Source organism: Globicephala melas, chromosome 18, assembly GCF_963455315.2.
Source record: "Globicephala melas chromosome 18, mGloMel1.2, whole genome shotgun sequence".
Taxonomy (NCBI): domain Eukaryota; kingdom Metazoa; phylum Chordata; class Mammalia; order Artiodactyla; family Delphinidae; genus Globicephala; species Globicephala melas.
The window spans coordinates 76,868,548-77,441,398 of NC_083331.1; the positions used below are offsets into that span (position 1 = coordinate 76,868,548).

A 572,851-nucleotide genomic window follows, 5' to 3' on the forward strand; every position below is an offset into this window, starting at 1 on the left:
TTGTTAGAAATGCAGAGCCTGGGACCCAGCTCAGATCTCCTGAATCAGAATCTGCATCTTCACCAGAGCCCTGGAAGATGCATGTGCACAGTGAAATTCTGACCACAGGCCATCTTTTTAAGATGCTACTATGGCTCTTGGGGGCGAGGAAAAAGGTCTCTTCCACCCCCTTGGGTCTGAAAGTTAAACTGACAAAGACAGCATACACATTTATTCAATATATTTTACATGAAATGGAAACCTTCGCAAGGAAATGAAGGTCCGAAGAAACAGTTGGACCTGAGTGTTTTCATGCTGTGTTTGATGAAGAATGGAGAGTCGTGGAGGAATGTGGAAGGTCAAGGGGTGGGAGGTTAAGTGTCATGAACAGGGAGACTCAGCAAGTCCTGTTCGTTGGGATTCTTCTTGGGGTCCATTTGTCTTCAGAGATGAGGATGCTCCTTTCTTCTGGGTATGGGGTGGGCCCTGTTTCAGGGAGGGAGGGTAGAGAGGAGCTCAGAAAAAAAAAGCTTCTGCCTTTTCCTCAAATTCCTCAGCTTAAGCTATGCGAAACGCCATGGTGCCGTTAGCATTTCCCGAGCCCCATCATTCTCCCATCTGGAACTTTCCCAAGAAGACTCATAGTCCAGAATAGATTGTCCCCTGCACGATGACACAGTCCCTCAGCCCTGCGCATGTCTGTGGAAACAAAACAAACCGAGAAAGGCTAACGGTTAGAATAAGCTTTAAATTCGCGTCCAGAGGACAGTCACTGGAGAAGATTCTAGATGTTGGGCTCAAAGCATCTTTAGATGGAGGGAAGGCAGGCAGCCCTGACAGATTTTCCTGGTTTGCAGTGTGAATGTCTCTGATGATGTCATCAGATACTCTGGCGAACTTGAACTGAGTGGCCCACAGAGAAACAGGCATGGAGGTTGTCCACACGTGAGCTGCTGTGGTGAATTCTCTGAAGTTTTTATCAAATGGTCCAGCTTCAGCTGGCGGAGCTTTAGGAAAAGGGCCGTTTTTATTTTAGTGATTCAAGTTTGAGGGATGGGAAAAAATTGGAAGCATTAGTTTGGAAAGTTGTAGCCAGATATCGGAGGAAACGAGAGGAATTTGGGATCCAGTCCAGTTTTTATTTTTTCCAGCTCTGTTGAGATATAACTGACATAGAACGTTGTATAAGTTTAAGGTGTACAGCATAGTGATTTTATATATGTGTTTAGTCCAGTTTACAGGTAGGTAACAAAACCTTAAAGACAGTAAAGTAATAGCAGTTAATACCCACAGGGGTGTGCTATAGTTTTCCACTGAAACATAATTTTTCTTTCTATAATCACCCCCGTGTCTATCAAAGAAAATCAAAGGAAGGCTAATTTGTTTGCAAGATAAGACTAGTCTCATTAAAATTGGCCCGATTCCTTGCAGAAATACAGCAAGAACAGGGATTTTGAGTTTACCTCCCTGGAACTTTTCACAAGGGATCTCCGATTGGGCTGTTAAAAGTCTCTTGAGGCTAGCAAGCGAAGCCAAGGGTCACCATTCAGTTTTGCCTGCAATATCTATAATTTGGGTGAATCCTTTCTTCTAGATGTCCTCCAAACCTTCTGAGTTTCCTGGGCCTGCGAGGAAGTGACTCACCTGGTAAAGTTGCTGGAAACCCTGTAAGAAACTCACAAGGCTTGTTTTCCAAGGATCTGTATTGGCTCCATAAAATGAGCCTCAGTCCCTTAGAGCCGTCCGGCTACATCTGATCGCGTGTATAGCTTGCATCAGTCTCAGCGTACTGAAAGTGACGCTCTTGGCTAGAAGTGCCTGGGGCGCTCACCTGAGCCCATATTACCTGTGGCAAGGACCCCACAGATGGTTTCCCGACTGGAACCGATGTTGCAGCTGGACCGGTCCTTGTGGTTCTTATTATGATCGCAAGATGCACTTCAGCAGAATCCATGAAGGAACTTTAAAAAGACAAAGTTTATTGCTCGCAGGTCCTGGTGGGTACATGGCCACACGTGGTCCCCCTAGGACCGCGCAGTGAGGTTGTGGGTAGAAAGGGAGAGAGACTGAGCACATGTGAACCTGGGGCTCTGCCTTTGTTAGGGTCCAAGGGTGGAGTGCTTGGGGTTTCCTGAGTTCACTCTTTCTTGGTGAATTGAAACATAGGAATCAGGACACAGGACGGGAGAAGCAGGTCACTCAAATGGTCAGCTATCCAGGTTACGCGGGACTTTTTAGTAGGGACACTTGATGGGCGGGATGGCCTGGCCCCTTATCTAGTTGTTTAGCTAGTGACTGTGTCATATGGCTGGTAATATGTTTATTTGAGATGAATGTCTTTGAAGTGGATGCCTTGGCAATGAAAATCTCAGTGTCATGCGCTTACATGACAATCAAAAACCTTAATGTCAGTCACTTACACTACAGTGTACATTCTCAAATACTACATCCAGTCGATGCTTTGTAATATAACCAGTAATTCCTACTGTGTCCTGTTACAAGGAGAACAGATTCTTTCTTTCTTAATTTAAAAAATATTTTTTGGTCATGCCAGGCAGCAGGTGGGATCTTAGTTCCCCAACAAGGGATGGAACCCACGGCCCCTGCATTGGAAGCTCAGAGTCTTAACCACTGGACCACCAGGGAAGTCCCAGGAGAACACATTCTTGCTGACCTTATGCAAATAACCAGATTGCCATGAAAATAAGAATACCCACGAAGAGTTTCAAATTCTGGAGAGATCAGGTAGAAAGAAAAGATAAATGATTCAACTCTCTTTACAAAGGTATACTTCATCAAATTGCTGTAAGGTATAGATAGCTTAAGAGACAAGAGGAAAAGGTTTCCTTAAATCTGGAAAAACAAAACATTAAAGAACCTGCAGTTTCAAACAAAAAAAGCCATAAAAATCATAACCACTGTTCATCGATTCATTTAGTCCCACATAATTGATTCTTGTTCTGCTTGATCTTGGGTTAGCAGTTTTATGAATCTGTCAGATTCTCCATTAGTTCTGAAGATTTTTACCCAGTCCAATGGTATGATCTTAAAGTTATTTAAGCAAAGGTCCCTAGGAGCCTGTACTCCCAGAGTACCTGTCCTTCCCACAAGTCTAAAGGATGGTGCTTTTTTGTTCAAGATGAAGAACTTTGGCCTGTAGTTGATTGCAAGAGCATTTGGGAAAATATCAGAGTCAAAACTAGCGGCCTGTGAATGACAAAAGGCTTAAAATGACCACAGTTAGAGATGTGATGAGAGTTTGCAATTGACAAGGTAATCTGGTTGTTCCTGCGGAGTACAACATGTTAAGATAACTGGAATGACTGATAACATTATATTAGGACATACCATGGAAAGCAAGGATATTGACAAATTTCTAGGAACTTCACACAATTTCTGAAACAAACTTTTATCCGTATAAATATAACCGAAGGAAGACTAAGCATCACTTTTTTTTTTTTTTGCAGTACGCAGCCCTCTCACTGTTGTGGCCTCTCCCGTTGCGGAGCACAGGCTCCGGACGCGCAGGCTCAGCGGCCATGGCTCACGGGCCCAGCCGCTCCGCGGCATGTGGGATCTTCCCGGACCAGGACTCGAACCCATGTCCCCTGCATTGGCAGGAGGATTCTTAACCACTGCGCCACCGGGGAAGCCCAGCGCTAAGGCTTTTTTGTGTGTGTGTTCTTCTTTCAGTCTGAGCCATAGGGACCAATAGAACATTTGTTTTAGGGCGAGCTGTCACTAAAAAATCTTTTTAAATATAAAAGCTTTTCCAATTCCAAGTATGTCCTCTAGCCATTGATAATTTAAGACCTCCAGAGATACCTGTTCCAAAATGGGACTCAAAACCGGCGAGCCTTCTGATGGCTTAATCCTGGACGCAAGAGGTGTCCTCACAGAGGCTGCAGGAGATGCGGGCCCCATGATCCAGGTCCCTCCCAAAGAGCGACCTTCTTTCTTTCAGGACAGGCAGTGAGAATGGTGTTTGTGAAATCGCCTGTCTCTGGTCGGCCACAGAAGTGAGAAGGGCCAGCTAGTCTGTGATGCTGGGCCAGCAGCACTGAGATGGTACTTGCAGGGCTGACAAGGGAAGGAGGGAAGAGGCAACAAGGCGACCAGGGCTGAGAACTGAGTTTAGATGAACACCCCTGAGAGCGGGCACCGTTGGACAGAAATTGCTGCTGTGCGCCCGGCGTCCTGAGGCCCAGCTGATGGCTCATCTGCTGCAGGGGCAGCCCTGACGGCCTGTGCCCCCCCGCAGGTGGAAAACCAGAGAGAGCGTCCTCTCGCGGGATTCCAGCCGAGCTCTCAATACACTAAACGAGAGGGAAGGAGAAGCTGCTTCTGCTTGTGAATCGCAGCAAAGTCTATCCAAACAGGTGCTGGTGTGGCGAAAACCGTAAACTCGCTGGCCTGTGAGCCTGCTTCCAGGACCTATGTCTGTGTCCTTCCCTATGATTCTCCTTCTTACGACAAACGACACAAAAGACAGAGATTAAGGAAAACGATGGCTCTCCTTGGGAGGGAAAATAGCAATAACAAGAGTGCTGAAACCCGAATTCATAAGACATTACACTCCAAGGACTAATTACCACAGACGTGTTCTTCTTCTGATCCAGATTTGGAAAGGAAAAGACAAAGGGTGGCTCTTGTCACCCACACTCGACCAGACTCTGAGCAGGAATCCGGGATTCTTACTTTGCCAGAGAAGTCCCAGCCCATGCCAAAACTGTTGGGGAGGAAAAAACGTTTCCTCAACCCTCTTAGGAAATGTCACTAAGACCTGCAAATTAAACTATCAAAAGACAGACTAACAGGAGGAAAGGTATGCAATTTTTATCAATATTTATGTGCACGGGAGACCACAGAAAAGGAGCAATACTCAGGGAAGCAGTTAGCCTTGGGGGCTTAGATACCATTTTAACAAAGGAAAGGGCGTTTGGACATCAGGGGATGATAAATCATGGAGAAGCAACTGGGAAATATTGGTACAGGGCGGAATGAATGGAAGATGACGGCTTGTTCGTTTTAAGATTTTTTTGGATGTGGACCATTTTTAAAATCTTTATTGAATGTGTTACAATATTGCTGCTTTTTTATGTTTTGTTTTTTTGGCTGTGAGGCATGTAGGATCTTAGCTCCCCGACAAGAGATCAAACCCACACCCCCTGCATTGGAAGGCAAAGTCGTAACCACTGGACCACCGGGGAGGTTCCTAGATAAGGGTTTTTATGGTGAAGTCTCCAGTATGATTCTCTACCTCCCACGATAAGAGTGCTGTCCTCTTCCTGGTATGGGGGAGAGAGTTACCTTCACAGAGGAAGATTTATGCCCTGACTTTAGGGACTTAAGGAGAGGCCGGAGAGCTCTTCCTGCATCTGCGGATTCTTGATCGTCTTCAGCTCAAAATAATCCTTCTCCGTAAGTGGCATGTTCTGCTACCCTTCAACCACTGGACAGTATGCCTGTAGGTCACCAGATTCATCAATTAAATACAGCTCTCAAAGCACATTTGCAGGTGTTTTCACTTATGAAAATGTCCAGTGGGTCCATAATTTGGCAACAGCCATATAATCAATTGTTTTAAAACAGAAGTGATGCTGGCTATTATAATGTAAACTGTTCTCTAAATGAAAGAATTAAAGGACTGCAGTTGGAGAAGTGCACGAGCAGCGGTTAACACGCTGCTTCTGGCAAAGACGTGTCCCAGCTTACAGGCTTCTTCCGGGTGTGTGTTGCGGTGTTTAATCAGGCGCGTGCGTGCGCTCAGGTGCTGGGCTGTCGTCCTATCAGCTGGGATGCTGCCCTGTTAACTGCTGAGCTGTGCACTTTCCACTGTGGTTGTGTCTCTCCGAGCTTCTCTTTCTCCTGCTCTTTCTCTGGTCTCCGCAATCTGTGTAATTGTCTTCTTACTTTTGTCCTCAGAAAGCTTTAAACAGAGTTGCTGGGAAAGATGAACTGTGTCAGTCACCAAGTTCTGATGCTTCACGGATTAACTGTAGGGACTGGTTATGTGGATGCTGTAAAGGCAGGAAGGGACCTGGGTCTTGCACGGAGGCCACGTGGGCCGTGGCCAGTGGCCTTTACTACCTGGGGAGGGTCCACGGGAGGCGAGTCCGAGCAGACCAGCCCTGCGACTGCCCAGCCCGAGGCTGCTGGTGGTGCCAGGCGCTGCATTTGGGGACCCCAACCTTGACCTCAATGGGCCAAAATAGCTCTGCATTCCCAGGACCCCTCTACAGGGAATTCTAAGCGTGGGTGAGAAAGGTGAAATGCCCAGGGGAAATGCCACCTCTGCTGAGGAAGCAGCAGGGAGGATTTGCCTGAGTAAGGGGACCCCTGAGAACACCGCTGTATCCATCCATCCATCCATCCATTCGTTCATCTGTTCATTCATTCATCTTCTTTGTCTCCACATGGGCTGCATTATCTGAGAGGATCGTGTTTCAGTGTTGCTGTTAAGGAAATCAGACTGGTTACATATTTCTAATCACAAGACATCAGAGCCTCTGATCCCTCCCTTTTGTTCTCAGCAGCTAATCAGCTAAGAAGCTCAGCTTTGAAACTAGTGGCATAAAATTGCCAAGCAGTTTAAGAAAGCCAAGACTTGCCCAAGTTAGTGCCAGTGTGTTGGCCAAGTTCAATGTGAGGTTTTCAGATTCTGTTTTGAATCGGTCTCTTCCCGTTAACGGAAAAAAAGGCAATAAAAACTGAACAAATTGTTTTTTTCTGCAAAATTGAATATAATACATAGAACACATTTTGAGGCAGCTTCAAAATAAAGGAAAAAAGAAGAAAAGCGTTGGAAGAATTAGGTACTAATTAGCACTAGCGGCACAATCACCAGGGTCAGGTATAAACCTTCTAATATCTGGCCAGAAACATTTCCTATGTTAACCCAATTCTTTCTTGTACATCTTTGTGGCTAAATGAGAAAATCATGCATTTAAAAATCACATCACAGTAATGTGATGACCTGGAGCAGAGAGAGGAAGCTGAGACATGGTCACAAATGAATCTTTTTCAAGTTGAAATCAAACACTTAAAACCAATTTTGAATTTTCTAATTTTTTTTTTTTTTGCGGTGCGCGGGCCTCTCACCGTTGTGGCCTCTCCCGTTGCAGAGCACAGGCCCCGGACGCGCAGGCTCAGCGGCCACGGCTCACGGGCCCAGCCGCTCTGCGGCATGTGGGATCCTCCTGGACCGGGGCACGAACCCGCGTCCCCTGCATCGGCAGGCGGACTCCCAACCACTGTGCCACCAGGGAAGCCCGAATTTTCTAATTTTTTTATCTAGTAGTTCTTGGAGGTAAATAGGCCAAATAATCCCATTTTAATAGACCTTGTCATTAATGTCTGCTCATAGAAGTAGCTTCATTACATTAGTGGCCTGAAGCGGGAGCGCAGAGTTGTTCTGGAGTCTTCAAGTGGTCCAGAGGGTCGATGCAAAGCTGCTTTGCACAAAGTGAGCTGCAAAAATAATTCTGGCCTTTTAGTTTTGATTTCCTTTCTATTGATTTACGCTCGGTACATCTAATTCCAAATCTTATGGATGGCCAAGTCATTCAGCTGAAGTTTTGTGGTGAAGGAACCATTAAGAAAGTGGAGAGGGAAGGTCATACAATTTCCACCTGGATGAGGAGTCGAGGGATAATTTTATTCTGAGATCAAATTCATGCCGAAAGCTTAGCAGAGCGTTGGTCAATCCCATCGTTTAAGTATAAAGAGGCTGAAGTTTTAGGCAGGAGTAGAAAGATGCTGAAAGGGCCCATATTTTGCTGCCCCCAAATGTGCCACTTTGGCACAACAATGATTTCGATTCAAGGCAATTGAGAATCGTCATACACAGGAAAATTTCTCTGCCCTCCCGTTTTCTGCCTAAAAGCAGGGCATAAGTCTCCCTTGGTGAAGGTGGCATAACTCCCCGCCCCATCATGGACCAGGACAGAGGGAAGCAGCCCTGTCACCAGAGACAGAGCCACCGTGAGACGAGTCTGCACAAACAGGTCTTGCTGAAGTAACCCCTGTCTTCCGTTAGTTCCCCATATACCTCCTGGTCACTTTTTCACAATTTATCACTCTTTGTTCAAAAGATATAGAAGCTCCCAATTCTAACCACTTCTGTGATTTTTTTTAACTTCCTTTTTGCAAAGCCCTCGTGCATGTTAACTTAAAAATATTAGTAGAATTTGTATGTCTTTTCTCTGGTTAACCTGTCTTTTGTCAGTTTTGTTTGCCGGCCCCAAGCCCTGAACCTGAGAGAGCTCCTAGAAACACAAACTATCAAAGTGACTCATGGGAAATAGAAAATCTAAATAGACCTATAACAAGTAAAGAGAATAAATCAGTGCTCTAAAAACCTTTCCAGAAAAGAAGAGTCCAGGGCCAGATGGCTTCACTGGCGGATGTGACCAGAGTGGGGCCGGGGCCATGTCTGCCCCTGTCTGCCTGGCGGGGCTCCTGGACCTGCTTTCTCTGGCCCGCCGTCCACTCCTCCTCAGTAACTTCCCTGCGTGCAGCCCCTGTCGGTCTTTGTTGGCGGCTCTGCAGAGCTCACTTCCTGTGTAACGTGGCTTCATCCTGTGGTCCTTCCAGGAAGCTCTTTGAAACGCCCATGTTTACCTGGTTCCCCGGAGGCTTTTCTCTTCCCCTCCTGCTGCAGAGCGACTCTCAGTGTCCCACCGTGGCTGCCTCTGGGTTTGACTGACTTGCAGCCCAAGGATGAGTTTTCAGTCCTTTTATCTGAAAGAAAACTTCCAGGTGGCCTCTGAGCTTTGCTCTTTCTGTGGCGTCATTAAAACTGCCTCTGCGTCCACCAGTTGGGATTTTACTTTTAATTGTTAAAAAGATATGATCCTTTAGTCCAGTGGTGCGGGGACTGGCATGCAGCTTTTATTTTATCTTGTATTAGGTTGAAATGCAAAGGCAGGCAAGAAGAGACCCCTGTAAGAACTCACAGATGTCCTGAACAATTAGTGTAGAAAGTGCTTGCAATGTTTGGGAAGAGGTTTCCAGATAGTTTTGGTAGGAAAAGCAATACTATATAAGAAAGCTATATTTTCTATCATTTGTTATTAAATACCCAGGGAAACCATATCCTAACGCTTCTTTGTGGCTAACAGGGCTTTTAGCCCCACAAACTGACGGAGGTAAAGAAGTCTGCGTCCTGTGGGTGAGAACAGGTGCGCTCAGTGTTAAGTGGATGGGAGGGTGGAGAGGTTTTTGGATCAACTAGCGAGAGCTATAAAGGATCTGAGCTTCACACAGGGGCAAAGAGAAGGGCACAGTTAGGATAAGCATGCCTGCTTCCCAATTAGAAAATTCTCACTTGCTTCCAATGTTAGCTGAAACGCTCTGCTGAGGTTCCCAAACCTGCATCCTTGGATCGGAAGGTCGGGGCACTAACTAGAGAGAATGCAGGGGCTGCTTTTTGGACTATCTCTGTGGACGCCTTCAGCCCTCTCCTTACTTTGTTCCGCTTACACTTTTGCTGGGAATTACTGGATTTAAAGGTTGACCGTGTACCTGTCTTACGCTTCGGCACTTTGACGCCCGCCCCTGAAAGCTGTCGTCTGCCAGGCTGCCTGGTCGGCTCCAGGGCCTTCCCCTGGTCCAGAGCCTCCGGCTTCTCTCCGCGTGGCCAGAGGCGGGTCTCTTGGTGGCGGCCTGCCTGTTGACCCGTTGAAGTTGGGGTCCTTTGTGGTCTGAATGAATGGATCTGGTCTTAGAAGATAAGTTGCTTGCTGAGGAAATTACCCTCTTTATTTCTGTTCTTAGCAGGAAGACCTTGGCGTTCGTCCAGCACTTCATGAGAAATCATGGTTCAATTATGCTTTATTTTTCCCTCACTTCTTTCTGTGTTTGACATAGTGGTGAAAATTAAAGAACCTTGAGTGGAAAGTGCATCAGTAAAATAAAAGCATATTGCAATTATATTCTGACCTTGATTCTTTTCCTCCGTAGCTATATTTTTCGCAAGATTAATTATATCCTAAAGTGTGCCCAGGTCTCTCGGTGTTTGCTTCTAGATGTTTGCCAGTGGGGTGATTGAGTGCTGCTTTGCCCTCGGATGAAGTGATGCTTTCATAACTTCTAAAGGTGACTGAATGCCTGAGACTTTATATATTAAAAAATTAAATTTTCTTGTTCATACTGATAAAAATCTGGCTGCATTCCCATTATCAGGATAAATTAGTGTGTTGTCGGTAGAAACCAGATCTCCTGTTTAAATGAAGAGCAGATAAAAACTATACATTCAATTCATCTACTCTGTTCAGTGAAGATGACAGAATGATGAGGCTTAGCGTGGTGGTGAGGTAACATTTTAGATCATTCATGTTGCACTATAAAATGTTTGGTTTCTATCAGAAATGTTTTCATTTAATACTAAAGGGATGATAACCTCATTCCAGTATTTTTTTTATTCCTCAAAGCAGTCATTAGTTATATGTTTAAAAATTAAAAACGAATGTACACCCAGTAGTTACAATTTTAAAAAAGAACATCAACTAATAATTTAATAATTTTAATTGCTCTCTAAGATTAGATACATTAATTGAAAGTAAATGTAAAAATCTCTTCCCTGTGGTCATAAAAGTTTTGACGTTTATCCATATGCCCACTGATAAAGTAGGTTGATGGTACATAGTTGATAACATCCAGTTCTTACTTAAAAGATCGAATGTAAGAACTGGACATCATTAGTTTTGGCTGAACACACATAGCACCTGCCACTGTGCACGTACACACACACACACAAACACACACACATGTGCACAGACACACACACCTTCAGAACATTTCTGGATGAATTGACCCATCTAAAGTGGCTTCTCCCCACTCTCTCTGTGTACTTTCCACCTGATTTACTAAAGCATATCCCTGGGTAGTGCTGAGTGCATCCTTTGTTTATGTGTGGGTCTCTCTCCCCTCTCAACAGAAGCTTCACAGGACAGGGACTGTTCCTGAGTTGCTCACCTCTGTATGCCACCGAGGACACAGAACAATGTCAGCATGAAGTACGTCATTTGGGGAGTGAAGGAAGAGTGACTTTCCTATTTGCAATCAGGTCCTTTCTCTGAACCTCCGCGATATTTAGCTTTCACAGTGCCCATCACCTCGTCTTATTGCCACGATTCATGTGTCCACTGCATCTCCTGGGGCTCCTGGGAGTGGGTACCGTGTTAGATAGATTTGTTGCTCTTCCGGCCCCCAACTCAGGCCCTTCACCATGGAAGGTGCTTAAACATTACTGACAGGATGAGTTCCCCTACCCAAGTCCTGTTTCCTACGGACTGTTTTAGGGCAGGCTAATGTGTGAAGATGTTCAGATGTAGGCTTGTGTGGCTGTATGCTTGGTTATAGCCAGGAGCCTGTGGCCTCATGGGAGGGTCCATTCACGAGATCCGTACACATTTTAGTAGAATCAGTCCTGACACGCCCCGTGTGTGTCCCAGGAGTGATGGTGAGTGAGAGCTAGCCTGCTGCATTGCCCTAAACATCTGCCCCATTGTCCCAAATGGGGAGGCCACCTCATATTCACCTCGACTTCTCAGGCTAAGTTCTCTGTGTCTCTGGAACTCAGACCATTTTAGGCCAAAGGGAAAAGATGAAAGAGGCAGAGTTTCTCTCTCTCCCTTTACTTGCAAGGTGTTTCTATTTCAATGGTGGTGTCGTGGGGATACGACCTTAAGCATTGTCTTTCCTTCGGATTTACATCAACTAAGAGGAGAGAGTGACTCTGTACGGCCCGGCCCTGGGGGAAGTGATAGGGCAGGCTGGGCCTTCCTGCATCCTTCAGCTCACCCTGTGAATCGTCTCCCTGCTGAGCAGGTGTCTAGGGAATTCCGTGGTTGTACAGCAAAACTAATTTTGATAAATTTGAAAAGCATCTTATGTCGCAGGTTGTTTTCTAGGAGGGATGTGGTGAAGACAGCGGTTTCATTAGAACGTGAATAAAGTCCTGTGTGATGTGCTGTGTAGTTCAGTGTGGTGTTTTTTATGGTTCTGTGTTAACTCCCTAGATTTCAGTAGTAATTTTAAATGTAGGGTAATCATAATACTGATTTCTGTACCAACCAGTAATTTTATGTTAACTTGGGTTGTTTTTTTTTTTTAATCTCACATCATGGAGACAGTATTAGATAGTTTCAGAGAATTGACCATGAGGCCAAGAAAATGAAAGGCTATTTTTTGAGTCATGTTTTAAGGAAACTTGAAAGAAAACAAGTAGACTACTAGATCCATTTGGAGCAAGTGTCCTGTGACTTCTAAGGTCATAGAGTTGGTCTCAGCTTGGAGAGGTTGACGTGCTGAAGGTGACTTAGATGTGCACAGGGCCAGTCTGCTGAAGATCAGAAAATGGTACCTAAATTTTGGATTCAGTTGCAGCTAACAAAATTGTTAAAGAAAGGCCTGGGTTGATGGACCCGGAATGCAACACTTAGTCCACTGGTACTCTAAAGTTAAGATGTAAGACTCCATTTTCTAAACATTTTTAATCCATGTAATCATTGTTTTGATCAAAGTGTCTTTATAATTGAGCCTTACTTTAAAACATTTGTTTTCTTAAATATTTACCCTTGGGAATAGATTTCTATGAAAGAAAATAACTCTCTTTTTCTTGGCTGCCCTTGTCTTGTTCATTTCAATTGTGGGAAAATCATGTTAATTAAAAGAAAATTGATACCATGGTTCTCTGGCACTATGAGTTACTATGTTTGACTTACTTGATTTAAAATAACTTTTTCCCCTAATTTTAAGATACTGTGCATTTTAGAAATTTTCAAATATAATAGAAATAAAAAAGAAAAATTTTAATTCACCCCAAATTCCATGACATCACAGGTAATCTCTGTTCGTATTTTTGTATACGCCCTCCTTTTTTCTGGGTCTATAACATTTTTAATAAAATAAGATCATGCTGTGCAGAGTAAGCTGTATTATTTTAAAATTGAAGTAGTTAATGAAGATTATTTCATGCCATTGAATGTTATTCTTCTGTATCAAGGCATCACAACACATGGTCTATGAACCCTGTAAGGAGGTGATGTGGCCGCACTCTGCCCGCCCTCGGGGGCAACCACAGTCCAAAGCTCGCAAAGGCACTGGGACTCCGAGCCATGGTTTACATCACGTGTCTGTTCCTGGTGTTCTCAATTTGTCCTCCCGTCAGGGCTTTATGATTAAATACTCTTTCATAACTCATGTGAAAAATGAAAAGTGTCACACTGAAGTTATCTATTCAAAATTTTAAAAATAGGGGCTTCCCTGCTGGCGCAGTGGTTGAGAGTCCGCCTGCCGATGCAGGGGACGCGGGTTCGTGCCCCGGTCCGGGAAGATCCCACAGGCCGCGGAGCCATGGCCGCTGAGCTTGCGCGTCCGGATCCTGTGCTCCGCAACAGGAGAGGCCACAACAGTGAGAGGCCCGCGTACCGCAAAAAAAAAAAAAAAAAAAAATTAAAAAAATAGGAATGTTTTCCCACCAGTTGATTTGCTGTTTTGCTAATTCTTATAGAACTTAACGGCAAAAAGGAAAAATCTGTTGGTTAGTTCTTTTCCATGAAATTACTGTTGTGAATTTGCATTTGTGGAAATGAGCATCTCTTCCCCGTGGGGCTGCCCTTGACTGGGTGAACTCTTGTCCCAGGAACAGCCGCTAGGGTGGGTGTTGGTGGAAATAACCCCGGAGGGGGTTAAAGGCGGGGCGGTTGTGTGGGCAGCTCCTTCCTGGACCTGAGATGGGCGTGTGTCCCCTGCGTCTCTCCAGGGCATCGTGCAGCAGTTCCTGGTGTTGCTGACGACCAGCCCTGATGAGAGCCTGCGCTTCCTGAGCTTCAGGCTGGATTTCAATGAGCATTACCGCGCCCGGGAGCCGCGGCTCCGCGTGTCCCTGGGCGCCAGGGGCCGGCGCAGCTCCCACACGTGAGGCCCCGGCCCTGCCTCAGGGCGGCAGGTACCGCTGGAGGCGTCGTCATGGAAACGCTCGCATCGCATCCTCGAGGACCGCCTGCTGCCCTCGATCCTGGCAACCTCGACAGCCCGGCGTCGGGCGGCGGCAGAGTCGTGCTTTCCTACGTTGGAGTTGAATATATTCGTAATATCACTACGTTAAAGAGGCTGGCTTGCACTATTCAAATTTATTTTTTAAAGTCTTCATATTTAAAAGATACCACACTTTGTTGAGGCTTTTAAGCTCTCCGTGATATAATTCATATTTGTCACTTTTTGAAAAAAACCACGGTTTCTTTTAGAGAAAATTAGGGTGATGGATACTCATCAGTTAGGATGGTAACATCGTTGCTGTTTCCTCGGCATCCTCTTCAGAAGGCTTTTTTGGTAATATAAAATTAAACTGAAATACATAGGAAAATAGAGAGCATTTTATCATCTTGGTAGTCAAGTTTATCAACTGTTACCTGTGTGAGAACCTTGTAGCTTAATGCACCATGTTTACATAATTTATTCTTTTTTCTCTTCTTTCAAGGTCTACACTTTCACAATTAACTGTTTTAGATAACTTCAGAAACTGTGTAGAAAAAGAGCAGGAGTGATATAGAACAAAACATCCTTAAGCCTAGATTTCTTGAACCATCAGCTGAATCAACATGTAAATATGGATGACTAAGAAAGGTAATGAAGTATTTTATTTTCAAGATTCTTAGAAGCATTGGAAAGAAATTGTCTTGAACCATGAAGATTTCCTTTCTCCTTGCCTATTTTTTCATTGTAAATATTTATATACTAGTGCCCAGATGCTGGGGGGACATTTTTTGTAAAAATGTCATATCGAGTCATATCTGCCTTTATCATGTTGCGTAAGTGAAAACTTAGAAAATTAAAAGCGATTATCTTTCCGATGTGTTGGTTCTTTCCTGATTGTCTATGAAGAGACATAGTTCACTTGCCAGGTTCGGGGGCTGGGGGTTGGCAGAGTTCGTGCTTCACTATATGAATTATTGAATCAGTGAAACCAAGACATCAGACCGTGTGCAACTTCCGGTGCAGATCCAGAGGGAACGCCCCCCTTGCCGCTTGCGTGATGCGTCCTCTCAGTTTTTACCCACGTCCGATTCCTTTGGGTGCAGAGTCCCCGTAGAAGAAAAGGGGCATCAGGGGCGCTGGCTGTGCAGAGATGGACCCAGGGCGAGGGTCGGAACTTCTTAGGATATACGTTTAACTTCAGTTTAAAGATTCGTACAATCAGGATTTTGAAGCAGGTTTCTGTACTGCAGAGCTTCCCAGAAATGACGATGTATCGTGTATCTCCCGGAGAAACTGCCCGAAGCTTTTTGACCTTGGAGCCTGCTTTTAATTTATCTGAAGCATTTCTCCAGAGGTGACTCCTCAGTAGAAGCCACTCTAGAAAACGCCACTCTAGATTTGGGGACAGAAATGCCCTTTGACTTAGGAGCCATCAGGTAATCAGGCCGAGTCGTGGGTTGTGGAGTCGCTTCCGACAGGAGCCCGGGCCAGGCCGGGTCGAGGGGCTCACTCAGGAGGGGCTGTGGGCCTGGAAGATGGGGGCGCTGACTGCAGAGGGTCAGGCAGCCTGTCACCCCCGAGCAGGGTCTCACCAGTCAGAGTCGGCAGCGGCTTCGGGGAGCGGGGGGCTCCGTGCTGGGGTGGGGAGGGGAGAGCCCACTGCAGGCTGAGCCATCTCTGGAGGCAGGTGCCCCGCGCGGCCCCGGGAGGGCAGGGCCACCATTTCACCCAGAAGATGAAGATAATACAACACATGACTCCATATTTGCCAGTGAACGGATGGATGGCTTAGCCAGGATGACAGTTCATGTGTAGGAAGATAGTCTCTGTTTCCCTCGCCTTGATGAATGGGGCTGTTAACTGTCCGGATGTAGGGCTGGCCCTGGGGTAAGGACCATTCTGGAAATCACTCTCTGCATCTGCCCTGAAGTGAGCTTCCAGGGGAGGCTGGAGAGATGGGGTGCAAGTGTGGCGGCCCAGGGGGCTTCAGAGCAGTCCCCTCGCTGCCCCTCTCTCTTTTCTTGTAAAGGTCCTTGATCTGCACTGAAGGCACTTTCTTCCTTTTCCATAGTGATGGGCAGATAACCCGAGCCCTGGCCTCCTCCTGACCAACTTGGGCCTTTATTAGGGTTCTCAGCAAGGACCCGCCTGGACCAGAGCATCAGACCATCTTAGAAGGAAAGCCAGGGAGTGGTCCCTGTCCCAGGGGAGAAATGACACAGCTCCGTGAGAGAGCGGAGTGGCGGGGACACGCCCCGAGCGCCTGGGACCAGGGTCCAGCCACCCATCAGCCTGCCCTGCCCATGGAATCACAGGGGAGCCCAGTGTTCCCCCAGGACCCCCCTTCTGCTTCTGCTGGTTGGGGATTGCTGGACGTCACCAGCAGGATGTCTGACAGATATGGCTCTGGCATCACTAAGATTTTGGGAAGGGGCAGAGCCTCATGTAAGCCAACAGGCTCATTCTGAACCCCCAGAAAGACCCATCTGTGTTGCAGCAGGAACCTGCGCTCAGGCCCTCCTGGGCATTTCACCAGTAAAGCGGAGGCAGAGCAGAGCTGGGTGGGAGTCTGGGATTAAAGGACAGGAAGGGGCAATGAGCTGAGCCCTGCTTTGGAGAGGTCACTGTGGCCGGGAGCAGGGTCAGGACGAGGCCTTCACTCCTGCGCTCGCTGGGGACCCCGAGGGGAGTTACTCCAGTGACCCTCTGGGGGAGTCAGTTTCAACCACAGATCTGCACGTGGTGCTAGCCTCTTTTCCCTTCCTATAGGAAACAGATACAATATAAAAATATAGGGAAAGTTCAAAGGTAAACATTTCCAGTTAAAAGTCCCATTATATGGAATGGATTCCAAAGTCCATCTCCGGCCTGGATTTTTGACTCTCTTGTACCTTTCCAAATATGATCCTCTGCACATGTACACACACACACACACACACACACACACACACACACACACACAGAGGCTTCCCCACTGTGGGTGACTTTTCAGAGTTTCACAGGAAGGGAGCACACCTATTCCTGTCAGAAGAATTCAGGTGACATTCATTTTCTTTCTTCTGTGTTGGTGTCTGAGGTCTGGTCTCTACCCCGTCAATCTGTTGGTTTCCGGTTTCCAGGTTTCTTCCCTTCAAGGCCGTGTCATTGTTCACCCTTGGACCACAGATGCTGCTTACAAGAGAAAAACGCAAACACCAGTTCTGCTGCATTAAATGTGAGACTGGGTGATAATAATCCCAGACCTTCCCCGCATAGTTGCTTCCTGATAGCTGGAGTTGACCGTGGATCTGAACACATTCCCAGCTGCCCCATTTCTACCCTGAACTTCGAGTGTTTCAGACTCTGAAGAACTTGCCAGATATTAAAACTTATTGCTAGATATAAATTTTCTTTGGCTTTCCTCGAAAGTCAAACAGAATTAGACGATAACTTTCATTTTCAGAAGTAACTTTCATTGGCCCCCATCCATCCTTTTGGGTTCCTTTGTCATTACTTTCAATTTCTCATCTTTCTTGGTGTCATCTTTCTTTGGGGGCATAATTCTTCACAATGAATGTATTGAATCCAAGTTTTATTTGTACAGATTTTGACTAATTCAGGGACCAGTAGGTTGTATTTACAAGGATAATTCCTGTCTTATATTCCAATGCCATAACCACCGAGTTAGGCTGGATTCCTTATAAAGAAAGTGTTCCTTCTGATTAATGACAATTTGCTTAACTAATAATCTTTTTATAGTAGAGCCCCATTGAGAATAATCAGTTTCTTTTGCACGTGTGACATTGTGACTCTGGAATTCATTAAACAAGCATTGATTTGCTCAGCGGCACATGTTGGTGGAAGGCCTACCACGCCCCACACGTTGGTTTCGGCACTTAGTGCAAACGCACACAGTTCCATTTAGAAGCCAGTAGGCTAGACACCAGCTCACTGTGGTTTCCTCCCTTGCTCTTCCTTTCAGTTGCTTTGTGCATTTCTCGAGCAGTTATAATCATTCAAATTAGGTGGCAGTGGATTTTCTTTAGCTCCAGGGGGCCAGGGTCTGTATCTGTCCTGTCTGTAATTATTTCCACGGACCACATGACCCTCATAGACACGCCCGCCTCCCTCCTGCCCATCCTCCCCTTAATCCCCAGCAGTCATTCATCGTTCTCCATTGCTGTACTTTTGTTGTTTCGGGAACACTTGATAAATGGAATCACGCGGCGTGTAACCTTTTGGGATTGGGTTTGTTCACTAAGCATCGCTCTCGGAACATTTCACCCGGCTAGCTGTGTGCGCTGGTAGCTCGTTCCTGTCGATTACTGATGACCCTTCCGTGACGCGGATCAGCCCGGTATTTAACGTTTGGAGGATACCTGGGTTGATTGCAATTTAGGGCTATTCTGAATAAAGTTGTTATAAACACTGGTGTACGGGTTTTCTTGTAGACACACATATTCATTTCTCTGTGGTAACTGCCCAGGAGTGAAATTTCTGGGTCACATGGTAGTTGCATGTTTAGTTTTTTAAAGAAACTACCAAGGCATTTTCCGGAGTGGCTCTGTCTAGCATCTGTGTAGCTGTATCCATCTATCTTTATTAAAGTATAAGTCATATGCTGTGAAGCTCACTCTTGTAAAGTTTACTATTCATCAAGTTGTGCGCCATCACCACTATCTAATTTCAGAAGATTTTCATCCCCCCTCCAAGAAGCCTCACACTCATTAGCAGTCACTCTCCACTCCCCACTGCCCCCAGCCCCTAGCTACCACTCACCTGCTCTCTGTCTCCATGATAATGTCTCTATTCTGTCCATTTCATGTAAAGGAAATCATGCAGTAGGTGACCTTCTGGGCCTGACTTCCTTCACTTAGCATCATGCTGTCAAGGCTCATCTAGGATGCAGCAGGTGTCAGTACTTCACTCCTTCTTCTGGCTGAACAACATTCCTTTGTATGGAGGGACCAGCCGTGTCTATCCATCCATAAGCTGATGACATTTGGGCTATTTGCATTTTTTGTCTGTTATGAATAATGCTGCTGTGAACATTAGTGTACGCATTCTGGGTGTGTGTGTGTGTGTGTTTCAGTTCTCCTGGGTCTGTACCTAGGAGTGGAATTGCTGATCGTATAGCTGTTTAACATTTTGAGGAGCTGCCAAACTGTTCTCCAAAGCAGCTGCACTATTTTACATTCCCACTCGTGGTGCACAAGGGTTCCGATTTTTCCACATCCCCGCCAATGGGTTACTATTCGTCTTTTTGGTGATAGCCGTCCCAGTGGGTGTGAAGTGGTACAGTACCTCACTGTGGCTCTGATCTGCATTTCCCAAATGGCTCAAGATGTTGAACATCTTTTCAGGTGCTTACTGGCCATTTGTGGATCTTGTTTGGAGAAATGTCTATTCAGATATTTTGCCCATTTTTAGAGGGGTTATTTGCCTCTTTATTTTTGAGTTGTATGAGTTCTTTATTTTTTTGGATACACATCCCTTATCAGATATATGACTTGCACATGTTTTCCCTGGCGGTACCTTTTAAAATTCCCAGCAGCAATGTATGTCTGAGTGGTCCAGTTTTTCTGCTTCCTCACCAGCATTTAGTAATGTCACTATTATTATTTTTTTTTTTTGCGGTACGTGGGCCCCTCACCGCTGTGGCCCCTCCCGCTGCGGAACACAGGCTCCGGACGCGCAGGCTCAGCGGCCATGGCTCACGGGCCCAGCCGCTTCGCGGCACGTGGGATCTTCCCGGACCGGGGCACGAACCCGCGCCCCCTGCATCGGCAGGCGGACTCTCAACCACTGCGCCACCAGGGAAGCTCCAGTAATGTCACTATTTTTTAATCTTAGCTATTCTAACAGGTGTGTTGTAATATCTCATGTGGTTTTAATTTGCATCTTCTACAGAGACTAATGATTTTTGAACATCTTTCCACGTGTTTATTTGCCATCCTTTGCTCATTTTTTAATTGGATTGCTTTTTTACTGTTGAGTTTTGAGGGTCCTCTATATGTTCTACTTAATTCTTTGCTATATATGTGCTTTGCAAATATTTTCTTCTTCCACTCTGTAGCTTATCTCTATCCTTTGAACAGGGTTTTTCATAAAACAAACGTCTAATTTTGATGAAGTCCAATTTGTCAATTTTTCGTTTTGTAGATTGTGCATGTGATGTCAAGTCTAAGAACTCTTTGCCTATCTTTTGATCCCAAATATCTTCTATGTGCTCTTTTCCCTGAAAGTTTTAGAGTTTTCTGTTTTATACTTTGAGTGAATTTTCATACAAGGTTTGGGACTTCGGCTTAGTTTTTGTTGGTTTTGGGTTTGTTTTTTGCCTCCGGATGTCCGGATGCCTACCGATGTTTCGGGGGGCTCTTCACGTGGGAGTATTCCTCGACTCTCCATTGGGCTTGCTCTGCTACATATGTCCGTCCCCTGCCAGAGGGGGCTGTCCTCATCACTATCTCTACCTAAGAAGTCTAGAAGTTGAATAGGCTGGGTTGTTTAGTCACTTACTTAGTTCCTTGTCCTTTCCACATACCTTTAGAATAATCTTGTCTGTATCTACAGAAAAACTTGCTGGGACCGTGATTTACGTTTAAAGTTACTCCAAGTGTGCTTTATCACAAAAGGCACCTCTTCCCAAAGGAGGGAGGCCCCGCGCAGTGTCCGAGACTCACCCACCGGTTCTGGCCCCGCGATGCCACACTTACCACCGTCGAGATTCCAATCGCTTAAAAAATTTGCGTCCTAGTTAACTGTCTGCCTGTGTGACTAAAATGAAAACTCAAGGCAACGCCTTGTTTAAGGAAGATGGGAAAGAGTGAATAACTGAATGAACTCTGGGTAATTAGCTAGGATGACAAGCCAGTCTTTGAAATAGATTCATGAGAAGTAATATTGTCTTTCTTTCTTGCCTGTGATGAATTGAGTTTTTATTTTTTAATAGAAAAATTCATAACTGTATTTAACTTTTAGGCTATTAACTGGAATAAGAAAAAGGATAGAAATTTTTAAAAAAGGTCATTAAGTAGATGATTATATAACATTTGAATTAAAATTGCTTCTTACAAACTCTACTCCTAGGCTTTAAAAAGCCCTATTACCATAGTTTCTTTTTTCAACCTGTACTTTGAAGGGAGAAGAATGAATAAATATTAAAAGATATTTTTTTACACGCCAGTTTTTAAAAATTAAACTTAGAATTCCTACTTCTATATGCTTTCTAGGTAACTTGTTCCACACCTGTGAGTAATTCCAAACATCTAGTAACATTTGGGAGAACAATATTGCACTTTAATCCTGGCCTAGTCCCCGTGGCGGCCAGTTGTCTGTAGGGGGCGCATGGCGCCAGCCCGCGGGCTCGTGTTCTGCTGCGGGCCTTCGCTCGGGCCTCTGAGGCTGGAGTCACGGCAAGAGCGTTTGGGAGGAAGGAGGAGGTGAACTCCATCCCACGCCCTCTCAGCCGCTCACCTGTGAGCACAGGTGCACGGTTAGCCGTGGAGTCCGCAGGCCTCGGGCTCTGCCTCTCGCCTTGCTCTCTCCTTTGGTTTCCTGGCCATGTGAGCGGAGGGCCCTGGGCGTCGGCCTCTGATGTCCAGCAGATACAACTGTCCCTTCTGATGGGGGTCCCGATTTCTGGCTGAGCCCTGGTGGTGGGTGAGCGGCACAGGTTGGGAGCTCAGGCCACAAAGGTGTGATGGGGGGACGCGCCCGAGGGTGGCGGAAGCGCCGGCGCTGCAGCTTCTCCCCTTCTCCCGCCTCTTCTCCCCGCCGACTGGGACGACTTAACTCCCCTTCGCCTCGGTTTTCCTGCCTGTAAAGTGATGACAAGTGCTGTCTCGTAGAGCCGTTGGGAGATTTAAGCGAGGAGACAGGTGCCAAGGCCTGGCACAGGGTGCCCTTCCGGGGGGCCTCCTACACCCCGCCTCCGTTCCTCAGCTCTCCCCGGGGCCTTTTAGGACAGGTGCCTTAGGAAGCTGGGGTGGACCTCACCTATGCCCTGGGAGAAGCTCTAGGGACTGTCACACAGGTGGTCATCCCCACGCCCTTGGAGGGCACCCAGAGAGCTCGGGGAGCTAATCTGAGGTGGGGGAGGTGCTGGGTTCCAAGAGCAGCTTCGGTAGCCTCTAGTTGGTCCTACGTTTCCAGCAGGAGCAACAGTGAGGGCAGCTGTCACTTACTGATCAAGTCCAGGCCACTGGGGGCTGATTGTCCCAGAGTTTAGCCTCCTGGTGTCACAGGATGTGGTTGTCCGGCTCCGGCGGGTCTGCTGCACAGCAGGCTGGCTTCCCGACTGGCCGTTTGCAGACAGGGGGCTGGTGTTGGGCCACTGCTGCAGGTTACGGGCCAAGGTTCTATTTTCGTGTACGTCCTGGTCATCGTCCATCTGTCTATTCAGTGTGTGTGAATGACATAAACTTCTGAGCTGTGACTACACTGCTTTAGGAGATCGACGCTTCCTATTTCTTAGTAGAGTCGTCCTAAAGAGAATCCCCAAGTGTGACCTGAACCAAGCACACATGTTTCCAGAAACTTCCCTGAGAAAAGCAACAGCTGCTGCTATTTAAGGGTTTCCTTTAAACCCACTGCCCGGAAAGCTGAGTCGGTTGAGGCGTGGGGCTCTCTCCCCAGCTCCTGGCTCAGAGCAGGTGGAGGGGGCGGGGCGGGCAGCTGACCAGAACGATGTCCCCGGGCGCTCTCTGCTCATTGCCTAGTTTTTACGTCCAGAATCACAGAACTGGAAGGGGCTCCAAAAGTGACTTGTCCAGCCCCTGCCCTGGAAGAACATTTGTAAACAGTTTTTTCAAAAGTTTAGCTGAGACCGAGACACGATAATCTTACCTGGCAGCAGCTGAGCCAGGATTAAAACCTCCAAAACGTCAAAGGAAAAAGCAGCCACGAAAGGAGATGGGAGGCCGTGACGTTACAAGGAGGAGCACGCAGCTGCCTGAGGCCGACAGCCTTGTGTGGACAGCGGTGCTGTGTAGGCGGTTTTGTGTAGATGGAGGGAAGTCAGTGAGCCACTCGTTGCCGGCCGCCGGTGCCACTTTTCCGAATTGGCCAACATTGCAGCTACATTCAGAACCTCTCGGCTAAAGACTTTCATTCCTAGCCTCTGTTTGAGTTTTCACTCCCGTAGCAGCAGGCATCTCCAATTATTCTTTAAAATAAAAGAAACCTTAAACCTACGTAAAGATTGCGAGAATCAGAGCAATGAGCATTTTTCCTGCGCCATCTGAGAGTAACTTGAGGTCACGATACTCCATCACCCCCGAAGCGTTTCATTATGTAGTTCTTACAAACGATACCTACACAACTGTAAAATACCTATCAAAATCAGGAAAGTAACATTGATGCATTATGTGTTGTGCAATAACACATTCCTTACAATTACCACTATCTAGTCCTCAAGCCCCATTTAGCATTAACCTTTAAACTTCAAGTTTACAATAGTAATACAATCAAATAAATAGCTTTTCTGTATCTTAGTAATAACCAACTATAAGATGCGGTAAAAATATTCTTCACCTTATAGCAAAAACTATACTAGATGAGGGCTGTAACCTAACACACTCAAACTATACAGACTATTTTCTATATACAAAAGATGTCTGGTGTGGGGAAAATGTAATAAAGTTAGGTATTTCCTTTCATTCATCCAGAAACGGTCTCAAAGTTGAAAGGAGAATAAGAAACAGAAATGCAAACTCCATCACATAAAATATGAAGACATTTTAAACCCTAACGCTTTGAACAGGAGAAAGTGCTACTAAAAGTAGTAAAGGTCTCAGGAGGTGTAGGGATTAGAGGGTGCTGTTAAAAAATAAGATACAAAGGGACATTACAGAACCTTTTCTATCATACCATTAAGTTTATGTGTTTAAAAAAACCCACACGAAGCAACACTACATCGTTTAACCATACTATGCATTCTCTCTGAGGACGCATGCATGTAAATGCATAAAAGATCTGAAAAAAACCCAAACATATCAGGGCTTCCCTGGTGGCGCAGTTGTTGAGACTCCGCCTGCCGATGCAGGGGACATGGGTTCGTGCCCCGGTCCGGGAAGATCCCACATGTCGCGGAGCGTCTGGGCCCGTGAGCCATGGCCGCTGCGCCTGCGCATCCGGAGCCTGTGCTTGGCAACAGGAGAGGCCACAACGGTGAGAGGCGCGCGTACCGCAAAAAAAACCAAACAAAAAATCATATCAAATTGATAAGAGAGTTACTTTCAGGATCAGGAAGTAGGAAGGGTATGGGCATTGATCTATTATGTTTTACTTTTTTGGAATTGTTTAAAATGCCCTTGTATCGCTTATATAATTAACATTCGATTAGAAAAATAATTTTTAAAATTACTGATTCTTTCTTTCTCCTGTTATCAAGCAATAGAGATCAGAGCAGGCCAAATTCTTTTCCTTTCATGTGTCTCCTGCTGGCTAAAGCTTGCAGAAATGTAGTTGAAGATGGTCTGAAGCTATTAAATGACTCTGGGGAAAATAGAAAGTAGCTATTCTCTTGTTACTGGAGGAATAGTTACTACGGCTACATCCGTGTACAAAGAAGTTCACGGCTCAAATCACCGTGAGACACAGGCTGGATGCCAAGGAACTTTGGTAAGGATTTAAAGCACGGGGGGCCAGTCTGGGCTTCCTCACACCATGGTGGCTGGGTGCCCAGAACGAGCGCCTCAAAAGAGCCAGGTCAAAATGCAGGGTGTTTTTACGGCATCATCTAGCCTCAGAGGTCACCTCACGTCAAACCAGACACGCTCTGTTGGTCGAGACTGTTATAAAGTCTGCCCAGATTCAAGTGGGGGAAACTACTGACTTGACAGAAGTGTTGAGGTCGCATTTTTGGGGAAAAAAGAAAAAGGCCGTGGAATGGGAGATATGTGGCTATTCTTGGGAATGACAGCCTGCAGCTGAGCCATAGGCAAAAGAGCATTTGCAGAACATTCCAGACATCTGTGCTTCCCAGAGAGCGGAAAACGCGAGGTTATCCTTGTGAAGCGAGTTAGTAAACCGCAAGACATTTCAATGTATGTTTAGTCGTCGGCTAACGTAATAGGCAATTAGAAATCTAGAACAGCGTTCACCTATCTGGGGCCCTCGCCCCACTAGAGGTCCTTTACGTCAGTAATAAGGGTCCTCTAGATATTTTTAATATTTCAAAATGCCAACGAGAAATTGTACAGTGATTGGACATCAATGCAATTGAAGTGTAACTAAAAGGTTCATTCCTTTTTTTTTTTTTAAATTTGAGCTAACTTGTATCGAAGTTGTGCTTCTCAGTTATACATGTTTTTATTAAATAGGAAAACAAATGATCACTTAATGAATTAATTTTATTTGGTAGGTAAATATTCCAAAACACGGTAGCCCATTAAAGAAGGGCAGGAACTGGAAAGAGGAATAATAAAGGGTACTTTGTGATGGAAAATGTGCTGAGATTTTCTTTGGTTAGTCGAGGTGACTGAGCCCAGGAAGGAAGATAGATTTAAGAGCTGTCTGCATAGTGAGGGTAGTTGTGAGGTGTCAGAACAAGAAAAAAAGATGGAGTGAGGACCTTGGGGGAAAGTCTAATGGGAGCCAGATTGCTGTATTTGCCTGGAGATATCGAAATAAAAACAAGAGAAAACAAAACGAAGTCATCAATTATAGTTCAGTGACTTTTTCAGATTTTACAAAATGGGTAAAAAAGTTGTGGGGTGGTAAATAAAGTATTGTTGTGTTTCTGCAGTTAGGACTTCTCGGGGCTCTGCTCGCCGGCTCTTTTCCCTCTGCCGCCAGAGCGGGGAGGGCAGCCCCCAGCCTGGGTCATCTCTGAGGTTCTCAAGGGCTCCAGGGAGAGCTGACCTCAAGTTAACAACAACGTAGGAAAAGCTACAAAAACGTACAGGCTCCCATGTTTAGAATCTGGCTCCGGTGGCATGAAGAGTAAAGAAAATACCACGTTCTGAAACAGATACCAGTGTTGTGCCCGTTGCTACATTAGTCAGTATGTAACACATGCAAAAGAAAGAGTTTCTCTGAATACAGAGACCTGGGTGTGGGGAAGACTGGGGTGTGGTCTACTTTCAGATTTGTAGCGTGTTAACGCTACTCATTCCTGCTATATGCCTCTTTGCATTAGTTCAGTGTACACCGTCTGTCCCTCCGCTGTCTCTGTCCAGCTGCTTCTCATCATGGGTCCGGCTCTTCCTTTTCTTTGACGAAATGCTCACTGGCCCCTCCCTCCCTGACCTAGAAGTTGCTTTCCCACTCTGTGCCCCACAGACCAGCTCTGCAGGCTGTATTTCTGTAGATGAAATTTGGGCTAGAGTCCTCTGGTGGCATCGAGGTCACACGCCTAGATGCGGACTTTGTGCCTTTGCCTCCCAGCGTCTCTGTGCGGCTGCCTTCAGCTGCCGGGACAGTGGCTCTGCGTTCCGCTCGCTGTCATGGTAGATGCTTGCCCCCCACCCCTCCCGATAGGACCTCCGTGTGTCCTCGGCCAGGGGCTCCACGGGCCCCCACTTCGTGAAATCAGATTGCAAGGGTGTGACTGGCGGCAGAGAGCATCCTCTGGCCAGTGTGCGGGGGAAGCCAGGTACCCAGCTGATCAGATGCCATCTCCGGGGCTGCCTCCTTGCCTGGCTCCCAGGCCACAGGGGTGACCAAGATTTCTGTGGGCACGGTGCCCTCTCTACAGAGCCCAGGCCGCCCAGAGGACGCTTATGGGCCAGTGGCATTTGGGACAGACACTCTTGCTAGGCCTGGTTGTTAACCTCTTCTCTTCTCTGTGTGGGGTAGAAAAATGAGCTGATCTGCCCCCTGTCCGGACCACTTTCAGAGCTCAACTCTAGCCTCAAAAGCATTTCTGAAGCACCTCAGACGATGCTGGTGTAAAGACTGAGACCGTTAGGCACATGCTCTTTGGAATCCTTCGCACCTTGCCCCCGACCCCTTTACACTAATGACAGCTATGGCCCAAGACAAAGTCCTGCTCTGAATGAAGCAACTGATTTCGGCTTCTGAAAACTGACAGAAATTAGGACTCTAGGATGAATCACTCATTAGACCAAATGAATTTACGTCAATCACCTCTGACGGTAGGTGTAATTCTTAAAGAGAGTTTAAGTTTACATCTGTCGTCTTCTCTTGATTATCCAGTTTTTCAAGTTCTGTACATCGAAGCTTTAATCCCAGAATGAGCACAGACTGCTCTGAGCCTTCTCCCCAGAGATCACCCTGTGCCCAGAATGCAGGGGACATTTCCAGCAGGGCCTGCTGTGAAGTGATCACTCTCACCAAAGCCCTTCCCCTCCATTCACAGCTGTCCTCTGATGAGAGTCCGCTTTTGCTGAATGACAGACCCCACAGCTGTGCCACTCATGCTGGGTAGCGCCAGGCGCTGGCCCCGCTGGAAAGGAGGCAGAGTTGCTCCCAGAGGCCCGCTCCGGCTCTGGCCTTCCTGGGTGACCAGGGTGTTGGGATGGACGCAGCTGTCCCACAGGAAGTGGCAGAGATTCCAGCTCACTCATGTCCTAACTCGGTCCTCGGCATCACAGGCCCAGCTGTCCCCGGTCCTGATCTGAACCAGTGACCTCAAAACCAGAGTCTTGTCCCGGCAGCTGGAATGTCCTGTCACATGGCCTTTTTATTTTAAACTTTGGCTTCCCTTGCAGAGTCCTGCACGCTCAGACGTCCCCGCCATGGTCAGAAGGCGGAAAGCACCCGACTGCCCAAGGGCCTTGGTGTCATGCCGCTCCCACTGTCCGTCCAAGCCAGTGGGCGGGCATCTGCGTCGCCTGGGAGAACGACCGCCCAGCAGTCCCGACTTGGGACTGGCCGCACCTCACAGGCCTTGGCCTGGAGACTGTCGGGGCTCAAGGAGAGCTGCCCTTTCCCCCAGCCTCCCCCCAAAGATGCTCCTCAGCTGGGTCCGCCTGACCCCTGCCCAACCCGCCCTTCTGCCACCCCCCAGGGGGACTTGGGTGAGAACCGTCAGGACAGCAGTGACAGGAGGGCCTTCCAGCTTGCTTCCCTCACACGCTGTTCCTTCCACCTCTGGTTGCGCGCCCATGCCCCCCTCCAGGCCTCCCATTAAGATGCTAATCCCTGGCCCTGGAAACTGGTCCCATCCTTAGGGCCCTGCTCCCAGGGGAGATGATCCAAGGGCAAGGGCAGGCCTGTTGGGCTTTTGGAATTCTCTCTTTGCTGTCACGTCCTTCCCCTTCCGGGCCCCAAATCTGAGGGGTGTGCACAGGAGTCAGACAGATTGTGTTACTGGCCAGCCTGGACTTGAGGCCAGGGCTTGGACCTGAGCCCCGATCTGGGCTTCCTACACCACCCCGCACCCTCACCCTGGCTGAGTCACGGGCGAGACGACGGCAGGGTCAGCTTGTGGGCGTCCTGGTGAGGGAGGGGCAGACACATGTCTGAGACGGCAGATCCCTCAGACCAAGAGCCTCTAGAGCATCCGTGGTCTGGGATTTCTTTTTTTTCCAATGTTACTCTTCCTCTCTCAAGAAAGAATGACCAAGAAGGGAGAGAAAGCAGAGGTTTCTTCCCCCAGACACCTCAAGAAGGCAGAACTTCCTACGTCACAAACTGTAGTGGGTTGAATAGCGTCGCCCCATTTCATGTCCACCCAGGTCCTCTGCACGTGTCCTTATTTGGAAATGAGTTCTGCAAGGGATCAAGAGATGAAATCTCTGTGGAGTAGGGTGGCTCTAAATCCAATGACAGGTGCCCCCATAAGAAGAGGAGGACACACAGACACAGAGGGGAGACGGCCGTGTGAAGATGGAGGCAAAGATGGAGGGATGCGGCCACAGCCCAGGGGCGCCTGGGGCCCCGGGAGCTGGAAGAGGCAGGAGGGCCCTCCCTGGAGCCTCGGGACAGAGCGCAGCCCCACCGATACCTGGATCTCAGACTCCTGTGCTCCACACCTTTCAGAGAATAAACCTCTTCTGTGAAGCCACCTAGTGTGTGGTTCCTTATTATGGCGGCCTTGGGAAACTAATATACAAGCCATGACAGAAATAAGGACAGGAGAGAGGGACACAGAGACAGAGAGAGACAGAGACAGAGACAGAGAGAGGAACTGTGTTCCCTGTCAAACCTCAAGGACCCGCAGCCTGGGTCGTCAGGCCAAACACCTCCAGCCACGTGGACACACACAGGTCATGTGACCCTCGGTGGGCTTTTGGGTCTAGTGCCCACGCCTGCCCCTCCTGGAAAACTTGTCTTGCCATGTGTCCCACAGTGTGGCTCTGCGGAGGGCGCCGGGCTGGTCACTGCAGCCTGAGGCCCCCTCCTCAGGGGACAGGAAGAGGGAGGTGAGGTGTGTCCGTCCTCGCCCTGCCATGTGAGGTCCTCATTCATGGATCCACGGGGCCTGCCAAGCCCTCAGAATTACTTCCAACAAGCAACCTAAATGCCCATCGACAGACGGATGGATACAGAAGATGTGGCACATGTCTACAATGGAATATTACTCAGCCATAGAAAGGAACGAAATTGGGTCATTTGTTGAGACGTGGATGGATCTAGAGACTGTCATACAGAGTGAAGTAAGTCAGAAAGTGAGAAACAAATATCGCATATTAATGCATATATGTGGAATCTAGAAAACTGGTACAGATGAACCGGTTTGTAAGGCAGAAATAGAGACACGGATGTAGAGAACAAACGTATGGACACCAAGGGGGAAAGCAGGGGGCGGGTGGGATGAATTAGGAGATTGAGATTGACGTATATACACTAATATATATAAAATACATAACTAATAAGAACCTGCTGTATAGCTCAGGGAATTCCACTTCGCTGTACAGTAGAAACTAACACAACATTGTAAAAGAACTATACCCCAATAAAAAAAAATTAAAAAAGAAAAAAAAATACCATATGATATCACGTACACGTGGAATCTAAAATATGGCACAAATGAACCCATCTACGAAACAGAAACAGAACCACAGACACAGAGAACAGACTTGTGGTTGCCAAGGGGAAGGGGGAGGGGGGAGGGATGGAGTGGGAGTTTGGGGTTAGCTGATGCAAGCTATTACATTTAGAATGGATAAACAACAAGGTCCTACTGTAGAGCACAGGGAACTCTATTCAGTATCTTGGGATAAACCGTCATAGACTAGAATATAAAAAAGAACGCATTTATATGTATGACTGAGTCACTTTGCTGTACAGCAGAAATTAACACAACACTGTAAATCAACTGACTTCAATAAAAAAAATTTAAAAAAAGCATTATTTCCAACAATCTGTCCCATGAAACTGTTTTCCCTGTCAATCGTGAGTCATAATACTGAGTCACAATTTTTATTAAACTTCTGATTTCTGATTCCAAAATACTTGAAAGTTTAGAGATCCACCCTTAGAGCTGATTTGAGGTTTTTCCCCGTAAGAATCCAGCTCCAGGACGACGACGTGATCGGCATCCTGGAGGCGATTTATCTTGGTAGGAAAAGAAAAGAAAAACTCAGGCAGAGCAACTTTTTCAGGGAAGCATTTTCTTTTTTCTTTTTCTTTTTTTTTTAACATCTTTATTGGAGTATAATTGCTTTACCATGGTGTGTTAGTTTCCGCTTCATAACAAAGTGAATCAGTTATACATATACATATATCCCCATATCTCTTCCCTCTTGCATCTCCCTCCCTCCCACCCTCCCTATGCCACCCCTCCAGGCGGTCACAAAGCACCGAGCTGATCTCCCTGTGCTATGCGGCTGCTTCCCACTAGCCATCTACCTTACGTTTGGTAGTGTATACTCTGGTTCCCATCAGATCTGCCCCTTGTCCTGGGCTGGTAGGAAGCGAGAGGCCCCCCTGCTGGTCCGGGGGGACAGGGACACTTTGCCGTGAGAGGTGCCGGGGAAGGGAGAGGAGCCCGTGGATAAAGGGAGGGTGGTGGGGGAGTGTCACGCATTTTTTGTTGTTGTTTTTTGTTTGTTTGTTTGTGGTACGCGCGGGCCTCTCACCGCTGTGGCCTCTCCCGCTGCGGAGCACAGGCTCCGGGCACGCAGGCCCAGCGGCCATGGCCCAGAGTGCCATGCATGTTAAACAAACTTAAAACTGTGAGCGTTGTTCGTATCAAACAGCGTTTTCCCTGTGACTGACACTGTTCATGTTTACGTTTGATCACAAGGCCACCTGCGTGGGTCTGTGTCGTGTCTTACTTCTTGCCGCGAATGAGCTTGTATTTACCTGTTTACTGCTCTGCCTCTCCCCCTCCACCTCGAGAACAGGACCCTGGACCATTCTCTCTCCTGCAGCTCCTAGAACAGAGTAGGAGGGGTGCAGAAAATACCTGTTATCCAAACGTAACTCGTGATTTTAAAAAAGCTATATAATCAAGTCCTGAGGAATTGATTGAGGGAATATGAAAGCATTATGAGAGAAATTATTAAAGATGCTATTCACACGTGAAGGTAGACTCCGTGAGGGACAAGACAGACTTAGATTTAAGAAAGAATTTATTCCATAAATTATATTTAAAACCAAACAGAAGATTGGAAGGAAAATTACAAGGACAATATAATTTATACCTAAAGATCAATAAAAAAGACAAATGTACCAGTAAAAAAAGAGCAAAGGACGTGAACAGACAATACACAAAAAAATACAGAAAATTCATACCCAATAAGCCGATGGAAAAAAGTTTGTTCTCACAAGTAATCAAGTTAATGAAATTAAAATATTAAGTCTCTCCCAATCAAATTAGCAAATATCAAGTAATTACTAACACACGTTGTTTGCTAGGCTGGGATTTACACACCAGTGAGAATATATGCCAGTGTACTCTTTGGAAAGCAATTTGGCAATACTGTAATAGTCTTGGATCCATAATTTTCACTTCCAGGAATTCATCCTAAGGAGTTATCATGGATGTCTACATAGATTTACCTATTGTTATTTTAATATGCATATTTAAATTAGTAAAAAGATGAAAATTACCTGTATATTCTACAGGTTTTTAAAATAAATGATGGTGGGCTTCCCTGGTGGCGCAGTGGTTGAGAGTCCACCTGCCGATGCAGGGGACACGGATTCGCGCCCCGGTCTGGGAAGATCCCACATGCCGCGGAGCGGCCGGGCCCGTGAGCCATGGCTGTTGAGCCTGCGTGTCCGGAGCCTGTGCTCTTCAACGGGAGAGGCCACAACGGCGAGAGGCCCGCATACCGCAAAATAAATAAATAAATAAATAAATGATGGTATATCCAGAAGATGGAACACTGTGTACCAATTTCAGAAAATAAATATTTTAATCATCCCAAGAATGTATTTATTGATATGGGAAAATATTTACTACATATCATTGAATAATAAAAGGCAGATTATAAATCTGTATTTATAGCATGATCCTATTTTTATATTAAAAAATTCTGTACATCGAAGGTAAAGTTTCAAAGTATATACCTCAGATCTTTGAATAAATAGGCTTATGAATGTTTTTATTTTATACTTGGGCTTTTCTGTGTTCTTAAACTTATAAACAGAGAAGGACTATTACTTATTAACAGATCAAAACTATGATTAAAAAATTAAGCTATGATAGTGTAATAGTAAAGGGAATAGGAAATAGAGTTATTATTTAGTGATATTTAGGGAGGTGACTGACCTAATAGAATGTTCAAGAACATTCTTTTGTTCCCACGCTAATCAGTGCTTATTCTTTCCAAAGCAGTTTCACAAGGTGTCCAGTCTGAGTCCTGTATTCCCCTAACTGGACAATAGCACGGCTCTAGGAAACTTCCACCTTGGTTCCTTAAGCTCTCTGGAAGATGTACAATTATTGGGTGATTTAGAGCTTTGTAATTTTGGACAGTTTTGAACAAGGATGATTGCCTCTGCTTAAGTTATGCAGGTGAGCTGTTCTCTTCAAGTTCTGACGTAATTATCTCTCAGCCAGTTAACTTTCTGAAACAGGGTCTCTCGACTATTTTCTGCCAGGTCAGTCTCCGTCCTGGGGCCGTCCTGTGCGCCGTGGGCTGTGCAGCAGCGGCCCTGGTCGCTACCCACTAGAGTGGTCCAGATCCACGGCTCTAAGAGATGCATTGTTTTTACTAAATAGAGAAGCTGGATTACCCATCTTTACCTAATTTGCATATTCCATTTTTGAAATTGCCCCTAATTTTGTTATACTTTTACCCACAGACATTCGACACAGGAAACATTACATGCGTAGAATCAGATGGAGGGTTATATAACCTCACTGAATGTATATGAGTGAGCAGTTCCATCCCATAATGATAAAATGAGGTTAAGATTATTTATTGTACTTAAGGTGCCCCAAATGCAAGAGTCTTTTGACAAAAACTTTTCTAGCAAATATTAAAACTCAGTAACATTCTACCACCAGTGTTTTCACAAAGCCCAGACGGGCGTCTCCTACTCTGGGTCCTAACTTGAAATGCAGCCAAGATAGAGTGATTCTTTCTCCCCATTTGAAAAGAATGACCAAAGCAAGGACCTGCGGCCCTTAGGAAGGCCTGTTGCCCATCTGCAGGTGTTACTCGTGGGTAAACACCCAGGTGGAAGAGGACAAGGGGCCCTCGTTACCCCGTGTAAAGGGAAGCACCTCTCTTTTTTCTTTCTTATTCACCCAGTAAACTCCCTTACATGGACATGTAAGTAAAGGGCTTTACAGAAGCAACCGTCCACCGGAAAGGCTTGCTCCATGCTTGCTTTCCACCTGGGAATACACTTCTTTGCAGGACTGTCATTTGCTCTTTCAGGCTTGTAGGTTTTGATGTTGTCAATTTAAAAGAAGGTGACAAAGGCACGTAGGCCAGGGGTTGCCAGTGGCACTTGGGAGTCGGGGGCGGGGGGGCTCCTAGGCCGCGCTGGTGATGGGGAGTTTCCACACGGGTGCCGGCCCAGTACTGCCAGATGACTCTGGTTCTTCAAGGCAAACAGAAATCCATATCTTCCGTGAACTCTTCCTGTTTTTAAACATGACCAACCAATTGAAAAGAGCTTAAAAACACTGTAGTTGAAACAAAACCTTTCCTCAGACCTGACCTAGCCCGCTTGGTGGGCGGCCCCATCTGTTCGATAGGAAACCTACCTTCCCTTTGTCTACACCAGTTAACACCCCTTGGATGGAAGGGCCCAGCATTTGGATACGTGAGCATCTTGCCAACGTGACGTCTGAGAACTCTGCAAACTCAGCCTGTCTAGAGGCGCTGCTGTAGACCTGCCTTCCTACTGTGCAGGTGTAGCTCTCTGCTCAGGTCCCACCTCCATAGCTCACCTGGGGCTCTGCCGGCTTTACCTTGACCGGCCCAACGAGGCGAGCCTCCCAGATCCACCCTTGGTGAAAGCCCAGGGCTCTCTGCCAACCCAGGAAGCTGGGCTCATTTCCTGCCATCGAGAAGAAATGCTGCAGCCGGACGGGGCGGCCACAGGCTTGGCCCGTCTCCATGCTTGTTTGCTTCCAGAATTCCTCGGAGACACCTTGCAGGGAAAGCTACAGCTAATTAGCTGGTGTGGACATAACTGATGATTGACATTCACGTTCGAACCTTGAGCCCTTCAGAGAAGGACAAGAGCATATAAAACCATCAGCTACCTGGAGTTTAGATTCCGGGCCTCGGCTGGGACTCAGGTGTGCTCAGATCTCGTTGGCTGGTGAAGCGCCCCGTCTTCTGGCAAACATCCGCTTCATTCTTTACCCCGAAGTAATTTTTGCCTGAAACATGTAGTCCTAACCACTCTATTTTGTCTTATGCACCTTACCCTTGCCCACGAATGGCTGTAGAAGAGCTTCCAAAGACAGCTGAATTTATACAAGCTGCTGAACTTCTGGTCAAAAGTGACGTGTTATAGGGAATGTGAACTCTAAGCCAGACAGGAGCAATGGGTTCGGAGCAAAAATCCAAAATGTCTGGGTGTTTTGTAAATGCTTTCATGTCAGCATGTGCATGACACACTATCTCACTTGCTGCTTGTTAAATGCTAGTCTGATGGGTTTTCCTGTTTGAGATATTAACTGCGCCATCCAGTGGAAAAAGAAACCACGCTCAGTAACCTCTACAGCTTTCAAGATCGTATTCCCCAAAGGGATTATGGTAAGACCCTCCGACCTCCTTAACTCTGGCTTGAAATGTTCACAAGTGTGACATTATCGTGTTCATATTTTTATTTCTATACCACCAGTAATTTGAACGAAATAAGTAGAAAGGGTGGGGTGACAGTGAAGCTAGTGAGAGACAGAAATATATGAAATCAACGACATTTTAGGCCAGGCTCTCTCGGATGAAATCTTGTAGGGAAACTGGTTGATTCTAGTCAAATACCTAGACATTTAAAAATAACCAATTAATAATTCATTCCATTTTCAAACTTGTTCAATATATTAACATTATATATATATATATATATAAAACACTTGTTCAATATATTTAACATTAAAAAAATTAGTTTGAATGATATAAACAAATGAATAAACATATCTCTGGGGAAACTCTCAAAGTAGCAGGAATAATGGAGTGAAAAGTTCATGTACAACCACCACCGTAACCAGGCCGGTGGGTCAGCTCAAGAAGTTGTGGGATATTTATCTACTCTCAAAGTACATCCCCACAAAATAGTTATCGATTACAGAGGAAGAAAAGAATCTGGCAGACACCCTCCTGACCAAGTGACCAATGTTCACGCCACGGCAACAGGACAGACAGACACCATGTGCCACCTGAAGGAACACAGGGACGCAGCACTTGTGTGAGTTACCTGCCCAAGAAGCCTAACCTAGCGTCAGGTCATGAGGAGTGGGGGACGTCCTACAAAATGACCCGCCCATAATCTCCCAAAATGTCAAGGTCATGGGAGTCAAAGACGATGAAGGAGGTTCCAGGCTGAAGAGTTTAAAGAGGCATAAACCTGGGTGTGACACTACTATATATAAGATAGGTTACCCAAGGACCTACTGTAGACCACAGGGAACTCTACTCAATATCTTGTAATAACCTATAATGGAAAAGAATCTGAAAAAGAACATATATATATATATCTGAATCACTGTGCTGTGCACCTGAAACTAACACGATATTGTAAATCAACTATAAGTCTGGATCCTAGATTGGGTCCTTTGTCATAAAAAGCCATGGGGCAACGGAAGGAAATCCGGACAAGGGTCTTGGGTGAAGAGTCAGCAGGAACTCTTGTACTATTTGTGCAACATTTCTATAAACTCGAAACTGCTTCAGAATAAAATTTAAAATAGCACCGAGACAGCAACGACAACAAGGCTTGGAGCTGTGGCAGCGTCGCGCAGAGCCCCCACCTGGCCGACCAGGACTCACGTCTCGGTCCGCGACTCGCTAGCTGTGTGACTTAGGGCAATCTCCTTAGCGCCCCTGAGTCCCCTTCTTACGCCTCATCTGGAAAGTAGGGATAACACTAGTACCTCCCCATAGGGCTTCAGGAGGATTAAGTGTGATGACCTACATAGCAGCTCAGCTCCCACAGAAAGCGCTCAGTAAACAATGACCACGGTAAGCAGCATATTGGTTTCCCAGGGCTGCTGCAGCAAAGTACCTGCCACACGCTGGGTGGCTTCAACAACAGACGTTTAGTGTCTCACAGTCTGAGATCAAGGTGTGGGCACGGGCGGATCCTTGTGAGGCCACGAGGGACGATTTGCCCAGGCCTCTCCCAGCATCTGGTCATTTGCCGGCAACCTTTGGCAGCCTTGGCAACATCACCTGCTGCATCCCCTGGATGTCCGCCTTCAACCTCACGTGGTGTTCTCCCTGTGGGAATATCTCCTTTGTATAAGGACACCAGTCACATTGGACGAGGGCCCAGCCTGACCCACTATGACCTCATTTTAACTAGTTACATCTGCAACCATCCCACTTCCAAATAAGGTCACACTCTGAGGTGTAGTGGGTTAGGGCTTCAGCATACGGATTTGGGGGCAGGATTCAGTGCATAACAAACGGTATGATCACGTAAGAGAGATCCAGTCCTTCCTCCCTGGATCAGTAACTGCAAGAAGTGTCTGGAGGGGTGAAAATTTGTCACTCTTTGTTTGACTTTGTAACACTTTACAAAACACTCTAGCAGGCCAGTCTGACCTTTCGACAAAAGTAAAATTATTTGTGTTTCAGAGACGTCTGCAATGGTCATTTGAGGTACCATGTAAACACCATGAACATCCCGCCAGAAACAGGTTTGTTCTCCTGAGAAGAGGGTCAGTTGGGCTCTTCCAGGCTCTCTCCTTGCAGAGGTTTCCTTCTATCTTGGTCCAGAGTGAGAATCTAATCAAGGAGTTGGGGCCGCCGCCAGTCCTTGTGGTCTGGACGCTGAGTGGTCCTGATGCAGGCGGCCCTGGGCCGCTGCATCCACACAGAGGGAGAGCAGAGGCTCCGGTTCTCCAGGAGTTCTTGGGTATCTCATTTGGCCAAGAGCCGGAAGCACGGCTTCAGCTAAACAATGCTCTGGCCTAGGCACACTGGTCTGTTTGCACATCCTGCGGGTGGACACAGGTTCAGCCTCCAAAAATGAAGCCGCAGGACAGCCATGGAGGAGACTCAGGTCAGTTCCCCAGACGCATTTACCCACAAGTGGGAGGGGTAAGCCGGTGGTTCTCAGCCCTGCCTGGGAGTGTGTGCGCATGTGTGTGTGGGTGTGCTTGAGCACTTGTGTGCTTCCTGTGACCTTTTAGTTCAAGGTCACCAAAAAAAGACTCTTCCCTATCTATTTCTCTTCACTAGCCTGTTGACAATCCCTGACAGTTTTGCCCAGAGCAATTTCTTCTCTGGGATAAGCTCTCCCTCTGAGCCTGGGAAGGACGGCCCATCAACTTGCTCATCAGGCATTACTTGAGGTCTCTTCCTGCCCTTCTCAGCTCCCCGTCTGGACGCTGTCCTCCACTGAGACTCTGAGGCCAGAATCATCAGGCAGCTGACTTGTCGCCTCAATTTTCTCATCTGGAAAATGGGTCTGACTGATTTACAGCAAGAACAAGAACCCTTCAGGGGTTTTGTGAGGGAACATGAGTTAATACGAGTGTGTTCGATTTATAATGCTGTTTGGTATCTTATGGAAGCTCCATTAGTGAACCAGTACAGTCTCAGGATTTCTTGCCTCATAATTTAAACTTTAGCAACAATAGAAACACTTGTCTGCTCCTACACACACGTGTGCACACACGCGTGCGCACACACACACACGTGCACACTATGCACACGCGCGGCTCTGCCTTTTCCCTCTGTCTGGCTGCTCGTCCCCCATTTCCCTAAGCCCAGCCATGCACTACGACCCGGCTCAGGACTCTCTTCCCTACAAGGAACCTCCATCTGAACTGGGCCAGGAACCCGTCTGGGCTCCAGAAACTACCGTGTCTGGTCTGCTGGGGCCTTGCCCACTCTTGTTAAGATTATCCATCCTCCTGGAATCCTGAGAATTTGAAAGGGACGGGATGGCAGGGTCCTGATGAAGCTGGGGTCCCACCCCCACCGGCCCTCTTTGCTTCTAGACCTGTAACTGGACTCGGGTCCCCGCAGGCCCCGAAGGGCGAGGCACCACGTATTCCCACAGAAGGGCCAGCTTTGTACAGACAGAGGGCAGGAATGCATGCGGGCGTGGGATGGCGGCAGAAGGAACAGACTCTTGGGTCAGGCTGGATTTACGGACATGGCTCACTCAGCGGAGGTGGCGGGCTGCATGTCTCATTAGTCTCAGAGGTCAGAAAGGGCGTTTGGTTGGCTAGTTTGGCTAATACGTGGCCCTGACGTGGTGTGTATTAAATGAAGCGAAACGCCTGGGTGCCCTAGAGGAAGGGACCCGAGGCCGAGGGAACCTGGGTGTTAGGGTGGGTTTCCGGGTAAGACCTGCTCACCTGGGGGGCCTAGAGGACACACCTCTCACCGTGAGTGCGGGAAGCGAATCCGTGGGGGGGAGCCCTGCGTCCTGGGAGAGCTGGGGCCACCCTTCCCTGAGGTCAGACCTCACATGGCAAACCCAGATGCAGCGGGAGTAGCTGGGTCCTGGGGGGCTGGGGCCAAGGGGGCAGAACTGCAACAGGTGAGGCGTGGTGACTGCGGGCGAAGGAGGGCCAAGCAGGCTCGGGATAGCCTGCCTGCAGAGACCCGGGGCGTCGGCTGGCCGGTCCCGGAGTTCCTAGAGGTGAAACAGAGGAACCCCACTGGATTCTTACTTGATCTGTATGGGCAGAAAAGTTTGAGGTCGAGGGAACGGAAGTCTAACCTGAATTATAAAAACAGAGTCACGGCCCCTCAGTCAGTTCCCAGGCTCGGCCAGTTCTCAGACCCGGAGCCCCTTGAATGGAGGGAGGCCAGGTCCCTTTAAGGAAGGACCCTGGTCCACCTCTCTCCCAGCTCTCCGAGGAGGACATGGCCTCTTACCAGGGTGACCGTGCGCTCGGGAAAGAGGAAGAATCAGACATCTGGGGACTCCTGGACGCTGGCTCTGAACTGACGCTGATTCCAGGAGACCCCAGACTCAGCGCGGCCACCCGTCAGAGTCGGGGCTTCTGGAGGGCAGCTGGGCGATGAGCTTTAGCTCAGGTCCCTCTCACAGTGGGCACCGGGTCCCCAGACCCGTCCTGTGGTTATCAGCCCAGGTCTGGGATGCGTCAGTGGAATAGACACTCTCGGCCTCCATCAGAGTCCACAGCTGGGCTCACCCAGCATGATGCCGTGCACGTCACGGGTTCTCAGAAAATTGTGGGACAGAAGAGAATCAACGGGGCTATGATGTTTCTGAAACGGTTGAGAGCACAGGGGCCTGTCACCCCTGAGTTTTGCTTGCGGCTGGTGGTTCAGCGCTGAGCGTCTGTCCTGGCTGCGGTCCTGCCTCGTCTCGCCTGATCCGGGCGCCACCCTCAGCAAGGCATCCGTGAGGCCTCGGCGGCTCGGGTCCACGGTGAGGTGGGCTTCCTTCCAGAAGCTGCAGTTGCCACAGCTGCTGCCCTACCCTCACGTCTAACTGTCTCATTCATGGTGTTTGGATTCTTCACCGTGTCCCCAAACCACCCCCGTTAAATTAGGTCATCTTAGAACATTTGCTGTTCTCTATCAACCACTTGGGAAGAAAAGATTCTGAGGCTGTGACTTCACTTGGGTTCCATTTCCTCTGTTTACTGCTCCCTCTATCCTGATGTGGGGATGTCACCCCATATTTTTAGGACACACTCTGCACAACAATGACACGTCAGTTTGAACTCCTCTGCGGTGGCACGGGGCTGAGACTGAATTCTCCTGTTTCATCTTAAGGCCTTGCAAAGAGTAAACAGAAACTTTAAACTGAAAGATGGCAGGTTAGCAGTTTATTTGATATTTCTTGTCCCATAAAATGGAAACCATCACATTTTATCTCTTTACTTATTATATATGTACTTTTCCAATCTCCTGTAAATACGTAAGCAACTTCATTATAAATCAAATATGAACTTCACGTTTAGGGAGAAAAGCCTCCAAGATGCTCTGCATTCTGCCGTCAGAATCAGAGAGCCTGAGGCCAACTCTTGTATTTCAACAAATTGAAAAGCAGAGAAGTAGGAATTTGCCCAAGATTCCATAACACGTGATGTCACGTCATTGATTTTAAAGCACTCAGTTTACATAGGAAATGTGTAATGAGACCTGAAAAGGGTAAAAGCATGAACAACAATGTGGGTAAAACACGGGCACCATGAGGACACAGACCACGTCCCGCTGGTCCTCAGGATGCGCCCAGTCCTGGCACCGTGCCTGACACATAGCAGGTGCTCAAGAAAGATTTGTTAGATTGTTACTTAATAGACACCAGAGAATAGTCCAGTCACCAGCTCAGCTGCTATCGCTCAACTAAGTGTTGACTCTGCAGAATGGGAAATCCCATTTCTTGCCCACAAGAAAACGCTGATTTATTGCGATGATCGGTTATAAAATGGAGATACGAGCTGAGAAAACGCAAAGCACAGCAGGATGCATCTGGAGCGCCTTGTGTACACCTTCTGTGCTCTGCTGTTTAAAATACGTTTTAAAAAGCCTTTAGCTTTCTCTCTTTGTTGGGAATAGAATTTAGACCTCAAGATATCTACAAGGTGGGGAAACTCACCTTCCACGGCAGTCACATTGGACGAAGGGCCCACACCGCTCGGATATGAGCTCATCTTAACTCATGACATCTGCGGAGACCCTCTTTCCAGGTAAGGCCATATTCCCAGGTATTGGGGGTTGCGACGTGAACACATCCTTTTAGGGACAGAGTTCAGCCCATAATGTGCATCACGAGGGCCCCTTACCCCTCCCTTGGGTTGTGCGGGGACCTCAGAGGCTCCTAGCTCAGGGCAGCCCCTGCCCTCCGTCAGGACCAAACTGGCCTCAGGTCCCTCAGTGCCCGCTTCTCCCCCATCCTCCGGAATCTGCTGCTTCCCACCCGCCAAGTGTTGACCTGGGACCCCTTCCTTCTTCGCAGCCCCGGAGGGTCCCCTGGGACCTGGTTGCTTTTGTCTTGTCTCCTTGGAAAATAAAAGATGTAGTGGCCTCGGTGAGGTGTCTTCACTTTCTTCAAGGCATCTCCTCCCCCTCCCCTCATGCTTTTTTGTGGAGACATGAAGGGTGACTGCCCCCTGGGGGTCAGGGGGCACTGGCCAGTGAGCCCTACAGTGAGAGCTGGCACTGACCACTGGGGGCGCCCGAGGATGACTACCCCGGTTCCCCATGAGTCATCCGTTACACATGGTTCCTTAGAGTTCCCTCCCAGTGATGTCGTGGAAAATGGGAATGAGGGGAAACCGGGAAAGGGAGAATAAAATGCTCTGAGAGCAAGAGGTAGGAAGAAATAGTAGAATAAAGGATTTGAGCAGAGAGGAAGAGAAGAAATGTCGCAAAGAGACAGAACAGGGGAAGCGTTCATGAAACTAATTATACGGGAATAGGCAGAGTTTATTAAAAACTCCTGCAAGGCTTTCTTGTTAGAAATGAACATAAAACAATAAGCCAATCACAAAAAGACAAATCCTGTATGACTCCACTTTTATGAGGTCCTGGAGTCGCTAAACTGAGCAATTGACGCATGAGCGGGCGGCAGAACAGAGAAGGATGCAGCCACGGGCTCCCCTCTGGGGCGACCGCATCGCGTCCAGCGTGGGGGCTGAGGGGTTTGGACCATGACCACGCAGATGGTGAAATGAGGGAAATAGACGTTCTGAAACGAAGATGCAGTCAGTACAGCTCTTTCCACTTATCAGATATCATTTTTACAACCCTGACCTCTTTTCCACCTTTTCTACTAAACTCTAATGCTGATTTATAACTCCTACGAGCAAAGATGGGTGTCAGAGCTCCCAACCATTGATCTATTCTCCTGTATTGATTCTACCTGCACTTACTGCTGACGGCCAATAGGGGGTGTTAATCAACAGCTTTTTTCTATTCTGCTCATTGATATCTTAATTTAAAAACATAGATACGTGTCAAATTTCAACACATTTATTAAAACATAAATATTTAACTCCTTGAATCGCATGGGACTTTTATCACTCTCATTAAACTCACTTATGCATTCTTTAGTCTCAAAACTAATTTTCCTAATGTCTACAAATACACTTTGAAGGATATAGATGTATTTTAAAGTCAACATTTAAATGGAAACATAGCATGTGTACAGAAAAGTTCACAAATCCCAAGTGTACCGCTGGAAGAATTTTTCCAAAGGCAACACATCTGTGGGACCACTGGGGCAACATACAGGATGCTACCTGGCAATCATTACCCTCATTACCCTTCCTAGCCATCACCCCCTCAAAGTGCTCTTTTTCTTTTTTTTGCCACACTGTGAGGCTTGCGGGATCTTGGTTCCTCAGCCAGGGATTGAACCTGTGCCCTTGGCGACGACAGCGCAGGGTCTTAACCACTGGGCCGCTGGGGAACTCCCAGAGTGAGTGATCTTCTGATTGGCTTCATCACAGGGTAATCTTGCTGTTCTTAAACACTGAATAAAGTGTATTATATTGTGTGTCTGGATTCTTCTTAATATTATGTTCATGAGATTGTCCATGTTCTGAGTGAAGCAATATTACATGGCAGTATGTATGTAGTATACATGTAGTATGTATGTAGTGTGTAGTGTGTTCATACATCATTGCACTATAGCGTTCTTCTGTCTGAATATACCGCAGTCATGTATCCGGCTACGGCCAGCAGGCAGCTAGGCTGCCCCCAGGCCGGGCTGTTATGACTGACGCGGTTCTGAACGTTTTGCACACGTTTCGGTGCACATATGTTTGCATTTCTGAGAAGTGTATATTTAGGAGTAGAAGTGCTGAACAGGTTTCCAGAAAGGTGGTACCGATTTACATTCCCACCGGCTGCAATTTCTGTCTCTCCACACATCCTCACCAACATTTGATATCATAAACCAATTTTATTTATTTATTTATTTATTTGCGGTACACGGGCCTTTCACCGCTGTGGCCTCTCCCGTTGCGGAGCACAGGCCCCGGACGCGCAGGCTCAGCGGCCATGGCTCACGGGCATAGCCGCTCCGCGGCATGTGGGATCCTCCCGGACCGGGGCTCGAACCCACGTCCCCTGTATCGGCAGGACTCTCAACCACTGCGCCACCAGGGAAGCCCAAATTTCCTTCCTTTTTAAGGCTGAACAATACGCCACTGTATAGATGGACTACATTTTGTTTATTCATTCATCTGTTGATGGACACTTGGGTTTCCTCCATCTTTTGGCTGTTGTGAATAGTGCTGCTATGAACATGGGTGGACAAGTATCTGTCTGAGTTCCATCTTTAAATTCTTTTGGATACATACCCTCAGAAGTGGAATTGCTATGGCAATTCTGTTTAGTTTTTTGAGGCACCACCATACTGTTTGCCACAGTGGCTGCACCATTTCACATTCCCGTGTTAAGAATCCTAATTGTGGGGTTTCCCTGGCAGCGCAGTGGTTAAGAACCCACCTGCCAATGCAGGGAACATGGGTTTGAGCCCTGGTCCGGGAAGATCCCACATGCCGCGGAGCAGCTAAGCCTGTGCTCCACAACTACTGACTGAGCCTGCGTTCTAGAGCCTGCGAGCCACAACTACTGAAGCCCACGTGCAACAACTACTGAAGCCTGCACGCCTAGAGGCCGTGCTCTGCAACAAGAGAAGCCACCGCAATGAGAAGCCCACGCACTGCAAGGAAGAGTAGCCCCCGCTCGCCACAACTAGAGGAAGCCTGTGCGCAGCAACGAAGACCCAACACAGCCAAAAATAAATAAAAATAAAATAAATAAATTAAAAAACAAAAGAATCCTAATTGTGTTCCCAGGGCCTTTCTTTTCTTTCTTTGAAGGTTTTTAATTATAAGTTCAATTTATTTGATGTAAGGCTATTCAGATGATTTTTTTGTTTGTTTGTTTGTTTTTTGCGGTACGCGGGCCTCTCACTGTCGTGGCCTCTCCCGTTGCAGAGCACAGGCTCCAGACGCGCAGGCTCAGCGGCCATGGCTCACGGGCCCAGCCGCTCCGCGGCACGTGGGATCCTCCCGGACCGGGGCACGAACCCGTGTCCCCTGCATCGGCAGGCGGACTCTCAACCACTGCGCCACCAGGGAAGCCCTCAGATGATTTCTTGAATGAGTTTTGTTAGTTTTAGTCTTTCATGTAATTTGTCCGTTTAACATACATTATCTTTCCTATAACTCATTGCTGTTTCTTTCTGTGAACAAGGTTCTTCAGCCCTTACACGGATAAAATTAGTGCTTGCGATGCCCACTAGGGGGTCTTGGGCGCCACAGATATTTAGACTCGTGAGGGTACCCGGGGCCTCGCGCAGAGGACGCGGGCAGGAGCGCATCGACACGGGGGCCCAGAGCAGAGTCTGGCACTTTCCCTCGGGAGGCGTCCTCGCAGTGGCCCACGCAGCCGTCTGGGGACTGTCCTCCGCCCCGCCCCACCCCACAAGCCTCAGTTCAAGCGCGAGGAAAGAAGACTTACTTAGGCAGGCGGGACGTAGAGCAACGCAGATCCTGCATAGGCACTGCTGTCCCTGTAACAGCTTAGGGGTAGTTTCCAGGGCGTTCCGATCACCCCCGGGTCACCTTGTTGGTGAGGAGAAGACACGTGCCCTAAACCCTGGGCAGCGGCTCACGAGTCAGCGATGCTCCCAGCAGCGGTGGGGGTAGGAGTGGGGGGAGAGCACACAGCCGGCAGGGCCCCATGGGGGCTTCACGAGGGAGCAGAACGAATCAGGGGGCTGGGAGAGGCAGACCCCGCAGTAACAAGACGCTGGCGACCCCTGGTTCCTGAGGGGGACGCGACTGACTTGTTTGAATAATCCCAGGGGCGGGCAGGGAGGTTGAGGACGGGGCGGCGGGGTGCAGCTGCTCCAGCTGGTGGGGGAACTAGCCGGGAGGGGGGCCTTTCCTGCCGGGGGAGGGGTGCAGGGGGCACAGCTGGCGAGGACAGGGCAGCTCATGATCAGACCTTTGGGGCCCCGTGAGCCTCAAAGGCATTAAGGCAGCACGTGGAATTTTAGGTCTTGTAATACACGGGGCGCCGACACGCCCAGTTAGGTGTCACCCCGCTGGGGCCCCCAGTCCAGAGGCAGGGCAGTGATTTCCATCATAAGCGATGTTACCTGGTGACACAGGTGACACCCGGATAAAGCTTTCAGGGGAGCACAGCTGGGAAGTTAACCCAAGGTCACATTTCCACAGCAAGGGAGAAACCTTTAACAAAAATGCCCTTTGTCTCAGGCTGGCGATAGGAACTATTTATACTCGCATCCGTAAATTAATCGAAAAGTAAAATGGCCCCATCCATCTCCATCATTTCCAGAAGTAGTTTTTTATACTTAATACTCAGTTATAAAAATTGGTATGCTGCGTTGTTCTCATCAGTTGTGAACTAAAAAAAATTATAATGATACAATCTAGAATAAATGTTTTTGACACCTACAGCTTTTTGATCACATTTAATAATATGTATTTCTATTTATGTCTGTATTTTGTATGCAGAGAAGTCTACTCGAGTGACTAGTAAAAGTCTTTCTAATATACAAGTATATTACATTACGATTAAAAGTGTATTACATCAGACGAACGGCAACATCGGCACACATTACACTTGTCGTACAGCCTGCCTGTTTCCCTTATTTTTGGATATCGTATCCGGGCGTTTAGTGTCTCTCTCTCTTTTTTTTTTCTTTTTAGGGTTCCAAGGCAATTAATTATTTCTAATTTTTGTTATTACAAATAATGCTATAATAAGTAACCTCTTACATGTGTTATTTCACATTTGGTGAGAATATATCTGAAGGTTAAATTTAAAGTCCTAGAAGTGGAATTACTGATTTAAAGTGTGCTTTTATAATTGTGAAAGACATTGCCATACTATACTGGTCAGAAGTTGTGTCAATATACTCCACTTTCTGTGGAGAAAGTATATTAAAACATACAATTTTAAGGGGAAAAAGTAAAATTAGACTTTTAAAGAACTTGTCAGTGCATTTTTTTAATCAGTGCATTTTTTAATGGATATGGTGGGTGTTCATCTCTAACTATAATTTTTATTGTTAGAGATTCCATTGAATACCATTAAAGGAGTGACCTGATTTTATTTTTAAGCCAGTGTTTATGACACACTGAACATTACACCCTTTGCAACAATTTTAACTTACAAATAAACTTTTAGAAATCAAATTAAAAGTTTGCAAGGCTATACTAATTTTTCATGAGTAAAAGTATATGAAAACCACTGCTCCGAACCCCAGCTTATACCTGGTGTGGTGGCTGGGTTTTGGGGTGTGACAGGGCCGGTACCAAACACTTCAGCAACCAGCCGTGTCTGGATACAAGTGCTTCACCTTTTCTCAAGGAGCTGACCCGAGGGTCTCCCGGCCTCAGGACGGCTGTAAGTGCACCTGTGCTGGACGCACCTGTTATTTTGTAACAGTAAACATTAGCTTGAGGACAGAACATTAAAAACTATTAAGCTGTAAGATATACAGGCACAGGGAGAATAATTTACTGTGCCAATTTCAAGTCTCATTCCGTGAGTCTGGGTTTTGGACGTCTAGGTTACTAATAAATTCCTTATGTAAAAATGGGTGTACACAGCTTAGCTTTGGTATATCCTCATTATGAAGATTGCCCACATAGCTTGAGTTTTCTTCTACATGACAGAAAAGTCACTGAGCTGACCAGTAGGTCAATCCAATACGTTTACCCATCCTATCAGCTTGTTCAGAAGCTGCAGACTGCCTCGTACGGAACAAGGTCAGGTGTTGCTAGGACTGAAGATAGGTTCTCTTGCTCCTGGGTCTGTGTTGAAACACGCGTCCCCGCCTCTTTCCCCGACACCCTCATACCCACCAGCCACCCAGCCCTAGAGGATGGAGGGATTCCGTGGTGCCCAGGACAGGCGTACTCCCCCTGGTTAATGACAAAGAGCCGAGAGAGGCCAGACGCAGGGTGTGCGCCGCTCGCCACCACTGGCTGCAAGCCCGCCGGGGGGTCCCAGTCTCCCCACCCCAGGCCAGTGTCGAACTCTTCACAGGAGAAACAAGAGGGCGGGGCCCGTTTTCAGCCCAGGGCGGGGCAGAGCAGTCTTGCCAGCAGGTGGTTACTTACCTGTAGAAACACTCTGAAGCGTGGACCCAAACTTCCAGGACCAGAAACCAGACCTTGGCCGTGGGCAGAAAGGGTGGCTCCAGCCGGCCACACCCTCCAGGCGCACACTCGGAACGCCAGCTTGTTCACTAAGCTAGAAGGTGGCGCGTGGCGTGTGGGGACCAGCCCTCAGGTCTCCTCGCCGCACAGGAGTCCCCTCTTGGGAGCACGACCCTCGCGCCCAGTGCCCCCTCGGTCCCCTGTCCCTGGCCACGCCCACCCCTCTGGTCCCGAGCCCAGGACAGCTTCCTGCTCATGCGCCCACGTTCCAGCTTCGTGCTGACCATCCCATGTTGTCAGAACGTTCTCTTTCACGGAAGAGAGTCTGCAGTTTATTAATAAGTTGGTTTCAGTAGGATGAAAAAGGAAAGAGCCTTTATTCCTTCTCTCCAGCCCCTTTAAGCCGCTCTGTCTGCCCTCTCCTTGCGGGCAGCCCAGAAACACGCTGCAGGAGATCTAGGGCAGAGGGCGTTGCTTTTCTGGTCCTTGTCAGGTGTTAACAAAGGATCACATTTTTGGGGCATAAAAAATTCCCGGTCCACTCTACTATGAAGGCTTCCACTTCTTATTCAGCTAGAAATCGCTCTCCTCCCCCAGCCTGGTCCCAACCGTGACCCAGGATGCAGAGGGGTAGGGGCGCTGTGCTTCTAGCAGGTTCCCACCTGGATCCCCTCCCCTCCCCTGCCACGCGCTTGCATGGGGATTGGTACCTCCTGCCAATAGAAGGGCCCGGGTGGGTCCTTTGAGATGGTCCCGAGGGAACCTCCTGCCTGCAGGTCCCTGGCGTGCACCTGGCCTGTTCCTGAGCCTCAGAAGGACCCCCTCCTCCCCCCGAGACCACACTTTTGCTGTCACCTCCCCTCTCCAGAGGTCTGCTTCAGAGGTGAGCCTCTCTGAGGCACCAAGTCCGGACACAGGGTCCTGGTCCAGCGCCGGTCTCACCGCTCACATGAGTCAGCTTGGGTGCCTGTCGCTACACCCCCCAACCCGGGGAGTGGATGAAGCTCTGAGTGGCCCCAGGTGCCCTTTCTTGCCTTCGGGCAGAGCCTCGGCCCCCGCTTCCAGAGGAGGCTCCCCAGCTCTCTCTGACCCCCCCCCCCGATTCCCGGCCTTCCCTTTTCGGCCGGGATGAGGGGGGCTGGCAGCACCCTGGCTCCGGGCGCCCCCAGCACCTTACTTTAGAATGTGGGATCCCTACCAGGCGTTTCTCTGCAGCAGCCCTTGTTTCTTCCCTTTGCTTGTCGACGTTTCCGGTAGGCTCTTATCCTACCCCACACAGCCCTGCTCCGTATCTCCTGTGGAACCGTCCTCAGCTCCCTGCGTCTACACCACCCTAGGCCTGACTGGGACTGGATGTCTCACTCTCCAGGATCCTGTGTCAGCCCGGGTGCTGCAGGAGGATGAAGCCACACAGGCTGTCCGAACGGACAGGATGAGTCTACGGGATGGGCTGCCGAGTAGGAGGTGTGGGAGGATGGCCGAGGCACAGGAGTGCTGGGGGGAGGGGCAGGGGGGCTGTGAGAGGGACGCGGCAGGGACGCGGGGCTGTGGTGGGCGGCCCAGAGGCTCAACCCTCTGGCCGGGGTCTGCCCAGCGGGGTGGTGCCCGGACAGCTGGGAGTGCGGGCATAACTGAAGACGGGCAGCAGCCCACGCCTGGTGCAGGGGTGGCAGGGGCAGTGAGCGCAACGTGCCACCTTCCAGCCCTCCTGGGCCAGCCGACCAGCGTGCACTGCAGGTGCAGCAGCCCCGGGGCAGGGAGGATCCCTTTCTAGGGAATCAGGCAGTCCCGCTCTCTATCCGCGTGTCCCCAGGCACCATCGCACGGTGGCAACACCCGGGCTGTCTCCCGACCTTGGGAATGATTACACGCTCATGTACGGCATCCCAGCTCCTCGGGAGCGGTCCCTGCGGCCCTGTCCCACTGCTCAGCAGTCACGGTGGCCACAATCTGGCTTTAGTTCATACACGCTTGGTTCCCACTCTTCGCATTTCCTATCTCATGGATGTTTGCCAAGCTCTTTCCCAATCATGTGAACATCTTCCTGCTTCTTACGTTAATAGACGCTGCTGCTATGAAAGCACGTGTGTCTGTGTTACGTTCCCCTCACTGGACGTGTGTCCTAACCCTCACCCTTTACTCGGAGGCCATCTCCACCTTCCAGTGAGGTCACCTGGTACCCAAACCACGTGTCCCTGCAACATCCCTGCCAGCCTGTGCTCTGGGCCTCTCCATCTGCCCCACCACCATTCTTTCTTTCTTTATTTTTTTTGCGGTACGCGGGCCTCTCTGCTGTGGCCTCTCCCGTTGCGGAGCACAGGCTCCGGACGCGCAGTCTCAGCGGCCACGGCTCACGGGCCCAGCTGCTCTGCAGCATGTGGGATCTTCCCGGACCGGGGCACGAACCCGCGTCCCCTGCATCGGCAGGTGGACTCCCAACCACTGCGCCACCAGGGAAGCCCCATTCTTGATCCTTGTGGTTGATTCCTGTTCTACTGGACTCGTAATTCCAGCCGTATTTTCTCAACTCTGCTGTGAATCCACATTTTACTTCATCACCTTCCTCTCTGCTTGGTTTCCGTGAGCTAAGAGGACCTTCTCCATCAGAAACTGCTCTGTGGGGACTGAGGCTTTTCCACACAAGGCTAATTCGCTCACTGTTCAGGCAGCATCTTAATGAAGTTTAGTAACTGGATAAGCACCTAAGGCCTTGTTCCCTAAGGGACTTCTCTATTTTCAATCTTCAATAATTTGTGGCTTCTAAAAATTGGGTTCCAATTAATCAAACCCATGATTCATTTGAGGTGCTTTTTTCTGCAATAAGTCAAAAGGACAGAAAATGGGGCAATTAAAAACGTTTCCAGTCTTCCCCGGTGGCGCAGTGGTTGACAGTCCGCCTGCTGATGCAGGGGACACAGGTTCGTGCCCAGGTCCGGGAGGATCCCACATGCCGCGGAGCGGCTGGGCCCCTGAGCCACGGCCACTGGGCCTGCGTGTCCGGAGCCTGTGCTCTGCAACGGGAGAGGCCACAACAGTGAGAGGCCCGCTTACCGCAAAAAAAAAAAAAAAAAAAATTTCCTTTTGGAAGTAGACTTTACATCCAAATGGTTGAAACCATTTATTAAGCAAAAAATGTTCATGTAAGATGGATTTTGTTGCGCTCGTATAAAATATGACAGCAGCTAATTACGCCACCAAATATTTATTTGTTGGCTTCTGTTCTTTTTCAAAAAGTACTTCTCCAACAGAAAAATATTTTTAGGTTTTGCAGGAAATATAGGTTAAAAAAAATCAATGGGTATTTTAAAATAAAAATCAAAGCACCGCCTACTTTTAGGGTCACTGTTTATTTCAGGCTTATAGCAGATTCACAGAGCCCTGGCACCCAGATCTACTCCTGTCTCTGGTGTTTTGTATATATTTTATATTTTTATATAATATCCAGGCGGGGGCACTGAGAACGATACCCACTGGTATCCCCAAAGTAACTTCACATGAGGGAAGAAACAGATTTGTGAAACATTCTGTTTTCTAAAATCCTTGTCTATTACAACGTCATCACAATTTACACAAACAAAAATGACTGGAATAGTTTAATCTTAGTGCCTGTTGCTTTTGTCTAAGTAGGTTTGCTCAGCCACAGAAGCTGTTAGGCGTGTGTGTCTTCTGCTCACAGCTGCTCTCGAGCCAGCATGGTCTTGACCTGAGGCCCGTGGACACACTCCAGGGAATCCCACAGCCCTCTGACATTCCCTGCCTCCAAGGAGGGTTTCTTAGTTTCCATCAGATCTCAAAGGGCTTCTTAACCCCAAGACCTTACAGAGCCAGTGTGAAAAGCCTGCCTGAGAACCTCGGATTCATTCTCCTCCTGGAGGTAAGAAAGGTGTGGAAGCCTTTCAGCCCCGGTGAGGTTCTGATACCAGCCAGAGAGTTAACTCTGTGCCCAACATAAACTGTGCTTTGTTTCCATGAACCCGTGACAGAGACTCACTCAGTGCAGGGTGACGGGGGGTGAGGGATTGGTGCAGGGAAGGAGATCACAGGACAGTGAGGTGAGGGGAGGATGGGGTGCTGGAGGGATCCCTAAAGGCTGGGAGTGCGGTGGGGGTGATGGGTGAGAGGGTGGGGAGAACCGAGGATGTGTTAGCAGAGGACAGGAAGGGACCAGTGGAGGAGAGAGGAGATGGCAAAGAGGGGGAGGTTAGCAGAACACCGTCCAGAGGACGGGCAAGAGCTCAGTGTGACAAACAGACTGCAAATCTGAGTTAGTACGACACGCACGTTCCAGAAAGAAGGGAATGCAGAATCAGAGTGAAGCGTTTGAACAGGGCGGAAATACCAAGAGTGGCTGTGAAACGAGAAGAGAGGGCTGCCAATCCCCAGGAACCTCCTGAATCTCCCGTTAGCTCTCTGCTTGGGCCACAAAATCATGCAACAATCATTTTAGCCACCATAGATCCCCTTATTGTGAAGGGGAGTATGTTTCCTCTCAAAATATACTTTCTTTCCTAAAATTATAAACATGAGACAAAAACAGGCTTAAGGAGTTTCAAGTACAACACAAAAACGACTTCCTGAATCTAAAAGAAAAATGTAATTGCTGAATCGGAGGAGAAGAACACCCACATTGTTGGACTAGAATATAAAATGGAAGACATACCTCAAAGCACAGAGGAAAAATATAGAATAGAAATCACGAGGGGAAAAAAGCAACATTGACAATACGTAAAGAAGGGTTAACAGGAAAATAAGAGAGGCTCCAGGATGTTTAAAAAAAAAAAAAAAAGAGGAGATGAAGGAAAGGTATTAAATATAAGTAATTTAAGAAGATTTCCCTAAGCTGCAGAGAGATGCGAGTCAGGAGTTTGAAAAGGCCATCAAGGTCCAGGCAAGAATGAGGATAAATACATGTGTGTGTACACACGCGCACACACACACACACACACACACACGGGGAGTACACACACACACGGGGAGTACACACACACACACACCTTGATCATATCCTGGTGAAAATCCTAATCTCTAACAATAAAGAGGAAAATCCTACAAGTTTCTAGACCAAAAGAAAAAGTTACCTACAGAGAATAAAAGGATCAGACTAGCAGACTCCCACTCTGCAACACTAGAAGCTGGGGGACAATGGGAGAGCACCTGGATGGGATGCTTCCACCCTAGTATTCCATCCAGATACTAGGATCAAAAGAGGACTCATCCTAGTAATTCTATACCCAGCCAAGATCCCATTCACTGTTGGGGGATAAAGGTATTTTTACATGCATGGGTGAAATAAAATAGTCTATCACCTGTGCCCTGTTAGAGGTAGATATCTGAGACATGACACCAACAGCACACAAACCTTAGAATGCATGAAGGGAGGGATAAACAAGTGGTGATGAGCAGTGACATATAGACACACACGCACACACGCCCATGTGTGTAATACAAGTGCTCAATAAAGACTCCTGGAAAAGAAGGTATATCCTACAATAGATAGCTAAACTGATTGCAAAATATGGGCATTTGGGGTAAAGGAAGGGGAGCAGGCAAAGCTCTCCGGTGGTTTCTGTGAAAGCGCGGGGTTGAGGCAGATGAAGAGGAGGTGGCACAAGCATTCTCCGAGTCTCATCTTTAAAAAAAAAAAAAATTATTTATCTGGCTGCGCTAGGTCTTAGTTGTGGCACACGGAATCTTCATTACAGTATGCAGGATCCTTAGTTGCGGCATTCGGGATCTAGTTCCCCAACCGGGGATCGAACCGGGCCCCCTGCACTGGGAGCGTAGAGTCTTAACTGCTGGACCACCAGGGAAGTCCCCCCAGTCTCATCTTATGGGGCGGGTGGTGAGCAGGTAGAAAACAGAGCGTGTTGGTGGGGAAATAGTGTGTCATGGCATCTCACCGTAAAAGGTAAGGGTATACGAGCCTGACTACAAGCCAAGATAGGAAAGATGACCATTTGTTAAATGGAAAACTATGATGCAATTATGAATTTGAAAACAATGGACAAAAAATGGAATGAAGAGCCATTTGAACACACCGGTCAACACATAGAAGAGGAAAAGTAAAGTAAAGTAAAAAATAATCTATTTAAAACAACAGGGACAAAATAAAGTCTATCAGTCAGTACACTAAACATGAATGGACTTATTTTCTTATTTAAAAAAACCAGACACTGTCAATGAGGCACAAAAAATAAACCCATTTATGCTCTTTACACAATCTAACTTAAAGTGATAAAGAAAGGTTGAAAATGAGGATAGAGGTAAAGAGTCATCAGGTAAGTAGAAGAAAACAGGAATGGAAAAATATTATCAGATCCAGGGAAAATAAGGATAAAAGAAATAATCAAGAGAAAGATGAACATTATGAATTGACTTAAGGCATAATTTGTAGAAAAAAGATAAAAGTTTTCAATTAACCTGTGCTTTGAACATCTCAAATGTGTGACTTGAGATTTAGGGAAAACTTGATCTTAACATTTATGTCTTTGACAACTAGATGTATCTCATAGGAAAGGCGGGACAAGACTCAACAGTTCAGCGGGGGAGAGTGTGACTCCAAAGGGACAGCGGCAGGGACTTTTGCTGCGGTAATGGATCAGTTCTGCAGCCCAATTGTGGTGGTGATGACACCACCTACACACGCGGTGGAGTTGATAGAAGTACATACAAAAAATACATATAAAACCTGGTGAAAGCCAATAATGTCTGTAGGTTAGCTGATAGTCTTACAGCAATGTCAACTCCCTTGCTTTGAACTGTTCTCTGGTTGTGTGAGATGTTATCTTTGAAGGAAGCTGGGTGAAGCTACCTGGGAGCCTTCTGTACTATTTTTGCAACCTATTGTGGGTCTAAAATTATTTTGGAATAAAAAGTTCTTTTTAAAAAAGCACAAAACCTTACATAATACCTATAAGTATATAATCTCTTGAACAGAGCTTATGCATCCTTTTAAGTTCATGGGACGTTTAAAATCTTAGCAAATTTTGAAAAGCAGAGATTCATAGGCTCAGCTGACTAATCACAGTCAATGGCCAACAAACTCTCAATTTCTTGGTAATTAAGAACCATATTCCTAGAAAAGATTTGCTCAAAGAGGAACTCAAAAGGGAAATTGCAAATCCTCTTGGGAGCAATGAAAAAGAAAGTATTTCTAATAAAACTCATGGGACACAGTGAAAGCCATATTCAGGAAAAGAAAAAAAGGGTAATTGAGAACTAATCTTGGGAAATGAGTAGAAGCACCATAAAGAACTATAACGGACCTGGGATTTTTAACCTACTCAAAAGCTAACAGTTAAGCCAGAGTTTCGTGGCGCTGGCAGAAGACACAAGACTCCCGGGTCAGAGACAAAGGATACGTGACTTGGCAGGGCAGACAGCATAGGCCTCAGGTTCTCACCAGGGCCCCCTGCTCCCAAGTGAAAGCAATGCACGCTGGGCTCAGGTGGGCGCCACACACACGGTGGGCTTGTGTCACAGCTGAGGAACCCCAGCTTAGCAAACCCCGATCTTACAGGGACTGCAAGTGAACCTGCCTGAATTTCGTCCCGGAGGAGACCTTACTTTTAATCTCCTGGTCAGCAAGCAGGTTTGTCCTCTGCCCAGGAGGGGACCATATCTCTATCTTCAAAGGGCTTGGTGTTTGGTCTAAAACACTCTTGACAAGATAGAACAAAAGCTATCACTACTTCTGCTCAGATATTCAGAAATGTGAGAGACTCCCGGAGAAGCATCTCCCAAACGTACAAAAAAGAGAACCTAGGAAGAGGGAGATAAGCTGAAACGCATCGAGTATGTTTTCCAAGATCCGTAATTCATAATGAAACTTACAAAAATCATCTGTCTCCTCGGCAGGATGCTACAGCACCAACCCATGACCCTGAAAACTGGTAAACGCAGAAAATAAGCGTTTATCTTCTCTGTCCTGTAGGAACTATCTGTATAATAACAGGGCCTCTTTACAGAATTCCAGCTGATAAGTATCGGAGGGACGTCAAGCCATGGCAATTCCAAGTGAAATATGGAATCTGGGAGGGAATTATTGACAGCTCCTGAAACGAATGACAGTGACGGGGAGATTCATCATGGACGGATCGGGATGACACCACCAGAATCTCCCATGGATCCGAGCATCATGTAAAGAGAGATTCTGAGATTTCGTACTTGCTTTGATGTCACGTGATAGGAAGCGTGGCTTCCCCTTCCTCTGGTGGGATATGTCTGGGGCAGACATGGTCCTGGTTTCTCAAAGGGTACTATTGTGGGTTGAATTTTCTCTCCCAAAAGATATGATCAAGTCCTAACTCCCAGTACCTCCGGATGTGATCTTATTGGGAAATAGGATCTTTGCAGATGTAATCAAGTTAAGATGAGAATGGGCCCTAATCTGGTGACTGGTATCCTTATAAAATGAGGGAAATTTGGACACTGACACAGAAAAAGAGAGAATGCCATGTGAAGACAGAGGCAGAGATTGGAGGGACGTACCTACAAGCCAAGAAGGAAGGTCAGGGATGGCCCGCCACCACCAGGAGCTGGAAGGAAGGTCAGGGATGGCCCGCCACCACCAGGAGCTGGAAGGAAGGTCAGGGATGGCCCGCCACCACCAGGAGCTGGGAGAGGCCTGGAGCAGGTCCTCCCTCACGGCCTCGGAAGGAACCCACCCTGCCCACACCTGGATCTCAGACTTCCAGCCTCCAGACTGTGAGAGAATCCATTTCTGTTGTTTTGAGCCCCCAGGTTTGTGGTGCTTTATTGTGGTCACGGCAGGAATCTCATACAGGGCCCCAGAGGGACCCACATGCCGCCAGCGGTAGCCAGCTTGTTAACGCACCTCTGGCGCCACAGCTGGGTGGGATTACCGTTTGAATTGGTAGACTGAGTAAAGCAGATTGCCATCCCCAATATGGGTGGGCCTCACCCAATCAGTTGAAGGCCTGAATAGAACAAAAACACCGGTCCTCCTCCAGGTAAGGGAAGACTCTCCAACAGATGTCTTCAAGCTTGATCGTCAGCTTCCTGCACGTCTCCAGCCTGCAGGTCCACCTGCAGATTCGACTTGCCAGCTTCTGTAATCACGTGAGCCGATTCCTTGTAACAAATGTCTTTATACATATCCTACTGGTTCTGTTTCTCTGGGGAACCCTGACTGATACAGCATCCACTTTGCTTCTCAAGGCTCTCGGGGGAGCTGAGCCCCGCTGCTCACTGCACACCTTTGGGTCACTTTCTCCTTTTCTTCACTTGTCCTCCCTGGGATCACTCCCCAAGTGAACTATGTTCACCCAAGGTGGCGCAGGATCTGCTCCAGGACCCAAACCAGGATACGCGTCTTGTTGACACTACGTGTCATGATTACTATATCTGTAAATGTCTTCCTGTCCTGAGTAACTTCTCAGCTATATATGTTCAGAAAATATTTTTTCCTGCCTTGCATCTTTAATTTTTAGCATTTGACCATATATATGCCAAATAAATAGTACACTGCTTGAGAAACTGAGTGCCGTTGGTAATACTTACATTAGATAGAGTGAGCTTCATGGGACTGCTTCTCGCTGCATTTTTCAATCCAGGTGATGGTCCAATTCAACAAAAGCGACTCTACAGGGTGTGATGGCCAGGTAAACAGCCATCTGTCTGTCTGGCTTCAGGCTGGGGTAGATTTTAACATCTTTGTAACACCGTCCTCCAACTGAGTTAGCACAGTTCAGCTGAGCCTTGGGTAGCTCCTGGTTTGGGGCTATGTGCGGGTGAACCCCTAACAATGGCCTGCGTGTGGCCATCAGGCATTAACAGCCGGCCAGGCTGGACACGAGGCTGACGTTCCCTCGTGAGAAATGAGGGAACTGAAGGACACACGCCTGACCTGAGAGCCCTTCCATGATCCTTAGGTGCGCCAAAGGGCCTCCAGAGGCAAGGCCAGTGTCCTCCGCCAACAACAACCTTCACTCATGCCAGCCCACCAGAACAATGAGTTCTCCTCCACAGCACGTGTCCTCTGTAATAGGAGCTTGGAAAAATGTTAAGTTTAACCAAATGCTCACCTTGGATACTCAGCTCAATTAAACCCTTAAAAACATCTAGCTATTTTTAAGATTTTTTTTTTTTTGATGTGGACCATTCTTAAAGCCTTTCATTGAATTTGTTACAATATGGCTTCTGTTTTGTGTTTTGGTCTTTTGGCCACAGGACACGTGGGATCTTAGCTCCCCGAACAGGGATCGAACCCGCACCCCCTGCACTGGAAGGTGAAGTCTTAACCACTGGACCACCAGAGAAGTCCCCAAAACGCCTAGCTTTGAACAATGTTACTTTCTAGAATATCTTCCAAATAAGCTTTTTTGAAATAAATGTACATCCAAGGTAAAAGAATGCCACTAGTCGCTATAAAGCATTAAAACGTTCAGGGACTTCCAAGACCAGTTATAGCAGGTGGCCTCTGGGTCCCCCTTCTGACAATGACTGGCTGCCAGGTTCACTGGCCACCTAAGGCCACTCCCTAGAGCTGCCTTTCTGCAGGACCATTTCCTTGAGTCAAGTTGAATCTTACTCTTGTTTACCAGATGATAAGCGCCAGACCTAATTTAATGGAATCTGGAATTGTAATGACTGTATTCTAAATCACGTGTCCAATTCAGCAGGAATGAGAGTAAACAGGAACCTCAGTGAACAGCTACTCTTGGGTTAACACCCTTCTGTTGATAAAGTGTCCTTGGGCACAAAACTTGACGGAGCTGTGAATCGTCCTGTTTCCCAGAAAGTGTATAGGGAAGCGGTCTGGACAATGGGCGAGGCGGGTTGGTCCTGGAGTTGCAGAGCCCAGGCTTGAGTCCATCTTCACCACTTGTGGGATGTGCAACCAGTAAAATGGGGACGATGAGAGAGACTCCCTAAGGCTGTCGTCGTGATTATGCCACACGAAGCAGGGAGCAAGCGCTGGGAGACACTGGGAGCTCAGGAAGTGGGAGCTGTGACCGCCGAACACGTGGCCCTTATAATCCAGAGTTCGTACTGCTCTTCAAATCACTTTGTGTTCTCACGTGGAAAGGAAACTGGACCGCTTAACTCGAAGCTGGAAATAAATGCAATTCACAATTGCAAAAGCAAGCAGAGGAAGGGGAGAGTTAAGCTTCTGTTTTTTGAAATCTTCACGTTTTCTAGCTTTTGTCACTAATGAGATTAATATATGCGCCCGGCACACAGTAAGCTCTCTGTGGGTGACTGCAAATGCTGTTGTAAGTTGCCAGGGCAGAGTCACAGCAAGCAAACAGGAAAGGCACTCGGGTACAGGGCAGAGCAAATGGACACACGTGCACACCTTCGCGGTCCTTCTTTAAGGAGACTCTCTCTCCCTTCCTTAGCATGTACATGTGTCAGGGTCATTCCTGATTCGAAGAAGCTTCTTCTTTGCCTGGCGGTGGGATGTCTGAGCGCTTTATGTCTGGCCCTCGCGTGGGTTCGCAGCCGGGTCTCCAACTGCGCATCTCTTGCCCACCGTGCGATCTGGCCAAGCGGCCTGTTAGGCTGGGCTGTTCTCACAGTCCTTCCTTCCCCATCATCACCCAGTTCAGGCGCTGCTGTTTTCCTGACCTTCCTCTGACAGTGTCTGAAACATCAGCATCAGTTTAAAGTGGAGCCGCTCCAAGGTTTCTGGTCCTGGAGAGTGGGCCCGCGGCCCCCTCCCGGCCGGGGAGGTCACACGCGCTGTGGACCGTCCTCCCGGCAGGGGGCACACGTGACACTGGCCACGCCGCGCTCCGGGGCGTCCACGTCCCCACGGATCGCAGCAGTATCAGGAAAATCAATTCCTCCCCGAATTAGACCCATCTGGTTACAGACTTAATTATCACCGTGTTCTGTAATTATTGGCTTGCAAGGTAGCGGAGAGAAGCAAGCGTGTCGTTTGCAGCTCCCCTCACCCCCTACCTCTTGAAATAAAACCGGCAAAAATAAAAAGAGCATTCTGGGAAGCACTTAATAATTTAAACACTCATGAATTAAGAATACAAGGAAAGGATTCCAAGTCTTCCAAGGAGGGAAGAAGGAAGCAGAAGGGACAGGACAACGAGAAGAGCCTGGCCGGGCGCTCGCGTCCCAGGGGGCTGCGCTTGGGCCCAGCCAGGCGCCATCCGTTAAGGGCGCGCGCGGCCCGCGGGTTGGGAGGCCCGTAGAGCCCTCCCGGCCGGCGGGCTGTCGCCTGCTGGAGGTCATCGGGCCCTTGGGGCGGGGGCCCGGCACCCGGCGGCGCAGGTGGGGACGCGCGCGCACAGCCGGCCGGGGCGCGGAGGGCGCACGGCGGCGGGCCCGAGCGCGGGGGCGCGTGTGCGGCCGCCGGGTGCCGGGGCGGCCGGGGGTCGGGGTCCGGGAGGCCCGGGGCCGCTCCAGCGCGGCGTCTTTCTTCTCCTCTCGGTGATGTCATCGGCGGCAGCGGCTGGGAGCCGGGAGGCGGCGGCGGGGGCGGCGCCGGGCGGCCGCCGCAGGTTCATGTGCATCTAATGAAAAGGCACTTGACAGTCGGCCAGGACGCACGCGAGGGAGCGCGAGCCGGCCGGACCGCGGCGCCGCCCGAGCCAATCGCCGTCGCCGGCCTCTCCATGGGCGAGCAGGAGGAGGGGGCGGTGGGCGCAGCCGGCCGGGCCGCGGCCGCTCCGAGGTGAACGGCGCCGAGACGGGCTCGCGGCGCGGGGAGGCCGGGCGCGCCGCCGCTATGAATTCCGCCGAGCAGACCGTTACGTGGCTCATTACCTTGGGGGTGCTGGAGTCGCCCAAGAAAACCATCTCGGACCCGGAGGGCTTCCTGCAGGCGTCTCTGAAGGATGGGGTGGTCCTCTGCAGGCTGCTGGAGCGCCTGCTGCCCGGGACCATCGAGAAAGTGAGTGCCCCCCGGCCCGTGCCCCCGCGGCGGCCAGGCCCGGGGCGTTGGGAGGCCCGGCGGCGGGCGCCGCGGGCGGCTGGAGGCCCCGCGCCCCACCTTGCCCCCGCCGCGGCCCGGGATGCGCGGAGGCGCTCGGGCGCGGGGTCGCTGGCGCCGGCACCTGGTGGCCGCGCGGGCCGGGAGAGCGCGGGGTGCGGAGGAGCCCACGCGCCTCCTTTGTGCGCGGACCCGGGAACGCGGCCCGCGCGGGGGGCGCGCTGTTGGCGCGAGGACCCGGTGGCGGGATCCCGCTCGGGGCGCCATTGTGTGCGGGGCCGGCTGGGGAGGGGTCCGAGCCGCGTTCAAGGGGAACGGCCCCGGGGAGGCCGGGAGGGACGGGGAGCTCCGCTCTGCCCCGCCCGAAGGAGGAGTCGCCCCTCTCTGTGACCTGAGCAGAAAACCGCCGTGCAAAGCGTCCTCCCAGGCTTTGTTTGAACAGCTTTTGTTGGTGGTATCGTACGAGAGTTTCGCCCTCTGTTTAATTGACCAATTGCTATGCATTTTTAAAGGATGCATGTATCAGTAGCTGAGGGCTGGGTTGTGAAATGATTTACTGCCCTCCCCATGAAAGAATGCTCATGTCTCCAAGCCCAAAGGATGGCAGACACAGGGTTGGAAAACCCTGGCATACTTCAAGCCTGGCTTAAAGTCCTAGATTTCAGTTTCAGGTTCGTACCTGATTTTGAACAGAATCCCTAGTCCTACAGACCCTGCTTCTCCTCTTTGTGACTTGTGGTTTCCTCGGGGCTGGAGGGTGAACCCTGGCTGCAACTCCTGAGTGATTCAAGTTTGCTTTCCTCTGGCTCAGCTGACAAAGCAGGGGCGAGTGGAGAGAGCGCTTTTTAAAACGGTGGATCCCTGTATTCAAAGACACTACAGTCTTATCCCAGTTTTTTTGCCAGTACATAATCTTAGGATCAACAATTACTTAAATGGTGTTAAATGTAGAAATTAAAGTGCAGCATAATTAGGAAAAACTATTTAATTTTTTAAATGGGGTGTATTGGCCCGAAACGCACAGTATCAATTTGCTAATAATAAAATGTTAATTAGGTGACTTTAAAAAGTAAACTGTTTAAACTTTTAAGTTGCCCATGTTCTGGCACTACATTTAAAAGGTCAGAAAAGATTTTATTTAATATGAATTGTGTACGCCTACTAGTTTTAGGAACATATTTATGAAAACAGAACCTGCATTTTAGAGTGAACAGCTGCCTGTCTGTCCAGGAGATTAAAATGTTGCTTCTAAATGAACCTGATGTCACAATAAAATTATGATTTAAGACAAGAATAAGGAGCAGCTCTATCTTTCCAGGCGCTCAGAATACTCCGCTGTCATCTGGATATCAGGACCTCTGGTAATAAAAGACAGATGTTGAAAGGCATTGAAAATGCATGCTAAGTTTACCAAAATAGGCTTATGTGAAAGACTTCCATTTCTAAAAGTGAAGCTTTAAGAAACTTTGGAGGCTGTTTGATAAAAACATGTCATTATCAATGCATATGTTACTTGGCATATTAACTGCATTCATACTGACCGGCAGACTTCAATAATCACTTTCTTTTAAATGTAGAAAGATTTTCTTAGAAAACTAGCATTCCTTTCATCTCGGAAACAACAAAGAGAGGAATGATTAACATGTTTAATTTGCAGAAGCCAAACTGAAACAACCCAACATGTTCTAAAACTGTGGTCATTTGAAACTTCTTATAGCGTAACTACCCTTTTATTCCCCCCGGGCCCCAACTGGTTTGTTTAGAGGGACACAGTCACAGTGAAAGTTCAACGTCGAAGTAGCAAATTAGAGACAGAGCTACCGATTCTCTGTGGTATGAATGTAGGTTTGGGCAGTAAACTGTTAGCCATTCTCCACCTCTGGAAACCCTGGGTTTTAGAAATGTCACGAGCATTTTCCATTTCCCAAGAAGAGTTATTTAGTTGAACTTTCCGATGTCTGCGTGCACACTGAATGACGTCTGCCAGAGAGCTCACACGCTGAACAGCCTTCACCGAATGTGGGAATGTTAGTCTGAGGACGTTTTTCCTTAAAAAGGAACATTTGGGAACTTCACCGAGTATTCACATGGAATTGAAAGGCTCTTAACTTGACCCCAGTTTGCTACGTGAACACACAGAAGACTGATTAACGGGATGTAAGCAGCCTGCAGCTTAACTTTTGCAAATTCACAAAATGTAACACGACCCATTCAGCCGGCGATAGCATAGTGCAGAATGGAGAAAAGTGTCGAGGTGGCTTGGGTTTCCCATGTGCCTTTTATTAAGAAAACATGTCGTAGTGTGTTTCATGCATTCTGTTGGTTTGTTCTGTTTTAGGGCCAGCGAAGAGGGTGAAGAATGAAGGGCAGGTTCGTTTCAGTTCAGATTGTTCTGCTCATTTTAAAAAGCGTTCTGTGGAGGTTCCCCTCGTGCTTCTGTTGAGGTTCCCCTCGCGCAGCCTGCTTTTCTTTAGGTGGAAGGTCAGCCAGGGACGAGAGGGGCTGTGAAAAGAGACACATTGAGTTATCGCCAACGCTGTGTTCTGATACGTTCTCTGCCATAGGGGAGAGAAAAATGGGTGTTACAAGGTCTCCTGAATCTTCGTGTATGAGGCTCCGCTGCTTTGATTTTGTCTAGTAGTGGCCAGGATGTTTTGCCGACCTGCCCACGCTGTTTGCTTCCGTCATTCCTCCTGTGATGAGAAACACACGAAGGCTGGAGACTCCGGGGAGGCGTGTGAGCCCTGAGCTCGTGAGTTAACACTTTAAACATCCCTGGGCTACTTAGTCAGAGGGCGTGAACTTGAGGGGCAGTCATGTTCCATCCTCTGCAACTTCCTTAAGACTAGGAAGACACATTCAGATGATGGAAGTCATGAAAGGCTGCTTGATTTAGTTAGTTAGTCAGTCAGTCAGTTATCGGCCACACCACGTGGCTTGCGGGATCTTAGTTCCCCGACCAGGGACTGAACCCGGGCCCATGGCGGTGAAAGAGCCGAGTCCCAGCCACTGGACGGCCAGGGAATTCCCAAGGCTGCTTTAATTTTACGTGTAACTGCAGCAGATGAAGTTTCTTGGTTCACCACGAAACACTCAAGGAACCTGGTTCTCTCTCTCTTTGCCCAGGAAAACAGAGCACACCGTAACCCGTAAAATGCTGCCCAGGAGACACTCCATGTGTCAGTGTTTGTGCAATGCACAAATCAGGTGCTGCCCTCTGGCCCTGCTAGATGCCCTGGGTGTGCGTGTGTGTTCAGACTGGTTTAAGCTGTTGGCTGTGTTTTAGCTTCCTAGGGTTGCTGTAACAACGTACTGCAGACCAGGCACTTAAACACAGAACCCCATTCTCTCACACCCTGGGGACACAAGTCCCGGATGGCGGCGTGGGCAGGGCCGCCCCTCTGCAGGGGTGGGGAGGGTCTGTCCCGGCCTCCCCGAGGCCTCTCGAGGTTCCTGGCTTGGGGCAGCTCAAGTCCAGTCTTCCCATGGCGTCTCCTGGGGTCTCTTCTGTGTCCAAACTTCCGTTTTATAAGGACACCAGTCATTGGATTAGGGCCTCCCTCCCCCAGTATGACCTCAACTGATTACATCGGCAATGACCTTGTTTCCAAATAAGATCACGGTTCAGCAGCCCTGGGGCCTAGGGCTTGAACATATGAATTTCAGGGGTCACAATCCAACCCATAACAGGTCGGATGATACGTTGGAACCAAACCAACTTATTAAGTGTTTACCTGTCTGCAGGGTGCAAAGCGCTGTTGGAGATAAAAAGACTGAATAACAAGTTCTTAAGCGTTTTAGTCCAGGAGAAAACGTAACTATAAAAACAAGAGCAGTAGAAATAGAGACACAGATGTAGAGGACAAACGTATGAACACCAAGCGGGGAAAGTGGTCGGGGGGGTGGTGGTGGATGAATTGGGAGATTGGGATCGACATGTATCCACTCATATGTGTAAATAGATAACTAAGAAGAACCTGCTGTATAAAAAATAAATAAAATTCAAAATTTCAAAAAAAAAACCCCAAAAAAACCCAAGCAGCGTGGGGCAGAAGGAACTCAAAAGTCAGGATGTCAAGGATGTCAGGATGTCAGGCAGAGGGAACGGGCGCTGAGGAACGAAGGCCTTGGAGGGACCTGCGTCTGGGCTGCCCAGCCTCCGCTGATTTTTCTGACACGTGGATTAGAATATGGTTTGTATTTCCCCAAACTGTGATCTGGCAGTCCTCGCTGATCTTCCACAGACTTGCAGAAAATCAGTGAATTCTGATGCAGCACGGGAAGGAGAAACTGCTTTTTCCTAATTGATTCCTGACTTGCTTTCTGCTCTGTCCTAGGATTCTGGGGCTGGGCGGGGTGGGGTGGAAGAGAAGTCCCAGTGGCCGTCGGACAGCAGTTCTGAGTGTCCGCTGAGAGCAGTTTGCCTTTTCTAGGCCCTTCGGCCCTGAGAAGGACGTGGTCAGCAATGGCAGTGTGGTGTGTGAGGCCTCACTCAGGACCAGCTGGTTTGGAAGCCGGCGCCCTTCCCTGTAGCTGCCGTAAATACCTGCTCAGCAGCGCGGGTGAAGCCCGCAGGGGGAAAAGTTATAGAACACGTGACCTCCTGTGTTTTTTAAGGAGGCTTCTTTAAAGTTTGCAAACTGAATTATTGGCTGTATTAAGGTGCTTCTAATGAAACTGCTTAAGGTTTCAGAATGGCTCATTTTGTCATGATGAACATCTGCCTTTGAAGCATGTGACTTTCAAGTACCATCTTGACCCTGCACCAGGGTGATTCTTGTTTGGGTTTTAGGCCCCATGTAACTGCATTTGCGGGCTCATTCAGAATAACCCCACCTAAAATCAATTTAAATCGGGACTACCTCCAGAGATCTCCCGAGAGCCACACTGGAAGTGCTATGGTGTGGACGCTGGCACGCACGCACCACCCCCCCGCATGCACGCACACACACACCTGCGCGCATGCACACACACACGCGTGCACGCACACACACACACACACACAAAACCCCGCACGCACGCGCACGCGCACGCGCGCCCAGGGTGACTTGGGCTTGCAGGGCGCTGGGGGAAGGGCTGCAGGATGGCCTTTCATCAGGGGCAGCTGCCTCTGGGAGCTCTCCGGTGGGAGGACTCAGCGTCTGTGCTCTCCCAGGACCGCATTCTATTAATAGAAGTGACACCCGTCGTGGCCTTCTTCCCTCATTTCTTTGAGCACTGCCCGCCTTTAGTTACTTCTCTTTCAAAGAAACAACTGTGGGCGCCCTGAGCTGCGGGCACCGTGCTAAACTGCTGTCCCGCTGTCCTCCCGAGTCTCCCCGTGTCACAGGTGAAGACACTGAGACCAGCAGTGGCCGAGCCCGGGCCCCCAGCTGGCTCAGGGTGGAAGGCTCCGCCCAGGTGTGCCTGCTGCCCTGGTCGGGGACCTTTCGGGCTGCCTTAGGGAGCACCCGCTGGGCACCGACCTGCGCTAAGTCAGGGCTGGTTCCTGCTTCAGGGATTACCCTGCATTTACTGGGAATCTATCTAAACCAAGATCTGAAACAATACTCTGTGTGTGTGTATAATAAACTTTTTTGGTAGGGCTGTCTCTAGACTTTTGGACTGGAATCACATGGGAGCCGGAGTCGCCCATGAGTCTGTCACTGTTGGTAGAAGGTGGCAAAAGGCACACCCTCCCTCTGGGCACTCACCTCCGCCACGGGCAGCACGGGGGGGGCTGGGAGGTTTAGCGGTCCCTAAGACCCACTGGCCGCACCCCCGGGGCCACTGTAAAATGGGGTGGTCCCAGTATGTGCTCCAGAGTCATCCAGTTGCTGTGTGACCTTGGGCAACCTGCGTAACTTCTCTCAGTTGCCTCCTCCTAAAAATAAGATTAACGATTCCTGTCTGGAGGGAATGGCCTATTGGGGCAGTAGGGTCATTATGAGGGTAAACAAGTAGATGTGAGGGGTTTTGTGCAGTGCTGGGCACAGAACAGGTCCTCGTAGATGGAAGTTATTATTATTTTATGGATCAACACGGAAAACTTCTCCTGCTATGTCCAGGAAAACTCTAAGCCCGGATCTGAACCAGAAGGCTACTCGAATCCTGGAATATTTCCTTATTCTCACAACTGGGCAGATTCTTGCAACCTCAGCGGGCTGGTGGCCCCTCCCTTCCCACCCTCCCAGACTACCATCGTCTGGGGTGGTGGGAACACGGAATGTGGCTTCCTGAGCCCTCTGCTGAGCGCACGCAGCTGCTGGCTCGCGGGGCCAGAGGGCCAAGCTGCGGGCTCAGGTTTCGTGTAGATAGAGTTTCACACATGGGAAGGGCCAGGAGTCACAGATGGGCAGTGAGGGCCCACCAGCCCGCCCTGTGTCTGCAGAGGGAGGGTGTTGGGGCCACCCCTGGGCCCTGTGTATCCTGGGTTCGACTTCTGACTTTTCCCCTCCCCTTCTTCAATTCTACCAACTTAGGTTAGGAGAATTTGTTTCCCGATGTTTTTATATTTCTAATGTTAGCTCTGAAGTTTTAAAGTTTTATGAACCAGTCTGGTAGTTCTCAGCCTTGCTTCTGTGGGATAGTGTGCTGTGTCTGCTGCAGTCTAAAGGCAGGGAGATAGGGTGGGGACGTTTACACATTTCCAACACAGTTTTTCAAAATAGTTAAATCTAACGGATGTATTTATCACCTACTGTGTGCAACCTGTACGCGTCATATACACGGAAACACATGCACACACATACATGTGTTCTGTACTGACTTTTCAGTCAAGTCGTAAGAGAAGCCGTCGGGTCTGAAGTGTAAAGCATTTGTGAATTCTCAGTGGAAGGAATACTCAAGACGTCACGCAGCCCAAACTCATCATTGGGTTCACTGAGGGCAGCACCATATGGCTGTGTAAGTTGTGCACTGCACAGTCTAGGGAGGGTCATTCACACTGTAGTCTAAGTGCATGGTGTCTCCAGGACAGTGCTGGGGGAAGGCTCTGGGGCGTGGTGCATAAAGGTGAGCCTCTATGGAGGTGAGCCTCCTAGGGTACACAGCAGATTAGAGGAAGGTTGTGGTAGTTTATGGAGGTGGCCCCAATTCTCCATCCTCCCTGTAGCCATGCCCTGTTAGCGTGACACTGCAGCTCTTCCCATTGAGAGGTGAAGCCTGTTTCCTCACTTCTTGCATCTGAGCTGACCTTGACTTGTTCTGGCCAATGGGACGTGGCAGAAATGACAGGTGTGGGACTTCCCTGGTGGCACAGTGGATAAGACTCCGTGCTCCCAATGCAGGGGGCCCAGATTTGATCCCTGGTCAGGGAGCTAGATCCCACATGCATGCTGCAACTAAGGAGCCCTGGAGCCACAACTAAGGAGCCCGCCTACCACAACTAAGACCCGGCACAACCAAAAAAAAAGTAATTAAAAACAAAAAAGAAGTGACAAGTGCTACTTGCTAGCCCAGGCCTGAAGAGGCCTTGTGTGTTTCCATGCCCTCTCAGACCCTGCTTCCACCCTGAGGACCAGCCCGGGCCCCGGATGCTGAGGGATGCAAGACCACAGGGCAGAGAGCTCAACTGTCCATGCCGAGGCCTCCTGGACCCACCTGCAGCCCACCAACCCCAATTGTGAGAGAGGCTAGCCAAGGTCGGCAGAGCTGCTACCCGGATCAGAGTTCACTGCTGCGTGAGCGAGCTCAGGTGAGCCCAGCCCGGTGGACCTGCAGCCCCACGGACAAAACGCAAGCTCACTTCAGCTGCCACTGAGGTTTCGTGGCTGCCTGTCCTGCGGCCTCACCGTGGCAGTAGACACGGTACAAGTCTGGAGAACGGAAGTGGTGTTTTGTGCGTAACTTTAATTATTATTACACTTAGAGCAGCTTTTTTTAAAGGGACCGATAAAGTTCTTATCTTTTCTTTAAAGAAGGTTTATGTAATTCAGCGCCAGAAAAAGTGTAGCACTTGAAACCTCTTCCAGTTTCTATCTAGTTTTAGTTTAAAATGGGAATCCTCATTTCCAAGTTTGCTTTGAAGTCGCAGTTTCTGGCAGTGAAGTCATGCTCTGGCAGCATGATTTTTTTTTTTTTTTTTTGCAGTACGCGGGCCTCTCACTCTTGTGGCCTCTCCCGTTGCGGAGCACAGGCTCCGAACGCGCAGGCTCAGCGGCCATGGCTCACGGGCCCAGCCGCTCCGCGACACGTGGGATCTTCCCGGACCGGGGCACGAACCCGTGTCCCCTGCATCGGCAGGCGGACTCTCAACCACTGCGCCACCAGGGCAGCCCTGGCAGCATGATTTTTTAGCAGTCTAACAAAAATCCTTAGAACAGTCTGGTTTGGGTTATTTGTAAACACCCTGGCCTGTGGTGGCCTTTCTCCCTCAGTTCTGAGTGTCTCACTGCTATGCTTCTGCCAGGAAGACACTTTCCCACTGATTTCCTGTGCTTGAGACAGTTTAAGTTCATAAGAGACTTTTAAGTTCCATCTGAAGTTAGCAAATTTGTTCAGAAGTCTTTTGTCAGGAATACAGATTATCTGAAAAAGCCTGTTACTTTCTGAACGCATGCCAAAAGGTTATGACTGTCATTCACTTTACAAAAGAAAGTTAGAGGGGTTTTGACAGAAAATTAGGAGTTTCAGAGAGATCATCCTGGCCCATAGCCTCTGTTCCTTGCTCTCAGGAGGTGTAAGAGGCGTGGGAACACATGGAATCTTCTTCAGGCGATCTTTCTGTGGTGCTGGAGAAATTGCCTTGTTCAACGATGCTCATATGACATTGGTGCTGGTGACAGATTTCTTCCCACGGAAACATGAAATTTTCTGGTCTCAGTTCTCTTATTTGTTAAGGCATTTTTGTTTCTTTTGAAAACAAGCTCCATAAATAGAATGGGGTTAAATTCTCGACAGCCTTGTGTCAAAGGTTAAGCTTCCAGAAAGTACCATACTTTTAAGCCTTGCTTTTAAGTGATGAGAGACTGGAACTGAGTGTCTCCCAGACTTACAGTGGATGAGAGATGGAGAAGAAGAGTTTGTTTCTCCTTCCTCTGACCTCTGACCAAGCACATTTACTTAGATTGAATTCAAGTAACTGCCATGTCAGTGAGCCAAGGCTGGTTCTTCAAATAACTAACAGTAACTATATTTTGTTGGGTGTGAGTCTTTTTTTTTTTTTTTGCGGTATGCGGGCCTCTCACCGCTGTGGCCTCTCCCCTTGCGGAGCACAGGCTCCGGACGCAGAGCACAGGCTCCAGACGCGCAGCCTCAGCGGCCATGGCTCACAGGCCCAGCCGCTCCGCGGCATGTGGGATCTTCCCGGGCCGGGGCACGAACCCGTGTCCCCTGCATCGGCAGGCGGACTCTCAACCACTGCGCCACCAGGGAAACCCGGGTGTGAGTCTTAAGCACCCTGATTATAAATTGTTAGTTCAAACGATATTCTGGGAGTGAGAGAGAACTCACCCTGCCTATGGTTTAAGTCTTTTGTTGGCTGTAATAGAGCTTCTACCTTAGGAAGATAGAAAAATATGGGCAAAATTAAACCCACAGCAACTAATAGACAAAAGAGAACAATAAAGGACAGAATGGGAATGGGTGACGTGGAAAACAGAAAATTACTAGAGAAAACCAACAAAACCAAGAGCTTGGTTCTCTGAGAAAAATCAATAAAGTTGATGGGCCTCTTAAACTGGTCAGGAAAAATAGAGAGAAGACACAAATGACCAATGTGGAGAATCACTATAGATTCTACAGTTATTTAAAGGGTAATAACGGGATATTATGAACGTTTTTATGCCGATACATTCTATATCTTAGATGAAAAGTACAATTTCCATGGAAGACACAGACTACCAAAGCTCGTTCAAGAAGAAACGGATAACTTCAGTAGCCCTGTATCTATTACAAAATTTAAACTTGTAGCTTAAAAGCTTCTCATAAAGAAAATTCCAGGCCAGATGGCCTAACTGGTGAATTCTACCAAGTAAGACTTATATCCAGAATGTATAAGGAACTCTCAAGACTCAATAATAAGGAAACAGGCAATTTAAAAAATGGGCAAACGTTTTGAGCAGATACTTCACCAAAGGAGATATACAGATGACAGGCACATGAAAAGATTCTCGACATTATTAGTCACTAGGGAAATGTAAATTAAAACCACAGTGAGATACCACTACACACACCTATTGGAACAGCTAAAACTGAAAAGACTGGTCCTACCACGTGTCGGCAAGGATGTGGATGGGCTGGAACTCTCATCCACTGCTGATGTGAATGAAAATTGTACAGGCGCTTTAGAAAATGGTGTTTCTTGAAATATTAAATACACATCAACCAAATGATTTAGCAATTCCATTTCTAGGTGTTTACCCAAGAAAATGGGACTTTCTTTTTAAATAGCCACAAACTAGACACAACCCAGATATTTTCAACTGGTATATGGATAAACAAAGTATTGTATTTCCATAGAATACTACTCAGCAATAAAAGGGAATATGCTATAGCGTGGGTAAAAATTATGCTGAGTAAAGAAGCTAGAAAAAGTGTTCATACTGTATGATTCCCCTTATGTAAAATTCTACAAAAAAGCCATCATAATCTGTAGTGACAGAAAGTAGACCAGTGCTTGTATAGAGACACTCTGAGGGCACAAGGAGTCCTTTGGAGGGTAGGGGTGTTCATTACCTTGATTCTGGTGATGGTTCCACAAGTGCACATGTGTTGCAACTGCTCCAACTGTACACTAAGTATGAGCAGTTTACTGTATGTGGATCACATCTCAGTGTGTGTTACATGACAGTTTCACCCTGCATGTTGCACAGAGTGGAGCTTTAATTCATTTTACTGCCAGCCCTCTACTTCTGAACCTGATCATGCAGAAAACGTGTACGGAATTTTAAAGTGAAAGTATACTTAGCCTCCTTGCCCAAGAGCTCACTTATTTATCTGTCTATCTTCTCATCAAATCTGTATCAGGTGTCTACTGTGGTTCAAGGATTGTGCTGGGACACTTAATGATTAACAAAAATAGACTCGCATACCATCTAGTGAAGGAGAAGCACGTTAAAGATACTGTTTGAATTTGCTTTACAAATTGAGGTACATGCTCTGAAGGCAAGGAACAGATTTCTCAAAGTGTGTAGCAGAGGAAGCTGATTTACACCTGGCAGATGGGACAGGTGGTGTCTTAGGGAAGGTCTCCTCCAGAAGCAGTACATGAGTAGGCTCTGGCGTGAGTAGAGGGGGTGTGTAATTAGAGGAGCAGTGGGGGACTTCTGGGTAACCACAGTGCTGAGACCGAGGGAGAGCTCAAGTGCTCCTGGAGAGAGAGCCACACGCCAGGCCCCACAGAACGTTGAGTGACTTTGGGTTTTAAAGATTTTTCAGAGTTTTAAAGGGAAGGATGATGTGATCAGTTGCAGATTTTGAAAAAAATACTCCAAACTTCCCAGTGTGGGAAATGGATTAGATGGGGCCCAGAACGGATGCGGAGAAGAGCGTTATTAAGTTCTTAGTGTGGTCCATTGAGAGCCAGCGGGAGCTGGGATTGGGATGGACACCGTGCTGCAAAACCCACAAAGATGGCGGGGGAGAGGGTGAGGGAAGGCAGTCAGTGGGGCTCCATGGTGGGTCCACGGTAGCTCCCGGGATTCTGGCTGCGCACCGGGACGGCTGGCAGAGTCACCTGTGTGAGTGGGAGCCTGGCCTGGGGCCTAGGCTTGGAACAAGAAGGTCATGAATGGATTCAGTGCTGAGGGTGCTGAACTGGAGATCAGAGAGGACATTTGGGCGGGGTATAAATTTGGGATTGACACCATAGAGATGTGAGTGCAAGTGTGCGGTGGTGAGGTTTCCCAAGGGGAAATTATAGGTGAGAACTCTAGAAGGCCTTGGGGACTCAGACGTGGCTGGCCAGGCAATGTGGATGAGCCTGAGGGGCTAAGGAAAGTGGTGGTTAAGTCCGGGGGGGAGTGTGGTGACCTGAAGTCAGTGGAGGAGGATGTCCAGTAGACTGCAAGAGGCCAAGGGAGTGGGCTTCCAAACCCCACACCCAAAAAGCGTTGGCAGTGTGCTTGAAGGGAAGAGGGCTCTGTCACTGGTCATCCTGGGACAGTGGGCACGCCTGGACTGTGCTGCGCAGGCCTGGCTGAGCGCTCAACCCAGTCATTTGTGATCTTAGCAAGGGCGCCTGTGCTCAGGTAAAGGGGGGGAGTGTGAGCTCAGGACAGACAGAGGAGCTGGGGAGGGGGTGTTGGAACGGAGGCAGCTGCGGACACGGAGGTGGGGAGCAGAGAATGTTGGAGTAGAGTGTGGAGCGTGAGAGAGTGGGGGACAGCTGGGCACCCACAGAGGGCCCGCTGGACGCAGGGATGTATGAATTTACAGTGAGTTTTCACATCATGAGCTCAGGAACTCGGAAATTTTGTTAAGAGGAAGTTGACCTTCAGCTGTTTTTTTCTTGATAAAGGAGACTCTAGAAAACTCTATTACTTTCAGTGGCTTCAGGGAAGTATATCTATGGTGTTTTTTCCCTCATTTCCTACCTGTTTCAACATGTGTTCAAGTCCAGAGTGTGCTGAGACTAAACAGTGGTGACTCTGAGCCATCTGAGGTTTCCGTCTTGTCTTAAATGAATTAACGTCAGGTGTTTAATCTTCCCCCTTTGATTCATTTTACATTCATGAATGGCTTTAAAGGTAAAGATGGGGACGTGGCTGAGAACTTACTGCTCTAGGCTGTCTCTGTGTTTTGCCGCTGACATTTGAAAGCCCAGATCTGATGGAGGTAAGGCCTTTTAGGGATGTCAACATATAATTTTTAGAAAGTTCAGGTTCAAGTTGAGGACTATTTGTTTTATAATTTTATGAGTATACACACATCTCTCCTGGGATTTGCTTTCTGTTTCTCATTTAGAAAATGCTCACAATTAGTTACATATCATAATAAAAGAAGGGAGATAAAGGTAAATCAAGTGGTGTTTATCGGGAATATTGTCCCTAAATAACCACAGTAAATGTAAGCAGTGTTTAGCTTCTGGGTATTGTTTTTCCCAGTCAAAGCAATAAAACCCGCACTATTCAGCCTGTCACCACGTGTGGGGAATGGAAGCTCACCAGTTATCTTTTCTCCTTAATCCTTCTTCTTTGAGAGGATGGTGGGGAGAGTATTATTGGGAGCGGGGATAGGGAAGGAAGAAGTCTCTCTCTCTCTCTCTCTCTCTTTCTCTCTCATTGAGGAGCTTATGGCTTGAAAATTTCTGGGTTGGGATGGTTTTCTTTTTCTTACAGCTGGAAGTGGCATAGCTGCCCAACAATTAATTTTTTGTATAAAAATGTTTACAATTTTATGTAAAAATGTTAGTGAAATTACCTGATATCAGAGTTAGCAGTACCTGCATTTCAAGTTGTTTTCAAGTAATGATGGGTTTTTCATCGCTTTGTACCTTTGGCTTAGGTGGTTATGTGGTTCTTACACTTGAGTGTGCCCAGATGCGCCTGGACGGCTTGTGAAAATAGACTGCCGGACTCCAGCCCAGAGTCTCTGATTCTGTAGGTCTGGCTGGGGCTGAGGATCAGCGTTTCTCACAGGTGTGCAGGTAGGATCAGCGCTTCTCACAGGTGTGCAGGTAGGATCAGCGTTTCCCACAGGTGTGCAGGAAGGATCAGCGTTTCTCACAGGTGTGCAGTAGGATCGGCGTTTCCCACAGGTGTGCAGGCCATGCTGATGCAGCTGGTCCAGGGGACACATTTCAGCACCTCTGACGGCCCACTGAGCTCCTCAGCCCAAGAGTACTGTAACCTGGGACTAGCCAGACTGCATGCAAGGCAGTGCATCTTTAAGAAGACGGGAGACCGAGATGTGGTCACCTGGGAGCTTTTCCACAGGTGAGCACAGGCTGCTCGCCTACCTGGATGTGGCCCCCACCCCCATGCTTGGGAAATTTCCTAACCTAGTGCCTTTTAGTTCAGGACAGAGCAGACCCCATGCTGCTTCTCTGTGGGCTTTTGGGGCATTGAAACATGGAGGTAGAGAGCCTGGAATGAATCCTGCCTTGGATTGGAAGGGGCACTTGGAGTTTATCTGGAAAATGGGATTCCTCATGTTTCTTTACATCTAGAAAATTGTTGCATAAAACAGAAGAGAGGGACTTCCCTGGTGGTCCAGTGGCTAAGACTCCACACTCCCAATGCAGGGGGCCCGGGGTTCGATCCCTGGTCAGGGATCTAGATCCCACAGCCGCAACTCAAGAGATCCCACACGCTGCAACTAAAGATCCCATGTGCTGCCACTAAGACCCGGCACAGCCAAATAAATAAATATTTAAAAAAATACACAGAAGAGGAACACCATCCGTATTGAGGCCAAGCTCAGGAGGCTTGTATGAGATTTAATAAATGTATTATTTAAGTTGAGGCACTTAAGGAGGAATCCTTGAAATATTCATATTAGGGTTGGGGGGAACTATAGCTAAATAAGATGATGAGTCACTAAAAGCTACCAAAAGGTATGGAGACACCTGTGGGTAAGCTGTGGGTAACCTGTGGGTAACCCTTACCTGTGGGTAAGGGCTCTCTTTGAAACGACAGCTTTCGGGGGAGGGGTAAGTCACCCGCACTGCTGAGCTGTGGCAGGGGGGGGCATCTGGGTCCAGCGAGTAGGTCTGCTGAGCTGTGCCTCCGTCCCTTGCTGCTCCCAGGGGCCGTGGGCCTAGGGTCCTTAAACTGGGGCCCTGCTTCTCCGCAGGTCTGCAGGGTCTGTGGCGCATGCTGGCCTTCCACCGCCACCGAGGATGTGCGTCTTGAGTTCATTCCAGTCTATGCTTTTCAATTCAGTAGCCAACTAAGAATTCACTTTGTCACTGAATACGGAGAAAACAGAGATGGCTACTGGCAACCTCCCAGACCCCTACCCACGTCTGGTCACAGGACCTGCTTTTCTAGGTGTCTTGGCGGAGACGAGCTTCAGCGACCGTCTCCTCGCAGTGAATGAGTCTGGAATCACCTGACAAGGGTTTTCAAGCTGCCATCATAAAAAGGCTTCAAAAACGATTACAGATTCTCTTGAGACAAGTGAAGAATAGGAGATCGCAGCAAAGAGAGAGGGCTTATGAAAAAGAAACATACGGAAATTACAGAGCTGAAATACAGAATAACCGAAGTAAAGCTCACCGGCTGGGCTCAGAAGTGGAGTGGAGAGGACAGAACCTGGGGACAGAGAGGAAGCAGGCTGAAGGAGGGGGATGCGGTGAGGCTGCGCCTGCCTCCCGAGGCCGCGGGGAGACGAGCTAGCGGACCAAGGACAAGCGGCAGCTCTGGCGGCGCCCTTCCTCACTGCTTTCCCTGTCCCGCTCTCCCCGTGTGTCTCTCAGCTCTGCAATGTCAGAATCACGAGAGAGGGCCTCATCAGCTTGTTCCGGCCCCTTTGTGAAACTTAGGACCCGGGCATAAGGCAAGCCTGTCCCCACGCAGGTCTCATGGGCGGCTGTACAACGTGCCAGCCGCCGACAGGAGCCGAGGCCTGGGGGAGCCAGCCAGCTGGTTCCGGGAGCCCCGCTTCGAGGCAACGATCTTCCTTAGTGACAGGAGACGGCGCTGAAACCAGAGTGCTGGCTCTCAGCGGCGCCCGGCTGACCGACGCCTGATACCCACAGAGCGAAAACGGAGCCCTGGACGCCGAGCTGGCGGTCCTCGGAGGGCTGGGCAGCAGCCGGGAGGCCGGCCTCAGACGGAGCCGGTGGTAACAGGATGCATCCGTCAGCCGTGACAGACAGGGCTTAGGGTTTATGGTAAAACCCAAGAGCGTCTTTTATGTCTCTGTAATGTTTTGTCTACGGTGATTATATTTCCAAGTGTTTTTCAGCACAGTTGCTGTCTCAAATATTCAATTCTCATATGAGACCAATTATATTACTTTTTGGTTCTAGGTGCTGTCAGCATCACACCTTCACTTCAGGTGGCTATAACCAAGTGATTCTGGTACTGAATTAGTGTCATAGGCAAAGGTCCTTAATTAAACCATTAATTCACTGAACCAATAATATACTAAGTGCTTGTATGTGCCAGGTGTTGAGATGTAACACTCATCAAACAGATTGCCGGTGGGGCATATATTTCACGGCACAGGGAGGTATTCTGGACGCGTACATAGTACGCAAGCAGATTGCACAGCACGTTGGACAGTGATAGGGCTACGGAGAAAAATGGGGGGGCCAGCAATTAGGGTGGCATTGCAGTTTGACTTCTGGTAGGTAGGGTAGGCGTTACAGAGAAGTGACATTTGAACAAAGACTTGATGTATGTGAGCAAGGTGTGACGTGTATATTGGGGAGAAGGGAATTTCAGGTGGAGAGACTAGGCTGTGCAAAGGTCCTGAGGTAGGAGCCTGCCTGGCAAATTCTGGGAACAGCAGAGGCCACTGTGAGTTGGGGGAGAGTAGCAGCTGGCTGATGATGAGGTCAAGGAGGGACCGAGGGAACAGACCGTGCAGGGCCTGCTCAGCCATCATAAGGACTTTGACTTTAAAAATAAATGAGTAGGGGCTTCCCTGGTGGCGCAATGGTTGAGAGTCCGCCTGCCGATGCAGGGGACGCGGGTTCGTGCCCCGGTCCGGGAGGATCCCGCGTGCCGCGGAGCGGCTGGGCCCGTGAGCCATGGCCGCTGAGCCTGCGCGTCCGGAGCCTGTGCTCCGCAGCGGGAGAGGCCACAGCAGTGAGAGGCCCCGCGTGCCGAAAAAAATAAAAAAATAAAAAAAATAAATGAGTAGACTTTATTTGCAGTTTTAGGTTTCCAGAAAATTTAGCAGAAAGTACACAGAATTTCCATCCACCCCTCTCCACTTTCCCCTATTATTAACGTCTTGTGCTAGTGTGGGACACCTGTTACAGTTGATGAAGCAGTACTGATACATTACTAAGTAAAGTCCATAATGTACATTAGGGTTCACTCTGTGCTGTGCAGTCCGTGGGTTTGGACATGACACGTATCCGTCATCACAGTGTCACACAGGATGGTTTCACTGCCCTAAAAATTCTCTGTGCTCTGCCTGTTCATCCCGCCCTCTCCCCTAGTCCCTGGCAACCATTGATCTTTTTACTGTTGCCATAGTTTTACTTTTTCCGGGATGTCACATTGTTGGAATCATACGGTGCGTAGCCTTTTCAGATTGGCTTCTTTCACTTAGTAACATGAAGTCTCCTCCATGCCTTTTCGTGGCTCATCTTCTTTTATTGCTGAATGATCTTCCATCTTCTGAACCAACCACAGTCTATTTGTTCATTCGCCTACTGAAGGTCATCTTGATTACTTCCAGCTTTGGGCAATTATGAATAAAGCTGCTATAAACATTTGTATTCAGGTTTTTGCGTGGACACGTTTTCAACTCATTTGGGTAAAGCGAATTTACCCAAGAAGCAAGATTTTTGGACCTTATGATAAGAGGATGTTTAGTTTTATAAGTAAGTCTCTTCCACGGTGTGGACCAGTGTGTATTCCCATCAGCAGCAGATGAGAGTTCCTGTTGCTCCACGTCCTTGCTAGCATTGGGTGCTGTCAGTGTTGGATTTGTGTCATTCTTTTTTTTTTTTTTTTTTGATGTGGACCATTTTTAAAGTCTTTATTGAATTTGTTACAATATTGCTTCTGTTTTATGTTTTGGTTTTTTGGCCGCGGGGCATGTGGGCTCTTAGCTCCCCAACCAGGGATTAAACCCACACCCCTTGGACTGGAACGTGAAGCGTTAACTGCTGGACTGCCAAGGAAGTCCAGATTTGTGTCATTCTAATGGGTGTGCAGCAGTATCTCACTGTTCTTTTAATTTGCATTTCCCTGATGACATATGATGTGGAGCATCTTTTCATATGTTTAGTGGCCTTGCCATCTGTATATCTTCTTTGGTAAGGAGACTGTTCAGGTCTTTTGCCCATTTTTCCATTGGGCTGTTTTCTTATTGTTGAGTTTTAGTAGTTCTTTGTATGTTTTAGATAAAAGTCCGTGATTGGATGTGTGTTTTGCAAATGCAGTACTTTCGTCCAGTCTGTGTCTTACCTTTTATTCTCTTAAAGGACTTTGGCTTTTACTCTGAGTGAAATGGGGGGCTTTTGAGGGTTTTGAGCAGAGGAGTGACGTGACAGGCAAATTATAAATGTGCAGGGAGATGTTCCAGCTATAGTAGTCTGGAAGAAATAGAATTCCTGAGTATGCATTGGCCGCCTTATCTTTAACTAATGAAGCTCAGTTTTTCTAAGTGATCGTTTGAAAACGTAGTTTTGAACTACATACTGCTCCACATCTTACAGCTACGGCCCTATTTCAGCGGGTACTCTGCGGGTACTTAAGAGCTCGGGAGATTATGAGCTTCTTATCACCTTTTTATTACTCACACTTAATATGAAGTCTCGACTGGCTTCTTTCTCGCAAGAGGCTTTTACAGCACGAGTGCTCCGAGCTGTGGTCGCCTGCTTCCCCTGCCGTTCCCTCTGGGGAGGGTCTTCGCTGCTAGTTATAGAGAGGCACACTTGCCACTGAGCGTCCTCCGCTTTTTCCTCTCCCCTTATTCACGTTCCTTCCTCTGGTGAAGGCTCCCTTTTCGCTTCCCAGCCTCTCTCCAAAGTCAGCCAGCCCTCTCTGCGCGCCTTCAAGCCTCCCACATACTAACGTGTGGGTGAAAACAGAACTTTCTCCAAGGTGGTCAGTGTCCCGTCTTCTGGCCCAGAGGCGTTAACTTGCCTTCAATGCAGCTTCTTGGGCTGTTTAGAAATGAAAGACGGGTTCTTTCACTGGGAGGGTTGGTCAGGCACGAGGCAGGGCGCTGCTCCGAAGTTCCCACTGCTGCCCCTGGCTTCACTGCGTGGGAAAGGGCGGAGCATGCACAGCGAGGTAAACCAATGGGGTGGCAGGCCACACAGGCCCCGCACAGACATCTGAGGACACAGGTTTCATCGGTGCAATCCCAGCAGTGGCTGCGGGGACAGGAGTTGACATTCTCCCTTGAGGCATCTCGGTCAAAGGTAGGGGGTTGGGTTGTCCGTGAGGCAAAGAGCAGACCCGTGAGACCTGCGGCCACCAGTGCCTCATGCTCCTGGGGGGCGGGGCTCCTCTCCTGGGGGTATTCTCGCCCCTACCTGCTGCACTGACACTGCAGAGGTACATGGCACCCTCCCGTCGGAGACCACGAGCCTCTCTACAGGCTTTTCCACCAATGGACACAGGCAAAGACATCGGTAGCCATTCTGAAATGTGCTCAGTAGGAGAGGAGATGGATGTCAAAGGACCAGAAACACTGCAGAAATTGAGCTTAAGAAGAAAGTAAGCAGTGGCTCAGATTTACAAAACACATGTTTCCGTTGGGTTGAAAGCATGAGAATGAGAGGAAAAAAGGGATGATTATTCCATTTGAACAGGTGAAACTTCAGTTAAGAAAAATCTCTGATTACAAGGCCCAATCTGAGTTGTCTTAGGAATTCGTACTCCTGTTTCCCTGTTTCAAGATCCTTCCGAGGTGTAAGAAATGGCGTCTGCTTAAGGAAGGCACAAGACATTAATGACGGCCTGGCCCGTGCACCTCTGCGTCCCAGGTGTCTGGATCACAGCCACCACAGGGCATGTGCTGTTTTCAAGACTGCTCTCATTTGACGATTACTACACACCTACCTGTTTTGATCTAACATTACCGGGAGAGCAAAACACAAATGCGGTGGAGAAATTTAACCTAGGTAGTCTGGTGAAAGCTTATGCCCACATTTTAAAAAGTCCATTTTTGGCATTGGTATCAATTTGGGACTGTCGCCACCATCTCTGAAGGACTTAAAATGTGCTTTTGCAGCTTGTGGGAACCGAGCCTCAGGGGACACCCGAGCTAATTTAAGCCACGCAGTCTTGCTGGTCCGCCTGCCCCTGACATCCCCCATGTCTGGGATGGCTGAACTCAGTGCATTCCTATTTCCGATCACCCTTTATGGCTTGCCTAGCTCCACACTAATGGATGACATCTTTATTTTCCCCCAGATGACCATAGCATCCATACAGGAGCTGGGCTTTGGGATATAATGAAGAAGGGAAGCCAAAGGAAAATGCACTTTATTGAAGTGTCTGAAGTGTCTTCCAGTAAACTACTTGTAACCCAGGCCGCGCACTTCGGGAGCGAATTTACTCTCTGGTGTTTCGCCGCCAAGCCCTTGAGCTCCCTGCTGGGCGCGCCACTGTTTTCCATGGATTTGCAGGAGGCGCCCCGTAGCCTCCAAGTGGGCTCTGCAGACCTCTGCCTTTACTCCCCTGAAACCCTCTGGCTGCAGAGTGAGCGGAGAGCTATGGACAAGTGTGGTCCCTGATCAGGAGACGGCTGCACTCTAGTTAGAATAAAGCCATGGCTACCAGGTCATTACATTCAGTGCTAATTATTAGGTGGTGAATTTAGGATTTTAAGCATAGTGTTGCATATTGGCATGGCGTGGTGGAGATCTGCCTCACGAGGACCCCAACACACTGACAGCTGGGCTCTCCAAAGAGGACTGTTTTCTAATGGGGAGGCACCTTGACCTGTGAGAACATTGGAATGGAGTGTTCTTTTTAAAAATGTATTTATTTAATAATACTTTCATGTGGTACAAAATTCAAAGGGTACCAAAAAGTACAGAGTGCAAAGCAAGTTTCCCTTCTCCCCCTCTGTCCTCCAAGCCCCGGGTCCTCTCCCTGGAGGCAGCCCCTGTTATCCAGCATGTGCTTCCAGAGACAGGGCATGCATCTCTTTTATTATTTTTAAGATTTATTTTATTATATTTTTATTTTTGGGTGCGTTGGGTCTTTGTTGCTGCACGCGGGCTTTCTCTAGTTGCGGCGAGCGGGGCTACTCTTCGTTGTGGCGTGCGGGCTTCTCATTGTGGTGGCTTCTCCTGTTACAGAGCATGGGCTCTAGGCATGCGGGCTTTAGTAGTTGTGGCGCACTGGCTTAGTTGCTCCGCGGCATGTGGGATATTCCCGGACCAGGAATCGAACCTGTGTCCCCTGCATTGGCAGGCGGATTCTTAACCACTGCGCCACCAGGGAAGTCCCGGGCCATGCATTTCTGAACACCCAGGCACATCTTCTTCTTGCTTTTTCTTTAAACACTAAGGCAGCATGTCCTGCATACTGTTCCCCATGTTCCTTGTCCCACACCTACTGTAACCAGGAGGTTGTGACATACAGTATATAAAGCTGACTCTTTTTAAATGCTGTGTGGTAGGCTGGTGGTCTGTTCTGTGGCAGGACTGTAATTGACCTAATCCTTTCCCTAAATTGTTTCTCATCTTTTGCTGTGACACTGTTTTCTATTTTTAACCGTACCACCAGGAAGCTCACTGGGTTAGGGTCCCAGCAGGAAACAGACGGCATGCTAAACAGAAATGGTTGAAGAGAGTTTAACAAAGAGACTATTTACAAAATGAGGGCAGGGATAAGGACATGGAGGCACCCTGGGAAGTCACCAGTTCAGGCCACCACTTCTGGGAACTAGGCTCCTGAGCAGCTGAGTGTTTCCCAGCTGTTACAAGCTGCAGCGGTTTTCTGTACTCTCCATCTTAAGTGTTGCAGTAACACTGAACCTATGTTAATTCTTTGCTTGCTAGAACTGCCTATTCTTCTTCCTCAAGCAGTTTTGGAAACTAAAACTCTAAACTCCTTCAGACGTGGAGAGAAGGCAGCTCCTCTAGTTGGCACTTTATTTGGACTGAGGGTAGAGCTGGCTGTCCCCGGCGTGGAGTGGGTGGTAGAAAGGAGTTGAGAAGGTGGGAGCTGGGCAGCTGCGGAGGTCTCTGAAGTCTGGCCTTAACATTGCCTTGTGATTTAGTTTGTAGCAAATTCTCAGAGTGTCAGACACACCCCTTGCCAAATATTGAGTACAAAAGCCGTATTTCAAAGGAAAATCACAATGGTTTGGGGGCTGTCTATGGCTCTGCCTGATTAGAGGCTTTGGCGGGAAAGCCTGGAGTTTATTATCGTGGCGAGTTTGGGAGAGGATTTCTGGAAAGCACATGGGGCAGCTGTTGGTCATCTGAGGCCAGAGCTCCTCTCTGAACACATCTGGAGATGCACTGAGCGGAGCCCGCCTTCAGGTTCTGAAGGCTCTGGTGACTGTAAATAAAGCTGCTGTAAACATTCTTGAACACGGCTTTTTGTGGCCATATGTTTTCATCCCTCTTGGGTAAACACCTAGGGGAGGAATTGCTGGGGCTTAGGTATGTTTAACTTTGCAAGGAACTGCCGGTTTCCCAAGCGCACCACCTGACACTCCCACCGGTCACGCGTGGGAGCTCCAGTTGCTTCCCATCCTTGCCAACGCTTGATACTGTCAGCCTTTTCCATCTCACTGCTCTGGTGGGTGGGTAGTGTTATCTGTGCTTTTAATTTGCATTTCCCTGATGACTAATGATGCTCAACACTTTTTCATGTGCTCACTTACCATTCATACAGCTTCTTCAGCAAAATATGGTGGGAGGGGGAGCTTTTAAATATCTCCTTTTGTATCATCATCGCTCCAATGCATTTTTTTCCATTGCAGCTTCACCCATGATCTCAGTTGCCCTGATTATTCACCACCCTTGAAAACATGATGGACTTTTCAAGTGTCACACCCTTGATAATGCAGTCCCATCTGCCTCTTCACCCTTTCGTCCCCAACTCGGTTGTCACTGTTTGGGGTGGCTAAGCCTCTGGCCTGCCCTGTCTGTGCCTCCAGGGTCCTGAGCATACACCTGTGTGGCTGCACTTGCCACACTGTGAGCAGTTCTTCCTCACCGAGGGCAGGGGCTGTGCCCCCCTCTTCTTTGCAGTCACAGTGCTCATCACATGACCTGGCAGGAGTCTAGGTCCAATATTGTCGGACCAATTTATTATGCATCTGATCCTCCCAACAGCCCTGTTGACAAACGCTGAACGTGTCAGCCTTAAACTGGAGATAGAGGTGTAGACATAGAGGGGTCAAGTGGCTTGTTTGCGGTCAGTATGTGTGTTACAGTTAGGAACTACTTACTATAAAGTTTTGACTCGTTTACATTACAGTTCTCCAAACAGGTATGTTGCTTTAGGTAAAGTTCAGGATAGTTTTAAGGGAATCCATTTCCATTTCTAGGTCCTCAGCTTGCATCCATGCTCAACTAAAACCAAGGAGCCAGAGCAGCTGTCTCTGAGCAAGGAGAGCATCACACTGGTCCGACTGTCCCACCTCCCCTTTCACAATGGCCTTCTCCCACTTCACCCTTTGTTGTCTTCCCGAGGTGCACGCTGCCAGGTGGAAGGCCTCCCAGCTGTCACAAAGGGTGCCGGTGCTGGGAGGGGAGTGACTCTGATGACTGCATGTTGCAGCTCAGGGTTGTACTTCTTAGCTTTCACAGAAATTGAAGGAGACCCCAATCAAGCTGTTGGCTGATGATTTTAAGTTTTTATTTATGACAGATTATATCTGGACTTTGGCTATGTAACTCAGAAGGCTTCAAAGAGGCATTCTAACAAAACTCCTTTCCATTTCCATGTGCTTATTTTTATGAACAAGGTTTCTCAGTTTTTGCATTAAAAAAACCCCAAGATAGGAATAGAATTGGCGCTGGTCCGTATCTCTTTCCAGCAGTAAGTGACGATTATCCATGGGTTAATGAACTAATTAAAAAAAAACCCTATACATCTCATGAAGATATATATTTCCAAATAAAATTTGCATTTTATATTTAATAATTTTTATCAAGAACTGTAACATGTTTCCATCATTTGGGAACTCACAATAGCTGTATTGACTCAATTCAGAAGAGAAATCATAACAATTAGATCCTTATGGATCAATACTTTTAAACGTAGAGTTGATTTCATTATTTGTGGTAGTTACATTCTACAAGGGCACCATGACCACTGAATTAGCAACTACTGAACCACTGTTCATGGAGAAATACAGGGTTAGTTTCCTTTGAACCTCTGGTCACAACATCTGGTCAACCAATCAATACATAATCTTGTTTTTAGGTGTATTTCTGTTTAAAGATAGCTTATTTAACATATATATTTACAAATAATTACATGCAGTATATCTTTATAATAAAACACCATCTCAATTACAGCATTATGTAATGTAGTCTACCATAGTGTGACTATTCTAATTTAGCTCTTCCATTCAGTCACATACACAGTACACATGTTCACCGCTCACATACACACACAAATACACACTGTATATTGGACACTACAGCATAATGCAAGAAAGCAAGCCCCCCCCCCAAAAAAAAAGCATTAACCAAAGATCAAACATTTAAAATTTATGGAAACCACCTTACTGTTGATGGAGCCATGGGACACGTGATGGGGCAGTGCACGGTGGGGTTAAACCTGGTGACCTTGGCTTGCTGTACGGGAACGGAGGGAGACTCAGGAAGGAAGATGTCAGGGCGGGTGGCCTGTGAGACCTGGCAGCTCTGCCTCAGGAGTCTGGCTTTCCCAGTTTGGTGACGGTGTCAGCAACTTGCCCTCCCAATCTGGCTTGAAAAACTGCTTCAGCCTCACCCGCTTGGCTTTTTGCCTCAAATCTTTAAGCGTTTCGGCATAAGGGATGAACGCGGTGGAGGTGAGGCGCTTAAACGTGAGGCTGCGTTCGGGCACAGGGTCACACTTTTCCATGTCATTGAAAATTTTTTCCAAGGCAGAATTCCATTCTGCTATTTTGGCTGCTGTGAGAGGGACGATTCTTGGAGTCTCAGGCTGACTATCACCATCCTCATCATCACTAACTCCATCGCCTTGTTTTGCCATCTCGTCCAGGTCTTTGTTGGTGGGTTCTACTGCCACTTCTGCCAAAATTTCCTCCACATCGCCTTCCTTCATGTCACTGAAACCTTCTCCACTTATCTGTTGTGCAATATGCATTATGTTTTTGACACTGCTCGTTATATTTTCTGTAACACCTTCAAAACCTTCAAAATTTTTCACACAGTCTGGCCAAACATTTCCCCAACAATTGTTGATAGTAGCCTGCTTGACGCTGTCCCAGGCTGTGCTGATATAATCAATAACATTGCGTATGGTGACTGACTTCCAGTAGTCCATCATGGTGGTCTCCTCATTGGCGTTGAGAGCCTCAAAAGCCTTGCTATAAAGCTCCCTGGCGTAGTGTGCCTTGAAAGCTTTTATCACGCCCTGATTGAGGGGTTGGATAAGAGATGCTGTGTTTGGGGGCATGAAGAGAACTTCTATGTTGGGGTGGGCATTTTCGAGTTCTTCACGGCAATGAACTGGGGCATTATCCAAAATTAATAAAACCCTGAAAGCAAGGTTTTTACCATGGAGATAACGTTCAGCTTCTGGGATGAAGCAGTTGTGGAACCAATCCCAGAATATTTTGGACGCCATCCATGCTTTTTTGTTCCATCTCCAGTGGACTGGCATACAGTTCAAGTTTTTCCCTCTAAGTGATTGTGGGTTTTGTGCTCTGTGTACCATGAGGGGTTTGCACTTAAAGTCACCCTTGGCGTTTGCACATAATAGCAAGGTTGCACAGTCTTTGAATGATTTAAAGCCAGGAGTTTTGGAGGCCATTTGCATTACATAGGTTCGTTTGCCAACATTCTTGTAAAATAAGCCAGTTTCATCTGCGTTGAAAACCTGCTCTTCCATATAACCCTTTTCATGTATAATGCTTAGCAGGTATTTTTTAAATTCTTCTGCAGCCTCCTGATCTGTAGAACCTACCTTGCCTGCAAGTTTAACATTTTTCATGTGGTATCGCCTTTTGAATCGTGCAAGCCAACCTGCACTAGCTGAGAAGGGTTTAACATTTTCTTGACCCTGGGTAACATGACCGTAAATTTCTTTGGCTTTCAGCCTCACAACAACACTGTCCACTACACTCTTTTTATTGCTTGTCATCTCATGAATCCACAAATTTAGTTGCTTTTCCATCTTTTCCATAGCTCCATCACGCACTACAGAAGTTACTTTAGCACTTTCCGGAGCGGCTTCACGTACAGACCTGCGAATATCCTCTTCCTTTTTCTGGATGTACCGTATTGTTGACTCATTAACATTGAATTCTCGGCCAACAGCACTATAACTCAGGCCTGAGTGAAGCTTATCTAACACACGTATTTTCTCTGTAAGGCACATTACAACCTTCTTGCGCTTAGGAATGCCAGACACTGCTTTAGCACTACGTTTGGGGGCCATTTAAAACAGTGAAATCACCAAGAAAAAGCAAAAAAAAAAAAGTGAAAAATGTGGCACCAGTGGAGTGAAAAGGACATTTGCTTACATTATGAGCTACAAGAAGATGGCAGAGCATGGCCTTGTTCAAATTCAGCTGGGAATGTGTGCATAAGGCAATTCAAATATTTTGCTGCTTTGCACACGTCTATAAATGAGAAAGTGCCGCAAATACAGATTTTGGGGTTACACATAAATATTATCGAGTAGGCAAATTTGCAAATATAGAATCCGTGAATGAGGATTGATTGTATTTGTATGCAAAAACAGTGTGAGGGAGGAGTAAAATGGACTAGAAGGCAGCTTTGCTGTTCCACTCTCTCTCAAGTTCCACTGAAAAAAACAAATCTGTTCAGTATTTGGAGGGAAATATGCTGGCACTCCTAAGAATTTTTAAACTGTAGAGAAAAAAAAGTGTCATTTCCTCCCTCTTGGCACTGCTCAACACCCTGGTTTTCTTTTGTAGTTTTAGAAGACCTGACCACTTTGAAATGAAACTGTATTCCTGAGAGAGGCCTAATGGAATGTCGTGATTTCCCCCTAGAGGACAGAAGGACAAAATGTCTTGAACGTCCCCAAATGCTAGAATTCTGTACTATACTTTAGTGTAAAAAGTCTTCACATGCTGTTCAGAACAACAACAAAAAGCTCTTCTGAGATCTCAGGCTTCTCCCTTGATAGTTCTATGTAACCGGTGCCGTTCCTGGTTTCCTTTGTTTCTTGCCCTGGGAAGCTGTAACTGCTTACACGTGTGGCCGTGGCCTTTACAGCTCTGCCTCGGACCAAGCACCAGACAGTCTGCAGGAGCCCTCGCTGCTCTTCACCTGTGATGGAGGCTGCATTCGCCACAATCTCTCCCCAGCTGACTTTTCGCTGACGAGGGACCAGCTATTTTGGCTAATCATTGATGAAGCACACGGTCTATATGTAGTAAAAGAAAACACTGCACTCTAATCCCAGCCGGCATAATTTACGTCGCTAATTGTTTTAAGTCATCGTATTAGAATTCCAGCTCCACTCTCCCCGAGCCGGGGGCAGGGAAGAACTGAGAAAACAACAGGTTCTCAACAGTCCCTTCGTGGTTGCTTCAAGCGGAGGAGGCCAAGCTTTCCCGGGTCCCTCCGGGCGGGGCGGGCTGCGCCCCCTAGGCCGCGTCGGAAGGCGAGCGCCGGGTGCGGGGATGGGGAATCCGCGCGTGAGCCGGGCCACGTGGGCCGCGTCCGAGGGCGAGCTCCAAGTGCGGGGAGGAGAAGTCCGCGCGTGGGCCGGCCCCGGTAGGCCGCGTCGGAAGGCCAGCGCCAGCTGCCGAGAGAAGAGACCGCGCCCTCACGGCGGGGGACCGGAAGAGGTTGCGGGCGGGGCCTGCCGGGGCGCGGTCTGAAGACGTCACTTCCGGCGCCGCTCCACTTCCTGGTGAGGGAAGGGGCTGAGATTGGTGCATCCCGGAGGAAGGAAAAAGGGTGAGGAGAGGCGGCGGCCGAGCGGGCGGGCGCCGGGGGCGGCCGGGCTAGCTCCGGGCCGCCGGGGCAGCCCGCCCTGGTCGCTCGCGCGGCCGGCACGCCCGCCGGGGCCGCGTCGCGTTCCCCTCAGGGCGCGTTCGCGGCCTGCCCGCGGCGCTCAGCGCCTGTTCTCTGTGTTGCAGGTCTACCCGGAGCCCCGGAGCGAGGGCGAGTGCCTGAGCAACATCCGCGAGTTCCTGCGAGGCTGCGGGGCGTCCCTGCGTCTGGAGGTGAGTGGCGGGGCCGGCGGGGCGCTGGGGCGCGAGGCGGGCGGGCGTGGTAACGGCCCGCCGCGGCGGCGCCCGGGGCTCGGCTCGCGGGTTCCCCAGGGGCGACTGCGGGCTCAGGGCAGGGAGGAGCCCCACATTTTGCCCGCTGCGATGGGGACAGGTGGTTACAGTAGCTCGTGGTGCAGGTGACAACACGTTTTCGACAGCCGTTTGTTGGGCAGGGGCGCTTTCTGACTCCTTGGTACTTGCCTTAGCTTTAACTCTGCCCTAGGGATTCTCGGGGGACGCGTATCCAGGTCTGGGTCAGCCGTCAGAACCCTAAGCAGGTGATCAGGCGGAGCCGGGAGAAAGAAAATGGGCCCCCAGTCCTCCAAGTGTCACTCCCTTTAGGTGGTTCTTACTCTGACAGTTGATGTTTAGGTTAGGGACATGTTAATCTATGTCTTGGGGCGTGGGTGTCATTTCCATGTTGCTTAGAATTTTGTCACTGTGCTAAATACAGTCTTTCAGTAGCAGCTCTCTGGAAATTTCTTTCTTTCTTTTTTTTTTTTTTTTTGCGGTACGCGCGGGCCTCTCACTGTCGTGGCCTCTCCCGTTGCGGAGCACAGGCTCCGGACGCGCAGGCTCAGCGGCCATGGCTCACGGGCCCAGCCACTCCGCGGCCTGTGGGATCTTCCCGGACCGGGGCACGAACCCGTGTCCCCTGCATCGGCAGGTGGACTCTCAACCACTGCGCCACCAGGGAAGCCCTGGAAATTTCTTTTTCATCTTATGTTACCACGTGTGGTTTTTCTTAATCCTGGGATAGGACTTTAGATCAGAAATGTAGCTGCTTTTTTATTTGGAAATTACAGACTAATGTGGTTATAGTCAGTTGGGGGTTTAAATCTTGCCTTTTCTACCTGCGGCTTTACCACTCTCTGCCTTTGTTTCCTTATCTGAGTACTGAGATGAATTATACCAGGCTTCTAGGTAACAGTATATGAAAGCATCTGCAACAGAACCATTGTATCCTAAAAGAACCGTCTCTTAGGTTTCTTGGGAAATAAATGTAGAAGTCATCAGATCTGTGAGGAAGGCTATATGGAATGCTTATCTCTTGGTTGAAGTTTGATAAGAGTAAATTACTGTCTTTATGAATATGATTGGAAACACTAAGTTGGTAGCATTTGATGTCTGTGAGGAAATCATGTACAGATAAGTGAAAATGCTCAGAGGAGAGTCCACAGTGGAGATGGTGGCTGTTTAGGCGGGGGAGAGACATTGTTTCAGAAAGGTCTTTTCCTCTGCTGGATGGGCTTTGTCGTTTTATCATTGAGTTTCCCTGTTAGGCTGTGATAATAAATGCTTGTAGCAGTTTTTGCTTTTTTTGACCTTTGTTGAGGAATTTTATTATCCCCTTCAAACTATTGAGTTTAGTTTCTCATTAGACTAAATTTGAAACTCACTTTGCAAGAAGGTATTGTTTTAAAGAATGTTGAACGTAAAAAAAACCAAAACACCTCATCCTTAGTTTTCCAAAGGTTGCTGTTGAAATTTTATATAGCTACTATTTTTGTTAAATTGAGTTTATTTAAAGATGTTCTAGAAGAGACTTTGTTCACTAACACATCCTAAGTATCTAGAGCAGTGCTTGGCGTATAGTAGGCCTTCAGTTAATACTTGTGATTGCCTGATGACCTGGCAGTTGTAGTTGGTAGGAAAGGTTTCCTTTTATATAAAGAAGTCAAGTATGACTTACTTTGTGGTATTTAAATATCTCTTCCAGTAAATTTACAACAGAGGCAAGTTTAGTTAACATTCTTTCAAGCTCAGTTATAAGTTAAACTTTAAAACTTTCAATTACAGAAGAGGTAACAATTTAAAAAAGCACATCAGGGCTTCCCTGGTGGTGCAGTGGTTGAGGGTCCGCCTGCTGATGCAGGGGACACGGGTTTGTGCCGCGGTCTGGGAGGATCCCACATGCCGCGGAGCGGCTGGGCCCGTGAGCCATGGCCGCTGAGCCTGCGCGTCCGGAGCCTGTGCTCCGCGACGGGAGAGGCCACAGCAGTGAGAGGCCCGCGTACCGCAAAAAAAAAAAAAAAAAAAAAAAAGCACATCAGAAGGCTCATACATTTGTTAGTCACTCTGTACGGTATGGACTCAACTTGGGCTTCCAGACTTGTAATCTGTGATGTGAAGGGCCAGGCTTGTTCACTGAAAGACAGCCTCACACATGGAACGCAGTGTGGCGGGTGGCTTCCCAGTGTTTTTAAAGAAAAATACATGGAAAGGGAGTGAGGAGGGAAGGACTTGGCTCTTTTGAAACACTTTGTAGCTCTACACACTTCATTTTCACAAAATGCTGGAAGACAAGAGACTGACAGGAAAGCTTTTGAAATTACAAACATGAAACTCAAGATTGATAGCTTGAATTCTAGATTAGCTTTTGTTCTATATAAGTGTCAAGGTAGGTTTTTCCAGGGGTTAGTTTAGACTGCATTGTGTTTGTAACAGACTGCCTGTCTTTGGTATATGTATTTTCTTGTCTACCACCATTATAAACTGTCTTAAGGGGCAGGGGACACGGGTTCAAGCCCTGGTCTGGGAAGACCCCACATGCCACGGAGCAGCTAAGCCTGTGCGCCACAACTACTGAGCCTGTGCTCTAGAGTCTGTGCTCCGCAACAAGAGAAGCCACGGCAATGAGAAACCCATGCACTGGAAGAGTAGCCCCCACTTGCCGCAACTAGAGAAAGCCCGCGCACAGCAACAAAGACCCAATGCAGCCGAAAATAAATAAATAAATTTATTAAAAAAAAACTGTCTTCAGATTTCTTAAAGGAAGAGAGGAACTGAACGTCATAATTACTTTATCAGTTATTTTAACACATACACACCTTAACTCGCTGTGGAAAATCAAGTATTATTCCCCTAATGAGTTCTGATTATGAAAGGAGTTTTAATTTTAAAGGAGTATTGTACGATTTGCATTTATTGTTAAACTTTGAGAAGCAATTTAAGTTTTAAGTTGGAAACCATTTTTAAATTTGGAAAATTTAAAAAAACTTAAAAATTGGAAAACTGTGTTTAGGAAAACAGCACATATATCTTGGATGATCTTTTCATCTTTCATATAATGTTTGCTTCCTAGCAAGCATCTTGTTTGACTTTTTTGTTTCCTTAAATAGTATGGAATTTGATAAGAACTTAGGTTTTTTCTCATGTTCCTAATGGTGTAATAAGGATGTAAGATGACCCTGTTTAGAACTATTATGTCTTTTTTTTTTTTTTTTAACTATTATGTCTTGATAAATAAAGTTGGAACTTTTCTAGAAAGTTAAGTTTACTGATACAAGGAGCCAGGCACTGTGATTGTCTCCAGCTTGGGAATATTGTGTTTGGAAACCCTCGTTTGCCTAGCACGTGTAGCAAGGACAGAACTTGTCCTGGACATGCAGGCAACGTCGTGTGTGAGAGAGAAGGTTGCTCATACTGACCAGGTCCTGTCTTTGTGTAGTTTTCCAGAGTTTCCATCTGACCCCTGAAATCAGTTCTCAATAGCACGCTGTTTTTGGTTATTTGTAACACTTTCTAAAGGACTTCCACGTGTTGTCTTAGTTTGCTCCTTCGTCTTTTGAGTTATTACAGTCCTTGTTTTACAGGAAGGAGACACAGCCTGACTCGTCAGTTCTCACTATTAACTGCCTGAACGTTAGCCACAGGGCTGCTCTTGGGCTTTTTAAGCAATACTGATGTGTGGACCCATCTCCAGAGGTTCAGCAGGTCCTGGGGAGTGGGGGTGGATGTGAGAGTCTCCATGCTGGCAGTAAGCAGAAAGGCCAGCCGGGGCTGTGCAACCCGCTGAGGGGACTGGGGGTGCGGAGCTGGGGCACGGAGCTGGTGTTTGGCTCTGAGTGAGGGGCTTTTCCACTGCTGCAGGCAGCCCTGCTTCTTGGACCCTTCCTGGAGAAGCAGGTGGTGTCCGGTTTGGGATGCAGCATTACTCATTTTATACTAATCTGTGTGGTTAGGTAAATCGTCAGCAGTTGCAAACTAATGTATGTCTGTAATGACCACAGGTAAGCCGGAACAGGCAGATCTATGTAAGGGAAATAATGCCGTAGTCGTTTATTAGTGCTTAAAACTGTGAAAGAAAACTGTTCCCTTGACCGTGAGACTGTCGAGGAGGAAACGCTCTGACTTTCGCTCTATGAGACTGTTTTGGTGGCGCTTTGGTGTTTGTTTTGCAGGGTGAGTGGTGGACTTGTTCACATCACAGATGTGAGTCTTTGCTGGCTCGGATGCCGTCTTATTTTTTACCTGTTTTTAACAACGTTATATCTGTTCGCTGAGTTATTACTTTCTTAGGCCTCTCCACCTGTATCACCATCAGTGGCAGTTGGCCACTTCACAGAGTAACTTTTCACCGAAAACCCAGTTTGTCTCACTTCCCGGGAATTGTGCACATGGTGCTGAGCAGCTGCGAGCAGGTCGTGCTGGGGCGGGCGCTGAACAGTCAGCTGGGCGTGCTCTCCCACTGCGATTTGGGCCTTCTGTAAAAGCGCCCTGTGTACTTGCAGGGCCTTGCTCACCTCCTGGTGGTTGCCCATGAATATCAGCTTTCTGCTTCGCAGGGCCGGTAAGCACATTGGCCTGAAGCCCGCTGGGTTTCTGTCCCACTCTGCCTCTTGCCAGCTCTACCACCTGGATAAGGGGCATCACCACGATGCAGGCCCTTCATATTTGTTGTAGGATTAAGTGAATTAGCATAAATGAATTAGCATATAGCACTTAGAACAGTGCCTCACGTGTTTTTGGTGCTAAATAGACAGTGGCTGTTACTGTTATCGTTTTCTTGTAGTTTGAACGACGTTGGTATGTATTTTTGAAAAACTTTACCCCATAATCCATATTCAGTTATACAGACTTCAGGAAATGGAGAAATGTAAGAAGAAAATAATTATATAATGATGCCATCTAGAGATAACCAATATGAAAATTAGTGTATATTTTTCAGTCTTTCCCCCGCTTTGCACATACGTAAATATGCTTTTAAAATATCCATGACATCATAGTATAAATGTTTTATAATGTGCTTTAACTTAACGTAGTGGCTGTTCTCTTGTGTTCAATATCTGTCGAGTTATCTTTAATGGCTTCTCCGTAGTTCGTGGTGCTAATCCCCACTTTTGGATGTAGAGGTTGTTTCTGAGTTTTCATTGTGGTAGACAGTGATCTGTGTGATGGCCATTTCTGTACAGAATCCTGCATCTTTGATTATCTCTGAAGGAGAAATTCCCTGGTAGGGCAGTGCATAGGTCAAAGGTAGGGGCTTTTAAACATTTAAAGCACTATTGCCCAATTGTCTCCAGAGACATTTTTATCCTTCTGCCTTGCCCGTAGCAGTGTGTGAGAGCACGCCTTTGCAGTCAGTCCTGTGACTGCCTGTATCAGTTGCTTCTCTTGCCCTCGGGAAAATGGAAGCCCCTTGGGGTAAACATTTTGGCTTTTCTTTCTTCTATCGTCTGCAGTGCCCGCATTTCTGCGTAAATGGTAAACAAAAGCAGATATGACGCAGTCAAGGTTTCCTCCATTGGACTCGCAAAGGAGGATGTGAAAGGAAAGCTGCTAGCCTAGGAAATCAAAGTTGAAAACTGTAGACGTTGGCAGAGCTCCTTCCAGCTTTCTGACAAGTAACCTCTGGCTGTTTCGGGGTCGCTCTATAAAGGGGGAACTCTGGCTGGAAGCACGGCTTGAGACTGTGTGCAGAGGTGCCGATTTCCCTCTGTGTGAGTGATGAAGTTTTCATTTTCTGTCTTTAAAGTCGGGAGAGAAGGGAAAGGTATTAGGCGGGCTCTCCAGTGTTGTAATCAGCTAGGCTGATGGGCTGATGAGTTAGGGAAAGAACTTATCTTTCTAAAACGTTCGTCTTCTTTGTGTATTTCCGACAGACAGATTCTTTTGTTAAACTTCTTTGTCCTCGTGCTCAATTCTCTTCTAGATTTTTAACAAGGTTATGATTGAGATTTTCTCCAAGAGAATATTTAAAAATACTATTGGAATAACTAAGCCATGCTCATGTGAAAACTTGAAACTTGTAGATGTAGGCTTCAGGATTTATTGAAACAAAGACAAAGGTATATAGTCCTTTCCCTGGGAATGAGATGCCCCACCCAGGTGTTACCTTCGACCTAGATTCAGGTAAAGTTGTTTGCTACAACTTTGTACTGAAGGTGTGTTTGAGGTCACACAGCAGTCTGTCATCTTAGCTGGTCACCTGTGCTCCTGACTCCATGGTGAGCTGGAAGTGGTAGGTAATGATGTAGTATTTATTGACCGACTCAATTCTTGAAGTCAGTTTATTCATGTTTTTGCCAGAACTTGCCTTTTAAAGAAGTTGAGACACAGTAAGTAATTAAAAAGTCATTTAGGAGATGAATAACTATTCTCTGAATATCTTGTAGGTACTTATAAGCAGAGAATGTCAAATTCTACTCTGATATTATGATTCTATTTAATTTTTCCTGGCAGACAGTGTCTGCGTTCACCCTCTGTGTTCCATTGTAGAGCCTGGCCAGCTGTCCTGTGGGCGAGTGGTTAGTCCCTTCTGCATCCAGGCTGCTTTCCACTGTGGAGAACTAGACTTCCCTTCAGGTCTTCGGGTGTCTCATTGTCTAGATCAGCACCACCCAATAGAAATATAATGTGAGCCACATTTGTTTTTTTAAAACTTCCTGGAAACTACATTAAAAAAAAGTGAAAAGAAACATGAAGTTATTTTTAATAATACATTGTCTTTAACCCAGTGTACCTATAATGTTCTTGTTTCAACGTGTAGTTAACATTAAAATATTATTGATGTTACTTTGTCTTTTCACATTAAGTCTTTAAAATCTGGTGTGTGTTTCTCACACTCACAGCACCTCTCACTCTGAATCAGCTACACTGGAAGCGCTCAGCAGCTCACAAGGCAGGCGGCCCCACGTTGGACCGCGCGAGTCTAGGTCACTGGAGAGGCTGGGGGTGGGCAGTCAGCTTGGAATTAAATGGGGTTAGCATTTGTCAGGTACAAAGTAGGTGCCTAGGCGTTTCATATGTGCTGTATCGTCTAATCCTCCCAGATGTCCTGCGGAGGAGGTGGTGCTTTCCCCATTTTGCAGCCGAGGAGGTGGAGACTTGAGGTGGTGAGGAGGTCTCGGGTCACAGCCCAGTGGGTGCGAACCAGCGTTTGCATTCTGCCGGGCACGCTGTGCCCGGGCTGGACTAGGTGAACTGAGGATCGCAGGGCAGTCCTCTTAGCCTGACTCCTAGCGGGGGTTCTCAGGGGAGCTTGGTTGGTGGCAGGGCTGGCCTCGTGGGCATGCCACCGAGTCGTCTCGCGGAGCCCCGTGCTGGGTTTAATGCTCTGCTGTCCCCCTCTGACGAGCTCTGCAGTTTCAGTTTGCGCTGGGCTTCCCCTGGTGGCGGTGCTCTTAGAGGAGCCCGAGAGGTGGCGAGAATGAGTGGCGGCCCCTGAGTGCCCACTGCATCCTGGGCCCTGCCCCGTAGACGCGGGTCAGCTCGCTCAGTCTTCAAGCAGCTCTCTCAGGTTGGATCGTTCTGCCCGCGCTGTGACTAGGAAACCAAGGCGCTGGCTTGGTTTAGGGTGCCTGCCTACGTCCGCAGCTAGTGAAGGTGGAGCAGCCCGCCGTCCCGCTCATCAGAGGCCTCCTGAACAGTGACACACCTTAAGAAGCTTCCCGAAGAGGTTCAGGAACAGAGCAAGGTGGAATTAAGGGTGAAATGGGAAAAGTGGAGGTGGCTCGGATATTTTAAGCTCCTGTCACTTGTCGTATCGATGAGGCTAAAGCCCCAGGCTGGTCCCAGGCAGGCTGGGTGAGCCCAGTGAGCTGTGTCCCTGATCCGGGCTGGAGGAGACGGAGGAGCGAGGCTGAGATGGGACGCGGCAGCTCGGCCCGCGTCCGTCCCCGCCGCGAGGGCACCTCCTCGTCTCGTGCACTGAGGTTCAGTGCAGCTTCCAAGGCAGCCGCCATTCCTCCCGCCTGTCAGTAGTAATGACAGGAAGCAGCACACGGACCTGGGGCTGCTTTTCCAAAGGGTCCTTTTGAGGACTGTTGACCACTGTTGGGTGGTGGAGGGTGGGAGGCAGGAGAACTGTGGAGTGAAAGCGGAGGACGGCTCTCTTGGAGGAATTGGAATCATGTCTCTGCACTTTGTGTCTGACTCTTCGGAGCCTCCAGGAAGGGGCTCGGCTAGAGGCTGGGTGTTGGGCTGGGCACGTGTCCGCGTCCTGCAAAGCCAGGGTTGCAGTCTTCAGTGAAGCTTCTCCCTCCTCATCCAGCCCACTGGCCTGGGAACCTCGAGGGCACTGTGAATACACAAGGGTCCCAGTGCTGGCACGCATAGGCACTCAGGTCAGATCTGTGTTGAATGCGTGAGACCAAGGATGAACAAGATGGACGGGACAGCAGTAAGGTTTAGTCCGTTAACGTTCACTTTATCCATGTGAACGATTGTGCCTCTACCCTTTTAGCTCATGTTGCAGGGTTCTGATGTGTCGTTCAGACGCTCTTCATGGGAATGGACTGTCCCTTGCAGGAAGGATGGTCTCAGCCGTGGCCAGCTGCCGAGGAGGTGCCAGCATACAGGACAGGTGCGTTCAGGACGCTCTGTAGGGCTTTGAAGGTAGACACCCTGCTGGTCTCCGCTCTTGGGTCAGACCTCAGTTTGGATGTCCATGAATTGGGTTTGTATGAGGGCAGATCCCCAGAAGATGTCTGGAAACATTCGGGGCAGATAAGGACCCGTAGCCCCTTTGGGACTCAGTTTCTTCTTCTGTAAAATGCGACTTTGAAAAGGATAATCTGTAGACCTTGGAATGGGTCTGTGTGATCATCTGAGAGGCAGAAGATGAGACACCGCGACATCTTTACTTCAGTTTATTGTGTTGATAATGGTTAGCTTGTCGCTTTCGAGGGGCATTTATTAGTAAAATTCTAGTTGTTGCATCTTTCCACAGCTGCTCGTTTTGTCAGAGCTCCCTCTTGGAGCTCCTTCACGCAAGGTGCTCATTTAAGACGGAGGCTACCTGGCTAATGCCCAGCCTGTGCCAAAGATGGTGCTTTAAAATGAGGTCGTGCTTAGCTGAGCAGTAGCTGCAGCATCGAGGCATGCCAGCGGGTCTGTTAGCTTCACCTTGTGACCTGAATTGAGCCTGAAGGCAGCTTCGGATCCTGTGGAGTCGTGTGTCGGTTACTCTGAGTCATTTGGAAGAGTATCTGGAGCAGCTCTTGTGTATCCCAGGGAGTGATATCCGGCTGCCAGTGCGGTTCCGGTTCTGAGGCTAGGAGCCCACCGCCCACTTCACTAAGCCGAGAGGGGAGAATTGATCCCGGAAGTGCTTTCTTTAGTACTGCAGGGTAGCAGATGCATCTCCTGACTTGTTTAAAACAAAAACAAAAAAACTTACATTTTTCTAAGATCGATAAGAGTACTTTCATTCCATTCACTATTGTTTGCATTGTTGCACTAAGTCTCCTATCAACTGGAATGAGAAAGGTGCCTCAGTTTCTGCCAAAGGGAGAACTGCGTTGAGAGTCTAGATCTCTTACAGAAGTTTTGGTTTCAGTGGGTTTATAGCTGCTCTGCAGTAAAATTGATCTCAGTTCTTGCATCTTACTTGTGAGACAGCTGGTGTCGTGTGTTGGTTTTCTGTAGCTGCCTAACAAATGACCCCAAATGTAGTGGCAGAAACACTGCCATTTCCTGCCTCTCAGCTCTGCAGTGAGGCCGGCGGTCCGGTGAGCTCGGCTGGGCTCTGTGCTCGGGGTCTCACAGGCCCTGGACGGGGTGTCAGCTGGGTGGGCTCTTGGTGGGAGCCTCGGGGGGGACATTTGTTTCCACGTGCCGAGGTGGCGCACAGGGCTGCGTTCTTGGTCCCCACCGTGTCCTCTGGCCGCACCGTGGAAGGCCGTGGGAGGGCCTGGAGCAGGGCGGGCAGCTGTGTGTTGGAGAAGCCCACGTGCCGCTCTGCCGTGTGCCCTTGTCCCTCTACGCGCTCTTTCTCCTGTTGCAAACTGGTCACGGCCCAGTGGCCTTTGGGAAGCGACTCAGGTAGAGCAGCTGCTGTTGGACGCTGCGTTCTGCCTGCACATGGGGAGAGTCCTGAGCTGGTGCGACCGCCTGTTTCTCTGGCCGTAGGAAATTCTAGTCACTTGGGGTCCTGCCTTTTGACCTCATTCCCCTCTTTTACTTCCTATTTCCCACCTTTTTTAAGTCTAGTAAAACAGGCTTCTTTGAATATCTTTTAGCTGTCACTTTTCTATTGACATTTTCATTTTAAAACAAATCAAGAAAATCCCCGTTGGTCTCGCAGGAAGGCGCAGCCCCTTCCCCCCGTTGCCCTAAAGCAGTTTGTGTCCCTGAGGAGTTCCCTTAAGTCCTGGGAACCAGCGAGCGGAGAGATTCCCAGTGAATAATTACAGAGCAAAACAAATCTCGAGGCCTTTCAGACCGTGTTTAGATGTGAAGATCTGCATTTTGTATGTTTTAAAAAATGAACTTCCTAGCCAGAATATGCATTTCTGACCTAATTTGTCCCAAATTTTGGACCCAATTTATTTGGTGTGTAGTGGGTATTTTCCCTGGTAGTTTAGAGAAAGTGCCTGGTCCTTGAGCTGAGAAGGGAAGGGCCTCACTCCCTCCGACCGTTAGTACCTTCCACCATGCTCTGGGGTTAATGACGTGCGTGCACGTGCTCTTCAGGAAGACTAATAGGTAGATCGTGGTGCCCGCTTGGGCTGTAGACTGTGGAGCTTTTAAGGTAGTGATTCCAGCATCCCCTTGGAGAGTATCTGATTTAATTAGTTCGTGTTTAAAGCTGACCTGGCAGGCCCTTTAAATGACGGTTTGGTGACATCAGGAGCGGTCTGGCCGGGAGAGGGAGCCGTGTGTTTTCCCCAGGCTTGCCAAAGGGCCAAGGGGCCTGGCCAGCTGAGGAGACGGAGAGGGAAGTCTGCTTTCCTCCGGACTTCTTGTGGCAGAATCAGGCCAGCCTGGCTGTGCCGGGCATTTGAGGGAAGTTGGTGTGGCCACGATTGAAGTGACGGGGGCCTGTCAGGTCGCTGGTTTGAGTCCTTGTTCCGTGAGACCTTTACAGGAAAACTGTGGATGGTGAGTGGAGTCTTCGCTGTCTACTTAAAAGTGAAGCCAGAGTGGCGAGGGGATGCAAGAGAGAGCCTCATAATCTGCCCCCCACCCCCCCTTTTTTTTTTTTTTTTTTTTGCGGTACGCGGGCCTCTCACTATTGTGGCCTCTCCCGTTGCGGAGCACAGGCTCTGGATGCGCAGGCTCAGCGGCCATGGCTCACGGGCCCAGCCGCTCCGCGGCACGTGGGATCCTCCCGGACCAGGGCACGAACCCGCGTCCCCTGCACCGGCAGGCGGACTCTCAGCCACTGCGCCACCCGGGAAGCCCTGCCCCCCTTTTCTTTATTTTGAGAGGTTTAAAACTAGCAGAAAGGCAGGAAGACTAGTGTAAGTGCCCTGTGCCTTCACTCCATCGTTGTGCAGACATTGCTGCACTGACCATTTAACCGTGTGCACGCATCGTGCCACTGGCCTCTTCGTGCTCTCAGCACGTGCATTTGTACAACGGGGACCTCCTCCTGTGCAACCGTGTCCTGCTGGCACAGCCCCGACACTGTACACTGTTCCAGGGATGCTGTCTCAGACGCGGTCCCAGTGGTCTCCAGGTGACCTTTGTGGCTTTTCTTTAAACACAGGCACCAAACAGAGGTCTTGTGTTGCATTCAGTTTGTCGTGTCTCGTTGGTCTCTGTAGTTTCCAGAACGGTTCCTCCACCGTTATCCTTGATGACTTGCACGTTTTTGAAGAATCTGGGATTGTTATCATGTAGGCTGCCCCACAGTCTGGACAGGATCTGATTCAGGTCAAACGTTTTAGGCAGGAATTCTGCACAGGTGCTGTTCTGTGTTCCGGTGGGTCGTATCAGACCTACGATGTTGACGTGCTCTATGCTGCCGGCGCTGAGTTCCATCACTTGGCTAAGGTGACGTCCACCAGGTCTCTCCGTTGTGAAGGTGCCCTTTCCCTTTGTACTAGCCATGCAGTCTGTGGGGCGGGGCCCCAGAGCCCTTTGCCCGGGGCTCCTTCCTCTCGGGGTTGCCCGATGGGGACTTGTGGCACGAGGCTGCCTCTGGGACCTCAAGCTCTGGTCAGGAAGGGACATTTGAGGGAGGTGTTGGGATCTGAGCTAGAAAGTTGTGTATATTTTGGCATGTGGGAGAGGAGAAAATGTTACCTCTGCTTTCCAGAATCTGAAGACCGGTACTGTTTGTGAACTTAGCTATTCACTTCTGAGCTCCGCATACCTGTGTACAAACTTCCCATACTTTTGTAGATACTGTAGTTTTTACAAATGGAAGGTTTGTGGCAACCATCCGTGGAGCAAGTCTGTTGGTGCTGTTTTTCTGACAGCATTAGCTCACTTCACGCTCACTTCATATCTGTGTTGCATTTGGGTAGTTCTCAACGTATTTCATACTTTTCCATTATTATATTTGTTATGGTGATCTGTGATTAGTGATCTTTGTTACTATTGTAATTGTTTGGGGTTGTCACAAACCACACCCACATAAGACAGCAGAACTTAATAAATGTTGTGTGTGTTCTCACCACCACACCAACCAGCCGTTCCCTCTCCTCCAGCCTCCCTGTCCCGAGGCACAACAATATTGAAATTAGGCCAGTTCATAACCCTACAGTGGCCTCTTGAGTGTTCAAGTGAAAGGAAGAGTTGCACGTCTCTCACTTCAATTCAAAAGCTAGACATGATTAAGCTTAGGAAGCGGTGTCAAAAGCTGAGATAGGCTAAAAGCTAGGCCTCTTGCACCAAACAGTTAGCCAAGTTGTAAAATGCAAAGGAAAAGTTCTTGAGGGAAATTAAAAGTGCTACTCCAGTGAACACACAAATAAGAAAGCAAAACAGCCTTATTGGTAATATGGAGAAAATTTTAGTGAGCCGGATAGAAGATGAAACCAGCCACAACGTTCCCTTATGCCAAAGCCTAATCTAGAGCAACTCCCTCTCTTTAATTCTATGAAGGCTGAGAGAGGTGAAGCTACGGAAGAAAAGTTTGAAGCTGGCAGAGGTTGTTGCTTCATGAGGTTGAAGGAGAGAAGCCATCACCCTAACATAAACGTACAAGGTCAAGCAGCAAGTGCTGATATGGAAGCTGCAGCAAGTTATCCAGAAGATCCAGCTCAGATCATCAGTGAAGGCGGCTACACTACACAGCAGATTTTCAATGTAGATGAAACAGCCTTCTATTGGAACAAGATGCTATCTAGGACTCTCATAGCTAGAGAGGAGAAGTCAGTACCTGGCTTCAAAGGTCAGACTGCCTCTTTCATTAGGGGCTAATGCAGCAGGTGACATTAAGTTGAAGCCAGTGCTCATTTACTATTCTGAAAATCCTAGGACCCTTAAGAATTATGCTAAAGTACTCTGCCTGCGCTCTGTAAATGGGACAACAAAGCCTGAATGACAGTACGTTTGTGTATAACATGGTTTACTGAATATTTTAAGCCTACTCTTGAGACCTACTGCTCAGAAAGATTCCTTTCAAAATGTTACTGCTCATTGACAATGTACCTGGTCACCCAGGAGCTCTGATGGAGATATACAATGAGATTAATGTTGTTTCCATGTTGCTAACACTATATCCTTTCTGCAGCCCATGGATCAAGGAGGAATTCCAACTTTTAAGTCTTATTATTTAAAGAGTGCATTTTGTAAGGCTACAGCTGCCACGGATGGTGATTCCTCTGATGGATCAGGGCAGAGTCAGTTGAAAACCTTCTGGAAAGGATTTACCGTTCCGGATGCCATTAAGAACATTTGTGATTCATAGGAAATGGTCAAAATACCAACATTAACAGAGTTTGGAAGAAGTTGATTCCAACCCTCATGGATGACTTCAAGGGGTTCAAGACCTCAGTAGAGGAAGGAACTGTAGATGCGGTGGAAACAGCAAGAGAACTAGAACTAGAAGTGGAGCCTGAAGGTGGGACTGAATTGCTGCCACCTTACAATAAAACGTTAACGGACGAGGAGCTGCTTCTTATGGATGAGCAGAGGAAGTGGTTTCCTGAGATGGAATCTGCTCCTGGTGAAGAGGCTGTGAAGGTGGTTGAAATGACACCAAAGGATTTAGAATATGATGTAAACTTAGTTGATACAGCAGCGGCAGGGTGTGTGAGGACTGACTGTGATTTTGAAACAAGTTCCACTGTGAGTAAAATGGTATCAGCACCGCATCCTGCAGAGAAATCGTGAAAGGAAGAGTCCGTCGACGTGGCAGACTCCATTGTTGTCTTATTTTAAGAAATTGCAGCAGCCGCCCCAGCCTTCAGCGACCACGAACCACCCTGAAAAGTCAGCAGCCATCAGTGTCGAGGCCAGACCCTCCACCAGCAAAAGACTATGACTAGCTGAAGGCTCAGATGATGGTTGGCATTTTTTAGCTATAAAGTATTTTAAAATTAAGACATGCACCTTTTTTTCTTAGACATAATGCTGTTGCACACTCAACAGACTGCAGTATAAACATAACTTATTTGCTCTGGGAAACCAAAAAATTCATGGGACTCTATTGTGATATTCGCTTTATCGCAGTGGTCTGGAACCGAACCTGCAATATCTCCAAGGTGTGCCTGTCAAGGCCTTTAAAGCCGCATAGCAGCTTGCTGACTGGCTCCTAAGCACCGAAGCAGCCACAAGGCAGTGTTGCCAGGTAGCTGCAGTGAGCCCCGGTACACAGAGGAGAAATGAGATGTGGGGAGGTGAGGGAATATGCCTGATCTCTAATAGTCACTAAGGGGCAGAGTTGGTACTTGAATCCAGGTTTACAGAGATTCCAGAACTTACACATTTAGAACTAAAGGTCAGCTGGGAGAAGGGGACAGCGGCCCTCCAGTTGGTGGAAGCTCCGTTAAGAGGGAAGACGGTGGGCACCTGGGCATTTGATCTTCTCTAGGGAACCATTGAATGTAGTGTCTATAATTCATGCAATTTGAATTTGTAATGAATGTGTTAATGTAGCTATAAATAATCTGCACCATGCAACTGAAGAGGGACTTTACTTAAGATTTAGGGGGTTTAGTTGCAGAATGTTAATTTTCTACATATCCCGCCATCATTTTGGGTGTAATATGTAACTCAGTTAAAGCCATTCAGTGTAATGAAAGATTTATAACTGGAGAATAAAGAAATTAGAACCCATGGCTCACTAGCAACTTTATTTAAAGCCTGAATAAATTCTATCCTTGTTGCATTTGTTAACCGCTTATCTCTTACTTAGTGGTGAATTTATTAAAAATTCAGATTGCACAACAGCTGTCTGGATTTTGTGTGTGTGTGTACTGGTTGTGATGTAAAATGCATTCTCTATTGAGGATCATGGTCAGGAATTTGAAGCACATCAGTCAAATGGCGATGTTTGGAGGACCAGGAAGGACAAGGCAGCTCAGGGGATGGGATGTATGTATAGGGAGAGTCTCATGTTGGTCCAGCTTCAGATTTGACACCTCTTTGCCAAGAGAAGACCTGGAAACTTCCCTTCTCGTTTTCCATCATCTTGTTGGAATCTTACTTTAGAACCGGCCCTGGGAGAGGAGAGTTTGAATTCTTATGCGACTGGAGCGTTCCTAGGATGACTGGTACACAGCTCAGATAGGATGAGGTGGTGGATCCTTCAACCAGAGCATTTATTGGGTAGAATGTGTTATAGGAGACTGAAGAGTAAGTTTCTATTTCATTGTGAGTGTAGAACAGGGACGTGTTTTTCCAGGTGCCGTTAGTCTGCACAGGATTTATGAGGACATTCCCTGAGCCTTGTTCTGAGGAGACACAGAGGCACAACATGTGTCTGCCAGACGCATCGTGGAGCGTCGTGTGGCTCATGAAATGAATCTATGTAACTGGGCTACAGGGCAGTGACTGTAAGTCCTGCAGGAGGGACGGTGACATGGGGTTGGGATTTAGAGAGAGAAGGAGACCCTCCAGTTGGCCAGGTTGGGTACCCCTGGGTGGGTGGGGCCTGCCGCTGCTTCCTGCTTCCTCCAGGCTTCTCAAGTTGATTTGTGGAGTTGAACCAACAAAACGTCCTAAAATTGGTGAACTGTCCTAAAGAGAAATTACAGGGGAATTGTGGCGTTCCGGGTCCTAACTGCTTGGGGGTATGTGATAACCTTGAACTTTGATGGGAAAATTTTAGCGTTCTCTTGGAGATCATAATAGGCTTGGAAGGGAGTGCTCAGACTAGATAGACAAGTGCCCAAATGTTTGAGAAAACTTTTTATTAAGAGAAATTGGGCCCAGCACTGGGGACTCAAATATAGCCCTATAAGGTGGAATTAAGACCAGTAAGTGGGGAAGAATTCTGGGGAGACAGCGTGCCAGTGGCCACGTTGTCCTCATATTAGCATTGTGTTTGTGCTGGCAAGCTTTAGTAAACAGTACTTATTTTGAAATCAGTGCACGATGTACACGTGCTGGAAACAGGAAGTTAAATAGAGAAAGGCAGAGAGAGATGTAGCATTTTACTGCATTTAGGTAGAAGTACTGGCGCCTAATTTTCAGAAAAAAACAAAGATGTTCTGAATGAAAATGTTTGGTCACAGCTGAGTTTTTCTTGGCTTTATTTCTGTATGAAATGGTCTGAACACCTCCATCTGGATGGTTTGATCTCGCATCTACCCTGAAGTCTCATGTCAAGCACCATCTACGATTCTCACTTTTCTGGTCACTCAAGCTTCCTTTGAACGTCTCGTGTGTGTGGTGAAAGTTAAACTTGCGTAGCGTTGAATAGTTTGTGACGTACTCGTACTTTCTCATTTTCTCACTGTAATAGCTCATTCTTTCAGAGCCCTTTCGTTTTTACCCGTGAAATCCTCTTGTAAGCCGGCTCCTCCTGTCTGTCCTGCTCTGGCTTCCTTTAGATCCGCATGAAAGGACAGGACTTGGCACCCGTGCCCTGAGTCCTCACAGCCCCTCTGTGTCCCACATTTTACTAACTGTACTGTTCGGTGATTCTTAATTTTTCAGTAGCTCCCTTTATAAATAATGAGCCAGAAGCCTGTATCTCTTGGTTTATCGTCTTAGACTTTACTCCTGTCTGAAAGCTGAGGAACTCAGTGTGACTCTGCGGGCCCCTGTAGGCAGGGCCGAGGGAGGGCACTTTGTTAAGGCCTTGGTAGGGTGGGCCGTGTTTCCTGCGGGCTTTGGTGGGGGGTTGGTTACTGTCGACAAGTTTCCTGTCTGCCGGGCTGCTCCTGTCCTGGTGCTCTGGCCGGAGAGGGCAGGCTTCTCCCGGCACTTTGTTAGTCTGCACCCTTTGGTGTGTCTGGATTGCAGGCTTCTCCAGCACCCAGTCTGGGGGAGCACAAAGAAGATGCAGAGGACCCACTGCCATGTTGTTTCTCAGGTCTTGAAGCCCGTGGGCAGTTGGCCTGTCATGTCCAGCACTGTCTTGTCCTACGTTTGTGCTACATGGACGCCCAGGGCTTTCTGCTGCACTGAGGCGGAGGAATAGGAGAGTGTGTCTGCCGCATCTTGTTCGGAGCCGGAACTCACCTGTCCTCCTCTTTACTATTCTGTCAAACGTGGCCCTGGTTCCTCTTCCTGTTTGTGAATACGGGCCCAGTAGCTGATGGGAGTGTAAAGCCACGTAGGCGGTGGGATGCCTTCACCGTAGGGGCATGGCTGGGAGCAGGCAGGGGAACTGTGGGTGATGCCCATGAGCAGGGTGGAGGGGTGGACTGTCCCTGCATCCCATTTCCTTGCCCCCCTCCAGCTCTGGGACAGTTCAGGCTTTATTGTGGTTAGAGCTCCTAGGGTATTTCATTTTTGTTTCCTCCTATCAGTGCCTGTTACGTGGGTCTAGCAGCACCTCAAGTGTGTCACTGACGTTGGGAAGCCAGTGCAGGCAGTGGTCTCTCCTCGGTGGGGTCTGGAAGCTTGGCCTCTCCTAGAGGAAGGGGCTGTTGTGCTGCGGTTTACTGGGTGCTGTTATCCTGCCGTCCGCACTGTTCCCCCAGGCTCCTCACAGGTGCTGTTTAGAGCGCTTCTTGATCATGCAAAGCCCGTCTATTTCCTGTCCTCAAGGATTCCCTAAGCCTCACTGCGACTGCTCATGGCCTCTCCGCTACCCCCTTTAGCACTGCAGTGGAGTCTTTATTACTGTTTTTTTTTAAAATACTTAATCATACCAACTCGTCTCACGTTAAGTTCCTGCCCTCCAACCTCAAGTGCTGTTGGGCATTCATACTACATCAGACCACACTCCTTAACACACTCACTTTCCACTCACCCAGATACTTTTTTTTTAAAAAATAAAGTATGTTTGGTTATATACTAGATATATTTTTAAAATTTTTCTATTTATTTATTTGGTTGCGTCGGGTCTTAGTTGTGGCACTCAGGATCTTCATTGCAGCATGCGGGATCTCCTGGTGCAGCATGCAGGCATGCGGGCTTCTCTCCAGTTGTGGCTCGCGGGCTCCAGAATGTGTGGGCTTTGTGGCTCGTGGACTTAGGCCCCATGGCACGTGGGATCTTAGCTCCCCGACCAGGGATTGAACCCGTGTCCCTGGCATTGGAATGCAGATTCTTAACCACTGGACCACCAGAGAAGTCCCGTTTATTACTATTTTTTTTAAAGCCTGCCTTTTCTGTTATTTCAGTGGAACCTTGGGAGGGATGGAAGGTTATGTATGTGTGCAGTTTACTGTCTTGAAATGTTTCTCAAAGTTTGGGTTTTATAACTACTTGTTTTGAGTATTAAAGTTAATGCAAGGTACTCATTGCCCTTTTGGCTCTCTGTGTTAGCACCTAAACTAATTGTCAGCCTAAGTAGTTGTTGTGACCTGCCCAGACCCTCTCTGTCTGGCGACCGTGTGGCTGTCCTCTGCAGGCTTGCCTCACTGTCCCTAGGAGTCAGACTAGGAGCCCACGGTGGGCTGAACGGGTGCTGCGCCTGTGCCAGCTGGCTCTGGGACCTGTGGGCCCATGGGTGCTGCCCCACTGACCCATGTGTGTGGCAGGGGGAGCAGCAGTGACTGATCAGGTTCAATTCTTTGCTCTCCTGTGGAACCTGTCATACCGTGTTTTGGAGCCTCATTTTTCCCCTTTAGAAAATAAGACTGACATGAAATCTGCAGCATAGCACCCCGGGGATGCTTCAGTGGATGCTTCATCCTCTTCTTCCTCACCTGCTGATGTCTGTCTGGGATGATTGCTCCTTTACGGTGGACAGAGACGTAGCAGCCCTTTCATTGCATCAGTCATCTTGCCTCGCTTCTCAGGACTTTGTTCTCCCTTCCGCCCCAGCCCTTCCTGGAAACTACCTAAAATATTTGGTATCTCTTTTCTTGTATAAGTGGTCCCTGTCCTAGTGTTTTGGCATTGATACAGTGGAATCCACAAAATTGAATATGATTCAATTGTCATTTTAAACTAAAAGAAATGGGGGGCACATTGGGTGAAAGTGCTGTGTACTGATAGAATCCGTCATCAAACTTTAATTTTATCCCTAGGGCGTAGGAGTAGGTGGAATTAAGTACAAAATCTACAGAAGCCAAGGAGGCGAGAATTCCCTGCTGGATCCCTGTTTTCCACATGTCTATCCCCAACAATGTGGACCATTTGCATTAAACCTAAATAGCACAACTTACTTAAGATTCGTCTTTACTCATCTTGTTCTAAAATCACAGATTCCATCTGACAATGTGATAGGACAAGATTATATTTTTAAACTTCGAGAACCACACTCCAGAACTGTGCCCAAAGTAACAATTTCTTGTGTCAGAAATAGCTTCCTCATGAACTCTTCTGAGGAGCTGACCTGGCTGCTTGCATTTGGAATATTAAGGCTGCATGAGCTGAGAAAGTGCTTGGTTGGTCTGCCTTGCGTTGATGAGGGGGTCTCTCCATTAGTACTGGGGTGGGGGAAGGAAGACTTCTCCACATTGCCTGGTATTTTGTCCTTGGGTACACCCAGGGGTGTCATCAGCTGGTGGTGACATCATTAAGGGATGAGTCACCTACTTCTGCGTTTGTATCAGTGTGGCCGGCTGGGTCAGAGTCTGCTGTGGTCGTGATGTCTGGGTTCTGTGAAGGCCAGGTCGCTGTGATTGCCGATGAGACTCTGGGGCGGTGGTGGTAACAGCTCATTACTGCTGTGTCGTCCTTTACTGGATCCGTCGGTCCGTGCCGGTGCTGCACAGGGCTGCCTTACCGGCCTGCCCCAAGTCGCACGCGTGTGCAGGTCGCCAGGAGGCTGCTGCACGTGATGGCCTGGGCCTTGCGCAGCTCGCCTTGCCGCTCTGCCTCTGGCCGTGTGGCTGTGACTCAGGCAGGGCCAGCCAGGTGCAGCGGAGGTGGTGGACTGGTTGGCTGTGGCCTGGAGCTGCTGGCAGCCGTGTTGCCTCAGGAGCCAGGACGCTCCTGGAGCTGCAGCCCACGCAGAGGCGAGCCGAGTCAGGAGGCTTCCGACTTCAGTGCTTGTGGCCCTTGCCGTTCTTGACTTGTTGCTTATGAGGACCAGTCATTTCTTCTGCTGTTCAGGCCAGTGTGAGTTGGGTGTCACTTGCTTACAGTTGGAAGGTCCCTGACTAACAAGATCTTTGTTACGTGGAGTATAACACGCTCTATTTTGTGAAGTGAGGTTGGCTTTTCTGCTCTATTGTGTGGAAGGTAGTGCTGATTTCCAGTGCCGCCTGTGCATCTGGACTCCAGGTGAAGCAGCTAACTGATGCTGGGGTTAGGGGAGCCTTTCAGACGGAAGTGTTCGTCATCGTCCCATTACCCTGCCGGGGCGGGGGTCTGCCCCACTTTGTCAGGAATGCCAGCGCTCTGCCGAGTGGCTGTGACATCCGATGGGCCCAGGTAGAAGGGTGGCAGCTGGACTTGGGGAGAAGAGTGTGGCGCAGGAAGCAGGACTCCCATAGGGGTGGGCAGGCGGCTGGTTTCCCAGCAGGGCCACCCCTCCCTCCTGAAGGTGGGGCGTGGCCCCTACCCCCGAGTGGAGCAGTCTGGAGCGCTGGCCACGCCATTCCTGCGATGCAGGCCCCGGGGCTTCCTTCCCTCTCCTGCTGTCGCTGCCCATCACTGGCTCTAGGGCCTTGTCCGTGCCGAGAGGACACAGCCATGCGGTGAGCCGTCGTTCCAGAGCCTCAGCCCCGGGAGCTGTCAGGCTGGCCGTGGACACCTGGGGCCTCCCCGTGGGAGACTGAGCCACGTCCCCTCCAGGTGGCTCTGGGCTCCTCTGACACGCAGACCACCTGTGCTTAGGCCTCTGAGTTTTAGGGTGACTTGCTATATGGACGGGATGACCTGGAGGTTACAGGTGGCGCTGTGCTCTGGTCTCCTTCCATCTCCTGAGCCCACCTTCCTTCCTGGCTCTCACGGCACCTGCTCAAGGTTGCTGATAAACGGGGAGGGGAGAGGAAGTCTTCTGAGTGAGAATGAGCTCTTTCAGGGCGAGCACGGAGGCATTTGTGTCTTTTCTTGGAGATTTCTGTAAAGCAGCAGCCTTTAGCAGTTACGTGATGACCGTCTTTAGAATTTGGGAGGAAGGGAAGAACTTTGTTTGCTATGGAGTGATAGGTACTTTTTGGGGAGCAGTCTTATTTTGAATAACGGGGAATTCTGTGACTCGGCCTAAGAGGTTTTAACTTGTACCATTTAGTGTTAAAATGGTCCAACTTTACATGAGCTGACTGCTTCACTTTAATACCGTTTCGTTCCTGCTTGTTGTTTGGAGATGTACTCTCCCCTTCAAGAGCCAGTTCAGTTAGGGAGAATGTGGGATGTGGATGTATCGCCAGCTCTTGCCAGGGGGTGCTGTGTTAGCCAGCAGCCCCCTCGTCTCCGCGGCTGACAACACTGAAGGTGTATCCTGCCCGTCTTGTTGGCTGCAGAGACGGGGTTGCTCTGCTCCGAGTGTCCTCTTTATTCTCGGGTCCAGGCTGGTGGGGCAGCTCCAGTGTGGGCCTTGCCATGCTCACTTAAAGGAAAAGACCGGGGAGGCTGGCTGAAACGCCTGAAGGCTCCTAAAGCTTCGCTTGGGGCCTGGCACGCATTGTCCTGCTCAGAGCGGGTACGTGTGCTCACAGCTCGTTGGCCGGAACCCATGGGAAGGCGTGGCAGTGGGTGGGGACGCACACCCCTCTTTAGGGGTGACCTGGAGTTAGACAGAGGAAGTTGGGGGACTTCCCTGGTGGCGCAGTGGTTAAGAATCCGCCTGCCAACGCAGGGGACACGGGTTCGAACCCTGGCCCAGGAAGATCCCACATGCCACGGAGCAACTAAGCCCGTGTGCCACAACTACTGAGCCTGCGCTCTAGAGCCCGCGAGCCACAACTACTGAGCCCGAGAGCCACAACTACTGAAGCCCGCGTGCCTAGAGCCCGTGCTCTGCAACAAGAGAAGCCACCGCAATGAGAAGCCAGCGTACCGCAACAAACAGTAGCCCCTGCTCACCACAGCTAGAGAAAGCCCGCACGCAGTAACGAAGACCCAATGCAGCCACAAATAGATAAATAAATAAATTTTAAAAGAATAAAAAAAGGAAGTTGGAAAATAGTGGGATGAACGTGAACTTTCTGGATTGACGCATCAGTTCTTATCTCGTGCCTGGGAAACCTCTTTATTTTACAACATTATTGGTGACGCTTCCCTGAAAACCACGGCGGCTCTTTCTGCCAAAGCACAGTCATCCTCTTTCTGGCTAGAGGTTTGCACGTTTGAGAGCTCCGGCCCATGCATGTGGGTCACCCTGATGGCCTCGCCCTGCCAGGTTGGTGCTGGTGACGGTCGACATATGTGCAGCCTCATCTTCCTTAGGTGCAGATGAGTCCTCCTTATTTCAGGTGTTAGTTCTGGAACTAAACCTGAACATCTGGAAATGTGATATTAAGTAGAAATAAGGAATATGTCAAAATAGGATAATTTAGAGGGCTGGCAGAAGTGAAGGCTGGGAGGTTGAGCTTGGGCCAGGTGCTTGAAGTTCAGGCTCAGCCCTTTTGGTGGTGTGGCACTGCCAGTGTTTTCTGAGGGTCAGTGGTCAGAGCGTTGGGTGCTCGAGGACCTGGACCTCTGCTGGACAGACGCGGAGCGATGCCGGTGGTGGAGCTGCTGCCGCCTCTGGTGTGCACAGAGCTCTGCGGGGAGCCTTGGCGTTGCGGCGAGTGACGTGGCCACCCACCCAAGCGCGAGCTGGGGCGCTGCTGGGGGCCCGTGGAGGGCAGCGCCTGCCGCTGTGCGGAGCCGTGTGGTCTGTTCTCTGCACAGGCTCTCGAGTGTTCTTCTCCGTTCCTGAGCACCCCACCTTGAGGAAGGTTTCTTTGTTTTGTTTTGTAGTTGTTTGTATTACAGAAAAAGAGAATTTTCCTTGGTTGAACGTAGTTATCAATGGGTCAGTTTTTTCAGGAGACCTTGAGGTTTGGTGTACAAGATTGAGTATCTGTAATTTCACTCATTTTTGAACTTGGGGGTCATTGGCACGGTGCTGCCTCCCGCCGTTGGCGTCCTCATCCTCAGGCCTTTGTCTGTTCCTTGTTCCGTCTCAAGGATGCGAAGCCGAGGCCCAGAGGGCTTCAGTACACGGAGTAGGGCCGTGACCACGGGGGGGCAGCCTTCAAGCTCGGAAGGACTGTCCACCTCCTTCCCAGCTCGTCCCAACCTCGCTCCCCTTTGTGGGTGACGACAGACACTTCTCAGAAAGTATTTTTATGTCCCACTTTAAATACTCTGGGTCCCTTCTAGCCTGGTTTCCACATGGTGTGGTATTTGTTGTATTGCATTACGTAGTATTGTTTCTTTTGAAAGTAAGATATTAAAAATGAACTATAACTAATACATTTAATATTATGAGTTTCTTTGGTAGAAAACTGGTAGGATAAGTTTGAGAATATTGGATTAGTCTACTGTACCTTTAATTCACTTAAATATAAAAGTGAGGGTGAGTTTTTGGAAATACACGTTCCCAGTTGGGTAGATTCCAAGATCTTTGGGGTATGTGTTCCCTCTTCTCTGTGCTTATAAGGGATGGTCATGGGTGCGAGGGAGTGAGCCTGCCTGGGGAGAGGGTTCCTGACACCTTCCCTCTCTCTCCAGGGAGATGCTTCTCACTGTTGGCTGCATGGAATCACCTGACGAGTGTTAACATTCTGATTCGGGGTCCCTTTCTTGGAGATTCTAATTTGTTGATAATTAGTCTGGGATGTGGCTTGAGTGTCTTGGTTTTCTAAGGTCCTGGGAGATCCTAACGTGCGGCCCCTCCTGAGAACCCCCTGAGGAAAGGCATGGGAGCGTGGACCTGAGAGGCGTGGAGGGTGGGTGTGTGTGCCCTCAGCCCGCACGGCAGGTCCACGGGAGGGGCAGGCTTATCTCCTAAGCACGAGCGCCCCGGGGTCACTGTGTGCCCTGTTAATGAGACCTTCCTCTATTCCCACAGTACAGACTTTCTCTGTACCCTAAGATTTTTCAGTCTTCGCTTTTTGTTGAATAGGTTTCTATTTCAGGAGGTAGTCAGTTTTCTTTCTCTAGAGAAGCACCTTAGTCAAAACATTTTATTGACTCAGAATGTGCATTTTTTTCCCTCTCGGTGGCAAGCGTTTGTCTCATCTCATTGTGTAGCTTCCTGTTAAGAAATGTGGTGTGTGTGTGAATTCACTTAAGTTCTGATGTCACTTTGGAGCCCATTGGTGGGCCGTTTCAGCCAACCAGACGCTTCCTGGTATCCAAGTAAGAAAGATATATAGCTCTGGAATAACAGGAAATTTCAGTTTTCAACATCCTGTTTTTCTGGGTTTTGTGACTCTCTGCCTCACCACGATGAAGGTTAGTGGATGTTTTCATGTATATTTCTTTTTTTGCAGAATACCACGATTTGAATTTTCCAAGCTCTAGAATTAGAACTTGAGAGCTGAGATCACCTGCTCCCACCTTTTATGAGAGAAGGCACTTTTATGTCCTGCGCAGAAGGAAGCTGAGGCCTGTTGAGGGTCCTACTTTGATAAAAAATGCAACCAGTCCATTACAAAATGTAGCTGGATGTATCAGCCTAGATCATGCTCTCATCTGACTTGGAAATTTCTTTTTAAATAATAGATATCAGAACAAATGAGTTAAAGTCTGTGCTATTAGGTGATTCTAAAGACTGTTCTAAGGGGATACTCCTTTTTACAGGCAGGATCTGGCAGCATGAATTGCTTTATTTTTTGCTCCATCAGATGAGAAATGCGTGAGTGACATTCACAGAGGGCTTTGGGTGTCTGTGTTTACGGCTCCCTTCCCGGCTCTGCGTCTGCAGCTCCTCTCTTGACTTGGATTTGATGGCCTCCTTCCTGGAGGTGGTTTTTCAGCTTCTGGATTTGTCTCTCTCTCGTTCATGTTTAAATAAACATACCTCATGATGATTTCTACTCATCTCAGAAATTAAGACTGAAGACTTGTGGAAGATAGCAGTGGTTATTTAGATTTGGAATGGCTCTTCTCAGCTGCTCTTTATGTGTCTGTCCCACGGTGACATTCAGTGCCACGGGCTGGGTTGGTGCCTTGTTACCCATTCAGCGAACATGTGTGTTTTTACTGTGGGCTGGCCATTTTCTGGATGTTGGGTGTTGTGAGGTCTGCTTGTGTAGATTTCACGGTCTAGGGCAGCGCGCACACATAGACCGAAAGGTTGTGGTGATGAGTGTGCCGGGAGCCTGGCTGGGCCCTGCTGAGCCTGGTCGGGGGGTGAGGCTGGCGGGAGCCAGATGAGTGAGAGTTAGCTGTGCAGGGGGAGGGAGAAGCAGGAAGGGGGGAAGCCGGGGCTCCTGGCAGGGTGTGGGATAGAGCAGCCGCCGAGTCGGGGGAGGGGTGACAGGCGGCCTGCAGAGGAAGTCCCTCCTGGGATGACTGGTCACCATAGTTCATTTTTGCCCCAGTGAGAGAACCTTTGAAGAATGTTAACACAGTTTTCATTTGGGCATCTAAACACATCTTTCTGTTAACTGCATCTCAAAGAATTTTTTTCATAATTTTTCTGGCACAGAGTTGTGGATGATTTGACTATTAAATTTTTGGGGGGAGGGAAGGAGTTATTCAGTGATCAGAAGGTGTATGTGGTCTTCAGACAGTGTTTGGGGATGAGACGTGTTTGCTTTAGCGCGTGTGTTTGCGCACACATCGTGGATCAGCCGTGCTGTGTCTAGGCAGCCTGATGCGCAGCATCTTTCAGCTCCTGGGTGTTGGAGGGTGGGCGGGGAGGGGACTAGCTTGGGCGCGTCCCCGGTCTTTAGGCGGCCGAGCTTGCAGCGATGCAGACTAGACGGTCCTGGTCTGGCCTCGTGCTCTGCCCCGAGGGTGGCGGTGTCCCCGCTCCCCCTCTTCTGGAATCGGCCTCTCCTGCCTTCCCTTCCTTCCCTCTCGTATCCTCTCTGATGTCGGCGTTTCCCTTTTGCTGCTGTTGGTTTTGGCATCGGCTGTGGCCAGGAGAGGAAGTCTGTAGTAGGCCTGCCCTGAGGCCTGAGCCTCAGTCTAAGGAGAGGAGCCTTCACGGAGTGCCAGCAGTGCCCCAGGTTATGAAGGAGGGTGAGGCAGGGTGGGGACGTGGTGGTTAGGAAGCTGGACTCGGGCCCAGAGCGGCCCCAGTAAGGGAATCTGGCCTGGCCTCCTGTTCCGACCGGAAGCCGAGCTCCCAGGTGTGCCACCTCCTGGGGTCTCGCCTGCGAAGCCTACTGTCTTCCTATTACTGCGCAGAACTGCCCGACACTGGACTCTGCTAATTCTGCTTGTTCACTTTTCCCTTTCAGACATTTGATGCAAACGATTTGTATCAGGGGCAGAATTTCAACAAGGTCCTCAGCTCCTTAGTGACTCTAAATAAAGTAACAGCAGGTAAGTCTCTTTTTTACTGAATTTGAGGGGAGGGGAAGAAAGAGGGGCAAAACCTTGTTGCTTCTGTGTTAGTGAGGCAGAGTGAACATTACTGAATTTAAAAAAGGATTGCATTAAAATTCTGGTTGTCACCTTTGCTGCGAGCAGAGTCTTCCTCTTTAGGTCCTGGTAGATATCAGTGCTTTCCTTCCTGTGAGCAGAGAGGAAAGTACAGCAGAGGGGGAGTGCCTTGTTCACAGGGGCAACGCATGGGCTGTCCTGGAGCGTGAAGCACCTTGCTCTGGAGTTCATGCTGATTAAAGCTCAGATCTCGTGAGCAGATCTAGTGCCTGTTTTTGAGGTGCAGCCAGTGAGCTGGTCTCTACAGTAAACACCTACCTGGGCCAGGTTTCCTGAGGGTGACGAGGGCACCTGGGCTCTGTGGGCTGCGGGTTCGAGCCCCAGTTGCACCTCTAGGGAGAGGTGGGCTCCCCGACCGCGGAGAGGACAGCGGGTCTGTATGTGCTCCTGTGGGGCTAGCTCGGGCCTGGAGGCTGCCTGAGGCACCAGAAGGGCTTAGAGGCTCTTTTGTTTTAAAGTCATGTTTGTTTTCTACTTACCTTTACGGACTGTAGTTTCAGATCCCTGGGAGGGGCAGTTAGCCCTTGATACTGTCTCTTTTGATCAGAAAAAGTAAGTTTCTCTTGTCAGGGTCTCCTCTCATTTCGCCCCTACCCTTCCTCACTGTGTGGGGACGGGATGGGGTTGGAACGCTCGGGGCTGCAGGAACCGCTTCCGGGGCCCCTCACGCCACTCGTTTGCTGGGAGGGCTGTCTGGGCGCTGCCCCGCTGTCTGCGCTTGCGGACGTGCGCCCAGAGCAGCCTGTGCTGCCCGCCGTCCCGGGCAGGGCTTCCCTTTTCATAGCTTGACTTCGGGCTTGAAGTTGAGAATGTCTTGGGCTGTTGAGGTGACAGCACCTGAGGACACGCTAAATTAGGACCCAGGTGAGCGAGTGTAGGAAAGCGTGAGGGTCCAAGTCCAGGAGGAGAGCGAGAGGGGGCGGAGAAGTGGGGGCATCAAGGCGGACATAAGGACATGCAGCCATCGCACCCTCCAGACAGGGGGCTTGTGGCGTTTTGTCAAGCTCGTGCTGCCTCTTCGATCCCTCCGGGGAGAAGCGATAGACCTAACGTGAGCAGACAGATAGTAAAGGAGCCGGCCTGCCGCGGTCGGAGCGTTGGCAGTCGATGAGTGGGCTTCACAGGGGAGGAGTGCGTGCAGGCGGCGGGTGCAGCGCGGGCGCCTCCCCGGCCCCGGTCCGCCTGCAGCACTTTGCCGGCGTCTGGGCCGCAGTTTGACACTCACTGCCCTCCGCTGGGCTCGCTCTCTGGCAGCTGGGGCGAGAGCGGCTTTGGTAGACACAGTCCCCACGTGTGAGGCCGCGGGTGGGAGACGGCAGGTTTGCTCTCGCTCTGGGTGTGTAAGTTCCGGTGGGTCGGAAGGAGAGGGGGAGCGACGAGGGCGGCTTTGCTCCGTCCACCGGGCCGCGAGACCCTCGGTGATCGAGGCGGAGCCCCGCAGGCCATGGGAAGCATGAACACAGGCCGGGAGCTGTATCATCCGGGCACGTGTTACCATCGTTCCCGCCCCCATCTGACGCAGAAGTGTTTCTCGTGTGTGCTTGACATCGTTGGATATACCCTGGACGCAGAGCATCTAGCGCTGTTCTTTACGAAGGCCTGTTTGGAAGCTCTGAAATAAACCTGGTACTTCTCTCTTCAGCTTTTAAGCAAGAGGACTGAGCCTTCTCAGGTGAAGAGAACTTCCTGCTTCTGTGTTTGTTGGCTGCTGCTCTTCATTTGTTTCTGAAGTCAGCGGGAAGGAGGTGACGGTGCCTTTTCAGCCGTCGGCTGTAGGGGCTGACGCAAGTGTAAGACAGGTGCACCTGCTGACTCCAGGGTCGTTGTTGGGGAAGCCCGTCACTGTCTTTCCTCTGCTTCCGGCACTTCAGGGAGACCCTTCGTGTTCTCCAGGCTTGTGGAGGAATACTTGCCTTTTACTTGGACAGAGGAGAGATTGGAGGTGGGGAAGGAAGGGATCCTAAACACTCCCTGGGTACGGCAGGCGGCCACTGGGGCAGCTTCTTCACGCCTGTCCTCTGGGCGCTGTTTGTGCTCGCAGTTGCCAGGCCTCTGCCACACGGCGGGAGCAAACACTGGCCCTTACTGCCAGCACTGAGCAGGGCCTGAGAATTGGAGGGGCTTCCACACCGAGACGTCAAGGTGGTTTTAGGACAGGGGTTCCGGACGCCAGGTCCGTGGAGCCCGGCAGGCAGCATGGAGGAGCGAGGGGGGCAGAGGGCAGCGGCTGCTCTGCCCGCGTGGGCCCTGCCCAGCTCTGGGTCAGTCAGGGAGCGCAGAGCCAGAGGCGCCAGAGCCCCGGTGCTTCAAGAACAGCTGGGAATGCCGGTTTCCCTGGGGAGTCCCCAGACTTCCAGTTGTTGGTACCTAATTCAGAATGTCATAAGACGCTGTGTAAGCCAATCCAAAGGGATCTGCCAGAGAAAGAGGACCTGGAGACCCCCAGTTTCAGGACATTTTTATAGAAGGCCCCCCACATAGCTGTAGGAAATTGCTAGGCGCGTGCATGTCAAAACAGTGATTTCCCTAGAAAACTCTCTCGTGGCCTCATTTTAAAAAAATCACATCGCTTCTGCGAAGTGGGCTGCTGACATTTACGTGCTGGTGGCCTGAGTGGGGTGTGTGATCTTGCAGCGACTCCAGAGAGAGATCTGAGCCTTTAGTGCTGTGTGGTCTCTCGTCCTTTCACAGCCTTGTGAGGTGAGTGAAGTGTGCCTGCCGTCGTGCCGAGGGCATCATCCTCAGAAGGGCCTTTCTGGACGGAAAGCGCCAGGGGGTTCCGTTTGTTTCAAGTAAGAGAGTCTTTTCCGTCTCTGGCACGATCAGGCTTGCGGCTCGCCCACTGCGCGAAGAGCGATCCTGGAGGAGTGGGCGTGCGGTGGGGACGCGGGGGGAGTCTGTCTGCTCAGGAGTCGAGTGTGAGAGGCTTCTTGTTTCCAGGTGAGGGGAAAGTACTGAAAACAGTTACGAAACATGTTGTAAACTCAGAACTTAGCTAGAGAAGGACTGCTAAATAGTTCTGTTCACCTTCCCGGGAAGGTGCCTGGGGCGCGTGCGGTCGTTCGGTCCCGTGGCGGGGACTCTGCTCCTGGTCTCCTGCGCGGGTGGCCCCCTGACCCTCGGAGCCCGGTGCGGGGTGTGGGCGCAGTGTCAGGGGACTCAGCTCGCTCTCTCCCCTGTGACGACCTTGCAGACATCGGCCTGGGAAGTGACTCCGTGTGTGCCCGGCCCTCCTCTCACCGGATCAAGTCTTTTGACTCCCTGGGACCCCAGCCTTCGCACGGTCGGACTTCAAAATTGTTCCAGGGCCAGTATCGGAGTTTGGTAAGTGTGAGAGTTGGTCCCTGAGAATGGGAGTGTGTTGGGGAGCCGGGCGTGTGCAGCGTGTCTGGAAGGACACACGGGCCTCCGGGGAGTTGCTCAGCCAGAGGGTGGTTTGCCTTTGCTGCCGTTGCTCCTATTCTCGGGTCTGACGTTTGCCCATCACCAGATTATCCGCGTGTCGTGCTTCATGACGGCTTCTAAGAAATCTGTGTATTTGGGGCGCTCTATTTTAAGGTATAGACCTGTTTATCTGGAGGGATGTGACCTTTAAAATGTTTTCCTGGTCACTTGCATCATATTTTCTTATCTACTCTGCACAAAGGTACGGAAGTTTGGGAATAAGAAATCCATACCTAGTACTTAGATGATGAAGAAATGGCTGGAAGCCGAAGAACCTAGAGGGTTTTTTTCTCTATGAAAGCGTGACAGCACCCTACTGAGTCAGGACGCAGCTTGTGAAGGAGGGACTCTCTTATAACGGTGCTGGTGAGGTGGGGAAGCCACCTGAGATGAACAGTCCTCCTGGAAAGTGAGGAAAACCCATTTGTAAATCGTCAGGAGACAGGCTGCGAGCACAGGCTTGGAAATGAGGACCTGAGAAGGTGAAGTACAGGGCCGAGCGGAGACCGTGGGGAGGGGCCGCCCCATCCGCCAGCCAGGGCGCGTGTCCACCTGCCGAACAGCCGAGCCCGCTCTGGACCGGATGGTGGCCTGGTCCTCAGCTCGATCAGCCGGTGCTGTGACTTCGCTTCATGCGACACTTTAGTAAATTATTGTATGTTAGAGAATCAGGGAGCTCGTCCTGTGAGTCTGAAGAGAACCGACCCCCCTGGAGTCTTCAGAGACCACCGCTCTCTACTTTACCACAAGAGAGTGTTGCCCGGTAAGCTGGTGTGATCCTCGGAAACGGAAGTTAACCTCGTTGGAGCTGTGTGTTGTAGAGAGAAGTTAATTTGAGTTTGGTCACGAAGCAGCGGTAAAAACGGAGAGCTGTAGAAGGGATACAATTTTTATGTGTGTTTGAACTTTTTGAACTCGAACTAACTCTCCATGCTGTGTGTCTGTGACTGTTCTTCCTCTCTGAGAAGTCCCATTGCCCTGTTTCAGGCCTTGTGAACAACACAACACACCTGAGCGTTTTTTCTCTGTGCCAGCTCTGGCTGGTTCCGTGTCTCACCTGGACTGACTCATGTGACCCTCATGGCCACCCCGTGAGGCTGGACGGACTTAGAGGGTCCCATTGCAAGCTCTGTGGTCCAAAGCAAGGGAAGATGCCCAGACCACTTGAAAAATAGTTTCAATTAGCTCTGAAATATGCAAGGAAAATGCAAGAAAAATCAAGCTTTGGATAAAGAAACCTTTCCGTCTGACCCATTCGCTTGTGGCAGTTGTCGGTTTCTTTGTTTGTTTTGTTTTTGAGTAAATGAGGACTGGATTGCAAAGGAATAATTTTAGTAAGATAAAGTTAAATGTTCTGTTGTGGTGAATGTTGCTGAGATCACGGTAAGTATAGCATTGGTGTTTCATTAGCAAGAGAAAGTTCAAGTTACATCAGAACTAAAAAGCCCCAGCCACCTTGCCTGTGCCGTGGACCCGGTGAGCCACTCACGAGGCGAATGCGGTGAGACTCCTCTTGACCTGCTAGGTAAGAATAACGATTTCAGACTTCCCTGGCGGCACAGTAGTTAGGAATCCGCCTGCCACTGCAGGGGACACGGGTTCGAGCCCTGGTCCAGGAAGATCCCACATGCCGCGGAGCGACTGAGCCCGTGCGCCACAACTACTGAGCCTGCACTCTAGAGCCCGCGAGCCACAACTACTGAGCCCACGTGCCAGAAGTACTGAAGCCCGCGCGCCTAGAGCCCGTGCTCCTCAACAAGAGAAGCCACCGCAGTGAGAAGCCCACGCACCACAACGAAGAGCAGCTCCCGCTCGCCGCAACTAGAGAAAGCCCACGCGCAGCAACGAAGACCCAACGCAGCCAAGAATAAAATAAATAAATTTATTTAAAAAAAAAAAGGGAATAATGATTTCTCCACCCCTCGTTTCAGGGGAGCTTTTAGAAAAGGGAGGAAAAGAGCTGAAGCGGTAAGCTAGTGACTGAATACGCCCTTTCCAGCCTCCCAGGGCAGCAGCAGCGGTGGCGGTAGCCCCCCGTGCGGAGGGCTGGGCTGTCTGCCTGGTGCGTGGTCCTCACCCTGCCTGGGCTCGCGCCCGCTCACAGCGCTCCTAGAGCCCATCCTTGAGTGTAGGCCGTGCTCCACGGCTGGGAACCTGTGGCGTCAGAATGAAGGGGTCCAGCCTGGCCGCCTGGCCCTGTGCAGACGTCACCCTGTCCTGTGCTTAGTGGAGTGTCCCTTTCTGAGGTGGGGAAGGCGTCCCTGGTGTTTGCCTGGCCTGCAGCTGTAGGGAGAGTGTAGGTCACCGCCTCGGCAGCGTCCTGATGAGAGCCCCGTGTGCCACCTGGATGCCGCCCGGTGTGCGCCCAGCAGTAGGGGGACAGACAGGCCGGCAGCAGGGCTCCCAGGGCAGTTTGACCTCCTTAGGGGCCTGCTCTGCACCTGTGTTTGTTACGTGTCATGTTCGTTATTGGAATTTGTCACCCGAATCGGCTCTGCAAAGCCAGGGGAAGTCACAAAAAGGAGAATGTCATGGAGATCAGAGTAGACGGCTGATGAGTGATGACAGTGGTCTGCAGAGAGAGAGAACCTGACACAGTGTATGAGCGGGTCATGTTTCTCTGAGCAGAGCGAGGACAGCGTGTGTGTGCTGTGTCCCGGCTGTGACGTGAGCCCTGTCTGGCCCTCACCGCTCAGGTGCCCCTGCCACCCCGCGTTTGAGGGGACAGTGGTCAGCCAGAGGCTTCCTGCCAAATGTGGATGAGAGATTGCTTTATCGAATATTCTAAGTATTAAATGTGAAGTATGCATTAAATGTTTAATCCGTTAGATATTTAATATATTAATTTGAATTATTAAATAAACATGATTTATAGCAGTTAACGTATAAACACATAAATAGATAAACACACATGAACTATTTTAGGCATTCTGTCAGCTCCTCTTCTTGACGTTCTGCCTGAGCACTGTGTTTGTGCTTTATCTTTTTCATCTTGCTTAGTGATACATGAACCTAGTTTAAAGACTCAGGTAACTCTGCAAGACTTGCTATTAGGAAACAATCAGTAGAGACACAACCGCTTCCCATGTTTTCTCTGTGTCTCTCTAAATAAAATGCCTTTTATAAAGGTTGGTTTGGGTTTTTTTTTTAAAATAACACAGTGTTGCCACTGTGGACGTCCCACAGTGGCAGGGGGCATCAGGGCTCTTCCACTTCCCCTGGGCCTTAGCTTCACGGGTGCTTCCGGGCCTCCCTTCCCCGTGGCTGAGTCCTCTAGTGGCTTCGTTGGGTGGGTGTTAGTGCAACACCATCATGACCCAGACTCACAGTGGGGCCACCGTGTGCTGGGACTGTGCTTTCCTGATGACCTTCTGTTGCCTCTTTAGTTTTCTGTGCACCTTGTGCAGATTATAGTCTGGTCTGTGGCCTTTCTTGAAAGAATCTCGTCTGCGCATTCAGACGTGTTCGGGTTTTTCAGTTTCCTCTTCCTGGGGGCCGCTGGTGAAGTCTTCTGGCTGCCGGAGCGTCTCTTGGTTGCAGGCAGGACGTGCCAGCTGCCGCCTCTGCGCTTCCCTCATCACCTGCAGACTCCTTTGACCCGAGTCGACTTCCTCCATGTCTTTCTGGGTCTTCACTTTTTTCGTGGTTAATTCCCTGTTTTGGAGGAGTGCATCTTATACTAACTTCTTGAGCAAGGGTGCAGGGGAGGTAAAGTTGTTCAGATCTTGCATATCCACAGACGTCTTTTTTATCCTGAGACGAAAGTTTTTTTGTCTTTAGTTTTCTGCAGTTTAGTTACAGTGTGACTTGGTCCAGATTTCTTTAGGTGTGTCCTGTGTGGGGTTCACTCAGCTTCTTGACCCTGTGTGTTTGTGTCTTTTGTCACATGTGGGACATTTTTAGCCGTATTTCTTAGACTCCTTTTCAACTCTGTCCTTTCTCCTCCAAGACTTCGATGGTTCCAATCTTAGATCTTTGTCATTTCCCCCAAGTCCCTGGGGCTCTCAATTTTTTTTCACTCTGTCAGTTTGAGTAGATTTTGTAAGTTCTGTTTCATTTCTGGGATTTTCTATTTTGTCTGTTTTGAGAGAGCTTCATCTTAGTGTTGGGATCCATGTCTTTTCTCAGTCAGGCTCCGATTTCCTTGTTCTTGGAATAAGGGGTGTCTTCAGTTCTATCCTAGACACTTGGGAGAGTGTGTTGGAAGATGCTGGATCCTGCTGAGATCTTGCGTCTGCGGCTGCAGCCCTGGCTGATGGGGTTTTGTGTGGCGGTCCTGGCTGAGGGTGGTAGACCGTGGTTCTGGGGACAGCTTGGTTTCCTTGCTGTGGTGTCGGGTCAGATTCATTGACCTGGTGTCACTGGGGTTTCTCTTGGACCCCTGACAGTGCTGCTGGAGGGGGGTCGGGGAGACGCTGGGCCTGGCTCCCCCCACGAGGCTGGGTGGAGGGCAGGGGACACCTGTGTGGGCATATGGGGCTGCCTGCTGCCACCTGGGGGGACTGGACGCTGGACTCCCAGCCTCATCTTGGCTGATGTCACTGGTGCTGGAGGAGCTCTGGGGCTTGGTGGGCCACGGGACGTCCTGCCTGGTCCCCTTGGACACCCGCGTGCTGGCTGAGTGGCCCATGTGCTGTCCCTTTCCCGCCGCTTTGGCCAGGAGAGCAGACTCTGCTTGGGGATTTTTGTTTGTCGACTTCCGTTGGCAGTTCCAGGTTGCAGGCCTCCCCAGCACCCGGTCTGGGATAGATGGAGACAGACATTCCAGCCAGTCTGCCTTCCTCTGCCCACTTTTCAGAGATCTGCAGTTAGGCTTAATCTCTGAGAAAGATGCAGGTTAAAATGAGGTACCCTTTCTTCCTGTCGGTTTGGCAGTATCCAGTGTCGGTGAGTGTTTGAAGCAGTCAGACGTCTTAGATGCTGCTGGCGGGAATGTCTGGGACCTTTTTGGAGGGCAACCTGGCAATGGGCGTTAAGATTTAAAATGTGTCATCCGTGTTCTCTGACCTGAATTTAACGTATCGGCTCATTTACAGGCGTGTGCAAAGACATGTGCAGACAGTTCTGATGCAGCCTTGTTTTGCAGTAGAAAGCAACTAGACATGGTCTCAGGTCTAGTAGTGGAGACTTGGTTAAGTAACTAATGGCACTGCCGTACAGTGTAATATTAAGCAGTTAGTTAAGACTGAAGTAATTAAGGACTGCTAGGAAGATGCTCACAGTGTGTTAACTTGTTGCAAACTGTAGAGGAGCGTGTAGCGTGTAAATGTGTGTGGAAGTGTGTCTCTGCTCGTGTGGGCACCACCCTGGCAGGAATAGGCCCTTTGCAGCCATTGAGGGTTTCCTCCGGGACTGGACCTGGGGCAGTGGACAGGGCCGTGGGGACTTTGGTGTGTCCAGCGCTCCTCTGCCACATGAACGGGGTGGTTATGCCCTGTCTGTCCAAGCGAAATCTGTTCGTGTCATCACAGTGTAGAATGTGTGTCCTTCATGACGTCTCCTCCCTTCTCCCCTTTTTAGGACATGACGGATAATAGCAACAATCAGCTGGTCGTAAGAGCCAAGTTTAACTTCCAGCAGACGAATGAAGACGAGCTGTCCTTTGCGAAAGGCGACGTCATCCACGTCACGCGGGTGGAGGAAGGGGGCTGGTGGGAGGGCACGCACAGCGGCAGGACCGGCTGGTTCCCCAGCAACTACGTGCGCGAGATCAAGCCCAGCGGTGAGTGGCCGGCGGGGGAGCAGGAGGCAGGGCACGTGCCCCCTGTCCTGGGCGGGACCAGTCTCCCGTGTCCTTTCTGCGAGGGGGAGTGGTGTTTGCCCCCGCGCTGGGGAAAGGGCTGCACGGTCACAGGCTAGCTCTTCATTCCGTTGCGACATCAGCACTATAAAATAGAGGCTTACTCTGTTATTTTCCCTTTGTAAGGAGAAACATCTCAAATCTGTTGGGGTTTATTTTTGTGGTTACGCTTTTACATAAGGTAAACCTTATCGCCCTTTGTAGGGCTGCTCTCGGGACTGAGAGCTGGCTCTGTCCCGCAGGCTGTGGCGGCTTCTTGCTGTGGTGGGTTTCTTGCTGTGGGTGCTTTTGCCCGTCATGTACAGTTAAGTAATTTCTGTCCTTTTCTTTGTGCTCATAATAGCATTTTAAAATGCATCGCTTTCCTTAGGTTTTCTGCAATTGCTTAACATTACTGAATTTAAAAAATCACTCAGATGCTTATCTTGTTTTGAAAGGGAATAGTGAGTGGTACTGGCACTGTTTTCATTTCTGCTTAGATTCACGTCGTGGAATCGCGGTTCTCTCCGCGGCCTGGGATCTGTGATTTGTGTCACTCCGGTATGGGTGTGGAAGTTCAGGCGCACGGCCTCTGCGTGTGTGTGTGTGGTGCTGTCCTGCGTGGCGTCACGGGGGGGAATGGCAGGCCTCCCGAGCACGTCTGCCCAGTAGTCCCTCGTTCCCTGAAGCAGCGTTCATTTATCGATAGAGACTGCTGGTTTTATCAGTGCAGTCATGTAGTCCTTGCCTTCATGGGTTCATGTGTGTATGTGTATATGTTTGTATTCATATGGAGCTGGGGTGTAGGCGCTCTGATGAGTGAGATTTCAGAACCAGCGTCTTAAAGGGAAGAGTGGGTGGCCGGAGACGCAGAGGTGGGGAGGGATTTGCAGGCCGAGTCTGCTGTGACTTGACTTGCATGTCGTCCATTGTCTGGAAAGGCCTTGCTCTGTGCTGCGGTGTTCTGCTTCTGCCTGGGGAGAGTGGTGGTGGTCCGCGGTGCGGGTAGGGCCGCGTGGAAGGAGTGTGATGGGAGCGGCTCCGCGTGGGGAGGAGCCCCGGGGCCCACGGGCGTTTCAGGTTAGGGTGCGGGGACGGCGCTCCCTCGTGGGGTCAGCGGGGCTCCCTCGTGCGCGTTGGTGCAGCCTGTGCTGCGGGCCTGGTGGCACAGAGCAGGAGCCCGGGGAGCGCTAATTGCTGCTCTTTGACTTTTTGAGGTAGCAAGAAGAAGAGCTGTCTAAAAGTGAACGTGACAGTTTTGATAAAACGAGTATTTTCCTAGCAGTGACGCCAAACCATAAGTATTTTAATAAGGCAGCCTGCAGCCCTGATTGGTAAAGGTTTCGGTGTTGGATTTTGGGGGGGAATAACACGTGCTTCTTCTGTCTTTTTTAGATTGTAGTAAAATTTACCATAATGTAAAATTGACCGTTTTAACCGTTTAAAAAAAATGTTTACGTGTACAGTGTAGTGGCACTAAGTACGTTCACACTGTTGTGCAGCCACCACCACCATCCGTCTCAGAGCGTCCTCATCTTCCCAGATTCTCAACCCATCAAACAATCCCTGTCTCCCCTGAGCCCCTGGCAGTCCCCATGCGACTCTGTCTCGACTGACGTTTGACTCCTAAGAGCCTCATGTTAGGGGAATCATACATGATTTGTCCTTTTGTGACAGGCTTATTTCACTCAGCATGTCTTCTGGGTTCACCTGTGTTGTAGTGTGTGTGTCAGAATTTCACTCCTTTTTAAGGCTGAATAATATGCCCTTGTACGGTTATGCCACTGATAAACCCTCACACCTCTGTGTTTCTCCTCTGTTCTCACACTGCCGCCACACTTGGAGCACTTCTTACACCAGTGTGTGGGCTTTCCACACATCACGCCACTGGATCACACCAGCTAGGTGTCCTGCAGTTCAGTTCAGTTCTGATAGCCATCTGCCTGGGGTCAGTGTCACAGAGGTTGACGGCTCAGGCCCACAAGACTGACCCCACTTCATACGCCACCAGCCCCAGGTTGTCACCTGGGCTTCTGACCAACTGACTGTAAATCGGGGTTCCTGTGACCCTCTCCTAGAGTTTGATAATTTGCTGGAAGGGCTCACAGAACTCGGGGGGAGCGCTCCTCAGGTTTCCTGGTTTATCCCGGAGGAGAGGACACAGATGAACAGCCGGATGAAGAGGCACAGGGGGCGAGGCCCAGAAGGGTCCCAGGCGCGGGAGATTCTGTCCCCGTGGAGTTGGGGTGCCACCTTCCTGGCACGTAGGTGTGTTCCCCGACCTGGAAGCTCTCTGAACCCCACGCTGTTGGGATTTTACGGAGGTTTCATCACAGAGGCATGAGTGATGGTTAACTCAGTCTCCAGCCTTCTTGCCTTCCCGAGAATGGGGCGGGGCTGAAAGCGCCGAGCTTCTAATCACGGCTTGGTCGTTGTGGTGACCAGGAGCCACCCAGAAGCCCCCCTGGAGTCGCCTCATGAGAACAAAGGACGCCCCTGTCACCCAGGAAACTCCAGGGGGTTTAGGGACTGTGTGTCAGGAACAGGGTCAGAGACCCAGTGTTAGAACAGAAGATGCTCCCAGCGGCCTCGTCAGGAGTTCTGAGGGCTTCAGGAGCCTCGTGCCAGGAACCGGGGGCAGAGACCAGTACATATGTGTACGTGTTTTTATTTCACACCCGAATTTTATTTATCCATTCTTCTGTTCCTAGACTTTTGGGTTGTTTCTAGCTTTTGGCTCTTGTGAATAATGTTGCCGTGAACATGGCTGTACAGATGTCTGTCCTGAGTCCTTTCAGTTCTCCTGGGTATATTCCTAGGAGTGGAATTGCTGGCTCATACAGTGACTATGTTCGGTTTTTGAGGAACTGCTGTGCTGCTTCCACAGCAGCTACACCATTTCACATTCCCATCAGCAATGCACGGGGATTCCTATTTCTCCACATCTTTGCTGACACTTGTTGTTTTCTGTTTTGTTTTGTTTTTTTGATAATGGCCATCCTAACGGGTGTAAAGTGGTATCTCGTTGCTCTTTTTCTATAGTTGATATCGTTCTATTGTTGATAATAAAAGCAGTGTATTTTCATTATCATAATAACACAGTTAGCAATAATAGCCAAGTTTTTATGTTCTGGTTCCTGTAGAAAGTGCTTTTCATCTGTGACTTCAGTCCTCACCACAACTCCAGAGGATAAGTACTGTTGGGATATTCAGGGCATAGGGTACACATGTCCTCAGGGGTCACAGAGCTGGTGGTGGGCACGTCCTCAGGGGTCACAGAGCTGGTGGTGGGCACGTCCTCAGGGGGTCACAGAGCTGGTGGTGGGCACGTCCTCAGGGGGTCACGGGGCTGGTGGTGGGCACGTCCTCGGGGTCACGGAGCTGGTGGTGGGCACGTCCTCAGGGGGTCACGGAGCTGGTGATGGGCACGTCCTCAGGGGGTCACGGAGCTGGTTGTGGGCACGTCCTCGGCGTCACGGAGCTGGTGATGGGCATGTCCTCGGGGTCACGGAGCTGGTGATGGGCACGTCCTCGGGGTCACGGAGCTGGTGGTGGGCACGTCCTCAGGGGGTCACGGAGCTGGTGGTGGGCACGTCCTCGGGGTCACGGAGCTGGTGGTGGGGCACGCCATAAAGAGTGGAACTTGCTGATTGTGCAGACGTCTGTTGAATCTGTGCCTCTTGAATTTTGCTGTGCACAGCTCATTTAAATGGGAATTCTGGTCTGATTTTGAGTCACCATAGTAAGAGTGCAAATGAATTTTTCCTTTTCAGGTATTCTCCAAAGTTAACCTTTGAAAATTACACTGCAAAGATAGTCCCAGAGGGTTGTTTTCAGGTGGATGAGAGTGTGGGCAGTGTCGTCTGTTGTTTTCAGGTGGATGTGTGAGTGTGGTCAGTGCCATTTGTGGTGGCGGGTTGTCACAGCTGTTGGCCTCTGAGCATCTAGCAGCCTGGCATGAGTGTTCTGCTCTCAGCCCCACTTTTGGAGGGGGTTTTGGGGCTGAGAGCCGGGGGTGGCGAGGGGGGCAGATGTGGCTCTAAGGGGAACCAGCCATTGCATGTATGAGTGCTTACCTGCATCAGGAGTGACTGCATCACTTTGTTCTGCCTAAAATTCCTATTTCTGTGTCCTAATCCTGTGTTTCTGTGTGTGTGTGTGTGTGTGTGTGTGTGTGAGAGAGAGAGGGAGAGAGAGAGAGACCCCTTTTCATCGTATGTGCGTAACTGCATTGTTGTCCAAGGGCTGTTTGCAGGGGTCACATGGAATCCCTAGTTTTCATACCAAACTGAGACCCAAGTAACTTTGAAAACTTTCCTTTTTTTCCTGTTTGTTTTTTAAAATAATAGGGAATAACATATTTGCTTAAATTGGTGATCTGTTATGCTGAGTATTCTTTATTTGACTGTTGAACCAAAGGAATAACCTCTTTTGGTAAGTTTCTATCCCGGGTGTCCTCAGGTTACTCTCCAGTATATTCTAAGGAAAGCTGTCCCCGTCTGATTTTAAACGTGGGCATTTGAGAAGGAAAGACGTGAAACCATGTTTTTACCGTATCACTCTGTAACAGTTGAGAGTGAAACTCTAGGATCACAGTAACATTTCTGTATTGCATTTTTTTTTAGTAATTAATGTGGCTTTTTGATTTTGGAATAGGTTTCCTTTTTGAAAGGGCAAGTTTAGCATAAGTGTTGTAATTCACAGTGTCATTAATGCTTAATTTTCTGTAAAGAAAATGTGCCAGGTCCCAACATACAGACTTCTCTAACTGGCCATCATGTCAGGGTCATTTCCTTACGAAAGACAAACAGCGACTTCCTTTAAACAGTGAGTTTCTCTTCTGCGTTAAATTTTGATTTGATTTACTAATATTTCTATCGAATAAACAAAGCTGAGATTCCTTCTCCGTGATATCCCCTGGGCTACACGTCTCCGGGTGAGTTCTCGAGTGTCCAGCCTCCGTCCGGCTTCTCGGGTGGGGCGTGTGCGCGGCCGCGGCCGCCTGCCCCCTTGTGGCCGGAGGTGGCAGTGCTCTGGTCAGGCTTCACCCCGCGTGTTTGTGTCTTGGACCTGTGTGTGGTTTCTTGTTTGAAATACTCCCTCCTTGAAGACAGATCTCTTCCAAGAGTCTGCCTGAGGATGCTTCACGTTTTGCTGCAAACGCACTGGATGTTCTTCCTGAATACGTGAAACTCACTTTATTCACACAGATGTATATGTGTATTTTGCACGCACGCGTGATAGTTTCTTAAATTCGAGAGAGATGGAAGGAAAGCAGCCAGGAGGCCGGCTCTGTAGTGAGCGGCGCTGCTGCTGCCCTCCTTCCGGGAACGCGGACACGCTGGGTCTCCCGTGGGTTAGAACGTGAGCACTGCCGTGGCCGGGCTGCTGCTGGGGGCACCCGTGGGCTCGGGATGCTCCCAGGTCCCGGTTCACGTGTGCACCTCGTGCACCGGGTTTCTGTTAAGCGGTCATTTCTGATGCGCTGAGTTTTCTCGTCAGTGAACAGTGAAGGCACTTCTTGGAAGTGTTCCTTTAGGATCGGGTGAGCTTGGGGCGCTGAGTCATGAGCCGTGCTTGGCAGTGATGTGGGAACTTAAATGGCTCTCACTTGCTACTCTCACTTGCAGCGTGATGTTTAATGAGCATTCACACTGCCATTTCCTAAGTTTCTCATTTTCCAGTATTTTCTGTTTATTTTTGGCATACTAAAGTGACATGAAATGCAAGCTGGATTTTGGACGCAGTTATTACTCTGGCTGTGAAAGAGCAGTGTTTGATAGAAATATAACCTGTGCAGGGAGAGGGACAGGGTGACACAGAACCTTGTTTCATTAGTGTGGCAGGGAAAAGCCTCTGCCCTCACCCCCTTCTTTGGCGTGGAATGGGTTTGGGCGTGTGCATGCACACATGTGCATGGGTGCACGTGATGCTGTGTTTCTCAAGGCACCCGGAATGGGGCTGTGCCTCTCCATGCTCTCTCTTCCTGATGCACATTTTTTGGGTGGGGAGAGTATAAAATGTAAGCCTGGCACCTCTGGGGCGTGTGGGGAACCTCACATATGTACAGAGCGGCCTGCGGTTAGGGGGTTGGTAATTTGTTCTGGAGTGTGGAAGTGAGTGTCTCTCTAGAGTAACATAATAAACGCACGCTCACACGAACACCGATGTTACTGGGCACTGTAGGGCGTGTTCTATGAGCGTGGCCACGTCCCAGTGACCGTGATTAACACCCCCTGGTTCAAGGACACGCCCATGGGTCAACTGTCCTGTAGCAGTTTGGGGTCAGGGTCCATAGTCTTCAGTAATAGAGATGCTCTTTTCAAAAAAAGTTTTATTTGTGAAATATTACGTTAAAAGTAATCCAGGCATGTGAAAACAGAGCACGTGGGACAGAAAAGCCGATGGGGTGACGGGCAGAGGTCGCTTGCTCCCCCCTCCCCCTCTCCTGGCCATCGCCCCTGGGAGACCCCGGCCCCCGCCATGAGCTGCCTTCTCCGCGCAGCCCCTTCTGTGTGTGGTGGGACTTCTCTGCCTGATTTGTGTCCTGCAGACTTTCTCTCTGACTTGTCCTCCCTTGCCCTCTCTCCTGTTGGTTCCCTTTATCAGGAATGCTAACTAATATCGTTTATTTCATGTCCACGGACATTGACAGTCATCTCTTGATGCCCCTCTTTGTAACACGAGGACTTACCCTTGACCTTTTTCCACCTTTGCATTCTGTTTTTCATACTCCAAGGTTGTTAACGATTGCACTCGGTTCTAAAATCACAGCCAACGTCCATTCAACAAATATTTACTTTAGTGGCCACTGTTGTGGGAACTGGGGGAACAACAGTGAAAAAACAACAGAATGTCTACCCATAAATCAGGAAGCCTACCTGAGGTCCCCTGAATAGAAAATTGGGTAGCATGGGTGATGGGGAAGGGGGCGGTGCCCTGTGCTCCCTGCTGGCGTTAAGTAAAGAGAGGAGGGGCTTTGAGAGGATAAAGAAGGCTTAGGGCAGAGCAGCCCCCATGCACGGTGTAGATCTTATTTGGTTCCTAATTCAAATAAGCCAACTACAAAAGCCTTGTTGTAACCGACCAGGAAATTTGAATATGGACTTGCATCAGATAATATTAAGGAATTATTAGGAATTTGTCAGGTGTGATAAGTGCCTGATGTTAGGATTTTAATTAAAGAGGAGAACCCTCTGAGTAGGGTGGACACGGAAGTGTTGGTGGGCTTTGCTGTGAGGCTTCCAGGAGGAAAGAGGGTATGAGAGCAGCCGGGGGCTGGCACCTGTGCAGGCTCAGCAGGGGCACACGTGTGTGGGGTTCTCCCCACTCCTGTGCACACTTGGAGATCTCTGTAACAGAGGCTCAGACCGAGGTTCAGGAGAGTCCACAAGGACAGATTATGGCTAAATGAACCAGGAAGATGCTCAGCAGTTGAAAGCCAATAGGAAGGAGTACAGGGTTGAGGAAACTGGCAGCACAGAAACCAGTGACCGTGGGGCTTAACCCCTGGGGAGCCTGACCGGGGATGGGAGAATGGTTTCCAGGCCGGGTGACAAACAGTGGGGACTCAGAAGCGGGAGCCAGAGTTGGAGTTGTCCTCAGGGTTGAGCGTCGCCCGTGGGCTCCGAGGGGTCAGTGCACACAGCCTGGCGGGAGGGCCGCCACCAGCGCAGAAAGCAGGGCTGTGAAACCTTCGGACAGGAGAGGCAGAGGGAAATGAGGGATGACGAGAGGGAGCCCTTACCCTTCCAGAAAGAGGCGGAAGAAAAGCCCACGATAGCTGGGCCCTGAGGTGGCCGGGGTGTGACTGCCTTTGCCTCTGGAAGCATCGCCAGCGGCAGGGCCGCCCCCCCGGGGGTGGAGGGGTGACTGTGTAGGGCTGCCGTGCTGCCCTAGCCCAGGACGCGAGAACTTGCCGTTTCTGGAAAGTCACGCTGCCTGCTCGTTTGCTTTGTTGTCTCCTGAACATCCGGTTAGCTTTTACCTTCCGTGGCTTTTAATCCGCTTTTCATGCTTTCGTTTCTTTGCTTCACTGGACCACACTTGGAGTCCATTCCTCAGATCTTTCCCTTCCCCGTTCCCTCCTCACTGCCCTGTTTACCTGTCCACCAAGATTTTCGTTTTAGTGACCATCGTATTCATTTCTAGAAGTTGTTTCATTCTTTTCCGGATGCTCTTCATTTTCATGATGCCTTTTTAACTCATTATGGTCCTAATTTCTTTCCAGGCATTTTAAGCACATTTGCTGTACAGCCTCCTAGATTATCCTGTTAATTTCTGCATCTCGGGGACTGGTCCCCTCGTATGTTTTCTGTTTACACTCCCTTGGTGGTTCATTCTTCGTGAGCTTGTGCTTTATTTATGGATTGCTCTTTGATGGATGGCTGTTCAGTGGGTACCTCTGCACCCTGGGTTGCAGAAGTGCCTACGGAGACGGCTGACATTGGCTTCCTCCGGGCCCCGAGAGCTTTCTTGCCCTTGGCAAATCCTGGTGGTCCTGCAGGAGATGGTGTGGCCTTGGACTGCACGCTTGGTGGGGTCAGCCTTGGTTTGGTTTCTCACAGGCTGTGTCCCCCATCCCCGAGTGGCCAGCACACTTCCTAGCTGCTTCTCTGGCCGGCGGACGGAAGTCTCTAGGCTTTCTTTCATTAGCCGTGCGGGTCACCAGAGCTCCACCCGGTGGGACGGGGCAGTCCCGTAACAGCACTGGTTGCAGCCCGGCCCCAGGGCAGCTCCCACCACTGCCGGTGCTTTGCGGCCTCCTTTACTTGGGGCACCTGGTGGGGGTGGTCCCCATCCCCGTCTTCGTTTAGCACATCTGTGTTTAGCTTCTGTTGTTATCGGCGTTTTTGAACATTTATTGCGAGAAAGGGGGGCACGTGTTGCGTCCGTCGGCCCTGGAAGGTGGCGCTGTGCTGTCTTCCTGGCTCCCCCACCTCGTCCCAGCGAGTGCAATCTGTTTTAGCCATTGGATGGGCCAGAACAATGTCTTGTTTTTCTTAGGATAGTGGGAAGGCTGAGTATTTTCTAATATGTTTCCTGTGCATTTTCCTCTGTTATGCGTGCCCATGACTTGGCCTCTGTTATGTTGCACTGACACTTCAAAGTTTTCTCTGGTGGAGGCGCTAGAGGCCACCCGAGGCTCTCAGGGGTCCTGCGCTTCTCCTCGCCCCGCCACCACGGACGACTGTCCCTGGAGCCTGGGCCTGGAGCGTCAGCCAGCGCTGCCCTCCCGGGTCTCCCGCAGGTGGCACGGCGGCAGTTGCACCCTCTGCAGAGGGCGTGTTGGCGGCTCCTTCGTGTGACAGCTCATTGAGCGTCTGGACCCAAGGCTTCGGGCGTGTGTTCGTGACGCCTCCCAGCCCAGAAGTTTCCGTTTAGCGACCAGCACACTGTGTGCTTCCTTTTTCTGAGGGCGAAAAGACAACCTCTTTGGACTTAAACCTTGATTTGTCTGAGTCTCTTCTGCCTGTCCCTTATTTTTATAGAATATTAGTAGATTGAAGCTTGCTTTTGAAAAAGCTTCTTCCTTGTAGTTCTCATAGTAAATCGACTGAATTTTATTAACCGTGATGTTGTGAGGTATGTCTTAAGTTTAAGTAGAATGAGGCAGTTGGCAAGTTATTTGCGTTTAAAAACTCTAAAGCAGATTCAGGTCATTCTCGTGAATTAACCTTGCTGCACCCGTGTTGCTGTGTGTCTTCCTCCACGTGCTGTGTATGGTCCCCGGGGCGGTAATTGAGGCTTCAGCCACCTCCCTTTACTGTCGTCGCATATGCTTCCCCCAAACTGCAGATTTTAAAGTTGAAAAGGCATTTCTTTCTTCGGATGGAAATGTCGTAGTTTTTTCTTCCACAGTTAAATGCTTAGCTGCAGATACAAGATTGGGAAGCAAAGTATATTAGCTAGACTAGATTGGTTCTCCTCCTTGTCTTTCTCATGGTTTAGAAGTAGTTTATTTTCCGTGGAGTTCTGCTTCCATCCCATGGGCAGAGAGAATTCTTTCAACTAGGAATAACACCTTCTGTTTTGCTCGTTATTTTCAGCTGTTTGGAAAGCCCTTACAGTGAGGCATTGAAAGAAGATTTAGGTAAACAGCTCCGTAGGAGGAGGGGGACCCACGGCTAGAGACAGTGCGTTTTGCTTTGGGCATTTTTGGGGTTTCTGTTGCTGAGAAGATAATGGAGCTATTGAGCAGTTGGAATTAGGGACCCGGAGCTCAGGAGTGTGTGGGGTGGGAGGGAAATGCTGCCTAAAGAGAGAGATTCTGGACAGGTGTGTTCAGCATCCTTCTACCTAACACGCCGGAGGGGCCCCGGCAGCCGTGTGTACAGCAGGACCCTGCAGAGGGGGCAAGGGAGGAAGGGGGTTGTACAGACCGAGGCCCCCAGGCCGTGCTCATCACAGTTTCTCCTTTCCTCCCCACCAGCCCCACTCTGATGTAGCCTTAGAGAACCAGTGATAGACGCACCCCGCGGAACCTCAGTGACAGACACACCCGCCCCACAGAACCTCAGTGGCACACACACATACACACACACACACACACACACACACAGAGTGCCAAGGAATCAGTTGGCAAGCGCTTCTTCAGTACCTATTCTGAATAAATCTCTCTTGAATTGGATGAAAGCCATGTGATGTTCAGTGCTTGAATCCTTGCAGTAGCCGTGACCGCTTTCCTTGTCGTCCCTGGTGTGGCGGCTCCGAAGGCAGTGAGGTTTTTCCTTGTTGCCCTGTGTGGGGTGGCTTTCCTTCCTTGTCTGTTGCCCTTGTTTAGAGGCACTTCTGCATCCTGAGTGACCTGGATCCCTCCAAATACAGTCCAGCCTGTGGGTCTTGATGTGTTAATATTGTTACGTGTCTGCCAACGTTGTCTCTGATGCTCTGGGCCTAGTAATTCACCCGTACTGCACGCCTGAGCTGCATGTGTAGCGTATAGATTAGTTCTTTTTTGTTTGTTGACAGCAGTGGTGCATAATCTGTCAGATTTTCAGCCTGGGCTGGGAGGACGGGCTGGAGGCACGGCTGTGGGGGCCTCTGAGCTCAGGGAGCCGACCGTGTGGTGGAGATGGGGCTGGGGGCCTGCTGGCTGCATGGGCTTCTGTCCCGCCGCCCGTTGGACTGGGGGCTCATTTGGGCCCAGAAGCTGGGGTCGTGCGGGGCTGCCGCGCGTGGTCCTCTCTAGGGTGGAGCCGTAAACCTGCCCTACGTCTTTATTTCAGAAAAGCCCGTGTCACCCAAATCTGGAGCCTTGAAGAGCCCTCCCAAAGGATTTGATACAACTGCCATTAACAAAAGCTATTACAACGTGGTGAGTAATCGCAAAACAGTTTTGAAGAATAACTTGTTTTTTTGAATGTCTCTAAAACTGAGCAGTGTAGAATGTAGGTAAACTGCCTAGAGAGGGAGGAAGGATATAAAAATCACGTATCGTCCGCCACACAGATACAACCACCGTCACTATTCTGCTCTGTTTCCTTCTGACCTCTACGTATTTCTGTAATACTCTTACAGTTTTGTATGAACGTGTGGAATAGTACCCTGTTCTGTTGCGTAACTGGGTGTTGTGATTATTTCCCCATGCGGTTACAGCTCTTCAACACTGGGATTCTAAAAGGTGCGTAATGTGATTTACAGGTTTTACGTGCGTCAGAGGCCATTATACGTCAGAGGCCATATACTCCATTGGGAGTAGACGGTCAGTTTTCCAGATCAATACAGTTTCTAGTTCATTTTGTATGTTAACGTAGTCTTTTCTGGGATTGATATGTGTATATATATCAAATAGCATGAAATTCGAGGAGAGTGTCTAGACATTGTACATAGTGAAGGCAAGGGTTTCAGAATCCTAAAATTTGCTGCATTTTGAAACTTGAGCAGTTTGTGAGCTTAAAAAGTACCTGTGGCATTAAATCTAATATCTAATCCAAACCTCCTTTTTCCTGAACCGTTCCATCTGCTGGAAATGGGAAATGATAGTCTAGATTTGGGTAGATGTTACATTGCCGGTGTGTATCTACCTGGTGTGATAAGCCAGCAGGGTGAACTTTCTAAACACGGCTGTTTTGAGTTCTGTGGGAAGCGTGCACTTACTTAGTTATTTCTTCCCCACTCCCAGTCGTCTTTACTTTCTCGATTGGAGATGTAAGTCTGCGCCACGAGACCTTTGAGGATCTGGAGTAGAGTAGCGCCTGCTGAGCCTCTCCTGGCAGCAGCCCTTTCATCACGAGCGTTGCGTCTCCGGTGCTCTTACGAAGAGATGGTGCAGAGTCGTGCAGACCTGAACCAGTGACCTGGGGCTGCGCGCTCAGCTCTCTCCTACGCATTTGCCCCCAAGTCTTGCAGCGCAAGTTGGCCTTGGGGGCCCTCGTTCATTTCTTAAGGATTTGTCGGGGGCTCGCTCTGCCAGGCCCTGCTATAGGCGTTGCTTACGCAGCGGTGAAGAGAATGGCAGGAACCCTCCCCGTCGGTGTTTCCTCTCACCACCTGCCCCCGATCCGTGGCCTCCTCTTTGCAGGACTTCACTTCTGTACCTCTTCTGCTGCCCGGTCTCCGTGCGCCAGGCCGCTGAGCGCACCCCTGGTGGCCCGTGGCCTCCCCTCTCCTCGTGTTGGTCACCTCCTTCCCTTGAATCTCTCCACCGTCTCGCTGGTCTGTCCCCGTTCTCGTTAGCGCTCTTCACTGGCCTCATCTGGACTCCGACCCCCGCTGGCAGAGCACACCTGCGTCCCGAGGGCTCAGGGCGCCTGCCTTTCCTGGCCGAGCTCTGCTCTCCAAACCCTCCTCCTTCGAATCTTTGTCTCTTCGGGGTTTGTTCCTGGGACGTGGCTCTGCCCACATGTTTGCTCTTCAGTGCGTGGAATGTGTTATGTGTGGGGTCCTGTGCCGCTTCAGCGTTTGTTAGGGGGAAAACTTTCAGCTTACGGAGCTGCCTTTTCTTCGTGCACGTTCTCAGGTGAGGCGTTGCTTTCTTTTCCGGGGGAGGCTGCAGCGAGCAGCGCACTCCTCATCCACAGTGACGTGCCACAGCGGGAGAGCCTCCTCTTCACTGGTGTGCGTCCAGATAACTGTATCAGAGGAAAGCAGCCGGTGCCGTGTGAGCTGGTGCCGGCAGCACTGCGCTGGCCTCCGGGGACCCTGCGTCCACTGGGTGTTGTGTAAAAGTAGGTAGCCGTGCTTTCCTGGAAAGCCTGGCGGGTTGCTTCCGTCGGCGCTGTGTGTCGTGCAGTCCTCTCTGGACTGAAACGCAACCGGTGCTGCCTTGGATTTCCTTCTTTAACTGCGCTTACACAGGGAGAAGAGCCTTTGTGTCACACGTGCTGCTGTCTTGGAGTCAGCCAACTCCTTCATTCTGCATGATGGGGAAACGCCTTGGCTTCAGAATCACATCCAAACGGTTGTTTACATAAAGCTCTATGAGTGAACAGCGCGTGTTAAAATTGCGGTCGTGACGGACATCGACGTATAGAGCTCGTGGGAACCATCTTTCGGCATATAGCACTCTCACTTTGCAGTGAACAGAACTGGTTAGTGACGAAGCCAGGAGTCAGTTTCAGCTTTCCTGAATTCCATATTTATAAATTATACAGAAAAGTAAAATGTGGGGCACAGTATGACACACAGAACAAATAGAATAGATAATGTGTTAAACTTTTCGCACTTCCTTGTGTAGTTTTGTTTTCACAGAAAACTGCAGAAGTACAGATATCTTTAACCCCACTGAGAGATAAGAACACTTTCTAGGAGGTGAGACCAGTGTGGGCTGATGATCTGTGAAAGATTTAGGTCTCCACTTGGGGTCAGTGGGGAGCACGGGAGAGCATTCTAGGTGGAGGCCCAAACACGTGGAGGTCAAGAGGCCGTGAGGAAGCTCCGCCATCATGTGATGGTCAAGATTGGGGAGCAGGAAGTGGCTCCTAGTGACTTATGGCCGTTCGTCACCTCTCTCTCCTCCCCTTCCGGGACCACGCCCCCCGCCCTGTGCACTGTTGGCAGACATGCTGGCCTTCTGCAGGTCTCTGAGGTGCTGTTCATTTTTCTTCATTCTTCCCTTCTGTTCTAGGGAGTTCTCTGTGTTTGCTAATTATTGCTTTTGCTAGCTCAAATCTGATCTTGAGCGCCTACCTTTCAATTCGTAATTTCCATTTGATTATTTTTATAGTTCAGTACAGACTGTATTTGAGTCATTGTTCTTATACTTTAAAAAATTCTTTAAGCATAGTTTTCTTTAGTTCTTTGGACACTTTGTTAAACAGGACTTTTATTATTTTAGGGCAGTTTTAAATTGACGGTAGACTTGAGAGGGAGCTAGACTACCCACGTACCCTCTTCCTCCCACCCCGCCACACACACACACACACACACACACACACACACACACACACACACACACACACACACACACACACACACACACACACACACACACACACACACGCCTCATTACCAGCATCACTCACCAGATGGGACATTGTTCACCGAGGATGGACCTGCACTGACACACACACTCATCCAGACTCCCCAGTTTACTTTAACGTTCACTCTCTGTACACGTGTGTATTCATCATTACAATGTCAAGTATGTCACTGCCCTAAAAATCCTCTGTGCTTTGTGGCTTCTTTCCTCCCCACCCTAACCCCTACCCCTGGCAACCACTAATCATCTTACTGCCTTAGAGTTGGAATCATCCAGATTGTCGACTTTTCTCTGATATTTATTTTGGGTACCTGGTTGAGCTCCTAGAGGTAAATTTCCTGATACTGGGGGTACGGGTCCCCCGTGACTGTGTCCCCCCCAGGGTTTATAGCTCAGGCTGGTCTGCACTGAGCCTCTAGCACGTCATCAACTACAGCCCAGGTCTTCCCACCCCAGCGTCTCTGCTCCAGGCAGTGCGACATCTTGGGGGCAGTAGCCTTGTGTCCCCTCCCCTTATGGACTCGAGAAGAGTTGTCGATTTTCAGTCTGTTCAGCTTTTTACTTGTTGTTAGGGTGGAGTGACGACTTCCACGTTCCTCACGTGCAGAACCAGGAACTGTTCTCAAAAGTAATATGGCAGCTGTTCATGGAATTCTACAAACACTGAAGCCCTTTAATGTGGTAGTTCTGCTGCTTGAAGTCCACCCCAGAAAAATCACCTGAGAGGCGTTCAGAGATGCTTGTTCAAGGGTGTTTTCGTAGGGTGCTTTGTTACAACAATAAACTGCAAGCAACCTAAATATGTAGCAGTACAAGAATGGTTAAGACACCAGCAGTACATCCATCTATAAATCTTAAAAATGCACTTGAAGCTTTAAAAAATGTCAAATATTCATTTTAGGTGCAGTAAGCAGAACATAAAATTACCTAGATAATGTGATGTGATTATGTAAAAACGTTGTCCCTGCAAGTAGAAGGAAGTGTGCCAGACAGTGTGGCAGAATCCCATTACTTGATGATGCAAGTAATAGAGATGTTTGGAGGATTACTTTGGCACCAGAGCCCAGACTGTGCTGGAAATGTCAGCAGGGCGTTAGAGACCTCAGGTGGGGGAGTCCGGGCCTCAGACACAGAGAGTCATGATGGAAGAAAAAACCCATAGCTTTGCTTTAAGTAAAGAGTTGATTAGTTTTTGTGACAAAGCCAGCCAGCACTGTTAACTTTGTTTTCTAATGTGAAGGTGTTTGAGGTCAGTCTGTCTTCAGGTTTAGGTCAGTGAATGGTCCGGAGAGCCCTTGTTTAGGTTCTGAGGGGAGGGGTGCTCCGGCTTTGTGTGTAGTGTTTGGGTGTCCTCTTGGGGGGCTGGCCTGGCAGAAGCCCCCCAGCTGCTCACGCAGTCATGTGTTTGTAAAAGGACGTTGGAAATGCTGGCCTTGGCCTTGTAGTGTTGTTGCGAGGATTAGCAGTGGGCCTTAAGGTGCCTGGTGAAATGCTGGCCCTTAAGAGGTTTTCACGGTTGTTAGGAAGAGCGTTTAGAAGCACTGGGGGCATTAGGCCCATTTGCCAACAAGCATCCCATTTGAGAATTAATTACCTGGGAGGGCTGGAGTCAAGGGCGACAGGATCATACAGTGAAAGGGAACATGTTTGTCACCTGCCCGAGCTTGATGGGTTTGACAGTGAAAGGAGTTGACTGCACCTACGGCCTGGTAGCAGACGCCTTTTCTGGTGGAGATCAGAGAAAGTCCTTCTCTTCTAGAAGCTAGATGCCACCCCCAGAGGGAGTGAACGGTCTTTTGACACCCCTTTTAGGGGATGTCACCGGTAGAGAACGAGGTTTCTTAAATATGTCCATCTGGGAAGATATGGGTCCTTATGGCCTTCCGTGTCCTGTGATGCACTGTGGCTTTATTTTCCAGGGTTACGTCGGTACTCCTTATCTGTGGACAGCAAATGAGGCATGGTTTGCTTCTACTCCCCGGAGTACAATGAAAGGGCAAGGTAGCTTTGTCTTTGAAAGATTGCAAGTATAATAGGTAGCAATCAATGGTTTTAATAAATGTTCAGAATAGACGTGCATCTTGCGTAAAATGCGGTAGGAAACCTCCACGGACCTTTCAGGTGCTCCAGAGCGAATCTGTGCCCGTCCGTCCCCTTGGCTCCTGGAGTTGCCTGGAGCCTCTGCCTGGTGGCCGGAGGTTGGCCTAGAGCCACACTGACCTCAGGCACTGCTTTGGCTTCTTTTATCCTTTATGGTCCCTTTACCTCGCCCACCTTAGCCAAGACTGCTTCTCAGTCCTGACGTCTGGTGTCTCCGCCCGGGGCCTGTACGAGGCTCAGGCCCATTATGGCTCTCACCCGGGACAGGGCAGCTCAGCTCTCTGCGCTCTCTGAGGAGCTGCGCCCTCCTCTCCTGTATCCCACCCACATTCATACCGACGACGGCGAGGGGCCTGCTGGCGTCTGTGACAAATTCTGCTCCCACTGTTTTTATGTAATTTCCTTGTTTTATATAGATGGAGATTTCCCGCTGGTAGCAGGAGCTGGGTAGAGTAGCAGCTGAGGCTTGGCCTGTGAATGAAGAAAGAGTTGAGCTGTTCAGTCGTGGGAAAGGCCGTCTTGTGAACTAGTCACGTCCTGAAGAATGGAGTCACGTGACGGAGCTCCAAGTAGGACTTTCGCGGGTTTGGGCTGGAAGGCAGAGTCCGAGGAGGTTTGTAAGATGCCTCCTACCTGAAGTCAGGGAGTGGACTCAGTATCTGTCACAGACCAGTAAGGGCCCTTTGGTGAAGACATGGCAGAGCTGGGACTCACGCCCGGGTCTGCTGGCTCCCAGGGCCAGCCCCTGGCCGGCACAGACCAGAGCGGCCCTGCAGCTTCTGCTGGAGCTCTTGCGTAGTAAACCTTCAGCATTTGGAAGAAATACATCCCAAGACCTCATGAATTCCCAAGTTTAGAAACACGGAAATAACGTAACTCCTTCTAAAAGGCACAGTGACATACACATTTTGCGTGCCCCGCCCCCCAGACTCCTTCTGCACGTTAATGTCGTGAAGTGCTAAGAGCACGCAGAAATCGGCACGCTGCGTTACATCAGTGGCTGCCAGTGGGGGTGCGGAGTGGGCTGCAGCCCTGTCCTCATGCCTCTGGCTCTGCGGGCAGGCAGGGCTGCAGGCACAGGCTGCCCTGCCTGGCCTTCCTTCCTCTCCTTTCCCTCGGGGCGGGTAGCTATGAGCCGCTCAAGTCCTCTCTTACTTTTTGAAACTTTAACCCCTAAAATACAGTTTAAATAGACCAGGCTGAAAGGAAACGTGCGATGGTTATTTTTCCTTGTGGTTCATGGGGCTAGTTCGGTGGGTGGGAGAGGGGTAAGAATAGCTGTGCCGTTCTTGAGTGTTTCCTACTGTGTTTCTGAATCAGGCTCATGGTTTTGAAATTGGGTTTTAGTTTGCGATGATAATCTTTTATTGTATCTGGATCAGATGACTTAATGTTACTGTTTATTTCTCACACGTAAATCAGTTATTTATTTATTTATTTATTTATTTATTTATTTATTTATTTTTTTGTGGTACGCGGGCCTCTCACCGCTGTGGCCTCTCCTGTTGCGGAGCACAGGCTCCGGACACGCAGGCTCAGCGGCCATGGCTCACAGGCCCAGCCGCTCCGCGGCATGTGGAATCTTCCCGGACCGGGGCACGAACCCGTGTCCCCTGCATCGGCAGGCGGACTCTCAACCACTGCGCCACCAGGGAAGCCCAGTTATTTATTTTTAAAGGACTATCAATGACACATAAAATAGAACATACGGCAGCTACCAAAATTTGCAGTGGAAGTTGTGACTCATTTGTAAAATGGGCGCTGCTCTACGCTCCTTCGCCGGCAATAATGAAGTGAGTTTCTGTGGTCTGCAGGGTAATGAGTTGGTCCTTTGTTTTGCTTTGCTGTAACGGCTGACAGTTCAGGGATTGTCTGTGTGGCTTGCCCAATGTCGTCCTCCTGTGTGGCACCATTGTTTGACCCGACTGTGCTCTCCACGCCTCCCGCCTCGGGGAGAGCTTGTGTCGGCTGGGCTCAGCCCGGCTGTTCCTCACGGTGCCGAGTAAAGGCTGCTCTTCCTGTGAAAGCTGCTCGCGTTCTCTGGACCAGCCTTTGTGTGATGGAGCTGTGGCAGCCGGGCTGTGAGGTCTCATGGGGTCCTGCAGCAGCCAGAGTGTGCAGAAGTCAAGAAGGGGGAGACAGGTGATGGCCGGAGCACACAGGCGTGCCGCCGACCTCGGGGAGGGACGTGTCGCCTCCTGGCAGCGTGGACGGTCGGCGCCAGCATGCCTCACTTAGCAAGTCTTGGTCGTGTGTTTGTGAGAAGCTAAGTGTAACTTGGATGGTTTGGGTGGGATTACTATAGAGCTTGACTTGAGCACTTATTTGGAGATCATGTTTACAACTAGTAGTTGAAATTTACCAACTTAACTGTCACAATCGCTGCAGTCTTTTCTTTGGCATTGCTTCTGGTACATTCTCTGGGAAGCTTTTGTATCTGCTTGCTCTGCTTCATGCTGCGATGGAAGAAATGCCGTTTTCTTCTTCTCCTCGTGCCCGTGCGCCTGATGTTGCCACGCAGGGATTCTCCTCTTCCCTCGCACAGGAGCTGTTTTTCTGTTTTAGAAGACAGGTGTAGAGGTTTCCGAGCACGTCCTAAGCAGTGCTGCTAACAGTTCCTAACAGTTGTAACTGAGACATGAAATCATAGTTTAGTGTTCACTTTCACATCCAGAAAGGGCTTTTTGTCTCGCGCACCTGTGACAGATTTAACTTTCATTGTTTTAGCTCAGGGACTCATTACGCTCGGCTTGTTTGCTTCACGTCATTTTGCAGGATACAGTGTGGATTAAAGTGTATGCTGTGGGCATGCAGTGGCAGGGCCACACTGTTCTCTCTGTTCTCCAGTCTTTGGACCCTTGGGTCCACTGAGTATTTCTTTGAGGGGAGGCGTTGTAACTGTAAGATCAGCACCCACATTTCCCCGCAAAGGGAGGGTCTCCTGGAGAAACCCCTCCTCCTCCGCCCGCTCCACCAGGCATCTGTGAATAGGTCCATTCAGGGGCGAAACCAGAGCTGAGAGTCAGTGAAAGAGCCTGATTCTCTTCATCTTACATAGTGTAGTATGTGAGTTATCTAATCAGGGTTGCATTTACTCATGAATGACTGTACTCTCCTCGAGAATGCAGAAGACAGCAGTGAGCAGAATAATAACCCGTGTTGCTTGTATTAGTGTTGAAATCTAAATCTAGCTTAATGATTACTTTTTCCTTTAATGTTTAGACATGCATTTTGATTATCAGAAATCGTGGGAGAAAACCGAGCGTGTTTGATACCTTTATTCTGTATAATTTCTTTTGCAGGATTAATTTAGGCTGATGTGTCAGTTTTGGAAGACGGACAGCACATTTTAGCGCATGCAGTAGATCCTCAGAAAGTATACATAGTATGATTTTCTGACTGAGGAAGATGCTGGCTCTCTAGCAGAGCAGGATGGAAACCATAGCTGAGGAAAGGATCTTACTTGCTTCCACTGCAGCCCTTAGCCTGTGGCTGGAGAAGGCAGCGTGGGGCAGTGCAGGGTCAGCTGAAGGCTCACATCCTGGCTCTGGATAAGTTACTTAACCTCTCTCTGCTTTTACTCTTTCCCTCTGTAAAAGGAAGGTTTTTGCGAGGATTGGAGATACTATGGGTAGGGCACCTTCGTGCCCAGAGTGTAGCGTGCATCAGGAGTTAGTAGAAGGCCACCTTTGCACCTGGGCTCCATCAGGCTCCACCTGCAGACCCGGAGCCGTCCCGCCCTGCCCAGGGAGGAGAGTTGCTCTCGGCGATTGCTGATGGAAAGGGGCACGTGTTTTAGTTCAGCTGTTTTGTACTTGTGTTTATGTTTTTAAGAGTTGTTAACTGATTTTGGCTATATTTGCTGTAGGGTATCAGGAAACATTTTTATGTTAAGGTTGATTTATAATTATCCTCCTATCTTTAAATACAATAGTGGCTATATAAAGGTTGCTTTACACTGGTAGACCTTTAATTTTTAATGTTTATAGGATGATCTGAGTTGATCATCTTCTCTAATGAAAGTCTGAGGTTCCCAGAAATGGACTGAGATTTACTAGACGCCGTATAAAGGGTAAACTTCATGTTATTTTTAGTTGATAGACTTTCCATATGTCAAAATGCATAGATTTTAAGAATACAGGTCAGTGAGCTTTGATAGGTATATGTATCTGTGTCACAGCTACCCAAACCATGATGTAGAACTTGTCCATTACTCCAGAAATTTATCTCATGCCCCTTTCCGCTTTGTCACCTCCTCCCACCCCCGACTTTTGATTTCTGCCATCATAGGTTAGTTTTGCCTGTGCTTGGACTTACCGTAGATGGACTGTGCGGAACGTCCTTGTTGTGAATGGCTTCTTTTGCACAACACAGTGTTGTAGAGAGTCATCCACGCATCCACGCTGTTGCGAGTATCAGTGAGTCCTTCTTTTTTTCTAAACGGACTCTGCATTACTTATCTGATGATGAATTCATTCTGGCCTCATTCTAGGTATACCTGTGTCAAATGTGCTTGGCGGTGAGATGAAGTCAGTTGTGTAGCCTTGGTAACAGTTCATTACATGGATTTAGTAGTTAATCACAGGGAGTGACTGATGATATTAAACAAGTTAGTATTACATAGAAGCAACAATGTGAATTGAACAAGGTGATGAACTTGCCAATGCTTAGACATCTTAATGTCAAATAATATTTATTCATCATTTGTTGTAGGTGCTACAGAATATTTTGGAAACAGAAAATGAATATTCTAAAGAACTTCAGACTGTGCTTTCAACCTATCTGCGGCCACTGCAGACCACTGAGAAGTAAGTTAGATACTTGTGCCAAGCGTGAAAGAGTCGTCACCTTGGCTGTTCCTTCGTATTTTCAGAGAACAGAGGCTGAGCTACTGGAACAGAATGAGCAGCAGTTTCCTATAGACATGAGCACTTTTGTTTATTAGACTTTTAATAGGGTGCTGGGCTGGGAGAGGAGAGGAATGTAAGTAAAACTGCTCACTTATTTCTCCTGTTGTTTTCTCGGCTCTAGGTTAAGTTCAGCAAACACTTCATATTTAATGGGAAATCTAGAAGAAATATGTTCTTTCCAGCAAATGCTTGTACAGTCTTTAGAAGAATGTACCAAGTAAGTAAGATGCTAAAAATTGCAAAATTCAGGTTGATACAAATGGCATTTAAAGGATCAGGTTTAGCATAATTTTAGAATTCACATTTCTAAAGGTGGAAACTAGGTTATTTTATTTATTTAGTTTTTTGATGTGGACCATTTTTAATGTCTTGATTGAATTTGTTACAATATTGCTTCTGTTTTATGTTTTGGTTTTTTTTTTTTTTTTTGGCCGCGAGGCATGTGGGATCTTAGCTCCCTGACCAGGGATTGAACCTGCACCCCCTGCATTGGAAGGCAAAGTCTTAACCACTGACTGCGCCTGGGAAGTCTCTGGAAACTAGGTTATTTTGAATCCTTGGGGTATATCAACTTTTATAGTAAAAGCTGTGTTTTAGACTATTTTCACAGGAGGGATCTACTGACTATTCAGAAAAAGAAGAAAGGCTTCCCCTGAGTGGTGATTCTTTGGCTTGGGGCCAGCGGGGTCGGGGAAGCAGGGCTGAAGAACCTGAAGAGGGAGAGAGCACGGTGTGTAGCAGGGCCTGGGGTGCGCATGGCTTCGTGCCTTACGTGCCACCGTGTGGGCGGCCACGTTGCTCCCATGCCCTCCCTGGGGACCACCCTCCCAGCACCTTCATGTGTCCAGCAGCCCGGAAGCCCCGGGGCCCCGGCGTTCGGGGGTTTTACGGCAGTCTCGTTGCAGAGCTGAGACTGATTAAATACATCGGTGGCCGCTGGCGATCCTCCCAGTCTCAGGCCCCTCTACCCTCCGTGGAGGTCTGGGGTGGGCTGAAGTCCCCACCCTCCAATCACGTGGTGGGTTCCCCCGGCAGGCCCCCCCCCATCCTGAAGCCGTCTGGGGGATCAGCCCAAGCCCCGGTGTGGTTAAAGGGGCGCGGTATGGGTAACAGAAGATGCTCCTGGCACTCAGGAAATGACAGGGGTTTTAGGAGCTCTGTGCCAGGAATGGGAGCCAAGCCCAAATGTGGGATTAGAGTTCTAGAAGGGGAGAGATACCGGAGGGGGGAGTGGGCTGCGGTTGAAGCCATGAGGCAGGAGGGGAGCCTCAGGGCAGGGCTGGGCCGCCTCGCCCTCAGGCACCTTGTAGGATGATTTTCAAAGAGTAGTTAGAAACCCTTCCTGTTAGTAAAATTGACTTCTCTTTTGTAAAAGTTACTTTAGACGGAATGTCTCCACGGTTGGGTTTTCTAGGATCGAGCGTGTTCCCCGAGGTCCCTGCAGCTTGTGCCAGCCGCCCTTGTCGGGGTGGTCCAGCCTGTCTCATCACTTACTTGTGTGCTCATTCATTCGTTCGTTCATGCATTTGCTAGTTCTCCTGTTCCCCCTCCCTCACGGGTCACCCCACGCCCAGAGCTCTTGTAGCTGGTATTCTCTTTCCAGGCGTTCTTCTGGCCTGAAAGGAGTTCTCTTTCTTGTGGTAGCGTCTGCCCTGCCCTTGTGCTGACACTGCCCTGGCGCAGGCCGGCCTCGTCCTCCCTGTGTCCTGCACGGACTCCTGACCAGGCCTCGACCTCCAGGTGGCCCCTGCGTGTCCATTTCTCCCCCAGCCTCCGGTCAGAGCTCTGCTCAGGAGCTTCGGGTGGCGCCCGGTTACTCATGTGTTGCTTCACAGCTGCGTTTTACAGACTGGCCTTCGAGGTGCTTGTACAGGCCGCCTCGTGGGGGGAGAGCTAAGTTAGGAGATGAGCTCCCGCGTGGTGGCAGTCTGACGGGGTCCCTCCCCGAGGGGCTCCCGCCCGTCTCTCCCGCTCCTTCCCCGCCTTGTGCCGGCCTCTGTCACTGCCCGCCACCCTTGGGGCGGGGAGCAGGGCTGCTGAGAGGTGACCCCCCACCCAGCCCTGCCTGCTGTCCCCTCCGTTTGGATCCACTTCCTCCCGCTGTTCGTCTTACTGAAACCCCGCTGGTTCCTTCAGCCCAGTGGACGCAGTCAGTCCCAGTCCCAGCCTGCCCCTCTCCCCGCGTTTCTTCACCTGCACGTTGCGCCTTGTTTACTGCAGACCCCTCTTTAGCGTATTGTAGGCTGAGCGCCCGTCAGTTCTCATGTGTTGCAGGCCTTCGGCTTGTAGAAGAAAGTATTTAATAAGCATGTAGTGTAATTGCTGTTGGTTAAATACACATTGTGTACTGATTTTGTTCAAAAGTTAATTATAAAGTGTATCTTACGATATAAATAAATTCGTTTTTATAACGGACCATTACTGTAACATTTTCACAGTAAAATAGTATTTGTTTTAGATTATTATCAAAATACAAATTTGAACGAGAGGATGTAGTTCATTTTGTTTGAAAGCTGTTTTTTTGAACCATCCAAATAATAGCAGGCATGGGTGACCCAGAGATCACATTCGACTCTGTAGCATGGACGGGCTCAGATGCAGAGCGCGGGTCTGGCTTTGCCTGGGCCGCGTCCTTATTAAAGAGCAGAGCGCAGGGCTTGGGCCTATTTGGAGGCGATTTGGGGTTGATGGCGCACTGACCCAGGTGATTCCGATCATGGGAATCTCCTCTGACCTCAGTGGCGGAGTCTCCACGGAGGACTCAGCGTCAGAAGCTGACCTTCTGCCCCTGGCCCGCCATGCTGTCACCTGGGAGGCCCCTGAGTAGCTCTTGCCGTAATTTCCTTACTTGTTGAGACTGCAAGCTTCCATAGAAACGTGATTTCAAAGCACATGTCCAGCACTAGAACCTTAAGAGTCTAGGGAATTCAGAAAGTGAGGCAGACCAGTGGCGTGTGCGTGTGCGGGGACTCGGGCAGATGGCCCGGGGCGGGGAGCCTGAGGGAGCTGCTGGCTGGTGGGAAGGGACTCCTCCCGCCAGAGCCTCAGATGCTGCCCCTTCCCGGGGCTCTGGCACCCTTAGGGTCGTCCACGTTTAGAGTTTGGGGTTCAGCAGGAGAGGACTTGCCGGGGGCTGCCGGCGGCCCCTGAGGCTCCTGCGAGTGGGCGCTTGTGGCCACTCGTGTAGACACCTCTCTGGATGCTGTCTGCGAACTGCGTGCTGAGGCTCACCTGAGGCTCACCTGGCGCGCAGCCGTGCCGTCGTGCTGATCTTCGTGTCCCCTTGGAAATCGGTGGTTACCGGACTGTGAACCCCCTGTCTGTCCAACTGGCATTACCGGCAGGAGTAAATGTGCTCTGGGGGGGGAAATGGTGTAGCAGTTCTGATTTCTCCGGTTTTTCCTGGGATTCATTCCTTTTTACTCTAGGGAAGGAGAAAGGCCCTTGGCTATCCCCTCTTGCTACAGAGACTATTGGCTGGACTGTTTGTGTCACCCCGCCTCTTATTATCAGACCATTGATAACGCCTCACCTGTTATCAGATCCTCGGTTGATAACACCCCCCTTATCAGACCACTGATTGGTAACAACCACCTGTTATCAGGCCATTAGTAACATCCCTCCTGTCATCAGGTCAGTGGTAAAACCATACTTATCAGACCACTGCTGACCCCGTACCCATGGTCAGAGCTGGGCGTTGGGCCACCAGGAGGCTGCAGGTAGATGCGGCTGACAAGCAGCCCTGTGGCCTCCACAGCCATTGGGGGCCCTGCCTACACGTTGTCATGCTCTAAAAACCACCTCTAGAAGCACAAGAGAGAACCACAGTGAAGATCCTCTGTTTCAGTTCTTAAGTCATATTCCACATTGATGGTCTTTGTGAGTTTTGTGTGCCCCGTTATTTCAGTGCTCTAGGCGGTGTTACGTGTGAGGCGTGTTGGCACAAGACCTGGGCTCCGTGTTAGGACTGCCCATGTAACCTTTCTGAGCTCTGTCTGCTGGTGCCTTCTGGCGAGCTGATGGATTATGAGGGCTCTATAAACTGATGGGGGGCAAGTGTAGTGAATTCCTGCAGAACTGGTCCAAGAGAGGTCATAAAACTCTAGGACCAAGGCTCAACAGGTCAAAAGAAAGAAAGAAAAAGGAAGGAAGGAAAGAAAAGAGAAAGAAAACCTTGTATAGTGAAGTCATTGTCCGTATATAATCCATGGACATGTAAGAAATGAAAGTCCCTAGACCTAGATTTTAACTACATTCTCCTTTGAGTGCATCGGGGCTGTGGTGTTGGACCAGGTGGGAAGTGACGTCACGACAGCGTGTAGCCCAGTGCTGAGCAGTGTGTATGCCGTTGCAGTAACTCCATCATGTAGATAGTGCATCTCTCGTCTTCCTGTGCCCTGTCTGCGGCAGTGTTCTGTTTTTGTTGGCCAAACTCTGACGTCCCATCATTGCCGTTGCTTTCAGTCCCCTCAGCTGGGCAGTCGGGGTTCCCTGCTGGATTTCTGGTTGTAGAAGCCAGCCTCCTCCTGTTTCACTGTGTCTGAGTATGACCATCGCCTGCTCAAATGCAGTGTGTCATAGTCTCGATAGATGTGTCTTAGGTGCCTGGACCCTGGTAGCAAGCAGGTAGCCTCAGTGTGTCTTTGAGGAAGGCGTGCTTGGCTGCGTGTGATGCCTGGTCCTTGGTGACTTGGAAAGGACGCCAGTCTTTTTCCCTCTCCTGGAGGTGTGTACTGTCCTCCTCTGAGCGCTGCTGCAGTTTGCGTCTCAGAAAATTGAGACACCATCTCTGTCTTATAGTCAGTTCATTTTTGAACTTGTTTTGTATTCCCCTAAAAGACTGCAGTCACTTTTTAGGTAGAGATCATTTCTTTCTCTGTTTTTAATCTGTTCGCAGTGCCTGAATGAATGGTTGAAGTTAATTTGTTGAGTCAGTGACTGTTTCTCCTGCAGATACACGGAACTGTGACTAATCCCTGAAGGCTATTAAAACCCACTTAAAAACCCACTTAGGGCTAAGTTCACACTGGAGAAGAGTCTGCTAAAAGTGCAGGTGCTAGCTAACTGTGGCTTCAGGTCTGAGTCAATGAACTGAGCAGTGAAACTCGCAAGAAGCAGCACACGCCCGGTCAGGGTTAGGCCGCTGCGTTAGGGAAATGCTGTTGACAGCTGGCCCGTCCTCTCCCAGGATTAAGGTGCCTTTCCTGCTCTGGACGCGTCTTTTTCCCACGTCAGTGACGATGATGATGATTGCCTGTAGGTTTCATTGGCATGCTTGTCTCTCTGCCTACCACTGATTCTCTCCAGCCTTTGCCCAAAGGGAAAGAGGGCTGTTGTATTTTCTCATCTGCCTGTCGTGATGCTCCTTCAGTAGAAAACCTTACCGACCAAGTAACCACATTATATTTCTCCTTATTTTACACACAATTTAAGGCTTCATGACATTATTTTTCTCACTGCCCAAGGAATCCTGGACTTGTGCACAGGTCCTGGCATCTGGACGCTGGAGAAAAGGACGGGCTTGGTTGGCTGCTTTATGGCAGAGCGGCTTCCAAGGCAGGTCTCTCCCCCCGCTGGCTCGTGTTCAGAGCACATACAGTCTGGGACTCGTGTGTGTCGTTTCTGTGGGGTGGTGCACAGGCCCTCCTCCCGCATGGTTCCCACGTCCACCACTGTCTGTGGCACTCAGGATGGTTCCCTTGTGCCTCTCCTCTCCAGGATGCCTGAAGCTCAGCAGAGAGTCGGAGGCTGCTTTCTAAACCTGATGCCGCAGATGAAGACCTTGTACCTTGCGTATTGTGCCAACCACCCGTCTGCAGTGAGCGTCCTCACGGAGCACAGGTGCGCCTCCGGGACTTGCTTCCCCGAGCGGGGAGTGGCGTCATGGGGTCCCCCCGGAGCAGCTCGTTTCTGTCAGATATTACGTGCAGTGCAGTGCGAACATTCACGCGTTTATTCAAAGATGATCATTTTAATTACCCTCGGAATTAGTGCCTGAGAAGTACTGGTTGGGAGTCTTTGAAATCCTGCTTAGTGCTTTTATAATAGAAAAGGATGTGTTTTGAAGTCTCCCCTTCAGCTCATACCCTTTGGACAGTGGGTTGGAGGAGCTGGTAAGTGTTCTGGAATGTGGCTGCAGGCTGTCCCTGTCCGGGCTGCTGGAATGGCGTTCCTCAGCGCGTAAACACCAGACCACGTGAGACAGAAGTACGCTTGCTGTAGGACTAAATGTGCATTTACAGTGAGGCCTGGATTTCTTAGGAAAACGTGAAGCTGGGGACCGTTAGCTTTAGCTTTTCACCCCGAAGCAGCGGTGAAACAAGTGAGACAGTGGACAGATTGACTTCCTGCTTGTTTGGTGAGACAAGGCCGTACCTGTGTCCTGGAGGAGGGCTGGGCACCCTGGGCTGCGGCGAGGACCACGGGCTCGGCCTGCAGACGGAGTGGGTGGTGAGGCTGTTTCTGCTCCCAGAAGGACACACGTTTGTATTAAGTGTTTTAGAAAATATTTATGGTTTCTTCTGAAAACGGCAGTTCAGCCATAAATAGCAGTTCAGTCATTGTTTAACCCGTAAGTGAAGAAATTGTGTTAGTCGCATCAGGGTAAACGCCACTGTGCTTGTGATTTAAATATTTAACCTCAGCTCACTCCTAAGTATTTCGGTTGAAAGCTTAGAAACTGTGCTGGGAAGCAGGCATTGCTGAGATTGAGCTGAGGTGGCAGCGTAGCATCCCTGTGTGTGCGCCTGGGTTGTGTGGGCCTGGTGGCAGGGCCTCTGGGTCCGTCAGACCTGGTTTGAGCCCTCACTGCCTCTCTGAAGCAGATGGGTCTCAGGAGGTCACCCCTCTTCTCTGAGAGCGCTGGCCATAGGGTACTGTAGGCGTGAAGCAGAACATGTAAACTGTCAGGACTGAGCATGATGAAGGCTCAATAATGCGATGAAGGCTCAATAATGCGAACTGCTTTATTGTCTTATCTGGACTCTGGGTGTTTACTGCTTCTCCGTGTGCTTAAATACTGAACCTCCATTTGTAGTAAAGCATTTCCAGTTCTGCAGCGAAGCACGCAGTCTTCGACACGGTGATGGAAAGAAGAGAGATTAGGATACACGGCGACCACAGAAATGAAAAACCCGTCGGGTCTTCTTCTTCCTCACGCTTCTGGGAGCGTGGGCAGTGTTAGCACGTACCTTCCTAGTTAAACCGTGAAGCATGGATGCAGTTACATGCTCCGGCATCCACTCCTGAGAACGACAAGTTAAATGGAATTTCCACACCGGTGAAATGCAGAGATTACATTTGTGTCTCTGAAAATTCCTCAGGAGTTGCTGACACAGCCATGGGGGAGGTGAACAGCAAATAGAATGTTAGGGTAAAATTGCACACCTTTTCAATTTTGCTCTCTCCTTCCCCCTTTTTGGTCAGGGGTTGATCCCCTAGGGGTGGGTTGAAAGTATGAAAAGAGGGTGGATGTGAGGCTCCGTGCTGAAGGTGACATTTAAAGCAGTTCAGACTGTTGAAGTTTCCTGAAACGTTTAGACGTTCAAGGGGAATGCTCGCAAGCATGTGCTCTTTTCCTCTCTTCTGTACTCTTATGTTAATGACTGCTTGTGTCGTAGCTGAAACCTCAGTGGAGCTTCTCCCCAGAATAGCAGGGAGAGAATACAGATGCGGTTCTGAGTGGGGACCTCTGCCCTCCTCCACGTGGCGAGTCCCGGAGCGGGAGGCGGGTGGACTGAGGTCAGGCTCTGGGCCTCTGAGCCCGGAGACGGCGGGAGAGCGTGGAGGCCGCAGGATGCGCTGCCTGTGTGCCCTCCTGAGGTCCTGGGGCAGCGAGAGCGCCCACTCCGCCCGCACGTCAGACCCTGCTTCTGAAGCGTAAGTCGGGGGGTTGAGAGGAGGCTCGCGGCGGGCTGGTGGCCTCTGTTGGCCTTCACTTTCCATTCTGGGACCCTAGCTTGTGGCCTCTTTCCCGCTTCCCTACGTTTGTTCTAGTCTTAAAAGCCGCCACACTTAGGGGTAGATAAATCTGTTTTTTTGCTTGAATATACTTTTTTCTTCTTAAATTTAATTTTATTTTTTTATACAGCAGGTTGTTATTAGTTATCTATTTCATACATGTTAGTGTATATATGTCAATATACTTTTTCAGCATTGATTTAAACGTAGTGTTTAGCAGTTTTAAAGTCTTATTTACAGTCTTATGATCCTTACATTGTGTTAGTTTGAATTCTGAGTATGAATCTTGAAAATGTATATACAGAACCATCAGTTCTACTCTGTGACATAAATCACAGCAAGATTCTTTTTTTTTTTTTTTTAAGATAAAACACAAGTCAAACTTATTATTAGATTTGTCCACAGTCAGCAATGGTGATCTTCTTGCTGGTCTTGCCATTCCTGGACGCCAAGCGCTCCATGGCTTCCACAGTATTCGTGCCCTCTTTCACCTTGCCAGAGACCACATGCTTGCCATCCAACCACTCAGTCTTGGCAGTGCAGATGAAAAACTGGGAACCATTTGTGTTGGGGCCAGCATTTGCCATGGACAAGATGCCAGGACCCGTATGCTTCAGGAGGAAATTCTCGTCATCAAATTTCTCCCCGTAGATGGACTTGCCACCAGTGCCATTATGGCATGTGAAGTCACCACCCTGGCACATAAATGCCGGAATTATTCTGTGAAAGCAGGAACCTTTATAACCAAAGCCTTTCTCCCCAGTGCTCAGAGCACGAAAGTTTTCTACTGTCTTTGGAACTTTGTCTGCAAACAGCTCCAATCTGTTAACGTAGCTTTATGGATTGGATGAGCAGTCACTTCTTGGTTTCCAGGTCCCTTACCTCGAAGGAGACGCGGCCCAAGGGCTCGCCGTTGACGGCGATGTCAAAGAACACGGTAGGGTTGACCATGGTTGGGCAGCGCGGGAGGTTCTGGTGTGGCAGCGTCTGCAAAGCCAGCAAGATCCTTTTTGACCCACCTCCTGGGGTAACGGAAATAAAAACAAAAATAAACAAATGGGACCGAATGAAACTTAAAAGCTTTTGCACAGCAAAGGAAACCATAAACAAGACAAAAAGACAACCCTCAGGATGGGAGGAAATATTTGCAAATGAAACAAAGGACAAAGGATTCATCTCCAGAATTTACAAGCAGCTCAGTATCAAAAAAACAAACAATCCGATTGAAAAATGGGCAGAACACCTAAACAGACATTTCGCCAAAGAGGACATACAGATGGCCAAGAGGCACATGAGAAGATGCTCAACATCCCTAAGTATTAGAGAAATGCAAATCAAAGCTACAGTGAGGTATCACCTCACACCAGGTAGAATGGGCGTCATCAGAAAATCTACAAACAACAAACGCTGGACAGGGTGTGGAGAAAAGGGAACCCTCTTGGCACTGTTGGTGGGAATGTGAATTAGTACAGCCACTATGGAGAACAGTATGGAGGTTCCTTAAAAAACTACAAATAGAACTATCATATGACCCAGCAATCCCACTACTGGGCATATACCCTGAGAAAACCATAATTCAAAAGGGTCATGTACCACAATGTTCACTGCAGCACTATATACAATAGCCATGTCATGAAAGCAACTGAAATGCCCATTGACAGAAGAATGGATAAAGAAGATGTGGCACATATATACAATGGACTATTACTCAGCCATAAAAAGAAACGAAATTGAGTTATTTGTAGTGAGGTGGATAGACCTAGAGTCTGTCCTACAGAGTGAAGTAAGTCAGAAAGAGAAAAATACCTTATGCTAATACATATATATGGAATCTGAAAAAGTGGTACTGATGAACCTAGTTGGCAGGGGAAGAATAAAGACGCAGACGTTGAGAATGGACTGGGGGACACGGGGTGAAGGGGAGGCTGGGATGAAGTGAGAGAGTGGCATGGACATATATACACTACCAAACATAAAATAGATAGCCAGTGGGAAGCAGCTGCATAGCACAGGGAGATCAGCTCGGTGCTTTGTGACCACCTAGAGGGGTGGGATAGGGAGGGTGGGAGGGAGGCTCAAGAGGGAGGGGATATGGGGATATATGTATACATATGGCTGATTCACTTTGTTACACAGCAGAAACTCGCACACCATTGTAAAGCAATTATACTCCAATAAAGACGTTTAAAAAAAAAAAAGTTCGGCTGCCCTTGGATGGCAAAAAAAAGAAGCACCAGCTCTGTTGAATTATAACTGACGTGTACCTTTTGCATTATCATATGATAGTAGCCTCATAGGCTCATGGCTGCCTGTTTTGAGTGAATTACGGGTTTCGTTTTTTCCAGCACTTTAACTGTGGCTTTTTGCTGGGCTACTTGATGGCTCTCTGTGTGTTCCCCTGGTTGCCGTCTTGCGGCCCATGGTGTCATTTCAGTAAATACGGAGGAGGTACGCTGTGTAAGGATCGCTGGCCTCAGTAGAAATTAAGCTGAAAGAGCCTTTGTTTTGTCAGAAAAGCTGTAACCAGCCGTTTTGTCTGGTTTTATTGTAGTACTAAATTTGTTTTTAAAACTAAAAAAAAAAAACTATTTCAGTGATCTATAAAGATTTATAAAAAGTTCAGTTTCCTTTCTTAACTGTGCACGTGTCTGGCATTGCAAGGCTGTCATGTGAATATTAAAAGAAGTTACTTTTGCTTTTGCAAAAATTTCACATGAATTTTTAGTTGTAGGGAATTTTGGGGGGTGGGTGATGAGGATAACTTGCTTAGTTTTATTCATTATTGTCTGCCATAACTATGGTTATGAAATTGCACGTATAATACTGAAATATCAAAAATGGCCTGAAGAGACTTTTTGACGATTTTCCTTGTGGTAGAAAAGGCCCCAACTGGATTATATTTAAAGGAGTCGAAATGTACTGTTAGTATCATTAAGCTTCATTTTTATGGGACTCTGCTTGATCCTTTGTTCAACATTCAGAGAAATGCTGGTAAAATATAAATGTCTCCTCCATAAAGCCATCATTTCTCTCTGCTCACATGTTAGGGATGGGTGGGCTGATCTGAAGAGGCGCACGTTTCCGAGTGAAAATGTTTGAGGGCTAGGGCGGGCGTGGTGGGCACAAGACGTGGAGCGGCCGCGCGTGGGTAGGGGGCCCCGCCTGGGCTCGGCCGCTGTTGGCAGTGGCTCCCGTCTGCAGATGTGCGCGATGACCCCTGTCTCAGGCCCGGGGTGGCGTGGGCGGGAAGGATGCACAGTGCGTGTCTGGTGCCGTTGCCCCTGCTCTGTCCCTCTCCCTGACGTGCGCTCCTACCTGTGCGTCTCCTCTGCCCGAGCTTGGGGAGGTGGGCCAGGAGGCAGCCCTGAGGGTCGGGCTTGGAAGACCCAGCCCTGCAAGGAGGGGAAGGCAGGGTGATGGCAGAGCATGGAACCGTGCACAGCGGTGCCAGCGCCAGGCTGCCCCACAGCAGGGTCCCGGAGCATCGCCTGCCTGGCTTCGGAAGCCCAGCCCTGTGGTTTTCCGGGAAAACCGTTCTTCGAAAGCACAGAGTTCTGTGCACAGAGGTGTTGGGTCGTGTTGCCTATGCAAGCGCGTGTGCACATAGAGCCCTAGAAGTAGTTAGGCCGCTTCTGTGCTAAATATTTTAAATTGCACCACCGTGGCAGGCTGTCTCGCAGGAAGGAACTCGTCATGAAGCCTTCCTTCTGATGGAAGTGGGAAAAATGTGTATTGTATATGCTGAGTTGTTATAACGAGGACTTTGTGAACATTTTCCCGTTTTATAATTTGCTTTGATTTTGATCATAGCTCCTAAATGTGTATGTATATTTATTTAAAAGGTTGATTTTTGAAGAAAACTATGTATAGGTAGGTAGGTAGATGGCAGTGCTGTTAACTGTGCTGTCACTCTTCTTACGCAGCCAGGACGCGCTCCGGCTCAGGCCACCCACGTTGTCGCGAGCCCCAGCACAGACAGGAGCTGTCTCCAAGAGAGGTCTTACTGCTTGAGAGACATAAGGCTGATTTCCCAGGGGTTGATGAATTTGTTTGCAGCCTGACATTTGGAAGCTTTTGTTTCTGAGCTGGTTTAGTCGGGTCAGGTACCTTCCCCTTTGGATATGTCAGCAGAATCGATGTGCGGGGTTGAGAGTAAGAGGTGGGCAGTGCCAGCACCAGCTCTGCTGTCACACCTCCCACAGAAAGTCACTCTAGGTTGTACCGTAGGAGACTCTCGTGTTCACCGCTTTTGAACTAGCAGTTTCAGACGGTTTAGCCTGAATACCGCGCGTTTTTCGCCAGGAGCCATCAGGGGGGCTGCTGGTCCTAGGAAGTTTGGGCGGGCGGCCACGTACAGCTCGGGGTGGAGGTGAGGCGTGAGGCGGGTTCAGCTGACCGGCACCCGGAGGGGATGGGCTCGGTGATTCTTCAGGACCCCGAGGTTGTCCCGCCCTCCCAGTGGGTGGGTGCCGCCTCTTCTCACAGCCTGCATTCCAGGTGACCTCCGTCCCCCGGTGTCTGGAGGGACAAGTCTCGGCAGCAGTGAGGGGCACAGACTGGCTTCCTCCCATGGACCCTTTATAAACGTCATCTGTCCCTCAGTGCAGAGACAGAAGCACAGAGTTTCAGTCACAGACGTGAGCCACAAATGTGTGGGTGACAGAGCTTGACCCACAGCTGCTCCCCTGACCTTCCTGGGGTCTTCCTGAACTGGAGCCCCCAGGGCGGCACAGGGCACGATGTGGGGCAGCTCAGGAGGGCGTTGCCACTGGAGCGTTAGGTGGAAGGTGGTGAGGGTGAGGGTGACGGAGGAGGAGTACGGTATTGAAGACGTGCTTTTAGAGCTGAGTTAGCTTCTGAGCGTGTACTAGGTGTCCTCACCTACAGATGCGGAAAACTTTCTTCACACACACTGGGAGGGTTAAATGAAATGATGATGCGAAAATGCTTTTGGAAGTTTAAAGCCCGAGGATGTGTGAGTTACTTTATCGTGCTGCATCATGCAGCCGCCTTCGGGGACTAAAGCACCTGGAGGGTCAGCGCCATGATTCAGTTGGTGGTAGTTGGGACGCATCTCCTGACACGTTTTACTGTCTTGAGGTTCCAGGTAACGGGGCCCTGTTCTTGCGCTCAGAAGGCCACTCACATTCACACTCTTCCACAGGAAAGTGCCTCGCTGAGGTGGCCTTTCGTGATGGGGGGTGGGTGGGGGGGTGGTGGCTGGGAAACCACAGGTGCTCTGTGTTACGCGCACGTGGTTTTGCTCAGACTGAGGGCGAGAACATGAGCTGTGTGGGGATCTCCCCTCTGGTGTTTGGAGATAACCAGCACGTGTTGGGCTGTGACAGCGGTAGCCTCTGAACCGTCGGGGACACCGCGTGGTACTTCGTAGTCCTGGTGGGACTGGGGCGGGGGCGCGGCCCTTCTGGGCTCTAACGGTGGCCTCTTCTCCCTCCCCGCGTGGCTGCGCGTGGTCAGTGAAGAGCTGGGCGAGTTCATGGAGATGAAGGGCGCCAGCAGCCCAGGCATTCTCGTGCTGACCACCGGCCTCAGCAAGCCGTTCATGCGCCTGGACAAGTACCCTGCACTGCTCAAGGAGCTGGAGAGACATATGGAGGTACGTGTGCCTGCCCCGCCTGCCAGCCAGCCACGCCCGGGAGAGGGCTCCCGGGCCAGAGCCTGCAGAGGGGGTTTAACCAGCAGCCCGTAACTCGGGGTTTTCAGAATGACGTTGTTAAATGTGGACTTGCTTTCCCTTATCTCAGCTGTAGAAAAGCGTCTGCTCCTTCAGTTCCTCTCCACCCACTGCTGCTGACGGGGGATTTTCCCGTCGCTAGAAAACGCTCATAGCGTTGAGGTGTCATATCAGGAACGCGTACTTACGGTGTTGTGAAGTACATAAGTCATAGAGTAATAACAGTGAAAGAATCAGCTAATGATACGTATTTATTCTGTGTTCAGATAGCAGGCTGTGGGCCCGGGAGAAATTTGGGTTCAGGTTACTGGCTTGGTTTAGGCCGTAGGGAACCATTTCCCAAAGGGCAGGCCATCCGGTCTTCTTCACAGCTGTTCCCCTCTGTCCTCTGGTGCCAGAGCAGCAGAGGCCCGTAAGGGCTGGGCATGGCCGTGTGCCGGCCTCCCTCCCCAAGGCAGGGTCCAGATCCCTCTGCTCCACGATCCCCTCGAGGACTAAGAAACGGCGCTTTAATGCTGCGAAGAATAGGACAGGTTCCAGGTTGAAAAGTCTAGGGAAGGCCCGCGCCAGTCTACAGAGCGCCTTTCTAAGGAAAAACTTCTCATTATGAAAGCTAATAGTGTGCTGTTTTATTCAAAGGATTATCATCCAGATAGACAAGATATTCAGAAATCCATGACTGCCTTCAAAAACCTTTCAGTAAGTGACTAAGCATATCACGTTGTTTTTTTTTCCCCGTCAGACATTATTATGGCAAACGAATGCAGAAAATTACTTGTGAAGTATAATTTGGATTTACTCTGATGAAATAAAAATAAATATATAGTAGTTATGCCATGGCTGGTAAACTCTCAGGCTTTACTAGACTGTGGACACCAGGAAAATGAAATGATAATTGTTTAAATTTTAAAAAGGCACCACATAATGCTAGAGCTACTTACAGTGATTCAGAACATGTTTTTAACCTCATCCCACAGTGTCTTTAGTGACTGAGTGTGAAATGGAATGCTGTTGGTTTTTTTTATCTGTTGTCATGCTGTCTTACTGACTTGAGTTTCTGGAATACGTGTCTTATTTACAGCACAAGTGGAACTTACTCTTTCTCCCCCTCTTCTCAGTCTTCTCTGTTGCGTTCACTAGTAAAAGCAGAAAATACTTTTCTTGCCCAGTCCCCGTTTTTTCTTCTAAAAGTGGCAGGGATGGCTGTATTTTTCTAAAAGTGTTTCTCGTTCTAGAGCTGTTGCGTGTTTTGTCTCTCTTGACTTGATTCCGTACTTGTGAAGTAAGCAAATTGTTCGCCAGGTGATCTGTCTTAAGAAGTAAGATACAAAGCAGTATGGCCAGAACCTAAGGTTCCAGGAGTCCCGTTTCTTCTAACGGTGTTCTGTGCTTCTCAGGCGCAGTGTCAGGAAGTACGGAAAAGGAAGGAGCTGGAGCTGCAGATCCTGACGGAAGCCATCCGGAGCTGGGAGGGGGATGACATTAAGACCCTGGGCAACGTCATTTACATGTCCCAGGTCCTGATTCAGTGCGCTGGGAGCGAGGTACCGCAGTGCGCGAGCGCCATTCCCAGCACGGCTTTCCTAGGGCCCCTGCGCATGGCCGGTTTGGGAGGCGCCTGCCTGGGGCACGGCTTCCCAGCAGTTCCTTCACTTTTGTGAGCAGTGTGTCGATGGCGGCGCGTGGAAGCGCTGCCTGCGTTTCTCTTTCTGTGTCTCCTTTTAGTTTCTTGGGAATGTTTGTCCTTGGCTGTGGTCTCTGTGGGGCTTTTCTTACCTATTGAAGCAAATGAGTTTTAATACATAAACAGTGCTTTTAGGTCTTTCATGTAGATTGGGTAAAGTTTATGGGGTGGGTGGAAACATTGAGTTGACGTGTTGGATTTTAGGTTAGTGCCAGGGCCTACCAGTGGACTAAATCCATCTCCACATTTTATCCCACCCTCCTTCAGCCTGAAGGGCCCACCTGGTCACCCACTGCCCCTAAAAGCTTACAGGTTCTTTTCCTCCATTTTCTCTCAAGCACAGAAAGAAGATTTTACTAATTAAGAGTTAATGGCAGAGCTAAACTCCTTAATCAGATTTTATAAACAGATGTTAACGTGAGCTACTTGTGAGTCTAAGAATTTATCATAATTTTGTTTCCATTTAATTTAGCTCATGAAATTTGGTAGAGAGAAATATCTAAACAGGAAGTATGATATAATATTTCCTAAGGCCTACTGTAAATATTCTCACAGCTGTAAAAATGTGTTTTTAAAACAATTATTTGAATTTGCTCTTTTACATTAGGAAAAGAATGAACGATATCTTCTGCTCTTCCCAAATATTTTGCTAATGTTGTCTGCCAGTCCTAGGATGAGTGGTTTTATATACCAGGTAAAACACATTTTAAATTTGTATTTAATTGTTTATTGTGGATCTGAGAATCATTTCCAGGCTGGTTTTGAGTTTTGTGTTCAATACTACATGCATCTGTTTGTGGGCTGCGTGTAGTGTTGTATGTATAGTGTTACATTCAGATACCTACACACAAGTCCTGTCTGTGCATTTCGATGTGACTGTGCAAATTAGGATACTTGTGTTAATCCAAAGCAAAAAAAGAAGGAGACTGAAATTTGTGGAGCTGCCCCCCAGGACACAGACTGCTGAGGTGCGGTGCCAGCCCGTCGCCACCAAGTCGCGTGCCGCTTCTTTCCTGGCGGCTGGTGCATGGTGGGCACAGCAGCGGGCTAGCTGGAGGGGGCCCCGCGGCCGAGGTGGGTCTTGGGCACACGTCGGGTGGTGTACGTGGTAGTGGACGATCGTTTAGCCTTTCTATTGTTGATCATTTTTCTGATTTTCTCTGAGAGAATATGGGAGCTGATTTAAGAAGAACACGCAAGGGGAAATGTTTTCTTTTTTGTGCGCTAATTTCAAATGTGGTGTTAAGTGCTTTATGCTTTTTCTGTCTGTCTAGTAGGAGCTTCTAGCAAGGTTTACTGCCTTCTCTCTGTGTAGTTACAGAAGCTTCTGCCTTTCCCATCCGTTTTTCGAGGCCTGGCTAGTCACCAGATGCTGTTTCAACAGAGTCGGCCTTTGTTTTCTCCGAGCTGCGTTTCTGCATATGCAGCACATTGTTTGTTTTGTCCCCGACCAGAGCTCTAGCGGGTCCTGAGTCCAGAGTGTCCGTGGCTTGTTTGTACCTGCACAGAAAGCTTTGCCACCCGAAGGGGAGTGTCATCGCACACTCCACAAGGAGCACTTTAAAATTGAGGAAGCAGCTGTACACGGGCAAGCCTAGAAAAATAATACCTCTTAATCCGTAAGCCTGCCGCTGACTGACGTCTGGCTGAGGGAGCACCTGCTCAGGTTCCCCCAAACTGGCGGCTCCCGCTTTAAGTGGCCTTGGTCCTTTTCCATCAGTGTTCTCCAGCTTCGTGCTGTACACCCAGGAGGCTGAGTCGGGGCCCTGCTTTGACCTGCAGGAGTTAAGGTTGCCATCTGGGGCAGGCTTAGGCCCCTAGGATGTTGGCATTGACATGCCACCAGCAGAGCACTGTTCTCCCGCCCTGTGCACGGGTTCCTGGGGGCTTTCTCTCCAAGTGCTGTGACCCACGGTCCACGTACTGTCAGTATTCATTTCTGGCTCTGAGGGGTGTTAAAAAGCGCTACATCCAGCAACAGTGAGCACGTCCTGTCCGCCGGGGTTGCCGCTGCGCTGAATGCAGCCCTGCAGCTCTGTTTCCTGGAGAGTTCTCGGAGCTGTTGGTCACCCCTGTGCCTTAGGACTCTTGGAAGGGCGTCTGCAGTGTCTGCATCTAACCACGGCTGTGCCGGTGCTACCCTGTCCCGCCTGCTGAGCCCCGGTGGCCCGTGGCCTGGATGATACCTGTCTCGGGAGGGGAGGGGTGGGGAGACCACCTCGTGCCCTGTGGGATGCTCGGCGTCACCCCTGGCCCCCGCCCTGTAGACGTCAGGAGGCCTGTGGGCTGTGGCATTGCCGGCGCGCCCTCTGCAGGGCAGGACTCCCGCTGCCACCCCACTGAGAGTCCTGCTTCTCGGGGGCGGCTTGGCCCCAGTCCTCAGGGAGAGACTTTCCCGGAGGACTTGCTTGGCCACCGCGTTCCGTGGTGTGTCTGTTATTTGTGCTGGTCCCTTCCGGCCCATTTCCGGCCCCTCCCCGTGGGCGTCCCCGCTCCCCTCCCCAGGCCCTCTGTTGTCAGAGCGTATGGGCTGGCTGCTCTTCTCTGCATTTTGTGCAGCGCTCAGCACAGCTCTCGACTTCCCGTCTGGTGACGACCACGCACAGCTACTGTCCAGTTCCTCTTGCTCCAATTTCCTCCTTACTTTGCTTTCAGACGTGGAACTTCCTCTGCATTTCTTTAAGGCAAATCTGTGCTTCCTTTGCATAAAGAACATCATTTAAAATAGCCACTGTAGACGCTAGTTTTTTTTATCACGATGTGTAATGTTTCTGTGTCCTGCTGTTGATGTTTAGAGTAACCCATCAGATGAAATTTTTTTTTTTCTGGTTTGCTGCCTTGTACCTTTTTGCTGGCTCATTTCTTGAGTCTAGTATTACGATTTCTTGTTTGAGATAGAGGTTCATATTGTACATGCATTCGGTACAAACAAAAGAGCATTTTTGCGTTACAGAGACAGTTCCTCTGCCATTTCTAAAATCATTTAATATTTACTTTATTAATGGTATCTTCTTTACTAGAAAATCACTAATTGTTTTTTTTGGGGGGGGTTCTTTTTTAGGGAAAGCTACCAACGACAGGAATGACAATCACAAAGCTTGAGGACAGTGAAAATCATAGAAATGCATTTGAAATATCAGGTGATAGGCACAGACTCTGTGGATGCCCTCTGTCCGGGTGACCAGGCAGCTGGCCCTCTGTGTGCAGGCCCTTGCCGACCCTTCCAGGGGGCTGACGGCAGCGCTGTTGGCCCTCCTCGGGGGTGCGCGTGTGCGTGTGTGTGTGTTCCGCCTGCTCCCCGTTTCAGCTGTGTTTCTCTCTTCCAGGGAGCATGATTGAGCGGATCTTAGTGTCCTGCAGCAACCAGCAGGACCTGCACGAGTGGGTGGACCATCTGCAGAAGCAGACGAAGGTCACCTCTGCGGGAAACCCCACCATTAAGCCTCACTCTGTGCCGTCTCACACCGTAAGGGCCCCCGTCCCTCTCCCGCCTCCAGACTCTGGGGTCAGCCTTGGGTTCGGTTGCCAGCAAGTGATCGAGTGCTTTAAGGCACAGTCAGCCTCTGGGTCAGGAAAGCACAACATGTGCGTTGTGTTTCTCTGCAAGCACTTGCTCATTGCCAGTGGATGGTGAATCGCCACGCGCACGCACGCACGCGCGCGCGCACACACACACAGAGTTCATGGCCCCTGGCTAGGAAGCTGCGTGCACACACATGCACATGGACACACACACACACACACACACACACATACACACAGAGTTCATGGCCCCTGGCTAGGAAGCTGCGTGCGCACACACACACACACACACACACACAGTTCATGGCCCCTGGCTAGGAGGCTGCCTTGCTCAGAGTGGGTCGTGTAACCTAAGTTGGTTTCAACCAAAAGCCTGAGAGCCACTGGTCCATAGAGGGCTTTTCTGAGCATTTTAATTGTATTTATTGTGTTTCATCAAAAAAACAAACAGTGAATACTTACGATGACAAAAAGGACCAGATTCATGTTGAAGGCGTTAAAATGTAGTTTTTGACTCCTTGTTTTGATTGTAAGAAATCTGTATCTTCTACTCTTAGAAAAGCCCAACAGCTCTTTAAGCTTTTAGATCCTGAAAGATTTCAAGATGTATCAGCGCCAAAGTGCCAGTGTTTAAAACTTCTCTTTCCTGGTGTTTCATGCCTAAGATCCTGGTATTGAATCATCTGATCATTCATCATCTTTACCAGATAATATTGAAGAACCAGGCAAGAACCTTCTTACAAATGACTAGGGTCTCACAGCATTTCTGGCTGGTGGGTTCTTCTTGCCATCCTTGCCAGACTGTGACGATCTTTACCGGGAGTTTTCTACCCCCTGTGGTCGCCATCCTTGGGGTTAAAGTTTTAGCTCAGGGACGGTGGCCATGGCGCAGCGTGCTGGTCACAGGTGCAATGTCTTAGGCCATTTCTCAACAGTTCGGGGGTTAAAACTGCTCATTTGCTTCAGCTAATGTTTCATTTTGAATGGCTCCACCATTTATAACTTTTCCATACTTTTAAAAAATACTAAAGATGCTTAGCTTTCACGGGACTAAATTTATCCCAAGGACATATGTGCGTCCACGTGTGTGTTTATAAGGAAGAGGGAAGTGCCTTCTCGCTCAGACTGTCTGTAACAGCCTGACACTAACCTTTATAAGGTCACATCAAGTAATACTGTGCTGTGTATCGGGACGCTGGCCGCTCTCGTTCCTGTTCTTGTCACATAGTGGCAAGGGAGTTAACAGCCCCGCTGTCTGGAGGGCACTGTGCCCCACACGCAGGGTTGTCAAGTGTTGTGTGCTCTTCTTACGGAGGTTCTCTCTGGGGGTGTCTGTGTTCTCCCTGTGATTGCTGTGTCCAGCTTGAATAATACTCTAACTTTAGCATAAAGCTACCTCTCTTGACTTTTACAAGCAAGGAGAAATAAAACCAAATGTTACTTATCATGACATTGCTAGAAGGGATGTTTTGCGCAATTTTCCCCTTTTGTGAATTATTTAGTTTGAAAAAATTATTTTGTCGTGGTTGTATTAACACGTTACAGCACACACACACACCCAGGACAGGTGTGTGGTCACTGCAGAGAGTCCACTGCTTCTGTCCTTGGACACCCAGCCTCAGCTAGAGCCTGGGCTTCCCTTTAAGCCTGTTTTTCAGATACTGTTCAGTTCTTTCGAATGATGATCTCACTCAGGTTTCCAGCTCGCAGAACCACTCAGCTCTTTCTCCTGTTAAGCATACTGTATTGTTTTCGGCTAATTTGAGTTCTTTAGCTAATTTTGAATGTTATTTATTTTATTTAACATTTTCTTATTTAATTGTCAGTGTGATGGAATACTTTTGGGTTTTCTAGGAATATAAACCCCATTAATAAGGTCCTTCTGAGAAATTAGATTTATATAACTTTGTTTTGATTAAAGCTGATTTTTCTGAGAAAATGTTTTATCCCAGGGATTGGCAAAATTTTTCTAATAAAATACAGGCAGTAAATATTGGGGGTTTTTAGGCAATATGGTCTCTGTCACAATTATAGTTTGTTTTTGTAATACAAAAGCAGCCACTGACAGGAATAGGCCTGACTGTGTCCCGGGAGCATTTTTTTTTTTTTTTAAACAAAAACAGGGATCAGGCCCTAGTTTTGGCCACCCTTGAATCACCAGGCAGTGAGTAATACAGCTGGGGAGGTAATCATTACGCTAGTCATAATCACATTCTCAGTGCAGGGAATGCCCGTTCTGTCGTACAGTTCTGGTATCTGTACTAAATGAAATACCTTTTTGCAAAAGTGAGTCCATGGCAGTTAAAGGTGGTGGGTGGAATTTCCGGGTCTGGACCCCCAGCGCCCCGCTGCTTCCTGACCCCAGCTCAGCTGCGGCCTGCGGCCTGGAGCAGCAGCTCCCCGCTCAACCCAAGTGGCCCAGAGACTGAGCACCTGGAGAGTCCAGAGCACTGCCCACAGGCTGGGGCTGCCCAGCGGGGGCGTCTTGGTGGGCCGGGTGTGTTTGCTCAGGGCTCCCCTGACACTGAACGGTGTCTCTGCTCTCTCCCGCCCTGTGCCCCGCGCAGCTCCCCTCCCACTCGGTCACCCCGTCCAGCAAGCATGCGGACAGCAAGCCCGTGCCGCTGACGCCCGCCTACCACACGCTGCCTCACCCCTCGCACCACGGCACTCCACACACCACCATCAACTGGGGGCCCCTGGAGCCTCCGAAGACCCCCAAGCCCTGGAGCCTGAGCTGCCTGCGACCCGCACCCCCTCTCCGGCCCTCAGCTGCGCTCTGCTACAAGGAGGTGAGCCCCGACTTGACGGCTGGGCGTGTTACTTCGGCCGTTCCCTGCTTCAGTCCAGGGAGTTCAGAAACGTGGGCCATCCCGTGTGTCTGTGACATAAAGCAGATCGGCCTCTTCAGAACTGTGAAGGGTCTGCCTTTGTTCTCTTGTCACTCCTTCCTGTGGTCCCGGGAGCCCTGGGGAGACCCTTTTGGTGGGGCCCTCTCTGTGCCCGTCACGAAGGAGCTGTTTCTGTGCCCACCTGACCTCCGTTCCCTCTGCCCAGAGGCCACGGAGCTGGGAGGCTTCGCGTGGTCCCGGCCTCTCGCTGAAAGAACTTTGAACTTGGTTGTGATGCGTCTCAGCTCACTGTGTGCGTGCCACTCTGCCACACCGTGTGACCCTTGTCAGGCTTGAGCTCTTGCCTGGGAACCCTGCGTCTGGTCACCTGTGTAAGGCGGGGGGAACGTTTACGGGGAAGGGCAGCGCTCCTCATGGCGTGGTCACAGCGCACCCGCTCTCCTCCACTCGGACAGTGTTTGCACGTGTCTGCTGTTCCCTCCCTGCCCTGATGAGAAAGGGAAGGGACTCGAGAAGTAGGGTCCAGGAATATCTGCCCTTGAGGAAGCTGGTGATGGTGTGAAATGATGAGTGTGAGTGGAGTTTGGTTACCATAGGCGTGACTGTGAGTGTGGCGGGCGTGGCCTGGCTGTGAGCCTGGTGTGAGCCTTTGCGTGTCCATGAGGCTGCATTTGCAGAGGCCCTGGAGCAGACACCCCCTCCGTGCTTGCTGGCAGCCCTAGGTGTTTTAAGATCTATAGAAGAGTACAGCGTAAGTTGTAGTTAATCCTTTATGTTTCTGTTAATGAATTTTGGTTTTTGTGACGTGTACCTTGCGGGTGTCCCTGTGCCCAGGTCGGAGCGTTCCTTGCCCTGGCAGCTCCTGGAAGAGTGCTGATGTCTGTGTTGCAGGCATGTGGGCAAGCCCTGGTGATCTCATTGCTGGGGAGGGAGAGTGGGGCGGGGGAGGGAGAGTGGGGCGGAGGAGGGAGAGGAAGGCGTGGAGGGGTGTGGCCGTGAGCACGTCCAGTGTGCTGAGCACGCAGACCGCCTGGTGGAAAGTGGTCACAGACGAAAGGCGGAACAGAGCACTGCCAAGTGGGCGCTCTGCCCGGCTTCACCTCCATTGCCCAGGACTCAGGGAAGCCACAGGACACATGCTGGCTTCACCTCTCTAGGGACTGATTTCTGCTGCACTTTCAGGAGCTTTAAAATTTTCGTTTTCACGGGGAAGATTTTGAAGAGACACCTTAAAAACTCAGGCTCCGTTCTCTCTGCTTTTCAGTCTGATCCATCCCATAGCACGAGTCATGTTCCGAGTCTCGGATTCTCATCGTAAGGTTCACCAGTGGTTTATATAATTTAAATGATGCAGAAGTCAGCCTTTCCTGACATGAAGATTCAGCATACGCTTGACAGTCACAACCTTGCCCACCGCGTTGGGCTCGGGCCTGCTCTGTCTTCCACCTTCCCCTTCGCGGGGGGTGGGGGGGTTTCGGGCGCTGTGTTGCGGGGGAGGGGTAGACCCTGAGGCGGTGAACGTAGCTCTGGGCGGTGGGAACGCGAGCGGGGCTCTGTCTTCTGCACGCCTCTGCCCTCCAGCCCGTGGGCTGCTCTTAGACCCTTTTCTTCTCCCTTGAGGCTTCAGGCGCTTTCCTGAAGGAGTTGTGTTTACTTGCCTTTCTTTTAATGGTGGCCTTAGTTGCCCCTCCCTGGCTGGGTGACTGCAGCGGGGGGGCCTGCCGCAGAGTTAGCAGCGCGCAGCTCCCTGCGCAGGCCTCGGCCAGCTGGCCTTTCCAAGCCAGGCGTGGCTGTCGTCCCGGTGCCCCCGATCCAGGTGACACGAAGGTTCCTATCAGAGTCTGCGCCCTGTTGGCTGTAGCTGATGCCCAGCAGCCGGCAAAGAGCGGTCAGAGCTCGAGGGGAGCAGGCGCCCCCGCGGTGCCGGAGCGTTTGCTGCTCCACACCTTCACAGCGGCCCTCCTCGCGGACCCGCGCGAGTTCCTACCTTGGGGTCTGTCAGCCTTTCCCCCTTTGCTTCCCTAGGATCTCAGCAAGAGTCCCAAGACCATGAAAAAGCTGCTCCCCAAGCGCAAGCCCGAGCGGAAGCCTTCGGACGAGGAGTTTGCGCTGAGGAAAAGTGAGTATACCTGTGGGGACGCGGGGCTCTCGGCGCGCGGGCGGGGAGGCGCCGGGCTTTCCAGGGCCGCACGCGGGAGCCAGCGCCCAGCTGAGGGTCCCCTCTAAAGGACGTAGCTGGAGCGGGGGAGGTGCGGGTCCGCGCGACCCGCCCGGCCTCCCCTGGGTGGGCCTTCCCTGCGTGGACCTCTTTGCGGGGCCCCTCGACCCGGGGTCACCCTCCCTTGGGCGGCGACTGCGGGTCTCCGCCGTGGGACCGACCCTGTGCTCGGAGGGCCCCCGTGCTCCGTGAGGACTCCGGAGATGCCGTGGGCGGCGTGGACGGCGCCTCCAGGCCCTCGGCCTCCCGCGTGGATGCGTGGCAAGAGCGACCCGGCGCGGCAGGCGGGAGGGGCTCTGCGGGCCGCCTTTGCAGCTCCCCCCGCCCCGAGAACTGCCACGGGGCTCTGTGACTTTCCGGACCTTTGCTCCTTTTGCCCACACCCATTTGGGAGCCTTTGGGGATTCACTTCCAGAGGAAGGCTTTTAGACTGGAGCCGAGTAGCCGGCGTCACCCCGAGGAGGAGGTGGCTTGGTGCAGTGGCTGCAAGTGGGGACCCCCCCCCCCGTCCTTGGCGAGGGTCATGGTGGCCCTGGGGAAGTGGGCGCAGGGATGGCCCGGAGGCTGCTCCCGGGTGAGCTCCCTCCGCCCGGGCCACCTGACGTCCCCTGCCACAGCCCCGCTCGTCCTGCTGTCCTGCGGTTCCTTGGTCACTTCCTCAGATAGCGCACCTGCGGGACACCTGATGGAGCGGGGGAGGCCGAGCACCCCCGTGCGGAGGGTCCACCTGTGTAGAGGGTCCGGCCGGGGGTGGACACCAGTTCCTCATGTGCAGCTCTGACCCAGGCCTGGTAGGCCTTCACCCCCAGCGCTTGCCGGGCGCCTTCTGTGCGCGGGCGCTGCGCTTTGCGTGCCGCGAGCGCGCTGACCCATGTCTGAAGATGGCGGCGTGCTTGCATCAGCGGGACAGGCAGCGTCACTTGTGCGGCTGCCCTCCTGTTGGCAGAGGGGAGCGGCCTGCCCTGCCTGTGGGCGTTACCTCCCAGCGTGTCCTGGAGCGAGACTAGTTAAACATTGTTCTTGCGGAAACCCGTTAACAGCCAGTCCCAGTCAGCGGAATTTAAGTCGGCTTTTCAGCCGCCCCTCAGCTCTCTGTGCTGACGCTGACTCTTAGCAGCGAGCATGCGGCCCGCCTTGTGTGTGTCTGTATCATACGATGGCATGCAGGCTTTTTGATACAGCTTATAAATAGTTTAGTCTTCCATTCTTCCCACATTTTTTTGTTAGAGTAGTTGAGCCTTTTAAAATATATTCTAAGTAATACCTTAGAAGATGCAGAAAAGTCTAAGAAAGCAGAAAGCAGAGTTGAACCACAGGATGGTATGAGCTATGCTGGGTGCGAGGGTCTGTGCCCGGTAGCAGGACCTTTAGGGGCCCTTGCTCTGCTGGCTGCACGCTCCACGCACGTGGCCTCCTGAGTGCAGAGGAAGCTGGGTCTGGAGCCCAGTTTACGGGAGAGCTCTGGAGCGTCCTAGGTTAACTCTCTAGTAGGAACTTGTGGATTGGAGGAGATGCTCACTTTAAAGCCTTTGGTAAGTAGGGTCAGATGGCCTTGCCAGGGGCTCATAGCTTTCCTCACTCCCCCCTCCCAGATGAGGATGGAGGGAACTTGTCCTTTCTGATGTCCACATCCACACTGAGAATTCTCGGGCATTCTGATTTTTGTCAGGCTGACATGTGAAAACATGTTGTATAGTTTTAATTTTCACTTCTTTTCTTGGTGAGAAGGAACATTTTTTTCTTTCTGACTGTTCTCTTGTGAATTGTTTGTTCCTATTTCTTGCCTTTTTTCATCTTCAGGATGGGGGATACTATCTTTCTTGTGGGTTAGTAAGACAACTTATATGTATATTTAGGATATTAGCCCTTTGCCAGATACGTTGCAGGTAAAAAAATAAAAATCCTTCTGCATATAACTGTCTTGTGAATATCAGAGAACATTTATCTGGCGAGAAAACAAAAGGAGGGATTGTTAGTTGTCACCGTCGTTGGTTGAGTTGATGGTTTGTGTTTGTCCGGTGAACTGTACTTGTCACTTCTGGGCTGTGACGGGTTGTGTGTCCCTTGCAGGCACGGCTGCGCTGGAGGAGGACGCCCAGATCCTGAAGGTCATCGAGGCTTACTGCACCAGCGCCAAGACGCGGCAGACGCTCAACTCAAGTAAGTGTCGTGCGAACCCGCTGGGACTCTGGTGGTTTGTTTTGCTTTTTAGAATCACGACCTGAAGGACACAGCTGTGGGCCCTGGGCAGGCTCGTGGGCATGGTCCCCAGTGAGGGCGCTTCCGGGGCCTGACCCAGCGTCCCTCAGTCAAGGGAAGGAATCTGAGCTGTCAGTAAAACAGCTGGTTTCTAGAGAAGGTTCCGCTGGGAGACCTGGAAGTGTAGGGCACTGCCAGAGTTTATACAGCTCTCTCGGGTTGGAAGACAGCGGGGGCTCGCTCAGCTCAGTTGTTTAAGCTGTTTGAACTACGGGTGTGGTACTGGAACTTGGCGGGGGCGCTGCTTCTTAGAGTTGTTGTCAAAAATACAAGCCTAGAGTAAGAGTTCCTTTAGCCCTCCCCAACTTTTACAAAATGATTGCACTTAAAAATTTTTTGAAGTAGACACACCAGTGATGTTGGGTAGATTTCAGTACCACTGAGTTTACCTGCATCTTATGCATAATGTCTGATGTGAAAAAAATCTTAATCTGTTGTGTGAACACTACAAAGATGGGCTCTGTTTTTTTTTGAAACTTGCCCAGCCTTTGAGAGTGGAGTGCAGGGTGGTTGCAGCAGATGTAGTCAGGATGTGGTTTGTCCAGGAGAAAAGGGGCTGAGCTTCCCTTCCCCTCCCTCCCTTTCTTTCACACTGGATGACATATATTGCTTCTGGCATGAAAACTGGTTTCTGTCAGATTTTGTCTTTTTGGTTTCCTTTCCACCTTGACTTTTGGCAAATTGCTCAACTCACTTCCTTGGCACCACTTGCAGTGTGGTGGTTCAACTCAGTGTCACGTCTGGTGTAAACCAATGATGGGGAGAAAAAGAAAAGGTGGACAGACAACCGCTTGAGCTTCTGTTAAAGATGACTACAGGTATGAGGACAGGGCCAACGGGCTTAACCCCGGCTGAATCTGCAGATGATCTAGAAACTTCTTTATGGCTAGTAGTTGACGTGTCCCACCTGTGACGTTAGGACTTTCGGTCCGTCCTCCGTCTGGTGAAGACGCCTGTTTGTAGTGACTAGTCAGCAGAGCAGGAGAGGAATGGAAGGGCCTGCAGGTGACAGAGCAGTAATTTGTCATTTACGATATTACAGTTTCCTATATTTGTTAAGAGATTGTATTTTTAGGTAATAGCCTATATGTGGCCATTGTTTTTTGGGTTTTGAATTTGAGATTTTTAAAAAATTACACATCTCCACTTCAACTATTTGAAATAAAATTTAAACCGGGCCATCTCAGGTGAACGGACCTGGTGATGTGAGTTTTGTGTGAGCTTTTGTGTGAGCTGCGTTGCCTCATCCAGGAGACGGGGCCCTGCTCTGCTGTGGCCCTGGTATGTGCAGGTCTCATTGCGTTGCCTGTGTTATGTGTTTCCACTTCTATGCAAGAAAAGCACTGGACAATACAGTGTTTTTTGTTTTTCACTGATATTATGGACTAACCACTCTGGGGCCTCAGAGGTCTTACAGTCATAGATGACCTTAAACTGAACGTTCTCAGGAACAGGTAGGATGGGGAAATGGGTCCTTTATGTTGGACAGGTAGTGTACCTAAAAATCTAGAGATGGGGTCAGGTGCATCTGACCCCAGAGCAGCTCTGTCCATATTAAATGCATAGTAAGAATAGTTGGGACGATATATCTCACCTAAAGCTCAGTTCTGTTCAGTATACGTTTGGATGCCAAGAAGCCTTCACCATCCAGACATCTGTAGTGTTGATTTCCTCCCCAAGGACCATAGGGATGTAGTCGAAGAAAACGAGCTGAGCCCACTGCTTCCTTTTGTTTTGGTTTGGGAATGGGTTTAACTTTGCCCAGAGCAGGAACAGGACGGAGCCCGTGGCTGCTGTGCTGAGCCATCCCTGGTTCCCATCAAGCGTGTGCGTCCTCCGGCCCCTCCGCGGGCCCGTTCCAGCCTGCGCGTCCCACTCGCGGCCGCCTGGCCAGCATCACTGCTCACGTCGCCAGCCACTCATGGGCTCACTCCTCTTCTCCCATTTTGTGCCCACTTCCTTCTGCCGTCCTGCTTTTGACACAGGGGCATTCCCTGTTCACGTCTCCCTTCATGGCAGCAGGAGGGTCTGCGTCCGGGTTGATGGCGTTTGAGCAGACGTGTCTCCCCGCCATGTCCATTCCCCTGGCTGAGTGGGGGTGAGCACCCTGGGGTGGCGGGAAAGGGGAGCGAGGGGGAAGGGGCCTGTGTAACCCTGTTCTCCGCCTGAAGTTTTCTCAGTCACTACAGTGTGACAAGGTAAGTTTCGACCCCCATTGTTCAGATGGTGATTTAGAGTCTGGTGAAGAGAGAGCTGAAGAAGTCCACCAGAAATCCTTGGAAAGTATTTTGCATTCAGTATATCCGCATTAAACACATGAACGGTTCCTTTCACAAGTGTCCCAAGTGAGACTGTTTGTTAATCGAATGTGTAGCAGAATTGGTTACTTGTTAGATGTCTTTAGAATTTGCTTGTGAACATGGGCTTAATTTGTAAAAGATTTCGTAAGTGAGGGCTTAATAGCAGTAGCTTTAAAAAGGAACAGTTTGGAAACAGACTCGTGAGCTAGGTTTGTTTAAATAATAGTTGGTCTAGTTTTAGTCTAAGGGTTGTGCTAATTAATAAGTTCGTAACTAGAACCCAGCCATAGATAAGGAGAAATGAACGTTGTTGCCGTTTTTTAACAGTATTTTCTCTTTCCCTTCTCTTCCCATCACCTTTTGCTTTTGTTTCCATGTTTTCGGTTGTGGCTCTTCCTGCCGTCCTCCTGCTCACCCACCTCTGCCTGTCCCCCTCCCCCTGTCGTCCCACTCCCACCCCGCCCCGTCTTAGCATGGCAAGGCACTGACCTGATGCATAATCACGTCTTGGCTGATGACGACCAGTCAAGTCTAGACTCCCTGGGTCGTCGCAGCAGCCTTTCTCGTTTGGAGCCTTCAGACCTCTCGGAAGACTCTGACTATGACAGTATATGGACAGCCCATAGTTACAGGATGGGTTCTACATCTCGTAAGAGCTGTTGCTCATATATCTCTCACCAGAACTAATGCACTTCTGAGCTTATCTTAACAATGCTTGTTGTACCGCAGCCTGCTTTTCTTAGATGTTTTCTTGCTGTTTCTTGTCTCTTTTATGTGATATTTTAACAACTTTTGAGAGCGTTTCTGATATTTCCCATTGTACTTTGTGGCGGTTTAATTGCCATTTGGAGCATCCACTCAAGTTACTGACTGTTGAAGGAGACGGTGCCCACACAGCCTGCACCCGAGGGTCCTTTCTCAGCGGGCAGTGGTGGCTTTACGTCTCCAGATGGTTTGGTTTTTTATTCTCAGTGTAGCAACTGTCTCATTCTTTTTAGATACAGCCGCACGAACGCTTTTGTATTTTATACTGAAACCGCGCAGGTTTGTGGTCTAAGTGCCAGCGACACGGAGGAGACCCTGGCCTTCCGTACAGGGATGTAATTCTGTGTGTACTGGACGCGGCGACCCCGTAGCTGTGGAGAGATAAGAAGACGACCCGTGCCCCGAGAGCGCCGAGTCCAGATCAGACGGCCGAGTGCCGGGCTGCCCCAGGGCCCTGGGTGCCGCGAGGAGCCTCTGTCGGCGTGGCGGCGCGTGGGGGCCCGGCCGGGCGGGAGTGCTAGTGGCGAGTCCGCACGCCACAGGCGGCCGGCTCCGCAGCCCCGCTTCTCCGCGGGCCGGGCCCCTACGCGCCGCCACGCCAGACTTCCCTTAGTTGGAGGAGTTTCTCTTGAGAGGCACGTGGCGAGCCTGTGCCACTGCAGCGAAGGGTTAAAGCCCAGCCCCCTAGCGCGTGGGTCAGGCTGTGTCCGGCCGGTCGGTGTGCCGACCCAAGCAGGCGGTGCTCCCGGCATCCACGTCCGAGCCCACTGCCCGTGACGGGCGCATGGCTTCTTTTCAGCAAGAGCTGCCGTGAGACTCCCCTGACGGCCCCCGGTGGAACGTCACCCTCACTCTTGATCGTAACGGGGTTATGAGTCGCCCGAAAACCTGCTGAGTTGCCACGTAACTCACTTGCAAGAACGTCTCAGATTTGGAGGCACCCCCCCGCTTCCCTGGGATTCGTTGTAAGGAGACCTCACTGCCCTCCCTCAGACCGATTTCTGCTTCAGAAAGAACTGAATGCGCCCTGTTGCATTCGGTGGCAGCACTCAGTCCACACCCGGTCCACACTGGAGAGGAGAGCGGGGTCCGTCCCGCGCACGCCTGGCTTGGTGTTCAAGTGGGACCGGAGGTGGTGTGTTAAGGACTCCTTGAAACCAGTTTCAGAAAACGAGATGCCGTAATAAGTGGGAGGAACATTTTCTCCTCCCTTCAGGGTGGCCGGGACCCTCTGCTCCCGCCACACCTCCCCCGCCAAAACCATGTGTTCGGTGTTCTGACCTTGTCTGCACAGAGCGGCTCTGCTGTGCTCCGCCCTGTGTCGGGGGGCTGGTCCCACTGCTCACAGCCCGAGGTGCCCTCCATCCTTCCCGGCAGGAGGCCCCCCCCATTGTTTAGGGAGCCGGCACCCTCAGAACTGCGTGCAGGGAGGTGGTTAGGAAAACCAGGAAATCCAGACGTCTGTCTGTTGTTCCCAGGTAGCTACTCAGCTACTTAGGCCATCGGGAGGTTTCAAATTTTTGTATCAATTAGTATGAATAAGAAAGTTGAGGAGCAATCTTTTAACATTCGTCGGAGCCCAGTATTCACCCGTGGTAGAGACGGGCTTATATACATACGTTCATAGCAGATGGGATTGTGGGAGAAATAGGATAACTCCAAGGTTCACATACTTAATATCATGCAGTGAATTTAGAAGCGTTTTGTTTTACTTTATATCACATCAAGTAATACATTGCAGCTTTTCTGATACTCACAGTAGAGGGTCTTTTGTTTGCTTGGAGACTGTGATAACGTGTGTTGGCTTACACGCCTCGACCATGCCTTAGTGAGTCTGGGTTGTCGTGTCATGTGCTGTGTGCACCACAGCTGCTGCACTTGGGTTTCTCTTTAACACCAAGTGTCATTTGGGTTGTCCTGATGAGACATTTTCGTTGATATTCTGTACACCAAAGTTTTGACATTTTCTCATCATTCCTTTTTGTGCCAGTTAAAGCCATTTTGACGATGATTTTTTTGTTGATGCTAAGATCACTGCAGAATAACAACCTGGCTATTTGTCTGTTTGGATTTGTTCTGATGTCTGGCACCATTAGCTCTTGTGACCTGGTTGGAAGTATTAGTGCCACTGGCTTGAAAACAGTTCTCATGTGGCAGTAGTGATGTGGCATCCCAAGGCCAGTGTTTCTACTTTTGTGGAACTCTAGTCATGCTGAAATAGTACCTTACATTTATGCAATTCTGTAATATCTATGTGTACAGTTAGTATTATAACGAAAGGGTGAAGAATCTGAACTAGAAGGTAGGTTTAAGCCATTACCAGGCGCTTTTGCAAATGGCCTAAACGGTGTTCCCATTGAATTGACACTTGCCACAAGTATATAAGCTATATTAATTATGTGTTTTGCATAAAATTGCGAAAACACAGTGATTTGTATATAGTGGTATAAGACTTTGAAAAAAATCTATATATTGTGCTTTTTATTTGTGAACGGGAAAGCCATTTTCACTGGGTGACTGCCGTTTGAGACTCAGTGGGATGTATACCTGAACGTTGCATTGTACTGTACAGTATGCATATTGTTTGTGGTTGCATATGGCAATGAAGTGTTTGTTTTATATATATAAAAAAGACATCTGTTATGTACAGTTGAAATAAATTCTGCATTTGCTAGCCTGTGGCCTTTAGTATTTGTTACGTGGGGCGGAGGGCGTAGCAGAGTTTGCAGCTTGACGCTTGCTGTTTGAATGTAGCCTCTTCCGCAGGGAGGCCGGGCAGTAGAACACCTCTTATCTGCCTTGATAGCAAAGCTTGCACCTTCTTAGGTTAAGTGTGTTCTGGACGATGCAAGGTGACTCTTTGTATATTTTTATTTCATCTGTTCTCCTCGAATTTTTTTTAAAACAAGTTTTCAATCACTGGGATGTTTGTTTTCAGAAAGAAGAGTTCTCTCTTTTTTGATAGGGGTGGGGATGTGTGCATAAACGGAAAAAAGCCCCGACTTGAATGTTTCTTACCGAGACTGAGATCAGTTTTTAATCTTTGTTTGGTAAAGTGCATGTCCAGCTGACTAGGAAAAGCAGAATGAAAGGAAAACAAGTACCTGTGGCAGGTATGGGGCCAGGACAAGGTGCAAACGATAAACAAATTCACATCCCTCTCTAAAGAGGGTCCTCGTGTTTTTGTTTTTTAAGAAAAACGAATTAGAAGCTTATCATAGCCATAAATAACAAAGTGGCCTTTCGGAGAGATTTTACTCAGTAGACTTTTTTTTTAAATGTAACATTTTGTTTCATTCTGAAAGTTACTTCAGTGTCTGTTGAGTATAAGTAGATGCAGATTTCAGAAAGATTACGAATTTAAGAAGTCATGGGAATTTTGCTACAAATGTGCTGGACCGCTGGCTAGATAAGCAGATGTTCTCTCCTGACAAACCTACCCTGTTTTTAGGCTCTCAGTGCAGGCCAACCCCCTCGCAGGGGCAGACGCACCACATGCGCCCTGGGTTTGAGAGCCGCAGGCCCTCTGATGAGGCACCAGGTGGCAGTCTGACCACCACAGTGGCACCTTGGGTTGAGGCCCTTGCTGCCTGGGCAGGTCCTCTGTCCAGGAGGTGGGAGTGCTGCATGCATCTGTGTTTCTCAACCTAAGGTCCACAGTTCTCTGGCGACCTGTGACTGTTTTAGAGGACAGGGTTCTGACCGTGTCTCCAGCTTCTGGATCACCCATCTGAGTGAGTTCATGGCCCCCAGCACCTGCTCCGTCTCCAGCTGAGGGCACAGAGCGGCCCCTTCCGGTGGCAGTGCAGAACTGCCGCATCCCTGTCAGCGGGCGCTGGCGGCTGGATTGGCGCTAATGATTATTATTTCATTGTATTCATCCCCATCCTGAACAACAACAAAGCCACCCAGCACTCGTGTGTGTGTGTGTGTGTGTGTGTGTGTGTGTGTGTGTGTGTGTGTGTGTGTGTGTGTGTGTGTGTGTGTGTGTGTGTGTGTGTGTGTGTGTGTGTGTGTGTGTGTGTGTTCATAGACACAGGCGGGATTATAGGCCAGTCCAGCACTCCTCAAACTGTTAACCAGAAAACTGCAAAATGTTAATATTGATGATGGGGGGGGAAGTTCAGCACTCAGACACGCTTAGGAAATGCTGAATTCAAGTTAAATGGGTATTTTTCCTGAAAACCTTCAGCATGCTAAGTGTGCACTGTGAATGTCCAGGAGGTGGCTACAGCATTCAGAATTTCCCAGTTACGTGTTGCAGAATCCCAGTTATCTCTTGGAAGCACAAAACTTCGTGTTTAGTACAGAGTTTGGGAAACACAGATCTTGAGTGTGTTGGAACATCCGTGAACACACTCATCTGTGTCTCGGCCCCTTTTAGAGGATTTTAAGTAAAGTGAGAGAGCAGTGTCTGCTAGTTCTGCTGTTAAATGGTTTTTCCAACCTAGCCAATTCAGAGAAAAGGTGCTGTGGTACCTTTAAAAATACTAAAATGATCTTTGAGAGAGCTTGTTAAATCTATCTACTCTCTAGAACTTTGTTCTTATAGGAATAGTCAACTTATGTATAAACCTGGCTGGAGAATATTCCTTTGTTGTTTTACTGAAAGACTATCAATTTTTTTCAGTTGTTTTACAAAACTATGTTATGTTGAAACTAGGAGGCCCATGGATTTCTCTTCAGGCTGATAAATAATCTTCCTCTACAGGCCTCCTGGCTCACCATCAAATCCATAAATGACATTTTCCACCGTGGCACGTTTCAGGAACCCAGCAGTTAGTACATCCTGTCTATAACGTAACATTCTCATACTTACATTTGTCGCCTCCTTGTGTGCTTTAAGTGTATTGGCAAAAATAAGAACAACGTCTGTCGTGCTTGGGCAGTTCTTGAACCAGTTCCCACACGTTTAATAAGTTCCCCTGATTCAGTCACATCACATAGTGGAGTGTAAGGCTTTTATATTTACGAACTCATCTGGTAAAACATATCTATAAGATGCAACTTTTAAATTAGCCCCCAGAACAGCTCTGCAGAGGTGTTTGTTTTGTTGTTCTCTCTTACGGGTGGTGGAATTGAGGCTCCGCGGATCGGTGACAGGCCCGAGTTTATCGAGACCCACGGACCCGTGAGAGCGAGTCCCTGCAGCCCCAGGCCCTGCACGACAGCCCGCTGTGCTCCGACCCGCGCTTCCCAGGGCGGACGTCCCTCGTGATTCTATTTTATGTGTTATTTAAAGAATTTACTGCTGCAAACACGTAATGTAAATAGGTTGCCTAGGAAGCTAGAAGATGCAAAAGTAATTGAAATACATGGAATTTAGTCTTCGCTAAAGCACTGTTACGTAAGAAAACGTTTCCAGCCTGTTGTCTCATTAGCTAGTTCACGTGAAGAAATGTTGTATTAGAAACCGAACGTGACAGGTACACCACGGGTAGCTCTTGATCTGGCGGTAACACAGCAACCAACGTCTGAGCGCAAAGCAGGTAACAGCGGGAACCCTCAGGCGCTAAGTGGTCCGATGTCACCTGCCTGCTTCTCTTTACAGGGAAAACTAAGTGGGCCCCTTCACTGTCCGTCCGTGTGGTACACACCTCTGAATCTTTAGGAATCCTTGTCTGTTTTTAAGGAAAATAACCCGAGTTCACTTTTCCTGATGAAAACACGGGTAGCATTTGCGTTTGTGTCGGAAGCGCAGGAATTTCTCGACCTTCAGAATTCGTCACCTGGCAGCGTCCCTGTGCTTTTCCTCCGTCGTGTGTTTCACGTGCGCGTTTCCTTCTCAAGCAGCACGTTCCCACACGGCCCAGACGTCCCAGGAGCACTTCCCGTTTACTGAGAAAGGCCTGGGAGACGCCGTGCCTGCAGCCCTGCACGGAGGCCCCGGAACAGCCCACGGCTGTCAGCGTGACGAAGCCTTTCATGGTGTGTCCCTTTGTGGGCCCACGTCGCCTTCTGTCTGAGAAGTCACCCCCTGGCCGCGCAGGTCACTGTGCTGGGTGGGGTGTGAGCCGGGCACCACCCTTCCCCCGACAGCCAGAGCTGCAGCTACTGGGGGCCCGCACCTCGGTGTGAACACGAAGGCACTAGCGGAGGGTCGTCTTTGAAATAGTAATCGACAAACTTAAGTACAGATATGCTCCGATACGCCAGCTCGTTACGGCTTGTGACAGAATTCTAAGTACTGCCTATGATTATAATACGGAAGTTCTGCTCAGGACGCATAAAGCCCTTCCTTTACTGGTGTGAGGTACCTATTTATCTGTCTAGAAGTTCGTACTGTGTAACGTGGAATTGTCCTTGCCCACCCAGAGCTGAAGTTTCCTCTGCCTGAGACAGCAAAGGAGAAGGAGGTCGGCGTCCAAACAGCCTTCCCAGCCTGTGGGGTGGGGGTGGAGCCGGGCCCTGCAGACGCAGGGGGCATGTGGGAAGGCTCCCGGGGCAGGTAGACGGCGGTCCTCCTCTCCATGTCATGAGCTGCCCTGGGGGTGACGGACGTGTTCTCTGGATGTCAGGAGCATCGAATGAGTCTCTTGTCATCAGGCTTTGACAGTAACCACCAGCCCTGTTCTGTTCAGAGGAGTGTAAGCTTGCAGTAAAACGCTGGTGAAACCATTAAGTCCTGTCCTGAAAACGTGTGTTATACGCAATGTCCCCACGACGTGAGGATGCACAAGTGCCGTCTTACAGTGTGACAGACCTCTGGGAGGGCAAACTAAGGGTAAAGCAGGAAAGAAACAAGACCAAGCAAGCCGAGCCGCCATCTCCGTGATAATGAGCATGTATCCGACGTCACGCGTATTTTAACGGAGAGAAGCTGCGTTTATCACAACACCAGTCGCAGTGGGTCTGTGGTGGGTTCTGTCCTTCCTCGAATGTGCATCTGATGTAATTTTACAAAAATATAAGTGATATATGTTAGTGCTGTATAGTATAACCTTTTAAAAAGTTTATTTTCTTCCTTGCACCCTTAAATAAGATTGGATTCTCGTTTTTCACCTTTTATAACGTTTGGGTTTCCCAGTTAATTTCTGAAGTACTTATTTTGCAGTAAATGTTTATCAGGCCTTTGTGCTGGGTCTTGGTTAAATGACGTAAACATTCCTCTGATATTGTAAACAATTTACTTCCTTCCTTTTGGAAAAACGTTTATATGCCAGGGAATGTAAATAAAGTTTTCGTAAGAGAACCAAGTAATAAAATGCACTTTTCTTAACCACGTGCTGTAACATTGTTAGCCGTTGCTGGGGAGTTACGTGTCATAAGGGCCAGTTCATTGACTTGATATACAGTTGGTGCGTGTCTCCTGCATGATCCGATGGGTCTTTGTAAAATTCCTGGAATAAAATGGCACAGAATTTGGTTGATACGAATATCCCTAAAGAGTTCGACTATTTCCTCCAGAATGTCCCGGGCAAGACGGTCGGAACCTTCTGTTGAAGGTTTCAGGGTTTAAAAGACCCATGGTCCAGATTAAGAAACTGAAGCTTAATAGATTGCATAAAAAGCCAGTGTTTCCTTTCCTCTGTCATGCTTTAGGCATGAAGAAGGCTGGGTTCAGTACACAGAGGTAGAGGGAGTTTTTAAAAGTTGCCCGTCCCTGTTTTACCTAGAAAATATATTTTTTAACATACTGGAATTAACACCTGGAATTTAATATTAATAATTAAGTAGTGTTGTATAGTCAAGTTCTCCTTTTAGTTCTGCCATGGTATTTACCTGAGGGTGTTTTGTTTTGTTTTAAATGATGATAGGTTCACGCAAAGAATCCGCGCCACAAGTTTTGCTTCCAGAAGAAGAGAAAATTATAGTTGAAGAAACTAAAAGTAACGGTCAGACAGTGATAGAAGAAAAGTAAGCTGTATCCCAGTGCTTTAAAGCGGGCGGGGGAAGGGGGTTGTCGGGGGAGGGGTGGCACCGGCTTCAGGATGGTTCCAGGAGGGCCGGGGTGTGGACTTCCTGGCTGGGGTCAGCGCCCCTGTGCGCAGAAGTGGGCCTCCCCGGACCTAGGGCCTGGGCGTGCAGGGCAGGTGGGCAGCATGTGCGTCCGGGGAGGCTCCGGGCGTCCCCTCTGACCCGGTCCTTGTTCAGGGCGCCTTCTCTTCTGCCTAGGAGTCTCGTCGACACCGTGTATGCACTAAAGGATGAAGTCCAGGAGTTACGACAGGTGGGTCGTCGTCCGTCATTAATCTTCCTTTTCATGGGAGAAGAGAGGGAAACACGGCGTTAGAAGTGAATCCAGCTGTCCGTAAGCACAGTAATGCGGAAGAGAGAGCCTGACTCTCAGTATTCAGATTTCAGAAGCAGGACAACAGCTGGTCTTCTGTAAATGGGATAGACCAGGAAGTGAATCTTCAAAGTGGCTTTCTTTTCACTGCAGTGTTTTTGACATCATAAGCCATCCCAGATTCTGCTGGCATAATCAGGCAAGAGATCTAAAATTCCATCTAGTTAGACAGTTTGATAGGTCCCTGCTGTGACCGTTCGCTTCCACCTTCTGGTGCAACAGACACATGGTCCTTGTTCCTGAGAAGCCACATGAGCAAGTCAGTTAACTCGGCTGACTAGCCAAGCGTACTTTGTGTGTGTGTGCGTTACTCGTTTGTATCAGTGGCTTTGGTGTCCGAGGAGGGGAGGCCGAGGAGAAGCCTGAGGACGGCGTGGTCTGGGCTGGGCAGAGGGCGGGCGTGCCAGCCATGTGCTCAGAGCTGCCCTTGGCCGTCCACGTACTTTCTCGTCCCCGTTCGGGGGCTTCCTGGTTCTCAGCAGCGGCATACGTCTGTGTGTGCGGGGGGTGACGGGTCCTAACTCACTCTGTCTCTGTTGCCCCCCTTCTTATAGAACTCTGTAGATGGGTCATCGCAGACGTGGAAGGAAGTAGGAGGGACGCGAGATGTGCCTTCTGTTATTTTCAGCCGTTCACTTACTCTCTTGTTCACAGTTACAAGCGGGGGCCCTAGGCCTGCTCCGTCTGTGATTTGTCTTGGTGCCCAGGAGCAGCTCTGCGTCCATCAGACACTGGGGGGTCCTGGTCACCGCACCCCTGGCCGCGGCGCAGGGCGGTCCCAGCCCAGGATTTCTTCCAGTGAGGCCCCAAGTCTCCTGGGGGAGGGGGTCCGCTTCAGCACCGAAGGCGGTTAATACCCGCTGGTCTGCTTCACTTACAGGATAACAAGAAGATGAAGAAGTCTCTGGAGGAGGAGCAGAGAGCCCGCAAAGACCTGGAAAAGCTGGTGAGGAAGGTTCTAAAGAACATGAACGACCCCGCTTGGGACGAGACCAACCTCTAAGGAACGTTCTCGAAGACCGGTTACGAGACCAAGCTGGAGCCCCGTGACCACACCCGAGGGACTCTCAGGACCACAGAGCAGGGCTGCACGGGAGTCCTCTTGCCTCCTGTGCGTAGAAAAGCCGCAGCCGATCACGGCCGTGGCGTTCCTGAAGAACCAGCGTGAGGTGCAGACGCCGAGGCCAGACTGTGCTGCCTTCCTCTCAACATCTCAGTACCTCATTCTGCAATAAGTGCAGTGACTGCGTCTGGTCTTTCAGGCTTTGATCGAATATATATAAATGTTACATATGCGTTGCCTGTAAATGCTCCGTTTTGAATGCGTATCCGTGGTTGCTGTGTCGGGGCTGGTGCCTGTGCTGCAGTCTCCCTCCACTAACCTCTCTGGTCCCGTGCACTGGGACGCGTGCTCACGCACTCCTGGAAAGCAGAGTCTGGAGAGCGCACAGGTGTTTCTGGGAGATGCCTGCTCTGTTCTCCGCCACCGCAGTGCTCCGAAGACGCCTCCCACTGCAGTCTGCCTAAACAACTCACCTTGCTCGTACCTGCAGAGACACCTTCATCCCCTGGAGAGTCTCCTGGTAAAGCAGAATCGCAGTCACTGGCGTGCGGCACTCTGGCTGAACTCGGGGTCTGGGCCTCAGCCCCGAACCCGAGGAATCGCGTCTGCTGCCACTGTGTCCAGCGACAGGTGTGCACGCGTCCGCTTCTTGTGAACACCTGAGCGCCGGAGGGTATCCAGCCCGCTGGGGGGGACTGACGTGTAGGCTGGTTTAATAACTTGGCCAGGTGCACTGTTTTGTCCTCCCCCCGAGAGAGCAAGCTCACTAGAGCCTGTAAATAAAGTGTGTTATTTATTACACGTCGCCGCAGCCCGCGAGGGTGAGCTGTCCCGCGGGTGGGGTTTGTGTGAGGCCGGTCTAACCCGAGACCTGCTCTCCCGTTGGGTGCAGCAGGCAGGCCTTCTGTGCTCGCCGGAAAGGCAGTGTTCCCCCTGTTTCAGCAAGAATGAAGCAACATACACCTGAGATCCCCTAAGGGGTGGGAGCTGAGACGTGCCCCGCCCGTCCCACCTCCACCCCGGTGTCCAGACAGCAGGGGGCGCAGAGGAGGAAGCCTGTCCTCTCCATAGCCCCGGCCTCGGGTCCAGCTGATTCTTGTGCTCTGCCCCCTGCTCTTATGAAGAGGCCGTTTTTAAAGTGAGATAATCTTTTACTACAGAGAACGAGTGTCGTGTCTTTAAAAACCAGAATCCCAGCACCTTGCGTCGGAGACAGAAATGCCCACATAGCGCCAGATGTGGCTCTGTGAGCTGTGCCCTTTCGCTGCATCGGACCGTCCGATGTCCCCGAGCTGGGCGGCTCGGTCCTCGTGGCCCCCATGGTCCTCGGCCCACGGCCTTACTCTCAGGCTCCCCGGCTCGGCCGTTACCTGCTCAGCGGGTGTGCCTGGGGCCCGGCGTTGAACTGCCCACACTCGACCTTGTTACGAGAATTGCCAACTTCCTGTACTTAGCATTGTGTTCATTAGTGCTAGGGCCAGAAAAGATTGTCTCCAGGGTTTTTTGGTAAGCCCTGTTTTTACAGTAGTATCTTTCGATGATGCGTAAGACATTGCAGTGGGAAGCAGTCCAGTTCGAGCGTACTGAAGTTCGCTGTCTCGAGCAAATTCTAACTCAGGAACCATTCATCACCTGATCTCTCCAGCACTTTGTGACGGCAGTGTTGCCGCCAGCATCCTGGGACGGGGCTCTTGCAGAACCTGCCTTACCTATTGATTTTAGCACCGCTTCTCCTGAAGGGGTGGCCGGTGACAAGCTTGTGTAATGCGTTACCTTGTCTTCTCGTAGATGCAAGGTTTGACTGAGCTCTTGAGGGAGCAGAGAGGATGTGTCTGAGCAGCTCTTTCTAAAAACCTGTCCTTTCGTAAATGGACTGCACCCGTTTCTCCGTGTGACCTTCTGAGGGGCTGGGGGGTGGATGGGGACGTCAGGAAGGGGCCACCTGCCTGCCGGAGTCACCTCTGCTCCCACCTTTTGTGGATGAGGAGACGAAGCCATTGCCTCGCCTGGGACGGGAAGCGCTTGGAGGCGTGCGCGGCCCTGGGATGCGCTCTGCGGTGGGACGCTGCGGCCCCCGTGCGCCTCTGCTGTGGACTCCCGATGCCCCCCTCACGCCCCGCCCTCATTGCTCGGACACACGGAGTCCCCGTTCACAGCTGTGGGGACACTTCACGAAATGCCACAGGCGGTGTCCTGGCCTTGACTACTCATGCTACATTGTTGTAATTATTAAACTATTTTTCTTATGTTACAGACATGTCACTTTATCTGTGATGTGTTTTTTTCGTGTGTGTGTTACCTTTACACTTTCTTTTGATTTTTTTTTTATATCTTAAAATTCTGGTTTGAATTTCTGACACTGGAAAATACCACATTTGCCTTTAAAATCTAGGGTTTGGGAACACTGGAAGATAAATAAAAATAGAAAACAAAGTTTGGGGGCAGGAAGTGGAAGGAAAGGCTGCCAGGCGCCGCTTCCACTTCGCCTGCCGTCCGTGGACTGCCGGCTCCTGTCCCGGGAGCTCCCGGCAAACCGAGCGAGGGGCTCGAAGGCTGAGCACCCTCTCTGGGTTCTGTGGGTCCTCCTAGGAGTGTCGCGTGGCAAACGAAGTGTCCTCTGTGATGCAGCCTTGCCCTTCTCCCACACGCCACCCGGTTTAAGGAGGCCAGAAACCTGTGTTCAGGGGAGAAGCCAGGCGGGCGAGGCGGGGCAGAGGGTTCCCGGCACGCCTCCTTCCCCAGCGCTTCCACCCTCGACCTGAGGACGGAGCTGGTGGCACGGTTGTCACAGTCACCGTGGCTTAAGGGAACGTTCGGGTAACTCGGGAGCCAGGGTTTGTCACATTTCGGTCGGATCTCAGGGAGACGAGCCCTGGACGCGTGTCTTGGCAGACAACCCAGTCTGTCCCTGTGTGTGCGTGGTCCTCAGGGTCCTCTGGTCAGGCCCCGGCCCTCCAGACGGCTGGGCTGCAGGGTGGCGAGGGCAGACCGCAGGTCCCTGCAGCTGCGAGCTGGCGCCGCCCTGAGGGCCCGCAGCCCTGTGACGGGAGCCTAGAAACCTCCTCTGCGTTCTAACGTTTCCATAGAACTGGCCAAGTTCCTAGGGGGAGTGTTAGACGTGATGTCCTTCCCAGCTTTACGGTTCCATTTCCTCAGGAAGGGGAGGGAGGGAGGTTTAAATGCGGCCTGAAATGTCCTGACATGTTCACATCGACGCCACGGGCTCCACGATGAACTCGCCAACCGGTGGGGTGGGGGAGCCGGTGGCGGCTTCCCCACCCGCCCCCGTGATGCTCGTTTTGTCCAGTCTATCCGTCACCGAATTTCTCCTTTATCTGGCAGTAGTTAGAAAGCAAGTGAACTCAGCCCGCAGTCTGCCGTCCCCACCCTGCCAAGTTCCTCTCCAGCAGAGGTTCCCAGGGCGCGGTGGATGGGACTGCCCCCCGCCCTGCTCCCCGGGGCCCAGGGAGCCACCGCGCTGGCTGGGGGAGGACGGGGGGCAGGGCAGCGGGCATGCGGGCCGCTGGCCTTCCATCCCGGGAGGAGCCGCGCCAGCCCGCCAGCCCCCCGGCCCCCTGGCCTCCCGGTCCTGGACGAGGCCCTTCGCCTGGCCGCTGCTGCTCGCGTGGCGTGACTTTACTGCGGAAAATTGAAGTCCGTGTAGAAGTAACAGGTGACCATTACTCCCCAAGATTCAGGTGTGTGGCCACCACCCGCCGCTCCGCGGGTCACACGCCAGAAGTTTGCCGAGTGCTTCCTGTGAAGGGGCTGCACGTTTACATCACTGTAGGGTGGTCCTCTCTCATTTCTGGGTTGGAAGGTGCCAGGAGTTTCCAGTGTTTTCTGGAAATCCACCAGAGGGAGGGGGAGGCGCTGGACAGTCTGAAAACTGCCCCACAGGACAGGATGGGGGCAGTGCTGCTCTTTGAAGGTCTCCTTGCGTGCAGGTCACGCGAGGCTGCCTTTTCCTAACACGTGGCTGGAGGCTGATCACCTGGGCTCCGCGGGGGCTGAAGTTGCGCTGTTTTAATTTCTCCCTTACATGCGGTATTTAACGAACTCGATTTTACTCGTAAACAGAAGTGGTTGGCGCTTAACTGGAAGGAGGCGTGAAGTGGCGGCACCCCTGCAGGAGCGAGCGCTGAGGAATCGGTCAGATTCTGTCCTGGCCGTGAGGGCCGAGCACGTGGCGGGGACCTGGGGCTCCAGCCCTGGGCGGCGTGGCCCGCGGTGCCCGACCCAGGCCCACCCCCCTTTAAGCCACTGCCCTTGGGTTTGTTTTGTCCCCTAAGAGCCACATTAGGTGTGCGTTAGGGTCCGGAGGCTTCCTTCTCTGGTTAGTGTCCCAGCAAAGCTGATGGCACAAGTGCTGCTTTCCCAAGGCTGCTGTGACAGGTACCGTGAACTGGGTGGGTCCTGCCTATCGGGGGGCCCGGGTCCCTCTGGAGGCACTGGGGGAGGCCCCTTCCAGCCCCCGTGGCACCCGTCCCAGAGGCGCCCGGCTCCGCCTCTGTTGGCACGTGGCCGTCTGTGTCTTCTCGGCGCCCTTCTCCCCGTGTGTCTGTTTTCTCTCCTTGGTGGGACACCAGTCATTTTGGCTTAGGGCCATGGCAATGACCTCATCTTAGCCCAGTGACATCGGCAGAGACCCAGCTTCAAACAGCATCACGTTCACAGGTACTCGGGTCAGGACTTGAACGCATCTCGTGGGGGCACGACTCAGCCCGTCACGGGCGCTGGCCGGTCCCCGCCTCCAGCCTGGGTGGGGTACCTGCCCTCCCAGAAGCCGGCCTGAGTGTGGCCGCAGGTCCTCAGCTAAACCCCACCCTGACGTTAACCAGGGAGGGGAGTCGCGCAGGGTCCCCAGAGGCTGCCGTGGGTCCCAGCAGAGCTTCTCCTGTTCTAGAAAAGCCAGGGGAGCTCCCACCGTTCCCAGGGGAACACCACTCGGTCCAGGACAGCAAGTGTCTTGCTTTTTAGCTAAAACTATATCACAGGGGAACAAGGCTCGGCTGATAAAGGGAGACCTTAGCCCAGGTCACGCTGGAGCTCCCGCTGTGGCCCGCGAAGCCTCCATCCTCCGCAGGCCTGGCCGGTCAGGGAAGTGGACAGCAGGTCACGGGCAGCCCAGGCACCGGCCACCACCCTGATATGCCCCCAGGGTCTCCGCATACAGCATGCTTGGCTTTCGGGTTATAGCCACCCGGTGTCGGAAGTAGCGGCGCGTCGTCCTGGGGTCCCCGGGCAGTGGGTTCCTTTCTCTTCTTTGGGTCCTCCCAGCACCGCTGTGACCTCCAGAGCCCTAGGGCAGTCCCCACGCTGCTCCCTTGGCTCCCTTGTCTCCACCTGAGTCAATCCTTTGAAACCTCAGATCCCATCTGGCCTCGCCCCAGGGGGCCCGATGTGACCCCCCCCCGCACCCCCCAACCCTGGGCTTTCTCAGCCTCCTGTGCTGACCCAGCCTTCACATGGCCACACGTGACCGTCTCCACCGCTTCCCGGAAGCTCGTTGATAAACGCACTTGAACCCTCTCCAAAGTGGTTTGAAGTCTGAAGTCCGCAGGAGGGGACCCGGCTTCCTACACTCTTAGTGGGGACGGCGACCTGGGGCGGCCGCTCTGAAGACAGTCTGGCCATTCCTCAGAAGGTCAGCCTTGAGCCTCCACCTGACCCAGCCAGGCCATGCCCAGGAGTGTGTCCAAGGGAGGTGGAAACACACGTGCACACAAAACTCCTACGTGAAGGTCCACAGCAGCATTCCACTTAACAGCCCAAACGTGGAACAGCCCAGATGTCCATCACCAGAGAAGCGGATCAGCGAGACGTCTGTCCACGTGGTGGGCTTCCTTCAGCCGTGGAAGGGGCAGGGCTCTGGCACGCGCTGGCACACGGGTGTATCTTGAACACGTCAGGCGGGCGAAGCCAGACCCAGAGGCCACGCATCGTGTGACTGCACTGACGGGACGCGTCCAGAGGCACGAGTCCCCGGCCTCGGGGCGGGCTAGTGGTCACCGGGAGCGGTGGGGAGCGGGGCTCCTGCGTACGGCACGGGGGCTTTGCCCAGGCTGCGAGGGCGCCGTGCCGGGAAATGCAGACCGTGGGCGCCGAGCGCCACTGCAGCGCACGCTCCAGACGGGTGAGTTGTGCGCAGCAGGCGTTAGCTACTGGACGCCCACCCTGACCTTCCAGGTCTCCGGACGTGGGCGCCGTTTACCGGGCATCAGCCACGCGACAGTCACGTGCCTGTGCGTATCATCACCTTGGTTTCAGAAGAGGAACCCGAGGCCCTGGGAGGCTTGCTCACGTGGTCACGGGGAGGAGCCAAAGCCACTTCATCTGGCACGCGCGGAAGAGGGGCGCCCAGCGTGCTCTGCGCCATGCACCGAGGTCAGGTCACTCCCGCGGCTCCACCCCGCAGGCTCTGACCTGTCCCCCTCCCGGAGGAAAGGGTATGGAGGGCGGCGGGTCTCCCTGGAATCCCTTAGTCTGAGAGACCAAACTCCGCCCCCCAACCCGAGGAAGACGGCGTTCCCTGGAGACTCAGGAAAGGGCGGGCCCTGCTCCACACCCCACCCCGGGAGACCGTGTTTACTGCTGATGGGCACCTGCTGAGAGCTGAGACCCTGCGGTCCTTCGCCCTCCGCTGCAAGGCACGTGGCTTCCTGGCACTAAACTTTCTGTCCTTTCGATTCGACTTTTAAATTCTGAAATAATCCTCACGTTGGTCATTTTAACTCAGTCTGCGCTTAAGTGTGGATTAAGAACGTGTTACTGCCCGAACTCCCAGACACCCATTGTATGAGGTCTGTGTTTCCCACTTGCCTTGTGGAGCGCTGAGCCCGGCTCGCCGGAACGCGTTCTCTCCTTACTCCCTGGGGACCCCGCATTATTCTGTGGGTGTCATCAGCTTGACATTGTCGTGTTCAGAAATCTAATTTATTCCAGATCTGAGTTTCAAAGTGAGATGTGTACGATGCACAATGAAAACTGTAACAAAACCCACCACGCAAACCCGCGAGCTCCCCTCCCCGCCCCGCGCTCCTTCGAGTCAGAGGGCGCTGTGTATCAGGGTCACGTCCAGGTGTGTCTGCTTTGCAGTGTGCGACATCCCTCTGTACGACATGTGTGACTACAGCGTCACCAGAGATCGGTGCCAGGAACTCGGGTGCTGCTTTTATAAAGGCATCTGCTATGAGAAGGCCGTTCCCAGTAAGTACCCAGCCAGGCCCGCCCTGGCGGACAAAGCCACGCGCGCCGGGAACGGGTCTCCGTTGCTGTTCGGGCCTCTTTCTTTGTTCCCGGGTCACATCGCCCTGCTCGGTGCAGCCGCAGGAGAGACGGCTCTGAGGGCCTGGGCCTGGGACTTCAGCCACCGGAGAGAGTCCACTCCCGGGTGCTGTTGAAGAGACTTATTTGAGATCCCTCCATCCTGGGGGGTGGCGAGGGGGTGTAGAAGCCTGCGTTGGATGAGGCGGCTCTGCAAAAGCAGCTGGCTCGGGGCGGGGCCCCCGCGGCTGTGCGCGAGGGCAGGCCTGACCCAGGCGGGAGCTGGAGCCCTGAGGACCCAGGACAGACCCCCGACTGGGGTCAGGATGAAACTTAGACCTGACACTGAGCTCTGCGGCCGGTCCCTGAAGCCCAGGATGCGCCTGGGGAGGTGGAACTAGTAGGGGGGCCTGGGATGGGGAGGGGGCCTGAGCTGGGGGGGAGGCCGGACCCCCACAGTCAGACAGCAAGGGAGGCACCTGGCACTCAGAGTGCAGCGGGAGGGGCGAGCAGGCAGGAGGAGGTGAGCGGGGTCTCCTGGCCCAGAAGGGATGACCTAACGATGCTTTTTCTGGATGCTTCCCCACACTTCTGCCTCTGGAACTGTCTATATTAGTATTTCCAAACACTCAAATTCTACTGGACAGTTGATGCTTGTCCTTGCCCTGTATGCGTCCGTTTTAGAAACGGGGGTGAGGGCTCTAGGACTTTGGGGAAGGGGTAAATACGTCCCTGGAACAGGACAGCCTGCAGGGGACCTCACCAGGGAGGAGGAACGTGTCCCCAGATACAGAAAGCTGGCCGTGGACGCTCAGCTCCGATGCTCTGGGAAATGTGTCCTGTACCCTCCCCCGCCCTCAGCCCCCGGGGGTCAAGGGCGCAGCTGTGTCCTGTGACTTTCCGGGATTTCTTCTTCCCTTGTTTCTCCTCTGTGGTCCCAGCTGGGCTCAGCTGCCCACTCCCGAGGCCTGCCTTCTCCGTCCTGGACACGGGAAGTCAGAAACATTACCCTCGGGGCAGCCCCATCCCACAGACTCAAAACCTTCCGCCAGCTCCTTCAAGAAGTGATATTCTGAGCAAAACAAGAAGCTAAAGCATCGGCAAGATCTGGGTTCATCCAAAGGGAGAGATTGTCTTCCTTGATGTGAAGATGTGGTGTGTAGGGCCGAAGCGGAGGCAGTTTAGCTCAAAACGAGGCCGATGAGAGGCCACAACGAACACTCCTCATAGCTGGGAGGATTTTCTGGGAGGTGACAGCTGGGAGGTGACAATTTCTCCTTCAGATCTTGAGTTAGAAGACTTGGGACCAGATCTCCTTACTCATCCCACCTGCCACCTCCAGGGACCCCAGCGCCCCTAGGATCCCACACCCCTCTCCCTGTACCTGAAGATAGAAGCAATTGGAAGTTACCTCCTTCGGTTGTTATTTTTACTAAGATGGAATTTTCATGCCGTAAAATTCACCCTTTTGAAGAGTATGATTCAGTGACTTTTAGTATAGTCACAAAGTTATACACTATAAATTCCAGAACATTTTCATTATTCCCAAAAGAAACCCGCACCCATTAAACCATCACCCTGTTCCCCTCCCCCTCCAGTCCCTGGTAACCACTAATCTGTGTCTATGGACATTTTCATATAAATGGAGTCATACCATATGGGGTGGCCTTTTGTGTCTGGCTTCTTTCACTTACGTAATGTTTTCAGGGTTCATCTGTGATGCACCATGTGTCAGTACTTCATTCCTTTTTATGGCTGAATAATATTCCATTGCCCGGATGGACCACATTTTGTTTATCATTTGTCTGTTGATGGGCATCTGGGTTGTTTCCACTTTTTAGCTATTATGAGTGAAGCTACTATGGACAAATGCACACACAGATTTTGCATGAACATGTTCTCAATTCTGGACCATATATTAACTCTATCTTAAAATTTTGAGGAAGTGTCAAACTAGTTTCCAAGTGACTGCACCATTTTACAGTCTAAACCAGCAGCATATGAGGGTTCCAGTTTCTCCATATTCTCACCAACGCTTTTCATCCGTCTTTTTGATTATACCCATTGTAATGGGTGTGACGTTGTATTTCATTGTCATTTTGATTTGTATTTCCCTAATGAGTAATGACGAGCTTATTTTCCTGTGCTTATCGACTGTTTGTGTATCTTCTCTGGAGAAAAGTCTATTAAAATCCTTTGCTGAGTTTTTAACTGGGTTCATTATCTTTTTATCATGGAGTTGTAAGGGCTCTTCATATATTCTCGTAGACCCTTTTCAGATATATGATTTCAAATACATTCTCCCAGATCTGTTGACTGTCTCTTCACTTTCTTGATGGCGTCCTTTGAAGCACAAAACCTTTCAGGTTTGATGATGTCCAGTTTCTCTGTTTGTTCTTCGGTTGCTTGTGCGTTGGGGGTTTTAATCTAGGAAACCATTGTCTGATTCAAGGTCACAGAGACTTACATTTAGGATATCTTCTAAGGGTTGTGTAGTTTTATCTTCTACATTTCCATCTTTGATCCACTTTGTGTTCATTTTTGTACGTGGTGTGAAGCAGGGGTACAACTTCATTCTTCTGCGTGCAGATGTCCAGTTTTCCCAGAACCATTTGTTGATAAGACTGCTCCACTGAATTTTCTCCACAGCCTTGTTGAGATCAATTGCTCCTAAGTGTGAGGGTTTATTTCCAGACTCTCAATTCCATCCCATTGATCTATGTGTCTATCTTTAATCAGCACCACAAGGCTTTGATCACTGTAGCCTTGTAATAAGTATTGAAATATGAGTCCTCCAATTTTGTTGTTCATTTTCAAGATTGTTTAAGTTATTATGGGTCCTTTGAATTTCCATATGAATTCTAGGATCCCTTGTCAATTTCTGCAAAAAGCCATCTGGCATTTTGATAGGGATTGTGTTCGATCTGTAGATAATTTGGGGAAGGTGGAAAGGGGTGTTGCTATTTTAGTAATATTAAGTTTTCTCGTCTTCTGAATAGTGGATGTTTTCCACTTTACATTGTTTTAAATTTCTTTCAATCATGTATTGTAGTTTTCAGTATGCTAATCTGTTTTTCTTTTATTAAAGTTATTCCTACTTATTTTATTCTAATGTTATTGTAAATTGAATTGTCTTTTCAATTTTATTTTCAGATTGTATATAGAATCCTAGGTATATATGCAGTAGAATTGAAAGGTTGCTAGTGTATAGAAATAACAAAATTTTTATGGTGATCTTGTATCCTGCAACCTTCTTGAACTTGTTTATTAATTCTTGTCATGTTTTAGTTTATTTCTTAGAATTTTCTACATATCAGATCATATCATCTGCACATAGAGATAGTTCTGCTTCTCCCTTTCCAATGTAGATGGTTTTATTTCATTTTCCTGCTAGGACTTCAGTACAGTGGTGAATAGAGGCAGTGATACTGGACATCCTTGTCTTCATTCTGATATTTGGGGGAAGCTTTCAGTGTTTCACCATTAAGTACCATGGTAGCTTGGGTTTTATTAGGTATCATTTATCAGGTCAAGGAAGTTCCCTTGTCTTCCTAGTTTTTTGAGTATTTTTATCATAAAAAAATGTTGGATTTTATCAAATTCTTTGCATCTATGAGCACCTCAGGTGTGGTCTGCTTTTTTTTTTTTTGGTGTTATGAAAAGCACTTTTAATTCTGTATAGAATTTAAAAGACAAAAGCATGAAAATAACTAACTATAAAACTATGTTAATGGATACAATTTATATAAAGATATAATTTGTGACATCAATGTAAAGTAGGGGAGGGGAGATGCAAAAGAGGTATTTTTTTGAATTTTATTTTATTTTTTATACAGCAGGTTCTTATTAGTTATTATTTTTTTTTTTTTGCGGTATGCGGGCCTCCCACTGTTGTGGCCTCTCCCGTTGCAGAGCACAGGCTCCGGACGCGCAGTCTCAGCAGCCATGGCTCACGGGCCTAGCCGCTCCGCGGCATGTGGGATCTTCCCGGACCGGGGCACGAACCCACGTCCCCTGCCTCGGCAGGCGGACTCTCAACCACTGCGCCACCAGGGAAGCCCCTAGTTTTCTATTTTATACATATTAGTGTATATATGTCAATCCCAATCTCCCAATCGATCCCACCACTACCACCACCCCTGCTCAGGGGTGGTCTTTATTACTTATGTAGATCTGAGTTACTATCTAGTATCCTTTTCTTTCATCCTGAAGGACTCCCTTTAGTATTTCTTGTAAGGCAGGTCTGCTAGTGCTGAATTCTCTCAGTTTTTGTTTATCTGGGAATATCTTCATTTCTCCTTCCTTTTTGGAGGATAAGTTTATAAAATTCCGAGTTGACAGTCTGTCAGCACTTTGAATGTTTCGTCCCATTGCCTCTGCCCTCTATGGTTTCTGGTGAGAAATCTGCTGATGATCTTAAGGCTTCTTTCTACACAGCATGTCCCGTCCCTTATGCTGCTTTCAAGACTCTCTTCTGACAGTTTATCGTGTGTCTAGGCGTGGATCTCTTTGACTTTATCCTACTCAGGTTCATGAGCTGCTTGGCGATGTAGATTAATGTTTACCAAATTTAGGAAGCTTCTGCCGTTTCTTCAAGTATTCTTTCTGCCCTCTCCTCTCCCTCTGGGACTCCCATCCTGCATATTCGATACACTCCATGGTGTCCCGCAGGTCTCTGAGGTTCTATTAATTCGTCTTAATTCGATTTTCTTTCTGTTACTCAGACTGGCTACTCTCAGTGGACGTATCTTCAGGTTTGCTGATTCTTTCCTTTGCCTGCTCAAATCTACCATTGAGGTCCCCTGGTGAGATTTTCATTTCCATTATTATACTTTCAACTTCAGAATTTCTATTTGGTTCTTTTTTTTTAAATGAAATAATTTCTGTCTTTTTGTTGATATTCTCCATGTGGTGAGATATCATTCTCATACTCCAGTTCTTTAGACATGGCTTCCTTTAGTTCTTTGAACATATTTAAAATAAAGTCTTTGCCTAGTAAGTCTAACATCTGGGTTTCCTGGGGGACCATTTCTATGGATGGCCTTTTTTCATGTACATGGCCATATTTTCTTATTTTTTGCATGTCTCGTATTTTTTGTTGACAGTAGACATTTTAAATAATATAATGTGGCAACTCTGAAAATCAGGTCCTCCTGCCTCCCCAGATCTCTTGCTGTTGCTATTGTCATTGTTTCGTGACTTTTCTGGATGAATTCTGTAACGTCTGTATTCTTCGTGGTGTGTGCTCATTGAAGACTCTGCTTGGTCAGCCTAGCGGTCAGACTAACGGCTGGACAGAAATCTCTCTGGACACCTGGAAACAATGATCTCTCAGTCTCTGCTGAGGGCCCTGTGTGTGTGTTGGGACCCACCTCCTACACGCAGCCAGAGAGTTCCCAACTCTACCTTAACCTTCACTTCCTGCTTGCACGGAACCTCAAGGTCAGCCAGCAGTGCAAGCTTGGAGCCTCCTCAGGTCTCTCCTAGGTATGTGCACAGCCCGGGACGTGCCCACTGCCTTCTGGGTTCCAAGGGCTATGTCACAGCTTTCCAAACCTCCCTGTAGACAGATCATCCCCCAGGTTTTCCCTCTCAGCTTCTTGGTCAGGCTTTCTTTTCCCCCCGACTGCTCTCCACCACCTCAGCCATCGTGGTTCTCCACAACTGCCTCTGATTATTTCCAGCAAATGGCTGAGGGAAAGGCTGTTCCCACTACATGAGCTCCAAGTCCAGTCACATAAAGACAACCTTGCGAGTGGGGTCTTCCAGTGAAGCGCCGGATGGAACGACGTGTGACCGTCTTCTGGGAAGGGGACTTGGAAGGAGCTTCAGTCCTGTTCCTTACCCTCCGGCGGTACCGAGCCGCTGGTTGTCACCAGGACTGTGGGCTGTGGAAGGAGCTTCAGTCCTGTTCCTTACCCTCCAGTGGTACCGAGCCGCTGGTTGTCACCAGGACTGTGGGCTGCAGGTTTTAACACATAAAGCACAGCCCGCGCGGTAATTCCACCCTGTCACAGACACGTGACGGCATCCCAGCTTTGGTGTTCCCTGGAGCCGCGCTCTGATTTTCGCCCTGCGCCCACTGTTCTTTATGGTTCTTAATCAACAATTCAATCTTTAACAAACACCAAGCTCCCTTCAATCGTTCGTTTCCTTAATGATCCTGCATCTTTTCTCTTCAGTATGATCCAGTTTTGCAAAAAAGAAAAAGAAGGCTTTCCACATTTGTGATTATTGTACCCATTATACTTGAACTATCTTTTCATACTGATGAGGCCGATAAAAAGATAAATTTTAAAGGGCTCTTCTTTCAGAGACGGGAGACCTCCTGTGTAGAAATTCTCATGTCCTGTGGCCCTTTCTCTTCCACAAGCTCATTAACCCAAACTTTATATTTGCTCTCGAGGAGAGAAAAATCTTGCATATCATTTTTCCCCAAATTGTCTTTATTTCCTTCTATTTTCACTTCTGTAACAATGTATATCTGTGTCCTTACCTTAATTCTGCTTTTACTCGATTTCTGAATAAAATATCAAACTCAGCCTGGTGCCTTGAATGTCGCTGTGTCTTTCTTCTTTCTTGGGCTGTGAGCTGTGAGTTGACAGCAGTGAAGTTCATCTATGGACTTGCCTTCTTCAATACATCTAGGGTTACGTTTACACTAACCTCAACTCAGATGGTCTATATTTCCCAATTTCCAAAATCATTCCCAGATAATTCAGAATAAATCGACTTTTGTGGTCAATCCTTTGTGAAGAAATTGCTTTCGATATTTTACTACTAAAGCATCAACTTTGCAAACTAAGATCTGCAAGGAGATGTCCAAAACATTTGCTTCTGCAAAAGAGGTAGCCTGTAAAATGCATTGTATAGGAAGAAAATACGGAGGCAAGAGACTTTGCAGTGACATGTGATGCGGGTGGACACACCTTGGTATAGAAACTTGCAGTATGGAAAAGTATGCAGTATAATAATAAAGGAATAATTCACAAGGAAACATGCAACCTTCCTGGTGGGTGACTGGAGAAGCAGAGGGGTAGAGACTTACCGTCCGAGAACATCTGGGAGAGTGGAGGTACTTCCCCCGAGGTACGAATAGTTGGAACTTGATCAGGCTTAGGAGGCGTCTGCTGATTGGGGGAGGCTACCAGGAAGAAATTCCACGCGTGACAGAGTTTCTGGTTGTTTGGGGAGTGAGGCTCTGCAGAGTTTCGCAAATCTTTAGAACGGAAGAGGGAAGTTGGCTGGGTGTTTCACTGACATCGATGTGGCTGTGATGCCAACCTCGTGGGTCCCCAGGCTCACACGGGGCTCTGGGGCACTCACGTTGGCATCAGCCCCGCTGGTCACCTCGGGTCTCCTCTACGATTAGGAGCCACAGCGATTCCCCTCAAAGCTGGAAATACTGCGGTGTTTTATTTCCAAGATCTCTTTGCGTGGAGCGCACGCCAAGCCGACAGAGGCATCAGCTCCACCAAGAGTGCAGCGTCCTGTTGAGGAGGCCGAGTTCGGGAGACGACAGCTTAGCCCTCGACAGCTTAGCCCTCCGGTCTTTCTCTGATGTGGGAAACGGAAACAAGGTCCATTTGGTTCTAGGGCCTGGAGTGAGCTCTCACAGGCGCCTCTGGGGATTTCATACGCTCTCCAAGCGTGAACCGCAGGAAGCGGGGAGGAGTCAAGACCGGCTTGCGTTGCTGGGCTTATAAAACTCAGAACTGCATGGCAATACCACAAGCAACACAAGCTGGAAAGAATTACTGCAAAGCAACGTGGCGGTCAGAACGAGCTCGGTGGGGAAGAGGTTTCTGATATGGAGAGGACTTGCCAGCCTCCGTCACTGCACAAGGCAGTTCCTTAGAATCACTCAGTCAGTCTCCTGTTGATTCCGTTTCTCTGGAGAACGCGGACCAGTGCACCCCTGGGCAATAAAGAAGTCGGCCTCAGCCTAAAGAGAGATCTGGTGCCTGGGAGGTAACCTTGAAACCCCCAGAGCTTCCCAAGGGGTAGGCGTGTCTGTGTGACTCAGGGTGGGGAGCCCGCTGGTTTATGCTGACACAGGGGCTTAGGGTGGGAGCTGGCCGCACCAGAGAGACCGACCCTGGGATGCCAGCCCGACCTCTGGGAGGGAAGAGGTCTGGAGATCCAGGCGATGATCACTCATATCTGTATAAATGAAGCTGCAGAAAACACTCCGGACATTGAGGCTGGGCCGAGCGTCCCCGGGGGGTGACCCACATCGACGTAGCGGGAGGCGGTGCTTCCCGAGCACACGGCAGCGTCACCTGTGGGGCCCTCCCACCTCGCCCTGCGTAGCTCTTCTTTTGGCTGGCTCTGGTTTGCATCCTTTTGTGATCATGAAGGTGTAATCATAAGAACAGCGCTTCCCTGAGTTCTGTGAGCTGTTCTCACAAATTACGGAACATGAGGGTGGTCTCGAAGAGCCCCGCATTGGCAGCCAGCTGGCCTGAAGGGTGGGCGGGCGGTCTGGGGACCCTGACTTGGGGCTGGCATCGGGGGCGAGAGCTGGTCCCTCAGGCTGCTGGGGTACATACTCTTGTACCCCTTCCTCACTGCAGAGCTTTTCCTGCTGGCCTCCCGCTGGCTGGGGTGGGAGCTAGACTTACACGTTCCTGTAAAGATCTGCTCTGTTGCTTACTGGGGACAGGAGAGCCCTTGCCCTGCTGTGAGGGGCCAGGCCTGCTTTGCAAACGCACAGAATGAGGCATCTTCGCCAGGGTCGGGCAGAGGTGGGGAGACCGAAGCTCTGATCTTGGGGTGCCTGGGACGTTCTGTGCTTGAAGGAAAACTGCCGTCCCACCGAGAGCATCCCGTCTGAAACCCGGGCAGTAAACGCTCTCTGTTTGCGTCCTGGATCTTTCTGGAGTTGTTTTGTTCTCGACCGCTGAAGTCCGCTTCCCTCTGCAACAGGGGAACCCGAGAGCCCTCACTGCAAGGAAACGATTCCCTTTCACAGTTGGCCTGACAGATTATGCAATGCTTTTCACCGTCCTTGCTTGTCTAAGAATAAAAACATTTTATTCCGAAAGTGAGGCGGCATACACTATAATCTGATCTTTTGACGAAGCAGGGAAAAGCTGATTTATGTTTAGATGCTGAACTTGCTGATAAGTCCTAATTTGGGTCCAGCGTGTGCGCGCGCCCGATGCCGTCAGCCTTCTCCCCGTTCTCTGTGGGCACGTGGGTGTCTCGAAGCCACCCGCCGGCACACAGTACTTTCAGAGTCCGATCCACACGGAGGCTGTTACTGATTCTCCACAAAGAAGAGAAATAAAGTCAGGGCTTTTGCTCTGGCTCGAAACGCTCCCTGCCCTCCCACGATGATTCCAGGCTGGCTTTTCTTTTGCTTGTTTCTAGGTTGCAAGCACATGGATTTAAAAAATGAATCCCCATCTCTTGCCTTCGTAGAGTGGCTTTAGGAATTAAGTGGAGGGCTTAGGACAAAGGTCAGGTCTCTCTGCCGCGAGCGAAGGCTTTGTCCTCCCTCCACGCGGGGGCCTCTGCTTTCCGGAGCATATGGCTGGGGACAGGGGTTACGCGTCATCTTTTCACGTCATGGGCACAACTGGACATGGAGAGGGGACAGAGCAAGTGGCCGAGGCTCGGGCCCCGCATGGGCCCCCTCGTCCGGACGTTCGTGGCATCACTGGGGGCAGTGCGCGAGGCAGAGGAGATGCTGGGCGGGTGGGGGGAGCCTACTGTCCGGCCCGGCCGCCGAGGGCAGAGCGTTTCATCCTGTCTGAGAGCAGCACGTAATCAGTCCTTTCAGACGAATGAAGGACCCGGTTTCTATGAAGCGTCTGCATGTGCCAGGTTCTGGGTGAGATGGAGTGAAACAGAGCTTGCCCAGGGATGCAGGCGTGGGACAGAGCTGGCCCGGGGGACACGGGGGTGGTGGTGAAACTGCCAAAATCCTGTGCAGGAAGCACCATCCTCAGCTGGGAGACAGGATGGGAAAGAGGCAGGAAGCCGGCCCCGCGGACGTCCACACCCTAAGCCCGGATCCTGTGACTCTGGGACCTGCTTCACAGATGGGCTGACGACCTTGAGGTGGGGGGACGGTCCTGATCGTCCATGTGGCCCCCACTAACCCCGTGGGTCCTGAGAAGGGCAGCCTCTCCGGGGGGGTCAGAGGGCAATCCCAGCACAGCGAGAGGCAGAGTGGTGTGACGTTGCCCGCTGTGAAGGTGGAGGGGCCGAGAGCCGGGGAGTGTGGTGCTCCTGGAAGCTGGACGAAGGCAAGCACGGCTTCTCCCCGGAGGCTCTGGGAGGGGCAGCCCTGTGACACCTTCGCTTGGGCCCAGGGAGCCTCGTGCTGGACTTCTGGCCTCAGGGTCGTCAGATAACACGTTGTGTCGCGTCGTGCCCCGACGTCTGCGGCAGCAGCAGCACGCTAGGCGGTGGTGGAGGAGGCCTGGGGAGAGCGGGGCCGCTGTGAACTTACAGTCTAGGACCCTGGGTACCAGCGGCATCGGCACCGCCTGGGAGCTCGTTAGAAACGCAGGCCCCCGTGTCCACACCAGCCCGACCGAGACAGAGTGTGCAGTGAACAGCATCGCAGGCGCTGCCTGCCCGAGCCCCGGACAGCAGGCGCGGATGGACAGAGGCGGGTAGGACCTGGGCCGGCACGTCTTACCCTTAGCTGTCAGGCCCCTGTAGACTTCTGTCCGGAACACTCCTCAGGCTTCCCTGGACGATCTGGACGATCACAGCCCAGTTACCGAGTGTGACTTCCTTTGGGCTTGTGTGATGTTTCCTCGTGACCAGACACGTGGAGGAGGCCTGGGTCTCATCACTGCACCCCTCAGGAGTCACCTTTAAGTGGCCTCATTGCGGGCGTCCGTCATCGTTAATCACGCGATGAAGTTGACATCTCCCAGGTGTATCCGCTTTATGTTTCTCTTCTCCCCATCTTAGCTAGTATCTTGTGTACACGCACGTTGAAATTATGTGCGTCCTCATTAAACTTCCCGCTTATATATTCACTGACTCATTCATTCATAACCGCGTGGACTCATGGTCCCATGGTTTAAAGGACTATAATCTGTTACTACCATTACTTATTTTGATGTGTACATTCTCTCTAGTTCAGCCAGGGGCCCCTGCAAGCCGGCTCCGCGTCTCTTTGGCACGTCACTGTGGTTCCGTGAGAACCTTCCTGCTTCCTGACACGACACAGTATTCCAGGTCCAGCGCTGGGAGCGGCCGTCTCCCGGGAGCCCTGGTTCCTTTAGTGGTTCCCGCTTTACTCTTAAATTTGAGGTCACATCTACAGTCACACTTGGCCGTGAGGGGAGCAGGGGAGGCTTCCCTCGCCTCTCAGGAGGAGGCTGCTTCACTGACCCCTCCACGTGGACCACCTTTGTTCCTGGCAGCTCCTGGGACCCGCCCAGGGCCTCCTTTCCTCCTGAGCAGAGGTCTGTGCCCATTACCAAGGCCCCACTTGTGCAGCACTGTGCTTCTTCTTCTTCTTCTTTTTTGACTCCTAAAAACCCGCTTATCTATTCTGCTTCAAATTCATCCCCAAATGCTGCTTTAGCAAAACCATTTGTTACTGCAGTTGCTTATGGAAGTGCATCATTTCTCCCCCAGCCTTTTAAAGGGCCAATCACTATGGTAACCATATTATGGAAAATTGCTTTGTCTCCTTAAAATACCCTTCAGAAAAAGGTCATTTGGTATTAACATATTCTGACTAGGACTAGCAGTGTGAGCAGTGCGTGGAATACCTTCCCCCGTGCGTGTGTTTTCAGTCATGCAATTTCAGGAAACTCTCAAAACAAGACGAAATATCGAGAGCAGAAAGAGTTCCAACGCTACGACGTGTGTGTGTGTTTGTAACTTAGAGAAACGATGTTTACTTGGGGTCTGTGGTTGCTGTGTGAGCCTTATTAGCTCTTGAGGATGACACCTTGCTGTTTCCCAGTTCCGGGTGTGGGTTGAGATTGAGAGAGACACCCTGCTCCCGTTGGAACTGGAGGATGCCTGGAGCCACCGGGAAAGATGGTCCTGGGGGCAGAGTGGCCCCAGACACCCGCATCCCACAGGCTGTGCCGACGGGTGAGGGTGGGCAGACTAGCTAACTCTGGGTGTCGCGATAGAGCCCGTGGCGGGTCAGGCAGTAGAACGTTTTGCTGTGGTTTTCCGTTTGTCCTCAAGACTTTTATATAACAGTTCATTGGCTGTAGGTTTACTTATTTCAGAATAAGAACCATTTGAGCTGTATGCTGGTTGCTCAGTTCTACCTTTTCATTTTCCAGGAGGAAACGGAAGCACAGAGGTGTGTGCGTCTCAGAGCTGGTTCCTATCCAGACGGTGTTAGCAGTTGCACCTTGAATCCTGTGCTGCTTCCTTCTTAAAAATTACCCTCCATCAGATTCCTTCAGGAGCAGAGTTTAACATGCACATAGTCCTACGCAGTTTATAACTAAATCAGCTTCCTTCCCACCCCGAGGTCCTCTCCCCAGAGGTGGCCACTGCTACTGGTCTCAGCGGAGACTTTGGGAATTCCCTGCATATTTCTAAACAATCTCCTGCTTAAGGAGCTGTTTCACCAGCGCCGTTTGATACTTTGTACCAGGCACTCTTTGTACCACGCTCCCCAGGTTTTAACTCCTGATTTTCTCAACAACGCAATGAGGCAGGTACTATCCGTAGACCCATGACAAAACAGACACAGAGAGGTTAAGTAGTTGGCCCAGACACACAGCGAGGAAGAGGCAGGGATGGGCTTCGACCCTGACGTCTTGGCTCCGGTGTTGTTGGTGTATCCGTTTTGCCTCCTGTTCACTGACTTACCGTCATGGAAAGTCAAGGCTTATTCTCTCACTTCCTCCACTCCCACGTTTCCCCTACTTCCAGCTTCCCGTCTGCACCACTGGTGGCCACGTTCACGTGCGTGCTTTCTCTGTCTCTGTCTGTCTCTGTCTCTATCTCTGTCTCACACACACACACACACACACACACACGCAATTCTTGACTCACCCGGAGGTGCTTCAGCACTTACTTTCCAGGAACGAGGGTACCCCGACTTGACAGTGCTGTCTCATCCCCAGCAAATCAGAAACACTCTGTATTCCAATTTGCCCCATTGTCCCCCAAATGTCTTTTACATACTTTTTCAATCTAGGAACAATCAAGGGTCACACATTACGGTTGTTGTAACGTCTCTCTAATTTCCTTTAATCTAGAACAACACCACTGCCTTGTCCCTCCCCTCATGACGCTTACACCACGGAGTCGGGGCGAGTTGTCTTGTGTGCTGTCCACGGCGTGGATTGGGTGCTTGTTTCCTCGGGATTCAATTCAGGTCAAACGTTTTGGCCAGACGGCCACGTGGGCGATACACGTGGGTGATCGCATGGGGAGGATGCAGCAATTGGTGGGATGGAATCATTCGGTTGAGATGACTGACTGACAGATATCTCCAGCGTACGTAGTGTGGCCCTTTTCGAAACTGGTAAGAAATCTGTGGGATGATAAATGGAAGCCACGTGAATATGCTGCACCCCCAAAACGTTCACATGATGATTTTTATTGCGATCAACTATGGTTGCAGTATTCTAATTCTATCATAGCTCCCACATTTATTAACTGACTTTCTTTTGTAAAGAATAACTTTACCTCTCTAGTCTTTTTTTAAAAAATAATTCCCTATGGACTCAATTATTCTTTTTAATTCAATGTATTATAATCTATTACCATTATTATTCTTTTTCATGATCAGATCGTTCCAAGTCTGGCCAGTAGAAGCCTCTTCCATCAGGTTCTTGTACTTTTCGATATGCCCCATTCGTCGTTAAGTGGTTCTCTGCCTTCTGACATGAAAAGTGGTCCATGCTTACTGTACTTTCTCTGCCTGAGACCTGGGATGAGCTAGTTTTCTAAGGAGCCTTGGTTACTTTTCGTGGGGAGTGGAGTTTATAAACAAAGACCTGGTGGTAGGAGTGCTAATTGCTCCTGGGGTGTCATTGCTTCTGGTCCTTCGAGTGGACGGGGCTAGAAGTTATATATTCACACAAATGCTCCAGTTCCAGTCCAATCCCACAGGGTTGTACCTTGTCCCATGTTTGTATTTCCCTTCTCTTATGGTAAGACTCCGGGTTTCCTAAAGGTTAATATACCCCACCTCTTTGCTCTACGCTACACCATGCACAAATACACCCCAGAATCACTACAGCAACGCCACTGCCAAAAACAAACTTGTGAAGAAAAATTCAAGATTTCCTTACAATAACTGTTGTTGTCAGACTAGATCTCACGAAGTGTGAATAATCTGAGGACTGGGTTAAAACTTTGTTTGTGTTACTTCTCCTTGCTGTGAGGCTGTGTCGTCAATCTGATATGATGTTACGTTCCTTTCTTTCTGTGAGTTACCAACTTTAGGGTATGAGGTTTCTCATCATATTTGACTTTTTAAGAAGTATGCTAAACTTTTACACGCTTCAACAACAAAACTATATGAAAAAAGTATAGTCAGAGAATTCTTATTCCCATCTACATCCCTTTTGTTTATTTCCTATTCACCAGCCCCTTGGGTAATCATTTTTATTAGCTTCTTGTTTATCCTCCTGTCTACATGTGTATGTATGTGTGTGTCTACATTTGTGGGTGCATATATATATAGTATATATATATATTTCTTATTTAACCTTCTTTTGTATGTACACAAAAGGTAGTACACTGTATATACTATTTTGCATTTTGCTTTTTTAACTTAAACTGTATTCTGGAAATCACTCTATATTAGTTTATAATATTTTCCTCTTTATAACTGCATAGTACATTATCTGTCTGTCCTATGGTTTATATAACTAGTTGCCTGTGGATGGGCACTTAGGTCGTTATATACTGCAATTACAAATAACATCACAATGAATGATCTTGGGCATGTCATTGTGAAGATGTATTTTTCAGGGCTAGTTCCTACAAGTGGGATTTTTGGATCAAAGGGTAAATGCACTTTTTTCTCAGGTATTGCCAAATTCCCCTCCATAGGTGGGTACCATTTTGCATTTCCAACAGTAACGTACACCATGCCTGCTTCTCCCACAATCTTGCCAACAGGGTGTGTGGCCAGGCTACTGAATTTCGCCAGCGTGAGAAGTGAGATGTCCTCACTGTTGTTTTAATCTGTGTTTATAAGCGAAGTTGAGCATCTTTTCATACATTAAGGGACTTTTGTTTATTGTTCTCTGTGAACTGTTCATGCTTTTGTCCATTTTCCACTGGATTTTCACGCTTTCTTTTCCTCTGTTTTTGAGATGCTATGTATAAAGGAGATTAACCTGCGAGAGTGTTGCAGACTTTTGGCCAGTTTGTCTCTTGTTATTCGACTTTATGGTGCTTTCCAAAAGTTTAAAAGAGTTTTCATAGTCAAATTAATCAACTATTTCTTCTACTGCATATAAATTATGTCACAGTTTTAATAGTTTTCTTCACCCCTTTCATATACAGATTATAAAACAATTTACCCATATTTTCTTCTAGAAGTTTTCCCATTTCGATCACTGATCCATTTGGTCTTTATTCTGGTATATGGTGTGAAGTATAGACCCATTTCTGCCTCTTTTAAACGGCCATCCAATGATCATAATGTCGCCGAAAGTGGGGTCCAGCTGCTCGCAGCCCAGAAGCCAGTGAAGAGGCCAGGTTGGTGGAAAGGAAAGTTTGCTTTATTTCGGAAGCCAGCAGCCGGGGAGATAGGGCGGACTCCTATCCAAGGCTCGACTCCCCACTCCCCTCCCCACCCCAATCAGGGGGCAAGAGCTTTTATAGGCTGAGGCAGGGGGCTCCAGGCACAGACAGCACAGTCAGCTCTGACCGTCATCTTGAAATGAGTCATCGGTGGTCTGATCAGCGTCACCCTGATGGTTTTAAGTACAGTTAGTCTTCAGGTCCATAGCCAGAAGCTCCCTGGAACTGCTGGCTATGGAACTGAATGGAAACATAGTCAGCATGTTTCCATTTCTTTGAGGCCAGTTCTCGGAATTGTGGCAACTTATATCATGGCTACAGTATGGTCATCATGTGGTTAACTTCCCCACCTGGTGGAGTTTCAGTACCTATAAAACAGCTCAAGAGTTATGGCTCAGAATATTACCTATAGCCCTTGAGGAGGAACTAAAAGTCCTTGACTTTGCTTAATGACTAAACTAGTATGATTTAGTCTCATTGGACTCTTTTCCTTTGTTTCTGCATTTTCTCACTTCTCTGATTAAACTTATTCTTTGGCTAAAGTTTTTCCACAGACAAAAGGCAGGCTGAGGACATGGGGGTCGGGGACCATAGGGTCCTGCTGTGGTTCAACAACATCCTGTATTATCACAGAGTCTATCTACTCCCCGTGGGTTGAGCTGTCACCCTTACCCTTTACTATATTCCCATATACTCTTGGGTCTCTGCCTAGACTTACTGTTCCATTGGTCAGTCTATCCATTTGCCAAGATCACAGTTTAATTATTGAGCCTTTTTAGTATGTTTTAATATCTGGTAGGATTAATCCTCCCTCACTGCTCTGCTTTTAGAGTTTTCCTAGCTATTATTGCATTGGAATAATATGCAATAATAATTACGTTGAAGGCTTAATTTTTCATTTAAACTTTAGAATCAACTTGTGTTAAGTCCAGACTAAAAACTTCCTGGGAGTTTTATTTCAATCTTTTAAAATTTGTCTAGTACTCTAGGAGGATTGATGTTTTTATGATGTTGAGCTATCCTGTCCAAGAAAGAAGGATGTTTCTGCATTTGTTCAAGTCATTTTTCTGTTCTTCTTGGAGTGGTTTGAAATTATTTTCATACGGATTTTGCATATTTCTTGATAAGTTAATTCCTAAGCTAAGCACTTTATCCTCTTTGTTGCTTTGGTAATGGTGACGTTCTCTTCCGTTACACACCCACACACATGTGCTATTGATTTTTATAGATTCCTTTTACATTCTTCTATTTTCAAAAATTCTTTTATTGTTTTTGTTATTTTCATTATTGAGTCTCTTTGGTTTTCCAAGTATATTATTACATCATGTGCACATAAAGTTTTATTTCTTTCCAAATTTTTAACACTATAATGGCTTTTCCTTATCCAATTGTATTCATTATATTTTCAATACAGCGTTAAACAGTAGTGCAGATAGTGGGAATTCTTGCCTTGGTTCTGACCTTAGTGGGAAATACCTCTATTGTTTTCCTGCTAAGAAAGATAATGCCCTAAAGGCTGATTTTACATCTGTGTATGTATACACGTGCATATGTGTGTGTATAGATACAAATGTAGATAGCTCCATATATGTATGTAAATATGTGTATGTATTTAGAGAAATATCCATGAATTCTTATTGAAATTATTGTTGAATTTTGTTGAAGCCTTTTTTAGTATTTTGGAGAAAATCATATCATTTTTTCCTTACAGCTATTATTAATGTGGCAAACAATATTAATGGATTTTCTAATATTGATCCAGCCTTATGTTCCTAATAAGTTCTACTTGGACATGATGGACTATTTTTTCAATGTGTTTTTGGATTTTATGTGCTAATTTTTTTTAAGGATTTTTTGTATTGATATTTATAAAAATATGGATCTCTGACTTTCCTTTTGGTGCTGTCTTTATTGGTTTCTCTCAATATTATAGTTGCTTCAAGAAAGAATTTGAAAATTTCCAGTTTTTTATATTCTAGAACAATTTAACTGATGTTGAGATTACCTTGTATTTGCATAATAGATTGCCTATGAAACCATCTTGGTTTTCTTTTTTAATGAAACAGTTCTTTGATAACTTTCTGTATTTTGTCTGTGGAAGTAGATCTGTTCAAGCTTTCTATCTTTATTTGAGTCAATTTTAGCAAATTGTGTTTTCCTAAGATATTATTTGTTTCATCTATATTTTTTAATGAATTTGCATGGAGTTGTACAAAACAGTTCTTATGAGTTTTTTATGTTCATCTTTTTCATTGTTATTTCTCCCTTATTTCTTTTGTTTTCTTTATTTTCTTGATTAGGCAAATTATAGAAGTGTCTGTTCATTTCTTCTAACAGAAATGGATTTTGATTTATTTAATAGTTCTGTTTAATATCCTATTATACTCTATTAATAGTTATGGTCACTATTACTAAGTAAATATTAAGAAAATACTAATTTAGTTTCTATTCTGTCACATTTGCTTTTAGCTTTATTGTTTTTTCCTTCTGTTTTTCTCTTGGTTTATTTTATAGCTATTTTTCCAGGTTTTCAGTTGGGAACTTATTGCCTTTATTTTTATCCTTTTATTCTATTGGTATTGGTATAATATATTTTTAAATGGAGTTGTCATCAACCAAAGTAGCTTTGTTTTGTTGTTTGTTTGTTTGACAGTGTGAGGAGTTTCAGAAGTTCTGTTTTGAACACAGTGAGGTTTTTTTTTTTTTTGCAGTACGCGGGCCTCTCACTGTTGTGGCCTCTCCCGTTGCGGAGCACAGGCACCGGACGCGCAGGCTCAGCGGCCATGGCTCACAGGCCCAGCCGCTCCGCGGCATGTGGGATTCCCCTGGATCGGGGCACGAACCCGTATCCCCTGCATCAGCAGGCGGACTCTCAACCACTGCGCCACCAGGGAAGCGCGAACACAGTGATTTTAAAAAATATTTTATTTTATTTTATTTTATTGGCTGTGTCGGGTCTTCGTTGCTGAACGCGGGCTTCTCTCTAGTTGTGGTGTGTGGGCTCCAGAACGCGTGGATCCAGGAGTTGCAGCGTGTCAGCTCTAGTTGTGGCACACAAGCTCTGTAGTTGTGGTGCATGGGCTTAGTTGCCCCGAGGCATGTGGGATCTTAGTTCCCCAGCCAGGGATTGAACCTGCATCCCCCGCATTGGAAGGCAGATTCTTTACCGCTAGACCACCAGGGAAGTCCCTTCTATTGCTATAATTTTTTAAAGTTACAGAATTTTCCCTGATCACTGTTTTAATCGTATCCCATAAATCCCGATATGCAGCATTTTTATCACCACTAAATTTTAGTAATTCTACAATTTTTATTTGTACTTTTCAGTAAATTGCTGTTTATTATAGAGCTTTTTTGTTTTTTTTTAAAAACAGCTTTATTGAGCAAAATCTAACACATCATACAAATCATCCTTTTGAAGTGTACAATTACCTCAGTGTGAATCAATTCTTTTTAAATAATTAATTAATTATTCAATTGACTTATTTTTGGCTGTGTTAGGTCTTTGTTGCTGTGTGTGGGCTTTCTCTAGTTGCAGCGAGCAGGGGCTACTCTTCATTGCGGTGAGAACATTGCAGTGGCTTCTCTTGTAGAGCACGGCGTCCAGGCACGTGGGCTTCAGTAATTGTGGCATGCGGGCTCAATAGTTGTGGCTTGCGGGCTCTAGAGCGCAGGCTCAGTAGTTGTGGCTCACGGGCTTAGTTGCTTCGTGGCACGTGGGATCTTCCCGGAGCAGGGCTCGAACCTATGTCCCCTGCATTGGCAGGCGGATTCTTAACCACTGCGCCACCAGGGAAGCCCTTTTGTTGTTCTCTTCAAGAGAAAGGCTTTCTGGTATTTTGATCCTGTGTCCCAGCTTTTGGGCATTCCTGATGGAGGTTTATGTTTGTATCCTATTACTAAACTCTTACTTGTGGCTAAATGTGATAGATTTCTGTGGCGGCTTGTTGCCTCTTCCACCCCGAAGGCACTTAGTTTTCGTCATTATTTTTCTCCGTCAGTTGCCATTGTGTATCTGCTTTCCATCTTCCCCAAACTCAGTGATACCTTGACTCTGCCAGCAGCGCCTTTTCCGTTCCGTTTGGGGAGCACCTTTTCCGTTCTGTCGGGGTGAATTTAGTGTCAAGGGAGCAGAGATAAAGGATGTTCTAGCTGCTGAGTTCAACTGGAAGCTTCCTTCTGTGCTGCGGTCAAGCTGTTATTTATCATTTTGGCCTCAACAACCCTACGTTTTTCTTTCTCGACATGTCTGCAAAGATGTTTAAATTTGAAAGGTTGTTGTTTGTTGTTACAAAAATGCTTCCTACCCGGAAAATTTGGACCTTTCTCAATGAAAACAAAAATAAGTTGGTAGAATTATTTCTCGAGGCATGAGTGTGTGTGAGTGTGTAAGCGTGTGAGTGTGTGAGAGGGTGTGAGTGTGTGAGAGGGTGAGTTGTGGGAGAGTGTGTGTGAGTGTGAGAGTGTGTGTGTATGAATGTGTTGGAGAGTATGTGTGAGTGTGTGTGAGAGTATGAGAGTGTGTGTGTAAGTGTGTGGGGGTGTGCAAGGAGCGGAAGGCAGAATGAGAGTGGAGAGTCCAAGTACAGGAGGACCAGATAAGTTCACAGAATCCCCAAAGCAGTGCTGTAGCTTGGATGCTAATTTGCTCAGAAGTGTGCACGTCACTGATAGCAAGTTGTGCCCGTGACATTGTGACACTGTCTCCCAGGAAAGAGAAGGACCTGCAGGATGCCCCTGTAATTGGAAAGCCAGCTGAGATCTGAGGCGCCTGGGGACGAGGACCACCATTTCTCTGCACAATGGCTCTGGTGGAAGGTTGTACATAAGGTGGCCTTATTAAAGTGACAAGGCAATTTAATTCCTTTGTGCACGATGATTCTACTTCATTGATTTACAATGGGAAGGATATAATTTTGCTAGTGTTGGCAAAAAGCTCAAATGTCAGCCTTTCAAATTGCTATACTTGCCTTGTTCAGGATGAATAATGAATAAGTCACCTTTTGTCTGCAGTTAAATATTCCTGAATAAACACAAAGGACATAAAAGACATAAATGATTGCCTGATTTATATTTAAAATAAAGATCAACATTGTGATAAATGGTTGAAACGCTGTGTGTGCAGCGTATGACTCTCCTGCTAATGACATTATCAGTGAGGGGCACCAGGTGTAGACTGTGGTCGGGTGCGACCCCCTTACCTGGGAGCCACCTCCAGCAGCTCCATGAAGGGAGCTTGGGTCCCCACGGAAGGGCCTGTGCTCCGCAGAGCCCTCCCCACCCCGCACCCGAGGCCAGCGGAGGGCAGGGGAGCCCGGCATCCAAGGGCCTCAGCAGGAGGAGATGGGGCTTTGGAAGGGCTGGTTCTCACTGGGCCACCATTGGAACGGGTTGTGTAAGAAACATTGGGGAAGAGTAGGAAAGCAGATTCAGCTGGAAAATCAGCAAATCCTTGGTTGAATCACTGGCATATCCGTAGAATTCTATGCAGCTACTGGAAATGAGCACGACAGGGAGAACCTTTCATGATGAACAAATCTATCTGCCCTGCTCTCAGGTGAATAAAACAAGGTGTCCGTCACTATGAAGATGAGTTGATTTTTATTAAAAATGTGTATAAATACATGTATCAGGGACTAATTTTCTGTAGTTTGCTGGAGAAAAAAGTCAATAGAATGTGTGTGTGTGTGTGTGTGTGTGTGTGTGTGTGTTTACAGTTCTATATATATAACTGATATATATACACACATATACATAGAAAAAAGATTGAAAGAAAATACATCAAAATTCTACCAATGCTTATCTCTGTGTGATTTTTCTTTTCTGTGTATTTGCATTTTCTAATTGTTTTTGCAATGAAGGCGTTTTATTTTGCAGTGAGAAATAATACAACATAATATATATATTTAAAATCTTGAGTTCCAGATCTACTGTGTGAAATCCACTTGGCGCTCAGTGTTTCCAGGACCTCGTTCGACAGTGATACACTTGAGCGATGGACCTTTTCCCTTTGGCCATCAGGGCCAGTGTGTCACTGGAGACGACCCACAGAGGACTTGGAGGGTGGGCAGACCTCAGCGCTGCCTCTGAGGACAAGTCACTCATTTCCGGGGTCTGTGTCCTCACACTGTCAGTGCAGGCTTGGGCTACATCAGTAGTTCCTCCTGCAGGGGCATCTTTGGGGTCTTAATGATTGTGGGGTGAGCTGAAATGGCCTTCAGTGGGTGTCAGACCTCTGACAACACACGGAGCTGAAAGCCAGGTGTGGTCTGCATCCCACTTGTCCTGCCAGCCATCCACGTTGGCGAGAAAACAGGCGGTCACCGGCTGAGGTTAGAAGCCAGCCCTGCCTTACAAATGTGTGCAAAACATTTTGCACACTTTTAAAATTATTATCATTATTGGCTGCGTTGAGTCTTCGTTGCTGCGCGTGGGCTTTCTCTAGTTGCGGCGAGCGGGGGCTACTCCTTGTTGCGGTGCGCGGGCTTCTCGTTGCGGTGGCTTCTCTTGTTGCGGAGCACGGGCTCTAGGCACCCGGGCTTCAGTAGTTGTGGCTCATGGGATCAGTAGCTGTGGCGCACCGGCTTAGTTGCTCTTCAGCACGTGGGATCTTCCCAGACCAGGGCTCGAGCCCGCGTCCCCTGCATCGGCAGGTGGATTTTTAACCACCGCGCCAGCAGGGAAGCCCCTCGCACACTTTTAATATACACTCATTTTCCCCCGAGAATGCAGCTACAGTGGAAATGGAGGTTCTGAGGCCCCGTGGTAGGCAGGCTGTGTGGTTCACAAGCTGTGCCCCTGGGAACCCAGCGACGAAAGACTCGAGGTCTGGGCGCCCAGCTGCTCTTGCCTGCCTTCCCGCTCACGTCCCGGGGCGGCGTCTCCCCGGAAAGCAGTGCTGGGGACACGGATGGCCAACGTCGAGTCTGCAGCCTGGTGGGGACTGGGGACTGTGCGCGGTCCTCCTTCCCATCCCAGCCCCTCCCAGCAGGCTGGAATCTGGGTTTGCGGAAGGGCACGCGAAACCCAGGGCTTGCGGCGGCCCCAGGGCTTGCGGCGGAGAGAAAACTGGCTCCTCTTAATACGCCACGGATTCCGTTAGTTAATATCGCTGTCGCTGCTGTTGACTTTTAGGGGTCAGAACAACATTTGCTCTCAATTCTTAACCCATGAACAGAGTCATCTCCCACCATCACCAACACATGCTTTTCTAGATAAGAGGCGGCAATAATGAGGTGACAGGACCCTGGGAAGCCAGCACAAAAGCTCGGCGGCCGGGCCCGGGACCCTCCGCCAGAGCCGCTCGGTCTGCGCCACCTCGAGGGCCGGGACCTGCTCAAAGCCCCGCGCAGCCCCGCTCAGGGTCCGGAAGGAAGCGCCTTCTGTACGGGCCGTGCCGCCCCCACGCCTGGCGCGCATGCGCTCCATGGCTCCTCTCCTTTCTCCCTCTTTGTTCGTCATCGTCTCATTTACTTAAGGTCTCTCCTGGGCTCAGTCCCGTGGCTGCCGTTTGTGGTCACTGACGGGCACTCGGTTCCGTGCCGGGTCCCAGTGGAGCGTCCGCGGACGACACTGCCTGCTGCACCTCAAGTCCAGATGTGAGCGGCGGGCAGGCCTCCGGCTCCATCTGCTTTCAGAGTGATTCCTAGAGTCATCGCCAGCCACGAAGCTCCCCCTCAGACACGGACGTGCGTGCAGCCGGGCACCCTCGGGAGAGCAGCGGGTCGGCCTTTGCAGGTCTTGGGGTAACTCCTCGGCCCAGCAGTAGTCATTTGCTCGGGGCCCCCGGCGCCCACCAAGCCCAGGGAGAACAGGGGAAGCTTCCCCAGCAGAAGCGGGTGCTGCTGCGTTGACTGGTCTCCTCCAAGTACCAAAAATGTGTCCTTGGAAAATAGAGACTTTGGGGCGCTGTTTCTTCTGGTTAGATTACGGTGGAAACGAGAGGCGGGATGGATGCGTGAGAGCTTCGCAGGGGCGGTCAGGGCCACAGTGACTCAGTTTGGTGAACCGTTAAAAAGGACGCATGGTTTCTGAGTAGTGCCTCATCGACCTCAGGACGCTCAGGTGACAGACAGGCGAGTCAATGTTAGACTGTGGAGAATGTAACCCAGGACTGTGGGATCTGGCCTGGCACACTTTTCCTTCTCTAGGGAACCAAGGTTCCTCGTCCCAAAGTCTCCTACCCCTTGCACGTGCGAGTAGAAGCTGCAATACACTTAGCTCTGAATTCGTAGCAGAAAAGAAGGGTGGTTCTAGAATTCAGAGCGTGGGGCTGGAGCCCAGGCTGCATGAGATGCTGAGATGTCAGGTCTTGAGGTGTGGCCACGTGCGCTTTCAGCCACCTTCTCAGCTCATCAGAGACCCACGAGAGCAGCTGGCAGGGCGGGAGGCCTGGCCCAGCCTGAATCACGGGGGGTTCAGGTGGAGAGAGGCTCGAACCGAGCCAGGGCGCTCCCAGGGGGACGAGACACGGTGCAGAGATGGGTCCTCATTGCTTCCACTACAAACGTAAAGCCCAAGCCCGTTGCACGTGAAGTCGATACCTTCTGCCTCTGTGGCTCTTTTTCTTCCCCCAAACGTCGAGCTGCTGCGCAGACGTGTTTCATTCTGGTTCCATCTCTGGGAGGACAGGTATTTGGCAGGAATGATGTTTCTTTCACAGACGGAAAATTTGGGACATAAAGAAGTGAGGACGCATTCTGTCTCTGTCCATTTAGGCAGAGTCTAAATGGACAACAGGCGTCCAGAACCTGGGGGGACAGAGTCTGTCAGCAGCCATCCCTGGGGTGCAGCAGGCACGGGATGGGGTGGCGTGCGTCCTACAGAAGGCAACAGGGAGATCCTGGAGGAGACGGCGGGGAGACGAGAGCCACGACAGAGGGCCGGTCACTGCAGCAGCAGTGCAATGGGGGAGCTGCCCGGGGAGAGCAGTGGCTCGCGACAAGCCCTCCGGGCGCGCATCAACCAGCGGCGTGGTCGTGGGCTTCCATCCCCCTTTTATTCATTTATTTATTTATGTGGCCGCACCAGGCTTTTAGCTGCGGCATGCGGTGTCCAGCTCCCCGACCAGGGATTGAACCCAGGTCCCCTGCACTGGGAGCGTGGAGTCTCAACCGCCGGACCTCCAGGGAAGGCCCCGGTCCCCTTTATGACGTCATTTAATCCCAGCCACAAGCCTTTGAGCTAAGGCACAGCAATCCCCCCACTTCCCAGCCAGAACATAAGGAACAGAGAGGCCAAGACACTTCCCCACAGTCACAAATTTCAGGACTCAGGTCCCAACGGCCTCCAAGACCCGCCCCGAACCACTCTGCTGTGAGACTTCCGAACTGTACCTGTTGGAAACGCGCCTCTGCCTGTGCCCGTCGCTCTTAATTCCCTCCCCGGGCAAGTGGAGGGCCAGGCTCCAGCCCCAGCCGGGGATCCGGATGCAGTGGCCCATCTGAGGGTCGGGCAGTGGAGGAAAGTGGACACAGTGTCTAGTGGGAAAGGTGTGCTTGAGAAACCAAGCAGAGGGTCCGCGGGGACCCTCACCCAGACAGCCTGGGCAGAGAGGGCCGGGGCCAGGCAGTCTGTCGCCTGAAGGAGAATGTGGGTGGTCAGGGGGCTGCAGGGCTAGCCTGGGAGTCTAGCCCTGAGATCAGGAGCCCTTCCGGGGCTGTGCTATGGGTAAGGAAGGAGGTTGAGCCTTAAGGTGCCAAGCCTGAGGTGGATGGTCAGGTGGGGAGAGGGAGAGGCAAACCCTGGGGTCTCCTCCGGCGGGGCTGGTCCTGGACAGGGCGGGTGGGGTGATGCAACGCCTCGCCTCTCCCAGCCTCCAGGAAACACTGTCCTGTCCTCCCTCCCTCTTTTCCATCACCTCTCCTCCTCTTCTCCATCCTCTCCTCCTTTCTGTTCACACTGAAGGGGGGGTAAGGCTCACGTGCACATCAGGCACAGTTGGGAGGGGCAAGGCAGCCCTCCTGGCCTTGGCAATAGTGGTCGGGGGTTGTCAGCGCCTTCGGCAAAGACCCCAGGACACACCTGAGCTGGAGCACACCTGCCGGGTGTCCCAGGGAGAGCAGTTAGAGGGACTCATCGGAAGGCCCGGGTTAGGTGATGTGGGGAGGGTTTAAGGAAGCGCTTTGCTCTGGGTTGGATGCAGGGGCAGGTCTGTGGTTGGGCATCTTTGTGACTCTGGTCTGGGGGGAGGGCGGCCCTGAGCGGGCTGAGACCCGGCTGCTGAGGAAGCAGCCAGGATGGGTGGATGTGTCCTCGTGGCGGCCCCCGCTGGACTGTGTGCACCTTCTGTCTGGGCTCGGACACAGGCCCGGGGTGGTCCAGGCGTGGACTCCCAGGCCTCCACCCAGCAGGAGACTACGCTGTCAGGCCACCTTCCCCATCCCTGCCAGGCTTCAGGGACATGCATCTGAAGGTGATGACTCTATACTCAGATGACAGGTGTGCCTCCCTGTCCAGTTCTCTCTCTCCAGTTGTTCGTAGAGGTGGACTTACCACAGAACTACTGACACAGAAAGCTTCCCCTCCAAGGCTTCTGCCTGGCCCTGTGTTTGCAATTCTGGATTCTTTTTTAGCAAAGAGTTCCCCAAACTATATGAGCTTCAGTCCCCTGCCCCTCCACCCCGTTATCTCCCTGCAACCTCCATCTCTCCTGATTCAGCGTCCAGGGTCCTCTTCGAGCCCACAGATGCTCCGCTCTTTATGTGGGCGACCCCCCACCCACCAGGAGATTAGAAACATCAGACTAAGGCCCCTGAGGCGCCCTCCCCCAGGCAGACCGGGAGGGGCCTGGTGCAGAGTAACAGCCACTGGCCAGGCTCTTCCGAGCTCTCGTCTGAGGACGTGGGCCATTTTACTAAGCCCTGTCGCTTCTCTGAGCCTCAGTTTGTCTAGCCAGGTTAGAAGAGACTACTGAATACGACCCCGCCCACAAATGCTTTCAGTTCTGGGGTCTAAGACAAACCCTTTGAGAGATGTGTTTCCCTGCGACTAATAATTTCAGAGGAGGTGGTCAGGATAGGTGTTGGCATCCCTGGGGAAGAAAGTCCCAGAGCAACGGGACGGAGACGGTTCTCTCGCCTATCAAGAGACATGGGCTGAGAGGTGTGAAATGACTTCTTCTAAACCAAATCCTGCAGCTTGTCGCGGGTGGAGCTAGATCACGCAGTAACTCAGCTCTGCTGGGCCCTGGTCTGGGTTGCCCCTCCCGCGGGGGGTGGGGTGGGAAGCGAGGCTCAGGGGGCTGAGCTGCGGGAGGTGCAGGTGGGGCAGCTCCGCTCCCTGGGTGTGGAGCTTCCGTCTCTGGGCAGAGCTGGGAGCTGACCCAGAGCAGCCCAGAGAGAATTTTAGGGTAATGCCTCATGGAACCAAACCGGAAAGGAAAACAAGTGTTGCTAGGGGACATTCTGGTTTAAGTGTCCTGCCATGGTATTCTTGGTACTGGTGGGGATCTAGGTCTGGGAACGTGGCAGAGCAGCAGTGGTCGGAAACACGCACATCACGCTACACGCACACCTGCGCGCTTTCTGGGACTTCGGGGGCGTCTCCGGGTTTTGGCGTTCTGCTCTGCAATCTGGAGCAGACGTGCTCTTTAATTGGGGTCATTAAAACACTAATAAAGACCCGCATCCCCGGCATGCCCGCAGGGTCCCAACTGCCCTCAGCTTTTTTCCTACATAAAATGGTCAGTCTCTCATCACAGTAAAGTGTTCTTTTTAAAGATCTGATTCATTCAGATTAAATGCAAAACAAATCGATAGAAGAATTTTGTTTCATTTAGAGAAAAAGGAGCTTTGCCCACTGTCGAGGGTTTCTGGTTTCGTTAGGATGAACAGAGAGCAAACAATCCCTTGCTTTGGTCATAAAGGGCTTGAGCGTTTGCAGAATAAAGTGGAATCCCCAGCATCTCTCAGCCTTTGCTATGGGTGTCCTTTCTGGTCTTTTGTACACCCAGTCCTTTCTTCTATTTTAAAAGTCCTCACCCAGATCACCAGCAAATGTGACGGCATTAAATATAGATACATCCCCCCTCAATTGTCTGCACAGCTGTGTGCAGAGGTTTTGCCAGAAAACGCAGACCCAGGGCACAACCTTTTAAAGCCTTGTTTGAAAACAGAAGAAAATCACTCTCAGACTCAGTTGATTTCCTACATAAGTAAAAGAAAAAATAACTTAAATATACAAAATGAAAACTGACTCCACTGGCCAAAGCTTTTATTCCTGATCTGCAGGCAAATGTACCCAGGAGAGCCGGCTCTTCTCCACTCCCTCTGATGCTTTGAATTGAAAACCCAACAGCTCTCCACATCGGGCCTGTCCCCACCTCTCCCTGGCCACTGAGCCCAGAGGCTTGGGGGTATCACTGGTCCGCAGTGCCTTGTGGCAGACGGCAACATGCCTCTCCTCCCACCAGAGCCAGGCTGGCTCTTTACCCCGGCACCTGGGCTGACACTGGGTGTGCTGTGGGCAGCACACGGAGTAAGACTGTCCTCGCCCCAGTCCTCAGGCGGTCTTGTGTCTTCCTGCCCCTCCCGGCGCTGCTGCTGCCCCGTGAACACACCCAGGCTCCCTGCTGGAGGCTGGCAGTAGGGACCCAGCCACACCAGCAGAAGCAGCGCCAGCTGGTGACCACTGTCCGCAGAGACCAGACGTGCCCCAGCCGAGCCTCGCTCAGAGCCCCGGCTCCCAGAGCCCAAATCGAAACCAGCAGCTGTTGTGCAAGCCGCCAAGCGTGGGTGGCTTGTTTTGCATCAAAACCACGTTGTCACATGTCGCCTGCTGTGTTACTGCAGTGTGATGACCCAGGTGCAGCCGTGCCAGTGGTCAGAACACGGAAAGGCTCCTGCAGTGGTTGGTGGTAGACCCTCCCTCAGCCTCCTGAGTCCCACTCCTCTGCCGCCAGGCCCTGGGCCCCCCGGAGCCACCGGCATAGGGGATCAGGGCTCGCAGGCCCTTGTCTTTGTACGATGCCTCCCCTGTGTGATTGGCCAGCACCCTGCCTGCCGTACGGTTAATGAGTGTTTTGATTGTCACTAGTGAGTACTGGGCGGGCTGCTGTCTGCACGGCGGCTGGCAGGGTCCTGCTGGGCCGGCCCCCATCTCTGGCCTGGGGGCTCCCGAGCCTAGGCCGGCATCCCTCCCGCCCACGTTCCCTAAAGTGACCCACATGGGAGACAAAGAACACGGCGACCCAGCTCTGGAGGAAGCCTCTCGCGCGGGCGGGGCCAGAGGCGGGTGCAGGGCGGGCTTCTCTGAGGCGTCTAGTGTCAGGAGTCTGGAGATCTGACTTGGAATCCTGCTGCTGGGTTGTGCTTTGAGGCCGCGGTTCCTCGCCTGTGAAAGGGGCGATGCTTCTGTGCCTCGCAGGCCGGGTGCTGGGCTCCCAGAGGACAGAGGGCAGCCTGACCATGAGCCTCAGCTGATGGACAGGCGATGAGGCGAGTCGGCTGGCTCATCTGGCCGTGAACCAGCAGGTGGAATTTGTCTAAATCCCTCCACGGTCCCTCACTCAGCTTTCACTGGGCTCCTGGCACCACGGCACCCGCTGTGCCCAGATGATCTTGGAGCCACTGTGCAGCCGGGCTCTGCCCCGTCCTCCCAGCGCTGCCCTGAGGCCTTCGTGGAGCCCGCTCTCCCTGTGTTTCTCGAGGACCTTCCACACGCATGCCTGCTGCAGGCACTCACGTACCACGGCCTCTCCGAGCCATTCTTTGCTTTGCCTTTTTCTTCTTCTTTTCTCTGGAGCGTTCCTCCGTCTGACAGCTTCTCTCTCTCCACGTTGTGAAGCGGCTTGTGCCTGCGTCTCACCCTCCCTAACGGCGTCACCCCCCACATTTAACAGCCTTCAGCAATACTCATTTCCTTCGCTCTGATTTGGATACCCAGGAGCCAGTCTGGCACTCTCTAAGCCTTGTTAGTGTGCGTGAGTGTGTGAGGGTGTGTGTATGTGAATGTGTACCTGAAGCTGCATTCACCCATCATTCCAGATGCTTCCACACCAGCTAATCATCGACCCCTGCTTTGCTTACTGTAAGCGCGGCTTACCAGGGTCATCTTGGGTTTGGGGGTAATATTTTGATTTCCGCAGGAGAAAAGATGTTTTCATTTAGGAGCGCTGCGTCCTCCTTTCCCCACGACCTCCCCCGCCTCCTCTGGTCCGTCGTCTCTCGCGCATTTGCGGGATGTCCCGTCTGACGCCAGTGTTTCTTTGTATCGGACCTGTATTTCTCTTTGCCTCTTCTTTCCAAATCATTTCCTCCTGTTTCCCTGGGTTTACTATCTTATCTAGACTTTTTCCTTTTCCTTTTTCTTGGGAAAAGAAAATGTCTGTAGCTGGTCTTGATGTACCAGCTGATCATTTTCAAATCGGACGTATATTCAGATATAAGGAGAGTCTGAACCAGATGTGGCCAGCAGGACCAGCTGTGTCCACGATGAGGTGCATTTCTGGAGGAAGGTGAAGCCCCGATGATAATGTGGCCCACACCCTGCTTCTCCCACGTGGGAGGCTCAAGGGGGATTTGCTCTGGGTGAAATAGGTGAGAAGAATATGTGTTGACTGACGTGCCGGGGCTCCATCCCCGGGGCAGGGACACGGGATGAGCCAGGAGGGGACACGACAGACCATTCCCCTGTTGAGGGTGCCTGGCCTGTGGGCGCGCTGAGGCTGCAGGGCCAGACTCAAGGCGGCTTCTGTCTGCCACGGCTGCCGCTCCCACCCACCCTGCTCCGGGGGGACCCCGCCGGCCTGCCCGGGGCCTGTCCACACAGTTGAAGCAGGTGACCCTGTCCTGACGCCAAGCCAGATGCCGCAGTCACAGACACTGACCCCTCACGCGGTTCCCTGGAGCCTGTGGGCGGCAAGTCTGACGGCTTGACCTGACTGCAGCTGGCCCCCTCCCGTCCCCCTGCCTCTCAGCCAGCACGGCCTCCCGCCTCCCTCTTGAAAAGCTGCCCTTTCCTCCCGGTGTGGCTGGCTGCTCTCCCAGCCTGTCCACCCCAGCAGGGGCCTCCCTCGGCCCTTGGCCCAAGCGCGGCTGCAGGAAGCCTCAGAACCTGGAGTCCCAGCAAACGCGAGGGCAGCGGGGGCCCCCGAGGGCAGGGTGCACAGCCCCCCTTGGAGTCCGGCCGCAGGTGCCGTGGGCTGGGAACAGAGCCGACGCCCAGGGCAGGGGGTGTCTACCCGGAGTCTGCGCAGCTTCTCAGGGGCACGGCTCGCCCTGTGCCCCAGACCCGCACCCATGACCTGGAGCTGCGTGAGTCGGGATCCAAGGAGCAGGTGTAACACAGCGTGGGCAGGGGTCCTGGCACCAGAGTCCAGATCGCGGGTCGGACGATGCTCTGGTGTTTCTGTGGCGTCTCCAGATGGGGCTGGCGTCTGAGTCAAGGGTCACTCTCCCCTGTGGGTAGCCCTGCAGCCGTAGCCGGTCTGACAGAGTGAAGGAGGGGTGGGTGGGCTTCCCTCCCCTCCCCCCCGCAGCTGCCGGGCTCTTCCCCTCCTTCAGCACCTGTTCCTCGGGCCTTCAACCCAGACTGGGGGCTGTGTGGAGGGCTCTCCCGGGTCTAACACGATGACCTTGGAGACGGTGGGACCAGCAGACGGTGGGACGTCTCAGCCTCCGCAATCATGTGAGCCAATGGCTCTCAACAACCCTCTTCCTAAATACATCCTGTTGGCTCTGAGGGGCCTCGACTAACGCATGACAGGACTCACCCTGTGGCGCTGCTGGGGGTTACTGGTCTGGGGTCCTGGCCTCAGGCCCAGCCGTCCCCAGGCCTGTTCAGCTCCACTCTGTTCTGACCAGTACGTGACAAGAGTGCCCAACAGGAAGACACGTCAGCTGAGATCTGCACTGGGAGGGGATTCTGGATTTCATGTCGCCACCCACCCAGAGGCCAGGCATCGTCCCCACGCCCTTGCGGGGACAGGGTGGCTTGGCCCGGGCCAGCCACGCTGGGCCTGCAGGTGCTGAGGGGACGGACCCACCACCCAGGAGAGGACAGCGAGAAGGAACCCCCAAGGCAGAGTGGCTAGTACACCAACTCACTCTGCTTGTTACACCTTCAACCTCGTGGAACAGAAACCCCAAGCTTAGTCCGGGCTTCTCGAGCACAGGGAGGACCACAGACCTGCCCTCGGCCTGGAGCCATCCCGAGCACGGGGCTGGGACACTCCCCGAGGGGTGGTGTCAGGAAACGTGAGTGTCCCCACCCCCATTCCCGTCACAGAGCTCCTCAAGCCCTGGGAGTTTCCTGAGTGTCTTGCTGCTCGTAAGGAAGCTTTGGCTGTACCCGAGTTTATGCTAATGAGATGCCCCCCACCCCCTAGGAACCCACCGCAGGATGAGCCGCTCTAGGACTCTCAGCCCCACCCCTCTGAACTCCCGGGAGGGGAGCGGGACAGGTGAGCGAGTTCAATCCATCATGCCTGCGTGACGTGGATTGAATTACAGGACCCGCAGCTGCTCTTGGAGAATTGCCGTAGAGCATCCTGGGTAAACGACTGCTCTGTGGCTGGTGGACGCCATGCTTCGCTTGCCCGAAGTCACAGGTGTTCTTCATCTTAAAGGGATCATCGTCTCCGAACCCACCGCAGACCAAGCTGGGCTTCCCCTCAGAGAGGAAGGCTGCCAGGGTGAGTGGCTTGTCCTCGGCGCCCACTTCCTTCCTGAGACCCCAGTGTCCGTTCTCCAGGTCGTTTAGGTGCACCTCCTGGGGGAGGGTCGGAAGAGGACAGATCCAGTGCACATTTGGGGGTGGGGGCCTCCCCTTGGGGTACAGCTGGCCTTTGAACTTATCAGATGGCCATGCTTGTCCCCAGGCACCACCTGAGAAGCCTTGGAGACCGTAATGCCCATCACTGGAGCAAGTGCAAAAGAGTCTTGTCGAAATCCAGGAGGATTTTAACTTGAAATTTCCTCAATGAGGTAAATTGTCCTCTGGGTTGAGCCTGGCTCATTTTCTTACTGCTTTATATATGGAAATAGGGGCTAAAATGGCTCATACCCATCTGGAGTCTAATTTTCAGATGTGCATTTATTGTAAGAACTTGTGAGCCAACTCCATGAGGCCAGAGTCTCTATTTGTTGTTAATTGGAGGAGGGAAAAAGGAGAGTGGGGCGGGGTAAGTACGCCATCAGATCACAGACTTCAAGTGTCTGTATCAGGATTTTGAAACATCAAGTGGGGTAAGATAAACGCTGGACAATGAAAACAATGGAAAGTGATTTTCAACTTAGTGTGGTTTTTAGATTTTCTTCCTGAGCAGTGGATGGCTCTCAAGTTAAAAGGCAGCGTCCTCTGCTTCTTAAATGTCTAGTGACTGAATGTCTCCTCTGACACCATCAGACTTGGGGAAATATCTTCCCAAGGCACTTGGAGCCTTGGGGGAAACAGTGAGATTTGTTGTCACGTTCCAATAACGGCATGAACGCCTGTCACTGCTTGGCGAGGATTAATGGGGCCACTCAGGGCTGGGCTCAGGGATACTTGTACCGCTTAGATAGCATTGTTCTGCATTTCCGCAGCCTCCTGACTTAGCATCTGTTCCAGGGTTTTGCTTCTCAGGGGACTTGACTTTGCTTGAAGGGATGAAACGTAAGGACAGAGTATCACGGGACATCCTGGACCCTTGGAGATCTGGTGAGGCTTTCTGGAACCCAGATGACGTGGTTATTGATTTCAGATGGTCGCAGGCCTGTGTACAGGGGAGGTGCTTTCTTACCGAGCAGGGCTTCTGTTTCTTGTGTCTGGATCCTAGCGGTCAGGTGAAAGCTTTCAGGTGAGTGGGATTCACCTGTGTCCGGATGATGCGTGGCGGGGGCAGGAGACCACTCGGCACAGCTGAAAGACGTTCTAAATTGTTTGAAAATGTAAGTGGGGCCTCACAATTTTAAAGATCCCTCTCTTTTCGGTAAACTAGCTCGTAACATTGGACTTCACCGTCACCCTCTCCACTTACATTAATTCTTAGCGCTTGACCTTGGCCGATGTACAATGAAGGCCTTGGATTCCATCCTGTAATGTTTAAGGCGTTTCATCCTAATGCTTTATCGAGCACCGATTATGTGCCGGCTCCGTGAACCCAGGACAAACGAGGGGACCTCCTGGTCCTTGAGGAGCTCAGAGTTTAACGGGGAGGCTGAGGAATTGGCCCCCAAGCGAGTGGCAGGCGTGCCTGACACTAGAGCCAGAACTTTCTTGGCTTTCTGGACACGCCAACAACACGGGGAAAAGCTTCATTTTCAATGTCCGCCCCCCCCTTTTTGAGGTTGACGTCATTGATGAGGGAGGCTATTTCCTGCCCATTCTATGCATTCCTTTGCCCCTTGAAGTCAGGAAATGTTCCTTACTTAAGCCTAGGCAAGCGCACCTGAGGGCAGGTTTCCGAGCCACGCTTGGCTGCCTGGTCGAGGGTCTGCAGACGCGCTGGGCCCAGGTCGCCATCCGGACGAGAGGGGCTGCAGCTGCGGGGGGCTCTTTCCAAGACCCTGCATTGATCTGCTCTGCCTGGCGGTTTCCTTCTATCCTTCCCTAATCTGCTCGACTGATAGCAATGTTTTTCTAACTTAATGAGGTTGAGGGGTCACCTGGGCTGGTGAGTCAGGAAAGCGATTCCCAGTGCCCTACAACCAGGTGGACCCCAAACTTCCTCTCCTGACAATGGATGGTGATGTGATGTCAGGGGTCCAAGGCCACATTTCAAAAAATTGCCCCCCTGTGGGGTGGGCACCCAGGCCCCATGGGCTGGCCCCAGTGCTCCCAGGCCTCTCCCCTGACCTGGGTGCTACTCACCCCCCACCCCCGCCCCCCCACTGAGGGCCTCCTCCCTCAGGGTCTCTCTGAACCCCCACTGTCTCCTGTCCTCACTGTGGACTGGAGTTGATATACAGTAGGTGCTCACTAGTGGTTACTGGCTGATGAAGTGTCACATCTCTGCTCCACTTTTCACTGTGTCTTAGTCTGCTCAGGCCGCCCAAACACTGCAGCCCGGGTGGCTTAAACACAGGCATTTATTTCTCCCAGTTCCGGAGGCTGGAGGTCTGAGACCAAGGTGTCAGTGGGGCTGGTTTCTCCCAAGGCCTCTCTCCCTGGCTTGCAGGTGGCCACCCTCTCGCTGTGTCCTCACACGGCTTTTCCTCAGTTCGTTCACGTGGAGAAGGAGAGAAAGAGCTCTCTTCCTCTTCTTATAAGGCCACCAATCCTATCAGATCAGGGCTCCACCCCTCTGACCTCATTTAACCTTAACTAGCTCCTAAAGGTCCCATCTCCAAATATGGGGGTTAGGGCTTCAACACTTGCATTTTGGGGGGACAAGTTCCGTCCATAGCTTTCTGGACACAAATGCAAACGGCCTTACGTCAAAAAAAGAATGGAGTTGATTCTCTTTCATGATTCCATATCTGCAAATTCGCCTACTTGCTCAAGTCTATTTGTAACCCCAGATCCATATTCGCGGAGCTTGCAATGTCACTCGTGGACGGACGTGTACAGTGTAGCACAAAATATGTATCAACCAACATGCAGGTCCCCAGCTCAGGCCAGATGAGACGGTAACCATTTCTTGTTCTAGTTTTCTCACAATAAACATTTTCACAGTCTTAGAGCCACAGTTTTCAAATTTTTGTGATTTGGGGGTGGTTTTGCTGTTATCATGGCCCCAAAGCGTGGTGCTGAAGTGCTGTCTACTTTTCCTAAGTCCAGGAAGGCTGTGACGTACGGAGAAACTACGTGCCTCAGAGGAGCCCCTTTCGGGCCCGAGTAAGCGGGCTGCTGGCTGTGGGTTCCATGTTAATGAATCCATGGTAAATATTAAGTAAAGTGTCTTTAAACAGAAACATACATGAAACAAGTTCATGTGTTGATTGGTCGGGGAGCATGTTGTGACCAGAGGCTCGCGGGAACCTCCCCGTGTGTCCACGGGAGCCGAGGTCGGTGTTTGCTAATTCAGGGTTCGCAGTGACTTTATAGGACAGAATTACTGTGAATATTTGACCTTCGGTCCCTAACGCCAAGAAACCCTAGGGAAGGTGAAGCTGGCATCAGTTATTTGGGTTTTTGTCGTCAAGCCAATGCTGAACGCTTAGATATCTGTGAGCACATGAATGCTTGGCGGGAGCTCGCCTTTTAATTATTAGCTTTGACATCACCAATGTACGGCGTCAGCAGTCACACATAGTGACAACAGGGGAAGTCTTGGAAAATGACTTATTACAACAGGAAGCCCTCCTTCCTAGTGAACAGTGAGGCTCAGATAGATGCCTGACTCAAGAAGAGAGAAAACACCTGTATTTCGTGTTCAAATTCAACAGTCTTTGAAAAATGTAGTGGCCAACTAGGGTCGTCTTACTTTTTTTGGTTAGTTTGTTTTTAAATGTCAATGTTGTTTTCCGGTAAAACATTGAACATGATACATTCTTCACCTGTAAAACCGGATGGTGCCGTGTAGACAAGCAAGTGCAGGGATTGGCCCGCTGGCTAGTAAGCAGATTCTTAAGTGCATCTTTTCAGTTTTCGTTGGCCCGATCCCCGGGCGGTGTCCACGTGAGCAGGGCCAAGTTATTACACTGTAGACTCTATTTGCATAATGTCAAGTGCAGGTTTCTTTGGCAATCCCACCAGTTTAGCCATTATTGCTCCAATTTTAATGAAAAGAGGAGTGCTGTGAGTCTGGAGAGAGACATGGTAGCAACAACCTGTGTCATTTAAACGTTTACCTCCAAACCATATTCTTGTGAGCAGCTGAGGCCTTGCAAACTTCACGCTTCCCTGGGGAATGGAAACCGACAAGCTGACACACAGAGGGCCTCCCTACAGGCACCCTCCAGGGAGACCCCAGGACAGACAATCCAGGTGGGAAGGAGGCATCCAGCCTCTGGGGCACTGGGCCATTGTTTGCAGCTGCGGACTTTTCCCACTTTAAACTGCGAAGATGAACAAATGTTCTGGTGGGGAGTGAACATTCCCCCCACGGAGCCCAGGTCATGGACCTACATGCTAAGAGCACATGAAGCCCCTTCACGGACGCCCCAACTGCCCTCAGCTCCTGCCCACAAGACGACAATGCCTGCATGAACCTAGTCCCTGGGTGTGTGTCTTTGGAGCGTGCCGGGGTGACATTCAGTCTCTACGTTCGTTTTTATGATAATTCCGAGTAAATTGTGGTGCAATAAACTCTTCAAGCCTGTCTTTCTTGTGAAAGCCGTGAATCAATCAGCTGTGGGCTTTTTTTGGGGGCTTTTCAGCGTATGGTGATCATTTAGATTTGACGTGCATTGTGAGACGTTCGCTCTCCTCTCTCTCTGGTCTGTCATTAATTCCAGCCTTTGCTGTTCTGAAGTACAGTGAAGGGTGGCTGGGAAATCATTGCCCTCTTCAGCTCTGTTATTGCACAAAACAGCAGCGCAATAATTTTTTGTCAATGTTTTACTCTAAAAGCTTTCTGCGTCAGTTTTGAAAAGGAAGCAATAAAGCCCATTCAATGGTATGAATAAAAATCCTTTGAGGGTTAGGAGCAGAGCTTCTTTTCTTCAGCTGGTAATCAAATTGGAGCTAAAATGAAATTGAGTTTTCTTATGAAAATAGCCTTTGTTGCTGGGAAGGCTGGTAATTCATAAACAATAACCCGCTCTTTTGTGTGGATAATAATATATTCATGTTCTTTCAATAGGGTAAAAGCCAGACCTAGTGCATTATGGTACAGTAAAGACAGCAGAAGGAGCTGGCTGCAACGGTCTTGAGGAGGAAATGTAGCGCTCGGCGGCTTCAGCTTTCAGCGTCCTCCAGAAGCGGCACTTCGCTTGATGTGTGCGCTGCTTTTCCCGGTTGGTTTGTTGCTGCCGTACAACATTTGACTCATTGTGGACGGTCTCCAGCTGTGCTCGTCGCCGCCTCGGCCTCCGCGGCTGCGGAGACCCCGCCTGCTGCCCCAGGACGCTGGGATGCTCCGGAGCCACCTCTCAGTGCCACGAGGACCAGGGAGTCCCAGAGCCCCGGCCCAGACAGGCAGCCGGACGCCGGCGCAGGAGGTATGCTGCGGGGCCCCCCTGCCGGAGGGGGTGTCCTTGGGCGGCATGGGGAGGGGGACGTGTGGGAGCACAGCCGGCCATGCCTCTTCTGCTGTGTTGGGGTGCGGGGGGAGGGTCTGGTCGTCTGTACTGCAGTGACTGCCCCCCGATCACAGGTTGGGCCACAGCAGCTCTGCCCGGGATCCGGCGTGGGATCCTTTCGTGGGAGCCCTGGGGGCGTGTGTGCTGGCCGCTGGGGTCGCGCTCGGGGTCCTCGAGATCACTGTGTGACCAGGAGGCAGACGGATGCTTTCTCCTGGGCAGGAGTGACCTGCCGTGGGACTCAGGTGGGGCTGGATTGCCACCTGCGATTCATTACGACTGTTGCTACCTGGGCAACGGAGACTTTTGTTCTCTCTCAAGTTGGTGAAAAGTTACGATCTGGGGATTGCAGAAGTGTGTGCCAGCCCCACCTTTAAGTGTTTGCTGTGCTTGTGAAAATAGCCATGGCGCTCCTGGACCCAGACCTAGGGGCCGGGGCCAGTCAGGTGAGGGGATGTTCCCTGGAGGTCATGTTCTGTTACCGTCTCCCAGTGACTGTAAGAGTAACCAAGCGTGAACACTTCCATTCTGATAGGATGCCCTGGCTGTGCTCTGGAGAATCATTTCTGGTTGCTTTTTATGGTCCAATTTCTTGGCTCTGAATATAGTTCAAAGGGCAAACAGAGAAAAAGAAAGGAAGGAAGGAAGGGAGGGAGGGAGAGAGAGGGTGGGGGGAGAGAGAGAGAGAGAAAGAAAGAAGGAAAGAAAGAAAGAAAGAAGAAAAAGAAAGAAAGGGAAAGAGAATGAAAAAGAAAGAAGGGAAAGAAAGAAAGAAAGAAAGGGAAAGAGAAAGAAAAAGAAAGAAGGAAAAGAAAGAAAGAAAAAGAAAGAAAAAAGAGAAAGAAAGAAAAAGAAAGAAAGAAGGGGAAAAAAAGAAAGAAGGGGAGAGAAAGGAAAACCCTTCTGAGTGCTGAGAAATGTATAGGGTGGTGTGGGCAGCATCTGCCCTGGTCAGAATAATGTCATTCTCGCTGGGTTTTGATTGTTTGGTGGACAGCGGCAGTTTTACTCTGGGTTACCGTTTTTGTGAGAATCCTACGAAATAATGAGTATTTTCTGGCTTAGCCTGAGGGCTCTGCAAACTCCATCCTTGGTTCAGAACGGAAGAAGGGAGAAATTGAGATGAAGACCATGGTGTGTAATTTTAAACTACCAAACTTTGAGCTTCAGGGAAGCTGAATCAATAATCAGTGAGCTTACGCCACGGAAACGAACAGAAAAGAGAAAAGGACAGAAGTCTAGAGTGTTTATCGGCACTGAGATAAGGCAGGGGTGTGTGCTCGGTTCAGAGCTGGTTACCAGGTATTTTTGTGTTGTTGTGGTATTTTAATGATGAATTTGCGTGCTTAAGAAAAGGAACTTTTAAAGGCACAGTGGAAGCTGACAGCTGGGATGATATATGTCATTATCCAATTAGTTTACAGGAGGGCATGTTTTGCTGCCTTACTTAACACACCTCTATGTGTTTTCAGCTGTAACGAATATTACTTTCTTTGAAGTCTTTCAGAATGAGGATTCTAATTGTATGTATTTCACTCTGCTGCAGTTAGTGTTCTGTGCTTTTCAGTATCGTGAGCACCTGAATAAATTCTGATTTTTAAAATCTCTTTCACATTCATTTGGGGGGGAAAAAGGCAGGATTCTTTTGGCTTTCATTATATACTTTGTCAGAAAAAAATCTGACAAGTTCCTTCTTACTTTCTCCCACTGACAGAGCTGCATCGCGTGGGCCTTTATTCTTATGCTAAAGTTAAATTGATGCAAAAGGAAAGATTGCTAATTGTCAAAGAATTACCTTTCAACTTCATGTAAGGGAACTGGTAAAGAAGAGTTCATGGAGTATTTTCACTGTGGAAGAAATGATGAAAAAGAGATTTTATTCATGATGGAAACCGCTGATCCCGTATCACAGCAAATTTTCAACCTGAAAATTATAATTTCCTGCATTTTAACTATTTGGTGGCCTTGACGAAAAGTTCTTCTCTATAATTCCTGTGTTAACATGCTGTGGCTTTGTTCTCTCCACCTGAGATGTGCGTGGTAAAGACTGGGGAGAAGTGAGGGGTTTCCGTGGGTGGTGAGCTGCCAGCCGGCAGGCACGTGGGCTCTGGTTTTGAGCCTGGTTTCTCTTCAGTTACTTAAAGAGAGAAAAGCAAGTGATACACCTTGTCCCCTGCCTGGGAGGCCTGGTGTGTTTCCTCTGGGGATGCTGTCACGCAGAGACGGTGACAGGTGATTTCCCCAGGCACCGCGGTCACCGCCGTCACCGCACAGCCCCTCCCCCGGCCCCGGGCACCAGATGGGCGTTCAGGAGCCTGGTGGACGTTCGGCCGAGTAGGCCTTCAGACGGCAGCCGCAGCACGGGTGCTGCAGGAGGGTGAATGCGAGGTGTGGTCTGTGGAGTCTCTAAGACACAGCGATGTGAAGGCGCCCTCCCTCCACCAGCAGTGGGGTCACCGGGGTCAGGCCACTCCGCTGCCCTGCACCCACCCTCCCGACCTCGCTCTGGGCTCTGGCTCTGCCTCGGGCTGGTGACATGGACAGACTCTCCCCCGCCTACGCCCGCAGCCCTGTGGCAGCCTCACACCCCAGGGCTGGGCATCCCTCTTTTCTTTCTGAATCAGGTCTCCATGGTGGACCGGGGGTGAGGGAATGACGGGAAGTGAGCAGCTGGGAGACGCGGCTGTGGGGGCCGGCGGGCGGACACTCGGGCCAGGAGGATCTTCCAGAGCTCTCTCAGCTCAGGCCCCAAACCTGTCTGCACAAAGCCTCCAGCAGCTGGTCGGTCCCGGCTCTAAAGCCGCCAGCTCCTCCCTGGGAACAGCCCCGGCTCCCGCATCGCGGCCACAGCGCCTTTATCCTGCCTCGTGTGGCGACACCGAGCCTTTGGTCTCCAGCCTGGAGAGCCAGCAGGACCGAGGGTCCACCGCAGCCTCGAGGCCCCGGCCCGCTGAGGCCGCCTGCTGCTGACCAGTGTGGGCGGTTGTTGCTTCCTTGGTTTCCATGGAGACAGGGAGGCTGACTCCGCCCCCATGGCAAGCTCACCTGGAACACAGGTAGCAGCTCACCTTGGGAGAACCCATGTCCCTCTGGGCGGGTGACCTGGATCCTGGGGTGCAAGACCACACGGTCCGGTCGAGCGTGCGCTTTCTGACAGGTGTGAAGGTGACTGGCTTAGTTTCCTCCGATGACTTTTGATGACACTGTAAGCTGACTCTAGAGGTGGAGGAAGGAGGGATAAAGAGAGAGGGTGAATGTCCGCGCAGGAGAGCGTCGGCGTGTTCCGCTGGGACCCGTCTCAGCCATGCATGTGGCCTCACGCAGGCGAACCCACCCTGTAAATTAGGAACAAAGTAACCTGGATTTACTCTAAGGCAGATGTCGATGGAGCCCTAAGGCTCTTCGTTACTTGTTTTTGCAGGACTCTCTGCCCATTAACATTTCAGTCTTTTAATCCTGGACTGTCAAGTGACGTGTGGTTACCTTGGCCGGTCTAGGTTTTCCACAAGGCAAGGAAGGACGTATTAAGTATGTAATAGGGATGTTTGAAAGTACGTTTTTTATTTTTTAGGGAATCAGAATGTAGATTAAACCTAATGGCTTTTGATCATTAGAAAAAGATGACATATAAAAGTTAGGTAAAAATAATAGGCAGGTTTTTTTAGCGCTAACAGCCAATGTCACCATTTCAAAGGACATTATGCAGATAATTGTCAAGAGCTGCGTCTCATTTTTTTTTTTTTTTTTTCTGTTTTAATCTGTGCCAGTTGACCTGCCTCTCTTTGGAACTTTGGGGCCTTGGGTTAAATGCTTTTCTACTGCTCTATGCAAATCACCTCTCCAAAGTTCACCCACGTGGTACGGCGCTGTCCCGACTTAGGGGATTCCCTTTTGTCTTGTGCTATATTGAAAATTAAATATAAAATTTATATTGCAAATTAAAAGCTTGTTTGCAGATGGCTGTTGCTTGTCCACTGCAGACACGTAGGGTTTTCAGATCCTACTTCACCTGTGCTCTCAGTCCAAGCACACGTTTCATAAACCTAATGGCCGAATCTTCTTCCAGCTATTTCTGAAAATTTTCACATTACTGAAAGGCAAACCTGAAAATATGCAATTACATATTTTACCCCAGCTTTAGTTTTTCCTTCGTGTATACTATTCAGAAGGCCATCTGTCAGGTATCTGGGATATTTTCTCTTGAAAGTGAAAAAATGTCTCTAGCATTCTTTGGAAAGTATTGGATACATCCTCAAAATATCATTTCTCTTCTTTTTGAAAAGTTAAAATAGTGTTTTAGGATATAATTATTACATGCAAAGTCCTAGCCCTAGGAGAAAGCGTTTAGTCAGCGGGAGTCTTATGAGTCTAGAAATATCCAGTGTGTATTTCCAACGTGGAGAACATTTATTTCCTGCGTCGTGGTTTGGATGTCCTTTGGGATTGATGCCTGAGAACTTACGAGTGCACTTATTTCTGGAGACGATGGTTGAAATTATTATTAGAGTTCGTTTTCATTCTTTTCTCAGTATTACCTTATAGTGCAGGTACCTTTAATTTTAAAGAAAGTGTACAATAAAGGCATGTTTTATAACATGAATCATCTATCCAATTGGTTTTACTTATAGTAGAGTTCTGCTAGAAAATATTTTTGCTTTTATTCTTGGGTTTGAAGCAAAGATTTTGAAAACATAACTTTAAAAGGAAAACAATGGACTGAGTGAGGTCTGACAGTGGCCGCAGTCCCATCGCTGGGCATTAAGTAAGAGCAGTGCAGCGGGCGGTGACCCCAGGTCATGTTCACTCTTTAAAAGTGGATTAGCACCTTTGCATGTACACGTCTGCTTTCTCCTTCTCTTGGGTTTGGTGCTTATTTGAATCCACCCATCTTTTCCATTCCTGACACTGGCTACTTCGCTGGGCCTTCAGCTGAAAATAAAGGAGTTATTTGTTCCCGGAGTCATTTAAATCCTTACATTCTTGTTTTCAGGGAACACACACGCAGCAGGCAAACAGCCAAGCCCCGAAGCATGTAGAGCTGGGCTCCCATCCCTAATATCTGTGGAGCCCAGGACGAGAGTACAAAGGGAGGCCCATGGACCGCATGTCTGGGTATTTCAGTTACAAAGCGAGCTACCGAACGTGGGTCCTGCCCCTCCTTGACGAAATGCCTTCCTGGTAACCTGTGGGCCTGGCGTGCATGTAGAATTCGCACCTCCGGGGCCTCAGCTCAGGACCCTGGTAGGTTAAGGTAAACTGGCTCCAGAGCGCCAAGCGCCCCACTCCTGCCCCAGGGGGACAGCCCGCGCAGGCCCAGGAAGGGGGCTCGCGTCCGTCCGCACCGGGGTGCTGAGGTCCTGGCGTGGAACGTGGGTCCAATCCGGGTGAGCCTGTCCGCTGGCCACTGGCCACTGGGGTGGGGTTGACTGGGGCGTGGCTCAAGCAGGAACCTGGGAGGGGTAGGGCTCAGGCAGGCGCCCCCCAGCCCTGGTCCAAGGACAGGGGACTCAGTGGCCCCCCAGTTGTGCAGTTCTCAGAAGATGGGTCAGAGTGTGGGCCCCGTGGGCTGCACTCTGTTGGGCAGTGCAGTCTTAACTGTAGGGTATATTTGCTCAACTCTTGGCAAGTCCTGCCCTCGTCAAGAGCTATTTGTCTTTACAGTGGGACTTGTTCACGTTAGCCAGCAACTGGACTTTGTTGAACCTTAACTAAAACAATTTAGGCCCAACTCGCCCTTAGAGGGTGGACGTACCTTCAGTTGGATGCAAGGCGACAGTGGCGAGACCCAGGGGCCACCTGCCTGGATACAGCCTGCATCAGCCACCCTCGCCTCCCCGAGGCTGGCTCTCCCTGTCCATGAAACTGGGACAGTTAGATAATGAGATCTATCCCCTAGGGCCATGCTGAGGATGAAATGAGCTAATATCAACGCATATGAAGTGCTGGGAGTTTGCTGAGCATGGCAACGGCTCTCGGTCCATGGTGGCTGTTATTGCTGTGTCTGAGAGGTTTTTTGGCTGTCGCGGGGCATGAAGGATCTTACTTCCCCGACTGGGCATTGAACCCGTGCCCCCTACATTGGAAGCACAGAATCTTAACCACTGGACCACCAGGGAAGTCCCTGCCGTGTCTCAGATTCTAACATGAACTTTCTTACATTTTAATATCTGTGGAATCAGGATGTCTGTATTGTAACAGCTTGGATTTGGTGAGCTATGGTAACCAATCCGATCAACTCTTCAATAATTAATGAATTATCTGAGGATTTGCTGAATTTCTGAGACGGAAAGGATATCTGGGTGGATTATTGATGAAAATCTGTCTCCCAGAATCTTCTTCCCTGAGATGCTCAAGTAAAGAGGAACCACAGCGTCAATGTTTAGATTTATGTTGGTCGAATTTTTAAAACTGAGACCTGGAACACACAGCATCTTGAAGCACTAAGCCCTGTAATCAGCACCAGAACACTGGGTGTTCAGAAAGACACAAATTGCCCTGTTTTGAAAGGGACAAAACATTTTGCCTTATATTCTGGGCACACACAGTCTTTACAGAAAGAAGAAAATTGACTTGAAATCTTTCGCCCTTCCCTTGGAAGGAGGTCAGCTCTACTCAGGATCTAGTATTAAATCCAAACCAAACGTTCTCTCAGAACTGTCATCTTTCCCGTTACTTTTGTAGAATGCCTTGTGTCCTAACTTGCTTCCAGACACGCTGACGCCCCAGGCCAGACCTCAGGGCAGCCTCTCACGTCCCCCTCAGCTTCCTTTAGGACGCTGTGCTCTCCGTGGCTTCTGGCTGTTCTCACCCGGGTGCTAAGCAGGGCTCTCGGGACGTGCGTGCTCTTCATCTCCCTCCAGAAATGCAGACCAAGCTGGTCTGGTTTCTGCTCCTCCTGCCCTGGCATCGTCAGAGAGCCTGCTTCCTTCCCTCCTATGAGCCGGGTTCTGTTACCGAGGGCTCCAAAAAATGGTTTTCCCCGAAAATGAGAAACGGGTGCTCTGTGCGCGGCACCTGAGAAAAGAGGGTGGCGCTGTGTTTTAAATTTGGGTCAAGAATCTGTGGCTGGGATGCTGGCCGGACTACAGGGGGTGTCCTCACTGGGGGGTGGCATTCGACCTCTCGGTGTCGGGAAGTTCTCCTGGAGGGGGTGGAGGCCCGGTCTCCTACTCCATCCATCACCTCCCTGCCTGCCAGGTGGTCCATGGGGGCCTTAATGTACTTTCTTACCTTCACACACTTACGGGACTCTCAAGGTCACCTGGATAGGAGAGAACCCCTCGGGGGGGGGGGCGCTTACGTTCACCCTGATCGAGAAGTTGATGATCTAGAGCATATAGATGCCTTATGGAAAAGGATTTGGTGCTCTCCTGATACATGGGTGTTTGTTCTCATAAGCAGTGCAGGTGTTGCTGGTCTAACACATTGTGAACATTTGCTGGTGGCGTCCTGGCACGAAATTCATGGCAGATTCAAAAAAGGCAAGTGAGGAGTTTCCGGCAAATACTCTATAAAGAAGCAGGCGGGGCTGAGGGGCCAGGAGTGATGGGGCAGCCCCCCTGCCCGGGGCTGGGGCCACCCAAAGCCTCTGCCCTGGAAGAAGCACCAGGCACTGTGGATTCAGGGGGAGGAACGCAGCCCCCACTGAGCCGCCACCTGTTTTCGTAAATAAACACCCCAGACGCTCTCTCTTCTGGAATACTCAGTTTTCTACAAATGTCTCCCATTGGCAAGAAGCAGACAGGAGCAAAAGAACCAGGTGATGGAGTTTATAGGTGACAGTTTCCGAGGCCCAGACGGAGTGAAGAGGGGGCGTTGCAGAGGAGGGGGTGCCGAGGAGGGCCAGGCTGAGAGCACCCAGCAAGGGGCTCATCAAAAAAACGCCTGCGAAAGAAATCGTTTTAAAAAAAGATGAAATAAAGGAAATCCAAAAAGTATAGATTTAGGGCTCTCCTAACTGTCTGAAGTCAACCTGGCAGCAGAGAAATTGTCAGGCCAGCATTTTCTCTCTGCACCCCAGGGCACTAGGGGGGCCGTGGGGAGAGAAAGGAGGATGCATGGGGGGAGGGGCGGCACTGGGAAGGTTCTGGAAACCCAGCCCCACCCTGCAACCTGGCGGTTCTATCCCAGACCAAATGTAGAGTTAGCCCGTCACCTGGAGCTGATGTCATCCTGAAAAGTTCCTGTCAAGCCTCCTCAAATACATAATTACTTGGTTTATCTCTGCCTCTTAGGGTATTTGTTTATATGGACAAATCCACTCAAATAGAATTAGCAGCATGGCACAAGAGAACAGCGTACAATGGAACCCGAGGGACAAAAATCAAATCAGCAGAGTTTCATTGTCTTTTTTAAGTCAGATGTTACCTTACGGTTTCTACATGCTTTGAATTGCCATTAAAACTTTTTTTGCCATATAAAATCTACCCTGTAATCATTAAATTTCACAAGTCTATTTTTCTTTATAAAGGTAATATAAGCTCATTAATGCAAATTAAAAAATACTCGAAAAATAATAAAAATCACCCAAAGGCAGTTGATCTTAATCTCTGGTGTGATTCTTCTAGTCTTTTTTTTTTTGACCTGAAATCTCTTTGCTTTCATATGAGAAAAATCAGAAAAACCCCAAACGAATCAGACTATGAATAAGCAGATATTCTATCTGGATCTTCTTTGGCTTGGATTTTCTGAGCACACAGAAGACCCGTCCTGTGCCTGCTGACTGTCCCTGACCCGTCCTGAGTCAGAGAACGCGAACCTGTGCGGCCAGCTTTATAGAAAGGAGAAGCCGTCCTAACCATAGCCAGAAGGAAAACATCCCTCTCCCCTTCGGCTGAGGACTGAAATCCACACTTAGAGCTTCACTCCTTTGATACAGCCCTGCCACCAACATCTCACTCCTCAGCTGCATGTTTGCATGATGAGTACCTCGTATCTTTGCAAAAAGAGCTGCTTTTGCATCAGGGGAAATTGAGGTCACAGTGAATGGAGGCAAAAGCTAAAGGATGTTGCTACTGACTGTTGGAGGAGGTCATCGAGAGGGCGTGACCGCCGGATGACCCTCCTGGACGTGGGCAATCAGAGGCCCGTCACCCCCTCCCCGGCCTTGGCATGTAGGCTCCGCCCAGTGTTCCCGCCGTGGGAACTGTTCCAACGAAGCAGGCTCGAGAGAGCAAGGTGTGCCTGAGACCCCCCGGATGGTGTACACGCCTGAACCCTGCTAAGGCCTCTCTGAAAACTTTTAAGACTCTGGCGGGCGGGGCCGAGAGCCCGGCAAGCCGCGTAGGTGGGTTTCCTGGTCATGACACCTGCTCCGCAGATCCGGAGTGACCCCCTTCCTCGGGCCCCTCCCTGCCCTCCGCGTGCGGGCCCCGCACAGAGGAGGCAGGAGGCCGCGGACAGCGGACTGACGAGGCCACCACGGGCCTCTGTGCGTCTGGAAGGTGCCAGCCCCCGGAGCCGGCTCAGAGCTGGCGTCTGTGCTCAGCAGAAGCGTGAGTCGGGCTGCAGGTCTTCAGGTGCCGTCTTGGTTGGTACCTTTTGTACCGCGTAACGGTTATCCTGGGGTGAGTCCTGCCATCTCTCCGCACTTGTGGGCGGTGAGTCTGTCTGCTCAGAAGTGTCCCTGGGAAGGAGGACATGGACTCTCCCCTGGGGACTGTGTCCTGCACCTGAGGGGCACCGGCGGAGGGGACACAGACTCTCCCCTGGGGACTGCGTCCCTGCACCTGAGGGGCGCCGGCGGAGGGCCTGACCCCAGGCCAGCGTGGTTGCTGTCCTCGTGCGCCCTCCATGCTGAAGGGACAGGACACGGCTGTCACCTGAACTCTGGCCCGAGCACCTCCCTGTCTTCATCTGGCAAAGGCTCCCCGTGACATTCATTGACGTGTATAAATCGCAGGATTTGTCTTTATGACTCAGCTTCCATAACAGGGCCGCTGGGATTCCTAACGGAGTGAAGAGTTCCTGACCCTTCCTCAGGAGGCCTGGCCATGCAGGGGGAAGTCAAGGTGAGGTGGGCCGGGTCAGGCTGGCGGCCAGACGGGGCTGCGGATGGTCCCAGCATCCTTTCTTCCATCTGGGGACTCCCCGCGTGGCCGTAGCCTGGAGTCATACGTCAGCGGTGCAGGGGTGAATCCTGCAGGCGACGTGCTGGGGAAAGGACTCTGGAAGACGAGGGCAAGGGGTAATGACGAAAGGGCGTTTGCCAGAGAAAGGGGGCTGTGGCCCTCGTGCCCAGGTGGGGCTGCCGGGCCACGAGGAGGGGTGTGGGGTTCGGCAGAGCTGAGCGAGTTCCTGCTGGTGGTCCAGGATGCTGGCCCTGAGGGAGAGCTCGGGAGCTCTGGACGCTGGACTGGCCGAGGCATCAGGCACCCAGGCAAGGCGCTGGGGCTTCTTCTCAGGGGCCGTGTGAGTCCCCACTGTTCGGGGGGTGTACGTGAAAGGCCCTTCTTAGGAGGGACTGAACTTTGCCATGCGTCCTTTTGACGAAGATGCTTTTCCGGTATTTCCTGCGTCCGTAGCCTTACTAGGTCGGGGGGCGCAGGGCTGGCGATGGGGTCTGGACTGTTCATGGAGGCAGAGCTGGCTAGACGGGGATCCGCGCACAGCCAGGTCGCGATGGTGCGCACAGCTGAAAGCGGAGGGGTTTTTCCGAGAGTCTGCGTTATTCATGCCAACCCAGGTACCGTACGTTCCAGGGACTCCGCTCAGCACGCGCAGGCAAACCTCAGAAGTCAGCCTGGTCTCTGCCCCTGCGGTCTAGACAGTGATCCCGTCCCACCCACTCCCAGCTTTCGCAAGGGGCCCGGCCCGGCCTGGCCGAGCTGTCGACACGGCCCCAGACATGGCGCCGGGGGCCCAGCCCGAGAGCTGGCTCACTTCCACAAAGGCTGCAGGCGAAGTGCTCCCAGGGCCTTCGGGCTGTGGACGCTGCGCCAAAGGGTGAGCGGTGAGGGCTTCACATGCACAGCGCAAACACCTGGGCATCCAGGTGAGGGGCAGGAACCCCCAACCCCTCTGCCGTGCCCCCCTCCCAGGCTGTGCCGGCCAACGGGCGGCCGCCTCTCCCCGGCCTCGACCTTGACCGCCTCGCTGCGCGTCCAGCCCCTCCCACTGGCTCTGTCTTGGCCCCAGTCTCAAGCCGGCAGACCAACCCTCCAGGACCCTGGGGACCCAGAGAGCCTTGCTTTCAGTGGGTTCCCCTCACCCCAGGGCAGCTGTGCCCTTAGGGAGCCGTTGGCCCCTCTGTCCTAGGCTCGTGGTGTAGCGAATGCCTCCACAAATGCCCCAGGGAGCAGGTTTTGATTCCCTTTGTGTGCAGACACAGAAGCTGGGGCCGGGGTGCTCACCAGCTCACCCAGAGTGACCCCACTGCAGGACGGAATCGCAGGACAGGATCAGCACGGACCTCCATCCCCAGATCACACGTCTCGAGGAGGCTTCTCAGCCAGGCAGCTTTACAACATGGCCTTCTGTTGAGTGAAAATCATCAGAAGTCACCATTAGTAACGAATTCCTAACATGCCACCGTGAACAGGCTGAAGTCAACGTTGGGAAACATCCTTCAGACGCAGAGAGGAGCGCTTAGACGGACGCCAGGCGCTTGGAATTGGTTGCCACCTGCCCCTGCGTCAGACACAGCCCCCGCCTCACAGTTGGTGCCTGGTAAATATTTACTAGTTTGCATTCTCTCTTGTTGCTTTCCAAGGAAAACAGTAAACATTCAGGACACATGGGACTGGCAATTTTAAATAGAAGAGATGAGAGATTGGGACTGACATACATACACTACTATGTATAAAAGAGATAACTAATGAGCACCTACTGTATAGCACAGGGAACTCTACGCAGTGCTCTGTGGTGACCTAAACGGGAAGGAAAAACAAAAAAGAGGGGATACATGTGTATGTATAGCTGACTCACTTTGCTGTGCACCTGAAACTAACACAACATTGTAAAGCAGCTATACTCCAATAAAAATTAATAAAAACTGAGAAAAAAGAAATGAACTAAGGGAGAAGAATGTGCTGTGCTGTACCTGGTGTTCGGTCTAGGAAGAGTGATTTCGTACTAGGGGTGAGTGACCACAAGTTTGAGGAGAACGTTATCTATCAAAGACCCAGTGCAGTCAAAAGAGTTTTCAGGAGCGTTCATACACCTTTTCAGTCTGCAGTGTATATACTTTGTGTCCATGTCAGCAAGAGAATGCACAATTTTAGGCATTGAGGCAAATTCTGGATTTTCCGTGGATGGAATAACCATGAAATTCCTGAATGATGGAAACTAACTGGAAGCAGGATGAGTAAAACATCCCACAGAATCTCCGTTTTTCTCCGACAGTAATATAATTCGGTTAAGCGAGTGCATTACTAAAAATCACGTTCCAGACTTGGCATAGCAATGAAAACAAACCAGTGACCACCCTTTCCTAAGAAAGCGCCGATGAGAGTGTTTAGGATCAGTTGAGGAAAAGGCACAAAACGTCTCCAGAGCTTCTTTCCTCCGCCTGCGCGCCCAGCTCTTTCCCTGTGGAGGCTTTTCCTGTTAGAAGTTGGTTGGATGGCTGAGGGATCAGAAGACTTGAGGTGGTTACACAGAGAGAAGTTAAAAGAGTCGTTAGGGATCAACAGCGGAAGACAACGACCGCCCTTAGAAGATCTGCCCATCATGCCACGTTCCGTCCCTGCCAGTGTAAACAGAGTGGGTCGGACCCTTCCCTCCAGAGGACGATGGTCACGTGGGCGAGGCAGGGTGGCAGAGCCTGTGTAGCAGGTCTGGGTAGCAGGATTCTTCCTTTCTGGGCAGTCCGTCTCTACTGCCAGCTTGGTTTGTACTGCAGAAGAGCATGTACCAGGGACCCTGTTCTCAAGGGGTGAGGTAGGAGGTCAGGACCCAGCACAAGAGGTGGTCGACCTCTGCAGGAAGAAACTGCCCCCCAGGGCCCAAGACCCTCAGCCGATGTCCAGGAAGGAGCCATTCTGACGCTGTCCTTGTTGCCAGACCCCAGAGAGCAGAGGGCGCGGCCGATCTCTTTTTCTCCCTTTCCATCTTAAACCTGAGGAGGAGCAAATACAATGGGGCATTTGGGGAGCAAGAATGAATGAATGAATCATTAAAGCCAGAAGAGATTTTTGCTTCTGGTAAATTTCAGGCTGGGCACGTGGCCGTACGTGTCATCCCATGATTTGCCACAGCTGACAGGATGGATCAAGGTACCTTTTTGGGGGGGGCGGGGGTGTCCCTCCTGACAGCAGACGGACGTGAAGGGGATGTACAGACCTGTGCTCCACACGGCATGACTGTGCTCCAGGAGACCCCTCCTGGTCTCTGCAACTGAAAAGTCTTCAGTGGTGGTTCTGGTGGCACCAAATCTGCAAGTCCTCTGTCCTCTGTTGTAGGACTTACCACGAGGAGCTGTGATTTCATATCATGGATTTGGTTTTCTTTCTGCGCAATTCATAGGTTTGCTTGGAGGATCTGAGAAGGGCCTTTGAGCCGCGTGGACTCCTGCTGCCTTTTGATGTTCAGTGGTAGATAGTTGATCCTCACTAATCCTCACCGTCTGGGGATTTGGTGTTTATTTGCAAATCCACCTGCTCACCCAAATGCCTTTGTAACCCTGAAGTCAGTACCAAAGGGGCTGGGGGGCTTTCCCTGGTGGTCCTCGAGAAGCACAGGAGCGGGTCTTCCGACAATACACGCTCCGGGCGGGAGGGGAGGCCAAGCCTTCTGGGCTCGGCTCTCACAGTGAACAAGCCCTTTTGTTGTCTAATTTAGTGCCATGTTTTCACTTTTAAAAAACAATTGAAGTCTAGTTGATTTCTGGTGTTGTGTTAATTTCTGCTGTACAGCAAAATGATTCAGTTATACATATATATATATATATATATGTATATATACACGTTCTTTTTCATATTCTTTTCCCTTATGGTTTGTCACAGGATACTGAACAGAGTTCCCTGTGCTGTACAGTAGGACCTTGTTGCTTCTCCGTTCTGTATATAATAGTTTGCATCTGCTAACCTTAAACTCCCAATCTGTCCCCTTCCTCCCCTCCCCCTCTTAGTGCCATGTTTTCTCGTGTTTGTGGTTTTTGTTGGTGATGTAGTCACCTGAAATGGTCCCCAAGCATCACTCTGAAATCCTGTCTGGTGTCTGTAACTCCAAGAAGGCTGTGACGTGCCCAGGTGTCGGTGCCGATGGCCGTGAGGTCCATGTCAATGAATCAGCCGTATATAGTGAATAAGGTGTCTGAAGTGGTCAGGGTTCTCCCGAGGAACAGAACCAACAGGATGGGTACGTCTATAGAGACAGAGACTTGTTATAAGGAATTGGCTCGTGTGATTACGGAGACCGAGAAGTCCCTAGACATGGAGTTGGCTAGTTGTGACCCAGGATGGCGGTTGTTCCAGGTCACGTTTGAAAGCTGGAAAAGACCAACGTCCAGGCCCAGCAGGGAGGCAGGAGTTCCCTCTTACTCGGTCTTTTTGTTCTGTTCAGACCCGTATCTGATTAGGTGAGGCCCTCCCACACTGGGGAGGGCGATCTGCTTCCTCAGTCCCCCAACTCAAACACTACTCTCATCCAGAAACACCTGGAATAACGTTTAGCCGAATAGCAGGGCACCCATGGCCCCATCAAGCCAACACACAGAATTAACCATCACAGTGTCCTTGAACAAAACCACGCATAAAACGTGGTTAAGTAGCGATCTGTTGATGAAAATGTTGTGATCAGAGGCTCTTGGGAACCCCACAAGGCAACTTTACAGAACACAATGCCCACAAATAAAGAGAATCACTGTGTGAAAACACACGGCCATGGCGGACCCTCAAAAGTTTCCTTTATATTCCATCACTTTTCTGACCCTACAGAAATAAACATGCACGTGAGATCTACTCACATTCTGATGGGGGAGAGAGCGGGGAGAGGAAGGAGGAAGAGGAGAATCTAAACCCACCCTTATTCTGGTGGCCACACCTCCTTACTCCCCCGTGATGCCCCAGTCGCTCCAGCTGGGCCCCGTTCCGCATGCTGTTTTGTGTAATTTTGTGGACCCGCAACCGTGCCTCCCATGGCGCTTTCTGTAATGGTGGGGATGTCGCTACATGCGCCGCCCACGACAGCAGACACGGCTACACGTGGCCGTGGGTGCTCAAAACGTGGCCACTGGGACTGAGGGACTGAGGGTTAAACTTTAATTCATTCAGGTTGACTTTGCCGTGTGTGGCCGGTGGCAGCAACACAGGACAGTGCAGATTGTAGGTCCGGTCCTTGGCCAAAGTTCTGCGCTGGGCGTGCTGTGGACTCACAAGGTGGCGTAGTTGTATGAGGAGTGGGTTACCGGCTGGGAGCAAGCTGGGAGCAGGGGGCCTGCCAGCCCAGGAGGCCATGCACCCTCCTCCCTTCACTTCCCTCTGACCTCCCCACAGCTCTGCCTGCGAGTCCCGAGGACCCGGACGCATCCCTGTGTCCTCAGCGCCCGGCTGACAGCGTTGTCTGCGGCCCCTTCCTCCAGCCCCGGGGCCCTGGTGGGGGACCTGCTCTCTGGCACCTCCGGAACCAGAAGAGCTTGCTCTGCAAGCAGCTCCCTTCTCTCCTTCCCCACCTCGCCCACAGAGCTGCCGACCTCAGCTTGCTGCTACGGCATTTGAGAAAGGACCCTTTTATCCCTCGGTTGTTAAGATTTCAGAGTTTCTGACCAACGGAAGTGGAGAATCTGTCAGAGGTGCGTCTTGCGGGGTGGCGGGCCCTCTGGTCGCTGTGGGGTATTTACCTGCACGACTGCAGAAAGAGGTGCAGCTGCAGTCGGGGAAGAATGTAGGGAGCCGTGGTCAGTCCTGCCTAGTTAAAAGGTTAACGTGCCCCTGGCAACTGGCTAAATGCTGTCTCCTTTAATCCCACCACTAAGTGGTGAAGTGGGGCTTTGTCACCTGCATCGCGTGGACGGGGAGACGGAGATCCTGAAGTTGCCCATGGCCCCAAGTTGGCAGGTGCAGGAATCAGGTGTGACAGCGGGTCCCAGGATGCCACGGGCTTTTCCGATGGAAGGGACCGTGGCGTGTCCCAGCCAATGGTCCCCTTGCCTGCCCTAAAATCACACTCTTCTAAAAGTAACCCCAACCATTATAGGAAAGAGCCATTTGGGGGGGAAAGGGTTTTTCAGCTCCAGACTTTCTCTTTATCTAAGAAACTGAAGAAAAGTGTAGTGAGGAAGAAAACCCACCGGTGTCGTTACCTGCAGTGGGTACCGCGAACGGGCTTAACCGGCACTTGAAAGGTGTCTTTAACTTGTCGAAAGGCAGAGCTGCTCATGACGGGGAGGACTTGGCACTGCCCTCAAGTGTCCCCAAGTACAATGGGAAGACGTCTGGAAGCCCCACACGCCTCTGCTGGGAAGGTAAACGACCCCAAGAGAGAACTACATGGATCCCCCGGCCAGGTCTGTGGCTGCAGACTTCACCGACCACCTTTAATTTCCATCCAGCGTTAGTACCGGATTTTGACATGCAGCTGTTCCTGCTACAAATGTGCCCACGTTTAATAACATCATTTCTCGGCCCGCCAGGTGCCTCTGATGTCCGCAGCAGAGAGAACGTGCAGAATTTTCCTCGCCGTGGGAGATGGGGGCCAGGTAGTTTGTTCATATAAAAATAGCAGGATTTCTCTTCTCTATGGCTAGCAAAATAACAGGGTAGGTAATTAATGGGTTACGTCACGATCTGGGGCGGGTGTAAAGTGGAAATCACTCCCGACTGAGAGCTGCGCCCCCAGCCATCCCCTCCAAGTGTCTGACAGCCCCAGGCTGTCAGGGAAACGGAGCCCCTGGGAGCCCCCTCTGTGCCCGGCCCCGGGTACCGGCAGGAGAGCAGCCGTGTGTGTGATTCTTTCGATGGTTAGAGCCGGGCTGGGTGATTTGTGAGGCTTTGTGATGCCGAGTGGGGCATGTGGAAGGAGCGGTTATTGGAGCAGCAGAATCTTTTAGGCGCTGACTTCCCTCTTTCCCAAGTGATTGTGGAATAGACTGGTCTGTGCATCACCTAAAGACACGTGAGTGAGGGCTGTGGATGGCAGTTCCTTCCCCGGACTGCGGGGATCACCTGGGGAGGACCTTGAACTACGTCACGTGCTCAAACCCTGCGACCTGCCCGACTCCGCGCGGTTCAGCGAGTCCTTGCCCTACGTTTCGTATACTCGTCATTCACCGAAACCTTGCTTAGCTGTTTGGATTTTCACCTACGGAAGGGGAGTCTTTGCTTTCTCCTTGGTGTACAGTGGCGCCCTGCCTGGGGCTGTTCTACATACTTAACAACCAGCAGGACCCAGGCTCCCACCAGCCGGGAAAGGTGATCCCCGTGAGCTGCCCTTCCAGCCAGGTCTTGCTGAATCGAGTTCGGAGCACAAGGAAAGGTTATTTTTGCTAAGATTGCACGATATTTTTCTGTAGTGCAATAATTCTTATATATTTTTCTCCAGTGGTTCAAAAGCTAATGACCCTCTCTCCAGGAAATGGTGTGCACACACCCAATCTTGCTTACAAAGTGAGGGGTTCAGAGACTCGCTGAAGTTCTCACTCATCACAGAGCGCTTTATCTGCCTTGGTAAGATACTCAAAAATTCCGCTACCACCCTTGCAGGCATTAAAATCCGTGTTAGTGGAGCCAAAGATAGCAATCAGATTTCACGGCTGGTAAGACCTGCAGAAGGGATTATATTTCATTTTAAAATATTTTTGGCAAATTTTAATTTTGATATAATTTCAATCTTAAAGAAAAGCTGCAAGAATAGTCCAATAAACTTCCACATACCCTTTAGCTAGGCTCATCAGTTATTTACCTTTTGCTCCATTGTTTATCATTTTCTCTCTTTCTCCACACACACACAAACACACACACATGCACACACACAGACACACACATGCATGTGCACACACACACATGCACACACACACAGACACACACACATGCATGTGCACACACACACATGCACACACACACAACTTTTCAAACCACTTAAGTTGAGATTAAGTCAAGACCCTTCACCATAGTGTGTATTTACTAAGAACATGACGTTCTTTCACATACATAAGATTTAATTATCAAAACTGGGAAATTTAACAGGGACCCTGGTATATCATTAATCTGGTGGCTCTCCAAGTGGGGTCCCTGGACCAGCAGCAGATCCTGGGACCCTGTTAGAAATGCAGACTCCCAGCCCTGCCCCAGCCCTTCTGAGTCAGGAACCCTGGTGACGGGGCAGGAAGCTTCGACAAGCCCTCGGGGGGAATTCGGACATGCAGCGAGGGTCCTGGAACCGCTGGTCTCATTCTCAGGCAATATCGTTTGTTACCAATTGACTCGACAGCATCGTTTTCGGGTGTTCTTTTCCCATCAGAGTCTGGTCCTGGATGAGGAATGACACTGAGCTGTCACGTCTCTTTAATGTTCTGTCCGGAACAGCTCTTCAGCTTTCCTGGTCGTCTTGACCTTGACATCTTTGGAGAGGATGGGCTGTTATTTGAATCGATCGGTGCTTCTGCGCGACTGGATTCAGGCCCTGCACCTGGGGCGGGGCTGTCACCAAAGAGTGTTGTGTCCTGACGTGTCATCAGAGGCACTGATGTTGGGGGCTCCGACCTTGACCATGTCGGCCTTGTCACCTCACATGTGGTTAGGATGGTGTCTCTACTGGAAAGTGACGTTTTATCCTAATTCATTAGTAATTTGTGGGACGTACACTGAGTCTGTGGAAATACTCCGTTCCTCATTCAACTCTGTCCACTGATTTTAGCATCTGTTAGTGCTTTTCTAAGCCCATCATTTCTTCTATTATTATTTCTACATCTATTATTAGATATTATTGATAAGACATAACACAACATAACAAAACATAATATAATGGAATATCGTATTATATAGAGACAGACACAGGCATTCTGCTGTAAGGAAGAGCTTTCTTTTCCTTTTTCTTTTTTGGAGCAGAGAAAGGTTTATGGCAGGACCAAGCAAGGAGAATGGGTGCTTGTGCTCAAAAAGCCCAAAACTCAGGAAGAGCTTCCTTGTTTCCCCAATTTATTTATTATTTATTGACACTGGCCATTCCGACCCCACCTCTGGGCTCTTTCACTCAAAGGCTCTGTCTACCTTTCAACACCAATGACTCCCCAGGTAAGATACCCCTTCTGCTAACTTCTTCTTCCCCTTAGGGTGCTGTCACGACACCTCTCCCCATCTGCCTGTGAATAGCTACTGACCAGCACGGCCACTTCCAGGCCAAGCCAAGCTTTTCCTTTCTGTGACGCAGTGGAGGTCGCCCCCTGTCTGCCCTCCCCCCAAACATTTGACTGCTTTTTGGTACTGACCCCTATTAGGCCATGCATCTCGCCAGACTTTCCTCACCTGCTCCCCTGAAGTCTTCCCAAGTGGACTGTTAGCAACATGAGAGACTGACTTCAAATCATCTTTAAATCTGTCCCACCTGGATTAGTACCTGGTACACAGCAGATGTTCAACAAAACTTTGCTGGATGAAAATGTTATGACCCCCGGCCTGACTGAAAGAAGTCATGTAACAGGATTGAATGCAGAAAGTGTCAGCTGAATGACAGCTGTTACTAGAAAATCAACCACTTCCAATAGGCTTGAAAAGATCCATTCTCCTACCTTCATGGAGGACCCCATACAAGTCGCCTCCAGTGGAGGAGAGGTTTCTGTGATTGACTTGTGTTTATGCCTCAGGCACTCTTATATACTTAAATAGTTTAGAACCACCACTGTTAAGTCTGAACACACTCTTTTGTTTGTTTCTCATAGACAATTTGCTACAACTTGAATCTTAAATGTCCTTGTGAGACTTTAGGAAATCTTTTCCTGTAGTCATGTTAGAATGTGAGACTGGACGCAAAGGGAAATCTTCAGGGGAGATGGAAATCATATTTTCAGTCTCATTAATTATTAAAGTGAGTCTTGAAAAGAGATGTGAACTTAGCAATGGAAGCAAATTGTCCTGACATTCGGGCGTTGCAGTAAAATGCATTAACAAAGAGGTGGTGGAGACCAGCCTGCAGGGCGGCCTCAGTTCTGGGGTGGGGGGCGTGGTTTGGGGCAGGTGCAAGCGGAGCCCCAGGAGGTCCAGGACAGAGACGGTTCATCCGAACCCTCTCCAGTGGTGATGCCACACATCTCAACTTCACACAGGAGTCAGGTGGTTCAGCTGAGTTCTGCTCGGGAATTGTCAGAAAGAGTCCATACGGGCGTTCTCTTTATCGTGTTCCCTGGATGAAGCTTTACGTCAAAAAGGCGTCTGGCCCAGGAACTGCCTTTCTTTGTCCCCTCTCTCCTCTCCACAAGTGCATCTTTGGATGGTGCCATCAGGAAAGTGAGTAAGGCTCATCAAGAAACTAATGGGGAGACACTGAGCCTTGTGACTGTGTGTGTGCTATCGCTCCACGAACTTGAACTTAAACACCTAAACTACACTGTAGAAGGTTGCATGGGTTCGTTTGCTCTCACACACTGTTGATTATTGGAACAAACAGAGCTTAGATGTATGAAGTTACATAAATAAGGTTTAGGGAGTTCATTAAAAGTGGTCCAGCTTCCTTAGTTTAACGTTCAAGGACATTTTCCATCTGACCTTAAAGTTCCCCTCCCTCCCTCCCTCCTTCCCTCCCTCCCTCCCTCCTTCCCTCCCTCCCTCCCTCCCTCCCTCCCTCTTATTTATTTATTTTATTATTTTTTTGTAGGTAGTTTTACTATGAAGTTTATTTTGCTGAATAAATTTGCTTTGTTTTTATTGATTGATTGATTGATTTTTGGCTGCATTGGGTCTTTGTTGCTGTGCACGGGCTTTCTCTAGTTGCGGCGAGTGGGGGCTACTCTTCATTGAAGTGTGCAGGCTTCTCATTGTGGTGGTTTCTTTTGTTGCAGAGCACAGGCTCTAGGCACGTGGGCTTCAGTAGTTGTGGCACACAGGCTCAGTAGTTGTGGTTCGCGGGCTCAGTAGTTGTGGAGCATGAGTTTAGTTGCTCCATGGCATGTGGGATCTTCCTGGACAAGGGCTCGAACCCATGTCCCCTGCATTGGCAGACGGATTCTTAACCACTGCGCCACCAGGGAAGTCCCTCTCTTATTTATTGACCGACCCCTTATGCCGCGTTGTGTGTGTTCCCTGCATGAGCCCCACCTCCCACATGGTATTTGGGGCCTGTCTCTTTTCTCGTCCTGCTCCACACCACCTTCCTGGAGGATTTTCGTCCTTTCTCCAGGTACCTTGTGCCCCGATGGCTCCTGAGATGTGTACAAGCCACACACCTTCCTTGAGGCCCAGACCCCATGTCCGATAACCTGCTAGTCACCACCTCTTGGACGTCTCCCGGCACCACAAACCCCACATGCTCAAAGCTTTGTCCTTACTGGCATGTCCCCACGGCCTCTGTGTGTCTGTCAACCTGACATCAGCCCTGCCCGGCTCCTCACCCAGGACCTCCTCTGCAAATGCCCCTCTCCTGTCCGCCTGCCTCACGTTCCTGCTGAAGTTCCGTGCTGGCCCTGGCTGTGTGTGTAAGGTAAACCCCAGACCCCAGCGTCCTGGCCTTTCAAGCAGAACCCCAGCTAGTCCTGACCTGCCTCCCTCTGCTCCGATGAGCCACACGCCCTCGCTCCGGTCACCCCAGGCTCCACATCTTTCATGGTTCTGGACTTCGCACATGCATCCTTGGGACCTGGAATACCCCTTTACTCTTTCTGATTGTGGTACTACCCATAGGAAGTGCACTGTGCACTGGAGTTGGTTGAAGAGTGAATTGTATTTAATCCTTCTCCAAGCCTGTTTCCCCCTCATCAAGTTGATAACAATACACCCATGGGCATTCAACAGTGAATACCTACATGGGTGCCTGAGTCCAGATGGGGGTTGTGCCTGCACCTGTTCCTGAAGGGCTCAGCTCCGTGGGGGCAGGGGAGACACACAGATGAAACGTGTGATAGGCTCTAGGGAGGGGTGTGGACAGACACCCTGGAGACCCAGCTTGGGAGTTGGGAAAGGCTTCATCCAGAGGGTATTGTTTTCGTGGAGGGACGCAAAGGACCATTATGATGGCTGCTGGGTTTGGGACAGTCTTAGCCAGGCCCTGTGTTGAGCGCTTGACTTGCGTAATCTCATTTAATGCTCACAACACTTCTCTGAGGTAGACACTGTTATTATTATTATGCCCCCAGCTGCAGGGTGGGTGGAGAGTCTTGGAAATCCTTTTGAAGAAAGTCACAACTCAGCTAAGACCACAAGCTGACTGGAAAGGGCTCGGTTGGTCAGGTCTGTCTCATGAGGCAGAACCTTTGAACAGGTCATGCCCATGACTCACTCAGACGTGAGGGACTTGGAGCCCGACCTGCTTGGGAATGAGGTGAACTTCTCATGCAGAGCTTGGAGAGCAAAGGAAGAAGGACTTCAAGAGAGGAGGACAGCAAACAAGGACCCACCATGAAGGACCTTGTCTGTCACTTTGAGAAGTTGGTATATCATCTCAGACCAGTGAATAGACACTGCAGGAAAAGATACACATTCCCTCTTTAGATGGAGCACATTGAGTATGGTATGACCGCCAGACAAATGAATGGGTGGATAGATGAATAAATGATTTATAGATCAATGATAGTTGGATGGATGGACGGATGATGGATGATGGCTGGATAAGTAGATAGGTGGATAGATGGATAGATGTACGATGGATGGGTGGGTGGGGATAGGTGGGTGGCTGGATGGTGGACAGATGGATGGTGGATGGATGGTGAATGGATGAATGGATGGTGGATGGATGGATGGATGATGGATGGATGGGTGATGGATTGATGGATGGTTTGATGGATGGTGGATGGATGAATGGATGGATGGTGGATGGATGAATGGATGGATGGTGGATGGATGAATGGATGGATGGTGGATGGATGGTGAATGGATGGGTGATGGATGGATGGATGGATGGTGGATGGATGGATGGTGGATGGATGGATGAATGGATGGATGGTGGATGGATGGATGATGGATAGATTGATGGATGTTGATGGACGGTTGGATGGGGAGGTGGGGAACGGAGCTGCCAGGCTGGAGGCAGAAGTTTAGTGAGGAGACTGCTGCAGACACAGATGGGTCTTGTCAGAGAGACGAAGGAGGGGCACCCAGAGAGCAGAGGACTTTTGATTGTGCCAGCTGCTGTCGGGAGCCAGTCAGGTCTGCAAAGAGGCCACTGGTCATGGCTGCAAGGAGACCCTTGGTGATCCAAGCCGTGACTTTCCTAATACTGTGTGTCTCTCCCTGTTGGCTCGGAAGTCTTTGTTTTGTCTTTCCAGGGATCTGAGGGGGGAGGTTATAACCATTACAGTCCACTGACTTTTTATCTGATGCAATCCCAGATTTCACAAGTTCTCATTTTAAAGATCATAATATTCCTTGCTCCCAATAACATTCTTTTCAAAATCTGGGATTTGATCAGGAAAAAGATCCCTTATATGTTATTGCATATGTAAGGATCCATATTGTTAATGGGGAGCAAAGGCAAAGGGCGGGTGGGTTGGTTGGCCTCTGAGGCTGGTTCATGGCAGCAGTCTCTTCTAAGTTCCGACCTTGGCCTTCTCTAGCTTTTGCTTTGCATTCCCAAGCTGTCCACTACAGTGTGTCCCCAAGTTCACCGGGAATCTTTAGCCATAGAGTCACCTCTTCACTGAACTTCAGACCTTATCCCCACTGCCCACTGGATACCTTCAGGGGAAGGTTCTGAGATTTGGGGTCTAGACAATGCCCAGTTCATCTCAAGGACATGAACAGAAGGTGCTGCCGTGCTCCTGCTGGATCCCATCGGCCGTCTCGACCCCCCTCCCCTCCCCTCTCCCTCCCCTCCCCTCCCCCTCCCCTCCCCCTCCCCCTCCCCTCCCCCTCCCCTCCCCCTCCCCTCCCCTCCCCCTCCCCTCCCCCTCCCCTCCCCCTCCCCTCCCCCCTCCCTCCTTCCTCCCCTCCCCTCCCCCCACTTCCTCCCCCCCTCCCTCTCCCTGTCCTCAAGTCTGTATCCTCCTGTTTCCCTCAGACGGAAAACCTATAATCACAGCTGCACCACTGTGTCCTGGGACAGGACACTCTGGGCACACAGAGCCCCATGCCCCTCCAGTCCCCTGATTCAGGGTGGGGCAACCCCTGTGTCAACAGGACAGAAGACGGGAGCAGGAGCTCAGCACTTGCTCTCTGGTGGGAGACTTAGCGGCCAAGGTGCCGGGCATCCTGCCCGGGCACCGACCAGCCCTGAGACACTGGCTGGGGCTCCTGTCCCTCGACTATCGGTGGTAATAATTGCAGCCCTGGCTCTGTGGGGCGGGGTGGCAAGGTGGGCATGCGAGGGTGGCAGAGTGTCGGTAATCCATGCAGATGGGCCTGTGTAAGTCCCTGTAACGGGGGGGCCTGCAAACTTCAGTCCATTGAACCACCCATGTTGACATACTGAGAAACCCAGCTCAGCCACGGGCCCAGCCCCTTGGCCCACCACCTGTCTGGGGGGCTGCTGGGTCTGTTTAGACAACCCCTGCTCCACGGCATCACGCGTGGGGCTCTGGGCTGTGGCCATAAGCAGGGTCGCGCGTTCTGCCCGGGCTGACAGTTTGCTCCCGCAGACCCCAGGCCCAAGTCCTGGCTACAATCACGGTCAGCGACCGCATCACTCCTCCATCCTCGTCCTTGGGGTGGAGCCCCAGCAATGGGATCTGTGCCCCCGGCGAGCACCCCGCTCTGTGCGGAAGGAACTGCAGCCTCGTGAACACAATTAGAGGCATTAAGGGTGATCCTGGGCCCCTCTGCCATTAGCGTAATCAGCTTCTATTAACCACCAATCATAAACAATTTCTCCATTTGTTCATGTTTCTCTAAACTGCACTTCCCCATGTCAATGGTAAGTCGTTCAGGAGAAAAGTGTTCTCTCTGCATGGAAATTCTGTTTTCCTCTCTTCCAGTACTCGATCTCCTTCCCACCGGGGGGTGGGGGGCAGGCACTTTGCTGGGCTCTGGTTCTTTCCCTGAGCTTAGAGATCATGCAGTCCTGTTTCTGGACTTTGACGTTTAGCAAGAGGTCGCTGGAGAGACTTGGCCTTAGCTCGGCTTCCTTCATGAACAAGCGCTTTCTGGGGCTTCCAAGTGGGCCGCGGCTCAATCTGTGTGCGGAATGGGCTTCTGAGAACCTGCCTCCCCACATCTACCCTGTTTCCCGCAGGGAGAGCCCTGACTGCGCCCCCTTCCTACTGACTCGGCTTGTCAGCTGGGCCGCGAGCGCCTTGGAGGAAAGTGCGGATAAACGTGTTCAGTCTTCTGAACGACCTGCTTGTTTTACCTCCGGCCCTGCAGGCAAAGCCGGGGTCCCCAGGGCAAGGCCGCCAGGGTGGCACCTTTGGTTGGGGAAGAGGGGCTGTTCCTCTGTCCTCTCATCCCTCGGAGCCCACAGTTCCATGTTGCTGGGACCCCACCCTCCGCCTGCCAGAAGCCCCCATTCTCTCTCTCCTGAGTGACCAGCCTGCTCGCTGGCCTCCTCTTTGCCTCTTCCTCCTGAAGTCTCTGATTTCCACCGAAGCCAGAGATCCCTTTAGAAAGTCACTCAGCTCACAGCCCTCCTGTGCTTGAAACTCACCAGCGCCCTCCCCGCCGTTTCACTCGGGGCAGAAACCAAGCCCCTAACACATCCCTGTCGGCCCGCTCAGGCTGCTAGACACACGCCAAACACTTACATCCCACGTGCAGGAGGCAGCACGCTCGCGATCAAGGCGCCAGCAGGTTGGTCCCTTCTGAGGCTGTGAGAGACTCTGCCCCGCCCACCCCCAGCTTCTGGTGTGGCCGATAAGCTCTCTGTCTGCCTGCACATTGGGGTTCTCCTCTCTGTGTGCATCTGGGTCACGCGTGTCATGGTTACGGCGTAATCGTCACAATCAACACGTTTAACTTTGATCAGCAGTACTGCCTGTCAGTAGCACATGGGCACATTCTGTCCTTTGTCTCAATCTTCTCCTCTGTAGAGATACTTCTTTGCTCACGCGGGACCATCTCTGCAGCTCTCTAACAGGGCTTCGCACGTTTTGTCTTTCTTGATCTTTTTGAAGAGGACAGGCCGGTTACTTTGCAGAACGTCCCTCAGTTTGGGTTGTCTGGCGTTTCCTCCTCACCAGATTCCAGCCATGCACGCTGGGTAGGATGACCACGAAGTGACTGTGTCCTTCTCAGGACATCCGTCAGGGGCACAAGAGGACGAGGTGAGGGAGGAGCTGCAGCCTCCAGTTAGTCCAGTTAGAGTCATTAAGGGAGGCCCTGGCCTCCTCCCACTCTCGGCCGCATGCCTTGCCTCTCCCTGTGCCCGTGAAGGATTCGGCCCTGGACCGAGGCCATTCCCGTAGTCGGCAGTGATGGCCGATGTGAACGCCGATCTTAAACGAAACCCGCTGACGATGGGCCGGGAGCAGCTTCTAAACAGAGCAAAGGGTAGAGCGTCTCCAGCTAAAACGGGCATGACAGCTAGAGACAACGATACAGTGTGAGAGACACTAAATAAAACGAGTGAAAAATAGAATGTCAGCTGGGTGAGGACAAAAATAAATGAGTGGAAAAACGTTCTGAGTAAATATTGCTGATCAGCGTCAGAAAGACGCTGAATTAGAGATCAGGGAGGCGGCAGCATGCATTTCAGTCTCTTCAGAATGTTGAGCAGGTGCTGGTGAAGCTGCTTCCAGGAGGACGAGACAGCATCCCTGCTCGTGCCTGACCTTGGTGGACCCATGAACTCAGATTCACAGGGGCAGGGGCAGGTCCTAGGGCTTAGCCTTCCTGCGGGGGTGCGTCCTTTGCCGCTTCTCACAAACACACTTTCTGCCGGTAATTACTGATGAGCCCGAGAAGGCTGCGCTGAAGGCCCAGCTCACCACCGAGGCAGACATTCACCTGTATACACACCTGGGAGAGGAACACACCTGGGAGAGGGACATGCGGTAAGGACATAGACTCTGTATCCAGAGGAACGTGGACCGAAAATCCAGGCTTTTCATTCTCCATAAATACAAATGCCTGTGAAACATTCAGCTTGGCTAAACTTCAGTATTCTAATCCACCAGCCGGAGATAACGTTTTATGGAACGTTATTAAGATTATATGTGAGTCACCTGGGTGGGACTTCCCTGGCGGTCCAGTGGTTAGGACTCCGTGCTTCCACTGCAGGGGCACGGATTTGATCCCTGATCAAGGAACTAAGATCCTGCAAGCCACGTGGCCAAAAAAAAAAAATATATATATATATATATATACACACATATATAAAATAAATGTATATGATATACAATCATGGTATATATGATTTATCACATATTTTCCTGGAACATGGTAAGCACTTGATGAATGGTGGTTATTATTATTATTATCATGATCATAACGTCATGCAACTGAACTGAAAAGAGGTAAAATGAGAGAATACAAGAACGCCGAAGAATTAGAAATACGAGGCGGAGTGGCCTTAGGAGAGCGCATAGCTTTGGTAGGTTTGTTCTGAGTCTGGGTATTTTATGAAGTCCTTACTAGTTAAGGTAGTTTTATTGTTGTAGTCACTGCTGTTGACTCTCTTGGATTTACTTAGCCTGTAAGCATCCTAATATCTGAAAATAATGACACGATGTTCAGTGTTTAACATGGATACTTTCTATTTCAACTTTAAGTTTCATGGCATTGGTTAGAAGAGTGGATTTCAAGGGTGGAATCATCAACTTTGCTGAGAAGATATCCTATTTTAAGAAACATTCAATGATGATGCCACATAAGCTATTCCAGAGCACAGAACAAGATGAAAAGCTCTCTACTGCCTTTGTTTTAAGAGTTTTTAATGCTTTTTTTTTACTATTACTTTAAAAATCCTTTTATTTTTATCTTCTGTTATTCAGCACGTATATATCTGCAATTATTTTTACCTTTTCTAAAACTCCTCCTGTAAATCTGCATTTTTTTCTGATTAAAAGAATCAAATGTTATGTCTTGATTTCACCTATATCATAGGTCCCCTTCCCTGACTTTTCACATCATATTTCCTTTAATTATATGATCTGTGGCTTGAGACTGAAATTACTGTTGTTAAATTATAACCCAATGAAAACATGACCCAAGCAGTCCAGTCTCATAGAAGACTTGAGGTTCAAGGAAGGCATCCCACCAATGAAAAATTCATTTGAAAATAACCGAAGTTCCTACTTAGACTTCTCAAATACCATGTTGAGGCTATATAGACAACAGCAATTCTTAAAAATCCCCCTTTCTTCTCCCATCTGCTTTCCTCTTTCCATCAGCTTCTGCAGTATCTCTTTTAAATTATTTAAAAATTCATTTTTTTCATTCCTAACCTTCACATCTTTTTTCCTTCTGTTTCTCCCTTGGATTTGGTTTTACAAATACCACCCACCCACCAAAACCCAAACAGTCTAACAATGGAAGAACATTCTTGGGAGGGAGAGGGAGGAAAATAAAAATTAATGAGCATAACCAGATTTTGTACCTTGGTTTACTCCTTTGTTTTTCTGGAATATATTCCCAGTTTGTTTGCATTTTAAAAAAAGGGTACATCCAAGGTAAAGTTTCTTTGTATTTACATGTATATTCCCGTTTGATTGTAGCTTAGCTAGGTATACAAACCTAGTTTGAAGGAAACACACCATGGTTGACAATTTTGGCTCCATTGTCTTCTGGTATTTGGTGATTATAAGATAATGGGAAGCAGAAAGAAACAGTGGGGAATCTGTGCTTTTTTCCTGGATGTTTTTAGGATCTTTTCTTTATCTTCGACATTCTGACATTTTACTCTCATTCTGCTGGTATTTGGTGGGGGAATGTTCTTTCTGAAATGTCCTGAGATATTTTCTTTTATTATTTCTTGGACGATTTTCCGTAGCCTTCCCTTCTGGATCTATTTGTGTAATGTGGGTTAATCCTCATTTTTTTCTTTAGCTTTCTAGTTATAATTCTTTTTTCTATATCCTATTGCTCTATTTTCTAGAAGAATTCCAAAATTTTATCTCCTTGACTTTCTATATTAAATTTTTTCTTTTAAATTTGCTTTTGTTTTCACTTTTAAAGGCTCTTTCCTACTGTTCAGTATTTTCCTTATAACATCCATTTCCCTCCCCCTCCCCCCTCCATGGGCACAGTCTTATACTGAATCTGTTTGAAAATAGAAAAATTTTAAAGTACTGTTTTTTTTTTCCTGAATGATCTGTATCCTCTAATATCTTGTTTTCCTTTGTCTTTGTCTAGTACTTTATCTTTTGTGTGGCTGGATCTCCTCAAATATTTGGTGATCTGGGGGTGTCTATGCGTACTTAAGAAGGACGCGCGAAACATCCATGGGAGCTCTGAGTGGTTGGGTTTTGCCGACTGGTGGACTTGACCTACTGGTGAGGGGACCGTCATTGAGCTGGGGGGCCACTAAGAGGCAGAACATGGAAATGTTCCGTGGTTCACGTTTACTTTCTTTAAAGGGAAGTGTGGCGGGCAAACACCTGGCCGTGGTTTGTGCTCTGTGTGGAGCTGGGGAAGGGGGGGGGCAGCCCTCACAGGCTTCCCGTTCATCCTCACGTTGGCCCCAGGTCTCACCCATGTCCTCCTTCAAGCCTGGCGCCTCTGGGCCCACACCTTCTCTGCTGATCTCTTGGGCAGAGTGACTGCCTCACTTTCCACGGTCCTAAAGTTTGTTGAAATCTCACAGTTCTTCATGGCTTTGCTTCCTTTCTCATTGTTATTGTAAATTTATACTTCTCCTCTGCATTCAGTTTAATAGGGTCTTGGGAGACAAAATACATCCTCCACCTTGGTCTGGAATGCTCAGGTGATTACTAGTGCATCAGTGAGGGCTCTGTAGAGAACCAGACCGAGAGAACCGTCTCTCTGTCCCCACCATCTCCATCACCTCTGTCTCCATAGAGAGACTGTCCCTCTGCCCCCAGCCGTCTGGGTTTAAGGACTCTTTCGAGGGCAGACGAGGTGCCTCAGGGCGGCAGACAGGCTGGGCTTCTACTGGTGCTGACCTCGGTCACAGACAGATCCCCAGAACATGCTCCCCTCAGAGGCTGGGACTGAGGGGTGTGTGGGCATCTGGCTTTTAAGACAACCTAAGAAATATCTGGGGACCTTTGAGGGGTCCTGGGCTGGTAACCTGGATACTTAGGGGGTCTTTGCATCATCCTGGACAATGTATTGCAGACGTGTATCTGGTACATCACATGTGAACTGGGAGGATGACATCGCTTTGAGAGAAGAGAGACCAGGCAGAGGTGCACTTGGCAGCCCACGGCCTCCACCAGGTGGATGCCTCTGAGGCCGGAGCTGCCCCCATTCGTCACACCCCAGGTGGGACTTCCCCACAGCAGACACCTTTATTCCTACAAGTGCCTGACCTTCCTGCAAACAAACGCCGCTCCTCAGATGTTTCTCTAACCAAAGTGACCAAATGTTTTCACACACACACAAAACACATGTGCAAACCCAGACATACACACAAATACACCCACACAAAAACTGTCATCACAAACACAGATACACACGCACACAATTACGTATAAACACGTACATGCAAACACATCTACCCATGCAAACTCACACACACATGCAAACATAGACTACACGCATAGGAACTTTCATATACAAACACACATGCACATATACACACAGATGCACACACACAGATGCACACAAACACACACGTACACACAGATGCACGCAAACACACATGCACTTGTACACACAGATGCACACACACACACACATACACACACAGATGCACACACAAACACAAATACAAACAAACTGCCCACAACACACACCATGTCCAGTGCCTGACAGTAAGGGCTCCAAGAATCGTCTGTTGTTATTTTTATTATAATTCTTTCAGTTCTTCTGGAGCCAGACCCCAGATAAATTTGGGAGTGGGATTCAGGGTGGGTGGGATGCCCAGGCCTGTGGTGTGGACCACCCGGAAGGGGTCCGCCTGACCGGGTGGGAGGTGGGCCGGTTCCTCGGGACACTTCTGTCAGTGCAGGTGCGTCAGCTCTGCTCACCTTCTTCTTTGTTAATCTGGGGATTGGATCTGAAAGAGGGGACGGCTCTCCACGGCCCAGAAGAACTAATTGAATTTCTCTCTGCATCTCCATAACATCCGAGTCATTTGTCTCGAAAAGACAGAGGACTTCTTTTGTGCATTCTGCTTCCAGCCCAGACACTAACTAACCCGTGTGCAAACAGAAAGAACTCTCCCTATTGTTGTGTCAGAAACAACAAAGGTTCTGCCAGCAGATACCCAGCAACAGATCCAGAGGCCGCTTGGATCCTGTATTTTCTGGCATAAAAACCAACAGCACACATTCAGGCTTTGTTCTCTCTGGGCATCAGTTCCAGAATGCTTTATGTCTCAGCATTCAACAGCCCAGGAGCCGTTTGCCAATCTGTTACTCCCTGTTTGACCTTTAGATGTGCAGAAGTTTCTCCAAAGGTCAATACGTACCTGACATCAGCTGTCTTATGTGGTAGCCAGGAACTGTAGGGTTCTGACCTTGAAGGACGTGGGACTGGATTTTCCCCAGGGAATGTTCTAGGGCACAGTCTGGAAGAAGCAGTGTCTCTTCTCCAGCCATGGTCCTCCCCAACACGGGCTGCTGGGGAGTCACCCTGCAAATCTTTCTTGAGCTGCCAGGAGCCAGGCATGGGCCTGGGTTTGGGAGGTAAGAACCTGCGGGACACCGGTGAGGACTGCAAGTTACAGCACACGCTGTCACTTGAATCAGCAGACCTGGCCTTTGCTGAGTCTCCTTGGGGCAGTGTGGGGAGAGTTCTCTGGGAACTCTGTCATCCCTCTGAAGAACCACATTTGCAGTCGCGGAAAAGCTAATGGTGAGAGGAAGTTCTTTGTGAGCAGAGGCTGCGGGGTTTCTATCGAAATCAGCCCTGTGACTGTGGACCCTGATGTACATCCCTTAAAACCATCCTGTTTCCTTTTCCCTCTGAGCTCCTTATGTCATGGGCTCTCAGAGCCAGAAAGGGTCTTAGAAAACACTGGTGCAGACTCACGGGCTGGGCAGTCCTCCATCAGTGGACAAGGGAGTCTGGACGGCTCTGGTGACAAGGCACTCCCTGTGGTCTCCAGAGCTCTTTCCTCCTCTATCTCCCACCTGCTGGCCATTCTGTTGCCCTGATTTTCTCGGGTCCAGTCTGGTCTCATACATAGGAGCACACGTATGTGAAGCCACCACCGGCTGTCTGAGCTGCCCCATTTCCAGGTTAAACGTGTGGGGCTCCTTCAGCTCGTATTTATACACACACCAAGATGTTTCCACAGTGGCACCCCTTCAGATGTCTCCCTCTTGCCCACGTTTCTCCTAAAATTTGGGGGCTGGATGGACGCCCTGCTCCAGACGTGGGAAAGGAGAGAAGGCTTGTCTGAGCCGTGGTTCATGGTCTGTGCTTCTCTTAGCCCAGAGCATCCTGTAATTTCTGTACTCTTTACTGGTCTTTGACTTTGGGTCAGCAAGCCTAACGAGGTCTGTTTGATGAGAACTACTATCAAGTGAGACGTTACCTGGGCTGAACACATGGAGTAGATTTTTAAACCTAACATCAGTATTTTATGTTTATTCCTAACGAACTTGATCTCCTGAATTTTGGATTATCATCCTTGTATATTGAAATGATTCTGAACCACGGCTCTGCAACCAGAATTTGAGCTGCCCGTCCTCATTATGTGAATTATCTGTAAATTTCTTGGAGAACGTCTCCTTTGTCATGACTCGAGTCCCTTCAGTACAGGACAGGACAGTCGGGAAGAGAGTCTCCATCCGTGAGTTGATCCCAAGCCTGCACATGGTCACAACCCCCCTGCTCCCCCTTACCTGCCCAGGTTTCCCTCCAGCACCGGTTCAGAGTTGAGCAGTTCTCACAGCCCCTTCTCTTGGAACCCGTGAGAAAGCGACAGTCTGGGTGGCCTTGCTTCCCTCCCAAGCCCTCCATTCTCACCCTGTAACTCCAGTGTTTGGATCAGTGGAAAACTTTGCTCCGGCTTATCAAAGGATTTTTTTTAAACAAATTTTTTTGGGCTTGATCGATATATAATAAATTGTACATATATAAAGTGTGTGCTTTGATAAGGTTTGACATATGTATAGAAATGGGAAACCATCAGCGCAATGAAAAGAATGAATGTATCCATGGCCCCCCAAAGTTTCCCCTTTGTAACGCTTCTCCCGCTCCTCTGAACCCCCACTGATGCTCTGTTGCTGTACATTAGTTTATATTTTCTAGGGTTTTATATAAATGGAATAGTCCAGTGCAGATTCCTTTTAGTCTGGCTTCGTTCACTGAGATTCCAATGGAATCTATAAAAACAGCTGTTAGAACTAATCAGTGAGTTTAGCGAGTCTACAGAATACCAGATCAATATGCAAAAATATATGGAATTGCTGTGTGCTCGAATGTAACACAGAAATCGACACCAAAAACACTATTTACAATAGCAACATATAATATGAAATATTTAGGGTTAAATCTGACAACTGCAAATTATAAAATATAGATGAGAGAAATTTTAAAAGACCTAAATAATATGAAAGATATGCCATGTTTGTGAGTCAGAAGATTGACTGTTCCTAAGATGTCAGTTCTCCCCAAATTGATCTGAAGATTCAATATGATACCAATCAAAATTTGAGCAGGGTTTTTTTTTTTGGTAGTGATTGACAAGATGATTTCCATGAATCTGCATTCATAGTGCAAAGACCTAGAAGACACCAAAAAACTGAGAAAGAGGAACAAAGTTGGAGGCCTAACACTACCTGATTTCAAGACTAATTACAAAGCTACAGTGATCAAAACAGTATGGTTTTGGTGAACAGGTAGACAGATAAATACATTGAACAGAATAGAGAGTGCAGAAATAGACCCACACATACACTGATAATTGATTTTTGACAAAGGTGCAAAGGCAATTCAGTGGAGAAAGGATACTTAAAACACGGTGCTAGAAAAATTGGATATCCATATGCAAAAAGGGAACTCAATCCATACCTCACATTGCAAAGATGAACTCAAAATAGATACACATCTGGGCTTCCCTGGTGGTGCAGTGGTTGAGAGTCTGCCTGCCGATGTAGGGGATGCGGGTTCGTGCCCCGGTCCAGGAAGATCCCGCATGCCACAGAGCAGCTAGGCCTGTGAGCCATGGCTGCTGGGCCTGCGCATCCGGAGCCTGTGCTCCACAACGGGGGAGGCCACAACAGTGAGAGGCCCGCGTACTGCAAAAAAATAAATAAATATATATATATATATATATATATATATATATATACACATCGAAGTGTAAAATAGTAAATTATAAAACTTCATGAAGAAGACATAAGATAAAATCTTCTTGATCCTGGGTTAGGCGAAGATTGCTTTAGGTACATCATCAAAAGCACAAATGTAAAGGAAAGAATTGATAAATTTGGCCTCATCAAAGTTAAGAATTTCTGTTTTTCAAAAATGCCTTTTTGGGTGGGGGGGAACGGGGGAGGGGAGGAAAGGAATGGGAGTTTGGGATTAGCAGATGCAGACTATTATATATAGGATGGACAAAAAATAAGGACCTACTGTATAGCACAGGGGGCTATATTAATATCCTGTGACAAACCATAATGGAAAAGAATATGAAAAAGAGTACATATACATATATATAAATGTATAACTGAGTCACTTTGCTGTACAGAAGAAATTAACACAACACTGTGAAGCAACTATACTTCAATAAAATTTTTTTTTTAATGTCAAGAACAGTCACAATAAAGCTCTTTACTATGAAAAAAAAATGCCTTTCAGGAAATGAAAAGTCAAGCCACAACTTGGGAAAAAAACACATATCTGATAAAAAAAAACTTGTCTCCAGAATACAAAAAGGACTCTTACAGATGTGCAGATGGAAAACTGTTCCACAGTTTCTCAAAAGGTTAAGTACATACCTACCATGTGGTCGAGCCATTGCACACCTAGGTGTTTACCCCAAATAAAAAATCATATGTCCGAAGACTTGGACATGAATGTTCATAGCATCTGTAATAACCCCAAAGTGGGAGTAACACAACTGTCCCTCAGCAGGTGACTGGCTAAGCCCAGTGTGTCACATGCACACAACGGAGCTCCACTCAGCAACGGACAGGGAAAAGCTACTGATACTTACAACACCTGGATGAATCGCAAAATCATATGCTGCGTGAGAAAGGCCAGACGGAACGGTACACCCTTTATGATTTCATCCAGATAAGATTCTGGGAAATGTAAGCTAATCGACAGTGATGTAGATTCAGAAGGTGGAACCACGGCTGCCTTGGGCCCGGGTGGGTGGGGAAGGTGGGAGAAAGGGGTTACAAAGGGTCATCAGGAAGCTCCTGGGTGACGGATGCGTTCACTATATTCATGGCAGCGATGGCTTCACGGTGTGTACTCGTGTGAAAACTCATCATATTGTCACTTTAAATATGTACAGTTCATTGTATGTCAGTGATACTTCAATCACAGACATACAAACGAACATGTCCTCTCCAAAAAGCCCTCAACCATACGTGGAGAAATGCCTTTAGGCAGAACCTCAGCGAGGCTGTGTTTCATGCCTCCAGCCCAGCCCCTGACAGAGTGTGGGCTCAAGGAATGTTAGTGCCCTTTCGGTCTTCTCCACCAGTCATAAAAATTCAGATTACGTCCAACTAGCTACCTCATCTGCTTGAAGATTCTCCCATGTGGCTGATGGTGGGGCAGATAGTTGTACAAAGACATTTGGGTCTGGGAGGATCACCTGATACTAAAAGTTCCAAATGCTTTCACGTTATTTGGAGCAAGGCGTGGTTATCACATAGACAGGTACTTAAATACTGAAACTGCTGTCTTTGTGAAATGTACCCAGGTTTCTAAAGATGTGGTTACGTTTCTGGGACTCCAGCAGGGAGGTAACCCCGATCCATGAGGTATTTATGGAGACTCACCCCAAGGTCCTCGTGACGCACGGAGAAGGCGTGAAAATGACGGCCGTGACCGCCTGCGTGGACTGGCCTCTTTGCCTCTGTTGTCAGTGGAGACTCTGCTCTTCATCTGCCCTCCCAGCGGCCCTGGACTGGCCTCCGTGCAGTGTGCACTCTCTACGTCCTCCTCTTTCACTCCCATCACCGTCACCTTGTCTGTTATCTGCAGGCCGGGTCACCTTTGAAGGACACGTTCATCATTTTCATCATTTCCAGAGTCCCTCCCTCCAGGGGTGACACTGGAGGTGCCAAGAGCCTGCCCAGGGGGCCGCGCCCAGGGGCCTCTGGAGGAAAGGGATCGTCCTTGAAACCCAGGCACAGGAAACAGTGCCACAATCTAGCTTCCTCTTAACAGGGTGAGACAGGACACAAAACGTAGAAGCGGGCGCGGGCCTGTCTGTGAGACTTGTGCTGGGAGGTCGTGCAGTTGTGACCACGACCCAGGCAAGGCCGCCTGTGCGAATCCACAGCGTTTGCAGGTGAAGGTCCTGCAGGACGGTGGGTGGGGAGATTTCCCGGGAGGGAGCCGCTCTCCCCTGGAAGCCAGTGGTGCCACGCCCACCTTCACACCTGATTCAGCACCTGGCGCAGCCTTGGTGATTCGGGGCCGAGTGAGGGGTTGACCTCGTTGAGAGAGGCTCAGGTCAAAAGACAGTTTCCTGTAAAAGGACAACCCTCTACAGAAACAGTCTGTATGTGGACAACATCCGAATGGTTTTTAGAAGTATATTTTTATAAAACTGAAATAAAGAGCAGGCTTAAAAATATTTCACTATTGGGGCACGAGTGGAGTCTCCCTTTGGTTCAAGCCTTCATTTTACTAAATGCCGCCTAGTCTAGTCCCGATTTACGCCACACGAATACTGAGGTTTACTGTACGGCCTGGGTACGTGTATGAACCGCAGCTCCCGAGAATGTTCTGGCTCCTGGGTTTGAATCCGGCACCTGGAGTCCTTTTAGGAAACCAGGTGCTTGTCTTCCTAGCGTTCTTAACCTTCAGTATCTGTGAAATCACAGACTCTCAGGGTTTGGGGGGCAGGAAAGTAGGTGTCCTTAGCCCCCCTGCACCTGGTTTTGATTTGCCGTCGACACAGCACTGGCAGAGCTGCCCCCCACCCCGACCCCAACGTGGGGTTGCCCTTGACTCCCTGGGTGCAGGTGTAGCTGGGAAGGTCCCAGGGGCAAGCAGGAGGCTTGATCAACCAAGACTGTTCGCCTGTCTTGCTGGCTCGTGGGCGCGTGGCCTGAGCTCTCCCCGGGGGTGTGGCTGGAGGCTGCATGGAGGGGAGGTCTGCAGGCGGTGCCCTCGTGGGAGAGGATCGGACGTCTGCCAGCACCAGTCAGCGCATGCGGTTGGCTGGTGTTGGACACAGGACGGAGCATTTTGTCTCTGGATAAAGTGGAGGGACCGGCCTTGATCTGTCCGACCCCTTTCTTAGCCTCCCAAGTAAAGCCCAGGGTGGGGGCAGTCAGGGGGTCCCAGGAGGATTCCGGCTGGAGGGGGTGGAGTGGGGAAGGGGTGACGGGAGCAAAGAGGAGGTATGACCACCACAGCCTCTGAAGACCCCCATACAGTCAGGCCTGACAACGGTGTACTCACGTAGATGTTAACAGAGGTGACGCTTGCAGCATTTTCAGGGTTAATATTATTTACAGACTATTCAAAATTACCAACTGTAAAAGTCATTCATGCTTTGTAATCCAGATTTACTTGTCACGTCCAGACAAGGGCACAGGAAACTAAGATCTTCAAATTTTGCAAATTCTATTGGGAAAAAACGTGCTTACATTCATACAAGAAGTGGTGGGCAAAAAGTGACAGGGAAAAGTAAAACTAAAAGCACCCTATGTTCTCTGCTTTCTCCCCCTGTTCCTTGGTGAAATAAGTCAGGAATGCTTCAGGGAGAAATAAGGAGATGCTGAGAGAGAGAGAGGAGAAATGTTACTGGTTGGTGGTGAGCTAACCTATGAAGCCAGGTCTGTATCACAGGTGAAAACTGGTTTCCTGCACCTGGGCTGCCCCTGTTGTTGTGAAATTAGCCTTAGGGTCTTCCTGCCCGGAGCTGCTCAGAGCGACTTGGGAGGGAGGGAGGGAGGCTCCTGCAGCGTTAGACTGGGTTTTCCTGACTGTGCTGGAAAACGGGGCGAAATACTGAGCTTCTGTTGTCCGGCGGACGGCACGGCTGCCTCTGCAGCGCCTCAGCCTCGGCGGCAACCACAGCCCGACGTGGTCCAAGCCACTCCGTATGTTTTTCCTAAGAAAACTGCTGGGAACCAGGGCTGGCTGGAGGCTGGGCCAGCAGCGCTGAGGAATCCGTGCGGGTCGCGCCCTCTAGCGACGAGACGGGAGACCCGCAGCGTCTGGTGCGACGCGAGGGGCCGTCGTGGCCTCTGTTCTCAGACTCCTGCGCCGAGTGACACGGGCCCTGCCCGGCCCCGTCTCCCGTCCTTTGCCTCACAGGGCGATGAAAAGAGTTGGGACAATTAATGGTCACCCTGTTAAGAATGTGCACTTCTGAGACACACAGGAAGTCTAGAGCGAGTTTCCTTGCTTTTTTAGAAAGGAACATGCGACACCGTTGACCACAGATAAGATAAGGGCGGGGATGCTTTAGAAGATATCAGTCACTGTGAAAGGCTGGGTGACACCACAGACACTGGGGAGGGGCTGAGGGCTGAGCTCAGGGGCCCCCCGTCTGCTGTGCGGGACCCACAACCTGCGGGCCTTGATGATGGACGACGGTTCACATCATCATTAGAGGATTCAGGGCTTCGGGAAATGCGACAGAAAGAAAGCTGCGTGGTGCTTCTGGGAACCGCAGGCAGAGGTGTGCACCTCCAGGGGGCCCCTGGAGAGCCTGGTGGGTCAGGGCACGAGGTCCGGGGGCAGTGGGCAGCACGTGCCCCTGGGCCCTGGCCACTTCTCCAGGCCCACAGAGCCCAGCCGGCAGTGGGGAGGGTGGGACGGCGACCGCCAGGCTGAGAGGAGGTCGCAGGGGGGACAGGACCGCCTGTGCGCTGCTGCCCTTGGCTTTCTTGCTCCTGGGCTGTTTGGAAAATTTTCAACAATGAGCAACCAACACCTCAACATCCTTCACTTGGATTCAACAGTGGCCTTGGCCACACGTGTTTTCTCTCTGTCCGTTTCTCTTTGTGTATTTCTCTCTCTCTGTCTGTCATATGTATGTAAGTACGTATCTCTATCTATCTACCTGCATCCATCTGTCCATCTATCCATCCACCTACCTATCTTCTATCTGTATCCATCTATCTTTATAGACTCACGCCTCTGCAGACTGACTGGGAGGAGGGTGGGGGTGACTGGTGGTGGACATGGGCAGAGACTCTGCCACGGCTCAGGGGCAGCGTCCCGGACCTGAAGGGGGAGCGTGCTGGGAAGGGTGGGAAGGGAGCTTGGGTGCTGGGCTCTGGCTCTTCTCCACCACGGCTGGTCCTTGGCTAAGTGGCTGGTCTGTGGCTGGTCCCGGCCACAGGAGCAGCCTCTGGCACCGCCCATGGAGAGGGACCCTACTTCCAGAGCCGGCCAGGCGGCAGGTGGGCTCGTGGCCCAGGACCTGCCCCATCTGGGTGGCCCTGGTTCTGAGCAGCTGCTCCACACCTGCCGGCATGTGAGTCACTTTCTGGTCCCGCTGCTGAGCAGACTTGTGTAAGGAGGGTCCATTTCAGGTGAAGCCAGCTGCCCTTGGTTACGCTGCCCCGGGTCCTTTATCTGCTGTGCATGTGGTGTGTTCTCAGCTCCACAGATGCACTGACTCATCTGATCAAGGAATCAGACACGGCCCTGGCGTCTGCCCCGTGTGGGCTGAGCGCCCCCATCACCCAGGAGTGTGTCTCTGCTCCCGGCAGGCTCACTGGGCCCCTCCTACCGTCCCACGTGCGTGTGTATTTTCCGTTTGGGAGGCCTTACACTCCCCTCTGGAGATTCAGCAGTGCGTTTGTGTGCTCTTGAAGCTCACATGTCTCGGGATAAGTGTCTGGGGGAGGACGCCTCAACTCTCCCCCTCCCCGCCCTCGCTGGGACCCCGGGCCTCTCTGTCACATTTCAGGTGGTTGGACAGGTGGAAACTCCAGCTGAGGTGCTGCACCCCCAGGGGGTTGGGTGCTTTGTCAAATCGGGGCCTCCTGGTGCTTCGAGTTCACGTCGTGTTGTTCAAAACCTCGTCTTCCCCGAGGACCCGCCAGCCAGATGGCCTGTGCTCAGACGCCATCCCTCCTCCTTCGGGCTGGTGTGACGTTCCTGCTTTCCTGTCTGAATGAAATACGGAGTGCTTAACTGTTTCTTTAGAGGAGAAGACTAGGAGAGAACCCCAGAGTTTTGGTCCTAAAGGTCCCTGGCATCCCCTGGTCCAAAGCTGGTACATTATAGATAAGGAAACAGAAGCTCAGAGAGGCAGAGCCACTCCCTGGAGTCACACAGCTCATCAGAGGCAGACTCTCAGTTCTTGAAGGGTCCAGACACCAGGCGCCTCCTTCCAGGCCTGTCCTGATGACTGACCCACAGCTGGTGGGACTTGTGTGCTCGAACAAAGCCGACTTCATATTCTCATCCCAGTTTTGCCATTTGAGCAGTCACTGAGCCTCTCTGGACCCTGTTTCCCTCTCTGTTAGGTGGTGCAGGTTGTCTTGTCGCAGAGTCCTCGGGGAGGAGGGAGAGGGGCTGCGGTGGGCCCGAGGCGCCAGCTCGGCCAGGGAGAAATCCAGGCGCCTGGGGCTGAGGTCTCCATCTGGACAGCTGCCCAGCGGCAAAGACACGGGGCGGGGCTGGGCCGCGGGGGACCGGCGACCGCTTACTCCAGGCTCTTGTCGCGTGAGGGCGGGGCGTCTGTCATCCGCTCTCCTCACAGCCAGCAGCGCGGGATGAGGACTCATGTCGTTTTATCCTCGCCTCTGTGATCTATAGTCACGGAAACGGGGGCTCAGAGACAGGAAGGACTGTGCCCAAGGTCAGGGCCGGGTCCACCCAGGTGGACTGACCTCAATCCCGTGCTCCGGCGGTCGGTGTGCCGAGACCTGTCAGTCCGCCTGGGTGGCCGCTGCTGTGATACCAGGTTCAGTCTTCAAGTCCCTTTTTATATTTTAGGAGAAGTTTAATTCCAGTTCTTAGGTGAAAAAAAACGCACACATACTTCACTCAGTCTAGCGTACGTTTCCCTGTCCGTCGGCCTGGAGGCCGCGTGTGAAATTGTGCCTACAATGGCCTGAAGAGTGCACAGACTTGCAGTGTGCCATCTGAAATATTTGAAAAAGAAGCCTGTAACTTTCACGTTTTGAATGGAAAAACGAAGCTGCTGAAAAAGGAAGTCCGCTGAATTTCACAGAACCAAAGGTTTGCATCTACAAATCAGGTCGATTAAAAGCCCCATTTCAGCGCTTCCGTGGGGATGGGGCGGTGGGGTCCCTGCTTGCTCTAAACACCCAGAATCCTTCCCATCAGGGACCTGTGAGAAGCTGGGTCCTGACACCCGAGTCACCCACGGGAGTCGGGAATCCTGCAGCTCGCCGGCACAGGCTATGCACCATCCCCAGGGAACTGAGAAATGGGTCGCTTTGATCATTTTCTGTGGCTCAGGTGAGGCGCCCCATGGGGGTGGGCGCCCAGAAGCTTGCCGTTGCCACCACACCGTCCCCGAGGCGCGCACACTCAGCTCTGCCCCAGAAAGCCTGGTGCCCGCTTGTTGGGAAGGGGATGCCCTGGCTGACAGGTAGACAGGTGTGCGCCAGGTGAGCAGCGCTAGTTAAGTGCCCCCTTCTCCTCCGACCCCAACACTGCCCGGGCGTTCAGATGGGGGAGGTGCGCGCGCGTGTGTACATGTATCAGTAGTTTATAAAGATCCCGCGTCCCGGTCTGTGTACGTGTCTGTACATCTATCCCTGGACCAGGTCCCTGTCTACGTATGTTTATGATGTCCTTGTGCTGCGAACTTCGGCGGCAGGAGAATATTCCTCCAGCCCTGGCGTGTCTGTCGCTCCTGGTCATTCTTGTTGTCCAGGGGCGCCCACCCCCTCGGTGTAGGGTTGGGTCTACAGGTGCCCAGGACACAGACTCACCCCTGGGGTCCTGCAAGCGCAGTGTCCGCGCCGTGTGGCCCTGGGAGTAGAGTCCCCTCCTAAACTCTGCTCCCTGGTGTCTGTGATTCTCACTCTTGTGTAGCTGGATCTCGGGTGAATCAGATCAGAACAAAGGTTATTGTTCACGGCCAAATTTTAAGCTGTAGTTGTTAAATTCTACCGCAGAGGCAGCGTCGAAATCTGCTATCTAAGACATTGACCTTCAAAAGCCAGAGTATTGAGAGAGAAGAGATTTAGGGGAAATTCTGCAGAATTTCCTGCAAATCCTGTCAAAGATGAGAGGCCACAGCAGCCGGGGATGGAGTGACCCCAGGGACTTCAGGGATTCGGGAATAACTGTCCAGCCCTCGTGGAGACCAGGGAGGGACTTGCAGAGCTTAGGTGTGGCGGGTCTAGCAGTCCCGGGCCCGCAGAGCTGGCTGGGCTGACGTCCAGGGCAGGAGGTGGAGGACGCCAGCCTCGAGGAGCAGCCACTCGCGTAGCAGAGAAGGGGCGACCACGGGGGGGCCCAGGGCAGCCTGCCAACCCGGCCTTGAACCTGGAGCCCTGCGGGAGCTGTGCCTCACAGGCCACAGACCCAAAGGACTCCAAGCCAGGCTGCGAAGGACACGGGAACCTTCCACTGACTGCAGGCGGGGAGGGCGAGAGACGTCAGCCTGGGGGCCCCATGGCTGGGGAGCCTGAGGAGGCGACGTTTACCCTGGCAGAGGCCAGTGGGGATGCCGGCCAGCCTAGGATTGGCTTTGGACACCATGGAAGGACACCTTGGAGATCCTGGCACCAGGTGACCTCCTGGAGAAGGCGGTGGGCTCCAGTGACCAGTCAGGGAAGGACCACGTGATCTTTAATTGGCAAAATTAAGTTTTCTGCTATTGGGGCAGATGCGGCCAGTGTGACGTGTTACTTTTCAGTTTGGGACAAATTAGCATCAGCAGGTTTCCACGCATCTCCGAGGCCGCGGCTGTGATATTTGTCACAACTACTACACTTGGCAAGGAGTTTGGGCCAATGGGTTTTCCACCTGCCCGGTGCCCACCTCCCCGTCGGAAATGGAAGGGGCCACTCGCAAGGCAGTCAGGTGTGCGGAACCCACTGTTAAACTCACACGTGGTCCAAGTGGACCTAAGACGCAGGACCCCCAGGGCGCCCTGTGGCCATGGGCGTATTTTCCGGGGAGCTTCCCCGCAGAGAGCGAGCTCCTGAAAGGCAGCCCAGGGCCTTCTGGTGGAAGCAGCAGGGGTGGAGGGAGCCCCAGTGTGGGGGCCGAGGCTGGGGGCCGGGTGTGAGGGTGGACCTAGGGGCGACGGGGCTGGGAGTGGCAGGAGGGGAGGGAGCCACGTTACCGGAGGGGCCGTGGGGCCTGGAGACCCTGAACCCCGTAAAAACACGAACGCCCATCGCGGCCAGCACCTGCTTCCTGCTGCGTTTGTCCGTTGTTTATGCTTTGACTCGAAAAGCGCCTCCCAGCGTCCACTCTGGTGCCGCGATGGTCGCGAGGCTGGTGGCACCGAGTCACGAGGCCCTCCTGGCAGCCACTGTGCTCGGGCAAGACAGACCCAGGAGAGAGCAGCCTGCCTGGGCCGCGCTGGGGTCCACGCCGGGGCCCCAAGGAGACGGGCTCGGCTGGGAGCAGGGACTTTCAGCCACTTCATACGTCTGGGCGGCAAAGGAAAGCTCGCGGGATGGAGCCCCGCTCTATGCAGGCAGGAAGGACGTAATGAGACATGCATTTCTCTCTGCTTGTTGCAGGGAGAACGGGACCCTGGTGCAGGAAGGGGGCCAGTGGCGGCAGGAGCTGTCCTGCGACACAGGAAGGGGTTGAAACCTGTTGTCCACACAGGCTTTGTTTCCTATTTTTATTCTGATAAAAATGACGTATCATCACTGCAGACGATCTGGAAGAACTATGAGTGTAGAAGGAGGAGAGTAATCACCTAAAGTGACACCTGCCAAACACGACTGCTGACATCTGGTGCACCTTCTTTGAGTGTCTGTGTCCAGATGTGTGTGAGCAGCTGTGTCTACTGCCTGCTGTTTGTACTGCCTTGTTTGTCAATTAGAAAGGGAATCTTTCACTTTGGACTAAAATCCAAACTTTTATCCTTTTGTCCAACTGAGAACTCGTCTTAATTTATCAGGGGAGATTCTGATTGGTGAGTGTAGAGCAATGCCCTGTACTGAGGCCTGGTCATCTATTTTTTTTTTTTTTGCGGTACGCGGGCCTCTCACTGCTGTGGCCTCTCCCGTTGCGGAGCACAGGCTCCGGACGCGCAGGCCCAGCAGCCATGGCTCACGGGCCCAGCCGCTCCGCGGCATGTGGGATCTTCCCGGACCGGGACACGAACCCGCGTCCCCTGCATCGGCAGGCGGACTCTCCACCACTGCGCCACCAGGGAAGCCCCTGGTCATCTTTTTAAAGCCAGTCATTGAGAAGCAACTGGTCCATGAAAATGACTTCTAATTACACAAATGAGTTCTAAGTACTTTTTCACGTCGCCCTGGTGTGGAACGGGAGAATGGGATTTGGTACCTGCCCCGGGGTGTCGCAGTGTCCTGGCCGTGTGGTTCCATTGCTCACACTTGTGCTATGGGGTCCCCTACGTTTGTCCCTGTGATTTCATGGTGTGGGTGGTGGAGACACCTGCGTGGGACTCCAGCCACCCCAGAGCTGCTGGGAGACCCTCCTGGCCGGAGGAAGAGTGAGAGAGACCAGTGGGCTCAGGTAAACGGCTCTGGGGATCCGGCCCAGGCCGTGGGGTTTGCAAAGGCTTTTGCTGTTAACCCTGGAAACAATCCCATTTTTGGGTTGTTTGTTCGTCAGGAGTGTGCTCAAATCCGTGCTCCTGGCTCCTGATTTATTGTCTTGACCCCGGGACGCAGTGCCTGGAGAATGAGGACAGGGTTCCCTTTGGGAACACGGGGCCTCGCTGCTCCTGGGAGTCAACGTCCGGGCGAGAGCATCAGGGCTCACAGAACACGACATCTGTCCTTTACTCCCCTTTAACCTGGAATCGCAACCCCTAATGCAGGCAGATTAAATCTCTGTACTTGATTTTTCTAAAAGTGAATTTTCTTAAATGGCCACCAGATGTCAGTAAAATCCCTCCTAAAATAAACGGGCCGCTGGGCAGGTTGGTTCCTGAGCAGGCGGCGGGGACCTGGGGCAGCCGATCCCCGATGAGGCGGGGGAAGGCTGGGGCCCTGCTTTCACGAGCTGCAGAGCTGGCCCCGGCCCCGGGGTGGGCCTGCCGTCCCGAAAGCGGCCCTGACTGGTGGGTTGCGGGGCTTTGGGTGGCGGCCTGCTTGTGCAGAAGCCACAGCCTTCCGTGAGGCATAGTGACAGCCCTTCTCCCAGGGTCCAGACCCTTTGCTTTCGGGAAGCCTGGGCCCTTTACCCCGGGCTCGGGGCTGCAGCGTGAGGGACAGCGGCCCTGCCTTGGGGCCATGATGCTCGTTCACGTGACGGTGGAAACCACGCGAGTGCCCGCCAGGACCGCTCTGCGTGGGGTGGGGACGGCGCTGGGGTCGGGGAGGGTTGGCGCCTGAGGAGGAGATGGAAGGACCCACACTCGGCGTCAGTGTTCTCCCTTTGCTTTAGAAACTGTGAGGGACTCCGGAGCGCTCTGTGTGGCTCTCAAGGCGTTTCCACACACCAGCTCCGTCGGGAGCATGGGGGTGGCAGCGGTGCATCGATACTTTGCGGTTGACGCCGACTCTAGAAGCTCCACAGTGGCCAGGGGTCGGCTGGGCTGTGTGGGTCAGGGGAGCGGGCAGCGTGGTGGTCAGGCCCACGGGCTTTGCCGCAGCTCAGACTCAGGGCCAAAGCCTGGCTGCCCAAGTTTACTCGGTCACCCGGGGCAGCTTAGTTATGCACCCAGCCTCCCTGTGTCTGAAATGGCGACAGTCATGCCTCCGTCGTCTGGTTTGAGGCAAGCGTCCTGGCAAGCGTGAGCAGAAGCGTGGTGAGGGTAAGAGTCCAGCAGGGAGGGCCTGAGGGAGGGGAGCCCACGCTCAGCATCCCTCGCCAGCATCTCTGCGGGCCCTGCATCTCAGGGGCAGGTGAACCCATTCAGTGGAGACCTGCGGACTTGCACCTGTGCGTTTATTTCTGCAGCGCAGACTCACCAGGAAGCGGGCGGTCCTGAGCGGCAGAGGCTCGGGGAAGGTGGAAACGGGAGAGAAGCTGCCTCCGCTCCACTGAGCAGGTTTTGGGGGCCACCGCACAAGTCCTGCTTGAGACCTGCCCCCAGACCAGGATTCCACGTGCAGCGGGCACCTTCGGGGAGCACAGGAAGGAGGGCGCTGCCCACAGGGCTGCGAGGATGGGATCCCGGGGGCCCAGGGAGGCCCCGTGATAGTTCTGGGGACAGGGGCGCTCACTACGAGGTCACAGGCCTGGGCTTCCCTGGCTGGCCGTCTGGGCCCGGAGATGCCGAGGAGAGACCTGGACGACCACCTGAACCGCAGGGTCAAAGCATCTTAGCCTGGGCCGGGCCCCTGACCACGCGCACCTGAGAATGGACTGCGGCAAGCAGTGGAAATCTATTTGCGAAGGCGGCCCAGAGTGAGGGGGCCCGTCAGCGCCTGGATTGAAGGTACGCAGACTCTGCCGCTGTGCTGGTGGGTCACCTGTGCTACCTCTTTATCCCTGTAAACGTAAAAGCACCGGGTAACCAGTAGCCTCCAGAGTTCTCTCGTCTCCTGTTTCCTGATACAGAGACGACGACCCATGTGTGACCCCCCCCAGGGGCGTGCCTGTCTCTCTAAGCCTCATGCGTGGCTCCGAACAAGCCCAGCTGCACTTACATCTCTCCCCACGCCAACATTCCAGGTGTTTTAGGGAGAGGTTTATTTCAGATTCTGGTCAAAAAACAAAACCCCTGACCATGTCCTTGTCACTTTCCGAAAAACTGTTTCTCCCATTCTTAGTTAATTTATTTTACGACAAATATTATTTATTTTCATTATAGAAAATTCACATTTTAAATAGGGAAAATCACAAAAATAAAAATTTATCCCTCCTAATGATACCCACTTTTGGAGGCCATCTTTTAAGACTTTTTCCGACATGCATAATGCTTTGTTTTCAATAATGGTATCCTTGCCAGTCTTTTTTTTATTTAATTTTATTTATTTTTTTATACAGCAGGTTCTTATTAGTCATCCATTTTATGCACATCAGTGTATACATGTCAATCCCAATCGCCCAATTCATCACACACACACCCCCGCCCACTTTCCCCCCTTGGTGTCCATACGTTTGTTCTCTACATCTGTGTCTCTATTTCTGCCCTGCAAACTGGTTCATCTGTACCATTTTTCTAGGTTCCACATATATGTGTTAATATACAATATTTGTTTTTCTCTTTCTGACTTAATTTCACTCTGTATGACAGTCTCTAGGTCTATCCACCTCACTACAAATAACTCAGTTTCGTTCCTTTTTATGGCTGAGTAATATTCCATTGTATATATGTGCCACATCTTCTTTATCCATTCATCTGTTGATGGACACTTCAGTTGCTTCCATGTCCTGGCTATTGTAAATAGAGCTGCAATGAACATTTTGGTACATGACTCTTTTTGAATTATGGTTTTCTCAGGGTATATGCCCAGTAGTGGGATTGCTGGGTCGTATGGTAGTTCTATTTGTAGTTTTTTAAGGAACCTCCATACTGTTCTCCATAGTGGCTGTATCAATTTACATTCCCACCAACAGTGCAAGAGGGTTCCCTTTTCTCCACACCCTCTCCAGCATTTGTTGTTTGTAGATTTTCTGATGACGCCCATTCTAACTGGTGTGAGGTGGTACCTCATTGTAGTTTTGATTTGCATTTCTCTAATGATTAGTGATGTTGAGCAGGTTTTCATGTGTTTGTTGGCAAACTGTATGTCTTCTTTGGAGAAATGTCTATTTAGGTCTTCTGCCCATTTTTGGATGGGGTTGTTTGTTTTTTTAATATTGAGTTGTGTGAGCTGTTTATGTATTTTGGAGTTTAATCCTTTGTCCGTTGATTCGTTTGCAAATATTGTCTCCCATTCTGAGGGGTTGTCTTTTCGTCTAGTTTGTAGTTTCCTTTGCTTTGCAAAAGCTTTTAAGTTTCATTAGGTCCCATTTGTTTACTTTTGTTTTTATTTCCATTACTCTAGGAGGTGGATCAAAAAAGATCTTGCTGTGATTTATGTCAAAGAGTGTTCTTCCTATGTTTTCCTCTAAGAGTTTTATGGTGTCTGGTCTTACATTTAGGTCTCTAATCCATTTTGAGTTTATTTTTGTGTATGGTGTTAGGGAGTGTTCTAATTTCTTTCTTTTACATGTAGCTGTCCAGTTGTCCCAGCACCACTTATTGAAGAGACTGTCTTTTCTCCACTGTATATCCTTGCCTCCTTTGTCATAGATTAGTTGACCATAGGTGTGTGGGTTTATCTCTGAGCTTTCTATCCTGTTCCATTGATCTGTATTTCTGTTTTTGTGCCAGTACCATAGTGTCTTGATTACTGTAGCTTTGTAGTATAGTCTGAGGTCAGGGAGTCTGATTCCTCCAGCTCTGTTTTTTCCCCTCAGGACTGCTTTGGCTATTCGGGGTCTTTCGTGTCTCCATACAAATTTTAAGATTTTTTGTTCTAGTTCTGTAAAAAATGCCACTGGTAATTTTATAGGGATTGCATTGAATCTGTAGATTGCTTTGGGTAGTATAGTAATCTTCCCAATATTGATTCTTCCAATCCAAGAACATGGTATATCTCTCCATCTGTTTGTGTCATCTTTGATTTCTTTCATCAGTGTCTTATAGTTTTCTGAGTACAGGTCTTTTACCTCCTTAGATAGGTTTATTCCTAGGTATTTTATTCTTTTCATTGCAGTGGTGAATGGAATTGTTTCCTTAATTTCTCTTTCTGATCTTTCGTTCTTAGTGTATAGGAATGCAAGAGATTTCTGTGCATTAATTTTGTATCCTGCAACTTTACCAAATTCATTGATTAGCTCTAGTAGTTTTCTGGTGGCATCTTTAGGATTCTCTATGTATAGTATCATGTCATCTGCAAACGGTGACAGTTTTACTTCTTCTTTTCCAATTTGGATCCTTTTATTTCTTTTTCTTCTCTGATTGCCGTGGCTAGGACTTCCAAAACTACATTGAATAATAGTGGCGGGAGTAGATATCCTTGTCTTATTCCTGATCTTAGAGGAAATGCTTTCAGTTTTTCACCATTGAGAATGATGTTTGCTGTGGGTTTGTCATATATGGCCTTTATTATGTTGAGGTAGGTTTCCTCTATGCCCACTGTCTGGAGAGTTTTTATCATAAATGGGTGTTGAATTTTGTCAAAAGCTTTTTCTGCATCTATTGAGATGATGATATGGTTTTTCTCCTTCAGTTGTTAATATGGTGTATCACATTGATTGATTTGCATATATTGAAGAATCCTTGCATTCCTGGGATAAACCCCACTTGATCATGGTGTATGATCCTTTTAATGTGCTGTTGGATTCTGTCTGCTAGTATTTTGTTGAGGATTTTTGCATCTATATTCATCAGTGATATTGGTCTGTAATTTTCTTTTTTTGTAGTATCTTTGTCTGGTTTTGGTATCAGGGTGATGGTGACTTGCCAGTCTTCTAAAAATTCAGTGATAATGATTTACAATGAGAAAAATTAAGCAAATTCCATGTATAGTTTTTTGTTTTCCATAAGACGTAGATGGAAGTAGGTTAAAAACACACAGAACCAAACAGTCCAGCACTTGCTCACATGATTAAACCTAGAGTTACCGTATGGCCCAGAAATTCTGCTCCTAGTTATACACCCAATAGAAATGAAACCATATGTCCACACAAAAAGATGTGCATTATTCATAATCGCCAAAAGGTGAGACCAATCCAAGTGTCTATCAACTGTTGAATGGATAAAAAAATGTGGTCTGTCCCTACAGTGGAATATTACATGGCCACAAAAAAGCATGACGCCCTGGTACACTCTACAATGTGGATGGACCAGGAACAAATTCTAAGTGAAAGAAGCCAGTCGTGAAAGACCACATACATGTTCTACTTATATGAAATTTCCAGAATGGGGTAATCTAGAGAGACAGAAAATAGACTAGTGATTGCTTTGGGCTTGGCGAGGAGGGGTGGATGGTGGCGAAAATACTCAAAAATTGACTCTGTTAAGGGTTGCACATATGTGAATACATTAAAAACTATTGAATTGTACAATTTAAGTGGAAGAATTATATAGTATGTGACTTGTATCTTAATAAAACTCTTAAAAAGAAAACCATAGACCAGAAAACCTGAAAGGATCTTATAGATCTTATGGTTGAGAACCTCTGCATCAGACCATGTAATGGGTTAGCTGACCTGAAAACTATCCTCTTGCAAAACACACAGAAATGGTGCATAAAATATAATTGACATTTTAAATGCATAGTTAAATCCAAAAGAAAGTAAGAGAAATCCCCAAGGGCTCAGACTCAAAGAAGAAGCTGGAGATCGGAGTGGTCTGTGAATAAGTGGCACATCGGCAGCCCTAGGAGGCAGGGGGTGAGGCTGACCCAGTGACCCAGACACCTGCACTTTAATGCCTCCAAGCTAAACAGGTGACTGGCCTGAGGAAAAGGCAATATTGAATGTGGTGTTACTTCTCCTGCACACCTGAAGCCAGGATCCTTGCCAAGAACTTGCATTCTTGGTAAAAGTGTATTCTAGAAACAATCCCCCCACCCGTACCAGCCGGGAAGGACCCTGGACCGGTGGTGGAGAGAGCCTCAAGAGACTGGTAGCCCTGGGACTTCCGTGGTGGTCCAGTGGTAAAGAATCCACCTTCCAATGCAGGGGACACGGGTTTGATCCCTGGTCAGGGAACTAAGATCCCACATGCCACGGGGCAACTAAGCCCGCACGCCACAACTACTGAGCTCGCGTGCCTCAATGAGAGAGCCTGTGTGCCACAAACTACAGAGCCCACGCGCCCTGGAGCCTACGCGCCACAACTGGAGAGAAGCCCGCACACCACAACGAGAGAGAAGCCCAAGCAGACTGCGCGCCATAGCGAATAAACCCCGTATGCCTCAACAAGGATTCCGTGTGCCACAACTGAGACCTGAAGCAGCCCCCCGAAAAAAAGAAAATAAGGAAAATAAATAAATAAATATTTAAAAAAGAGAGTCATTGCCCTGTTTCTGCTCCCACGCTGGTTTAATCCATGCTGTCAGCATAGCCTGGGCGCCCCTAGGTTGAGAAATCGACAGCGTCATCCTGGGAGCGTGGCATCCATCTCCGAGCACTGTGGGTGCAAACCTGGAGCTTCTCAGCATCATGGGTGTTCCATAGACAGAGCCCTGCTGAAGACGTGCTGAAATCCCAAATCACCAGCCCTGCAAGGAGCCAGCTCACCGCGAAGGCAGGGCACAGGAGCTTCACACAAGAGAACCGAGAGACGTGATAAATAAGACTGTAAAACACTCAGCAAGAAGGAGGTCAAGTGTAGGGAAATAGTGTCGATGAAAAGTTAACAAATAGGTCAATCTAGAGGAGAAAGAGAATTTTATTTCTGCCAACCTGAGGATTATAACCCGGGAGACAGTCTCTCAGAAGCTCTGAGAAGAGTCCAGCCTATTAGAAGTCAAAGGCACAGTCATACACATTTTTGAGACAAAGGATCGGACTTGAAAACGACACACTGACATGTCACGTAAAATTCACCAAAGATATATAGGCCAGGAGAGCATGTACGGAGTGAGCAGTGAGTCATTACAACCCGCTACAAAGCTGGGAGATATGCTAATCTTCTAAGAAGTTCCATTGCCAGAGTCAGAAGAAAGGGAAAAACCCAGGTCTTTAAGGTCGAGCAGGCACGCCCAGCTTTGAGGAGCTCTGGCTAACGCTCAAGGAGGATGCACGCCGCACACTAAATGGAGAAGAAGCCCAGACGGACAGAGAGAGAACTTTATACTTGAATTTTCTTGCCCTGCCTTAAAATATAAATTTTATTCCCTCAATAGCAAGACACCATGAAGACAGGAAGATGTGAAGAGGAACCAAGCTGAACTTCTAGGAATGAAGAACTGTCTTTAAAATGAAAACATTAACGAATTAAAGAGTTCACTGTATTCCGCTGAAGGGAGAATCTGCCGATGTCTGGAGAGACTGCTCCTGACGAAGCTGCGTGGAGAGAGGAGGTCCGTGAGAGGGCAGCTGACGGGAGCGAAGGCTGGGACGAGCTCCCCTGGCCCAACCTCCATATTTGCACAGGGAGGTTCCGGGGCTGCGGGCGGAGCATCACACCACCTGCTTGGTCCTCCATCCCTGAGGTTTGAGGCGGAGACGCCAGGGCACTTAGCTGCGCAGGGGCAGACGTCCGGGAAACGGTGGGGCAGCGCCCCTCAAAGGGCCCACACGAGCAGAGGGGTCAACGCCACGAAGGTGCCTAGGAATCTCCAGAGTGCCTCCACAGGCTAATTCTCATTCCTGCCGCCCACAACTGCCGCCACCCAGGCCTCCCAAACGGAGAGGCTCCCACAGGGACGCTTGGTTTCACTCACTCGAAAGGGAGCACCGTTCGCAAACGAGGGATTTACTTAAGTTTGGGAGCTGATGGATTTTTTGGACCCGTCACTTTTCCAGAGTTTGAGCAAAACAATGTGTTCTAATAACACGTGAGCAGAGAGGATTCGTGCTGAACATCAGAAGTGAAGCACAGGCTGGCGACACATTTCGTTCTGCCTCCGCTTCCCTGTCCGCCTCTCCTCCCAGCCTGCGGGCGCGTTAGTGGTGTTTTTCTCTGGCTCGCACTCCCTGCCCTGACCTTTCGCAGCGTCATTCTGGGGGAGTCACCCGTGAGGGACCAGCGTGGGCTAGAGGCAAGCCAGCAGGATGGTGACCGTGGGGAAGGCTCCTGGGGCCGCTCTCAGGAGGGAACGCGTAACTCCACGCTGGGAGCAGGGGGCCAGGTTCGCACACGGGGCCACCACGTGTCACAGCCAGGAGCTGCCGGCGGGCCTGGGCGACGGGCGTCTGTAAACACAGCCGCAGAGAACCAGGCTGGCTAGGCCCGGTGTGACAGGTCTGGGCACCCGTCGCACCTGAGCAAATACACCCTGGGGACATCACAGGCAGTGCAAGCCCCACAGGCAGTGCAAACCCCAGAGATACCAGGTAAATGGACAGCCAGCTGCTGAAACACAGGGTCACACGTTGATCCAGGCCAGCTGTTCTGTACACCCGGCTGCACCTGGAAACAGAGGAGGTGATTGTTACTAGCGATGCTCTCGGGTTGCTTTTAAACCTTGTCAGGTAGGGTTTGAGGCACAGACGTGGAAACCGGCTGGAGTGGGTAGAGGTGTGGGGAGAGTGACGGATTGCATTTGATCCATGCTGTCATCCAGGGTAGCTGATCTATGCCAGCCTGAACTGACGAACACCAAGGAGAGCCTCGGGTCCTAGTGAAGCCTCTGCCTGTCTCAGACCTTGCCTTCCTGTGCCCACGTCAGCGTGACCTGAATGCTTACGTGCAGAACTATTTCATGTCTGCTTTTGTTTAGATGTGTGGAGATTTAAGTGCTATATAATGTTTATTTCAAACCTAGACTTTTTTTCTAAAACCTTGTAACATCCTTTCTGAACGCTCATGCTGCACACTTTATGGTTTGGGGGTCAATCATGTTACCATAGAACAGTTAGAATATTTAAATTCTCAGAGATCTTTAATATCTTACGTGTCTCTTGGAACGTTTGGCTTGGAGCACCTTGACTTGCTGCGAGGTTGCCACGGTGAATCCTGATTCAGCTCGGGTGGCCGGAGAGGGAGGGAGTTCCTGGTCGGCAGGTGTGTGGCGGCCTGAGGGACCCACAGGCCCAGGTGGCTCCAACCGCGTCCTGTCACTTTCCTCTCTTAGCGTTTCCGAACCTCATGACATGTTTTCGAGAACCCGCTGCGTGCTTGGGGATACTTACTTGCGACGTGACTGTGTTAAACTTTCCTTCCTTTCGTAAATCCCGTTGTAATTTCAATCAACTCTAGGAATGTATCCTCTACAAAAGGAACCACACTCATTCCTTTTGTGTAACGAATACTCATCTCCTAATAATCTGGTTTCAGAGTTTACATTTTTAACAGGTTGGGTATTCATTTCGATATCAACTCCTCCCCAAGCCCCACGGACATCCTTACAAAAGGCGTTATTTTCAGACTCTAAACAGAAATACATAATCACGCGGTGACTTGGAGCCTCGGCGAACAATAGAGTTAGGAAGTGAAGCAGGCGGGCTCGTTCTCATGGCTCAGGGTATTTCTTATTACAAGTTAAACTATTTTAAATGATGGCTTAATAGGCGCTACCTGGGATGTGGGTGAGATAATGAGGATGAGACGCCTAACTCCTGCACTTCCTGACTCCTTTGTGTTGAAATTAGTAAATGCACTATCATCGGAAAACGGCTTTTTGAATTTAATTTTCATTCTTTTTACGCCCTCTGCCCGAGAGACAGGCGCATTCTTAAGTGTCCTGTTTTAAATCAGCCTTGGTGGCTCTCAGAGGCCCTGCTGCCCTGAGGGAGGAGCCCGGGCCTGAGGAGGGATGGACACCGAGAGGTGACTCGAACTCAGAGATGAAGACCTAGCCGTCGGTGAGCGCGCAGCTGGGGCCTTGATGACGTACTCACTCCCCCAGAGAGGACCTTATGATCCACCATAAGGTGGAGACTTGGGGGAAGGAGGTTCATGAGAACTAGAGGCACGTGGGCGGCCAGGGGCTGCGAGGCGGGCGGCAGAAAAGGGCGGGGGAGGGACGTCCACCGCTGGACTCTCCCCTGGGGTGTCTGGGCCAGGCCACTGAGGTCACTCTGTGTTAGGGTGACTCCATTTTAACAGGATAGCAGAGTTCTGGGAGCACCAGAGAGCATGGCTGCCGATTTGCCCACTGACTTTATTTCATCTGCCACCAGGTTTTCTTGATTAAGAAACAGTTGTCCCGGGTTTGACTTAGCCCGTCCGAACCTTCAGTGCCTTTTGTGGGAGTGGCTTCCGTGGCTTTCCGGGTCTGCCTGCTTCTGTGTGGCCACTGGGAGCGTTGCCCCTCTGGGGCCTCCTCTCCCAGGCATCTGCTGAGGCTCTCCACTCTGGTGGCCAAGCCCGTGGCCTAGCACGGTGGACCGTGGGCGTCGTGAGCTTCCGGAAGGTGCCTCTCTGCCCCCGGCTCGTGGGAGCACTGAGTGCCGTGGCCTGGCTTCCCCAGGAGGGCCTTCTCTGCCTCCTGGCCCATCTCCATCCACACAGTCTCAGGGCCCAGCTCTTCTCAGAAGCCTCTGTTTCTGGGCCAGCCCTTAACAGTGGCTCTGGGGCCAGAGCTGAGGTTGGAACCGTCTCTGCTGGTTCCTTGCGGCACATCCTTGGACACGCCACCTAAGTTCTGTGACCCTTGGTCTTCTCATCGGGAAGATGGGCCCCTGAAGGCCGTCAGGGAACTCCTGCAGGAATTCAGTGGAATAGCACATTAGCAGTTCAAGGCGACGGCGCCCTACCATGTGCCAGGCATTCTCTTGGTGCCGGGCATCTGCGTGCTGCCTGGTTGGAGGGGTGTCCGCACCAGAGGGGGACACAGGGAGCGCCTGGCATTTGCAGAAGGCAGTTTTACCAGCACAGACAGTCTCTCGAGGAGCTGTCCCATGGGCTGTCCTGCTCTGATGGCCCTGGTGTTTACCGGAGGTGTGTCACACCAGAGCAGGACAGCGGGAGTGTGATGGTGTCGGGGGGGGGTCCTTGTTTCGGTCCCACAGGGGATGCGTTCAGTGATGGCCCAACCAGGCACCCACTGACCCAGCCTTTGAACATAGCATATGGCCCCTCATAGAAGGGCTGTCCTTGTCCTTGGAGCTGCCGTACCAGCTGGAGCCCAGGATGCGGACAGAGGAGAAACTAAAGGTGTTAGACGGGCTGGGGCACGGACTGTCCCTGCAGGCCTGTCGGTTTGCACTCGTAGCATGCTTGTGGTTAAGGAGCCTTTGTAGCGCAATAAAGTCAAAAGAAGGTCATATGTGTAGCATCCTTCCTCCCTCCCTTCTCCTCTCCTTCCTCCCTTGCTTCCTTCCTTCCTTTCTTTTTCTTTCTTTCTTTCTTTTTTCCTTTCCTTCCTTCCTTTCTTTCTTTTTTCCTTTCTTTCTTTCTTTCTTTCTTTCTTTCTTTCTTTCTTTCTTTCTTTCTTTCTTTCTTTCCTTCCTTCCTCTCCCTCTCTCTACCTTTCTTTCTTTCTTTCTTTCTTTCTTCCTTCCTTCCTTCCTCTCTCTCTCTTTCTCTCTCTCTCTCTTTCTTTCTTTCCTTCCTCTCCCTCTCTCTACCTTCCTTCCTTCCTCTCTCTCTCTCTCTCCCTCTCTCCCCCTCCCCCTCCTCTCCCCCTCCCCCTCCTCTCCCCCTCCCCCTCCCCTCCCCCCTCCCCTCCCCTCCCCTCCCCCTCCCCCTCCCCCTCCTCTCTCCCCCCTCCCCCCTGGGTTTCTGCTATGGGAAAAAAGACAAATTTGGGGGAACTGCCTGGTTTCTACACACCTAACTCTTCAAACTTTGCACTAATATATGTTTTTCTTTATATTTAATTTTTGTGACGGCCAAATTGCATGCCCTTAATTGAATTAACAAAAATTAGACCTGAAAGGAATTGAAGAATGAAAATCCGGTATGTTTCTTGAAAGCTTCTTATTGCTTGAAGCACTCTGAAAAATCTCTCTTCCTTGGGGACGACACCAGTTAAAGACATATTAGAGTTAAATCCGGCAGTGTCTTTCCAAAGTGGGGCTGATTCATGACTGCTTCCAATCCTATTATTTCAGAACTCAAATGTCAATATTTAAAAGTAGGACTAGTTTCAGGCAGGCTCCTGGGTGTGAAGGGACGGGTGGAGCCTGGTGAGCTAGGAGCTGACCATTACCGGAGGCTGGCCAAGAGCTTCATGGACAAATCAGCATGTCAGGAGACGGTGTGGGAACTGTAACCTCACAGACTCTCAGGGGTGGAAAGATCTTCCAGGACGTCCAGCTCAAACCTCCCCTTTCCGCTCCCATCCCCTTACTTAAATTCTTCATCCTGTTTGCAAATGACCGTTGCACATCTCCAGTGGGTTGTGTTTACCTCCCGAGAACCCAGGTGCCTGTCAACAGCTGAGCCTCTAAGTAACTGCTTCCTTAGGTGAAGCAGGACCCATCTTCCCGTGGCTCCCACCTGTTGGTCTTGGCCACACCCCAGAAAGCTTTCATCCTGTTCCCCACTTGCAGGTCTCCACGTGTTTGAAGGTGCGGCCCCTCCATCTCCTTCGCCGCCACCCCCGTGTTACAGATTTCTGCTTCTTCACCAGCCTGTCCCTGTTTCTCTAACTCTGAGACACAGATGGCTTCTTGAAGGCGCTGGTCCCCAAGTGGGGTCCCCAGGCCAGCAGTGTCAGCAGCACATGGGAACTTCTTAGAAATGCAAATTCTCTAGCCCCGCTCAGACCTACTGAATCAGGAACTAGGGCATGGGCTGGGCTCAGGCTCTGTGTTTTAACAAGACTTCCAGATGGTTCCTTCTCTTCTGGAATCACTGGTCTAGTTTCCTGACTGGTCTGATGCAAACGCGTCACAAGTGGCCAGAAATACCGCCCCCTCGGGGTGCAGGCTGTGGCTCAGGAGGGCCCCGGGAGAGACTGTGGCCATGTTTAATATTAATCTCAGAAGAAATGCTCTGGGAGACGTGCTTCTGGCTACAAAGGACCTCCTGTGGGCAGCGCGGCGCCTTCCTTCCTGAGGCTGTAATTACCCTTTGGCTCCACTGGAAAATTCAACTTTCTGTTCTTCTGGAGGCGGCAACGATTGAATGGAAGTAGTGACTGTGGGGTGGAAGCCAGACCTCGGCATTGCGCGGGTTACGGGGAGGAGAGCTTGAAAGTCTGGGGGTCTGGGGCGGGGGTGGAGAAATTTTATCCGGAGCAGACTGGGCTAAGTGCTGCTGTGCAGCTCGCGAGGGGTGTCATCAGCAAACTGCACCTGAGGCAGATCACAGCTGCGCCCTCTCCTTGCAGGTGTGACCGGGGTGCCCCCAGATCCCCAAATGGAAGTTTGACGGGTGCTTCCTGTACAGTGGTATATAAATAAGGGAACCCAGGTCAGTAACAAAGGAGGAAACACAGTCTCCTTTCCTCCTCTTGTTCTCCAGAGGACACATGGGTAAGTGGTCTCTTCATGCTTCAAAGATACCTAGGCAGGCAGATGGATTCCCCTCTTCAACCTGCTTCCCAGGTACCCGCTCGTCTGCTGGGCCATCTCCTCCACGTGCATAGTGAGAAAGCAAAACTGTAACCACTGGATTTCTTGACGGTGGGGGCTGGTGTATGTAACGGGGACTTGGGAAACCTCTGCCAGGATATCATCTTAAAGACGTTCTTTGTAGTCTAATAGATAAAAGCATGTTGATTCCCAAACTCCTAATCTTGGGACTGACATATACACACTCCTACGTTTAAAATGGATAACCAACAAGGGCCTACTGTATAGCACAAGGAACCCCTCTCAGTACTCTGTAATGACCTATAGGGGAATAGAATCTAAAAAGGAGTGGATACATGTGTACGTATAACTGATTCATTTTGCTGTACAGAAGAAACTAACACAACGTTGTAAATCGACTATACTCCAATATAAAATAAAACATTTTTCTTAAAGTACATTGACTGCAATGTGAGGCTGGTCGCCCCGCGGAGCCGGTTGTGGTGGTGTTAAGATGTGGTCCTCGGGTCTGTGATTCGACCTCCCACCTGCCCCACTGGGCAATGCTTCAAGGCCCCTGGGCCTTTCTCCCCCCTTCTGTCTGGGGAAGCCGGCTGCTTCTCAAGTGTGTCTCTGGCTTCTTGGAGAAGCCCGTACACCGTCCTCTTGCTTCCCTCGGCACCAGGCCGTATGAATCTCTGCCTTCCTAACTGTCCCTTGGGGATTTGCTGGAATGTGGATCACATCGGGCTATGCTACCTGCTCCATCTCCCCGGGTGCTGTCAATGCCGGGAAGGATGGACAGCCAAAGTCCCGGGCTTCGCACAGTGACTGGCGCGTAGCCAATGCCCCGCAAAGAGTGAGAACAAGGGCTGCGCGTGCATCACTTCACCCCTGCCAGGACAGCCAGGTCCTGGGACGTCTGACTCATTCTTCTGCCCCTTTTCCACTTTCCAAAGGAAGGACACCTTTCTCCGGAGTCTCTGTGCTGTGTGAAATACAGAGCTGAGTGGCCATGGCTCCCTTCCACCGTCCCTTCCTCAGCAGACGGCCGCGATCATTCTGGGCCGCAGGAAAGACGGCCGCCCTCGTCTTGCTTGCAAGAGCATGGCTCTCAGTGCTGGAGCAGAAGCCCCCAAGAGTAAACCGGAGCCCCGGCCAGGCAGCTGTGCCGGGTGATTTTTCATTCGTCGGAGGGACTGTCAAAACTCATGGTCCTGGGAGAGTGCTTTTCTCACTGTCACGGTTGAGATAAATTCCCCCAAACGCTACCATGGCCAAGCTGCCAATTCCACATTTGCATTTAGTAGTTTAGTTACAAATTAAAGATGTTGCCAGCACGCTCTGGTTTGGGAAGGTAAATTGTAGTAATTATACTGGGACACAGAAAGGCATACTAAATTTGAAGAAAAACACAGTGCCAAGACTCGAATCTGTCGTTCCGGGATGATTTTGCACGTGTGTCTTGCACCAAAAGAGGTGTATTTGCAAATTGGTCCTGTCTTCCTCAAGGCGAACGTGCCGAAATTAACCAGCTCACTGTTGACCGGAAGCGTCTCAAGGATGGCGGGGAACTTTAACACAGTCATTAAATGTTGAAAACCACAGAAGGTTCTCCAGGGCTTGCTGGGGATGTTATCGAGTGTCGCCAAGTCTACACCAGAGGAAACGCAATCTGCTTGAGGGTCCTGCATTCACCCCACGGTCGATACTGGGACAAAGAAGCCGCACGCTGGGCTTTGTCTAGTGACTGTTCAATAAAAGTGCTTTGCTCGGAGAAGACAGTGCAGCTCCCAGTTTTGAGGGCTTGATATATATGGATATTAAACTCCTCATCAGAACTGAGGGCCCACTGCTTCTGTTTCCTTTGAGAGACGGGCGAGGTAATTGGCAAGCCCTGGCCGGGTCCTTGTGCTGCAGCAGCATGAATCTCCAGGGGCTGACGGGCAGACAATGGTCGCCCTCCTTCACTATCAGGGTGGCCCGTGTCTGAACTATCTATTAACCGAGATGTGAATGGGCCAATGAAGGGCCAATTTATATGCTACCCAGAGAGATGTATTACAACTGCCTTAAACATCGATTTCCCTCCTTCGTTTGTTCTTGGTGGCGACATAGACGCAGAGATCTGCAATAATGTGGGCGTGTCCTTATCAGATCTTGGATATTTCCCCAGACTGTCTGCGACCATTAACCTTGCGTATTATCTAACTTTGGTGATTAGTACAGGCACATAAACCCGTATTGATGGCCAGTCTTGGTGGAGAATGGTGAGCTGAGTTATTGGAGGCTGGATTTTGCTGACTCTGTGATACGAACGATAGTATTATGCTGGTGCCACAAAACTGCTAATCTGTCATTTCTTTCATGGTGTCGTCCTCGAAGTGGTACTGAAGTGTGTGGTGTGGCTGCCCCAGGGCTGTGCTAAGAGCAGAAGCTCTCAAGCTGCACTGATACCAGCTCACAGCCCTTCCCAGAGCTGTGCTGGGGACGCCGCGCGCGCCGGTTCTCGTGAGGACCAAGCCACTGCACCCTTGGTTTCCAATCCTAACTCCGCTCCTCCTGCTTTATCTGCCATCTCCAGTGGGCAGACTAGTGGGGTTACACCTGGATGACGTGCACTCAGACTCAGAGGCTTCCTGCCCTGGTGACAACAGTCTGAGCGGCAGCTTCCTGTGTGGTCCTTCTTTGTCTCCAGCAGCTCAGGTCTCCAGACCCCTGTGAAAGTGGGCTCCCGAAGCTTGCTCATACAAGGGAGTCCCAGACAGTGGCCCCTCACCTAAAAGACAAACGATCCCATGTCCTTGTAGTGTGGGATGGTTGCTGAGCCAGGACCAGATTCCCAACCTGCATAAGGCATCAACGAAGGCAACTTAGGGCCACAGCACTTTAAAAGTCGGATAGGGCTGGAATGACCGTTTTGCCCAGAGAAGCATGACATCAACAGGTGGCTAGTGGACCAACCAGCACACATCACGTCTTCACACTTGTAGCCCAGAGCCTTCCCATCCCTGGGTCAGCCACAGATGCTAAAGGCAGCCATCTGAGTGCCTGCGAGCCTTGTTCAGAGCTTGGGTTTGCCCAGGTGTTGCTGGACGTGGCCGGCTCCCCCCTGTTCCATGCCTGTAAGTGTGGTAGGTGCCACAGGGGAACAGCAGCTCGTGGAATTCGGGTGGGTGGACGGGCTCGTCCCCGCAGGCAGTGAGGGAGAGAGAGCCTCCATTAAGGGGTATTTTCTTCTAAGAAATTTTCAGTTAAAATAGGCATTGACTGTGCTTTATAAGGTATTTATAAACTCTGAAGTATGAATGATAGCAACATATAAATTTAATTATCTAGGCAGCAAACCAAGCCTGACCGTCCATCCAACACCCACTCGCGGCAAGTACGTGATGTTAGCACCAAGGTGTGGCAGCCTTCAGGGCAGATTTTCCAGGGCGGCTTTTATGGTCAAAAGTCCTCCTAATTAAAAAAATATTTCTGACAGAAAATTTCAAATATATGAAAAAGAAGATGACAGAATAATGAACCTGGTTTTGGGTATCACCTAGTTCCTGTAATTAACCATTTGTGGCCAATCTTGTTTCATCCATATTCCTTCCCACTTATCCCATCTCATATTTTTTAAACAAATGCAAGATGTTATTTTATTTGTAAGCATTTCAGTATGTATTTCTAAAATATAAGCACAAACTTTAATATAATAATAATGACATTTTCACACCTGAAGGGCTACCAATGTTCCCTTAATATCACCAAACATCCAGTGTTCAAATTCCCAGTAGTCTCCGACTGTCATTTTGGACAGTTTTTGTTTGAATCAAAATCCAAATAAGATCTGTAGGTTGGAATCCAGCCTCTTTTAATCTGTATGTTTTCTCCACCATCGTGTTTTTTCCTTTTGCAATTCACGTGTTGAGAAAATGGGGTTGTTTGTTCTACAGAGTTTCCTTCAGTTTCGATTTGGTTGATTGCAACTCCATGGTGGGTTTAACCTGTTCTTCTATCCCCTGCATTTCCTCCAAATTGCTGGTTGGATGGGAAGGTTCTCGGTGGGGTGTGTCACTACTACACAGGGACACGTGGCCATGTCTGGAGACATTTTGGTTGTCACCACTGGAGGGGTATCCTACAGATCTCTAGTGGGTAGAGACTGGGGATGCCGCTCACCACCCTGAAATACACAGGACAGCTCCCACCACAAAGAATTATCCACCCAAAATGTCAGTAGGGCTGAAGCTGAGAAACCTGAAAGCTTGAACAGTTGGGGGAAGACTCAATAAGACCGTCTCACAGGTGGTGGTGCAGTTTTCCATCAGTGGATGGTGCCCTCTGGCTGCCCCCGTGTTTGTGACGTTGCAGTCCTTCTTCCCAAGGCCTTTAGGAGTTACAAAATGATGAAGCTCCAAGTCTGTCAGTGTTGTCTCGTGGCTGGAACACTTCTGTAAGGAATAACCTCCTTAACCTTTGAAATGCTCTCTTAATTGTATATTTCACCACTCAAGCGACATCTCCAGGGCTGGCCCTTAGAGCCAGAAGTGGAGTGAGAATCCTTCGCCAGACTGTCTGTTCTCAATATTGGTCTATAACTAGAGTCATTATAACTACGGAACTATGAGGGACTCTCTTTCCTTGCCTTCAAGGTGATTTCTAATAAAAATAAGGCGATGAGGTCGACACAGTCAGTGGGCAGCCATGAAGTGTTTAACAACGCAAAGCGATGAGATAGACATCACTGACAGCACAGGTGAACTGCGGTGTGGTTGTACCATCCTGGAGGTGGGTGTTTAAAAGAGAAGCATCCGTTTGGTCTGGGGGGATGAAGCCAGGGAGGGGCGGGGAGGGGTGTTGTCTGGAGACCTGGGTTCTAAGGCACAGCTTGTCTGGTTGGTGACAGGGAAAGAGCGCAGATTCAGGAATGAACTCTCTGGATCAGAATATTTTCCCTTTGATGGCCTGGATGTGCGGCCTTAGCTGAATCAACTTAGTTAATCTCCCTGAGCCTTATTTCCTCATCGGTACACGGAGATAGCACTAGTACTGATCTCCTAGGGGTTCTGATGGTTCCACGAGTTATCCCACACACGGTAAACACTGCCAGCTTGTATGATTTGAGAAATGGGAGAGGTGAGTGGAGTGCTTTCTACTGTCCCTCCTCATTCTAGCATTCCGTGATGGGGACCAGAGAAAGCTCGATGGGAGACGTGGGATTTGAGCTGGGCCCTCAAGGGTGGGTGGGTTGGGAAGCTGGGAGGTGTGAGGAAGGCCCCCGATGGCCAGGCATCACCCAACATGGCGGCCTTGGATGGAAGGAGCCCGGGTCGCAGGGGAAGAACACCTTGGAGATGCTCCCCTGCGGTTTCTGTATAAGTTGGAGGTGGTACCAGGCAGACTCCAGTGTCTCGGACGTTCTGTTCAGGCTCGTAGGAGCGTCTCCCTTGTTATGCCTGCCCGGGTCTCACCTTCCAGCCCCGGAAGCAAGCTTGGACTTGACTTCTGATGGTCGGGATGAAGGAGGGAGCTGTCATGCTGCTGCCTCTCCCTAGACCGCAGGCGCGGACCCCAGCCCCTCCCAGGGGGCAGGGGCCGGCCCTGCAGTCAGACCAGGCGCAGCCAGGACTCGTCTTCATCACCAGGTACTGAATGTGTCATTTAGGGGTGAACAGGCACTGAGGTTCTGTTGTATTGGAGACCTGACTTGGGGAAACGCCTTCCTGATACTACATGTGCTGTGAGCCAACCTCATTCCATCGGGGAAGAAACAGAGGCCTGAGTGGTGAACCTACTGAGCCCTTGCTGAGAAGCTAGCGAGTGTCAGAGCCTCTGCTTCGTCTTCCAGTTCTGAGATGGTGACATCAGAGTCAGTCCAGAAAACTCTGTTCTTCCAACTCATTTCCTTTCCAGCCACCCTATGAAGTATCCTGTATGTCCCTTTGCTAAGATGGCTCGCCTCTTTTGCAGACTGTGGTTCCCCGCCTGCCTCTTTCCCCGGCTGCTCGGGGTGGACCCCTTAGCAACAAGGCACCTATTTTAGGCGGAGTCGGCGCAGGTGCAAATCAGTCATTGTTCAGCTTCCTCCTCTTACCCTCATTAGTGACTTCTCTTCCTGCACCCGCTCGGCCCACACTCCCTCTTGCCCAAGCTCATTTAGAGTAAGATGTACTTTCTTTTATTTTTGCTTCAGTCAGTCCCCAAGAGTTCAAGATTTGGGGAAGTGCAGGAGGTGTATAGTGTTTTCTAGAAAATGTTAAAATATTCATCATTCATTGATTTGCTGTTTAATAGTATGTGTATTTGCACCAAAATGCTCAATGCCGCATGCCATGCAGGTAGGGCCGATGACGGACACACGTTTCTTCGAGGATGTTTGGTCCCTGGAGATGCCTGGGCTGGAGGGCCTCTCACGTCCACTCCTGAATTGCGAGCTTGCTGAAGACCTGGTTTGCCGAGGGAGCCTCAAATGCACCATGAGACCCATGTGAAGTTGAGCAGGCTGTTTCACACCTCTGTGAGATTGTTCCTCCGAGATCGGAGCCTGTGCAGTGGTGTGCTGCATTTTGGGGGTTCACCTTCTGGAATTGTCTTCAGTTTGGGCTTACCAGCACCAAGAACTTAATTTCCTGATCATGTAGGACCCCAAATGGCCGGGTTTGGCTTCCTTACCTCCCTCATCCTGTCTTTCTTTTTTAAGGTTTTTTTTTTTTTTTGGTTGCGCTGGGTCTTCATTGCTGCGCACAGGCTTCCTCTAGTTGCGGCGAGCAGGGGCTACTCTTCATTGTCGTGTGCGGGCTTCTCGTTGTGGTGGCTTCTCTTGTGGAGCACAGGCTCTAGGCATGCAGGCTTTAGCAGTCGTGGCACGTGGGCTCAGTAGTTGTGGCACACGAGCTCAGTAGTTGTGGCTCGTGGGCTCTAGAGCGCAGGCTCAGTAGCTGTGGCGCATGGGCTTAGGTGCTCCGTGACGTGTGGGATCTTCCCGGACCAGGGTTCGAACCCGTGTCCCCTGCACTGGCAGGCGGATTCTTAACCACTGTGCCACCAGGGAAGCCCCCTCACCCTGTCTTGATTTGGAATGAAAATGCTTCAACATGCTTATTTTATGTCAGAATTTAAGAGGATAAAAACCTACTTGATGGGGAGAACGAAATTTCAACGACAGAATGAACCACAAGGAATTGATTAACACATCTTAGGTACAGATATTAGGCTGGGGATAGTAGCCGGCCATATTTGACCACTTTTGACCTATGAAAACGACGGCTCTATCAGTCTGACACCTGTAAGTATGTGGTCGCTGAAGATTTTCTTTCTCTCTGGTTAGAGTGAAGTTCTGCTTTGCTCTCATCACTAAGATACAGGGAAAGCTCGAGCCAGGACTAGTGGGTAATAATGGTCCCTGATGGACCAGCTCCTGTTTCTTTCCTTGGTCCACTGACAGGATCCTGGTCTCTTTTCTGGTCCATGTCTCAGGCTGCCCGCCTGCCCACGAGCCAATTACGCCTTGTTTCAGGGCTGATGTCTGAACTGCGAAGGGCCTCCCCAGGCAGCCGACCTGCCCAACGCCTGGCTTCACCTCCCACCGGCCCGGGGATTATGGGTCTATCTTAATATCCCTTTGACCCCATTTCCTCGCAGCTCAAAGGTGGTTACGAGTGCTTCCAGCCTTGGGACGGCTGCTGTGAGCAGACAGAGAGATTAATATATGGACCTTTTCGTGGTACCGGCCACCCTGATAAGGACTTGGTCTGCGTTAGCTGCCGTTACTTTTATTATTAGTGAGGTCAGTACTTGAAAGTGACCCCAGGCAGGTTTGTGACCTGCCTGGGGAAGGTGAAGAGAGCTCAGGAATCCTGCCAGGAGTTTCCAGGCTCCTTACTCCATCTGGATGCCGAGCTAAAGGAACTGGGGCGCAGAGAGGCTGACGATGGAAGGAGCCACGAATGCTAATAGCGGCTGTGCTGTGTGTCGCTCACCTGGGGCCGGGCTCCGTTCCAAACTTACTTCTCCAACAACCGTGAGGGAGCCACTGCCATCACCCCCATCCGTCGGACTTGGAAGTCGAAGCACGGAGAAGGTACGGAGCTTGTCCAAGGTCACGCGGATGCTAAACGGCAAAATGAGCGTCTTCATACAGGGTGGTCTGACTCCAAACCCAGCGCTGTTACCTTTCTCACGTCCTCACGTCCACCATGCTCTTCTCTGAGGCTGAGTTTGTTCTGCCCAGCGGCCCCCAAATCTGGGGCATGTCATCAGAGGGGCTCTTTTGTCTTTGATGACACACCTCACAATTCCACAGGGACGCATCTGAACACCTCTGTGCTCAGGGCAGTGACTGGGGAGGTGGCCACGGTTCTCCTTTGCTTTTGCTGAGAAAAGGGTGATTGGATCTGCACCATCCCTGACGGCCGCGCCCTTCTACCCACGACTCAGAGCTTTGACTCAGAGCTTCTTCCTGTGTGTGTCTCCTCCCCACAGACTGTCAGGATTTAGACACCTAGATCCTTGCTTCTCCTGGGCGCTTACTTTACATGAACGCCAGCAGGCGTCTTTGAATACGATGGCTACCTGTAGAAGCATTGCCAGCCTAGAGGCATTCAGATTCAAAGGGTTAAACATATTATGGCAGCCACGTGGAGAACAGTATGGAGGTTCCTTAAAAAACTAAAAATAGAGTTGCCCTATGATCCAGCAATCCCACTCCTGGGCATATATCCCCAAAGACAAAAACTCTAATTCGAAAAGATACATGCACCTCAATGTTCATGGCAGCACTATTTACAATAGCCAGGGCATGGAAGCAACCTAAACGTCCACGAACAGATGAATGGACAAAGAAGATGTGGTACATACATACAGCGGAATACTACTCAGCCATAAAATAGAGTGAAATAATGCCATTTGCAGCAACACGGATGGACCTAGAGATTATCATACCAAGTGAAGTAAACCAGAAAGAGGAAGACAAACACCATCACTTATCTGTGGGATCTAAAAAATGATACAAATGAACTCATCAAACAGAAATAGACTCACAGACATAGAAAATAATCTTATGGTTACTGAAGGAGAAAGCAGTGGGGAGGATAAATTAGGAGCTTGGGATGAACATATACACGCTACTCTATATAAAATAGATAACCAACAAGGACCTACTGTATAGCACAGGGAACTATATTCGATATCTTGTAATAAGCTATAATGCAAAAGAATCTAAAAGAGTGTGTGTGTGCGTGTGTGTAACTGAATCACTTTGCTGTACGCCTGAAACTAACACAACATTATGAATTAACTATGCTTCAATTAAAAAAAAATTACAGAGGTCAGTTAAAACAGAGCGCACACGAACAGCAAAGCCTGCCTCTGTGGTCTCCAGCTTCAGGGCATTGGGAAGCGGCCCTGCAGGCTGGCCCTGGCTTGTCTGAGACGTAGGCTGGAGCTCTGCAGAGCATCCCTTCCCTGAGGTGCATGGAGCCACGGGCCCCTCCCTTAGAGCACGTGCAGCTGTTACCTGAACAGAATCCTCCCTGGTGACTGTGTCCGTGGGGCGCGACTGTCCCTCCGCTGTCGCGGGAAGCCCTTGGCGCACGTGTTCTAGTTGTGTCGGGACCTCCCCGACCCCCTTCACCCCTGCTGCCTCCTTGAGGACCCGCCCGTGTTGCTCAAGTTCAGGGCGTCCCCACCTCGGATGCGGAGCTGCCGGCTCGTTTTAACTGTGGTTAAACACACAGAACGTAAAATTTACCATCTTAGCCATTTCTAAGCATGCATTTCAGTGACATTAAGTACATTCACAGTGTTGTACCATCATCACTGCCAGGACTCTTTCCGTCCTCCCAAACTGAAGCTCTGTCCCCATGAAGCGCCGGCGCCCCGGCCCCTCCCCCAGCCCCCGTGACCACCACCTACCCTCTGTCTCTGTGGATCTGACGACGCAAGTCTCTCGTATGAGTGGAGTCAGACGGTCCCTGTCCTGTTGTGTCTGGCTTATTTCTCTCAGCATATTGTCCTCAGGGTTCATCCATGGCGTAGCATGAGCTGTAATACCTGCTGTATGGATGGACCACGCTTTTTATCCATCGTCTGTTGGCGGACACCGGGTTGTCTCCACTTACGACCGGTGTGGACGCTGCCGCCATGAGTATCTGTTTGAGTCCCTGCCCGTGGGTCCTCGAAGGCCACGCCCCTCCGCCGGGCTTTCTCAGCTGCCGTCCCACACGGGCGCCAACTCCACCACCTGCCTGACCTCCACCTCCCTTCCAAGGCTGCACACGAGTTTCTCCATCCACGGGGGCTCCTGGACCGCCTGGTGAGTGTGTGCGCCCCATGAGTTGCCATCTCCCTAGCCCACCGCTGTACCCTTCTTACTTGTTTAGCCCCACGTCCCAACCTCAGGTCACTGAAAGCCAGGATTAGGCGTGAACCCTTTGTGACCCCAACGGGTAGCTTGGCACTGACTGGATTAACAAAGAGAGAATCAGACGCTGCGGACAACTTAGTGATGCCTCATCTTTAAATTCATTTTAACCTCTACTCTCACCGCGTCCCTCCTCAATATCCATCGCTCTTTTCTCTTCGGGGCCCCAACATCTATGACACCCTCGTTCAGGAGGAATCACTGGGGTGCTTCATCTCACAACCACAGCTCCTTTCTGCAGACGCTGAAAATATCACCCGACGCCCAGCGGCTGGGTGGGCGAGCCGAGGGCGTGGGGCTCCACGGGCGGGGAACTTGCCCTGGGATGACCGCGACGCCTTTGTTGGAAGAAACTCCAGGTTTTAGTTTCATACAAGAGAATGTGAACCCATTCACATTGGGAGAAATGATGGCAAAATAAATAACAGAAACCACTTTTCATTGACTTCTTAGGACATTTGACCTGACCCCTCATCTCAGCGGTCAGCTCTTTGGCTAACTACTGATGGTACAAAGAGATTAGTTTTGCAGTTTCGCGCTGATTTCCTTACTCGTCAGTTTCTTGGTTTTATGTTCTCAAGTTTGCCCTGGACCCACAACAAAAGCTTGACGCATTGGGACAAATGCACCTATTTGTCACTAGCCAAACCACATACCCAGGAGAGCAGCAGTCGCAGGTCGGCTTCTTTGGGGACCACAGCCAATCTAACAGATATTTGTTTGACCAGCACTCTTCCCGGCCCCCATCCATCTGCAGATCCTGCCATCCCACGCAAAACAGCGTCTGTGGCACCAAGGCTGGAAGGATATTGCCAACCATTATGAGAAATCTATCCCTGATGGTTAACAACTGTCACTCCGGTTACCACCTCCCACCTTCCGCCCCCATCTCTCTGCCTCTATTTTTAAACCGATGAAAGCAAATGGAGTGAACTCTGCTTTTCCTTCAGTGCATCTGTGGGTGGTAGCTAAGGTGACATATTAAATGACCTCCCTGGGAGCCAGTTTTGCAATAAACCATTTAGCGACTCTCAAGTCTGTGTGTCTGTGCTGGGTAGTTATTTGTTTCACTGAGATTAAAGAACTCTGAACTTTCAGCGTGTGCTATTTATTGTATTGAGCTGTGTTTAAAGGACATCTACTGCTTTTCCATTGATGGGAGTCTCTAGCTAACAGCACTTTAAAGAAGTGGAAAATGCTCAGTTATCACCCAGTGTGACCGGGATCAATAGTGGTTTAGTAGTGTCTGATAATTGGAGGAGCTGTTATACACAAGAGCTTGTGTATCCTTGAGTGACTCTCTGTTGTCCATCATCATCTGTTAATCAGACCGAAAATATGGTGGGGAATTTTCCTTTTTTAAATCAAGCTTGTGAAAAACATTTGAAATAATGATGAAAAAAACTCCTCATTGTTCAACTCAGCAGGGAGGAAAATCCAGGAGCTGGGTAGCTTTCTGCTAGACAGACGAAAAGCAGTAGGTATGTACAGCATCAGGAGATGCACCCAGAAAAGATTTTGTATTGGGAGGGCATCGGAGAAATTTGGTGTCAGACCCTGCTGTTGCCACTGTTCTCCGGCCCTCTCCCCATCCCTTCCCCCATCCCTCCCCTGGGCAGGGGTCACGGCACATGAGGAGCTGTGGTCAGAGCCTGGCAGTGGTCACTCGGCGCTCTGACCATGTCATGGGGTTTCTGTGAACCCTCTGCCTGGGTCTAGGAAGGCCTTCAGGAGTCAGGAGGCATTGGAATTCCATGTGAAAGCACATCCTAGCCTGTGGTTTTGGTGAAAACTCTGGAAATTTCCAAGTTCTTCTCTTGGTTAATCCTTCACCCAGTCAAGGGTACCTCAAGCCCTGCCCCAGGGGAGACCCTATTCTGGGGGAGATCTCAGCTGTGATCCTCCACCATCTGGGGCCCTCATGTCTGGCCATGCATGCCTTTTGTTCTAGAAAAGCAAGGAGGAAGAAGTATATGATGCAGGCTCGCTCTCCAGGCCTAGGGGGTGGAAGCCGTGTCTGGGCTCTCTCGACCTGGGGGCCCACAGGGGCTCTAGGGGCCTGTCTGCCCTTATAGATCGACCTTGTCCAGTTACCTCGGTCACACCAGGGGTGTGACAGGCTGGCTGTGCCAGGCCCCATCCGCTCGGTTTCTGCCAGACTCCCTGAGGTCTCTGAGCATTTCAGAGCCCCGCCTCCTCGGGACAAAACGCCTAGTGCCCCCAGGATTTGAGAGCCTGACCAGCAGGGCTGTCTGCATCAGCCCCCACTGGACCGCGAGCTGGTGGGGGACCAGGACCGCGGTCCCACCTCGTGTGCTCAGGACGCCACGTGCTTTGGGTGCGAGGTGTGTGGATGCCCAGCGAGCTCTAGGGCGATAGAACTCTTCTCTAGAATCGCTGTTTTCTAGAGTATACACGTTCGCATTACTAAATAACTTCGTGATTGAATACCTGTCCACTTGTGCTGGGGTTCCTGCAAGGACATTTTAGATGGTGACCCCCGAGAAGACATACCAGAGCTTCACTCGATAACCTAGGTATTGACTCTAAGGACAGACTCCATGAAGTTTGTGTTCAAAAAGATGCCAATCTGCTTCCTAGCCCCAAATCCATTATGACAGGATTTGCTGAGAATTTTACCCGAAGGGCTGTCCTAGCCTAGAGCCCTTCAAGACAATTAAGTTGCTGAAGTTCTAATAAGACTTTCTAACAAGTCAGATGCCCATAAAGAAGCCCAAGACCCCGCAACATGCAGCATGATTTTCAGAAGAGGAGGCACCCCTCATCTTTCCAGTTGGCAGCAAAGAGGCGGACATTTCCTTTTCCTTCGACGTGTTAGTCTACATTTTTAAGGTGGGAAGGCATTCAGTAATAGGAGACTGTGCTTCCTCCACCCCATCCCCTCCTTTGGGGCTCCCTCTCCCCGATGCCACACTGACGTTTCCTCTTGAGCCTGAGTTGATCTCTCCCTTGTGGTCTCTTGGTAATTGCTAACTTCCATTCACCTCTGGTCTGTGTCTCACAGGATGACCACTCGAGGGGTCCTTAGCCCAGTGCCATGCAAATAAGGCACCCCATCACAGGGTCGATGAAGTCATCAGTAAAGCTTCCCAGCCTGCTGCGTTCAAATGGGGGGCTGAAAGGCCCCACTCAGTTAGGGTTTTCACGTAGAGAGTTGTACTTTTGACTACTATTGGCTTACTGTCCCCTCCATGGCTAGTAGGAGGGTGGGAGGTTGTGAAGGATACTAGTGTGATGGAGGTTAGGAGACTATTGTGAGGGGAACCAGGTGAGGGTACCAGTGTTAGATACTATTGGGAGGGGTGCTGGTTGAGGGGTACTAGTGTTAAATCCTATTGTGAGAGGTAGTGATGTCAGGGGTACCAGTGTGAGGGACACTAGTGTGAGGTATGATCGTGTGTGCCGGTAGCAGTGTGAGGGGTACTAGTTTGAGGGGTACCAGTGTGAGGGATACCAGTGTGAGGGGTACCAGTGTGAGGGGTAGTAGTGTGAGGGGTACCAATGTGAGGGATACTAGCGTGAGGGGTACCAGTGTGAGGGGTACACATGTGAGGGATATTAGTGTGAGTGGTCTCAGTAATCACAGTTCATTCTCTGGTGTTAATTGTCCAGTTGGAGTCATAAAAACAGCCAATGGCCGTTTTCAGATGTGTATTAGTAAAAGGAAGGATATTTCCCAGTCTCTGCCTTTGAATCCCTTGCTACAGAAAATCTCAATTTTTTCATGCATATATGAAAAGGTATAATGCAGTTCCTTTTATGGGTAACTTTTAATCTTAGGTCAATTCTGTTTGTTTTTTCTCTTTTCTCTGCTTTTCTTGGAAGAAATGCATGGATTTATGTATTTTGGAACAACAATAGAATAACATACTTCCAATGAAATTCGTGTTCAGCAACTATTTACATCTGGTAGAATCATTCTTTTGTGATCCCATCTTAAGATTATTAGTATGAATTGCTTTTACAAGATTTTCCATAGTTTGCCAATTACTGCCTTCAACAACGATCCGTCGGGCCTGTCCCTTAGTAACATTTCAAGGAGAGAAGGATGCTGAGGAAGGCGGTGGGAGCGCCCAGGTGGGGTGTTCATTGTAGGGCCTGCCACGCCCTGGACCCTCCTTCCTGGGAGGGGTCTCACCAGCTGTTTGCTCACTGCGTGGCCGCCACCACTGCAGGAGACCCTCTGCAATCGCCTGGTTTCACGGGAAGCCTCAGTTTTGAAAACCCAGAACTGGTGTTAAAGGTGATCGTGTAATCCACTTGATGAGAGTTTCCTGAATTTCACCGACTGGGGCTCTGACCGCTGGGCAGCTTCCGGGAAGCGGCATCCGGGGGGCTGGATGTGATGCGAGTGAGCGCGCCTGGTCTGGCCTCTTTGGGAAATTCGGTAACAACTGGCAAAGAGCTTCTTAACATGCATCTCACAGCCAGGAGCCTCCTCCGGAGCCGGTCCAGATGCGGGACTAGATGAGTAATTAGGTGGCTTGGAGACAGAGGGGCAAAGCTGACTCTGGAGGCGTGAGTAATTAGGGGATTAGGAAAGGTACCGCATCATAAATGGGGATTCGGTGGAGTCAGTGTCGTAGGTGTTAAAAGGCAGTTGAATGAAGATTGATCTGCACGGCCCAGCCTTGCGTGCAGGGCCCACGTTCTGTTGGCCATGATCCTGAGCACACCTTCCACTAGGTGCTCTCACTCACGCTGCCGGATCCTTAGCTGAAGTGCTCAGCGGCTCACACCGCACCCGTGAAGTGAGTGTATGAACGATTCCATGTCCTGTCGCACTTGAAACTAGTGTTAAACCTCCTGGCACGGAGGAGGGTCTGTAGCAAGCGCCCTACCTGTGTCTGGGCTCCGTCCTCACCGGGGGCATCTCCCTGTGGGGTGAGTGTCTCCTCTGTTCTCCCTGAGTGACTCAAGGGTTTCCGATGGTTCATTAGGTGGAATCAGTGTCTATGTTTATGGGATCAAACTGGGGAAGCATGTGCACATGAGTGAGTGGCTATCATTTTACAGACATAAGGTACAAGGAGGTAGAACATCGCTACCTAAAGGGAAACCATTAGCTCCAGGAAACTGACACGGCAGCACACGGAAAATTCCTTTCCCTTCTCACCCACCTGTCTCCCTCTCACCGCTTCCCTCAGTCACCTCCATCCTCCCAGCCCATCTCAGCCCCAGCCTCGTCCTCTGAGAAGGCTCAGACTCCTTGGACTGGACCATCACTTTGTACCTTCACTGTGCCCTTCTCCTCCCCTTCAGCACACATCACAGCTATAATTCTGCATTTGTCTGTGTGAATATGGTTATTTTCTGGTTCTCCCACTGGATGGCAAACTCTATGAAGACAAGGGCTCTGCCTACTTTTTTGCTTTACGTCCCCGTACTGAGCACAGGGCCTGGCAATTGGGGGATGCTCACTAAATGTTTGTTGGATGGATAGATGGATGGATGGGTGAATAGGTGGATGGATAGATGGGTGGATGGATGGATAGGTGGGTGAATGGATGAATAGGTAGTAGGTAAATGGATGGATGAATGGGTGGGTGGATGGGTGGATGGATGGATAGATGGATGGATGCATGCATGCATGAATGGGTGGATAGATGAATACATGGGTGGATGGGTGGGCGGATGTTTGGATGGATGGGTGGATGGATGATTGAAAATGAATGAAGAGGAGACTATTCTATGATGACGTTCTCAACACTTCATTAAATGTAATTCTCTTTTCCTCTGTGCAGCTCAAACACACCAGGTTCTCACGGGCTTTCTTTGAAACCTTGAAAGAGATTCTCTCTAGCTTTTGCACATAGTTCCCAGAAGAAGCCTGTAAATTGTGTGCTGCCTCCATTTTACAGATGGGAACACGGAGACTGAGCGTGACCTGCCCACAGTCACGTCCGGGCTTCTGTCCATGCCCTCCACACCCACAGCCATACCCACTCCCCAGCGCCCGGCCACAGGAAGGTGCCCACGCTGAGAGGGCAGTTGTGGTGTTGGTGGGGCGGTGGTAGGGTCTGGGCAGCGTCTGGAATCCTCAGTGTCTGTGTCCTGCCTGACGCTGAAGGCCTGTTGGAGGGCTCGGTTGTCCCACTGGAATGTTCTCCCCGCTCCTCACATCCTGTGAAAGCGTCCCCCTCCTGGCCTCCTCTCTGCAGCAGATCTGTGGAGAATGGGTTTAGCAAGACTACCGGGCTCTCATTGTCCTAGAATCCTCCCCAGGGATTTAGCTGAGAAGCTGCGTGCCGGGCCGTTGCTCCCTCTGTAGCCTAATAATAAGCAGCGACTTTATTTCTTGGGCCTGTCATGACCCACTTAGACTTTGCAAACTGCTCTGAGAACCCATCTTTACCCCTAGATATGTTTCTGTATTCTCTGATGGCATTTTTCCAGAAGCGAGCAGAAATTTATGAGTGTGTCTGTAGAAAATGGAACTTCCAGAGGGTGCCAGCCAGATGAAGCCGCCAGTGTCCATGCAAGGTCTCGGCGGTGGGCGTATAGTCAGAACCCAGCTGGGACTGATGTAACTGTGGGTTCACGGGCAGGGCCACCATCTTCCTCCCAAAGACAGCCCTGGCAGTGCGGCCCTGAGGAAGGCATGCTTTTGCTGGGCCCCCGGGATAATAATACACCTCCTACTTGTGTGAAATAAACTAGGCGTAAGGACTGAGATGAATGATATGTCCAGTCCCGGCGTAATCACTAAAATTAGCAGAAGCAGGTTGCATAATGCAAGTGGTAAAAGTCCTTTTTTCTGGTGCCCCTGAGGTGAACTGAATGGTCTGGTTAATGAATAACGCCAAGCCTGTTAATGAGAGCAAAGACGTTTAAATGGGGAGGCTGGAGGTTGTCTGCTGAGTATTACCCCGCACTTGCGGATGAATGGCGTTTGGGGGTAAATGTGGGAAACGGCTCTCTGCCTCCTTCTTTCTTGTCCTCCTTCCTCTCTCTCTGTTACTTCACTGGGCATTTTACAAAGCGTGATCGGCATCGAGGGACTTAGAAAAATATAACTCTCAACAGAAAATAAGAACGGCGACATCGCCTAGAAGAACACGCCGCAGGCCCAAGGTCCCACGTGGAAGGGGAGGCGGCCTCATTTCTCTGCAGTGGCCGCAGGCACCTGGCACAGGTGCAGAGTCGACCCGCCCGACGCTTCCTTCATCTGGGCTTGGCGTCCCCGTCAGTTGCATGGCAGATCGTCAAAATCAATTCCTTTCTGATGTTTGCGACAGCCAAGTGGGTCAGCTAGCGAATGACAGGCACCGTTCACAGCAAGGTGGTTGCTATGTTATGTGTACGATTCTGTAGGAATTTAACACCAACCAAAATAACAGGGCTTCCCTGGCAGCGCAGTGGTTAAGAATCTGCCTGCCAAGGCAGGGGACATGGGTTCGAGCCCTGGCCGGGAAGATCCCACATGCCACGGAGCAACTAAGCCCATGTGCCACAACTACTGAGCCTGTGGGCCACAACTACTGGGCCTGCGTGCCACAACTACTGAAGCCTGTGCGCCTAGAGCCCGTGCTCTGCAACAAGAGAAGCCACCGCAATGAGAAGCCCGCTCACCGCAACAAAGAGTAGCGCCCGCTCGCCGCAACTAGAGAAAGCCCGTGCATAGCAACGAAGACCCAACGCGGTCAAAAATAAATCAATAAATAAATGTATAAAAACAAACCAACTCCTAACCAAGAACACAATTTTCCTGTGTTAGTTTTACTAACTCTCCTGATGCAGCATCCTCTTGAGTGCTATAGAACTCTGCCCTGAGTCTGTCTTCAGAGGAGATGACCGTCTTCCCAAAGCAGCGTCCATGCCCATGCCCAGCAGGACAGGTGCATTTCCAGCTGTTTCACGGAAAGCTTCCAGCTTCCTTCCACCATCCTCCCCTCCCTTGTTGTCTTGGCCCCTGAACAACTGTGTCAGAGTCACATCTGTGGAGTGGCCTTTGTTGCTCTCATCTGTCTTTCCTTCCCTCATCCCTGCTGTCCTTCCATATGGGAAGCAGGTGGGGCAGGTGGAGGTGGGGGACAAGTGTCAACAGCCCGTGACCTACCGGTGCCGCTGTCCTCCTGGCCTGTCTGTACGGCCAATGCGACCAAAAGTGCAAAGCTTAGGATGAACTTTGAAATCTGCTCTACGGAATGGGAGATTTTTAAAAATTAAATTTTATTTTTCGTAATTACCTTCCAAATCTATAGAAAGTGAATCAAGAGGATATCACAAATCTTTATATTTTTCTTTCATTTCTCTCCAATCTTAATAACATCTCTGATGGGGGCAATGTCATCTTACTTGTACTTCATTTCTTCTAACATAGATATTTTTCACATTTGGCAGTTTAAAAAGCAGATGCATCTGACCATCCGTGGCACCTTGTAATGACAACAGGCTGCATTTTTCTTCCTAGCGATGCACAAGATATTGGCGTATCTTGTAAATGATGAGGTCCTGTGTTTAATTTAAAATATTTTTATGGATGTGCCGTCTCGTGTCCCTGGAGACAAAGTTGGTTCCTGCCACTCCACCCTGCCCTGAGCTCCTGGTGCCACCTTCCCGGGACAGGGACAGGGCAGTGGCACAGAGCAGCAGCCTGATCTGTGATTCCTGAGGCTCACGGTCAAGGACAGGTAAAACACCACTGTCCTGATTTTCTAGGATCCAGTATTTTTCTGCAGTGTGTGTGTGTGTGTGTGTGTGTGTGTGTGTGTGTATGAGATTTTGGGGTCGATGGTGAGTGAGTAGATGTAAAATTCTTTTTTGGAAGCTAAACAGGTTTATCTTTTAATTTTATACTCCGTTTGCTATTTTGAACAGATCCTGGTAATTTCTGGCTTTAATGCACTGGACGCCTTCCCCCTCCCTCCCTCCTCCCACTTCATTTCTTGTCCTTCCCCTCCTCCCCCTCTCGTCCAGGCTCTTTGCCTGTGTCAGCTGCGCTGTCGCTTCTTCTTAAGCTCACTGCCCCAAACAGCTCTCTCCTGCCCCTATTTGGTCAGAATAAAATGTGCGTCTTCTTGGTGTTTGAGTTGGAAATCTGACTGAAGCTCTTAGCTGCTTCCCCTTGAAGTTCAGCTGCCTTTGCTGCTGGGTTGTTGTCCGAGAAGGTCTTGCAGGTACCCTGACTTCCTGTCTCCTTCGAGAGTCACAGCCATTTGTCACGCAGCGTCCTTGCTCCTTGGGCACTAGGCTCCTACTTACAAAAGGAACTTCAGCCCCAGTTCTTTTGGGAGCTCCCTGGGCAGTCATCTTGGGCCAGTATTTCCCTTGAGGGGTGTGGTAAACGAACACTACCGGGACCCTTGCAAGCCCTCCCGGCTTGTCCTGCCCCTAAATCCCCTTCCTTAGCTGGGGTGGGCAGTGAAGGGAGGAAAGAGCCAAGTCCTATTTCTGCTAAAGTAGCAGAGGGTAAGCCAGGGCAGGCAAATGCACCCTGGGGCTTTCTAGGGGCTCTCATGTCAGCAGCTGAGAGAGCTCGCCCTTGTCTGAGCTGGCGGTGGACCAAAGGCCCACTCGAGATCCCTTCTGGCCCCAGAGACATCTGGGCGGCACAGAACACACTCGCCCAGTGACTGGCACAGCGGGCCCCCCTCTCTTCAGCTCTCCTGGCTTCCCTCAGTAGAGAAGAAGCCCACCGCACCTTTCAGGAAGGCACTCCTGCCCACCAGGTGAGGCAGAGGACAAGGCAGGAGGGCTCCTCAGCCCACAGGGCATGTGTGGGAGACGGGGTTAGGGTCTCTGCTTCCCCACGACGGGCAGATTCCGCCCCCAGCTCTGCGGGAGTCCCTGTACACATAGCTGCGTTCACTACTGTACTGGACGCAGCACTGTATTCGCCCAGCGTTGATTTCTGACACATGGGCCACTGGTGGTTTTCCCGCAGACCCCCTAGTGTGCATCGACGGGCGTAACTGCTTGCACAGACCTGCAGAGGAAGCTGGAAACCTGTGTCCAGGTTTACTTTCAGAACCATTACTGGCGATGACAAGTTGACCTAAAATTTGAGCCTGCTTTTACACACCTGGTTGAAGGTGGTCAGTCTGCTCCTGGGCCACCCCACTGGGCCAGGCGGCTTCGGTGGAGGCAGGCTACCACGCTGTTGCACGACTAGTGATTGGATCTGTCGGCCTTGCCTCTCAACACGCCTCCTCCTACGTGTGTGGACACTGCTTCTGTGCTTGGTCCTACTTACAGAGAAAACCGCTTTTAGGGATGTGACTGCCATCCTGCTTCTGGGCCTTAATTTTATGTAGGTGGAATATTAGAGTTTGGGATTCATTGGGGGAAATATTGTATTTTGCAACAGAAGGAAAAATGTGAGGTTAAATGACAATAAAAGGATCTGGAAGAATTTCAGCTCCATAAAAGGGGCTTCTGCTTTCCATCCCCAGGAGAAAGAGGGCTCCTTTCTCTTCACAATATTCAAAATCAGAAAGCATTAGAGTTGGGGGCTTTGCTGGTGGCCCAGTGGTTGGGAGTCCGCCTGCCAATGCAGGGGACACGGTTTCGGTCCCTGGTCCGGGAGGATCCCGTGCGCCGCGCCTGCCGCGCCTGCCGCACCTGCTGCGCCTGCGCTCTGGAGCCCGCGAGCCACGGCTACTGAGCCCGCAGGCCATGGCTTCTGGGGCCCGCGTGCCTGGAGCCCGTGGTCCGCGGCCAGGGAGGCCACCGCAGTGAGAGGTCCGCGCGTGGCAGCCGGGAGCCAACCCAAAATAAAAACACATATAAATAAATTTTAAAAATAAAATCAAAAAGAAAGCATTAGAGTTGTAATTTTTATTTTACTTCTTTTCTTCCTGTTGTTTTTTCTCCAGCAACAGCTGGAGGATTTCTACTATTAGTATTTTGTTCGAGACGTAATTTCTCCTATTACTTAAAAGATTATTAAATAATGTTTTAAAAATCTAAAGGTAAAATACATTCACTCTTAGGTAACGGTTGACATGACACATTTTTTTGACTGGATACTGCTCTTGTTTTTACTAAAAAATGCCTAGAAACAGCTTTAAATAGAGTCTTGGCACCAGCCTTGTAAAATATTTTACTGTGTGCACAGGATAGGAATGCATTTTCCTTTACGTATTTCAGTGTGGTAGTTTTTCTTCCCCTGCCAAGCCGATCCACTTCTGGGTCTGTTGTTAGCAATGTCAGAAGCTGCAGGGCTGGAACTGGGGGGTGGAGGGATTTTTCCATTCTGAGTTCCGTTGCACTTCCAGCTTTTGCCAATAGATGGCACTTTTGACTTACCGAAGAACAGCCTGACCAGCGCTTCGCACAAGGAGCATTCACAATAGTCTCTATATAAGTCACACATGTATTTGCTACTATTCACGGGGAGGCTGGAGAGATTAAAATTAAGCCTCTCCGAAGACAGCAGTATTGCATCTCTCTTAACTGCTAAAACCTTAAACACACAACAACCCCAGGTATGAAAATTAGCACATTTTATTATCCGTTTCTATGATTTTTATTCTGCATTGGTGCATGGCGATCTTTGATCCGGAAAAGCAAAAGAAAATGGTGTAATGAAAGTTTGATTGGAAATAGCATTGTCTGTGGCTGTGAATGTTTTTAGTGACTAATTTCTTACCAAAGGCCCTTGTGAATATTTTGGTTTCCTTTTCTACCATCTGCACACGTGTGTGCAGGCGCGTGCGCACGTGTGCACACACACACACACACACACACAGAGGAGCTTTACAGCCCCTCACACATACACAGAGGGGAAAAAAATCCGGCTGTTGTCTTGCAAGTGTTACTTATCATATTAATTAAAATCTGGTGACACGATAACACCACCAGCTGTGTGGGAAAGCGAGGGAAATTAACAAACGTTTGATTTGTTGTCTTGCTAATGTGACACTTATTATACAGGTCAGAGTAAAACAATACCTCAGCCAAAATATGCTAATGTGTGCGGAACTGTTGCAGTTGTAAAAACATTGGTGTTTATTATAATGAAGCAAAATAGCACATTACCTTTAAGAGAATGAAGTGATCTTTGAATCTAATGGCATAACTAAAATTTTAAACATTAAGTTGTTGGAAGTAAAAAAATGCATTTAAAAACTTTTCCTACGTGAGTTTTGAAAAAACAATATGAGAACTTGTTTTAAATAGTTTGAGTTCCAATAAAACACATTTGCTGTTTCGCGTTTAAAGTAGTTTTATTAGGGTAAGAGACGGTGAACTCTATGGAACACGAGCAAATTGCAAATGCTGTCGGGGCTTTATCACCCGTTAGTCAAATGCATGAAGATGCGGGTGGGCTAAAATTGGGTATGACTTATGGAGAAATAGTAAATTCACTTATTCATCATGGAGTTTATAAGTGCTCCTACTAAGAATAAAAGTTGAAATTAAAGAAAACATAGTAGAGAAGAGTACAGTACAAAAGAGTGTAATTTTAAAGGAATTTGTTACTGCTGCACGCTCCCTTCTTCTTCATTTGGTTCCACACACCCCCATCCTGCAATTAAAAAAAAAAAAAGCACACTTTTTCAAAACACTAGGCAAACTTTCTCCCTCCTCCATCACATTCTGAATCAGCAGTTAGAACCCGCGTCTATATGTCCGGGCTGGGGTAGGGGCGTGGAAAAAAGGAACGGTAATTCGTATCAGACATTCCTTGGAGATCATATTCAGCATTTTGCATCTACATTCTCACAAGAATATCTGACTTTCACCTTCCTCAGCGCTTTCTCATCCCAGCTCTGTATCTTTTCCTTCCTTCCTTCCTTCCGCCCCTTCGGGTGTCTGATCATGGGGTGTACGAAGTCAAACATTTGTCTGACAGTCTTTGACGGCAGATTATGTAGATTTTGCCGAGAGAACACCAGCATCGTGGACTGAATTTTGAACGAGCCATGTAGATCAAGGGCCAGTCAGGTGGTGGGGTCAGACGGGGTGGGGACCACTTCCCAGGTGGGAGCATGACGGTGGGAGCCCAGGAAAGGTCAGGTGCTCCCAGAACAGCCAAGCTTGTGTGCAGATTCAGACCCTCTTGCTTCCCTCGGGGCCCTGTCCTTTGCAGTGTGAATACTTTCCATAAAATGGGTCTAGAAGCCACGTGAGGTGGTGTGCGGTTCCACCTTGAGTCTCAGCACACCCTGTTGGTCTCCACCGTGATGAATACAGTTTCTAACTTGCGTCACTGTAGCTTCCTTTGGCAGGGGAAAAATTGTTTTGTATCTGTTTATCACAATATCCTGAATAATTTCATTCAAAAAGCAAAGGGTTGATAATTAAGTCAAAATGGCAATTTCCGAATGCCGAGGGCTCTGGTACGGTTTGGGCTCTAAGTTGTAACTTTAGAAATGCTTCAATAACACTTGGCTTTCGAGCTACGTATTCGAGCTCCACTGAGAGGGACCCTTGTCGCTGATTAAATCTATATAAATAAACACGTCTGCTTCTGTGGAGAGCACAGCGCGATTAGGTTCAAAATATGATACTGTGTACACATATTCTCAGCCATTAGGAGGTAATTTTCAGCTCTGTTCAAATTGACAGAGCACAGAGAGGTTAGCTCGCCAACAAAACTTCCTTTTCTCTAAATCCAGTAGCTTTAATTAAGCCTGCACGACAGAACGGTCATTTCAAAATACAAAGACGTTTAACTCTGGCAGAAAAAAATAGTTTATCTAGCTTTGAATGGATTTTTTTTGTGCTTTGAAGAGCTTGTTTTTTCCCAAACATTAAATTATTAATGAAAGAGCAAAAGCAATAAATCGGGGACAATAATAAATGTTAGAGTCGTGGCTGCCAGATACACACTGGAAGCAGAAGAAAGTTTCCAGTATTCTTTAGGTTTTTTCCCTCGCGCCCTGGGAGATACGTATAGATTCAGCGAGCAAGCTTTTGTGTAAACTTCCCACCTCGGGCTAACCTGGAGCAGACCCAGAACACGTTCAGTCACATCGAGGAGAACCAGATCAATAACAGAGATATCCAGAGGACGATTTGAATCTATTACATAAATGTCATCCAAACACCATTATATATATTAAAAAAAACACTTAACATTGATGAAAAATCAAGGTATGTTATTCTATTAGAGTAAGATGATTGAACTGGGAAATACAGCATTCAGGCAGCATTATTAAATAGTTTCCGAGTCTGATCTCGTCAGCAGGGCCCTTGCCTACCCCCACGAGGAAGCCAAAGAAAAGAAAAACCTATTTGCAGTGGTCATCGGAGTAAGGTGAGTCCTCGGCATCGTAAGACAGGCTGATCTGTCGAGGCTGCGTTAGGATTGATGAATGTATGTGAAAGCCAATGGCTGGTTAATATTATCTACTTTAAAAAAAATAATTGCAAATCACCCGGGGGACGGCTGTTGAGACTCTGGACACCTCTCTGCTCACCTCACGCGTGTGCTTTTCTCAAGGTGCCCAGCCAGAAGCCCTCGGGAATATTCCAGGGCAGGAAGTGTGCAGATTCACCTTAGCAAGGAAGGATCTGGCACGTTTTGGACCACATCTTGTGACCGATTAACACCGTCGTGGCCGAACGTGTGGAGCTACCGATAATAGCTGTAACCGGCACGTTTGCATCATGTGTTTTACACTCTTTCTCCATCTCGAGAGGGAAAACAACCGGCCTCAGGCGGATGTATGCCCCGATCTGAAAGAATTTTGTCAGCTGGAGAGAGCCCTTGCTCTTGCGTGTGCGTCTGTCTTCTTTTTTAACGTTCTCCCCGTCTTGTCATTCACCCTCCCTCGGCTTTCCAGGCCCCTCTTTGACCCAACTCAGTTAATTGCAGCGAAGGCCGCCGGCTTTTAGAGCGCATTGTCCTGCACTCCACCTTGCTTCTCAGGGAGGTGTTAAGACCTGGCTACTGGACCTCCTGATTACACGCATCTGTGTAATTGTGCTCACATTCATTTTAATTGTTCTTTGCCTGAGACCTAAAACAGTTCCTTCTCATGACACAGCGGGTTGTGTTGTGCTTTTCAATCTGCCTAAAGACTTGGGAAAACTGTGATGTGAAAATGGACACTGTCCCGAGCTCTGGTCCTTGCCGTGGGAGCCGTTCACCTCCCAGGGCAGCTACATGCTGCAGTTCTTGGAGCTACAGTGTGCAATTTTGCTTCGATCCCATTTAAAACTGTATAGAACAGACGAGCAGGTCACACAAACCTGTTTTGGTGGAAATATGCCTCTTGTATAATTGAGAAACGTGTAATTCTGTCGTTCCCTTACCCAGAAGTGAGGTAAGGAAACATTTCTGACTTTCTAAATGTTAACTTTTGCTATTCCGTCTGCCTTGGTAACTGCCTAGCCCTGAACTAACCTCCTTGTGTTTCAACGGTAGTTCAAATAAGCATTATCCCGGTCGCCCTGCTCCTGTGCCGTGGCAATGTGGCATTAATATTTATTTCCTCTAATTCTCCACAAATACTGGGGAGGGTGTGGTGTAAAGAAAAGAAATTCAAAATATACCATTTGGATTTTAAAGACAGTTTTTGAAAAAGAGCAATTTCCATATATCAACACTTTTTGGTGTGATCCATGAAACATTTTGATATGATTTAGCAAAAACAGTTTTTGCATCAGGAACGTTCTAGCTACCTCATCTGCATATGTAAAGAATGCAAAATGGAATCACATTAGGTATAAATTCAATGCAAAAAAAAGACGCGCTTCCGTTAATGCAACATTACGGTAGGAAATTCAAATGCCCCAAAGTCATAAAAGCCAGCGTTCCGGTTCTCACAGCAATTACAGCTGGGTGGCTTTGCATGTGTGGCATTGTGTGTGTGCTGTGAGGTTTCCACCTTGAGAGGGAAGCTGTGGCTCTTTGCTCAGCCCAACAATCGCAGGAAGGAAGGACTGGGGACGATGAATAAATTGCAAAACGTGATTTTTCTCAGTTGAATCATAATTTGTATTTCCAAACCGAAACTGTGGGCAGATGGATCTTTCCTTATTAGAAGAAATGCCAGTTACGACACTGGGTAGAATATAAGCCACAGGACAAAACGGACGAGTCCCTCCTCTCTGTCCAGGAGAAAACGCAGACTCTGGTTGGGGTGTGATGCCTGGCCTTGATTCTCTGTCCAAACCGAGTGAATGTTGTGATTCTCTGGTAAGGTCCTTGCGGAAGGCTGTTGCCTTCTTAATAGATGGTTTGTAAACAGGTTCACCAGGCCCCCTGAGGTCACGCGTCGCCTACAGCACAGCCCCTTTGGGTGCTGTCCCTGCCCTGGAATTGAAACTTCTGAGACGCTCAGGTGGGGTGGAGCAGTGGACCGTTAGGATGCTCTGTGCCATCTCGTGTGGTCTGCATCCTACTCACGTTTGCATTTCAAACCTGGGGAGACTGAGACCTGGGGGCTGTGGAACGTTTCAGGGACATTATCCAGGGGGCCAGGATTTGATCTCAGGTCTATCACGTCTCCTTTGTGCTACAAGATTCTCCCTCCCTTTCCTCCCCCTCCCCCTCCCCCTCCTCTCCCACCCTCCTCCTCCTCATACATTCAGACGGTGCTTTTTGAAAGCATCATAAAAGGCTTTCTGCTCCAACTCCGTGGTAACTAGAAGGTAGTGTTACTCTCACTTTTGACTAATCCAAGATCACGGCTGAACCAGCCTCGAATGTCTGAGTTCTGACTCTCAATTCCTCCTGCTTTCAGCCTCCTGCTTGCAGGTGACAAATGGTACCTTTGTTTCGCAGAGGCGGGATCTGGAAGGCTCCCGGCAGATTCGGGTGGGAGCAAGGGTAAGGGAACTGCAGTGTTTCAACACCTGTCTCATGTGGACTTGAGCCCAGCTGCTCAGAAGGGATCTCGTAACCGCTCTGGAGAATTCCATCTTCTTTTACAACCTCTCCGAGGTGCCGAGAGGGAAAGGCCTGCACGTCCACATCAGGGAGAAGCTAGGGGGCCCCTGGAGCTTGCAGGTGATTGAAACCCTCCAGAGAGCCCTGCAACCTCAGGTTCGGATGCTCGGACGGTTCTTTCCCTGGAGGGAAACCACGCGCCCCACTAGCAGATTAAGGGCAGGTGGGGATCCAGAGGCTGACGCCAGCAGACCCTCCTGCTGCCCGGTGAACTGCTCGCAGCTCCCGCTGAGCCGAGCTGCCGGCTGCCGGAATCCTAGCCTCTCTCCCTACTTCCCCTGCGTCCTGGCCGTTCCAGCCCATTCCACTCAGCCCTCCACACCGACTCCTGGTTCTGTGCTCAGCTCCGAGGGGCGTGGGGAATGCCTGCTGCCAGCGTGTGCAGGGTTACTCTCTCAGACTCTTCACGGTGCCGGATTTCGCGAGCAGACTTCCCTTTGCTGACTCCAACCACCGGGCACAGCATCCCGGCTGCCCTTTTACGTTGGCAGAGACTCACTTCTGGGTGGAAGAGGATGGAGTCGAGGGTCAGACAACCCTCACCTTCTCCAAAACCAGCAGCCAACGAGCCACAAGACCCTGATACCCTCCCTGGTGCTGGGCTTCTAAACATGGAGCCCGAAGGCCACCTCCTTCACCTCGTGGCCCACGTAACCTCTGCAGCCACTAAAAAACATTTTAAAAAGTGTGCGCAGCTCAGGGGAGCCGAGGAAAGACGAAGCATCCCTGCGTGACCCTGAGTGAGCAGGTAACCTCTCTCTGCACCTGGTCTCCAGAGGAAGACACCACAGGGAGATTGAGGCCAGAGATCTCTCTGAGGACCCACCCAGATGGGTGTCATTTGTGGAGGGATTCTGGCCTCAGACTGGGGGTGAGGCAAAATCATGGGGAAGCTGTGGGAATTTGGGGCGTGAAGAACGGAAGTGTAAAGTCAGTTGGTCTGGGTGACATCCGAGAAGCACAGGGGGGCATAGAGGCAGGCTGGTATTTACAAAGTGAGCCTTTCATTCCTTCTCTTCCTTCCACCTTCCAGGAAAGCCACAAAGATATGGAGATCTGGGGCTTCCCTGGTGGCGCAGTGGTTGAGAGTGCGCCTGCCAATGCAAGGGACACGGGTTCGTGCCCCGGTCCGGGAAGATCCCACATGCCGCGGAGCGGCTGGGCCCGTGGGCCGTGGCCGCTGAGCCTGCGCGTCTGGAGCCTGTGCTCCGCAACGGGAGAGGCCACAACAGTGAGAGGCCCGCGTACCACAAAAAAAAAAAAAAAAAGATATGGAGATCCCACTCCACCCCTGGAAGAGACGCTATATGAGCATTTTTGTGTTCTTTTGTTTTAAAAATTATCATGCCAAAAAGTTAGGTTTTTTTTTTTTTCGCCTTTTGGTGTACAGTGCTATGAATTTTAACACAGGTGTGGATTCCCATAACCACCAGCATAGCCAGGATGTAGGACTATTCCACTCCTCCAGACTCCCTCATGATGGCCTCGGCAGTCACACCGAGAGCATCCAGTGTCCCAGTGTTCCCGGATGTGGGACTTCCAGCGCTGAAACGGGGAAAGTCCCAGGGAAACCAAAACAGGTCGTCACCCTACCACATCACCCCCGACTCTGGGAAGCGCTGGTCTGTTTTCCATCGTTAGTGATTTTTGGAGAAGTTAAAATGAATTGGCTCGTCCAGTAACCTCTGGGGCTGTGTCTCTCAGCGCAGAGCCTCTGAGCTCCATCCAAGTTGTCCTGTCCGTTGGCGGGTGGCTCTCTGACCACGGACAGTATTATTCCCTGGTGTGGGTGCACCGCAGTTTGGTCGTCCACTCACCTGCTGAAGGCCATGTGGGTCGTTTCCAGCGTTTGGGTTTCACGGGTACAGCTGCTCAGAACACGAGTGCAGGTGGACGTGAGCGTTTGTTCTCGGGCATCACATGGGAGGCGTGCTCAGCTTCCTAAGATCGGCCGCACCAGCCCTCTTTCCCACCAGCCCTGCAGCAGCGTCCGGAGGCTCTGTTCCTGTGCTTTAAGCCCAAGGGGCCGCGCAGCGCTCCTTCCCTCTGTGGCGCTCAGCTTGGGGCCACTGCCCCCGGGACACGGCTGTTGCGGTTGTCACAACTTGGACCGTGCTCCCGGCACCTTGCGGGTAGAGGCCTGGGGTGCTGCTGAAACCCTGCAGCACACAGGACGGCCCCCCAACAGGGCGTGTCCACCTGAACCCCGAGGGATGCCCCTGTTAAGGCAACCTCCACTCAGCCGAGCCCGCGGCCCCACCGCTTGCCCACGATGAAACGGACAATTATTGCTCAGCCGGTCCTGCACGGTGTCGAAGGAGAACGACCCCGTCGGCGTAGAGTGCCTGGCCCCCACTTGTGGACCCCGTGAGGAGGACACGGGAGCCCCGCTGGGGCCTTCGGAGGATCCAGTGTGTCCGCAGCACCCTGGAAAGCTGCCCTTTCCACCTGCAGCCAACCAACCGCGGATGGAAAATATTAGAAAAATAAATCCCAGAAAACTCCCCCAAGCAAACCCTGAATTTGGCACACGCATGTTATCGACCCATTCGAGTGGGGCCTCAACAAGGGTCCTGCTGCCGGTGTCGTTGGAGCCAACAGGACGAGACCGGGCTGGGTTCAGAAGCAAAGGGAAGCTTCCCTCTGTGCTCAGACAATGGACAGGGGCCAGCAGGCTCTGGAACACGCAGTCCCCGCTGAAACGCTCGCCTCGGGGCTGCTTTACGGCCCGGCCCCAGCGGTGGGCGGGGTTCTCGCGGGGCGGGACGGGGTTCTCGCGGGGCGGGACGGGGTTCTCGCGGGGCGGGACGGGGTGGGGGCCCAGGCGCGGTGGGCGCAGGCGCGGTGCTCACGCCCCAGCGTGGGGCGGGGCCCAGGTCTCTGCACGCGGCCCGCCGCCGCCATCTTGAGTTGCGGTGCGCTGTGCCGGCTGGGAGCCGAGCCACACCCGGAGCTGAGGTCGCGTGGTGAGCCGGGAAGCTGCACTAAGCACAGAGGAGGACAGAAAGGTTAGAGACTCTTTATCTTATTGCCCAGATTCTGCCTTTATTCCCCGGGGATGGGCTTTGCAGGTGATAACTGGGCAAGTGTGTCTGTAGGATTTACATTGTATTTACAGCTATTTACGGAGCGCTCGCGTTGTATTAGGAATTGTAAGTAAGGCAGAGACGATTTCACGTCTGGGGGGTGGGGGTGGGGTGGGACGTGCTAGGTTCTCTGCAAATGCTACGTGTTACACCAGGGCCTAGAGCGTCCGCGGATTTTGGTGTTTGCGGGGCTCCCGGACCCAGTCGCGCTCGGCTGCCGAGGGCCGACTGTGGACACACGCGGTGCTGTCCTGGGGCTGAAGGAAACGTGTGATCAGGGTCCTATCCCAGGCTGCTCTCTCCCCACTACTGCCCCGTTCACGTCACTGCGGATGCTGGGCCCTGGGGCCCGGCCTCCTCCCGCTGCCCTGTCCACCGGCTGCTGGTGGGGCCACTCGCGCCCACACCCGGAGTGCTACCACCTCCCGACGCGGGGGGACTGTCCCGCCCACCCCGTCTTCTTATCTTCGAGGCTCCCACGTTCTACCAGCTTCTTCAAGTGCCAGACATGCCATAAACCTCCCGTGTGGTCCCCTTTCTGCATCCCGCGCCCCGCACCCCGTCCAGAGCCCGCAGGGTCTCCCCCCTCCCATCCCTGGGCCTGGGCGGCCTCCTGGAACCTCTCCTTCCTCCTCCCTCCGCCAGGCCTCGTGGCCGATTCTCCGGGGAGTGGAGAGGTCGCTTCCCTCTCGGATTCTTTCCGCTGCCGTCTCTGGAGCCGCTGTGCCGGGGGGGGGGCCCCCCCGGCTGAGAGAGGGCAGCGCTGGCAGCGGGGGATAGGGGGTTGGGGTAGGGCTCCAATGTCCGAGGAGACAGGGCTCTTGTGTCAAGTGACAGTGGGGTGACGCGGTTCCTGTTTCCTCTATTATTGATCCTATATAATCTTTAAAATAAATTCTAACTGACAAAAGTGGACAGGAGGCTGGGAGTCAGGTTTAGCCTCTGAAGGACCAGTCAGCTGGGTTGGGAGGGGGCTTCGGAGGAAGGGGCGGGCGAGCCCTGGAGCAGAATCCCTTTTCCGGGTGGTGGCTGAGAAATAGCAAAAGCGGACGCTCACCTGGACGGAGCAGGGCTGGGAGGAACCTACAGGCTTAACTTCAAAAGAAGATTTAATTATAATTTTTAAACAAAAATTAATTCAAATTTTAATCCAAGTCAAGTGGATGGAATACTGCGAGACAAACATTTTGAGGACGTGTAGTAAACTTTGGCAGATCAATCCCTGCAGAGGCCCAGGTTGGGAGGCATTTTGAGGCGATGCGGGGGTTTTGTGTTAATATGTGGAATATTCTGGATTTCTCAGATCCTCTTCACTCGCCAGCCAGGGATCCCATGGATATGGAAAGTGGTCCAGGGGCTTCTTTTTTTTTTTTTGTTGCGTTGGGTCTTCGTTGCTGCGCGCAGGCTTTCTCTAAGTTGCTGCGAGCGGGGGCTGCACTTCGTTGCGGTGCACGGGCTTCTCATTGCGGTGGCTTCTCTTGCTGCGGAGCACGGGCTCTAGGCGCGTGGGCTTCAGTAGTTGTGGCTCATGGGCTCAGTAGTTGTGGCTCGCGGGCTCTAGAGCGCAGGCTCAGTAGCTGTGGTGCACGGGCTTAGTTGCTCCGCGGCATGTGGGATCTTCCCGGACCAAGGCTCGAACCCGTGTCCCCTGCACTGGTAGGCCGGTTCTTAACCACTGCGCCACCAGGGAAGTCCCCCAGTGGCTTCTTAATTGTTGTGTAAAACGTAGCCAAAAGTTAACAAAAGTAGCCAAAGGGGGAAAAAAAAAAGATGAGGTATCTCAATGGTCTTCCCTAAAATGGCATTGATTCCCTGCATTTTTAGTCAGCGTAACGTGGGCATTGGAAAGAAAAGCAAGTCTGTTTATCTTTTAGAGGCTGATCACTGGTAAAATCATTCACTTAAGGATTATTGAACCAGAGGAGTGCACAGAAACAACAGGTATTATATTTACTAAACATGTAGGTGAGAGCTGATTAAATCAGCAAGGAAGAGAAAAATTTTTGGAGGAGATAAACACCGGTCAGGAATCTCCTCCAAGTCCCCTTGGTTCGGCTAAAATGTATGCACTTGAATGTCTGGTAGGATCAGTTCGAGCAGTTTCTGAACCAGCTGGTACTCGCTCCCCAGGCCGCAGCACTCGTGTTTTCAGACACGGGTAACTGAGAAAACAGGACTCACCGTTTGGTGCCTAAGGCTTTGCGTACTGAATCCAATCACTTATGTTTTTTTCCTTGAAAAATGTAATTTTTAAATAACAGCATATTTATTCATTTGATTTTAATTTCCAATGATAACCAAAGCGATATCCAATTTAGGAGGCTGTGCCAAGTGATCCAGATACCTAAGTGCCCTTGTAATTAAATTTACTTTATCAAGCGCTGCTTAATTGACCGTTGACTCTCTCTCAGCTGCCCGGGGGCACCCGCGGCTTCCAGCTGGCTGTGCAGCCCCTTGTCAAGGGCGGCTGGTGGGGGTCTCTACCTCCGCCTGCTGTGCTCAGGTCCCCTCGGGGGCTCCCCAGGCACAGGGGAGAAGTGGGCGGGGCGCCATCTGCCCGGCCGTGGTGGGCTGCACGTGGGGGCCCGTCCTCGTGGAAGCTGGCGCGTCTGCTCCTGGGGAGGCCGGGTGGTGGGACGTCGAGCAGGACAGGAGGAGCGTGCGGCGGGGTGGGGGTGAGGGGACAGACAGGCCCTGAGCCTGGTAAGAATTTTTATTCTATCCGAGAGCAGCGGCAGCCACTGACACGTTCTGGGGTTGGGAAGGCCCTGGTGAGGTACGCTTTCCTTCTTTCTTTTGTTTTTTTTTGAGAGATTTTTGCGTTGGCCAGTTTGTGGAAATTGAATTGGAGACACCCAAAGCGGTTGCTTGTTTCTGGGTCCTTCTTTGGATTTTTCAAGCATGGCTGAGCACCACGCTTCTCTCTGGCCTCGGTCTTTGACTTATGACTCAAAGAAAACTCAGAATCCCTTCATGAGCCAGGAGTCCCTTAAACCGTGTGTCTGTGGCTTGAACTTCAATGCATGTCGGGCATCCTGGGTACACGTGGGCCCTGGACCAGCCCCGGGGTCTGCTGGTCAGTGGCTCTCGCCGTGGAGGCCTGGACGAGGGGGCTGTTCTGTTCTCGTGTCCTGGAGCCTCATTTTAGACTGGACAAGGGAACTTGGGAAAATAGGTTGACAGAAATAAAGCCACCTGTCCCCCCCATCACCACAGCCTCAGAACCACTGCCATGTCTGGGCGGAAAGCAGGGAGGCCGCAGCCCCCAGTACCGCACGGTGGTCCCCTGGCATTAGAAAGATCCAGGGTCAGCCCGTGCTGTGCCGCGGTGAGACCCTTGGAGGTCAGGCCTCTTTGCTGGCTCTCTGCTGGCTAACAGTTCCTAGAGCAACTAAAATCATTGCCTCATCTACACACAGGATTCAGTGAAAGGTCTGCCGTAATCTCGAGAACAAGTATCCAACGTTCCAAACAGATTAATCACATTATGTCCAGGATACCTTAGTAACCTCTTGAGAGAAAGATTTGGTTTGAGAGGGGAATGGAACTATGTGTCTGCACACATGTGTACATGCATGTGTGTAAACATGTGCCTTGCACAATATGTGTGCATACATTTAAGTGTACGTACATGCACGAGTGTGTACACATGTAAGTGTGGGCATATGCATACACATAAGTGTATGTGTGCGGTGTGCAGCCTGTGTGTACACACATGTGATTATAGGTGAAGAAGTAATGGGAGGGACCCAGGCCGGGGCTGTGGTGGTGAGTGTGGTAATTTCTTAGCGTCCGCCTTGCAGGGAGCCCAGTGCTTTGATGACGTTGTTTTGGGCCCGAGTGTCGCTGCCGATGGATGAGGCTTTGCTGTCACTTGTCCTCGTGGTGATTTTGGCAGGTGGCGAAGCCAGGGGCTGGGCAGGTTAAGTGGCCTGACTGGGGCGAGGCGCGAGGCCGAGATGGTGCGGTGCTGCCCTCCTGCTCTGCAGGGTCCTGTGCCACCAGCATGTGACCTTGCTGTCTGAAGGGCAGCGTTTACTCACTCGTCACAACGCTTGAGGATAACTGCCACCGACTCGGCAGTTAGCCTCGTGGCACTCGGCTGTGGGGAGCACATGAGACCCGGTTCCTGTGGGGACCACGCTCTCTGTGAAGGAGACAGACACGCTCGGAGCAGGCCGTGGCAGCAGACCCACGGCTGTGGGTAAACCTCTGGACCTTCGGGGACGGTTTCCCAAAATAACGTTAGGTCGGGGGAGGTGAGTTCGTGAAGCAGAAAGTGGTAGATTCGTGGAAAATAATTGCTCTTTAATTTCTAGAATGTGGATTAGAATTAGGTCCTCTCTTTTAAATGACACTTGGCATTTTATGTTGAAATATTTTGGGCAGACATACAAAAAGAAGACATTATGCTACAAATGCCATGTGCCCTTCACCAACCATAGCAAGTAAACCACCACAGACGGTCCCTCCGAGTCTCTGCTCTCCTTCCCCAGAGATAACTGCTATCCTGAATTGGATGTTTTAAAGACCAAAATGCAGTATTAATGTGCAGTTAGGAAATAGTATGTAGATAGAAGCACAGATATTTTTGTGCTTCCTGGTGGTGCTCAGCGTCGTGTGTTAGAGACTCAGTCATCGTGGCAGGTCGATTTAGCTTGCTCATTTCACTGGTCTAGTTTTCCATCCTACGAATGGGCCACAGCTTGTTTCTCAATCGGCTAATTGATGGACATATAGGTAGTTCCAACTTTTTGCCAGTGTCAGCAGTGCTGTTGTCAGTAGCTTTGTATGTACAAGTGAGTTTTGCTGGGTATAAAACTACACGAATTGCCAGGTCTTGGGGATGTACCTCTTCACCTTTTCTGAATATCACCTCTGTTCTCTAAATCCTTGGGATAACTTCACTGCTTGACAGTTTGCTACACATCCTCACTGGAGTGTCCCGTACAGCTTACCCTGTCAGATGAATAATCTCACGAGCTGTGGGCACCAGCGCCCCTATTCCCAGTCAACACCGAAGACTGGTGGCTCGTGAAAACCCAACTCACAACAAACAGTATGATACTCAACTTTCAAACCAATGAAAGATCCTGGGCCACATCACTGCCGCTCTCTCTCTTCCAAAGTGGTTCACATGGGTGGGAAAGAATGTGAGTGCAAAATGGAAATTAAGACTGTAATCCCTCAGAGTTCATAGTCGTTTGTTGGAAACATCCTAGTAGAAAGCTGTCTTCATTATAAATATTCTTAAATACAGTCACATGTGGTGATGTTACTGTTAATCAGGTTAAAGGGGGCTCCGTAGACCCATCATCCCCTTGGTGGATGGACATTTTTCTGCGAACAACAACAACAACAAAAATACCACTCCTGGGTATATATTGGGAAAAGACAAACACTCTAATTCAAAAAGATACATGCACCCCAGTGTTCACAGCAGCTCTGTTCACAATAGCCAAGACGTGGAAGCAGCCTAAATGTCCATTGGCAGATGAATGGATAAAGAAGATGTGGTACATATATAAAGTGGAACACTACTCAGCGATAAAAAGAAGGAAATAATGCCATTTGCAGCAACATGGACGGACCTAGAGATTATCATACCAAGTGAAGTAAGTCAGACAGAAAAAGACAAATATCATATGATGTCACTTATATGTGGAATCTAAAAAATAATATAAATGAACTTATTTACAGAATAGAAGTAGACTCACAGACATAGAGAACAGACTTGTGGTTACCAAAGGGGAAGGGGGCGTAGGGATAAATTAGGAGTTTGAGATGAACATATACACACTACTATATATAAAATAGATGAACAAGGACCTACTATATAGCCCAGGGAACTCTACTCAATATCTTACATCCTATAACGGAAAGGAATCTGAAGGAGAAGGCATCAAATATTTTTTTAAATATATATATATATATATATAAAAAACCGAATTATTTTGCTGTACACCTGAAACTAAGACAACGTTGTAAATCAACTATACTTCAATTAAAAAACACACAAAAAGAAAAAGCCTAGTGTTCTGATGTAGTTCAGTAAGATCAATACCCTCGTTACAGGAAGGTGCCTCTCCAATAACGTAGCCTCCGGCTGAAATCTTGACAATATGGTTTTTCCAGTGGCGCCGCCTGGAGGTCGTGAAAACAGGTGAGTTTGGGAAGAGCCCGTGGAAGGTGGCCTGCGTGCGAGCTCGGATTTCCGCTTTGCTCTTTCAGTGCTGTGGTCTCCGTCCCATTCTTGTTCCCTGTCGCCCACATTAACTAAGGACTTTCCTCTACGGCTTTCCTGAGCAGAACCCAGACGATGTCCACTCAGCACTGATTGAGCGCTTCTTGTATGCCTGGCCTCAGTACGTGCAAAGCTGTGGTGAATGTCAGAGCATCAGCTCCGGCTGGGGGTGAGGAGAGACTGAGACAGCGCTGGCTTGCGACACCCACAGGCAGGGGCAGCGGGAGGTCAGGTGCTGGAGCAGGGTGCTGGCCGAGCTGGGGCACAGCCAGGGAAGAAGAGGGGGCAGTACAGCCATGGTGGTGGGGTGGACGGGGAAGGGAGGGGACATGGCTGGGGAACGGGCTTGCCTGGAGCAGAGGGCCTGTTTTGGAAATAAAAATAAAAATCTGAAAATGAGGAACATAAAACTGAGGATGACTGTGGATGGCGACGGAGTGTGGCCGCACCTTCGGTCTTTGGTTTCCAGTCTGATATTTACCTCTTGGTGAAGAAGTTAATTTTTTGCTTTCGTGGGTGCCACCCTCCGAGCAAGAGGTGGGTCTGTGTCCCCTCCCCTTGCCCTGGGTGGACCCCTGTGACTTCCTTGGCCAGCAGAGGAAGGTGCCGCGATGCCCGGGACTCCTGGGGATACATCGTAGAAGTGGTAAGCGCTTCTGCCTTGCTCTTTGGGGATGCTCACTCTTGGAAGCCCAAGCACGTGTGGACGGGGCCATGTAGGGAAATGGGGTCCCTGCCCACGGCCCCAGCTGAGCCCTGGGCCTGCCGCAGCACCGCTTGCAGGCCATGCAGTTGATCCACCTTGGAAGTGGAGCATCCGGTCGCAGTCGGGCCGTCCCAGCTAAGGCCACGCGAGGCAGGGGGCTGCCCTCCCACCCGCCAGCTGCCCAAATGACGGGTTAATTAGCGAGGAGATTACTGTCGTCTTAGTGAGTGTTGGGTGGTTTTATCACGTTGCAGTGGATAACTGACAAGATACCCTCCACTTTGCCCACCTCTGCTGACCTGTCCCGAGGGGAGGAGGCGTGTGACCTCAGAGGCTTGTCCTGCTGGTGGCTGCCGTGCCATCGGCACGTCCTCAGGAACCTCTGGGGTGGGGACCCGAGCGCCGGCCGGGTGGTACTGACCCGGGGCCACACAGCTCGGCCCGGATAGCACTCTCTCCTAAGACCTGGAGCCCAGGGCTCACCAGCTTCAGTCTCTCTAAACCCCAACACATCTCAGAGAAAAACTCGTGATAGTGTCAGTAGCAAACTGCCAAGACTCGGAGTCTCGGGGCTGGTTCTGACGGCCCCTCCCTCTCCCACTGTAAAGCGGGAGCCTCCCCTGCTGTTGCCTCCGTGACAGCCGAGCCATCCCCACCCTGGGAGCCAGGAAGACCACCAGGTGCTTCCCTGGGTGTACGGAGTGGAGGTGGCTGGTATTCGGGACTGGCTGGCTATGTTCCTAGCAAAAATTGGGGCTCATTAGCTATGAGGCAGTTGGCGGAGTTCAGGGCTTCTTGCCCTAGCAGAGGAGGACACTCCAGCATAGAGCCTTGGTCTCATACTGGTCCAGCCGTATTGGACTCAGTGGGAGCCGTCAGAGATGCAGAATATCAGGCCCTCTGCCCTGAGAAACCAGGCCGTGGGTGTACAGGACCTCTGGTGACTCACAGTGGGAAGCTCGGAGGGGCGTGGCGTAGAGCAGTGATCCCAAATGTTCATGTGCAGTGGGGTCACCTGAGGGCTTGGTAACACACAGATTGCTGGGCCCACCTGAGAGTTTCTGATCTGGAAGGTTTGCGTGTCTAACAGGGTCTTGAGCGATGCTGGTGAGGCTGGTCACGCCTGGGGAGCCCCGTTCTGTAGAGAGAGGCTCCCCAGTCTCAGCTCAGCTGGGGACCACCTGGGGGCTTCTAAGGCACCGGGCCTGGGTCCCACCCGCGAGGTTCAGAGCTAGTCAGGTGGGCTGAGGCCCGGGCATCAGGAGATGGGAGCGCTCCCCAGGTGGGCCTAGCGTCCAGCCCACACTGAGAACGTGGTTTAGTTTAGTGGTCCTACACGTGGTCCCCAGACGCGTCGCTCTAGTGCGCAGTCGCCGCTGACACAGCGCTTCAGGTACATTCATTGTCTCCCAGGGTCTGTGGGTCAGAGGCCCGGGCAGTTGGACCCGCTGCTTGGCTGGGGGTCTCTCTCACCGGGCTGAGATCCCCATGTGGGTCGAGCGCCCTCCCACCTGGAGCTCAGGTCTTCTCCAGACTTGCTCTGGGTGTTGGGAGAGTTCAGCTCCTGAAGGCTGTGGGCTGAGGTTCCGTTTCTTGCTGGTCGTCTGCCCTTGCGGGGCAGTGGGGAGACCCCTCTTGCTCTGAACCCCCCTCCTAACCCAAGGCCTGGCTCCTTAAGGGGCTCGCCTGATCAGGTCAGGGCTGCCTGAGGTAAACTTCTCCTTGATTAGCTCAGAGCCAGCTGACTAGGGGCCTTGGTTTCATCTGCAGAATACCTTTCCCTGACATAAGGTCACCTGGTCACAGGGGAGAAATCTTGTATCTGTGAACCCTGCCCCTGCTCCCTGGGAGGTTATACAGCTTCCTTCCCCAGGGGCAGGGGGTCTTGGGGGCCATTCTGCCGGCCACACCAGACCTGCACCCTCAGCATCACCTGGGAACTTGTTGGAAATGCCAACTCTTAGTCCCAGCCCAGACCTGCTGCATCAGGACCCCTGGGGCGGGGCCCTGTGGTTTGCTTTCCCAAGCCGTCCAGGTGGCTCTGATGGGCGTCCCCAGCACGGTCAAGGCGGAGGCGGCACAGACGTTGGCAGTGGAGCCGAGAGGCAGCGGTTTGTGCCAGTGTCCTTACACGTGGCATCTTGGAGCAGCCTTAGGAAGCGAGTAACTTAACTAGTGACGTTTCATGAACGCTGGGACAGGCAAAGGCAGGTTGTGTCACAACTGATGTTTGACAGAGCTGGGGTGTCCCCGCCTGTGCGATTCCCGGCAGTGAGCCCCTAGTGGCTCACCTGCTTCCCCAGACCCTGGGTCTGACCCCGCAGCTGAGTTACTCTGCAGGGGTGGTCGCCAGCCTTTCCCTGGGGCTGGTTGAGGCTCTGCCAGCCTGGCCCTGCCCTTCTCCTGGGGCCTGGCCCTCTGCAGAGGTGAACAGCTAGCAGAGGGAGCTGAGCCCACGCCCAGACCGCACCATGGGGAGACTGAGAGGGCCCCGGAGCAAGGCCTTGTGTTTGCCGTTTAAATGGGCTGCGTACTCCTCTGGGTCGAGTCCTAGCCTGGTTACTCACTCTGTGAACACAAGGAGTCACTGGCTGTTTCTCAACCTGTTTCCTCAACTGTGGAACGGGGCCAGTAACAGCATCGTTCTTGGTCATTTTTGTAGAGAATAATTGAGGTAATCCACCCAAGCACTTAGCAGAGCGCCACCAAGTGTGCTGTCACCACATCCCAGCTGTTACTGCGACAGTACTCAAATTGGAGAAGACTTTAGAAACCAGCCTGCCCCGTCCTTTTATGGGGAAGGAAAGTGCGAAGATTAAGAGGCTAGCCCGCGATCATAGAGTTAGTGGTGGAGCCTCAACCAGCCTTTTAACTCAATCCCTCCATGCTTCATCCACCATCCAGCCATCTACCCACACACTCTACCCATCCCTCCGTCTATCCGTCACGCATCCGTCCCTACATCCCTCCATTCAAGACACATTTATTAAACATCTGGGTGTCAGGTGTTGTCACTGGTAATTCCTAGACGAAAAGCTCATGGTTCCCGTGTTCGGGATTCTCTTGGCGGAGTGGGGTGGGAGCTGGTAAATAGCTAATCGTGATGCTCTGTGGGAACGACACTGACACAGGCACAAGCTGGATCCCAAGGAAAGAGGTAGGCTACTTGTCCAGCCTGTGTGGGGTGGGTTAGGAAAGGCCTTCTGGCTCTAAGAGGATGGATGGGTGTTAACGTGGGCCAGGAGAGTGTGTGCGTTTGTTGGGTAGCGGCAGCATCCCTGGGAGGCTTTTAGAAATGCAGAGTCTCAGGCTCCATCCCGGGCCCCCTGCATCAGGATCTGTATTTTCACAAGACACCCAGAAGCTTCGTGTGCACATTCAAATTCAGGAGTGTCTGCTTCACACTGTGCGCCGTGCTCCCCCTCGCTCGCAGCTAGACCTGTTAAATATGAGGGCTTTGCAGGATTCCGATACAGATACTTGTTTCCTCCATGTTTATTGGGGGTGCACGCACGGTCTCCCCGCTAGTCTGACGTCTTGCCTAAGGCATCACAGGCCCCGGGGGCAGCCGAGGGGCTTCCTCCGCGTGCTGCATGTTCATTAGAAGCAGCACCGTGAGCAGAAAAAGGGCTTAGTTCTCATGAAAAACGGTGTGACTGATATCCAGCCAAAATGGCCTCTAATTCCTTCATCTAGGCACGAGAACTCTCCCCAAGGGAGGGAACGCGCAAACACATTTTTTTTGCGGCCACATCGGTGGGGAGGTCTTCTCAGTCCGGCCTCGCCTTGGGCTGTGTTGGGCGCATTCAGAGAAGCCTGGCGGATGGCCAGCGAGTGGGCTGGGACCTGCGACCTCAGGCCTTGCAGACCTGCCGGCTCAGGGCTGACGGGCTCCCGGGTACTCCCCTGGCCGCTTCCAGGCTGCAGGCGGAAGCGATTTAATTAGAGGGCGACCAGGGCTTAGCTGAGCCGAGCTGTGTGACAGAAGACACGTTTCCATCTCTGACTCACTTGGCTGCGGTGACAAATGCACAGCCCAGGGTGTGGGCGGCCCGTGTGCCCTTCCCCCATCCTGCCCGCTCACCTGCTCTCCCGTCCTCAGCCGCGGCGCTGGTGACCGCACCACAGGAGCCAAGGAGCGCGGGGGCTGAGGGCAGGCAGCTTACAGTATGCAGGCGCGTCTACAGTGACGTTCCGTTTTTATCAAAAAATATGAAGTCATTAATTAAATAAAAAATAAAGCAAAAATCCCTAGAGAAACTCCATTAAACCCAACTTCTCTTTCCACCGCATGTACTTTATAGAATCTTCATTCCAGAACTCACTCTTGAATTACAGACACATTTCTGTTACCTAATGTGGGACATTTTGAGTTGATGACTTGCTGTCACCCCAAAATCAATTCAAAGCAAATTCATAACTTTCTACTGCAAAACCCTGCTCTGTCTCGTCCCGGTTTCACCTGCTGGCATTTCTATTCTAGCCAATGCTGGAAGACATCTTAAACGCCTTTTCTTCCTTGTATTAACCTACCAAAAAGTCATTGGCAACTCTTGTCAATTGTACTGTCTCCATATGTATTAAAATCCAAAAAATTATTTTATGTACTATTTTCTCCTTGTTATAAATGTAACACGGGTTTACTGTAGAACAGTTAGAAAACAGAAAAATCATAGGAAGATGAAAATCACGCCAAGCACCGTTTGCTGTTGTCTTGTGTTTCCTTCTAGTCCGGTTCCTACCGTGAGACATTTCCCCGCTAGTCTGTTTCTATGTGGGAAACGCCCTGAGTGTCTGTGCTTCCTCAGTCCTTCTGCGTTTCCCGGATGGGGTTCCTGCTCCGGCCAGCGCACTGGCCGCCCTGTCTGCGGCCTTGTCCCTTCCCGGTCCAGGCTCTGCAGTGCTCTCAGGGTGGGCTTTTGAAAGTGCAGTCCTCGTCCCGTCGGTCCCTGATTAAAATTGGACCCCTTCATCCTCCACGAGACAGTGTCCACGTTTCTTGTCACAGCAGGGAGATGGTTTTGAGCCAATTCCTTCCTCTCTCGGGCCTCCGCCCAACACTTTCTGACATGTGCCTTCTGCTCCAGGGCGCCGAATCACTCAGAGTTCCCCAGTGAATCGGTGCCTTCCCAAAGTGCTGAGTCATCGCATTTCCTCTGCCTGGAGGGCCGTCCCCTGAAATCCACCCGCCTGCCCCTCCCACCTCTGTCTGCAGGAGGTGCCCCCGGAGCCTTGCAGCCGCCTTCTGCCTGGTCCGCTGAGGACCCCTTCCTCACGCCGCGCCTGCAGCCCTCGGCGCCCAGCGCCTCCCCGCGGGCCGTGTTCTGTATTTGTTTCTGTGCCGCCAGCACCTGGCTCCGTGCCTCCGCATCATGGAGCCTCAAGGAGCGCCACGGATGCGGGAAGGAATGAACGGGTGGAATCCCAGGCTTGTCGGCACTAGTTCTCACCAGACGTAACACATTTTCTGTTGCCTGAAGCTTCAGTCACCCGTCATCCTGGGGCACCTTCTCTCCGTTCCCCATCTCCTTTCTCAGAACAGCACTCCGATTCCTAAACTGTATCTTAACGAGTGGCTCGGCAGACTGGCTAGGATTCCAGGTCCTGTAGGAACTGGCTGATGATCCGGGGCCCTGCTCCTCTGTCAGCTCAGCTCGGGTGCAGTTGCAAACCTCTCACAGCAATGGAACGAGGCCTTGAGGGAAAAGACATTGTTGACTTATGCTGAGAACACACATCAGATGCATTGACCTGGAAGCTAAATGTTGACCAGTGGAAGGCTGTGGTCACTATTTCACCTGAAGGACAGCACGCTTGGAAGAGTCGCAGAAGTACGTGCGCTTCCACGCACTGAAGGTATTTGTTAGCGATCCCTGAGAGACACTTCGTGTGCTTGTGACCTCACAGCAAGAGTTGTCATTTCTGGGCTTAAATCCTCTGGGAAGGGAAGTCGGAAGACTCTTCCGATGATAACCGCTCACTGGGGCCAGGCACTGTCCAGCTGTGCTGTGCTAATCACCCTGGGGAGACGCCTGTGCCCTGATTCAAGGACACAGAGCCAGGTTCTAGGGAAACCAGGATGGGCCAACTGACCCAGAGCCTCTAGGATGAATGTTCAAGTGGGTCATTTCAAGTTCAAGTTGACACTACATCCGAATTACTTACACTTAAGTATCATTCAGGTGACGGTTTGGCAGCGTGTGATACCGCATCTGCACACGAGGAGTCGGAGGGACCAGGTGCCTGGCCCGGAGGAGGACCGGCGCTGGGCCCGAGGAGGACGTGGCGGTGCAGAGCTTCCCTGGGGCCGGCTCGTGCCTTCCGTGGCTCCTCAGGTGCCCAGGGTGACGTATCTCAGACTCAGCTGAAGCCTGTGTCTCGGCAGCGATGTGTGGGGTAGAGGTGGCCTCTGTTTTTCATGGGGGCCCAGAAACGAGGGAGCCGTAGCCCCCGGGAAGGGCTTTCACGTGTCTCCGCTCACCCCTCTGTCCTGAATTTGTTCCTTCGCGTTGCCTTTTTCGACTCCAGCTTTCCCAGCAGGACCAGAACCAGATCAGTCAACGCCCTGCCTTCAGCGGAGGGGCTTCTGAGGAGCGTTTCAGCCACTGCGCGGGAGGGGAGGTCGCCGTGGGCAGTCACTAGACACCCCGCACTGCCAGGTCCCCCGTCACACATGGCTTTCCCGTTCCTTGGTGAAAACTCTGCTTCTAAGTATCTGGGCCGTGGACCCGCTTCTTTTTCCATAGCATTTTCACACAGTTCTAGTTCATGCCAGACTTTCCAGAAACACACACGTGCTTAAAAAGAGGGAACGTTATTGGGAGCTTTACCAAGAGATGGTCACCGTTTCGGAAGTTCACCTCTGAGTCACCGCGTGCCTCTGTCTCTGTGGCTGTCACGTTCTCAGCAACCCGAATGTCAGCACAAATGTGGGGTGACCTCACTATGCCTTTGGGTAGGTCACACGCAGGAACTTACATGTTGAAGTACATAGTATTTACATTATTATTGTCTTCTTTTTCATTCTATCAGGGCATTATGGTGAGTTTTGAAGCTATGACTAATCAGGGTGGATTTTATTATTTATTATTTCTTTTTAAGATAGCACAGGAGATTGTAAAACGTTTTAATAAAATAGGGCCCGGGGTCTGACTGGGCTGAGACCCTCTGTGTCAGGTGCCCTCTCACGCAGGCAGGCAGTTCTCCTCTGCTTCCTAGTGTCCTGCCCTCGGCCCACCTCCTTCTGGAAATCAGAATCTGTCCAGGCCGTTAGGCAGGGTCAGACGTCCCCTCCCGCTGGGATTTAATTCACGTTTGGGTCCTTCTGACTTCGCTCTGCGCTTGCCTGAGCCTCTTTCTTCTTTTTCACATTCCTGCCGTCCCTCTCGTTCACATATATGATGAAGCGGTCTCTCGTATTATGTCCTATATCATGATATCACGTAACACTCATATTCTCCTCCTTTTAGGTCTGTGTGGTCACATACGTTATTACAGAATATGTGTGATGGTTCTTCTGTTCTTTATAGTTTCAGGCATTTATTTTCTGTTCTCATTGACCTTATCATTCAGATTATGTCCATCCTAAGAAACATATAAGTACGCGTTTAGTTTATGACCTAAATCAGAATTTAAAATCGTACTTTACAGTAAAGTGGCGAAACCGTCATCTGGCTGACTCACTATAAAATTGCCTTTGATTTTATTCTTATATGTAGCAGGGGATATTTTTAACCTACAAGGCTTGCTTTGATTCATTTTTTTCTTTCAAAGCACATGAGGTCTTTAAAATGGACCTCCTATAATTATCGAGACAGTAGGCTGTTTTGGTTCCTTGAATTCAGTTGTCAGTAAATAGTACCCTCTTCAACCTCCAAGCCTGCGCTTCCATGTTTGTGGTGATGGGGAGAAAACAGCACTGTAAATAAAACAGAACTGCGTGGAGAAAGCACGTAGGAGGCATTTTCTCCAAGAGGAGAATCGCTGCCCCACCGCCTACTTGTTTGAAAATTTGGTTTCTGTCGCTTTGTCCTTAATCATCAAAAAAGAGGACCCCTCCTCTCACCCCTCTGCTTTCCTGGGCGGGGTCATCTCGGATGAGGGAGGAGCGGGTGGAGAGCAGTAGGTTAGGATGGCCTCCTGTGGTGTAGAAGCCCTGGGGGTCTGACTCTGGGCCCCTCATTAGCCTATAATAACCTCCCCACCAACCAGGCAGGGCAGGTGGGAGCAGAGCGGAGTCAGATGATTCTCCCCAAGCCTCTGGCCCAGACCACGAGGTGTGGTAACAGTGGCAGCATGCAGGGCTCAGGAGCCCGGGAGGAGCAACCAGAGCTGGGTGAGTCAGGAGATGCACCATGTGTGTGGCTGATTTTTAAAGATAAGCAAGCCTTTTCAGGCAGAGAAGGCATGTGGAGGCACACAGGTGGGAGGCGGGAACGGCCAGTGCAAAGGCCCGGGGTCCTGAGCAGGGCAGGTGCCTGGTGAGCGGCAAGGAGGAGCTGGTGCGAGGCGGCGGGGGACGGGCAGGGACCCGGGGGGAGGGATCTGCGTGTCAGGAGGCAAGCTTAGGCCACCTGGGGACCTTGCAGCAGGAACACATCCACATGGGTTTGTGTTCATCAGATGGTGACTGGCCCCTCTGCCGCGGGGTGGGGAGAGCCCTTCGGAGGTGCAGGAGTTGGCCGAGAGGACGGCGAGACCAGGGCTGCTGGGGTCGGTGGGGAGAGAGGTGGGTTTGGAGATATTTGTCACTCGGGATCTGCAGGTCAAGCTGGGGAGACAGGGGAGAGAAGCAGGGAAGGGAGGCAGAGAAGGGGGAGACATGAATGTTCTCATTTCTAGGTTGGCCGACCAAGGAGGGAAGCTCGAGGCAACACGTTTAACTTAGTCTTTGCGCTGCTTTTCAGGTTCTGGGTGATTCTGTGGTTTCTAAAGACTCAGTAGCAAATGAATCATCGATCAACGACGACCCCGCTGCTGAGCTCGTAGGAGGAATGGGTTCTCTGTGGAGGGTGGGTCTGCTGACGAGGGGCCAGAGCTCTGCAGGGCAGGGAGCGTCTGCGACAGGTGCCAGCAGACCTGTTCTCTGCAGGTCAGACATCCCACAGGCCTTAAAAGACATTAGATCGTAAACGTACCACGACTAACGTGGAGGAAAACAGTAGATGGTGGATGCACTAGGGGTGGTAGACATCCTCAGACTTTTCTAGTCTAATCTGCCCATTGCGTAGATGAGAATATTGGCCCCAAGAGGTTAAGTAATGCAGCTGCTAAGTTGAGAAGGTCATGCAGCTAGTTAAGGCTCAGGAATGAGATTGGGTCCCATGGTGTTGGGTCCGAGTTTTACATTGTTTTCACTCTTCCAAGCTGCTGCTTCTTGGTTATGCAGGACTGTTGCTTTTAAAAGTGCACACAGATTCCTCAGCATGAGGACTTTAATGTCAGAGAAGATCCTTGTTCTCAGGAGACAGACATTCAAGAATTATGAGGCAATAGGGCATGATGTATGCAGCCTGTATCCAATGGCTCCGGGATAAGATATATGTTTATACATGTGTATTTCTCTCTATGTATATCTATATGTCTATACACGTACATCTTTAGAAATTTATGTATATATATATGCATACATCTCTACTGATGAATCACCTATTTTTCTATATTTATCTATCTATCTCTATCTATCTGTCTCTCTATCTGTCTATCTCTCTATCCATCTATCTGTGTACCTACCTACGTGCCTGCCCATGTATTGAGAGAGCGGGAGAAACAGAGGACTATGTGGTCACGTTCTGGTATACATATATATATATATATATATATATATATATATAATCTAGTTGTATCTATAAAGCCAGGTAGTCTGGTCCATAGCCCGCGCTCTTAACCTCCGTGTTTCATTCTGCCTTTAACGTGGGCATGCGCTACCATTTATAGCCTGGAAGCAGTTCATGGTGAAGCCACCTGCCCCGTCTTCACGGTGGATCAGTAATGATCACGCGGTGGTTACCCACCGTAGCATTCGGCACTTTTCAGATTTGCTCTGACAGACGTGAGCTCCTCTGTTCTTCCAACAAACCCTCTTAGGTGGGTGGGACAGGGTCGCTCTCTCCATTTCCTCTATGAGGAAATTGGAGAATCTGTTTGAGACGTTGCTGAGACACACACAGCTAACAGGAGACAGAGCCAGCTGTTAAACAAGGTCCCTCGTGATTTGTCCACTGCTCTGCATGCTCTCCCTACAGAAGCCTGTTCTGCACCCTTTCAGGGGAAGCCTGCAGTGGCATCTGTTTGGCTGCCCCGTTTGACGGTGTTCTGTAACAGGAGTCTCAACAACAGTGCCTGGGGGTGGGGAAGAGTCTCAGCCCTGGGGGAGTGCTGTGTCAGGAAGGAAAATGTCGCATCTTCCACCAAGGGCACGGCCCTACGGGGTCTGGCTCAAATAGCCACCCTTTATCTTGTACCCAGCTTCCCTCAACAGATATTATGGGGTCACAGTGAACAGGGTGCTTGACGCCAACCTTCCTGGTCTTCCTTCTGGAGCAGAACTTGGACGCCGTTGCCAACTTCGGTTCTCTAACCAGCGAGGAACCTGCCCTATCTGAAACTCAAGAATTATTTGCTCAAAAGCATTAGAAAATCTGGAAGAAAGGGGAGTGAGGTGTTTCTCTGGCTGGGCTTCGCTCGTTTGCGCACTTTGAGAAGATCTCGACGTGTTGGCGAGGATACTTGCTCCCAGTCGCCCTGATTCCTGGCGCACCTAATTAAACGTCAGAGCTTTTTCCTGGGGTAACTTTATATCAACATTTTCTGAACTGTGTTCTGAGGAACATACTTCTATAGTAAATCAGTGTTCTATAAAAAGAGTTTTGAGGGCAAATAAACTTATTAACTAGTCTGCCTTACTCTTGGAAAGTCACAGGCTCTCCAGCTCATCTGGGTTCAGGAAACATAGTAAATAGAAAGATCGGCTGGACTTTGTTGAGCTTGGTGACTTCCAACTTCATAGCCACAGAACTCCCTTTTCTCACGTAATAATTACTAACACCTGCAGTGGCGAATGTCTGTGTACTTTTAGGATAACGTTTGCAGCAACACTTAGTTTGATCAGTAGGAATACAAGTTACCAGCTCCATTTTCTACTTGGGGATATTCTTTCTGAGCTTTTTTCCACAAAAAGATTCCAAGGGCATATGCGTTGTTTGTAGATGTACATATTTAGAAATGCAAAACGCTTTTCAAGTGTTGATTTTTTACAAAACCCTAAACTACTTGCTGGGGAGCACGAGTCTGCGCAGCCCCCTTCAGGCCGGCCTCCGATGCTCCTGGAGGGTCAGCCGGGCTGCGGGGTGAGGGGTGCACTTGCCCTTCTCCCCCCACTTCTGCAGGGGCCTGCTCTCACCTGTGCTTTGTTCACCTTCGCTGGCTGCTCCCTGCATGGTGTGTCACCTGGGTGTCTGCCTCTGTCCCCTGCTGTTGGCTTCTCTAAACCCACGTCCTCTTTCTGCATTTGATCTCTCGTCCATGTAGTCATTTCTCCCTTTTGCATTGCCCGCCCACCATGTGCACAAAGCTGGGGACAGAAGACTTGATGCTATTCAGGGACAACAGCTCTGCACTCCAGGACCTCGGAGTCGAGCTGAGAAACAGGCTGTGGAAGGACACATTCAAACCTGACTCACCTTCCAGGCTGCTCTACCCAGTCTTCTCCAGGAAGTGAAATTCCCTTGACTGTTTAAGCTACCGTGATCTTCCTGCCACGGGAATATTTTATGTCAGTATAGTCAGTTCTTTTTTCTTTTAATATTTTAATGGAAGTGACTTAATTTTCTTCACCTCCATGGCAGGTTGAGAACCAAGATCACACCTTAGAATTCCCCACAGTGCCAGGCAGGTGCTCAGTGAATAATTGTTGATTTTCTCTGTAACTCAGCATCCATTGAGCATCGCATGGACCCCAGGACCAGAGACGGGCACAAGAATGACAGAAAATGAGGTCCTTTCTCAGATTTTTATCACATACTAGGTGAGATTCTTAACATGGGATAAAAATACCTTAATTCCCATCCCTGTAGAGCAGAGGTTTCTCAGCCTAGTGACGAAAACCCAGTACAGAGTGAATTTTAAATCAGTACTTGGTGTACACCTACCTACACACACTACTGAAACAAAAGTTTCACAAGACTTTGCAGGTGTAATCAAATTAAGATGGGGTCGCAGCGAAGTAGAGCGGGTCCTGACGCCGTATGACCGACGTCCGTGTGAGAAGAGGGAGCTTTGGACACAGACACACAGAGGAAGGGCCGCGTGAAGGTGGAGACAGAGAGTGGAGCGAGGCGTCTATAGACCGAGGGACCCCAAGGACTGCAGACACACCCAGAAGCTAGGCAGCGGCAAGGAAGGGCCTCCCCGGAGCCATCCGAGAGAGACTTCCGGCCTCCAGAAGGGGATGGGGAGGTCAGTTTCTGTGGTGCTAAACTTCCGGCCTCCAGGAGAGGATGGGAAGGCCAGTTTCTGTGGTGCTGAGCCACCGGTGCGTGGCACCTCGCTCCCATAATGCTACGGGCTTAGTACAGCATTGTAGAGCCTTGAGGAGGATGACAAATGTGATTCCGTCTCTTACAGACTTAGCACAGCATTGTAGAGCCTTGAAGAGGATGACAAATGTGATTCCGTCTCTTTTTTGGAAAGGACCTCAGTTGGCGTGAAGAACGCAGGGCAGGAGCGAGACCAGGAGCAGGAGGCCTGTGGCGAGTCCTGGGCTCTGAGTCACCCCTCACCACACTGGGCCCTTGGTCTCCCTTGGCCCAGCTGGCCCAGCAGTCCCTGTGCTGGCGCCAAGGATGGTGGCCAGATGAGCTTCCGGGTCATCTCATCACATTCCTCCTGCTTCTTAAAACCCTTCCAGTGGTTCTCCCCTGTCCCCAGGAAAAGCTAGAAACTGCTTAACGTGGTTTGCTGATCTCTGTGATCTGATCTTTGCTTGGTCTCTGCTTCTGCCTGTGCTCTCCCCCACCTCCTCCCTCCCTCCCTATTTCACTAAAACTGTACTTCTTGAGCTCCTGAGGGCATGGCCCTGAGACAGACTGCTTTTGCCGAGGTTGAATCTGGCTTTTCCAGTTAAGTAATCTGGTGGTTCTTACCTGGGGCAATCTTGAGCCCCCTGAGAAGTTTGCACTGTCTGGAGACACTTTGGTTGTCACAAGTGGGTGCTGGTGGCATCTCGTAGGTAGAGCCTAGGGGTACTCCACATCCCACAGGGCGCAGGCTTGCCCCAAGAACAAAGAACTTTCAGGTTGCAAATGTCCGTAGTGCTGAGGTTGAGAAGCCCAGACTTAATCTGAGATCAGGGTGATTTGTTTAACCTCGCGAATCTGGAGTTTTCTAATCTGTCATGGTGCTCATCTCAGAGGCCTGTGTGAGGGTGGAGCGGGTCAGTACCATAGAGGATGTAGAAGACCCCAGGCTCAGGGTGAGCACTGTTAAGGCCCCTCCTCGTGTCCCTGTGTCAGGCACAGACTAGACCCCTGTGAGTAACACACCTTCAGACACTGCTGTCCTGCCGCTCTCCTGCCCTCTGCGCCTCCCATGGAATGCTTGCCTTGGTCACGCTCAAATTCTTTCAGTTATCAGGATGGACTGACATCTCTCTCCTCCAGGCCGTGGCAAACCACTGCCCCCTTTCCCTCTGACCAGGCCCTGCTGATGCCTCAGGGCTAGCTCAGCTGCCACCTCCCCTCGGGACCTTCCCTGACACTCTCGCCTCCACACCTCGGCACAGTTCCCCACGCCCATCATGATCTCCATTGCCGCGGACACGTGCCCCATCATAGCCCCCATCCACCATGTGTCCATTGCCCAATTAACCCCCTGTCCTGCTTGGTAGTGAGCTCTTTGGGGGGCAGATTCTGTGGCTGTCTTGTGCATCACCTGCCTGGCACATAGTAGGTTCTCAGCAAACGGCTCCATGAATGAAAGGATGAATGACAGCCACGAGCTGTCCACAAGGGGGGTAGTTTAGGGATGGCTGCCCTCAGATGGGAGAGGGGGCAGGAAAATGTCAAGACCTGGGGTGGGCAGGGCAGGGGGTCACCCATCCTTACATCTTCCCACACTGTCCAAGTGTCCTGACACCAAATAGGTGTGTTTGTTGTATCTGAGGTGCAAGATGGTTTTCTCTTCTCATCTCTAACCACCTAGGAGATTGTTTTCTTTAATTCTGTTGACTGGTAGTTGTATTACTTTGACCAGTTCATTAGACATTACTGAATGCTAATATTCTGACACACCTGTGCTAAAGGTAAAGAATTCCTGTCCTCGGAAAACTCAGGTACTGGGGAGAGAGACAGAATATGAACCTTAATACTAACAGGAAAGAGGTGACCACAAGCTCGAAGTCCGGGAAGGCTTCCCAAGGGAGATGTTACTTGAACTTGGCTTTGAAGGATACCTGGGAGGATGAGGAAAGATCTTTTGGGCAAAGAGGAGGGCAAGGATTAAGGCAGAGAGGCACGGGAGCGTGCGGGGGTGTGAGGAAACCCAGAGGCTGGCGCCAGAAGTGTGTTTGGGTATGAGCTGGGGTGGCATTGGCTACAAGTGAGAGAGAAGCTAAATAGGGTTGAGTTTGCTCACAGGATCCGAAGTCTGGAAGCAGGCAGCTCCTGCTCTGGGTTAGCCGTTTGAATGTCCAGCCTGGACCTAGACTTCTTCCGTCTTTCTGCTCCATCTTCAGCCTGTTGACCTTCGTCCCCAGGCCTGGCTACCTTGTGGTTGTAAGAAGACCCTGGTGTTCAGTGTCACATTTGCTGTCAAGCCAGAAGAGGGGGTGAAGGGGGTAGGACCAGCCACATGAGTCCTATTGTATGAAAAGGGCTAGGGCTTCCTCAGAAACCTCATACAGACTTCAGCTTAGACCACGCTGGCCAGAAGTGGGTGCCACGGCCACCTGGGCTGCAAGGCATCGGGAAGCACTGCCCAGAGTCAGAGTGCCGTTAGCAGGAGGAGCAACGTCCGCCATCACATCTGAACTGCAGACAGTGCACTGAAAGTGCAGACTAAGGCCAGGTGGTGAAGAGCTTTAGGTGTCTCACCAAGACATCAGACTTTAGAGAGAAAGCACTGGGAAGCCACTGAAGGGGTTTCGTCTGGGGAGCCATGTGATTCGATTTGTGTTTTAGAAAGGAGATGAGCGCAGCGAGCTGGGGACTAGAATGGAAGGGCACAGGGCCAGAGGTGGAGAGAGATTTAGGAAGCCGTTGCAGGAACCCAGTGAATAAAGGATGAGGGTCTGCCTTCGCAGAGTGGGGTGGGAATTGAGAGAAAAGGACAGATGTGTGAGACACCTGGGAGGTGGAGGTGGGGGTTTATGGTGATTGCATTTGGGGAGGGAGTGTCTAGGGTGTGGTTCAGGCTGGCACCCAGGATTTTGCCAGGGGGTCAGATGAATTCCCAAGTGTCCCCCCAACTTCAGGTTCTCTCCTCGGTTTGCAGTGCATGCAGACATGCAGGGATTCTTGTTCACAACTTCATCTCAGATTTCTGGTTCTCTTGGAATTTGAAGACACCCTTTCTCCTTTTTTTCACCCACAGTTTGGGGGTGGTTAAAGAGATCAGCTGTCCTCCAGAGTCGTAGCGAGTCTCAAAAGTGGCATCTAACGTGCTTTGAAGAAGTACGTCCTCCATAAATAGCAAATTTGGCAGAAAAGCTGGGTAAGGTCCCATGATTATATAAAAACTAGTGTTCATTTTACATAAAATGTCAAGTTGGTCTTTAAATAGCAGTCTCAGAAGCACAAGCCATTTCATTATCCATTAAGCCGTTTAGCATCCACTGTACAATTTTTCAGTTATTTTCCCCAGAGGGATTGCTGATATACAGTATTCTTGCAAAAAGGGTGGCAGGAGGAGGGGGGAGGAATTGTTGAGAGAATCCTGCAAGCAGTCTCCTACTGCATTTGCTTTATCATTTAGGGAAGATGCAGACATCAAATCTGAGACAAGAAGCCCTAAAGAAAACCTTCAGATACTGTTGTAAACTCAGGGCTGTGTTTGGCGCAGTTCAGTGAGAGTTTTCTGCTTTGCTGCCGTAGTTGTTTCTACCCGTGGCACCTGGCATCACAAATCCATTACCCTGTCCCCATTCTGAATAGGACCCTGAATTAGGCACAAACGCAGGTCAGAAAGAAGCCATGATTTCCACGCTGGCTAGAGCCCTGTTTGGTTGGGGAGACTGAGCCCACACACTTAAAGTAACTTAGAAACCCTCCGAACAGCATGTAGGAGGCCCTAATTACGTGCGCTGCTTGGACCTGGAGACCTTGCTGTTTATAATCTTAAAAGGCCGCAGCGGCAGGGGCCCTTCGGCAGCATAGTTTCAGAAGGTCTTCAAACACCCTAAAAGCCACACGAAAAATTGACTGTGTATCTTCACAGACTTTTTATTTCCTGTGGAAGATTCCAGTATTTATCAGATTCTCAAAAAGGTCAGTTCTTCCCACCAGAGATGGGAAGAACACAGCAGTGTTACAGTCCCCCAAGAGGGTAAATAAACTAGTGAAAAGCTATAGGTCATCTTGACGACCCCTAATCAAGTTGCCGCCCCACGATGGGGGAGCGGGGCAGAGGTCACGTGCATCCCTGAATAGCAGGGATGGGCTTAGCTTGGGTGGGGGTTATCACCCTCCAGAAAACTCCCTCCCAGGTGGTCACCTGAAGCTGAGCTTCAGCAAGTTTAAAATGTGCATGTGTCACAGACCGTGGACCATCTGTGGATGGTGTGCCCTGAAAGGCCCAGGGTCCCCTGACGCAGAGAGGAGGCCCGTGTGTGTTCCAGGCTGTCTCGGGGTCATGGACATTCAGGTTTGGATGAGGCTGCAGGGAAGGCTCCTTCCACCCCTGTCTCTGCCTCAGGGCCCTTCTTCTCTGGGGAGTGGATCACTGGGGATTGCGTGTGATTTGTGATGAGGTGGAGTGCTTTGCGTTCCTTTGGTTGAGGATCAAACACCGAGGTAACTCCTCGAGGTCAAGCAGGACATGTGCAAATTTCATCAGTTGTGCCCTTCCCACCCAGTGGGCCCCGATGGCCCAGAGCGTCAGCCTGTCCTGTCTGGGGTCAGTGCTGTCCTGACCTTTCATGCAGGCAACCAGGGCTCTGAATTCCTAACATTGCTTCTGGAGTTGCTCATCCTCTTTCTTCTGCTGACACACCCGTCATGGCAGATGCTGGGTCACTGAGGTCCTACTTGGCTCTAAAAGTTAGCCTTGTTATTAGGGGCACTTCCTTGGACCACTCAAGCCTGGGATTTTTCCAGAGAGTCTTAGTCAGCCTGGACTGTTACAACAAAATACCACAGACCGGGGGGCTTACGGACAACAGAAAAGTATTTCTCGGCGTTCTGGAGGCTGGAAATCCAATGCCAAGGCTCTGGCTGATTCGCTGTCTGGGGGGGTGGGTTTCTTTTCCTTGTTCAGATGGCTATGCTCTTGCTGTGTCCTCACTTGGTAGAGAGAGAAAGCAATGGTCTCTCTCCAGGTCTCTTCTTATAAGGGCACTAATTCCATCATGAGTGCTCCACCCACGTGTCATAATAAATACCATCACACTGGCAATTAGATTTCAGCATATGAAATTTGGGGAACACAAATGCAGGGGTAAAATTCAAAATGTTCAAGAGCAGCTGTGCCGTGGAGACAGCAGACAGAATAAGCATCTGCCATAACACAAGGGCATGTCCAGAGCGCCTGCCGGCCGGGGGTCAACCGTTTATGGGGTTTGTGGGTGGTGTGGATGGCGGGACACCCCGAGGATTGAGGCTGTAGCTATCTACCAAGCAGGGTGGGAGTGTCTCAAGATTACGTCTGGCACAGCTGTGCCCACAGCTTACTGGCTGATGATAAGCTCAGTTAGCTAGGAGTTTATGGGTCTGCCTTGGCCCCCTTCCTGCAGGGGTTGCTCTGAAATCCTACAATTCCATGATCATCTTGTTCGAGTCTGGGACTCGAGTACAGATGTGTGCCTAGGGTAGCACACTTAAACAGTTTCCAGAAAGACAGTGTCTAAAATGTCATCAGTTCCCTTTGACCTCCCTCTTCTCTGCAAACTTCCCAAATTCATATCACTTTCCTGATAAATATTACACTTTTCGTTACTCTTAAATCCTGAAATTCAACGGCTTTTCTTATGGACTCAAAGAGATGGCAGCTGTTAAGCTCTTGGGCTGCAAGCAGATACGGGAGCCTGGAGAGTCCTAGTGCATTTGGTCCCAGGGAGGAAGTGGCATTCCCTGAAGTGGGACCCAAAAGGCTGTCAGCAGGAGGGGACAACCTCCAAGGGCCGGTGCTGCCCAGCAGGGGTGGTCATCTGTCCACGTGCTGTGTGCCGTTCTGTGTCTTTGCTCGGCCGTTTCCCCCGCGTGGAATGCCCTCAGCCTACCTGCAAGGTACACGTACTATTGATACTTACTGTTTAAGGCTAAGTTTAAACGACCCCCCTTTCTCACCTCCACCCCCTTGAATTCTCTGTTGGCCCCTCTCCCGGATGCATCACTTCCCACCTGACTCCAGTTTCTCCCCTGCACCTTCCATCTCTGATGTGCTGTGATGCTCTGAGCCTAAGACACTTGTGCGGATCTTAACGTTTCCTGAGCGCCTCTGGGAATGCAGATGTTTTATGTGGTGGGAAACCAGGGGAGGGACAAGCCGTTAAGAGTTCTTGCCATTTGCAGGTGATAGAGGATTTACTGACATTTTGTGCCGTGTGAGTTCACTTGATTTTTACAACAAGCTGTGAGCCAGGTTGATTACGGGGTTTTTGTATTGGATAAACTTTGTAATCTAAGCAGATTGTGGGATTATGTTTCAGAACCCAACAGAAGCTGCCGTTATGAGTGGCTGAATGAGCCTTTGATAAACCTGAAGGTTCCTGCTTTATATTTGACAGATTATGAAATGAACACGTCTCTTAGCATTTCTCTTAGTGAATCACTCTAGGCCGACTGGGCTTGGCCTTGCACTGGCCTGGGTATCATCCACCTGTGAGTCGAGGACACAACTGCAGGGATGCACCACTGGCCCAGGTCCCCAAGGAGCTTTTGGATTATTGGGGGGACAGGGGAGTAGATGTCGGAGTTACAGAGTGTTGTGGTTGTCTTGCTGTGTAACCCACCCAAACAACAGCATTCCTCACGGTCCTGCAGGTGGACTGGGCTACAGCGGCCGTCTGCAGGCTGACATGGAGGCTGGGATGTGGGGCCTCTTCTCTCCTTGTGGGTGCCCCCTCCACGGTCTCTCTGGTCCTTCCAGTAGGAGGTCCCACTGTTCACACAGGGGTTCAGAACTTCCCCAAACCGTGTTCCAAGAAGAGGGCACAGAGGATGTGGTCCTCTTAGCAGCTGGGCCCAAGGCTGGCACATTCTGCAAGTCCCTGGGACCTGGGTCCAGCCAGAGTCAGCCTGGGGGACACGCCAGGAGGTGTGGCTTTGGGCCGCCTTTGGAGATGAGCAGTGGAGGTGAGTGGATTTTAGGGGCGTGCAGGCTGTACTGGGAGTGCAGAGAAGCCCAGGATTGGGACGGAGAAGCCTTCTGGGAGATTAGGAACCCAGAAATGTGGGGTTTTTCCAACAAATAAGATTTAGCCAAATGAAGAAAAAGGAATGTTTGGTAAGTGAGTGAACTGGTAGATGAACGATTTGAGTCAGAGGTGGAGTATTGGGTCTTACTATGAAAGCTTTTGGTGATAGGTGTGGAGGTGACATGCTAAGTATTTTGGAGACGTACGGACCTGGGCTCAAATCCTGGCTTCACGTTTGTAGGCTTGGCGACCTCAGGCCAGTTACTCCCTTCCCTGAACTTAATTAGGCTAACAAGAGGATGACCTTACAGGTTTGCTCTGAAGAGTAAACCAAAACCCCTACCCTTGTGCCTGATGAACTGTGCTCTGCTCAGGAGCTGTGTCTGATTTTCAAGAGAGACAAGACACCTCTTAGTGCACCTGGGTAGAAAAATTATCATCGACGTGAAAAAATTCCCTCTTCAAAACCCAGCCAGCGGGACTTCCCTGGTGGCGCAGTGGTTAAAATCCTCCTGCCAAAGTAGGAGGCACAGATTCGAGCCCTAGTCTGGGAAGATCCCACACGCCGTGGAACAACTAAGCCCGTTCGCCACAACTACTGAGTCTGCTCTCTAGAGCCTGCGAGCCACAACTACTGAGCCTGCGTGCCACAACTATTGAAGCCTGCACGCCTAGAGCCCATGCTCCGCAACAAGAGAAGCCACCGCAATGAGAAGCCTGTGCACCGCAACTAGAGAGAGCCCACGTGCAGCAACGAAGACCCAACACAGCCAAATTAATTAATTAATTAAAAAACCAAAACCAAAAACCCAGCCAGCATCACATCGTTGCTGAGATCACAGAGCTGCCCCCTTTATGTGTGACCGTCCGCGAGCACCACACCTATTCGACCATTTTCTAGGGGTGCCAGCCAGTGAAACAGGACAGGAGAAGGGAAGGAGCAAGCATTTTTAGAAGAGAGAAGATAATATTGTTGTTTTCAGATTAAGATTTCCTGGCTTGAAAACTTGAGGGGATCAACTGAAAAACTATTAGGATAATAACAGAGTAGGGTAGGTCAAAGATGCTCAAAGATGGGTAGCTTTCTTATATACCAGCGATAGTCAGAAAATATAATTAAGGAAGCGTTCCACTCATATAGCAACAACTGCAGAAGTTTACCTGAGAATTAACTTGACAAAGGTTTTTTAAGACCTAACTGAAGAAAATGATAAAACTCTACTGTAAGACAAAAGAAAAAAAAAGATTTGAATGATTGGAGAGATACACCCTGTCCCCAGCTGGAAAAACCTAATACTGTAGAGGGATGCTTTTACAGTGCCTTTATGATTCCTATAGAAAGCGATGGGACTTCTCTTGGAACATGAGAAAAGTATTCTAAATTCTATATGTAATAAACTGATAATAAAAAACTTATAAAAACCCATTAAATATCTACATCAGATATTCAAAGTATAAAGCTCAAATAATATGATATTTTGCTGCTCTGAGAGCAGATGGACATGTCAATAGACCTAAAAAGAAACCCCCCAAATGGACTCAAATGTATATTTAGGGCATGACAAATGTAATGTGTCAACCAGTGAGGAAGGATTCTTCTATATTAAATGCTGGAATAATTGGTTAACTGTTTGGAGGAAAAAAGTTAATTACCTAACTCCATCTATCATAAATGAACAATAATGCATTAAAAGATTAGATGTAAAAAGATGAAATCAAACAGTAAGAAAAAGAGAAGACAGATGAATATTTATATAATCGTAGGGGTGTGAAGACTTTTTTTTTTAACACTAAAGGGAACACACGTAAATTTGAGAGCTTTGACAACAACGACAACATATTTTTTTTGTCTGCTCAAAATATATACAAATTAACAAAATGGCAAACTAGGTGAAAATATTTGCAACAAAGATATCAGCCATGGCATATCTGACCCTCTACATAGAGGGATTATAAGGTGAGGAAGTAAGGCCAAATAACCTGGTGGGTAACTCAGAGGCAATGCAGAAAAGCAGAAATACAGACGGCTGGTGACCCCTTATAATGTTCAGCATCTCCAGCAGACAGTGAGACACTGGTTAAAATGAGACGTCGTTTTCGTCTGTTAAACTGGCAAAGGAGCAATAGGAGGGTCCCCAGTGCAGGGAGGGGAGAGGAAATGCATTGAGGATGCAAGCAAAGGCGGCGATGAATATTTGGGAATATAAGTTGAGGATAAGAGTTTTATAAAGCATAAGTATGTGTTACCTTTCAACCTAGCAATTTCTTGTCTTGGAAATTATTGTAAGAAGAGAATCAAGAATATGCACAAGATTTATATCGTAATATATTCACAGTGTTATTTGTAATTGCTAAAAATTAAAGCCAGCCTGTTTATTTAAAAGATGTAAAGTATGAAAAATCCATAAAGTGCTCTACTGTTGAGCTGTTAGAAATTACCGTTTAGAATCTAAGAAGACGTAAAAGAATGTGCACAACAAATTTCAAGCAGAAACAAATGCTCTATCCCGAATAATCATCTCTCTCTCTGTCCATTTACCTCCCTAGAGAAAGAGCAAAAGTTATATGCAGGTGATGGAATTTTGAACAATTTTGTTTTCCTCTTTGGGCTTTTTAGAACTTTCCAAATTTTCTACAGTGAAACTGTGTCCTTTTTGATCTAAGTGGAAAATGTTTTTTGAAAACTAAATGAACAAATGTCAGTTATGTGTTGAATTCCCTGAGTTGCTTAGATGTGACTTTTAAACCAGATTTGGTGAGTCCCCACTTGCCGTCTGCCACATCTTTTCCAGGGACCTCAGGGGCTATAACAAAAGTATTAGGACAAAATTAGTTTTGCTTGATGTGTTAGGCCGTTTGGACTGCTTTCACAAAACACCACAGGCTAGGTGGCTTACGCAGCAGGAATTTATTGCTCGTGCTTCTAGAGGCTGGAGGTTCTGGAGATTAGGGTGCCGGCACAGTGAGGTTCTGGTGAAGTCATCTTCCTGGCTTGCAGACGGTGACTTCTCATGTCCTCACGTGGAGGAAGTGACGAGGAATCCCTCTGGGGCCTCCTGTACAAGGGCGCTAATCCCCTCATGGGGTCTACCCCAGTGACCTAAGCACCTCCCCACCTCCTTGGGAGTTAGGATTTCAACACATGGATTTGGGGGGGGACACAAACGGGCCACAGCACTTGACTTTAATATTATGGAGTATTTGGGGGAAGGACTAGGAGGAAGATTCAAACTCATCATGACCAGATAGATGGGCGTTTCTACCGTGAAAAGCCCAAAGCGCTGTGATTTTCGCTGCCTGTCAGCATCTACGGCTTGTTCTGGAAGCAGCTCTGCCGGGAAAGCCCATGTGAGCTGAGGGAACTTCTTCCCGGGCCCCTTATTTCTGAAAAGTGGCTTCTCCCAAAGCCAGCTCTGAAATCGTTTCCATTGTTGGTGGAAAATCATCCCGGGAAAGAGCCCCAAGCTCTTGATCTAAATAACAATGTCTCCTTCTCTGTTTAGAATCGGTGGTGATGATGCTGAGTGAGGCCAACAGAGTCCGTCCTGTCGGCTGCAGGCCCCACGCACAAGGTGCTGAGCGGTGCGTCTGCTTTAAATGCTCAGTGTGCACATCAGCGGCTGATAATATATTATTCAGCAACGCACTGAACACAAAGGAGGAGAGGCTCAGCACTTGATAGGTTAATTTGGAATGTTTTTTGATAACAAACAAATCTTTTAAAAGTACCAAAAAAAAAAAAAAAAGAAAGGAAGGAAGAAAGAAGGAAGCCTCCGACAATCCGAGTTGTCTTTGCTTTGTCTTCGCAGTGGAGTTGCCCATCTCCTGCTCGAGAATTCAAATGAATTTTGAGAATCCCCTTAGAAGTGACAGCCCAAAGTGTAGGAATGATAAACGGCTTTGGCCTCGATAATTTTTATTAAGCACTAAATGTCACATTTAACCTGCATTACTGAAAGCAATTACCCGTGTATCAACAGCCAAGCAGCGCAGAGCGGTGCCTGGAGCAGCCCATTTGCCTCCATCTGGGAATAAGGATTTCAATTAGGAGGCAAAGAGCTGCCGAAGGGCTGGGGTCCTCCGTGGCTCCCAGAGGACGCCCGCCAAGTGGGGCTTCGAACGCGTCATCCGCGCGGTGTCAGCGGATCAGCCCCAGCCATCTGCTGCCAGAGCAGCGCTTACTTTATCAAATCTCAATATTTACAGACGCTGATCAGCTCGGGGGACCAGGATGGCTCCCTGCCAGGGAGTTCTGGGAAATTCATTTTAAGGTGTGTTTCAGTAGGCTAATTAATTTACAAGCACCTGTTTCGTCGCTGGGAGCTGTTAGCACAGCAGATGAGCCTCAGCCTGGGAGGGAGACTTTATTCCGGCTAAATTGATTTCAATTGATTTTAATTTGCTGACGGCACAGTTGTAGGTTTAACGTGAGCATAGCCCGGAGCCCCATTTTTTCCCTTTTGGAGTAAGCCTGTGGCTGGCTTATTCATTCCTTGGCCCCGTCGTGGTGGGGAAGTGGCCTCGGCAGGAGGTCTGTATGACAGACACAGGCTGCAGTGGCCTCTTGAAAGAGATATTTACTGGGTCTAACCAGACGTTAGGGTCGGGTTGCCAGTTAACGTTAGAGTTGGATTTCTGATAAACCAAGAGTCATTTTTAGTGCACGTGTGTCCTGTGGGGACGTAGTCATTGGTTTACCTGATATTCAGACTTAACCAGGTGTCCTGGATTTTACCTGCTGACCCTGGCCACCTCAGTTGGGGGCCACTGAGTCATCCAGGAGCAAGTTTCCCCCTATCTGGGTGGTCTCCTCTGCTGCAGAGGAGGTCTCGTCATGGAAGCATGATTTTCACGTGTACCTCAGGGTCTGGATCGGGATTTCTACCCCTGGGCCAGATGTTACGCTTATAACCGACGCAACTACACCCTCTGCGAGCTGCTCGCGTTGCCGCAGTGAGTGTGCTGTGCACAGACTGCGTCCCCCTAGATGCATGTGTGAGACCCCAGCCTCCAGGATTAGGAGGTGATGAGGTCATGAGCGTGGAGCCTCATGATGGGATTGGTGCCCTCAGGAGAAGAGACACGAGAAAGCTTCCTCTGTCTCTCCCACCCACCTCTCTCGCCTCCTTCTGCCACGTAAGGACACAAACGAGAAGGTGGCCATCTGCTAACCAGGAGAGGACCTTCACCAGACCCCAGCCATGCCCGCACCCAGGTCTCCGACTTCCAGCCTCCAGGACTGTGAGAAGTAACTGCCTGTTGTTTCTAAGGCTCCCAGCGTGGGGTGCTTTGCTGTCGCGGCCCTCGCTGACTAAGACAGAATCCGACAGATTAGGTCTTGCTCAGTGTCGCACAACTAATTAGGGGGAAGACCATCTCCTTGACTGGCATTATCCTTCGGTGACAAGCAAGGCTTTTCTTCCTGTAATTATCGTGCCCCGTGGGCACCACCTCCACAGCCTTCTCCCCGGGACTCGTCGCTCATGGAAACAGGCGCCAGAAGTTATGGTCCTCTGGCCTCACCCTGTTCTAGGTCTTCCTTACGTCACAGGATGGCCCTAGTTCTCCATGGGTATCATCACATCTTAATGGAAAGTTCTCTGTTTATTTTTTAAATATGTTTAAAATATTTAAACATATTTTAATAGGTTTTTATCATTTATTCAGGACATTTTCATTGCATACCTACGTGCACAGAGTGCTGTGCTACAGTCTGAGGGGCCCACACCGAACGTGGGGGTCTAGAGCCATGCCAAGCGGAGGTGTATAACAAATAAGCATTTACCTGTGGCGCTCAGCGGGATTTTATCCTCGTGTTAAGACTTAAGAGAAAATGCCCCTGTGTGTCCTCATGGGAAGAGGGCTTCCTGGAGAGCTGGACGCCATCCTGACAGTGGCCACGAGGACAGCTTTCGAGAGCCATTGCTTATGGTGCCCTTTCAGACGAGCCACCGGTAAACCCAAATCCAGTACGGTAACAGCCCTACAGAGGGGGTCCCAAGATAATTCTAGACATGCTCTTGGTCCGACTGGTGCTGAGCAGAGCAGTGGATGACCACGTCCTTCACTAGCCCTCCTAGCGGTGACTTCTCTAGAGGAAGTGTTGACAGATGCCCAGTAGCCCTGACTGTCAGACAGAGGGTTGGGCGACTTTCTGCTGCCTGAACAGAGCCTGCCGTGCAGCTTCTTAGTGTGTCTTGAAGTAGAGAGCCAGCATCAGCCATTTCCACAAATGTCTTTATTTCTGTACTACCTTCCTGGAGTTTTCGCTAGCCAAGTGCCACTGGCATATAATTAGCACATTATTCAACTTAATTTCTGTTTAAAAACTTAAATTACCATTTTTTAAGTTAATATTTTAACTTAGAAGTAAGCAGTACCATGCATGAAATCATGGGTTTGACCCTCGTTCACTTTTCTTGTCTTGTTACTTGGTCATCCACGCATCACTAAAATCACCACGTGTGCCCTGAAGACAGCATAATCCCAGAGTAGAAGGGTCATCGGAGTCCTTCAGAGAAAATGAGAGGCCTGGGTTCCCTGGAAAGCCAGCTCTAGGGGAGGGGCCGCGTGCAGGATGTTCGTGCTGGGAGAGCTCTGGGCACCTACAGCTGAGGACAGGAAGGGCAGAAGTGGGATTGGGCCTGGGCGAAATCGGGCCGGGCACATTCTCAGTGAAGACCGCAGCTGGCTCCACAGCGTGCCCCGAACCAGGATGACCTTGGCAGCTTCCTGAGTTGGGGCAAGGGGACCACCACTTTCTCCCCTGTGTAGGGCAGCCTTGGTATGCGGGCTGCACCGGGCGGGGTGCCCTTGGGCAAGGCAGCTCTCTCCAGCCAGGCAGCTCCCGAGGAGGGCTGAGAGCTGAGGACTGCCTGCCAGTGGCCCTCCTGTGTCTGGGGAGCCCTTCCCTCTGGAGGTGGGCTCGGTGGGGGCCGCAGCATCTGCCGGGCTGCTGGGGAGGCAGGCAGGTCTGATGGCTGATGTTTACTCGCCCTCACAATATGCCGCAGGCCCTTTAGCCGCGTAGTCCTAAATCCTCACAGAAGACTTACGAGGAAGGCGTTTTTATTACTCGCGTTCAGCATCTGACACAACTTTCATCCAGAAGTGGCAGAGAGCTTAGCCCAAGGCCCCACGCACTGGGGAGTGGACGAGCCAAAATGTGAAACCCGGTGGGCTGACTCCAGAGCCCGTCCCACTCTGAGAAGTGGAGCTCTGTGTCTACGTATGTGTACACACGTGTATTTTACACATACGTGTGTGATTGCACATGTGTTTGTGTGTGTGTACACGATGCGGGCATAGGTATGTGGATGTATTTGTGAATACGTCTGACCCTCCCCTTGTATGCTAGTTCAGATGCTGTCAGAGGAGGTGTTGCCTGAAACGTGCCTCGGTTGCTGGATGACACAGAAAAATGACTCTGTTGCGAGTGGAGAACCGTCCATAAAGGAGGGGGCCCAGGGTGCGGAGAACGTGGGCGAGTCGGCCGGCCCGTGAAGGCGAGGAGGCTGGGCTGCAGCCGCCAGTGCCCCGGGGCCTGGACTCAGGTCCGCATCACAACCCCGGGGCTAGCGAAGGAGCACTTTGAACGTCCAGTGGCTTGGCGCACGTGGCTCGGCGCCCACCCGGTTCACGGAGGAGAGACTCACGGCCCGCCTGGTAAAAGGGGCCGGGCTTACTGGGAAGGTCTGCCTCCAAGGCTCCGCCCCTCTCTTGCCGTCTCCCACCTGGCCTCTGGCTCACAGGGCGGGTCTTGGAAGCGGAGCCGCTTGTGGGAGCTTCCTGCAGACGTGATGAGGCGTGTCTCTGTTTGCACCGCTTGCATGGCTGACTCGCCGCGGATCAAGGCTTTGAAATTCAAATGCATTTCAGCTTGGCTGCAATGATTTTAGCCTGGGAAAGACCCCAAACCACTTTTATAACAGGCGCTCATCTCGGCCATTCGGAAAAATTATAAGTGAATTACCTGTACAGCAAATTAAAAGATGCCATATTGTGAACCTTCCAAGATAAGCAGGTGGCCAGATGCTCTCCATGATAACGGAAGGAGTTAAGTTGCTGCATGAGATCATTAATTACAAACCAGCTGAATAATGATGATTGGTACCAATAATGTGGAACTTAATTTTGGAATATATGAGGTCCTTGTTGGTGACATTAGAGCTGTGCCACATGCAGTGGGAAGTACTCGCGTTTTGATTTTCTAGGGGATGGAGTGGGGAGCAAGCATGTGGGCGGCTCATCCAAAAATATATGAGGTTAAAAATATTCCTGTGTTTACCATAGTAGAAATTATCATGTGATTCATCAAAAGAGTTTTGCTACCCTTGTTGACACTGAGGTAGCATTAAGGGGCAGATTTTGAATATGTGTTAATCACCAGCATTTCTAAATTGAGCACATATAATTTAGCCCAGATTGGATTACTCTCACATATGCAAAGGTTGAGGATAAATCAATAAAAGCCGTGAATATGTTTGTTTTATTCCAGTGCTAGTTCTACAGAACGATGAGGAAAACAAGCGTCATCTACGGATGGGATTGCATGTTCCTCATGGACATTGCTGTCCCAAGAAGCAGGACTTTTCTTAGAAGAGCAAATGGGTGACTGCAGAAATCGTATGACTAGTGTTGTGAAAGGTCCACAGTTGAAGAGGGATGTGTGATTTCCATTTAACAAAGCCTGGGATCCCACCAGACAGGGCTCATTAATTTAAGACAGTTGGACCCACAAGCATCAGAGGTCACAATTCAATTATGGACGGAGATAATCTTCCTGGCTGGTTTATTTAGCTTGTGATTTTTAATTAATTCTCCTCCATGAGGGAATGCTGCCGCGAGCAGCCGGGGCCGGTAATCTCAGGGCTGTAGATCTCATTTTCGCAAGCTGCGCCCCGACGCACGCACAGCATGAAATGCTCCATCCCGTCTCTCCCGCACGTGGCTGATTCACGAGAGTCAGTGTGGGCATACACACTCTTTTAATTGGGCAGGAAGCACTTTCTAGAGACTGTTGTGACCTAGGCGCACAGAACCTGCTCACGGCCCCTGTCCCTGCTCGCCTCCACCAGGGTGGAGACTGAAGCCAAATGATAACAGAACTTCACAGTTTCATTTCCTGTTCATCGGGAGCATCAGGCAGTTTAGTAGGACTCTTGGCTTTTTGAGTTTTATTTTTCATTTTAGACAGTGTTTCCATTCGTAATTTAGTTGTGGAAAAGCAGTACTTGGGTTTACTACTTAATTCAACAAGTTAACATGGTTCGTTGCAGTTTCAGTTTGTGGGTGTTTGGTCCATAGTTTCAGTTGGAGTTAATTCCTTTGGGAAGGCATATGCTTAATTTACAATACTTTAGTTCAAAATGTATGGTTATTGAAACAAAAGTAGGTAGAAAACTACCTTCTCTACCTGTGAAGGAAAAACTGCATTACACAGAATTTGCAGGTGAAATTTTAATCTGTTAGGAGGCAAATAAAAATGTTTTCAGTCACTTAAAATACATGATCTGTAGAGAAACATGCACCCCAAGTGGTTGGGAGAAGCTAACTTGTGTGAAGGAAACAAACAGCCCCCAGATTTCAGAAGAGCAGACACAGCAGGGCTTGTCTCTCATTCCCATGATGTATGTACGCCCAAGGTCCAGGTGGGCTCTGGCCTGGGTCTTCTCCCTCAAGGACCCACTGTCTGGAATTGCCAGCCGCGGTGGAAGAGGGAATGGGTTAGGGTTGGGGTCAGGGAAGGCCTTTTCCCGGCAATTCAGTGCTTTGGGCCAGAATGGACCTGCATCGTTGCCACGCACAGAGTCCACTGGCTGGAACTGGTCAGGGGCCTCCCAGACACGGGGCCAGGAAAGGGCACCCGCATCAGGCACCCAGAGCGCCGGGGCTGGTGCGGGGGCTGGAACTGGTGACTACACATGTGCTGGCGAGCCCGCCGCAGCCAGGCATTAAGCAGCCGATCCCAGAAGTAGCTGGTGCAGCCCTGGCGCCCGCTCTGGAGGAGCACGAGGCACAGCGTGCCGTGCTGGGGCATCCCCGTCCACTCATGGCTGTGATTTCCTATCAGATGTTTTTCATTCATACAGTGGAATAAATCGTGGATCGTGAATGTTGAGAAGTTGCAGAGACTTGAGAGGTGATACGCTTTGGTGGTTTTTAAGGCCTAGTCAGTAAGTCTCTGGGGTTGTTTTGAGGTGCCTGATTTGACCAGAAAAGTTCTGACTTGGCCCATTTCGATTAGTTTGATCTGCATGAAACTGCCGTGGTCAACCATCCTTGGCACAGAGCAAAGGCAAAGGCGGCCTGCTCTACGGGTGTGTGTTTCAGAGTTCACAAGGTTTTAAAATATACAGAATACAAACCGCTTGCCTCAGAGTCTCACATGTGAGCAATCTGAGACCCGAGGAAGGCGGCGGCTTCTCAAGGTTGCATCTGAAGCTACTATCAGAGCAGGGTCGCTGCTTTGATTTTTTAAAAATCTTTTCGTTTACTGTGGTGAAATATACATATCATAACATTTGCCATTTTAACTGTTGTTACGTGTACAGTTCAGCGGTGTAAAGCACGTTCACATTTTGTCAGCCGTCCCCACCATCCATCTCTGGAAGCTTTTCATCTTGTGAATTTGAAACCCTGTCCCCATTAAATGCTAACTCCCCTTCCCCTCCGCCTGCCCCTGACACCCATCATCTGCTTTCTTCTCTATGATTTGACTCTTCTAGGGACCTCCTATCGGTGGAATCAGATAGCGTTTGTGTCTGGTTTATTTCACGAAGCACAGTGTCCTCAAGGTTCATCCATGTTGTAGCAGGTGTCCGAATTCCTTTCCTTTTTGAGGCTGAATGATATTCCACTGCATGAGTGGATCACGGTGTGTTTACCCATCATCTGTGTAAGGCATACAATTAATACAGAATTCTGCCTTTGTAAAAAAATAAAAGTAACAATGCAGGGTAGGGGACAAATGCACAGAGAAGTTGGCCAGGCCTGCAGCCCGGTGGCTCAGGTGAAGAGTTGTTTTCGAGGCCCTGCTCTGCATCCCCCAACTCAGGCAAAGGTCTCAAAATAAAGGCTTTTTGAGGGCTGAGCTTTGCAAACCCAAGCTTATGAAATGACAGTAAAATCGCAACTCTTAGCAAGATCGACGTTTGTATTTCCGTGGTCCCATTTAGAACTCCTCCTCATTTCCTGCCGCGAGTCATGGGGGCTGATGGACCACACTGCAGGCTTCCTCAGACGGCCTCCTTACCCGAGGGCCATTGTCCTCACCTGTGGCTTAGTGAGGAGAGAGTTGCAGGACCGCCGCTCTGACCGCGCTGCACCTCCGCCCGGATGGCGTGATGGGCAGGCCGAGTTCTGCCTTCCGCCCCGGGAGCCTGGAGTTGTTTGCCTACCCGGTGACTGGAGCTGTGAGGCGTTGTCTTGGAAAGACGTTGTTATGACAGTGTCCGCCTCTGAGCACGGGGCAGGGCCTCGAGGATTGCCTCGGAGGCATCAGGCAAACACTTTTGGGAGCTAATAATGTAGTTACGTATGCAAAGCTAGAAACGTGATTTAAATAGGTAGCATTTGAAAGAATAAAACAATTGGAAGGCTTTTGGGGGATGATGAAGATAACTGAATTGTTTAAACTGGGCGTACAACTTTTAGAACAAACCCTGTGCCCTAGGCATCTTCTGGCTTGCCTATTCGGCTGGTTTATTCATGTGGTCAGGATGCATTTTCAGCATTTGTATTTTATAGATTAAACAAGATCTCTAGGTAACATTGTTGGAGAAACATTCTCTCAATTTTATCTGGAAACGCTAGGCTTTCTGATTAATAATAGTAACTTGAGAAATAATATTCTCTTAAATGCAGGGAGTGAAAAATAATTCTAACGGAGTCTAGGGCAGGGATGGGGAGCTTGTCAGGAGATAACTTCAGTGCTAAGCTCTTAGGCGGTTGTCCGGTTTCTTTTTTACTTTCTGGTTGCTTCCAAGTTTTTGCCCTTTGTGTGTGGAGTCCATGGCTGGAATAAGGGGGTGGCACGGCCGTTGTCACCTCCGCCCTCCACTGTGTGGGATACGGAGACGTCTCGCATTTTCATGTTTAAGGCCCTTTAACGTTGCAGAGCACGTCGTGTTATTGGTGACCAGCCCACACCGTGGCCACGAGGAACAGCACAGCTTCACCAGCCTGTTTTCCTCTGTATCGGTCGCCACCCTTCAGAAGCAACTGAATCCGGAAGCAGCGCAGGCTTTGGAGGCAGACGTGTCTTCACCGTCCACGCTTTTGCCTGGAGGTGCTGTGCTGCTTCCTGAGGACGTCCGCTGTTCATCAGGCCTCCACTTCCAGCCCTGAGTGGCCTTTGCTGTCCGGGTGGGGCGGCGAGAGCAGCAGCTGTAATGCGACAGGAGACAGAATCGTGCGCACACTGATTCTGTGCCGTCTCGGGCTGCGTGTGCACACACGTGTGTGCTTGAGTGCCTGTGATGAGAGCAAGCTACCCCCCCTGAAACTCAGGGTTAGAAAAGGCCGATGCAAAGATCAGTTCCTGGAGTTGGCGATGTTCACGGGGAAACACGGCTCCTCGGGGTGCGGGGGATCTCGGACGCCTCATCAGAGGCGGCTCAGCCTAGAGTCGTGGCCTACAGAGTCCCTTCGTGCTTCACGCGCCCCCCGCCATGATTGCGGGTTCGCGGGATCCCCGACACCTTTTCCTGGGGTCAGAGTTCGTTCCTCTTCCTCCATTTCTCATGCCTCCATTAAACACCTAGTCGTGTCCTGCCTCTGTCCCATTTGGGCTCATATATGCTCCCTCTACTCTGTCAATCCCTGCTGGTCAGAGGTTCTCAAAATCAGCTTTGAATCTCTCTCTTACTGGCGGAGGCCCTGTGCTCACAGAGGCTCTCGAGATACGTGTGGCGTTGACTCGGTGAGCAGAATCGCCTGCCTCGGGTAACCGCTGGAGCTTGTACCCTCCCTCGTCCCCTCGCTTTGAGCCTAGACTGATACCACGTGTCACGGGCAAGTGGACGGAAGGCTCGAGCGAGTGGTGACTGGACCCACACCTGGCTTTGCTCGGCACCCGGACTGCACTAGGCACTGAGGTTTGCTGTTCTGATCTCAGCACCTCAATCCAGTTCCATTCAAGGTTTCAGAGAAATAGAATCTAGGTTTCTCACAAGCGTTTCCAACATGAAACGTGTTCCCAGACTTGACGCAAAACGGAGCCGTGGTTCTCTTTCTCTGCGTGAGAAGTGTCTTTGTGAGAGCGCGTCTTTGTTTAGAAGGGGAAGAAGAATGAGATCTACTGCGGGTGCTCGGCTGACGCCCGCCGCTCCAGGAACATGTGTATTACCACGTATCATGTAACGGTGCGCGGTGGGGAATAGTAATGAATAGTTTGGACCACAATAATGTGCATTGTTGATGTTTGTTAAAATAAAGATATTCAATTTATAATAAAGGGGATTAAAAGCTTAATTCGTGACTATGTTAATATTTGCCTGCAAGTACACAGATAAATGGGGACGCACCTTATCACGTCGAACACCTGCGCACACAGGTTCCTCCATCGAGATCTCCATGGGATTGTATGTTTCGCAGAGCTTAAACTTTCATTTCCCAAAATAATGATATCATTCATTTACAGATATAGATAGGCTCTCCTCGCTCCAACTCCATCCTGAAATGAGCATTGTGACTTCAGCTACAAAAACACGGGATTAATTGCAGCAGTGATACGCACGATTTTCCCGCTGCAAGAGCAGATGGCTGAACACACGGCAGCCAGCAGCACCTGTACCTTCACTTCTGTGGGTCTCCAGGGTGCACGCGCACCCACAGGGCCATTCCTCCCCCAGAGGGATACAGGTGCACCTGGCTGGGTGGAGAGTGGCCGTCACAGGTGCTTGTAAATCAAATCCTACTTTTAAGTGTTTTAGGGGAGTTTGCCCTCTGAAAGAGGTTTATGATGAATTCTTAGGATGACGTGTCCTGAGGGGAAATTAAAAAACGTTTATGAGCGTCTCTGACTTGATCATTCCTGGGCTAATTACCTGGAAGGTGCCAAGATAAGATCAGGTGGTGCTTTCATCTGGCTTCAGAAAAAAGCAAACGTGAATAAACAACCAGACGTGCTAAGCTGCATGCCCCATTCCTCAGGAAATGTGCTAGTAGATGGTGGATTACTGACACGTTTAAAGCTCTTGGTTGTATTTGCTTCCTAGGGCTGCTGTAACAAAGTACCGCAGACTGGGAGACCTCATTCCCTCACACCCTGGGGGCACGGGTCCCGGATGGCGGATGGCGGTGTGGGCAGGGCCGCCCCCTCTGCACGGGTGGGGAGGCTCTGTCCCTCCTGGTGTCCCTCCCCGAGGCCTCTGGTGGCTCCTGGCTTGGGGCAGCACGAGTCCAGTCTTCCCACGGCTTCTCCTGGGGTCTCTTCTGTGTCCAGACTCCCCTTTTATAAGGACACCAGTCATTGGATTAGGCCTCCCTCCCCCGGTGGGATCTTAACTAATTATGTCTGCAATGACCCTGTTTCCAAGGTCACCTTCTGAAGTACAGGGGTTAGGGCTTCAAGATATTAGTTATCCAGGATGCGACTGAGCCCGTCCACACCGGTGTTAGCAGTTATAGTTTGGGGCGAGGCAGATGGCAGAGACCAGCATGAGGCCAGTGGGCAGAGCAGAGCTGCCACGTCTAGGGAAGTGGTCTGGAGGAGCTGGGCCCTGAGCCAGGGCTAAGCTGTGATCACCTGGCTGGCTTCGTGCTCCTGGACTTCCATGAACCTGGGGGAAGAGGGGAAGTGTGGGCGGGGCCCCTGGTCACTTGCGGGGTGAGCGGCCCCTGTGGCTGGGCTACCCCAGGAATTCCTGACATCTTGGTGTACACAGCGGGGTGGGCTTGGGGTGGCAAACTGTGCACCTGCTAGAGTCAGAGGAGGCCTCCTGCCGGCGGGTTGGGCGTCGGCTCGGGTGTTGGTGGGCCTGCAGCCCAGACTGGCAGCTTGTGGCCCCGGGGTGTGTTGTTCGGGGCCTGACGGGACGGGGTGAGGCACTGAGCGTAACGCTTACAGCCACATGATTGTTCAGGACGGGAGATTCACCTCACCCTATGTCCTGCCCGGAACTGGGCCAGGTCTGTCGCTTTCACCGTGGACTTTGACCCTGTCCCGGGAGGCAGCCCTGATCCCACTGTCAGGGTAAAATGGGGGTTGAGTAATTTTTCCTACGGGTTTCAGCTGTGTGCTGGGCTTTGCCCCGTCTGTTAGGGTCCGGAGGGCACAGGTCTCACGTGCTGTCAACTCCCTCCACCAAAACCGCAAAAGGACTCAGCAGGATGCCTCAGAGAAGGCCTTGCAGAGAAGGGGAGATAGGACTGGGCTGCAGGAGCTGGCTAAGGCCTGGGGTCTGCGGGTAGGTGAGGTGTGCCTTCAGGACGTGGGAAGGCTGTGGCTTTCGTGGGCACGAAGCTGTGGGTACAGAGGGAGGGAAGTAAGCTGGGTAGGGAAGATTGGAGCAGCAGATCTTGGAAGGTTTTAAAAGCAAGCAGGGGTGTTCAAAACCGACGCTGCTCGCTGTGAGCAGGTGCCGTAAGTTCTTAAGAAGGGGGTTAACACGATGAAGAAGGATAAGGGGCAGCTGGCCAAAGATGGACCACAAGCAGAGACTGGGGGCCCGGCTCCCCACGGAGGACAGGTGCAAAGGGATGAGCTTTGCAGGATGGATGAAGAGGAAGAAACACTTTGAATAGAAGACACTAAATTAGGAGGAGATTTTCTGCAAAGAACAGGCACTGTACATCCCTGATTATCCACAGCTATCGTCATTTCACATCATTTAATATTTCGTGCAGAGAATCTATTGCATATGCACTTAAAGGTGATTGTAAAAAATAAACATTGTACGACTTTGCGTACGTATAGATTCACACATCTGAGAAAAGTTGTCGGATCATGTGTCCCGTATGTATTTCAGTTTGTAGCTGAGAAAACGTAAGCACGGGAGAAGATGGGTGGGGCAGCTGTGAGCCAGCGTCGAGCTGCTGGTGGGTGAGCCTGGGGACAGACAGACTCGGCAAGGCGAGTCCAGGTCTGGGAGCACAGCCTCAGGCAGACACCTGCCCACAGGACAGCCAGGGGGTGACCTTGAGATCAGGGAACTCGGGCGGTGTGGCTTGGCGGGTGCTCAAGAGATTGGAGAGGCCAGGAATAGCAAGTGAGGGGCAGGTGAGCCCCCAGCCGAGGTCAGAAGTTGTGCTTGTTTCGCTTTGTTCGGCTGGACCTGGACGAGTCTGGACGCCCAGGTGTTGACTCCGGCCCATAGGATGCGGGCGGGTGGGCAGGCACGCTGCCGTACCTGCTGACTGAGAACGCGGTGGCCAGTCTGGAGGGGCTGCAGAGGCTGTGCGTGGGGACAAGGCTCAAAGCTGCCCCCCGTGTGTCTGAAACGTGTAACAGGACACGGGGTCTGTCAGCGCTGCTCAGAGGTGTGAACTTACTCATATGCAGAGCCGCACAATGTTTATTTTTAAAAATCACCTTTAAATGCAGATGCGTATGGATATCTTGCAGAAAATATTAAACGACGTGCAGTTAGGATATCTGAACAACCCAGGATGCCCCACGGCTGTTCTTCACGGTAGATTTGTTTAAAGGAAGGCAGGCAGGGGCGCCAGAGTGGGCAGCTTTTGGACGACGTGTGGCCAACAGCTAGGACAGCCAACGGGACTTGCCCTCTGGGCACCAGAAGATCGTGTCTGCAGCTTGGGAACTTGCACCCGGAGGCTGGCGTGTGCGCCCCTCACCCCACGTCCTGGCACGCCACTGCTGTCCTGGGGTCCTCCTTGCTCTGCTCCCAGGGCACCCCCCCCTTACCCGCCAGCCACGCTCACCACGCTGAGCATCTGCTGGTCCTTTATGAACCCACTGTCCCCCAGGCTGGGCACCCCCGGTAGGCACGGGTCCACGGGTACCGCCTGGCAAGCTGGGGGGTCCTGGTGACCCTGCACCCCGTCTCTCTTTTTCCTTTGTTCTTTTATTTCTTCCTTGTTTTCCTGTTTCCTTTTTTGTTGATTTCTTTTCTCAATTCTCTATTTTCCCTCCCTTCTCAGCCTCCTGTAGCCTCCATCTCAGCACCTCTCAGTGGACCGGGGTGTCCTTAGAGCAGAGCAAAGGTCTGCCTTTAAGGAGAAGGACAGAGAATGTTCACAGGCATCTGTTATCATATTTATTGTTTAAGATTATGTTTTAAGGGCGTAGACAAAGCAGCCATGTGGTTGGTAGATGCTGTCTCACATCAGCACCGAATGAGATGATCTTGCGTCTCACAGAGCTGCACCGTCCAGTGTGTTAATACCTGGCCACACGTGCTGTCAAATCCAAATTCGTTCCAATTAAATAAATTAAACTTTAGTTCCTCAGTCACACTCACCACCTTTCAAGTGTTCAGCAAGCCACAGGTGGCTCCTGGCTGCTGCCTTGGATGGAGTAGACGTGAAACCTTTTCGCCATCACGGGAAGCGATGCTGAGCCTGGCTCCAGAGGAGCACGTTTGCTTGCCAGGGACCCAGAAACACCATTTTACGTAAATGTTAGGATTAGCTGGTTGTGTTATGAAATAAGATCAACCTCGCTATACTGATCTTACCCTTCTTTTCTGTTTTCACTCTTCAGGTAGGAAAGGTCAATTTTTTTGTCTATTTTAGATAGAAAAATATCAACTTAGATTTTTAGTCTATTTTAGTCTATTTTTAGTCTATTTTAACTGTTTAGATAGAAAAAGGCTGAAGTGGAATATGGGACTGTGGTGGGACGGGACACCTGGTAATTTCAACAGGAGTAAAATGACCGCCGGCAAACTGTACGATGTGAACGCAGCAGTGCAGGTGGTTTCCTCCTTTTCCATGGGGGAGAAACCAGGGCGGAGTTAAGTGACCTTCAGGTTCACCCAGTGGATGTGAGGACGCTCCCTGGCTCTTACGCCCCAGGAGGGCTTGCTGGCCAGACCGCTGATAGCCTCTCTGTTGTCCTTGGTCACGGAGCCTTGAATTCCGGCAGAGCTGACCCAGATGGAGATGACATCTCCCTGCCTTCTCTGCAGCCCACGTTGCCACGTCCCTACATTCTCCCTAAGAATATCAAACAGAAGTGTGCGTGTGATGTACCAAACTTGGGTCCCCTGGCCCGACGTGCAGCAAAGCCAATCTACTGACACCGGGTTGTGGTGAAGGCAGGTAAGGTGTTAGTTCATTTCAGGCACCAAGCGAGGAGTACGGCCAGCTAACGCTCAGGTGACCCGTGCTCCCTGATGGCTTTGGGGAAGGGTTTTTAAAGACAGCGTGAGGTAGGGGGTGGCATGGTGCCTGCTCAGCTTGTGGGCATTCTGGTTGGTTAGTGGTGAGGTAACAGGGTGGTATTTGGGGGATGAGCAGTTGTTTCTGGCTCCGGCGGGTCTGGGGTCCTCGTGCTGGTGGTCAGCATGCAGTTAACTTCCTCCACCTGGTGGGAGTCTGGTTTCTGCAAAAACAGCTCAAGGCTATGGCTCAGGATATTATCTATCCTTAGCTCTTGAGGAGGAACTAAAGGCCCTTGACTCTGTTTTATGGCTAAACTATCATTTTGTTTTGCTTCACTGCTTTCCTCTGTTTCTGCATCTTCTCAGTTCTCTGATTAAGTTTGCTTTTTGGAACCCGGGGAAGGCCTAGGAGGCTAAAGGTTTTCTACAAACAAGAGGAGGGGGGACAAGGCAGGGGGGGTCTGTCCCTGGGAAGGCCTGCAGGGTCCTGCTTGGTTTCAGTGACCTCCTGAACCACCCGTAAGAGGTAAGGAAGAGTGGGTTCTTCTTCGCCCCTCGCCTCTGCTGCCAGCAGGAGGGATGCTGAGATGGCCAGAGTGACAGCAGCCATCACAGGCCAGGAGGCACCCCTCGAGGAAGCAGCTGTGTCTCTGTAGCTCGGGGGCCTCCTGCGTGGGGCTTCTCATGTGAGGGGAAATGAACGCTTACTGTAAAGTCACTCTTCCCTCAGGTTTTCGTTGCTGTTACTCTCAGTCAGTCTTAACCCTGACTCATGCTCAGAGCTGGAGCTTTCCCACACCAGCCAGAAGCAGTGCTTCTGGGAATAGGAAGGGGTGACCCATATGGACCAGCGGGAGGCCTGAGGCTCACTGTGCCTCATCTCTGCTTCTAGAAAAAGCCAGAACTTACTTGGAATATAAAATTCTCATTGAATTTATCTCTCCGTAAGGCAGCAAGGTATTTGTCTTTGGGTGAAGCACTCTTTTTGACAAGGGTTTGGTCCAGTTGATCTGTTAAACACATTACTTAATTTCACGAACCTCGGTTTCCCTGTGTGTGGAGTGGGCGCAATAGCATCGCTTCGAGAGTTAGCTGTGAAAAGTGCCTGGCAGAGCGCCTGGCACGTGGAATAGGCTCAGTACACGATGGTATAGGCACAGCAGCGTTATTACGGAACTCCAGGTGCATTTTAGAATTAAAGCGGAATGAGGGGTGTTTGCTTTCCTAACGAAGATCTAGTTCTAATGCCTGTTTTGCTTTGGTTTGTATATGGCTGCTCATTCTAGTCATTTATAATAGATTTAAATAATAACAAAAATAGTCACCGTTTTTTGATAAACGGGACTAATCTCCAAATCCCTGGTATAAAGTAAATTCCCACCTGTGTCCAGTGTTGTCTCCATCTGAGCTGCTGTGCTTTTGAATTTTGGTTAGTAAAGTGCTAAGCCTGCCTCTGGCATTCTGTAAAGTAGGGCAAAGAATGTGTGTGTGTGTGTGTGCGCGCGCGTGTCCGTGTGTGTCCGTGTGTGTGTGTGCGTGTGTCCGTGTGTGTGTGTCCGTGTGTGTGTGTCCGTGTGTGTGTGTGCGTGCGCGTGTGTCCGTGTGTGTCTGTGTGTGTGTGTGTCCGTGTGTGTGTGTGTGTGTGTCCGTGTGTGTGTGTGTGTGTGTGTGTGTGTCCGTGTGTGTGTGTGTGTGTGTGTGTGTGTCCGTGTGTGGCTACTATGCAGTTTTAAGTAGCTGGTCAGTCCCCATCCTAATGCAAGTGGAGTGCATGCATTGAGAGGGGCTGTTTCTATGGGGTGGTGTTTACCACACTGTCTGGATCTGTCGTGGGCTGAACGTTTAAAAGGTAGCTGTGTCTGTAGGAAGATGGGCTTCTTTTTCCTCCCTCTTTCATTTACACAGAATGACTTTCTTCTTTAAACACTGAACCTTTTGTTATGCTAATCAGGCAGGGACCATTTCCAATTCAATTTCACCTGGGCCTGGTCAGCCAGTACCTTCCGTGGCTGCCTCTGGGGACCTTCCTTGTCTTTTAAGCTGCCGTCAGCTGCCTGTGCTCATTCCATTGGGGGGCGATATCGCAGATGTTTCCTCCTGAGATATTGCTGGGCCTGGAGGGGTGTGTGCCCCCAGGCTGGCCGCTCACGGGCCTCAGTCTTCCCGGCCACGCAGCCCGAGCCTCTTCCAGACGCCCTGTTCTCTGGCTGGTTTGCATCGAATCTCGGGCTGGAAGCTTGGCTCCGTAGAGGCGCATCAAGAGGCACTGCTGCTCGGAAGTTAATTAGTGATTTCACCAGGTGACCGGGCCAGGGTCACCCCTGCCTCCGCTCTCACTCTGACGCATCTTGGGAGAAATGAGATTCTAAACCCACTACTTTTAAACTCGGCACAAAAGGCCCAACTGCTAAGAGTGTTTTACGTTTAGTTTTTAATCACAATTCCCAGTTGTCATGGAAATCAACAAACAGGCACCTTGCTACTCCTGGTCCCATTTCTGGTGCCTGGTGGTGCGAAGGAGGAGAACACGAGGCCCGCAATGACACCAGGCTGCGTGACCACTGAGCCGCCGCGAAGAAGCAAGGGAGCCAGGGGGCAGACCCGCCGGGCATCTGGGCATCTGGGAGGTTTCTCTCCTGCTTGAGGGAAAACCCAGAATCTTTGCGTCAGGCCTAAGGGGATCATATCGGTCTCATAATCAAGGATGACTAGTCATGATGGAATTTAAAAATCTACCTTCCTGGAACGCGTGAAGGGGACGTTCACAAAAAACAGAAGAGACAGAGACACACACACAGAGAAGAGGGGCCTGCCTGTGAATCTCTGGAACACCCCCTTCCTCTGCCTGTCCGTCCTCAGATGCTGGCGTTTGTTTTCTGTGCTGCTCCTTCTGGACCGCCTGCAGCCGCTAAGGCGGTCCTGACGTCGGGGAGGTAACGTCAGGTTCCCACTTTGGGCCTTGGTTTCCTCATCTGTAAGATGGGGCTGAGGAAGCCGCCTCCTGGGGAGGTGTCATGAGAACGCTGGACCGTCAGCCGCCGGTCTGGGGAGATGACATGAGGCGCAGTCCTAAACGCTCTGTTTTCCCTGAGCTCCGCTCTAGGGGTCCCAGGTGGTCCGGTCCTGGAGGATGCATGGCCCTGTGCCCTCCAGGCCTGTCAGCCCCCATAGTTAGGGGACGAGTCTCCCGACTTTCCAGGGAGACCTGTGCATTTCCCTCCGTCGTCACCAGCATAGGGAGCGTCCGTCTCGCTGTCCCTCTGTGCTCCCTTTCCTTTCACCCTCTTGGGCTTTGACGCTTCACTTCTTTGTGTTTTACTCTCAGTCCTGATTTCCAGTTCCTCTGAGAATTGTCCTTGTTCCCATGAGGACGTAACAGTGAGAACAGGATCGATGCACCAGCAAGCAGAACCCTGAACTCCAGATGTCCTGAAAGCACCCTAAGGAGGGGCCAAAGCACCGGCGGCGAACCCACGCCATCGGGAGTTCTGACACGCTCCTGGGTGCGACCCTGTTAACTCTTCCCGGGCTCAGATGCCAGTGCCTTCTGTGCGCAGTCGCAGCTGCCGGCTGCCTGGAGGGGGGCGGGCCCGCCTTTCACGGCACGTGTGAGGAGCGGCCCTCGGGGGGCCCGGGGGGGCCGAGCAGCAGCACGACTGGCAGAGGGACTCGGACCCTCACGTCCTGTCACCTGAGTCTGCAGGAGTGGGTGACAGAGGGAGCACCTGGCTGTCTCACTCCTTGTTTCTGTGGCTAAGGACACACAGGCCAGGCGCAGCTGTCGCTTCGATTTGACCTCTGTGCCGTGTCGGAGGATATCGGGTTGACAGAGACGCTTGTGTGCAAGGCCCTGCCTGGCTCAGTCCCAGGCGGCGTACAGACTGCCCACCTGGCCTGTGGGCGACTGCCGTCCGTGTCCTCATGTCCCGCCTGTGGCTGTGTTTCCCACCCCCAGCCTGGAGCTCCGCAGCCAAAACCTTCTGCCTGCCCGTCTGCTAGATGGAAATCGTAGGGACAGCTCTGCCAGGGATAGTGCCACACAAGGTCTTGGGAAAACAGACAGTAGCAGGGGCTGCGTGAAATCGTGTGTCCTGCAGTGACACTGAGTTCCCTGGACACAGCGGTGGGCAGTGGAGGGCGCACCACCTGCGGCCGGAACGTGGCTCTGAGCAGCGGCTTTGCCGCTTGGAGGTGCAGTGGCCCCCAGGAGCTTCCTCAGCTTCTCGGGGCTTCCATGTCCTTATTTGTAAGCTGAAGGATATAATATCAAGTAAAATGGTGAATGGAAAACAGCCTGTGAACTGCTTTAGGAGCAACCAGATGACAGATACGATTATACTGAGGAAAGAAAGTACCGTAATACTTCTAACACTGCGCACTAAGGGCACAGCCTATTCATTTGACCTAAGTATTGCCTACTTTTTAGGAGAATGTGTCTGTGGCTTGGTCAGAATTATGGCTGTGAAGCCACCATCCCAGTGGGAGGGTAGTCAGAATCTCAGAGTGAGTTTACTTCTATCCAAGTCCTACCTGATGTTTAATTAAGTAATGAAGTAAGTGGTAGGGAATTGCGTTTTGAGTGTTTGGTGGTGGGGAGGGTGTCATGCTCGGCAGCCGCCTTTGGATTATTCTTGATTCCTTGCCAATCAGACAGTTGAGATCTGTAAGCACCTTTCAAAATGTGACAAGCGGGAAAGGTGAGGAGTGGTCCTGCCTGCAGTCCATTACCTGAAAAAATGCTTTCCTTACTTGCGTCCGTTGACGGTCTCCTCCAGAACGGATCCAGACATGGGTGTATCCTTAGGTGGGTCTCGGCCTTTGCTTTGTCCCTTTTCATCACTGATAGTAATAGAGCCCCTTCTGTGTTCTGGGCACCGAGGAGGCCACCTGTGGTGTCAGTGTCTCACGAGTCTCGTACGTTTGTGTTGGGGATGTAATGTGGCTCGTTGCCATTGCCGGACAGGGTGTGGTCGGCCTCAGAAGGAGCGCAGTGCTCACAGCACAGCAGAGGGCGGGAGGTGGAGAGGAGGGCCGCCGTGGCATTCCTGGAGGGCTGTGGAGGAGGTGGGCACGGACTGTTCCATGGCTGACGCGGGAGGGACTTCCTAGGAGGGGAGAAGACCTCCATGGGGTTGGGAATGAGCCTGTGTGTCCAAGGGCACTGAGAAGCTCTGAGACAGTGGAGAAACAGGGAGTCTGGAGAGGTGGGCAGAGGTGAGTGATGGAGGGCAGAACAGGTGGGACCGGCCAGCGAAGACCGGGCAGGGGACATCGGCAACGTGAGAGGTAGTAAGGGTGCCACGGTCAACTTTCGAACAGAGGATGGGCATAAAGATTCTATTTCAGTAAAAGGGCTCCAGAGATGGGGGCTTAGAGGGAGAGGAAGTGTCCGGGACCAAGAGAAAGGCTGGGAGCAAGGAACACGTGGATGGGGACAGGACGCGTGACTCGCTGGGTACAGGAGGTAAAGACAGAAGAGCGGGACTGAGAGGCCGTGTCTCCTGCCTTTCCTGCCCCTTGGCCTGGGGCAGTATAGGTCAGTTGCTGCTGATCTCCTTGAGGCGGGAAGCATTGTGAACCACCGGAGAGAAGGCCAGGCAAACCAGGGAGGGACCACCGGCTGGGCAGGGAACTTCTCAGAAATGCTTGCAGAGGATGGGGCACCTGGGGTAAGACGCTGCAGACCAGCACACACCCTGCCGTGCATCCTGCTTAGGAGAAAATACGGTGTCTTAAACGAGCAGTGACCTTGGTGCTGGTCAGCATGCGTGTGCAGACGGGAGGTTGGCTGGGTGCAGCCCGAGCCTGGGGACCCTCTAGATTTGCGGCAGTGTGCTCGCTGTGTTTGGGGATAACATTAACGATCTGTGGCCAGTGAAGATTCAGTCATCCTATTTCTAATATTTAATTTGCCTTTTGCATTAAGGTAACAATTCCTTTTATTTACAGATAATCAGGCTGTTACACATGGCTGGTGTCTTTCTGTGAAGGGTGCCTCCTGGGGTCCCATCTTTTACCTCCTTGCTGGTGCTTTACAGGAACCCCTACGCCCTTCGGCACAGCAAGTCTAGGTGACCAAGCAGATGGAGCTGGGCTGTGGCACAGGCCGGTGTGGTCCTCACACAGAGCAGCAACTCCTGCGTCCATGCAGCGTGACGCTGGGGCAGGACGCACCTCGTGCTGCCTGGCAGACCAGGCTGCAGCACCTGTTTTGTGTCTGGAAACCTTTATTTTTGCTCTAAAGTTGTAAATAGCATCACGGAGTCATATCATATCAGTCACACATCTTTCGGGAAGGAAACATGGAAAGCGTGAAAATGCACAGAGCGTCATGTTTCCAGGATATTCATCTTGTACTACAGACGGGCTTTCCCTCTGGTCACTGTAAAATGTGACTGGCCGTGGGGAGAGAAAACAGAGATGACTGCCTGGTTCAACGTTCCAGCTTTCTCTCTGGGAAAGCCCTGCTGCCCTCTTCTTGTAGACTCATGCGTGGGTGTTTGCAGGGACTCCCTTTAATTCAAACCCGGTTCAAATGTCGATCATTTCAATGAACTATAATTACTATACTATTTGAAAACAAGGATTATTCCATCATTTTGAGTGTATTTGAGTACTGAATTCTTTTCAAAGTTAAATCTACTTTGGGGGCTTGAGGAGATCAAGTCAGATGTAGTGGTGATGAAAAAGAGAACAAAACGTTAGATAAACCAGTGCTAACTGTTGGGTCCGCGGACTCCTTAGACCTGTGTGCTCACTTTGACAGTCTGCTAGGGAGGATGAATTTCTGGCTTCAACACGGTCTCTGGAGCAAAATCGCATTGTAGTAGGGTCAAATAGAATTAAACTGAAGTTAAAAATGTAATCTAAAAGTCGACGGGGCTCAGTCGTTAACAGCAACACTCAGAATACTCCAGGTGAGACTCTGTCCGGACAGACTTGTCCTTGCACGAGTCTCACCAGCCACAGCTGTTAACTGGAGGTGCTGGTGGCCCATGGATGCTGGGTTAGCTCTGCCAGGGCTGTAGCCACTGACGGCAGAGAGAAGTCCTGGAGATGCAGAAAGCCGTCTCTCTGGGGCCACCTTTTCAGACGAGGAATCTCTCAGTAAAAAAATTGCAATAAAGATTTGCTCTTTTCTTATCTGAATAAGGGCTCCATTTGATAATCATGGATTCATTAATTTTCTTTCTCATTCTAAAATAATTCTGAGGAAGCTCGGTCACTAACCCAGGGGGTGATTTCTGTCATTGCCGTTAGGGTTTTGCAGAAAGTTTGGAACCAGTCATGCCAACTTTTCTCAGGAAGCAGACTCATTTTCTCATCCAAGGCTTAGAAGGGAGCGCCCAGCCTCCGAGAGAAGAGATGTGTGCGATGCCCGGCCCTTCCCGCCAAAGACTCGGCTCTCCTCCCTCCCCCAAATCCTTCTCCTCACCAGCGGCGTTGCACCCTAAGAAAGAAGGTTCTAGCACCCAGACTCCTTCAGTGTTCCCTTCAAATCCAGGTCTCATGCAGGAGGTATCTTAACAGCTGAAAAATGGAAACCAAACCCGGTTTTTTAATGGCCCACTAAAGCACATTAATTGCTTTTTACTCCTTTCTCCAAGGTACACCTACAAATGAAAATGGAGGCAGGGGCTAAATGACCTCGGCCAAGGTCACTTGGCAGCGGGGCATCGGAGCCCTGAGTATCCCGACCCTCCAGAGCTCTGGGCTGGCTGGTGTGCTGGCAGGGGGGACGGGGGGGACCCCAAAGAGGCAGAAAGGCTGGGCACAGAATCGGACACGGCGTTGTGAGGTCTGCATATCCCGTGATGACACACTGCAGGGACACAGCCTCACAATGGGGATGTCACGTGGAGCGGGAGATTGTCCCTGGGGCTGGGGCTCCCTGGGAGGCCTTTCAGGGGGGTGTTTTCATATTGCAGGCTTCTTAAAATCTTGTTTCAGAAAGGCAGCGTCGATGGTATTTCTTTCCCAGCATTTCGTTTGCAGGATTGCTAGTCTTATCGCCTTGTGTTGATGCTGGTGAAATACCGCGTGCTGGCCCCCAACCCTTGGGTCCGTTTTGGAAGTCACTTGGTAGCGTTCATTTGTTCTTAAATGAGGGAAAGCAAGCATGGTCTTTCTTGGACTACAGAGGATACAGACGTGGTGCTGAGGCCGGATCTAACGTTGAGGATGGACACCCAGTCGGCAGACTTGCTCCCTGTATCTCCTGCACTCCTCCAAAATATCTCGAAGGATTCACGGTGCCTTGTACATCACCAAAAGAAATGTGTTCGTTTAATGATGGTTCTTTGACTCTGTGGAAAGGCCCCAGAGAGGCACCACCCCTGGACGTTCAAGACCTTGTTAGGCACTACTGGGCATGTACCCTGAGAAAACCATAATTCAAAAAGAGTCATGCACCGCAGTGTTCATTGCAGCTCTGTTTACAATAGCCAGGACATGGAAGCAACGTAAGTGTCCATCAACAGATGAATGGATAAAGAAGATGTGGCACATGTATACAATGGAATATCACTCAGCCATAAAAAGAATATGCTAACACATATATATGGAATCTAAAAAAAAAAAAAAGTTCTGAAGAACCTAGGGACAGGATGGGAATAAAGACGCAGACGTAGAGAATGGACTTGAGGACACGGGGAGCAGGGGAAGGGTAAGCTGGGACGAAGTGAGAGAGTGGCATGGACTTATATATACTACCAAATGTAAAATAGATAGCTAGTGGGAAGCAGCCGCATAGCACAGGGGATCAGCTCGGTGCTTTGTGACCACCTAGAGGGGTGGGACAGGGAGGGTGGGAGGGAGACACAAGCGGGAGGAGATATGGGGACATATGTATACGTATAGCTGATTCACTTTGTTATAAAGCAGAAACTAACACACCATTGTAAAGCAATTATACTCCAATAAAGATGTTAAAAAAATTTAAAAAAAAAGAACCTTGTTAGGGGAACAGGGCTGAGTAACCTGTGCCGTTCGGGTGCATCCGGGGACTTTGCAGTGAAACCAGGAGCACGTGAATTGTCGGTGACTTGTGAACTGGGTCAGCAGGACTGTTGTGTGCCTGTCTACACAGCCCTGGCCATGGCGACCACTGCAGCGATGAGCTCACCCTGTTCTGTCTGCCACAGGCTCTCAGCAGGGGGTGAGGGTGTCCTTCATGTCGCCCACGACCTAGAGGCAGCCACTCCCCACTCTCCCAGTTGTTCCTCTGGTATTTGCTCCGTATTTCTAAACAGAGTGCTTACATTGCTAGTCCTTGGTTTTCAGTTTTAGATATGACTCACTGAGCCACTAAGGATAAGGAAGGTGTAACTTCCTTGCACCTGCCCAGAAACGCACTTTCTCTCCCCGATCCTTTCCATGAAGGGATCTTGTACCTTTTGGCTGCATTGATATCCAACAACCATATTAACCTGCCGGTCCGCCACCACTCACGCTGAGTCTTGTACAGATATTGAGCTTTTTGCTTGTACTTTCTGTTTTTTCTGGAGTTGTTCTGTTCCATTTGCGTTAATTTCCTACGTAATTCCCATGAATCCGTCCCCTACGATTTAAATACCAAACATTAGACCGACTTTGTCCCATCGGGACTGACTGCCGTCCAACCTGCCATCTCGCTGGTTTTCTGGACTCTTCTGCCGTGGACATGCTGGGGTGGCTTGACCACTCCACTGGCTGGATCCCATATCGATCACTCATGGTTGGCCTTCCTTCTGGGGGTCACATCGTCCACTGAGTTTCTAGAGGGAGTGTGTGTGGAAGATACAAACTGAGATCACGGTCTTACATTCTGCACCCATCCTTAGCTGGTGTTTTGTCTGGGGAGAAACGTCTAGATTGGGTATGATTGTCCCTTAGGCTTTAAAGTTGTCACCGCGTCTTCCTCCAGCTGCTGCTCCGAACCCTGAGGCTGTTCTGATGCTCCATCCTCCGTAAGGGGCTCCTTTTTATCCCCATCCCTAGCGGCGTGTGAAAATGATCTTCTTTTGACCTAAGTATGCTGGCTCCCAGAGTATGGTCCTTTAATTTACAGTATTTGTATGTGGGTGTTTGTCCGTCCCTTCTGTGACGGGTCATCCCAGCCCAAATACTCACGTTCTTCAGTCCTGGAAATTTTCTTTAATTCTCTTATAATTTCTTCCTCTACATTTTCTTCATTTGCTCTTTCTGGAATTGTACTAGTCGCATAGTCTATCTCCTGTACAGATCATTTAATTTTTCTTATTTTGGCTCTACTTTCCATCTTGTTGATTTTTCTAATTTCTGAATCATTTCATACTTTTCTGTTAGCTTTTTAATTTTAATCATATTTTAATTCCTAAGAACTCTTAGTTTTTCTTGAGTGTGGCCCAGATCTCCTTGTTATGAGGATGCCATATCTTCTCTTTCCTCTGTGATATTATTATTATTTTTTAAGATTTTTATTTTATTTATTTACTTTTTGGCTGCGTTGGGTCTTTGTTGCTACACGCGGGCCTTCTCTAGTTGAGGTGCGTGGGCTTCTCATTGCGGTGGCTTCTCTTGTTGCGGAGCACGGGCTCTAGGGGCGCGGGCTCAATAGTTGTGGCTCTCGGTCTCTAGAGCGCAGGCTCAGTAGTTGTGGCGCACGGGCTTAGTTGCTCCGCGGTATGTGGGATCTTCCCGGACCAGGGCTTGAACCCATGTCCCCTGCATTGGCAGGCGGATTCTTAACCACTGTGCTGCCAGGGAAGCCCCCTCTGTGATATTGTTAGTGATTAGCTGTTTTATTTTTAAGTTTTCTCCGATCCCTGCCAAGTTCCTCTTCACTGTTTGTTCATTTGTTTGTTTTGGCCTCTGTCTTTCTCACATGTCTGGTGACTCGTGGTTCCAGGCATGTTTAAGGAGAGGCAGTAACTAACAGCAGTGCAGAGCTGGCCCAGAGTGGCTCAGGAGAACCAGCTGTTAACTTTCAGGAATTTTGTGAGCCCACTGGTATACACAGCCATTATTAAAAATTAAATTATATAAACTCACAATTATAAGTTATGTGAAAAAGCGAAGTAATAAATACTCCAAACATTGCTCTAATCCCAGTTAGTGTATTTTACTATTGTCCATACTCTTGTGGTTACTTACGTCTATTTCATGGTGGACATACCATACGGTGGCGTGTACTGCACTCCCGTTCCCAACTCTGCATTCAGTAACATCACAACGGCAGCCCGAAACCAGCTGAGGTCGTGGTGTTCACACCGTGGAAATGGGCCAACCCTGTAAGGCAGGGCTGTCCCGACCCTCCACCCCTGGAGAGCCCGTTGTTACTCACCTACCAGCACACCACCGCAGGAACCCTGGTGTGTGTAGTAGAGCTGGGGCTAACCTACCCAGAAGATACCCATTTGGTTTCCCAGTGTGGGCTTGGATTTCCACTGATGGATGCCACGACCCCAGCTTCAGCCCAGGGCTCCAGGACTCACAGACTTCCCTCCTCAGCAGGCAGAAATTCTTTTTCTCCTCAGTCAGTAATACTCGATTTCCTCCAGTGCTAGGTCTGAACAAAGACCAACGTTTGGCTAATAGTCTTTCTAAATTTCACAAAACCATTTTATAAAAATGTTCACATTGCAGTTTTGAAACGACTGCTTTCCAAAGAACAAGGCTGTTCCAATGCAGCTTTCACTTCTCAGTAGGGTTTCAGTTCCTTTGTATGTTTAAGAAACTGGCGTTTTTGTGGACTATGCATGTTTTATTCTTTTATTTGAAAATATTTATAATAGTAATTAACACTATGTTCTGCAAAGAAGTGTTTAATGTTTGCTATGGATGGAGCTGTAGCTGTGAATGCTCATTGCACTGTGGTATTGTGAAGCATGGAAAGTGGAGAGTCCTATAGTTAAGACACAAGACATCTTTGGATTACAGTTTGATTTTCTTAAAAGTTAAAGTAAACATTAAATCATATACATATATCATTTATAACAAAGCTAATATTATCTAAGCTCAATATTTTAGTCTGAAAATGATGACATTGTGAATAGGAAAATATGTAAACAGCTAGAAGAAGACAATCATGAAGAAATGAGATAATAGTCTTCAGATGAAACAATTAAATATGAATTATGACATAATTACAGACCCCCCGATGGGTAAAGAAGAAAGCTACTGATGATATAATAGTGTTTTCTGTAATGTCTACTGCTATTTAGGCTAAAAAGATATTTATTCCATTGCAAATTCTTCTATTTTGTTGTCTTAAACTTTCTCAAATGTTCCTTTAGACCGGGGGTTTACATGCTTCGATTGAATCAAAAGTAATAATATTGAAAAAGTTTAGTCAAAGTCCTAGTGGATTTGTACGTAGAATGCTGTTCCCTAAATGCTCCATTGACAGACATGGAAACATGTAATCCTCCCATAGTAATTAATTTGGCCATCATTTCAAAATATCAATAGTATAAACTTCAAGGAACTCATTTTCTAAGCACTTAGGTATAAAATTTACTTAAGGGACTCCCCTGGTGGCGCAGTCATTAAGAATCCGCCTGCCAGTGCAGGGGACACAGGTTCGAGCCCTGGTCTGGGAAGATCCCACATGCCGCAGAGCAAATAAGCCCGTGAGCCACAACTACTGAGCCCACGTGCCTAGAGCCCGTGCTCCGCAACAAGAGAAGCCACTGCCGTGAGAAGCCCGCACACTGCGAGAAGAGTAGCCCCCGCTCGCCACTAGAGAAAGCCCACGTGCAGCAACGAAGACCCAGCGCAGCCAAAAATAAATAAATAAATTTATCTAAAAAAAATTTACTTAAAAGTTGAAAATAATTAAATAGCCTATATCAAAGTCTACAGGACTAATATAATTATACTGGTCTTAAGGTTTGAAATATTTTTTGTCTTATACGCATTCATTCAATGCAGACATTTCATTCAGATGATTGTCGTCATCCAATCAAAGTCCTCACTTTAAAATGAAAGCTTGGTGGGACTTCCCTGGTGGCACAGTGGTTAGGAATCCACCTGCCAATGCAGGGGACACGGGTTCGAGCCCTGGTCCGGGAAGATCCTACATGTCGCGAAGCAACTAAGCCCGTGTGCCACAACTACTGAGCCTGCACTGTAGAGCCCGCAAGCCACAACTACTGAGCCCGTGTGCCACAACTGCTGAAGCCTGTGCGCCTAGAGCCTGTGCTCTGCCACAAGAGAATCCACTGCAATGAGAAGCCCGCACGCCTCAATGAAGAGTAGCCCCCACTCGCCACAACCAGAGAAAGCCGCAGCAACGAAGACCCAATGCAGCAATAAATAAATAAATAAATAAAGGAAAGCTTGGTTTCTGGAATTATGTAGCTGGAAGCTGAGGGGTGAATTCGTTATGTGTACATACATAAACACACACACACATGCACGTTCACATTCATATACGTAAACACACGTGTATAAACAGATACACGTTCATGCACATATGCATATTTGCATATCTATTCAAGAAACATTGGTGTATATATAATCATAAACACAAATATGGTCTATTCATATATGTATTCATGTGCATGCACATATACCTATAAACATACACACAATCATTTACATATACATACATATTCATATACCTACCACATATGCAAATACATGTATAAATATTCACATAAAAAGCCATATGCATACAGACCTATCCATTAACATGTACATATTCATAAACATATGCACATTCATGGACATATTCATGAAAATAGATGATGGTTGGACGGACAAGTTGGTGTGTTTTATGACGTGCTATTAGACTCAGGTTATAGTGTGTTTGGAGAAATCAGATTCCACTGTAGCAGCTATTCAGATTTGTATTTCTTTTACTTTTTTTTTTTTTTTTTTTTTTCTTTTGCGGTACGCGGGCCTCTCACTCTTGTGGCCTTTCCCCTTGCAGAGCACAGGCTCCGGACGCGCAGGCTCAGCGGCCACGGCTCACGGGCCCAGCCGCTCCGCGGCATGTGGGATCCTCCCGGACCAGGGCAGGAACCCACGTCCCCTGTATCGGCAGGCGGACTCTCAACCACTGCGCCACCAGGGAAGCCCTCTTCTACTTTTAAGTTAGTGTTAGATTATAGTTATGACTTGCTGACACACCCTGGCACCTGTACCCAATTTGATTTGTCAGTGGCCTGTTAGTAAATTTATCTATGACTGTGTTCTGCTTTCCATTGACTTCAAAAGATCACGGGTAAAAGTGACCCATGATGGCTCATTCTGGAGCTTCCATTTGTAAAATTACATCATCCCTTTTAAAATAAAACTTATTTTCTTATATTTAATGTAATTCATGTTTATTATAAAAAATGTGGAAAATACGGCCGAGTATGGACCAGCAGGAGGTGTTCAGCTGCAACAGTGGTTACTGCAGCTGTAGTGTTCATCCGGAAGAACGGTGTGCTTCTCTTTCCGTGAGTGCTGTTTTACGGTGCTGAGGTCCTCGTGTAATATGGTCTTGCATTCTGGCTTTCTTCTAGCTGCATTATAGCATAAGCGTTTTCCGATGTAATTAAAATTCTCTGCTGATACTTTTCAACAATTGTAAAACTTTCTAGATTTAGCTGTCGTCTAACTCACTCTTCCCTGGCTCTACTGTCTGGCATTTAGTCGCTTTCCCTGTTTTGTGGTATTGGGATTATCTCACAGTGAACATCTTTGAATTAAGAATTATTTTCTCAGAACAGACCTTCAGAAGTGAAGTTACTGTGACGAGAGATATGAGCCCATCTCAGGCTCCTGATATGTTGCCAAATTGCTTTCCCCCCAAAAGGTCTTAATCTGCATGTCCGCTGTTGATGAGTGAGCCCGTGTCTCACGCCCGCTTCTGCTGAACTTGTTCAGTTTGGGGATTTTGTTCATCATTCAGGCTTTGTTCTGATCCATATTGACCCCAATGTGAAACCCAAGCCCTCCGTTGGCTTGCTAAAAACAAGCACACAAGAACCCAGTCCCTTCTTGGGAAGAGGAGACCGGCTGGAAGATCGGAGTGGCTCCAGGTCACAAGGGGCTGCCCTGAAGCCCGGCAAATTCCACTTGGATACGGACATAGCTCAGGGCAGACCACGGGGCCCAGCCCGGCCCTCTTCCCTGGTCCCGCTGCCCTTTCCCCTCCGCCCCTCTCCTGTGAGGCCCTCGACCTCCAAATCCCTCTCACTCTTATGCACCTCCTCCTCTCACCCAGTCCCCAAATGGTCTCAAGGTCAGGCCTTTCTGTCCAAAGTCAAGGTGCTCTACAGGACAAAGGCCCTTCTTCTAAACAAGCTCTACCCTCGAGAAGGGAGTTGAGACTGCGCAGTAGTATGCCCCCGGTTACAGTAACGTTTGATGACTAGGACAGTGCCCCTTCTAGCCCGAGGGAGATGATTTTCAGATAATTATAGACAGAGGGCAGTGTTGGGCACTGGCCACTAAATGTTTGTTTTTCCTTCCATCCCTCTCCGTGTAGAATTTAAATCTCCCAGGGTAGCGCCCGCTTCACGGCGCTGTAAAATGTTCTGCTTTTGACTTCGTTGTTTCATAAGTAAATACAAAGTATAAATAAAAATTCTGCACGTGGAGATGGGGACGGAGGACTGAAGCTGCTGAAGGGACACATCCGCTGGCTTTCCTCCCCTCAGTTTGCAGTGAGGGTCACTGCTGAAGACCAGGGTCTTGGAAAAGGTGGAGGGAAGACGCTGCAAAATCATGGGGGATAAAACGAGAGCAGTGAGGAGACCCCACCCTCATGAGACACGAAGCAGGTCGTCCTAGGAGCTGTTTCCACTTTTGTCGGCTGCGGGTTAAAACGGTGGTTCTCACGGGGAACTTGTCAGAAATGTGCTGTGTCAGGCCCCAGGGGCAGGCCCAGGAATCTGAATTTTAACAAAAGTTCCCGGCGCTGCTGCTGACCCCTTGTCAGCACCACGGGGCTAATGGACAGCAGCCCTCCCCCTCCTGAAAGATGGGGCTTTGGGCTTTGCCTGGAGTCTGTGTTGGATCCTGGCTACAATGTGTGGATCGAGTGGGTTCCCCTGTCTTGCTGCCTTCCTGTGGTTTCCATGACGTTAGTTAAGATGTTCAGCGGGGTTAGGGTGCTGGGGACAGTGCACTCCAAGGGCGCGTCACTCATGATGGTTATGATAACAGAGCTGGCACCTTTTTATGTAATTACAGTCCGTACTTATTATTTTCTACTTAGCTAGATCTATACTCCAAGTCAATGTAGGACATAATTTGGGAATACTGTGTTCGTATAATGCATATGTGTGTATTCACCCACATTCAGTACCTATGCAGACAATACTTTATCATAACGTGGTGTACCAGATTTTTAATCAAAGCATCCCTTTGTCAGGGTGCAAAACTAATTGCGTTGTTGTGTGTTGGGGGTCAAAGTTGTTGTAATAAAACATCCATCTTGGAGCTTTTTAGAGGAACCTGTTTAAAAAGGTTAAAGTGGGTAATTATCACACCCTAATTTACAACTACTTGGCAATAAGAGTTGCTTTTCAATGAACCATTTATTCATGATCCGCTGCTCCACACTGCAGGATTCTTCTTGACTAGGTTAGGAAATGTAATTAATAAATGATAGGATTATTTATGGTTCATGGTGCCAGATTGGGAAATACAATGATATACAGAATGAGCTAAAAATGATTCTTGCAAGCAGCCAGCACACTTTAATCCATGGATTGAATTGTCATATCACTTGATATAATGAAGTGTATTCTGGATGGAATTCATGGGACGTTTCTGCGTGCTGACCTTCCTCCTTTGGCGGCTGAGGGAAAGCAGTCATGGTCCTTCCAAAACGGAGTTGAAGTACAACATGTCCATCTTGGTCTGGGTATGTCTAGATGGGTTTTGGGGGAGTGGGGTGGTAAGGGACGTTCATATGATTGCCTGTAACAGGAGTTCTCTCTACATGGTGGCTTCCAAACATACAGTAGGACTCAGAATCATCACAAGAAAATAAATCTGATGTCCTCAACAAATGTGACTTCATGTGATCAAATCAAAACACGTTCAGCCTGTGCTACTAGGTTTTTACAAAGGTGACTTGTTTTTGCATAAAGACGGACGTTTGCAATGTTTGTTTTCCAAGCCTGTCATGACTCTGGACAGAGGACGCATTTAGTAACAGCACGTGCCTTTGAACACGGAGCCCAGGGCGCCCGCCCGTCTCGTGCGGGCTCTGGAAGCGGGGTCTGCACACCCGCCAGCGGCCAGGGCCGATGCAGGGCCTGCCCGGGGGGGACCGTGACCACGGCTGTGACCTGACTTTAGGGGCTCTTGTCGGACCCCACGGTGCCCTGTGCTCGAGGATGTGCCGTCCGTGCTCCCCACGACGGGGTCACGGCTGCCCTTCCAGTCCCAGACGAGGACTTCCGGCCCCCGGTTAACGCGGAGTGTCTGGGGCGGCACAGTTTGTGTGGGTCAGACGCCGCCCTGGGATCCAGCTGGGGACACAGCACAACGTGCCTCATCCGGGAGCCGCTTGCAGCGCTAAGCGCTTCCTGCACTTCTGCTGTGCCACCCGCACGCTACCCCAGGGGAGAGGCCTGTGTTGTTTATGTTTATAGTTTGTCAGCAGTTGTAAGGTGGGGGGAAGGGCCGGGACTGCGAAGGAGAAGCAGCCGCAGCGCAAGTGGTGCCCCCGCAGACGCCGCCCGGGCGGGGCCCACGGGAGGGCGCCTTGGCCTGCGGAGGGGCTGATGGGAAGGTGCCCGAGTGCCGACGGGAGGGCGCCGCGGGGGCCGATGGGAAGGCACTGCGGGCCTCGGAGCGGCTGATGGAATGGCGCCTCAGGGACAGGTGGGAAGACGTCGCACCTGCCTTGGGAAGGGCTTCGTGCAGGTGGATGGTTCTCAGCCTTTTTGGACCAGCACTTCCCCGCTCCTTACAAAGGGCTTGGATGGCCCTCCTCCACCTGCATTGGGTAGAATAGTGCCTTCCCCGCACTCATGTCCATCAGGACCCTGTGTGACTGCTTGGAAACAGGCTTTGCACGTGCGGTGAGTTGAGTTGAAGTCATGCTGGTGGCCCTGACCCGATGACAGGTGTCCTTATCAGTAGAGGGACGTTTTCCTGACGTCCCGCCGAGTGTTGGAAAGTCACTCAAGGATGGGGCGGCACTGCCTCGGGCGGGACTCTGAGGATGCCCAGGACAGTCCGCATCCCTGTCTCTATCGCAGAGGCCACGGCAGGCTCACCGTGGCGGTCAGACCAGCGCGCTCGCCTCCCAGCGCTCCCGAGCTTCACCGGCTTCCCTGGGAACCACCGGCCTAGGTACCGTCGACGGCTCCTGGATGCACTCAGGCCCCGTCTGCTTGGGCAGAATGCGCGGGAGGGTGGCGGGCACGCCATGGCTTCCTTTTGTTTCGGGCACAACTTCACATTCCTTTGTCAGGTACAGGTGGTGGTAGGCGACTGTGCAGCCTAAACGTGGGAGCGTTTTCCTGGCTCCGAAAAGGCCTGCTCAGGCCGGGCAAGGGACTGCCCAGAGCGCCAGGCACGGCCTCTCCGTAGACGGGGCTCCTGAGATGCATCCGTGGAACTTGGGGTATTGGCCTGTGTAGGGTTAGGTTACTGCCTGAGTTTTAAATTGATTCTTGCAAAATCCTGTTCTGAGAGGAGAGTCTAGACACGTATACATTTTTCTCCAGTTGGTCTGGGTACGGTCTGGGTAGGAGGCCGAAGAGCAGGCGCATTGAACGGGGAGTCAGCTTCTCAGAAGCACCACCCGCCACGTGCTGAGGCTCCCCAGTGGGACACACGGTGCCTTTATGGGTTTTCTGATCTTTACAGTGAGCTAGAGTATGACTGTCATCTCCTTTTCCCAGTTGAAGCTGAGACACAGAAGTTAAATATTTACCAATTCAAGGCTCAAAATTTCTAAGTATTTAAGACAGTACCTGTGCTTGGCTACCATGCCATTTCCACGGTGCTGCAGAATTTTCTGGCTCCTTTCTTGTGCTTCACAAACAAAGCTATTCTGCTCTGACAGAGCTAAGAAGCACAGGTGCTTTTATGTCAGAAAAAGTTACACTTAATTTCAAATTGTTCAGGTATCAATTGTACAGTTTGTGAATCAGACATAGATTTCATTCCTTCCTGACTTGTCAGTATTTTCCCCAGTTTATTCATTAGCAACTTTACCCAAATAGGAACAGCAGCTGGAGAAATAAAATTAGAGTAGTTAATGACATTATCTTTTAAAGTTCTGGTGAAATGGTTGACGGATGATGAAGCATACATTTGATAAAAATGGATGACTGGGATTTGATTTAGCCGTGCCCTTCCTGTTCTTAGAGAATTGATGGTTTAGATGTCCTAAGTACTATTTTATGTAATGAAATAACTTGCAGCTTTTTTGTGAGAGCAAGATTTCTTTACCCCAAAGTCTATCATGGCGGCTTTTGAGCTTCGCTTAATGTTTTGAAGAATGAAATAGAAGGATCTTTGTTTGGCAGCTTGAGAGTGGAACATCACAGAGATGAAAGTGCTGGAGTTAATCAGGCTGAATAGCACTGACGTTTGCAAGGAGCGATTGCCAGTGAATTAGGATAGGAAAGATGTTCATAAAGTTGAACAGATTCTTCTGTGAATTTAAAGGGAGAAAAAAACTTAAAAGCACAATTAAGTTTTCTTGGAAGTATTTTCCTCCATGGAATAGAATTTCTGCATCTGATTCCAAAATTAGTATATTACAACAGCGCTGTGCACAGAGTATCTCAGATGGGAGTGAGCAGAGGGAACCGTTTGGAAGTCTTTTGATACAGATTTTTTTTCACTGAATTCTTTTTTATAGGTGTAGAAGGGTTATTTGAGTTTCATTTCTGACCTGTCCAACATCCAGTTGTTACTTACGTTTAAAAAAATCTCAGAGAGAGGCGTCTGTCTGGTCACTCCCCAGAGAGCTTCAGTGCTGGGGCGGGAGACTCCATTTCCTCCCACGTTGGCCAGTGCTTTGGTGGAGCCTCTGTCTTGATTTTTTTTTTTTTTTTTTTTTTGCGGAACGCGGGCCTCTCACTGCTGTGGCCTCTCCCGTTGCGAAGCGCAGGCTCAGCGGCCATGGCTCACGGGCCCAGCTGCCCCGCGGCGCGTGGGATTCTCCCGGACCGGGGCACGAACCCGCGCCCCCCGCATCGGCAGGCGGACCCCCAACCACTGCGCCACCAGGGAAGCTCCTCTGTCTTGATTTGAATGCTTGTTTTCAGGTAGGAGATTCAAATCTGCCAATTAACGTAGAACACCTGCTTTTTCTCTGATTTTTCAGTAGATTTACATTTTGAAAAGCAAAGCAGGTGCTTGAATTTTGTGGCATTATAATGAAATGGAAAATTGTCAGTGTCACCAAAGTGACTGAAAAATTTCCAAAGCGAAGTTGAATTCATGAAATGTTATGAGGCTATGAGACCAAAGTTCCAAGATGGCTTTAAAGTTGAGATTCAGCCAGGGATCTAGGTGGAAGAATCTGGAGAGACTGAGTCTTATACATTATCACCCTAGGACTTCATGGATTCCCAGAAAGAGTTTGGGGAAAAAAAAGGTGTGTCGGGATGCGATTTTATGTAGTGTGTTTAATACGGCATTTTAAACATACTGTGAATAGCAAGTTGTCAGGAACTCTTAGGAGCGCTATTATATCTGTGCTTCTGGAGCCAGGAAGAGAGATACATGGGAAATTGCAGCAATTACAGTCCCATCTCATTGATTAACGCCGATTGCAAAATAGTCACGAAAATATTGGCATTGCAGCTTCAGTCTGTTTTACCTAGTAACGTTCATGCCAATCAAACCACATTTTTCAAAGGAAAGCATTAAAACCACAGAGGCAGCCCATTCACCATCTCAGCGCATGCACCTTAATGTATGTACGGCAAACACTGGCGCATCTCTCCTGAGCTAAGCTTTTCCCAGTTCCGATATTGAATTTGCAATCACTGTTTCTTAGCTCAATCACAGGACACAGAGATAGTTAACTTTAAAATGCTGCATGTTTTGATATGTAAAAAGGCTGTCAAATTGGATAGTCCTATTACATGTCACATGGCAAATCACTGGAAAGACAAAACCAGAAACCAGATAATTTCTTCCTCAGAAAGAATTAGTTCAGGAATTACGTTTCTATTTATACGTCTTTTCACCGAAAGTGAGAGGTTGTACTTTGGATGAAGTTCCCAAGCGTATGAAAGTTGTTTACATTTCCCAGTTCCACGTTTTATTTTTCTCAGTCATTTCTTTCACAGGAGATCGTCTCGTCCGTGTGTCATGTCGGAACGCTGGCTTCATCTCATCATGTTCTTCACCTTGTCCTATGTCTTGTTCCTTATTTGTTCTGTAACTTGTCCATGTCTTTAAGCAGGGACACCTTTCGTCAAAACAAAAACTGTAGATGTCAAATTCAAAGCGTTTTGCAAAGGTTTCCTCATTTTTCTTGTTTTTCTGCCCCAGCCCTTGGCCTTGTATTAATGTAAATACAGATTTATGTTGAACGAAGAGTGACGTGTTTGGGAAGATATGAGACCCCTTTCTTCTGGACCTTTAAATGGTAATTGTAGGACCCCATTAGCTCTCTGGAAAGACTCCTCCTGAGGTTGCAAATCTCCTAGATGTGTTTGGTTGGGATGCAGGAAGAATGAACGTTCTTGAAAACATGGTGGTGTCCAGACCCAGAGAAAGCTCATTGAAACCCTCTTATTTACTTTGTTGTTGACTGAAAGCTAAGAAAAGAGTAATTGTGAACAGGATTAAGCCAGTCGTGTAACTGTGAATTCATAACTTGCCAGTGCCCCCCAAAGAGGTTGGATGTGAATGAAATCAGCAGCCTTCATTTCTTTCTCAGCAGTGACAGCACAAGGAATCCATCCACCAAGCTTTGCCACCAGGGGGGCTCGCAGAAATGCAGAAAGTAAACGACTGGGCTCCCTCCACCCTTCAGCCTACCCCTGGCCCCTTTCCAGCTTGGACAGGTGTTCCCTGCAGCACTGTTCAGGTTCACAGGTGCCAGGAACTGGTTCAGGTTCTTTGCACAGGCTAATCCGACGTTCACAGCAGCCCTGGGAGGGAGATGCTCTGATGCTTCTATTAGGGATGAGCACGCTGAGACTAAGAGAGGGTTAATAGCTCTTTAAGGTCCCACAGCAAGTAAGAGGCAGATCTGGGATTCAGAGCAAGGCAGTGTGGATCCAGCATCCACGGTATACAAGTGAACTGTTGACTGCCATATGTGACGTGTTCTAGGCTGTACATGTCGTCGTCAGTAGTGCTGGAGATACACAGCTTATTAGGATTCAGGGCAAAGTGCTTTCATCAGAGATTAAGTCAAGCAAGTTGAGCTGTTCTGAAAGATTTTGCTGGGTTATAATAAGGTTCGTTTGCAGAATGAGTCTGGTCCAGATAATGAAATAATGTATGTTAGCTGTTCTCAGATGTTTTGGTATCAAGATGCTGTTCACTCCTAAAAATTACTGGGGACTGCAAAAAAGCTTTTGTTTCTGTGGGTTCTATCCACTGATATTGACCATATGATAAATTAAAACAAATATTTAAAATATTTATTAAGTTATTTAAAAATTATAACGATAAACCTATTTCATCAAACAAGAAACATCAGTGAGTAGGGTGGCATTGTTTTACATTTTTGCAAATTTCTTTGATGTCTGGTTTAAGGAAGACAGCTGTATTTTCGTACTTCTTCTGCCTCCAATCTGTTACAGTATGTTGTTTTGGTTGAAATAGACGAAAAAAATCCAGCCTCACACAGCTAGGCATTTGGAAAAAGGAGTATTTTAATAGCCTTCTCAGATATTTTCAGATATTCTTCTTTGATACAACAGCAAAACTCAACAAGCTGAAGTGTTGTAAAGGGTAGTTGCATTGTGGAATCCGAAACCACATCATGAACTTTCCGTGCTCTGTGACGCTAACATCCGTTACTCTTTGAATGGAGTACTTTGAATGGAGTACTCTTCTGCTTTACCCAAGCATGATTTTATAACGTCGTGCATTGGTCATTTGAAAAACAGTGGTTCCCTCAGTTACGTAGACCTTCCATATGCTCACACATTTCATCATCCAACGTCAGAAGGTCACATTCGTTAAAAGTATCATCAGCCATGTCTTCTGAGGCATCTCTAAGTACCGCCGAGGTGGCAGACTCACCAAGGCCAAAACGAATTTTACAAAGTTTGAAGTTTCCTTTGAAAGCTCACATTTTATCCTTGGCAACAGATACCCTCATTGCTTTCCTTGAAGTAACAGAGTTTCTTCTTTGGGCATTTTCGAGACAACATCTGCTGAATACCCAAATCTGAAGAGACACCCTTGGTCTGGGAGTCGTTCCTTCCAGGAAAAAGAGCGGCCGGTGAGCTTACAGTTCCAGCTCTTCCTCAGACACTCCTCACACCTCCGGTGGGGCTGGGAGTGCCAGAAGGACCCGGGCTTCAGGGCTGAGCTCTCATTAGAGTCATACGCTTCACTGCTCAGTACCGTGTGGCTTGAACATGTCCCACCCAAATTCCTACGTTGAAGCCCTAACCCCCAGAACCTCAGAATGTGACCTTCTTTGGAAATAGGATGATTGCAGGTGGAATCAGTTGAGGTCACACTGGGGGAGGGAGGCCCTAATCCAGTGACTGGTGTCCTTATAATAAAGGGAGTTTGGACACAGAAGAGACCCCAGGAGATGCCGTGGGAAGACTGGACTTGTGCTCCCACAAGCCAGGAGCCACCAGAGGCCTCGGGGAGGGGCACCAGGAGGGACAGAGCCTCCCCACCCTGCCCACACCGCCATCCGGGACTCGTGCCCCCAGGGTGTGAGAGAATGCAGTTGTGTGTTTAAGCGCTCAGCCTGGGGGTCTTCCTTACGGCAGCCCCAGGGCATTACTGCACACAATGTACTTATTCGTATAGTGATGCGTAATGTTTGACAGCCCTGCAGATAGAGCCAACACGTCTAATGTTTGGTTTCGCTTGTGCACATTTTCACTTCCTTCACAGACTTTTCTTGATGGGATGTGCTTACTGGCATAACATGAAAAGTGCTTACCGCGTTCACTAGCGATTCTCAACTTTTCCACCTTTGCCTTCTTTAAGAAGTTTTGTTAAAACTTTAAAAAAAATAAACTTCATCAAACTTTTGTATCTTGTCCTGGAGAGAATAAAGCCATCTGATTCCTGAGGTGACTGCCTTCAGGACACGGATTCTTTGAAGTTTAAGGCGGTTTATGGTCATCGTTGCTGGTACCGTCTTCGGTGCTTCCCAGCTTCTGGTTACATACAACTGTGTGGCTGCGTTCGTTCAGGAACAGAGAGAAAGGGGTTGGACGCAGAGCAGGTCTGGGCCTGTGCCCTTTGCGCTCCGCCAGCCCCTGCGAGGAGGGAGGAAAGGAGGGAGGAGAGGGCTCCGGCTTCCAGACTGGTTCCTTTGAAAGCTGCACGTGTCCCAAATACAGAAACAGAACCATACTCAGTCTGCAAACATCCTGCTAAGCTTTCTAATGACGTCCCACTGCAAACCCAGGAAAGCCAGAAGGGCCAGCGTGGCTTCGTCTTGGCATGTTGTTCAGGGTTTTTGAGTTTTTTTTTCCTGGCTCTGCTTTGCTGCCTGGTATCATAGGCAGTCTCTTAGAAGGATGAGTCCTGAAAGCCGCTGGCTCACCTGCCAGCCTCCAGGTGCAGTGGCAGTTTCGATTCTTCGTCCCTTTCGAGTTGGTGTGGCTGCACTGGCCAGCATTTGGTGGGAGGAGCATTTGGAGGGATCATTAAAGTGATTCGATGCTACTTTACCTTCTGGAGCTACTCAGGGAAACTCTCTGTACAGGAGCTGGAGTGGTTAATTAAAATGTTAATAGGATTTATAGGAGGATTAAAGAGGAAATGCATGCGGGAATTTGGAGTGAAGGGAGAGTAAGAGACTGGGAGCTGTCAGCAGTCCTTGAAGAGGCCGCCCTGAGGAGGGGGACTCGGCCCCTCCCTACGCCCAGGCCTGTGGCTCAGTTTGGCTCACTGAGAAGCGGCTGTAGAAATACCCCGACAGCCTTCCCGCCAGCCCCGTGCACCGGCGGTGCTCCTGTTGGGTCCAGCTGCTAAGCTGCCTGCACGTTCTGCCTCTGTTTCCACCTGAGTTTGAAATTTAAAGCGCTCGCCCTCCATGCCCTGACACTTATGCGATGCGTGATGTGCTCTCCCGAGAAATAAACATGACGCTCAGCAAACCTGCAGGTGCGCGCTCCTGGCTGCAGCTCAAGATGCCTCAGAACTTATGTAAGTTTCTTTTTTTCTGGGAAACATTTGGTGCTGCTTTGACTTCTGGCATAACTGAGACAACATCTTGATGTGCCTCAACTCCAAGGCCATATTAGGTCACGTGGGTGAAAATGTCACTTGGGCCTAATTCAACCACTGATTTAAAACAGTGCTCATCAGAAGGCAGGTCCAAAGCTGACGTGAGCCCTAAATGGAAGGGAGTCTGTCCCTGCGCTCTGTCCGGGGCTAAGGCCGGCCCCCACAGGGCTTCCCCGCCTCCCCAGGCACTTGAACGGCTGACCGTCAGGGTACCAACCTGTAGGAACTTGTCCCTCTTCATCAGGGAGCATGGCTCTGACCGTTGAGAATCCAGGATAAGGTGCATCAGAATGTGCTCGTCTGGGAGTTTGAAACGGCTCTTGGGGTTATGTTTGTTGGTGAAATGAGCCGCCATCCCCCAAAGGCTGTGATGCTCACCCCGATGGCCCAGGGGCCAGCTCTGAAGGCAGCAGGGAGAGGCGTTAAGTCGGGAGCGCCAGGACGCTCGCCTCTGAGCGACAGAAAAAGTGCAGCGCGGCGTCGGAGCTGGCGTCTGTCCGGTGCGGACACGTTGTAGCCGCGTGCTCCGGGAAGTCTTCTGTCCCAGCTCCCTCATTTTGAATACGGGGGTAACGGCACACGTTCCACCCCCGCCACCTTCACAGGGTCGTCGTACGAACAGTGAAGGATGAGTAGAAAGAGGCTGTGTGTTGTGTGGTTGGGTGGGTTTGGGGAGGTCCACCCTTGAACTTCACCCGCAGTGGGTGTTCATTGATATAGTGATCCGATCCATGCCCCACACACCCACCTCTCCGTGTGACTCCATCTCTCTGCCTGGGTCACCTGACAGCAGTGACGGGAGGCCACAGTCTACTCAAGTTCTCCATGGCTGTGGGACTTCCGTAGATGTTCCCCAGAACCACCACTCTCTTCTGTCCAGACCCACGTGTGCAGTTGTCCCCAGCCTGAAATCCCTTTTCTGGTCGGAGAGTCAGGTGACGTCTTTAACGCTGAGAACTCTGTCTTCGTGTTGCTTAGAGATGCATTGGCTCAGTCAGCGTGGACCTCCTCGGGCGCGTCACCTGCTTGTAGCCTCTTCCCCAGGGACCCTCCAAGGGAGCCTCCTCTCCGCTCCTTCCCTGCCCTCCCTTCGCTGCTCTGCAGTCTTCAGACTAGCCTTGACCTGGAGCCTCCCTTCTGCACTGGTGCCTTGGCCCCGTGCAGCTCACAGCTCACACGAGTCCATGAAAGAAATGCCACCGACCCAGAAGTTCACTCTGGGAGCTGTAAAACGGACTCAAAGAGCTGAGAGGAGCCATGAAGAAGACTGGAAAACCAAGCACAGTGAGATCTCCATCTCAAAGATGGAGCCGTGGGGTTGAGTGAGTAACAGAGAGTGACGCAGAGGCGCTCAGTATCCAAGCCTGTTTATTAATAGATAAAAACAGCCTTTGTGTTAAAGCTGCCATTTTTCAGAACAGTAGTTACTGCCTGTGCACGGACGCACAGTAAGTACACTGCCCACTCTACACACAGGTGGGAATACTTGCCGTCTGGTATTTTCCAGTGTGGGACTAAGCTTGCCCTACAGGACGAGGGTCATCTCGTCAACCCTCTGCCTGGAACAAGAATCCGAAGGGGGCAGGAAGGAACACAGGCCCTCCCAGCTGTGCCACTTAGTTGTTGTGACCTGGGCCGGCAGCCTGCCTTCTAGCTACCTCATCTGCATCCCAACCCGGCAGGTCCCAGTGAGATGAACGGAGACAGCAAGTCCTCAGCAAGAGTCCCATCTTCCTCCCAGCCCCCTCCAGGCGCCACCCACCCACTCTTTCTCAGGCATTTCCGGTGGTGGAAGTGTCTCCAGATCCTGGTAAAGCCCTTTCCCTTCTTCACAGTTGCCGTTGGAACTGAGGCAGCTCCAGTACTTTGAGATGTAAGGTTATTAAGTTCAAATCCCATCATCCGTGGAAAATTGACGCTTTAGGGAAGGCCACAGAATTCCTGAAATTATGTGCAATTTTGATGAGTAGATGTATTTCTGGGGAGAAAATCCAAAACTATCAACAAATTCTCCAAAATGTTCAGAACGTGCTTTCATGGTGCAGGTTCTCTCTGGAATAAATGTGCAGCAGACTCACTGGGAGGAGCTTTGTGGATCCATGTGGCTCCAAACCTACGATCCCGACGTTTGGGGTCAGAGTTTTCTGGATCTAGGGAAGAATGGTCGGCAGGAAGGAAGAGATGCTGGGTATGGTCTGTGATGGTTAATTTTATGTGTCAATTTAGCCAGGCCTGGTTCCTGGAAATTTGGATAAACACCAGTATAGATGTTGCTGTGGAAGGTTGTTTTTGGACATGATTAACATTTAAATCTATAGACTTTGAGGAAAGCAGACTGCCCTCCCTAATGTAGGAGGGCCTCTTCTAATCAGTGGAAGATTTTAGGAGAAAAAGACTGAGGTCCCCCTTGAAAGGGTTCTGCCCCCAGGTCTTCCTGAGGCCTCCAGCCTGTGGGCTGCCCTGCTCACTTCAGACTTGCCAGTCTTGATACTCACATGAGCCAAGTCCTTAAACCAAAGCTCTCTCCCTTTCTCTCTCTCTCTCTCTCCCGCTTCCCCTTCTCTCCACACGTGCACACACACACACCCCTTGTTGGTTCTGTTTCTCTGAACAATCCTAATAAATAGTCCCACTTTTCCAATGACTGTGTATTGGTAGTTACTAAGTGCCAAATAATTCATATACACTATTTAATTCTCAAAATAACCTTAAGAGGTGGTAATGGCCCAGTTCTGGTGCCAGGTAGAGAGTTGTTGTCCGTCTGCCCCCGCCTTCTTTCCTGTGGTTCCTGATGGGGTAGGGGTGGGCAGCATGCCTCGTTTCTGGGCGGTACTGTCCCCTTCCTTAGGGCAGAGCGTGTATTGTCTAAGGCTCTAGAAGGCCAGCGTGTGCCCAGTGCCTGTTTGCATCAGCACGCGGTCCCTTCTTGGGCATTCCTTAGCTCCATCTCGAGGCTGCTTTTCTTTTTTTTTAAATTAATTTATTTTTGGCTGCGTTGGGTCTTCGTTGCTGCGTGCAGGTTTTCTATAAGTTGCGGCGAGCTGGGGCCACTCTCGTTGTGGTGCGCAGGCTTCTCATTGCAGTGGCTTCTCTTGTTGCAGAGCATAGGCTCTGGGCGCACGGGCTTCAGTAGTTGTAGCACGTGGGCTCAGTAGCTCCGCGGCATGTGGCATCTTCCTGGACCAGGGCTGGAACCCGTGTCCCCTGCGTCGGCAGGCGGATTCTTAACCTCTGAGCCACCAACAAAGTCCCTAGGCTGCTTTTCTGCTTCACCCTCAAAAGTGAGGAAGCGTGAGCTCGGCTGGACTGGTGGGGAGCCCATCCCCTCTGCAGCTCCGCCTCCACGGGGCCCCCTTCCTCTCCCATCTCCGTCCTGGCAGGGCGCAGCGCTTCCCAGGACGTGGAGCCCGGCTCTCCCGCTTGGGAGACACAGATGGACTTGGCGTGAGCTCCGCTAAGCGGATCGCTCCCACTGGGACACGTGACTGCGACACGCGGGTTCTCGCTCATGGCCGACGGACTTGGCAGGGCCTGGCCCCCACGGGGAGGTGAGCAGGCCCCTCCAGCAGCGCTCTCCTCGTTGACCGCACCGCCCTCGTGATCCAGTTCCTCCCGGGCTGAGGAGGGTAGGATCATAGCCGCTCGCAGGCAGGAGGGACCGGGCCCTCCCAGAGCCCCGCGCCGCCGCCGCCGCCGCCGGGCAGCTTCTTGGCCAGCTGCCAGCCCTCCCAGCCCCGCACAGCGGCCCCTCTCCTGTCTACTCTCGGGCTGTCTCCTTTTAGAAACCCCGGGCCTGCGAGCAGGGTTTGGCGGCCTCTCGGCTCGAGGCTTCTTCTAAACCCTGGATGTGGCTGCCCGGCGGCCCACGTTTCGTCCGGTCAGAGGAAGGACGGGCTTACGACACCGGCTGCGGGCTGGAGCTCTCAGGGATGCGCAGGTGGTGCTGAAGGTGTCACTACCAGCCCAGACCCACCGGAAGTGGCCTCTTGGCTCCTTCAGGAGAGAGGCTGGGAGTGGAAGGGGCGGGGCCGGCCGGTGGGGAGAGTGCTTCCCGCGGCCGGCTCCTTGAAGCCGCCTCTCACTCCATGTGGACGGCCACCTTCTGGCACACCTGGTGCCCTTATGTTTCTCTGGCCCCAAAGGAAAGGTCGCACAGAAGGCGCGACTCTGTCCTCTGCCACCAGCAGCTGCCTTTCACACACTCCTGTCTCCTTGCCTTCCCCACGGGGCCTTTGCCACAGACGGTGGGTCTGGATGGGGTTTGGGGGTTTGGGGGTTCCCACCTCGCCGCTTCCGGTCCACCAGCCCTGCATCTGTGCCAGCCTGCACCTCCAGATCCGGGTCACGTCTCCAGTCCTCGCCCAGCCTTCTCTGGCCAGATTAGGCAGGACTGTCTCTTCTGAGTCCCTTCTCCATGACATCTGATGCTGCGGAGCACACCCGCAGGGCTTACAGTCTCCACCGGACCCCGCCTCCTGCCTGCACGCTCTTGGAGGCCCGTGACTGTGGCGTGTGTTTCTTTGCAGCACCTGGCACAAGCGGGGTGCTCGGTAAACACTGAGTACTGACTGACGTAGCAGTAGCATGGCAACAGAGGGGTCAAAACAATGACAGCCCCGGAGAGCAGGGCCACGCCCGCACAGCCAGCCACCACGGTGGCACAAGGGCCACTGGGCCCTGGGCCTTCCCCTTGGGTCAGCAGCACCCACGTCACACTTTACATGTGGCTCCCAGCATGCAGTTGACATCAGAAGGTGGTTGTCTATCTCATGAGAAGTGCGTGGTTTCAAAAAGGAACCAATCAGACACTGACAACATATGAGTTACTGACCAAAAGTAAACTTTCATTCCAGTGACACAGGATGCAGTTTGCTCCTCTGCTGGGATTCAAAGCAGAGGGAAGTGGTGGTTCAGGGGTAGCACGGTGGGTCTGTGGGCGGTCAACGTCATTAGGCCCCTCACTCTGAATGTAAAGGTGCCAAGTAAGTCTCAATCCTGGCTGCAAGTCCAGAGGGGAAGTTACACACAAACGGCTTCTCGAGGCAAACTCGGCCTAGAAGATGCTGGTGGACTCAAGTGTAGAACGACCGCGCGGCAGCCGGTGTGGGCCCTGCCCTGGCCCTGTTCCATCCCACCAGGTTCCTCCCGAGGCAGTTCCTCCATCACAGTCTCTGCTAGTCAGGGCTCTTGTACTGCAAGTAACAAAACCCAAATCCGGCTAGCTTAAGCAGAAAAGGATTTTTATCTTGGACTGAATCAAAGGGAAGAGTCAGGAACTGGCTTCTGGTAGAGACAGAAGCCGTAGCCGCTCTGGGGGCGAGAGGGCAGAAGCGGACGCTCCTGCAGCTGCTGCTGGAAGGATCCGTGGCTCCTCCTGGTTGCTGCCTGCTTCCAGTCGCCACACCCTGCCCAGAGCCCGGAGTCCTGCGGGAGAGGACTGGAATGACCCGGCCTTGATTCGTGTCCAACCCTGGCCAGCGGACAGGCGTCACCTTGATTTTCGGTGACTTGGTGACTTTCTGAGCCCGTGGCCGGGGGAGGATCTGGAAAAGTCTGAGGTCTCAGTCTTAGATTGCTTTGGGTGTGGAGACGGAGAATGGAGAGAGAGCAGCCGGTGTAGTGGATGGGGCGGGGCGGGGGGACGATGAGAAAGTGTTGAGCTGGGGTGGAACGTCCAGGTGGGAAGACCAGGGAGCAGTCAGCCTGGAGACCGCGAGGGGTTCTGGGCACATGGGCATCGTGTTCGAGGGTGGCTGACCTAGAGAAAATGGACAGGATTGTACAGGGAAAGGAAACAGGATGAGGTAGAACTCTGGGAGGGCGCTGACACTGCCCTGGACAGAGGAGAAGCAGAGTGGGTGAAGGTCGGAGAGAGTTACTAGGAGGAATGAGTGGTGGCAGCCGACCTCCCAGTGCTCCCAGGAGGTCCCGCGCACCGCCCTGCCTTGGCCCTTCATCGCCCCTACCCGTCCTCTCCCGCTATCCCATCAGGTTACAGGCATTTCTCAGGTCTTTGGCTGGAACCAGTTTAGGAGTAATTTAGTAGCAGATGTCTTTGATGGAAGCTCGTGGAAATAGCTACCGTTTTTGTAAAAATTAAATACTGATTTTGGAGAAAAGCAAAATTCTCCCCCCTCCTCTAGTGATTTTGGCACAGGTTTTTAGAGCTGCTTCTTGCCACCTTTGCTGTGGCAGAGCACACACATCACATTGTTTCACAAGCCGCGTTGCCTAAAGAAACTGTACAGTCTGTTCCACAGAGGGGGAGGGCTGAAAGGAGACTGATCATGACATATTCAAGGTTATCCTTGCCAGCGCCCCAGGTGCCGCAGCCGTGGAAGTATAAAAAAATTGTCACTGATGTGTCTTCCCATCTCTGGAGAAATTCGTAACTAACGTGACGAATCGCCTGCACTATCTTCTGTCCCTTTTTTCTGTGCGTGATAAAAGGATAACGATCGTGGCCACTGCACCCCTCGGTGGCTCTGTGCCTCCTCACTGGCTGTTCAGCTGGGTTTTTTCAGTTCTGCCCGTGTGGACCGGGGACTTCTGTGCCTAGTGAGTGAGCATAAAAGCCCTACGGTGCGTTCGGCCATCTTGGCATTGTCGTTTGAGATTTTTTTTAATTAAAAGTCTGCCTCGGAGTATGTCAAGTACTCCTGTATTTTTGCCATTCTTCTTATCTCTATGGCAACGGAAATATCTCAACATTTACATGGACATCATACTCTTTGCTAATGTACTATCTGAACTGTGTGTATGCTGGGAAAGGGGGCTGGCAGAGGCTGCTTCTGCTGGCTGGGATGCTGGAGTTGCCAAGACAACCGGGGGGCCCAAAGATGTCCTCACTGGGAGCATTAAATGGAAGCTTTAAATTAATTCACCCTCGTGTGTTTTTTGTAGCTTACGTTGTTAATTGAAATAATAGGAATGACGTTCCACGTACATTCAAAGCACCTGTCCTATGAAAATTGTCTGTGCTCTTTACTTAAGTACACTCATCTCTCAGGTAAATCTAGCGTGAAATAGGGAAATGGAAGACACTTAGCAGCGCACTGCTGCGTATTGACTTGTAGGGGCGGGGGAAGTGGCTTTTCTTATGTCAGGCTTGAAATACTGGCGATAAATTTTTTATTTTAAAACTTCATTGGTTTCCGCTGTCTCCTCTGCCGGCTTCGAACCCGAGGAGTGCTGCAGGCTGTCCCATCTGGGCGCTTGGTTAAGGAGAGCCGCGTTTGCTGTCCCACTGGCGCTTCTGGGCAGACGAAGGCACGGCCGAGCCCGCTCTGTCTGCCCGGCTCTGGAAGCCGGGGCTGCCCCGTGCTGGGGACTTGATGACCTGTGCAGCCCAGCGTCGCCGCTGCCTCGCCGGCTCACCTCTTCTCAGGACTCTTCTAGTGGAGCAAAGCGTAACTTTGGGATCCTCGCTGATTTTCCCTCTGAAATGAAAGCCGTGGGGCTCAGTGCCGAGCACTTGAGGACGGAGAGTTTTCTCATCCACGTAAACAAGGAAACCGAGGCCCAAGGTTGCTTGACATACTTTGCCTCAGAAGAATATTTTATTTGCAACTGTGGATTAGATTTAGAAGCTGAGTATACACAGTTCGGAGTCGAGAGGGAGGAATAAAAGCGTACGTTTACGTGCTCCACGTTTTAAGATCACCACCAGCTGTAGAAACAGGGTTAACTGGCAGGCGTCGACCAAAAGCGAGCTGACACTGAGAGTCACCGGCAAGAACTCGGCCACCTTCCGTGAAATTCCCTTTTCGTTTAATTCTCCTCCTTCAGGAATGGTGAATACATTTGCCATCATTGCCTAGTAATGGCTTTCAAGTGTCTGATCGCCAGAGTAGGAAGCCAGACAAGGGAGGAAGCCCAGGGCAGGCGCGCACCCACCCGACGGAGTGCCGGGGAGACAGGCCAGGCGAGACCCCGGGGCACCTGCAGGCTCGCCAGGCCTCAGGCTTTGAGAGGAGCGGGGAGGGGAGATGAGACATTAGCAAGACGTGAACTTCAAACGTTTCTACTTCCTATCTTTGTATGAGACCAGTTTGCACACATGTGAGCGAACTTATATCTTTTCCTTTCTTTAATCTCTTGCTTCTAGTGTGATCAGATTTGGGAATATAATCCAGTTATCAACATCTCTAAGTATAGAACCAAACGCAAACAAGGGACAAAACAACTCATGGCGAGTGAGCAAGTGTGCAGAACTCTTTGGAGTGAAATTCCGCTTTTCCTGGATGTATTAGTAACTCTATTTTAGAATGTAAAATATGTCAGGTAGGAGTCATACCCGGGGAGAGTGTCTCGGTCATCATTGTTAATTGTGATTACAGAGTAAGAGCCAGCAGGGCGGGAGGGAGGACGTAGACCTGGGGGCTTCGAGGTCGGCAGCCTGCAGACCCTCCCGCGGCCCTGCACCCCTGAGCTTGCGCCCCACTCTAAGTCAGCCTGGGTGGTGGGCTCCCTGTGAGATTGCACTGGCAAAGCTGAGCTCCCCCCTGCGTCTGCCGGGTGCAGCTCAGCCCCAGCCGTAGAGCCCCTGGCTGCTGGTGGCAGGGGGCGGCGGGAGGGCAGCCGGGCTGCTGCAGAGGGTTCTGCTCCGAAGTGATTAAGCTCCAGGCTTCTGGGGGTCGGGAATTACTCTGATGGTTGTCTGACTGCTGATTTTAAAGGCATTTTAAAGGAGGGCTTTTCAAATGATGACTTCTACTTTATAGCGGCAATACCCACTGTCTTGTCCCGCTTTGGACTAGACAGGGAGCTGACATAAGCATGGTTCAGGCAAACTCACCAATGAAAAGTCATGAGTGCTGCTGCTTTAAGTGGGGGCACATTTAATTTTACTGGGGGTATGACTTTCACTACTGGGGTCTAGCTTTTCTTCATAGTTCAGAAAATAATTGTAAAATATTACATTGTTTGAGGAGATAAGATATTCTCCCCAATTTAAAACTTTTCTCCTTCCTTTTAAAAGAATAAGTCATTGTGGCCATCCTGAAAGTAATTAATTGACTTAATTTAATTGACTTCAATGAAATGGCAATTTTAGGCAGATTTGCCGCCAGAAATAATTAAATAATAAAAGAAAACCCCACCTTATATTATGGGTAACATACATGAGCGAGTCACTCACGCTCATAGCATCATTATCGCTGCTAAGGACAGCACTCTTCAGTTCTCCTCCGAAAAATTTAAAAGTTTGAATGTCAACATGTGGCTGGTTTTAAAACAAGAATGCATTGCTAAGCATACCTTTGACTGCATCCACACCTGATAGTTCCTTGTTATACTGGTTTGTGCATTTTCAAAAAGAAAAAGTCCAGGAGATCAGGTGGAACTTCTCAGGAGGGTGATTCTTACTGTTTAAGAAAATATAATCATCGGACTGTAGGCTGCATGAATGATTCAAATTGGAAACGGGATTGTGAATTGAAAACTAATTTGGGGGGATATTTTAAAGTAAATAGTTGGGAACTAGGAGTAATCAGAGAGGATGCATCCCGTACAGGCACGAAACTCCTCCTCCAGAAGCCCCGCCCCGCGGAGAGTTCCCCCACATTTACACGGCTCCTTCCGCGTCCAGCACGTGACCAGCCAGGGTCTGTGCGCGTGTGGGTGCAAGGAGGGCCCTCCAGCCGCATTTCTGTGACAAGTGATGAATCATGAGAAACCGCAAGGGAATTAAGTGTAGGCTTCACACAAGTCAGCTTTCATTTTCCTTCTTGAATGTGCTAAGTTCATTATTGCCTCACCGTGATTTTCCCCATACCCTTGTATATTTAATTTCCTCTTTAATAGACAGACTGTCATGGGAGGTTATGCAAGCATTATTACTCAAAGGAATGCTTATACCCCTCAGATAAATATCACAGAGAATTGTGGATGGGGAGTATGTTACTACATACACAGCTGAGAAAAACGCCTGTGTGCTATCAACTAAATACATGCCATGTTTAAATGATGCGATAACGATCACCAAGTTTTTCCTTGGTGTTCTGGAATTAGAATCCACAGAAAGGCAAATTAATATTTCAACCTGTGTATAACTTAGAGAATCCGTAATATGCATAACAAAGAGAGGTGGCTTTGGGCCGTGCTGGGGGCAAGATGATATCGTAAATGGATTTACCTGGGGAGGCACCCAGGGCCCGAGGGGCAGCGGTGATGCCTCCGCACTGAAGATAGTTCCATTATTATTAGGACTCTGACCTCCCGTGGCTCCTGGTGGGCACCATATATAGAACGTGAAACAGAACTACTTAGGATCTTGGCGAGCTCAGAAATCAAGGCTGCAGACAGGGTGCAGGAGCTGAGACTAACTGGCTAATTGTCAGGCATGCATAAGCGTGTACGGTGTTTCTTCTCAAGCCAAAGGTGGTAGCTGAGAAACGGAATAAGCCGATGGGGTTCCTGCAGGGCAGCAGGCGGTCCTGTCTCCGTGACTTGCAAGGCGTTAGAAGTGGCTTCAGGCGGGGTGGTCCTGTCAGAACAAGGTCCCAGCATCTGCACCGCTGCTCTCCTCTTCACTCGGCTTTCCGCCCTTGGTCTCATCCAGCACAATTTCCTATCTACCCTGGAGGAGTTCAAGGTGAGGCTCTAAGTTCAAATCCAGCACTTAAATCTTGCGAGCTGTAGTGAACTTAGTCCAGGACGCCCCACTATGAAGAATGCAGCGACGCAGCATTCGACATGACGCCCTTCAGCTGCCCAAAGAACGTATTTGTCCTTGTCTCTTCCTTTTCCTCAGCAGGAAAACAAGAATCGAGAAGCAGTTGGTACCAGCATGTGCCTCACAGGAGACCAAGTAATAGGGACTACCTCAGTGCGCCCACCTGTAGGAAGAGGACAAAGTTAGGGCTACTGAATGCAGGCAAGACGCCTCGCTGCGTTCTTTAAGAGCGGAGAGTCCAAGTCAGTTGTGGTGGTTTACCCCTGGGTTGCGTTGTCCTAGCAGCCAAGGTAGTCGGACTTCAGGCCAGCCACAATCCCAGTTCAGCCATTTTGGAATGGTGGGACTGGCCCAAACTTTAGAAACTACCAAGTGCATCCCTTTATTTCCTAAGTAACTGGAGTCCTAGAAAGCTGGCGTTCCCTGCCCGGGATTCCCTGTGAGGTCACGGCGGGACAGGGGCCCTCTAATTCGGTGTCTACGTGGGCAGACCTCCTGGAAGCCACTTAACATCGCTAAACCAGTCCCTTCTGGATTAGCAGCCCTGCGTCCTTGAAAATTTCCCATGGTATCATCTCTTCCTTCTAATTTTTAATCAGTAACAATTTGAACATTATGTGTGGCATGTAAATATATAATATATGCTACAACGCAATATGTGATATATAAAGATATAATATCTAGTCTTTAATAACTACCTGTAGGTTCCAGAAACTATGTGAGATTCTTTAAGACAGTGTCTTATATAATCCTCAGAAAAATCCTCCCAGGTAACTATTATTGCTTATATTTTAAAACGTGAGGAGAGGGGGCCTCACCAAGGTTAAACATCTGACCTTGACAAGGATAAGAAGTCGTAACAGAAACGTGCCCCATGCTTTGGTCTGTCAGTGTCTGATTCCAGGCTGCTGTTAATGACGTTGACCTTTCCTACTCCTGCCTTCTCTGAACTTGGATTGAAACTTAGGTGCCCTCCTAAGGCTTTGAGTAAGGAGAGGTCCCGGGGAACAGCGTCTCTCCTGTCTCGCCCAGTGTTCACCTTTTGAGCCCTGACGCGTGAGCCCGGATCACTGACTGCCCCTCTCCCGGCCCTGATCCCCCCACTGATCTCACTGAACGCTTCCAGATCCACGCTCTGCGAGACTAAGGGCCACGCATAGAGGATCAGGGTTTGCACTGTAATCAAATAAAACTTACCCACCACACGTGAATGCCCCGCGCAGCAGTCGTTTTGCATACGGGAGTTAGCATAAACGGGAAGCTAAATGTAAATGTAAGCTAAAGGTGGACGACAGTGATGAGTTTACTGCGACAGAGCCAGAGCCTTCTCCCATTTTCCTCTCCTTTATTCGCGTCCATAAGCAGCACCGACCTGACGGTTTCCCCTAAGTTCCCTATGACGTACTCCTCGCCGTCTGGGCGCCCCCGCTTCCCCGTCCCCTCCCTCCCTCCGTCTCCGTCGCCCACACCACAGCCTGGAAGGCAAGCTTCAGGATCCCTCTGTGTCCGCCCCCCCCCCCCCCGCAGCACCGAGACTTGCCCTTTTCTCAGCCCCTCACCTGGGGGGTCCTTCCAGGGGTCCCTTCGCCCCGTCCAGGTCCTGATGTCCTGGAGCAGAAGGAAGGAGAGAACACGGGCCAGCAGAGGGGCCGGGTCCTGGGTCTGTGCCTGACCCCTCCCTGGGGAGCCCTGGTCAGGCTGGGGGGCACCGTGGAGGGCAGGGCGGCCCAGGACCCACGAGTCTAAAGGGAGCAGTCGCGTCAGCTCACCTTGTAAATCGTGAGACACCGCTGAGCCCCTTGGAGGAGATAACCATCTTCGACTGTATTTATTCATTCAACCGCGGTTTACTGAGCATTGATGACTCGACACTGTTTTGTGTTCCTGAGAAGAAAAGTCTGAAGTGGCTCTTCAAAGAGCTGAAAGAGGGCTGAATCATTTGTTTGGCCTCAGAATATCCTTTGCTGGGGCTTAGACTCCACAGGAGATGGAAACTGAGTGAAAGGCCCCTGCGTGGTCAGGAGCCACAAAGCAAGAGAGTCCTCATTTGGCGTGTGAGTCTAGGGTTTAGGGTTTGCGGTTTGCGCTGAGCTGAGGCTCAGGGAATGACAGTGATGAGGGCCAGGCCAGGATGCTCACCTCGATACAGTCTGGTCCCGCGGGCTGCTGAGGGTCTTCTGTACCCTGTGCGTGTCCTTGGCGCGATCTTGTTGCCTCATGGTCTCTGGAGGGCAGGTCCGCTGTCAGCGTCGACTGCATTGCAGGCAGGAACAGAAACACATGAGGATGTGCTGACCGAGGTGCCCCCGAAAGCTTCCCTGGACGTACCCCCAGCAGCTGCCCTGCAGCCCACGGGCCAGAGCCCTGCTGTGTGGCAGCCCTGGGGAGACTGCGGGTGGAGCAACTGCCCTGCAGCCCACGGGCCAGAGCCCTGCTGTGTGGCAGCCCTGGGGAGGCTGCGGGTGGAGCAGCTGCCCTGCAGCCCACGGGCCAGAGCCCTGCTGTGTGGCAGCCCTGGGGAGGCTGCGGGTGGAGCAACTGCCCTGCAGCCCACGGGCCAGAGCCCTGCTGTGTAGCAGCCCTGGGGAGACTGCGGGTGGAGCTTTTGCTGGGTACATGGCCACCAGATAAGCCGGTTTGGTTAGTGAGGGAAAGGGGAGAATGTTCTTCCACAGGTGACGCTGCACTGGGTGAGGAAGGGTCTTCGGAAGTTGACTCAGGAGAGAGAAGGATGGCAGAAGGCAGTGCGCTGATCCATCTGCATTGTAGGTGTCGATATTGTAGACGTCGGGTGGCCCGTGTGGGCTGGGGTGCAGGGCGAGGGCTTAGCTGGAGGCTGGGCTTGTTCACCAGGTGCCTGTTATGTTCTAGAAGCTGCATTTTATACACAATAACTATATCCATTTAATCACTGTAACTGGGAGGCAGTGTAGTATAGTGGTTATGGGTGTGGGTCCTTGACTTAGAAAGACTTGGATTAAAATTCTCTAAGTTCCTCAGTGTTGGAATGGGAGGTTACAGACAAGCAGGCGAGGTGCTAGAATGGTCCATGTGATGAGGGACTAGAGTTGGAGATGTCAGTGTAAACTCACCTTGAACTTACATAGATACGGGTGGTTACCTACAGAAATCTCGTAGCTGTGGCGCATACACAGGTTAGTTTCTCTGTCAGCTTAGCGGGCCTAGGAGCAGTGCCGTGAAGCACGCTAGTGCCTAGATCGTGGCTTGTAATTCCAGCCTCCAGTTACAGGAACTAGTTCTCCTAAGAGAAGGGCTGATGCCAAGACTGAGAGCTTGCCTAAGAAACACACAAGATGAGCTAGCAGGTAAGGACTGCCCACAAACCCCACACAAGGACGCCGGGGTGTCACAGGGACGCAGGGTCACTGAAGAGCTTCCAGTGTCAAAGCTGGAACATTCTGAGCAACAGAATAAGTAGAGTCGCATTGGATTGCAGCTCAAAGCGCAGAATACGTATTCTCAAGTCCTTATGGATAGAGGTAAGTGGTCGACTGCATCAGTACACAAGTGCGGAGGAGAGGCAGGTCTCCCACGCAGACTTCCAAGTAATGTGTGTAGCTGCTACCCCCGCAAGGAGGTGGGGCATAGCGCCCACTTCTGAAGTGTGGGCTGCACGGAGCACGGTATGGGATTGTGGAGGGCTGAGTCACCGTGCGTGCGAGACCCGACAGACACACCTCCCCCAGGGGATGGAGGCCAAGATCCAGAGTCATGGTGGACAGTGGGCACCCCAGGCTAACCGTGACATCCTGGGGCGTCCTGCAAATACCCGACCAGTCCCTCTCAAACTGTCCAGGTCGTTAAAACAGGGTGGGCGTGAGAGGCTGTCACAGCCGAGAGGACCCTGAGGAGACCTGGTGACTAAGTGTCATGTGGTGTCAGGATGGGACCCTCTAACAGAATAAGGACGTTAGGTAAAAACTAAGGTGATCTGAATAAAGTGTGGACTATAGTTAATGATGTAGTGGTATTGGTTTATTAATTGTAATAGATGTCCCATACAGTATAAGGTGTGAAGAGTAGGAGAGCCTCGGTGCAGGGCATGTGTTAATTCTGTGCTCTTTTCACATTTTTTTCTGTAAATCTAAGACCTGGTGCTGCCTCCTCCCTTGTGGTCTTGGGACGTGGTTTCCTTTGCTGCGCGGCACTTCCTTGTGTGTAGACGGCCTCATCACCACGCCCGTGTAGGCTTGAGAGAGACGGGAAAAGCTAGCACGGTGCCCGGTGGGTTGCAGTTATGCCCTGCCAGCCTGCAGAGTTGGAATTCCTAGCCCACTTCTACAGCTGGTGCGTCAGTGGGTGTGTCCAGTTCAACCCGTGGAGGGACCATGTGACTTGGGGAACAGAGGGGTCACCCGAACAGGCGTGACCTCGAAGGGGCCCTTCACCTCCTCTTCGTTGTGGTTTGAAGGTGTTGAGGAGTCTGACGTCAGCAGACTAAGAAAGTGCAGAGGGAGTTTGAGGAATCTGTCACCTCCCATTTCCTCACGTGAGCTGCCCTCCATCACGAGAATGGAAAGTCTACACGGGCTCCTCAGAAACCAACCCCCCGAACCCATCCCCTGTGCTCTCTTTACACGTCCAGGTGCGAGGCTACACCTCACTCCTTGCCACGTAAATGCACGGAGTGCCTTGTCGTGTTAGGGTCATGCCAGGATCTCGGCATTCGTGTGGCCCCAGCCTCCGTTCAGCCTCCCCTCACGAAGGGGGAACTGAGGCCCCGGAGGTTGGGTCATTTGCTCAGATTCGTACAGACACCTGGTGACAGCTCCTCCTGACTTACTGCTCTCGTCCTCAGAATATTATGCTGCCGTCTTGTGCTACTGTTTTCTTTCCTAAGAAGCATTCCACTTCTCTCCAGTTAGAGGAAGGGAAGTAGAAACCAGGGACAATCTCAGGAAGGTTTTGTGGAGCTGATGTCTGTAGAGATTGGGTTTGGGAGGGTATCTGGGAGGTTGCAGGAAATCCTACCGAAGAGAACGTTCTGGACTGAAGTGTTAGAATCGTGTGTACGGCACTGACCACTGTGAGTGGGCTTGGGGAAGTGGCTGGGAGGGGTGGGAGGGGCGGGAGCGCAGTGTGTGGTCTCCGTGGTCTGTGAAGGATGGGGCCTGCCGTTGCCTGCGGAGCTCTGCAGAGATGCTGCCGGGTGACAGAGCAGTTGTTCTCTTCTGCAGATGGTGCGTCTACTCGTGACGTCACAGCAGGACTTCTTCAGATGCGGGGCATGAATGGGCAGAGACACCCTGAGTAATATCCTCAGATGCAGGACAGACCCGGTGACTGCGGGCGCTCCTGCTACAAACTGCTGTCCCCCAGGCGTCACCGTCGTGCCGTCGCGTCAGTTCTCTTGGGAATGGAAGCTCCTTGGGGCTGGCTGCGGGCAGCCTTCGGTGGCCCCGGTCCTGAGGACATGAGGTGTCCTGGTGGCAGCACCTGGCCCCGCAGCTCGCCCTCCACACGGCAGCGTGTGGCTCTTCCTCTCTGTGTTGTGTCCTCCAGATCTGTGACCCCTCCTTTAGGGGTGCAAGGCTGCCGCAGATGGGAGAAGGGGCTCCTGAAGGATCAAATGAGGCGAAACTCTGGACATTGTGTGACTGCTTTTAGACGGATGGATGGGTAGATGGGTGGACAGATGGCCAGGTGATAGATGGATAGATAGGCATGCGAATTGTTGCCTGCCTCAGCCGTCTGATAGAAATCCACGTGGCTCTGTTGCCATGTCCCCTGCTGCCCTGCTGTGCGCTCATCTCAGAATGTAAGTTCTGGACGCGAGGGTCGTGGTCACTCTGACTGGCCTCTGCACCAAAGTTCCATTCCCAGCAGGAGGCCACAGGATTCTGCAGGAACCTGGAGCCTGTGCAGGAGGGACGGACTGACGTGCACAAACACGCACTTGCTCGCATTCCAGCTCAGACTCGCACACACATCTCACGCTCGCACTCCCACATTACAGCCCGGGAGAACCCGGAAGAGCAGGGAGGCTTGTGCTCTCGGGACTCAGGTGAGGAAGCTGAGGCCCGGGTTGCCTTCGCTGAAGGAGTCAGGTCATGAGAGCCTGCTCTTTGGGGTGAGCTGAGGAAACTCCGTTCTTTGTCAATGCTCCCCAATTCCAGGGAACCTTGAGATCCCTCCCACGTGGGCGAGGACCGCTGCGGGCTGGAAAGTCATCGACACCACTGAGCAGCGGCTCAGGAAGGCACAGGGTCAGGTAGGTGAGGGGCTCTTTGCTGAGCGGCCACCGCGGGGGGTCAGCCTGGGGTGCACGACCAGAGGTGGAGTGTGGATGCCTGTGGGACGGATGCTTATCTGAAGAGCTGACATCAGGGCCGCGGGCGCCTCCCATTGACTCGGCTTAATCCACCGGCGTCCAGGGGGAGCTGAAGGCCCGTTCGCTGCCGTGCTTTTTTGTGCATTAGTGTCCATTTTAAGGTAACGGGTGTCTATCGGTGTCAGCATGTCTGCAGCCAATTAATTCAGCCCGCTGCTTCTTCCCAGTAATCGGAATCGCTGAGCTGTCCAGTGCCACGTGCTATTAAGTGCCCTTTCGACCACCACGAACAGCGTTCACAGGAGGACATGAGGGAAAGTGACATGTAGTGTCTCATAGCTGCAAACTGACAGGCAGTATCGCTTATGAGAGAAAAAGATTTTTATAGGAGGACTTTTTAAAAAGAGCACTTATATTTAGTATTACATATATTTTAGGATTTATATTAAGTATTAATGTATTGTAGGTTATGTATTAAGGATTATATATTAAGTATTAGACACAGAATGTATTTTGTAAAAGACCTCATAAAAATAAAGGATGACTGTGCAGTAAATTTTTAGTTGTTTCTTTAAAGTTTTACAAGTAGTTAGAAGAAGTCATATATGTGAAGTGAGTGGTTGCATTTGGAAGAACATCCATCAGCCAACAGGGTAGAGAGATGCGGTCAAGATAGAGGCTGTACGCTTCCCCAGAGGATGGGAGGGCGGCGCATCTGAGCTGAGACGGACCAGATGAAGACGAAGCCACGGGCACCGCACGAGTCACCCCTGCCTTCACGATCCTTTGTAGAGAGGAAACCTTCTGCACCGGGACTTCAGGAGCTCACGGAGCCCTGGAGCCTCTGGACTTCCAGGTCCTGCCCGGCTGCCTAGTCCCACAGGCCATGTGGCTCAGTGCCTCCATAGATGCTCTGGGTGCAGGGACCACTAGCTGCTCAGAAACCCACGAGGATGTTCATAAATCTATGAAGAATTCTGAAAAAAAAAAAAAAAGCGATGAGTGACTCTAAAATAGGAAAAGAAAACTACAAAACTGAAATTTAAACTTTTTAATGAAATGTTTTAAAAACACGTCAAGTTCTTTAATGGTTAAATTTAGTTTTCATTAACACTGTATTACCTTTGGAAATAATTTAGAAGCTAGCTTTTCTTACACAAGAATCCCTGAGTGTGCACAATAACTGCCCAGACAGCAGAGCCAGTTGCTGATCAAGGGAGTTATTTGTTGCCCAGTGAAACAACAGTAGCACAAAGGAGCGTTTGTATCGGGCTCATTTCGTGTGAGGCACGTTTCTACCTCCAAAGGCATGTTAGTTAATTTACTCGTCATGATAACCGGTGATAAGAGCACTGTTGTTATTTCTGTTTTATAAATGAGACAGAGACATGTTAAGTAACTTCTTGTAGGTCACACAGAACTGGGGTTTTAGCATAGCCCTTAACCACCGTTCCATGCCTTCTCTTAGAGGAACAATTAGAAAATACTTCTAAAGACTTTATAACAAAACATTAGGTTAGATGTGGGATGTTCGGGCACGTGTGTCTTTGAGATTGCCTGGGGTGCGGTCTTTAAAAGTGAGGGTGTCCAGAGCCTGCAGACGTGTCCCCTGGCTTTAATGACGGTCAGGTGGGAAAGCGCCTTGGCTCCATGGGCCCCAGGCTTTGCTGGCTGGAAGGAGTTCCGGCCTGGGAGTGGTGGGCCCATTCCACCAGTGGAGCGACAGACGAGGGGTCCTCTTGGTCAGGGTGACCTTCCTTAGCTCCTCATGGAATTAGAATTGCATCTTCTCTGAATATGCAACCTGTGAATGAATTGGGGTTGTTCCTATTTGTCATTTTATTAGCAACTCATTATAGCCATTTCTTTGGGATTAAAAAGAGAAGAAAAAAGGAAGGTAAGAAAAGGAGCAAGCTAATGGTTTACCCTGCATGCTGCAGCAATTTACGGGGGGCTGAATGAAATGACAGAATTGCCATAATGTTAGATTTAACACATTTTATTTTAGCAATGTGATTATCTGATCATATCTCCAAGTGCAGCCAGCATTACAAAAGTAATTTTTATAATTGGGGAGTCATTCACTCTCAGATGGTTCAGAATGACTTTTAAGATCATATTACCAAATTTTCAGCTTTAAAACAACTTTATCCTGTCATGAACGTAACTACAGCAATATGAACAAAACTGGAATTTCGCATGCACATGGCGAGACAGAGAATTAAAGTCCTTTGTGCTTTGAGAGCGTGACTTGTCGCGTTGCCTTTCCCTGTTAAGTGTGTGTTTTGCCAATATTTGTTTTTTCCCTCCCGCCTTGGGCACCGAGGATTTCCCCATGTCACTCTGTCCTTCTCCCCCCACATTTCCACCAGAATTTAGACAGGGCGGGGGGAGGTGACCATGACATACCCTCTGGGGAGCAAGGGGTCACATCTGCGGAGTGCTGGGTGGTGTGGTAGGTCCCCGGGATGGGCTTCCCGCTGGGTCTTTGGCGTCAGCTGTAGGTGAGCACGTGTTTTCATGAACAGAGATCAAATATAATTCCCAGCTCCTAATACACTAGTTTCTTTCCTCAGTCACTCGTAGTAACCCTTAATTAGTAGCACTCGTTACAGACACACCCAGGGCACTCCTTTGCACTGAGAGGCCCTTAAGCTGAGAAGGACCATCGGTGCGGGAAGGGGGCCCCAGGTATGACTGCTGCCACCTGGTCCCTCTGCTTCAAAATCGTGCGCGAGTGTGTTCATATGTCTGTGAGCCTGTTTCTGTTTTGTAGAGAGGTTCATTTGTGTCATAGTTTAGATTCCACATAGAAGTGATGTCCTATGGTATTGTCTTTCCCTTTCTGACTTACTTCACTCAATGTGATCATCTCTAGTTGCATCCATGCTGCTGCAAGTGGCGTTAGTACAGCAGAGACGGGCACGACGTCGTAAATCAACTATATCTCAATTAAGAAAAGAAAAGAAAATTTAAAAAGTTGTGCACGGCCTGATGCAACTATTGGTCCTGGCTTTCAGGGCAGCTTCTTGAGAAAATAATGCAAAATTCTGGAGATTAAAAAAAGTTTTAGAAGACAAGGACAGGTTGCCAGTGAGCTTCATCTCGCTGCTCCTGCGGTGTTCCCTGTCTTGCCACCTGCCCAGGGGAGAAGCTGTGTCCTCTTCCTGACTCTCGCCAGCCACGTGTGCCCTCCAGGCCTCCGTTGCGTCAATGGCCCAGGGGTGTGACAGCCTCCTCCCACAGGGGCTGTCACAGAACTGTAGTCGACAGTTGGCGGAGTGCCCGGGATGATGACAATTTAATAAACGTTGGGCGCGTCCTGCTCTAGGTATTCCGGCACAGCTTGGTGATGGCAGGTGGCCTAAGGGGAAGAGTGAACCGTCTGTTTTGGACTTTGCTCTAGAAGATTCTGTTACTGGACAACCCTCTAGGTCCCCCACCAGATCCCGTGGTTCCTCCAGGCCAGCCCTTTCCTGACCTGGGGTTGAGATGCCAGAGGACAGACTCGGCGATGGGGGACCATGGACCTCCACTTGGGACTTGGGAAGCTGTCGCCGCCGACACAGCCTGTGGGACCCATCCCCCAGTGGAGAAGGCACGCGGACGCGGACAGAGCTCACGGCCTCGTCCCCTCGGACCTTGACCTGTTATTTTTTACTACGGTCGTTTCTTGAGTGTCCGTTCATTGAACTCTCATCACAGACAGAGCGCCCACGTGCCCAGCCGAGGGCCCAGACGCCGTCACACGAAGGCATGGTCTCTGCCCTCATTTCAGTTGGCTGCTTCTTTCCAACTAAAAGTAAAACGTTTAAACCAAGCAACGATTTGTTTTCTAATCCAGATGTACACTTCTGGACTGGATCTGTGCTTGCCGTTTCTGCCTCTGGTTTTCCAAATCTGTAAAGCTGGGGCGTGTTCAGCATGACAGTGAGGGATGTTGGCTAAGAGGGGGGAGACAACACACGTGCCGTGCTGGTCTCGGTGCTTGTGTGGGCGCCGGTAAGCACAGAGTGACCGGAGACAGAGCGTGCTGGGCGTGACTAAGTGAAAAGCACGCGGGCTTTTGACCATCTCTGCCCTTTAGAGGAACATCATGATGGCCAATTCTTTTTTTTTTTTTTTAATTTTATTGAAGTATAGTTGATTTATGATGTTATGTTCATTTCTGCTGTATAGTAAAGTGATTCAGTTATACATATATATTCTTTTTCATATTCTTTTCCATTATGGTTGATCACAAGATTTTGAATAGAGTTCCCTGTGCTCTACAGTAGGACCTTGTTGTTTATCCATTCTTTATATAATAGTTTGCATCTGCTCATCCCAAACTCCCAGTCCATCCCTCCCCCACCTCCTCCCACTTTTTATAGCCATTTCTTGAGGCTATATTTTTAGTGAGCTCCTTAGGATTTCAACTTGTAGAAATGCTTCCATAATTTCATAAATCAAATTTAATGATACCTTTTAACCAGCCCCCCAAGTGCCAGAGTGGTCTCCATAAGATGACAAATAACATAAAAGAATAAAATAATCAGCTGGAGAAAACTTGCAGAGCATCAGGTAAAAAAATTTTGTTGTCAACCCTATTTTATTGTGTTTCTGAACGCACTAGAGAGTTGTTTTGCTTCATTGCCAATTTATCTTTGGTCTTAGAGATGAAGACACCCAGGTTTTATTCCTCATCTGAAGTTAGTGTTACAGACGTCGTAGTGATCTTAGTGATACTAAGAGCAGCCGTCCTCTGTGAGTCTCTACTGTAGACGGAGAACTTCTGATACGGGATTTTATAAGCAGTCATTTTTAGCCCCATCAACAGAGGAAGGAGACGAGGTGCTGAGAGCTTAAGTAAGAACTGGTGCCAGGCCCACAGCTCACGACAGAGGAGCCGGACGCCGTGGACCTGGGAAAAGCGCCTCCACCTCCAGGGGCCTCCATGCTCTCTGTTCTAGACCCAGGTGTACGCCAGAGAGTTTCCAGTCTCTAAGTGCTGGGTCTGTGTAGGCAGGACAATCTGCATAACAATAACCCAGAGCCAGAAAGAGGCCTGTGATAAAGCGACTGAGAAAAACTCACAGATTAAAGTCAACACAGCAAAGTAATAAAACTGTGACTTTTGATTGTTATATTGTTTTATTATTATAAGATGCTTGATTATAACAATTCAAAAGAACATGCTCATACTATATTAAAAATATTAAAATGTATGAGAGTAAAAACTATGGTGTAAAGTAAATCTTGTGTAATTCTCCTAAATGGAACGTGGTGCCAAGGATCAGGTTTCGTTAGTGTTGTTTTTTATAAATTTATTTATTTATTTATGTTTGTCTTCTTTGGGTCTTTGTTGCTGTGCGCGGCTTTCTGTAGCTGCGGCGAGCGGGGGCTACTCTTCGTTGTGGTGCACGTGCTTCTCCTGTTGTGGAGCGTGGACTCTAGGCGTGCAGGCTTCAGTAGTTGTGGCACGCGGGCTCAGTAGTTGTGGTGCATGGGCTCAGTAGTTGTGGCTCGCGGGCTGTAGAGCGCAGGCTCAGTAGTTGCGGCGCACGGGCTTAGTTGCTCCGTGGCATGTGGAATCTTCCTGGACCAGGGCTTGAACCCGTGTCCCCTGCATTGGCAGGCGGATTCTTAACCACTGCGCCACCAGGGAAGCCCTTCGTTAGTGTTTTTATTGTTCTTTTTTTTTTTTTAATGAAATAACTAAAGGAAAAAATGGCTTCCTTCAGATTTATAAAAGAAATTGAATTCAAGCCTGACAGCAAAGTCATTGTTTCTTGGTAATCTTTAGTGTCAATATACTGTAAGACAAAAGGACCTGAATTGGTTAAATGGGCACCCCCCGCATACCCCCAGCCCCTGCATATGGCGCCCGTGTGACATTTTTGCACATCCTGAAACGTGGAGGTGGAAGCATCATTTCACTCCTCTCTCTGGGTGTCCAGCAGTGACTGATATAAATATTTTATCAGGCAAGCCTGCAGGTTTCTGAAGATTGTATGTCTTATCAAGTTAACCCTTATAATTACGTTGTCTTCTGCAGCTATAGGATCTCTTTTAATTTTGCTGTTCTTTGGTAAATATCGAACCATAAGGAAGATGTACAGCCGTAAGCCAAGACGTGCAAACAACTCCTGGCGTGACGTGGGGGTGAAGGGGCCCCCAATCCAGGGCTGTGCACAAGCCCCCTCTCCAAGGAGAGGCCCAATGAGGCCAGAAAGTACTCTCCATCCTTCCTGCCCCCTGACCAGTCTTCTCTCTCTCTGCTCGGGTTTGGACCCGCCTCCCTCCTCCGTTTTGCAAGGGAACTTTCCTGCTGCAATCACACCCCCCAGGAGGGGCCGGGGCGTTGGGGCAGGGAAGCTCGGGCTTGGCTGGACTCCCCTCCTGCGCGCCCCTCCCCCGCCGGGGCACTGGTTTCTTCCTGTCATCGTTTTGTGTTCTGTTCCGTGGCCCCGTGGGCACAGCCATCAGAGCACCGGATGCTTGACCCTTCGGGGCAAACGCTCGGCTGTCCTGCATGGGGCAGGAGGGAGCCCCTTATGGCCCCCGAGTGTGCACGGGGAGGGGCAGTCAGAGGTCAGCCCGCGTCCTTGATGTGCCCCGCCGCCCGCGCCGGCCTGTCTCTCCTCTCCACCCGTGCCCGCGGAGCCCAGCCCCATACACGGCGCCTTTGAAGCTAATGGAAGCTAATGGAGCTGCTCCTTGGATGTGCCTGGCGGGGACCCTTCCTTCTCCACCGTGGGCACTTCTCTGTCTCTCTCTCCCTTCCTGCCTATCTCATCCTGATCACTCGCGCTCAAAGGTAATTACATCTCTCACACCCCCTGTACACATGGCCCCGAATGGGTCTCTGGAGAAATGTTATGAGCCGAACAACATGGCAGGCAGTGAGCTCGAAAGCCACCATCCGTGTTGAATTCTGAGCGGTAGGAGGTGTAAAACAGGACATGTCCATGGAATTGTGCAGCAGTGGGAGGGACGCTCTCTCCTGCCTGACTTTCATGAGGGTGCTTTCTGCCAGCCCTGTCTTGAGCCATGTCCTGTGAATGGTGATGTTGGGACTTTGGTCCTGGGGTCCCCTGGGCAAGCCAGCTGGTTCAGTCTTGCAGTGTAGGACCCCCTGGACCTGAGGGGGACTGGTGGTCAGTCCAGCTGGAGTCGGTCGGCTCTGAGCACTCACCAGCATCCCGACCAAGGGCTCACCCCAAGGGAGGTACAGTCAAGGGCTGCAGAGGGTCGAGGACAATGCCACCGACAGAGGTGGGAACTTCTGAGCAGGTGTGGTGACCATCAAATGGACTGCATCATAGCCCCATACACTTGAAAGCAATCTCTTCGGAAAGGAGGCAGCAGATAAACGCAAATGAGCTGGGGACACAGGAAGCACTGTGTCACCTCTAGAGAGAGTGCTGGTCTGGGGGTGGGAGGGCTCCTCTCCCCTGTGGGGTTACCCTCAGGACAGGGTGCAGGGCGGGGTGTGGGCTGCGCTAGTGCACATCCTGATGAAGGAGCAGGGAGATGCCGGCAGGCCGGGGTGGCAGCACCCTGTGTTCCCTTGGGCCACGTCAGCAGCACCCTTGTGGCACTGGCCCCCAGGTGGACCCCAGCCTCAGTGGCTTCATGGGGTCCTGAGTCCATCTGGTAGTTTTGGTGTTGGCAGCAACAGGTGAATGGCTGCTAAAGAAGATAAAAATGGCAAACGTCGGTGGCAGGTGAGGAAAAAGCTGCGAGGACGCCTGGGACAGACCGCCTCCCTAGATCCCCCGCCCAGACTCTCTGTGTCTCTGACTTTCTCTCTCTCTCTCTTTTTTTGTTACTAGAATTTAGGACTTTTACCTTGTCCCAAAGTGCCTGAAGCAGAGAGCGTGATAAAACATCTTGCTTTCTCTTATAGTCCCCCCCCAAGCAAAAGCAAAAACAAAAACTATGTGTTGGAAAAAAATTAGTTTTGCACATGGGATTTTGTACAATATAAATTCAAAGCCTACACATGAGGGTTAGCTCTGTTGCACGTTCTGGGACATTTCCCTTCCCATACGCATCTTAGAATAAGCCTATATATGTCCACAAAAAAACTTCCCTGTGACTTACGCAGCAGTCACATTAAACCTATAGGTTTGTTTGGGGAGAACTGACATCTTTACTATGTTGAGTATTCTAATCCGTGAACACAGTGTGTGTCTCCAATTATTTTGGTCTTTTTCTATTCCTTTCATCAATCATCATTTTGTAATTCTCAGCATACAAGTACGTGTTTGTTTCTTTGGAGCAGTTATAAATGGTATTACATTTCTGATTTTGATTTTTCCTTGTGTATCGTTTGTTTATAGAAATAAAGTTGATTCTTGTATGTTTATATTATATCCTGTGATCTTGCTGAACTCATTTATTAATTCTAGAAGTTTCTGCAGATTACTTAGGATTTCTGCATGGACAATCATATTATCTGTGAATATAGGCTATATTTTCTTTTTTTTTTTCAAATCTGTATTCCTTTTTATTTCTCTTTCTTGCCATATTGCACTGGCTGGAACTTCTAGCACTAGGCTTAGTTAGAGTGGTGAGAGCAGACATACTTGCCTTTTCCCCAGACTTAAGGAGAAAATGTTCGGTCTTTCACCATTAAGTGTGATGTTTCACATCACTTAAGCTGTAAGTGTTTTTTGTAGCTGATCTTTACTAGGTTTAGGAAGTTCCCCTTTATTCCTAGTTTGCTAAGAATCATAATTATTAATGGGTATTAGATTTTTTCAGATGCTTTTTCAATACCAATTAATATAAGCTTATGATTTTTCTTCCTTAGTCTGTTGATGTATGGATTACATTGATTTATCTTTGAATATCGAGTCATCTTTGCATACTTGGAATAAACCCAACTTGGTCATGGTGTATTATGCTTTTTGTACATTACTAGATTCAGTTTGCTAAATCTTTTGAGTATTTTACATTTAAGTTCATGGAAAATATTGGTCTGTAGTTTTCTTTTGTCTTTGGCTGTTTTGGGTGTCAGAATAATACTGGCTTCATAAAATGAGTTGGGAAGTACTGTGTCCTCTGCTATTTTCCAGAGGAGATTTTGTAAATGTGATGTTAATTCTCTAAATGTTTGTAAATTCTCCAGTGAAATCATCTGGACATGGAGATTTCTTTTTCTGGAGCTTTTAAATTACAAATTCAACTTTTTCTGGGTTGTGTGAGGCTACATATTTTTTCATTTTTGAAAAGCAGGAGGCCGGTACTATGACAGCTTCTCGGGTAAGAAGTACAGGGCTGGAGGGGAGGGAAAGGAATAAGTGGAGATAATTCAGGTCACTATCGTCACGATCCTGAGATTTCCCACTTATAAAATGGTCCATTTGTTGGCTACGGCGCATAATGCAAAAGTTCATCTTTATTTTTATACCTGATATTCCTGAGACATTTCTGGCATGATTTTGATAAACTTTACCATTTCCTATTTCTCTTTCTCTTTTTTAAAATTTATGACCTTTACAATATAGAAATACTTCTGGTCTTAACCTAGTTTTCACTCTCCTTTTCTCTCTATTATATTTAGAATGCGTTTCCAAAGTCAGTTTATTTTCTTGAGTTTGTTACAGAAGAAGCAAGCACCTGCCCAGATAGCTAATGGAAGCTGAGAATCTGTTCCCGGGATGGCCCTCCCTTTGCAAAGTACAGTTTTTAAAAGATTTCATGCTCCGCGGCTCCTCTGTCAGTGTCAGTGGAGAAAGTGTCACCGGGCTGAGAATGTAACTTACGTTGCTGTTTCAAACACACCTGTGGGAAATACAAGCACACACGGATACTCTCTGCATCTGTGTCTGCGACTACTGCAGTGTGGCCTTTGGCAAACTGGTTTTCCCTTTGGGACCTAGAAGAATACTTGCTACCAGGTAATGTTTATAAAGGGCTGGCAAATGCATTATTTTAAAAATACAGTTTTTGGGGCTTCCCTGGTGGCGCAGTGGTTGGGAGTCCGCCTGCCGATGCAGGGGACACGGGCTCGTGCCCCGGTCCGGGAAGATCCCACATGCCGCGGAGCGGCTGGGCCCGTGAGCCATGGCCGTTGAGCCTGCGCGTCCGGAGCCTGTGCTCCGCAACGGGAGAGGCCACAACAGTGAGAGGCCCACACACCGCAAAAATAAATAAATAAAAATAAAAAATAGAGTTGTTTTTTTTCATTAAGCTGGGAACGAGATGTAAATTATGTCAGCAAGGCCTTTTGAAACAATAATTTGTCTTTAGGAAAAATGTCTTGCAAATGTTCCCAATGTATCTTTTAAAATGAAAAACAAATGCCCAAAAGACCACTTGTCTGATGGCCCATGATGACGAAATGGGAGAGTGATTTCCGCTTGGAGCGTGTGATGCACACACAGAAGATTGTAGAGCGAGGGGCCCTCTTGGCTTGGTTTTTGTCTGTAGGGACAGGAAGGTAACCTACTTCCTATCCGGTAACCCACCCACCCAGCACAGCCAAGGCTGGGACTGCTGGTCCCCCCATCTGGAATCATCCCACAAAAACCCTCCTGTTGTTTAGAAGTGCATTATTGTCAGTAAATAAACGCTGTCATCTCAGGGTTTAGGATGTTAAGCGAGAGGGATATTGCATTAATCACTTGCATCCCAAAGCAGGTCTTGTTTCCCGGAAAGCAGGATAAATAGCATATTTGCTATTGCTGTATAAATAGCAAATTCATATTCTATTGATGTATAGCTTCGGACCGCTATTTATTTTACCTTCAAAAAGTGTGAAACACTCCTGATCTTTTTATTTCTTCGGGGATGAACAATTACAGCATCAAGAGATGTTTAAATAATGCTTAATTTTTAATGCAAGAGAACGAGACAGATGGAAGTGTTCTGCCCAGACTTCAGATCAGGTTTCTGGTTTTTAAGCTTAACGTGCAGTATCGGCCTATTAAGTGGCATTCTTTTATTTGCTATATTCTCCATCCCCATCAGACGCCATTTCCATTGATGTTTTGTATTGTTTGCATGTTAGCACATCTCCTATTAAAATACAGGGGCTGAAGGGGAAAATTATTAGATTTATGGCTTTGTACTCTGAGTTTCCAATTTAAAGGTCTGTTAAAAACTAACTCACGCTGTGGTACGTACATGGCCATTATCTGTTTAAATTAGCTTATCAGCACAAAGTTTCTCCTTTCTCGATTTTCCTGGAGAGGAGGAAAGCTGACGACTGACCTCTCCACTCAGTTCAGACACAACTTTGGATTAATCGTCACAGCAAAACCCTCTTGACCCAGTGGTCACGTCACTAGCCAATTCATGATGATAATTTCTACATAACTTTTTAATACTCAAACTTCTTTAGGACAGCTGGACAGCAGTGACATCCTGAGCCTTCAGGCAAGCAGGAGGAATTTTTGAGCGACTGGTCCCGAGGCTCTGGTGGGCCTGCTCTTACAGCCGTCCACCTGGAGGATCCACGGGACTGATGCTCAGAGCAGCCTGTGGGGAGATCAGACCAGGGGCTGAAACCCCGGGTCAGTCCTGAAGATGGTGGGAAAAGGAGGCCAGTATTTTGGGGTGTCACAGCTCTAAATACACATTCTATCTGCTGGCTGAGTCTAGGCTCATGAGATGAAAGATAAAGAGTTTAAAACGACGGACTTGCAGATACACCAATGTGAGATTCAGCCCTGGTTCTCCTGCTTTAGAAGTTTTACTTGGGATGATTTCCTGTCACTTTTTGAGTCCATTTCCTCAGTTTTAAAATGTGGGAACTACTAGTTTTGTTTAAATAATTTCACACCTTTTAGGTCTGGGAAAACTTTTTTCCCATAAATGGAACAGACTAAGTCTGAGGTAACCCACGATGCCTTCCTGTTGCTCTAAATTCTCTCTGACCCTTCCACTCGTATGTAATACCTTGTGGTTTAAGCATGATGTAGAAAAGAAACCATGGAAAAAATGTGGACAGTAGCGTCAGCTTCTCATGATTAGAGAGAGTATGTGTAACCCCGTTTGCTGGTTTATTGGTGGCGCTAATGACATAATAGGCTTCATGTCCCCTGTAACATAGTGGGTTCAGACAGCAACCTTCTGGACGTGTCTGGAGCCAGGTGGATTTAGAGTCCTGAATCCATCATCTTGGGCTGGTCCTTGTGCCTCAGAGTTTTTATTTGTCAAACAGGGATAAAAATACCTACCCTGAGAGTTTTGTTAAGAATTCTAGGTGTTTTCTGTAACAAGCCAGCCAGCGTTAGGAGCCTGCCTCCTGCCTGAGATATTGAGGAATTTGCTACGTGGTGCTGTCTTCATAGCACCCCTAGGAGGTACAGTTGTTATTGGCTTTCCCTGGACACCCAGGAAGATGGGGCTCCCCCGCCACTGCCATGTAAATGGCTCTTGTTGAGTTGACCCAGCCAGCGTTTTCCCTCAGGAGCTTCCTTTAAAGCCGGGTCCCCGTCCCTGGCCTTGTGTCCGAAGCGTTCAGTAGTCATAATTTCTAGAAACCTTCGTCACTGATGACAAGATGGATTCAGTCGGGACCCAGGTGTCAGCAGTGACCCAAATCCTTCCTAATTAACTGCAGCTTCTTTACAGTTGATCTGCTGTAGTGTAGGAAGTGGCTGGATTCAAAACAACTGAAAACCTCTTGCAAACCAAAAATAATTGTAAAAAATTTTAAAAAATCAGTGTCTTCAAGGAAGGCCATCACTTTAAATATACATCTCTCAGAAAGATTATCTGATGATACAGTTTTAAGCTCTATAGAGGAAGCAGTATTCAGTATGCGTTAGGAGGAGAAAGATACGTGCACAAATGCCTTCACTTTCTTCCAGAGACGTTAATATCTTCAGAAGCCACATGCCCAGCCTGAGGAGCAGCATAAAAGAGGTCAACGGGGGAGACAGCCCGACTCAACCTTTTTTCTGGCTGTGCAACCCAGGACAGTGCAACCTGCGATCTGGTCTTTCAAAGCTTAAGGCTCCATATCTGTAAAGTGGGATGGTGCCACCGACACCTCGGATTTCGAGAGTTAAGTGAAACAACATATATAAATACACGTAAATCACGTGGGTCCAACCTTGACAGAGCGTGGGTGTTTAAGAACTGCTCCCTTCTGGTCCTGTGATTATGGGGAGAAAGCAGAAGCATTTCGTTTGTTAAATGTTCTATTAACACATTTCTGACTTGGGGTTTTGCAATCCTGTACGCGTACCCTCCAAGGCGTCTTTCATCTCCAGAATCCCCATGCGCTACAAACCTAGCACATGAAGATAACCCACCATGATTCACAGGGACCCCTAATCCACTCCTGGAGCACGACCACCCCTGGGTAAAAAGATCAACAAATATTTATCAGCTACATAACGCCTCGACTAAATTCAATGGAGTCCTTTTATAGGATTTCCCAAAGGACGGAGATAAGAAAGCTGTGGGTGATGGTGCTGTTACACCTGTGTGTGTTTATCCAGGTCTTTAGAAGATCAATACTGTAATCAGGGAGTCAAATATTAGGCAATTATAAGACTTCAGAGACTAGATGATGAATTCACTCCCTTTTTCTCCAGTTGGGTGATGCATTTAAATCAGAAACAATCATCTTGCCCCCAAAGGGAGTGGTGCTCCCTTGTGGACCGTGAAAGCACAGGCTGAGGATCCTCTGCCTTCTGTTTGTTTGTGTATTTTTCAAAATAAGCGATGCATCTTCTCCAGTAAACCCTGGGTGTTAATCAAAAGACAGGAACGGCTCATCAGCTCCACGCTTGCACTCGGCTAATTGCATTAAAATTCCTGCGTGCGCAGCGGACGGCACAGCCGCCTGGAGCGTACAGTCAGTCCCGGCTCCTCTCCCTCTCATATCCTGCTGTCTGTTTGCCTGAGGTTCTGAGCCGTGTTCAACTCTGAGAGATCTCCAGACCTCGGAGCGTGCACAGCCCTGTCCGAGAGTCATCGGACTTCCAGGAAATCCACTTGGCTAGATGTGTGTGACCTTCACTTTGTCTTCATTGAGCTGCCCAGTCTGGCAGAGCCTTGATCTCTCAATATTTGAAATAGGATTGACAGCTGATCACCTCTATGCCTGGAGATTCTCGGTGAGGCACACCTGAGCGTAGCGGCCAGGAGCCAGTCGATTGCCAAGAGAGGCGTCTGGCCCCTTCAGAGACCGGCCCCAAGGGTCTGCACACGGAGGAGCCGCAGCAGAGCCGCTGCTGTTTCACATTTGGGGTTCTCTGGATCCACCATTTCCCAGAGGGGAGGCTTTTAAAGGGAAGGCTGATAAGGAGGAGAGCAGACCTTCAAAGACGAAGGCACTGAATCCCCAGCAGCAAGGCCCTGCGAAGCACGTAGTAGGTCCTCACAGTGAATGGCTGGACGGTTAAAGAGACGGGGCGGGAAGGGCAGGCAGGTGATGGCAGGGAGAAGGGAAGGGCCCCCGAGACAGGCTGTGAGGGACAGGAGGTGTGTGCCTGGGAAGTTACGCTTCGGAGAGACGGGGAGCATCAGAGTCAGAAAAATACGGGATGTGGTTTATCGTCACTGAGGACGTATATTATGTGTCAGGAGCTGTGCTGAGCAATTGGCATGCAGGTCTCAGGACCTTCCCAAGAAGCCTGTGCACAGATTGTCCAGACGTCACAGGGGCAGAAGTCCCAGCCAGGCGGGTCGGCGCCGCCCTCGTGCTCCTCACGGCTCTGGTTTTGTCGACATCCGGGTTGGCAAGCTTCTCCTGTAAAGAGCTAGGCAGTAGATATTTTAACTCTGTGGGTCCTACAGTCTCTGTCACAGCTACCCTTGCAGCTCAAAAGCGTCCACAGACAATATGTAAATGAATGGCCAGGGCGAGGTACCAGAAAACTTTATTTACAAAACAGACAGTGGGCCAGATGTGGCTTAGCAGCCTAGCTTGCTGAGGCCCCGTTTACATCAAAGTGGGCAGCTTCACTGGGGGGACGAAGGCCAGTAAGTGTGGAGAGGGGGGTAGACGGAAGGGGTGTAGGAGATGTCAGCATGTTTGGGAGGCAGAGGAGAAGGGATTGACGCTGGTCGCTGCAGCTGGTCGTGATGGTGGTGGTTCTTACCGTGGTTTAATTGTATAATCGTTTCTGCTTCTAACAAATGTTCACACACTTTAAAAATATAAGTTAGATCAGTCGGTGTCCTCGACTGGAATCTCTTCCTTCCTAAGTGCCACTGCCCCGCACCTCCTTGTCAGTGACCCCTCCCTTCCTGTGGACATGCTCAGCTGAGTTCCAGGAGGCGCTGGACCCTGCATGAGAGGCAGTCTGAGTAGCTGAGTTTATAAAGCATGTATTTCTCATCTCAGTCCTTTCATTAGCGCCAATCGGTTTTGGAAGGGAGTTGATGTCTTTTTATGTGTCCTACAAAAAATATCAAATGCAAGCATGGATGAATTTTCAGCTAGTGAAAGTCACCTTGATTTAATAATTTGTATATGTATTTTCTGTTTGTTACAAGTGCTCTGCTACAAGTAGATCATTTTATTATAATTCATTTTTGTTGACAGTAAAATACCTTGGAACTAAAACACGGAGGTGGCGCATTAGAACAAACTTGAACTTTCAGTTGCAAAGCACTGATCTGCGTTAACAGTTCAAAGAAAAATACAGAAAATGCTGCCTCTTGTCCAACAAGAAAACAATCCAAGGACACAGCTGTTGATGTGCCCGAGAGTGAGACGGGCTCGTCGTGTTTTGTGCCCAGCGAGGGGCACTCCAGAAGCATCACCCTCATTTGCTTTGTCTTCCCTCTTCTGCTTCGTCAACAGCTTGCCTCACTGCGCATTAGCCATACCAAGGAAAATGTCTGCTTGTCCTGATTAAAGTACCCCTTTGACAAAGCCTCTTGCTTCCTAATTGTTTCACCTCTGCCCACGTGACACATCAGGAAAAATTCGTCCTGTTCATCGTTTAAGTATTTCTGTTGAATCTTAGGATATTAGCATCATCAGGACCTGTGGGGCTGGCCATCTGGCTCGTCTCTAAGCCATATTACAGCCACAAGAGAGCTTTAGTGAGGTCTGGGGGCATCCTCAGAAATGGGTGTGCTTAAACCCCAAATGCCTGGGTATGCTCTTGGAATGCAAATACAAAAGCAGAATGTTGTAATTACCAGAGAGACACCAGAGTGTTTATCCCAGAAACAAGGTCTACCCCAAAGTTTAGCAACCTGTTTATTCTCATTTCTGCTTTCACTGTCTGCCTGAGTTGCATGAAATCGGTGGTGGTCCCTTCAAGTACTAGAAAACATTATTTTAAAATGGTCAACCAGGAAGCCAGATACCCTGGAACACGCGAGTCCCAGTTTTCATCAGTGATGAAAATACTTTGGGTTAAGTCAGTCTTTGGGGAGAAGAAAACCCACATCAGTTTTTTTCTAAGCACAGGGCACCAGGTTGAGGTCATCAGACCTAGCATCCTCGTGTTGTATAACAATGAAGCCACTGCCTGCGTTAAGGCCCTTCTCAGTAGTGGAGCAGGGGTTGGCCAACGACAGCCTGGGGCCAGAGCTGGCTCACGCCCATTTTTGATTGGTGGTTTTTACATTTGTAAATGGATGGAAAGCAAATTAAAAGAAGAATGGTGCTTCATGGCACATGAAAATTATGAGAGATTCAAATCTCAATGTCCCTGAATAAAATGTGACTGGCACACGGCCACACGTCATTTCCATATGGTTGCTCTGGGGCTGCAGGGGCAGAGTTGAGTAGTGGCCTGCAAAGCCCAAAATATTTACTGTCCGTCCCTTTAGAGAAGAAGCTTCTGACGCCTTCACTGGAGGTCACTCCTGGTGCCTTGCTTGCCTTCGCTCGCTCACATTATCTGCTCTGAATATCTACTAAGTTCTGTTTAGGTACCCGGCACTGTGGTTCTGAAACATTTCCAATAGGCTCTCAACCCATAGTGTGGGGAGCTTCAAAATGCAACAAAGACATAAACACCGATGGATGAATAAAAATACACAGTGGTTGACTGCTTGACGTTAAAAGACCCGAGCCCCGCAGGCAAACCAGTCCCAGTTTCAAATCACAGGTCATTCTCCTGAACACAATGCATTTCATCAAAGATTTAGGAACCCTGCTTGCTCCAGGCTCAGCGGCCACAGGGCCCAGGCTCAGGCCCTGGACAAACAATGCATTCTGCTTCCCTTCTCGGGCCTCTGTGTCGGGGGGGATCTGAGCTTTCAGGGAGCGCCTCCCTCTGTGCAGGCAGGTTTTCAGCGCGTGGGTGGGTGTGGGCAGGGCCAGTGCTAATCGGAAACCCAACGCACACTTGTTTTTCTACTGTTCGGCCCTAAGTTTCCGGAATCTATCATTTATACAGGTTATGTAATAAGAGCCAATCGGCTCTGTGAAAACAAGCTTTTGAAAGGCAGAAAGTGTAGTTTTTTAAAAGGGAGCGAGTGCATGTCAGGTTGTAAAATTGAGGTTTCTCCCCTTTCCCACCAGCTGGCTGGCTCTCCGGTAATTGAGTCTGAAGGTTGGGTGCTGGTGCTCGGAATTGCCCTTGGAGCTTGTCGTCCTTTTCCGGTCTCCTCAGAGCCTCAGGACTGGGTTATTGACATGTAATGAGATCAGCCTGTCACTACATCAATGCGGGTGTAAACATTGCGGAGCATGCAGCTGATCCTAACACGGTCTCCGCTGGGATGCCAGTGGCTTTGTCAACACGCCAGGTGAAGGCTGGATCTCTCGTCCGACGCCTGCGGCCAACAGTTGCGGGAGCTGTGACGTCGCTGGTGGAAATCTGGCATCTCAAGCTTCCTTTTTGACATTTTGACTATTGTATAACTGTCAGCATCGAAGGGCACCAGTGACAGTAAAATAAATAAGGCAGGGACAAGTACAAGCATCGTGCTTTTCCCCCCCGGGCATCCCCCTCTCCCCCGCCTCCTGGGTCGTTTCCAGAAAGAAGTAAAGCCGAGCGTAAAGCGCCTGAAACTCCCGTTGGCGTTTTGGCTTTTCCGCTCCCTGACTTTTAATTAACGTGAATTAGTTCGGGGGAAAGAAGCTTAGTTTCTTATTCTGAGACAACAATCTTATTCTGCGCTGGCCGATAACAGTGTAACTGGCCAGCCGACAGGTGGGCAGGTATTGCTGGTAGTGCTGGTAGGTGAAGCTTTGGCAGAGGTAGAGACTCGCTTACAGATCGTCCCCACCTGTTGTTTGTGAGCGTGGGCGTTTGCGGAGTGCTGGACACTGAGCCTTGCGTCTGCGTCCACCGCCTCGTTTATTCCCGAATGCCTCTTTGAAGTAAGGGCTTTAACCAGCCCCAGTGTACTGTGAAGAAGCTGTGCTGAGAGGTTCGTTGTCTTGCTAAATGTGCCACAGTTTGGAATCCAGGTGGAATTCACATCTGTCTGTCTTATCACCTATGCTCATAGCCCTTGCTTTAAATGGTGATGGAAGGGTTTTCATCCTTTGTATTGATAATCATCTGCATTAGGAATTATAGCAATGGCGGCAGCTCAGGAGAGGATGGTCCTAGGAGGTCCGGCAGGTGGTCCAGGCTCAAAGCAAGAACACCCAGGTCCCAGCGCGTTGCCTTCCAGGTGGCTCTGTTTACTGTGGGACAGAGTGCAGGGCCCTGGGCTCTGGGGGCTGAGGATGGAGGGGAGGGCTGGTGTCCCTCTGCCCCAGTGACTCTCCGTGTGCTCAGGGAGGACTTGGTCACCAGAGGGAGGCTAGCGGAATGGAGAGGCCAGTCTTCCGTGGCCCCACTCTTCCCGTCAGACGCATCTGGCTCTGTTCTGCCTAGTCTAAGGAGTTGGTCTTGAGCTATCTAAAGCCTTCCCCGCCGAAGCCATAACAGAACAGGGGAGTGTAGCAGGTAGAAGAGGAGGTCCTCTCGGGAAAATAAGTATTTTTAATGGTGTTGGCCAGCGTGGCCAGGGGAGGCCGAGGGCTTCTGGGCGTCTCCGACGAGCCTCAGAGCCACGCGAACTTCAGTTTCCCTGGCTGCGAAATGGCGAGGGCTCCTGCCTCGTGCATGCCCTCCCTTGAGATAACTGCTCACTGATGTGTTCCATTTCATTACTGAGGGGCCTTTGAAGGTGACAGAAATGCTTTAAAATGTCACATCCGTCAATAAGGCACATGACATTTGGTGGACGGAACAAATAGTACATCTTCTCCTTCTTATGGTGAAGGTGCATTATATTTTATTTCATTTTCGGCAACTAAAAAAACGCTGGAAAAAAGGAGTATGTGTTTGCAGTTCAAAAATAAGCGACAAAAAGCAGGCCATGGAAAGCAGCTCTGCTGCCTAAAGGCAACTGCTGGGACCAGCTTCTGTAAATACTTCCAGGAATGATCTCTGCATCCGTAAGTGTATACTGTATGTATACCCAGCCGTCTACAATTGTGCACATATAGTATATATACGGTGTTATAGATGTATAATTTATATATTCAATTCTTTATGACTACATCTAAGCGTGTCTCTTAAAGATAAATTCTAAATACTGTTTTTCACCTTACACGAGCTCTCTTAGAGGTGATTTCTTACCAGCACGCATGGTTACCTGACGTTGTCTTACCTCGCCCACAGCTAAGGTTAGTCTGGTCTGCACCATAGGCCCACACCTTTGTACCGTTTTCCAACGCTCTCGTACAAGGCTGAGTGACCACTGCCCAGGTCCCCAGGTGACCTGCCACCCCCAGCTGGCTGCCTGGCCCTGGGCGGCTCTGGCTGTGCCACCCGGGAAGTCTGTACTGGCACCGCCCCTGGCGGCCCTGCTCTTACAGCCTGTCCCCTTCCCGTGCCTCCCCAGGCCAATGTGGGAGGCCACTCCGGGCCACAGAGCTGCCACAAAACGAGCAGATGCATGGGGCCTGCCCCACGCCCAGGTTCTCCCAGGGTCACCTTGTGTGGTCGTTTGTGGGAAGGGCAGCCTCTGTAGGACCACCTTAAATCTACGTAGCATCACCCTGGGGACGCCTCCTTCTTTTTACTGGCTGTCATGTATCTCACACTGTGGCTCTCCCCTGAATGCATTTAAGCTGCACGTGCTTACGGCATTTACTACTACATAGAGCACTGCAGTAAACCTCTTTGCAGCACGTACTCGTGTAGAGTGAATTGCTAGAAGCGGATCAAAGGTGTGAGCATCTTCATTTCGGAGAGAGGGTTACTCACTCCCTCCACCCCTATTTGTTTTCATCAGTGTTTGACGACTGGGTCTCTGTGGGCCTAGACTTTGTAATGCAGTGCCGCCCAGAGTGGGAGCTCGGAGCCGCTGCGGCTCGAGACACAGGCAGGTGGACAGGCCAAGGGCCACTGCTCCGGGGGGAGCCCTCGGAGGGGTTTTCGGTGATGGAATGGATGTCTAGGATCCCAAGCCCCGACTTCCCAGGGTCCAGGCTGCTTCCCCTGCCCCTGCCGGACGCGGGAGCATCCCCTCAAACAAGCCTGGGCAGTGGAGGGCGATCCTCCTGAGAATCGGGAGCTGGAGGCCGTGGCCGGACAGTGGAGCGGCTGAGAAGCTTGTCCCACCCCGTCCCCGCCACTGCCTCTGTTTCTGCTGTGAGCTGGTCTCAGGGTCAGGGTATTAATGAAGAGAAAGCTTCAACTGGGCATTGGTGTTCTTATCCAGACCTTCAGAGAAAGCAAAGAGAAGAAGGTAAAGAAGCTGCCTTCCAATCAGGAAAGCAGCCTGACGGGGGTAGAACTTGTGGTAACAAGTAAAAGGCGATTAGTTACAGTTAATAGTTACCAGTGGTGAGCAGTTACGGTGTTTCTGTGACATAGAATATATGCTTAGGCTCCTCAAAAGCTTATGCGTAGATTTATCAGAGAACCCAGCAATCCTGCTTCTAGCTATGTACCCCCAAGTAATAGGGATTAAGTGCTTGAACACTTGTGCGCAATTCAGGTCCACGCACGTTCACAGCAGTGCTCTGTACAGGGGCCCCAGCCACCAACGGATGATGGATAAGCGACATGTGGTCCATCCATCCATCCCATGGGATGTTACTCAGCCTCAGAGAGGAATGAAGCACTGACACCTGCCACCACGTGGGTGAACCTTGAGGACGTGTTGCAGCACGAAAGCAGCCAGACACACAAGTCCACGTCATCTGTGATCCCACGCCTGTGAAATGTCCAGAAAAGCAAGTCCATAGAGACAGAAAGTAGGCTGATGGTCGTGTGGGTCAGGAGGGCTGGGGAGTGGAGGAATGGGGAGCAGCTGCTCCACGGGCGCGGGGTTTCCTTTCGGGGCTTTGGAATTGGGTGGAAGAGGTGGCCGCACAGCGTTGGAAGTATGCTAAATGCCGTCAAATCGTTCACTTTAAGATGGTTCGGGTTACGTTATATAGATTTCACTTCAGGAAAAATTTTTAAGCGGTGCCTAAAAGGCACAGTACAAGGAAAGATAGTTTCCTGTTTCCTGTTCTGTTAGCAGAGACGTGCAAATGACATCTTTGACTGTGGCTCTCCTGGCTTCTAGTGCTCGAGTTACAGCTGGCTGTGCTCAGACCTTAGGCCCCGTGCTGACCTTGACTTTGGGTCAAAGCCGCCCTTGCTCTGCTTTTGTGTAGGTTTTCTCCTCACCGAGATTTAGATCAGATGCTCCCTGGTGGAGGCGGTATGTGATTTTGGTTTAAGTGGCAATACTGATCCTTTAGGAGAGGTTAGTATCTTACAGATCGATAATTTATTTTATGAGAAAAAATACGAAGCTTTCTCTAGGTTTAAAAGAAGTCGATCACTAGGTTTTTTGGTGTCTCTGAAGTCCGAAATCTAGGCACGGCTCTGTCCCAGGCCGGTTCGGTCAGCTCCAGCCCCTCCCCACATGAAGGGAACGGTTGATATTTCATGCACTGAGGTGTCTGCTGAATTTCCATCTCAGAGAGATTCTGGGCAGGTCCTGGGTCCCTGTGATGGATTTCTAAGCGCTTCCTGCTTCACAGAAGCTTCTGTGTTCCCTCCACGGGTTCTCCCTCTGGCTGCACCCAAACTGGACCCTCTGCTGTTCCTCACCGTGACTCCTGCACCTGCCTCAGCCCCCTGGCAAATCCCGGTGGGAGTCGGTGACTGGTTTCCAAGAGGACAGGCTGCATGCAGCCCTGAGGGCCCAGTAAGATGAACGCACTCCTTGCTCCCGAGGAGTCCCTGGCCTTGGATGGACGCAGCAAACGCTCAGACGGTACACAAATGCTCGTAATCTGGCGCTCAGTGGAATTCATCCCACAGGGACATACAGGGAAGGCACAGCAGGCTGCAGGAATTGGAGACCGTTTTCACGAGAGGGATTTTTGTTTTTTGAGTCCATTTCAGTTTTTTTTTTTTTTTTTTACATCTTTATTGGAGTATAATTGCTTTACAGTGGTGTGTTAGTTTCTGCTTTATAACAAAGTGAATCAGTTATACATATACTTATGTCCCCATATCTCTTCCCTCTTGCGTCTCCCTCCCTCCCACCCTCCCTGTCCCACCCCTCCAGGCGGTCACAAAGCTCTGAGCTGATCTCCCTGTGCTATGCGGCTGCTTCCCACTAGCTATCTACCTTACGTTTGGTAGTGTGTATACGTCCATGCCTCTCTCTCACTTTGTCACAGCTTACCCTTCCCCCTCCCCATATCCTCAAGTCCATTCTCTAGTAGGTCTGTGTCTTTATTCCCGTCTTACCCCTAGGTTCTTCATGACCTTTTTTTCTTAGATTCCATACATATGTGTTAGCATACGGTATTTGTTTTTCTCTTTCTGACTTACTTCACTCTGTATGACAGACTCTAGGTCTATCCACCTCACTACAAATAACTCAATTTCGTTTCTTTTTATGGCTGAGTACTATTCCATTGTATAAATGTGCCACATCTTTTTTATCCATTCATCTGTTGATGGACACTTAGCTTGCTTCCATGTCCTGGCTATGGTACATGACTCTTTTTGAATTACGGTTTTCTCAGGGTATATGCCCAGTAGTGGGATTGCTGGGTCGTATGGTAGTTCTATTTTTAGTTTTTTAAGGAACCTCCATACTGTTCTCCATAGTGGCTGTATCAATTTACATTCCCACCAACAGTGCAAGAGGGTTCCCTTTTCTCCACACCCTCTCCAGCATTTATTGTTTCTAGATTTTTTGATGATGGCCATTCTGACCGGTGTGAGATGACATCTCATTGTAGTTTTGATTTGCATTTCTCTAATGATTAGGGATTTAAATTGTAGGTGGTTTGGAAGGTTGGGTAGAATTTACTTTGTATTTTAATGTAGTACCTGTTATTATTTTATATAACAAAACTAGACACAGCTATTACCCCAAATCAGGCAATACAGACAAGTAAAAAAAAAAAATAGACTAAAAACAGTTGTACCTGACTAACCAAGACAAAACTGGTGGCATGGTGGCATGCATCTTTCCAGAAAGCCTCCTCCCTGCGATGCACACTGACTTAGTCATGCATATTGTCTAGTCGTGAGCTGCTTAGTGTGTGTCAGGCACTATACTCAGGGTGTGTGTACATATAGAGAGAGAGACAGAGAAAGAGAGACACACAGAACCATAACATTCATGAAGTTGTATAATCCGCTCTTTTCTCCTAATAGCATATTGATTTTTTCCCATGTAAACAAATGTGTTTCTACAGCATCATGTTAAATGACCACGAACTATTCCATTAAGCAGCTGTATAACAGTTACTGACACAGGCCCTCCTGGAGGGTTTTCCATTTTTGCTAGGAACTCAGACTGGTTCCTAACACCCTGCTTCTAACCATTCTGCACATTCTTCGTGATTTCCTCTGAATCAGTTCTCAGAACCGCTCCGTCAGTGGCGTGTGCGCGGTAGAGGTCCTTTCCACCTGCTCTGGGTGGCCCCCTGCAGCGCACGGATTTATGCTCTGACCAGCAGGGTGGTCTGGTGGCGTGGTGCCTGTGGCCCTGTGAGCTCCCTAAGAATGTTTGTTTTTGTTAGTTTTATAGGTGAAAATTCACCACCTGTTTATATTTAGTTGATTATTACATTTCATGTGCTACCTAGCTATTTTGCCCCTCCTTCCCCCCGCCTCCTTCCCCCCTGCCTCCTTCCCCCCCACCTCCTTCCCCCCACCGTCTCCTTCCCCCCCCGCCTCCTTCCCTGCTTCCTTCCCCCCCGCCTCCTTCCCCCCCTCCTTCCCCCCGCCTCCTTCCCCCCCGCCTCCTTCCCACCACTGTCTCCTTCACCCCCCCAGCCTCCTTCCCCCCCACCTCCTTCCCCCACACCTTCTCCCCCCGCCTCCTTCCACCCCCGTCTCCTTCCCCCCCGCCTCCTTCCCCCCCTGCCTCCTTGCCCCCCCGCCTCCTTCCCCCCCGCCTCCTTCCCCTCCCCGCCTCCTTCTCCCCCTGCCTCCTTCCCCGCCCCCCCTGCCTCCTTCCCCCCTCTCCTTCCCCGCCTCTCCCTCCCTCTTCCTCCCCACCCACCCCCTTCTCTCTTTCTTCCTCCTCTTCTTCTTTGAATTGCCTTTTCACACTTTTGGCCATTTCTTCTGTTGTTTTTATCATTCATTTATAGAAACTCTTTATTTATTAAGGATATTAGTCTTTGTCTTAAATGCTGAAAACGTGTTTGCAGATGGATGTCCCTGGGACTGGCAGAGAGAAAGGGAGGCATCTTCTAAGCAAAACGCACGGGAGGAGCAGAGGTTCAGAAGTGGAGGTGCTGAGGCTGGTGGTGGCTGCAGGAGAGGCCCTGGGGATGGGCACCGGGGGGTCAGAGGACCTGTGGATGGAGGACGTCTGAACAGAGGCTGAGGCTGGAGCACAGAGGCCTCAGAGGGCAGGCTCAGAACTCTGAGCGGAAACTCTGAAATGCCCCTGAACAAGTTAAAGGGGTGTGTGTCTGGTTGACTAGAGGCCAGAAAGCTATTATATCCTTAATATAGTCCTGATGTCTTTCGTCTGTGGGAGTGGAGGGGCTTCTGGTGTGAGACTGGCAGAAGTGCCAACCAGCTTAGAAACTAGGCTTCTGGCTTCTCTCAGCTGTGGGGACGTGAGTGACTTGAGACTGACCTTGACTGTAAGTGACTTTCACTGGGTTAGGACAGCACTTGGTCAGCAGTAACTTTCTAGGTTTCACCGTGCTTGGTACTGCAGGGAAATCCTAAGTTCAGGAGATGTTTCCAGCCTCTGGGGAGAAAGGGTGGGGATAGATCAAGCCCATCAGACGATGATATCCCGTAAGATGCGATGGCTCCAAAGGAGAAGAGCCACGTTTGGTTGGAAGCAAAACAGACTAAAAAGGCTTCAGTCGGCCGGCTGACGCTGGAGCTGCAGAATCCCTTCCCACCTTTGCCCCCAGCCTTTGCCTGCAGGTCAGTGTTCTTCTGCTCCCAGCTCATATCTGGCCCCGGCACCTGTGACGCTGCCACAGCAGGTGAGACCCCGAGGCCGCAGGCATTTGTCTTTCTGGATGAAGTCCTGTGAGGCAAAGCTGAGGGTGTGGGAATAGTAAAGGGTTTCAGAAAGGGTCACCCTTTCAGGTGAGTGCAGTGTGTTTCGCAAGCCGACTGCAGCCCTGATGGGCTCCAGGAGATCGATGTATCACTCGACCTCACTGACTCTAATCACCTCACCTGTCATGTCGCCCTCAGTACCGTGTGGCTTGAAAATGTCCCACCAAAATTCCCACGTTGGAGCCCTAACCCCCAGAACCTCGGAACGTGACCTTCTTTGGAAATAGGATGATTGCAGGTGGAATCAGTTGAGGTCATAGTGGGGGAGGGAGGCCCTAATCCAGTGACTGGTGTCCTTATAAAAGGGGAGTTTGGACACAGAAGAGACCCCAGGAGACGTCGTGGGAAGACTGGACTCGTGCTGCCCCAAGCCAGGAGCCACCAGAGGCCTCGGGGAGGGGCACCAGGAGGGACAGAGCCTCCCCACCCTGCAGAGGGGGCGGCCCTGCCCACACCGCCATCCGCCATCCGGGACTCGTGCCCCCAGGGCTGTGTCTGTTGTGGTGTCACTTTGTCACGGTGCCCACGAGACACTGACCCTCACACGTACCTGGGAAGGTGTGGGGAGGGGGGCTGGGTGGCCGCACGTGCGTCTGGGAGGCCCCGGCTCCCTGCAGCCCGCCCCCTTCATCTCCCGCGTCCCCGTCGGGTGTTGTGGGCTGACAAGAGCATTGTTCCGTTTCGCCTTCTCAGCTGTTGCAAGAGGAAAAGCTACGCCGATGAAGAATGCGTCATTTCAGCTTTTCCCCTTTCTGTGAAGTTACAAGGCAAACAGGTCATTGTCTATTCTCGACACTTCTTTCTGCACTTGCACTGTGCAAATCCCCCGAACCCAAGGAAGACCTCTTGGCAAACACGCCACGATTTGTGGCAGGGAGGGTCAGACTGTTTGAACATGACTCACGGTTAGTTTATGGTGCTAACGGAGGCTCCGTCTGTAGCAATGCTTTAGTCTCTAGAGGGAAGAGTTAGAGGGGAGTTGGCTCCCTTGGAGCTGTGGGGCTTGCACATTAGCCTGATGAGTGCTTGTCGGGACGACAGCAGAACCCCGGGACGCCTCATTGTTTAATCAGTGTGTAATTGCAAGTTGATGAAGTGCTTCCACCCTGCAGAGGCCTGGCTGCACGAGGGCTGTGGCCTTTCCACGGCACCGCAGGAAGGCCGGGTGCCCAGGGCACGTCCCTGTGCTTTGGGACACCACTGCTGTCCTTGGGAGGTTGCAAACACTAACCTGAAGGGGGCCGACCTGGATGCCCCCGCCGGTGGGGACAGGGCTTTTCTTCCTCCCCAGGCCTGCGGAGGGATCCCTGACTTCCATGCCCGAGACCCCGGCCTATGGGTGAGCAGCAGGTGGTCCCGACAGTGTGCGTGGACGCTGCCGAGTTGGACATCTCCGGGGCCCCTGCATGTGCCGCCGTCCCACTGAGTCCATGTCATGGTCACTGCGAGGGAAGAAGCAAGAGAGGGCTCCGTGGAGCCCAGGTGGACGGTCCACCTCCATGGTCCCAACGTGGGAGTGTCCAACGGCCCGGCTAGGAGCCTGAACTTGGGGGAAGGTGGCTAAGATAAGACAAGCGTACGCTGCTCTTGTCACTCCACCCAGTGTCCTGGGCCCCAGCAGGACCACTCCTTTCCCGTTTGAAGAAAATTATTTAAAAGTAAGAACTATATCTACAGGCACCTTGGAGGTACTGCAGGTTCGGTTCCAGTCCACCACAATAAAGCAAATATTGCAATTAGAGTCACGTGGATTTTTGGATTCCCAGCAAATATAAAAGTTATGTTTATGTTACCCTGTAGTTTATTAAGTGTGCAATAACATTATGTCTAAAAAGACAATGTATGTGCCTTCATTACAAAATACTTTATTGCTGAAAAATGCTGACCATCGTCGGAGCCTTCAGTAGTAACATCAAAGATCACTAGTCACAGATGACCTTACAAATACAATAATGATGAAAAGTCTGAAATATTGCGAGAATTACCAAAATGTGACGTAGAGACACGAAGTGCGCAAGTGCTGTTAGAAAAAAATGGGCCAATAGACTTGCTCGACGTAGGGTTGCCCCGTACCGTCCGTTTGTGAAAAATGCAGTATCTGCAAACACAGTAAAACGAGGTGTGCTGGTGTTTGGCTTGGCGCAGTTTGTTCTAAGAGGGTGAACATGCTCAGTTCTCCATCTCGTGTGCGTCCGAGGACGCCATCACGTGGCAGCGGGGACTGCGGGGTGCGAGGGGTTCCATCGCAGCACCACCTCATAAAGCCCCTGAGGTCCTGCACGTGCCCCGCACTCTGTTCAGTGTGACCGTGGATTCACGCAGATGCTCGACTGACAGGAAAGGGGGGTGTGCGTGTGTGGTGTAAATCAGTGAGGTTGGGGGATAAACCTGACCCAGAGGGGAAGAGATAAGTGCATGAATGAATAATGTCCTTATTTTATGTCCTGACGCCCTTGGCAGTTATAAAGGCGAACTGATAGAAGAACGCAGTGCTTTGTCTGATGAAACTTTCTGGCATTTCCAAATTCAGAGACTTGGAATAGTGCAGGACGTTTGTGTCCTTGGTCTCCACGTGCATAGTCTAACACTTCACTGAATCTTCTAATTTTAGAATCTTGGAATAGTTCTAAAGTGGAAGCTTTGGCAACTTCAAAGTCTCATTATGAGGGCAACAAAGAAAATTAGCATGTATATATTAGCATGATTTTTTAATCAGCCTTGAAGAGAAACCAATCTTGCTATTTTGAAAACTCAGCAGCAAACAAGGAGCATTTATCAGTATTATTGAAGAGAAGAATTATCTGTCATTTTACCTTGTAGCACAATTAAATAAAGAATCTTGGTGAGTATACTATTACAGCTGTGTAGTAAGATTTATATTAAGAATTTTACTATTTATAAAATATACTGTCTTGTAAAATGTTTCTTGTTTCATTTTATGGAAAACACAAAAACCTCTTACAGCAATAAAGCATCTCTTAGTATCTTATAAAAACATATTAAAACCATACCTGCGGCTATGCCAGCGGGGTGGGTTTCCTCTGAATTTCTGGATATTAGCATATTAGTGATTGAAAAAGCTATTATTTTCCCTCAAGGGAAAATCTCTTGGCTGCAAATCATCTTACAAGCAAAATTTGAAAAGATATGTATTTAAAATAAATCTTCCCTTTACTTTTGGAAGCAAGTGTAAGTGTGACAACAGTTGAAAATCTACCGGGATTTGCCCCCTTGGAAGCAAAGGGGACTCGAGCCCCAGGGGCAGAAGCAGCTCCGGCTGCTCCTGGGCCGTGCTGAGCTTGGGTTTTCATTTCCTCCTCAAGCTGGAAGCATTTGTATGTTATATTTTCCACAGTTTTGTTTAAATGTTATTTCATAGGATCTCACTTCTGTTGCTACGGTTTGATTAACTTTCACTAGGAAAAAAAAAGCAAAACAGCCTAATGTTGGTTAAGTGCCAACTGGGTGCTGACGTTCGGCGCCGTGTATTAAGGGGTCAGTGGGGAGGGTGGCTTTGGGCGCTGGTCACTTCCTGATCGCCGTGAGCGCCGCACGTCTTCCTAAACCCAAACGCCGGAGAATCTTGCCGACATCGCCTTATGCTTTGCTGGTATTTGACTAACAGCCACCATACTGCAAACTGGGCTTTGCTTGTGGCGAAAATGTGAAGAAAAGACGTCGTGACAGAGTGCACTGTAAACACACGAGCAGGGTCCCAGCTGTGGTCTCACAGGAGGCCTCTGCCCCCAGCGCCTCCTCTGCCGTCTCCGATCACCGGCTCTGGACCAGCTCGGATGGCCGGGTGGCCGGTCCTGCAGCCAAAGTGCGTGCGTGGCTGAGCCAGTGGGGTCCCTGCCCGCGTCTGGGGCTCTGAGCTGGGACTCACCCAACACACCTCCGGCCTTGCACTTCCTCCCCCGGCTGCCGTGGGAAAGGCACCCAGAGGGTGCGCGAAGGAAGCAGACAGACCCGCGGGGACGGGACCGACCGTCTTCCTGGCGGTCTGATGGGGCCGTGCGCGTCGCTGGGCCGAGGCCGAGGATGGAGTCCAGGAGCCCCGCTCAGGGGTCCGCGCCTCCTGAGAGTTGCACGGGCCATTTGTTGAGCATCTGCTGTGTGCCGGGACCATATGGGCGTTCTGTGATTCTGTGTGCGCTGCTTGCTGGGGATCCACAGCTGCCCCGCCGGCGCTGAAGCTGCCACTGTGTGGGGGAGGAGAGCGACAGCCATGTGGCTATTGGGCATCACAGCCCGTCCCAGGTCTGAGCCACTGTAGACCCCATGCTGCAGCCTGTGGGTGTCGGGGCAGATCTGAGGGGGTCTGTTCTTTCATCCCAGAGGACCGTCTGCCAGGGAGGGTTGTAACAGAGCCACCTGCCTCCAACTGGAGAGAGACAGAGGGAGACACACAGAGACAGACAGAGACACAGAGACACAGAAAGAGACAGCGAGAGACAGAGACACAGAGAGAGACACAGAGACGCAGAGACAGAGACACAGAGAGACAGAGACACAGAGACAGAGAGACACACAGAGAGAAAGAGACAGAGACACAGAAAGACAGAGACAGAGAGACAGAGACAGGGACACAGAGACAGGGAGACAGAGACACACAGAGAGAGATGAGAGAGACAGAGAGAGACACAGAGACAGAGACCAGAGAGCGAGACACACAGAGACAGAGACAGATAGAGATACAGAGAGACAGAGACAGAGAGAGAGACAGAGACAGAGACAAGCATTTTCCACGGCTGCTGAATTTCCTCACAGCGAAGGCACTAATCCTTGGCAGACGACTGTGACTTTTCTTCTATAAATAAGAGTCATGCTCTTGCATCTGGAAAGGTTTTTGTGGCCCTGCCTTGAGGTTGGGCACAGGGTCCCAAACGGCCATTCTGGGGCTGAGATTCTGCGGGCCTGCAGATAACTAGAGAACATAATTCCTGTTTATTTCCACCTGTGGGTATTAGCGTGAGTCTATTTAAAATGCATACATTTGGTTACATAAAATCAAGTTACAGAAAATCACCTCTCTTTTCCTCGGCCAGGTCAGCATCTTTCTTTCTCGACTTCTCTGCAGGACAGCATTGGATGAGGCCAGGGCTGTGGGATGGAGTAGGGGTGGGGGGAGCTCCAGAGACAGGCGCCCACGGAGCGGGTGGTCAGGGAATCACAGGAGTACAGGCAGAGTCTCCGGCTTCCTTCACGGGAGCTGCTCTGAGACACCACACAGCCTCCGTGTGGCCCTAGGGCTGCACACAGGGTCAGGTGAGATGTCGGCGTGGTGCCCCTTCCCTCTTAGGAGAAAGGCCGTCGGGTCGAGTTTTAGGGTGTTTATAATAGTTTAAGCTTAAGGAATCTGAAAGTCTTCCTAAGGAGGAAGAAAGATACTTTTTCGTTTGTTTCTCACGTTCTAAAATTCTACTGCGAAAATATGCTGATTTTAACCTTGAAAAATACTTTCGACGATGCCCTGGACTTTTTTGGGGCAAATGTATTAAATCTCTGCTGCGTATAAGGGGGCCTTGAAGCAGCACCACCTGCCATCACTGTTGTGCGATAATGGGGGTGGGTGTGCAGAGCTTTGGCGGTCGCAGGTGTCATCTGAGTGCATGACCGTGACAAACGTTTCGGGTGGCGTGAAGAACCAGCCCTTCCTATGGCGACAGGCTTTCGTGGAAGTCCAGGCTCTGTGGCACCAGGAATGCCCCTGGCAGGGACCTTGGCACAGAACACGGTGGGAGGGATGCCCCAAGGGACAGCAGAAATCCGGGGGTCACACAGGACACCTCAGCCCTGGGACCTCAGCTCCGCATGAGACACTGTCAACATCCAGCCTCGTTCCTCAGCCCATGGCTAGACCAGTGTCTCATCACCTAAATTTTGAACCTGTCTTTTAACTGTAAGTTGTAAAAGATTTGGAAGACCTGCTGGGAACCAGCTGTTAACCATAAACCTGGATTTCTACCTGTTCCAGCCCCAGAGGACGAGGTGGAGGGACGATCCCTTCCCCGACTCACGGGCGAGTCCTGTCTGACGGTGGAGGCAGGGGCGTGTGGGGAGGATGGTACGTGGCTCGTGGGTCACTATCTGGGTGCAGCAGGGCTTCTCCCCGCACCCGTCTCCCCGTGAAACGCCACCGCCCCTCAGGCCCATGGGACAGGCTGAGTTTGAGGCCAGGGAGGTGTAAACCTTCACAAACACATTTCGCACCACGATGTGTGTGGCCTGGGTGTTGACCATCCCGCTAACGTCCCTGGTACTGAAGATAATTGTGATGATTCCTGCGAACACTTGCGTCGAGCTTTGAAAGGGCTTCCACGTCTCAGCCCACGTTGGACCTAATGCAGCGGAGGAGCCAGGGCTCCCGGCAGCCGAGAGTGGCCCGGGGTCCTGAGGGTCGGGCACTGTGACCCCTGGCAGTCTCGCCTGCGTCAGGCCCAGGGAGGTCAGCCTCCGAGCACTAGCTGGACACAGGCCTCCCTGGGCCTGATCCAAGGGGCACAGTTCCGTAACGGGGGCAAAACGTGGGTTTGGGGCGGTTGTGGGGCTGGAAACGCAGTGTCTGTCATCTGTTCCTCCCTTCCTTCCTCGGCCAGTGTGGTTGGTAAGACCCTTCCTCTTTTTAGACCTTGCCTTGTGGCTTCAGATGCCACAGTGGACACAGGAAAGGGAGCAGTCTGCAGTTAGCAGAGGAGACAGAAAGCGTACAAAGAAGAATGCCTGGCCAGTGAGGACAGACGCATCGGGTGCCAGGAGCTCGCAGCCACCCTCCAGGGAGGGGGTGGTGAGGCAGGGCCTGGACGCAGGGGTGGCGCGCAGCCTGGCCGGGGAGCAGCGGGTGTGAGTCCGATCCCGCCCGGACCCCTGTCCCGAACGGCCCCGGGGTTCCGTGCGGAAGCTGCTTTGGGGGGGTTGGCAGGTGACGTCTTAATCAAACATGCATCCCTGTATGTTAAGGGGGCAGACAGGGTCCCCCGGGGGCCAGGCAAGGGCTCAGTGGGCCAGACCAGGGAGAAAGACAGGTGGGATTTGGGAGCGAAGGCAGGAGAGGCAGGGCCAGGGGCCGGGGGTCAAGGGTGAGGACTCGTCACCGGCTTCCCAGTGCGCCAAAGGTAACAGCCCCTCTGCGGGCAGAGACGACGGAGCAAGGGCAGATTGGGGTTCACTGGGGAGACAAGTTTGTCCTGAGGTTCTGGTGGAACATTCCAGACGGGTGTCCAGCGTGCAAGGGAAGGTCAGGGGAGAGCACAGGTGTGGGCTGCGGCGAGCAGGCGTGGCTGCTGGGCGGACCGACCCAGGTCTCAGAGGGTCATTTCCCACCTGCACTTGTCTGCTGGGGGCCTTCCCGACGGGCACCTCTCCTGGGCATCCTTCTCCAAACGGAGGCCCGGGCACCGACCTGGATCCTTCCCTCTGTGCTGCTGCCATCTCTTCTGGACTCCCGGGGTCCTTCCAGACACAGTGCAGGTAGAACGGCCGTCTGGAGAGGCCTCCGGGAGACCTCTTGGGCCCAGTGGTCCCGCGTCCCAGCCCAGCTGCGGGGAGGCGAGGGACGTAGCTCAGCTGCCTGTTTGGAGGAGGACGGGCTTGGTGAGCCTCCGGTCTCTTCGCCACACGTGGGAATGGTTACGAACCCAAGGGGATTCGGCACAACCACCACCGTGTACGGCACAGACAGAGGAGGAAGACGCGGAAGTTCCGGAAAGGCCCTAAATGGGACCAAGTTCGTGAGGAAGGGCACCGAAGGGCAGCCATGGAGGCCAGAGGCAATGCCGCGCTGAGGTCAAGGTCACACCCACCAGGGAAAAAGGAAAGCTTTCACAAAAGGGAAGGCTCCTGCGGCTTTTGACCTGGCTCGTGAGGTGAAGCTACCCATTCATTTGCTTCTTTTGTTTACCTTCGCCGTCCGTGTGGACTAAATAGAGCAAGTTAGAAAAGTGTTCTTACGTACCCCCAGCTTTCAAGCTCTCAGCTTGCCTAATTACAAGGGACAGAAGCTGAAATTTCATCTGCGCTTTGTCAACTTAAAGGGGCCAGGATTGGAAGTAACTGGAGCTGTGATTTGCACTTCGATAACTGAAGTGAAGTAAATTGATGGTTCCGAACGGGAAAAATGACCAGGTCTGTTCCTACAGACCTTGAATGTTATCCAGGGGGGACCTCACAGCAAATGGAACAAAAACAGAATCAGCTGTTCTTCAATGTATATTTTAACACCTGTAAGAGATGGTGAAAACTGGCCTTACTATATCGGCAGCTTGCTCTAAATTTGTGCCACTAATGTTTGTCCATTTTGAGCAAAGATCTGGGCTCACCATCTTAAGAAACAGAATTCTGTACGAGGGCATTTCTAATAAGGACAGGCGGATAGGAGGGCATCTGAAGCGCTGGCCCAAGGGTCCAGTCCATCTGCACAAAGTGCTGGGCAGACGGCGGCATGTTCCTTAAAATCTACCAGCTCCCGGGCGTGTTTCGATCATCACTCACAGCACATTGCGTAGCAGTTCCTGGTTCATTCCTCTCTCTGTTCCCCTGCGGCGCTGCATCCTCAGTACACATGTGGCACACAGTAGGTACACAATAAATGGCGGATCACTGGAAGAATGTATTTGAACTGTTTTATTGGGGTCTCTCACCACCCTGCCGTGGTGAAGTAGGACAGTGGTGTCCCCATCTCCACCCGGGGGTGATAGGAATGCAGGGTGACTTGCCACAGTGGGATGAACCAAAGCTGTGACTTGGACTTGGGACTCGCTGACTCTGGCTAGTGTCCTTCCACCTGCTCAGAAGCATCAGTCGCTCCGAGCACATCAGGCTCTTTAGACCTGCTTGTTCCAGCCTATTGGAATCATCTCGTTATTATACCTCAATTTTAGTTTGACCACAAATATTATATGACTTGGTGTGGATTTTACGAAGTCAGAGGTTAAATGGTGAGTTTTATAAAATGAGTGTTTGGTCTTAATCTTTCTTCACCCTGTGGAGGGGCGTGCTGATAAATGAGCACATTAAAAATAACCAAGGGGTCTTAATTTGCTTTACTATTGCGGGGTTTGAAACCTTACATCAGTCTCGGCTGTCACCAGCCCTCCAGCCTCATACTCCAGGGTGCAGGTTAAGGGGCTGCTGTAAGGAAGCTGGAATCCTTCTCCCCTCAGGTCACCTTCCAGAGAGAAACGCCACTGTGGGGGACATTCATGGTCTCTACACAGAGTGTAGAGTTTCCTGTCCTCAGGAGTTGACGGTCCTGGCTTCCGCCCGCGGTCCCAGTGAACTTACTAACAGCGCTTCCTTGTGCTCCCCGAATGACGTGTGGTGTCACTGGGGTAGCCGTACTGGGAGCTGACACCTCCGAGCCCTAACGAGCACTCAGGACCTAACTGTACCGTCACCATGTCACCAAGAGGAGCTCCAGTTTTGTGCCTTTTGAAGGCACAGATTCTGGGGCTGCTGCCGGGGTTCGGATAGGGCGCTGTCCCGCACGGCTGTGGACCTTGGGGGAGCCATTTATGCCCTTAAGCCCCAGTCCTTTCCTCTGTGCCCGAGGACACAGGATAGAAACAGCCCCTGGAGGTTGTAAGAAGGAAGAAGGGCTTAGGGTTTGTAGAGCGCTTAGAACTGTTTGAGGTACAGAGAATAACATTTGGGAGATGAATTGTTCGTGTTCCATTCTGCAGATGAGGAAACTGAGGCTCAGAGGAGTGATTTCCACAGCCTATAAGTGGCAGAACCATAATCCCATATGTATGTATTAAGTTTGACATTTGTGTTGCATTCAGATAAGGAATAAATATATTTGGTGGCATACTAAAGGAAAAAGAGCAAACCCTTTTGAATGGCGAGTTAATTACTTGAAATTATCTCACTGAAAATATAAGGAAATTGAGGCCCAAAGAAATAAAATAACTTGATGAATTTCTGATGACTGATTAGTTGAAAAGCCAGCACTGGAACCCAAATGTCTTGTTTCCTACTCTAGTTTTAATTTGACTATAATTCTTCCAATTCACTAAAGGAGAGAGCTTAATTTTAACACTAGCAATACCAGGTGTTAATACTCAGAGACAGGTAGGAAAGCCCTAGAATTCCCTGTTATCACCCCCCTGCCCCCACCCCCATCAAACATTGAAGAGCAAGTGAACACTCTGAGCTATTAAGCAGGGCATAGGCTTGGGTTCCGAATAGCTTAGTCTCTGATCATTTATATCTTCATTTGTACAAAAAATTAATATCAATACAGATCCTATTAGGCTGGGTGGTATATTGAAAGTGATGTATAAGCTCTGTTACCTTTCTTTTTATCTTTTTATTTTTCTTCAGTAAATATTTTGAAGTCATTCCACATGCAAAGTAACGCATGAGGGCTAGAGATATAAGGAATTATTACATAGAATCCCCATCTTTGAGGCATCTACTATTTTGGGGGGAGATACAGAAAAATAAACAGGAGAAAATTAACCAAAAGGCAGACTCTTCATGTGGTTTAGAAGATGGCGTTACTGATGGTAAGGGGGAAGTGCATCGGAGGGGGAGGAGGCCGTCTGAGACCACGAGTCATTCCACATCATAAGCCTGGGCTGCACACTGAGTCTGTAAAAGTCTTTTCTTGCCCGCTTAGGACAAGTCTGGGGTTTTCTTTCACACGTGAGAAGAAGCCTTGCCTTTGAAATGGCTGCCAGAGAACTGCAAAACTGCTTTGAGCAGTGATAGCACAAAATTAAATGTTTTTTAAAAACAGAAAAAAATAACATTTTATTTGGACAAATCTCATTACATTGGGATATAATAAATAAGACTCGCTGAGCATTTGCTATATACTAGGTGCTGTTTGTTATAGGGGTTAAAACTAATTTCAGCCTTACAGGAAATTTATAGGTTAGGTGGTATGATTATCTTCGTTTCATAGACAAAGGACCTGAAGTTCAGAGAAGTTAAGTAACTTCTCCAGGGGGGCACAGGTGCCAAGTGACAGAGCTGAGGTTTGAACTGAGGCTGACTGGGTCCAGCCTCCTCTCCATCACAGATCGGCTGCTGCTCTTCTGTAAAAACTGAGTAGAATCCAGGCCGTCGGCTTCAGGGCCTTGAGCTCAGGGTTTCTCTGCGTTCCTCGGAACCTGGGTCCAACAGCTTTTTCAATGAAACGTGGAGTTTTACAAACCTAGAAAATAGCCCTTGTGTAAAGGACCCCTGCATTGGTGTCCTGGGGCTGCCATGACCAAGTACCACAGACGGGGCGGCTAAGCCACAGAGTTTCATCCTCCCACCGTCTGGCAGTCAAGCCTCTGGCCAGAAGCCCGAGTTCAAGGTGCCGGCAGGGCCGTACTCACTCAGAGGCTCTGGGAGAGGAGCCTTCCTGTCTCTTGCAGTTTCTGGGGCCCCGAGTGTCCCCTGGCCTGCAGACGCGTCCCTCCCGTCCCTGCCTCGGTTCTCACGTGGCCTCCTTCTCTCGCGGTCCCCTCTCTTGTGTCCACATTCCCCTCTCCTATAAGGGTACCGGTCGTATTGGATTCGGGGACTGTCCTGCTCCAGTGTGATCTCAACTTTACTGATTACATCTTCAATGACCCTGTTCCTAAATAAGGTCACAGTCTGAGGTCCTAGGGGAAGGGCACGACTCGACCCATTAGAGCATCCATGAAGGAAAAGCATAAGCTCAGAGAAAGTGATACTCGGAAGAATCTAGAACCACGAGGCTCAGGCTGTGACCACTCAGCACAGGCGCCTGGCAGACGAGACTGGACGCTGGCCATAAGGAATGGGCACCGTCCGTGGGCTCCTGACCAGGGCCCCCGGTCAGGCCGGGCAGTGTCCTCAGCCCCTGGCCAGGCTGAGCCTGCCTGAGGGTGACCCTGGCCAGCTCCGCCGATGCCTTGCAGTTGGATTGCGCTTGACCAGAGGCTGGACACATCCAGTGTTGACCGAGGGACCGGGGGCTTGGGTGGAGTGCCAAGACCTCCTGTGACATAGACACAGCTCGTGTCCGTCACATGGGTAGGAGTGTCCGAGGCCCGGGACAGGGAAGGTCTGCCTGCACAAGGGTGGGAAGGCCCCTCCTCCTGGTGATTCCGGGTTGTGGCCTTAAGGAGCTCCCGTCTCTCCAGCTGAACCTGTAAATGCCGGGCAGACTGCTGCTGTCCTCAGGGATGGAGAGGAAAGTCGTGGGGGCTGCAGCCGTGTCCCGCGTCCTGGAACCAGTGGGTAGGGTCACGCACCGGGGTTCCAGGCTCTGGCGTTGAGAAGGAAGGACGTGTAATTAGTGCAAACCCAAGGCTGTGAAGTCCTCTGCGTTCTTAAGCTGTAGCATCCCGGTCACGGAACATGTGTTCTTCATGATTATTTAAATCTCCCGCCGAGATCCCCTCAGCGGTGGAAGGTGCCTCCTTAATGCCTCTTGTGGTGGGGAAGGGCCGACAGCCCCTCGCACCCAGTTGACCCCTCTGGACCCGGAGCTCTCTGGCTTTCTCCACTTTGTCTGAGCTGAGAGCCTCGCTTTCTCTTTGTAGAGAAGTTTTCTTGGGGCTTTCCTGGTGGTGCAGTGGGTAAGAATCCACCTGCCAATGCAGGGGACACAGGTTCGAGCCCTGGTCCGGGAAGATCCCACATGCCGCGGAGCAACTGAGCCCGTGAGCCACAACTACTGAGCCTGCGCTCTAGAGCCATGAGCCACAACTGCTGAGCCTGTGTGCCACAACTACTGAAGCCTGTGCACCTAGAGCCCATGCTCCACACAAGAGAAGCCACGGCAATGAGAAGCCCGTGTATCGCAACGAGGAGTAGCCCCCACTCGCCGCAACTAGAGAGAGTCCATGCACAGCAGTGAAGACCCAATGCAGCCCAGAAAAAAAAAAAAAAAGTTTTCTTTTCCCTCGATGTCTTTAACTTAAAAACAAAAATCAAAGAGTTGCAGGATTCCCATCGGGACACGTTATGCAGGAGGAAATTATTCCCATTAGAACCCAGTGAATTTCACATGTATCTAGAAGTGCTTTTATAATAAAAAATAAATGTTCTATAAGTGATGGTACCGGGGGAATATCACAACCCTGACATGTCTAGCCGATTTGGGCTCAGAAGTCAGTTTCCCTGCCTCCGCTTTATTTTTCGTCTTCCTAAGTCACCACCTCTTACAGCACAGCTTCGTTTCACAGCATCTAATACCTGATGGGTGTTGTTGAAAATAACAACATATTTGTGCCTTAAATACGGCTTCATTTAGATTCCTGGTAGGTCCAGGGTGGTTGCATGTGTTACTGTGAGGGGCTGTGCCCTTCCTCGGGCACCCAGGGTGTGGGACAGAGAGGGTGTGGACGGGTCCCCAGAGACGTTGGCACAGGGCTCGCCTCTCGCCCTGCTGCGGGCGGCCGTGGTCTCTACCCCGAGAGGTGACAGCCGAGAGACGATGGAAAAAATCATCGCTGCACGAAGAGAATAAGGCCCAGGGTCTCGAGCACACTTAGTGTGAAGAGTAGGATGAAACATTCAGACCAGGGGCACTGAACGTTAGAGAAGAGGGGCAGCCAGTCCAGGGGGGACCAGGTCTCAGGTGCCAGCACGTGGGGTCTGCTCTATTTTGGAACTCATGGTGGGATACGGACAAGAATACAGCTGGATGTGTCATCCACTGGGAGTTAAAATACCCCAAACAGAGAGGAGACCTGAGAGTCAGGCTGTCTCCGTTGTGTGCAGATGGAGCTATGAAATAAAATCCAAGCCTCCCCCCACCCCCTGCCCCAATTTTGGCGTTCCTCTTTTGTGCATACACACACTGACACACAGACACACACACACACACACACACACACACTGACACGCACAGATGCACAGACACGACACACACTGACACAGATGCGCACACACACTGACACACACATGCACAGACACACGACACACACCGACACACGCACTGACACACACTGACACACACAGACACACACAGTAAACAATACTTTATTTGTGTGTCTTTGCAAAGTTCACAGCGTTCAGGTGGGAAAAGTCTTTACACACAAACATTTGGAGTCTTTGTCTCTTTAGGTTTATTTTGTCTTGGGGCAGGTAAGAAGTCCAGGGGAGAAGGGCCGGGAGGCTTGTGGCTCCAGGAACTGTCCCAGCCTCTTAAAAGTGAAGCACTCTTTATGTTAATTAGAGAAAAAAAAATGTTTGGTTTCTATTTTTTTATTGGGATCAAGCAATTTCTTTTCGATTGCTCGAACTCTCCCTGCTGGATTTAATGGGAGAACATTATTTATAGACTTAAGCATCGTTCCGTGCTCGTGGCTGTGAGCCGTGCAGGATCCAGCATTCTAAAGGCAGACGCCCCCCAGGCCCGCGGGGACTTCCGCTGTTCCCTCTCCTTTCTCTCCGTGCCGCGAGGGCCAGAGCGGATTTCGGTTCACATTGACAGTGTAGTGTTAACTAGGTGACATATGGGTGGGGGACATTCCTGTCTGTCCACTGCCGCCAGGCGTCGGTGGGGGGGGGGGGCGTTTCCATAGAGATAAGAAGCGAGAGTGCTGGTGCCACCTCATTGGTATGCATCCCCAGTTCAGGTTCATTGTGCTTGTGCTAATGACAGGGTTGTCTCAGTAATAAGGATGGTGCACTGGAGAAATTTGCTGCCTTGGTATATTTTTCCCTGGCAGCAAACTACTTAGAGACTGTAGTCAGTAAGAAGAGTGACTGGCAGGCTGAAGAGGCTGCCGCGCAGCATATGGGGGAAGGCTGGTGCTCTGTGCCACGTGCATATGCTGCCATTAAACTCCAGCTTTGCGCTTTGTGTGTTCCTGGGCTCGTGCCAGGGAGCCCACCTGCTGCAAGAATACTTGTAAAGCCCAACTCAAAAGTGATTGAAAAGCTACTAGAATAAACTGTAATAACACAGTGCTTCACAGATGGGACATAATTGCAAGCTAAAGTGTACAGCCTCTGCAGTAATGAAAACACGAGCCATTACATTAAAATCATAAGGGAAAAAACGGTAAAAGTCTGTTGATTTTTTTCTAGTTTTATTGCAAAAACTTCAATTTCCCTGCCCTCATTAATCAAATACCATAAAACTATAGCGTGGCTTTGTTCTGGTGGAGGTTCAGGCAGTTAGAATCATGAATGTTGATGAAAATGATGTAACTTTTGTTATTTACTTTCTCGGGTAACTTAAGCCCTCTGTAAGGAGAGCCGCCCGATTCTGACACACATCCATCAATTTGCAGGTTGAAGGGGGCTTCGGGCTTTGCCCTGAGAGTTACGGGGTGGTTTGTCGAAGTTTATCCAAGGCCAGGGCAGCATGAAAGCGGAACTTTGGGCTTTTTGCTCAGTACTGGTACGTGTGCAAAGTGAATCCTTTCTCCCTAGCCAGCCCGCTCTTTTCTCTTAAATATGAGTTATTTCCCATTTTTTTGTGGGGTGGGGGGGCAGGTGGAATGTAATCACAGGCACTGCTTGAGTGCCGTGCCCGAGGCTGGGATTGGCGGTGGCCGGCGGGATGGAGCCGCTAGGCTGACGTGTAATTAGCGGGCGGGCGGCATGAGGGAGGCCGGAGCTGAATGGGCCGGGGCTGGGCCGGAGGCCTCTCCAGGGCTGTCTGTGCCGAGGGGGCCCCCGGCGCCATTGTCTGTCCTTTCTGTGGGTGGGCCCAGTGAGGAGAAAGAAACATTTGTGTCACCGTCATCACCCAAGTAAACAGCCTTTAAAAGACTTTCTTTTTTTCATTTTTAATTATGCATTTCTTTGGCATTCCTCATGGTGAAGTGGAAGAATTCCCATCTATTTAATAAAAAAAAAACAGCACCAGTGGGATAAATATGTTTTCAATGTACAGACAGAGACAGGTGTACGGTCTCGTGGCATCTTAAGCGAGTTTACAGAGGGACAGGACCGAAGTTTGGAACTGCCTGTCTTCCCTCCCTTCCCCACCCCTGGAAGGAGGTGGGCTCGTTTCCCCGGGTCTGCGTTTCCCTCGCTCCAGGGTCTCCTGGTCACTAGGGGTGCTGCTGAGTCACTCTCGAGCGCGGCCCCTTGCTGAGCAAGCGTGGCCTCAGCTACTGGGCTCCGGAGAGGCGCCGCGGCCACGGGAAGCCTCACGGCCATTTGGTGGCAGGTTCGGAAACTAATCAAGAGAAAGTGCGTCACTGCTGGGCCCCTGGCTGAGGCCGGCACGGGGGAGGAACGGGGTGGACAGAACGTGACCGTTTCACTGCTCCTCGCAGGTTGTTTGCTGTGGGCGAGGCTGTCGCAGACGTGGGCTGGGCGCGGGTCTGTTTCAGGATGCGTCCGCGGCTGCCGGATGGGTAGCTCTGCTGGGAGGGGCCTCCGGCTGCCCTGGGATGGGCTGTCCCTTTCGGAGGGACCTGTGATCTGCGGCCAGTAGCCTGTACTCACAGTACGGGCGGCTCGCAGCCCTGCAGACGTTCTTACTGCTGTCACCCTGTTACCCCTGCGTGTCTGCCACTTCTGCCCTGCCGGGACCCTTCCAGACCCACCTGCGGTATTCGTGTCCTGGGCGCTGAAGTGCCTCTCACCCTGCCGGTTCCCTGACTTTTACCAAATTTCCTCGAGAACGGCCTGTTAAAGAGAGGGGTGCCCCCAGATGGCTGCCGGGCCCGATGTCCCCGATGTCCCACGGGGCTGGCCCATCCCCTGTGAGTGGCCCTGGGAGGCATCCGGAAGGCAGGGGTGGCCTGGAGAAGGACAAATTGGATGAAACGCGAGGAAGGAGCTTTGGTCTAACCTGAACTTAGGAGGAGACGTTAGCCTCCCTGGGCCGTATTGCCTGTGAACAGAGCTGCTGTGAGCCACGCAGCCGCGATCAGCCGGGGGCGGGGGGGCGGGGCAGGTGCATCCTTCTGCCTCCCTCGTGGGGCTGGGCTCTAGCCCCTGACCCCTGCCCTCTGCTCCAGACGGAAATGTGGCCAAATCGGCCCCTTGAGATGCTGAAGGCAGGTGCCCTGTGCAGGCATGAAGGGAGAACGGTGTTCATGTTGATGCCGTCTTCTCCCTGAGCTAAACCACCCATCATGACAAGAGCACGGAGGTGTCTGCTCCGGCCTGGATACCGTGGCTGGACGACACGTGTTCCTCTCTGGAATTCGGGAGAACTCCTTGAAAGCCGGTGCGCGGCTTCTGAATCAACACACTTGTAATCATAATTTATTTATTCAGTTTGAGGAAAGGCACTGAGCGGTCCATGGCAAATGAGGAATTTTAGAATACCTGGAACCACAGGAGCCTAGATTAGTTTCTCCATCATGCAGCCTGCCTAACTGTTGTCTGTGGGCACCTGGATCTGAAATTCCAGCAAAGAGCCAGGCTCAGAGGAGGCTATGCGGAGACTCAGGAAGTTATCCACGGAAGAAAGCAGCCTCTGCTCAGAGTAGCTGCTTGAGCTGCTGAACATCCTTCCACGCTTTAGAAGTATTTCTTAAGCATTCCTTTTATGAGTGTGCTTCTCTCATTTAAAAAAATACGGTTGGGCTTCCCTGGCGGCGCAGTGGTTGAGAATCTGCCTGCTAATGCAGGGGACACGGGTTCGAGCCCTGGTCTGGGAAGATCCCACATGCCGCAGAGTGGCTGGGCCCGTGAGCCACAACTACTGAGCCTGCGCGTATGGAGCCTGTGCTCCGCAACAAGAGAGGCCACAACAGTGAGAGGCCCGCGCACCGCGATGAAGAGTGGGCCCCCCCCACGCTTGCCACAACTAGAGAAAGCCCTCGCACAGAAATGAAGACCCAACACAGCCAAAAAAAAAAAAAAAAAAAAAAATACGGTTGACCCTTAAACAACATGGCTTTGAACTGCATGGGTCCATTTACATGCAAATTCTTTTCAATAAGTGTATTGGAAATTTTTTTGCAGATTTTGTGACAGTTTGAAAAGAACTCACAGGTGAACCATGCGACCCAGAAATATTGAGAAAATTAAGAAATTTTAGGTACGGCTTGAATGCATAAAATTTTATATCTACATATAACACACAAAATATATGTTAATTGATTACGTTATGGGTAAGGCCTCTGGTCAACGGTAGGTTGTAAGTATTCAGGTTTTGGGGGAGTCAGAAGTTACAGGCAGACTTCTGACTGCGTTGGGGGGTCAGCACCCCTACCCCGTGTTGTTCAAGGGTCGACTGTATTTGTGGATGGGGCTTGGGGGCACATTAGCACCGTCCCACGAGACCGTCCTCGCACCCTGTAGGGTTGGCGGTGCACATTTGGGGCCTAATGAAAGCAAGGAAGTTGTCACCTTGGTAAACTTTCCTGCTTTGGTGACAAATGGCTGCTCTCTCGGTGCTGGCCCCTGCGTCTTCATTCTTTCTTAGCCCTAAGCCCGAGCCCGCGAGGTGCTCAGTGCGTTTCCGCCACCTAACAGGGCAGCTGGCGTGGAAGCAGTTTGTGGTGGTAGGACCCTTGCGCCCTGCTCATCGCGGGGCGCCATCGTTTGGGGGTGGGTTTGTCGGCCTTCAGACTGGGCCGGTTGTTTCCTCTCTACCTGAGTGCCATGTTTAAAAAAAAAGGTTCCTTTTGTAGTATTGATAGAATACTTCCAGGAAGGATTAGAGGTAACAAAATACAAGTGGAAGTTATTTAAAAGAAGGAATAAGTGGTCACGTCATAGGTCTTTGTAAAGAATCTCCAGGAGTCACAGATTTGGGTTCTTGCCATGCCGTTTTACTAGCTTTGCCAGCTTGCGATCTCATGGCAACAAAGGGACTGGGAAGATAGCTGCTTCGACGTCTTAGAAGCTTAGAGCTGGCAGGTGTAGACCATTCCCCAGGTCTAGTGGTGCATCAAACCCAGCACCTCATGTGTCCATAAAAAATATGCCTACTCCCTGCCTCTCAGGGCCCAGAACTATGGAAGATACTTCATACGACACAGCTGCCCTCGTCTCGGATGGTTGGGGCCACACACCTGTAGCCGGGCTGTGCATCAGACGTTGCTCTTTCAAAGGACCCGGCTGTGCTTTGCCACAAAAGTCAACATCCACCGCCCCCTTTGGAGCCTCTCAGCTGTTGCTTAATGCCCTCCCGCGCGTCAGGCTTTGCCTGTTTTCTTCTCCCCTGTGTGCAGCCCTCCTGAGTCCAGGTTCACCCACCCGTCCTGGAAGTGTCCTGCAGGTGGGTGAGGGAACTTCCTTTGCTCGTTGTTGAGCCTCAGCTTCGCGTGACCAAAGGGCTGGTGCCAGTGTGTGTTCAGCCCCTGGAAGGTTCTGCGTGAACCAGTGTCCTTACGGGGTGAATTCAGAGATAATCTGTACGGCTCTGCTTGGACCCTGGGGGGTGAACTTGAGGGAAACTCATCTGAGGAGCCCTGTTGGGGTCCCCTGAGGTGTTAACCCGTGTTCAGCACCCATGGCCGCCCTTATTTATGGCCGACCCCTCCTGCCTGGGGGGCAGTCGTGGCTCCTCTCAGCACAAGGCATGGTGTCTGCCTGCCTGAGAGCGTGTTGGCTACAGTGGGTTCAAATAAATCATTAAGTTCCGCCCCACCCTGTGTGACCCACCTGATGGCAGTGGTCAGTCCAGACAGCCGCAGGGCCTGGGGGTCCCTACCAGTACGGCCAGTGGCCCACTGCCACTGTGAGGGGAGGGCCGCCCCACTGATGCATCAGGTTGTGGAGCACTGACCCCTCCCCACCCTCCAGAGTTCTAACAATTTACTAGAAAAGTGCAGAGAGAAAGAAGCTCTGAGCCCAGATGACCCAACTCTACTGCCAGCTTAGCAGTTAGTGGAGCAGAGGAGTGGAAGGTGCTGGCATCTCAGTGAATTTTATTTAAGAAGCCACCACTTGCCTGGGCTTCATCCCTTGATGGACCAAACTGTGACCCCAGCAAGTGTAGCACCGGGTTCCCTTCTCAGAAGTGTGTGTGTGGGAGTGTGAGCGCCTGCACGTGCACACCTGCTGACGCTAGGATCACAGGTTTCTGGGATATTACGACACACCAAAGCAGCGTTAGCCGGATTCCTTATGAAATGACGCAAAGGGCTTCCTGTGCATCCCAGCAGCCAATGCGTCGCTCTCTAGGTGGAGATCCACGCGCAGGACTGGGCTGAAGTGCAGGTTAAGAGACACCTCGGGCAGCCCCGTGGGGAGCTCGGGGTGCAATGGCCCTTCCAAGATTTCTCAGATTCAGGCCTGGGAAAGGTCAGGAGGTGCAGGGGTGTGACCTGGGGTGGCTGGAACAAAGTACTGCAAACCAGGAGGCAGAAAACCACAGAAACTTACTGTCTAACAGCTCTGGAGACCAAAGTTCTGAGGTCAAGGCGACGGCCCGGCTGTGGTCCCTCTGAAACCTGTAGGGGAGGGTCTTTCCCACACCTTCTGGCTTCTGGAGCTCTGTGGCTTGTAGGAGCATTTCTTCAACATCTCTTGGTCACATGGCTGTCTTCTCTCTGTGTCTGTGTCTCCTCGTACGAGGACACCAGTCATCTTGGATCAGGGCCCCCATCCCCCTCCCATATAACCTCATCTTAACTAACTGCATCTCCAAAGACCCTGTTTGCAAACAAGGTCATATTCTGAGGTTCCTGTTGTCATAAATTTGGGGGAGAGTATTCCACCTACTGCAGAGGGATGGCCTCCTCTGGCCGAGACGATTCTGGAGGGGGTCTTAGCTGTGAGCCGTCGGCCTTCCCTGAGCTGGGAGACAAGGCGGGGTCCCAGGGGAGGAGATTGTCCTTCACGCTGCCCTGCCCCATCCCCAGGTGCTCTCACCGGGAGCTCTTCCCTGGGCTTGTGGCGGAAGGTGAGGTTAGGGTGAAGTTTTGCACACGGGGGTGATAACATTCAATTTCAACTTCGTGCTCTGGTTCTTGAAGGGGGATCTGCACCGCTGCCTGTCTCCTGGCCTGCTAACCTCACTCCTTCCTCTGGCTGTTGCCTCGGCACCCGCTGGACTTGCCCACGTCCCAGACGCCACTTTTCCCCTTCTCCAGCACAGGTTCTTACTAACTGTCCTCACAGCCGTGGCCTCCCCTGTCCTGAGGTTGGAAGGGACGTTGCAGGAAAGAGGGTCTTAGCACTGGCAGAGTGAGGGTGAGCGCATCTGAGGACGGAATGGGAGCAGCATGGCTGCGTCCAGGCCGCGGCGGAGGCAGGCTACTGCAAGGCCCGTCCACGCACACCTGTCACCTGGGGCCGCAGGGGCGAGGACTCGCCACGGTCCTTGAAGGCTTGTACGCCACGAGACGAGTGTAAGACGGTGCGCTTGGTGGCCTGGGCTCAAGTCCTCATAAAATAGTGCACCAGGGATGAATGCCGAGCTGGCGGGCCACATCCTCCTGGGGATCCCAGAGGCGTGCCCCCCCGCCCGGCATGGCCCTCGGGAATTCACAAGACGAGGGGCGCGCTGCGGTGAAAAGTGTTCGCCTCAAATTCACGTTCTCCGGAACCTCAGAATGCAACCTTATCAGGAGACAGCGTCCTTGCAGATGTACTCGTCAAGGTCAGACGAGGTCATGGTGGGGAAGGGTGGGCGCTTCATCCAGTGGGCTCAAGGCCCTTCTGAGAGGAGGAGAGGAGGCGCCGTGTGCAGCGGGGAGATGCCGGGTGGCGAGAGGCTTAGGCGTGGAGCCAGGGAAGGGGCACCAGCTCCCGGGCACCGGGAACTGGGAGGGGGCGCTGCCCCGCCGGCCCCTGCAGCTCGGCCTCTGCCCTGCGAATGGCGAGCGTCCCTTCCTGTGGCTCCGAGGCAGCCCGGGGCGTGGACACAGCGGGTCCAGCCGGTTCCAAGGGGCCCAGGGGGCGGAGCTCCGGGTGGAGGAGGGGCCCATGAGGGCCAAGTGATGTCTAGACTGCGGCCGGGCCGCGCGGAGGCCAGACCGTGGTGGCTGAGCCCTGCCTGCCAGCAGACGTCACCGGAGTTCCGGCACCTCTCTCCCCGCCCGGCGCTGGGCGCCAGCCCTGCACGGTTCCAGTGGGCAGAGATGCAGTTTCTTATTTTTTCTTGGCTACAGTCAGGCTTCCAACCAGGCTGAGCCGACTGCTCCATGCTGACTGGAGCCCGGGAGCGCGTGCGCGGAGTGAGTCGCCGCCGGGCGGCGCTTTATTTGGGCGTTGAGGCCTGGGGCGCGGAGGCCCCTCTTTCTGCAGCAAGACACATGTCTGAATGTGAAATGTCATTAGAGCCTCATTCCTCCGGTGCTGCTTCTTTTTAGAATAACAAAAACACATCAGTGGTGAGTTTCAGTGTTATTTTTAATAAAAGAAAACCCTTTAATTTACATATATTTAAGGCTAAGTAAATGAAAATGCACTATGTTACCACTGTTCTAGGGAATAATGAGCCCACAGGGTTCAGAAGAGCGTTTACTTTTCAAACCCTGCACGCCCCCAGCTCAGGCCAGCCGCTGGGACAGGTCAGGGGCAGGGGCCACGCTCCTGCGTTGTGAGCTGGGCCGGCAATGTCCCCAAGGGAGGCTTGGGGACAAATGGATTTGACGTCAAGCCTCGGCCCCAAACCTGGTTACCCAGGGCGCGCCCTGTAGGTGCGTGGAGCCCATTTCCCGGCAGGTAGGCCCAGGGGTAACCCTATGGCGTGCACCTCCCTCTCCCAAGAGCCGGGCCGGTGGCACTGACCCTCTGATGCCCACACAGCGCCAGCCAGGAAAACGAAAGTGCACAAACACACCCATGTGCATACAACATGAACACGCACCTAGATGCACACACACTTCACTTCCTGCATTTTATTACAAGAAACATGTCCTCGGGATCACTGAAAACCAACGTCTCCAGACCTTCGCAGGAGCCTGGCATTTTCCGTCCTCCTAAGGGTCCCCAGAGAGGCCGCGCTGGAGGCTCAGGTCGCCTCCAAGGTACGTAGGGTCCGAAGTCCTGCCCCGAGGAAGGTCAGCGGGTGGCGTTGTCACTGTGAGTCCTTCATCGCCAAGCACCTGCGCTGACGCCAGCGGTGGCCAAGCCGCCTCCTCCAGGAAGACGCGTCCTTATCCACCTACATGAAGAGGTGAACCGAAGCAAGTGCAGACAGCCGAAAGCGAGTCTGTGTGGAACTAGCACAGGAGTTGGCAATTGTGGAAATGCACACGCAGCCACCGCAGGTGAGGCCTTGAGGGTTTGCGGCAGAGTCCAAACGGCAAGTCCGGTGGCTTGAGGACGGGAGAGAGTCTTGGCGGACGGTCGCTGGTCAGGAGGTGGGTTTTGGTTTTCCGTAAATCGGGCGTTTGGGGAGCTCAGTCTCTCCCTTCTTAGGCCTCCTTTCCATGTGGGTGCAGGTGTGAGGTTTTTTATTTCACGTCCCTGGTTCCATTTTAAGCTAAACTCCTTTCGGGTTCTCTACCTCGAGGGCGCATTTGGGTCTGGGAGGCCCCGGGTTCTCTGCCCCTCATGCCCCGAGGCCAGGCTGGACCAGAGGAGGGAGCCACCAGCTCGCAGGCCCCAGTGCGCCCCCGTCCCGCCCAGGACCCTCCCCTGACAAGTTCCAGACGCGCCCGCCGCGGAGGAGGCTGCGGCCTTGCTCACGAGAGCTGTGACGTGGGCCTTGCAGCATCCTTCACAGCCCTGGAGCCCAGTGGGCAGGGCGGTGGGGGGATGGAGCCAGCCACCTGCAGGCCCAGGAGTGCTGCAGGAGACCCAGCAGAGCTGCAGCCAAGGCGCAGTCCCCTGGCCTTTCTGTGACATTTACGCCCTGGGCAAGGACACGCTCTTTTCTCTCTGTTTCTCCAGTTAATCGGGTGACTTGAAAAGAAGCCAGATAAGTGCATTGTTTGCCTGACAGCAAACACCCTGATGACACTGTCTGGGGAGACGGGAGGGAAACACTCCTTTTCTGAGTGGTGGGGTCTTTAGGGAGGCCTTGTGTCACCCCGCGCTTCTAGGTTAATGACCACAGAAAACCTGGGAATGGGGAGCTATAATTTTTCTCCAGAAAGTACAGCTATTTTTACGCCCATGAAGGAGCTTCAAAGGACCCCGTTTTGCAGCTCAGTAGCATCTTAATTTTCCTAGAAGGGCTCTCTGTGCTCCTACTTGAAGGACACGTCCTGTGCATTTGATTAAGTTCGGCCAGCAAGTTATGAACTGGACTCATGAAATCCATTCCCACCTCGCAGTGGCCCATTGATCGTCAGTGAAGACGCAGGTGTGTCCCCTGGAGCGTTTGCGGGGCACCTGCCTATGTGCGTGGCCTCCCTGGTGCGGCTCATTTCTGTCTGGGAAATCCTAAGCCGGCATTTGTTTACCAAACAGCACAGGGTTACCATCAACGTTATGGAAAGGAGCGCCCTTCAGGGAACTGGCTGGGCGGTCGTGTTTCAGCCCGTTATTATGAACCCATGTGAACCTCGTGGTGTTTAAAAAGGGAACCAGGGAAACAGTCAGTCTGCACTGAGAAACCAGAGAAGGGCTAGTGTTCCTGTTGAAATTTCCCATGAAGGACACACTGCTTTCATGGTGGTGACATCTCTCTGTTTCCTCTTGTTTTTAAACTGGAAAAGTGATTCCTTTTAGAGCCTGGTTCCGGAGCAGTTCTCCTGCTGGGCCAGACTGTCCTGGGGGTGGGGGGCCGACATGCCCCGAGCCTGCATCCACGGGTTCCCTCGCTTTGTCTCAGGAACGCCTGCCCTGAGAGTTTGTTGACGGATGGTCTTTGGCACAGTGTTCAAAATCTTCTGCCGCTCAGAGAGGGCGGGGAAAGGTATGTTCGAACCTTCGTGTCCCTCCCTTCTCGCCCTGTTTAGGTGCAGGCTGCCCAGGCGGGTCCTTACGGGAGGTGGAGAGGGTGCGGAGGCGCCAGAGCAGCAGCTGAAGGCTCGGAAGGGTGATGCCGAGCCAGAAGGACGTACCTTCCTGTCAAATCCTGGGTCCTCTGTGCGGGAGGGGCCTCGAGCTGGTGGGAGAGGAAGACCAGGGCTGTGAAGAAAGAGAGCATCCACTTTCCCGGTCTGCGGGGCAGCAGGGTGGCGCATCTTCATGCACACAAACACCGCTCCTTCAGGAAGCTCTCCGCTGTCTCTGTATCTTTAGTCCAACGTCTGTGATTATGCAAGTGGTGGCCGTGTCTCTGTGGACAGCTAGCTCCGTGAGGGGGCCGCGCTTTCCTTGTCGGGGGTCCCCCGGGAGAACACAGGACCGGCCCACAGCACCGCTCGGGGAAGCATGGCTCATGGTCAGTGTGGTTTGGCCCAGGTGCCACCTGGCCACGTTCCCCAAGGCCCAAGGCCAATGCCAGAATGTCCTGTGAGGATCCCACCCTGAATGTTTTGCAGGTCGAAGCAGGTGACTTATCAGGATGGTTTTGTTTGATCATTAAGGAAATCACCTCAGTAGGGATTTGTGGGGCTGTTTTCCAAACTGAAGGCAAAGCTATCCGCTAAACTCATTCCTTAGGTTACAGAAAGCTGGCATTTGGGAATGAGTGATACGGGTTAGGTGCAGAACCCCCCAGCTTCCCTTGGCGGGGAAATCATCACTGTCAGAAGCATGATAGCAACTGTCAAAAGTGCATGAAATCAGCTCTGCAGATGGTGAAACAGAAGTCACAGTTCCCTTTGTTCTGTGACAGGGTGAACATTTCAAATTTTTCATCAAAGAGGAAATGGAATTCCAACACTTCCACATCTAAATAAACGGGTCCCGTTCCCCCTCTCGCTTCTCACAACCAGCAGTGAGTTGTGTAGAGCAGATCAATCCTTCTGACCCAAGAGGACAAACTGGCGGACGGTGGTACCTCCTCACCAAATATGCTTTGTTTGGAGTAAAATCTGAAACCATGGGTTGGGCCAAAGGCGCATTTTCGGATGTGACCCCAGGCCCAGCCTCCGCGTTCCGGGCCTCGGCCCAGCTCCTGCACACAGTTGAGGGTCTCCTTGCAGAGAAGAGGCTCTCAAAGACCTGCTTCGTCTTCACCGCTCCCTCGTCCTGCGTCCCGGCCTGTGACAGACCCACCCTGGTGGCTGCGGCTCTGGGTCCCGCGCGCTCCCCTGCCCTCAGCGGTCCTGTCTGGGGAGCTGCCTGCGTCCCAGGTGGGAAGAGCGAGGGAGGAGCAGGACAGAGGACGCAGCGGGTCCCTCAGAAACTCCCCTTCTCGGGGCAGCCTTGCCTGAGTGTGTGGAGCCGTTTCATTGTCGTCAACTGGCTCTGAAGGTCCGGAGGGTGTGACTGTGTCAGGAGCTCGTAGAAACCCTGTTCTGGCGGTGGGATGGGGGGAGGCGTCTTCCCGCCTCTGCTCAGACTAAACGCCACGTGGGAGAGTGAGCAGGGCCCCAGTTCTTGGCGGGGTGAGGATGCGCCGGGGCGGACGGGCACGGCCCTGCTGTCCTCTCTCTCCGCTGACCGGCTGCCCCGTACGGGGAAGGATGGGCCCAAGGACTGGGATTGCTGGGTCGTATGGCAGCTCTATTTGTAGTTTTTTAAGGACCCTCCGGACTGTTCTCCATAGCGGCCAGCAGTGCGGGAGGGCTCCCTTTTCTCCACACCCTCTCCAGCATTTGTTACTTGTTGTCTTTTGGATAATAGCTGCTCTGACAGGTGTGAGGTGATAGCTCACTGTGGTTTTGATTTACATTTCCCTGATGACGAGTGACATTGAGCATCTTTTCAGCTACCCGTTGGCCATTAGTATGTCTTCTTTGGAAAAATGTCTGTTCAGGTCTTCTGCCCACTTTTTAATCAGATTGCTTGTTTTCTTGATATTGAGTTATGTGAGTTCTTATGCTAAGTGAAGTAAGTCAGACAGAGAAAGACAAACCCTGTATGTTTTCACTTATATGTGGACTCTAAAAGACGAAACAGATGAACAAATACAACAAAACAGAAATACAGATACAGAGAACATTCTAGCGGTTGCCAGAGGGGTGGGGGGCTGAGGGGAAGGGTGAAATAGCTGAGGGGGATTAAGAGGTGGAAAATACCGGTTATAAAATAAGTAAGCCATGGGGATGTAATATATAGCACAAGAAAAATAGTCAATAATATAATAATAACTTTCTATGGTGCATAATCTATAAAAATATTGAGTCAATCACTGTGCTGTACACCCGAAAGTCATATAATATTGTGAGTCAACTGTACTTCCGTTTTAAAAAAGACTATTGAAAAAGGGCAGCTTTGAAATTTACATACCCATATCCAGACAGGGTTTTTCCTCCAGCTGAAGGAGGTAAGGCATCAGTCACAGTGTACTTTTAATTCATGTAAGAAAGTAAGCTTGTCTGATATATTCTGTAGATCGTCATGTTATGGGATCCAGATAAATACACTGTGAGGTCCTGTGTACATTTTCCAAATAAATATGGTGGAAGAGCGGCTCCGTGTCGCACCTGTCTGGTCAGCCTTGAGTATAAACAAAGTCGCCATGCACATTTCTCTGGCTGTACGTGCCTTAGACTTTAATTCCAAATGCTTGAAACCCAACCAAAACTAACTTGAGCAAAACAGGGGCTGTCCTCAGGTGGTCGTCCTCTGCGTGCGTCTGTGTCCTGATCTTCTCTTCTTCTAAGGACGCTAGTCAGGCTAGATCAGGGCCACCCACGTGGCCTCATTTTAACTAAATCGCCTCTTTAAAAGTCCATCTGGGGCTTCCCTGGTGGCGCAGTGGTTGGGAGTCCGCCTGCCGATGCAGGGGACACGGGTTCGTGCCCTGGTCCGGGAAGATTCCACATGCCGCGGAGCGGCTGGGCCCGTGAGCCGTGGCCGCTGAGCCTGCGTGTCCGGAGCCTGTGCTCCGCAACGGGAGAGGCCACAACAGTGAGAAGCCCGCGTACCGCAAAAAAAAAAAAAAAAAGCCCATCTGCAAATGCAGTCCTGTTCTGAGTCCTGGGGGGGTTAGAGCTTCAACACATCGACTTGGGGGGATAAAGTTCAGCCCATAGCAGCAGCCTTTCCGGTCCTTGTCCTGCACACATGAATGCAGGAAAAGGAATGCTCTTGTCCCCAAATGGGTGGCCAGGTGTATTTTGCAGTGAAGCTCAGAGCCAATACCATCAGGAATCTGAGTTCAGCCTCCTCGTGAGTTTAGTAGGTCTTTGTCAGCCAGGTTTTAGGAATGAGAGCAATACTTCCCAGTTTTAAATATCTAAAAATAACCTCTGTGTTATCGTTTTCTTTTTAGGTTTTCTATACATTTTTTCATAATTTAAAAGCATGCTAAGAAAGTAAAATTGTTGAATGCTTTTAAATCGAGAAACTGAAAAAATGAAACTGAAACTGAAAAACTGTGGAGGCCTGGTCGTTTAAAATCGACATGCGCCTTCCCGAGAGTGCTTTTCGTGGGTGTGTGCACGTGCTCCAGAGAGAATGCTGTCTCGGGTGGACCCCCCGCTTCTGGGTGGTGGGACGGGATCGCGGTGGCCTTGCTCTGACACACACCTGTCATCAACCTTCGGTGGATTTCGGGCATGGAAACCTTTCCCGCAGTTAAGGTGCACTGAGAGGATTAATCTGCTTCTTGTAATCTTGTCAGAAACGGGATACTGTAATCCAGCGGTTGGCTGAAGTCCAGCGGCATCCCGCTTGGCCGGGGCCGGTGGAGGTGCCGTGCCTTGTCATCTGCTTTCCTGAGCCCTCTGTACCTGCCGCGGGGTGGACGGCAGGTGAGGGCGTGATCGATTCTGAGCCGCTCACAGGGCCTTGAAGTAGCTTCTGTTGTTGGCTGGCTGAGGCTGGCATATGTTGGGAGTGAAAGAAAACCCAGTCAGGATTCTGTTCTCCTAAAACCTGTTGGGCAGGCAGCCTCCGCCGCAGGATGAGGCGGTGCCTGGGGAGGCGGCCGCTACCTGGCGCGTCATCGCGACATGTCTTCACCTTAGACTGTCCCACCTCTGCCTCCAGACAGGTTCTGGGAGACGTCTGGTAAGCTTGAGTATGGGTACGTTCCCTACAAGGACTTAGGGCTCTGGGGATATTTATGAAGCAGAATTTCTGTTGACTTTGATCCTTTTGGGTGGTTAAGTGCTAATAAAATGAGACTAAGCTGGCTTAGATGTCTCCCAGCTGGTGTTCTGAGCCTGCCAACAACGGATGAGCGTCAGATATTAATCCCCCCCGGTGTCCTTCCCACTCTGGGCGCTGTCACCCGAGCACCATGCCGGATGGGCGAGTGTGTGCTGAGGGTCTTCTCGCCTGGCCTTCCTCGTTGGTGGCCTCATTTCCTCTTTGCCACCGGCCTCAATTCACGGAAGACCCGTAGACTCGGAGTTTTAGTAAGTGCCCAGGCTGGACAGGCTCCACGTGGTGGGGCGGGATGGAGAGCCACCCATCCTTCCCCGGGAGCGGAGGGCGAGTCGCGCTGGGCCGTCCTGGGACTGTGCGGCTTTACCGTGACTCTCTCACAGAGCGTGGCGTTGGCTCTGTCTGCCAAGCAAGCTAATTAGCCAGCAGTGTATGGGCTTCTCTCCGAAGGAGGATAGTTGAGAACGTTTTCCTTAAAAGAGTCGCCAGGCTTGGGTTCCTGGGAAAACAGATTTGGGGACCAGGTTTTGCATGTGGGAAGTTTACTGGGAATTCTCCCGAAAACAGCCTCCGTGAGGGGTGGCGGGGCAGGGCTGGGTAGAGGGAGGAGCTGAGGTCAATGAGGCCCCAGCCAGCCCTAGGGTGGGGCTCTGGGCAACAAACGAAAACAAAGTTACGAACACGCTATTTCCAGAGGGCCTGTATCAGATAAATAGAGAGCACAGATAGGTAGGTAACCGTCTGTGTGCACGTCTGCGACACGTCCACTGGAAGCGTTTGCACGTGTTTACGAGCTGAACCACCCCGAGCATGAGTCGCTGATGTGACTCAGGCACTCTCCTCTCCGCCTGCCAGCTCTGCTCTGTTCCACTTTCCTTACACAGATTTTCACGTCTAAACTGACGAAAGCCGGGGATTCTGCTAATTATACACACCACGTCCCGCACTCACACCCCTGGTGTTCGATGAGCATCACACAATAACAAAATAGCCAAAGAAGCCACAAAGAAAACATCGTCTCTAACAGGAAGTGGACATTCTGCCAGCCCTGCTTTGTCCACACGCTGACGAGTCAAGCCGGGGAGAGAGGGAACAGGCCTGGGAGCCTGTGATTCCCAAAATGCTCGCCCCTGCTGCCCCACCCAACCCCTGCCTGTGCTTAGCCGAGCCCCTGTTTGCAGCGCTTTGCTGCCCCAAACCTGTCACTCAGCCTTACTCAAAAGGCCACTCAAAATCCCGCATCCTCTAGGAAACTTACCCATTTGGTTAAAAGCTGTATTTTTGAACCAGGATTCTAGGTACAAGCTAACAGATTTAGCTATATCATTATACTTATATGTACAGTCTTCCAAATAAAAATGTACCCAGCTTCACACTGAGATCACTTCTTAAGTGTAAACTTGCGTGACATGTCATCCTCTTGGGTAATTCCCAGCAGTTCAGAGGCACTTCTGCAGTGCTTCTCTCGTTGATCAGGAGCTCTGCTTTCGACAGAGTAAGTGGCAAGGGGAAATGATTAGGACGGTTTACAAAGACAGAGCAACTGCAAAAGAAGCAGTGTGCTTGAAAAAACGTTTGCCAGGACCTAAAACCAGGTAAGGTACATGCTAACATCGGGACGAGGAGGTCTACGTGGCGTCAGGTCGGGAATGAGGGCAGTGGATGGGGAAACCCAGCTTGGGTAAAAGGTTATGGAGAAATGGACCAGAAGACATTCTGTTGTTATGTTGAGGAAGGGCCGTGACCTTCCACTGCGAGGGTCAGCCTCACCCCTCCCACACCCACCCAGCCTGTGATGCTGTGAGGCTCTGGGCCACAAGCAATGGAACCCGTGACCAGTGTGACCGGTGTGGACGGTGACCCCTGCATCACCATGAAGAGGAACGGGTATGCCCCTCACGCCTCACTCCTCCTAACCGGCTCCCGTAAGGCTTGCCACGTGCTACACCGACGCCACCTGAGCTCCCATGCCCACTGGCACACGGGAGTGGGAAGTATACACTAATTAACAGCTTACAGAGGTGAAGCCAGCATTCCCTGAATCCCTTCTGAGGAGGGCAGCCGTGAAGTCACTGCAGCAGCCTCTTTGAAAGCACCCACAACGTGTTGTAGGAGCTGCCGTGAGGCTCAAGGCTGTGACGAACTCTAAGCCTGTGGCCTCACGATGGATATTCAGTTTTCTCGTAAAATCCAGCACATACTGTAATTATTCCTCAGACCCTTTCAAAATGGACCTGCTGCCCTTCTGGGGTAACGGTACCATACGGAAAGGAGAGTATCCCAACATTTAGAGGAGTCAGGGTCAAAGCAGCACGGATATCCAGAGACACAAAGCATCGTCAGGGCCCCCGTCGGGGCAGGCACTGAATGGGGCCCGCCCGTCCCGCTCACCTTAGGACCACTGGGCCACAGACCTGCCCGACGGTAGTTTGCCCAGTTCCTACGTGTACACCTGGACTGGATACACTCTGTAAAACTGGAAGGGACGTAGGTGGTTTCCTAGCCTGTGGGGTGAGAGCTATCAGCGTGGAGAGGGTTGGGGGAAGCCTCAAACTCCCCGCATAAATTAGCCAATCAAAGACAGTATTGCTCTGCAGGACCTAAAGGATGTGAGGGTGTCTCCCCTTAACTCATCAGTGCGTCCTTACAAAACCTCGAGGGAGCCCGAGGGCCGCAGGCTCAGCTGAGCAGCTGTGTGCCCGGCATGGCAACCCCACCGGGAAAGGCTCCTGGGCGTCGGGAACTTTGGAGACAGACTCTGACCTGGAAAGAGCCCTGTCCACCCCCGACCAGAAGGAGGACCAGACGCAGCTCAGGTCTCCTGGGGTGGACACACGATGCCTCTGCAGCAGTCACTCTCTGCGCTCTGCCACGGGGGTCCCATGGGACATGGGCTGTCCAGGTCCTCCTCAGAACCCACACTGGTCCACCGTATCGAGGCCATCAGGCTGCAGGAGCCCGAACTGAAGGCCACACTGAGACAACACGCTCTCCGGAGGATGGGAAATAAACCCCAGGAGCCGGCACTTCTAGGGCTGGGTTGTGCCCTCCAAAGGGAAGGATGTTTGGTTTGATTCAGCGTGAATGTGCATGAGGTCCCTGCCTCTGCAACGTGAGCAAGCAGGCAAGTTCCCGCGGATGGTGTCAAAACGCAGATTTTGGTCCGGCAGGGGCCCGAGGCTGTGTTTCCAGCAAGCTCGCGGGAGATGCTCGTGCTGCGGGAACCACGCCTTGAGCCCTCAGGCTCTGGGTCCCCGATGCGTGAAGTCTGAGGACCGTCGGTCCCTGAGGCCCTGCTGGGTCAGAGCCAGACACCGTCCTGGTTGCAGGGCGGAGCTGTCACTTGTCCTGGCCCAGCTGGGCTCCCGCTACAGGCAGCCCCCCTCCGGCTCCCCCCAGCCTCGGCCTGAGGCCGCCAGAGCCAGCGCACCTTCCCGGCAGCTTTCCAGAAGGAGACCCTGGGGCATGGGTTCATGTGTGGGCTGTTCATTCGGGAGGATGTTGAGGGGTTGCACACTGAGCCCTCTCTCTCCTAAGGTCTCCGCAGAGGAGACTCACCAGCCTCCCAATTAACAAATCAGAAGATGCTTTCCTTCACTAAATCTTTTCCTGGTCGGTCTCCATCCTGCCTCCCAAGTAGCCCCGAAGCCCACTCCTCTGAGCCTTCTCCACCACCGCCTGTTCTGGGTGTGGCCACCCAACTGGCCCCCGTGCCGCTCTCTGCCCGGTCCTCAGCCCATGGGCCCCCTCCGGAAAATGCACATTTACCGCCCTTCCCCGGGGAAGTGTCTGGTGGTTCCTCCTTATCCTTGGGTCAGACTCTAAGTCTTCTTTGTGGCTGAGGAGGCTGTGTCATCGGGGTCCCCTCCTCGAACCTCAGGTCACACCTCTCACCCTCTGCCCAGGAATCATCACTGACTGTGGGACCAAAATGGTGAACTTGTAAAGGTTAACAACCTATAGTATTAGGATGGGGATGACTGCCATGTGTCGATTTCCTACTAGGCAGCAGGCATGGAGCTGGGTGCTTGGGAAGTGAAGGTGGAAGGAATGGGCAGATAAATTAACAAATGTTTGTTGGAAGGACCTGTGGCCTCTGATCAGAGTGCTCACATGTTGGGGCAGAAGCTTCGTTAAAGAGAGGCTGGCCAACGCCGCCAACCCTCTTGGCCTCCTGGGTCCCACCTCTTGGGCGGGCGGGGGGGACCCTACCCAGGGGCAGCAGAAGCCAACAGCAGCCGACTGCCCCCTCTGCTCGCACACCAAGTTCAGCCTTTTCCTGGAAAAAACGATTTTTCTCAGTACTATTTATCCTTGTCATATTCTGTTCGTTTAAAATTTATGTTCCTCAATCTTCATCTCACCTCTTCTAATGTTTTTTCACTTACATCTAGTGGGTTTTAGACTTTATCTTCCCTCTCCCTCATCTTTCTGAGTTTTTTATCTCAATGGTTTTTGGATTTAGCTTTTATTTAAATATCATCAGTCTTGTCTTATTTCCGACATTACTTCCTTTTAGAGGAGCAGAGCCCACATGGGGCGGCTGGCAAGGGCTCTGGCGATCAGACAGTTCAAACGCAAACCTTCTCCGCATGAAGTCCGTAAAGGTGTTATCCTGTGTTTTCTCCCAAATGAGAAAAAAAAAACCCTGTCACATGTAGGCTACTAACTTGTTGTTTTTGTATGTGAAGTGAGGTAGGGAGTCCACTTCTTGGTTTCTGTGGATGACCAGTGGGGCCATTCTTTCCTTGCTCATCTGCAAGGCCAGCACTGTCAGAAATCAGGTTTCCCATGCACGTGGACCTGTTTCTAGCATCTATACTGTGCTTCACTTGTTTGTCAGTCCTCAGGCCAGCACCACACGGTCCTGATTACTGAAACTACATAGCAAGTCTCTGTATCTGGTTTATGGTTTCCCCACTTTAAGCTGTTAATATGATAATTATAGCAATATGGGATTTAATGTTTTTTAATGCAAAAGTAACCTTGAAGTCCTTCCCTGTGGACATGGAGTTTATTTGATAATGATTTTGTTAGTATTTTTGCATTTGTGTATATGTGTGTTTTTGTTCTTGTGTAAGGTTGGCCTGTCGTCTTTTTTTGTATTATCTGTGATTCTGATAACTAGCCCAATAAAATGAGTTGAAGGAATGTTTATTCTTTCTACATTCTCTGGAAGGGTTGCGTGATGGAATTATACAGTGATTGGTAGAACTCATCTGTAAAACCATCCATATTTTCTTTGTAGATAGATTTTAGAATATTGATTGAAGGCATTTAAAGGTTTCAGGATCATTCAGTCCTATTGGGGTCAGTTTGGATAACTTGTTTTACGTAGGAATTTGTTATTTTCACATATTTTCCAGATTATTCGGCCCGGATGTGTTCTAGTACTCTTTGATATTTAAATTTTTGTTGTATATACATAGTTACTTACTTTTTCATTTATGCTATGTATATTTTATTTTCACTCGTTTTACCTTTATATTCTTCTGAGATTTGTTAACTTGATTAATCTTTTTCAAAGAACCAAGTTTTGGCTTTGTTTATCCTTTCTCCCATACCTTTATTTTCACCTGCATTACATTTTGTTCATTATTGTTTCCCTTCTTTTGCTTTGTTGAGTTTGTTCTGCTGTTCTTGCACGTTATTAATTTCCAGCCTTTTAAAATTTTCTAATATAATTTAAGACTATAAATTTGCCTCTTATCATGACCTTGGCTGCATCTCACAATTACTGATACCTAATATTTTTAATAGGTATTTTCTAACTTCCATAATGATTACTATTTTGATCCATGAGGCTTTTTTCTTCTTCCAGTTGTACTGAGCTATAATTGACATATAGCACTGTGTAAGTTTAAGGTGTACAGCGTAATGATTTGACATCATAAAATCATCACGAAGTCTTTGAAACTGTACTTTTTTACTTCACAAACGTATGAATTTGTTTAGAAAATCATTTGGTTATTGATTTTGAACTTAATATATTTGTTGGATCTAAAATGCTACACAAGAAGTATTCAAATTTCAGAAATGTTAAAATGTGGGAAAATGGCAACAGTAACTATAAGAAGTCCCTGATTGTTAGACACATCCTAATTTAGAGACACTAAAAACTGAAAAAGAAAATTGCGTTTTAGAAACTAAAATTTTGTTGCAGTCAGAAACTCTGTGTCTGTGTAATATCAACTTATTAAAATATGGTGCAATTTACTTTATTTCCTAGTATGTGGTCAGTATTTGTAAATGTTTCTTGAGAGTTTAAAAAAGTATTCAATTCTCTTTCTATTATGTTCCTATTATATGAGCCTCTTTCGTAGTGTTATTTAAGTATTTTATATCCTTACTGAATTTTGTCTATATGGTTTATTGATTATTTACAGAAGGATTTTAAAAATCTACTTCTGTCATGCTAGTTTTCTCAAAATTTCCTTATAATTCCATCTATTTTTGTTTTATATGTTTTGACTTTGTTATTAGGAACAAAAATGCTTAGAATTGTTATATTTTCCTGTTGAATTGAGCCCTTTATGCCTTTTATCAATATGTAGTAACCTTTTATTTTAATGTCTCTTGTAATGCCTTTGGCCCTAAATTATTTTTGTTTTCAACTTATACCAATATATTACTACCAGCGTTCTTTGGCTATTTGTTTAGAACATATTTTTCCTTTTTTGTTTTTGATTTGTACCTGTCTATGCTCTTATATTTTAGATGTATCTCTCATAACCAACATATAGCTGGGATTTTTAAATTCTGCATTATAATCTTAACTTTTTAATTAGAAAGTTTTATTCATTAGTGTTTATTACGATTAGTGATATACTGAAATTCCTTTCTACTATTTTATTTCATGCTTTCTATTTGTCCTACCTTTCTGAGGCTTCTTTTTTCTTTCTATTCTTACATCCTTTTAAATTAATTGAATTTTTTTCTTCCCTCCCATCTTATTCTCCAACTCAGTTTGGAAGTAAGACATTCTATTTCTATGATATTGTTGATTACCCTGAAATATTAATAATCCGTAAGCTATTTGACTTGACAAAGTCGACAGCTAATATTTTACCCTCTTTAAAGATGATACAAGAAACTTAGAGTGCTTTTATTATAAATTATATGTTGCAGTTGTTCTCTTAATTCTATCTTGTTATTTTTAGTTACACAAATTATATGTTACTGTTTTCCACAGCTAATGTTTGTTTAGACTAACCCACATATTTACTATTTGCTTTGATAAACATTCTATGTATCTCAGAACTTTTTTTCTAGGATCCTTCTCTCTTCCTAGACTTCTCCTTATGAAAGTGCCTCTAATGAGGGTCAATCATGGGATTTTTGAAATATCTTTATTTCATCATCATTTTCAAAAAATACACTGAACTGATTTATCATTTCAAGTCAGCATTTATTTTTTCCCCTGGCATTTTAGATATTATGCCACTGACTTCTGGTTTCCCCTATTACTGTTGAGAAGTCAGCTGTATTTCTAAATCTTGTTTCCTTTTAGAGAATCTATTCTTTTCCTCCAATTTAAAAAGGTCTCTCTTTTTATTTGTATCCATCAGTGTCATTAGGATGTGTCTAAGTGTGAATTATTTTTAAATACCCTTCTTGGGGTTTATGGACATCCTAAATATGAAGAGTCGTGTCCTTTAAAAATATTAGGAAAATTTTAACCATTCTTTTTTCAAGTATTGTGTTTCTTCCATTCTGTTTTCCTTCTAGAATTCTGATTAGAAACGTATTCTGTTTTCTCATATTATGCCACACCTGTTAAAGGCTATTCTCTATTTCCCTTCTCTTTCCTTTCTCTCTTTGCTCCATTTTGGGTACATGTTTGACAATGAGGTCTATCTTCCAATCATAAATTCTCTCTTTAGCTGTATCTAGTCTGCCGTATAACTTTTCTATTAGAGTTTCTATTTTTAATTATTAGATCTTTCATTTTTTTTAAAGTTGGATCCTCAGGCCACCATTCTACATATAGTCCAGAAAGATTTTAGCTTTTGTTGTATACTTCACTCATTGCTAAATTCACTATCATCTGTGAAAAGCCCATTAGGAAAAATAAAATGGCTCTTTGATATCATGGACCTTTCCTTAAGCCTTGACTCTTGGACAGAAATTGGTTAGGGCACATGTCACATCAGCTCAACTACAAACCCTTATTTACTGATGTTTAAATCAAACTTGTGCACTAATACTCCTTTGAGTTGTGGCCAGTTTGTCAGATTAGGGAGGAATCCCAGTGGGAAAAAACAAAACTGTGCTATAGATCCTTGCTCATTTAGATGATTAATGACTGAATACTAGTTTAAGACGAGGTAGGTGACAGGATAGGAACATAAAAGTTCTCCTATGGGCTCTCATGTGATACCTGACGCCAACTGATGTGAAGCTATTTATGGTCTTTATACCACTTGGGATGAATATTCATACACTTTACTGCAGAAATACTAATAGGCTTCGCTATGGTTTGCTCTCAGCATGTTAAATGAGATACAGTATTTGGTAGAATTTCCTTTCTAAAATATGAAAAGTTATTGATTCTGAAAAACAACTGGCCTTGGGGATTTTAGATAAGAGATTGTGGCCCCGTAATACGTATGCCATTGTGTTCTGGTAAGGATTAAATAACATAAGGTATAGTTTTTCGCACACGGCTTGGTTTAGAGTAAACCCTCAATAAACCGTAATTCTGTGGCTGTTGTTACTGGATCATTTCAGATACCCCTCTGATTGCCATGCTTCCTAACGTGGCCCTGGGGACGAGGGGGCAGGAAATGTGGAGCTAGGCGTCTGAATACTTACGTGATGTCTTGCATTTCACATATGTCAGAGTGCAAAGGACAGGAGCTTTTAGAAACTCATTAGGCACCGATGTAGGGTGGAGCCAGCAGGACTGAGAGCTTACATCTAAATTACTCAGCAGGGGAGGGAGAGGAATAGGAATGTAGAACAAGGTGCTTAAGAAATCAAATTAATTAATACAAACTTCTAGGGCCCTTCCCAGGTCCTTAGAAGGGGCTGTGCAAGAGGAAGGCCTGAAGTCTCTGCTTCAATGGCTTCTTGGTGGACATGACCCCTGCCCCCCGCCCCCGCCCCCGGATGCTGCTTTGAGCACCTGTGCAAACCGCCCTTTCTGAGCATCCCACTGGGTTGGGCCATGCAGAGTCTGCGCTTTGGCTGGTGGCCGCGCCTTTGCTGAGTCCCCAGAGAGTCTCAGCCGAAAGCACCAGAGGAGGTTTACGCAGCCCTGGGCCCTCAGCCCCCTTCACCTCCACTCAGTCTGGAAGGAATGGGTGTCTCTTCCAGGCAAAATCTAGCAGGCTAGAAATCCAGCTCTGGGACACACGCTGCTTTCTGAGCACACCTGTGGGCCCCCTCGCGGTTGATAATTAAGAATAGTCTTAATAAAGGAAGAGCGATGCCCTACGAGTGAGGAGGGAGTGGGCCGAGCCCAGAGGGGCGCCTCACTGATCAAGGCGAGAGTTTAGGCGCCTGAGGTGGGGGACCAGCCTGCATGCCCCGTGGTCCAGAATAAGCTGGAGTCTCAGGAGGGCGAGGGGGTCCCGCTGACCTGTTCACGGCTGGCTGATCCCCAGCCCCGCCCCAGGCCCGGCTCAGAGCAGACCTGACCCGATGTCTGCTGAGTGACAGAGTCGGAGGACTGAGCTCTGAGGAGGCAGGAAGGTGAGCAGAGCTGTGATTTGCAGGCTGAAGCCAGAGGGAGTTGGAGGGAAAATGGAGATGAGTCCTCCCTCCCTCGAAGAGAATGGGTGCTGCCAGGACTGTGTGTGGAGTAGATCCCAAGCAGCTCACCTGAGGAAGGTAGGGAATCCCTCACCCCACCCCGCCCCCGGCAGCCGGCAGCCAGCAAGGGCGAGAACGCAGTCCTGAACCTGCCCCATCACTTCCAGACACTGCCCCCCAGGGCGAGGCCGTTCCCAGCCTGACCTGTTGCATCTCCGTCAGTGACAGAGGGGATGCAGCACCTGGAAAAGTTCGAACCGGTGTTAAAAGCAGCCGAGACAGTGCCAGGGAGAAGTAGCACTGATGGACCAGCCCTGGGCTTTCAAGAACAGGTCTAAAGTTGTGTAAGGCTTGAGTGTAATCGATGAAAAATCAACATGCAGTTCCTTACCTGGGGTAACAGGCTCTGCGACCACCACGAGTGACACAGTTAAATGTGAAGATTTTTTAAAGTGTCTATAGCAATTTGTATCCTTTTTAAAGTGAGAGGAAAAATTACTTTGTGAAGTAAGCACGTTAAATTATAGAAGCATAAAATGCAGTCTATTATTCAGCAACAAAACAAAAATATTAAACACATCTCAATAGGTGGGAAGAATATGATCTCTAAGAATTCAGACGTAGGGGGTGATATCTCCTTTCTATTGAATAAACGGTGAAGGAACTGAAATGATGTTTACACAAAATGTTTACACGGAAATAAGAACATTTAAATATGTGGTATAAAGCCATGAGAGAGGGATTACTTTCAAATCATTAAACTAGCAAACATGGAAAAATAGATACAAGTATGAGAGGCTGGATTAGACAAGCCCAGCAGAGCTACTGCTGGTCGCTGAGTAAATACAGGGACTATTTCCTGAGGAGACAGCCGTGAAAAGATCTTTCAGGGGCCCACTCTGGGGTTAGGTAAAAGGAAACTGCAGCTGCAGTGATGCACGCTGAACATGAGAGCTGTTCACCCTCCGCCGTAGGTGTTTCTTGACCCAGAGAAGCTAGAGGAAGGTCCGGCCGGTGCGCGCAGTGGCTCCGCAGCAAGGTCTGTGTCGAACTCACTGCCCACCTCCAAGGCGCGCGCTTTCCGTTGTTTCCTTTCTCCACTGCGCCCAAAGTGTTTCTTTCACAACTCCACGGTGATGCTCTCATTTCCTGGAGTAACGTCCACCGACCACGTGCTATGGGCCGCTTTGCTGAGTGGGATCAGACACAGCATCTGGAACAAGAGAGAACATGGGATAACCAGAGATAACCAGACAGGTGGAGCCCAAGGTGCCCACCGCCAGGCCCTGGAATTAAGCTGAGAGGAAAAAGGGCTTCCAGTTTGATTCTCTGTGTTCGGATTCTCAACATAAGGAATGACTTGACATGCTGGGTCCTGGGCCCCAAGTGCTTCATTTGGAGATGCTTCCTCACCATTTGGTTTTTAAAAAATTATATTGAATGTGATTGCTCTAATTGAAAAAATAAATGCATGCTGATTGGAGGAAAAGTGAATTTTTTAAGTAGAGATCATACTGTACGAGAAATTGTATATCCTGCATTTTCACTTAGCATTGCATCATGAGAATTTTCCCATATCATGAAAAACTTTTCTAAAATGATTTTTGAATATTATGCAGTGGTCCCTTATAAATGCATAGTTATTTAAGTTGACTTATTTGAAAATATTTTCTTCTTGATGAACATTTAGGTTTTTATTCTCCAAGTTTGATGTAGAAAATTACAATTTAAGTCCTTGGTCAAAATCTTAGTGTTTATTTCTGATTCTTTTCTTAGGGGACAAAATCATGAAATACAGTTGCTGGCTTAAACATTTACGAGGCACCTGAGACACTTTGAAAATCTGCACTCCAGAAATGGACACGCCCATCAATAAGGTATGGGAATGACTTCTGATTCCTAGCTACACTTGACAATCTGAGTATTGTTATTTCTTTTTAAATCTTTGCCCTTTTGACCACGAAACAATGGCATCTAGTTTTAAGATGTATTCTTTTGGTCATTAGTGAGGATAAAGAGTTGTCATATGGTGACTGGCTGTTTATTGGTCTGCCTTTCTGAATTGCCTGTTTGTATCCATAGTCTATTCTTTGGAGATACTGGTTTCTCCTGTTGATTTGCAAGTGCTTTTTACTTAGTGAGGTATTTAATAGGCTTTTGGGTATTGTATATGTTCTAAATATTTCCCCCAATTTGTCATTCGCCTTTGTGCATTTTTTAACAGTGAAAGGATATGAAAAATTTAGGTTGTCAAATCCATCAAAATTTTCCTTAGTGTTTCTATTTTGATGCTATGTTTACAAAATCTGTCTTCACACCATATAGCTATGCATATAAAATGTCCCTTCTCTGGTTCTTTTCTGGCTTTGTTGTTGCAGTAACTCTGTAGTTTATTTAGATGCATGATGTGAGTACAAGTGTCAACATTTGCTTTTTTATTACTAATAGTGAAGCAATTATTTTGGAAGATTTTATTTAATAATTCTTTCTCCACTGATTTAAAATGCACTCTTACCTCACATTAAGGACTGAAACATAATTTGGTTCTATTTCTGCTTTTTCGTCTATATCATTGGACTGTTTATCTCGTCTATGGCGGTTGTATGCTACTGGCATTAGTGTCGTCTTATGTACTATGTTTTAACATGTAGCAGTGCTTCAGCTCTTTATTTTCCTCTTTAATGATCTTTATTTTCCTTGCCCACTTATACTTTCTTACGAACTTTAATATAATTTAGTTAAAATTTGCAAAACTATGTTGTTGGAATTTCTTTCAATTTATTAAATAACTTGGGGGGGAATTGACAGTTTTATAATACGTGTTACGGCTTTCCTTGCTAGGAACATTAGATGCTCCATATTTTATTTATATCTGTTCCCTCAGGAAATATTTGTTTGATAAAGATACATGTTTCATCATATTTCTTTTATTGTCTTTTATGTTGTATGGTTATTCTGAACAGTTTTTTTATTATTGTCAATATATAGGAATTATATTAATTTTTGCATATGTGTTTTTCCACTAGTTGTCTAAGTAGATACTGAAGTTTACGTTACTTGGCAATTTACTATTATTTTTTGAGAGAGTGGTGGAGGAGAAAATCTTACTATGTGAAAATAATGATAATTTTGCCTCTTCCTAATTTCCCCAATTTCCAGACACTGGTGAATAATAGGAATGCAAGGGCCATCCCAGTCTGGGCCCGCGCAAAGCATCGCTGAGACAGTACAGACTGTGGAGCCCCCATTTTGAATTCACACCCCTGGTGAGGTTTAAAATAATACCGATGTTTGGTTCCCATTGATCACCATTTAATCTCCAAGTCAAGCGTTTCTCATTCTCAGCATTTCCTTTTACATTTCTCTATCTCTAAAGAAATTACGTATTTTTACCTCTACCGGTTCGAAAAATATAAACTTAGGTTTTTTTTCTTTCTTCAGTGGCTACCGTTAGTGTTTCTAAGACCTGAGTTCAATCTATTGTCCTCTAATTATCAATGTCAAAAATTAACTCTCAGCTCTGAAGGATGGGGAACTTATCTCTCCTCCCCGCCCCTGAAATAATTTCTAAACATTTTAATGGAATCTGGGATTTTTAAAGCCCGATGGTAATGATAATGAAGACGATAATTTATAATACTTTGTTTTCCAAGGATATTTTGATTTTTACTTTTAATTTCAGAATCGTATTTACAGTTGTGTAGATTTAATTCTGTGGTTATATCGGGAGGTCCCCATGCTGAGTTCTGTGTTCATGTCCCCATTGGGCTCCCTGTGTCGTACACACCTTGTTCAGGGAGATTGGGAAGGTGGTTTTCTTCCTGAATTCTTCGTACCTGAGAAATGGTCTTGCTGCTTTTTTGCACATGAAATCGACTTGCGTGGGGTGGGCCTCCTTAGCTTAGCCCTGTGCGCCCGCGGAATGCGGGGCCCATGTGTCCCTGTCCTTTGGGGCCACAGTGACGACGCTGAGGACAGCGTCCGCTTTGCTTATTTATCTGTATTTTTACCCTTAACACCTAAAAGTTTGTAGGATTATTTTTCTCTATGCTTGAAATGTAATCCACAAGTGCATGTGTGGGAGTATGTCTCTTTCCTTTATTTTTTCCCCAAATACTTCATAAGCTTTTGTGAAATTTCAGTTCTCGGAAGGTGCACGCTTCATGTTTTTATCCTTCACGCACATAATGTTGTTTCTCTTTTAAAATCTATTCGGTCTTTAATTTGCACTCAGGAAAGTGTCTCAAGCTTGCCTTCCAAACTGTGAATGAAGTTTCTGTTTTGTCAGTTGGGCTCGCTCTTGCTTTAATGAAGGTTTAAATTCTGCTTCACCTTGGTTTCTCTGTGACCCTCCCTATTCCCCACCCCCAACCCTTGCGTTCCTGCCTGATTCTTACCTGGGGCCGTTGATGGTGTTCTTGGTCTTCGTTCCGTTTTCCTTTCCCTGGTGCCCGTGGAGTGTATGTTTCACGCATCATCACAGGGAGCACAGAGCAAGCCCTTGTGGGGACTTGGTTCTCCGCTGTGGAGGCCGCCCGTTCGTCTGCCTTTCTCTCCGTCTGGGACAGATTTCTCTGCTATGGGAGGACAGCTCCACAGACTCCCTACAGCTTTCTTTTCTCATTGCTCATCTTGATCAAGAAGGGAGACCCAGCAATCCCACTACTGGGCATATACCCTGAGAAAACCGTAATTCAAAAAGAGTCATGTACCAGAATGTTCATTGCAGCTCTATTTACAATAGCCCGGACATGGAAGCAACCTAAGTGTCCATCATCGGATGAATGGATAAAGAAGATGTGGCACATATATACAATGGAATAGTACTCAGCCATAAAAAGAAACGAAATTGAGCTATTTGTAATGAGGTGGATAGACCTAGAGTCTGTCATACAGAGTGAAGTAAGTCAGAAAGAGAAAGACAAATACCGTATGCTAACACATATATATGGAATCTAAGAAAAAAAAATGTCATGAAGAACCTAGGGGTAAGACGGGAATAAAGACACAGACCTACTAGAGAATGGACTTGAGGATATGGGGAGGGGGAAGGGTAAGCTGTGACAAAGCGAGAGAGAGGCACTGACATAGATACACTACCAAACGTGAGGTAGATAGCTAGTGGGAAGCAGCCGCATAGCACAGGGAGATCAGCTCGGTGCTTTGTGACCGCCTGGTGGGGTGGGATAGGGAGGGTGGGAGGGAGGGAGACGCAAGAGGGAAGAGATATGGGGACATATGTATATGTATAACTGATTCACTTTGTTATAAAGCAGAAACTAACACACCACTGTAAAGCAATTAAACTCCAATAAAGATGTAAAAAAAAAAAAATTACCCGACAGGGCTGTTTAGAGGATTAAATAAAAAGATGCACGTTCGTGGCAAAAAAAAAAAAAAGAAGGAGACCAGGAGCCTGGAGGTCTCGCCCCCGCTTCCTGTCCCCTTTGGGACTGTCACAGCACTTCCCCTCTTCCAGGGGCTGGTGGACGCCTGGCTGGTGTTGCCTGTCTGGGCTGCAGAAAGGTGACCTGTTCTTCCAGTAAATACACAGAGAAGCGTGTATTTGTGGACACTTTCAAGAGTAAAGTCCATTTTTCTTGCCTTTTCTAACACTATGCATGAAAAATTCACCCCCTGAAATACACAGTTCTTCTTCTTCCCCCTTCTTTCTATGACAGTTTTTTTTCATTCCAAACTGTGTTGCAGTTTTGGTCACCACAGCCCCAAAATGGCTGCAGAGACCTGCCCTAGACGCTGCTCAAGGATCCGGCCCCATCTGCAATGCAGGAGAAGGCAATTCGTATGTCTTCCTGACTTGTAAAACAGAATTTTTGACTATTGGAAACATTTACAGACTTTTATTTGTCTTCTTGACATGCATGGTACCATCATAATTGTCATAATTAATTCGAAAGGAAAAACTGTTAGAAGGCTGTTTCGTGAGGTCAGCCACGCACAGGGCATTCTGAATCTTGCTTGGTCCTGGGGCTCTGTTTGTGATTTCTATTTCCCTGTGTGTTTAGAGAGTTATTCTAGTCTTTCTAGTATTCTTGCGTGGAGTGTGGCCGTATCTCGAAAGGGCAGTGAGAAAGAGAGAGGGCTGTGGGTGGGGCTGGATGAATAGCACTAAGAAGGGTTTACTGGGTGTTCAGGGACAGTCCTTATTGTTCTGTTAGCTGAGAACCACGTGAAGAAAACAGTATGAGTATCACACGTGGCGTAACCTTTTCTGTAGCAGAGCCTTACTTAGTCTGGAAATCCCTGACGCTCCCATGGGACGAGTTTGTCCCTTGGTTTAGGACTGGGATGGGTCCCTGGTAGTTGAAAGCCCCTGACCGCCCTGAAGGCAGGGTTTCAGGAAGCTGGAGGTGAGCGTGACCGCGAGCCTGGGCACCACGTCCATTGTTTTCCCTAAATCAGCAGCTCTCCCCGGAGCATTTCGCACAGTGCTGGCACGTGGCAGGTGCCCAGAGCTGGTGGCTGTGGTGACAGTCATGTGTGCGGTTCACCAGGACGGGGGCTGGCCGTCCTCGGGCCCGGTGTCCGGGCCGCCTTCCGGGCGCGTGGATCCTACAATGCTGTCACTGCTGGGTCAGAGGTTCACCAGGCCCCTGTCAAGCTGCTGCTCTACCCCAGGCTGGGGTGGGGTGGGGGGTGAGGGGTGCAGAGCCCCTGGCCTTGCTCGTGGACCACGGCGAGTGAGAATGAAAGCTTCCTGGCTCGCTGCTCAGAGACGCGCTCCTCGGGTTCCGTGGCTCCTGCCTTTCCTCCCTGCTGTACAGGAACATCGTCGAGATGCTTTTCACCAAGTCGGCGGCGATACAGACGGCAGCCCGAGTCGCTTCTCAGAGGTGGATCCCTACTTGTGCTGTCAGTCGGCGTGGTGGGCAGAAGGGCCCCCAGAGCGCCCTCCCCCTGGTCCCTGGGACACGTGGACCCCGTCAGCTACGGGCGATGCACATGAGGGTCCCCCGCGTCCTTTAGACGAGCTCTCGTCCCAGCACATGCTTCGTGTCAGCCCCTGGTTTGACTTGTTTACTTACGTCTGCTGGGGACCCTGTGCTTTTCTCCGTTTCTGTTTGGTTGTTGCTGTTCTGGTCTGAGGACTGCTTACTGCGTGCCTGGCCCGTCCTACATGCTTTACTCGCCAGCTCAGTGAATTCTCACAGCAACTCGCCTTAACGTAGAAGGGGAGTCTTCCTGCACGGTTCTGTGCTGACCCCTCTGTGTTTCCTCGGCTCCTACTTACGTGAGTAGTTGGAAGGTAGAGACTGCCAGTTTCTGGGAGAGAGTAAGTTCCCTGGAAGCCGTGGTGGCCCTGCCCCTCTGCGGGACACGCACCTTGGTGTGCAGACAGGAGCGCGCAGTGGGGTCCCGGCGCGGCGGCGTGTGGGGTTGGACAAGCAGTGACCCGCCCTCTGGCTTCTTGGCCACAAGAGTTCCCGCCAGGGCCATCGTGAGCCCCTGGGTGCCCTGTGTCTCCTCCACACAGCCAGCCAGGCTGTGGGCAGGGGTGCCTTCCCTCTCTGACCCTCCTGCCACCAGAGTGGGACTGCCCTCCAGAAGGAGTCTGCTCAGGGCCCAGGGATGCCACGGCCGCAGTCCTCCGTTCTCCTGCCGTCCAGCCTCCCCTGGGGCGGGGCCCGCACGGCCAGAGCCACGCGAGTCCAGGGTCCAGGCGCCCTGCCTGTCCCGCGGCACTCAGGGCAAACCTTAGCACACGAGCTGCGATTCAGGCCCTGACAAGCTGGGCAGAGAACTCGGAGAGACGACGGAGGAACAGCAAGGAACACTTACAACCAGTAAGTAATTTCAAAGGGCGGGTGTGTTGGTGGTGGAGTGATAACGACGTTCTGGTGCCCGAAGGCTGCACGCTTCCCATGCCTGGAACTTTCTCCTGCCAACCTCTGGCTTCTCGCCATCTGGGGTCATGTCATCTCCTTTTGGAGGTCACTCCAAAAGTGGCCTTTTGGAGGCCACTGTGTGACAATGAATATCTGAGTTTCAGGCAGGAAGGCCAGCAACTCTCTTTCCTCATCCAACTGCTAACGTATGGAACAGTTATTTACCAAGTGTCTGTTACGTGACAAACAGGATGCCGTGTGTTCTTTTGACAACAGGAAACCATTTAAAGTTGAAAAGCAGGGGCATTTGGAGGAGGTTTTCTTTTTTAGGAAGACCGCGTTGGCTGCTGTGTAGGGGATGAAGGGCGGGGTAGTGAGGTGCAGATAGACAGACGGGAGGAGGTGACCACAGAGGAGCAAGCCGGAGATGAGGGCTTGAGCCCAGCAGCAGCAGAGACGGCAGAGGAGGGACACACCGCGACCCGCCCCAGCTGGACATGGCCCTTCCCGAGCACCCTCACTCCCCCACGTCCATCCAAGAGTTCATTTGGGGACCTCCTTGCATGGACGGCTGAGGTTAGAAAGACCTAGAGCCAAGGTGAGGGGTCAGGCACGCTTTTTGGCTGGGTTTCTGAGGAAATCGCTGGAGGGTTGGATTTAGAGAAAAGATCCCAGTGAGCAGGGTGAGAGGAGAGACAGTCTTGGCCGCCGGGGGGCTCGTGAAAAGGAGGCCCAGGTCAGGCCCGGTGAGAAGCCCCGCTGACGTCCGTTGCAGGGGAGGGCATTTGTCCGTCCATTCGCGGCTCCCCCTTGCATCCCTGGGCCGCTCCGACGGTGCCTGGAACGTTGTGCACGGAGTCCTGTCCGCTCCACCGTGCCTCACGCAGAGCAGGTGGTCAGTCACTGCCCAGTGAACTCTTTTCTGTCTTGGTGCTTTCGCTTCTGCTGGGCCCCCTCCCAGGGGGCTGCACCTTCGCCAACACGAACTGGGCTCGACATCGTGGTTCAGTTCAGCGCCGTCTTCCCTAGGAAGTGTTCGCGGCACCCCGGCCCCACCAGCAGCTCTCCCTGTGCTCTCGTGGCGCCGGCCTGTCTGCGGTGTTGCTCCTGAACCGCACCTGCCACCCAGCCACTGTAAGGCATTGGAGGCAGGGAGTGCGGCCGTAGGCATGTCCACGTCCCCAGCAGCAGATGCCCGTGTGCGCGTGCTGGGGGCTCGGTGAGGGGTGAGCTGAAGTTTGGAGAATCAGAGAAATGGCGCTGAGCCCAATTTATCCTGTGGTGGGTTGCAGAGCACGGCCCCAGGTCCCTTGCATTTGGCCACGCATGCCCTGTGGCAGTGAAATTTGGCCCGTCTCCTCATCAGGAGGCAGGGGGCTACTTCCCTACCCTTGGCTTCTCGGCTGGCTCGTGACCTCCTTTGACAGGGAAAAGGTGGTGGACAGGACAAATCACAGCCTCTGGGGCTGTGCCCTAAGAGGCCTCGCAGCTTCTTTTTTTTTTAAAACAGACTTGGTTTTATTTATTTTTATTTATTTAATTTATTTATTTTTGACTGCGTTGGGTCTCCGTTGCTGCACGCGGGCTTTCTCTAGTTGCGGTGAGCGGGGGCTACTCTTCGTTGCAGTGCGCGGGCTTCTCACGGCGGTGGCCTCTCTTGTTGCGGAGCATGAGCTCTAGGCACGCAGGCTTCAGTAGTTGTGGCATGCGGGCTTCAGTAGTTGTGGCTCGCGGGCTCTAGAGCTCAGACTCAGTCGTTGTGGCTCGGGGGCTCAGTAGTTGTGGCTCGCAGGCTCTAGAGCACAGGCTCCATAGTTGTGGCGCACAGGCTTAGTTGCTCCGCGGCATGTGGGATCTTCGTGGACCAGGGCTCGAACCCGTGTCCCCTGCAGTGGCAGGTGGACTCTTAACCACTGCGCCACCAGGGAAGCCCCAGCCTCGCAGCTTCTGCCTTCATCCTCCTGATGTACCTCCTGAGGCCCCCGTGAGCAGGCGGTCTGGCCTGCTAGAGGACGTGTCACCGCAAGGACGAGAGCTGAGGTGGCTCAGCCCACAGCCATTGCTGACCACCAGATGCCATCAGTCTGGCCAGCCCTCCGGCTGGACACGGCCATGTGAGGGACCCCAGGGCAGGCCAGCCCAGACCCCGCAGCCCACCCGCATTATGGAAAATAATAGGTTCTTCTCAGTCACTAAGTTTTGGGGATGGGTTGTTATGTAGCAAACCCGAACGGACACGGCTGTCTTGACCCTGAGGAGGAGAATGACCCCGATGAGTTGATGAACTCGACCATGTGAGCTTCCTGTAAATGGCGGGAAGAGGACATTGCCGACATTCTGGTAGCCTCCCTCCCGCCAGCTGAGGCTCACAGCTCCGCCAGGGCACAGCTGGACCAGAAGCCTATGGCTTGGGGCCACGTGTCTCCCAGGATGACGCCGGCTGCAGGTGAGGCGGTGCTTCAGGTGAGGCGTGTTGCTGACAGCTGCTGGGGGCTCCGTGGTCGACTCGGCACTGTGCAGAGCTGGCCAGGGACGGGGGCTCAGGGAGGCACCCACCTGCCGGATGCGGCAGCCCCCTGCAGCCTGGGGTGTCCTCCCACTCAGAGGTGAGGCCTGGACGCCGTGGGTGCAGGCTGACCAGTTTGGCTGGGGGAGGAGGGTGTGTGTTGCCCGCTCTTCCCCCTCGGCCCCGCCCACGGGTTCAGGCTGGTCCCGAGAGAGACCGCGGTTCTCTACTCAGAAGCAACTCACGTCTTTAAAGCCAGTTAATGAGCTGATGAGATGAGCAGCGGCTGCCAGTGATTCGAAGGTTCATTTCCACCGGGCAAATGCTTAGGAGCATGTGAGGCGCAGTGCTCACTCAGAGGCCAGAGGATGGATGAGGGCCTGGGGGAGTTCAGGCCCTGTTAGCAGAGAGTTCACCTGTTCTGCTCAGTCAGTCCCATCGTATGAAAAATGGAGATAAGTACGTGTAAGTTTTAAAACGTGTCTGAGTGTATATGTGTTGGCACAGAGCAGCCTTTTCCAGAACAGATTAGGTTCTGACTCGTGGCTGCACCTGACTCTGGAGCCCAAAGGTTCAGAAGAGTCCAGTGCGCTGGATGAGCTAAAGGAATAAGTCAAAGGTCAGAGGTCACTGGAAATTCCAGGAACTTGAGACTCAAGGGTGCGGGAAAGCCAGGTCCCCAAGCAGCCAGGTTGAGGCTGCCGAGGAGGGCAGCGCGCTTTTATGGGAAAAAGGTACGCACTCGGCTCAGCTACTGGCCTGGGAACCGGGGGCTGAAACAAAGGCCCTTCTGCCTCGTGTGCTGCTGGGGTCTGGTTAGAGCTGGAGGGTTCCAGAGTAAACCAGTTCTAGGGTAAACGAGAACGCCTGGCCACATGTCATCAGTTGGGGCGCCCACTGGGTCTGCCGCCTGGTGCCAGGACACCAACTTATAGGATGAGGGCCCACAGCTGAGGTCCGCCAGACCAGCGAGGAAATCCTTCAGGCTGGGAGGGACAGCTGACTTTGGAAAACCCCTTGCCCTCCCTCTTCGGGGGGCCCAGTAGGGGGGCCTTGCTGGGCGGGGCGTGGTGTTCTCTCTCCCCGCCCACCTGCGGTCAGAGTTGCCTCTCCCAGCTGGGGGCCGGCCTGCCTGCTAGCAGGTGAGGCCACCTGCTCTCGGCTGCCTTTTTTCTCTGTGTGTCGGGGCAGCGGGGCTGGTCCCTTAGTGCCGGCCGACTCCCACGAGCCCTTTTCTGATTCCTCCCTGTAAACGTTTCCCGGGGCTGCTGTGACAGTGACCACTGACGGGGACTCCCACGGCAGGGAGGTGGTGTGCCGCAGCCTGGAGCCTGGAGGCCCAGAGCCGCGCGCCAGCCAGGGGCTCCTTCCTCTCCTCTCCAGCTTCTGTGCTGCCGACGATCCTTGGTGTCCTGGGCTCCGTCCCTGCCTCTGTCTCCACATGGCCTCTCTGTGTGTCTGGCCTCCTCTCCTCATAAGGGCAGCAGCCACATTGGATCAGGAGCCCGTCCTCCTCCAGGGTGACCTCATCTTAACTAATCACGTTGGCATCAACCCTGTCTCCGAATGAGATCATGCTCACAGGTACTAGGAGGGATGCTAGCCAACCCAGAACACTTGATAAATGTTCTTTCCAGGCTGTTGCTTCAGTCCAGTGAGCATAAGGGCCCCCCCGGAACTGGCTGCTGCCCTGTGACGTAGGCCGGGCGGGTGGGGGGCTGGACATAGGAGGTAAGGGTGGTGAGCGCGCACCCACTCTGTCCTCACTTCTTGCTGTTGCTCCCCAGCACCTCCGTCAGAGCTGTGCTCAGCTCCCCTCCGACTGCTTCCAGTCCTGAATCTACAAGCTTCTCCCTTAACTGCACGTTCTCCTGCTGCCACTCTGGCCGTACGGTGTCAATCAATGAGAGTGCCGATTGGAAGTAGTATTTTCTGACTGACCAGTATTTTCTACCGAGATGAACCAACTACTTAGAGCGGGGAGTACGTAGGTGGGGAGAAGCGAACTCCCAAGGTCTGCGTCTCCCACAGGCAACAGCTAGCCCCCAGGTTTGCAGCAGCAGTAGCTAAGGCAACTAAATTGCTCAACCAGAGAAGCCACCAATGTCAGGATTAACACAGTAACGGTTTATTCCTGGGGTGCAGCTCTCCAGGTGGGGAGTCAAGGATTCAGGCCCTTTCTGTCTTGGGCTCCACTGTCCTCCACATGTTGTTTCTAAGGCCCGGGACATGGTCTACACCCCAGCCAACCAGAAAGGGGACAGAGAGCTTGGGAGGTGCAAGTCACTTCTTTCATGTTCTGCTGTACCTGCTGACACGGTGCTAAACAGGGCCGATGGAGCCCTGCCCTCATGGAGCTTGTAGTCTTCCTGGGTTTGTGTCAGTTTGGTTTCCAGCTAGAATTTCTATACCCAGCCCAAATCTCGATCAAGACGGACGCTCAATTCAATGTATTCTTCCTCGATAGCTCCTACATCTTCTCTTTGCCACCTGCCGCCAGAACTACCACAGCAGCCTCCCAGCTGACCCTGCCCCTTGTATGGACTGTCTTCCACCCCTGCACCACGTTACCCACAGAACGATTCTGGTAAACAGTACATCAGATTGTGGTGTGGCTTCATACACAGTCATCTTCCAGTGCTTACTGCGTGAGTCCAAATCCCTTACGTAGAACGCGAGATGCTCTGGAATCAGGCCTCTGTCACTTTCTCCATCCCTGCCCCTCAACCCACCCCCCTCACCCCTCTCTTCCTGACCTATGCACATCATGGCTGTTCCCACCAAACCACGTGAAGTCTCCTGGACGTGCCCGTTGTTCCTTATCTCTGCGTCCTTGAAGAGAACATGGTTTTTTCCTCTCACCCTCTTGGTGAACTCCCGTGAATTGTTGACTTTTATTTTAGCTTTATTTTTTTATCAAATATTAAACACACATACAGTTAAAAGCTAAGTCATCCTCCAGTATGTGCACAGAGCTCAGAGGTCTCTTGTCCCCGTTTATCTCTCCTCGGAGACAGCCACTTTCAACCCTTCTCTGGTTCTTTTGGTATTTATCTCCACATTTCTCAGTAAAAGTGCTTAGATCGCCACTTCCTGACATTTCAATTTTAGGCATTTATTTGTTGAGTTCCTACTGTGAAGAAGTGAATTAGCTTTCCTTCAGCATATGGTATCCTCTCAGTGTTATAGTACAAATTTATTTTAGATGTTTTTACCTTACTATAACTGTGTACATTTCATTCAAAGTTGAAAACTGCAGTACATCATGATTACTTTTCCTTTCCTTCACGAGTTAACAACTGTCTTCTTACAACCCAAATTCTTCCTAATTATCCAAATCCCTCAATTCTCGCAGGTATGCCCGATATGTCATCATTTTCATCCTGTTGGAGAATCTCTTGTTGAGGCTCTAACCTCTCCTAATCTGGACTTGTTTCCAGTTTCTCCTGTGGCACGGGACCCCCTGGGATGCCACCTTGTCATCATCTGGAGGTTCCCTTTGCCTTCCTCTCATGCTGAATCCCTTGTTTCCTGGACCTCTTGTTTTCCTCTCTCCTGATTTACTCCCTCTTTTTGTTGGAGCACTTCCTGCAGTAGATTTCTGATAAAGTGTATGTGAGAGGTAAATTTTTTACAACTTATATGTCTGCAAATAATCTTTATTTATACTCATTTTTGATTTGAGGTTTTGGCTTGATGTAGGCATCCCGGCTGGAAATGGTTTTCGTCCGGGATTCTGAAGGCGTGTGTCTCCTGTGGTCCAGCTTCCTTGGTTGCTGTTGAGAGGCTGATGTTGCTCTGACCCTTGTTCCTTCTCTGCTCTGTTCTGGAACTCCGTGATGCTGCCCTGGGACACAGGCCTTTCTCATCCATTGTTCTGGGTACCTGGTGGGCTTCTGCGATTTGGAGACTCATGCCCTGGGAATTTCCTGTAATTATTTGCTGGGTGATTCCCTCCTCTTTGTTTTCTTTGTTACCTCTTTCTAAAACTCCTTCTGTTTGGACATGGGCCTCCTGGACTAATGCTGTAATGTTCAGTTCTTTCCTTCCTATTTTGTTTCATTGTGTTTTCACTCTACTTTCTGGAAGGCTTATTGCATTTGATAATCCAGTCTTACGAGCTTTTCATTTCTGACATCATATATTTAATTTCAGTTTTTGTGCTCTGAATGATCCCCTTTGTATAACTTTGCTGTTCTTATTTTGTCAATGGAATATCTTTTCTTACCTCTCTAAAGTTTCTATAAAGTTTGTTTCTTCTTGTATGGTCTTTGATTTGTGGAAATGAATGCTTTCCTGCTTGTCCAGTGGTTTTAATCTCTGTATCTCACACCAGAGCCTCTGCACGTATGTCTGATAATCCTCGGCTCTGGGTCATACTTAAGACGGAGGCACTAAAGGCCGATCGGAAGCTGCAGGTGCGTGTGGGGCGGGGTGGATGATTATGGGATTCAGTGTAGGGAGGGAACTATGCCTTGAATTCAGGAGGGAACTGTGCCTTTAAGTTGGGAAATGTTAACATTAGTATCTCTAGTCTAGGTCTTTTTTTGCCGCCCACTCATGTGGCCTACCCTCCTGTCTCGACCGTAAAAGGCTGGACAACTCGCCTTCTGAGACCCTACAGGGGTGGGAGCTGGGGGTGTCAATGTTTGCTTATTTCCCTGTCTTGAGTGTGGCTTCCCTACATACAGCTGTACTGCGGTCTCCTGCTTTGCTCGCTCCAGAGGATATGGTTTCCCCCAGCCTGTCCCCCTTCTAAAGGAGACTTTCAACCAATCTGCCTGTTTTTTTAATATTTTAAAAAAATTTATTTATTTATTTATTTATTTATCAGTTGGGTCTTCATTGTGGTGCACAGGATTCTCATTGCGGTGGCTTCTCTCGTTATGGAACACGGGCTCTAGCGCACGGGCTTCAGTAGTTGTGGCACACGGGCTCAGTAGTTGTGGCTCGTGGGCTCTAGAGCCCAAGCTCAGTAGTTGTGGCGCACGGGTTTAGTTGCTCCGCAGCATGTGGGATCTTCCCGGACCAGGGCTCGAACCCATTTCCACTGCACTGGCAGCAGGCGGATTCTTAACCACTGCACCACTAGGGAATTCCCAATCTGCCTGTTTTTATCCCTGTTTGATTCACAGCTTTCACAGTTTCCTGGGAGGTTCTGTCCTTATAATGCTGGTTACTCTTCAACCCCCCACCCTGGCTGAGGTGCGGCCTTCCCAAATCTTTCACCTCAGTTCCAATCATCCATCTACCTTCCAGCTCCCAGGATTGTGTTACTGCTCTCACCTCTCCTTTCCTTCCTCTCCTTGTGGGTTTATACCTTTAAACGAAATCCTGAACTATCTTTTTGGTGGGGATTCAGAGCGCGAATCAGCCTGCTGTCCTCACGGGGGAGAGGCACAAGCTCACCTCCCCTTCAGTGCCTTCCCTAATCTCTGTCCAACCACCTGGCACAGCTGACCACTCCCTCCATTGTTTGGGTCACTCCTCGACCTTAATCGCACCGTCTAGGTTGTGTCTCCAGCTGCATAAGGTGTTCCTTGAAAGCAAGGACTGGGGCTTGGATTATCCACCTCCAGCCCTTGCCACAGTGCCTGGCGTTCAGTCATTCGCTGACTTATCAAACATTTGTAGAAGGATGTTCTGGACACAAATGGTGGGAACACAGAGATGAGCAGGACGTGGCTTCTGGCATTGGGAGGCTGACCTCAGTGTTGCAGGGTAGGGGGTAAAAACGACGTGAAACACGTAATTCAAACAGCCTTATATGTACGTGACTCTATCATAGGCATTATACACATACACATATTAAAAATGTGTAATGCTCTATATAATTTATAGAACAAATGCTGTTCTTTCAAAATATGTCCAAAAGCACAGGAGCTGATATGTGCAACCTATGCTCCACTGTCATATTTATTAATGTGACACCATCCTATTAAATGTGAAGGAATTGTTTTCTGAATCTGAAATGTGTGTGTGTGTATGTGTGTGTGCACATGTGAAATACCTATTTATTGCTCATTAATTCACTGAGCATACCTTGCCAGCAGATGGAAACAATGGGGAAGTAAATTTGTCTCTTTGAGGTTTTTTCTCTATTTTTAAATTGTGAGCTGCATGTAAGAGTCATGTCTGATTCACTCTTTCCCCCCACAATGCCCAGTAAATAGTTTTCTCAGGGTGCCCAGTACAAGGAAAAGACTTAATAAATATTTAATAAATGGATAGGTGGATGAGTAGATGGGTGGATGGATGGGTAGGTGGGTGAGTGGATGGATGGGTGAATGATGGATGAATGGACAGACAGCCTTTAATTTTACTAATGATCTCAACGTATGGACAGCTTTATGAAAATTAAGTGACATGATGTGCTAGAAAACACTTGGAAAACCTTAAAATTAAATGCATGAATTAAAACATTACTGTTGGGCTTATATTCTTTTTTTTTTTGCGGTACGTGGGCCTCTCACTGTTGTGGCCTCTCCCGTTGCGGAGCACAGGCTCTGGACGCGCAGGCTCAGTGGCCATGGCTCATGGGCCCAGCCGCTCCACGGCACGTGGGATCTTCCCGGACTGGGGCACGAACCCGTGTCCCCTGCATCGGCAGGTGGACTCTCAACCACTGCGCCACCAGGGAAGCCCGGGCTTATATTCTTCATACTGTGTCTCTTCTCAAGACATCATGAAGTGTCCATTAGATCTTGGTACCAGTGGATGGCGGTTGTTGTCCATGTGGCCTGCCAAAGTAGACAGATGGTCCAATGACCCTTCTCTGCTATTTGTGCTTTTCTCTTTCTTCTGGACCTTAGGACATGAAATGAGAAAAGGGACAAATGCCCTTTGTATCTTAAAGTGCTAAAGATAATCAGGAAGAGAGTGCTTCAGAAAATCAGAATTTTACTTATCAACCATTTGTATCCAATTCTCTATGTCTGATGTTTTCAATTTAGTGTAGCCTCAAGATTCCTCTTTAAAAAAAAAAAAACAGAAAGAAAAAAGAAAAGAAAAAAAAAAAAGAAATCGTGAGAAACCGTAGGGAATTTTGAGTGTTTAGACTATGGGCTTGAATTTACTATATTTCACTGGTTGGGGGAAAGAGAGTGAAGAGCTTTATTATTCTTCCTGTCCCCAAGATCTGGAACAGTGATTCTCAATGGTTTTCAACTTGGGGGGGTGGGTGTTCCCCCCAGGGGGCAATTTGGCATGGTTTGGAGAAATTTTTGATTGTCGCTACTGCGAGGAGAGGATGGCAACCCTGGCATCTGGTGGAGAGAGACCAGGGATGCTGCTAAGGACGTTACAGCCCACAGGACAGCCCCATGCAGCAAAGAATGATATGGCCCAAAATATCAATAGTGAGAAACCCAGGTCTAGATGCAATGGAAACAGCAAAGGACTTAAAGGATCATGGATCATTGAAAAGGAAGGAAGATTTTGACGAGACGGTTGCACACAGAGCACCTCTCTCAAGGATACCCAAAGACTTACGCACCCTCCCTCCTCCAAATCAATGAAAAAACTGGTCTAGGATTTTGTGCTCATTTTTCTTAATAATTGATTTATCTACTAAATCACATAACCTAATAAGGCAAAGCAGAAATGCCTTCTTGCTGGAATAAAATATCAAGTCCATTAAAAGCTAATTTGGGGAAGAAAAAAGCAAGAACAACATTTCTAATAATCTTTTGTAAGGATGAGAAAAGCCAGATTATTTGGCTTTGGAGATCAGAATTTTTTAAAATTTTTATGTATTTATCTTTTGGCAGCGCTCTGCGGCATGCAGGATCTTAGTTACCTGACCAGGGATCAAACCCATGGACCCTGCAGTGGAAGTGCGGAGTCTTAACCACTGGACCACCAGGGAAGCCCCACAATTTTTTTTTTGTTAATCTAGATTTTGTCTGAGTACACCTTCTTCTCTAGTTAGAGAAATCTGCCTTAACTTCTGAGATACAGCCTCCTTCAGAATCACCGTGGTACTTCGTCCAAGAATTTGACTGAAATCTTGGATCCTTGTTTAGGAGGAAAAAATAACCAAATTTTACCAAAAATCTAAAGTACTAAATAAAATGATTTGTGGAGAAAAAGCCTCAATGAAGTCGTTGGATGGAGAAAAGAAAGGGGTGTTGCTTTAATTGGCTTTTTAATGATTCTGTATTTCTCTCTTTTGGCTTTTTTTTTTTTTTTTTTGAGGGGAAATAAACCCTTAAAACAGAAAGGTTAATCTAACTATACATTTTAAGCTTTTAAGGCTCCATTACAGGCCTTATTATGCTAAAAGAAACATCCCTGGCATACTGCAGCTTCTAAGTGTATCAGCAATGCCTGTAATGATTCACTTAAAACACCGTGGTCAGAATTCTTTCACGTTATTTCTATGTAAATTGAGTGCTTCACAATTACTATAATATGTGTGAAATTCCACTTATTATTTCTTTTAACATAGAAACTTTTATCACTTAACTCACTGGACAGAATATTTGAGCCATTTGCAATCATTAGCGCATTTCTCTTTGGTCAAACCCTCACGGGATTATACTTTGGGAAAGACAGTGAATTATATTCATTGCAAGAAAACAGCAATTTTAAATATATAAGGGGCACCAGGAAACTTTTCATTTTAGTGCAAATTCAATATTATATCTCACTTCTTTTTACAGCAGGGTAAGCTTTTATCTTTAAGCAATTTATAAAAGCCAGCGTGTAATAGGAGTGAGGCTCACAGCGCAGATCAGTCTGACAGATAAGTAGAGACTGGGGTCAGGGTGGAGGCGGGGCCTTGCCGGGATTCAAGGCAATCGCTTGTTCCTGGGGGAGCTTTTGCTCATGGTCCTGGTGGAGGTCCAGCACGGTTGCACTGCCTTCTTCCTAGTTCCTGCACGGACTGCGTCCCGATGCCCCTGCCCCAGTCACCATCAGCCCGCCCTTTCCCCGGACACCCGAGTGCCCCGGTGAACTTTGGGGACCAGCTGGCTAGTGATGGGTCCTCCCTATGGAGAACGTGGGATTCTTCCAAACAGATTTGGGGAAGAAACACAAAATCAGAAAAAGAGGGGCGTTATTATCTCTTGAGCTGATGTCATTTTGGGTCGAGGGACTCTGCTTGGAAATCTGACACTTTAAACAAACGCTCCAGGTGTGGCCTGGTGTGTGTGGAAGCACCCTCTCTGCCTGAGTCATTTGAGATGCTCTCTAGGGAGGAGAAACAGCAGCTAAGTGGAGATTTGCATGTATGCCCCTGAATTTTACGACAAAGTGTATATACGTTTGTGTTTAATAAAGGATGGAGAAAATTAACATCAGACCTTGATTAACTGCTAATTATGTAAGCATCTAAATTATTGGGCAAGGTTTTTTTTTTTTTAAATTGTGCCATTTTAAAATGAGGCGGTTTTTAAGTGACATGACATAATATTTATTTCCCACATTTTATTCTCCGAACATTAACTAACAAAGACAACTTGAGAACTTTCAATGGAAGCCCTTATATATGGAATAAAAATTAAGTGATTTTTATTTGGACTTTTTTTCAACTATATCCGTTAAAGGGAAGATAGTTTACATTCCCCCAGAAAATTGAAAACACAATGGTTGTCATTTTTCTATTAATGTAATGTTACTTCACATTTTGATAATAATCTTTTTAGGCGTACATAGGAAATTTGAAATACGCTGTGTAATATACAGACCCATGGTTATCTGCGTGTTTGTGTGTGTGTGTGTGTGTGTGTGTGTGTGTGTGTGTGTGAATGGTTGGTAAACTGTGCTTTGGTTTCATCTGGAAGTTATCTTGCATAGACTTAACATTGGAACTGTATTAACACTATAATATTAATATTTGAACATATAATGAGCCTTGTCATTAACTGTGCCCTACAGAAAGATGATTTTGGTTTTTAAATAAAAGATGGAGACTGAAATTCAAGTTCATTTCAGGTTCAGATGAAAAACAGGTAAAAAAAAAATGCAGGCAGGCCAACCAGGCAGGCTGCACCTCTGTGCTCAAGAAGCAAACCGTTGTCAAACCAACTGGTTCTCCCAGGTCAGCACGAGCGAACCCAGCCACATGGATTGGGCACACTCGGTCATGGAACTGCTGGTCGTTTAGCCTCACGAGGAAGGACACACACATACACGCATGCACACATGCACATATGTACGGCATAATCTGGGCGTATGTTGCAAATGACTGAAAGAGACAGCAGCCACCAAGTACAGGATAAAGGATGGTCACCCTGGGGCAGACTAAATAAAATTCATGAAGATCACATATCCGCCCTCACTTTGCTCTCCAGTAGAAATGTGTACGTTCCGGACGCTGAGACCCTGTGCAGTCTTCTGATAGACGCAGACACCCTAAAAGAACTAAGGACAGAAACGTGGAAGATGGGCAGTGCCCTCTTTGGGTTGAATTATCAAGAAGAGACTATTTTATACATTTTAAACTGTTAATCTATTCATAGCTAAAGCGGAGGAAAACCCAGTACGTTTTTGATTCTTTTCTTTTAGCCCGCATATTTTCAAAGACCTCCTATAGTTAACATTATAATATAGTTAGTTGCTACAAATAATCGGGGTGATTATAGGAAAACTGTCAGTGTCGGCTCAAGGTCTGAAAAGGCTGCAGCAAATGGCTTTTCTCTTTGCCATGGAGACTGGGCTCTGTTTTTCCGGTTACTCTGGAAACCGGAGCCTTACTGTTGTTAGTCCTTTTCAGTTACTTGAGCTATTAAACCCTCTGGTTGAGACAAAAGGAGGGAGGTATGCAGACACTTCCTCGGAAAGAAAGCCTCCAGGCCCAAGAGGAGCAGACCCCAGGCTGCGGACCACGGTGTCTGTTTGCTCCACGTTTTATCGGGGAGGCGGCCTGCCGCACTCTTGCCCGTGGAAGCTGCCTCCAGATGTTAGAATTTGTCGTCAGATGGCTGCAGCACGCCCTCACCTCCTCCTCCTTCCCCGGGAGACCTGCCTGCTTCTAACACCCCGAGTTCTCCGGGTACATACCCCACATTTCAGTGTGAACGGGGGTAGGGGACTCAGAATGCAACAGTTCAGAATCTCTGGGCACAATGGCGTTTCTTTTTAATGCAAATGCAGGTTTAGAGACTGTGTGCATTTTTGTTTTGTTTTAAGAAATCAGACCCCCCAAATCAGTAATAGTCTCTCCATCCTATTAAGAGATCAAATAATAACCCGAGAAGGTGTACACAATGTGTTATCAAATATTTTACAGTGCAGGGAAAAAGCAATTTGGAAGCTGGAGTCATAAGGAGAATCCTGGCTTACAGGCAAGCTACATGGGTCCCTTCCTTTTTTCTTCTTGTTCTTTTCTTTTCTTCCGTTTTCCTCCAACCAGGAATGCTTTCTCACCTTCCGTAATAGGTTATTATTGCCAGCTTTTACGTTCATCTCACTTTTTGGTTAAAGTGTTCTCAAGGAAAAAGAATCCTCCCTGGAAGAGACAGAAGCCTAAGTAGACCACAAATAACCTGCTTCTGGATGGAGCCGTACATTCCGGCCTAAATGTGGTCATACTAAGTAGCAAAAACAGCGCAGGCCCGGTGGAGATAAGCCACTTTCAGGGGGCTAAGTGTTCAGTTATTTTTCATTTGAACTATTAAATGTGTCACCCCAAACCCCCATTACTATTTTGTCTCCATCCTGCGCATTACTAAGGGTTAGGTCCTGGCAGCAGAATTAAAACTGTAACACTTGCTTTTAAAAGTAACAACCAAATTAATAACAATGGATATTTGTTAACAGGAAGCAGCATTAAGAAGAAGGAAAAAAAAAAAAAAGAAAGAAACGCTTTCTTTTTCAATCTACTCCCTGACTGCTGTTCAGTGGTTTTAGTTATTTTACCTCCAAATGGCAAGGAGGCTGCTGCCCTTCCTCCACATGTGATGGCCTTCATATTAGACCGAGGCGGGTTTGAGGACCTCATAACCACACACACAGGCACAGGAGCCTTTCTGCCTCTCAGTCCTGGCAGATTAAAAACAGCAATAACATAAACAAAGTTCACACCTAAGTGAACATTGCAGAGCCCATCCCTGGTGTCCCCACCCAGGTCAGTAATTCTCATGGTTGGTAACGGCTTCGTCCGACTCTGCCCTGACGTTACTAGGATTTTCAAAGCATCTAAAATACAGGATTCAAGATGGCACAGAAGGTGATATCATTTTTCACGGTCCTGCCGTATTTTCAATCTAAGTCACACTGATTTGTCTGTGAACAAAAATTACATGGCAGATGGATAGAGGCTTACCAGTCAGAATTCAGCTCGTGTTTAAAGAGGATTCCGAGCCCCAAGATACACCATTAACAATTTACTAAACATCACGACACTAGCTGTGGTTTTGGAAAAACACAAGTATAAGGGGATTCGTAGAGTCCCACGCCCACTAATGTACATTGCCATTTATCCTGTGGATGACAGCATTCTTCACTCATTCGTTCAGTTTTTCCAGAGATATTTATTTAGCACCTACTGTGTGCTAGGTCCCATTTCTGGTGCTAGGAAGAGTTTCCTGAGCAAAGGCGTGCACATCTTTTGGGATTGCCCTGTTGAGGTGCGGTCCGGTAACTGAGCTGCCTTCTCCACCCCTCTTAAAGGGGGGGTGGAGGTCCCTCCCTGATTAACATACCACACACAACGATGGAGTGGAAATTATTTCGACCCAGGAAGATCGGGCTTGTTATATAGTCCTTTTCTCTTCCAGTTCTCTCTGACCAATCAGGATAGGAAAATCCCATCGGCCGTGCGGGCTGCCTTTTTTCAGTCGCTCGTTAAGTTGCAGTGTTTGTGTAGCTCTGTCCCTTTTCCTGATGTCTGCGCTTCGTTTAGTGCAGATCAGTGGGTGAAGTGTACCTTGGGGCTCACGGCTCGTTCTGCACGTTTCACCTTTGATATTTTACCAGACACCAGCCTTCTGGGTATCCCCTTTGTTCTGGACTTGTTATTAAAATTGTTATTGAATTTCGGCTATTAGTAAATTAGTATTTTCTGTAACTTTGTCAAAGTGCATTGTTTCCCTAAGTGAATCTGGTGGCTGCTTCAGAGTGCATATAAATTCTTAATTTGAATTTTCTGTTATTGTTTGAAAATGGTTATGCAGTATGTATGTCCTTTGTGTAATGTCAGACATAACTCTAGGGGTTTATATATTAAAGGCTGCCGTCTTTTATAAATTGCTATTTAAAAGTGAATTGTTGCTCCTTTGAAACTAGAGTTTTCCAAACAGTAGCTTGTCATATCAGCCTGAATGCCAGATTCATGCTATAATTTTCCATCAAATTCTGCTTTCCTTTAAGAGTAATTGCGTGGATTTGTACATGCTCAGGAATGCCTAGATTGCCGTGGTTATCCTCGGGAGCCAAATTCTGTTCAGACCTCACTTACTCGGTAATTCTTTCCTTGATTACTCCAGCTAAAAGTGAGCTTTTTCTACTTGATTCAGAACAGTTATTGCCTATGAAGCTAATCTGACAGTTAAGACTGTTGAGTCCTGTAATATTTCTACTGTGGTGGTACCACGATATTCTCTAAATTTCACTGTAATTTCATTTTCTATTAATTTATGTCTCATCTCTCCCAGTAGACCATTAACTCCTTGAGAGCAAAGATTACATTTTAAACGTCTAAGGATCTCCTTCCACACCTAACCCTGCTCGCCATTCCCAGTGCGTGACAACCTGCCCTGCTCAGAATATTTCCCTTGGTTTGAAGTGAGTGGTCACTACCTGCTGGCGTGCACGTCTGAACTGAAATCATTTCTGATTTGTGAGGACAAGGGGTTGGGATTCCAGCCTACCCTTTTCTCCCTGGAGGCGTCAAAGCAAGTCACGTGCACTAGCATTTTGTTCCCTGTGAAACTGAGGTGTTGCTTCTCTCGTGTCTGGTCCGCGCATGCCTGCTACCTGATGAAGAGACTGGTAGCAGGCAGGCTCGCTAGTGCCACGTGCTTGAGGAGAGACTGAGAAACACCCGGGACCCTGGGGTGGAGGGCGGGAGGAAGGCCAGGTGAGCCCGGTGGGTGCCCTGCAGTGTGAGGGAGACCAAGGTGTGAGTGTCCCTTTGGGGGGTCGTGGCCTGCCCCCTTCCCCTTTCCCACTCCCATCCTGCTTTGCTGACATTGATGTTGAGTAGGACATTCTCCCACGTCTGTGTGACCTACTGTACTCTGGTACCCTGCTATACCTGCTGTACCGCTATACCTGTGTCGTGGAGATAATGCATGGCGTGGGAAGCCTAGCCCGCAGCACAAAGGTGCTGGTTTGTAACGGGCAAAGAAATGGCCGATTTTGAAGAGCTCTGATTTCAGTTGCATCTTTTTTTTTTTTTTTTAATATATTTATTTATTTATTTTTGGCTGTGTTGGGTCTTCGTTGCTGCACGCGGGCTTTCTCTAGTTATGACGAGCGGGGGCTACTCTTCGATGCAGTGCGTGGACTTCTCATTGCGGTGGCTTCTCTTGTTGCAGAGCGCGGGCTCTAGGCGCGCGGGCTTCAGTAGTTGTGGCACACGGGCTCAGTAGTTGTGGCGCACGGGCTTAGTTGCTCCACAGCGTGTGGGATCTTCCCGGACCAGGGCTCGAACCCGTGTCCCCTGCATTGGCAGGCGGATTCTTAACCACTGAGCCAGCAGGGAAGCCCCCCTCAGTTGCATCTTAAATAATAATATGCTCTCTGGAACAATAAAGCTTTTCAGAAAATATAGACACAGGTTATGGAGATTTCCTTTTTACTCATTACATTTTTTTTTTTTTTTCCTGGTACGCGGGCCTCTCACTGTTGTGGCCTCTCCCATTGCGGAGCACAGGCTCCGGATGCACAGGCTCAGCGGCCATGGCTCACGGGCCCAGCCGCTCCGCAGCATGTGGGATCTTCCCGGACCGGGGCACGAACCCGCGTCCCCTGCATCGGCAGGCGGACTCTCAACCACTGAGCCACCAGGGAAGCCCTACTCATTACATTTTTAATAGAATCTCGTATTTTCTCCTGGCTTTATAACTCGTGCAGAATATATCAAAACCATACAGAAGTGAATGAACACATGTGGAAGCCGCAGATGTGCAGGATTAGTCTGTATATTTTTATGCAGAGGACATTTTACGCCAGGACAGACAGTAAACAAGCCTTTCCTTCTCTCTACTCTGTATCTGAGTTGCTTCAGGGCCAGAAGCTGTGCACATTCATAGGTTGGTGAATCTAGTAGTTTATTCATTCGTCTGTTTGAGCCTTAGACCATCTGTCGGGGAGGCTTTTGGAGGGAGGGTCGCCTTGATGATTTTGTAAATACTCTGTTTATGTACACTTTATTTATTTTTGGAAAGTACACAGTTTTCCAAGGGCCTCTTTTAGGTCAGAAATAGTGGAAAACACTGATGAGAAGTGTCAATTAAGGTTAAAAAAAAATTCCCAAATGCAGCGTTATCCTGTGCGCGCTGAGATGTGTGGACTGATACCACTAGACTTCCGCAATGTCTTAACACGCTCTGAGTACCTGTAGAGAGTTTCTGCTGTGTAGGAAATCTAGACTTTGATCCTGAAACATTCCTCGTGTCTCTGACTTTTCCACGCACTGATGCCCCTGGACTTCCTTCTCCTAAGTTTGGATGCTGCACTTCATCAGACACGCCTGTGTGCGTGTGCACACGCTCACGAAAGAGAAAAGGGAGCAAAGGAAGGCGCTGGCAGCTTGCACTGAGCAGGGGGCTGCCGATCGGTTGAATCTCTAGACAGCATTCGTGGTCCCAGAGTTTTAAGGGCGGGGCCGTGTCTGCACAGCAGCATGCGAGTCTAACTGCCGCGGTGAGAGCAGAGGTGGCCGTGGGTGCAGGGAAACACACCTGCTTTCGGAGTCCGTGGGCTCCCACTCAGAGAGATGCGACAGCTCCAAGATTCCTCCCCACGATTAAAAAATAAGGGAAGATGAAGAGGCTAGGTGTGGTCTAAACAAAGCCCGGGCGATGGAGATGTTTCAATTATAGTTGTTTCATGTAGCGGGCAGCCACAGCTCTCCACACGATGCTTTGGAAAGGACGAAGAGTCTCCCTGTGTTTACACTTTTATTACTGTATAGGATTAGGTCTGTTGCACACACAGGAGAGGAAGTCATTTTATTTTACACAAATCAGCTACTTAAAGTAAATTGAGATATATAGAATTTACCAATGAAATGAGTGATTTGATGTGAATAAAAGAGGTGGTGTGTTGTAAACCGACACTGACAGCCAAATGGGGAAAATTGACAGAGCACTGTAATCACTCCCAACATCCACTGAAGTTATTGATCCAGAACCTCTATAATCCCCTTCACATAACACAAGCAATTTCATGTAATACCTGTAATAACGGTGCATTCAAACTCAAGTAGCCGTCTGAAGCATTGTATCTAATGGCGGAGCCGGCCGCTGCTGAGTAAGTGCAGCAGAAAACGCCCGTGCTTCCTCCCTTTCATAGGTAACAGCCTCTGATAAGAGCGAGTTTCGAAGATAAACTGTTCCTAATGCCAAAGAAAATGAGCTATTAATTGCTGGCTTGCTACATATGTTGTCAAAGTGAGAGCGGTGGTCGCAACCCGGAGAGAAGGAAACTGGATTTGGGGGTTGATAAACTTCTTAGGTTATCCACACGCCCGCTATCTGATGTTAATTACAACAGAGGGAAGACAGCTGACAGGCATTTAGCTGCTGGGTCATTACATCCTTCCCAGGTGTTTTTCCCATGAAATGTCCCTCCAGTTTTACGAGCTCCTTCTCGCACTGATGGATTATTCTGCAGCCTTATCAAAGCGTTGCCAGCTCCTCATTAATATATAGCGTGAGCGGCGCTGTTCTATATATCATTGTCTTCCTCTTGGGGAGGGCTAATCTGTCAGGCATTATCAGCTGGTCGGCAGAAGGTAGGCAATCAGACCTGACGGCAGAGAATCATGGGAGATCAGGGGAGGTTAAATGAGGCTGACAGTTGTGATAATGATGATTATACTATAAATTAAGATATGATGATAAAGGAGAATAAAAGACACAATCTGAAGCAATATTTGGTTTAACATGTCTCTCTTTTTCGTTACTGTTAAATGGCCATAACATTTATCACACCGAAGAAGAATGGACGTTTAACTACCATGATAAAATGGGACAGCATCAGATTGAAAACCCAACAAGTTGTGATTACAGTGCCAGGCACTTTTCCACTGGTTGAGGCAAAAAAAAAAAAAAAACGGGAGATAGAGCATATGTTATAATCATTCATGCATTATTCTGCAGAATGAAAAGAAAATAGATCTATTTTAGAAATGTCTTTCAGCCTTCTCGATGGAAAACCAAAGGAAACGGTTAACATATTCTTCTGCTTCCCAGATCATTTTTATCAATGAAACAATAGGAAGTTAAGTGACGGCCCTCCCATCAGGCCTTCTCCCCCAAATGTATGTTTATTAGAAGCTGATTCAGAGGCTGCGTGAGGGAGGTCTGGGAATGTCTCACTCCCCGCTGAATTCTGAAATAAAGGCAGCTCAAATCAACCGAATAGTTCCCGTGTGTGTCTTTTCAGAGGAGGCATTTACAGGCTGCAATAAAACAAAAGTGAGGCACAATTTGCTTTCAGAAATTTAGGAGTAGGACATCTGACGTAGTGGACTGGTCATTAAATTGCCTTTACTGACGGATTTCTTTGGGGACAGAGGCCTTAACATTTGAAACCTAAAAGAAATTTTGACAGCCCCACGGAAAAACATTTTTAAAGGAGGCTCTGTGTCCCTCCACGCGCTCACGTGGTGACCGGCATAGTTTCTGACCTGCAAGCTCCTCCTTAACATGTACCACCACCGTCACCCAAGTGTCTGTGTTTCACACCACTTACACCGTACAAATGCCTTACACATCTGTACACGTGCGCAAGTTGACAGATAACGTAACGTATAAATTCCACTGTTCGATCTGCATCCACAGAAGGAAAACGTGTTTTCTGATCTTGTTTTCGCGTTTCTGGTAGAATCGGGGATGGAGAAAAAAGAAACCCCTCAATCCTCATTCGCCTCCTTCGATAGTTTCTCTTTCAGCTGGGAAAGAAAGAATGTAGAGTTGAAAAGAATCCCACTTTGCCCTTTTCTTGTGTTTAAATTTCAGAAGACGGGAGGTTGGGAGGATAAAAGTTTAAGCTTCAGCTGTATCTGGTGTTGACTGTGCACAAGGCTCTCGGGCTGGGATTCGTGGTTTTTTTTTTTTTTGCAAGTGATATTCGTCCGTTTAAATCAGGTTTGTCAACCTCAGTCCTGTTGACGTTTGTAACCAATAACTCCTGGCTGAGGGCAGGGCTGTCCTGTGCACTGTAGGGTGCTGGCTTCTAGCAGCCCGTCACCCCATGTGACAACTCAGACTGTCTCCAGGCGTTGCCAGATGTCCCCGGGGGGTAAAGCCACGCCCAGCTGAGAGCGGTTGATCTAAACCAACGCACGGAGCACAGGGCTGACCTGACGGTAACGCCGGTTTCTCCTCGCCGTCTTCCCAGTGCGGTCTGGGTCTCCCTCCCACGGTGGGTGATTCGGCGGGAATCAGCCAGCAGTATTTTTGTAGCATGTACACCACACGTTGGAACAACCTCTTCAGGATATGGTTGTAAGCCGACGTGTGGTCAGTGCACTTTAAAACAGCGTCCTTATTAATCGACTGCTAGCGTGTCTCAGCAGAATGGAAACCGTACGTGTTCCTTTCTCTGGAGGTGAAAGGAAGTTCCGGGGCTTGGTCTATAAACCTGTCGGTCTGTCTGGAAACGCGTAGGTAGGTCCCGTGCTCTGGCATTGACCTTTACCCTCAGAGGGGACTCCAGGAGGCACCGCGGGCACGGTAAGGCGTTTGAAAGACGTGTTTGTGGTACCTGCACTGGTTGTAACGTACAACCCACCTCACAGAGCGTGTATAGTAACTTTTCATCGTGTAGCTGCGCGTGGTGCACAGAAATCGAGCGAAGGTCGGTTTGCTTGGGAAGGTGTTACGGCTTCAGAATCAAATCTCACCGTCTCCAGAGGATGGGGACCGTGCCGGCCGTTTATCCTCCCGTGGTCAGGCCTGCTCGACCTTCTCATCGAACAGGCTGAGCGGCCGGCTTCCTGCTCTACCGACCTTCCGCGATCTCACCCAGCAGATCCAGGCCTCGGTCCAACGATCCTCCAGACGTACGCTCTGCTCCATGGCACCCTTCCTGCAGGATACAGGGCGAGTCTAGTGGGGCCGGGAGCCTGGGAGCTGCTCGCCCGTGGGCCTTTCGGGGGTGTTGGAGCACGGCCTCCAGTCCGAGTGCAGCCCTCCGTGGCCTGTGCCCCTGACCTTGCAGCCCATGCCGGCATGCACGCGGGTGGTAGGCCGTGATCTGCAGAGCCCTTACCGCGTGGGAACCTGCATGATGAAAGCCAAAACAGCCCCCTTGTTTCTGGTGAAAGCAGCTGTAGACGGAACCGGCCCGATGCGAACCCTCAGAGGCCACTCACAGGGAGGTCGTGTATTTTATCATCTAGCCGTTGGCTCTGACTTTGGCGCGTGAGCTGCAGCTGGAGATGAACCTTGTTCCTTAGTCCATTTTATTAACTTTGTTTTGTTGGCTCGAGCCTAGCGCTGTATTAGGCCCTGAATAATCACAGCTTCCCAGGTAGCTCCAGGAGCGGGAACGAGAGGCGTTCTTCAGGGGCTGCGCTGCTGCAGAAATGATCTGTACCCTCGGGCTGATTGTCCCCGACAGAAAATGAGAGCCAGGAACATTGAATGCAAAGTAATGTGTTCTGTACAATTACAGGATTAATAATTTTATTCCATTACCGTGTGGGGAGACAGGACATCGGCCCGCAGATCTGCAATTCTAGTGTATTTCTAAGCATCCTGTTAAGAGAGTGAGCAAGGGTCAGGAAACTTAATTATGCTATAACTAGATAGAAATTGCCAAGTGATAAAAAGAAACACCAAGACAGATTCCGCAGGAAATTACAGCTCTAATAATATAGCATAATGCCTACTTCTATACAATTACTGGAGAGACTCTGAATGGTGCAGAATAACAGGCTTGGGTTTCCAGTAACGACAAAAAAAGCCCACTGAAAATGACATTTTGCATCTCGCTGTAAATATTTTTTTCAGAAAAATAAATAGCATCATTATTCAATGATCAAAAATCTTATCCTCGTGCCAGACCAGGTGCTGTGACCACGCTGACATTTTGAAATGATGAGGGAGAGTCATTCACATTTGCAAATAAGTTTCTGGTGTTGTACTTGAAATTAAAAAATTCGTCTACCCCCACTCAGTTTTTCAGAAAGAAAAAACACCCCGGTGGGTGGGGCTGCACGGGTGGCGTGTAGCTGGGCGCACGCGTGGTCTCGGGCTCACGTGGGGGAACAGGGCACCCTTCTCAGAAGCCGCGGAGGAGGGCTGGAAGACGACCGCCAAGATTAGCGAACAGGGACGCCTGGCAGTTCTTCTGCGTCTGCAGAAACGAGGGAGGGAGAACTTTCCAGAGATCACGCGGCGAAGCCTGGAATGGAGCAGTCAGGCTTTGCGCTGTGACCCGCTGGTTTAAATCCCGGAGCCTAGCCCTCCGCATGTGGCCCAAGACCCCGTTGTTTGTGCCTGGTCCTTTCTCCCCCCTTCTCACTGCCCAGGGGAGCCCCGGGTTTCATTTCGTATTCTGAGGACGCGGATTAATCAGCCAGCTCCCTACCCAGAGATGGCCATTCTGCCCGGAAGTCTGCATATCTGCATATTCCCGTCCTTCCCTGGATTTAATTTCCTACAGGAGCTGATATTAATCACCCTGTTTAAACAGAGGGGATTTGGGGTCTGTACAAATACGACATTTTTTTTCCCATGGAACTTGCAGAATATTTTTCTTTCGCTCTTTCCTTTTCAATTTAAAGGGACAATAGCCTTACTGGCTTAATCCTCAATAGTTGCTCTTGTTGTATTTTATTTTTACTTGACTGTTGGTGATTGGGACAGTAGCCTTGGACCCAGATTCAGCTTCTTAGACTTGGGAAGTGTGTTCAGGAGATTGGGAAATGGAACGGCATTTTGACAACGGCGACCCGTCTGTCCGTGAGATGTCCTCCTACCTCTCAGGTGACAGCACAGAAGAATTCCCAGGCCAGAACCACGGCATCTTCTAAGTAGCCCTCTTGGCTTCTCCCGGCTTATTATGTGTAGGCAAGTGAAATTCAGCAGCTGTCGGTGCCACTGCCAGGAGTGTGTGGCACATTTTACTCCGGCCGCCAGCAGCTCAGCGGTGGCCCAGGCAGGACAGGAGGCGGACGATCACCGGGCTCCGGGAAGGATGTGGTGTGCCTGGCCGCGGCGGCTGGGAGGGGAGACACGCGTCCCTGACGGACTAGATGCACCCCCTGCCATTAACCGGAAGCCACCACCAGGTTTTGTGGAGATCACACCCTGGCCTCTGCTGGCCGCAGAAGCTAATTTGGATGGGCACTTTTTCCGCGGGGCCTCGTGCAATGGCCCCGAGGATGGGGGGTGTGGGTGGGTAGCAGGGAAATGTTGGAAAAGCCGAGTTCCCAGGCTAAAGACGCTGCGGAGAGCCTGGGTGCCCCCGCTGTCCCTCACACTGGGATTTGCTGGAGCGGATCTCCCCTGAAGAGAAACAGGGCGGTGGGGCCCATGGATCGGCCCTGCAGGGTCCAACCCTCCTGATTTCCTGACCCCGCACACTTTTGCTGCTGCGACCAGCAATGTGCGTGGGGCGAAGTACCTCTGAGATCGAGAGGAAGTTCCCCGGGAGTGGGCCTTCCTGGTTTCAGCCAGGTCCAACAGGGCGCTCAAAAATCAGACACCTGTGACTCGAAGTGAATGCCCCGTGGGCGATATGGCTCGCTAATTAAAGCACAAACAAGGGCAAAATGTTAGTTTTTTTCTTGCTCAGCTAAAATAAATTGGTGAGTTTCTCACATTCGATGTTTCCTCCTGAAACCCGTTTATGCCGTTCACTTGAAGACAGGATCTGGTTTTGGAGCGGAGGATCCATGAGATGCTGGGGGCGGGAGGAGAGCTTGAGCGGGTGCGGAACGCAAAGACCTGCCGTCTCGAGGAGAGGTTAGCAGTGTGTGTGTCACACTTTCTCAGCACCGGGGCTGCTGTATTTTCTTTCATTGTAAATCACAAGGGTGTCACCCCAGGCAAATAGCGGTTTAGATTGTTTATCTGTCTGTGCTAATAGCATTTTATTTGAAGTCTTAAAAGTCCCGAGTGGCTTACAAGGGCACTATTACATGACTTCACATTTTATTGCAAAACCACTGGGTCCAGCCTCATTTGCTTTGCTTTGAAGTCTTACTCCTCCTTGGTTGTCAGATCCACACGTCCTTTCCAATTTAAACTTTGAGCAGAATCCCCTTGAAACAAGCCCCTTTCTTCTGCAGGGAATAAGGAGCATTTAATAACTCGTAAAAATATAGTTTTCAAGATAGTATGTGGCTGTCACTGGTGTGGTACATCTTACTGGTTGGTTTATTGCCAAAATGTTTGAAAAAGAGAGTAACAACGTAAATTATACTTTCCTTATTAATGGAGCATACCTGACAGAAGGGTTATGGGTATTTACTTTCTGCTAAATTATTTGAAAGAAAGAAAATCTTCATTACCCACCCCCCATCCTGACATATATACATACACAGTAAAAACGTTAGAAAGTTGCACAGTCCTTGGAATAATCAGGAAGTTCATTCTCAAGAAAAAGTGCATCCCAATGTTGGCGTATCTTCAACTTCAAGCAGAGTTTCAAGCTGTGGAGAAGTGCAGGCCCTCAAGACAAAATGTCATCAGGAAAGGTTGGTGAGGTGATAAGGTGACGTCGACGCCACCAACCCCAAGACCAAACCATTACCTGATGTCACGGGAGTTGTGTCCGCCTCCTGAGCGAGGGGAGTCTCTCCTGAGCCCCCAGAGGTGCTGCCCCATCGCGTGAGGCCACAGATAGAAAACTCCTGGGATGACGGAGCAGAAATGGCGCAGAAAACTTAAAGGGAACTCGCTCACAATAGGTTACAGACCAAAAACTTAGCTGGCTGGATCTTACATGTGTGTTCGTGCGTGTGTGTGGTGTGTACGCACACACCTGTGTGTGTATGTGTGGTGTGTGTGCGTATCTGTGTGCGTGTGTGTGTGTCTTTAGGATTAAAATCATGTACGCAATCTCCTGGGTGACAACTTTTGGAAAAACTTCCCGTGATCTTCAGCTGGGCCCTCGATGAGAACACCCACCAAGGGAAACTTCTCTACGTACGTCTGGTAACTGGGGCCTTTCTGGGATGCGTCCCGCTGTCCCCAGCAGGGCTGGTGCTCCCTGGAACCACGTGATGTGGCGTCACAGCCATGACGTCAAGGGGAATGGACTCCCAATCTCCTTACCGAGGACTCTGTGTTGGTTTTCTCAGTGGAGCTGGTCAGTGGAATCCGACCCTCAGTGGAGTTGTGGTGCCGGGACCACGCCCGAGCCTATGGGGCCTTTTTGGAGCCCTGGTGTCCTGGAGACGGAGCCTGATATGGGGGACGCCCACACCTGGGGGTCCGCTGCCCTCACCCAGCACTTTCGTAGGGTCCTCAAGTGCCTAGCGCAGCGGGATACAGACAAGAGGGGTGGTCCCGTCTGGAGCTGCCCCAGCCCGGGGGAGAGCAGGACCCCCAGGGAATCGATGGTCGCCGAGCTCCTGAGGCGCCATGTTCAGATGCGGCCTCCAGCCGGGTCAGCACAGCACTGCCAGGCCGCACCGCTGGTGACCACAGCTTACCGTGCCCTTCCTCTGGGCCAGCCCCGCTGCTCAGGCTTGGCATGGAGTGACCTCACTTAACCTCACAGAAACGCTCCTTCTTGGAGAAAGAAGCTGGAGCCCGGGCCATATAGGTGATTTCCTGAATTTGCCAGAAAGGGGCAGAGTGTTGATTCAAACACAGGCCTGTGACTCTGGAGTCCTGCGTCTTCCCCATGACCCTTTTCCCTCTCGATTTTATTTTGCATTGAAAATTAAAGCACACGCGGGGAAGTAAGATCTTTGGGAGGAAACCTGATGGGTGCTCTTTGCAAATTTTCACATGACTGACCCTCTTGCCTGGGAGGCCACTGTAAACCCTCTGCACCCCGGCCTCTCCGTTTGTGAGGCCAAAATAAAGGTGACCCCTTCCCCACAGTGAGGAGAACGAGAGCAAAACCTTTTCAAGTGATTCTGGTAGCGCGTGCACAGTCGGCGTCCTTGTAACCCTTCCAGGGGAGTGAGCGCCCTGCTCCGTGTCAGGAAATCCAGGGTGTCAAAGCGGCGTAGAGACGCACAGAGCTGTGTTTCCCCTTTATTTCCCTTGTCTGCCCTGCGGTTCTGTTTATTTTATCCAGAAGTCATGAGAGAGCCGATGTACAGATCCTGGTGTAGAGGAGACACACGTCAGGAGAAAGGTAAGTGACGGTAAATGCCAAATATTAAATCCTCTCTGGTTATTACCCAGCATATTAGCGACGTAAGTAGCTTAACAATTACAGCTGTGATTGACTAGGTGGGAACCAAAATCCTAAACATCAACCGCCGGAAGGGATAATTACAACACATTAGCACCTGCTTAGACAAGAGTGACAACGCCGGTGTAACATCTGCTCCATCTCACTTTCCTACTTTTCATGTATTTTTTCCCCTCTGAATGGCGTAACGTAAGCTTTCCTCAAGGATAACAATAACCCGACATCTATGTTATTCATTCGCATTATTACGGCTGCTTGTTCTCCGTGGTCACGCTTTCCTGCCGACACGTGTGCAATTGAATGAGGAGCGTAGAAACGGGCTACCAGGGGCCAGACAGGCGCAGTTACGGCACCTCTCTGACGACACCGCCCAGTCGCTCGGCGTGCTGGAAAGGCGCAGCGTGCCGGTCGGGTCTGTAAGAGCGTTTACACCCGCTGAGGTGAGATTGGGCTCTGAGCGATCGCGTCGTGACCCCGCAGTTACAGCCCTGCAGCCGCACCGGCATCCCACGAAGACGGTGTCTTGCCTGGAGCTCGGGTGAGCAGGGTGTGTTGAGACCAAGGGGCCCTGGAATTCCTCACCTCCCTTCCGTGGAAACTATTTGAGAAGCACATTGCAGAAACCCCCCTGTCCTTCTCTAGTTTGGCTTGGCCACATCTCTGTGGAACTAAAGGTCCATAGCTCTTGCCTGTACGTTAGAACGGGGGCGGGGGGGGGGTAGAAATTCAGTTTAATGACCCCCTCAGCAGTCGTTCTTCATTGTTTAATGCGAACTGTGTTGTTACTTAATATCCTCACTTTCTCTTCTTAGGACAGGGGCCTGGGGTAGATTCTTTCTGCCTGACAATTCCATAATCACATGGTAAACCCTTTGATTTATCTGGGCACATCCATGTATTAACTCCCATCAGACAGGTGGGCAGATGGGAGAAGAGGACAGAACTGAACAGGTAACAGGTAAAGTTTTCTCAGAGGTACACGTATCTACTCATTAACTTTTAGTTATGTATCCATACGTGTCTTCATCCGCATCACTTACAGATTCTTGCCTTTTACAAGCATTTGTTGAGCACCTACTGTGTGCCAGGCCCTCTGCGTAGCTACACAGGCATCGTGTGGATGAGACACAGCACGTGGCATCCCAGATTTTGGACTCTCTTGACCTAAACGCACTCTGATTGGCTCACCGTGGTCCAGGCCCCGGGTGGGGTCTTTGGGGTCTAGCTATGATAAAGACAGATGTGGTCCCTGTCTCTGTGAAGTTTACCCCATAAGAGGAAAGGCAGTCATTGAACAGGTAAATACAAACGTGGCCAGTATTTCTTGGGGCAGGGAGAGGGGCTGTGGACCCCTGGAGCTAAGATCCCTAGCTTAATCTGGGCAGTCAGGAATCTCGACCTTGAAAAAGTGATAATTTGACCGAACCCTAAAAGATAAGAATAGTTATTTCCCTCACTAAATTAGCTTCCAAAACCTGAGTTTTTAAAAACTCGTATTAATCAAATAAATTAACTTTATAGCAATGGCTAAGTTTGTATCCTAATATCCAGGCCCTGTAATTATGAATAAAATTCTATAAGAAAATAGGCTGTCTTTACAAACGTAAAAATGAGTCCATGTTAAAACAGAACCTTGCGCTGCATCTCTTCTCTTCTTGAAACGGTGCCGTTTTATTGAAGGAACAAGCCTGGTGAATGACTAAAGGAAAGATTTAGTGCGTGGAGGCTAATAATAAACTTACGTTAGGACAGCATCTGTAAAATAAGTTCTTGACAATCTGAGGGCATAGTTTTTGCTGGCATGATAACTCAAGAGCGCATGTGGATTCCTGGGTCAGTCCTGATAAAAAAACAAGCAAGTGGCCTTTTGATTGGCGGGTCGCCAAGAATTCTGATGGGTGCCGTTGCCCACATGCCCGGGGCCATCCAGGATCGCTCTGGGGTAGGGAATCTCTCCAGGGAGAGCTCTAAGGAAATCCTGCCCCCCAGGCTCCCTCCTGACTAGGACAGTCTCTGGCAACCTGATCAGTTTTGCATCTCCACTGTTTTGCCTCTTTCATAAAGTAACATAATAGACTCTTACAATGCTGTAGCCTTTTGAGACTAACTTCTCTAACTTAGCAAACTTATTGCAAGATCTGTCCATTAGTAGCATGAATCAACAACTGTTTGCTCTTTCCTATTTCTGCTCTGAACATTCCTGCAAAGCTACTATAAAATTCACGTACAGTTGCAGGGGATTGGTTTTTTTTTCTTTTTTCTTTGTTTTTGCGAGAACATAAGTTTTGAGTTCTCTTGGGTAGATACCTAGAAGTGGGTTTGCTTCGTAAGGAGCTACCAAACTGTCTTCAGAAAGTGTCTGGACACATTCCCACCAGCAATAAATGAGTGTGTCTGTTTCTCTGCATCCTTTTGCCAACATGTGGTATTTGCTCCTTTTTAAAATTTTATTCATTTGTTTTTAATCTTAGCCATTCTAATTGGTGTGCAGGTGCTGGTACCTTGTTGTGGTTTCAATTTGCATTTCCTTAATGACTAATGATGTTGAGCACCTTTCATAAGCCTGTGTACCATTGGTACATCTTCTTTGGTAAAGTATCTGATCAGACATTTTGCCAGTTTTTTACTGGGTTGGTTGTGGTTTTTACTGTTGAGTTTTAAATGTTCTTTATATAGTCTAGATAGAAGTCTTTTATCAGATAATGATTTACAAATATTTTCTACCAGGTTTATGGCGTTTCATTCTCCTAACAGTACTTTTCACAGAAGACAAAAGTTTATTTTGATGAAGGACAGTTTATCACATTTTTTTATGACATGCTTTTGGTGTCATATCTAGAATCACATCACCAAACCCAGGGTCAAACAGGCTTTCTTCTAAAAGTTTTATAGTTTTACATTTTACATTTAGGCATATGATCTGCTCTTAGTTAAATTTTTGGATAAAGGATGAAGTATGTGTCAAGGTTTGTTTATTTACTTATATAGATGTGTATAATATTTCTGGTTTGTTTGGTTTTTTTTAATCCTTTCTCCATTGATGTTGCCATTTTGTCCAAAATCAGTTGACTGTATTTTTGCGGGCCTCTTTCTGAGCTTTATCCTGACCTGTTGATCTGTGCGTCCATTCTTTTTGCCTCTATTATGATTACTATACCACGACTTTGAGTAATGTGCGGGCTTCCTTGTCAGCACTGTCTTGGCTACTCTAGTTCCGATGCCTTGCCGTATAAATTTTAGAATCAGCTTGTCAATATCTATTAAAAACCTTGCTGAGATTTTGACTGAGATTATTATAGATCAAATTCTAGAGAATTGGCATCTTAGCAACAATGAGTCTTCTATTTCGTGAACACAGTGTGTCTCTCTATTAATTTGTATCTTCTTTGATTTCTGTCACTGGCATTTTGTTGCTTTTAGTATACAGATCCTGCACGTATTTTGTTAGCTTTATACTTAAGCGCTTTATGGTTTGGTATTTTTTTTTAAATTTCAAATTCTAATTGTTCATATTCAAGAGCTCAGCTGAGCTGAAAGCTGAGCTGCCAGATGTCAGAACAACTGATTAAGAAAACAAGCCAAGTGGTAAAGGCACCTGTCAACCTTCCGTCACCTACTGTGGCAGTGTGAGCCGGAGGAAGCGCGGTGCCCACGCTCCATTTAGCCCGCAGGATGGTACCCGCTGGGTGGACCAGTGCAGACATGGAGTCACCTCAGTGCTGAGGGAGCCCTGAACAAAAGGCTCCTGTGTTTTATTGAACTCAGGGGCTTGGGGGAGGCAGGGGGGGAAGGGCTGGGAGTGGAAGAGTAGTGAGTACTGAGTCAGGGAGGAGAAAAGTGTCCTGGAGACTTCCCACTCCTCCCCAACAAGGAGATCTAGGCAGTGGCACCTGAGGAAGGCCCCGGGTAAAGAGGGGTGCCTGGGCTGGGAATGTGGATGTTCACAGGAGCATGGCTGGCCAGGGGCCTGGGTCCTTGGTGCAGTCCCCTTGGAGACCGTGATGCGTGGGCTGTGCCCCAAGTCTGGGGTGGGGGGCCTGTCCCCTGTGAGGTCCGCGGTAGAGCCTTTGTGATTGCCGTGGTCGGGCCTGCCGTATTACACGTAGGGTCTGGGGCAGAAGCTGGGCTCCTCAGCTGGTATGCGGGAGCACGGGGCGTCTTTGCTATTTTGTAGCCTCTGACCTTGCTCTACTCGCTTACAGGGTTAGGAGCTTCTTTGAAGATTTTTGTTTTTCTACATAGATAATCACGTCATCTGCAGATAGAAACAGTTTTATTTCACCCTTTCAGATCTGCAGATCATTTACTTCTTTTGCTTCCCCTGTTACACCGTGTAGCGTCTCCAGCGTGATGACTACGAGCGCTAAGCGTGGACCTGCTTAACATGTTCCCAGCCTCGGGGAAGAAGCCGGTGCCTCATGGTTCAGGGTGATGTCAGCTGGAGGGTGACTGGAGACACCCTTCATTAGGTTAAGGAAGCTCACTTGTGTTGCTTCTTTGCTGAGACATCAGATCCGGAATGGACACTGAATTTTGTTCAGTGCTTTTTCTGCCTCTGTCGAGATGATCATATAAATTTCCATTTTTAGTCTCTTAATGTGGTGAATTATATGGGTTGACTTTCAAATGTGGAACTATCCTTGAATTCCTGGAGTGAGCCCCGAGCAGTTGTGTTGTATTATCACGTTTATACGTCACTGGGCGAGCAGTTGTGTTGTATTATCACGTTTATACGTCACTGGGCGAGCAGTTGTGTTGTATTATCACGTTTATACGTCACTGGGCGAGCAGTTGTGTTGTATTATCACGTTTATACGTCACTGGGCGAGCAGTTGTGTTGTATTATCACGTTTATACGTCACTGGGTTGTATTTACTAAGTGCTTTCTACTTTTTATGTCTGTGTTTCTTTCTTTTTTTCTTCCTTTACTGCATTCTCTTGGGTTAATTGGGCATTTTTTTGTGAGTCCATTTAATCTTTTATACCTCTTAGGAAAAATTTTAGTAGTTGCCCTAGAGTTTAAAATAAAATATAAATATCAAATATGTATTTAAGGGTCTAGTCCAGCCTTAAATAATTTTATACCCACTTTTGTGGCACGTAAGGCCCTTGCAACAAAATATTACCAATTCCTCCTTCCCTTCCTATGTGCTATTTTGTCGTAACCTCCACTTTTATAAATACTATCAACACACAATACATGTGCTACTATTTTTTCTTTAAACCAGGGGTCAGCAAAGTTTTTCTTTAATTTAAAGGCCCAGATATTAAATATTTTAGGCTTTACAGTCTCTTTCATATCTATTTCAACTACTCAGTTCTGCCACTGGGGCACAAAAACCTGCCTGGGTGACAGGCAAACGAATGGGTGTAGCTGGCTTTGTAGTAAAACAAAAACAGATAGTAGGTCAGATTTGACCAACTGGATAGAGTTGCCCCACCTCCACTTCAGACCGTTTACCTTTCATATAAAGCAAAAAATGAATTCCAGCTGACTTTCACGTATTCTCTTTCCAGAGCTTTTTAACGTCTTTGTGCAGATCCAAGTTTGAGTCTGAGATCGCCTTTTGTTTAGGGGGTGTTTTTGGTGGAACTGCTGCTGACACGGAATTCCCTCAGTTTTGGTTCTTTCCTGAGAATGTCTTATTTCTTCTTTAGTTTTAAAATATGGTTTCTTTGGGTATAGAATTCAGGGTCAGTAGTTTTTCTCCTTCTACAGTTTAAAGGTGTGATTCCATTGTCTTCTGGCTTCCTTGGTCTCTGTGTCCCTGTGCATGTAATGTGTCTCCTTTCTCTAGCTGCCTTCGAGATTTTCTTTGTTTCTTGTGTTCAGTAGTTTAATGTAATGTCCTAAGTGAATGTTTTTGTTTTGTTTTGTATTTATCCTATTTGGTGTTCTCTTTGCTTCTCAGATCTGTGGTTTGGTATCTGTCATTAATTTTTGAGAATTCTTGACCGATATTACTTCACATATTCCTTCTGCCCCATCCTCTGTCTTCTCCTTTGGTTTTGCAGTTGTGCATGTTTTGAATGTTAATGCGGTCCCACAGCTCTTGGATGTTTGTTTCTTTGATGATGTTATTTTATTTATCCTATACTTTTTCTCTTTGTATTTCAACTTGGGTAATTTCTGCTGATTTACCTTCAGGTTTATTGAGTCTTCAGTGCTTGTGCTGAATCCACTGGTGAGCCTTCCAAGGGCATTCTCATCTCTGTAATGGTGGATTTTTTATTTCTAGCGTTTCCAGGTGGTTTTTTCTTATGCTTTGTCTCTCTCCTGAAGTTCCCATTTGATCTTACATGTGACCCACTTTTTCTATTAGAGCCTTTAACATACTAATTATAGTTATTTTAAATTCCCTGACAGATAGTTCCAACAACTGTTTCATATCTGAGTCTGGTTTTGACGCTTGTTCTCTCTTGGGAGTGTGTTGGTTTTCCTTGCTTTTCTCGTACGCCTTCCAATTTTTTCATGACAGCTACATACGTGTGTCAGTCAGCAGAGAGTGAGATGAGTGGCTTTTGTGCCTGGACGCGGGCATGCCTTTCTTCCTCCTGGATCTGTGGTGTGAGCTTTCCATTGGTCTAGTTAGCAGTTGGGTGGGTTTCTGATCTTCCATGGCTATAGCTGCCCTCAGTGAACTGCAGGCTTCAATTCCTGCAGAGATCACTTAGGGGAGGGGAGGGTCCGCTGCGCGATGCCTATTTGATTCTTCATTTTCAGTCTTCCCTGGACGCTGACCCGGAGAGGGTGTCTTGCCTGCCCTTGCTCCTTTCCTGTCCCTCTCCCAGCAGGATTCTCGGAATTCTGCTGTTATTTGTTACTTGAAGCTCCTTGGCCTGGTGGTGGGGCTGGGGGGCAGCGGGGGGGGGGGGGGGCGGGGGCGGGGTGGTGGTGGTGGTGGTGGTTTCTGTCTTCTGGGTCTGGGGGTGTGGCTTTCTCAGTTCCCCTGCCCCTCCCAGGCACAGTCCTGGACTCAGAACTGAAATTTGAAACCCAGGAGTAGGTTGTTTGGACCACCCCTCCCCACTCAACCTCCTTTGCCAGCGAGAGTGGTGAGCGTCCCCGTGCACGGAGGCCAGCAGACCACGGTTTCGTTCTCTGATGGGGATGGAGGGAAGACTCAGGCGGGGTTTCTGGCCCTTGCTCCCCAGTGGCTGCTGTCTTCTTCCCTGCAGCTTCACCACATGGGCTACTTCTTGGGCTCTTCCGAATTATTTCCACGAGCCTTTGGTAGAGCTAGCAGGGAAGGAACCTGCAAGGGCGCGTGGACTCCCTGAATTTCTGCAGCCCAGGGTCCGCGCCGGGCCTCCACCAGCCCCTTACCTCCTGCAGCTGAGCTCCTCCTGGCTGTGTCTTGTCCCATCTACTTGCGGTGGCCCAGCCTGGGCCTCTCTTCTCTCCCTGTAGCACTGGGTCCTCTTAAACCTTGGGCCAGTCATTTGCTCTGTGACCTCAGCTCCCTGGCAGGTTCAAGCAAAGCTGTGACTTTGAAGTTACGCTGACTATTTCTCATCATAAGGGCGGGACAACATTCCTCCCAGCCCTACCCGTCCTGAGGCGGAAGCCGGAAGCCTCCAGGATCCTCCTTTTAACAGCGCCCGCAGGTGGGTCCGGGCACACTGAATTTGGGGATGTCTCACTCCAGCGGCTTGCGACCTTGTCTGCAGATCAGTTTTGTCGGAATTTGTGGGGGTGAGTCCCAGGCTTCAGGATTTGTAAAGCTCCGCAGGTGGTTCCAACTGCGGCTAAAGTTGGGAACCTGTGATCTGATCCTTCCAGAATCTGTTGCGTATAGTCTGGGCTGGTCACCATGCCTTCCTCTGTCAGGGAGCCTCTTCTGAGCTGACGGTGGCTGTTTCTTTCTATCCAGCCATAAAATGGAAACACCAGCAGCCTCCTTGTCACTCTTCCCAAAAATGTGCCTCAAAAATGACTCCAACGAGATGAAAAACGGTGTTGATTTCTCTGTTTGGCTGGTGACGCTTAGTTACGCTTGCCAAAGGGACTGCTAATTGGAACCTGGTATTACTGTGTTCTCTAGAAACAGAAATAAAATCAGTCTCATGCAGTCTTCCCAATTCAGTGATATATATATTTTTTTCTTTACTTTCCAATTTCCCAAGCCAGTCTTCTGTTACAAGATTTTTTTTTCTTTTCATGCAGGTGCTATTTGGCATTGAACTCTGTCACTATTGCACAAGCACTGTGTTTTGGCATTTGGTTCCCTCATTCCTTTCTTAAGAGCCAACTGCTTTAATTTCATTACTGCCCCAGAAATAGTTAGGTTCCCTGGAACGGCTTGAACTAACTCTTGTCTCTGAAAGGAATGTATTCCATTAAACATCTTCACGTTTCAGACGATGCCACTCCGATATTTACTCTCTCTTTCTGTTCCAACCTACAGTCCGTTGTAAGTGTTTGGACATTCCAAAGGTCAGTCAGCGGTTGTTTTCGGGCTTCTCTCGTTTTCTCCTCTGTGCATGTCTGGTGAGGAGTACAGGCATCTCGTGTTTCCTCACACTGTTGCCCTGACCTTGCACAACGTGTAAAACCTGTGGGTGTCCTAGAACAGTGCTTCTCAGACATGCGCATGTGTCTGATTCCCCTGAGGGTCTTCTAGATTGCAGAGGGGTCAGGAGGTCGGAGGGGGCCAGGCCTTCCTTTCTCACCAGCTCCCAGGTGGAACGTCAGGTGCTAGAGGAATGAAATAAAAGGCACAGAGCCACACTTGACCAGTTTCTAGAACTTTCTATCCTCTTAATTTTCCAGCAGCCCCAGCCCAGGTTGTAACGTTCAAATTAGTATCGTGTGAGTTTCTTTCCTGACCGTATCCTGGAGACTCTCCTGCAGTTCTGTGAGGACAGGCCGAGTGGACACTCAGTGTTTGTCGGCTGAGAATCAGTGACCTGCCAGGGAGGGGAGAGGGCAGAGGAGGTGGGGAGACAGGCAGGGGTCGGCCCCCAGCAGGAACCCCCAGCCTCTCCTGCTTTCTTTCGCAGCGGAGGACCGTCTCTGGGTTGATGTCCTCTGCGCAGCCAGCTGGGCAGCTCCTGGCGGGGCTGCAGAGCGCGGTGGGGTGCAGGACAGCCGGCACCCCTCCTCCCTCCTTCCCTCCACTCTGCTCCCGACCCAGCCCTCACTGCGCCCACCCAGCCCCGCCCACAGAGCTAGGACAGTATCTGCGACCTTGCTAGACTGGCCTGAAGAGGCCTCCGAGGGTAGGGCCCCTGAGCCGACCGTCCTTGTAGGATCCCAGCTCTGACTCTCCCTTCCGGGCTGGGTCTTGGGGACCATCCAGGTGCATCTTTTCAGGAGGACCAGGCAGCCCTTCCCGACGCTTCCGGATCTTGAACTGAGTTTAAAGACCGTCTACACCCCAACAGCGATGCCCTGCGAGACCCCACGCTTGTCTCCCCTGTGGCTGTCTTTATGACCCTTAGCAACAGAAAGCCACGTCTGTGTGATGCACGAACTCTCTTCTCCCTCCAAGTACCATATTTCTGGACATTCACTAAAACGAGAAAGTAGATGACACTGTCCTCATCTCCTATTGGATAGAATGGTCTAGAGAAAACTGACCTTCATTCACTAGTATTTTCTTTAAATTTTTTTTCAAAGCAGTTTGTTCTTTACTTGGTTTCACAGCTGTGAGCATGAAGTTATCACCTGAAAATATTGAGCTCCTCCAAGACCACAGTGTGGAAGGGGTGCTGCGTGTACCAACCCAGTTCAACCTTCGCTTATTCATTCGATCAGCACCCACTGGGCCGCGAGGCTCGATGCCAGAAGGAGGATGCCCACGGGAGCTTCCAGTACGATCCCTTCTGTGACCTACGGGGACCCACAGACTCCAGGCGTATGTGCCCACGGAGCTGTGCCAGGGGTCCAGACGAGGTGACCCCAAGGAGGCAGTGAGCAAACGGACCGGGGCAGCCGGAAGTTTCAACGAGGCCCCGGCCGCTGAGGCATCCCGCGCCTCTCGTGAGAAGGCTGTCTTTATCGGGAACAGGCATCACACACTGATAGTTTGGAGAAGGGCCAAGGATGCCCATGTCGAGGTGACTCTAGTTCTGCTCTTCTGGCTGGCTTGTGTGCTGTGTGCGCTGGTGAGCGTCTTCACATGGACCCTCTTGCACACCAGCACTGACCCCGCGTGGCCACTCGGGTCATGCCGTCGCGGTGCTGTAACTCCACCCAGTGTGGTTTTATTCACGGTTGACCTATGTCCGTGGTGCAGTTGGCTTCGTGTTCTTTTGCTGTTATATTTTCGTTAGATGTCCATGCAGGATAATGGACGGTTAATGGTACGATCGGGTAGCTTCCAGGCTCTGAGAAGCTGCTTCCTCTCATCCCCACAGAGCACACAGGCCGCTTCTGCCTTGTGCGCCCCGATGCCGACTTCCTCCTTTCTGGACGTCGGTTCCTCTGTTGCCTCTGCATCCCCCCGGGCTCACATGGGGTGGGTTTACTTGTCTTTGATAGGGCGTCCGCGGTGGATAGGAATTCTGCTGCTATCTTGTTATTGTTTTAGTAATGTTGTTCTTCGAGTGACCTCTTCCCGCACTTGGGCCAAGTACTGCACGTGCACTGCTTTAAGGAAGGTGGCTTTACATTAAATGCTAAGAAAGAATCTGATAATGACCAAGTTACACATTCTGAAATCAACACTGCAAGAACTTTTCCTCTATCAGCTCAGAAATCCTCCCGAATCTGGAGATACGGTGTGAGAAGGACACGACCCCTGCAGGTGAAACGGTTGGGAAGGGGTCGCTTCCGAGAAGTGCTGCCCTGGGCCCTTTCTTCCGCTGGTCGAATTATTCAAAACCTGACGTAAAGATGGTGCCTTGCGGTCAGTTTGTCAAATACATTCACAGAAATAATCTCTTCGGGCTACAGTCTTGCAAGTTGGGCAGTTGATGCAGCCCTGCCACGGCCCGGGGTGGCGATCGGGTAGGAGAAGGGAAAAGGTTCTGAGACCACATTTATGGGGACAGCCTGCTGCTGGAGAGGTTGCCTGTTAATAGCAGGCGAGCAGCACGCGAAGGGCCACCTGCGCCTCGATGGCGTCTCGCCTTCCCCGCGGCTCCTCGGCGTGGACACTCAGAGGCCCCACCCGGCAGCGGTCCGGCTTCTGGTCGGCAGAGCACTCGCCGTGCCCGTGCGTGTATTCAGTGACCACCCTGCCCTGTATATCTCACAGTTCTCAACTGTCTCACTTGAAATAGCTCAGGGTACGCTGCAGGAGAGATTCAGCCACATCCTGCTCTTAAAATATCACTCTTCGGGGCTTCCCTGGTGGCGCAGTGGTTGAGAGTCCGCCTGCCGATGCAGGGGACATGGGTTCGAGCCCCGGTCCGGGAAGATCCCACATGTCGCGGAGCAACTAGCCCCGTGAGCCACAACTACTGAGCCTGCGTGTCTGGAGCCTGTGCTCCGCAACAAGAGAGGCCGCGATAGTGAGAGGCCCGCGCACCGTGATGAAGAGCGGCCCCCGCTCGCCGCAACTGGAGAAAGTCCTCGCACAGAAACGAAGACCCAACACAGCCATAAATAAATAATTAATTAAAAATTTTTTTAAAAGGCAAAATTCCTTTAAAAAAATAAAATAAGAATAAAATATCACTATTCACAGTCAACGAAAGGGAAATCAGATACATTGGCCTTCATCAAAATTAAACACTTTTGTGCATCAAGGGACTCACTTTCACAGAATGAAAAGACAGCCCCCAGGAGGGGGGGAAATATTTGCAAATCGTATGTCGGATAAGGGGTTCATGTTCAGAATACAGCGTTTTACAGGGCCTTGTTTGATTGCCCTTCACAGATACTGCATTTTTACAAATTGAAGGTTTGTGGCAGCCCTGTGTTGTCAGGTGATGGTTAGCATTCTTTAGTAATAAAGTAAGTTAAGGTATGTACACTGTTTTTTTAGACCTAACGTTATTGCACACTTAATAGACTACAGTATAGTGTAGACATCACTTTTGTATGAACGGGGAAACAAAAAAAAAATTCATGTGACTCACTTTATTATGATACTTGATTTATTTCACGGTCTGGAAGTGAGCCCACATTATCTCCAAGGTGTGCCTGTACCCAAAAGCACTGAAAGTAGGGATGCAGATGAATACTGGTACACCAGTGTCTCTGGGAGCATTATTCACAATGGCCAAAAGACAGAAAAAAGTCCATCAACAGATGAACAAATAAAAGCGGTGTGTATATACGTGCAATGGAACATTGCATCCTTAAGAAGGAATAAAATTCCAGCCCACGCTACGACATGGATGACCCTTGAAAATATGATGCTCAGTGAAATAAGCCAGAGACAAAAAGACAGCTATAGTGTGACTCCACTGACAGGAAGTACCTGGAACGAAAGTGGAATCGTGGTGAGCAGGGGCTGGGGGAGGGGGATGGGCCGTGAGTGTTTAATGGGGACGGAGCTTCAGTTTGGGAAGAGGGAAAAGTTCTGGAGATGACGCTGGTGATGGTTGCACAGCAATGTGAATGTGCTTCATGCTGCTGACTGAGCTGTGCTCTTAGAAATGGTGAAGATGTCACCTTTCATGTCGTGTATATTTTGCTACAGCAAAAAATAAGGTGCAGGAGAGTCGGTGCTGAGTGTCAGAGTACTGTGTCCAGTGAGATGTCCATCTCCCGACACGCAAGCCTTTCTCTGGGGTGGCTGTAATTCATCTGTTGTTTTTTTTTTTAAAAAAAGGAAGACACAGGATAATGAAGATTCTGAGGTTATTTTGCTCAGATTTTGTTCTCAGATATCCTAAGAGTTGTCTCACACGTGGATTATTGCTTTCGGTATGGAAGGCATATAAACTGTGATGGAATCTTGGGTTGGAAGGGACCTCAGGAGGTCACCATCTCATCCCTATCTGCAGATATCCTCCCGCTTAAATTACCCGAGGTGGACGACAATCTCTTCTTATGAAAAAGATCTCTTCATATTCCATTTCAATTTTAAGCATTTCACTGACAGGAGAATATTCCTTATAGATAACCTCAAACAGCCACTCTGTGCAGAAGCACATTCACAGAGCGCCCACGTGACAGTGCCCTGTCTTGGGCGCCATGGGGCCCAGAAGTGAATGGTGACTAGCGAACGAAGTCATACGGGGGGACTCCTGGCGGCCATCTTCTGGTCCACAATACAGGTGAAACGTGAAGACCAGAAACTGCCTCCCTGCCGTCTGCTCCCCAGGTGTGTGATCCCATTTCCTCTCTTGCCTCCGTCCAGGCATCGTTTTCCAAGTGTTCAATACTGCTTTGAGCCCTCCTACGTGAGCCCTAAGCATTTCCACGGGGCCTTTTGCTGGTGCCTCATACATGAGCGCTGTATTCTGGAAAGGTGCCACGGAGTTTTAAAGTAATGGAATAACTGCCTGTGTTATGCAGCTATGACAGTGGGACTGTACTGTTTTCTATCCACTGCCCCAGAACACTTCTAGAACTTGCCAAATTGGCTAATTTCGGCTTCCATTGCAGAAGGCCCCTAGTCTGCAGGAGAGATCGGAGGTCAGTGTTATGGCATGATCGGTCTTCAGTCGGGAAACGTCTTCTGCTGAGAGGTATTGCAAATACACCTCTGGTTTATAGACCTCAGCAACTCAAGTTCCTGGCAAATTTCAGTTTTCCATGTTCAGCGCGAACATCTGTCTGTGTTCTTTTATTATCGGTCGCCAACCAAAAAATGTTCATCTGGGACAAGCACGGATATTTTGGGGCACACGACGGTTTATCAAGTCAGTTTGTCCCTTTATTCATTTGCTCCATTGATAGCTGTTCCCTCGGATCCATTTATCAATTTGCTTAGAAGATTCCCACAGGCGTACTTTGAGGCAGGCAAAGCAGGCACTGCCCTCTAGATGAGGAAACTGGGGCCTAGGGGATCCTTTTCCCAAAGAAGCCAAACTCAAACCCACGTCTTTAATCTCCAAATACGTCACGTCGTTATAGGGCCAATATGAGTGAGAACTCCAGCTTCAAAATAGGTCCAGGATACGGTCTGACATCCTATGGGGCGAAATGAGACCTGGACCGCAGAGGAAGAAAACCCAGTGTTCCATCCTGGGACTTCTGAGTGTCGTGCCTGTGTGTCTCCTTTACTCGCCCTGGCTAGTCTGCTGGTGCCAACTACTGGAAGGAAATCCAGAGGAGTGGACGTGGATGTAGAGATTAACTTGAATGCCATTATAACGCGCAGCCTCTAGTTGAGCTGTTTAATCTATCATTGTTGTCTGTCACGTTGCTCGACGGTTGAAAGCACTTGCATTACCAGTCCATAAAGCTGGGGCTGCCCCCTGGGCGATAATTGGCCACGTTGCTATTTCTATTCACGGGTTTTTATAAAGAAGGTAAAAGTGGGTTGTGTCCAAGTAGAGCATTTGATTGTGTTAATAAACGTGATAATCAGGTTGGACGTCCAACGAAATGCCTCCCACGAGTGGCCTGGTGGCCCAGCCTGCTGGGTGCCTGTAACCATGTAAAACCCAAGGCCATTGTCCCCAAATTGCTGCATTTGTTGTACAGGATTGTTTCCACTGTGCCCACTGGAGTTGTTTGTTCCCAAAGAAAGTTTCACATGAAGAGTCACGTAAGAAAAAACATTTTCTTCCTTTACCCCTTCCTTCCCTTCTTAAGTCAGTGCTGGAATTTGAGCACAGTGAATCAGGAACTCCCTCAAATTGCAGAGAAAATCCTTTCCAGGCTGGGCTCCTAAGGTCTGCCAGTGCGAGCTTGTCCGGTTCTCAGCCGTGCAGCCACTGAGACCCATTGGGGGAGACTCATCCTGGTGGGGAGGCCTCTCATCTGGGGGGAGACCCAGCTGGTGAGGAAACCCGGGCCCTGGTGGAGCAAAGCCCCGCTGTCCTGCTTCTGACCAGCTCCAGGGACATTTGCTCAGCTCAGGGCACCTGGACCTCCTTACACGGGGCTCAAACAGACTGCTCGCCGGAACAGAGGCACTGGGACTTGGGACTGGCCTTGGGGTGGAAGGTGACGGGCAGACACAGGTATGGATCCGCCTCTGTCACTTCTGCAAATTAGTTCTCAGTCCTTCAGCCTCTTTACTCCTCGTGCCCACCTGTGGAAAGAAGTTAACATTACTCGCCGTGTGGGTTTACGCTGAGTGCTGCGACGGGTCCCACAGGGCAGTCATCTCTCAGGACAACCGCACCAATGCCGAGAATAGTTATTCACATGTATAATGTTGTTTGCAACTTTCTTACTTAGGGGTTGAATCTTGGAGGCCCAGTTCTCAGAGTAGAATACGGCAAAAGTATGTGGTTAAAGTGGGTTATGTGGAAAGAGCTGGGGTCCGTTCTTTGCCCCAACCTCTGGTGGTAGAGTGACCCCGTGTGTGTAGATGCCACTGCCTGGTGAAGACCAGCCTTGAGCATTGTGGGGGCGGGGACGGGGGATGGAGGTCAGTGTGTGGCACCCTGGTCACAGGATGGCCAGTGCTCAGGGCTCTCGTCACAAAACGCGGGCAGGTTCGGAGACACCGTTTGCAGCCCAGTAACGTCTTCAATGCAGCAGACGGGATTGCTTGCATCTTCCTGGGGGCCGTTGGCTGCACTGCTCAGAGGCTCCCGAGGGAGAAGTTGTGAGGCCTTTCAGGAGGTGATGGGCGTAATGACCACCCTGCCCCTTCCCTCTGCCCTCAGTGGCCAGGAGCTGCTGTTACATCCATCTGGTGCTCGGTGGGTTAAAACGCTGTGGTCCCAGCGTGTTCGCTCTGTTTTCAGAATCACGTGGGCAAGCATTCTGCAGCCTCCAGTGTGAGGCCTTTCCCTCCTGTGCGGGGAGCGCAGAACACAGGCCTTTCTGGCAATGGATCTTCTGTCTATTTCTGTGGCTTCCATCACCATGGAATCTCAGGTCCCCGAAGCACGGGCTAAAAACAGAACCCGGGGGCGGGGGGAGCGCCCTTCCTGACTCCATCACTGGGAGCTCTGCTCCTCAGAGAACAAAGCAGGAACAGAAAAGTGACTCCCTCCTTCCGGGGTGTGGGGAGGCCCTGCCCCGCCTTCAGACCTCGGCGCAGGGCCGGCTCTGCGCCTGTCCTAGCCTCCAAGAGGGTGCGCTGGTTCAGGCGGCCGCGGTCAGCACCCTGCTCAGGCCCGGGCGTCTGGGAGCCCCGCACATCCACGTGCACGGGGTGTCGGCCAGGAGCCCAGACGCTGGGCCGGGGCTGGGGTAGCGGGACGCGGTGCATGACGCAGGGCCCGTCCTCAAGGAGAGAGCAGGCCCGTCTGAATGCAGAGCCGCGGGAAACCAGCGCTGTGATGGGTGCACTGGGGGCACACCTGCGGGTCCCAGAGGCTGAATGGAGAGAGCAGCGTGAGCCGGGCTGGCGCTCTGACCAGTAGAAGTGGCAGGACGCTCTGGGGCGGGGCGGGGCGGGGCGGAAGCGACCCAAAAACAAGGCGGGCGGTAGCTGGTGGTGCCCCGCGGACCGCAGGTGCGTGCAGCCTTGTGGGCGGGACCCAGGCCTGGTGGGCCGGCCGCCCTCACTCAGGGCCCAGCTGGCCCGCGGACCCTTAAAGGGCTCGGGCCACGTCCCCAGACAGCAGGTAAAGGTGGGGCTGGGTTCTGGAGGTGGCCACCAAGCCAGCAGAGCAGAGTGGAGCCAAGAAGTCTTCATTCAGAGACGGCACCGACGGAACGCTGCCAGTGTCTCATGTGCGGGGCTTCCGCAATCGGTCAGTGCTCGGTACAGGCAGAAATGCCCTTTCCATGCTGCGTAGCTCCCATTTAAATTCGTAGTTTAATTTTCTCCCGTGAAGGGGGCCGTCTCTCGGCAGAACTGCACTTCAGAACTCTTCATTATTTACAAAGCATTTTCTCATACGTGGTTGTAGTTGACTCCGTGGTGCACAGCTGGGAGGGCGGGTATTTTAGCTGTTCTCTGACCAGGAGAGAATGGAATCAGGAATCAGCAGACCAGGAATCAGCAAGTGGGGCGGCTGTGGGCGAGCCCGGAGCTGGTGGAGGAAGAGAATGTCGTCACTTCAGGGCTGAGTAAGCTGAGGCAGGTCAAGGTTAAGGTGCCCCGGGCCACCCCGCCCCTCACCCTGCAGGCTCCGCTCTGAGGTCCGCTTCAGGACCCTTGGGACTGTGTGACTGTCCCACCTCTCTCTTCACTCCTTCCGGCCTCCCTGAGGAATTTAGCCAAAATCTTTACCAGCTTGTGGAGGAAGGTGTGATGGGCCGTAAGATCGTTTATACTTTATTGAAACTTTAAAATAGGAGGATTTATTAACTGAAAGAACCCGGCATCTAGAAATCACATTTCCTCCAAATTTCAGGGGGCTGAGGCCGTTCCTTTTGTTTTCTAAATGCTGTCATATGGCGGCCGATTGCTTCTCCTGTCTGGATGGTAATTTCGGGTTCGGAATCTATGGGAAGCCATACCTCTTGGTGAAAATGTCCTAAGAAGGCGTTTCGTTGATTCTGGTTATAATAACCATCTGCGTAGACTTTTAGGGTGAAACTTGACTGGCCGAGCCAACCATATGAAGCTTAATTGACCATTAGGGGTTGAATTGTGTCCCCCGATTGCGTTGAAGTTCTAACCTCCCAGTGCCTGTGAGTGCGAGCTTACCTGGAAACGGGGTCTGGGAGGATGAGCCAGTGAACATGCAGTATTAGGGTGGCCCTGGTCTCATAGGACTGGCGTCCGCATCAAGGAGGAAATCTGAACAGAGACAGACACTCACAGAAGGCAGACGATGTGAAGACACAGGCAGAAAGATGGTCGCCTAAGAGCCAGGGAGTGTCCGGGGCCACCAGGAGCTGGGGAGGGGCCCGGAGCAGTCTCCGTCACAGCCTCCGGGGAGCCCACCCTGCTGACACACCGGTCCTGGCCTCCTGGCCTCCAGACCGTGAGAAAATGCACTTCTGTGGTTTAAAGCTAACAGTTTTAGTACAGCCCTAGGGAACTAATTCACTGACCACTAGACTCAGTGACACAAACCAGGTTGGCACCGAGCCAGCTGACTCCTGGGCCCCTGGGAACACTTCACAGACCCTTTGTCGAGAGGGCTCAGGAACGCTTACTTTTAAGAAGTCTCTGATGGAAAGAAACGTGCTGTGTTAGGAAAGTGTGGCCTGTCTCTGGGAGAAACGGCCGTGTTTAACTGTGAAGGCTTCGTGGTCCCGCGAGTGTCTCTGGGATTGTTTGGGAATTCAGGGGTTTTGTCATCAGCGGGAGCACGAGGCAGGTCCCGGGAGCTTCCTGTCAGCGATGACCGAGCTGGTTGCCATCCCCATGTCTCTAAATTTCTGGTCTTCCACCGGTTTAGGTGCGTCCTGTGTGGAAGCTTTTCATCAAACCCGGCTATTTTTCTGCCCTTTCTTCTGGCTCTGGTACGGTGCTCGCCTAGGATCACTTTCAGTTTCATCGCTTGGAAAACCCTGATAATTAGATTTAAATCATAAAATATGCTAATGCATGCAGATAGGAGCAGGATAGAGATTTCAAAGGCAACTTAATGGATTCTTCCCCTTGGCAGAAACAATGCTGAGCCGTGTGGATAATAGCTTATCTGTTCTTAGAGATCCAGGGAGGTTACGTAAGAGCAGCCCCAGACCACCTGGGGCCGAGCTGAAGAGCCTGAGGGCTGGATCACGGCTGCAGTTAACAAGTAATTATCCTGCATTCCAGAAAATGCTCTCTGGACATGCCCCACACCATGTGCAGGAGCCAAGTCTCATTCCTGCACACGTGAGTGTCTGCTCCCTGGAGGGCACAAGCCCCGTGCTATGGGGCGTCTTGGGGTCTCAGCAGGGTCCTGCCCTCGGGGGGCTACTCCCAGGGAACAAAGACAATGGATGTAGAAATGCCAGCCGTTGGGTTACATACGCGCGACCCCTGCCCACCCTGAGCAAAGGGGCGTGTTGGTGGGGGAGACACAGGACCCACAGAGCAGGCAGTCTTCACCCAGGCGAGCGGACACCAGCCCTGCTGGGGAGCCAGTGGCAAAGCACGGCCTCATGGGAGACGCCTCTGCCCCAGTATCCCGACCCTAGAAATATGACGGCCTTGGAGGGGTGAGGATGTGCTTCTGAAAAGGCACAGCTAGGAAGGGTCTCTGGAAGGTGTGGCTGGACGGCAGGGCTGGGAAGGGCGCGCTCTCTGCGTCTTGTGCAAGGCTGGGAAGGGCCTAGAACCTTTGTGGGGGGCAGCGGGGGTTTCAGGCCACCAGTCCTTCACGTCTTCTGAAGGTGGGGCTTTATGGAAGCTCGTGCATGGGGCTGACTCGGCCCCGTCAGGAGGGCAGGGACAGCGGCCCCAGTGGACGCACGGCCGGCGCAGGATGGGCCAACACTTGCGGTCCTGGGAAGCTCGCTGGTCTAGATTGGCCTCCTGCCCAGAGGGGAGAGGGGGAGCGAGGTGGGCTTTCCAGCCCTGAGAATGGGCCAGTCTCTACACAAAGGGGCTGTGGGGTATAAACTGGTCTAACACCTGTTAGGGTATTTGTGAAATTGAAGTTTAAGCTCAAACACCTAACAAAAGTATGAAGCCTTCCCTGACCCCCATATAAAATCTCATCCCCCTGCAGCCAGCCACCCACGGCTCCACCACCGGTGACGCTCTCTAGCAGATGCTTGGTCTACATCCAACATCGAATATAAAATATTAGAGAATATAGAATACAGAGAAGGAACCTTTGCTCAGGGCTGGCTCTCTAGTCCTTCCAGTTAGAGCACAGCATCCACGACGGATGGAGGCTTTGCTTTGCACTCGCGGGGCCCAAGTGCTCAGAACAGAGCCTGCCACGCAGTTCAGGCGCAGTGTGTTTGTGGAAGGGAGGGAGGGAGGGAGGGAGGAAGGAAGAGAGGAAGGAAGGAAGGAAGGAAGGAAGGAAGGAAGGAAGGAAGGAAGGAAGGAAAGAAGGAAGGAAGGAAGGGAGGAAGGAAGAAAGGAGTGAATGGAGAGAGATTTGGGTTCTGTTGCAGGCAGAGTGCGCATTAGGCAGGGGCCCGCCCAGAGAGAACCACACGGTGGCCGGCCTCTGCTCACATCAAATGGGGTTTCAAGGTCACAGGACCCAGTGCCGGTTGTCTTGTTTCCTGTTTCTTTCTTGCGTGGCTCTGTTTGTGGAGCAGCTCAGCACGTGTATGAGAACCATCAGCTGGCTACTAGAGTCCTTTAACGCATCCACATTTAAATCAGCAAATAGGGCCTTAGGGCAGCGAACCTGAGCCCCAGCCCTCGGGGGTTCTGTCCAGACCCCTTTGCTGACCTGTGTTCAGAGTATCTGACTCCCTATTGTTCAAGACAGAAAAACTTCAGAAAGCCACTTGCACTAATGCAGGGACAGGGGCCTTGTCATTGTTCTTCTTGCTTTAAATCAAGAACTGCTAACAGCATTTTGATGCTCACGTTCTTATTTCTTCTAACTAGACTTTTCTTCTCCTTTCGTGAAAATGATCTGATTTTGCCACGTCCTGCACTCAGCAGGCAGGCAGTGACCGCGAGCTGAACGCGCGCTGACCGAGCGCAAGCCTCCGCCCACCCGCTCCTCGGACACTTGGACGGGGGGAGGGGCGAGTGGAAGGACGTGCGCACATAACCGCGTCCTGGAGCTTAAACCGTTGCCCGTGGCGTCTGTGAAACGCAGCCCCTCATCCTTCTGTTCTGCCCCTTGATCAGCTCACAGTCCCCCAGATCACTTTGCATCCTGCGATAAAACAGAAAAAGGTTTCATGTTCAAGCATCCCCGTGATTGTTTTGAAAGGGCCATTCTGTCTCTCTGTTAAGATTTAATTATCTGTTGCAAATAGCATCTGTGAATGAATGTTGCCCAACTCATTTTGGAATAGAAATGATCAAATATTTGGTAGCCAGAAGCCAAGTGGTGATGGCGACACCAAACACACAGCTTTCGGCTCTGGCTCGTGGCAAACAACAAGATGGTAAATCAGAGGAAGGAAGGGGACGCGCCAGCTGAGACACACAGCGACAATCGCTTGGGTGCCCTCACGCACTTTCCCTACGCTTCAGCAGCTCTGTCTCGTGGGACACGTGTGCACACGCACACGCAGGCTGGCCCCTGCAGTCTGACTTCAGTGTCACTTGCTGCTGGAGCTGCGTCTCTCGAGGTTTGCTGCCGCCTCGTCAGGCTTCCCAGACCCAAGTGCACTTGTCTCCATTCTGAGGAAATATTTAAATGTCTCCCCAGCCCTTTGGCACATCTCCTTGGAAAGGATGTCTTTGCACCGCGAGGCTCTGCATCATCTGGAAGTTCCGTGCAAAGTCTGATGCCTTTTCCCAGCGGTCCTGCGGGTTTGGAGCTCTCTGACGTTGTTCTCTGGGTGCCGTCCCAGTAAGAGCAGCGACCCTCCTGGCAGGGGCATTCCGCCCCCGTGGTTCCGCCTCCAAGTATGTTTTCTTCCCACGTCCACGTCCACATCTGCGTGAGCAGCTTGTCTGAAGCTAGAAAATGACGGTCAAGAGAATTGAGTTGCTCACCGTTTCAACACCCACATTCAACTCTTCACGGTTCGCAGTGACTGCAGCGTGAATGGTGGTACTCAGACGGGGCCGCGTCGCAAAGGCGAGTCTCCACATTGTTCCAGCGTCTCCTTCAAAGTTCAGGAAACGTTTAGGCGAAGTCAGTTTTTCTCGAGTGAGTTGAAACCCAGGGTTTTCTGCCAAAGGCCTTGCTGGCCCAGCAAGCGAGCGTCATCCTTAGTTTTACTTTCTTAAGCCCCCGTTCACCGTGGTGTTGAACAGTCGGGCTTTCCCTGGCCTGTGGCCCCAGAGCAGACCGTCAGCGGTTTGCACGTGTAGGGTCGAGGTGGAGGGAGGGCTGGGGAGCAGAGGGTCACCAGCTGCCCACGCGGTGGGCATCCCCCAGCTGCTTCCTTTTGTCTTGCGTGGCTCCGAGCGGCAGAGACCGGCGTGTTACCCTGGTCACAGGAGGCTCCTGGAAGGCGGGGCTCCGGCGCTGGCTGGGCACCTTGGAGCGTCCGGGGCTGATTGCGGTTGGAGGAACAGGCTTGAGGGTCTGGGGGCGAGTGGCCCTTCATGGAGCGACGGGCGGCAAGTCCGGCGGCAGACGGTGCCCCCACTCAGTGTCTGCACGGCGCGTCGTGACGGTCCAGGCGGGACGTGGGGGCGGAGAGGCCGTTGTCCCTCGGTGAGCAGGTCCCCTCTGGGGTCCTGGGCAGGGACAAGCAAGGCCGTGTGGTGATGGGACGAGGCCACAGCGCCGGGTGGGCGGGGCTCCGGGCTCTGCATGTGGGAGGGGGGAGCCGATGGATCCCACAGGACCCCTGAGCGTCGAGACTCCGGAGTCATGGGTCTCGGGATGAAACACGGGAAAGTCCTGGGGGGCCTCCCCCATGGTCCGGCCTCCCAGACCCCTCAGCCTGTGAGGCAGGCAAGGGCCAGCACACAGACGCCAGGATAGCACCAGGCTCAGAGGCTGGGCTTCAAGAGGGAGGGTGCGACCTGCCCCGGGAAGGATGCTGGTCCCCCGACGCGCGGGTCACCGTGGAGGGCGGGGGCCGTCAGGGGGCGGGGAGATGAGACGGAGGCCTTTGGCCCAGCCCGTGGGTCCTGCGGCCGCGCCAGTTACCTGAGGCCGGTCCAGCTCGCGCTTTCCCCTCCCAGCAGGAGATGAAAGCACCTGGTCCCCCAGCCCTGCTCCCCTGAGTGTAGGAAAGCTTCCCCCACAGACGGGAACCAGGGCCCGGCTGCCCGGGGAGGAGGGCCTGGGCTCTGTGGGCACCGATTCCCCAAGCTCGTGGACCCCTCCAGTACTTGGTGTCTGACCTCCACCGCCCCCCCCGCCCCGGTCCTGGACCACCTGTTGCAAGCCTGAATCGGGACCTCATTCTGTGTCCTAGCCCCGTGGGGTGTGACTGAGCTGTACCCTGGCTCTGGGGAGTTCTCGTCGGGGCCGCGCAGGCCCCGAGTCCTCCGGCGGGGGGGGGGGCCTGACAACCTCCCCTCCCCCCTCTCTGTGATGGGGCTCGGCCACCACCCGGCTGGGGGTGTCTCCTCACAGGTCTCCCGACCATGGGCTGGGCCCCTCTGGGACTACACCAGGTGAGGGTGACCTGCATATGTAGGACTAGGCATAGCCAGAAGTTTCCAGCACCAGATTAGCTCTTACACTTACCCTTGCCCGTTTCAGGTTTTTTCCCAGGTCAGGACAGAGCGGGGCTGTGCCGGGGAAGGCACCATAGGTCTCACCCCTGAAACACCCCGTAAACATCATTCGAAGCAGAGGGCTGGACCTTTGGGTGAATTACTTGGCAAAATCTATTTCACAGTGATTAGTTGCGCTGGGGAGCATGAATATGGTGGGTTTTCACTTCTGATATGTACAGATCTTAAAAGAAGGAACTAGCAGGAGATAAGTAAGTGGGAAGGAAAGGAAGGGAGGGAGGGAGGGGCGCCCAGGAGGATGGAAACAGTGACAACTGAGAAATGACAAAGCTGACAGAAAGAAAATGATAAACTGGCAAAAACAAAACGACAGAGCGTCAGAAGCAGACCAGCTCGGCAACGGCCGCGCCGCCAGGACGGGCTCCCAGCCCGGGGCAAACGCGGCGGGCCCTTTCTGAGGAAGGAGCCGGTTCCCAGGAGCCGTGTGGCTGTGACCGGGCTTCTGGGTCATAGGCTCCTTCGTGGGCCTGCAGGAGACTTGGTCGTCCTGCTCTCAGGTTTCCGCTGCAGCAGAGTCGCGGATCCCAGGCGCCGGCCAGCCCCGCTCTTCTCTGAAGCAGCCACGCACAGGAGGCTCGCTTCCCACTCCCCTTGGGCGTCCGTGGGTGTCCGTGCCCCTGCCCGCTCCCCTCTGGGGGAGCCCGGGCCCCTCCAGCGGGAGGGCCGGGACACGGACGCAAAGGCCACATCACCAGAGACAAATGGGACGAAGATGGCCGCCCGTCTCTCTGGCACGGGCAGCAGGACCCTCTGCTGCTAAGGGTCAGTACCCCGAAAAGGGCAGGATTTGTGTACAAACTAAATACAGATCAAAGCCCCTCAGTTTCCCAGTGGGGATCTCTCTCAACCTTCTCCTCTCCTCAGCACTCGGGCTCCTGGCCCCGACCCTCTGCCTGCCGACCTGCTCACCCTCTGTCTCCCTTCCTTCATTTCCATGATATGCCGTTGAGAACAGAGGGGTGTGAGCTGAGTGCACGGTGTCCACTGCTGCCGGATCTGGTGTCTTTAAACCACTGATGACAGTTCTGACCATTATCTCCCACCTCCGGTCCCATTCAAGGCCACCGCATGCCTGTCATTATTTTGGCCACGTGCCCTTTCACAATTTATACCCTCATCTCATTCCCTTTCATTTTTCTCTCCTTAATTGCGTTCCCCGCTTCCCCGACTCGGAACCATCCCCTCGAGTGACGCTGACTTTTCACCTCCGTCTTTGTCCGCCGGCCCCATCCAGTGAGTTTCATTACGCGTGTTCTCACCATCCTGCACATCTTTTCCCTTTGGACTAGACCAGTCCCGCCCGCCCTTCGGTCACGGTGGCCCTGGAGCGTCCAGTGAGTCTGTTTGTCCTTCTGCTTGGACCCTGCGTCTGCCCCGCATCATCTGCCTCGAGCGCACAGAGCGACTCTACATGAGCATTTTATAAGGCGAAGGGTGGGCATCCCAAGTCTAGTCTCTTCTGTTTTCCTCTCTTGCATGTCTTCAAGACAAACCAACAAAAAAGTTTATTAAGCACTATTCTGTGTGATAAAGCACTAAACAAGGTGTCCTAGGAACATCCCAATTGCCCCTTTGTTTCCTGCTAGCAGGTGAAGATGGTCAGTTTCCCTAAGACAGCTCTTAGCTTCAGCAAGAGTATCATTGAGCAGATGCCCCAGAGCTTGGCTCCAGTGTGTTGCTGTGTGTGTGCGTGTGCCTGTGTGTGTGTGTTTCTGTTTCTCGGAGTGCACCATCTTTACGGGATAGAATACCCCAAGCATTTCTATCTACTAGGAAATAAAAAGGGTCCATGTTCCTTATCTTTCTCATGAAGCCCTAAGTATAAAGTAGATTTTCTGATGATTTCTGAAAGCATCACGCTTCAATCCCTTGGTCTTTCCCTGCAGGATCCGGGGATGGGCGTTGCTTTGGCCCCTCGCAGGCACTCGTTTCCCCATCTTCCGTGTTGGCACGATCCTGATTTTCACGCTATCCTTGCTCCTCCTTGGGGAAGTGCGTGCGTTACCCTCCTCTGCTCCAGCCCCTTTTGTGGATGATGAGAGAAAATATTAATTGTTTTCTTTAGGAATTAATTATCATTGCCATGTTTCAGAGGCCCTATTGTCTCTTGGTGACCCCTGGCTCTATCAGGTTTCATTAAATTGCATAATTTATCTTCATACTTCCTGGAGCCTTCCTCTCATTTCTGAGCCTGGCTTTCTCACCTGATTGTTTTCTTTGTCTGACTTTTTAAACTTCAGTATGAGATACTGTTCTCATTCTGCTCTGCCCTGGTACTTTATATCTTGCAGGGATTTCTCTCTAAGCGTTCATCATTTTTACCCTTCCCTCTTCTATGTAATAATAATACTTAGCGTTTATATAGTGCTTTTCTTCCTCAAAGTGCTCCCTAAACTTATGGAGGTGTCACTGTCTTGCCCTTTCAGGCAGTGCTGGCTCGGCTGTCAGAGGCCTGGATGCCACATCCGAGGCTCAGGCAGGGTACCCGAGGGCCCCGCAGGCTTCCCCCCGACCTCACCGTGAATTCCGCATGCAGGGCCCTTCTCCGTGAAGGAATGAGGAGAGCCGTGTCCTTCAGAGGCAGCCCTGGAACTTGCTTACACGGTTCACCCCACTAAAGCTGTAATGGATTTCTAAAACCCTCACCCCAGGGCCACCCCTGGGAAACATGACACGTCTTATTACATAGAGGAGGATGGGAAACAGGGCCAAACACTTAAACATCCAGCTTGGTTACTGCAGCAGTCAGGCCCACGGGAAAACGAGCTTCCTGGGGGCCCTGCCATGAAGATCGGGGGGCAAGATGCCGGGCGCAGTGATGGCCAACCAACAGTCAGTGGAAACCAGCCTTTTCGGGCCCAGCACAGATTGATCGCCTGCGAGCATCTCCCGAGACTTTTTAGAGTCATGATTGCAGATAAAGATGCACTCATAACTTGTCTTAGAAGAAACAGCAAGGCGACATCATAGTGAGAAAGGAGGCAAGAACCTCGTTATCCGGGGCTCCTTCCGTTCACGCTTTCTCTAGAGAAACTTCAGTTAAAGAAATGGCGCAACGTCTTAGTGGAATCTTACGACATTTTCCACCCAAAGACTGTCTCACCCGGCCCCCAAAGACCATATTCTCTTCACATTCTGTCTTCAACTCTGTTTCTGTCATTTTTAAGCCTTGAAAGTAAGTGTAAGTATGTCACCAAGCTGTGGAGTAAACAACTTCTAGTGGCTGCTCTCGCTAACACTTCCTGAGCTACGTTAGGAAAAAAAACCAACGGCGGATTGAGTAATCCATTAGCTGAGACTCCGATTCGCTGGGAGTTCTATTCCTACGTCGAGTATAATTACATTGATGAGCAGATCGATGACTCTAGGGGTGGCAGGTTCTGAAGAGCCTCTGAATCATTAAAGAAATATTAAATTATATTGAGATTAATTTTATTTGTGAACTGTACCTTCATTCTAACAACCTGGAAAGTAACACTCCAGTTACGGCGCACAAACAACAAGTTTATGAACCGGATTTCTCGTACGCCTGTGGCATACTACGTATGTTTCCGTGTATATTAGAACAAATGGACGACAGGGTAATGCTTTTCTAAGTTAAGTATCTAGTTTTTAAAGACATGTGGCTCTTCCAGGGAAACAGTGATAAAATGGTAACATACGGTGCCCTGGAGTGACTCTGTCAGGATAATCATGTCTGGGTGTCGTAATGGTTTTGCAGCCCTGGACAGTCACAGAGTTTGTAGGACCCAAGAACCAGATGAATCAATGCATGTGACCCGCGATTAAATTGCTTATAAAGGTTGTACATGCACAGCGAAGTTTATTGATTTCCCAGAAAATAATCATGCCTTGACCTTGCCACTGTTCAAATGGGATAAAATCGTTATTCCCAGCCGAGGCCATGAGAAGAGCAAGCAGGCTTCCCTCCCTGTCGTGAATTTGCCGAGACTTTACCCCAAGATGCTGAGTGACCCTATGACTTGTTGGACACACGAGGATGATGTTGAGATGTTCTTTTCCACCCGAGTCCTGCCCGGTGGTGACCCCGAGTCCCTCCCGGTGGTGGCCCTGATCCTGCCCGGTGGTGACCCCGAGTCCCGCCCGGTGGTGGCCCAAGTTCCTTGGCTCCTGGAGCCTCACCCTGTCTGTCTCCGCACGGGACATCTCCTCCCAGCATCTGCGTCCCTGTGTCTCTTCTTTGAGGACACCAGTCACATCAGATGAGGGCCCGCCCAGCTCCAGAGTGACCCCATCTTAACTTGTGACATCTGCAAAGACCCTCTTTCCAAGTAGGCTGTATTCTGAGGTCCGGGCTCAGGACTCCACCTGTCTTTTGGGGACACAGTTCAGCCTGCAGTAGCTGTCTCTCCAGTTTCCAGTTGCTAGAATTCGAGGACCCAGATCCAGAATGAGGACCCTTTCTTGGATGACCTTCCTGAGACTCTCTGGCCAACAAGAGAGAGACAAGCTCACTTGCCCTTGACTTGCTTAGAGTTAAAGTTCAGACTCGCTTTTCTTCCCTCCACTGGGAGACTCTGATTCCAGGTGACTGGACACCTGCATCTGAACACAGCTTTACTGCTGCAGCCCTTAGACGGCTTAATAGAACAATACGACCATGGAGACCCTCACGTGGGACCCAGCTAACGCGAGGGTTCCTGCTACAGAGCCGGCGTCCTCAGGGGCGACTCCCTGATACCCCGAGGTCGAGTTGCATCCGCTTAACTGACGTGTGCCTGACTGTCGGGATTTTAAAAATAAGCGCTTGACACTCCTCGCTGAGCCTGTCGTGGTCCCGGCTACACCGCTCACATGACAGATCCAGGGGGTCTAAGTTCTCCGTTTTTGGTCTGCGACCAGCTCCGGCCAAGACTTCATGGCTTGACTTTCCGTGTTTCCCCTCTGTGAACTTGCACCTTGCCACCATGTGCCAGGGTCTCCGTAACACTTCCACCATCAGCACAGTGGTCAAGGGAGCTCGCTGTGAGGGCCATGAAGCGAACCAGGCTCCTCGGAACAGGGTCTGAGTCACCGTCTCTGTGGTCCCTTAGCCCAGGGTCTTCTCAGAGTGCCATCAGTTACTTCTTGTCACCCTGACTCTCCCATGTCACATTTATCGAGCAGAATATACATTAGTTCGTACAAGGCTCGTCACTGTCTGCCTGGGGAAGCGACCCCACTCTCTGTGCCTCAGCCTTACAGCCCCTGAGTGGAAGGAACTGGAACACCACCAAGCTTTCCAGCCCAGGTGACGGGGCCACAGATGGTTGCAGGTGCACAGAAGGAGTCCCCAGCCCCTGCAGTGGCCAGGCAGGCCTCAGGCAGCTGCAGTGGTGGCTGGGAACCTCAGCTCTTCACCCCAGCCTGCCATCCAAATATTGTCATTTTTATGTGCCGGGGACATGCCAGGGGAGCCCTGGGGCGGAGGCTGTCGGGGTCCCTTTGAGAGGAATGCTTTTCATTTAATTCCAAGCCCGGTTCTTCGAGGCCTGTTCCAGGTTCTGTGCAGTATTGGGTTGCCTTTGTACTTGATCTCCGGGCATCCAGTAAGCATCTGTCTGCAGACCCAGTCCGTGCCAGGTCCTGCTCTAGACAAGGCGACACTGGGGTGTCCAGGACACTGCCAAGCCCTGCCCTCAGGACAGACAAGGGCCCAGAGAGAGGGGGTTGGAGATGGGGCAGCTCGGGGCCGCTGAGAAGGCTGGTGACGCGGCCCAGAGTCGCCCAGCAGGAGCGGGACGTAGTGCTCTCAGTGGGGCAGGCAGGAAGGGCTGCAAGGGCAGCCTTTGACGTGGGACTTGAGGGGTGGAGGAAGCCAGCACGGAAGCCAGCAGGGCAGCGGAGGGCTTCCTCCCGGGCTTTGTCAGCCTCTCAACACTCTCCTGGTTGGAGAAGGACTTGGGGAAGCGTATTGAACAGGTTTTCCCTGCGTTGGAGCAGGAAGAGCTGGGGCAGCGAGACCTCTGACACGCACTGAACGCACTGCTCACGCACCTTGGGAAATCCAGGAGCCGCCACGATGCCCCACGCGGTGTATAATCTGCCCGTTTCCTTGGGTCAGGTGCTCATTTCCAACGTTCTGTCCAAAAGGAAAGCCTTGCTACGTGACTGAGTAAAGGATGTGCTCAGAAGTAGGATTTTGAAATACGGAATTGAGATCGACAGTGATAATTCGTATTTGTGGACTGCTTTTCCTCCTTGCCCTTGGAATATTTCTCAGCAGAGTACGAAAACACGCGTGTGTTTCACATATCCTCACGGGAACCCTGTACAGGAGGCAAAGTGGCTAATGATAGTAATAGTAAGAAGAACAGCAGCTAAGACTTACTGCATGCTGACAGCGCCAGCCTCGCACATGCGTGAGACCGCACACACCCATATGCTTATTCATATATTCCAGGTACAATAACCATAATGTATATACCGTACTGATTCATATGCTATTTACTGACCTCCTACTATGTGCCAGGCCCTGCCTGAGTGCCTGGGGATACAGTACGGAACAAAATCGACAAAACCTCTGCCCTCAGCGTTTACTTCATGGCCTTGAACCCTTACAAGACCCTGGCAAATGCTTGCTGTTATTATTGCCGTCACAAGATGAGAATTCAGAGGTGTGGAGACATTAGGCAGCTGGTCAAAGCCACACAGGCAGTTAAATGGCAAGGCCAGAGCTGCCCACAGGGGTAACATGGAGTGAGCACCTCCACACGGCAAGGTGAGGAGACGGCTGAACTTCAGTTTCTTCATGATGGCAACACAGGGACAGCTCCTGAGGACACCGGGCCCTGCCTGACCACACATAGCAAACTAAGATGCTTCCCAGGGGCACAGGGAGTGCAGGTGAAACACCCAGGGGTCCTGCTGCAGGGACACGGGAGGTGGAGGTGACCTCCCCCCAGCCTTAGCCCAGACCTTTGTCTTAGCAGTAGCGCTGGATGGCCCAGGCGTCCAGAACAAGCCGCTGGAGGGACACAGCCTTGTTCTCCCTAATGCGCTGTCTTGCGTGAAACTGCACCCCAGGCTGCAACGCGAGGCGAAGGGAAGGTTTCCTGGGGACTAACCATTTCAGGCCCCAGACAGAAGAGTCAGAGAGCAAACAAAGCCGTGTGTGTCTGTCCAAGCGACGGGCTATCTAGCTCCCCCGGGACCGGCGGCCCCTGGCCTGGGAATGTCTTCTTGTGCGACAGTTTACAGCCGTTCAGTTTTTCTGTCCTGATTAAACCTGGTAATCGGATACACAGAGAAAACCCCAGCCTCATGTCTCTCAGAGGAATCTCAAGGAATTCTACTCCAGTGAACGGACAGCCGTTCCAGCCACAGACGAGGAGGTGACATCCTGGGATCCTGACAAGCATGGCGCGCTCTGCCGTCAGAAGTGGGTGGGACCCGGGAGGCCAGCGCAGGTGTTTTCGTACCTTAGGTGGAAGGTGTCCTTGCTGGGGTGGCGCTGATGGTGCCCTGGCAGAATCTTCTCTTTGGCTGCCCCTTGCCCATCCCCCGTTCCGTTAGCACCTACTGGGCACCTGCAAGCTTAGTAGCTACGCCCAGCGTGTTTATGTCGCTTGCAGTCCCGCAGTCTGGCGGTTTTGGTGGGGTGGGCGGAAGGTCCCTGGTTGTGACTCCCTCTCTCATGGGCTGTGGTCAGCTGTGGTCCGACCTGCTCTCTCCCACGCCTGGAACCTTGGCTGGGACACACGGGCTGACACGGCCTCTCAGCCACCAGCCAGCTGGTCTGGCAGTTCACAAGGATTTGGGCGGAAGGTCAAGGGTGAGGGGAGAAGCACACCAGGGCCTGGGGTCGTTGCCCGGGGGACTGGCTCAGGATCACTTCTGCCCAGGTCAGAGCTAAGGCCAGTCCACACTCCAGGAGGGGGCCGTGGTTTCAGCCTCTCACTGGGAAGAGCTGCCCCGTCACCCAGCCAAGAGGGGAGCTTTCAGGAGCCGGACTGCGGTGGTTTCTGCAAAGCTTCCAGCAGCCTTGCCCCTCCCACCCAGCCATAGTGTGTGCAAATGCAGTCCCTCAGGTGACACCCCTCAGACAAGCGCACTCCTGTTACCCTCTTCCTGTTACCTTGACTCTCCTGGGGATGTCTCACCCCTATCACACTCTGGTGTCCCTCATAGATGTCCCCCAAACAGGACTCAACTCCAGGTCCACCAGCCTTTTTGCTAAAACCCTTGGAGGCAGGTGTGTTTTAGAGTTCAGAATTTTTAGATTTCAGAATAATACATCCGTATACTATACACATACATGTACACATACATAGCACAGCACCTGGGCAGCATTTTGTAATCAAACACATTAGTCTTTCTACATTAAAATGTATCACTGTTGGGGACTTCCCTGGTGGTCCAGTGGTTAGGACTCCCAGCTTCCACTGCAGGGAGCACGGGTTCGATCCTTGGTCAGGGAAGGAACTGAGATCCCGCATGCCCTGTGGTGTAGCCAAAAATTTTTAAAAAAGGGTCACTATTCACACTCAGTGGGTAAAGACCGTAAATTGCTGCCCCATGAGCTCGGAGCCCGTCACCTGCCACCCAACGAGCCACAAACAACTGTGACAAAACTTCAGTTTTCAGAATGTCTTGGACCCAGAAGTGCAGATGAGGGATTAGGGAACTATGTACATGTTTCAATGTACATAGTTTAAATTGGAATTAATTGCATTTCAACTAGGTTAAGAATCCATCCCTCATTTTCCCTCATAGTGGTTTCTGTAAGGCAGGAGCCGGGCCGCCTCCTGGCTCCGTCGTCTCCCCTGGACTAAGCAAAGGGCCTGAAACCTAGATACTCAGTAAAGGCTTGAAGAGAAATAAGTCCGCAAACAGCCCGTGTGCAAACTTGTCCCTCGAGGCAGGTTCCCTCCGCATGTGGTTAATTCTTCCTGTTTGATGCCAGTTCTTATTAATTTCATTGTCAGCAGTTGACAAATTCTGACCTGGTCCCATGTTCTGTTCCCTGCGGGGGGCTTGAAGACCTCTCTGCATGTCCCTGGAAACGTACAGATATCTAGGTAATGACCGTGTTTTATGGGATGTCGCATTTGGAAACCTAGGCAGGCAGCACAGGGCGCTGGGAGACGCTGGAGACAGGAGCTGGACAGGTCGTTTAATATTCAGATTGCTTACAAAATCAGGTGTGTCAGGGAGAGGCTGGAAGGCTTTGGGCCTTTCCTAGGCTGACTGACTTCCTCACAGTATCAGCGACGGGCTACTCTGCCGTGCTTGCTCTGAGCTTTGCTTTTCCAGATCAGTCGTGCAGAACATTTCCTAGGTGTCCGCTGTGGCATCCACACTGTTCTTGCTTCAGGGGTTCCCAGTCGAGACGAATAAATACATGTAAATTGGTATGATCTGCACGTGGTTTGTGGTGAAAAGGCAGCTTGCACACATTCTGGAACATTTCAGAAGGAGCTCTCCCATCTGCATGAGCTCCTCAGAGATCATTTCACCAAGGAAGTCACCTCAGAACTGGATTTTAAGGCAGGGAAGGCTTGGGAAGTCTTTCCAGGCCGAGAGAAAAGCCTGTGTCGGTGTCTGAACCTGCAGTTTGGCATGTCTGAAACATGGCGTGGTAGTACATGGAGACAGGAGCTGGACAGGTCGTTTAATATTCAGATTGCATACAAAATCAGAAAAAATAGGTAACGTGCTTAAAGCTGAATAAAAATAATTTGAAAGCAATCTGATATAAATTCAGTACAACTGCTAAGCAACCTTAATGCTATAAAAAATGTAAGGTCAAGTCTCCATCCTAACTCATAGTAACAGGCATCCTTGTCGCACCGTTACGGAGCCGAGACCCCATCTCTAGCTTCGCATCTGTCAGTTCACGTCATCCTCGCCGCAAGTCTAGGAAATCTGCGTCACCATCATCCCTGTTCAACAGGCAAGGAAGCTGAGGTCCCAAGAGGCTGAGTCGTTTTCCGAAGGTCACACAGAGAGGAACGACAAGGTCAGGATCTGAACCAGCGTCCTCTGGCTCCAGGACAGACACGGTTCCCCAGCGTGGTGTTAGTGTCTACACCACACGTGGCCCCCGCAGGAGGACGAGACGTGTGCACAGCCTTAGGTGCAAACGTGATTTAACACCGAAGCAAGAGGGACCAGCGACACATGCTGAGGGCGAAGAGGGAGAAGAAAACTGCAGGAAGCATTCGGGAGTGTGTGTGCCGTCTTTTCCCAGGATTGCTATTTTAGAATCATTATCTGTTCTGTTAATGCAGAGAAGTTTTCCCAGGGCCACGTCTGAGGCATAAAAGCAATGAATAGATGACATTATGTGAATGAAACTGTACTTTTTCCCATGGCAACATGTGTGTCTGGGTGCATGTGCTCATGTGTGGATTTTGGGGGTGGGGGCGGGTGCTTGTATGTGTGTGTTTCGTTGGAACTTAACAAGAAAATGATCACAGAAAATGGCTCGCCTGGGGGCCGGAGGTGAAAACCATTTGCAGAGCGTGGCGATTTCTCTGATTGTTCTCCGCGTTGCCGAAAGTTGAGCTGTCGTTGGTGAACTGCCACCTGGCAGGTAGGACAGACAGCTGTGTCCCAGCCTCCAGGTTCAGTGGCTTGTGCAGCGTCTGTCGTAGATTAATTAGTGAGAATCTGATAAAACGAGAGGCAGCGTGTTTCTTGTTTTGGAGGTGTCACAATTATGTTGTTACTTTAGATCCCAGAATAAGCAGTAAGACGCAGAACTGCACCAGCGTTGCTTAACCCTGCAAGACAAGGAAGCGGCTGTGAACCCAGGGAGCTTGTCCGAGCCCCTGGCCGAGGCCGGGCTGGGTTCACTCAGGGTCACGATGACAGGCGATGTTGGAGGGCGTTACCTAGGAGAAGGGTCCTTCACCTGGCACGTGCGAACCCAAATCTGAGAGTCCGGCGCCCGGCCGAGGGGCTTTTTCCCTATGCATCCCAGTGTCTGCAGTGACATTGGCGCCTAGAAGTCATCCCGGCATGATATGACTGTCTGGGAAATACAGTGAGCCCGGCTGCACCTTCTGAATCCTCACTTCCTGGCGCTCACATGATGAGGGCAGTGATGGGGGCAGGGGGCAGACCCCTGCCTTTGTAGCTAAATTACATTCCTGCTTTCCATCCCTCGAAAGACGGCATGTTTTTCTTTCTTCTCTCTGCTCAGCCCAGGTCACAGATAAGCTTGTCAACCACTTTTCTGCTTTTCCTCAGACACTCATCAACACACATACACGCGCACAGACATGCACAGTACACAACACACGTCACACCTACACCTGCACACACGCATACACTCAGCGCCGTCTGGGAGGACCTCCTGTGATTACAGAAGTGCTTTCTCTCGTGTGCCGTTCGCTGTGTTACCCACTGGCAAGTGAGCACTTAGAGTGAGCTAGTGAAGCTGAGGGATGGGTTCGTAACCTAGTTGAATGTAATTAATTCCAATTTAACCTCCTGGCTTACGGCTGCCAAGTCGACCGGCCCGGCTCTGGGACAGAAGCCCCGTGAGGATGGACTTTGTTTCCCTCACCTCCTTCCGTCCAGCTTGGGAGCTTGAAGACGTGTTTGTCCACTGAGTGACGGAGGCAGTCAAAGGACAAGGGCTGGGCGACTTTGAGGGCACCACTGGAACTGCTACCCTAGCTCCCACCATCCGTGCATAGACATCCCAGGGAGACTTCCCAAGTGCTGAGCACTGACCGCCTAGAAGAGGGGCCGCCTCCACGGAAGGAATGTTTTAGTTGTTGCTCCAGTTGTGTGGGTAGCGGGTTATAACTCCATCACTCATGAACTTCCTGAAGCCTTTCAGAATCCGTAAGTATTTCTCACCCTTTCAGGCCTTGGGGGAGATGATTTCCTTCATGTGTTCACCCAGAGAAAACGGAGAACGTGGGGTGTCTCGTCTTGCTTGTCATAGGCCTCCTCCCGTTGTCAGTGTCCGGGAGCCGGGCCGGGCTCTGCGGTGACCTCCGTGCCTCCCCCATGCTTCCTTCATCCCATCAGGTCGCAGCTTCCACTTGTCCTGAACACCTTCCCACAGCCGTTCTGCTCGGAGCTGGGGGGTGCCCACACCATTCACCCTCTCCAGCCTCCCCAGATTCTTCTTCTGGTTTCAGGGTACCTACTCGGGGTGGCAGCTCAGATGACAGATGTCATTTCCGGTAGAGAGTGACCGCCGGCATTGCCAGTGTTGTCACAGGGAAGGAAGGAATTCTGATCTCCTTTGGGGTCAGACGCCATGTGTGTTTGCGGTGCATGCCGTCCCCCAAGCGGCCCAGTGGGGACAGTGGGACACGGTGTGCACCTCACAGCCGTGTGCTGCGGTTACTAAATTTGTGTGAACTGCTGCCCGCACACGGGGGCCGGCACGTTGTTGTCACTGACCGGCTGCCCCTGCCTCACAGCCCTGCCAGTTCCTTTGAAGCGAAGTTGGGCGGCCCCAGGTTCCGAACGAAAACTGCCAGGGGAGCTGGACCGACAGCGCCTCTGTGGATGCACTGGAGAACAAACGGCCAGCCTCCCTGCACCAGCCTCGGCCCGCGCACTGCTGGCCGTCAGACAAGAGCATTAAACCCACGTGGCCCGCACACAAGCAGGCCTGTCCCTGGGCCAACCCCCCAGGGCGCACCTGCCAGCCTTGGGCTGCCCTGTTTGCCAGGGCCCCAGGGAGCCTCGTCCCCGGCGGATGCCTGGGAGGTGATACAAGGAAGAGCACCTGCTGCGGGGGCTGCAGGCCTCCAGAGACCTCCCCGCGGCCTGGCCTCCAGCGCCACCTCTGCTCCGTGTTTGCGTTCCAGCCCCCCCACCCCCACCCCCACTTGCTCCAAGCCCAGCCGAACAAGGAGAGCGATGGGGACCCCGTCCGGGTGTTGTTAGCGCTGTCTGGGCTCACAATGGCCTGGGCCCGGTGATTGGCAGCCACTTACACGCAGCCTCCCACTGAGCTATTGGTGAGCGAGCTCGCTCTGTGCGATTTTAAACCGTTCCTGGCCTGAATAGCAATACGGAACGTCCGGTACATGGAAGAAATAACGGTGTTTAAAGCCCTTTGCCATCGAAGCTGCACATGGCAGAAGGATTCTGAAGTCGCCTGGAAAGATCTTCATTTAAGGTTAGCGAGGCAGGGAGGTGAGGACGGGCTGCTGGTCGTCTCCTCAGTGCATGTTCGGATTTCTTTATGGGCTTGTGTTGGGCCCCTTTTGAATGAAGAAGCTGGAAAGGACCCCACTCCCGGTCAACTAAAACGTGATCATTGGCTAGTCTTTTCTCTTCCTACCCTGAGCACATTCAGACAGTTTCTAAAAACTTGTCACGGGAGAGATGATTTGGGGGCAGCTGTATGAAGGCTCGTTCTGCACGTCTTCATCGGAGTGTAAGGCAACCCTTGCTTTTAACATCATCTCAGTGTATAGTTTTTTGAAGGTGAATTATCCAGAATGTAAGAAAACATTTTTTTCTCTCATTTAAATAGATTAGGTCTCATCTTTCCGCCTTCAAAATCGACAGGCTTAAACTTCCGAGGGATAGGCATGAGCGGTCAGGGTTGGAATGCTGAGCCGGACTCTACGAAGGCCACCCAAGGCCCCAGAGCTGGGCGGGGGGCCTGGGGACACACAGGACCTGTCTTCCTACCCTGACCCTCCCCAGCACTACCTTTAGTTTATCCTTTAAAAGGTGAATCCTCCAGTCCGTTTACCACGTGCCTCTGATTCTCAGCCATCACATGGGGTGGAGTCTGGCCACCTGACCTGATTCTGTGGGTGTTGGCCTTGCTCACCTGGCTGAGGTGTGTGGGCCAGGTTTTCCTACTCAAGTGACTTCTTCCGTGTTGCCATCTGTCCTCTTGGGAAGGAAGCCGTCTGCCCAGCCCAGGCTAAGGGAGGGGAGTGACGCTCTGGTCCGTGAGGGTGAAGCAACTGCATGAATTACACAAATTGTTCCACATTCCTCTGCATGGGAGATCTGTCTCTTCTCCCTAATTTAATAATGTATTCAATTATTTATTTATATCACTAGCTGTGATTTCATCCTTTTAAAGAACTACCTCTCATGAATAGTGCTTATGAGGTACACACCACACGCTCTGAAATGATCTTTCGTTCGCTAAAAACAGGCCGGAGTCTAGGGAATGGTCCTTAACTGTAAGTAAATATACATTGATTTCACTGAGTACCTCCTAGAAGGAAGTGATGGGCATTTGATACCACATGCTCCTCTCCGTAATCTCGTTGTACGGGGCTCACTCATTTCTTCACACACACCGTAGAGCTAGTCTTCAGAGTATTTTCCTGATATTCACCTTTCACTCTGACGTGTAGTTCACTCACTCATGTTGGGGCTTTACAATTATGCGAATTAAAGATAAATCTTCAGAACGTTGTACCATTCTACTTGGCAATCCATTTCTCCCACCTATTTTAACGAGTTTTCAGTGCTGGGAATGAGGAATGAACGCAACCAACAAGGTGTGTCTCCCCGGGGAGCTCCCACCACAGTCCAGGTGGACCGGCAACCCAGGTACATGCGGGCAAAGAAAGAGACGAGGTCATTTCCACAGGAACAGTGAAAAGACAGCGCTGTGGGCGGGACTTGCGTGCTGACGCGTGTGTGGGCGGGGGGGCGGGGTTTCCGAGGCGTGTGTGCCGTCGTGTTCGGTTCAAAGTCATCTCACTCTTGAATCACAGTGGCAGGTATCAATATACAATTTCTTCCTAACGGCAGTTGTATTGTTGCACATAATTTGTGGGTGGAAACAGAGTGCAAGTGCTGTAGATATCTCCTGCTTATATATAATTAGCAGCTTTCTGGAGTTTACAGACCTACTCCCGACCTTGTAACATGTTATCACATCTCCTCCGCCAACAATCCTGGGGAGGAGAGACGGGACGATTAAGGAGCACAGGGACCATGGTCAGCTTCACTCCAGAGAGGAGATATTTCCGGACGACAGGCATCGAGTAGCCTGTTCGATGCTCCGAACTCGTAAGCGGTACAAAGCGAAGGAGTCTGAATTTAGATTCCACTGTTGCAAACCCCCTCAGTGGCCAGTACATATTACGATTAGAGAGAGCTGACCTGGTGTTAATGTGGGCAGAGGGCGCCTTTCCCTGTATGAGGCCCCTCTCGATCCCTCACAGGGAAGCAAGTCTAAAAACCCAAATGCAGGGACTTCCCTGGAGGTCCAGTGGTTAAGAATCCGCCTTCCAATGCAGGGGACACAGGTTCGATCCCTGGTTGGGGAACTAAGGTCCCACATGCCGCAGGGCAACTAAGCCCGTGCGCCACAACTGCTGAGCCCGAGCGCCACAACTACTGAGCCCGAGCGCCACAACTACTGAGCCCGAGCGCCACAGAGAGAAGCCCGTGCGCCACAACAAAAAGATCCCACGTGCCACCACTAAGACCCGATGCAGCCAAAAAATAAATAAACAAATAAATAAAATATTTTAAAAAACGCCAAATGCACCCACCCACTCTTTTCCAATCCAGAAGACCAGTACCCTATGCGAGGCTCTTCAGGTGTTGAGTCCACCGTCAACCAACATGGGTTGATCAGTCAACACATGTCAGCACCACCTGATTTCCATCCTGAACCCCCAGAACCCCCTGAACTCCCAGTTCTGGAGGGACAGAGGTGGATGGGGCAGACCCTCCCTCTGTAGAGCTTAAGGTCTAGCGAGGAAGACGGACGTTACACAAAGTATCACATTCATACACTAGTCCAGCCATTCATCCAGCAAGTGCGGATGGACCAGGGCCTGAGAAGGAGGTGCACGGGGCCCAACCTCAGTGAGGTGAGTGTAGGAAAGGCCGTCCTGAGGAAGTGACACTGAGCGTGAGCCATAGGAGGGCTAGAAAGTTCCAGAAAGAGAGAACCACTTGTGGAAGGCTGCTGAGGACTGCAAGTCCAGGCTGGTGGAAGGAGGGAGAAGGACAGTGGCAGGAGACGAGGGGACTGTCCCCCGCCCTGATGTGAAGCCAAAGCGCTCTGCTCCTCTGGGCCCTGTGGACTGCAGCTCCCGTCACCGCTGCGCCCCCCGCTCCACTCCCGCTCCTCCAGGGCTGAGTGGGCTCCACCTTTGCTTTGCACCTGCCGTCCCAGTGCCCCGAGCATCCCTGCAGACACCCCCCCGGCTCACTCCTCTGCCCTTGCTCAAAGGCATCGCTCAGTGAGAGCCCGCCACCCCGCTTGTCAGGCAACTTGCCCAGGACTCCTGCAGCCTGAGCCGCCTTTCCCCAAATATTTCTCCTCTATCTGATTTCCTTAGTTTTCATTCAGTGTTGGACTTCCCTCTGAATGTTGTCTCTATTAGGCAGGAGTTTCTCTGTTTTGTTCACAGATGCCACCCTAGTGGCTGGAACAGTGCGTGTTTCTCCATAAATGCTTATGGAAAGTGCAGTGGAGACCCGGTGAGGGCCTCAGTCAGGAGAGCGACCTGGCAGCGTGCGCCTTATCAAAGGATCACCGTCTGCAATGTGGTGGATGCCTTGGAGGGGAGCGAGGACTGGGGGCGACCGGGGAGGATGTGACCGGAATCCTGCTGGCTGCCGTCCCTGGAGCCGGCAGAGGGATATGTGGCCATAGTGGGGATACTGGCCGTAGAATGATTTTTCAGGCTTCCAGGTGAAAATAGCCCTTGTTTAAAAATTAGGTGAGCTCCGGAGAAGAAGCCCCAGAATCACATTTGAAGGTTGAGCCCCATTACCCACATCAGTACCTAAGCCACACTTACGTGAGTAGAAGCAGGGGGCACTCGAGTGCTGGCTGTGCCCCCTGCCAGCTTCGAGTGAGCCAGAGAAAGGTTAGAAACTCAGCAAGTTGAGTCCACGCTGTATCGCTGAATGTGGCCCTCAAGGACAAAGCCTGAGAACTCCGCGTGCACCAGAGTCACCCGAAGGATCCAAGCGTCGCTCCAGAAATCAAGCTCCCTCCACTGGAAGATGAGAAGCCCCCAGGCCCTCGGCATAAAGGAGAGGGGGGCTCGGGCTTCCAGGAGGGGACTGACCCCGCTACTCAGAGGTCTGGGGTTCTGGGGGGCAGAGTCGACTTCTAGTTCTGAAGGCTTTCTCAGAAGATGGAATGACTTCCTTCACAGGAGTCATGTGGATTTCCTAAGTCCGTTTCACATAAAAATCCCCCCCAGCCCAGCAGTTATGGTCACGCTCTGTCCCTGGGGTGACGGGGAACCGCAGGCCCAGTGAGTTAGTTGTCCTAGAAGGACAGGTGCTGGCACAGTGGCAGGTTTCTGGAATCTGTGGGTGGGAGACATAAGCCTGGACGGCCTGTGTGATGGAATCACTGGAGTGTGTGTGTGCGCGCGCGCACGCGTGTGTGTGTGTGTGTGTGTCGTCTCGAGGAAAACTTCTGAGCTGTACAAAAAATAAGAAGGGACTTGTGGAAACACTTCTGCTGGAAAATTCTTAGATTGTCTGCATGACTAGGGGCAGACAAATTTCCCCACAGGCAGTGGTTGAGAGGCTCGTACTCAGTGGGACTCCAGTACGGTGTGCGGATGCCTGGGGGGCTCCCAGAGCTAGCAGAGTGTCCACAGATCAGAACCATTTGCACAACAGATCGGGGCCAGCTTCCCGGGGCTGTGCTGAGAAGGGCCCCACCCCGGTCCGATGACTTGCCCTTGGAGTCTTCAAACTCGTAATGACTTTTAAACAAGGGCCCGCACATTTTCATTTCACAGCTGTGCAGCTGGCCCTGACATTAGTACTGAGACAAGGGCGGTAGGTGGAGTTCTAGGATGGGGGTCCCTCCCCGTCTCTGATGTACGCACCTTGTGCTCGAGGGTGGGGAAGGAGGAACCAAGGAATGTGATGAGATTATGTCACAGTATAAGGCAAAAGGGATGTGACAGACATGATCAAGGCCCCAAGTGAGTTGACACTGAGTTAATTAAAGAGATTATCTTGCGTGGGCCTGGCCTAATCTTGTGAGCCCTTTCTGAAAGCAGATTTTCTCAGCTGCTCTCAGAGAGAGAAAGCGAACAGCCGTGACGGGAATGGTCTACAGAGGCGCGGCCTCTGGGAGCTGGGAGCGGTCCCTGGCTGGGAGCAGGCAAGAAGACCAGGACCGTCGCCTTACATCCATGAGAAGCTGAGCTCACCTACAACCTGAGAGACTTGGAAGAGCCCCAACTGACACCTGGACCGCAGCTGCGCGAGGGTGCTCTCAGCCCTGCCGACTCCCGGCCATGGGCTCCCTGAGATGGCACACGTGCTCTGATGAGGATGCTCAGCCTGGTAACTTGCTGTGAGCGACAGGAAAGGCGGATGACGTCAGGTCATCCTTGCTCACGTCCGCAGTTTCGCCAACAGCGGGTGAAACCGCTGGGCCGCGGCTGGGAGCAAGGGCAGCGGCGCCCAGCGGTAACCTTGGCTCCTTGAGCACCGTGCACGTGCAGGGAAGGAAGCCAGTTCCACTCAAGAACGTTCTGGATAAAGCAGTAAAGAGCTTGCCTCCTATTAGATCTTGACCCTTCGTCCAGGTCTTTTCGGTACCCTGTGGCGAAGCGCAGGGCGGGCGCGAAGCCTGTCTGAAGGGCCACGTCGTCTCCAGGAAGAGCTCAGCTTGCACCCCGAGGCAACCCCTTCTGTTGTGGAGCCTCATCTTTGCCTCAAGGAATGTTTAGTGGAAAAACAGTACTTACTCAGACGTGGGCATTAGGCGGACACTTTCTCAAAACATCACTTCAAAGAAAAGAACTGGCAGTATTTATTGTCAATAAGAAAAATTGAATGTTCAAGTGAAATCAGAATTTTGAAAAACTAATACCCACCACTGTGAGCTTGAAGTGTTCCCGTACTTAAAGACTTTCCTGCTGAGAACCGTGATGGTATTAACAAACGTGAGTTTTTAAAATATTGTCTAATAAAATTTGCCAGCACTTGGAAGATCTGCACAACTCCAGTGCACCAGTAACATCCAAAAGGCAGTGCTCGAGGTAGAAAATCACGCGTTCACAGGGCAAAAGAGACCCACAGATGTTAAGGAATAGAGCGGAAAGCTTACTGATGCGGCTTCAGATTCCATAACTAACCGTTAAGACACGACCGTGGTGGAATCTGGGTGGAGTAGCGAAGGAGCACATCCACAACTCTCTTAAAAGGCTATTCAGACACTTCTCACTTCTCCAGCAACACATCTGCTCGAGGCTGAATTTTCTCCACATATTTCAACAAAACAACACACAGCGACAGACCGAATACAGAGATATGAGAGCCCAGCTGTCCTCTTCAGCCAGGACATCAAAGAATTTGCAAGAATGTAGAGCAGTGCTACTCTTCTCACGGACTTTTTGGGAAAATATACTATTTTCATAAAAATGTGTTATTTGTATGAATGTGTATTGGGTTTATTATAGTTATTTTTAAATGGGTTAAAGTAATTAATTAAAGTAAACACTTTCCTGTTTTTAATCTCTAGCGTGGTAAATATCAATACGTATAACCCACAGGAACAAGCGGTCTTTTTGTTTTTCAGTAATTTTTAATAGCGTAAAGGGGCACGAGGCCCAGAAGTTTGAGAACAGCTGATGTAATCTGACGTCAGTGGGGCTGCGGAGGGAGAATGTCATCCATGTGGGTCAGGAAGCCAACTGCCGCGGACTGAACTGTGTCCCCAAAAGGTACGCCCCAGTTCTAACTCCAGTACCTGTGAACGTGACCTTGTTTGGCAGTAGGGTCGTTACAGAGGTAGTCATGACCCGTGTGTTTATAGAAAGGGGAAATTTGGACACAGAGACAGACACACGGAGAGGGAAGATGACATGAAGACACGGAGAAGATGACCCCTAGCTGCTGAGGAGGACCGCCCTCACCTGCGGGTGGAAGAGGCAGGAAACCATCTCCTCCGGAGCCTCGGGGGAGGGTGACACCTTGACTGGACTCTGGCCTCCAGGCTGTGAGACAATAAATTTCCATGGTGTGGAGCCACCCAGTTTGTGGTGCTGTGTCACGGCCGCCCCAGGACACTCGGGACACTGCGTGTCCGCTCCCCGCGCTGGACCCACGCGCGTGACCTCACCCTGGCCTCCCGGGAGCCGTGGAATAGGTGGCCTCCGGCATTTTACATATGAGGAAACGGGAGATGAACGGAGTCAGTGTTGCGAAGTCCGCGCTTTTCCTCTTCCCCTGCTCTGCCTCCCAGGCTGGACGGCTCTGTTATTCTGCCCCAAACCCACTCCTGCGACACCGCAGTGAGTCCACTCAGGGTTGTCATAGCCCTAAAACCGACTGGGGCTGAAAACATTCCATGTGCTGATGCGGAGTTTATCCTTTCATGGTGGTAATCATACAAATGCGGTAATTATTATTTAATTCTGTTGGCCGAGTACCTCACGGTAAAGTTACTAATTACTATTTTGACTGCCGCACATTGTAAGCGTTTCCAGCCGTTGGTTTTATCAACCAGCTAAGGATGTGAGTCGACAAACAGCCCGAGGCTGTGCTCCACAGCAGTGGGTGCTGGACGGGGCGCAAGGTGAGCGGAACTGTCCTTGTCCAGGTTCGAATAAACGCAGGAGGGGCACAGACACGGTGCCCTGCGGGACTCGGCGGACGTGGGGTCCCATTGGAGAGAACAGGAACAGCGGAGCAGAGGAGGTGACTTCAGCTGTGCCCAAGGCAGCATCTGAAGGTTGCCCAGGACATTGGCAGAAGCATGGAGGGCGTTCTCCCTGCGGATGCTTGTTCGGGAAAGGGGTGCATCCTGGCTGAGGCCTGCGTACCCGGGGTGAGGGCGATTCTCTTAGTTACCACGGCCCCTCCTCCTAACCTCCACTCCCCAGTCTTAGGAACCTAGACTTTTCGCTTTTTCTTTCTTTTCCCCCCCGAGATAGTCTATCTTCCAGGAAGATTCTGAAAACCTTTCACGTTAATGTGTCAATGATTCTTCTCAGGAGAAAGGAAGCTTCATTTTTAACAGGAATGAAGATCTCCTGTGAGTCAAAGGTGTGGCTCTTTGATGACAGGGTCTCAATAATCCGGAGGGAGATGGGACGGGTCCCTTTTCGTGAAAAGGACCTTCCCGTTGCCCCTGAAATTACACAGTCTGCCCGTGGCGGACACGGCTGGACAGAGTCAAGCTCTCCGAGCAGGGCAGCGTCCTCTGCCCCAGTCCGTCTCAGACATGCTTCCTGGGAAACTCGGCCTTTTCAACTTTTATTCTCTACAGTGTAGCCTCAAATAGGCAACTCCCCAAACTCAGGTCTTTGGCACAGGGTGGTAGAAAGCTGAGCCCGAGAGCAGACCCCAGGGGTGTGTGTGCCCTGCCAGGCGGCAGCCACAGCCCTCCAGCTGGTCGCCCAAGTGTCGGGCTCACGTGAGGCTGGGAAGCAGGAGGCGCGGCGGCCTGGTCAGGGAGGTGTGTTACCTTCCATTTCCATTTCAAAACACGTGGCCAGATGAAGACTCCAGAAGTCAAACCTTTGTCCACCCGGCTGACAATTTTCAGGTGACTTGATCGGGACGCTGCTTTTAATTGAGCTCCAGCAGTCACCTACACCTTGGGTACTGTTGGGTCCGGGTCCAGGCTCCGGGGACCCCGATACCGCAGAGGCTGCCACCAGCCTGTCTACACAGGCTCAGGGGTGAGCCTCCATTTCCCACCAGGCCACACTTCAGTGAGTGTGTCGTGATTATTTCACACGGCAGAAATCGTGGAAGTAGGTTGGGGTGGGGGGAATCGTAAGCGGTTGGTGGGAATTGGCGAAGCCAGTGGATGAGGTGCATTTCCCTGGTGATCTGTGTTACGTGCACAAAATCAAGCCGTCCTTTTGTGTGGTAACTGAGCTACGCTCCTCGCAGACCAAATATTTCCTCCCGAACAATTAACTTGCCAGAGATTCGTCAACCTCGGTCACCTGGAGAGCAGGGTGGCCAGCCGGGGGGTTTTCCCAGCCCCTCAGCCCTCTTCATCACCTCACCTTCGGTAACGGGAACCAGTCTCCACGGTCTGAGCTGAAAAGGCACTTTTGTAGCACGTTGTTTAGCTTCAGACCTAAAAATTCCTTCCCTGCTCGCCGGCGCCGGGTGGTCCCTTATCTGAAGTCTAGAGGAGTTAAATCCTCTAAGTTTACACCCCTAGTGCAGGGCTGTCCCCGCAGATGACAACAGCCTCCTCATCTGGGAGGTGACGCTGGACTTTTTTCTCTTGGGCATCTTCTTTGTCCTAAAGACAAGAAAGTGAAACTCAGTCTTCTCCGTCTGGACACTCGGGACGTTTTCCTTGGAAGGCACTGATAGTTTCTTAAAGTTCGGATTCTTAGATGACCTGTCACTTTGAGTGATTTGTTCCAGTTTTGCTGGACACATAATCAGGAATTGGCTCTACGTTTGGTGATTATGTTGTCATCTTCAGTTGAGGAGAACATTTGTGACAGGTGTGAAAAGGACGCTGATGGTGCTGTGTTGATCTGTTTGGTCATCTGAGTGAATGGTTTCTTCCCAGATGAGCCCGTCACCATAGAGTTGATTCAAGCCGGTTCCTCCCATGCTCTGGTCATCTTTAAAGCTGCCCTTCCACCAGCCGACGCGTGGCGTGAGCTTTGGAAGGTAAGGCGGGGCCTCTCCAGCCCTTGGAATGCCTCTTATTACCAAGGTCAACGTTCAAACTGAGAAATGAAAATAAACAGGACTTAGAACTTGTCCCACTGCTTTATTTTCTCAACAACCTGGAAGAAGAATGATGACGTCACCATTTGGAATCTAAGTTAAAATCTAAATTCAAGTTTATCACCAGCCTGCGCGTGTGGTTGCCTTTTTTCCTAGGTCTATGGATCTCAGTTAAAGCTATCACACTGTTGATGGTTGACTTTATCAACGAGTGGCTTGGATTCAGCTCGTCTGGTGTAAGTTGAAAAGCTTGCATTCCTTCACATTTGGCCCAAATAGGCCATGATGCTGGGTACACCTTGTCTCATAGAATGAGACAGAATTTTCCTATGTGCTTTCAGTATAATCTGATAATCTGGTAAATTCTCCCTCCAATGAGGAATCTGATTTCAGTTGGTATAAAAGAAAATGAAGTGATAAGTGGGTATTCCGAGGCTGTTCTAGGACAGAACAGTGTTTCTTCTCAGACTGACACCGTGGTCCTGCCTAATTTTATCTCCTGAGTCAGGGGTGTCGTTAGAGATTTCAGCCTAGACGCCTTCTCTTTCTAGAGACTCAGAATAAACAAAGATCGTCTCATCCTGACGAAGGCTTTTACCGGATGGAAGAAGGTAACATCCAAAAGGAATTGGAAAGCTACTCCTTGGACTTTCCAGATGAATATTTCATGGAGGAGGATGTTTAATTTGCATCAGTTATGCAAAGGGCATAATTCCATTCTCTCTGAAATGGGAGGCTTTCAGGCCGTTGGGAACAGCATGAGAAAATGCTGAAATAGGGCAGCGTGCTGTGGGCAGGAATGGGAGAAGGGAAAATGTAGGCAAAGGAGCTTGGGCTTTGCATCAGAGGAGCCTCCAATGAGAAAGTGAGGAGAGAGGGTTAGTTACAGGAAAAACCAGATGCGGAACTAGTGTGTAGGACTGTACACACTAGTGTACACTAGTGTTAGGGGAAGCTTTATAGGATGGACGTGCATGGCCAGAGGGCTGAGCGGCACCAGGAACACGGCGGGGATCGTGCCCCCAGCCTGTTGAGCTGCGAAGTGAGAAGTTTCTTGATGGAAGAAGAAGGATCAGTGGGTAACTGTAAGAAATAAAGTGGGGAACCCTCTAGGGTACAAGGGGAACATGATGCTCTGTCAGGGCCTAGGGCCGAAAAGGAAAGGTGAAGCCGTTGGAAACCACGGAGAGATGTGTGTTTACAGGTAGACCGGAGGACATCGGGGGGCAAGCAGTGGCCGGAGGTGAATGCATGGGCCAGGAGAGAAGGCGTTTCCGTTTGCTGGTTCTGATGCTAACGAACTACTCCCCCTCTTCAGGACACCGAGGGGAACACCAGCTGTCGCATCCAGAGGCCTGGAATGTCGGTTCATTTCTGGTGGGGGTCGGCCCACCCCTCTGCTGCTGAGATCCAGCCCGTCCTCAGAGCCTGACACTGGCCCCTCTTCCCGCTGCGCCTTGGGACGGGGACCCGGCCCCTCCCCTCTGGTTGTGGGCACAGGAGGGGCTGCAGAGACCAGCTGGGGGCTCACGAGCCCTGCCTCTCCCCCAGGGAGGCTTGAGACCCTCATGCCTGGACAATGAACGGGCACACGGCGGAAGGGAGGCGCCTACCCTGGCTGTCCGCGTGACCTCTGCTCCGCGAGCTCCCAGGAAACGTCTGATTTAAATGCGGGGTAGGCGTCCGTGCTGCTTGGGCTCACGCTGGCCCTTCCCTCCTGGACACACAGGACAACTGCGTCTCTCTGCCAGGTGAGGCTTGTTTCCGTAGAAACTCCCAGCAAACATCTCGACCGAAGGATGACGAGAACCAATCATTTGTCTTAGGAAAGGTTCGGTGCTGTGCTGTGACATCCAGCATCGAAAGCCGCAGTGAGTTGAGACCGTTCACCTCACTTTGCAGCATCTCTCGGCCCGGTCGAGGGTAGGGGTCGTCTGCAGGGCTGCCCTCCCTGTGCTGGCTCAGGGTTCTGGAAGCGCCTACCCTATGCTACCTGTCTGTCAGCCGATATGTACGTCCTCAGTTACAGGGGAAAGGGAGCTGGAGACCCTCCCTGCTCCTCCGTGGGCTTTGGGGAGCGAGGGTCACCAGGGCTGGCTCTGGGGCTGCCCTCTCTGTGGAATGACCATGTCAGGGCGTCCCTCCCCAGCTATCGCCTCGGCCACGAAGCAGACGGAGGTGCTCTCGTAGCTCCCAAGATCCGTGCGTGGAAGGATGAGTGTCCACAAGCTGGAAGGAACCAGAATCTATGATCTTAGTGCTCTGAGCTCTGCAGGCGGGCTGGGGGCTTCTTCAGGGCGCTGATGGGGGCTCTGCAGGCCCTGCGTGGGGTCAGCGGCCTGGGGTGGGCAGCCGTGTCCCTCGCTCTGTCCTCCCGCCGGGTCCGGGCTCTCTGCTCGGGGCCTTCTCGCCCCGTGGCTTTTCAGACAGCCTCACTCTGCCAAGCATCCTCTGGGGTCTCTGCATCTTCCCTCCTGAAGCGCAGCCCCTACGAGAACCCCAGAGAGGACAGCGGTGCCGTAACCAGAGCAGGGAAAGGGCTGGGTGCCCGGAGAGGGGATTTACCCCAGGAAACCCCAGGGCCAGCCCGCCCCTGTCTGGTCCTTTCCTCTCCACCCTCCCCCTCGGCTGGAGACCCTGCAGGGACGGGCACCCGGGCCCAGCCGCTGCCCCCGGGCGCCCCTGTGGTTCCTTTGTTCCAGGTGCCTCACCGCTGACTCCCGAAAGGGCTGTTTTTCCTCTCCTCTCATTTCTGTTGAAACGTGACACTCAAATTTGAGACGGGAGCAGAGATCAACAAACCCTGTCAGCCCTTGTCAACCCAGGTGTGACAGTACCATCTCGCTAAATTGCCACTAATCTACCAGGGGCCTCTCCATCCACAGCCTCCATCGCGCTGTTTGCTCACACTCGGTTAATGCTTTAAATTCCCCTTTCCAAGGCGTCACTGTTTGCCACTTAGTGAGTAAGGAGAGCCGTGAGCACAGCTTCGAGCACACGGTTTTGGGAAGCTGGGAAAAGCTGATTAGCTATTCAGGGAGAATAATCTTATTGAGAGTAGTAAGAGCTGTATAAAGAATGCTCTTCCCTTCCCGGGAACAATCTTCTAATTATGTTGTCAAGCTTGCTGTTGAGTTCTTTTCCCTGTGCCATTAAGAAACCGTTTTCTATGTTAAGAAAGAGATTTCCAGATTGTGATGCTGTTTGCTGATTTATTTTTATTGTTTAAAGAATCTGTATGTATTAAACCAAACATTAAAAAATGATTCATGTGCAGCATAATTACTGGAGATGAGGTTCGGGGCCACGGGCGGGAGGTGAGAGAGGAGGGGTGAGGGGGGCCGGTATGGCTGGCGGGGCGGGGGTCAGGGTCCCACGTCGGTGTGACAAGCACAGTTACTGATCGCCGGCAGCTAGAAGGGTCAGGAGCCGGCGGCAGGAGGTGCAGCTGTAGGTTTCCGAGCGAAACAAACATTTCCAGGCAATAGATGTTGTTTATTAAGAAGGAGACACGAAACGAGATATCTGAATTGTGCCAAACACCCTCCTGGATGCCAGCTGTCCCTCCTTGAAGGCGGTGAGGAGAGGGTGCCCGTCCTGAGCCGCTCCCTCTGATGTGGCCTGCAGATCCCCCCCTCGAGGTCCCCCTCTGATCTCAGACCCCCTTTTGGCAGGAGATTTGGGGACCCGGGGAGCTAGCTGCAAACTCTCTGCTTGTCCTTCGCTTGTGGGCGACAGTCTGCACAACGTCTACTACCTGCTAATGTAGATAATAAACAGCGAGGAGCTTTGTTTCAGTCTCCACGTGAACCGGGGCACAAAGAGTAGGTACCAGAAGATTTCCTTGTAACAAGCCCTGTCAAAGGAGCAAACTCTGGAGCCGAGGCTGTGTGCGCTCCGGGGGAATAGGCCGCACATCTGGGGCATCCTCGCCTCTGGGCCCACACTCACTCCTCAGCGCCTGAGCTCCATCCGCTTCACCACAGCAGGAGTTTGGATTAATTCTGGCAAATCAGGCGATTAGATAACTTGGGATTAATACGTTTGGGAGCTTTGTTATAACCCCTCCTGGTGTGTTTACAAGAGCAGGAGGTGACTGAAGGGACCTCTCTTAGCGTTGGCAAGCTACACGACAAGAGGGCTCCGTCAACCTGATGATCACTGCGCAGCCATTAGGGCCGGAGTCTGCCGTAGGCACTAGGGAACACATGCAAATAACACTTGCTCTGTATTTTCAAGATGTTTGAAGCTGAACTTCCTAGTCAGCCTCTCCTGCCCAGGCCACCTTGGACAAACGTGTTACCTTTCTGAACCTGGGCCCCACAACCATAAACAAGAGCAACATTTATTTCAGGGTTGTTGGAAGGCTGAAAAGAAATTGGCTGGCGTAAGTATGTGCTCAATAAATCGTACATTTTCTTTAATTTACTAGCTCACAATGAACGAACTAGTTCCATGCTAGTTTCCATTGTGTTTCTTTCTTTCTCTCCTTTTTTTCTTCTTCTTTTTTTTTTTTCTGAATGCACAAAATTTAAAAGACACAAAAAAAATACCTCCTGAAAAGTAAGTTCTCTGGTTTGTCAATCTGTGAAGCCCAGCCCCTTCCTCTTTTATGTTTTCAGAGTGGAGCTCAGGAATGGAGCTCACCCCACAGTGAACGATGAACCCAGGAAAAAGGGAGGACTCTCCAACAATATGCCATTGTTTGATTGTGTAGATTACTTAATCAATTTGCTGTTGATCGATTATTTTCAATATTTTACATCGTATCTAATGCTGCAATAGATGTCTTTGAGCATACGTATTTTACACGTGACTCAATACATATAAAAGATAAATTTCTTGTAGTGCAATTTGTGGGTCAAAAACCATATGTATTTTTGATAGGAAGTTAACAAATTGCTCTCTGTAGGGTTTGTCCCACTTTTTGATCTTTGCCAACCCGAGAGGGAAACAGTGGTATCTCACTCTAGTTTTAATTTGCATTTCTCTTTTTATGAGCAGTTGGGAGTTTTATGTGCAAGAGGCGTTTGTATTTCATTCTCTCTGTCTGTCTGCCTGTATCTGTGCCATTTATTCTACTAGATTGCTGGTCTTCTGCTTATTGATTTGTAGAAGTTCTTTATCTACTAGACAAATTAGCGCCTTATGAGTTCAAATATTTTGATCCACTCAGTCATTTGTCTTTTCTCTTTCTTCTTATTCCTTTTTGTGATTCAAAATTTTTTTCAAATTTTTTGTGTAAGGTGAGGCAAAGATTTCTTAAGCATGACACCAAAAGCATGATCGATAAAAGAAAAAAGTGATAAATTGAACGTAATCAAAATTAAGAACTTCTGCTCCGGGCACTGTTAAGATGATGGAAAGTCAAGTCCCAGACTGGGAGGACATATTTGCAAATCATTTAAAGGATAAAGGATTTGCATCCAGAATATATAAGAAACTTTTAGAACTCAATTATAAAAAGACAATAACTCAATTTTTAAAAATGGGCAAAAGATGTGAATAGACATTTCACCAAAGAAGAGATATAAATGGCCAATGAGCTTGTGAAAAGACGTACAACACCGTTAATCACAGGGAGGTGCAACTCAAAGCCACAGTGAGATACCACTGCACACCCCTGGGGATGCTGTTGTCAGTGACAGGTGTCGGTAAGGTTGTGGAGAAATTGAAATCCCCCCCCGCCCAGTTGCTGGTGGGAACGTGAAATGGGGCAGCCACTGTGGAAGACACTTGGGCAGTTGCCTTCAAACGTCAAACAACTTACCGTATGACCCAGCCATCCCAGTCCTAGGCGTCCTCTAGGAGGAATGGAAACACCTGTCCTCACAACAACTTGCGCACCATGTGCACAGCAGCTCTGTTTTCTAGCCCAAGTGGAAAAGGACCCAAATGCCTATCAACAGATAAATGGATAAGCATATTCTGGTGCAGCCGTACAGCAGGGTACTCTTCAGGAATATAAAGGAACAAACCAACGATACGCACAACAATATGGATACGTCTCAGAATAATTCTAGGAGTGAGAGAAACCAGACAGAGTATTCACACTGTATGGTTCTGATTACACAGCGTTCTGGAAAATGCAGACCACCCTTCGGTGACAGACAGCAGGTCAGCGGCTGCTGGGAGAGGTTGGAGGGATGGCTGATGAGGGCAGGTGGAGACTCTGGGCGTGACTGGGATCGGTGGGCGTGAATTGTCTTCACTGTGGCGATGGTTTCACACGTGCACACGCATGTTAAGCTGTCAGATTGTACACTTGTTGTACGTGGGTTTATTGCACATAAAATACACTCAACAAACTGTTCAAAAAGTGTTTGTGTGTAGCAGCAATCTTGTCCTTTATGGATTCTGGGTCTCATGACGTTTTTTTTCTCGCTCTGATTTTGAAAAAAGTTCTATGACATTTTCCTCCTAGAATTTTTTGTAAGACTGGGCAAAGAGATCTTAGGAACGGAATCTCTTATAGTGTCATTTTTCATGTATATAGAATTCCGTCTGGAATTTGTTTGGAATAGTGTGAAGCAGAAATCCAGCTCTTTTTTTCCCAATTAGGCCAACATTATTCATTGTCAAAATTCATCTTTCTACACTTACTTGAAATGCTGTCTTTATCACATAATAAATCCCGTATACATTTGGTTCTGTTTCTGGACTTTTCTTTTTTGATCCTTTTGTCTATTTTCATACCAATACCACACTGTTTGATTACTGTAGCTTTCAAAATATGTTTTAATGTTTAACATGGAGAACCTTATGATTTCTTTATTACTTTTAATTTTTAAAAACTCTCTGACTATTCTTGATAGTTTACTTTTCCATGTGAAATTCAGAATCAATATATTTAGTTCAGAAAATCCTGCATGGGCTTTGTTGAAAGATGGTATTGCATTAAGTGCATTAAACGGTACAGATTATCTCAGGGGGAACTGACCACCTTATGCTCTCAGTCTTCCTGTCATCAAATCTACTTACCCTAGAATGCTTTCTGTTTGTCTTATTTTAGGTCCTTCAGTAGTAGTTTAATTTTCTTCATATAAATCTTGTACAGTTTTCTTTTTCAACTATATATATATATATAATTTGAAGACCTAAGCTGCCTTGTGGAAATTTAAAGATACGATGGTTCTATTGGAGAAGTAGCAACATAATCGCATCAGTTTTTTCTTTTTTATTATTGAAGTATAGGTGATTTACAATATCATACTAGTTTCAGGTTTACAGCATAGTGATTCAGTTTACAGATTATAGTCCATTAAAAGTTATTATGATAAAAAAGAGTTATTACAAGGTAATGGCTATAATTCCCTGTGCTGTACAATATATCCTTGTTTCTTATCTATTTTATACATAGTAGTTTGTATCTCTTAATCCCATACCCCTAATTTGCCCCTCCCCCTTCCTTCTTCCACTTGGTAACCATTGGTTTGTTTTCTGTATCTGTGAGTATTTTGTTTTGCATATACAGTTGCTTGTATTATTTTTTAGATTCCACATATAAGTGGTATCCTACTATATTTGTCTTTGTCTGACTTACTTCACTAAGTGTAATATCCTCTAGGTCCATCCATGTTGCTGCAGATGACAATATTTCATTCTTTCTTATGGCTGAGTAATATTCCATTGTATATATGCACCACATCTCCTTTATCCATTAATCTGTTGATGGGCACTTAGGTTGCTTCCATATCTTGGCTATTGTGAATAGAGCTGCTGTGAACATTAGGGTGCATGTATCTTTTAAAATTAGTGTTTTTGTTTTTTCCAGATGTATGCCCAGTAGTGGGATTGCTGGGTCGTACGGTATTTCTATCTGTAGTTTTTTAAGGAACCTCCATACTGTTCTCCATAGTGGCTGTAGCGATTTACATTCCCACCAACAGTGCAGGAGGGTTCCCTTTTCCCCAGACCCTCTCCAGCATTTGTTGTTTGTAGATTTTTTGATGATGGCCATTCTGACTGGTGTGAGGTGATACCTCATTGTAGTTTTGATTGCATTTCTCTAATGATTAGTGACGTTGAGCACCTTTTCATGTGCCTCTTGGCCGTCTGTATGTCTTCTTTGGAGAAGTGTCTATTCAGGTCTTCTGTCCACTTTTTGGTTGGGCTGTTGGTTTAACACGAATCAGTCTTGGTTTGGATATCCAGCCCGTGCTTACTAGCCGTGTCACTGAGCCTGTTACTGACCCTCCCTGAGACTCGGCTGCTGTGTGGCCCCAGACCTCACACAGCTCTCTCCAGGCAGAGCCGGCGGGAGGCCTGGGCAGCAGGGGTGCACAGACCCCCGCCGGGGACCAGGGAAGATGGGCTTGGGCACCAGGACCCAGGAGCTCCAGGAAGCCGGCCGGCCTCCTCCACGACAGGGCCCCGCCTCCTGCCCCTCCCAAAGTCCTGCTGTGCTCCGATTCTTGATTCTGAGCCCCTGGGTGGCTGTCCAGTCCCCAGTGTCCGTCTGAAACCTCAGAGCAGGGCTGTTGGGTGATAAAACTCACACCGGGCCCAAAGGACAGACCCCAGGCCCTTCCCCTGGGCCCCGTTCGCCCCGTTTATTTACGTGCAGGTGAGGACGCTGGGGGGAGCGCGGGTGCCTGAAGGCTTCGTGGCGCGTGGGGGGGTCGGGGTGCAGCCCCGGCGCTCTCCCCGCAGGGTCCACACCCTCAGGCGCTCCTCATCCGTCGCTGCTACGCGTTTAAAGCAGCGAGTGCAAGGCTGGGGCTGCAGGGGCGCCTTGGGGGTCTGACCTCAGAGACGGGGCTTCTCGGGGGGCGTGGCAGAGGGGCAGGCAGCGAGGGGGAAAGGTCGGGGGTGTGCTCCCCGCGTCCGCACGGCAAATGCAAAGCTCCCTCGCAACCTTGATGTCACGGCCTGACCGCGGAGGTTTCTCCTGCCGCACTTGTGGTCGGGCTGGTTTGGAAGCTATAGGTCGCCCAGTGAAGCGGCCCTTCGCGGTGCTCCAGCCGTCCCCATCCTCCGTGCCTCCCTCTCTGCCCGCCGCCCAGAAAACACACAGAATCCACGTGACTGTCCTCCCCAGCCTGGAGGGACCACGGGCGTGCGTGTCTGTCTCTGGTGAGCTGCTCTCCTTCCTGCACCAGAACCACAGGACTCGGGTTTCAACACTGAGACACCCTGAGAAATCGTGAGTCCCACCTCGTACCTCACAGAGCAGGGGACGCAGCGAAGAGTGAGGGCCACTGCCATGGCGATGTCCCTTCTTCCTGACAAGGTTTGGGAGGCTGTTGTGATGTCCTTCCAGCCGCTCGACGGTTACGCATCACTCCTCCTATGGGGGAGGAGAAGCCAGTGCGAGTGGAGCGGTGATGGGGTGACAGGTGCTGCCGGGCGGCCTATCCCTGCACCCCCGCCTGTCTGGATTAAGGCCCACTGAGAGGAGGGAAGCCCTTGCTCGGGGTGGCCCCTCCGGGAAGAGCAGCAGGCTTTTGTGGCTGCATTTGCAGTGATGTCGGAGGACACACCGCCCTTGAGTCCCCCCAGGGCCCCGCGTGGCCATGAAGACCGCCTGTGGGGCGGGATCCACCCCAGGAGACGCAGGTAATTGGCCGGGGTGACGGCTGATTGATACGGGCTGTTGCCTCCCATCTCTTTGAAGAGCCACCGACCGCTTTGTGTGCAGACACGTGGCCTTAGGTGCCTTGGGGTTCACCCACCGATGGGGGGACGGGGGGACCGTGCAGGAGAGCGTTGCGCTCCCACCCCGAGCGTTCCAGGACCCACACGAGCGCGTTTTGGTGGAGCAGTTCTGGAGACCTTGGTGCGTGGGGCGGGGCGGGGACGTGGGCGTCCTGATGCCCGGAAGAGCGAAGCCCTGCCCCGGGGTCCCCTCCAGCCGGGCCAGCCCCGCTGGGGCCCACACCGCACCTGTGGCCGTCCACCAGCTGTGCAGGTGCTTCCCTGTGGGTGAGAGCACGCTTCTTGCGCTAGAACACATGCTTCATGAGGATGGGGAGTCTCGTGGGCATCCCTGGAGTCGAGAGGCCTCGCTGGTGTGTGCTGGGAGCTTAATACAGAGCGTGGGATGAAAGCGAGGGAGGGAGGGAGGGAAGCTGCTGGGAGGAAACCAGGCCCGTCTCACGAGGTTGGTGTCCTGGGTGGGGCGGCTGGCGATCACCGGGCTGTCAGCCCACTTCAGAGCCCACGTTCACGGCCGTGTCCTGGGGCTGCAGCGTGCAATTAGAGTCAGAAGTGCTTTTGCACTAAGGTACATAATGATTCATGCTGAGAACGTAATTAAAATATTGTGGTAGTTTAAAAATAATACTCTATTAGGATAATACACCAAAATGGCTACTTCAGACTGAGTGCTTCCTGCTTCGGTGACATTGCGGTGAGCATGGTATATGAAATGCTTTAATCGAAACCGTGACGGTCTACATAAATATATCCCCGTGATGTGCACTGGATTCTGGGTGGATGACATTTCAAAATCTGTGCTCTCCAGAAGTGTCCGAGGGCAGCGTCCTGAGTTCATTCTGGTGTTTGAAGTGCTGGCACCTGGACGAGGCCAGGCTGCTCTAAATATCGTCTCTGGTCAGTCCACACGAGGATGGGCTGGACACCCGCCTGGCGACCTGGCCTGTGTCCTTTTGCAGATAACACCGCTTGCAAGTCTGAGACCTGAACGAGGCTCAGAGCCCTGTGCTGCAGGCTGGAGAGGGGTCTCAGGGACCCTCCAGGGCAGGAACCTCACAGCCTCGGAGGAAGGGGGCCCGGGAGTGGGGTGTTGGCACCCAGGCCTCGCCCTCCCTGGACTCCAGCAGGGTGACATGGACACCCTGGGAATCAAGGCTCTGACCGCTTCTCTACTTCTTTGGAGTCTTTTTTAAAATACATTCTTTAATTGAAGTGTAGTTGATGTACAATGTGTTCATTTCTGCTGTACAGCAAAGTGACTCAGTTATACACGTACATATTCTTTTTTATACTCTTCTCCATGCTGGTTTATCCCGGGGTATTGAACAGAGTTCCCTGTGCTCTACAGCAGTGTACAGCCAGCACCAGCTAGAGTCCCGACACGCGCTGAGAACTCACTCTAAGCAGCCCACAAGCTCGGGCCGCCTCAGAATTGCCCAGGGGCCGTGTTAAGACACGGGATGCTGAGCCCCAGCCCTGCCGGGGTTTCTGACTCAGGGGGTCCGCAGCCCTCACCAGCTCCCCGGTGACGCCCAGGCTGCTGGTCTGGCCACCGTGGAAACCAGAGCTTCTGCAGGGCCACCAACAAGCACGTCACACCAACGAGGCCCCCGGGGCTCAGGCAGCCCTGTCTCGGAGTTATCACTGCTGTCCCGCGTGTTAACAAAAAGTAAAACAAAATTAAAAACGAAACCAAACAAGCAGAAAGGCGCAGAGCAGGTTAGGGATCTGCTCGGGTGCACACGCTGAGTGTGACCCGTGGGCCTGAGCGCGGGCGGAGGGGTTGACACGGGTCAGAAGTATTAACACTTCCTGGGCCCGAACCACCACCGAGGTGCCTCCTGGGGCTGCCGAAGCCGCCGGCTCAAAGCGGCACAGACCGGGCCGCTTAGACGTCACAGGCCGATGGCTTCGTCTGTTTCTGGAGCCGGAGTCCAGGCCAGGTGTCTGCAGGGAGCCTGTGCCGGGCCCCTGCCCAGCCCCCCTGGAGAGGAATAGGCATTTCCACAAGAAAGCCAGATTTCCCTGCCCAGCGCCTGGGCGCTTCCCTTCACGGAGGAATCATCATTTGATGGTGGGACTGGGATGCAGCTGGCACCATCGTACTGTCCCACGGGAGCGGAGGCAGGTGTCTTCTGGGCCCAAGGCCCTCTGCAGGGACGTCACAGGGACAGAGACGGTTGTTTGCGTGCTTCTGCAGGAAACTTCCTCATGATAAGTTGCAAACTCCTTTCTCCCCCGTGGAAGGCCAGTGTTAGCCCCCAGTCTGCTCAGCTCTTGATAGAAAAGTGCCTGAACATTGATCACCTTTATCTGAAGTCACTCATTTATTCCTACTTGTCAGGAGATAATTGCCCGGTGCTTTCTGGAAAGCCAGTGAGACAGAGGGACGGAGGCACAGGTCTGTTCCGGGCCTTGCCCCCTCCCCCTCTGCGTGTACTCGGGCGCGAGCCCAGGGGTCGTGTACGTGCTTTTATACCCGCTTTGTAGGCACCGTCCGTTCTTTTCCAGCTTAAGGCTGTTCTCCGCCTTCGGCTCGTCCTTACCCGACGCGGGCACCGCCGTTGCGCTCCCCTTTCTTGGTTTTGGTTTGGTTTGGTTTTTGCCTTGCATTTGCCTGGTATCTCCACTCATTCCTTTATTTTCAACCTTCCTTTATTGAGCTGTTTGAGGCCGGTTTCCTGTGCACAGAGTAGCCTGGGCGTTGTCCATTGATGCAGCCTGACAGTCCCTGCTTGTGTGAACGTTATCGTCCCTCTCTGGTGACACACACACCTCTCTCATCTCAGGGCCGTGGGACCCAGAGGACTTCCTGTCTGCTCTCTGCCCCCTCCCCGTCCATACGCAGCCCCTTGGATGGCAGGACTTCACCTACCCCACCCTGGCCCACGGTGCGAACTCCTAGATTTGTGGATCTGATACTCTTAGCTCAGGGTACAGAAGGCTGTGCCTGCGGTAGGTCTCTTCAATTTCAAAAATATGTATTTAGCACCTGTGTTTCTCATTCCTGGATGAACTGTCGCCCTCACTCACACGCACCTGTGTGTGTCTCTCTGCTTGTTTGCCGGCTCATCCCGAGGCCCCTTGCTCGGGGATGTCCCCAGGAAGGCTCCCTGAATACCTGCAACCGTCCTTCTTTCCCCTCGACACCCAGCACCGTGGGATTCTTGGACAGCACGCGTCCCGCACCGTCTGTGATTCTCTCCAGCATCTCCTGGCCTGCCGTGCTCCGGAGGAGGACTTGCTGCCGGTTTGCCGCTTCCTCCTTTGTGATTTATTCTTCACTCTGAAGGCTTCGGGGTTTGTCTCTTTGTTCTCGTCCCGCAGGCTTTCCCCGGACTCTCCTGGCTGGCTCTTCTCTCTGGAGCTCCCTAGCTCTGCAGACCCTGGTCTCTCCGTGGCTCCCTGCTGATTTATGGGCTGACTCCGCAGCCCCCGCCCCGCCCCGGTTCTTCCATTTTCCTCCTGGAACTATCCCTCTTCGGCATCCGTCTACCCCTTGCTCCCTCTGTCCCCCCGTCCCCTGAGCTCTGGGGCATCATGTATTCTCTGTCCACTGGGGCGCGAGTCTGCCTCTCCGCAGCGACCGTGCTCTGGTCCAGTTCAGCCGGGTTTTTTCAGGATGAAATCGGGTGTTTGCTACAAGAGAGATGGACCTGGGGTCATCTAGAGGTTAAACTGCCCTGGACACCGTCCCTCCCTCCATGCGTCTGTGCCCGTCTCCCCGGACCGAGCACCATGGGGGCGGCCTGGGGTCTTCTCTCCATCGTGGGGAGCCTGCACAGCGGGCTCTGGGGGCACCGACTGGAGGGCTGAAGATCTGCTCTTCAGTCCATCACCGGGAAGCTTTCCTTTCGTGGATGGCTGCTCAGTTACTGGCCTTGCCCAGGAGCACAAGACAAGCTGAAAGGAGGCTTCCGGATAGTTCCAGATCCAGCAGAGGAAACGGGGAGGGAGCTGAGCCTGAGAGGCTGGGGGCTGGGAGAGCCGGCCCCATGGCCAAGGCTGGTCCTCAAAGGACAGAGGCCCGAACACAGCCCTGGGGCCCCAGAGGGCAGGAAGAGAGGGGAGAGGGGGCCAGCAGGGGGGCGCAGGGGCACAGGGCACAAACAGGGGTCTGGGCCCGAGGCCGTGGGCCCAGGGTATCGGGAGGATGAGGGGACCCAGCCCCCGGGGAGCCGCCGGCGCAGGGGCCTCTGTGAAGAGGGGCTGGGCTGAGTGCCGGTGAACCTGAGAGCGGGGCATCCGCCCGTGCCCCATGAGGACACCCCACGGGGGTCCATCCGCGTGCGCTGTGCTCCGGCAGGGCCCCTCCGGGCGAGGGCCGTGAAGGCGCAGGGCGTCGAGTGGCCGGGATGAAGAGCCGCATTTTTCCAATTCGGCTTTTCCTCCCCAAGGGAGACGGTTTTAGAAGGATTAGTGAGCGTAATGACAAACACGTTTGGAAATTAGGGGTGGCATGTCTTTTCTCATCAATTTCTACGCTTTGGGTCATTAAACTTCGAAGTTTTCAATGGAAAGGCACTCGCTCCATTGGAGCCGGGGCCTCGGGGACGTGGCGTCAGGGAAGCAGCCCAGGTCCCTCTTCCAGAGACACCAGGACAGCTGTGTTCTGTCCAGTCTTTGCACATCAGCTTCAAAGTGTCCTTTCTCGAGGAGTGTGTTGCTTCGTCACTTCTCCTTCCGCCCTGGTCTCCGGCCGAGGCCTGTGCCGTGTCCCCAGCCCCGTGGCCCTGGTGTGCCCTGTGCATCAGGAAGGAACATCTCGATGGACCACGGGGCGGGGAGAGTGTGAGGTTCCCTCTGTGGATGCCCAGAGGACCCACGTGGTCAGTCTAGAGCCTGGAAGGCATCACCCCAGTGCTCTGTGGATGTAACCTCGGGTCCCTGGAATCAGGGCTGCCCGGGCGGGGCCTCCAACCAGCGCTTTCTGAGGTGCATGGCCAGCCCAGAACACGAGGACCTTCCTCTTTCATATCAGGGAGGGAGAGGGGTGTGGCATAGCTCCTCTGGTTTATCAAAGTCATATGCACACCTGACAAGTCCTAAATTAAACAGGGGGCTTAACTCATATATTCATATTTACCCACCCTCCACTCTCTCCTTAAGCCTCTGCAAAATGACACAAGCCCACAGGGCAGAAAAATGGGGAAAAGACAATAGGGACAAAATTTGAGAAGCTGGAAAACAGATGTATGAGGATTAACTGACTTAGCAAACGTGAGGCAGCTGGAAGCCAGGCTGGCAGATGGGGTCCAGGGGCCGAACCAACGCTCGATGTCGAAGCGGGTCGGACGGGAGACACCGGTGTGCAAGTGGAGCGCAGGACCAGGTAGGCCAGCGGGGAAGCAGGGGGGGACCCCGTGTCCCCCAGCCCCCTGGAGAAGGCTGAGGCCAGGAAGACACAGGAGGGACAGGTTTCTTATTGCCCGAGATCATTCACACACGAAGAGTGGTCAGCGTCTCCCATGACGCGGTGACCCAGAGCTGGGCCTGAAATGCAAACCAGGAAGCCACCCAGAGCTTTCCATGCCGGGGTGGGGGGTGGGGGGGAATCCCAACTAGCCTGACTGAGGCTTGAGTTGGTCTCTTGTGTCAGACAAGGACTCCCCTTCTCTCCTCTCCTGGCTACGTGGGCCCGACCTTGAGCAAACGCAGACAGGCCTGCAGTGGGTGGAGCAGAAGGTACTGGGACCCAGCAGACCCCCGCGTGAGGAGGCGTGCCTCCCGGGGGACCTGGGGTCCATGGGTCCCCTGGGCCTTCGTCCCTGGCAGCCCGACCTGCCTTGTCCTGGGCCATCCTGCCGGCTCACTGGTGTGTGGCCATTCTCGGGGGTCATGGATGTTACAGGGGCAAAAGGAACCCTAGAAATCATGTGACCTCTTCACGGGGTGGCATCTTTCTTCAAACCAAGTCTAGTGTCCGAAGCCCCTGTCCGAGTTCGCCGATGAGGGGACAAGCCCGAGGGGCAGGGCCCATCCCAGGCATGTCCCAGCCGCCGGACGTCTCTGGAGAGGACCGTGGGCTCCGGGCGCGGGCCCTGCTTCCTGTCTGCAGTGGGTTTCGGTTTCTTGAGCGTCTGTGCCAGTTTGGTTCCGGACAGAAAAGCACAAAAACAGCACGACAGGAAATGCATATGAAACAGGCGTGGGCGGACTCCCTCCGCCAGGTGGAATACCTCCCCTCCCCCTCCGAGGCCACGTCCTCACGCCGAGCGCCCCCCAGCCTTGATCCTGCGGGTCTCAGGTGGGACCCAGAGAAGCTGCTTTGCTTCTCTCGTGCGCGGGGACAGCGGGCAGGAGTCACAGGTGTCCACACGTTCCTCAGATGCCGGCAGGGCCTTAGCCTGGCTTTTGTCTGCTCACAGTAAACAGAGTTGGAACCTGGGCCTCCCCGCCCCTCGCCATCCACAGGGTCAGAAGGTGGATTCCGTACCCCGGCATGACCCTCCCGTCCGTGGTTCCCTCTGCATGTGCAGCCTCGGCGCCGTGGCACCTGGGGGCCTCTGGACCTTGGTAAAGCATATGGTTTTCGATCAGAGCTGGCTGTCCGCACCCAGGGCGCTCACGCGGGCGTCCGCACAAGAGGCCCAGTTCGGGGCTGCCGGGACGCGGCCTCGTCCAGACACTAGGGTCTGCGGCGGCCATGCCTGGGGGTCAGGATGTGTCACCGTGGAGATGACTCTGAACCTCTCTGCCAGCCAGAGCTTAAAAGAGATGCTCGGTGAAGCCAGTGACCACTCACTCCGGAAACTGACCACACGTGGTCACCGCCGTGCCCGGAAGTTCACAGCCAAGGTTAACACCAAAGCCTCAGCTTTCTGGTCCTGAGAGAGCGGTCACCCATCTTCGGGGGCATCGCAGGGGTGACTCTGGAGCCCGTGAGTCCACAGCGTCCTGCGAGCCAGGTCATCTGGACGCATCACCCCCCAGGCTCACTCCTGCACTTTTCCTCAGTCCTGGAGCCAAGGTCCCAAGCCCACCTTGGGTCCGAGAGTTAAGGGGCAGAGTTCAAGGCCAGCGCTGGGGAGCCGGGAGAAAGTGCGGCGTTGAGAGGTGCAGTTGCCTCACCCACGCAACGTCCTGTCTTTATTCTCTAAGCTGCAGGCTCTTTGTTGCACTCAGAGCAGTGCGGCTTCCTGCAAGGATGAGGGTGGGTCCCACTGCATCGCCTCTGAAGGGGACCGCCCAGGAGACACCTTCGCTGTCTGGGGTCACAGGACGCTTCTGGGAGCCCAAGTTTACAAAAGGAAAGACAAACTGGAGCATCTTCTTTTCTTAAAATACGTGTGAAAACGAAGTTCCCATCCGTCAGCGGTGACGGGAATTTCTTGGATTGAATGGTTCCATTTTCTCTGAGCGAACCTGACATCACACAGCTTATGGCAGCAGGACTAAGGGAAAGCCCAGGTCATTTTTCACCCCCCCAAATGCACTGCTTTTTGTATTGCTCTATTTGGGCATTACCGTGACGGTGCGTAAGGTACGGGGTTTTCATACGGGGTCACTTTACGTTTAGAATCTGAGATCTTGGAGTTAACGGACTTCAGTGAAGTTATGCGCTACGTGGTGTCACAAAAGAGCACATTTACAAAAATTACTAGAGCGCGTTCTGTTCATAGGCTGTGGCGCAGTGTCGCTCGGCAGTGGTAGTTATCTTTTATTACTAATGAAAACATATTCTCCTAATTGTTCGAAACCATCTAAGGACTGATAAGCATACAATGTAAGTATTTTATAGGTGTAATTCAATTAATCCCCCAAGAAAACTATCTGTGGGATGCACGTAAACATACGGTTAAATTGTACGTCTTCATTTCTTCCACTCCAATGACTGAGACTGTGGAGAACAGACTGTAAAAACTGCACCAAAGAGCTTTATTCTCTTTTTATCGCCTGTCAAGTTATTGCTGTGACGCCCATAGTTGGTGGTGAAACACTGCAATCCGATGCTGCTAGCAGTGAAGCGCTGAGTGTGGCTCGCACATTGAGTTTAGGTAATGTACCAGAAAACGTTGCATGAAAACACTAATTTTCTCCATATATATTAGTAGACACGTTGGTGTTTACCAATGAGAAGTGAAGATGTTTTTAAACAGTTTGTTAACTTGAAGTCTTGGCCGGGATGCACGTAAATGCTGTCTAGCTGGTGTTAGATCTGGGGGCAGCGGCATCCTTGGGGCTGCGAGGTCTGGCTGCACGGTTCCCGCCCAGCTGGCCCGGCAGCATCCTTGGTCACGTGCGCCCTGGCTCCAGGCTCACTCCCTGTTTACAGTTTAAGAATCGCCGGTGTTCCTGACATCACTCCAGACAGGCACAGCTCCCCTCTTTCCTCTGCTCCATGGAGACTGGGCTTTCCATCAGCTCCTGGAGGAGGACCCAGGGGCTGAATGACGCCCGTTCACCCTCGAGCCAGTCATTGCATTGAAGGCGCAGGCGCTTTTATAACAGTGTGTGTCATAGGGTTGAGCAAAGAGCCGGTTTAGTGTAATTTGTCTGGTCTGCAAAAAATAAAATGAGAAAAGTATGAGATATGTTATTATCAGCCTTAGGTGACACTGGCATTCAAACATTTGATTATCTTATTATTGAGCACTGTTTCCAAGAAGGACCTCTGTCTCTTAGCCTTTCTTAAGAAACCTATTCTTAAGGAGTCATTGTTGTCTAAGAGCATGAGGGAAAAGGTAGCATCTCGTGGTTGTTAAAGTGGTTGATCTGAGCACCGTCTGAGAAAAGCTGCTCCTGGTTTTGCCCCGTGGGCTCTGTCCTTAGTACCGTGACGTACTTGGACCCCAGTATTTGGTGGGCTTCATCCTTGTGCCATTTTAAACAAGCCTCATCCACCACACACAGTATGGAAGAAGGGTCAGAGTCTGAGCGTGTCCTGTGGCTCGCAGGCACGGCTGAGAGCTCATGAGGAGCATGGGCTCGTTTGCAGGAAGTCTGGCAGCTGGCGATGCTGTGCTCGTCTTCCCGCTAAAGGCACGGGGATGCGCCAGGCCGTTGTCTCACCTTGCAAAGAGCTACCAAGGTCCAAACGAGCGCAGAGCAACCCAACACGGAAGCGGGGCCCTTTTTGCACTCTAGCACCAGACTAAATCGTGCATCAGTTCCACAGCCACATTGAAACGCAGTGGTGCAAGACAGCTGTGGATGGTGGAACGAGATGGCTGCCACGGACGCACCCTGCAGCCAACCAGAGGCAGCGTCTAGTGGGAGGCGGACGCACCCTGCAGCCAACCAGAGGCAGCGTCTAGTGGGAGGGCACCTCTAGTGGGAGGGCCGTCTGCTCTAGACCCAGAGTCCAGGGAATGATGTGAGCCTTCAGGCGGGAGGTTGGAGTTTGCGTCCGTTTCTGCATTTATGTTTATAGCATAATTATTATCACCTCATAGTGACGTTCTTATGACCTCAAGACTAGGACTGACTGGACTGTATTTAAAGGATTTAGACAAAAAGAGAAGAGAAGTATGTTTCAATGTAATTTGGTAAATACGTGTTTATACAGCTTTATTTCAGTATAAGAAAGCTTTGCGTATGGGACGCATTTGGAATGTACCTAAAATCCCAAAGAAGTAAATAAAATCAGCCCAGTCTCATTCCCAGAGAGAACTCTCTGTTAACGGGTGGGCGTGAGCCGTCAAAGTAGGCATTGCTATCATAAACATCACATAGATCCTAAAAACCGTCAGTTTTGCAAAATGTTAAAAACAAACGGGGTTGGGGCAGACTCCCCAAATCCCTGGCAGCTGGTAACTAGAGCCCTGACGGAAATGGACGGTGTAATCCGAATGCCCCTCCAGGGAGCCCTTGGCAGGATCTGGAGAAATCTGTGGGTGTCGTGACTGGGGATGCCCTTCATCGAGTGGTGGAGGCCCCCCCACACACACACGGGGTGGCCCCATCACCAAGCGTCAGCCGTGCCGGCGTCGAGAAAGCCGGCCCTACCCACTTACTCCCGGAGGGCCAGCCGGGCCTTCCCATAATGGCCACTCACTACCCCTCTCCTCATCTGCCCCTTCCTGACTCGGTTATTTCTGCATTTGTTTAGTCACTTCCAAACACACGCTGCACGAGAGCACAGACATGAGTAGGACGCGCCCCGGCCTTGGAGACCGCACGGTCCGGGCAGGGAGGTGATCTCGGCTGTACCAACGACATCAGTTCGCCTTCTGTCTGTTCATTCATCTAATCTTACAACCGCCCCGAGAGAAAGTCCTATGATAACTTTCACTTCACAGATGCAGAAATCGGTACCTAAACGATCACAGTAGATGAAAGCGGCACCATCAGCCGCGAAGAGCTGCAGCGTCACAGCAAGTATCCACTGGGCTCTTTCCACGCCGAGGGCCATGGATAAAGTGGGGAGCGAAACACTAATTGTTTTTAAATAAACACAATTTACTGCGACAATTGGTTATTTTAATCATATATGCAAACTTACAAATAAATTTTATTATTTTTTTTAAATTTATTTTTATTTTTATTTTTGCGGTACGCGGGCCTCTCAATGTTGTGGCCTCTCCCTTTGCGGAGCACAGGCTCCGGATGCGCAGGCTCAGCGGCCATGGCTCACGGGCCCAGCCGCTCCGCGGCATGTGGGATCTTCCCGGACCGGGGCACGAACCCGTGTCCCCTGCATCGGCAGGCGGACTCTCAACCACTGCGCCACCAGGGAAGCCCCAAAATTTTATTTTTTAAATATGCATCTCAAAAATTTTTTTCAAAAACCTGACTTGTTCTTTCATTTTTTAAAGGATAAAAATATTGCTGATTGCCTTAATGTTGGTCTGTGGCTTCTGAAAAAATATGCATGTGTCATTGTTCCATAGGATAGCCTTTTAAAAGAAACAACATCTAAATTATCAATAAAGAACAGCTAAATTAAAAACTCTCCCCTAAGGACATCAGCAAATGTAATGAGTTGATTGAGGGGGATTTTGTTTCTCTCACCCCAGTTTTCTAGGGACAGTTTTCATGCCATATCAATGAAAAAGAAAAAAAAATGTACAGAATAAGAATTAAATTTTCGACTTATAAAAAGTATTTTCCTGAGTGTAGATGCTACAATTGTGTGGCTATTTGTTTTTTTCTACATAAGTTTTCTTACTTCTGTGGCGGGTTGCTGTGTATGTAGCAATGAAGACACAGAAAAGACCCTAATCAGTGTTGTCCAGTATGGTCGCCACTAGCCACGTGTGGCTTTTAAAATTTTAAAGTTGGATTGATATGATTCAAACCCAAAGAAAATGAAAACGTGGGTCTTCATTCACACCAGCCACACTTTACGTGCTCGCCAGCCACCAGGACAGCGGCCACGTCGCAGCCGGGCTGATGCACGTTCCCGGCACCGCACGCAGTTCTGCTGACGGCGCGTGAGCCCCCATGTATCTGATCGTCACCTCGCCACGCAGGCGGGGTCTGCTGCAGTCCCCCACCTCCGTTCAGCCCGCCTTGTGAGTGTAGGAGCACATGGCCGTGTCAAACAAGGGGACATAATTTCTGTGACTGTAAAAATGTTTTTCTTTGATGCCTTGAGAGAGAAGAACCAGATTTCATATGAATATGCTTTCAAATCTGGCTTGAAAAAGTGCTCTGACTCTGAGACCCCATGAACTGTTCAGAGTCCCCAAGACCCCACAGCCCTGTCCCCGGACGAGAGGGAGTTCCCCAGCGGTGTCTGTGGGACCAGGACCGGTACGCAGAGCAGACCCCAGCCCGTGACGGGACGGTGTCTGTGCAGGATCCGCCTACATCTGAGCACGGGTGTGACAGCTGCTTAGACCCCAAACCCTCTTCATTCCAGTGAGTCCCAGCCCTGAGGGCCGTCAGAGGCTCCCGCAGGTCTAGGCTGTGGTGTGATTGTGCTAGGATGGTACAGAGAATGGAAAGCAAGAAATTGAACGTTTCCTTCAATTACCAGGTTTTCCATCATCAGTTCCCTGCTTTTAGGAAACACCAAGATCAGAGCAAACAATTGACTTGAAATAGTGTGTGTGTTTGTGTGTGTGTGTGTGTGTGTGTTCCTGAGATATGATTGACATAGAACATTGTGTAAGTTTAAGATGTACAATGTGTCGATCTGATACATTTATGTATGGCAATGATACCACCACAGTGTTAACTAACTGGTCTCTCAAGCCACGTAATTGTCCTGTCTTCTTTGTGGTGAGAACATTTACGATCTAGTCTGTTGGCAACTTTGAAGTTCATAGTACGGTACCGCTGATGTAGTCACCCTGCTGTGCACTAGGTCCCCAGGACTCACTTACCTTCTAGCTGTGACTTTGAACCCTTCGAGCAGCATCTCTCCAGTTCCTCCACCCCCAGCCCCTGGTAACCACCATTGTGTTCTCTGCTGTTATGAATTCAGTTTTTTAAAATTCCACCTGTAAGTGAGATCATACAGAGTTTGTCTGTCTCTGTCTGGCTTTTCTCACTTGGCACAATGCCCTCGAGGTCCGTCCGTGCTGTTGCAAAGGGCAGGACCGCCTTCTTTCTCGTGGCTGCGTAATACTCCCTTCTGGGTATGAATCCAGAGGAAATGCAAACAAGGTGTCGAAACGACATCTGCTCTCCCATGTCCGCTGCAGCTTCATCCACAGTGGCCAAGATACGCAAACACCCCAAGTGCCTGTCAACGGCCGTGTGTGCTGTGAGGACCGTGTGTGAGAAGTGAGGAATCCCTTCATGCCGCAGCGGGCCAGCTCCCTCGGGGCCTCCCTGTCTCTTGTTTAGCCCACGGGCCTCGGGACCATT

At 50.3% G+C, this 572,851-nt stretch overlaps 2 protein-coding genes and 2 long non-coding RNA genes across 7 annotated transcripts; 2 read left to right on the forward strand and 2 right to left on the reverse strand.

Moving 5' to 3' along the window:
• Positions 1-286: 286 nt before the first annotated feature.
• Positions 287-60,451, reverse strand: LOC132593856 (uncharacterized). Its single transcript, XR_009559797.2, has 4 exons — positions 60,323-60,451; positions 31,159-31,229; positions 1,826-1,940; positions 287-678 (listed from the first exon to the last, which is right to left on the reverse strand). It is a non-coding gene; the product is annotated as an uncharacterized lncRNA (long non-coding RNA).
• On the forward strand, positions 59,931-186,983 carry ARHGEF7 (Rho guanine nucleotide exchange factor 7). 4 transcript variants are annotated; one of them, XM_030856721.3, is made up of 22 exons: positions 59,932-60,449; positions 88,311-88,397; positions 115,262-115,346; positions 118,660-118,790; positions 124,431-124,632; positions 135,918-136,006; positions 145,925-146,019; positions 146,243-146,338; positions 151,840-151,962; positions 159,559-159,697; positions 160,415-160,474; positions 161,173-161,319; positions 162,067-162,153; positions 164,521-164,599; positions 164,786-164,925; positions 167,549-167,773; positions 169,859-169,952; positions 172,122-172,211; positions 175,083-175,259; positions 183,133-183,232; positions 183,491-183,545; positions 184,546-186,983. In XM_030856721.3, exons 1-22 carry the CDS (start codon positions 60,285-60,287, stop codon positions 184,666-184,668), a joined length of 2,589 nt encoding a protein of 862 aa, XP_030712581.1. In that variant the 5' UTR covers positions 59,932-60,284; the 3' UTR covers positions 184,669-186,983. The 4 variants fall into 4 exon arrangements, with proteins under 4 accessions (XP_030712584.1, XP_030712581.1, XP_060144103.1 ...); XM_030856724.2 differs by lacking the exon at positions 175,083-175,259 and having other exon boundaries at positions 59,931-60,449; XM_060288120.1 differs by lacking the exons at positions 59,932-60,449; positions 88,311-88,397 and adding an exon at positions 113,251-113,303.
• On the reverse strand, positions 154,424-155,031 carry LOC115853350 (peptidyl-prolyl cis-trans isomerase A-like). The gene is made up of 2 exons (XM_030856736.2): positions 154,963-155,031; positions 154,424-154,895 (listed from the first exon to the last, which is right to left on the reverse strand). The coding sequence occupies exons 1-2, from the start codon at positions 155,029-155,031 to the stop codon at positions 154,470-154,472; spliced, it is 495 nt and encodes a 164-aa protein (XP_030712596.1). The 3' UTR covers positions 154,424-154,469.
• Positions 186,984-229,050: 42,067 nt separating the features above from the next.
• LOC115853345 (uncharacterized) lies at positions 229,051-471,640 on the forward strand. Its single transcript, XR_009559776.1, has 3 exons — positions 229,051-229,189; positions 229,376-229,733; positions 471,540-471,640. It is a non-coding gene; the product is annotated as an uncharacterized lncRNA (long non-coding RNA).
• Positions 471,641-572,851: the final 101,211 nt, after the last annotated feature.

Coding starts and splice junctions, on each gene's coding strand:
- LOC115853350 (XM_030856736.2), bottom strand. CDS start 155,031: ATGGTCAACCCTACCGTGTTCTTTGACATCGCCGTCAACGGCGAGCCC. Junction 154,896..154,962: donor TGGGCCGCGTCTCCTTCGAG/GTAAGGGACCTG, acceptor AACAGATTGGAG/CTGTTTGCAGACAAAGTTCC.
- ARHGEF7 (XM_030856721.3), top strand. CDS start 60,285: ATGAATTCCGCCGAGCAGACCGTTACGTGGCTCATTACCTTGGGGGTG. Junction 88,398..115,261: donor GGGCGTCCCTGCGTCTGGAG/GTGAGTGGCGGG, acceptor TTTCCCTTTCAG/ACATTTGATGCAAACGATTT. Junction 183,233..183,490: donor CAGACAGTGATAGAAGAAAA/GTAAGCTGTATC, acceptor TCTTCTGCCTAG/GAGTCTCGTCGACACCGTGT.